Here is a 576716-nt window from a genome sequence, read left to right on the forward strand (position 1 = left end):
TCAACCAGAGTCCACACAGCTTTGTAAGGGAGAAATTATGCCTAACAAATTGATTAGAGTTCTTTGAAGAGGTAGCAAACACGATAGATAAAGGAGAGCCTGTAGATGGAATATATTTGGATTTTCAAAAGGTAATCGTTAAGATACCACACACTGTCATTTACCAGCACTGTGCAAGATTTCCCAGGTATGCCCTGTCCACAAAAGTTAGGAAAAATCAAACTTGCTCATTACTGTCCTATGAGTCTACTCCATCAGCGACATGATTAAAGGGACCATTGACAATGCACTCAGGAAGCACTTAGAAAGAAATAACTTGCTCACTAATGCTCAGTTTGGGTTCCAGTTGGGCCACTCTGTTTAAAAAATGGTCTGTTGAAAGCACAAGATCAGTAATCTTCACACAGTTAGAAAGGAGAGATCACACCCAGATTGAGACACTGCCTGAAAGAGTATGTAGTTCAAGGAATCTGGAGCAACATGTGAATTTGGTGCAGAGGGGAAGAGAAGCTTCTTTGCTTATTTTTTTTTGGTTCATACCTGTAGTTCTTAAGGTCTTTTTCCAGGATAAACTGAAGTCGAGGATCAAGGACCCAGCATGAAAGAGTGGCATCACAGGTAAACAGTAAGTTCATTGCTGGTGCTAACTACATATTTGACTATCTATTATAAGTTACATACAGATTGAAGGTAAATAGGCGAAAATTTTAAAGGCTATAACTAAAAGATAAGTAAAAGTCAAATTATGAACTAAGTAACTAAAATAGAAATGCTGGGTCATGTGATATGTTGTATCTGCATGATGTGGGAGCTGGTAGATCACAGAGTGGTTCATAGTGATCACATCTGTATCAAGCGTTGGTTGATTGAGGAACTCTGGCTCAGAACTGCTGAGCTTTGAATACTGTGACACATCGAGGAGGAGAGTTACCTAAATGCTGTATTTCAGGAGACAGTCACATTCCTTAGATTAACTATATTGAAAGTGGTCAGTGATCAGAGACAGATGAGAGTGGCTACCAGAGACAGAGGGATACAGGAGGTAGTGCTGAAGAACCCTCTGCATTTGAGTTTATCTAAGGGGCCTTAAATTCTTGCTTCCTGTGTGGATGAAAGTTGGGGTGTAAGAAGAATGAGCAAACTGACCATAGCTCTCTGGTACAGGGAGCAATTTAAGAGGGTGGTGGGTGGAAAGAAAAATGTAGTTGTAAAAAGGGTTAGTATAGTCAAGGGAATATACACCGTTCTCTGTGGTCAGGATCAAGAGTCCTGAAGGCTATGTTGCTTGTCTGGTGCCCAGATTCAGGATATCTCATCGGGGCTGCAGTGGTTCTTAGAGTGAGAGAGGAAACATTCAGTTGTCAGATGAGACTAAACTTAAAAGCAGAACCAAAAACTTAATCATCTCTGGATTACAACCTGAGTCATGGGTGAATTGGCACAGGTCAACAACATCAAAGAGGTAAATGGATGAGTTGAAAATTGGTGTGAGGACAAACATGGGATGTGGGCACCAGTACTGGGCATGGAGGAACCAGTTCTGACTTTCCACCTGAATCATGCTGGGAACAGAGTCCTGATGAATTGCATAGCTAAGGCTGTGGATAGGGCTTTAACTGAAATAATGGAGTTGAATTGTATGGACAATTTTGGAAAAGGTTCAGTGCAGGGGAGGGTACTCAACAGAGGTTATAAAAGTTTCCAAAACAAGTAATACAACAGTGAATATGGAAAGGGTAAGGAATCTAAATTCAGGCACATCAGATAAGGGGACAACTATGAGAAGGAGGATGATTAACACAGGGTGTTGTACTTAAATGCACACAGTATAGGAAACGAGGTAAATGAGCTTGGTAAATGAGATTGAAATTGACAGGTACAATATTGTGAGTATCATACGCTGTGAGGGGATCAGGGCTAGGAACTAAATATCCAAGGATATTTATCCTGTTGAAAGGACAGACAGATGGGCAGAGGGGAATGGGTTGCCCTACTATTAAGAAATGAAATGAAATTGATGGCAAGAAGTGATATAGAGTTGGAAAGCGTAGAATCCATTTGTGTAGAGTTGAGGACCCGCAAAGGAACAACATTCCTAATGGGTGTTATGTACAGGTATCCAAGCAGTAGTCAGGATGTGGGGAAGAAAATAAGTCAGGAGATAGAAAAAGCATGTAAGAAGGGCGCTATTATAATAATCATGGGGGACTTCAGTGTACAGGTGGACTCATAAAATCAGGTTGGTAGTGTATCTCAAGAGGAAGGAATTTGTTGAATGTCTACAGGATTTTTTTTTGCATCAGCTTGTGGTAGGGCCCACTGGGGAACAGACATATCTAGATTTGGTGATGCAAAATGAGGCAGACTTGATTGTGAGCCGTTTTGGACCCAATGCCAAAGGAAAGCTATGCTAGAGTTGGAAGGGGTTCAATGGAGGTTTCCAAGAATGATACTGAGAATGCAGGGCTTGTCATATGAGGAGGTAATAACAAAGCATTTAGAAATGTACAGTATGATCAACCAGAATCAGCATGGATTCAAGATGGGAAAATCATGCCTGACAAATTTACTTTCAGAATATGTTTGATAAGGTGCCACACATTAGGCTATGTCTAAAGATAACTGCTCATAAGGAGTAAGAGATAGTATTATAGCATGGATGGAATAGAAGACAGAGAGCTGGAATAAGGAGGGCACTTCCAGGAATGCATCCTGTAACTAGTGGGATAGAAACATAGGGATCAGTGCTGAGGCCACAAGTATTTAAATATGCAATAATGACTTGGATGAGGGAAGTGAATATATTGCAGTCAATTTTGCAGATGACACAAAATTGGAGGGAAGGCAAGTAGTAAGGACAACACCAAGTATCTACAGAGGGATTATGGACCTGCTAATTGACTGGGAAAAATTTGCCTAATGGAACATAATGTGGGAAATGTGAAGTTATGCCTGAATATATTTAAATAGAGAAAGACCACCGAAAGCTCCAGAACAGAGAAACTTGGGAGTCATCATCCATGAATCACAAAAAGCTGGCATCCAAGTTCAGCAGGTAAGAGGGAAGGCAAATGGAATATTTCCCTTTATTTCAAAGGGAATGAAACATTAAAATTGGGAAGTATTGCTAAAACTGTACAATTTTACTAGTCAGGCTGCACCTGAGGTACAGTAAGTGAATAGTTTGGTCCCCTGATAGAGCAAACAGATATTCCATTTGAGACAGTCCACAGAAGGTTCACTAGTTTGATTCCAGGTATGGAAGGATTTTCTTTTGAGGAGAAGTTGAATAGGTTGTGTCTGTACTCATTGGAGTTTGGGGAATGAGAGTAGACCTTAACTAAAACATATAATATTCTCAGGTGGATTTGACAATGTAGACACTTAGAGATTGTTTCCCTTTGTGGGATAGTCTTGGACAAAATCTCAGAAGAAAGGGTTGCCCATTTTCAACAGAGGGGTAAAGATTTTTTTTCTTTTGGAGGATTGTCTCTCAGTGGAATTTTTTTACCACAAAGGTTGGGTCTTTAAGTACGTTCAAGGCTGAATAAAGGGTTAAAGGGAAAAGGCAGAAAAGTGGAGTTGAGAATTGTAGAACAGCCCCAATGGGATGAATGGCCTACTTCTGCTCCTATGTCTTCTGGGTTTATAGTCTCATGCAACTGACCTGTCATCAAAATGTAACACACAAGTCAGAAGGGCGATGGGGGGGATAATCTCTACTTATCTGGAAGTGTGCAGCTCTTCAAAAATCATGATGCCATCCAGGACAAAGCAGTCCACTTGATTGCTACCGCATCCACAAACATTCACTACCGCCACCACTGATACTCAATAGGAGCAATGTGTACGATCCATAAGATGCACTGCAGAAAGTCATCAAAGATCCTTATACAGCACCTTCCAAATCCACAACCATTTCCTTCTGGAAAGAGAAGGGCAGCAGATACAGGGGGAACACTACCACTTACAAATTTTCCTTCAAGCCTCTCACCATCATGACTTGGAAACATAACACCATTCCTCCACTGTAGCTGTGTCAAAATCCTGAAATTCCCACCCTAACACCATTAGGGGTCGACCAACAGCACATGGTCTGCAGTGACTCAAGAATGCAGCTCACCACCACCTGCTCAAGTGCAACTAAGGACAGGCAATAAACACTGGCCAGTCAGCAACACCCACATCCCACGAGAGAATAAAAGAAAATTTGAAACATACAAATGTACAAGTTTGGAGCAGGAATAGGCTCTTCTGCCCCATGATCAAGCACCACCATTCATTAAAATTATGGCTGACCTGATTGCTAGACATATTCCACATGCCCCTTATAAAATTTCACCCCCTTGCCTATCAAGAATTTATCTATCTCTGTTTATAGATATTCAAAGACTTTCCACCACTACCTTTTGAAGAAAAGATTTCCAAAAACTCCATTCCTCTGTGAGAAAAAAATTCTTACGTCTGCCTTGCATGAGTGACTCATGGTTTTCAAACTATGACACCCTTGTTCTAGATTGTCCCACAAATGGAAACATTCTTTCTAGATTCACTTTGCCGAGACCTTTCTGAGGAAGGGTCACTGGACCTGAAACACTAACTCTGATTTCTCTTTGCAGATGCTGCCAGACCTGCTGATCTTTTCCAGCAACTTCTGTTTTTTTTTGCCTTCTGTATCTTATAGGTTTCAATAAAGTTTTTTTTACACTGCTAATTTACCAACTGATACATGTCTAACCACAACCATTTTTCATAAGATAACCTGCCTGCTTAGGTTTAATCTAATAAACCTTCTTTAATTATTTCCAATACATTTATACCCTTCCTTAAAGAAGGAGACCAGTGCTATATACAGACCCCCAGATCAGGTCCCACCTATACATTGTTCAAGTGAAGTCTAACTTTCCAACTTTTGTATTCTGCTTCCCTCCCAATAAATGATAACATTCTATTAGTTTTCCTAAATGCTTCCTGTATCTCCATTCTACTAGAGGGGGGTAGCTGTAAGTGAGCAGAGAAGCAGACCCTGAGAACAGGAATGCGTGAGCATCAGCTTCTGCAATTGTACAACAGATCTGAGGTTCTCCCAGCTTGTTTGGATGAGAGTGGGGACTGTGAGATGGATGACAATGGCACTATGGTATAGGAAGCCATTCAACCAGGGAGCTAAAAGGAATGTAGTGGTGTCAGGGGACAGTGTAATCCTTTATTCATGAATACAATGAGGGCTTTGTTGGCAAGGCAACATTTATTGCCCATCATTAATTGCCTACAGGGCAGTTCAGAGTCAACCACGTTGCTGAGAGTCTGGAGCCACATGTAGGCCAGACCAGATAAGATAGTAATTTCCTTCCCTATACGACGTTAGTGAATCAGATGGGTTACTCAGACAGTCAGCAATGGGGAGAGGGCTTGCACTCTTCTTTGCAGCCAAGCTTGAGAGTCCAGACAGCTTGGTTGTCAGCCTGGTGCCAGGGTTCAGGACATCTACTTTGGGCTGGGGAAGAACTTGCAGTGGAAGGGGTAGGATCCAGTAGTCATTGTTCCTGTAAGCACCAATGACATAGCTAGAAATAGGAGAGAGGCTCCAAATAACCAAATTAAGAAGCAGAACCTCAAAGTAACATTCTCTGGATTATTGCTGAGCCACAGATAAATTGGCACAGGATAATCAAGGTGACAGAAATGAATGTGTGGCATGGGAGAAGTGGGTTCTGGTTCACGTGACATTGGCACCAATACTGAGGAAATTGGGAGCTGTTCCATTGGACAGTCTACGCTGGAACCATCCAACCAGGGAAGCAGAGCAGATTTTAGACTAAATTTGGGAAGATTCTGTGAATCAAAGAGTTGAGAAAATGCACTAGAAGAAGGAATTAATGTGGAAAATGTCAGGAAGGGACAGACAATACAGATCTAAGAGCAAATCAGTAAAGACTAGTAGAGGTAACTAAAATAATAAAAAGACAAAGCTCAGGGCAGCACATAGTATTCAAAACTAAAAGATGAACCAGTCATAGAAATTGAGATAAATAAATACAATCAATGGCAATTAATAAGACGTGTCTGCAGGGTGGCCTAGATTGGGAACTGAACTGAAGAGTATGTGACAGTTAGGAAAGACAGGAACTTAGGAAAGGGAGAAGAGGGTCTCTGTTAATTAAAGATGATATGAGTGCAATAGAAGGGGATGACCTAAATTCGGGAATCCAGGATATGGAAGCAGATCCTGGTAGAACCAAGGTGTAATAAAGGCAAGAGGTCACTTGTCAGAGTTATGGAAGGGCCCCCTAACAGTAATCACATGATAGGCCAAGGTCACGTGGAAATGAATCACAAAAGACTTGTCAGGGATACAGCAAGCAATCAGGACTGTTGTAACTGATTTCAAGGGGAACTGAATACAAGAGTGAGGGGCGTAATGCTTCATTTGTAGACGGATTTGGTATAATATGCCCTGGGTAGGTTACACACAAACATTTTCAAAAATTAGTTTGATGTCATCAAATGTGCGAATGATAACATTTTTAATAGAACTTCAAATTTTTCCAAGTAGTCCTTCTAAGAGCCACCATAGAGCAGCAAGTTAAACCACACAGTTAGGAACACTGGCTACTATTTGGTTCATCAATCTCTGAAAGGTTGCTGGAGTATTTTGTGGCTTGAATGGCTACATTTGGCATTGGAAAAGACCATCTGGTATGACAAAGGCTGATATTGCTTCAGCAAGGGTTGTGAAAGAAATCTGCTGGTGTCACTTGAAGAAATCTATTTTGGTAAGAAATCTGACACTTTCATTCTTAAGTACAGGGACCAAACAATGTGATCTGCCCAATGAACATAGAACATAGAAAAGTACAGCACAGTACAGACTCTTTGGCGCACAATGTTGCGCTGAATTTTCACTCTAAACCTAAGGGCTATCTAACCTCGACCCCTACCATATACTATCATCCATATGCCTATCTAATTGCTGCTTAAATGCCACAAATGAGGCCAACTCCAGCACCCTCTCCAGCAATACATTCCATGCCTACCACTCTCTGAGTAAAGAACCTATCTCTGACATCTCCCCCATATCTACCTCCACTCACTTTAAACTTTAAAAATAATCTATGTTTGGCTACTCTATCTATACCTCTGATCATTTTGTACACCTCTATCAAGTCATGTCTCATCCTTCATCGTTCTAAGGAGAAAAGCCCTAGCTCTCTCAGTCTTTCCTCATAAGACCTTCACTCCATTCCAGGCAACATCCTGGTAAATCTCCTCTGTGCCTTTTCTAACGCTTCCACATCTTTCCTGTAATAAGGCAACCAGAACTAGGCACAATACTCCAGATGTGGCCAAACCAGGGTTTTGTATAGCTGGAGCATAACTTCATGGCTCTTGAACTCAATCCCTCTATTAATGAAAGCTAACACACCATATGCTTTCATAACAACTCTAATTACCTGGGTAATAAAATGTGAGGCTGGATGAACACAGCAGGCCAAGCAGCATCTCAGGAGCACAAAAGCTGACGTTTCGGGCCTAGACCCTTCATCAGAGGCGCCCGATGCCGACGCTCATCAGACCCCACAAAAGGTGTTGGTTGATATAGACAGCAGGACGGTGGCCATGGAAGTCGGAATCCGCTAAGGAGTGTGTAACAACTCACCTGCCGAATCAACTAGCCCTGAAAATGGATGGCGCTGGAGCGTCGGGCCCATACCCGGCCGTCGCTGGCTGTGCAAGAGCCCGCGGGGGCTACGCCGCGACGAGTAGGAGGGCTGCTGCGGTGAGCACGGAAGCCTAGGGCGCGGGCCCGGGTGGAGCCGCCGCAGGTGCAGATCTTGGTGGTAGTAGCAAATATTCAAACGAGATGATGAAGGGTCTAGGCCCGAAACGTCAGCTTTTGTGCTCCTGAGATGCTGCTTGGCCTGCTGTGTTCATCCAGCCTCACATTTTATTATCTTGGAATTCTCCAGCATCTGCAGTTCCCATTATCTCTAATTACCTGGGTGACAGCTTTCAGGGAGCTGTGGACATGAACCCCAAGATCCCTCTGCTCCTCCACACTGCCAAAAATCTTTCTGTTAATCCTGTATTCTGCTTTCAAGTTTGTCCTTCCAAAATGAATCACCTCACACTTTTCAGGGTTAAACTCCATCTGCCTCTTCTCAGCCCAGCTCCGCATCTTATCAATGTCGCTTTGTAACCTAGAGCAGCCTTCTTCACTATCCACAACTTGACCCACCTTTGTATCACCTGAAAATATACTAATCCACCCTTCCACTGCTCCATCCAAGTCATTTACAAAAATCACAAATAGAAGAGGACCCAGAACAGATCCTTGTGGTACACCACTCGTAACTAAGCACCATGTTGAATGCTCAGCATAACTGAACCACTGACGTGTTAACTGCTTTTTCCTTCACAGATGTTGCCAGACCTGCTGACCTTTTCCAGCAGCTTTGCTTTTGTTCCTGATTTACAGCAGCCACAGTTCTTTCAGTTTTTGACCTCACTCTCAATGTCGGCAAAGCAAAAGAACTGATAATTGATTTCAGAAAGAAAGGATGGGAATAGGACCCCATCTATATTAACACAGTCAAGATTGAGAGGTTGGGACCATCAAGTTCCTAGGAGTGACAACAATGGATAACCTGCCCTGGACATCTCATGTACATGCGACAATCAAGAAGGCACAACAATGCCTTTTCTTCCTCAGGCAGCTCAGGAAATTTGGCATATCCATAAGGACACCTACCAATGTTTACAGATGCACCATTGAAAGCATACTGTCTGGGTGCACAATGGCCTGGTATGGCAATTGGTCTGCCCAGGACCGTAAGAAACAACAGAAGATAGAATGCACAGCCAAACCAACAGAGAAGCCAAACGTTCATCTGTGAACTCCATTTATGTGGCTCGTTGTTGCGGAAAGGCAGCTAACAACCCCACCAACCTCCGGATACAACGCATCATCCTCCGACACTTCCGCCATCTACAATCCGACCCCACCACCCAAGACAGTTTTCCATCCCCACCCTTGTCTGCCTTCCGGAGAGACCACTCTCTCCATGACTCCCTTGTTTGCTCCACACTCCCCTCCAACCCCACCACACCCGGCACCTTCACCTGCAACCGCAGGAAGTGCTACACTTGCCCCCACACCTCCTCCCTCACGCCTAACCCAGGCCCCAAGATGACTTTCCATATTAAGCAGATGTTCACCTGCACATCTGCCAATGTGGTATACTGTATCCATTGCACCCGGTGTGGCTTCCTCTACATTAGGGAAACCAAGCGGAGGCTTGGGGACTGCTTTGCAGAACACCTCCGCTCAGTTCGCAATGAACAACTGCACCTCCCAGTCGCGAACCATTTTAATTCCCCCTCCCATTCTTTAGACGACATGTCCATCATGGGCCTCCTGCAGTGCCACAGTGATGGCACCCGAAGGTTGCAGGAACAGCAACTCATATTCCGCTTGGGAACCCTGCAGCTCAATGGTATCAATGTGGACTTCACCAGCTTCAAAATCTCCCCTTCCCTCATCACATCCCAAAACCAGCCCAGTTCGTCCCCTCGCCCCACTGCATCACACAACCAGCCCAGCTCATCCCCTCCCCCCACTGCATCCCAAAACCAACCCAGCCTGTCTCTGCCTCCTTAACCTGTTCTTCCTCTCACCCATCCCTTCCTCCCACCTCAAGCTGCACCTCCATTTCCTACCTACTAACCTCATCCCACCTCCTTGACCTGTCAGTCTTCCCTGGACTGACCTATCCCCTCCCTACCTCCCCACCTATACTCTCCTCTCCACCTATCTTCTTTTCTCTCCATCTTTGGTCTGCCTCCCCCTCTCTCCCTATTTATTCCAGAACCCTCTCCCCGTCCCCCTCTCTGATAAAGGGTCTAGGCCCGAAATGTCAGCTTTTGTACTCCTGAGATGCTGCTTGGCCTGCTGTAGTCATCCAGCTTCACACTTTATTATCATCAAAGATTCATCCACCCCAGTAATAATCTCCTACAACCTCTTCTGTCAGGCAGAAGATACAGAAGCCCTAACTTACGCACAAGCAGTTTTAAAAACAGCTACTTCCCGGCCGTTTTCAGACTGATGAATGGACTCTCTAACTTTAAATAATGTTGGCCTTGTTAATGTTGATCTTGCCTGAGTGAGTGTTCTTGTGAGTGTTCATTTTGTGCGATGCAACCTGTATGTCTCTGTCCAAGTGCTTTTCATCCTCTGATCAATATGTCCTTACTTACTACGATCTGCATGTACAGCATGTAAACAGAGCTTTTCACTGAACGTAGACACATTTAACAATAAATCAAATCAAATCAAATCAATGCTGTACCTGCATCTTGTGACTCTTGTGACTCGTAAAACAGAAAGTCTCAAAGGAAAACAAACCCTACTTCTCAATCTATCTTCATGTCTAAAGTTCCACATCACTGAAAATATTATTTAAGACCCTCCATTGCCTCTGCAATATGTGCTCATTTTAATTCAGTTTAACACTCCGAATGGCACCCAGTACTTCTGTTGAGGTTAAACTAATGGCTTGTTCATGTCCAACGTAACCTTGTCATGCTTGTACCCAATTAACTTGTTAATAAAGCCCACAATATGCTTTGTTAACTGTTCTTTTCACCTGCCCTTACACATTTACTAACTTGTGCACTCAGGAGTCTGCTCCTGCACACCCTTTAGAATAGTACTGTAATTTTTATGTTGTCCCTCCGTAGTCTTTCTAACAAATACGTTATCCTACACTTAATCTGCCACCTGTAAATGTTGTTTTGAAGTTCTACACCATCCTTCTCATAGTTTACAGTGCTACCAGTTCACTATCATCTGCAGTCTTTGAAACTGTCTTCTTTACACCAAGATCTAGATCGTTAATATGTATCAGGAAAAGCAAGGGGCCCATTCCCATCCCTGGAATGCTCCACTATAAACCTTCCTCTAATTCTTGAAAAAAAATTAACAATTATTCTCAGTTTCTTATCATTCGCCCAATTTCATATCTGCATTACTACTGTCCTTGAAATTCCATCACCTACAAATTTCCTCAGAAGTCCAGTGTCTGGTATCGCATTGAACACCTTTTGGAAATCCATGTACATCACATCAACAGCATTACCCTCATTAACCCTCTCCATTATATTTTCAAGACAGTCCAATAAGTTTGTTAAAGACAATATTTCCTTAAGAAAGCTCTGCTGACTCTTTATTTTGCCCATATTTGTCAAGGAGACTATTAACTTTGATCCAAATCATTTGTTTCTAGCAGTTTCTCCTCTGTCAAAAGTAAACTGATTGATTTGTAATTGCTGGGCTTATACTTACAGCCTTTATTAAACACAGGTGTAATGTTTGTAACGTTCTTTCATCTCACCCTTTAGTTGAAGGAAGACTGAAAAGTTATGGCCAAGGCATTAGTAATTTCCATTCTCACTTCCTTCTGGGAAGTATCTCTTCCAGTCCGTAATTTACCAACCATAAGTTATTATCTATCCAATAGTCTATCAAATTACTCATCCTTACCAATTTGAACTTTTCCAGTTTCTTCCTCTGTCACCTTGGTAGTGGCTTTGTCCTCAGTAAATACATAGGCAAAGTATTTATTTCAGACCACATCCATTGATTCCATGCATAAATCCCCTCTTATTGGCCCAAATTGATTCTAGCACTCCTTTCAGTATTTGTATGCCATTAGAAGACCCTGAGTTGTAGACGCTGTCATTTCCCCAACCAAAAAATCCCCTGTTAGTTTTGAAGGAAAATACAGAGTTAACATTTTGGATCCAGTGACCCTTCCTCAGAATTGGACCTGAAACATTAACTCTGTTTTTTCATTCACAGTTGCTGCCAGACCTGCTGAGCTTTTCCAGCAACTTTGTTTTTGTTCCTGATTTACAGCATCTGCAGTTCTTTTGGTTTTTACTTCCCCTGTTATTATTGCTGTTCCATTCTTCTTTCTTGTCCATTGTACAGATGGGTCACCAATAATGCATTTGCTGTTGCTGGAGGAAGCATTGACAGCAGCAGTACCCAGAAAATGGATTAGCAATCAAAATCATCTCAAGCTTATGCTGCACTATCTGCCTGCTTCTTTTGGACAAGTTACCATTGTGCATCTGCCTGCCTGCTCCATCTTGTTGTATCACCACTTCCCTTAACTTGTTCTGAAATTCAGACCTCACATTGCTACAGACAGAAACCATACCTGATGGTGGATATAAAACAGAATTGAGGAGAAATTATATCTTTCAAAGCATCATGAATCTGTGGAAATCATTACCTCAGAATTTAGTGGATATTCATGCATTGAATACATTTATGGAAGAGATAGACAAATCTTTAATTAGCAATGGGTTAAAACGTTATGGAGAGCAGGCAGGAGAGTGGAGTTGAGGCCAAGATGACATTAACCATGATCATATTGAATCATGGAGCAGGCCCAAGGTGCTGAATTGTCTGCACCAGCTCCTAGTTCTTATGTTCCTGCATATATGTTTGTTGAGGTAATATGAAGTATCCACAAGTTTGCACATGCCTGAAGATGGTCACTTCACAGACTGAGCTGCCCTGCCATACTTTAAACTTATTTTTAGACTGTATACATTCAGTAGTTATTTGCTGGTAGAGCATTTGCGTATTGTTGAGCCTTTGAGTATGCCTATGAGTATAAATTAGACATTATATATCAAGAAGTAGAATTACTCAGCTTTATGTAGAATCAGGTCTTTCTCCTGTGACTCTGAGTTGAATTTGTTTAGAATAGTATGATTGAATTCCTATAGGTTGAGACATGCTGTGTGCAAAAGTGTATGTTTCTCCCCTCCTGACCTAACTTGCTCAAGAAACCAAACTCCAAGCACTATTCTCAACCTGCATTCAAGATACTTCCTAATCAACCGTTAATCAAATTGCTTTAACCCAAGGCTTTCTTCCATTCTCAAGAGGAAGTTCCATCCCAAAGAGCTGCCAGCACATCAGCTCTGTAGTCCAATGCTTTGCATTTCCAACACCACCAGCTGAGAGTGCTGTTTGCTGCTGGGACTACAGGCAATTCCACCAAGGAACTGTACCAAGGAGACAAGGTTATTCTGGAGGTCTTAAAAAAGCATAAAGGTAGGTAAATCTCTGGGACCTGATCAAGTGTATCGCAGAACTTTGTGGGAAGCCAGGGAAGAAATTACAGGCCCCTAGCAAATGTATTTGTACCCTCTACAGCCACGGGAAAGCTGCAGGAGATGGGAAGGTGGCTAAGGTTATGCCTTTATTTAAGAAAGGCTGCAAAGAGAAGCCTGGGAACTGTAGACCAATGAGGCTGATGTCAGTGGTGGGTAAGTTATTGGAGGGGATTCTGAGAGCCAGGATTTACATACATTTGGGGAGAGAAGGGCTGATTAGGGATAGCCAGCATAGTTTTGTACATGGGAAATTGTGTCTCACAAATTTGATTGAGTTTTTTGAGAATGTGACCATGAAGAGAGATAAGAGCAGTGTAGTAGATGTTGTCAATATACACTTTAGCAAGGCCTTTGTCAAGGATCTGTGTGGTAGACTGGTTAGGTAAGTTAGATCACATGGGATTCAGGGAAAGCTTACCAATTAGATATAAAATTCACTTGACAGTGGAAGACAGAGGGTGGTGGAGGATTGTTTCATAGGCTGAAGGCCTGTGAGCAGTGGTGTGCCACAGAGATCGTTGCTGGATCTCCTGTTGTTTGTCATTTATATGAATGACTTGTGTGATAATGTAGGAAGCAGGGTTAGTAAGCTTGTGGATGACACTGAAATTGGTTGTATAGTAAACAGTGAGAAACATTATCTAAGATTACAAAGGGATCTTCATCAATTGGGCCAAGAGGCTGAGGAGTGTCAGATGGAGTTTAAATTGGATAAATGCAATTCGTTGCATTTTGGTAAGAAGAACAAGGGCAAGACTTACACAGTTAATGGTAGGGCCCTGCGTAGTGCTGTTGAGCATTGAGACCTGGGGTTCTGGTGCATAGTTCCTTGAAAGTTGCATCTTAGGTATACATGGCAGTGGAGAAGGTGTTTGGTATGCTTGTCTTCATTCCTCAGACCATCTAGCATAGGAGTTGGGACATCACGTTAAAATTGTACAGGATTTTGGTGAGGTCACTTTTGGAGAGTTGTGTACAGTTCTGGTCACCTTGCTAAAGGGAAAATATAATTAAATTGGAGAGAGTTCAGAAAAAATTTACAAGGATTTAACCAGGACTGGAGGGTTTGAGTTAAAGCGATAGGCTGGGACATTTTTGACTAGAATGTAGAAGGTTGAGGGGTGACCTTATAGAGGTTTATAAAATCATGAGGGACATAGATAAGGTGAATAGCAAAGGTCTTTTCCCTGAGGTACGGAAAACTAGGGAGCATAGGTTTAATGTAAAAGGAAATGATTTAAAAGGGACCTGAGGGGCAACTTTTTCACACAGAGGCTGGTTGGAATGTCGGGTGAACTTCCAGAACAAGTGATAGATGCAGGTACAGTTGCAAAATAACATTTGGACAAGTACATGAACAGGAAAGTTTCAGAGGAATATGGGCCAAATGCAGGCAAATGGAATTAGTTTGGGAAACTTGGGTCCACATGGATGAGTTGGACTGAAGAGTCTGTTTCCATGCTGTATGACTGTATGACTCTATAAAGTCATGGAATCTCAATGAGTGAGATGAAGACATGGCAGACCAGTTTCGAGAAGTTGGAGTTAGTGTTAAAGTGGGGGAATGAACTTGTGAGCAAAGTGTCTCTGGATGTCTCAGAGAACTAGCAAAGGAAGTTTCCTAAGTAAGATCCCCCCCAAACTTCCCCTCACTCGCCAAACACCAGCTCATGCAGTTAAAGTTTTCCATCGTCATGTATGGTGTGGACAGGTCACAGGTGGCAGGATGAGGTCCTTTTGTGGAAATTAATTGGCCAATTAATAGCCTTATTAGGCCCAAGGGCTTCATGGCATTCAATGCCTCAGACATATCAAAGTTGAATTGATATGATATGGAAATGATAACAATCAGGCTTATTCAAAAAGTGATAGCAAGAGAACAATGGGAGCTGGAATGACAGTATTGATTAGGAGGATATAAAGTTACATATAGAGAATGTCCTTGAGATGGTAAGGAGAATCATAGAATCTCTACTCTGCAGAGAAAAGCCATTTGCACCATCAAGTCTGCAGTAACACCCTGAAGACCATCCAACCCACCCCTGAAATCCTGCATGGCATTTTTACAATGGCTAACCCACCTAAAATGCACATCCCTGGAAAATGTGAGACAATTTTTAGCACGGCCAATCCACCTAGCCTACACATCTTTGGACTGAGAGAGGAAACTGGAGCTAACCAATGCAACATGGAGAACACTGACAGTTGCCCGAAGCTGGAATCAAATTCAGATTCCTGGTGCTATGAGGCAGCAGTACTATTCACTGAGCCACCATGCCACCAGATGAGAAAATCCATTTGTTAAGCATTGAGAAACAAAAAGTGAGAGATCAGGCTACTCATGATATTCTATAGACCTCTGAATCATGAAAGAATTTTTGCAGAGAAACCCCAAAGATATACAAGAATTATAGAGTTTAATCACCCAAATGTCAGTTGGAAAAATATTAGAATAAAGAGGGAAGAGTTTGTGAAATATATTCAGGAGAGCTTTCTTGATTGGTACATTCTTAGTCCAAATAGGAAGAAGGCATTGCTAAACAGGTTCTGGGAAAGGACCTGGATCATGGTCTCTGTGGGAACAATTGAGTAAGAAAGATGCTTGCATCATAGTCTTTAGATTGCTGATGGAAAAAAGCAAGGACCAAACTAATACAGAACTTTCAAATTGGAAGGTGGCTAACCTCAATAGGTTATGAGGGGTAAAATGAACTGAAAATTTGACAGGAAAAATTGTAGCACAATAACCAATGATTTTCAAGAGAAAGATGTTTTATATCCAAGTTAGGCATATTCCAGAAAGATGATTAGTCAGTGGATCAAAGGTTTCTTGGATGATGACGGCTATAGAGACTATGACGAAACAAAACAAAATAACAGTTTGTAATACTGGCCAGGGAAATTCATCAAGTGAGAACCACGCCAAATATAATCATTTGAAAGGACAATGGTCAAGGAAACTAAGCCTGGAAAATAGTGAATTTGAGAACTCAATGAAAGTTAACATAAAAGAGAACTCAAAACTCTTCTACCAGCATGGAAAATGTGAGGTATCCCCTTACTAGGAACAAAGAAAGTGATTCATGTATACAGGCTCACTACAAGTCTGGACTAGTTAATAAACACATTGTGATGTAAGAAAGAAAATACTGACTAGTAGATGTGGCAATGGCAGAGGTAACGTGGTTGATTTTTAACTGCTGTCTGAAATATGAACATACAAGCAGACAATTTAGGAGCAGGAATAGGGCACTTGGCCCCTTGAGCCTATTCTGCCCATTCAATAAGATCATAGCTCATCCAATTACTTCACATTCTCTCTTGTCCCCAAAAGCTTTTCCATACCGTGCTTATCAAGAAATGACCTAGAAAATCATTCAGTTCAGTTAGAAATGGGCAACAAATGCTGGGCCAGTAATAGCCTATTCACAAAAGAATGAAAGGAAGATTCTATGAGAACCTTACCCTGCTATCCTGCCCATTTTTTGTACCTCAGTAAAAATTAGAAAGTAGATTACCTGCTCACTCTTTGTGGGGGCTTTCTGTGCACAACATATTCAACAATTACTACAATTCCAAAAAGATGGAAAGCATTCACATGTCAAGTTTATGGAAGGTTTTAAATAAATGTGTAAAGTCATGCAAGGGATAAACTCTATATGCATGTGTTGGCATATTTTTTATGCTGTAATAGTCTTTGCAAGTCTTTCAGTATTTAAATCCTTGAATAAACATTTCCAAATTCAATAAGCGTGCTTTAAAAATTACGTATGTGCAGGGAATTTGTTTTTGATCTGAGAAAATATCATTTCAAGAAAAATAGACTGATAATTTAGAACTTGTCTATATAATATTAAAATACGTTAAAGATTTATTTTCCTTTGTTTTGTTCTTCTGACAGCAGTGTCATTCGTGCTGGGGTGTCATTTATTCAGAGCTTGCGTGATGGGATAGAAAGCAATCTGTCCAAGTTCAAGAATGATGCTAATATAGATGTCATTATAAATAATGAAAATGAAAACATAAAATTACAAAGAGATATTGATAGATTAAGCAAATGGACAAAACTGCAGCAAATAGATTTCAATGCGGGCCAGCCTAATTTGGAACTATGAAGATAGAAAGGGATACTTTCTAAATGAAAAGCCAGAAACAGTGGAGACCCAATGAAACTTGAGCGGTGAGTCCATTTACACCAATCACAAATCAAAGATTAAATCTTGCACTTGTATATAATTGACCGGAATAGAAGGAAGAAAATGTCATGTTTCAGTTATATAATATTGGAGTATGACAAGCAGTTCTGGACATAGTGTAGGTTAGATGGGCTTCAGATTGGTATGATAGGTTAGCACAACATTGAGGGCTGAAGGCCCTGTACTGTGCTGTAATATTCTAAGTCTATGTTATGTCACTGTACCTTAGGAAGGATATATTGACTTGGAAGGAGTTCAGCATAGATTTACCAGAATAATATTTAGACTCCAAATTTAAAGTAGAAAGAAAGATTACACAAAATAAATGTTTATTTCCTGAAATTTAGAAGCTTAATACAGAGTTTCCCAAAGAGGGGTTTGGTACACTAATTTGGTTTCCAAGCTAGCATTGTGGGATCATTTTATAAGAGGTGGGAAGGCCATTGTGGAGCTCTGCTCCCAGAATCTCACAAGTGTTCTGTTCCCTGCCCCCTGATCTTATAGTCTTCTCAACCCCTTGTCACTCTCACAATTCTTACTTAGATGTTGCAATAATTTTCAAGCCTCAGAATGGGGTCACAGTAGGTAGGTTTGGAAAACACTGGCATATGGCCTGGTAAAATTGCTGTTTTCATTGTATTAAGGACAACGCATAATTTTGATAGAGAAGAGAGTATTACCATTTCAAATCCAGTATACATCTTGTTTTGAAAAAGAGTGATACCATACTCGAAACATTAACTCTGTTTTTCTTTCCACAGATGTTGCCAGAGGTAATCCAGGAAATTATAGGTCGGTGAGCCTTACATCAACGGTGGGGAAATTATTGGAGAAGATTCTTAGGGGCAGGGCTTATTCATGTTTCAAAAAGAATACACTTATTTGGGATAATCAGCATGGCTTTCTGTGGGGGAGGCCTTGTCTTGTAAACTTCATCGAAGTGACAAAGGTGATTGTTGAGTGTGGGGCAGTGGGTATTGTCTACATTGACTTCACCAAAGCATTTGACAAGGTCCCTCATGATAGGCTAGTCCAGAAGATTATGCCACATGGGATCCTTCATAAATTGGCAAATTGGAAACAAAATTGGCTTGGTCATGAGAAACTGAGGGTAATTGTGGAGGGGTAGTTTTCTGACTGGGGACCTGTGAACAGTGGTGTTCTGCAAGAATCAGTGCTGGAACCTCTGTTTGTAATATACACAAAAGAAATATAGGTGTAATCTGATAATAAGTTTGTAGATGACATGAAAATTGGTGAAGTTATGGATAGTGAGGTAGGACATCAAAGTATACAGCAGGGTACAGATCAGTTGGAAAATTGGGCAGAGAAATGGCAGATGCAGCTTAATCTGGACAAATGTGAAGTGATGCATTTTGATGGATCGAATGCAAGAGGAAAGTATACAGAATGGCAGGAACCTCAGGAAAATTGATTTTGATTTTTCTCCTCATATGTCAGTCCTGCCATCCTAGGAATCAATTTGGTAAATATTCACTGCACTCCCACTATAGCAAGAACATCCTTCCTCAGATAAGGAGAACAAAGCAGCACATAGTATGCCAGATGTGTCCTTCCCAATGCCCTGTATAATTGCAGCAAGGCATCCTCGGTCCTCTACTTATATAGTTACTATATATACTTATATATAGTTTGCCTTCTTTACTGCTTGCTGTATCCTTGTTCTTACTTACAGTGACTAATGCATGAGGACACCCAGGTCTCAATAAATATACACTATTCTCAATTTAGAGCCATTCAAATAATAATCTCCCTTTCTACATTTGCTGCCAAAGTAGATAACCACACATTTACTCTATTATACTGCATCTGCCATGCATTTTCCCACTCACTCAGCCTGTCCAAATCACACTGCAAGACCTCTGCATCCTCCTCATAGCTCATCCTTCCACCAAGCTGTGTCAAGTTCAAATTTAGTTCCACCCTCTAAATTATTAACATATATTGTGAATAACTGGAGTCCTAGTATTGATCCCTGTCACTGCCTGCTATTTATAAAAAGACCCATTTATTCTGATTATTTGTTTCCTGTCTGTTAATCAATTTTCCATCCATCCCAAAAACGCTATCCCTAATCCCATAAACTCTAATTATACACACTAATTTTTTATGTAGGACTTTGTTGAAAGCTTTCGGAAAGTTCAAATAAACAACATCCACTGGTTCCCCTTGATCAACTCTACTTATTTTCCCAAAGAATAGTACAGCACAAGAGTGGGCCCGTCAGCCTACTAAGTCTGCATCGACACATGATGCCTTTCTAAACTGAAAATCTTTTACTTCTACACAGTCTGTATATCCCTCCGTTCTCAACCTATTCATATATCTGTCGATGCCTCTTGGCTAACTGTTCAGATAGCGTGAGCCTTCCTCACAACCCAAAATGATAACTCTGATTTCTCTTCACTGATGCTGCCAAACCTGCTGAGCTTTTCCAGCAATTTCTATTTTGTCTCTGATTTACAGCATCCACCGTTCTTTCAGTTGTTAAGATGCTCTTTAAATGTTGCTTTTGTATCTACCTCCACCAATACTCTGGCAACACGTTCCAGACACTTACCACATTCTATGTAAAAAATAAATGCCTCTCACATCTCCTTTACCTTTTACCTTAAACCTATGTCCCTTAGTAATTGATATGTATATCCTGGGAAAAAAGACTCCAACTATCCATTCTATCCATGACTCTCATAATTTTGCAAAGTTCTATGTAAAAAGTTCCAGTAGATTTGTTTAAAATGATTTCCCTTTTGTAAATTCAAGTTGACTGTATCTGATTCAAGTTGACTGTATCTGATTCTGTCACTGTTTTCTAATTTCCCTGCTCTAAAATCCTTGAAAGCTGATTCTAACATCTCCCCACTACTGACATCAGACTCACTGACCTATAATTCCCTATTTTCTTTCTGTCTCCCTTTTAAATAGTGGGGTTACATTAGCAACCCTCTATCCTGTAGGAACTGTTCTAGGGTCTGAAGAATTTTGGAAGATGACCAGTTTTGCACTTATTATTTCATGGGCCACTTTGTTAAGTACTCTGTGCTGTAGATTGTTAGGCCCTGGGGATTTATCAGCCTTCAATTCCATTGATTTCTCCAATATCATTTCCCTACTGATACAAATTTGCTTCAGTTCCTCTCTCTTACACAAAACCCTGCATTCCCACAATTTATGCTAGGTTTATCATGTCCTCTTTTGTAAAGCCAGAAGTATGAATTGAGTTTGTCAGCCATTTCTTTGTTCCCCATTATAACAGTCATGCTTGGGCTAACAAACAGCAAGCAACATTCACATCAAGCAAATGCCAGCAATGATCACCTCCAAATAAAAATCTACCATCTCCTGAAGATTACTATTGCTGAATCTCCCACTATCAACATCCTGCAGGTTACCATTGATCAGAAATATAACAGGGCCAAACCAAGGTTATAAGAACAGGTCAGAGATTGGGAGTGAGAGATAATGGGAACTGCAGATTGGGAGTTCTGACTTCCCAAAGCCCATCTAAAAGTCACAAATCACGACATTTGTCCACTTGCCTGTGTGCGTGCAACTCCAACAAGACTCAAAAGTCTCAACACTGTCAACAACGAAAATGCCTCCACTTTTGGTATCCAACTATGTCCTTAAACATTTACCCCCTCCACTATTAGTGCACAGTGCCAGCAATGTGCAATATTTACACTGAGATGTACTGCAGCAACTCTTCAAATGTCTTTTGACAGCACATTTCAAACACACAACCTCCACAACATAGAAGGACAAGCACAGCAGATGTATGGGAACACCACCATCTGCAAGCCCTCCCTTCATCAAATCACTCATCATCCTGACTTAAAACTGTATTATCACTCCTTCATTGTGGCTGAGTCAAAAATCCTGGAAATCTCTTTCTAATAGCCCTCTGGGTTGACCTGTGCAACATGTAGTTCTGCAGTTCAAGAAGGAAATTTACCAGCACCTTCTCAAGGAAAAATAGAGATGGGCAATAAATGTCGGGTTTACTGGCAATTATCCCATTCCATGAATGAATACAAAAAGCACTCAAATGCATTATGCAATAAGAGCATTGGATATTAATCAGAAAAAGGAATCCTGACTAATTATTTCCTGTTCCTAGCTTAGATGCACTGATGACAAAGTATGCCCCTAGCCCATCTGGCTGTGACCTTTGTAACTAATCCATCAAAAGGACTTAGAAAGGATACCATTTTGTCACAAGACAAAGATCGCCATGTGAGTTTTCCATACCCTTTACCTTTACAGAGGTGTTTCAAAACATTTTTGTTGACAGCCAACAATAGCAAATTTTGTTGCATACTGCCTGAGGTGCAAGTAGCTACTTTGTAAAATGTAGATGTCACGTTTCAACTTTCTGTTACTCAATAAACATAAAACTTTCTCTGCTCACATTTGAGTTTCTCAATGCTGTCAATCCTGCTGATTCTTTGTTTGTTTAATTATGAGGAAAGGTCTCTGTTTGCATCGTTTCTAATCCACCATTTCAATTGCTCATCAAGGTCATATTAGTATGGCTAACAAGAAACCTAACCATGAGGTCACAGACTCCATCACAGTACAAATGCCATGCCACTTATCTCCCAAAGCAAACTATTTAAACAGATGCCTCCCCTTTTAGATAAAAGATAGAACATAACTTTTGCATGTACGCCAAAGTATCATTGCCAAAATGAACTAAGTGTATAATCTGATAACTTACCATCATACCTCAGCACATTTACCTTGATCTACATGGAAAATGAAAAGCAATAAGCATCCCAAAAGTCTCCTCTCATATTGGTGTCATCAGAAACATTCTCTCGCATTTTAAACGGCTTCATCAATGAGCAGTTACGTAAGGACTGGGCCAATGTTATACGGATAACCACAAGGCTGTTGTCCTAGCAACCTAAAAAAAATTGATAAAGTCATGGACCAGTGGCAGGCCACTAATCTCTTTACATGCTGGAAAAGTAGCAAACATGATCAATCAATTACAGGCATCCTCTGCCTACAAACCTTTGCCTTGATGTCACAATATTTCAAAATACAATGAAGAGTTGTAAAGAAAGTTATCTGGAAGAGTAAATATGAACCCCAAACCTTCCTCTGTAGCTTGTTTGCTCATTCTAAATGCTGATAACTATCATGCTTGTTATCTGAATGTACTAAGTTTCTTTCACCAGGAACTACAAAGTGTATATTTTTAACGACCCTTGCCTTGTTTTTTAGAAACCACATTCAGGTCTAAAACACTATGTGAGCATATGTCAGATTAGCAGCTCAAATTAACCATTAATTTGCTGTCTATGATCAAAACATACATTGAACTGTTCAAGAATTTAAAATTATATTAATTTTCTCATTTGGTCTTGAATTGATTTAATTTGAAAAGGTTATGGTTTTTTAGATTAAAAAAAATTCTTACTTGCTTTAGTATCAGCAACTATGGCTGAAGGTTTGGATTGACTGTTAGATCTGTTATTTTTTAACTCCAAACTAAGGTTCAAAGTCCCATTTTTTATTTGATGCATGTCCTTGTGCTAATCAACATCACATACAGGAGCCAACTGTGACAAATTCAGAGTAACTCAGTCAGGTTTCAGGCTCTTGATGCATATAATAGCCAAATGTATGTATTTTTACATTTCCCTCTTGATTTCCTTCCTCTCAATTTACCCATGAATTGACCAACTGTGGCTATGACCAACATGTATCTGAATGCCTTTCCTGACATTGAAATTACAATTAGTTGATAGCACTCTCATCTCTGGATCAGGTGATTGCCTGTTTTAAAACTGGCACTAGGATCTGAGTACATATCCTGGTGGATGACCAAAAAGAACTGAAGGAGTATGCAGTGGGTATGCTAAAGGCTGCTGTCCTTCAGATGAGAAATTGAGCAAGATTTTGCTGTCAAAATAAGTTAAAGCAAACTCTAACCGTAATGGTCCTTATCATTAATTATGCAACAATGATACAGCAACTTCAGTTGCAAGAGATTGACATCAAAAGTTTGCCCTTCAAGTTACGTTGCTTCCATTTGACACATGAAAAACACATCTCACGAACAATTAAAATACATGAAAAGGCATTAAGTTGTGGCATTTGTGCAGTTGATTCACTAAACATGGCTCAGAAAGTTAAATAATCATTTCCGGTCCAACTACCCTTTTAAGATCATAATCAATGTTACTTGCTACCAATGAAGTTGTTGTGGGTTAATGATCATAAATATGCAGTCTCATTTCTTGAAACTTTAATCATTGTTCAAGGTTTACAAATAATAATATTTTAAGTTCTATTTATGATTGTCCTTTATGTCTTGCTTCTTTACTCCTAATTTCTGTTGCAGTTCCATGTTTGACATTGAGTTCACCCAATCTATTTTACACTTCCTTCACAGTCCTTGCACTGTTCACAATCCGACAATTTGATAAGGAGATACACGGTTGGCTATCCCATTCATTAAGATAGCATATGCTTCAGAATAATTACTGTGATGTTATTAGCTTGCACTTTCAGTAACTCACCACAAGAAATTTAAGTCTTAAAACGTGCATTTATCAGTCTAACGGATTATATACAACCAGTTTAAGTCTCTATAGTCAACATTTCGTCTGTCTGTTCCACTGGATGTTAAAAAGCTTAGCACTGCATAAAGAAAAGCAAGGAAATGTCATAATCTATTATTTTTCTCTCAACTAAAATCAGATCGTCTGATTTCGGCTGTACCTGGATGAATTCCAACCAAGTTATTGAGAAAGCCATAGTTAGATTTTCTGTTTACCTGACGTACCCTCTCTCCGAATAGCTCACACTGTACGATTAATTTCAGAGAGCCTTGTTCAGTTTGACAGTGCCTGTGTTAGTGATTCAAAATAACCACAGAAAGACTTCTGGTGTTCAAACTGCAGTGGGGCTATCTACTATCATTCAAAACTTTTAAGCTTCCAGCAGCTCATCAAGCCAGGACCACCTTTTCTGTAGGGTACTGCTTTGTAAGATTATCGAAAGCTGAATGAGAAGAATCCAAAAGGATCAAGAACATAGAACGTAGAACATAGACCATTACAGCACAGTACAGGCCCTTCGGCCCTCGATGTTTGTGCCGACCTGTCATACCGATCTCAAGCCCATCTAACCTACACTATTCCATGTATGTCCATATGCTTATCCAATGACGACTGAAATGTACCTAAAGTTGGCGAATCTACTACCGTTGCAGGCAAAGTGTTCCATTCCCTTACTACTCTCTGAGTAAAGAAACTACCTCCGACATCTGTCCTATATCTTTCACCCCTCAATTTAAAGCTATGCCCCCTCGTGCTCGCTGTCACCATCCTAGGAAAAAGCCTCTCCCTATCCACCCAATCTAATCCTCTGATTATTTTGTATGTTTCAATTAAGTCACCTCTCAACCTTCTTCTCTCTAATGAAAACAGCCTCAAGTCCCTCAGCCTTTCCTCGTAAGTCCTTCCCTCCATACCAGGCAACATCCTAGTAAATCTCCTCTGCACCCTTTCCAAAGCTTCCACATCTTTCTGAGAATGCAGTGCCCAGAACTGTACACAATACTCCAAGTGCTATCCCTTATAACCTTTTCCAGCACTTTACCAACAACTGAGGTAAGGCTCACTGGTCTATAATTACCAGGGTTGTCTCTACTCCCCTTCTTGAACAGGGGAACCACATTTGCTGTCCTCCAGTCATCTGGCACTATTCCTGTAGACAATGACAAGTTAAAGATCAATGCCAAAGGCTCGGCAATCTCCTCCCTGGATTCCCAGAGGATCCGAGGATAAATCCCAACTGGCCCAGGGGACTTATCTATCTTCACCCTCCGAAGGATTTCTAATACCTCTTCCTTGTGAACCTCAATCCCACCTCGTCTAGTAGCCTGTATCTCAGTATTCTCCTCGACAACATTGCCGTTTTCTAGAGTGAATACTGTTAAAAGGTATTCATTTAGCGCTTCCCCTATCTCATCTGACTCCACACACAACTTACCACTACTATCCTTGATTGGGCCTAATCTTACTTTCATCATTCTTTTATTCCTTAAATACCTATAGAAAGCCTTAGGGTTTACCCTGATCCTATCTGCCAACAACTTCTCATGTCTCCTCCTGGCTCTTCTGAGCTCTCTCTTTAGGTCTTTCCTGGCTACCTTGTAGCCCTCAAGCGCCCTAACTGAGCATTCACATACCATCCTAACATAAGCCTTCTTCTTCCTCTTGACCAGAAATTCCACTTCCTTCGTAAACCACGGCTCCCGCGCTCTACAGTTTCCTCCATGCCTTCGCCCCTTGTTGGCCTATCTACATACTGCGTCAGGAAGCCCTCCTGCAAACACTGGACAAAAACTGACCCATCTATAGTGTTCGAACTATAGTGTTCCCAGTCAATATCTGGAAAGTTGAAGTCCCCCATGACAACTACCCTGTCTCTCTCACTCCTATCGAGAATCATCTTTGCTATCCTTTCCTCTACATCTCTGGAACTATTCGGAGGCCTATAGAAAACTCCCAACAGGATGACCTCTCCTTTCCTGTTTCTAACCTTAGCCCATACTACCTCAGTTGAAGAGTCCCCAAACATCCTTTCTGCAACTGTAATACTGCCCTTGACCAACAACGCCACACCTCCACCCCATTTACCATCTTCTCTGTTCTTACTGAAACATCTGAATCCCGGAACCTGCAACAACCATTCCTGTCCCTGCTCTATCCATGTCTCCGAAATGGCCACAACATCGAAGTCCCAGGTACTAACCCATGCTGCAAGTTCACCCACCTTATTCCGGACGCTCCTGGCATTGAAGTAGACACACTTCAAACCAACTTCTTGCTTGCTGGTGCCATCTTGCGTCCCTGAAACTTTATTTCGGACCACCCTACTCTCAACTTTTTCTATACTCGAACTACAATTTTGGTGCCCATCCCCCTGCTGAATTAGTTTAAACCCACCCGAATAGCCTTAGCAAATTTCCCCCCCAGGATATTGGTATCCCTCTGGTTCAGGTGAAGACCATCTTGCTTTTAGAGGTCCCACCTACCCCAGAAAGAGCCCCAATTATCCAAGAATCCAAAACCCTCCCTCCTGCACCATCCTGGTAGCCAAGTGTTCAACTCCTCTCTCTCCCTATTCCTCGCCTCACTAGCACGTGGCACGGGCAACAAACCAGAGACAACAACTCTGTTCGCTCTAGCTCTCAGCTTCCATCGTAGCTCCCTGAATTTCTGCCTTAAATCCCCATCTCCCTTCCAACCTATGTCGTTGGTGCCAATGTGGACCATGACTTGGGGCTGCTCCCCCTCCCCCTTAAGGATCCCAAAAACACGATCAGAGACATCACGCACCCTGGCATCTGGGAGGCAACACACCAACCCTGAGTCTCTCTCGTCCCCACAGAACCTCCTATCTGTCCCCCTAACTATGGAGTCCCCAATGACTAATGCTCTGCTCCTTTTCCCCCTTCCCTTCTGAGCAGCAGGGACAGACTCTGTGCCAGAGACCTGTGCCCCACTGTTTTCCCCTGGTAAGCCACCCCCCCCAACAGTATCCAAAACGGTATACTTATTGTTGAGGGGAATGGCCACGGGGATCCCTGCACTGCCTGCCGGTTCCCTTTCCGTCCCCTGACAGTAACCCATCTGCCTTTTTCCTGTACCTGAGGAGTGACTACCTCCCTGTAACTCCTCTCAATAACCCCCTCTGCCTCCCGAATGATCCGAAGTTCATCCAGCTCCAGCTCCAGTTCCCTAACGCGGTTTTCAAGGAGCTGGAGTTGGGTGCACGTCCCGCAGATGTAGTCAGCAGGGACACTAGTGGTGACCCTTACCTCCCACATTCTGCAGGAGGAACATTCAACTGCCCTGACCTCCGTTCCAATTATTCTAAATTCTCAAGACTTAAAAAATAAAGAATAAAAAATAAACTTGTTACCTTACCAATCAGGCACACAGAACTTTTTTTTTAGTTAAATTAGAGAACCAGTTGGATACTTAATCATCTAAAACATTGTAGGGCCTGCAGATCTTTAATACTGGATTAGTAAGTCTGATAATAGATGGTTGTTTTGCTTTTAAAATTGTTTTGGCCGATTATGGAGTTATGTTAGCTTCAAGATAGTGCTTAGCTTCTACATCCTTCCCCCAAGGGAAGTGTTCAAAATGTATCTATTCATCAAGTGACACAGTAGTTAGCACTGCTGCGTCATAGCATCAGAGACCCAGGTTTGATTCCACCCTCAGGTGGACTGTCTGTGTGGAGTCTGCATCTTCTCCCTGTCTGTGTGGGTTTCCTCCCACAGAGCAAAGATGTGCAGTTTAGGTGGATTAGCTATGCTTAAATTGTGCTGCCTCTGTGGGTTATCCATGGAAAAATAGGGGAATGGGATGGTCTTTGGAGGGTTAATGTGGATTCAATGGGCCAAATGACCTGCTTCTGCGCTGTAGGGATTTTATGATTGTCACCAAGTATAGGTATGAGCCCTCCATAGTTACCAATATATATGAGGACCTTTCAAGAATTAAACATTTAAAAGTTGATCTTATGATTTCAATGTTGAAGTAGATAAGAAACCAGAAGAAGCTGAGGATAACGCCGCTTCACAATTCAGAATTGTTGCTACAACTTGGAAACAGATGTCATTGTTAGTGATTCCTTGACTGCCGTAGGCAGTCAGCTGATAAACAAAGGAGACAGAGTCATAGATGATTATCGTGTGCTTAACTATGTTGAAGGAATTGAAGTGGCCAAGGAATTTGAAAACAGCAATACACAATGATGACCATCATAGTGAATACCACTAATGATTGTTGTTAGGGCAGCTTTGATACTGAATGAGGGGCAGGGGCATAATTGAAAAGATTCAGACAGCACATTGCCCACGTAGTGGGCATGGAATTGGGAAGTAACAAAATGCCACTTGATAGCATTTTCAATGACCCCTTGAATCAACTTGTTGATGATTCTCTATCATTAAAGTTGCTGATTAATTATATATTAATGATCTGCAAGTAGGAGCTGAGGGCATTGTTGCTAAATTTGCAGATGACACAAAAGTAGGCGGAGGGACAGGTAGTGTTGAAGAAGTGGGGAGACTGAAGGAAGACTTGGACAAGCCAGGAGTGTGAGCAAAGAGGTAGCAGCTGGAATATAATGTGGGAAAGTGTGAAGTTATGTATTTTGGTTAGACAATTAGAGGCATAGAATATTTTCTAATCAGGGAAAGGTTTCGGAAATCTGAAGCACAGAGGGAGTTGGGGTCCTAATTCAGCATTCTGATCTAAGGGATGAGAATCATATGATATGAATAGTTGAGAATGCTGCGTGTGTTCTCAATGGAGTTTAAAAGGATGAGAGGTTATGAGGGGCAGCACGGTGGCTCAGTGGTTAGCACTACAGCCTCACAGTGCCACCTCGGGTGACTGTCTGTGTGGAGTTTGCACATTCTCCCCGTGTTTGTGTGGGTTTCCTCCCACAGTCCAAAGATGTGCAGGCTAGGTGGATCAGCCATGCTAAATTGCCCGTAGTGTTCAGGGGTGTGTGGGTTATAGGGGGATGGGTCTGTGTGGGATTCTTCAAGGGGTGGTGTGGACTTGTTGGGCCGAAGGGCCTGTTTCCACACTGTAGGGAATCTAATCTAATCTCATTGAAACTTCCAGAATACTGAGAGGCTTGGATAGATTGGATGTGGAGAAGATGTTGCATTAGTAGGACAGACTAGGAGCCAGTAGCAAAACCTCAGGGTGAAGGGATGACCCTTTAGAACCGAGATGAGGAAGAATTTCTTCAATAGAGCGTGGTTAATTTGTGCAACCCATTGCTGAGAAGGCTGTAGAGACCAAGTAATTGAGTATATTTAAAGACAGAGATAGATAGCATCTTGAATAGTAAAGGGATCAAAGTGTCGAAGAAGTAGGTAAGATAATGGAGGTTAGAAACACATCAACATTGATCAAAAGGCAGAGCAGACATGATGGATCGAATGACCTAATTTTGCTTCCATATTTTATGATTTTTGGGAGGGTCTGGGGTGAAAGGGAGATGGTGACATGTGGCAATCAGCAGGAGATTTCCTTGTCTATGTTTGTTTGACCTGTTTCATGTGACTTCCTGGGGTCAAACCCACTGTTGAGGATTCCAAGCGTAACTTATACCCAACTGTATATTACTGTGTGTCACCTCTGCTGATTCTGTCCCATCAGTGAGGCGGGACATATCCAAGGATGGTAGTAGTGATGTTCGTGGCATTGTAAGATATGATACTTGATATAATTAAGCCAGGCTGTTGATTCACTATTCTGGGGGGCATTTTATTTACTTTACAGAATCACAGAAGTGTTACAGTCAGAAGGAGGCAATTTGTTCCATTGTCTCTGGTCCGGCACAAGCCACTAGATGTTCAGAAGAGGTTTATGCACGTAATTTCCAGCACCTACACCAATACAAGATGATCTGCCCAGTTTTACTCCTTTTCTTAGACACTGTGGTGGTTTGTTGTAACTAAACAGTTTGCTTGGCTGTTTGTCCCAAAGAGCATCAATAAACCAGATGAGATTTTACAATAATGTACAATGATTTCATGATTATTATTCGGCTAGCTTTTAAAACCACATTATTCATTGATTTTTGAATTCCTACATCTCCAGAGCATTAGCTCTGCCTCTGGGTTACCACAGTTTCACTGCTTCCCTTCTCTGGGTAAATTATCGAAATCTATCATAACAGATTGAGTGACTGGACAGATAGACAATATATACTTGGCGATAAATGAAGGACAGATCATTTCTGACAAAGCTACTGGTTGTATTTTTTTTCAAGCATTCACTACCATGGTGCAAGGTGCAGTGTCTAATGATGCTGTCTCTAATGATGCACAAAGGAATTGCACACAATTCTGCTTAAAAGATTATAAGCCAAAAATCAATGCAGACATTAGAGGTAAAACCAGAAATTGCTGGAGAAACCCAGCAGATCTGGCAACATTGGTGAAAAGAGAAAACAGAGTCAATGCCTTGAGTCCAATGAGTGTTTGATTTGGAGGTAACTTGCTCATGTGGATCAGTAAATGGTTTGACTGTGTGGATAAGGATTTTATTTCTTGATTGGAGGATGTGATCTCTACAGTGTCAATAGAACAATATTAAGTGATTATTGGCCTCTATCACAATGAGTTTGACAATAGACAATAGGTGCAGGAGTAGGCCATTCAGCCCTTCGAGCCAGTACCATCATGCATTATGATCATGGCTGATCATCCACAATCAGTACCCTGTTCCTGCCTTATCCCCATAACCCTTGGTTCCACTATCTGTAAGAGCTCTATCCATCTCTTTCTTGAAAGTATCCAGAGACTTGACCTCCACTGCCTTCTGGGGCAGAGCATTCCATATATCCACCACTCTCTGGGTGGAGAAGTTTTTCCTCAACTCTGTTCTAAATGGCCTACCCCTTATTTTTAAAACTGTGTCCTCTAGTTCTGGACTCACCCACCAGTGGAAACATTCTTCCTGCCTCCAGAGTCTCCAATCCCTTAATAATCTTATATGTTTCAATCGGATCCCCCACTTTGAAATAGAAATGGGATGAAATGAACTAGATTCATTGAATCCCTACAGTGCAGAAGCAGGCCATTCAGCCCATCAAGTCCGCACCAACCCTCTGAACAGCATCTCACCCAGACCCACCCCCCCACCTCACCTGACTCTTTTAACCATGCATTTACCATGGTTAATCCACATAGCCTGCACACCCCTGGACACTATGGGTAATTTAGAATTGCCGATCTATTTAACCTGCATATCTTTGGGCTGTGGGAGGAAACACACAAAGAAACAGGGAGAATGTGCAAACTCCATGCAATTGCCCGAGGGTGGAATTGAACCTAGGTCCCTGGTGCTGTGAGGCTGCAGTGCTAACTACTGAGCCACTGTGGCACTCCATGTAATCAACCAGCGTGATGCAACCTGAATCATAATTTAATGGCCTTAAGTCCTGGTCTCTTACTGATGAATCTGCACTGTTCTGCTTCTATGGCTAATACATTGTTCAGGTTTGGTGCCTAAAGCTGAACACAGCATTTCAAATAGGCTCTATCAAAGCTCTGTACGACTTTAACATCATTTCATCCCATTTCTGTTTCAAACCCGTTGAGGTAAAGGCCAAAAATTACACTGTGTAATAAATATCTGGTATTTACTGGATCTCAAGAGATGTGAACCTAATGCAGGTAAAAAGCATTGAGGTATAATCATGATCTAAATGAATGTGAAGGAATTGAAGTATTGAATGGATCTATGGAGTGGCAACACAAAATCACTAAAAACTATATCAAACATAATATGATAGTGATAATGGGAACTGCAGATGCTGGAGAATCCAAGATAATACAATGTGAGGCTGGATGAACACAGCAGGCCAAGCAGCATCTCAGGCGCACAAAAGCTGACGTTTCGGGCCTAGACCCTACATCAGAGAGAGGGATGGGGGGAGGGTTCTGGAGGGGGAGGCGGACTGAAGATGGAGAGAAAAGAAGATAGGTGGGGCAATAGGGAGGGGATAGGTCAGGCCAGGGAAGATCTCCTACCTACTAACCTCATCCCACCTCCTTGACCTGTCCTGGATAAAGGAGAAGATAGGGTGAGAGGAGACAGACAGGTCAAAGAGGCAGGTTAGAGCCAGTGAAGGTGAGTGCAGGTCACTAACTGACTAACTTCATCCCACCCCCCCCTGTCCTCCCTGGACTGACCGATCCTCCCCAACTCCCCACCTACACTGGCTCTAACCCCGCCTCTTTGACCTGTCTGTCTCCTCTCACCCTATCTTCTCCTTTATCCATCTTCTATCTGCCTCCCCCTGTCTTCCCCCTGTCTCTCTATTTATTACAGAATTTCCTTCCCCTCTCCCATTTCTGAAGAAGGGTCCCAACCAGAAACGTCAAGCTTTCCTGCTCCTCTGATGCTGCTTGACCTGCTTTGTTCATCCAGCTTCACACCGTGTTATCTCAGGAGCTAAAGGGAGTTATGTTGCAAAATAGTTTCCTTTTGGAACTGCTTTATAGCAGGAGGGAAACCATGACATTATGAGGAAATATTTAAGGACAACCTGTAAATATACAAAGTTCAAATATGGGTTTCTGCAACAGCCACCAGTTACAGCCTGCAACAGAAAATATCAACCTCTTGCACAGCATCTTATTGATTTTCTATTGAAAATTGCATCTTCAAAAAAAAACTTACCATATTTACCAAGCATGATTTACTTTTCATAAAGTTGCTCTGGTTCGACCAGATCATAGGATTGTTTCCTCATTACAGAGACTCAACTGGTGGTGGTTTAACCTGAGGGTCACCAAGCCTCTGGTAAGGGAGGAGGTTTAGAAGGATCATCTTTAGTGGTAACCTCAGCTGGTGTGGGAATTGAACCTGTGCTGTTAACATTGCTCTGTATTACAAAACAGCTATCCAGCCAAGCAACCCCAACTGACTTTTTTAAAAAAACATTCATTCACAGGATGTGAGAGTTGCTGGCTTGGCCAGCATTCAATGCCCGCTCTGAGAGGACAGTTCAGAATCAACTTGCAGTCACACCTAAGACCAGTTTGAGTATGTCAGTTTCCTGCTAAAGGACGTTAATGAAACAGATGGGTTTTTCATAGAGTATTAGTCATAGAGCATGGCGAGAGTTCCTTTGGTCCAACCAGTACTGAATGCAATCCCAAACTAAGCTAGTCCCACCTGCCTGTACTTGAACCATATCTCTCCAAACATTTCTTATTCATCTACAAATCCAAACATCTTTTAAACGTAGTAACTGTACCTGTATCCAACGCTTCCTCTGGAAGTTCTTCCACACATGAACTGCTCTATGTAAAAAAAAAGTTACCCCTCATGTCTCAACTTAAAAAAAAATTCCACTAGTTCTGAAATACCCCACTCTAGGGAAAAGACTCCTGCAATTTACTTATATATACCCCTCATGATGTTATAAACCTCTGTTGGGTCACTCTGCAACATCCTATGCTATAGTGAAGAGAGTCCCATCCTATCCAGCATCACCATATAACTCAAACCCACCATTTTCACAACAACTCAGTAAATCTTTTCTGAATCCTTTCCAGCTTCATAATATCCTTCTTACAACAGGGTGACCAAAACTAGACACACCACCCTAAAAGAAGCCTCACCAATGACCTGTACAATCTCAACATGGGATAGTCAACATGACTGTGTTGGGGAAATTGGCTCACTTCTTCAAAAAGCTCAATCAATTTAGTAATGAAGAGGACAGTTGAGGGCAGACAGGTGGAAAGGATCTCTATGGACTTCATAGGGCATTCAACAAGGTTCCTCATGGTAATAAAGTGTGAAGCTGGATGAACACAGCAGGCCAAGCAGCATCTCAGGAGCACAAAAGCTGACGTTTCGGGCCTAGACCCTTCATCAGAGACGGTAGACTGGTTAGCAAGGTTAGATCATGTGGAATACAGGGAGAACTAGCTATTTGCATACAGAACTGGCTCAAAGCAAAAAGATGGAGGGTGGTGGTGGAGGAGGGTTGCTTTTCAGGCTGGTGGACCGTGACCAGCAGTGTGCCACAAGGATCGGTGCTGGGTCCACTGCTTTTCGTCATTTATATAAAACATCTAGCTGTAAACGTAAGAGGTATAGATAGTAAGTTTGCAGATGACACCAAAATTGTTGGCATAGTGAACAGCAAAAAAAGTTACCTCAGAGTAGAAGGGGATCTTGATCAGATGGGCCAATGGGCTGAGGAGAGGCAGATGGAGTTTGAATTAAATTTGAGGTTCTGCATTTTGGAAAGGCAAATCAGAGCAGGACTTGTACACTTAATGGCAAGGTCCTGGGGAGTGTTGTTGAACAGAGACCTTGGGGTGCAGGCTCATAATTCCTTAAAACTGGAGTCACAGATAGACAGGATAGTGAAGGCAGCATTTGGTATGCTTGCTATTATTGGTCAGTGCATCGAGTATCAGAGTTGGGAGGTCATATTGTGGCTGTACAGGACATTGGTTAGGGCACTTTTGGAACGCTATGTGCAATCCTGGTCTCCCTGCTATAGGGAGCATGTTGTGAAACTTGAAAGGGTTGAGAAAATATTTACAAGGATGTTGCCAGGAATGGAGGGTTTGAGCTATAGGGAGGGGCTGATAAGGTTGGGCTATTTTCCCTGGCATGTCAGAGGCTGGGGGGTGACCTTAGAGAAGTTTATAAAATTGAGGGGGGCCTGGTAGGGGAAATAGACAAAAGGTACTGTCCTTGTGGTGGGGGAACTCAAAACTAGAGGGCATAGGTTTAAGGTGAGAGGGAAAGATTTTAAAGGGACTTAAGGGGCAATTTTTTCAAGCAGACGGTGGTGCATGTCTGGAATAAGCTGCCAAAGGGTGGAGACTGGTACAATTACAGCATTTAAAGGCATTTGGATGGGTATATGAATAAGGTTTAGAAGGATATGGGCCAAATACTGGCAAATGGGACTAGGTTTATTTGGGATATCTGTTTGGCATGGATGAGTTGGACAGAAGGGTCTGTTTCCATGCTGTACATCTCTACAATCTATAACATCATGGCCCAACTCCTACACTTCAGGGTCTGAGCAGTGAAGACAAGCATTCTAAATGCCTTCTTCACCACATTGTCTACATGTGATGCAAACTTCAAAGAATTATGAACCTGAGCCTCTGGGTCTTTCTGTTCTATAATACTATCCAAGGCCCTACTTTTAATTGTATAAGTCTTGCCCTTGTTTGTTTTATCCAAATGCAAGATTTCACATTTATCCAAATTAAACTCTATCTGCCACTCCTCAGCCCATTGACTCAACTGATCAAGATCTCTCTGCAATCTTAGATAACCTTCTTTACTGTCCACTGTACCTCTAATTTTGGTGTCATCCTGACAATTGTTGACAATCAGCAGTGGATTCACAGTCATCACTGAGCTCTTAATTCCAGATTTTTAATGAATTCAGATTACATCATCTGCCATGGTAGGGTTTGAACACAAGTCTCCAGAAGGGGACTTTACACAAAGGAGATAGAAAAATTAAAATTGTGGCTTAGGAGACAAGATTCAATATTTAATCAGAAGCAACTCATGAAATGAATCCTATCTCAAACCCTCAATTATTTCTGACAGCTCATAGATCTATTTAATGTACACCATCATGAACAGCAAAATTAAACATCTGGGTTGAGAATGTATTTGAAAGCAGTTAACTGCAGTCAAATCAGGGCACCCTCCATTTTGTCCAAAATGGTTAATGAAAGTTCTCCATCATCCTGCTAAGACATTCCTATGAAAGCAGTAACATAGTTATCTGCTAATAATGCCAAAAAGATAAACAGGAAACCATTGTCATGCATGCTAATGCGTTTATTTCTCTGCTATAAAGTGTGTATAATAATTACAGCAGCTGTGACAGTATTGAAAAGAATGAAGAAAAAGCACAACAAAGAGAATCTTCATTCAGCACCACTGAATTATTTTGCAAATGGATTGAGAGAAGTGGAAACATTCCAAACATTCCAACATTGGAGACATTTGTGGTTATTAAGAGAATAAATTAACAAACATTTTCCTTAAGACTAATGATGAAAATTGAGTCATTTTCATTGCTAAAGCTGGGTATTGTTTTTCAAGCTAAATGCAATGAACCATATCAATTAACCAGAGTTTAAAAATCAACATGCAGAAAACAAAGCTAATGAATTAATTAAAATATACACCAGTTAGAATTATATAGAAATTTACACACAGTACCAAAATATCCTAGCCAGTGAAAGTGCAGGCAAGGCATGCCATACAGACATTACATATCTTGAGACAAGATATAGTGCAGCTGTGATAGTGGTATGTGATGAATTCAAACCACTTTTGAGATTTGATCATGATAACAAACCTAGAGTAAGATAGATTTTCAATGCTAGATGTACAGATTGTACAAGTTTCATTAGTTAAACAAAAGAATACATAACACGCAGAGTATATTTAACAAACTGGAAATGTGGATGTTGCCAATCCTAAAAAGAAGTTATAATTAGTCATTGGACAAAGAGACAACATGGTGACCAGCACCACTTTATTCAGATTCAATCTATTACAGGATAAATTCAGTTATTTTCTTTTTCCTCAAACAGGTGGTTAGATCCAATTAAATCCACCATTCATGGTGTCCTGACTCTGTGTTAACAATACTCAGCTAAATTGAGAAAAGTAAATTCCCTGTGCATCTTTTGAGACGGTCTCTGGAAACTATTTGAGACTGGCTGGCAAAATGGGAAAGAGTCCTATCGGAATGACACCAGTGCTGCAACTTGAAACTGGTAAAACATCCACCTGAAAGTGAACTGGGCAATAAATTGTTTCAATTACATTTCCTTCAGGGAGAAATGCAGAACCTAGTTAGGAATTGCTGATACCATTAAATGCAAGATGTTGCTATTAAACTTTTGCAGCTATTAAAAAAAAAATCACAGTACAACCCATCTCTATACTTCCAGAGTGGCCAAAGGTTATTGTACTGCTTACATGGAATAATGATTTGTTATTTGACATACTTCATTATTCTTAAGCATAACTGAAATTCATCTGATTTAAGTGCATCATTAATTTTACATTGGTACTTTCAAAATATGTTTTTAATTTAACAGTGCACACAGAAGGGAAAAAGTAAAGGTCAAAATTATACATAATGGCTCAGAGTTTGCAGTAGGTAGCAGTTGCTGAGTTCATGGCTCCCAGATTTTTAGGATACTTTTGCGTGGCAATTTACAGTAGCTGGTATCCACCTCATTGCAGAATCTTCTACTATGGGTCTTAGACTGAAGAATCCTTACAAAGCATAAAAAAGGTTTAAACCACAAAAGTATAATTTTAGAATATTCAATTCAGATCAAAATCACATACAAAAAGTGAAATAAATTGGAGAGAAATGTTGGATTGGCATATATAAATCAGAAAAAGCATTTCAAAAATACTTTCAGTTTTGCATTAAATATTCAAAAATGATAAAAGCTGAAAAGATGAAATTTCACCCTTAAGTTAATTTTCAATGCCACAGCGTTTGTTTGGAAGTAATTAAGAGTGGGTCGGCTAGTTTGGAAATACAACTTTATATCCTTCATGTATTTCAGTCCTGAATTAATTTGCAAAGTGTAATGATGCTTATGGAGAACAGCATTAAGGGGCTGTATTTTCCTGATCTGAGCATATAACTATGTATCTGAAGATATAGTTAGAAATCACACAACAGATTATAGATTAATACAAATGGTATGAATGAAGTGTCGACAGCTGAATAACTAGTGAAGGGATGATCTATGAACCGATTAATTAAGGCAGAGAGATAATTACAAATAAAAAAGAAAGATGGTGCTAGAGACAAAGAGTTGGCTGGAATAACGAGTAGGTTTGTCTCTGGCACCATCATACTTTTATTATTTGTAATTATCACCCCACTTAATTAATTGGTTCAAAGGTCATCTCTTTATTAGTTATTCACTTCACTCATACTGTTTGTATTAACCTGTTGCTACTCTTGATTACAGGCAAAGGCTTGTTATTCAGTCTGTCAAGACTCTACATTCTTAATTACATGGAATTATCTTGCCATTATCTCTCTACTATACATTTTGTGCCTGTGTACCTTTCTTCACTTTACCTGCTGAAGGATCAGCGCTCCAAAAGCTTGTGATTTTAAATAAACCTGTTAGACTACAACTTGGTGTCGTGTGACTTCTAACTTTGTCAACCCTAGTCCAACATTGGCACCCCCACATCTGGAGATATATGAAGTGCTTGGAAGATCTACTCCAATGTAACTGTTAGTGCTGATGGCCTCACTGTTATTAATCCTGCAAAATCAGGGTCAATATCAACAGTGAATCAATTACCTTTCCCCTTGAATGTTGTCATGAACAATCCTTTAGATTGAGGACAACTTACCTTGATTTAAAAATGAATTGCTGGAGAAACTAAGCAGATTGATCAACATTTGGGGAGAGATCAAGAGTTTCACAGAAAAGTCTTAGTGGAATATGATATTAATTTGTTTCTCTCCACAAATGCTATTGGAAATATTGAGTTTCTCTAGAAATTTATTTTCTTTCCCCCCAATCCCTAACATCTGCAGAATATTGCTTTTATGATGCACTAACTGGTTATTGTATCACAGAGAACTACAAACAACATAAGGTATATCAAGATTATGGAACAATTATGGAATTATACTAGATTATGGAGGATTTAGGGAATTGAAAAAGTGTGTCATTCCATGGTACAAAGCATGCTACAACTGTACAGGGCTTTGGTGTGACGATACCTGGTGTATTGTGCGCAATTTTTGTCTCCTTATCTGAGGAGGAAGTGCAACAAAGGTTTACCAGACTGACTCTTACGATAGTGGCACTGACATTTGAAGAGAGGCTGGATTGGTTAGGACGACATTCACTGCAGCTTAGAAGAACAAAAAGGATCTCCTAGAAACTATGAAGTTCTCAGAACTGGGCAGGGTTAATACAGGAAAACAATCCTGATGACTGGGGAGTCCAAAACCAGCTGTCACAATTTAAGGATACTGCTTAGGTTGTTTAGGACTGAGATAAGGAGAAATTTCTTCTCAGGAAGGAGATCTTAGGGCCAAAGGAATCAAAGAGTATGGGGAGATTGTGGGAACTGATGCAGAGTTGGATGATCACCATGAATGGCAGAGCAGGCTCGAAGGGCCAAATGGTCTACTCCCATTTCCGCTGTCTTTACTTATACATGGAATAAAGGGAATATTTTACGTGGAAAGGTCAGCCAGTTAGATCAATATCCATTGGAGTTTGGAAGAATTAGAATTGACCTTATCGAAGCATATAGAAATTCTGACAGAATTTGGCAAAGAGGATGTTTCCCCTTATAAAGTAAAGTAACAATTTAAATTAAGGGTTGCCTATTTAAGGCAGCAGAGGAGAATTTTACTTTCCCTCAGGCTTGTTAGATTTTGGAATGCTACTCCCCAGAGACTGAAAATATTCAAAACTGAGTAAGACAGATTTTTGACCTACAAGGGAGTCAAGGAATCTGGGGAGACAGTAAAGTGGGATAAAGCCATAATCAACTCAGGAATGATCTTATTGGATGACGGTATGGGCGAAAGACTGAATGGCTGTCACTTGCTCTCATTTTGGATCTTACAAAGTGCTTGATGAATGAAAACTACACAGAGCAACTTCTTGCAGAACTGAAGACTACTGGTTAATTAGCAAGTCAAAAGATATTATCAATTGCATGTGACAGCAGTTATATCTGATCTAAATTAAAATGAACGTGGGAAACGGAGAGAGAAAACTAAATTGTAAAAAGATAAGACAGTGAAGAAATACTAACAGAATTTGGGGATAGATAACAATAGAAAATAACAGATCATAAAGCAATGGAAACTAGAACAGGAGGGACAAACTGCTGAGGCTGTATAAGGCTCTGGACAAGTTTTTGTGGCATTTGAAATACCATACACTGTTTTGGGCACAGCATCTGAGGAAGGATGTGTTGGTGTTGGAGGGAGTCCACAGGTTTACAAGGTTAATCCCTTGGATGAAGAGCTTGTCATCACATGAGGAGCAGTTCAGGACTCTGGTCTTGTACTCAATGGTGTTAAGAAGAATGGAGTCAGGGTAGGGAGATCTGATTGAAGCTCATAGAATACTGAGAGAAAAATCATAAGGATTGCTGGAAAAGCTTAGCAGGTCGGGCAGAATCTGTGGAGAGAAATTAGGGTCAACATTTTGGGTTGAGTGATCCTTCCCAAGAATACCGAGGGGCCTGGATAAAGTGGAAAAACTACGACCCAAGGCCACAGCCTCAGAGTGAAGGGACGACACTTTAAAACTGAGATGTGGAGGTAATTCTTCAGCCAGAGTGCAGTTAATCTGTGGAATTTATTGCCATTGAAGGCTGTGGAGGTCAAGTCATTGAATTTACTTAAGACAGAAAACTATAGGTTCTTGATTAGCAAGGGGATCAAAGGTTATGGGGAGAAGTCAGGAGAATGGGTTTGATAAATGTAACTGCCATGTTTGAATGACTTAATTCTGCTTCTATACGTTATAGTCTACTGGACTAATATTGAAAACTAAACTTAATATTTTAACTGCTCCAAGCATGTGGTTTCATTTGTTTCATCATGTCAATAAAGGAAGTGCACTTTAATATGGCAAAATGCTTTCACACTATATTGTTGTTTTGATAAAAACTCCCAAACTACCATTGGAGAAATGCAATGCTTGGTGTAGCACTGAACAGTAAACAGCAGAGAGTATCCAGTTTGATTCACGAACAATACAGCACATGGCAACACTTCAACATAATATAATTAACCTGAATGTACCAGTAAGATACATAAAATTAGTCAATGTCTTTGCTCTTGATTTGGCCCTCGAGAGTTGGAATGAAAAATACTTCTATTCAACGAGAACAGGAATTAATTTGATGTTCTCCATGATAAGTAATTTCCCAATAAACCCTTTCATGGCAGTTTTGATGAAGTACATTCGGTGCCTGTACAACTATTTCCCTGCAGAGGAGTCCCATAGGAGAACTGGGACATATTTGACTGGGTGATGAATATAATTTATTCAGGAGACTACTATCAGTACAAAGATACAAATTTGTGATTATACTAGAAATTTTCTGCAGGCATTATGTTGCAGCAGTTGTGCAAGGACAATGTGAGACAAATACAAAAGTGATGTGCATTCCACTCATTGCACCACTTTTGTTCAAAACATTATCAGTATTACAAACCTTTAACCACGTGTATCAAATTCCTGTGCAAAAGTGCTGTGTAATCCATTAATGATTACATCTTAACTGAATACAATATCCTTTTCCAATGTTGCTTTAACTGATCATTTAGAAACTGAAGCAGAACAATATTATAATAATCGAGGAAGCTGAACTGTGCTTAGAAAACCACTGAAATAGCTCCCAACATCACAAACATCCACTTTACAATGCTTCCAGGAGCTGTAGTGGAAAAGGAAACCAAATAAATTATCTTTCTAGCTGGAGGAGTACAGCAAGTCAAACATCATCAGTATGCAGTCTGACCTGCTGTGCTCCTCCAGCTCCACATTTAAACAACACTGACTTCCAACATCTGCAGTCCTTGCTGACTTCCAACTTCAACTATCTACAATAGTGTGAGCAACGATTCATACATTCACCTGAATGTTAAAAAATTTCAGGTAATTTCGAAAACATATCACATGGTACAGAAATTAGGATATTCCTGGTTTTATTTGAATTAAGAAATTTTAGCCAGGGTAGGCGCAGGCTCAGCATCAGCAAACTAAAGAGGGTATGTGGGGTTGAGGGTGGAATCTGCCACGTTCACCTTGCAATTAATATCCAGCAACCGGTCCAACATTAATTTCTGATACAGTTGAACTCATCCAATGATCATATAGCTGGATAATGAGAGAAAATCAATAACAAAAATGTGCTAGAGAACAAAAAGTACAAATCTAGCTGTGTGGTTTAGAGGCCAATCATTTTATAGCCCTTGGGAAACTTTCAGGCAATTATAATATTGAAACTTCGCTTCTCAGCAACTAGGTTAAGATGTTTTATTTTAAAACTACTTAAATGATGAGCTGTTTCTTCCATTCCTAACAATAGGAAAACTTCAATTAAAAATATTGGGCTGAACAATCAACTGTAGAGTGGCATGAAATGATAGACAATGAGAAGGGGGTGGTGGGTGAGGTAGGAGGAGAATGAGTTGATAGCTGACTATCAGGATTCACCATAATTCACCCTGAAACTGTTTCTAGTATCGGGATGATGGCATGAGCAGATCAGTATGAAAATCATAACATTGCAGTCTGTCACCAAGCATCTGGCAGAGTCTGTGGCTCCACCCAGAGGCAGTGAACACTGATATCAAGAAATTCATTAAAATGTTCGAAAGTCCCACATCACCATTTGTCAACTTCTAAACAGTTATAATTTGGTAAATTGAGTGCAGTTAGGTTTTAGCAGTGATGCCATTAGTAGAATTTGATGAGTGGAAATTGACCTAAAAATATAATCTTTTACATTGATGGAGTGCTCATAAACAATTAATTAGATTTAAGATTTTAAAAATATTTTCTGAAAAGTATTCTTCAGAATGTTTTTGCTTCAGCTTTACCTTATGTGCATGCCACAATCAATTTGTTCTGTGTAAACTCTTTGAAGTGATTAAATTTTATTGATTTTAGTTTCCTCATTGGAACCTGCGAAAATCATTTAGTCCAATTGACCAGCCTAGCATCATCACTGATGGTCTACTATATGCTATGGATCCCCAATTAAGAATGTAGCAGTGAGTTGCTGTACCATTACCAGAGCTAAAATCTTCAGATCATACAGGAGTAGAACTAAAATGCTGCAGTGGCTGGAAAGCTGAAATAAAAACAGAAAATGCTGGGAATACTCAGATGGTGAGACAGTTACCTGCAGACAGAAAGAGTTAACGTGCAGGAGATTTTCAGATGGCAGCGTTCCAAGAAACAAAAAGATGTACTTAGATGAGTGTAGATAGTTTGAATAGAACCCTTGAACACAAAATTAAGAGATCAGGAAAGAAGCAAGTGAAAAGCTCTCAAAATTGTTGAACTTCAAGTAGAATCCAGTGTTGGAAGCATGCTTGCTTCGTTGCTGATGACAAATTCCAGCCCACTGAATTGATGCATTTTACTAGATTATGATAGATAACAGTACCAGGACAAATGAACAGCGATAGCTAAATGGCCAGTTTTACACCTACGAAGTATGCCATTCTGGCTGGAAAGAAAAGCATGAATCAAATGGGATTTACCCTGTGACCGATTCAACGTTGCCCACTTTACTTCAGCTTTAAAATCGAAAGCACCACCAAGTTATTTATCATCTTAATTATTTTTAGAATCAAACTAAATAACATAGTATTGAAGGAGTTGTAGTATTTGTACATGCAATAGAACATAGAACAGTCCAGCACAGGAACAGGCCCTTTGGCCCACCATGTCTGTGCTGACCACAATGCCATTCGAAACTAATCCCATTTGCCTGCACATGGTCTGTATCCCTCAATTCCCTTGCAGTTCGTGTGTCTGTCCGAATGCCTCTTAAACATTAATATTGTATCTGCTTCTATCACCTTCCCAGGCAATGTGTGCCAGGCATCTACCAGCCTCTCTGTAAAAACCTTGCCTTGTATACCTGGTGAATAAAGACCCTCAGATCAGAACATAATAGCGGAAATATAGATATTCTGAAATACTGAAAAGTTGTACCATATTTACATAAAGTAAAAATGGAAGACCAGACAACATATGACCAACTCTTCTTTCTGCTCAAGCCAGATAAAGTTCAATTTGCATCTATAGCCCTCCACTCACTGACTGTCAATGTCATTATAACATTACGATTCACAAATAGGTGACCAGTCGATGTACCAACAGTATAAACGTGAATACTAAATTTTATAAATTGCCAAAGCACTTCACATTTGTCTTGTATATTAATTGCAGTTCTATTATTAGTGGCAATGAAGAAAAATATCTCATAACATTTACTAAAATAGAAAGCTTCCACTCAACTGCACTGCTGCAATCAGTCAAAGCCTAAATTAGAAAGCAAAAGAACTGCAGATGCTGCAAATTAGGGACAAAAACCGAAGTTGCTGGAAAAGCTCAGCAGAACTGGCAGCATCTGCAAAGAGAAAATCAGAGTTAACATTTTGGGTCTGGTGACCCTTCCTCAGAAGAAGGGTCACTGGACCCGAAACGTTAACTCTGATTTTCTCTTCACAGATGCTGCTAGACTGGCTGAGCTTTACCTGCAACTTCGGTTAAAGCCTAACTTAGTTTCCCATCAATGCCCTGGGTGTGGAATTACAGGCCACTACCTTTGACCACTACTACAACTCAACAGTTAAAAGCAATTCAACACCAATTATATACCGTATAACTGCATCATTAATGCACAAATGCTGTCATCAACACTATGAACAATTTTATGGATCTTTATCTAAACTGAATGCACCAAAGCTGCACTCCATTCAAATATATTAATTTTTTGGGAGTAAAAGCCCAGAAATCAAGGAAACATTTTATGTGATGTGTGAGATACAGGGTGAATCACTTCATAAGATTAACAATAGAGTAGAACAATTTAAAATGAGAAAACATATTTGGATGAGGATTAGAAAAATTAAGGTATTGGTATATCAGTTTTATCTTGATAAAAGTCAATACATTTCAGGACAAATCTGCAGGACAATGTTTGATTACAATCTACTGGGTGAAAAGTAGTAGCTTAGAAAAACAAAAAAGGCAGCAAGCAATGAATTTCTGTAAAAATCATTAGCAAGACTAAAATAAATACTTACTTCAATGAGCATAATCATAGGAAACTTAAATAAATAAAAAGTAAATGCTGGATATACCCAGGTCAGACAGCATTTGAAGGGGGAAATAGAGTTAATATTTTGTTCAGTGAATCAAGAAAAAAGTTGTTCTGAAGGGTTAATGACCTGAAATGCTAATTTAGTTTCACTCCACTAAAGCTGCCTGACGCTCACTGAGCACATGCAGCATTCTCTTTACTGCAGGTTTTCAGCATGTGCAGTATTTTACTTTTGTGGCCAAGATTTTTCATTTACTATTGGTTAGCAATTCAACTCTCCAGCTAAGCTAGATATGGTTTCTTTATCATTCATGCAGAAATTTTACAATGAAACCAGGAGCCAAGTAATTTCAACTTACAAATGTATAAATCTTTGCTTCTTATTTGGTGAACAAATTAATCCTTAATACGCATAATGTTTAACACTTTAGTCCACGACCCTGAAGCATATGATTTTTGTCATGGCCACAGTGCTTTCAGCATCCTGCAGTATGAAAGTTACATAAATCAATATGTTGAGGTAAGCAGAGATCTGAAACAAAAATGCAAAATGCTAGAAACACGAAGTAGGCCAGTGGGCAAGGGAAAAACAAGAACATCTTTCACTTGCAACAGCTTCCATATTATCTACCCTGTTGCCCAATGCCCCTTTTACTTTCTTGGCTGAGAAATTCTTAGATTTTAAACCACAAGAAGATAAACTAATTTGAAAGCTGCTAACATCCAAAATCTGGAACTGAAAAAGTCACAAACATAAGAAGCCACTGGTCAATAGTACAAATTTTAACAGCACAGAAATACCATCAGGCCCCCACTGCTATTTAAACTCTACGACAGGCTACTTGCACCCTTCCTTATTTAATCCCATCAACATTCATGTTTGTTCCTTTCACCCTTATAATTATCTATCATATTTAAATATAACTATGTGTAATTAAAGATAACACAGCGTGGAGCTGGAGAAGCACAGCTGGCTAGGCAACATCAGAGGAGCAGGAAAGTTGACGTTTTGGGTCGGGACCCTTCTTCACCAATGTCAATTTTCCTGCTCCTCTGATTCTGCCTGGCCTGCTGTGCTCCTCCAGCTCCACACTGCGTGATCTGTGTCCAACATCATCAGTTCTTAGTATCTCTGTGTATAATTAAATCCAGTTATTCATCTATTCTTTGGGTAAGGACATTTTTCCTGTATTTGCTATTAGATTTATTATCTGGTCCTTGTTCAGGTCCACTGGAAACATATCTAGGTCTACCAGTCCAAGATGTTTTCATTGCCGCCAGTGTCTGTATATTCCCTTTATAAGAGTGCTGCAAAGTGGTCTAATCAGTTTTACATACAAGTTTAAAATAACTTCTGTTGTCAAATTCTTTCCCTCTTTAAATGTATTATTAAAATTCATTTCAAGACCTGTTTTATTGATGCAGGTGCATTGACCAATGGAGTCCTCTGATCCTTTACCCTATTTAGACAGAGAAGATTTATTTAGCCCTCAAAGATGACAAGTTGTGGGCAAGAGGGTGCAAAAATACTCTAACGTTCTTGCATGTTCTTAGGAAATTCAAATATATTACATCAATTGTTTTACCTTTGAATATTGCTGAAAACAGACATTAAGCTTTATGGCTTAAACTCTTTAGGACAAATGCAAGAACATCAATATTTTGTAAAAAATTGCAACTTACACTGAATAGTTCACAAAACAACTTTGGCTTGCTAGAGGAGTCACCACAAGAAAATAATGGAGTATCATTGGCTCCCCACTTCCCTGGGAATTCACAACTTGCAAAGCTTGAGCTAATGCTTTTCTTTGCAGAGAATTGTTTCCTGCATACAAAAGCATGTTGATTTTAGCAAGTCTAAATCAGCCATGTTACATGCTGAACTGATTATCTTAATTTAGTTGGTAGGGCAGTTATTAACGCACTCAGGATTGTTCAGCAAGTGCTTTCCAATCATAGAATCACAACTAACAGCATATATTTTGTTTTTGGGTTTGGCAAGCATGAACTGGTTGAAAATGATCTGTATTCTATTTTTTGAAAAATCAAAGGATTAAGATGTTTGATGTCATCAGTCAATGATACCATTGTCAGGACAAATGGCCTGTCTGTGAACTAGACACTGTCCCAATTCTGAAACTGATACATGAGGTGGTTTAATTTTAGGATTGAAAAAATTTCTTCTTGTACTGATGGTAACATCCTGTTATTGGAAAATGCCACTTGTAGCAGCAAGCCAGGTTGTAGCAGCTTAAACCTTGTTTGCTTTATCCACTCTTCAAGTGTTTGAGACATTGTGTCTTTCCAGGGGAATTTGAGGTAGACTGCGCATTTTACAGGTCTGAAAGTAGCCGTCTTTGACTTATGTGAGTATATATATGTGAATCATAATTTGATCAAGATTGACATTGTCCGGCAAGCTATCCTGGATACATTCTATTTCTGCATCAAGCTTGCAAAGTGAGCAAATGGCTAGAGCCCTATTTACATAATTGCTGATGAGGGCAATCTTGTGGGGCATGAACCTGTATGAATCCCCAATATGTATACTGATAAGTGAAGGCAGGTTTGTGGCAGATAGTAGTGGAGAAAGTACAAGCAGATTTCTCAACTTCCATACAAGAAAAAGTATATTAGACTACTCCATCTCAAAAATGTATCTGAGTTCAGAATAGAGTTATTAAGGCATATTAAGGTATCTTCCAATGACTAATAATTGCAAGACCATAAACTCACCATCTGTGTTTAGGAAATATGCACGTGACAAGAGGTTAGGGTTCATTTTGTCAAAGCAAAGAAAATGTGAATGAATGCTGGACCTATTAGGGATCCTTTGGCTATACCACTTACTTGAACAAACGTGGTAGCATTGAAATTAAAACTGTACGAGTTTCAAAGTTCATAAATTCAATGAATACAAATTCAGAAAATGATGTACATTGTTGTGATATGGTGACTCAGCACATATCATTAGCATATCTGCAATAGCACAGTCATTAATAAGCTCCCAAATTTGAACAAGCACATTACAAAGGGATTGCTCCGAGTACTCAACCCGCTTAAAATTGAAAACCCCAAAAAAAATCTAAATGTTAGACTGAATTTTATAATTGGAAGACACTTGCAGAACAGTCTCAAGTATGCTAATAAACGCACTAACAGCAAGTTAAAGATATTCAGTTCTAGCCTAGAATATGTCTCATCTATGTATGCTAGAATTGGCACCCTTTCATACACAGGTATTTGTTCTCTGCAAATGAAAGGAATATGCTTGAGGCTTAAACCTTTCTGAATTAGTTGGGATGGGTTGGGGTGCCTTTAATTCCTTGTTGCTACTCCTATGGCAACACCTGAGCAGAACTTGCCAAATACACGGTACTTTTCATCTCCCATAAGGGAAGATGATGGCCTAGTGGTATTATCACTGGACTGTTAATCCAGAGACCCAGATAATGTTCTGAGGACCTGGGTTCAAATACCGCCATGGCAGGTGGTGGAAATGGAATTCAATAAATATCTGGAATTAAGAATCCAATGATGACTGGGAATCCATTGTCAATTGTCAGGGAAAACCCATATGGTTCACTAATGTCCTTTAGGGAAGGAAACTGCCATCCTTACGCCTGAGATAATGGGAACTGCAGATGCTGGAGAATTCCAAGATGATAAAATGTGAGGCTGGATGAACACAGCAGGCCAAGCAGCATCTCAGGAGCACAAAAGCTGACGTTTCGGGCCTAGACCCTAGCTCTCTGATGAAGGGTCTAGGCCCGAAATGTCAGCTTTTGTGCTCCTGAGATGCTGCTTGGCCTGCTGTGTTCATCCAGCCTCACATTTTATCATCCTTACGCCTGGTCTGGCCTACCTGTGACACCAGAGCCACAGTAATGTGGCTGACTCTGAGGTGCCTTTGGACAATTAGGGGTGGGCAATAAATACTGTCTAGCCAGCAATATCTTCATCCCATGAATGGATAAAGAAAAAAGAAACATTGTAATTATTTGAAATCTGGCATTCTTCCAAATGTCCAGATCAGTAAGATAGAAAATTTCAGCAATATTCAAGCTCTGTGCTTCCAAGTGATTGATTTACCTAAGTTGGCCTATTCTATGATATTTTCAAATAATTCAAAGTTTTTCACAGAATATTCTGCCTTTTAAATCAGTACTGATTACTATATTTTATGTTTATAGGATTTTTTTCTATTCCTTTTTTAGTAGCTGTATAATTACGCTTCCCACAACGGCTGTTGGCATCTAATTCCTTCAGCTTGTTCCAACTATCTTGTTTATAGAAAGGAATTATATTGGCTGACAACCTGTTCTTTGACAAAATTTCTTTTGTTAGTTATTTTAATACATATATTTAGTATCTTAAAATATTTTGATTGGTTTGGTTCCCTTATATTAGTGATGACAGAAATAAGTTTTTATTCTTCAGAAAGTCTTTGTTCTGACAAAGCTGGCAGCCTTTCGTTAACACCCTATGCTGAGCAAATGTCTTCAACATCATCTTTCCAGAGTATTTTTTCTATTACTTCATTTAGACCCATCAGTGACAACAGATAGCACCCTATTGATTTTGTATAATCAATTCAAGCTACGCACTCAAAGTATCAAAATCTAGTCCACAAGATGTAGCTTTCACACAGAGGTGAGTGCTTTTCTTTTAATACATCAGCTGTGTGTCACATCTGTCATTTAGGTGATAGTAGATTCAAATCCCAAAGACTTGAACACCTAGACTTTGCTAGTAGTCCAGTGCAGCAATGGAATGTTTTGAATCTGACATTAAACTGAGGACTATCTTCCCTCTCTGGTGGCCATAAACTATTGTTTCACAGAATTCTAAGAAGACGAGGGAGTGAGTGTTCTCCTGTGGGAGATAAGCAACATTACTAAAATGGCTTAATGGTCATTTATCCTACTATTCACAGAATCTTCTCTATGTTACCAAAGTGCTGACACTTCAAAAGCATTCATTGACCGAAATGAATTGTTGTAATGTCTGAGGATGTAAATGTGAATTCCCTTTTTTAAAATTGTAATGGCACTTTGATTAAGTGGTTAACTCTGAAAGGTTTCTTCATTACTACTGTTGATTAGTACTGAAGCACTGGAAACTCAAAAGCACCAAATTAGTTGCAGTTTAGATTTTAAAGGCTGCAGAACCATAATGAGTGACATACCCCTGTTGAAGGTGGAAGTGTTCATTTTCTATCAAGCACGATACATAAATTTTTTAAAACAGTCAGTTTGCCATTTTATAAGTGGAGCATTTATCAAATAATCACAAAGTAGCTTCAACAATGGTTATTAAATTATTAACTGTTTAGAACATCCCATCTTTCTGGGCATAAAGCAGACAATTGACAGAAATGTATTAACTCCTGTGAAAAATAAAGTTAACTGTCGATAAAAAATAAACTGGGAAAACAGAACTCAATTACAGAGATCAACCCATCTTTAAAATGGCTGTAAAGTCAGCATTAAGACTTTATGAAATGTTAGAAGTTATCTGAAACACCTTCTGTAACATGAGATTTGTTGCATTTCATCATTGTTCTAAATTAGATAATTATCTTAATCTCATTAATATATATGCATAAAATTAAAATGACAAAGCTTGCAACATTAATAAGGAAAGTTTATTTTTTGGGAATTTAATAGGGAAAGAAGGATTTCAAGACACTTTTTCCACAATATATTTGAGATGAGTTTTTGAATTGTATGGCAGGCATTCAAGGGGAAAATGCACATTGATGAAAAAATGGTAAAGAGGAAATGATGTTTGGCTGAGGTTTATGTTGGTTTTATTGTGTCAATAAGCAAAATTTAGGTTGGTGTCCAAAGCATTTATATTGCAGTGGATACTGAACTCCGTATTAAAAATGTACACATTTAAAAATAATTAACAGCCATGTATAAAGTGCCCTTAGATTTCTTGGTGTTACAACAGAACACATGTATTAAAAGATTAGCATAGCTCTACTAATAATGAATCAAATATAGAAATCATTTGAAACTTGATTGGTAGTGGTTAGCTTTCATTGTGAAAGTTTGAAATAAATGATTATCTCAGTGAAAGGAGAGAGGTTGTCACAGAAGAATTGCATTTGTTACAGTCCCCTCCTGGTTTGTTCTTTGTTCTATACTATCCATCTGGTCATAGTCAAAATTATCTATTTGCTTAGTTAAAACCAGCTCAAAACAACCATTTTAAGCTAATCAAATAGATCTTTTAAAGGAAAAAACAACCTGGTCTTAAAACAGGTGATGGGAGGCGAAAGTGGAATTCAACAGCTAAATTATGAAAGGAGAAAGGTGGTCAAGAAATAAAGGCAGTACAAAAGTCTAAGTTAAAAACAAAATAGACGGAAGATTAGGTAATTAGAGAAACAGAAGCAAAGAAAAGGCTGGTGGTTATTTAAAGAGTAATCAAGTCTTTTTGTTTGGCTTGTCTGTAGCGTTAGTTATTTTTAAGTTAGTCAGCATCAAATTTTGAAATTAGTAAGTATTACAATAATAAAATAACTCCTGACATTCATGTAGCTTAATCACTGCGTACTGTTTTACCTCTTGCAATGAGTAAGATTAAAGTTCAAGATCCAGCCTGCAGTCATATCCTGGACTCACCAGCAGTCTAAGGATTTAAGCAGGCATGCTACAGATGTCACAGGCATGTTACTGTAATTTGCTTTACCCTATCAGATAACAGTCACCTTACTTCAAAAAGGGAGGAAAATTCAGGTAACATTTTAAGAGAATACCTCAAGTTTTTGGCAGTCCTCTTAGTGCAGATGTTATTTCATTGCATGCTCAATGGATAACTATGTTTTAGTTTACTTAGTAAAATGCAAAAATCATTAAAAATAAAGTTAATACCAGTTGCTGTAACTCGCATTTGAAATCTCATTTATGCTCATTTGTAACAATTCCATTAAAGAAAAATACCATCTGTTTTCCCTGTTCTAGCAAGGTGTTAATCTACATCATCAATAACTTAAAAAGTGCTTTTGATCATGATTTGTGGGTAAAGGAGGCACAAATATTTCACAGTGGAAATATCAATACACTACTATATAAGCATGTTTGAGAGAAAAATGTGAATCAAACATTTTATCGTTTAACAGATTGTGCCTTTTAACTGGGTTAATTCGAAGGATCTGTATATAACAGGTTAGTTTGCAATCCATTGAGTAAACAAAGTGATAATACTATACCTGTGAAAGTGATAGTTCTGATTCACTTTCATTACAAAGTTGGTAAAATGTCTTTAAAGAACAATTTTAATACACAGTTAAGTTCAATTGAAATGCACTTCTCATCGACACATTATCCACTTTTCTTCTTTTATTACTGTTGTCTCGAGAGTCAGTTTCGAATTTTTCAGCTTTCCAGAAACTTGAAATAGGAATTAACATAGAAGAATTTGTTCCATGTACCAATGTCACTGTGCAATTATATTGATACCACTGGTAAAGTTCCTATCTCTAAAAAAAAAATTTATAAGCAGCATCTTGTTGGCCACAACTGCAGCCAATTAATCTACTCCTTCAAATCCTTCAGCATTTTCCACTGCCATTAGAAGTTTCTCCCGTAAATCTTCAAAAGATTCATAAGGTGGCAAATCAAGGCGGTTAAAGCTGTGAACAGGTGAATAAATATGCTATTAAAAATCTAATAGGCAACATAGCACAAAAGTGATGATGCATGTTTATTAATCAAAAAGATTTTTAAAAACTGCAAACTTTGTTGTTGCATTGCTTGCAAATAACCAGGGAACTTGAACAGGTAGTTTTCCATGAACTAGAACTCAAAAAGTACAATCCTCATGTTGTAGAACAAATTAAAATTAAGGCTCCTACAATAACAGCTTTCATATATTTTGGAATACAAATGATTAACTGCAGCAGCATTTTTCATTTCTCCTCTGATACTCCAAAGTGAAAAATAATGAAAAGTCCAAATGCTTCGTTTAAACTATTTTTAAGCCATTTAGCTCAAAAGCTATACATACTTCTTGGGAGTTCAGGCCCCTGCAAATATTAAAACTCCCTGAACTCTTTCCAACTTATAGAAGACAGGTGTCAATTACCGCAAAATGACACAGATTTTTTTTATTTTGAAAGGATGTAAAATAATAAATCCAGTGATGGAAAAAATCTGATGACCTTTGGGAACTTGAGGTCCCCTCATTAGAACTCCTTCCCACCCACTAAGTAATATTAATTAGATTGACTTTTCTTGAAGAGATAACAAGGTGGACGATCTGGTTAGTAGTTTATTTTTAACTCACGTGTAGGGCATGGACATTGCCAGTGACATCAGCATTTCTCGTCCATCCCTAATTCCCCGAAAAGGTGGTAGTGTGCCACCTTCTTGAATTAAACCTACCCATGTGGTGAAGGTATGCCCTGAAAAACTATCCCTTATCACAGCAACTTAGTATAAATGAGATCTTTAGGCTATTTCAGGGGTAGAGTTAAAAATGTGGATGCTGGGAATCACATGTAGGCCAGGCCAGGTGGTGACAGCAGATTTATTTCCCCAAAAGGAATTAGTGAGTTATATGGGCTTTTGTGGCAATCTAGTCACTATGTAGTTACCGTTAGCCATTTATTCCAGCTGGAAGTAATGAACTGAATTTAAAACCATCAGTTGTCATAGTGTTTTTCAGGCAGGAAGGCGAAATGGTATTCAATATTTATTGTTGAGTCTTGGGTCAAAAACAGAATTCCCTCCCTAAAACCACTGTAGGTCAACCCACAGCAGGTGGACTGCAGCAGTTCAAGAATGCAGCTCACCACCATCTTCTCAAAGGCAATTAGGGATGGGCAATAAATGCCAACCAGCCAGCAACTTAAAACATCTCTCAAATGAATACATTTTTAAAAATCCACTGGTGATTTTTGATGCAAATTAATGACGTGAGCCTTTGGATATTGCATACAATTTTAACATTTTGAACAGACATGGAACTGATAAGCATACTAAATATGGAGAGAGATAATGAAAGATTTCAAGATGATATAATTGCCTGACAAAATGGACAGACCCAGGGCAGATAACAGTCAAGTGTAGAGTGATATATTTTGATAAGAATGCAGAGTGGCAATGCATATAAATTTGACACAATCCATACATTTAACAACATGATTGATCTTACCATGTATGAGCCCTTGGTAACTTGTCTGGAGTTCCCCACTGCTCTATTGTAAACAGCTGAGGACCATTGGAACCTATGTGAAATGTCAATTAAGACAGCAGAGGATTTTAAGAACATGTTTCTCTACCATCTTAAAGGCATATATTAAAACAAACTGTGTGAATACTCCCCCACACCCCACATTCTGATGGACAGCTAGAATGACCTATAGATAGCTGTCCTGGTTACAGGAGTCATCTCCCAAGAATTAATAAAGAAAGAAAGATTTGGCTGAATAAATCATATTTTCTTATAAACACACTGTAATTATACTATAAAGCTATAAGTATACATTTTGTGTGTTGATGCATGAAATGTTCTATTCAAATACATAGCAAACTATAATTATTAATTAAAATTTAAGGATTAAAGTTTCATATATAGTGGAAAATAAGTCACATACCATACAGTTCAGCAAACCCATTCATAGGCACTCTTGAAGTTCCTGTAACAAACTGTAGTAGTCGAATACGTTTCTCAGCATCCATCAGTAACACAGCCTGGAAATATCAGAGGTTGGGAGAAATGAAGGGAAAGTAGGAAGCAGAATCAATAAAAAGTCAACAGTTAATTAAAAATACCGGCCATAACCAAATCATTGTCTACTTCACCCAAGTAGAGCAGAGAGAATTTATACTGAAATAGAGCCTTTTTATTCATTCACAGGATGAGGACATCACTGGCTAGGCCAGCATTTATCGCCAATCTGTTAATTGCCCACAGGGCAGTTTAGGAGTCAACCACATTGCTGTGGGTCTGGAGTCACATGGAGGCCAGACCAGGTAAGGATGACGCTTTCCTTTCCTAAAGGGCATTAGTGTACCAGATGGAGTTTTTCCAACAATTTGCAATGGATTTATGGTCATCATCAGACTCTTAATTCCAGGCTTTAACTGAATTCAAATTCCACCATCTGCTGTGGTGTGATTAGAACCCAGGTCTCCAGGATATTACCTGGGTCTCTGGATTAACAGTGCTGCAATAGTACCATTAGGCCATTGCCTCCCTTCAATGAAACATCCCAAAGCTCTTCACAGTAGTAGTACAAAACAAAATTATTGCAGCAAGTCGTTTACAAGATTATAAAATCAGGTGTGTCAAAGCTTGGTAGGTTTTAGGAGTGTCTGAAAGGACCAAAGTGAATCAGAGGGGTACAAATGTATCAGGAGATTATTCCAGATCTTGGAGTGAGGTAACTGAAGGCACAGTTACCAAAGGTGAAGCAATTCAAATTAAGGATGCACAAGAAACCAGACTTAGAAGAACTCAGATCTTGGAAAAGCTGTGGGGCATTAAGAGATTACAGAAATAGGAAGGGAAAGACCATGAAGGATTTGAAAATAAGGATGATACTTTTTTTAAGTTGAAATGTTGCTTGACAGCAGCCACTAATGGTCAATGAGCATTGAGGCGATAGGTAAACAGGGCTTGCAGCAAGTTGAGACACAGGCATCAAAATTTTCCATGTCCTGAAATTTAAGAGGTATGAGAAGGGGTTTCAGTTTGTGGTGGATGTACAATGTGGGGGGCCATCTGGGAGTGCTTATGATTCTCAGTATGATGGAAGGATTCTAATTACTGGAAACAATTAAGTCAACTTACTTCATCCACAATTATTTGATTATCATCAGACTGCCATTATCCAAATCTTAAAGCAATACTCGTTCTGAAGAAGGGTCACCAGACTCAAAACGTGAACTTTGTTTTTTTCCTCCACAGATGCTGCTAGACCTACTGAGCTTTTCCAGCGACTTCTGTTTTTGTTTCTGATTTACAGCATCCGCAGTTCTTTCGTTTTTCTAATTTCCTAAAGCAACACTACTGGATGCCAAGATATTAGTCTCCTCACACTAAAAGCTCTTGTCACTGGATATTCAGAACAATGATGACAGGTACACACCAGAAAGTGCTACATACCAGCTGTCTTGCTCATGAAGAGAAATAATCATAAGAAAACTGCAACTTTTTACTTTTCTATGTTTTTGTTTGTGGACCGAAATGGGGGAAAAAAAACTGTTTCAGAAACCAGGATTTGTTGAAGTTTTGCTGAACTATTTAAAATAACCTGACACTCAGTGCATGGACTGCTAACAAAGCTACTTAGTCAAACAGTGGAAGTCATTAAAGAGGAGCTGGAGACAAGGTGTTTGTACAAATGGAACTTTAGTTGGCAACACAGAGCTGATTGTTAACTCATAACTAGTCTGCAAACCAGTAACAAACGGCCTTCTGCCTACCACACTAACTGTGTGATTAGCTCCCAGGTAGCTGAATAGCTTGATTGGTGAAAGATTTGGCAGAAGCAATCGGATCTCTGCAAAGATCAAAGTACTCTCTTTTCTCTGCAATCAAAATCATCTCAAACCTGAAAATAGCCAGTTTCCCCTTTCCAGTTCCTGTCAGTTGACTTACCAATGAAAAAGCAACAGACCTTCGTAAGTGGGAACTAGTCACTTTGTGCTTCCTGCAAACAAATGAACATATCAGAGAAGGACGACTGAGAAGCAGTGGAGTAGGAACTGCCGACGCTGGAGTCGGAGATAACAGTGTGGAGACAGCAGGCCACGCAGCATCAAAGGAACAGGAAAGCTCCTTTCGGGTCGGGAGTCTTCCTCAGAGACTGAGAAGCAGCATTCTGATCAACACAAGAATCATCTCAGCAAACCCTGTGTACAGGGCCCCCTGAACTGCTTCCCCAATCTTTCCCTCTGCCCATAACACTAATTGTTTCCCCCATGTGTGCGTGTAAGCAGAGAGAGAATTAGAGTTTTAACTAGTCAGATTACATGTTGACAGCGCATAATGGGTTGCCTGTACTTACTCAGAGATGGTAGGAACTGCAAATGCTGGAGAATCTGAGATAACAAGGTGTACAGCTGGATGGACACAGCAGGCCAAGCAACATCAGAGGAGCAGGAAGGCTGACGTTTCGGGCCTAGGCCTTTCTTCAGAAAAATGCTGTGCTCATCCAACTCTGCACCTTGTTACCTGTACTTACTGTCTTATTATTTGCAATAAATAATATTTTTTGTTAAGTATAGAAACCTGGTCCATGCTTTCTGTCAACCCTAAGGGGCAGATAAATTGGGTATTTTGGATAGTTTTCAAAATAATGGAATTTTGCGGTGACTCGGAGTAGTTGGGCTTGACTTCCATCATGCTACCCCAGCAATGCATAACCATCGTTACACGATGGAACAAAGTGAGTGCAATATTGCTGGCAGGAGAATATCAGCCAGCTGACAGCAGAAAATTTGCAACAGCAAAGTATGTGATGTGATAATGGGAACTGCAAATGCTGGAGAATCCAAGATAATAAAATGTGAGGCTGGATGAACACAGCAGGCCCAGCAGCATGGTCTAGGCCCGAAACGTCAGCTTTTGTGCTCCTGAGATGCTGCTGGGCCTGCAGTGTTCATCCAGCCTCACATTTTATTATTAAGTATGTGATGTGTCCTGTTTGTGAAGAAGATTGTGGCTTATCACTGCTGAAGGATTTTTTGAGAACTTGACACTTCTGTCAGTCAAAATAATCACAATAGACTGCACTGATCTTCAATTTTCACAGCAGGGAACACGAAGTAACATTCAATTATCAGAATCCTAAATCTCTATTCCCCACCTCACCTTTCCTATCTAATCAGAAGAAAATCTATTTTGCTAAAAACACGTCATACTTCAATAAATTTGCCTACACTTCCATATTAAAAAAAATCAATAAAGTCAAAAATATTACCTGAATACAAATGTCAAACCTACAACAGCAAAATGTCACCAAAACCAATGTTTATACTATACTGTGTTAAAAGGGAAAGTAGGTGCCTTTAAATAAATACAAACAGAAGTTGGAATGAACTTTTGAATGATTAAATTGCTGTTGGAGCTTGACAAAATCCCTAATATCCCTAATGTCCTGACCAGCAGAATTCCAGCAATCTGAGTTTTAAAATTAACTATACAGGACCAACAGTCATCAATAGAAGCATGTTCCAAAATTTTACTGTCCTTTGCATAAAATGACGTTTCCCAGTTTCAAGCCTAGTTCCAATTTGTTAAAAGGAGGCCAATGAATCTCAGACATGCAGGAATGGTTTGTCTCCATCGATCCTACCTGTTCTCCTTAATATGTTGACGAGTTCAATCAAATCACCTTTAACACTCCAATTTCTAAGAAATGTAAATGATGGTTTGTGTTCTGGTCTAAGTGCACTGCACCCATCCATTTACAAAATATACTTCCAAAGATTTAGTGCCAAAATTGTTCAAAATTCTCTGTGTGCGGTCTGACCATATTTTTACATAGCAGAAGTATTTGGCCTACATGTACTCTAGTCCTTTGGACAGAACAATGAACATTCTTTAGGCTTTCTCATTATATTCTGCGCTCATTTACTTTTCATATTCTATATTAATGATCTGGATGAAGGAACAGAGGGCATTCTGGCTAAATTTTTTTTTCTCATTCATTTGTGTGTCGTGGGCATCACTGGCTAGCCAGCATATCTTGTCCATTCCTAGTTGCTCTTGAGAAGGTGGTGATGAACTGCCTTCTTGAACCACTGCAGTCCACCTGTTGTGGTTTGACCCACAACGCTGTTAGGGAGGGAATTCCAGGATTTTGACCAGGTGACAGTAAAGGAACAGTGATATGTTTCCAAGTCAGGATGCTGAGAGGTTCGGAGGGGAACCTGAAGGTGTTGGTATTCCCATATATTTGCTGCCCTTGTCCTTCGAGACAGAAGTGATTATGGGTTTGGAATGTGCTTTCTGAGGATCTTTGGTGAATTTCTGCAGTGCAAGTTGCACGTAGTACACACTGCTGCTATTGAGCGTCAGTGGTGGAGGGAGTGGATGCTTGTGAATGTAGTACCAATCAAGCGGGCTGCATTGCCTTGGATGGTGTTGGGGCAGCACTCATCCAGGCAAGTGGGGAGTATTCCATCACACTCCTGACTTGTGCCTTGCAGATGGTGGACAGGCTTTGAGGAGTCAGGACATGAGTTACTTGCTGTAGTATTCTTAGCTTCTGACCTGCTCCTGTAGCCACTGTGTTTATGTAGTGAGTCCAGTTGAGTTCCTGTTTAAAGACAACCCCTGGGATGTTGATAGTGTGGGATTCAGCGATGGTAACACCATTGAATGTCATGGGGTGATGGTTAGATTGTCTCTTAGCGATGATGCTCACAGTCTGGTATTTGTGTGGTAGAAATGTTACCTGCCACTTTTCAGCCCAAGCCTGGATATTGTCTAGATCTTGATGCATTTTGACATAGACTGCTTCAGTATCTGAGGAGCCACTAATGGTGCCGAGTGTTGTGCAATCATCAATGAACATCCTCACTTCTGACCTTATGATGGAGGGAAGGTCATTGATGATGCAGCTGAAGATGACTGGGCCAAGAACATCATCCTGAGGAACTCCTGCAGAGAAGTCCTGGAGCTGAGGTGATTGACTGCCAACAAACACAGCCATCTTCCTATGTGTCAGGTATGGCTCCAATCACTGGAGAGTTTGTCCCCTGATATCCATTGAATCCAAATTTTGCTAGGGCTCCTTGATGCCACACTCAGTCAAATGCAGCCTTGATATCAAGAGCTGTCAATCTCACCTCACCCCTGGAATTCAGCTGTTTCGTCCATGTTTGAACTACAGCTGTAATGAGATCAGGAGCTGAGTGGCCCTGGTAGAACCCAAACTGAGCGTCACTGAGCAGGCGCTGCTTGATAGCACTGTTAATGACACTTTCCATCACTTTGCTGATGATCAAGAGACGACGGATAGGGCAGTATTTGGCCGCGTTGGATTTGTTCTGATGTGTGTACACACAACATACTCAGGCAACTTCCCACATTGTTGGGTAGATACCAGTGTTGTAACTGTGCTGGAACTGTTTGGCCAGAGGAGCGGCAAGTTCTGGAGTACAAATCTTCAGTACTGTTGCCGGAATGTTGTCAGGGCCCGTAGCCTTTGTAGTATCCAGTGTCTCCAATCATTGCTTGATATCATGTGGAGTGAATCGAGTTGGCTGAAGGCTGGTATCTGTAATGCTAGAGACCATGGAGGAGGCCAAGATGGATCGACACTTCTGGCTGAAGATTGCTGTGATATCTTCAGCCTTATCTTTTGCATTGATGTGCTGGGATCTTCTATCATTGAGGATGGGGAGATGTGCGGAGCTCCTCCGTCACGGAGTTATTTAATTGTCCACCACCATTCACAACTTGATGTGGCAGAATTGCAGAGCTTGGATCTGATTCGTTGGTTGTGAAATTGCTTAGCTCTGTCCATCATTTGTTGCTTTTGCTATTTGGTGTGCAAGTTGTCTTCTTTGATGGCTTCACCAGGTTGATACCTCATCTTCAGGTATGTCTAGTGCTGCTCCTGGCAGGCCCTCCCGCACTCTCTATTGAACCAGGGTTGATCCCCTGGCTTGATGATAATGGTTGAGTAGAGGACATGCCGGGGCCAATAGGTTACAGATTGTGCTGGAATATAATTCTGCTGCTGTTGGTGGCCCACAGTGCCTCATGGATGCCTAGTCTTCAGTTGTTTGATCTATGCGAAGTCCATCCCATTTATCCCACTGGTGACAGTGCCACATAACAAGATGGAGATTATTCTCAATGTGATGTAGGGATTTTGCCTCCACAAGGACTGTGCGATTGTCACTCTTGCCAATACTGGCTTGGACAGGTGCAACTAAAGCTGGGAGATTGGTAAGGATGAGGTCAAGTATGCTTTTCCCTCTTGTTGGTTCCCTCACCTCCTGCTGCAGACCCAGTCTAGCAGCTATGTCCTTTGGGACCCAACCAACTCGATCAGTAGTACTGCAGCCAAGCCAGTCTTGGTGGTGGACTTTGAAATCCCCCACCATGTGCACATTTTGTGCCCTTGCTATCCTCGGTGCTACCTCGAAGTGTTGTTCAGTATGGAGTACTGATTCATCAGCTGAGGGAGGATAGTATGTGGTAATCAACAGGACATTTCCTTGCTCATGTTTAACCTGAAAACACGAAACTTCCTGCAGTCCCGAGTCAATGTTGAGGACTCCAAGAGAAACACCCTTGTGACTGTTTACCACTGTGCTCCCACCTCTGGTGGGTCTGTCCTGCTGGTGGGACAGAACATATCCAGGGATGGCGATGGTGGTTTGTGTGGGACATGGTCTGTGAGGTATGATCCTATGAGTGTGACTGTGTCAGGGTGTTGCTTAACCAGTCTGTGAGATAGCTCTCCCATTTTTGGCACTAACCCCTGATGTTAGTGAGGACGACTATGCAGGTTGACAGGGCTGTTTCTGCCGTTGTCTTTTCTGTTGCCTCGGTCGATGCCAGATGATCTGTGCTGGTGATGCTTCATTTCAAGTGCATAGAACAGAACAGCACAGTACAGGTCCTTTGGGCCATGGCACTGTGCCAACCTATTATCCTACTAAAATCAATCTACCCTGCATACCCTACATTTTACTATCATCCATGTGGCAATCCAAGACTCACTTAAATGTCCCTAATGCATCTGACTTGACTACCACTGCCAGCAGTGCATTCCACATGCCCACCACTCTCATTGTAAAGAACCTACCTCTGGCATCTCCCCTGTACCTTCCTCCAAACACCATGACAGTCATTTTCACCCTGGGGAAAAGTCACTGGCTATCCACTCTATCTCTGCCTCTTACCATCTTGTACACTTCTGTCTAGTCATCTCTCATCCTTCTTCACTCCAATGAAAAAAGCCATAGCCCCTCAATCCTCCCTCATAAGACTTACCCTCCATTCCAGGTAGTATCCTGGTAAATCTCCTCTGCACCTTCTCTAAAGCTTCTACATCCTTCCTACAATGAGGCAACCAGAACTGAACACATTATTCCAAGTGCGGTCTAAGTAAGGTTTTATAGAGTTACAGCATAACCTCGTGGCTCTGAAACTCAATTCCCTTGCCAATGAAAGCCAACACACCATACGCCTTCTGAACAATCCTATCAATTTGGGTGACAACTCTGAGGGATCTATGGATGCGGACCCCAAGATCCCTCTGTTCCTTCACACTGCCAAGAATCCTGCCATTAACCCTGTATTCTGCATTCAAATTTGCCCTTCCAAAATGAATCACTTGACATGTTTCTGGGTTGAATTCCATCTGCCACTTCTTTGCCCTGTTCTGCATCCTGTCAATGTCCTGTTGCAACCTACAACACGATCCACAACTCCTCCAACCTTTGTGTCATCGGCAAGCTTACTAACCCACCCTTCCACTTCCTCATCCAAGTCATTTATAAAAACACAAATAGCAGAGGTCCCAGATCAGATCCCTGAGGAACACCACCAGTCAGCTAGCTCCAGGCTGAATACTTTCTATCTACTACCACTCTGTCTTCTATTGGACAGCCAATACTATAACCAGACAGCCAAATTTCCCCGAATCCCCAGCCTCCTTACTTTCTGAATGAGCCTACTATGGGGAATCTTATTAAATGCCTTGCTAAAATCCAGATACGACACATCCACTGCTCTACCTTCATTGATGTGTTTTGTCACATCCTCAAAGAATTCAATAAGGCTTGTGAGGTATGACCTGACCTTCACAAAGCCATGCTGACTATTTCTAATCAAGCTATGCTTTACCAAGTAATCATAAATACTCTCAGAAACCTCTCTAATAATTTGCCCAGCACAGAAGTAAGAGTAACTGGTCTATAATTCCCAGGGTTATCCCTATTCCCTTGCCTGAACAAGGGACTAACATTTGCCATCCTCCAATCATCTGGTACTACTCCAGCGGGCAGTGAGGATGCAAAGATCATCGCCAAAGGCACAGCAATCTCTTCCCTCGCTTCCAGTAGAAACCTTGGGTATATCCCATCTGGCCCAGGGGACTTATCTATCCTCATGTTTTTCAAAATTTCTAGCACATCCTCCTTCCTAACAACAACCTGTTTGAGCATATCAACCTGTTTCATGCTATCCTCACAAACATCAAGGTCCCTCTCACTAGTGAATACTGAAGTGAAGCATTCATTAAGGGCCTCCCCATCTCCTCTGACTCCAGGCACAAGTTCCCTCCACTATCCTTGATTGGCCCAATCCTCACCCTGGCTCTTGTTCCTCACATAATCGTAGAATGTCTTGGGGTTTCTTTCGTGTTCCTACTCGCCAAGGCTTTTTCATGTCCCCTTCTAGCTCTCAAGTCCATTCTTCAGTTCCTTCCTGGCTGCCTTATAGTCCTCTTGAGCCCTGTCCAATCCTTGTTTCCTCAACCTTAAGTAAGCTTCCTTCTTCTTCTTGACTAGATGTTCAAGATGTTTTGTCATCCAAGGTTCCTTCACCTTACCATCCCTTCCTTGCCTCGGTGGGACAAGCCTATCCAGTACTTGTAGCCAGTGCTCCCTAAACAATCTCCAAATTTCTGTTGGGCATTTCCCTGAGAACATCTGATCCCAATTTATGCTCTGCAGTTCTTGCCTAATAGCATTATAATTCTCCCTCCTCCAATTAAATACTTTCCCATGCCATCTGCTCCTATCCCTCTCCATTACTTTAGTAAAGGTCAGGGAGTTGTGATCACTATCACCGAAATGGTCTCCCACCGATTGATCTGACGCCTGGCCTGGTTCGTTGCCAAGCACCAGATTCAATATGGCCTCCCCTCTAGTCAGCCTATCTATATATTGAGTCAAAAATCCTTCCTGGACACACCTAAAAAAAATCTGCTCCATCCAAAGTATTTGCACTTAGGAGGTTCCAGTCGAAATTAGGGAAGTTGAAGTCGCCCATGACAACAACCCTTTTACTTTTGCACCTTTCCAATATCTGCCTCCCAATTTCTTTGAGATTTTGTAGCGATTTGTACAATCGATTGGCTTGCTTGGCCATTTCAGAGGGCAACTGAGAGTCAACCACATTGCGTGGGTCTGGAGTCACATGCTGGCCAGGCCAGCTGAGTGTGGCAGATTTCCTTCCCTGAAGGGCATTAGAGAACCAGATGGGTTTTTATGATAATTGGCAATGATTTCATGGTGATCAACAGATACTTAATTCCAGATTACTTTTTTTTATTGAATTCAAATTTTACCATCTGCCGTGGTGGGAATTGAACCTGGGTTCCCAGAACATTAGCTGGTTTTCTGGATTAATAGTCTAGCAATAACAGCACCAGGCATTTACCTCCCCAAGATGATACAAGGTTAGGTGGAGTAACAAGTAGCATTGAGGCAGGGAGGCTGCAGAAGGATTAACATAGGTTAGGAGAGTGGGCAAAGAAGTGGCAGATAGAATACGGAGTGAGAGGTTATGCACTTCGGTAGGAAGAATAGAGGCAAAGACTATTTTCTAAATGGGGAATAAATTCAGAAATCTGATGTGCAAAAGGATTTGGCAGTCAGAGTCCAGAATTCTCTCAAAGTTAACTTGCAGGTTGAGTCAGTAGTTAGGAAGGCAAATGCAATGTTGGCATTTATTTTGAGAGGGCTTGAATATAAAAAGCAGGGATGTGCATCTGAGACTTTATGAGGCTCTGGTCAGATCACATTTAGAATATTGCGAGTAATTTTGGGCCTTGTACCTCTGGAAGGTTGTACTGGCCCTGAAGTGGGTCCAGAGGAGGTTCACGAGAATGATCACAGGAATGAACAGCTTAACACTGAGGAATGCTTGAGGACTTTGGGTCTTTCTCAGTGAAATTTAGAAGGATGAGGAGAGAAATAATTGAAACTTAGAGGATACTGAAAGGCCTGGATAGAGTGGATGTTGGTAAGATGTTTCCATTAGCAAGACAGAAGAGGACCAGAGGACACAGCCTTACTGTAGAGGGAAGACCCTTTAGAATGGCGATAAGGAGAAACCTCTTCAGCCAGAGTGGTGAATGTATGAAAATCATTGCCACCAAGGCTGTGGAGGTCAGGTCATTGAGTATATTTAAGATAGAGATAGATAGATTCTTGATTGTTAAAAGAAGGGTTCCGGGGAGAAGGCGAGAGAATGGGGTTGAGAAACTTATCGGTTATGATTGAATGGCAGAGTAGACTCAATGGGCTGAATGGCCTAATTTCTGCTGCTCTGTTTTATGGTCTTCTGACATGCCACTGTTGCACCCCTTTTTCTGTACCATTTTTCCACCCTGTCAAATCTCTTTGGACTTTCATTGATTGGTTAAAAACAGAAACATCCAGAAAAGTAGTCTTGACATAAACATGTTAGATTCAATGTGGGTTACCTTATCTTTGTCCTTATTTAAATGGATTTGCCAGTTTTTTTCCATTCATTTACCCATTCATAAACGTGATGATCCTTTTCAATCTATACTGCTTACAATGTCACCCATCTTTATATCATTAGAATATTTGCAAATGTGCCTATTATGAAGTCATTAATAAATATCGTGAATAATTGAAACCCATCACAGATCTAATTCTTCCAATTAGAGTTGCTGCCATTATCCTACTCTGTCTCCTGTTCATAAAATTTTATAACTAGGTCAAATACTTTGTCGCAATTCCTTGAGCTTCAAATTGCATATCACAGGATAGATCTGAGGTCATTTACAAAGGAACCAGTGATGAAATGAGACAAAATTGCTGGATGTATCGAGTGGCTATCATCTGAAATGCACTCCTCAATGGATAGTTGATGCAGATTTAATAATGAATTTCAAAGTGAATTGGTTAAATACATCTCTCCATAATTTAACACTCCTAGTGTTTCCTAAAAAAAGGTAGCAAATCAAAACATGCGAAGCAAAAAGCACTTTCCCACAAGAAAACACTTGGTGATGCATTACAAATAAATTCTAAGAAAAATGTGTGAGGATTGAAACCAGCAGTTGTTTTACTTGTTGTCATCACCTCTGATATAACACAATGTCATCAATTTGTTTAATTGGCGTCGCTGGTTGGCCAAATAAGACATATGAGTGGAAGTAAGGCCATTCGGCCCATCAAGTCCACTCCTTTATCACCCATCCCTAATTGCCCAGTGTGTAACTAAAAGTCAAACACAGTCAGACCAGGTAAGGAGGACATTAGTGAGCCAGATGGATTTTTACAACAATCAACAGCAACTTCATCATTAGAGCTACGTCCGCCTCTTCATAGGGTACATGCAGCAGTCCCTCTTCCGCTGTTTCACTGGCACCATCCCCTACTTCTTCCCCCGTGACATTGATGACTGTGTCAGCCCTGCCTTGTGCTCCCACGAGGAGAGTGAACAGTGCATCGACCGTATCTCTTACGTTTCCTGCATTTCTGCCCACAAAGCCCCTCCCCCAACAAAAATAAAGACAGAGTCTGCCTGGTCCTCACGTCCCACCCCACCAACCTCTGCATCTAGCGCAACATCCTCTGCCATTTCCACCATCTAATAATCTAACCCCACAACCAAAGAGATATTTCCCTCCCCACCACTATTTGCCTTTCGTGGGGACAGCTCACTCCACGACTCCCTCGTCCACTCCACACTCTCCACCAACCCCAGCACACCCGACACCCTTCCCTGCAACCGCAGGGAGGTACTGCACGTGCCCCCATACATTGCCCTCTCAACTCCATCTAAGGCCCAAGACAAAATTTCCGTATCCAACAGGGGCTCACCTGTACATCTTCCAACCTGCAAATCTGTTGTGCCCGACGTGGCCTCCTCTGTGTTGATCAGGCCAAAAGTAGACTCTGTGACAAATTTGCAGAGCAACTGTGTTCCTTACACTATAATCAACAACACTTTACGGTTGCTAACCATTTTAACTGCCCCTCCCACTCCCACTGTGACATGTCTACCCTGGGCCCCCTCCAGTATCACAATGATGCTACATGTAAACTGGAAGAACAGCACCTCATATTCTGCTTCAGGAGTTTACAGCCCAATGGCCTAAATGTGGAATTCACCAGTTTCAAATTCTCCCCACCCGATGTCCAACCATCCCTCTCATCCCCACCTCCCGGACATGACACAATCTGTCAGCCTCCTTCCCCGCCTATCCGCTCAACCCCTCCCACTGACTAATCCCCACCACTTCCTACATGCATCCACCTATCTCCATCCCACCTACCTTCCCCCAGCCCTAACCCTCTTCTGTCTGTTTATTTCCAAGCTCCCTTCCCCCTCCCCAGTCCTGAAGGAGGTTCTAGGCTCAAGACTCTGTTACTTTTCTGATGCTGCCTGACCTGCTGTGTTCCTCCAGCTCCACACCGTATCGACTCTGATTCCAATTGAAACTGCAATTGCAGTTCTTGCTATCATTAGAGTCTTGATTCCAGCTTTTTATTGAATTCAAATTCCACATCTGCCATGGAGCGATTTGAACTCGGGCCCCCACAAAATTATTTTGGTCTCTAGACTAGTAGTGTAGTGATAATACCACTTGGTCCTCACCTTACCTATTGCTTACAATCTAAAAAAATGTCATTAATCATCAATTCAGAGAAATTTCCCTGGAAATTCAAAAACACTTGGGAATTTATAATAAAAAAACCAATCTGATCGCTAGTTGACTTGAAGTTCTGCCCAATAACTTTGAGTCAGATGCACTTGAAGATGACGGGATAAATTGCAATTCAACTTGCACTTTGGGAAGGGGAAAAGAAGTAGTTGAAACAGAGATAGTAAGAACTGCAGATGCTGCAGAATCTGAGATAACAAGGTGTAGAGCTGGATGAACACAGCAGGCCGATCAGCATCGCAGGAGCAGGAAAGCTGACGTTTCGGGGCTACAGCCTTCTTCAGAAATAAATATGAAGACAAGGGGCAGATTTAGGAGTTATCAACTAAATAGCAGGTGGTAAAGCTTCAACTGATATTATATTATGTTTCAGGGGATGGTGACTATGTTTTGCCAATTCCCAATTGTGATTGGCTCAACACAAGTACAAGAAAATTCAATCAAAAAATAAGTAACACTGCACATTGAGAAGGGATCTTTTGTTAAACAGTATTAATAACTGCACCTTGATGATTTTACAAGGGAATATTCAGTTGGTTCTTTCAGTAAAGAAACTTAACGTCACTGACAAAAGGATTAAAATAAAGTAGCTTCAGTCAGCCACGTGTCACGAATAACTTTATTAAGAATAAGCACTTAACTTGGCTCACTGAACCTTGAAGTTTAAATAAATACTGCAGTCCATTCAGATACTGATGAGCCCTGATAGGATCATTTCCAAAGGGCACATGCAGGATTTAACATTTTGCAACATGCGTCAAAGTAAGAGACGAGCCAAAAAAAATCTGAAATTAAGAGTCTAACAGTGACCATGAATCCATTGTCAGTTGTTGGAAAAACCCATCTGGTTCACTGATGTCACTTTAGGGAAGGAAACTGCCATCCTTACCCGGTCTGGCCGACGTGACCCCAGACCCACAGCAATGTGGTTGACTCTTAATTGCCATCTGGTCAGCTAGCGATGACGTCACACCATGAATGAATGAAGAGATAATTGACTTCCGTTTAAATATTCTTTCACTTTTGCTTTTTACAAGCAGAAAAATCAAACTCAACGTAATAGCTGTTTTCAACACAGGGCTTGGGCAATGTGATCATATACGTTCAGTGAAATATTTCCAAAGCTCTCTTGGAATGGAGTTGAATCCTTACCATGTGTCCACATCGACCCTCCAAACAACATCCAACTGTGACACACCTTATCCCTGTAACCCTGCATTTCCTTATGGCTGATGCACCTACCCTACACAACCCTAAACACTTTGGATAATTTTGCATGGCCAATCCCCCTAATGACAATGGGAGCACCCAGCAGAATCTCACACAGACACGGGGAAGAAAATGTAAACTTCACACAGTCACCCGAGGGTGCAATCGAACCCGGGTCACGAGCGCTGTGAGGCAGCAGTGCTAACCACTGAGCCTCTTTGGCAATCGAGGGAAAACAAAATTATGCACAGCATTTAGCAATGATTAGAGGGGCGGATTTGGTTGACAACAATTTTGAAAACAGCAGATGCTGCAAAGGAATTATTTTGGCCCAAACCACTCAATTGTGTTTCTTTTCAACATTCGCCCAATTTAACAAATCAACCCACTATGTTCTGCAAAAATACTTAAAAGAATTCTGCCTTTTGCCCCTCACCCTTAAGAATCACCCTTGCCTCCTGTCAGAAAAAAGTTCAATACTTGATTTGGATGCATAATTTAGGTGTTACTGAGCCACTGTCACATAGAACATAGAACATAGAACAGTACAGCACAGAACAGGCCCTTCAGCCCACGATGTCGTGCCGACCATTGATCCTCATGTATGCACCCTCAAATTTCTGTGACCATATACATGTCCAGCAGTCTCTTAAATGACCCCAATGACCTTGCTTCCACAACTGCTGCTGGCAACGCATTCCATGCTCTCACAACTCTCTGCGTAAAGAACCTGCCTCTGACATCCCCTCTATACTTTCCACCAACCAGCTTAAAACTATGACCCCTCGTGCTAGCCATTTCTGCCCTGGGAAATAGTCTCTGGCTATCGACTCTATCTATGCCTCTCATTATCTTGTATACCTCAATTAGGTCCCCTCTCCTCCTCCTTTTCTCCAATGAAAAGAGACCGAGCTCAGTCAACCTCTCTTCATAAGATAAGCCCTCCAGTCCAGGCAGCATCCTGGTAAACCTCCTCTGAACCCTCTCCAAAGCATCCACATCTTTCCTATAATAGGGCGCCCAGAACTGGACGCAGTATTCCAAGTGCGGTCTAACCAAAGTTTTATAGAGCATCACAGCAGCACTCATTGAAAGAGTACCTTCAGGTTGGGCTGCATTAGCCTCAGCCTTTGAGCTTGTCTAACAGGTTTGAGATTCCTGCTCCCTGTGTGGATGAAAGGAGGGGCTGGAGGGAGGATGACCTGATTGACCATAGCACCAGGGTACAGAGATCCAGTCAAGACCAGGGAGAAAAGAGAAATGTGGTTACAATTGGGGATGGTATAGTCAGGGAAATAAACTTTGGTCTCTGTGGCCAGGATTGAGAGTCATGGTATAACATAGATAACAAGGTGTAGAGCTGGATGAACATAGCAGGCCAGGCAACATCTGATGAGCAGGAAAGCTGACGTTTCAGGTCTGGACCCTTCTTCAGAAATCGGGGTGGGGAAGGGGACTCTGAAGTAAATAGAGAGGGGGGAGGTGATGATAGAAGGTGTATAGTGGAGCACAAGACGGACAGGTCAAGGAGGTGGGGATGAAATCAGTAAAGGTGAGTATAGGTAGGGAGTTGGGATGGGGGTTGGTCAGGGAGGAGGGAGGGGTGGGTAGGTTGAAGGGAAGACAGACAGGTCAAGGAAGCTGGGATGAGGCTAGTCGGTAGGATGTGGGGGTGGGGTTTGGTCAGTGGGGAGGGAGGAACTGAGAGGTGGGGGGGGAAAGACGGACAGGTCAAGGAGGCTGGATGAGCTGGGCTGGTTTTGGGATGAGGTCGGGGCAGGGGAGATTTTGAAGCTTGTGAAGTCCACATTGAGACCATTGGGCTCCAGGGTTCCCAGGCAGAATATGAGATGCTGTTCCTCCAGCCTTCAGGTGGCATCGTTGTGACACTGGAGACCCAGGATGGACATGTCATCCAAGTAGTGGGAGGGGGAGTTGAAGTGGTTCTTGACTGGGAGGAAATGCCATGTGTAATGAACCGAGTGTAGGTGCTCCACAAAGCGGTCTCCATGCCTCCACTTGGTTTCCCCAATGTAGAGGAGGCCACATCGGGAACAGTGGATACAACATACCACATTAGCGGATATGCAGGTGAACATGTTTTTAATATGGAAGGTTTTCTTGGGGCCAGGGATGAGGGTGAATAGGAAAGTGTAGGGGCAGGTATAGCATTTCCTGCAGTTGCAGGGAAAAGTCCCGGGTGTGGTGGGAAGTGTGCAGTGGACAAGGGTGTCGTGGAGAGAGCGGTCCCTCTGGAAAGCAGATAAGGGAGAAGGCAGATAATATATATCCTTGGAAGTGGGTTCAGATTGCAGGTGGCAGAAGTGGCGGAGAATAATGCGTTGAATCCGGAGGTTGATGGGGTGATACATGAGGTCAAGGGGAATTCTGTCTTTGTTGTTATTGCGGGGAGGGGGTGTGAGGGCTGATGTGCGGGAAACGCGAGAGATGCAGTCAAGGTGTGAGAGTCATGGTGCCCAGATTCAGGTTAACTCATCTGGGCTGCACAGGTACTTGGAGTGGATGGAGAAGGATCCAATTGTTGGTCCATGTAGGTACCAACAAGGTAGGTAGAAAGAGGAAAGAGATCCTCTAAGGGAATACTGAGCAGCTAGGGGCTAAATTAAAAAGTAGGACCAAAAAGGTAATAATCTCCGAGTTAGTACCTGAGCCATGAGAAAGTTGACACAGAGTTAACAAGATCAAAAACTGGTGTGGGAGAAACAGGTTCAAATCCGTGGGCTTGGCGCCAGTATCGGGGAAGGAGGAAGTTGTTCCAATGGGATAGGCAACACTTGAATCATGCTGGGAGTAGAATCCTGGTGAGTCACATAACCAGGGCTGTGGACAAGGATTTAAAGGAGGTGGGGGGTTCAATTGCATGGAAAATTATGAATATAGTAAAAGGTGGGGGAAGGGCTCAACGAGAAGTTGCTACAGTTTCCAGATCAAGTAATAGGGCACAGAGCATGGAAACTGTCAGGAATCTAACTTCAGGCACAGCACAAAGAGGACAGTTATGAGAACTGGGCAGTCAATACATGTCTAGGGTGTGGAACTTAAATGCACACAGTATACAACACAAGATCGAAGCAGATTGAAACTGGCAGATACAATACATTGAGTACATTTAAGGCTGAGATAGATTGATTCGCTTGATAGTCAAGAACCTAAGGGTTTGGGGAGAAAGCAGGCGAATGGGGCTGAGGAACTTATCAGCCATAATTGAATGGCGGAGCAGATGCGATGGGCCGAATGGCCTAAATTTTTGCTCCTCTGTCTCATGGTCTTTTAATGCTGAGTGCATCACATAGACATAGTTGCTAAATTCAACTAAACATCAACTAAATTAAATTGATAGCAAGGAGTTTATAGAGTCGAAAAGCATAGAATTTGTGTGGGTAGAGTTGAGGAACTGCAAAGGTAAAAAGACTCTGATGGGAGTTGTGTATGTGCCTCCTAACAGTAATCAGGAAGTTATATGACAAAGAAAATAAATCAGGAGACAGAAATGGTTTGAGCTTTAGGGAAAGGCTATTTTCCCTGGAGTGTTGGAGGCTGAGGTTGACCTTGTAGAAGTTTATAAAATTATGAGTGGCATGGGCAGGGTGAATGGCCATGATCTTTTCCCCACGGTAGGGAAGTCCAAAACAAGAAGGCAAAGGTTTAACGTGAGAGGGGAAAGATTTAAAAGGGATCTATGGAGCAATTCTTTCACACAGAAGGTGGTGTCTTTATGGAATGAGCTGCCAGAAGTAGAGAAGACTGGCACAATTACAACATTTAAAAGGCATCTGGATGGGCATATGAATATGAAGGGTATAGTGGGATATGGGCCAAAGGGCCTGTCTCCGTGCTGTACATCTCTAAGATTCTGTGACCCTAATTGCATGTAGGAAAGGCGCTAGTACAATAATCATGGGGGACTTCAAATGTATCTAAGTTATGGTAGCTAAATTACTTGAGAAGATTCTGAGGGATAAGGTATACGTGCATTTAGAAAGACTGGGTTTGATTAGGAGTGGTCGGTATGGCTATGTGTGTAGGAGATCATGCCTCACAAATTTGTTAGAGTTCTCTGATTAAGTGACCAGGGCAGTAGACAAAGTCGATACGGATTTCAGTAAGGCCTTTGATAAGGTTCCACATGTTAGGGCTGCTCTGGAAGGTTAGATTTCATGGAATCTAGGGAGAGCTGGCAGAGTGGAGACACACAGAAATTGGGAACTGCAGATGCTGGAGAATCCGAGAGTACAAAGTGTGGAACTGGATGAACACAGCAGGCCAAGCCTTTTCTGATGAGGGGTCTAGGCTGAAATGTCAGCTTTTGTGCTCCCAAGATGCTGCTTGGCCTGCTGTGTTCATCTAGCTCCACACTTAGAATGGTGACACAATTGGCTTGATAGTTGGAAAAAGAGAATAATAGTGGAAGGATGCTTGTCTGACTAGAGGCCTGTGATTAATAATGTGCCTCAGGGGTTGGTGCTGGGTCTATTGCTGTTTGTTATCGACATTAATGATTTGGATGAGAATATACAAGGCATGACTAATACATTTGCGGATTACACTAAAATATGCAGTATTGTGGACAGTGAGAAAGGTTATCAGAAATTGCAGCAGGATCTTGATCAGCTGGGGCACTGGGCAGCGAAATAGCAAATGGAGTTTAATACAGATAAGTGTGAGGTGTTGCATTTTGGAAAGTCAAATCCAGGTAAAAGTTTCATGGTTTCAGGGCCTTAAGGAGTGTAATGGAAGAGAGGGACCTTAGAGTTCAGGTGCACAGTTCTCTGAAAGTGGAGTTACAGGTAGACGGGACAGTGAAAGAAGCTTTTGGCGCACTGGCCTTCATCAGTCAGGGTACTGAGTACAGAAGTTGGGAAGTTATGTTGCAATTGTAGATGACGTTGGTGAGGCTGCAATTGGAGTACTGTGTTTGGTTTTGGTCACCTTGCTATAGGTGCATTCACCCTTCCATGCCTCTCATGATCTTATACACTTCTATAAAGATACCCCCTCAGTCTCCTACCTCTAAAGAAAAAAGGCCCAGCTTGTCCAACCTCTCCCTATAACTCAGTCCCTTGAGTCCAGGCACACTCAGACTGTTGTCCATGACTGGGGAATCAAGGACTCGAGGGAATCAGTCTATGGTAAGGGGGGAAAGAATAAATGGGAACTTGAGGCGCACAAAGTGTGGTATGTATATGGAGTGAGCTGCCAGCGGAAGTGGTTGCGGTGAGTACATTAACAACATTTAAAAGGTATTTAGACAAATACATGGATAGGAAAGGTTTAGAAGGGTATGGGCCGAGTGCAAGGAAATGGGGTTATTGGGGATGGGATATTTTGGTCAGCATGGACCAGTTTGGGCCAAAGAGCCTGTCTGTGTGCTGTAGAATTCTATGTGGATGGACTATGAAAATCAAGATGGCAGCAGATCTCAATGACAGATTTCATGGAATGTCTACGAGATGGCTTTTGAAATCGGAGGAGTCTGTGATAGACCCCGCTAGGGAACAAGCAATCTGGATTCAGTGATGTGTAATGAGGCAGACTTGACTAGGAAACTGAAGGAGGCAGTGAGCTTAACATGATAGAGTTCACCCTGCAATTTGAGAAGTAAAAACTGGAACTGGATGTAATGGTATTAGAATTGAGTAGAAGTAGCTTCAAAAGACATGTGGAGCAGCAGGCCAGGGTTGCTGGGCAGGGATCCAGGTACGGAAGATGGTGGAGTAGCAATGGCAGGGGTTTCTGGGAATAATTAGGAGGCACAGCAGAAGGTCATCACAATGAAGAAAAAACAGATTAAGCGTAGGTTGAAGCAACTGTACCTGACAAGGGAAGTCAGGGACAGCACTGATACAGACAAAGAAGCACACAATGTGGTCAAGATTATTGGGAAACCAGAGGATTGGGAAGCCTTTAAAAACCAGCAGAGGGTAACTAAAACAAAAACACAGGGTTGGGAGGGTGGGAAGAAAACGAAATAGGAGGATAAGGTAGCTAGTAATATAAAAGAAGCTTGCTAGAGTTATTTTGGATGTCCAAGAGATAAGACAGAGACAAAAATTGACATTGGACCACTGGAAAATGAGGTTGGAGAAGTAGTTGTAGGGAACAAACAAATGTCAGAGAAATAGAATAGGTTTGTTGCATCAGTTTTCACAGTGGAAGACACCAACAGCATACCCGAATTTCAAGAGAGTCAGGAGCAAGAGATTAGTGCAGTGGACCTCACTGAGAAGGTGCTGGTGAAGGTGAAAGTTATGAAGATGGATATATCACCCGGACCAGAGTTCTGAAGGAGGAAGCTACGGCAATTGTAGAGGCATTGGTGGCGATCTTTCAGGAATCACTGTAGTCAGGGAGGGTCTCAGAGGGCTGGAAAATGGCTAACGTAACACCTGCGTTTAACAAGGGTGGGAGGCAGAGGATAGGAAAATATAGACCAGTCAGCTTGATCTCAGTCAATGGTAAGATTTTATAGGTCATCATTAAGACTGAGGTTGAGATTGTGCAGTCCTTGGAAGTGCATGGTAAAACAGGACGGTGTCAGCACAGCTTCAAAGGGAAGTCATGTTGAAAAATCTGTTAGAAATCTTTGAAAAAAATAACAGGCCATTTAGACAAAGGACAGCCAGTGAACATGATATATTTGGATTTCCAGTAGGCCTTTGACAAGGTGACCCACAGGAGGCTGCTATGTAAGAGAAGGGAACATGATGTTGGGGCAAGGTACTGGCCTGGATACAGGACTGGCTGACTGGCAGAAGGCAGTGAGTGCAAATGAATGGGTCTTTTTCAGGATGGTAGCCGATGACTAGAGGAGGTCCACACGGTCAGTATTGGGACCACAACTAGTCAGGTTATAAATTAACAATATGGATGAAGGAACTGAGGGCATTGCTGTTAAGTTTGCAGATCACACAAAGATAGGTGGAGGGACAGGTAGTGGTGAGGAAGCAGGGAGGGTGTAAAAGAATTTGGGCGGGTTAGCAGAGTAGGCAAAGAAGTGGCAAATGGAATCCAATGTAGTACAGAGTGAGGTCATGCACTTTGATAGGAAGAATAGGCACACAGACTATCTTCTAAACGGGAAAGGCTTTCGAAATCTGAATCACAAAGGGACTTGGGAGTCCTAGTTCAGAATTCTCTTAAGGTTAACATGCAGGTTCAGTTGGCACCTAAGAAGGCAAATGTAGTCCCAGCAGTCATTTCGAGAGGGCTGGAATACAAGACCAAAGCTGACGCTGTACAAGGCTCTGGTCAGACAGAACCTTGAATACTGTGAGCAGTTTTGGGTCCCAGATCCAAGGAGAGATGTTCTGCTGTGGGACAGGGTCCAGAAAAGGTTTATAAGGATGATACCAGGGATGAAGGGCTTGTGGTATGAAGTGTGATTGAAGACTCTGGTCTGTATTCAATGATGTTTAGAAGGATGAGGAGCAATTTCATTGAAACTCTCAGAATACCGAGTGGCCTGGATAGAGTGGATGTGATAAGATGCTTTCACTAATAGAGGAGATTAGGGCCAAAGGGCACAGCCCCAAAGTGAAGGGACAACCCTTTAGAACTGAGATGAGGAGGAATTTGTTCAGCCAGAGGGTGGTCAGTGCATGGAACTCATTGCTGCAGAACGCTGCGGAGGCCAAGTCATTGGCTGTATTTAAGCCAGAGATAGATAGGTTCTTGATTACTACGGGGATCAAGCCTTGTGGGAAGAAATCAAGAGAATGGAGTCAAGAAACATATTAGCAATGATTATATGGCACAGCAGACTTGATGGACCGAATGGCCTATTTTTGCTCCTTTCTCTCATCGTCTTTCAAAGAGAACCATAGGAGCCAAATTTCTAGAATTTCAAATGCAAGTTGAGCTTCATAATTTTATAAATGCCATAGCACATTTCCAAGGTTCAATTTCAATGTCTTCTTGGCATGTGGGTTGGCTGCCACATATGTAAAACTGATTGGACTTGGGACATTTGGAAGTTCTACTAAGTGGAAGTCATGTTAACCTGATGTTTTGTTGACCCAGAAATCACCTTACTCTTACTGGATACAACGACCCAGTAGAGTACTGTCCAAAATATTAACCTTTAGATGTATGTGGCTAACAAGGAATCCAGAAAGCGAAATAAACAATGCCCTAAGCTGTACAATTTCAATATTCATATGGTGCAAGCATAACAAAAGGGAAAACAGTGCTTTAATTCCTTGGTTATTCAGTAATGGTAGATTACATTTGTTTTAAAAAAAACATAATGACATACATTTACCTGCAATATATTAAACTTTTTTCTAGTAAAAATGATATAGAATTGCCTGAGCCAACTTGTTCATGGCAACAATTTTGATTGGACAACAATGATCCAAAAACCTTGCTATTAGCTGCTATAATTTGACTAGATATAACGTTTTTCTGCATAACTTGAAACTAGCCTTATAATTCTGGAATCAAAATCTATGAAAGTATTCAGGGTCTGGAAAACTTTCTAGTCCGCATATTTGCGATATATTGGAGTCTCTGCTTTCCGAAGATAAAAAGAGATAGAAGAAAAGGAGCAATAATCATCCAACTCACTATTACATCTGCATAAACAAAACGTTGCGCTGCACATGTTGTATTAGTACAATGCGAGATCTCCATCAAGATTGGGTTACCAGCTAATAAATGGACAGAATGCAGACATCTGTGACTGGCACTTCTTGTTAGTGTCACTCCTCATTGGGAATGATGTTATTGGGAATGAATGCAACAGCTAAGTACTATCCTCCTGCTTCCAAGTAAAGAGCAGCTTTTTCCACTAAATTTAGTCAACAGAATTCAGGAATGCAGATCCATCCATCCAAGATAATATTCAATATCAGCACTCCAATAAATTCATATGTTTACTATGGAAGCATTTGTTTAAAAAAAAGCACTCGCAAAATTAAAATATGGAAATTAAGGTGCAATCATTGCTTTAAGAGCAACTTTATAGTGATGTGAATATTTATGCACAACAGAAGTAGAGTTTCAGCAAAGACTGCTCACTGTTGTACCAGAATTAATTGTTTAATCACACGTTACCTTCCAGAACCACTGAATGACAGGGTGGTTTGTGCAGTAGTTGTTCTTATAGACGGTATGTTGCCGCCAGTCATTAACATCCACATCCCCAAGACCACACATCAGCAACTGGAAGAAAACAAAAATTACACAAACATTTAGGTCTTTTACTGAACGAAGGCAATGTACTTACAGGAGCATTACTTGTAAATTAGCCACTGGCTTGAAGTGACTGATTGGGACCCCAGATGTGGATATCTGCATTTCAGATGAGTAAATGAAAATGACAAGGATCAATACTACTAGACTTCTTTTACCCCCCAAACTCTCTGAATTTTATTAGCACCAGTTTCAAATTTCAACAAAATTTAAAACACACAAAACTATACCTTCCTAACTAATCATATTAAGCTGAATTTTTGTAGGCCACGCGCAGGTGGGAAAGGTGGTGACTGGACCCATATCTAAAGGATGCTTACCCAGTGGTTTCACTCCCCACCTTAATCACTGATCCTAACGTTACTTCGAGCAGTGGAGGAGCTGTTAGGCCAGCCATCCTGCAGGAGCTCAATGAATGATCTTAAATGGGAAATTAATGACCAATTAAGGGACTCCATCCACTGCCACATGAAAATGATAGGCAGCCTGGAAAGTCAGTGTTAAACATCCAGACTGACAGATTTAAGTCTGTCTGCAACTTGTCAGTTAGAGGGTGGGAAGGTGGTGCCCCTTGCTGAATCTCTGCGGCTCAGTGGTTAGCACCGCTGACTCACAGTGCCAGGGACCCAGGTTCAACTCCACCCTCGGGCCACTGTCTACTTGGAGTTTGCACATTATCCCAGTGTCTATGTGAGTTTCCTCTGGGTGCTCCAGTTTCCTCCCACAAGGTGTGTAGGCTAGGTGGATTGGCCATGCTAAATTGCCCACAGTGTTCAGGGAAGTGTGGATTAGGTGGGTTATGAGGAATGTGTCTGGTTGTGATGCTGTGAGGGTTGATGTGGGTTTGTTGGGCCAAAGGACCTGTTTCCATACAGTAGGAATTCTAGGAATACGAGGATCCTCCTACAGCCTCAATCCTTCCCCAGCGGACTGCCCAATCCGTCTGCCCACCTCTGCACCCCTTTTGATCCCAGTGCCCCCCAATGCCAGGGTCAGTTGCTTAACATAACCTACTTGCTGCACCAGAAGTGCCACAATTCCTGTTTGGTGCTGCTGGTGTGCAGACCTGCTGGCCTCCAATTAGTTGGCACTTTTGAGATGTAGGATTTCCTCCTGGAAACTGATGGAAAACTCAGGCTAATGAAAAGACAGTGGCCTGAAAATTAAAGCAGGGCAGGCAGCAAACGGGAAATGGGCTCACCAGCAATATGCATGCGGTGTACTCACCCATAGTGTATAATTCAGCACAGTTAATCTGAAAAGCTACTACCAGACACTTCAGGTGTTATAATAAAGCCTTCAGCATTCCAATATCCTCAGGTTCAGAGGCTGTAGTTTTGCAAAATATGGTCACAAATGACATTTGGCAATTAAACAACTTTCTAAAAGACCACACTCCATAAAAATCTCTATCCTCGATGATGGGGAAATTGGGCAGAGAACGAGGGCAGGCGTGTATGTGATTGTAAAAGTCAAGGCTGAAATTTCTGCAAATATTTTCAGCCAGAAGTGCTAGATGAATCATTCATCTTGGCCTCCTCCTTGGGTCCTTAACATCATAGAACCAAACTTCATTTAATTCAAGATAACAAAGTGTGAAGCTGGATGAACACAGCAGGCCAAGCAGCATCTCAGGAGCACAAAAACTGACATTTCGGGCCTAGACCCTTCATCAGAGAGGGGGATGGGGTGAGGGTTCTGGAATAAATAGGGAGAGAGGGGGAAGGCAGACCGAAGATGGAGAGAAAAGAAGATAGGTGGAAAGGAGAGTATAGGTGGGGAGGTAGGGAGGGGATAGGTCAGTCCAGGGAAGACGGACAGGTCAAGGAGGTGGGATGAGGTTAGTAGGTAGGAGATGGAGGTGTGGCTTGGGGTGGGAGGAAGGGATGGGTGAGAGGAAGAACAGGTTAGGGAACCAGAGACAGGCTGCGCTGGTTTTGGGATGCAGTGGGGGGAAGGGGATGAGCTGGGCTGGTTGTGTGATGCAGTGGGGGAAGGGGACGAACTGGGCTGGTTTTAGGATGCAGTGGGGAAAGGGAGCTTGTGAAGTCCACATTGATACCATTGGGCTGCAGGGTTCCCAAGTGGAATGTGAGTTGCTGTTCCTGCAACCTTCGGGTGGCATCATTGTGGCACTGCAGGAGGCCCATGATGGACATGTCATCTAAAGAATGGGAGGGGGAGTGGAAATGGTTTGCGACTGGGAGGTGCAGTTGTTTATTGCGAACCAAGCGGAGGTGTTCTGCAAAGCCGTCCCCAAGCCTCCGCTTGGTTTCCCCAATGTAGAGGAAGCCAAACCGGGTACAGTGGATGCAGTATACCACATTGGCAGATGTGCAGGTGAACCTCTGCTTAATATGGAAAGTCATCTTGGGGCCTGGGATAGGGGTGAGGGAGGTGGTGTAGGGGCAAGTGTAGCATTTCCTGCGGTTGCAGGGCAAGGTGCCGGGTGTGGTGGGGTTGGAGGGCAGTGTGGAGCGAACAAGGGAGTCACGGAGAGAGTGGTCTCTCCGGAAAGCAGAAAAGGGTGGGGATGGAAAAATGTCTTGGGTGGTGGGGTCGGATTGTAGATGGTGGAAGTGTCGGAGGATGATGCATTGTATCCGGAGGTTGGTGGGGTGGTGTGTGAGATCGAGGGGGATCCTCTTTGGGTGGCTGTGGCGGGGGCGGGGTGTGAGGGATGTGTGGCGGGAAATGCAGGAGACACGGTCAAGGGCGTTCTCGAACACTTTGGGGGGGAAGTTGCGGTCCTTGAAGAACTTGGGCATCTGGGATGTGCGGGAGTGGAATGCCTCATCCTGGGAGCAGATGCGGCGGAGGCGGATGAATTGGGAATAAGGGATGGAATTTTTGCAGGAAGGTCGGTGGGAGGTGTAGTATTCTAGGTAGCTGTGGGAGTCGGTGGGCTTGAAATAGACATCAGTTACAAGCTGGATTCCTTAGATGGAGACGGAGAGGTCCAGGAAGGTGAGGGATGTGTTGGAGATGGCCCAGGTGAACTTGAGGTTGGGGTGGAAGGTGTTGGTGAAGTGGATGAACTGTTCAAGCTCCTCTGGGGAGCAAGAGGAGGAGCTGATACAGTCATCAATGTAACGGAGGAAGCGGTGAGGTTTGGGGCCTGTGTAGGTGCGGAAGAGGGACTGTTCTACGTAACCTACAAAGAGGCAGGCATAGCTGGGGCCCATGCGGGTGCCCATGGCCACCCCCTTTGTCTGTAGGAAGTGGAAGGAATCGAAAGAGAAGTTGTTGAGGGTGAGGACGAGTTTGGCTAGGCGGATGAGGGTGTCGGTGGAGGGGGACTGGTTGGGCCTGCGGAACAGGAAGAAGTGGAGGGCCTTGAGGCCATCTGCATGCGGAATACGTTTCATCCACATGATATCTCTGAGGATATCGATACTGCAAAGGCGACAGACATTGGCAACGTCGTGCCTGCACATTCTGAACGTGTGTCCCCTACAACCAGCCATGACCCAGGCCGAGCAGTTCCAGTACAGCTGCAACTCGGGTATCTAGCTAACAAAATGGACAGTAACTAACCAATCAACAGTAATAAATTATCAGAAAAATGACAGAAATTGACAATGTTGCCATCAAATGGTCCTTATTCACCAGTACCCTACTCACCACAGCTCACCGGTTTTAAAGAGGCCAATTGGCTCCAGATCTCATTACAATCTTCATTCAAATGTGTACAAGAGAGCTAAATTCCAGAGATGAGGTGACATTGACTGTGTGACATTAAGGCAGAAATTGGACAGACGTGGCATCAAAGAGACCCGGTAAGCCAATGTCAATGGGAATTGGAGAAGGGAGGTGTGTGTTTGTTTGTTTGGGAATCATGGGCAGACACAGAGAGAGAGGGGGGGGGGGTGCAGAAATGCTCCATCCACCTGGTGTTACAATCAGCACAAGCAGAGATACCTGTCATCAATGGGAATCAACTGTCTCAGTCCAAGGGAGATCTAAGCCTTGGGTAAAGAATACATGCTATTTAATTCCATAGTCAGTCAACTACTTTTGGCCAGAATTGGATATAATCAATAAGAAAATAATAGTACAATTTTATCGATCTCCCACTGCTTTGGCTACATGGATAGATATCTAGAAGATACTTATACTTGTGGAAAACAAAAGAGGGGGAATTAGGGACAAATTTCTTCAACAAATAGAATGAATGAGAAACCTAATATCATAAGAATTAATTGAGATAAAATGCACAAGGGAGTGTGAAATGGAAGGATTTGATCACAGGATCAAGGGAGAGAGAGAGAATTGGGAAGAGGCTGTTGTGGTGTATTCAGGCAAGTATGGATCAGTTGAGCTTGATGGTCAGGTTTTGCGCTGTTCAGTCAATGTAATTTTATTTTCAGGCACAGAAAAAACATCTCAAGTCTGTGGCTTCAAATTAACTGGAAGAGTCAGAATTACATCACTATTATAAGCTCAACAGCAAAAGTCAATGCATGCAAGCACAAAAACATATTTATTTTTCAAAATATAAAGAAAAATATGGACTAAGTTTGGCTAAAGCCTAGTCTAAAAGTCGATCTGCTTAATTTATACAATCTTGTTGATTCAAACTAGAAATTATGTCAAGATAGTTGCTGTGCTTTCACTGAGCCACTGGGTGAATCTGATGTTTTACAAAAATGTTACAACACAATTTTATCAACGCAGCTTTCTTTTAAGTTTCCGAACTATTAGGGATGTTGGGAAGTTAAAATTGGAGAAGAAGTTAAACATTATAACTGAAGAGGGGAAAAAAAAGACAAGACAAAAAAAGACAAACCTCTAGTTCATTTTCATCAAATATTTTAATCAAGTCAATTGGGATGAGTTCCGTGAAGCCCTGCAAATGGATTTGTGAAAGAAAAGAATTGTCACAGTTGCATCCATATGTTAACAGTTGTATCCATATGTTAACAGTTGTATCCATATGTTAACAGTTGTATCCATATGTTAACACTCCATTTGGATAAGAATTAACTGAGCTAAGTACTACTCTAATAATCTAAATTCAAAAGACTTTAGATACCGGAAGTCTGAAATAAAAAGACAAGGAAAATGTGGATAAATTCAACAAGTCAGGAAGCATCTGTGGAGAGAAAATTTTGAATATTTCAGGTCAAGCGGCCTTTCATCAGAACATTCTTTTCATTCGTTTAACAGTTCTGATGAAAGGTCACTCAATTCGAAGCTTAAGAGCTAGGAACAGGAGGAGGCCATTTGACTGGTCAAGCCTGCTCCACCTTTCAGTAACATCATGGCCGACCTGTTCGTGGACTCAGCTCCGCTTACCCACCTACTCACCTTAACCTTTAATTCCTTTACTGTTCAAAAATCTATCTTTGCCTTAAAAACATTCAATGAGGCAGATTCAACTGCTTCACTGGGTAGGGAATTCCAGAGATTCACAACCCTTTGGGTGAAGAAGTTCCTCCTTAACACAGTCCTAAATCTGCTCCCATATTTTGAGGCTATGCCCCCGAGTTCTAGTGGAAACCGCCAGTGGAAACAACATCCCTGCTTCTTTGTTATCTATTCCCTTCATAAATGTATATGTTTCTACAAGATCACACCTCATTCTTCTAAATGCCAATGATTATAGTCCCAGGCTACTTAATCTCTTTTCACAAGCCAACCCTCTCAACTCTGGAATCAACCTAATGAACCTCCTTTGCACCACCTCCAGTGCCGCTAAATCCTTTCTCAAAGTTAGAGGTCACACAACTCCTGGTTAAAGTCCGACAGGTTCATTTGAAATCGGGGACCTTCAGAACACCATTCCTTCATCAGGTGATTTGATTTGGTTTCATTTCATTTCTTTGTTGACACATTACCTAACTTTTGCTTACGAGCTGTACAAGCAGATCACTGCAAGACGTACAAATCATAGCTTGAAAAAAAACTTAGAGACACATAGATTACGTTGCACAGGGCATGCACTGAGCAAAATCAACATTAGCAAGATCAGCATTATTTGAGGCCAGAGAGTCCATTTATTAGTATAATAACGGCCTGGAAGAAGCTGTTCCTGAACCTGCTCACACGTGTGTTCAAACTTCTGCCTCTTCTACCTGACAGAAGAGGTTGTAGGAGGTCATTACCAGGGTGTGATGTGTCTTAGATTATGTTAGCAGCCTTTCCACAATAATAAGCTATGCAAATAGAGCCCATGGATGGAAGGTTGGCCTCCGTGATGGTCTGGCTGTGCACACCACCTTCTTCAGTTTCTTATAGTTCTGGGCACAGCAGTTGCCACACCAGGCCATTATGCAGCCAGACAGTATGTTTTCAATGGTGCATCCGTAAAAGTTGGGGAGGCACTTAAGACATACTAAATTTCCTGAGCTGCCTGAAGAAGTAAAATAAAAATCTGTCGGACTATACCCTGGTGCATGTGATTTCTGACCTTGTCTACCCTAATCCAACACTGGCACACCCACATCAGCTGTTTTCAAGTAAGGAAACCAAAACTGTACACGATACTCCAGGTGTGGCCTCACGCAATGAAGGACAATATTCCACTTGCCTTCTCAAATACCTGCTGCACCTGCAAATCAACTTTTTATGATTCATGCACAAGGACAATCAGGACCCTCTGCACAGCAGCATGTTGCAATTTTTTACCATCTACGTATTAGTCCATCTCACTGTTATTCCTACAAAAATGAATTAGCTCACATTTACCAATATTGTACTCCGTCTGCCAGACCCTTCCCTGCTCACTTAACCTATCCATATCTCTCTGCAGGCTTTCAGTGTCTATTGCACACATTGCTGCACCACTCATTAGTGTTAACTCTCTGTCTTTCCTCACAAATACTACCTGATGGTTGTATATTTCACTGGCACTTTTCAATCTTAGCACCAAGAAAATGTTTGAAATAAAAAATTGTCTCACTCTTCGTTATCCTTAGATGCAGAGCAACATTCCAAGTGACTGCAGGAGGCTGCCAATCTGGTATATAATTAGGAATTAAGAGCTCCACAGAAATAGTAGCATTTCAATTTGATTCCTAGTGAGGAAGAACTTGGCCTCTGCTTAGCATCGCACAGCAACAGGATTTGAAACTGTGAACTCCTCCTCTATCGCTCTGTAGCTAAACTTACTGACATTTCAATGAGCTACAACACTTCACTGCTTAAAGATTCTTTTTTTAACAAATAAATGCTAATGCCCACACTCTGCTGCAGTCACTGTTCAATACTTTGTTATCAAATATACATTTATTTACTTTATTTCACGGTGGCAAAAACTGAAGCACTAACAGACTGAGTGCCACAAGGACTCAAAATCATTCTACGAAAACTACTATACATGTCAGCTATTCCTAAATTTATGTCAATGTTAAGTTCTGTGCTGCTTGTATGACATGAGATTAAAAGGTGTGCTGAGCACCACCTTGTGGTATTTATAAAGCACTGCACAGATTTTTTGCTTCCAAAACGAGCTGCTAGTACAATCACTCAAACAAAACAGAAATCTGGATAAAAGATGCTACAGAAAACAAATTTCACAGGAAATGCGAAGTGTTTCATTTTGAGATCACAATAGTTCACCCCACATCCACTCTTGTGGGCAGCAGGATAAAAAGGTAAAGTCACGACAGTCTTATCAGGCCATTGGGCTGCTCTCTCACGAGACAGAGGCAACTGCTGGTGGTTTAACCGGAGGGTCACCACGCTTCAGGCAAGTGGGAGTGTGGAGAAGGAGAGTCCCTATCTTAGCTGGTGCTGGAATTTAACCCATGGTATTGACATCACTCTGCACTGCAAAACTAACTATCCAGCCAACTAAGCTAAATAAAAACCAAAAGAACTGCTGATGCTGTAAATCAAAAACTAAAACAGAAGTTGATGAAATAAACTCAGCAGGTTTGGCAGCACCTGTGAAGAAAAAAAGTCAGGTGACCCTTCCTCAGAACTCAGCTAACTAACACGGAATTCAAAAATATACAAATAGGAGCCCTGGTGTGCATACTTCTTTCTGCAATTGACACATTACAAGTCATGAATGAGCAAACATTTGCTGGTATATGAAACAAACATTCGACATGAACATTCAATTCTACTTTACAACAAGTCATTACCTCCATGAAGGCATTCATCTGTTTCTGTACCCGATTTACAAATCTCCACTGGATGACTAAACTACGGGTGGAGAAACAAAGTAAAAGATGCAAGTCAAGAGACTCAGTATCATACCCTTATCTTCAGCTTTGTAAATGCTTTTGCTAATTATTGGAATAGACAGCCCAGTATACAACAGGAGACAGAATTTGCATTCTATTCTGCCTTAATTTTAAAATTAGCAAATACAATTGCAAAATTGAATTGTATTATCTAATTGCAGCATAAAATCCAACTTTTCGAGATTGTGCTTGATGGAAATGAAAATTATAGGGGCAGACGAAGGGTTAAATCTTACGGTGATCAGCAGGGTGATGTACTGATTTATGGAGTGTTACAACAATCAGTAGAATGCTGTACCTTAACAAAATGAAGTGCTTGAGCATAGGTCAAGGGAGTGTAAAACAAAGGTAGGACATCTAGGTTAGCTATTAACGGCAGCTTAATTAGGTTAATTAAAACATGTAACATAGAACTAAGGACTAGCATGGCGTAATGGGGTCAACCTGAGGCAAAGGACCATTGTGGCTGATGTAGTGATGAATAAGAAACTTGGATACAGGCACAAGATGGCTTCTCAATGTAAATTAGCAACAAAATGGCTTCTAGAGTGCGAACTTTATTAATTCTGCTAGGGCTACATAAATCACTAACCCTCAGATTGCTGCAAAGGAAGATAGTAGACAATGCGCCTTTCAGAATACAGCAGTGACCTGATAAGATAGAGGAGTCCTAACTGCTCTAACTGACCTTCAAGTGCAGGTGCAGGGGCTCTCTGTCATAAGATAAAAAAGTGATCTAAGTGTGGTGACATAAGTTGTTTACCAATTAATATCATTGGACTTAGTAACTGTCTTATAGATTAGGTACAAAGTAGAAGACAATTGTGGCAGAAAATAACCATAATGTAATAGGTTAAGTTTAAAATAAAAGACCATTGTGGCAGGAGATGATCAGGATGGAATAGGTTAAGTCTAAAAAGTAGAAAACCACTGTGGCAGAAAGTAGAGGACTGCTGTAGCAGAAAGCGATTCAGAAGACGAATAGTTTAGAGAGATAACACGAGCTAACATAATTGGTCTGCTGCATAGCTTTGGAGAGATAACAACTGGTTATGCTGATATTCTTTGAAGAAAGTCTGATAACTAAAAAGTATAAAGAATAACGGACCCCGGGATTCGGGGGCGATCAGGAAACCACTTTCTGATTGTCACAGCTTTTGCTTGCAAATAAAAGTTTAGCTTTCTGAAGAATTCTCCGCGTCTCCTGGTAGTTTCTCCACTACATGCTATATGAAGAAGCACAAAGCTCATCAGATCTTCTTGTTTCGGACATGGATATGCTGCAAATTCTGGCTCCAATCAAAAATATATTCAGACATTTTATTTTAATTTGTTTATAAACAGTGATAATGATATTTAAGAGAGTAATTCACAACAGCCCAGAAGAAATTCCATCACAATTTAAGAGAATCATTGAGGGAAGAGTACAGAGAAGATATTAAAAAGGGGAAGACAGTTAAATAAAATAAATATTCACTTACTCTATGTATTCTCTTTTGTTCTCATTAGTAACCACCATGTCTGAACCATTGGGTTTTAGATCCACTTGATAAGTCTGCAAAGAACAAGCTAAATTATTGAAGGTGCACAACAGAGAGGATGTCAAACAAAAATACAGTAGTCTGTGGAGAGTGAAATTCACACCTCGTGAAACATTTAATATGTATCTCTTTCTAAAGAAATGAATACTGAAATGAATACTTAAAACCATTAGACTAAAAGGAGCCTTTCGGCTTGAATCAGGATGTAGCAGATTATTGTTTTGTGGAGAAAGACATCATGGGTGGCATGGAAGTATATCATTTAACAGAGCAAACAATCACAAGTCTGCAAATATAACATATCAGCGAATTTGTCAAGGTAAAGCTCAGATGGAACTTATCACCTGGGTACGTCATAAGCTTTATGAAAACTGCTGGACATAGGTAATTATCCAGCTGGCATCATCAATGGTAAAGAGGATAGGGTGCACATTTATGACAAATATCCATAAAATCAAATACATCACAGGAAATAATGACTTTTTAAGACATTGATCCATTTGAACTGTTCCTTCACTGTCACTGGATCAAAATCCTGGAATTCCTTCCCTAGGGGCATTATGGGTTAACCTACAGCGCACAGATTGCAGCAGTTCAAGAAGGGAGCCTAAGACCACCTTCTCAAGGACAACTAGGAATGGGCAATAAATGTTGGCCAGCCAGCGATGCTCAGATCCCATGAATGGAATTTTAAAAAAAGGTATTTGTGATAATTTATTCAAAATTGAGGGTTTAAGGTCCATTGAGCCACAAAAGATTGCTTGATTCAATTTGGGCTTTTAAAGACCCAATTTACATGCTTCATTTTTAAATATTAGAAGTGTAATTAGTTTGAAATATTAGAATCTGATCAGAGGTTAGAAATCTACATACCTGCCCAAAATTTTCTTCATCTATACAAAACCGCAGGTCCAACTCAGTTGGGTCATTTTCAAGTATCCATTTCAAAGAATTGAAATATTCACCATCCTGAAAAAGAGCAATCCAAGTTTAAAGAACTTATGAAACATTTGAAGAAAAACAATTCATACAGCGACCATCTAACTCAGGAGCACTTATTTGTCTTTCGCCTTCCACCTGAGCAGACCTCTCCATTTGCTTGTTCTTTCTTACTTCAATTCCTTCCATTCCAACTTTTACTTTAAGGTTTTACGTTATCATCAAGGGGAGGTGAATATGAAATCAATGACTGAATTTGTATAGGCAAGCCAGTACAATTATTTTCTGTAGCATACCAGTCATTGTAGGTGTCATTACCAGTCCCACTCTAGATACACTTTGTAAAATTCTTCTTTGTTCCTGTTATGCCATGTTAAGCTTTCCAACAAAATTTGCATGTTATGATGTTAGCAGTTCAGCTGAAAACAAGACTTACAACAACACAACTGGAAAAAAAAGGCTGTTTAGTTAAAAAAACTAAGATATATGGATATACACGTGGATACATATAAACTAATAATACTTGGCCAATTTGAAAGAGTGTCATTGAAACTCCTTTTAGTTTACACCATGCACTTAACATACGTCATTACCAAGTGCCTGCTTGATGTCTGGCACATACAGGAGCTGAAAAAAATGTTCATTGTTATATGTAGTTCAAAACTGTTCAGTTTTGTTGAAAATACTTTATAGCAGTATTCCTTGAGGTAATCAGAAATTCACACAAGTAGTTGCATTCCTACAAGTTGCTAAAAAAAATACTGTCTTGCTCCAGTCAAATTGAATATCTAAATTCAAATATATTGGCAATCTTTAGAACATGTGGCTAGCTTATGTAATGCAATGGGACAACACATTGCAGCAATTGTGTGTAACCTTAGGGTAGACATTGAAAGCCAGAGGTAACGAAGCCCCAACACACTTCATTTGTAACCAATTTCAGGAGTGAATGAGACACACAGACGAATGAGAATGCTATTATGCTTGCCCAGTAATTGAGCAGAGGCTCAAAAATTTCTTTAGTACTCACCACTGACTCCATATCTTTCAGTGTAATGGGCTTTCCTAACATCATCTTGTAAAATGGTCTTATAAAAAAGCCTGCAATAAAGGAATATGAATCAGCTCAAAAGCTCAGCTAATTAAAATACTAGTCAAGTATTATCAGGAGTTACTTCATGGCGCATTGTGTGCCATAGAACAATGACCATCAGCTAATGGTTGCAGTAGCATGCTGCCACCAATCCTCCTTTCTACTATGTTAAGCAAAACATCAATCAGCTTAGACATGCAACAATAATAACATTTGTCAATGAAAATTGGTAGAACTGGAATGGAAACCTATCAAAATAAGATCAAAATGCCATCATGTGGTAATGAAAATAATCACGGAACCTGCAACCTGTTAATAACACAGTGAAGTCAGACACCTTATCCGTTCGGTCACACGATCACCATGCAAATTATCATTCATGGAAATGTGAACATCACTGATTGGACCAACGTTCATCCTCAGTTGCCCTTGAGAAGCATTTGGTGAGCTACCTTCATGAACCCTTTCAGTCTATTTGGTGCAGGTCCACTCACAATGCTACTTGGGAGGGAGTTCCAGGATTATGGCTCAGTGACATTGAAGGAATTGTGATGGATTTCCAAATCAAGACGCTGAGTGACTTCAAGGGGAACTTGTACACATGCATCAGCTTCACCTTTTAAGGAAGATAGAAAATAGGAACAGGAGTAGGCTATTCGGCTGTTGGAGCCTGCTTTTCCATTCATTATGATCATGGCTGATCATCCAACTCAATAGCCGATTCCTGCTTTATCCCCAAGGACTATACCCAACTCCTTAAAATTGCACATTGACAGCAGTTGATGCCAACACAGTGATAACAAATTCCAGAGGCTCCCTAGTCTGCAGGAGCTTCTTGACCTCCCAGTTCTAAATAGTCACACCATATCCTTAGACTGCCATCTTTGGCTCTGGAGTCCCCTGACTCCCCCCGATCAGCAACATTCTTTGTGCATCTATACTATCTAATCATATCAGAATTTTACAGTTTTCTATGAGTCCCTCCTCAATCTTCTCAACTCCAGGAAATTCCAGCCAATTCACAATTTTTTCATACATCAGTCACAGAATTCAAGGGCAAAAACAAAAGTTGCTGGAAGAGCTCAGCATGTCTGAGTAAGGGTCACTGGGCCCAAAATGTTAACTCTTATTTTTTTTCTTCACAGATGCTGCCAGACCTGCTGAGCTTTTCCAGCAATTTCTGTTTTAGTTCCTGATTTACAGCATCTGCAGTTCTTTCAGTATTTTATCCAGAATTCAAGGAGTCAGTCTGGTAAACTTTCACTGTTCTCCCTCCAGATCAAGAACATCCTTCTTCAGAAAAGGAGGCCAAAGCTGCAGACAATATTCCAGGAATGAACTCAGCAAGGCCCTGGAGCAAGACATCCTTATTCCTGCACTTGAACCCACTTGCTATGAAACATATTGTTTGCTGCCTTCACCGCAGTTGCTGCAGGTAAGGATGCAGGTGATGAATTAGGAACTAAGACCTCACTGCACATCCCGCTCTGTCAATTTATGGCTATTCAAATAATAAGTTGCTTTCCTGTTTTGCTCCACTCAGCTTGTCCAAATTGCACTGAAGCACCTCTGCATCCTTAACAAAGCTCCACCCCCTCTATACCCATCCCAGACCATCCATCCACCCAGATCTGCCTCACCTACAAATCTGGAGATAATTGTTGTTCCCTCATCTAAGTCAGCAACATATATTGTGAATAGCTGGAGGCCTTGCTCTAATCCCTGCTATAGCCCACTGGTCACTGCCTTCCAACTGGAAGAAGACCTATTTATTCCTACCTTGTTTCCAGGCTGACAACCAGTATTTTTTAAAAATGTATCCATTCCAATACATTACTCCCATTACCATGTATGTTAATTTTAGACGGTAACTCTTATGTCAAACTTTTGTTGAAAGCCTACTGCAAGTCCAAATAAAATACATCTACTTGCTGCACTTCTTCAACTTCATCAAATGTCCTCAATTCCATAATTCCAGTAGATTAGTCAAGTATGATTTCCCTTTTGTAAACTGCTGTTGACTCTGTCTGATCATGTCACTGTTTTCCAAATGCACAGCTATTAATTCCATTATGATAGACACAAGCATTTTCTCCACTACCGACATCAGGCCGACTAGACGATATATCCTGGTTTTCTCTCTTCCTCCCTTCTTTAATTTAACTGTTACATTAGCTAGTCTCCAATCCGTAGATAGTTCTTCTAGATTTTTGCCATTGGGGGTAGGAAGGTGCTTGTTCATTGACCTGTTTGCACTTGTTCCAGGCAAAGCATCATTACCTATAGACAATAGGTGCAGGAGGCGGCCATGCGGCCCTTTGAGCCAGCACCACCATTCATTATGATCATGGCTGATCATCCACAATGAGTATCCTGTTCCTGCCTTATCCCCATAACCCTTGATTCCACTATTTTTAAGAGCTCTATCTATCTCTTTCTTGAAAGTATCCAGAGAGTTGGCCTCCACTGCCTTCTGGGGCAGATCATTCCATATATCCACCACTCTCTGGGTGAAGATGTTTTTCCTCAACTCTGTTCTAAATGGCCTACTCCTTATTTTTAAACTGTGTCCTCTGGTTCTGGACTCACCCATCAGCGGAAACATGCTTCCTGCCTCCAGAGTGTCCAATCCCTTAATAATATTATATGTCTCAATCAGATCCCCTCTCATCTTTCTAAAGATAGCATTATTAGCTTAGTCACTCGGATTCATCTTGATTTAAAAGATACATTTGGTTTTGATGACAAGTATGGTGCAAGCATACCTAATCCATTCAAGGAGAAGAACAACTTAGCTGTACAGTTCTACAGTTAAATTCTTTCCTTGCTTGCAATTTTAACATTCAGAATTAAAGATGCATCATTAATTATTTAAGACTTTTTAAACAGGCTCAGTGAATGGAACAACCTGCCTTCTGGGGACATCTCATTAGCCAAAAGAAATAGTATGCCTTCAGTACAATCAATGACTGAGCATCTGTAGCTCTCAATGAATGAACAATATCTTTCCATATCTTAGTACCTAAAGGCTGATCCCTCATTCTGACACTACGGCCCTGACTTTCAGGCTCAATACAAGATGTTTTTGAAAAACCTTTTTGATGGGAATAATGCTTCATAAACAACCTCTTGTTGCAAACAAAGAAAATGCAGTGAGGTTGTCCAATGCATGAAAGGCTCGGCGTTTAACTTTGAAAACAAACTGAGTAATACAGGAACAGGAATGACTCATATCACAAACAGGAGACAAAAGGAATTTTCTTTCTATGACCAAATTCTACGAGGCATACAGTGCCGGCCACCTGGTTTTGTGATTCACTGCCTTTGTGTAATACATACCAACATTTCCTAAACGTCTCAGTTTGTCAAACTGCGTAATAACTTAACAATTCTGGTTAACGTGCTCACATGTGAGCACTGCTCCATAAACAAACATTCAGCTTACCATCCAGTAGCTTTCCATGGTGCACAGCCATTCCAGCCACACGTCCAATAAACTTGAAGTAAGAAAGATGATCTTCATTGCACAAGCCAGAATTTGGGTTGATCTGAAGTGTATAGTTATCCCTGTTTGAGAAATATATTAAAAAGAAGTTCTAAATATTGAGGAAACTAATTAGCCGTCATACAATAAGAGTTATTTCAGCAAACATAAAATCAATCTCGGGACATTCTGTTCTTCAGTGCATCAGGTTCAGGCAGGTTTAAGGTGATTTGAATTTCAAGCAGCATTTTACTCTCGGACAAAGATGGTTAATGTTTCAATATCATCAACACACATTCACACATAAAGATTGGAATAAGTAAAAACCAAAGTGTCTATTTCTAAATCAAAAGAAACTCAAACAAAATCAACACAAGTGATTAGCTTAACTTAATTCATGTATCATTGCTGGCAGCCAACGATTTTAAATATTCGGCTAGCAAAAATGGCTGTTAAGTGAAATCAACAGTTATAAAGCCCCTGATCATTGTAATATAAATCTCTTGGAAAACTAGACAAATTGCATTGAAAGGCTGTTATCCTGGCTGGAAAATCCAAAAGTGTGAGCTCACAGTCTCAGGATAATGGATGGATTAAATGTGTTGGGATGACAGGAGGCAAAATTTATTCACTCAGAACGTTGGAGTTTTCGGAATTCTCCGCTGACAGTGACCCAGGATACTCGGCTGTTCGCTATATTCAAGATGGGATCAATAGATTGTTGGGCACTAAGGGAATCAAAGGATATTGATTGAGGTAGGAAAGTTGGTTTGGTATAACATTTCAGCCATCACCTTACTGAACAATGAAGCAGAGTACGGGGGAGCAATGCTTATTACTTTTTGATTCCCTATGTTCTTGTGCCATCAGGTTGCCTCAGTGGCTACATTTTTACTGTCGTCAATTTTGTACTTTGTACATTTCTGGTAGTCAACCAGCACAAAGTTCTCTGAAATAATAAGTGAATAAATAACTTGACAATATATTTTTAAATGGCACTTATAAGCGTAAAATACACGTCAGGTCTTGCACAAGAGCTTCAATGTCCATTGAAGAAGTCAGATTCCCGGTTTAATTTTAAAACGTTATCGCTTCACAACATGTTGAATTATTATTCTGGATTGTATGATTAAGACAATAGTAGTCACTGGAATTTTGAACCTTCTGACTGAAAATAATATGGAAACAAACTGACAGAAGGTCATGGAGCTCCCCAATTCTGTAGGATTGTAATTGTGACATTAACAACATTTTCTTTGCTACTGGTCAACAGTTCTCCACTCCTGTTTAGAATTTCATCTTAATTATCACAATATAGATAATCTGTTAGTCCATTATACTTAACAGATTAAGCTTCTATGTTTAATTCACTTGAATGATCAAACTTGCATGAACTCGTCCTGAATGGATGTATTAAGTTTTGTTTTAAGATAGTTGAAAAAGTTAACAGACTAGTTAGAGAAACTATGTCCTCTAGAGTGAAAGTCTAATACAAAGAGGCAGAACCTCAAAATTAGAGATACGGTGCTCAGAATAGGGTCAGAAAGCATCTCTTCACACAAGAAGCAGTAGAAATCTACAATTTTGACCCCAAAACGTTTCTGAACCTAGACAACTAAAAATATCAGAACTAAGATTGATGAATGTTTGTTAGCTAAGCGTAGCAAACATGTTGGAAAAAGGGTGCATTGAAAATGGTACAGATTATCCTTGATTTGAATGAATGGGTGCAAGTGACCAAATAGCTGTTTTGACCCATCTACATGAATTCCAAGATGTTTGTTAAATGCAGAAATTGTGTTACAGTATTTATATGTAGTAGGGCAAGTTAGTGCAGATATAAGATATTACATACGTACGTGGCTGAATATTCAAAAAGCCCATAGTAAGGATTGAACATTTCTTTAGACAAAAGGAAGAACCACTCTCTTGCGACACCCCCATAATCAAGTCCTTTCTCCGACTCAAATTCTATCCAAAGTCTGGCCTTTAGTACATCTGGTCGTTTTAATGACATAATTCGTCGATAAGACTCCTCTAGGATGTTGCCTCTATGCAGCTTCATTTCAAATCTATTGGGTATATCAGCCTGGAACAAAAATATAATCATAAATCACCTGTGTGAAGGAACTTAAGAGTATTGTTGACAATTTTGTAGATGACACAAAGATAGGCGAAGAGACAAGTAATATTGTGGAGGCAGTGAGGCTCCAGAAGGAATTAACAGGCTCGGAGTGTGGGCAATGGAGTGATAACTGGAATACTATGTGGGCAAGTGAGAGGCTATGCACTTTGGTAGGAAGAACAGATTATCCTCTAAACATTGAAAAGCTTCAGAAAATTGAAGTACAAAGGGATTCATTCAGAATTCTCTTCAGGCTAACATGCAGGTTCAGCTGGCAGTAAGAAAGGCAAATGCATTGTTAGCAGTCATTTCAAGAGGGCTAGAATACAACAGCAGAGATGTACTGCTGAGGCTGTAGAAGGCTGTGGTCGGACCATATTTGGAATCTTGTGTGCAGCTGTATGCCCTGTATCTAAGAATGTTCTGGCATGGGGTGGTTGGGGACGGGTGCAGGTCCAGAGGACATTTACACCATAGAAAGGATTTTTCCTTTTTATCCACTCACAGGATGAGTGACTCTGGTAAGCAGTATTTATTGCCTTTCCCTAAGTGCCCAGAAGACATTTAACAGTCAACGATATTGCTGTGGGTTGGGAGTCACATGGAGGCCGACCAGGTAAGGATGGCAGTTTGCTTCCTTAAAGGGCATTAGTGAACCAGATGGGTTTTTCCGACAATCGGCAACAGATTCATGGTTGTCACTAGATTCCTAATTCCAGATATTTTCCAGTTGAATTCAAATTCCACCATATGCCGCGGCAGGATTCGAACCTAGAACGTCATCTGGATTTCTGGATTAACAGTCCAGTGATAATACCACTTGGCCCATGCCTCCCCATGAGCCAGGTGGTATTTTTCCAACAAGCGGCAACGGATTGATCTTCATCCTTAGACTCTTAAGTTGAGACTTTATTCGGTTGCATTTAAATTCCACCATCTGCTGTGGCCAGATTTAAAACAGGGTTCTCAGAATACTAACAGGGCTTCTGGGTTAATGGCCTAGCAATAATACCAGTAGGTCACTGCCTGCCCCATTGTTATTAAACTTCAAGCAGTGAAGAAAAGATTTACAAGGATGTTGATGGGATTGGAGGTTTTTGAGCTATAGGTTGGGCATTTTTCACCCGAGGGTCACAAGCAGAAGGGGCGACCTTATTGAAGTTTATAAAATCACGAAGGGCACATACAGGTGAACAGCCAAGATCTTTGTCATTGGATAGGTGAGTGCAAAACTGGAGGACATAGGTATAAAGAGAGGGAGGAAAGATTTAAAAAGGACTCAAGGGACAACTTTTTCCACAAGGAGGGTGGTGCATATATCGAACGAGCTGTTATCAGAAGTGGTGGAGGCTGGTACAATTACAACATTTAAGAAGTATCTGAATGGATTTATGAACAGGAAGGATTTAGAAGGATCTGGGCCAAATGTTGGGAAATGGGATTAGGTTTGGTCAGCGCAGATGAGTTGGACCAAAGGGTCCGTTTCTGCATTGTAGTGTTGTATAACTTGATTTATGCTCCTAGAGATGAAGGGTTATCACATGAAGAGTGGTTGAGGACTCTGGCCCATACCCAATGGAAGTTAGAAGGATGAGGATGAATTTCATTGAAAAATTACCGAAGAGAGAGAAGCCTGAATTCACCAGACATGGAGAAGATGTTTCTATTGATAAGAGAGACCAGGACCCATGTGAAGGGATGACCCTTTAGAATTGAGATGAGGAGGAATTTCTTCAGAGGACAGTGAATCTATGGAACTCATGACTGCAGAGGACTGCGGAGGTTAAGTTATTGAGTGTAATTAAGACAGAGAGAGCTGGGTTCTTGATTAGTAAGGGAATCAAGGGTTACAGGGAGAAAGCACAAGAATGGTATTGAGAAATATATCAGCCATGATTGTATGGCAGAGCAGACTGGACAGGTTGAATTACCTAATTCTGCTCCAATAGCTTATGGTCTTATAAATGATTACAGCAACTCAGTGCCTCCAAAATCCATATTTCGCTGCCATCAGAAACGGCATATTCATTCAGGGTAGCTCAGGAAAACTTAACATTACAAATTTAAGGAATCTACATATCATTGATGCAAAACTAAAATATACAAAGCTGAATTGGTTATATATGTGAAAAAACACTCAATATACTGTAAGTGATAATGGGAACTGCAGATGCTGGAGAATCCAAGATAATAAAATGCGAGGCTGGATGAACACAGCAGGCCCAGTAGCATCTCAGGAGCACAAAAGCTGCAATGGGGTTAGGGTCTAGGCCCAAAATGTCAGCTTTTGTGCTCCTGAGATGCTGCTGGGCCTGCTGTGTTCATCCAGCCTCACATTTTATTGTCTCAATATACTAGAAGATTTTCTTTCAATCTGCACCTTACAAACGTCATTTTGGACCTCTGAAACCAACTCACACCAGAAAAACAAATACTGTTTATACATCCAAGCAATGTGCTAAATTTTAAAATAAAGCAAAACCAAACCCCGTCAGGAAAAAATAATGAATGTTCTGCATTTTCTTTTTGTGGGCTTGTATTTTGATGCCTGCTGCAAAATCTAAACAACAGTATGAGGGCATAGGTAAGTGCTCTGGTAAAAACCCTTACAGAAACTTTAACATTGAAGACAGAATTTGAAAATATTGAGGTTGGCTGGCAACGATGCTAATCCCAGCTGTTAAATAGCCTAAACTGTAAATTTATTTGAAAAACATCTGGACAGTCCTTTCCATTGGTGCCATTTAACAACATAGCTTTCCCAAAGCTGTTCACTACTTCTGGTCATGTATTTCCACTATAGTATGATCAAGAAGGTACATTCTTTGCACCCTGCAATGCACCACTCTGAAAACTATTTCTGAAACAACATATTGCATACTTACAGGCTTCTTCAGCTTCTTCCGGAAGTAGTCGTACTTCTGTTTGAATTCTCTGGAGTATGGCACAGCCTGCAAGAAAGCACAGGTACAGCAAGAAAGCAGATTTACAGTATTCACAATTCTTTTGGTTCTTAGAAAGCACAGATGGTTTTTTTTCAGAAAAAACATCTAAAATAACACTGGTTGATTTTAATTACTGGAAATTTGCCGCAACTGACATCACATTGAATGTTCTTCATCATCCAAAATGTAATTGTCTATTACTTGGGATGATAAAAATACTTAATTTCCTTTCAATTTTAATTAACTTTCCTCTAAATTCATGGAGTCAAACAATAAGGTAATGAGGGGCAGGCACAGGATGGATAGAAAGCTGCTGTTCCCTTTAGTTTAACTGTCCATAATGAGGGCATGATTTTAGCGTGACATACAGAAGGTTTAGAGGGAATTTGAGGAAAGGGTTTTCACCCAGAGGGTGGTGGGAATCTGGAATACCTGGGAGGGAGTCGTGGCAGGAAAGCTTACAACCTTTAAAAAGGAAATGGATGAGCACATGAAATGCAGTAACATTCAAGACCATGAGCCAATTGCTGGAAAGCAAGATTAGTGTAGCTAGGGTGGAATTCCTAACCATCTGCCGCAAAAGTAATAGCTGTGCCATTCAGTTTCCTCTCACCCCAGAAGAGGAAACAGCCCACAGTAACAGCATAGAACATAGAACAATACAGCGCAGAACAGGCCGTTCGGCCCTCGATGTTGCGCCGACCTGTGAACTAATCTAAGCTCCTCCCCCTAAACTATCCCATCATTATCCATATGCTTATTCAGGGACTGTTTAAATGTCCTTAATGTGGCTGAGTTAACTACATTGGCAGGCAGGGCGCTCCACACTCTTCCCACCCTCTGAGTAAGGCACGAAGAGTTAAAATGGTTAGTTGGCTGCCTGACATTCAGCTCCTCATGCTTTATGTGGACAAGGATCCTGACACTAAATAGCCAACTGACCATGCTCAAGCCCCTGTCTTTGACTATTTGTGCCATGACTCCCTGAATGAAGGCCCTCTCCCTTGACTTGAGGGAGGCCTAATGCCAATGGCAGGCTTCCTGGATTTCTGTCTGCACTAAAAAAGCAAGAAAAGGTAATATGAGGCTCGTAGTCTTGGCTGGACGGGAAAGGCTCAAAAAGCCAAGGTAAGACAGGCAGAAAGACAGACAATGCCAGAGAAACTTAGTAGGTCAGGGTTAATTTAGCCTTGTTCAATGTAATCTAGTTCACATTCCATCCATATTAATTTGAAATCCTCATTTTTGCCACAATCCTTCAAATGTTGCATTTTGCTCTCCCCATCCTCAAATGATTACATGTATCCTTCTGTTCTTCCACTTTTGGTCTGCTTTGCATTCGATGTCCTTCCATTGGGAGAACAACTGGATCCTTTTACCCTCTATGAAGCCTGAATCTAGCTACCTTCCGTGCCTTGAACTTTGTCTGCTTTACCTTCCCGAACTATTATTCTGCTGTGGCACTGGGATTCATTTCTGCGTATTATCAAACACCCACAAGTAGTTGTTACATTAAAGCGCTGTTTTTTGCAAGTTGTTCTTGAAGGAGGAGAATACTGCAGCTTATTTGTAATGTGCTATTGAACAGTGCTAGGGATTTTGCTTAGTTCAAATAAATCACTGCCTATTTCGGATAATCCTTCATGCTATTATCTTTGGCAACTCTGCTATATTGATTATTCTAAAACTAACAGCACACAGTTTGCGGTAAACAGTTTATCTAATGGAACAAAAGACTCTTCAAAATAAACCACACAAGGAATTCAAAGCTAAAGCTTAACATCTAAATGATCTGAATTGACATTTAACTCTTAAGCATCTGTTAGGGTGAGGAAAATGAGACGAGGAAGAAAAAAAATGTGCTTCCACTATCATTCAAGTGTGCACAAGCTGTGATTCATGGCGCCCTGAACTGTGTGCGCGCCACCCGATTGTAAATAGAATAGGTTTTCAGCTGAAAACAATGACTGGGTGAGGATGGACATAAAGGTTAGAAGGGAGGCAAGGGGGCATTATGAGCTGAAAATATCAGGAGAAAATGACAACATGAAATTTTAAAATAACCGTCAACATTTTATTACTTACAGGACCGGTAATGGCTGGATTCTGTAGTCTAGGATCCTCCCATTGTGTGATTTTGGTATCTACACAAGAAGACAGCAAATCATTTCTTACTATAAAGTTATAGAAATGATGAAATCTTATGAAATCAATTGAAGACATCCGCCCTACATATAGAAAATTAAAAATATATTCAGTCAGATAACAGCTTACGTGTCAGTAATAAAGATTCACTTGCATTGGTTTCTCAAATGGCCTACTCCAGCTCTTAGATAATAAAATGTGAGGCTGGATGAACACAGCAGGCCAAGCAGCATCTCAGGAGCTCCTGAGATGCTGCTTGGCCTGCTGTGTTCATCCAGCCTCACATTTTATTATCTTGGAATCTCCAGCATCTGCAGTTCCCATTATCTCTGATACTCCAGCTCTTATTTCATTTTTTAAAATGATTTTAGTAAATGACAGGGTCTTATTCTTTTTCTAACAAACTCCAAACATGTAAAACAGAGACTGGTGTAAAACCTCTTCAGGTCTAGCAGCATTTGTGCAGAGGAAGCAGAATTTCAGGTCAAGTGACCCTTCTTCAGAATGTGAAACTGAAGAAACTGCTAAAATATGATGCCGTGATCGTGACTCCATAAAAACAAATTAGCGAAAATGTCACTGTGTGAAAATTACAAATGCAGCAGGAGAGTAAAGAGAAAAGAACTAGCCAAAGGATGTGAAGCAGCCAGCAGGAATGTAAGAAGGAGAACTGTCAACTTAAAATCCAAGAGTTAAAAAAAAAAACAAGAAAACTTAAATACTGCTAGAAGGCTATCCACTATGTGAGCAAGGCTAGTTCTTGGCCTCAGCTTCCTCTAATGTTTTCTCATGACTTAGGAAAAACAGAAGGGTACCTCTATGACTCGACTGCAGTTTTCAATATCTGAATATTTATGCATTGACAATCAGAACTGAACTTGGCACTGATGGTGTAGCCTAATAGAATGCTGTACTGTATGAGAATATCTTTTAATTCGTTTTCATCAGTTTTGGCCACACATTGTTCAATTTTGATGATTGCTTTGCATTGTTTGAACATACTTGGTACTACTTTTAAGATTCCTGACTGTCTTTCCACTTTATTCTTGGCTACTTCAACACAATTCACACATACCTTATGCATTGTTCTTTGTTGTTCTTCAGTCATTGATTGGCCTATATATGTCACCAAATATTCTGTCATTTCTGAGTTACTAGCTTTCATTCATTTTTTAAATTGAAATTGAATTCATCATTCATAAATTTGACTGCATTATAGTGAGTTTCAGTTTACTTATTTTAAATGAAAATAGTAACCGTAACACAATAGCAAACTCTGGGGAACCATGCTGACACAAATGCTCCAAAGGGCACTCATTTCTGTCTATCCTACAGGCAGTTTCTTATCCTTTCTTAGGCTTTATCCAGAATCTCACCATTCCTGAGTTTGGCTGATGGTGTTCCACCAGCTGCCTAGTCTAAGCCTTTTGAAAGCCTAGGCACACTGCATCTTAAAGTGTTCACATGTCATTTGGGATGTTACTATTTCAATCAATTAACAGCTTAGGTATGAGTTTGCTTTTCTGAATTCACCATGGCTATGGTTGACAACATTATTATACAGATGCAGAATTTCACTCTTGATAATCTCAACTATTACATAGTGAATGGAGCTAAATTGATAGATCTGTCGACAGTGGGTGTCTATTTCTTCACCTTATTAAAAACCAGTACCACACTAGGACGTTGTTGTCTTATTTTCCTAATGTCCAGAAATTCGATGGTCCTAACTTTTCTGTACAGAAGTAATACTCGCCTATCTTTGGACTACTCAGTCATTTGCACTTAACAAAGTCAAAGTAATGAACAGCTTTCGATTGTTACAATTTTGTTGATCAAAATTGCAGTCTGTTATAAATGCCCTCCTCAGCACCTTCTAGGGTAAATATATTCCCTGATCATAGCCCAAATTTGATGTCACTAAACTAAAGGGTGTGACTATCTCCTGAAACAGCATTCAGGTAGTGCTCTGCCTCCCTGATATATGGTCATGTCCATAGCTAGGCTCCAGCTCATCAACTCTGAGCTAAAGTTCCTTAAATAACCAACACTTGCACAAGACGTGACAATGGATCATACTGGTGTCCACCAGCACCCACATACTGCAGCTGCAACACCTGACCTGCACAACTATCTCGATTTTATTTTATCAATTAATTGGTATGTTAAATATTTTAGAAGCTTACTTCTGAGCTGTAATCTTCAGCATAATCACATCTCCCAATTTAAAATGAGTGGCCAAGAGAAACACGGAAGAAACACTCAGCAGTCACCTACCTATTTTCTCCCATGACATCACATTTTGGCTCTGGCAGATAGAAACAGATTTAATAGACTCTCTAACAACAGTTTTTTTTAATCTCCTGCTGCTGCTGCCCTTCTCATGCTCTCCCAGTCTGATTCACAGTGATGATAACCCACAACACATTCCTTGCAGAAGCGAGAGATGGCAGCAGGGTTTCTTTGAGTAAGCAGCTTTTGCTGCCAGCGGGTAGTCCTTCAGCTACAGAAGAGACTTGTGCGATCAACAGAGATCCCATCCTGAATTCAGACGGCATCCACCAGGTTTTAATTGGTAGTCTTCCCACATTAGGTAGGAAAATGTTCCACTTTCTGCTACCTGTCTCTAACATCTAAATTAAGCCAAAACATCCTAACACCTTCAAAAATGTCCTTTCCCTTGGACCCTCTGTTTTTGCATACTCAATTGATACCATCATCAGGACATTCTACATTTTTTTTTAATAGAAGGGAGTTTTTTTTGGCTTTTGGCTCAACAGCACAGGTCACGTCATGACCAATTCATAAAAATTGCAATTTGTTCTAAAGATTGCTGTCAATAAAGAAAGACTAAAGTTTTTCATTTTCAGAATATGCCATCTTACTCACTGTGGTCTATGAAGAATGATCTTCCATCCAAATGGATTCGTTCCTCCCAGCCAGGCTTCAAAATGAAAAAACAATAAAAACATCTTTCAAATGATAGTATACTAGAATACTACTTACTTCACATCAAAATCTACAATTCATTAGAAAGCAATTGGGTTAAATGTTTCTTAGAAATTTCCGTGTATCAAATAAAATTCGTGCTCTGATTCAGTTCCACATATAGGAAAAGGGATGACAGTAAGGGATAGAGATTCAAGTCTTTGTTCAGGATCAACAAATTCCAACGAGATATATTTGCAAGAACAATTGAGAAAAATGAACAAAAAACGTTAAACTAAAAAGTCAGCCAAGTATTAAACAGCTTGACAGTGTATTCAAAAATTTGAATCAGATTTGTTTTTAAATTATTTAATGTTTCACATTAGCATTAACTTGCTGTAAAAATTGATGTCTTGTCGACATGTGTGAAAGCATTGTCACACTGTTGGCATCCACACTGAATTGTGATTATATGTTAACATACTAGAAGAAGTTGAACATGTACATTAGACATATTTAGCTTCATACCAGGCAGTTTGCATGAATTGATACATAGGATGCCATTTATCTGCCTAAAAATGCCTGTACATTATGATCTTTATGTTGGAACTGTGCTCATGATGTAAGAACAATGATTTTGAAACAGAACTCTGTAGTTACTTATCACTGAGATATATCAGTTGCTAATTACATGTTTGCAAAAAATAAGTAATTTGTAGCACTAACCGGGAGAGGTCCAAGGTCGTTTGGATCCAAAGATGTCTTTGCTCTTAAGTGAACTGGATATTTCAGCCTTGGATCCTCCTAAAAAGGATAACTCAGAATTATCATATTATTGGCCTCAAAGAAAAGAAATTAGTAAAGTAATGAATAAATCTGGAATAAATTCATGTCTAATTGACAACAATTATGAATCTATTGGCTCGTCAGAAAACACATCTGGTTCACGAATGAATTTCTGGGGTGGAAGTCTGCCATACTTAATCACGCTGGCCTATGTATGACTCCAGGGTTTGAGGCATGTGGCTTGACTTTTTACTGTCTTCTAAAATGACTGAGCAAGCTGCTCAGTTGTTTCAAACTGCAACTGTGAAAGGACTTCAGGTGTACCTGAAGTCATCTGCAGAAAGCAGGAGTTGCTGATGGCAGGTCCCTACCTCCCCACCTATCTCCTTTTCTCTCCATCTTTGGTCCGCCTCCCCATCTCTCCCTATTTATTCCAGAACCCTCACCCCATCTCCCTCTCTGATGAAGGGTCTAGGCCCGAAACGTCAGCTTTTGTGCTCCTCAGATGCTGCTTGGCCTGCTGTGTTCATCCAGCCTCACATTTTATTATCTTGGATTCTCCAGCATCTGCAGTTCCCATTATCTCTGACACTCTTACCTTAATTTGTTAAACACAGTTTACTTTTCAATCGTTCATTCTGACTGCTTGTAATAAACCTCGCCAAACCTGAATACATACTAATCTTATCATTATTCATGAATGGTACGAGTTTCCCAAGAGCTGATATTGGACTAACTGGCCTGCAAGTATGCAATTTCCCTTACTCTACTTTTTTGAGCAGAGAGGTATACGTGCTGTTCTTTAAAAAGGCATTCTTGCCTACATTCTATGAAAGACTTTTGTTCTTAATTGCTTCCATATTCATGGCATTATTTAGGTGAGTTGTTTACAGTGGTTTGCAAAATAGATAAAAGGGTACAACATTGTTTGTACAACTGCTCTGTATCTATAAAGATGTGCCATCTGCATCACAATGTAATGCAACTCTATTTCTTCATTTTCCTGTCTTCATATTTTTTTTTGGTTTATTTTTCTGTCTTTTAAGATGACACAGGAGAGTGGTGATACTATACAACACTTTTCACTGTATTTTATAACAAGATACACATGACAATAAATACATCAAATCAAATCCTGGGGCCTAGGAAAATAAGAGACGACATTTGTTCAGCGCTGCATCATGTAAGATTTAGGAGGAGTAGGCAATTTGACCCTCAAGCCTGGTCTGCCATTCAACACAATCATGGATGATCGCATCTCAGCTTCAACTCCACTTGCCTGCCTGCTCTCCATAACTTTTCAATCCATTAACAATGAAAAATCTGTCCAATTCCTCCTTAAATTTACATAATATCCCAGCATCCACTGTACTCTGAAGCAGTAACTTACACAGACACACAACCAATTCAGAGAGGTAATTTCTCCTCACCTTTGTTCCACATCTGGCATCCCTTATCTTAAAACTGTGACCTTGCATTATAGATTGCCCCAAATAAAAGGAAACACTCTCTCTCTGTCTACTTTGTCAACTCCCTAAGTAAGATACTGCAATTAACTCTCTCCATTCTTTTAAACACAGGCTTATGCTACTCAATATCTCTTCATAAGACAAACTCATCTCTGGAATCTATCTAGTGAATCTCCTCTGAACCTCCTCCAGTGCAACTACATCCCTCCTCAATTAAAAAGACCAAAGCTTTCCACAATACTCCAGGTGCAGTCTCACTAATGTTCTATACAATTGTAGCAACACTTTACTACTTTTTAAACTCTATTCGTTTAGCAATAAATGCCAAAATTCCATCACCTTCTGTTTATCTGTTGTAACTACAGATTAGTTTTCTGTGATTCTTGCACAAGGACATTGAGATCCCTCTACACTGAAGCAGTCTGAAGTTTCTCTCCATTTAGATTCTAAGTTGCCTTTCTACTCTTCTAATCAAAATGGATTGTCTCATATTTATCCATATTAATCTAAAGCTGCAAAATTTTGGCCCATTTACCATATCCACTTGTAAATTTCTTATTTCTTTATCATCCCACCTATTTGAGTATCATCTGCAAATGTGACTATAATACCTTCTATGCCTGCATTCAAATCAATAATATTGACAGTAGATAGTTGGGGCCCGAGGACCTAACCTTGTGGCACCCCACTAGTGACACCTTGCCACCCAGAAAAATATCAATTTACCCTGACTCTTTACTTTCTTTGTGTCAGCAAAGCAACTAACCAAGCTAATGAGTCATCATAACCCCAAATGATGTTAACTTGTACATTAACATTTTGTGTGATGCCTTATCAAATGCCCAGATATACCACAGTTATAGGATCCCCATTGTTCACTTTGCTTGCTGCATCTTTGAAGAACTCTAGCAAGATAGGAAAACATAATTTATACTTCATAAAACTATACTGGCTCTGATGGATTGTTTTGTCTTTCCAAATGTTCTGTTAATACTTCCTTAATGATGGATTTTAACAATTTCCCAATGCCAGATGTTAAACTAATTGGTCTATAATTTCTCACTTTCTGCAGTCTTCCCTTTTTGAATTAAGGTATTAATAGATCCCAATCCACTGGAACATTTCCAAACCCAGTAAATTTTGGAATATTATAACCAATGCATCCATTTTCTCTGTTGGTTTTGTGTTTCAAACATTTGCATCCCCCACTGTTAACTCCCCATTCTTGCTCCTAGGTGTCATCATTCACTTTAGATACTCTCTTCCCTTTTATATACTTAAAGAATATTTTGGAAGTTGTTTTTATATTTAGCGCTAGATTTCTTTCATAGCTTTTTGCAGTGCTTCATTGAAGGTCAAGGTCAAGGAACAGCATCACAAGTTCTGATTCAGCATTTCAAAGATTTCCAGACTCAAATCAGAGTTTAATCATTTCAGACTGCAATCTTGTACCCAGTTTATTTTGTGATCAGAGATAACGGAAACTGCAGATGCTGGAGAATCCGAGAGAACAAAGTGTGGAGCTGGATGAACACAGCAGGCCGAGCTGCATTTTAGGAGCACAAAAGCTGACGTTTCGGGCCTAGACCCTTCATCAGAAAAACTGAAGGGTCTAGACCCGAAACGTCAGCTTTTGTGCTCCTGAGATGCTGTTTGGCCTGCTGTGTTCATCCAGCTTCACACTTGTTATCCCAGTTTATTTTCTTTACTTTTGCTGGTTTTTGTTTATTATTCACAATTTTCTCCTTCCTAGGACTTGGAACAGTAGTTGTTCATCATTCACATCTCCTTTTGACAAATCTTTTGCATCTTTAATTGTCCTATTACCAATCCTCTTGCACAGTTAAGTTTTTTGTGTCTTAATTCTCCTGCTTTCAACCCTATCATCCAATCTTCCCTTTCCCCTGCCATCCTTATCATTTTTAATTTGTTTAAAATTAACACATCTGTAACTTTAGGAATCAACTTGAAACGTTAACTGAGTTTTTCTGTGCAGATGTTGTCGGATTTGCTGAGTATTTTGAGTTTTTCTCTATTTATTTTAGCAGTTACAAAAATTTGGCATGTTTTTAAAGAAAGTATTCAAGAGGAAATAACACTTAATATTCAATGATAATTTAATCAAGCTTTATTAAGTTAAGGTAGCAATCAAGGCTGGCACGACAGTGTAGAAAATCTATCCTTCAGAACAATCTTTGCACGCCCGGTACTATTCATGCAAACTCTACTTAAGAATATTTTAAACCTTCAGCCAGAATTAGCTTCTAATAAAGATTGTCTTGTTTTTCTCTGCAACAACCAGGAAACTTTAACAGGATCCATTCCAAGATTAAACTGAGCAAGCCATCCCAATGTTAAGAGAACAAAGTGTGTAGCTGGATGAACACAGCAGGCCAAGCAGCATCTCAGGAGCACAAAAGCTGATGTTTCGGGCCTAGACCCTTCTTCAGAGAGACCTTTGCTGATCACCACTCAATACTAAAGCCTCTAAGTGAAGAACTCAATTAATTTGATGTGCTAACTCCAAGGGATTGTTCATTAGATCAGACTTATTTAATCACATAGCTCATGTAATAGAACCAAACAATGTCTGCATGCCTGGCCTCTATACTGAAAATAAGTTTGTTTGTTACTGATTCACGAATTCAAAAGAGGAATAGCACTTTTTGGTAGAGCTTAGGGCTTACCCATGTTGTTGTTCTGCTATTGTGATCGATGAAGAATGGTCGGCCATTTGGGGCTATGCGCATTTCCCAGCCAGGAGGTAGGAAACTGCGCACAGACTTATGTTGTGACTTTGGTGAGTTATAAGGCGAAAGCTGTGGAGACTGAGGAGTAGATAAAGTGTCTTTTACAGCTCTGTGCATAGGGGGATCTTTAGCACCCTGAAAAGAATATAAATAGTCATTTATCAAAACTATTTACATGGACTGGGTATGGTCAACTTCATTTAACTAGTTTCCTGTATCTTTGTTGATTTTTTTTATTACTGCAACCTGCATGGCATCTGAGAAAATATGCTCGCTTTAGATAAACCATTCAACAGCCACTTTTATCATAGTTTCAGCATAATTAACATAATAAAACCTAAGATTTATATACCATGCATTGGTCCAGCCAATTAACTTGGGTACAGTGAATATAGTAATAAATATTGCAAAGTCTTTAACTAAATATCTTCAACCAAAATAATTACAATATTTCAATCAATGGAGAAAATAGGAAACTATAATGAAAGTCTTTAAATTTAAAAGATGACCAACCTTTCGTCTGGCTTTTTCATTCTTTGCATACAGCTCACTCTGAAACTAGCTTAACAATAGACCAAGTATCACCATGTTGAAAAATACTGAGGAAATGATCACTGCTGAACTTTCACACCTCACAATCTCATATAGCAGAAAATGCTGTGTAGAGACCACCTCTGAGCCAGTATTAATCGTCCACTTTTGGTGAGACGATTCTCCACCAACCAGCCACATTGGGAAGTCTGTCTGGCTGGGAGCTTTTTGCAGATCTTTCCCAGTGATTGAATATTGGTGACTGTGGGATGATGCCCTTAAGAAGGCATTAACTGCACTTTAAGCATCATCACCTTCAAATCTACGAAGTACTAAACTGGAGTGCATACAATCCAGATCCTAGTTAGGCAACATCTTAATTTTTAAGAATTCGTGTTCTGATTTACAGGTCTATTCATGTTCTCACCTCTGCCCATTTCACTGACCTCATGCATCCCAAAAAGCTTCCAAGAAATTTGACCTTGTTCAATTCTGACTTATGGTGCATCCCCTATTTTAACTGCTATATCATTAGCAGCCAAGCCTTTAGATGTTAAGGTTAGAAATTCAAAATCTAGTCACACTCCTGAATGTCTACAATATGTATGTTGAAGCTACTGCTGCATGCTTTAAGGAGGCAGTTTGAGTGTTCAAGAGTGCACTGAATGATAATGGAACGTCAGCATATTTAGAAGTTGGAACAGTATTTGACTTAGAAGGGAATTTTCAGATGTGGAGTTCCCAAAGCCTGCTTCCTTTGCCCCTCTCTGCAGTAGAATTAAATAGTTCAAAAGGTGCTAAGAAGCCTTGGCAAATTGCTGCGGGTAAAGGGTAAATCCATTCCACCTACATATTTCATTATAAAATTATTGCATAATCAGGTTTTAATACATTCTGGTAAATTACTGAGAAAATTTTAAGTGCTGCATTATGCAGGAAGCATTGTGCCATTGAAAGCAGATATAATTTATCCGTCTCTAGTTCAAGTACGTACACTCACAAGACTTCTTACATATCTCTCAGCTGCACTGACCTGCTTTGAACATAGTCATAAAAAGATAAATTTTCAGTTTATACATAAGTAGATATCAAGGTAAAACAACAATTGTCGGAACCATCTGAAAACCTGCTTTGTTAAAGATGACCTGAAATCCAAGGTCTAAATTACAAATCCACATACTATTACACAGCTTTTATTTGAGCATTAGCGTGGTGGAGTGGTCAGTTTAGTAAACATTGGTTGATTACTTCAATGAATGTACAAATAGTATTCCAAATGAAATGTGCATAACATTAATTTTGTAAAAAAAAATCAGAAAAGCTTTCAGTATGAGAGTACATGCAAGAGCTGTTTTACAAAGAAAAGAAGATAATCATTGTCACAGCTAAAGAATGTTAAGTGGATTAGCTGGGATGTACAGCTGGATGAAAAGGCGCACTGGCTGAAGGAAACAGGCAGGGGCAGAAGAAAGGAAAAAAATGGAATGTTAGGGTGATTGAGAGTCTTGTACGGAATCAAAGACACTCAACTCTCACCTCCAGTGGAGTTGATAAAGTTACTGTGGGTGAGCTGAGACTGCGAGGCCGTCTTATCTGAGGCTCGCTTAAAAGGCTGTTGCTGGCAGTTGGACCTGGTGTGCCATCATCTGCATGCTGGTAGTATGAAGAAGAATAAATTAGTAGTGGGTTCAGGATGACAAGCTGTGTTGTTCAGGTTACAGCAGAATAAATTCTATTGAATGGTTTACAAATTAAAGCTTTAAAAGACTAAACAATTCACATTTCTCATTTATACCACACAAAGTATTTATAGGAGCAAAGTATTTCATCTGAATAAATTTCTGGGCTCATATGCTGAGGCTGGAAAAAACCGAGTGTTTGGATTTTAGTTGTTTCACACCATATTGATTCCAAGTTTCCAGTGTTAAATTTACTGCCTTTTCTTCTTTTAAGAAAAATAATAGGAGGTTGACATTGTTGGGAAGGCTGGCATTTGTTAGTGCTGCAATTATTGTGATAAAGATACTTCGACAAAGCTATATTATAGGCAGCAAATTTGAAAAATTTCAAGTCAAACAAATAATATTGTATGTATTTCAGTAAAAATTCTTGGAAGGTCAAATTTGATTCCTTAATTGAATATTGAGGATAATTTTATCATATTAGAGTTAGGGGAGAAAATTACATCGTTAATAAAACAGTTACTGCACTATCATTATGAATTCCAAGAAAAACAACGTAGGCAAGGCAGAAAACCAAATTGCCCTTGCAAGTGTCACGTTTAACGTTTATACACAGTCCTGTGGTGTAAATTTGGGACATGTTTTCCTCTGCAAGTTTCATGGAACTTTTCAAAAGAGAAAATTATTACCTTACTTGCAGTTGCCAGGCCCAACAATTGGAGAAATTAGGCGAGAGGTGAATTCAGCTACAAAATGATCACCTGCAAGTTGCATTCGAGCTGGCTTTTCAGGTTTATCATAGCTTTGATTTGTATTTCTCATATATACATTTACCAAGAAGATCTGTTACACCTTGATGCATATCGGTTACCTATAATGCCTCATGCACAATACAACTTATGGTTCATACCAAAGATTAGAAACATTTCAAATACACAGGATTGGCTGCTTGGAACAGTTAGTATGTTATTATCTTAATAATAGCTTAACACCTTATACTAATCAAGTTTTAACTTTTTCCCTGAAATATATAGTTGCACCCATGGCTTAAAATTAATAGCAGGGGAGGTGATCGCCTAATCGCATTATTACTGGACTGTTAATCCAGAGGCTCAGGTTTGAATGATGCCATGGCAGATGGTGGAATATGAAAGAAATAAACATCTGGAATTAAGAGTCTAATGATGACCATGTATCCATTGTCGATTGTCAGATAAACCCATCTGGTTCACTGATGTCCTTTAGGGAAGGAAGCTTACCTGGACTGGCCTACGTGACTCCAGAGCCACAGCAAGGTAGTTGATTCTTAACTACTGTCCGTGATGGGCAATAAATGCTGGCCTAGTCAGTGATACCCACATCCCATGGTTGAATTAAAAAAAATACACAATAGCCTGCACGGTCAATGTGCTCGCAGTTAACAACATTTGGATTACCATGCATATCGAACAATTATTTTAACTCTGCCTTTGGCATCACTTGCAGTATCCTAAATTAGAAAATCAGCTTCCACAGAAGTAGCACAAGTCCGACTGAAACAGCAAAGCAGCTCTGGAAAAAATAAATCAAAGTGTGCTGTTATCTCAATGTTGTCTTGCTCTTCACAGTTGTAGGACAGTCTTCGTACCTGCACAATTGGACGAGTCCAAGTAGTGGTTCTGTTGTTATGGTTTACATAATAGGTGCGTCCCTTTGTGTCTTTCCGCTCTTCCCATCCTGGTGGCAAGCCAGGTGTTGAGAGCATATAGGCTGCTGGTGACTGCTTGTGCAAGACGATTACATTTGTTAGCATCCAGACAGTATATAAATTTATATGCTTAATCATTAGAGGTGAAACAAACAATGAATAGATAGCAGTTTACATTACCCAAAACCACAAAACAGAACCTCTTTATGAATCTTATAATCAGAGTTTTCTTTTTCTACCTGAAATTTGTGGCTCAAGTTAGTGGCTTACAGATAACATTCTGCTTAAAGTCAACAATATTCAGATTATTATGCATATTGAACAGTGTCTTAGGAATCACTTGCTGAATTCTAAATTACATCAATACTATTGATATCAATGATGATTTGAAAGAACAGTCAACAATCTACCAAACGCTTTAGCTGCTTCATGAAAATATAATATTTGAATTCTTCAGCACAGCTATTTGAACTCAATCATCTTGCTCCTCTTTTCTTGTAGTATACAAAAGTGTTCATATTCCTGAATGCACCAAATTTGCTAACTTTCCAATTGATATCTCTTTCCAATTATAACTTCCTAACAGGAAATGAATGGGTATTTGAAATTTGAAATAAAATAATTGAAAGGATCTTGACAAACTAGAGGGAGAATCGCTCTCTCAGAGAACCTGTGCAGGTAAGATTATCCAAAAGGCTTTATTCTGTGTTGCACAATCATAGTTGGCTCAACCTGCTGAGCACAATAAGCTTTCAAATACTGTTTTGCATTTCAAACTTGTGGTTTTTCTGGATATAATCTGAAATTAAGTTTAAATTATATGTATCTGATTCATCAGAACAATATTGTGACTGAAGAATAACATAGATTTTGAACGGATTTTTGGATATTCCTCAGTTCATTTAAAAGCTAGTAAAATGCACTACAGTATAATCTGTGGTTTTGGCATGGGCAAATTACTTTTGCACAATTGTGCTGTCTCTCAAGCTCATGATTCTGAACAGATCTATCAAAAAAGGAAACAATTTATCACAGTTGCCACGACTAAAAGGGAAGACTGATTATTTACATTCCACAGCCAATTTATTCCTATTTTGAGTGCAGTCACTGTTGTCACATAGGCAAACACAGTAGCCCATCAGTTGAGTCCCACGAGCAGCAAATGAAATGAATGATTAGTTAATCTGTTTGATGGTGTGGCTGTTTTTGAATACTGCCATGGGATCTTGCACATCCATCTCCACAGACAGGTGGAGCAAGAGTATAATCAACAAAACATGCACTACATAGAACATTACAGCTCGGGACAGGCCCTTCGGCCCTCGATGTTGTGCCGAACTGTCATACCGATCTCAAGCCCATCTAACCTACACTATTCCACGTACGTCCATATGCTTATCCAATGACGACTTAAATGTACCTAAAGTTGGCGAATCTACTACCGTTGCAGGCAAAGCGTTCCATTCCCTTACTACTCTCCGAACAAAGAAACTACCTCTGACATCTGTCCTATATCTCTCGCCCCTCAATTTAAAGCTATGCCCCCTCGTGCTCGCTGTCGCCATCCTAGGAAAAAGGCTCTCCCTATCCACCCTATCTAACCCTCTGATTATTTTATATGTCTCAATTAAGTCACCTATCAACCTTCTTCTCCCTAATGAAAACAGCCTCAAGTCCCTCAGCCTTTCCTCGTAAGACCTTCCCTCCATACCGGGCAACATCCTAGTAAATCTCCTCTGCACCCTTTCCAAAGCTTCCACATCCTTCTTATAATGTGGTGACCAGAACTGTACGCAATACTCCAAGTGCGGCCGCACCAGAGTTTTGTACAGCTGCAGCATAACCTCTTGGTTCCAGAACTCGATCCCGCTATTAATAAAAGCTGAAACACTGTATGCCTTCTTAACAGTCCTGTCAACCTGGGTGGCAACTTTCAAGGATTAGAACTACATTAGAAGACAAATAGCCAATGTGTCTTTGGCTGCTCTTTAAAAGGGCTAACAAATTGCAACCCCTTTCCTACTTTTTCCTTTTCAAGATGTATATCTAATTCCCTTTGAAAGTTATTAATAAATTTGCCTCCACCACCTTTTCAGGCAGTGCATTCCAAATCACAACTACTCATGACATAAAAATATTTCTTTTCTCTTCTGGAATTTTTGCTAATTGTCTTAATTCTGTATCATCTGGTTACCGAGCCTCTTGTCAATGGAAAGAGTGTCTATCGATTTTCAATATCCCATACCGCTTTGAGTAGCACTATCAAATCTTGACTTAATATAGTTTAGAAATGTAAGTATTGCAAGCATCACAGTCAACCTGATTTTGTATCTTAATTAAAATAAAAACATTTTTGGAGTATCAAGACGTCACTACACAGGAATCACCAGAAGGCGTGGGTTAAAAGTTGAAATTAAAAAGAAGTCAAACTAATGCTTGGGTGCTGCTAAACTTTGTCTTTTTAGAATTGCATCATTTCTATGGCAAAAGGCAGTAAGGAGTGAGGAGTACCACAGCTTTGATCACCTAGGAAAGAATGAGTGAGAACAGTACACAGCACAATAGGTTGTGATCTTACAAGTAAAAGAAAAACTGGCAGACAACAGAATGAACAAAGTTCAGAGGATGAAGAGCTGTTCCCTGCAAGAAAGGGAACATGGTTCTGAGAATAAAGTTTATCCTTGTCCTGTTCAAGGTTGTAAACAAAGTGTTAGAAAAACTTGCAGCAATGCTCTGCAGATGCAGCTGAAGGGTAGAAAGTAATGAATTTCCAAAACGCAAGAAATACTTGAAATGAAATTTCAGTGACAAAGAGTAGTATTGCGCATACTCTATTTGTCTTATTCATGATTAGGCTGGAAATTTAAATCTCATACCACTGCTGCTGGAGAAGTTGCATTTAAAACACCTCATTTAAATTACCTTTGAATAATATTATTGAAATAGAAAATATAGCTGCAAAGGGGGACTGAGAGGTGTCATCATATTTAGCAGCCCACACAAATATACTTCTTCACAAACAAAGATCTACATATCTTAACCTCAAAATTATTTAATTTTATACATAAAAAAAAACACAAATAAACTGTTTTAATTGCAATGTGCATGTAGCAGTCTTTAAGAGAAAATGAAAAAATATGTTCAACTTATGAATGCAGAACAGAATTCTCACAAAAAGCTTGGTTTATTAGTGTCAAGGTAATGCTTGATTATAGATTGATAGGCTGGCCACAATGCACAAGGTCACTTGGTCTGCAGTGTCAATGTTGGCTATTTGCAAGAGTCAGTCAGTCCCTCTTCCTGCCCATTCCCTATCTTATAAATTTCTCTTGGTTACTTATCCAATTCCATTTAAAAATCTTAAACATATCTGTCTCTACCAAAGTTGTAATGCATCCCAGATCCTAACCACTGCCTGAGTTAAAATAAATGTCTTCCCCCTACTGTGCCATTATTTGTTTTGCCAATCACCTTGAATCTGTGTCCTCTGCCTTTTAATCCTTCTGCCAATGAAAACAGTTACTCTCCAATTTGCTCAGTCCAGATCCAAGATGATCTACATCAACTCTTTTAAACACTTTTCAACTTAGTCTTCTCATCTGTGAATAATAGCCTGGACCTTGTGAACCTATCCACATGCCTGAGGTCCCTCATACATGGAACCATTTTTATGAATCTTTACTGCACATTCACAATTACCTTCATAACTGTCCCAAAAGCAGTGACTGGAAATGGATATACTTCAGTTGAGAAAAACCACTGTTTTATAAAGATTTCATATAACTTGCCTGAGTTTGTACTCCCATTTGTAATGGTGAGAGTCCCTCATGAAACATACACCCAAGCCTCTCTGCTCCTGCGTGCATTTCAGAATTGCACCCTTTATTTGATATTGCTTTTCCTCCTTCTTCCTGCCAAGAAATGCTGCTACATGCCATAAAAAGGCAATACTCGACCTTCCATTTCTGTGATGTTGACTGAGGTTAAATTTTTGCAAGGACATCAGAATTAGTTCCCCTTCATTACTAAGAAATTGTGTCATGGGACTTTTTGCATTCATCCAATATGGCAGTCAGGATCTCTACTTAAAGTTTCACTGAAATGATGATACCTCCAACAATTTATCAATCCCTCACTTCTGCAACATAGTTGTTAGTCTTGGTTTTGTACTCAAAATCCTCGAGTGAAGTTAAACTTGCAACCTTTAGGTTCATAATTGAGACATGTACCACCTAACTCCAGTAGACATCAAAATAAACAAGTCAATAAGCCTACTGCTGAAAAAATAAAAATTGAGAAAATGTTTTTGTCTTGCACTTATCAGGACATTCACAAGAATAGCAATCTAAAGGAGAATAACATTTTATACTAAATGATAAAACAGTGGTGACTGGTTGAAAAGTGGACGCTAACTGATAAAGTCGTTGCCATGAAGAATACTTCAGTTACATAATGATTCATATTTAGCTGCCAAGTTTTATTTAAATTTAAACCAGGCAGGTTGACCAAGATTTCTGGAAGTGCAGTTGAAACACAAGCGAATAACACCACAAATAAAAGCCGTTAGAATCTTGAGATTTAGAAAACTAGTGTACAGCAAATATTAATACAAAATACTAACTGAACTACAACTTAGATCATGGAGAACAATTTCATGGGTCTGATTATTAAATTGAAATGCAAGTCATAGAGAACAACAGAGTTTCATGACATTGATTCCATAAATACAAAAGTCTTGTGATGCTAACATCACTTTTACTTGATTATAGAAAGAATATAATATGTTTATAAAATTAGGAAAATCCTTGATGGTGATGAGGAAAGGGCTATCTGGGTCTGATTGGGGAGTAATGATGATTATGAATTGAAATTTATTTTGCGGCAAGTATATGGGGGTTGAGAGCAGGTCTTTGCACAGAGGTCACTGGGGGATAGAAGATACTTCAATTGGAGTTGACTGAGATAGAAACTATTGTTAAGGGTGAACTGGATAACTATTTGATGCAGAAAGAGGATGTCGCAGTACTGGATTAAAGCTAAGTGATGAGCATTTTAATAAAATTGCTCTAGCAAAACCTAGCACAGATAGGATGCCTCAAATACTGACTTCCTCAAAGAGTGTTCAAAATATCTGCAGCTCATAATCATTCTCAGTGAATAAATAAAACTCAGCTGATTAGTCTTCCTTATCCTCTGTGATTTCCAATTGTTGGGATAATGACAAACAGAAAAAAAGGGTAGGCAAAGATCTAGCCATACTAATCTGAAAATCTCTAATCTGAAAACTGCCTGGAAAAATGGGTGCAATAGGAAGAGTTCTTGGGGTGCCATGGTGATGTCTCTACCTCCCTATGAGAAAGTTAGAAATCCCATGACACCAGGTTATAGTCCAAAAGGTTTATTTGAAAACACAAGCTTTAGCCCTTCTTCAGGTATTAGTGAGAGAGGTAGTATCAGACACAGAATTTATAAGTAAAAAATCAAAGGTTCACACCATACATTAGGATGTACTAAACAAACCCAAGATGCTGTTAAATCTTTAATCAATTAGACAGTTTCAGTTCATTAATATGTTTATCTACATATAAACCCCCAAATTCCTTACAAGTCATGGCCCTTAGAGAACTAAAGGTTTTATCAATGTGAAGAAGTGACATTTTAGGCCAGACAATGCATGTTATGTGAGATCTTGTTTAGAACCTTTGTGTTTTAGTTAGGAGTCAGACTGGTTTTATTTCTAAAGCAGGAATTTATAAAATGCCATATTGACTGACTGTCTATAAATTGTGTGTTGAGGCTCCAAAAGCTTGTGTTTTCAAACTAACCTGTTGGACTAAAACCTGGTGTCGTGTGATTTCAGGCCTTGTCCACACCAGGCCAACACTGGCACTTCCACACCATCTCTATGAGAAGGATCCAGGTTCAATTCGAGTTAGGAAGCATGGACTGGGAGCAGTTGTTCCATGGTAAGGGAACTATAGACATGTGGAGATGGTTTAAGGAACAGTTGTTGGGAGTGATGAGTAAATATGTCCCTCTGAGACAGGCAAGACGGGGTAAGATAAAGGAACCTTGGATGACGAGAGCGGTGGAGCTTCTAGTGAAAAGGAAGAAGGTAGCTTACATAAGGTGGAGGAAGCTAGGGTCAAGTTCAGCTAGAGAGGATTACATGCAGGCAAGGAAGGAGCTCAAAAATGGTCTGAGGAGAGCCAGGAGGGGGCACGAGAAAGGCTTGGCAGAAGGAATCCGGGAAAACACAAAGGCATTTTACACTTACGTGAGGAATAAGAGAATGGTCAAAGAAAGAGTAGGGCCGATCAGGGATAGCATAGGGAACTTGTGTGTGGAGCCTGAGGAGGTAGGGGAAGCCCTAAATGAGTTTTTTGCTTCTGTCTTTACGAAAGAAACGACCTGTGTAGTGAATGAAACCTTTGAAGAGCAGGTGTGCATGCTGGAATGGATAGAGATAGAGGAAGCTGATGTACTGAAAATTTTGTCAAACATTAAGATTGACAAGTCGCCAGGCCCGGATCAGATTTGTCCTCGGCTGCTTTGGGAAGCGAGAAATGCAATTGCTTCGCCACTTGCGAAGATCTTTGCATCCTTGCTCTCCACTGGAGTCGTACCTGAGGACTGGAGAGAGGCAAATGTAATTCCTCTCTTCAAGAAAGGAAATAGGGAAATCCCCGGCAATTATAGACCGGTAAGTCTCACGTCTGTCGTCTGCAAGGTGTTAGAAAGGATTCTGAGGGATAAGATTTATGACCATCTGGAAGAGCATGGCTTGATCAAATACAGTCAACACGGCTTTGTGAGGGGTAGGTCATGCCTTACAAACCTTATCGAGTTTTTTGAGGATGTGACTAGTAAGGTTGATGAGGGTCAAGCTGTGGATGTGGTGTATATGGACTTCAGTAAGGCATTTGATAAGGTTCCCCATGGAAGGCTCATTCAGAAGGTCAGGAGGAATGGGATACAGGGGAACTTAGCTGCTTGGATACAGAATTGGCTGGCCAACAGAAGACAGCGAGTGGTAGTAGAAGGAAAATATTCTGCCTGGAAGTCAGTGGTGAGTGGGGTTCCACAGGGCTCTGTCCTTGGGCCTCTACTGTTTGTAATTTTTATTAATGACTTGGACGAGGGAATTGAAGGATGGGTCAGCAAGTTTGCAGACGACACAAAGGTCGGAGGTGTCGTTGACAGTGTAGAGGGCTGTTGTAGGCTGCAGCGGGACATTGACAGGATGCAGAGATGGGCTGAGAGGTGGCAGATGGAGTTCAACCTGGATAAATGCGAGGTGATGCATTTTGGAAGGTCGAATTTGAAAGCTGAGTACAGGATTAAGGATAGGATTCTTGGCAGCGTGGAGGAACAGAGGGATCTTGGTGTGCAGATACATAGATCCCTTAAAATGGCCACCCAAGTGGACAGGGTTGTTAAGAAAGCATATGGTGTTTTGGCTTTCATTAACAGGGGGATTGAGTTTAAGAGTCGTGAGATCTTGTTGCAGCTCTATAAAACTTTGGTTAGACCGCACTTGGAATACTGCGTCCAGTTCTGGGCGCCCTATTATAGGAAAGATGTGGATGCTTTGGAGAGGGTTCAGAGGAGGTTTACCAGGATGCTGCCTGGACTGGAGGGCTTATCTTATGAAGAGAGGTTGACTGAGCTCGGTCTCTTTTCATTGGAGAAAAGGAGGAGGAGAGGGGACCTAATTGAGGTATACAAGATAATGAGAGGCATAGATAGAGTCGATAGCCAGAGACTATTTCCCAGGGCAGAAATGGCTAGCACGAGGGGTCATAGTTTTAAGCTGGTTGGTGGAAAGTATAGAGGGGATGTCAGAGGCAGGTTCTTTACGCAGAGAGTTGTGAGAGCATGGAATGCGTTGCCAGCAGCAGTTGTGGAAGCAAGGTCATTGGGGTCATTTAAGAGACTGCTGGACATGCATATGGTCACAGAAATTTGAGGGTGCATCCATGAGGATCAATGGTCGGCACAACATTGTGGGCTGAAGGGCCTGTTCTGTGCTGTACTGTTCTATGTTCTATGTTCTAATTTTCACCCACGAAAGAGGTATGTAACAACACCTCTGACCAAGTTGATCAGAAAATGTCCAAATGTGTTGCCACCAAACAGATTAAAAATGAGATCTGAGTACTGATCTCCTGGAATATATTTCCATCCTTAAAATATTTTCTTCAAATCAAAATGGCAACTTACAAATGGTCTTCACTAAACTCGGATTATTAATAATGCGGGACACGGAAGCAAATAAAACCACTTTCCTGTATATATCACACTTCAAACATCCATTGAGAACATCTGACTGTCCATAATTGGACTCTACATAAATTTAACTGTGAAAATTCATGAAAATAAAATTAATTTAGACCAATGGATGTTTACAATGGTCAACTATATTTATAAAGGTAATGGGAACAATAAAAGCAGCTTTTGAAGATATACAACATAAGTAGTCAGGCTGGTAAAGGTGCTAGCTCTTCATCAATTACAATTCTATATGAGACGGACCTTAAAAATTCTCACGTGCAAAACAGAGAAACTATTCTGAACACAATCATCTGTAGCTATCAAAAGGTCAGAGATTCCAAATTTATTTTCAGATTCTTGACACATATCTGCTCTCTTATTTCTATCTATCCAATGATGCCAATTTCTATCAGATATCTGATGGGCTCAATACATGCTTTTACAAATTGGTAGTGGACGAAGAAACAAGGCTGGGATTACACAATATACGACTCTCCACTAAAGATGCGTTGGTGCTTCTCATAACTTACTAATTAAACACCAGCTTACCTTTCCTATTCACACCCTAAATAACTTTATCATATCATTTCAAAGCCTTAGGACCCTAATCGTGCTTCCCTAAACTTAAGCAATACCATATAATGATAAAATCCTTTTATTTTCAATGCTTATTTTCACCAAAATTTAATCCAATTAGCAAGCCCTTGCTGGACAGGTTTGACAACAACTGTATTAGCTTGGAGAGGTCAGAGAGTTGCACAGTTTCAAAGTACCGATTCATTGTGTTTACAATATGTTAGTCCTGCTCAGTTAGTATTGTACTTTTAAAGATTCTTGAGAACATCTTGTCAATGATGAGTGGAAACAGTGGAAAGGCCGATTACTAAAAACAGAAAGAACGATCATAATTCTTTGCAGCTTATTGATTTGAGAAAGTGGTCATCAGTGAAATTATTGCTTAACAAATAATTGCAATTTTTGGTACTGAATAAATTACCGTCAGTTCATTTGGTTGTTCACTGCCAGTAACAGTTGAAGAACGAGGTCGTCGCATTTGGGCGGTCTGCTGATAAATCATAATTTTTTTTATACTTTATCAAATAAAACTTCTGAAGCATAATAAATAGGATGAATTCAGGCTAAGAATTAAGTACTGATTTTTGAGTTGTAAACATTTAAAAATATTAAAAATAATAGAAGTGACTTCAAAAAAAAGTCCAACAGAAGGAACTTGAACGCAATATCTGCACTTTGGTTTTCGTCTCAGTGAACCGGCAACTACTTCGAAATTAAAGTTGTGGACAATTGAATTTTCCTACCTTCCATTTTTTAAAACAGTGGCTCTGTGTCAACTAAGTGTGACGCCATGAAAAAAAAACTTGAGTAATTGAAAACAGAGTAATGGCACCTGGTCTGCAATATGTAATGTTGAACTCAAAGCCACAATTTTGTACATGCAGATGAAAAATGAGGACCATGTATTTCTTATTAGGTGTGGATGAAAACAAAAATAATACTTTCCAAGCAGCATGCACAATGAAATATTACACGCTAAATTTCCTTAAATAGTTGGAACCATTCCAAATTGTCAGATATATTACAGCAAAGAATCACTGACAGTGTAGATCCAGACACGCCATCAATCAACACTTGTATAGAATGTGCTGTTACGTGACTGTATCATTGAATATATGTGGAGTAGCTTGCAACAGACAGAACTGAGTGATCTCACAACCAACAAATCAGATCTAAGCTCTGCAATCCTGCCACATTCAGTTGTGAACGACGTTGGGCAATTAAACAATTAACATGAGGAGGCGGCTCCACAAATATTCCTGTCCTGAACTGTGGGGAAGCCAGTACATCAGTTCAATAGATTAAAGCTGCAGCAATTGCACCAAACATCAGCCAGACGCCCAGGGGATACATCTCAGCCTCCTACATAGGTCCACAAAATCATAAATGTCAGTGTCCAGGCAATTCAATTAAAATAATATCAAGAACTGATGAAGGGACCAGACAGTGCAAGGCTATGACTCATGGCAACATTCCAGTAACATTATTGAGGACTTGCACTCCAGATGTAGCCACCCAAAACAAACTGCTCGTTACATCTGCAACCATAGCATCTACCTGATAATGTAGAAAATTATGATTGTATGTCCTCTTCCCAAAAATCCAACCTGGCCAACTATTACCCTATTAGTTGAAACCGGATTTTCAGCAATTTGACTGAAGGCAATGCTATTAAACAGCATTTATGAATGAATACACAGCTAGCTGGAGCTCAGTTGGTGGACTTAGCTCCAAAACTCATTACAGCCTTGGCGTAAACATGGAAAAAACAGCTGAACGCCATTGATGAAATGATTATGGCTGCTTATCATTTTCACTCAGTGTTGTTAGAATCTGGAATGCAGTCTGGAAGCACGTTGAGGACAGATTCCATTGGAGATTTCAAAAGAAGACTTGATAGAAATATATAAAATTATGTGGGGCATGGTTAGGGTGGCTAGTCAGAGGTTTTTTCACAGCGTGTAAATGTTAAATACATCACAAGTTTAAGCTGAGAGGGGCAAATTTAAAAGATGTGCTAGGCAAGATTTATTTTCACACAAGCATGACTAGAACATATTATCAGGGCAGGTGGTGGATGAAGAAACATTGAAACAAACAGATGACAGGGCAGGGATAGAGCTTTACCCAACATCTGCAGGCAAATGGGATTAATTTAGAATGGCATCATCACCAATAGCAACATTTGTTGCTTTGCTATTCTGTAGTATATTCATGAGTAGGCCATTCTGCCATTCAACATGATCATGGCTGATCATCCAACTCAGTATCCTGTTCACACGTTTTCCCATGACGTTTGATCCTTTGGACTTAAGAAAGACGTCTAATTCCTTCATGAAACCATTTAATGCTTTGGCCTGAAATGCCTTCTGTGGAGGAGAATTTCACTACTCTTTAGGTGAAGAAATTTCTCATCTCAATTTGACGAAAAGGGTAGGAGTTGGCCAGGTTGAATTTTTGAGAAGACGACATTCATGTATAAATTTTCCATATTATCAGATAGACACCATTGTTGCAAATGTAATGAGCAGTTAGTTTTGGGTGGCTTCAACAGCTTACCCCATATACCTCACGTACGAACACTGATCCTGGGTTTCCCAGTCAACACGAACACCTTTCTTATGTTTACCCTGTCCCTTGCTGGTAGAATTTTATGGGTTTTTATGAGATTCCTCCTCATTCTTCTAAAGGCCAGGAAATCAGTCTGGTTTACCATTCTTGCACTCCTGCCAAATTTAGAAGATTCGTCCTCAGATGTGGAGACCAAAACTGCACACAGTACTCCAACTGTAGGCTCACTAATTACAGCAAGGCTCCTGTACTTGAATCGTCTCGCTATGAAGGCCAACATACCATGTATCTTCTTCACTGTCTGCTGCACCTACATGCTTACTTTCATCAACTGGTGTACAAGGGCACGCAGACCTCAATGCAGCTCCCACTTTCCCAATCTTTTGTCATTCAGATCTGCCTCAGGTTTCCATGGTTTTAATGCTTGAAAGCAAGCGTGTTTCTCAGTTGGCCTTGATATAGGGATAGAAACAGAACTCAGCAACTGTGAAATTTTCTGCCATTTTTTTGCTCGTCATCACGGAATTTATATGGCTAGCCCAGTTCAGTTTCTGGTTAAAAAAGTGGAAGCAATATAATGAGTTTTCATCCGGGCCAGGTCTGACTATTAGCCAGTCTTTGGCCATAAAATCTCAAGAATGATCTTACGACTTTACAGAAGGCATACCTGCAGCACTGAAAAAAAAAAGCAGGTACCTGGAAGTGGCCACTAGTGGCTGATAGTGCAGGCAACAGGGTAGGATCACCCCCTCATACAAACACCCGAAGCAGGTGTCTTACTTGCCAGGTCCATGGAGAACTCTCCCCTGTACCTCAGTGGTATAAGTAGCTTGGCAGATTTTAATTTGAAACATGTTTTAAAAACGCGAAGATGAAGTCCCATAAAGGTGAAGGTGCTCTCTCTTTCCCTCCCTTGTAATGGCAGGCTGCAGGGCCTCCAATCGACTCTCTATCTTCAAGAGACCACCTGTAATTCTTTTGGTTTTTTCACAACTAAATAGCAAATCCAACAAAAACATCAATTTCACGTTACCACTCTCAAAACTGTTTAGGATTGACAGCATGCTTGATCCGAGTGTTGGGTGCCAGCCCAGGACCCTGCCCAATATTTCAGATGTAGAAAATGCAGAACAACTCAGACTCTCAGTTGACAGCTCCACCACAAAATCTGACGACACTAGATTGACTATTTCAGTGACTTAGTCTCTGTTTAAGGACATTTTCATTTATAGTTTGGTTACTATATGGCCTCTGCTCATGGAACACATTTTCTGCTTACAAAACTGAATGTGCTGAATGTTCATGTCCCATTGCAAGATCTCTCTCAAAAATATATTTGCACATATTCCTGCTCTTCTCCAAATTTATTGATAAATTTTTCTGTGCTTTACGTTGTTCTGCAGCTTTTAATCTGGCTACAATGCTGTCCCCAACTTTCCCCTTTCCAAACTTCCCACTAACCTCTGAAGCCCATAAGTCTCCATGGAACAGTTACCCTTACTAACTAATAACATTTTTAGTTCTCATTTCTATTTTTTCTGCTGTCATTTGCCTTCATATTCATTCTTTCTTTGTTCCACAACTTCCATTTATCTCTAGAGTGCTAACAATTCAGAGTTTCACAGAAGCATATTGACTCAAGTTCAAAGACTGCCTTTTAAAAAGAAAATCAATTTTTAGGCAGGAACTTTCACAGTTGTAGTGAATATTCAGCTGTCTAGTGGGAATCCAGCTTCATCTAAGAAAGAATTATGCGTTATGTAGTCTCCAAAGTTAGGCCTTGCAAGAAAGTGTCAAAATGAAAAGAATTAAGATAGATAGGAGGCAAGCCAGAAATTGCAAAAATTATTTACCATCGATGCTTGAGCATGTTCTCCAACACCATCTGTTACACTACAGGAACGTAGCCTTGCAAGAGATTCACCCTGAGAAGTATAACAAAATGTTAATTTTATGAAGACCCATTGTTTTTTGATGAACAGTATTGCTGCAGGGATAAATTAATCTATGCCATCAGTCATGTTACACAATCTATACCTTATTTTATATCCTGTAGTACTGTATTTGATCATATTAACTCTTAAGCACTGCAGCCACAAGATCACAAGGAAGGAGCAAACAGAATGGTTCATTTTTGATCTATATGTATCTAAATTTACATCCAAAATGAACAAAAACTGCAAGGTTTCACTTCTTTTCTTCTACTTCTATTCAGCATGCATGCACTATTGAAGGTCCATCAAAAATCATCTGTTAATGAGTGAAATTAGATTTGAACAATCCATTAATGCTACCTTTAAACGAACACTAATACAAACATCGGTGGCTCAAAACTAGCTCTAGCTATCGATTCAGACTTTTGAGAGTGGTATCACCATGTCATCCAAGTCATTCTTTTAAAACTAACAATACAAATTAACTGATTTGTGGCAACATCATCAATGTCACCTCTCAAAAGCTAAATCAAAACCTAAAGTTCAACAACAGTTTAACAAAACATTTATAGGTGCTGTGAGCATTATGAGGTGCCAGCTTCATCTGATGAAGACATGTCTGTGAAAGGTGTCAAACAGTCTGCAAAGCAAAGTTTACACTTTGAGGCTTTCCTGGAAGCTAAGAGAAATAGAACACAAACTAAAAACTATTAGAATTCTTAACTATTGGTGCTTGAGCATTCTCTGCAATTGTTAAAGGCTTAGGCTATTCTGAAGTGATTCACAATTTTCAAAATCTCAATTTTTCACTATGCGGTATGTGTTACTTGGTAATGGAATTATGGTTGGTTGACAAGACGCATCCTTTCCTCAGTCAGTGCAGGTTTGCTGACAATTAAGACTTCCATTTGAAGAACTACTATTTGGCCAAAGTACTTGAAGGTGGCTGATATTCTGTCCCAACTCAAGGAAAATAATTCATTGGATGGCAAAAAGAAGAGTAGCAGAATGCAAGGAACAGCAATTTTCACTGAACTGTTCCTTGCATTCTGTGGAAGACTTTAAAATAGTTGAATTTGATCTTTTAGTTCATCTCTCGGAAGTCATTTCCCATCCAGTTGAAAGGGCAACTTCAAAATGTAGTCTTGTTCCTGCAATGCCTTGTCCACATGGCAATGTTTCATCATGTAAACTTGACTAATGTTAAAAGCCTGAGTAGATACCAGAGTTGGATAGAACAGGAGGGGTTCTACATGGGCTGAACAGTCCCATTTCAGCAGTGATAATGGCACAATAGCAGCCATAAAACCCTTCAATATGAGCATACAGTCTTTAAGGGTGCTTCCATACCTGATTGCTAATCAGTGAATCCTACGGTAAATGAATGGATGTTGCTGTCAAGAACCAAAAGACATAAAGGTGGAAGTAAGGCCATTCAGCCCATCATGTCCACTCCGCCATTTAAATCATGGCTGATGGGCATTTCAACTCCACTTCCCTGCACTCTCCCCGTTGCCTTTGATTCCTTGTGAGATTAAGAATTTGTCGATCGCTGCCTTGAAGGCATCCAACGTCCCGGCCTCCATCGCACTCCGTGGCAATGAATTCCACAAGCCCACCACTCTCTGGCTGAAGAAATGTCGTCTCATTTCAGTTTTAAATTTACCCCCTCTAATTTTAAGGCTGTGCCCACGGGTCCTAGTCTCCCCACCTAATGGAAACAACTTCCTATTGTCCACAATGAAATCTACCTTGTCTGCTGACATCACCAAGTTGTACACACGCATATTTTGGTGAAATGTTGGAGAATGCCTCGAATGTGTGGCATTGTACTCAGCAAGAAGTAGATAATAGGACTGAGCTATTCTTCAATAATTTAAATTTGACCAAGTCAGTGAAGAATTAAATTATTTTCTGCTTCATTAGTATGAATTATAAAACAGTTTTTAAGAAGAAAAATATCTGGCAAGTACCCAGATCAAAACTCAGTGCTTTAGAGTTAGCAAGAACCGCCAATGCTGGAGTCAGAGCCAACACAGTATGGAGCTGGAGGGCCTGCTGTGTTCGTCCAGCTCCACATTATTTTCAGTTTGTTGTTTCTCATGTCAACAGTTATTGGAGAGTCACACACAGTTCTTTTAGCTAAAGGATATTGGCAGGTTTTGGAAAATACACAGATTTCTCAGATGAGATATTTGAGAAGATTTTAACTTACTCGGAGGTGACACTACATACTCCAAGTTAGTGCAGAGATTGCTCTAACTGTACCACAGATAACACAGTGTAAAGCTGGAGGAACACAGCAGGCCAAGCAGCATCAGAGAAGCAGGAAAGTTGATGTTTTGGTTCTGGGACCCTTCTTCAGAAATGGGCTGCCTGATGCTGCCTGGCCTGTTGAGTTCCTCCAGCTCCACACTGTGTTATCTCTGACTCCAGCATCTGCAGTTCTTGTTATGTCTACTTGTATCATGTTACCCTGGTAAGCGAAGAGGGACAATCTGTTATAAATGGGGTATAATTATGACATTTTAAAAGAACAAAGCAGATGATAGGTTATGATCCCAGTAAAATGACCATCACTTTTGAAAGAGTCAGTTAAAAATTGGGCATAAAAGCATGGACTATCCACATGTTGGCAAATGAATCAGAGCTCAGAATACCTCTCTTCATGCAGAGGGAAGTAGTGGCTACCAAGAGTTAATAAGCTATGGTTCTTTGGTGTTCTGTGCACCAAATGACAAAGATAAAAGGACAACTTTAACCAACAAAACAAAACAAAAACCAGGTGCACAGTCAATCAGAAACAGAGGTTGGTGTCCAAGAGTAGAATGGCTTCAAACCACTGCTTTTATTGAACATCATTTATTTTGTACTTATGGTAAATATAATAAATTTAGGAATACCTGTCAAAACATACTTGGACCTGAATTGGTGTTATAACTATTCAGGAGCAGCAAGGCTCATTCAACTCTTGATCAGTGTAACTGACTTAAATCTTACAATTCAAGTTAAACCTCTCAAAGCAGTAGAAAAGGGAAAAGGGGAAAATTAGCAGGAAAAGCGATGAGCCATTTTTTTAATGTGGCACAGCAGCCAAGAATCACTGTGGAGACTTTTTGCTCCATCCTTCAGCTGAAAGCAATTTTGCACACAAAATTGTTAAATGTGAACTGATAATAGCATCATGAGAGAGAGACAGATCATCAGAGACCCAAGTGAATCAGGCAAACAACAAGGAGTTAAATTAATTCAAAGAGTTTAAGGATCACAAATTAAACAGTGGGAGGACTTACAAAGGGGTGAATTCAAAGTTAATAAGCCACAGAAATTATGAATGTGAATTTGAGTTTGGACTAGAAATGTGTGTGTGTGTGAGAGAGAGAGAGAGAGAGAGAGAGAGAGAGAGAGAGAGAGAGAGAGAGAGAGAGAGAGAGAGAGAGAGAGAGAGAGAATAATCAATAATAAGTAGGAAGAATAAGAAAACCATTTTTACATTTGACACCACTAAAATCTTCCTGAAAACAAAGAAAAATCAAAAGCATTAAGGAATGAGAATCCAACTCAGTTACATTAATCATGTTGTTTGAAGGAAACTTAGACATAAAAATTAATTGCGCAAAATTGCCTGCAATGAATTTAGAAGCAACTTCGTAGCAATCATTGAACAGGTTGATCTGTGAACTACTCCATTTTGCTGGGAAATGTAGATATGTTATTTATGCAAAACTAATGGTGGAGTTGTACGACGGGGACAATAACATTTGTGTGTGTATGTATAATATTTATATATACGCACACACACACACACACACACACACACACACACACACACGTGTATATATATATGTTCATCTGTTCCTTGGCTGAAGTTGCTACATGCCAACGTGAAGACAAGCAGCTTGAATCATGTGGTTATTAAGGCAACAAATTCAAGTTCAATATTTGACATATCATACTTCAGCCTCTCCTCACCTCCCATACTCACGTTCTATCAAAAACAGCAGGCAAAAATCAGTGTTCTAGCTTATTTTACTTAAATCCAATGGAGGGGATTTTGCAGTCCCCTGACTGCTGCTCGAGTTAAGATTTGGACCGACCCACAACAAATTTGGGATATGTTTGGTCCATCAACACACATCTTTATATTCCATATGCTAATTGTAAAATTTGCATTTACCAGAAATTACTACATTGTATAAAAAGAATGGAGATTTACTGAGATAACAAACATCTACGTTTCCTACTATCTCTGGTGATTGACTGAAATCCTTTGTACTGCTTCAATGACTCAAAAGTATAATTCTGACCTAGAATCTAATCTTCCCCACGTGTCAGGGAACAAAACTCGTTTTTCCTCTCTAGAAAGTGATGATGTCATTAGGACACAGAAATGTCAACAAGAGAAAAGTTGAAGTATGATAGTTATATGTCTGCATGTTGAGGTAAATAATATATCAACAGCGTGTTCAAGAGTGCAAGACTCTTGTGGCTGACAAAACACTTGTGAACAACATACGTTCCACTTGCAGTCCACTGCTACAGCTATTTCTGACAATTCCAAACCAGCATCATTCAGTACACTGTTAAGTTAAATGTAAATAATTGTGCGAGGGAGCAGTCCTTGCGAGGAGCATGGGCACAGAAGGCCTGATTTTCTACTTATTGAAAGACTATGGGAAAGTATAATAAAAATGGTGTGATTCAACAAAAAAGAAATTCACAAAAAAGTAAAAGTTAAGCAATAATCTTCAGCATTACTGCTGAAGCAGTCATACTCACTGTAGGTGGAGCAACTTGTTCCCCATTTGACTCTGCAGCAACCTGTAATCTTCTATTGAGCTCATCAGAAAGATCTGGCAGACTGCTGTCAGATGCATTTGGCGGAGTGGTAGGAGGTGGCAAAGATTGGAAAATTTGATCACTATCAAGAATCAGTTCTTCAGAGATGGGTTCCCATGGCTGCACATTAAAACAAATCAATAAAATTTTGTAACAAGAAATAGTTTGCATTTTCCAAACAACTTCCTTTGAAAACCTAACGGATCTAAACTCGTAGGTTTTGAGAAAAAAATCAACGCGTTTATATAAAGTGCATTGGTAGCATTTCTCATCAAACATTTGTATCTGTACAATATATTTTAAGCCAATATGTACTAGTCATTAAATGTGACAGAGTGTCACTGTGATTTGAGTATCTATGTTTTCAAAGCTGGGATGGGAATGTCTAATTTTGATCCCAAATCCATTCAACTCCTGATTTGATTAATGTACAACTTTTGGCAGCTCATTAGCAATAGGATAACTGTATTTCTCTTGCAATGTATCAAATGGTGCACCCTTTAATTAGTCAGCATTACTTAAATCCGACACCTCTTTTAACATGTAACATATATTTTTTAAAAATTAGTTCATGAGACATGAGCATTACTGCCAAGGTCGCCATCTGTTGTTCATCTCTTACTGCCTTAGAGGTACATCCACAATGGTGTTAGGAAGAGAGTTCCACAATCCCTAAAACTGTAATGAGATCAGGAGTTGAGCAGCCCTAGCAGAACTCTAACTGAGCTTTAGTGAGCAGGGTAATGCTGAACAAGTGCCACTTTATTGATGATCAAGAGGAGTCTGATGGGACTGCAATTGGATTTGTTCTACTTTTTGTGGGCTGGGTATAGCACAGCAATTTTCCACATTGTCAGTTTTGCACAGATGCCCATTTTGTAGTTACATTGGAACAACTTGATTGGCAGTGCAGAGATAATGGGAACTGCAGATGCTGGAGAATCCAAGACAACAAAATGTGAGGCTGGATGAACACAGCAGGCCAAGCAGCATCTCAGGAGCACAAAAGCTGACGTTTCGGGAATAGACCCTTCATCAGAGAGGGGGACGGGGTGAGGGTTCTGGAATAAATAGGGAGAGAGGGGGAGGCGGACCGAAGACGGAGAGAAAAGAAGATAGGTGGAGAGGAGAGTATAGGTGGGGAGGTAGGGAGGGGATAGGTCAGTCCAGGGAAGACGGACAGGTCAAGGAGGTGGGATGAGGTTAGTAGGTAGATGGGGGTGCGGTTTGGGGTGGGAGGAAGGGATGGGTGAGAGGAAGAACAGGTTAGGGAGGCGGAGACAGGTTGGACTGGTTTTGGGATGCAGTGGGTGGAGTGGAGGAGCTGGGCTGGTTGTGTGGTGCAGTGGGGGGAGGGGACGAACTGGGCTGGTTTAAGGATGCAGTTGGGGAAGGGGAGATTTTGAAACTGGTGAAGTCCACATTGATACCATTAGGCTGCGGGGTTCCCAGGCGGAATATGAGTTGCTGTTCCTGCAACCTTCGGGTGGCATCATTGTGGCACTGCAGGAGGCCCATGATGGACATGCCATCTAAAGAATGGGAGGGGGAGTGGAAATGGTTTGCGACTGGGAGGTGCAGAAGTTTGTCGCGAACTGAGCGGAGGTGTTCTGCAAAGCGGTCTCCAAGCCTCCGCTTGGTTTCCCCAATGTAGAGGAAGCCACGCCGTGTACAGTGCTTGCAGTATACCACATTGGCAGATGTGCAGGTGAACCTCTGCTTAATGTGGAATGTCATCTTGGGGCCTGGGATAGGGGTGAGGGGGGAGGTGTGGGGGCAAGTGTAGCATTTCCTGCGGTTGCAGGGGAAGGTGTCGGGTGTGGTGGGGTTGGAGGGCAGTGTGGAGTGAACAAGGGAGTCACGGAGAGAGTGGTCTCTCCGGAAAGCAGACAGGGGTGGTGATGGAAAAATGTCTTGGGTGGTGGGGTCGGATTGTAGATGGCGGAAGTGTCGGAGGATGATGCGTTGTATCCGGAGGTTGGTGGGGTGGTGTGTGAGAACGAGGGGGATCCTCTTAGGGCGGTTGTGGTGGGGGCGGGGTGAGAGACATGTTGCGGGAAATACGGGAGACGCGGTCGAGGGCGTTCTCGATCACTGTGGGGGCAAGTTGCGGTCCTTGAAGAATTTGGACATCTGGGATGTGCGGGAGTGGAATGTCTTGTCGTGCGAGCAGATGCGGCAGAGGTGGAGGAATTGGGAATAGGGGATGGAATTTTTGCAGGAGGGTGGGTGGGAGGAGGTGTATTCTAGGTAGCTGTGGGAGTCGGTGGGCTTGAAATGGACATCAGTTACTCGCTGGTTGCCTGAGATGGAGACTGAGAGGTCCAGGAAGGTGAGGGATGTGCTGGAGATGGCCCAGGTGAACTGAAGGTTGGGGTGGAAGGTGTTGGTGAAGTGGATGAACTGTTCGAGCTCCTCTGGGGAGCAAGAGGCGGCGCCGATACAGTCATCAATGTACTGGAGGAAGAGGTGGGGTTTGGGGCCTGTGTAGGTGCGGAAGAGGGACTGTTCCACGTAACCTACAAAGAGGCAGCGGGTCTAGGCCCGAAACGTCAGCTTTTGTGCTCCTGAGATGCTGCTTGGCCTGCTGTGTTCATCCAGCCTCACATTTTGTTGTCTTTGATTGGCAGTGCAGCTAGCTTGGGAGCATGGCGTCAATTTTATTGCTGGAAGGCTGTCACGGCCTCTGCAGTTTCCATATTTGTGCGACAATGAATCATCGTTTTAATAGAATAAATTAAATTTCACTTAAGTATTTTGCTAACAGCTTGACTACTGCTAAGACTGACTTCCATATTATCATGAACTACCAGAAAGCGAAGTGGTTTTGGATTCAGAGTTACAACTACTGAGTTAGCTAGAAATTAATTTGACCTCCAGCTTCTGCAATAATTTTGTTGTGAACAATTTAGTGTGGGACAATTTATTGATTATCATCCTCAGTCTGAAATGCAAAAAATCAGATTTGTAAATCCCTTCTACATAATGCATTCTTAATTCCAAACACCTTATCTCATATTTTATTCATCAGCTTTTCAACCCTGATTTTCTGCATGACACAGACTTCACATATCTGTATAGATTTCCTGCATGTCTTCTTGCATCCACTTAAAACCACCATGCACATGCTCTCGTTTCTGTTGGGAACATGGTTATGCACCCTCCGATATGTGGTAATAATCTGCATTTGAAAATATTCTTGGTTTTAAATATATATTCATTCTTTCCAAAAATGTGCTAAATACACTACATTTTCTTCCTCTCACTACTTCTCATATGGGCAAAGGTCAGAGGGAATGCAATCAATTTGACAGCTGTTTTAGAGCTGACACATACATTGGACCAAAAGTATCTCTTGTATTAGACTCTATGATAGAGCTAGCGCTGGATCACTTAGATATAGGAATGCATTTGAGTTACACTTGATTGTGAAGTACTTTTTCCATGGATTTTATTGTAATTGCATGACTTTTACAAGTAGTGGTTGGGAACTGGGTGTGCAATACATGAGGTATCATAAATCCACCCTTTACCAAAATGCCTGATATGATACTAAATTTACAGACTTTGAAATTAAATCCCAAAACATTTGTGCAAAGGTCTGGGTTGCTTCACACTCATGTCAGGCCATTTCGTTAGTTTCAATGACAGGAACATAGCAGAGTGGGATCTATTTCTATCTTTTGTGGACTCTTGCCATTCTACATTTCTTTGTGAAGATTAACTCTGGACAGCATCTCATTTTCTGCTCGAGAACCCTGTAGCCTCCCAGATTCAGTACAGAGTTCAATAATTTTCAGGTGCAAGCGCCTTCATCCAATCCCCAGACCTGGTCATCACATGGCTGCTACAATAACAAGCCAATTGTCCCTTTTAGCAGCTACTGATTCCCCCAGGCTGACCTTGATCTATTTCTTTGTCTGGCCAACTATTGTTCACTCTCTCTCCCTGGATTCCATCTCCAGCTGTCGTTTACTCCTTCCTGCTCCCACACACACACCAACCTCTTCCTAGCTATCATCAGTTTAGAAGTAGGATCACTGGATCTGCAACTGCGGTCAGGTGGCGAGCAGGAGAAATGGCTATGAGACTGGTTAAAAACTACAATCAAGCATGCGGGGAACTTTGGTCAAGCTGATTTAAACCCTGGCCTTGGCTAAAACTGAAGCCAGGACACGTTGTGACTTGTCCTGTGAGCTGTGACCTGAAGTTTGTTGTGTTGGTCAAATAGGTGAGGTGTCATAGTGGTCTGCTAGATAGGGTGGCACTATATTATCTTGTACAAAGCATGGTATGTGACTGTTTACAACTTGGTGTTAAAATTTGGGATAACAAAGTGTGAAGCTGAATGAACACAGCAGGCCAAGCAGCATCTCAGGAGCACAAATGCTGATGCTGCCTGAGATGCTGCTGGGCCTGCTGTGCTCATCCAGCTTCACACTTTGTTATCTTGGATTCTCCAGCATCTGCAGTTCTCATTATCCCTGCCTGAAATTTGGGAGTTGTTTATCAGCAAACTCAATTGGCTGGGAGCGAAAATTGGGATTAGGTTTGGTCAGTTCATTGACTGAGTGTCAGAGTAGTTTCTGGAAAATGCAAAAAGAATCTGGCAGGAGTGAGCCCTTGAGACCATTATTAGATTCAGGGCAAGTGTTTGTCTATCTTCAAAGAGACAAAGAACCATGAGGTAAGATTCACTTTAAAACGAAAGACTCGGGCATTATTTGTTTCAAGCCAAAATTACAAAGTTAGAGATAAATGTGAATTAAATTAAAGGGTGAAATTAAATGAAGTGAGTTAATGTTGAAGTTAGTCAAAGTCAAAAGTAAATGTTATAATCAATGCTTTATATTGCATTTGTGCTTTATAAAGGGGGAGCGTTCGAATCCTGACATGGCAGATGGTGGAATTTGAATTCAATAACTCAAGGTTGAATCTGGAGGGTCTTTAAGTGGAAAATGAGGTGCTGGCCTCACATACTTGATTGAGTTATTTGAATAGGTGATCAAGAATTTCAGCGGAGGCAGAACAATAGACATGGTCTACATGGACTTTATCAAGGTCTTCAACAAGGTTCTGCATGGTATATTGGTTAGTAAGGTTAGATCACATAGGATCCTTGGAGTGCTAGCCAATTAGATGCAAAATTTGATTGATTGTAGGAGATAAAGGATAGTGGTAGAAAGTTGTTGTTCAGACTGGAAGCCTGTGACCAGCAGTGTACCGCAAGGATTTGTGCTGCCTCCACTATTGTTTGTCATTTTTACTAACGATTTGGATAAGAATATAGGAGCCATAGTTAGTAAGTTTACGGCTGACACCCAAATTGGTGGTAGAATGGACAGTGAAGAAGGTTATCTAAGAGTACAGTGGGATCTTGGAATGAACTGAGCCAGTGGACTGAGAAATGACACATGGAGTTTAATTCAGATAATTGCAACGTGTTGCATTTTGGTAAGAAACCAGGGTGGGACTTACACAGCTAATGATAGGGCACTGGGAGTGTTGTCAAACTGACAGACCTGGGAGTGCAGGTACATAATTCCTTGAAAGTGGTGTCACAGGTAGACAGGATGGGGAAGAAGGCCTTTGACACATTTGCTGCATCAGTCAGAGCACTGAGTTTCGACATCATGCTGTGGCATACAAGATATTTGTAAAGCTATATTTGGAGTACTGTGTGTAATTCTGATTGCCCTGCTTTAGGAAGGATGCTATTAAACTGGAAATCATGCGAAAAAATTCTCAATGTTGTTACCCAGATCGAAAGGTTTGAGTCACAAGGAGAGGCTGGATAGTCTACGACTTTTTTACTCTGAAGCATAAAAGGCTGACAGATGACCTTATAGCGATTTATCAGATCATGAGGGGCCTAGATAAGGTGAATAAGGTCTTTTCCCCGGGGTAGAGTCATCCAAAACCAGAGGGCATAGGTTTTAGGTGAGAGAGGTAAGATTTAAAAAGGACCTGAGGAGCAACTTTTTCACAAAGGGAGTGGTGCATATCTGGAACGGGCTGAGAGAGGAAGTGGTAGAGGCCAGTATAATTACGACATTTACTTGGATAGGAATGGTTTAGAGACATGGGCCAAACACACGCAAATGGGACTAGTTCAGTTTAGGAAAGCTGGTTGGCATGAATGAGTCACTCTTACGCCATTACCTAAGAGTCTATCCTAAGAGTCTATCCTTGGTGACCGCCTGTTCTTAAATGAAAAGTTATCCCTTGGTCACAATACCTGATGGCAGAGTGCTTGTTTTCATGTGTTTGTTGCTGTTGACAACAACTAACTTTACTTCACCTCATCTCTCTCAACTTGTTCACTGCTGCTTGGTTAATGGATTGCCCATCCAACATCAAATGTTGAGGAACAGACATTTCCTCCAATTGACTATTAGAAGACTAAAGGTGTTGTTTACAATTCCCACTCCAATATCTATTTCCCATTCTAATTTTATCCCTCTCCTTAGCAACAATCTGAAACCAAACCAGTTTGCAGAAAATACAGAGGCATGGGATTGAGGGTGATTTCGCGGTTTGGATCAGAAATTGGCTAGCTCTAGGAAGACAGAGGGTGTTGGTTGATGGGAAATGTTCATCCTGGAGTTTAGTTACTAGTGGTGTACAGCGCAACATCCAGGGCTGAAGGGCCTGTATTGCATTGTAATGTTAAAAATATCTGGAATTAGGAATCTAATGATGACCATGAATCCATTGCCGATTGGTAGGACAAACCCATCTAGTCCACTAACATTCTGTAGGGAAGGATATTGCCCTCCATACCTGGTCTGGCCTACATGTGACTCCAGACCCACAGCAACGTGGTTGACTCTCAACTGCCTTCTGGGCAATTAGAGACGGGCAAAAAATGCTGCCTGGCCAGTGACGCCCTCATCCCGTTAATGAACAAAGGAAACAAAAAATTTATTGGCACCTAAAGACTTAAATAAAGAAGAAGGGTTGACTCTTTGTCCTTCATCTATCACACTAGGAAAAAATATCTGGATAAAAAGTTAGAGTATTCCTTTCAGGTGATAAAACTCTGCTTTCTCTCCACAGCTGCTTCTAGACCTGATTAGTTTTTCCAGCAATTTCTGTTTTACATTGCTGACTTCCAGCATTCATAGTTCTTTGTTTTTTCTAAAAAAAAACACCTGTGGACTTTATAGCTGTTCCAAATCATGTGAAGGGTTCTGAAAAAGTCAACAAGGAGAAACTGTTTCCAGTGGTCTAAGTGTCAATGACAAGACTAAACATATTAAAGGCTGAAGAACCCAAGGCAAAATGAGCAGAAATGCTGCAAGATGCTACGATTCAAAAGGTACTACATGAAAAGGTAAGGAGGAGAGTCAAAGGGAATTTTCAAAAGGAAACTGGGTGAATTCTTGAAGAATTTTACCATGCAATGGGCAAAGAGCATAGGTAAAGGACGAATGGAATATTTCCTCAAAATAATCTGCGCAGACACTAAGTGGAACAGCCGCCATCTATTCTGCATCATTATTTAACTGCACTTCAGCCACATAGAATTTCTTTTACTCTTAACTAGGAAATTTAGAAATGCGTGTAAGATTCCAGCTTATTCAGGTAAAACCCACTTCTTCAATGTTTTCTCTTTCCTAATATTTCACTTTCTTTTGCTTAGAAATTGTCATTTGGTTTCTGTTGTATTACCTGTCATGGTATAGAATTCCCCATTTTAATTAATTTTATCCCCCGAATTCCATTGAACTCAATTCTTTCAGGTCCTTGTTGACACATTCAATCAAACACTGCCTTGATATCAAGAAGGACCTGGCATCCAGACCTATGGCCACCTATGACCTAAGGCATCCATGTGGTCCCAAACAGGTTTTTAAATCAGGGGCATTATCCTTTCAAGTTACACATCTTCTTGAGATCGAACCGTTTTGCTGTTTATTTTCAATGATGCTGGGTCAAAATCCTGGAGCCCTCTTCTGAATTGTACAATGTCTTCCAAGGATACGTGAGTGAAGGTATGAAAAAACCTAATATTTGGAGTTGAATAAAAAGTCCTTCTAACCTTACTGGACACACTAGTTTTCATCACAATCTTCATGACTTCGAGGGAACAAAGATGCTGTCCTGCATTCAGGCTAGATTATGATGCGTGCTAAATGCAATCACATTGCAAAGGATTCCACTTCTTCATGTTGTTTTCCCTTCCTTTCAAAATTGGCATCACACCAAATTACCATACCTTCACCAAAGTTTTCAAACTCTAGTTTCCCGCCCATTCCTTAGTACCTTACCCAACTAAAATCTATTTGTCTCTGTTGGCAATCACTCTCTAATGAATACGAATGTGCACCAAGTCAATGAGCCTCTTTAACTTTAGATTAAAAATCCAGTATTTGAACAGGTAATCCAATCTTCCTGTCACTTCCACTCAATGCACAGCTCATAGCAGTTCTAATTGGTCTGATGTTTCATTGGTTAATACCACAATGAGTCTTTTGAAGCACGATGTGCATTAGGTATTAGGTTACATTGACAGCACGTGTTCAACAAAGTTAGAAACATTTTTTGATGACTAACATCACCACCATCCCGATTTTCTGTGGTTTCCAAATCTTCACTGATGTGTCGACGAGATCGAAACACTCTGTGAGCTTCTTGGTGGATCTGCCGAATGCTGGTATCTGATTCATTTTCCACATCTCTGCAAAGCATGGGAAATTAATTATTCTTACTTAACCAAGGGCATGGAACAAAATTCTAGCTTTGTCAGTGAGATTCACATTCCACGACTGAATACAAGTTACAAAAATAACATTACTTGAACCATATCAGGCAAGAGCTCAAGAAAGGACAGGTTAATACTCGAGTAGGTAATAATGGCAAGGCTATCAGCATTTATTCTTCTAACAAACTAAATCAGCTTGTGCCAAAAACAGAAATTGCTGGCAAAACTCAACAGCTCTGGCAACATCTGTGTGGAGAAAGCAGAGATAATGTCAAGTCTGTTTTCTCCCCGCAGGTGCTGTCAGACCCATTGAGTTGCACCAGCAACTTCTGATTTTGTTTCAGTTCTCCAGCATCTGCAATTCTTTGTTTTGTTTTAAGTCACACTCTAATTACTGGTGTCTGTACATGCACAGTTAAATCTAGAAGTTGCTGTCAGAGATATCCTGGAATTCCAGAGCATGCACTGTAATAGACCTTGTCAATAAATCCTGTACTGAAATCGAGCAAAGGTACAAAGTTATGGAATTGTCAACTTGTTCCACATGTTTAATGCAAAAAAGGTTAAGGCAGACATACTCAAGAGAAAGAGATAATGGGAACTGCAGATGCTGGAGATTCCAAGATAATAAAATGTGAGGCTGGATGAACACAGCAGGCCAAGCAGCATCTCAGGAGCACAAAAGCTGACGTTTCGGGCCTAGACCCTTCATCAGAGAGGGGGATGGGGGGAGGGAACTGGAATAAAAAAAAAAACGATATCGGACAGATGTCAGAGGTAGTTTTTTTACTCAGAGAGTAGTAAGGGAATGGAACGCTTTGCCTGCAACGGTAGTAGATTCGCCAACTTTAGGTACATTTAAGTCGTCATTGGATAAGCATATGGACATACATGGAATAGTGTAGGTTAGATGGGCTTGAGATCGGTATGACAGGTCGGCACAACATCGAGGGCCGAAGGGCCTGTACTGTGCTGTAATGTTCTATGTTCTATGTATCTGATTAGTAAAGACAGTCTCACTGTTCAATCTTTCTCACAACAGCACAGACTCTCTGAAAAGATGCTCTGTTACATCTGGCACCAAATTACAGTTAGTCTTCAGGGAGAATCCCACAATGTTGCAACTGCCAGTGAAGTGTGCGTGAGTGCTGTATTTTCTCTGCTGAGCACGAATTCCAAGTCATTGTCGCCTAAATGGACTGAAGAGTTATGGTGTCAAATACTTTTAGCACAAAGTAAGCTGAAACAAACTTGAGACACAACTTACACTAGACTTGGTCGCTGCCACTGTGTAGTTCTGTTGTTGTGATTCACATAGTATGTCCGACCCAGGTTGTCAGTCTTCTCTTCCCAGCCAGGTGGCAGCGGTGGTACTGGTTGCTCACGTTGTGTACCTGAATCATTGGGGTCAACCATATCCCAGGCATGCTGTACACCATTGAAAAGAAAATCGAAATATTAATGAACTAATACAAGAGTAAGATAATAAAATGTGAGGCTGGACGAACACAGCAGGCCAAGCAGCATCTCAGGAGCACAAAAGCTGACGTAGAAGGGTCTAGGCCCGAAACTTCAGCTTTTGTGCTCCTGAGATGCTGCTTGGCCTGCTGTGTTCATCCAGCCTCACATTTCATTATCTTGGAATTCTCCAGCATCTGCAGTTCCCATTATCTCTAATACAAGAGTAATATTGCACCATATCTGTGGTGGGAAGAAGAGAGTTCCTATTGAATTCTCTCTCGTAGTAAGCTGAATAAGTGCAAGACAGAGAAAGTAATGGGCAATTTACCAGATGTTGTTGGGGCTAGACAGCTTCAGCTGTAAAGTGAGATTGCACAGGCTGGGGTTACTTTCCTCAGGCTAGATGAGATTGAGAAGGGACGTGATTGACATGTATAAAATTATGAGAGGCACAGATAGGGTATGCAGAAGAAAAATCTGTCTTCTTGATTGTGGGATCAATGACCAGAGGAACGGCTGATGAATGGAAAAGGGCAGAGGGTGTAGAGGAGAGGCAAGGAAATGCTTTTTCACCCAGACAGTGAGAATCTGAAACTCACTGCCTATAATAGCTCATAGAGGCAGAAACCCTCATAACATCTAAGTATTTAGATGTACAGTTGTGATGCCAAGGCATACAATTCTATAGGCCAAAATGCTGGGAAGTGGGATTAGAATACTTCCATCAGAATGGCTTGTTCTTGGTAAGTAAAATTCTGAGGGATTATATGCTCCTTTAGAATATTCTCACCTCTCATTTATTTGAGATCAAGACTAATTGCATGATTGACCATTCGCAGAATATTGTGAAAGTAGCGGTAGAAACAATTCTACCTTCTATTTAATCATGGCAAATCTGTATAGCAATTCCATTTATCTATTGCTCCATTCCCAAAGAAACTCTGACCTGATGCACTATCAGTCACTGCCTTCAAAATTTTAAGTTGATATTACAATCGGGAGACAGGTTCCAGATTTCAACTTCTTTTTATGTGCAGAAGTACCACCAACCTAATTTCTAAATCATCTGGCTCTAATTTAAATACTTTTCATTCTACAGTCTTCCACTGGTTAATCTGTAGCTTGTCAGACCTTTTAAACAACAGAAAGCTTACCTCGTTAGCTTTAGTTCTACATACTTCGGGTTATCGAAATGCAAGCGTATTATAACTTAAAGGCATTAAATCATGAATGGCTTTGAATTTTAAAAAAAAAGGATTTCACAGTACATGGTCGTTCACCTGATGTTCACCATAAAATTTTCTCGTCCAGAGCGTACACAGGAACTGGTAACCAGTCACCCCTATATATCATAAGCAAACCTGCCTGGAATTTTAATCTGTGACCAATGAACAGTCATGGCTATGATTCAGATTGGGTGCATGGAAAAAAGCATACATCCTAGTAATTTAGTTCTGTTTAACAGCCATCTATTTCTGATAATGGGCCTTGCATATTTACATTAATAGTGAATAGCTGAGATTGAAACAGGATCAGAATTCAAAAGGAACCATAAGATCACCAGACTTTGTGGCTTAAATCTGAAACACCAATTATTTCATCTAACATAAATACAGCTATGTGCACTGCGCATTCATGAGGTAACAAGTTCCACAGACTATGTAAATCTTGCTGATTTCTTTAACTCGTACGAAAAAAACTCGTGCAGCTACAGTTCCCTGACTACCATAGGCAATTACACAAAAGTTTCCAAAATGTTTATCTAAGCATACAACCACCACCATATCTGATGTTTTCTGCAACCCCAGCCATGAGAGAAAACCCAGAAACTCAGGCTTTCTATTGTTCTCTCTCCCATCAATTCTCTTACCAAAACCAAGTAATTCTAAAGTTTTCTTTTAACAGTTAATTAAGACAGTGATACTTACCTGGTGGAAAAGAAAATAAAATCAATCATAATTGCTCTTCAGCATGCTGAGTGCTGTTAACTGTACAATATACTTCACACATGCAAAGACCTGCTGTCAACTAACAGTTGAATTAATTTCACAATTCCCAGCTTTATACCTCAGATTCTTCCCTCTGTTCAGGGGTTTCTTCTGGTCCACCATTCCTTGGCAAATAGGCCATTTTCAAGCGCAGAAATCCTTTAACTCGGGATTTATGACTGGAAATGTGAAAATTAAAGTAAGTTTAATCCAAAATAAAATTGCTGTTCCTAACTTATGAAATGGTTTTAGCTGATATAATGATGACATTGAACGTTCTGTGCCAAAAACTACATTAGTTTTCTTTTCAAATTCAAACTAGATGAATGGAAAAGGTGAATTATTCTGAATGAGGGAATATACAATGTCTGTTAGCAATTTATGAGGCAGGAAAAAAATTCTGATCAGTGTTAATTTCCTACATTTAAATCCACATTATGGGATTATGTAGATTTATATCCAAAACATGAGGAAAATAGTAAATCAACTACAATTCTGATTTGTGTTAGTCGGAAATATTTTATCAATATGTCTAAACTGGACATTACATGAATTAGGATATTCTTGCATATTTGAAACCATTTTCTAATACCCAAGGCTACTCTGATCAGGCTTTATTTCCAAAATTTGAAAAAACATGTTTAACCAAGTCAGTTATTGTTTCAAGATAGAATGATATAATTCTACATACTTCACTGAGCTTATCCAGTCTGTAAGTGACCCAGGCAGACATCATGATCCTGGATTTACAGCTTCTTCTGTACTCAATTACCCTGATCTCAGATATCAACTTACAAAAAAACCTAGGCATGTAGAACCAGCAAAACATGTATGTTTTGAACACTGAAGGTAACTTTTCAATCCCACAGTGATTCTTTTGGCTCCGAGCCAGAACAATATAAAACTCATCCTTCTTCTGCTCTATATTTTCACAGATATCTCTCTTGTCCAATACTTAAAGAAATTGCCATTTTTTAAAATCTAACAACCCCCTGCAGCAAAGCATGCCATGTTCCAACAGCTGTCAAGATATTTCTACATCCAACTCTTACTACCCTTGGTAAATTTTAAGTTTATGATCCCTTATAACTGACTCCCCAAAGCGGGGGGGAAGTCTCTGTTAAACCTACCAAACTTTTTAACAATTATTACAACTGCAACTAAATCTCCCAAGCCTTACCCTCTCCAGTGCAAATTGTCCCATAATTAAATATAGTTTCTCCGTCTTGCTATAAGAGTGTGCTGTACGGTTTTAACGTCCTTTTCTATCATCAAGGCACCCACACTATTTTGTTCCATAATCTAAATAAAGTGTTGTAATAATGAGCATTAATCTCATTGGGTATTATCAATAATATTTACCATGAAATGAGTCAACAACCATACAGAGAAGCGTGAGAAAATAGATGAAAAAAATGACGTTATTTGACTCAAAATTAATGCCAGATAAGTAATATTAATTCAGTTTATTACTTGTTTAAATTTTCAGTTGCAGTAAATGCTATTAAAATCATGTATTTCAAACTTCTTTTGCAATTTCTAAGGATAAAATGTTCCAATCAAGCACCCCAAGGTATGTGCAGTGAAATCTCTCCACTGAAATGCCAGAGTTGAAAATTCATGTTCACCAATTACCATCTATAACCATGCATTTCATTTGTTAGAGAATTAAACTGCAAGGTACATGCATGGTGAAAAACATCCGTGAGATGTACCAGATGGTAGCAAGGGAAATAAGCTTTCCAAGCCACAAGATAAACTAGCAAGAGATAATGGGAACTGCAGATGCTGGAGAACCCGAGATAACAAAGTGTAGAGGTGGATGAACACAGCAGGCCAAGCAGCGTCTTAGGAGCACAAAAGCTGACATTTCAGGCATAGACCCTTCATCAGAAAAGCTTTTCTGATGAAGGGTCGAGGCCGGGAACGTCAGCTTTTGTGCTCCTAAGACGCTGCTTGGCCTGCTGTGTTCTTCCAGCTTCACACTTTGTTATCTTTGATTCTCCAAGATCTGCAGTTCCCATTATCTCTGAGAACAAATAACAAAACTCATTCTGCAGAATTATTGCTGAAAAAAGTTGTAAATGTTGGAATGGTTACTTGCTGAATTCAATCCAAGTATTTCACTCTCAGATACAAAAAGACACTTTATGCAGCCTCAACTAATAAGCATAACTCACCTCCTTGGCCTGAGTAGAAAATCCTTAAAAGTGTATGGCCTCTCCAAGGCAGGATCTTCTGCCTGTTTGAAAAAGAATATAATTAAGGCATTACTCCGGTTCCACACTGGGTCTTGAAATCAGGATATTTTTGAACACATATTTTCTGAGTCTCATCTCCATGGAGCTCCCAACTAATTTTGAGCTAATACACATTGGCTTAAGTAGAAAGAAATGCAGGAATCTATGCATTGAACTTTATGACAGTTACAAGATTTAGAAATTACAAGTCCACTTCCCGTGGTGTTGCTGTGTCAAGATCAAATGTCATCTGCAGGCGAAATGGGTAAGAAGACAGGTTTAGTGTAGATAAAATAGTTTGAGATACATCAGTAGTTACAACATATTTTGTAGCACATTTTGCAATCCACCAGGAAGCAGAGGTGTTCTGAGAAGCAGAGAATAAGTTCCGAGTTTTAAAGTTTTTCAACGTGGGCTGAGAAGCTGGGAGACTTAAAACTGAGTAGCTCTGCGAGAACCATTGGTGGAAGACTGTAAAATACCATATGGTAAGTTTACATATAGATGAGTTTGCATGTTATAAGATGATGTAAGGATTTATAATGAAAAGGTTGATAAAATAACAGAAGAAATTTGCGCAGGTATTGGACAATTTTAATAACGCAGTTTTTGGTCAGCATGCTGAACCATAATATCAGAAACGATCTGTTTTCAGGAATTTTGCTGAAGAAAATGTTTTTTTTCATTCATTTAATTATATAGTAGCACATAAATGCTAGCGAGTTTTGAGAAGATTTGTAGCTCAGGTTGAGGTTCTGGATGTGAGATTGCTCGCTGAGCTGGAAGGTTCATTTTCAGACGTTTCGTCACCATTCTAGGTAACATCATCAGTGAGCCTCCGACGAAGCGCTGGTGTTATGTCCCACTTTCTATTTATCTGGTTAGGTTTCCTTGGGTTGGTGATGTCATTTCCTGCGTTGGTGAAGTCATTTCCTTTTCTTTTTCTCAGGGGATGGTACATGGGCTCCAAATCAAAGTGTTTGTTGATGGAGTTCCAGTTGGAATGCCATGTTTCTAGGAATTCTCGTGCGTGTCTCTGTTTGGCTTGTCCTAGGATGGATGTGTTGTCCCAATCAAAGTGGTGTCCTTCCTCATCTGTACGTAAGGATACTAGTGATAGTAGGTCATGTCGTTTTGTGGCTAGTTGATGTTCATGTATTCTGGTGGCTAGCTTTCTGCCAGTTTGTCCAATGTAGTGTTTGTCACAGTTTGTCACTATCACTCATATCCTTACATACAGATGACGAAGGACACCACTTTGATTGGGACAACACATCCATCCTAGGACAAGCCAAACAGAGACATGCACGAGAATTCCTAGATGCATGGCATTCCAACCGGAACTCCATCAACAAACACATTGATTTGGAGCCAATCTACCAGCCCCTGAGAAAAGAAAAGGAAATGACATCACCAACACAGGAAATGACATCACCAACCCAAGGAAACCTAACCAGATAAATACAAAGCGGGACATAACACCAGCGCTTTGTCGGAGTTTCACTGATGATGTTACCTAGAATGGTGACGAAACGTCTGAAAATGAACCTTCCAGCTCAGCGAGCAATCTCACATCCAGTAGAACATAAAGCCATAATAAACAAATCTAAAACCCAGGTACTAGTTACAAGAGATGTATCGATGTAGTTATTTAAAAGAATAAAATGGCTTCCATACAAATATTGACAAAAACAAATTTTTCTGAAACAATTTTTTTCCCCCACAGATGTGAAGAAAAATTTAGAGGCCACGGTAAACTTAAGATCTGTATCCTCACCACTCCCAAGAATGGAAGGCAAGGGCAAATCGCCTTGGGGAAGAAAAAGGTGACAAAGAGTCAGAGTTGTACAGCCTGGAAACAGACCCTTCGGTCCAACCTGTCCATGTTAACCAGATAACCTAAATTAACTCTAATCCTATTTGCCAGCATTTGGTCCATATCCTTGTAAACACTTCCCATTCACATTACCCGTCCAGATGACTTTTAAATGTTGTAAATTCTACCAGCCTCCACCACTTCCTTTGGCAGCTCATTCCAGACACGCACCACCCTCTGTGTGAAAAAGTTGTGCCTTAAGCCCCTTTTAAATCTTTCCTCTCTCACCTCAAATCTATGCCTTCTAGTTGTAGACTTCCCCACCCTAGGGAAAAGATGTTGGCTATTCACCCTATCCATGCTCCTGATGATTTTATAAACCTCTATAAGGTCACCTCTCAGCCTTTGATGCTCGAGGGAAAATAGCCCCAGCCGATTCAGCCTCTCCCTATAGCTCAAACCCACTAACCTTGGCAACGCCCTTGCAAATTTTTTGTGAACCCTTTCACGTTTCACAACATCTTTCCTAAAGCAGGAAGATCCCAGAATTGAATACAGTATTCCAAAAGTGGCCTCACCAATGTCCTGTACATCCACGACATGACATTCCAACTCCTATACCCAATGCTCTTACCAATAAAGGCAAGTATACCAAACACCTCCTTCATTACCCGGTCGACCTGCGACTCAAACTTGTATCAAAGTGGGTCAGGAGGAAACAAGCCAACTTTCAGACAAAGCACTCAGGGCATCACATGAATCTGCTGAACTGACACTTTGCTTCCAGCAAGCTAAAAGAAATCTCAAATGTTTGTTGCAACAGGCCATGGTAACTTGGATTGGCAGGAGTTTAATACTTAAAGTTATTACTCTATAGCTATTTTAGCTACAGTCCATTGTGCTATTTAACTAGATTCCTATTCAAAATGTTTTTTTCTTGAAGTTCCACCTTGTTTAATCTGTTAAGTATTTTTAATGATTCCATTGCCAGAAATGTTTTTCATGTCCATTCCATGCTTTATATCTAACACAATGCCTGACACAAATTCAAGACTAACTGCAACAGGAAAGGGAATGTTGCCTGAGTAAGAAGGTGAAGGGCAGACTAAAACTGATAAGCAGGAACTAATCAGGTTTAGGCTGAATCATGAAAGTTATCTGAGCAATGCATTTCAAACATCTGATTTTGTGTGTCCAAAGATTATAATTTCTATTTTAAGAAAAAGTATCAGTCTCCAATCAGTAGCTGAAGCTAAAGCTCTGAAAAGACGAGATTGAGCAACAAGCATAGAAAATTTGAAACCGGATGCCTGTAAGAGCCGCAGAACGAACTGAAGCCTGCACCACGTTGAGGGCAGTGCCCACACAGAAAAACATTATTGACGTGCCTGACCAGAGGCATTTCAACCATGCAATAGAGAAAAGTTTTCAATAACCAGCACTCTGAGATAGCGTTAGACAAAACAATCATTCAATTAAATTTTGAATAATAGGTATATAGGTGCCATTTTTATAAAATTATTTGTTGGATGTGGGCATGCTGGCCAGGTTATAACTGGCCTGGAGAAGATGGTAATAAGCTGCCTTCTGGGCTGCCGCAGTTCATGGGTTGTGTTCTCAGTGCGGTGTTAGAAAGGGAGCCCCAGGAGATTGACCCAGTGACAATGAAGGAACAGTGACACATGTTCCAAATCAGGATGGTGAGAGAGTTGGAGGCAATTGTGCAGGTGGTGATGTTCAGATGCTGTCCTTGTCCTTCTCAACATCAGTAGTTGCAGGTTTGAAATGTGTTAGCTTAGAATATAGAATATCCTTTGTCACTGGTACTCCAGTACAGGAGAACAGTGAAAAATGTTTACAATGACTGCCTTTGGATGGCATCATCTTAGGTATAAAGTGCCTTGGTACAAATCTTAAAGGAAAAAGAAGAGTTGTCATATGAAAGAGGATTAAAAAGGTAAGGATTTACGTTACAGTGAGGTAGGAGTACCAAGCATCAACAGCTCAGCATGTAGTGCCAGGCCCAAGTCCAGCAACTGTGCCGCATCACACCAGCCTCCCGTCCGCTTCTCACTGGCACTCAGCAGTAATAAGATACGTTGAGCTTTCACCTCCCTTGCACCAGTCCAGGACTGGGAATTCCCCATGCACTGGACCAGCTCATTGCTCATGCTGTACTGGCTCATACCTCATGCTGCTCCAGGGCTCACAGTCCACACAGTGTGCCAGCCCATTCCCCACACTGCTCCAGGCTCACAGCCCACACGGTGTGCCAGCCCATTCCCCAGGCTGCTCCAGGCTCACAGCCCACACGGTGTGCCAGCTCATTTCCCGAGCTGCTCCAGGCTCACAGCCCACAGCCCACACAGTGTGCCAGCCCATTCCCCACACTGCTCCAGGCTCATAGCCCACACAGTGTGACAGCCCATTCCCCACACTGCTCCAGGCTCACAGCCCACATGGTGTGCCAGCCCATTCCCCACACTGCTCCAGGCTCACAGCCCACATGGTGTGCCAGCCCATTTCCCACGCTGCTCCAGGCTCGCAGTCCACACGGTGTGCCAGCCCATTCCCCGGGCTGCTCCAGGCTCACAGCCAACACAAAGTGTGAGGCTGGATGACTACAGCAGGCCAAGCAGCATGTCAGGAGCACAAATGCTGATGTTTCGGGCCTAGACCCTTCATCAGAGAGGAGGATGGGGAGAGGGTTCTTGAATAAATAGGGAGGGGGGGGGAGGCGGACCGAAGATGGACAGAAAAGAAGATAGGTGGAGAGCAGAGTATAGGTGGGGAGGTAGGGAGGGGATAGGTCAGTCCAGGGAAGACGGACAGGTCAAGGAGGTGGGATGAGGTTAGTACATAGGAAATGGAGGTGCGGCTTGAGGTGGGAGGAAGGGATGGGTGAGAGGAAGAACAGGTTAGGGAATCAGAGACAGGCTGGGCTGGTTTTGGGATGCAGTGGGGGGAAGAGGACGAGCTGGGCTGGTTTTGGGATGCAGTTGGTGAAGGGGAGATTTTGAAGCTTGTGAAGTCCACATTTATACCATTGGGCTGCAGGGTTCCCAAGCGAAATATGAGTTGCTGTTCTTGCAACCTTCGGGTGGCATCATTGTGGCACTGCAGGAGGCCCATGATGGGCATGTCATCTGAGGAATGGGAGGGGGAGTTAAAATGGTTCACGACTGAGAGATGCAGTTGTTTATTGCGAACCAAGCGGAGGTGTTCTGCAAAGCGGTCCCCAAGCCTCCGCTTGGTTTCCCCAATGTAGAGGTAGCCACACCGACTACAATAAATACAGTAACCAGCCCATCCCCCACACTGCTCCAGGTCACATAGCTCACACGGTGTTCCAGGCTTGCCTTTGTGAACTGCAATGTACCTTGTAGATGGTACACTCTTCTATTCTTGTACTTTGGTGAAGGAAATGAATATTACAGGTGGTGGATGGGTGCTAATTTAGCCAGGCTTCTAGGACCTGGATGTCATCAAGTTTCGAGTGTTGTTGTGAACACATCAAAAGAAATCATCTTTCGAAACCCTTACTGATGGCCAATGTGATCCCAAATCCTGTAGTCTCAGCTAACAATATATGGAAAATTCAATGCTCTTCGTTATGACTGGATTACCGATGCATTGGACAGGTTCTATGGTTCCTTGGGCTAAAGGGATAAAACCAGGAACAGGGTAATAAGCTAATGAACAAATGAACAGTATTGGCTCAAACAGCCAGATGGATCACTCATGCTCCTATTTTTTTCTATGTTATTTTTCTATGTTTCTACATCCAGGTGCAAGATCTTCAGGAAGGAAGGTTTGTGTTTGCTGCAAATATGTGAGGAAAGCAACAAAACGACAAAAAAAACCTTAAGGCTTCCCTTTTCTCTAGTTAGCACAAATGATTTTCATCAAGACAACATCTTAAATGGATAATACAATGTGAGGCTGGATGAACATAGCAGGCCAAGCAGCATCTGAGGAGCACAAAAGCTGACGTTTCGGGCCTAGACCCTTCATCAGAGAGGGGGATGGGGAGAGGGAACTGGAATAAATAGGGAGAGAGGGGGAGGCGGACTGAAGATGGAGAGTAAAGAAGATAGGTGGAGAGAGTATAGGTGGGCAGGTACGGAGGGGATGGGTCAGTCCAGGGAAGACGGACAGGTCAAGGAGGTGGGATGAGGTTAGTAGGTAGATGGGGGTGCGGCTTGGGGTGGGAGGAAGGGATGGGTGGGAGGAAGGGATGGGTAAGAGGAAGAACCGGTTAGGGAGGCAGAGACAGGTTGGACTGGTTTTGGGATGCAGTGTGCAGTGGGTGGGGGGGGGGGGGGGGGGGGGGGGGTGGGGGGAGAGCTGGGCTGTTTGTGTGGTGCAGTGGGGGGAGGGGACGAACTGGGCTGTTTAAGGGATGCAGTTGGGGAAGGGGAGATTTTGAAACTGGTGAAGTCCACATTGATACCATATGGCTGCAGGGTTCCCAGGCGGAATATGAGTTGCTGTTCCTGCAACCTTTGGGTGGCATCATTGTGGCACTGCAGGAGGCCCATGATGGACATGTCATCTGAAGAATGGGAGGGGGAGTGGAAATGGTTTGCGACTGGGAGGTGCAGTTGTTTGTTGCGAACTGAGCGGAGGTGTTCTGCAAAGCGGTCTCCAAGCCTCCGCTTGGTTTCCCCAATGTAGAGGAAGCCACACCAGGTACAGTGGATGCAGTATACCACATTGGCAGATGTGCAGGTGAACCTCTGCTTAATGTGGAATGTCATCTTGGGGCCTGGGATAGGGGTGACGGAGGAGGTGTGGGGGCAAGTGTAGCATTTCCTGCGGTTGCAGGGGAAGGTGCCGGGTGTGGTGGGGTTGGAGGGCAGTGTGGAGTGAACAAGGGAGTCACGGAGAGAGTGGTCTCTCCGGAAAGCAGACAGGGGTGGGGATGGAAAAATGTCTTAGGTGGTGGGGTCGGATTGTAAATGGCGGAAGTGTCGGAGGATGATGCGTTGTATCCGGAGGTTGGTGGGGTGGTGTGTGAGAACGAGGGGGATCCTCTTAGGGCGGTTGTGGCAGGGGCGGGGCATGAGGGATGTGTTGCGGGAAATACGGGAGACGCGGTCAAGGGCGTTCTCGATCACTGTGGGGGGAAAGTTGCTGTCCTTGAAGAACTTGGACATCTGGGATGTGCGGGAGTGGAATGTCTCATCGTGGGAGCAGATGCGGCGGAGGCGGAGGAATTGGGAATAGGGGATGGAATTTTTGCAGGAGGGTGGGTGGGAGGAGGTGTATTCTAGGTAGCTGTGGGAGTCGGTGGGCTTGAAATGGACATCAGATACAAGCTGGTTGCCTGAGATGGAGACTGAGAGGTCCAGGAAGGTGAGGGATGTGCTGGAGATGGCCCAGGTGAACTGAAGGTTGGGGTGGAAGGTGTTGGTGAAGTGGATGAACTGTTCGAGCTCCTCTGGGGAGCAAGAGGCGGCGCCGATACAGTCATCAATGTACCGGAGGAAGAGGTGGGGTTTGGGGCCTGTGTAGGTGCGGAAGAGCGTCTGTTCCACGTAACCTACAAAGAGGCAGGCATAGCTGGGGCCCATGCGGGTGCCCATGGCCACCCCCTTAGTCTGTAGGAAGTCCCCATCCCCACCCCAGTCTGCTTTCCGGAGAGACCACTCTCTCCGTGACTCCCTTGTTCGCTCCACACTGCCCTCCAACCCCATCACACCCGGCACCTTCCCCTGCAACCACAGGTAATGCTACACTTGCCCCCAATCCTCCTCCTTCACCCCTATCCCAGGCCCCAAGATGACATTCCACATTAAGCAGAGGTTCACCTGCACATCTGCCAATGTGGTATACTGCATCCACTGTACCTGGTGTGGCTTCCTCTACATTGGGGAAACCAAGCGGAGGCTTGGAGACCGCTTTGCAGAACACCTCCGCTCAGTTCACAATAAACAACTGCACCTCCCAGTCACAAACCATTTCCACTCCCCCTCCCATTCTTTAGATGACATGTCCGTCATGGGTCTCCTGCAGTGCCACAATGTTGCCACCCAAAGGTTGCAGGAACAGCAACTCATATTCCGCCTGGGAACCCTGCAGCCTAATGGTATCAATGTGGACTTCACCAGTTTCAAAATCTCCCCTTCCCCAACTGCATCCCTAAACCAGCCCAGTTCATCCCCTCCCCCCACTGCACCACACAACCAGCCCAGCTCTTCCCCCCAACCCACTGCATCCCAAAACCAGTCCAACCTGTCTCTGCCTCCCTAACCTGTTCTTCCTCTCACCCATCCCTTCCTCCCACCCCAAGCCGCACCCCCATCTACCTACTAACCTCATCCCACCTCCTTGACCTGTCCGTCTTCCCTGGACTGACCTATCCCCTCCCTACCTCCCCACCTATACTCTCTCCACCTATCTTCTTTTCTCTCCATCTTCGGTCCGCCTCCCCCTCTCTCCCTATGTATTCCATTTCCCTCTCCCCATCCCCCTCTCTGATAAAGGGTCTAGGCCCGAAACGTCAGCTTTTGTGCTCCTCAGATGCTGCTTGGCCTGCTGTGTTCATCCAGCCTCACATTTTATTATCTTGGAATTCTCCAGCATCTGCAGTTCCCATTATCTCCAACATCCTAAATGGGTTCAGTACCATTTTCATTAACTTGGTATTTGTTACGCTTGTCTATGAACATGAGAACAACAGCCAAAATGTAAAGGATGCATAAAACTAACTTTAAAGCTCGGCTTCCCAGAACTCCAAAAATGAGACTATTCTTGGATTGGAAGGATCAGAAAACCATGGTCATCTGTCTAAGTTGGTACAGCACTTAAACAAACAGCTAAATTGTTACTGACTAATTGAAGTGCAATTAAAATGGGAAATGCAATATATCAATGTTTCTATAACAAAAATCATGTAATGACTGAATTCCTAAGCAAAAATCAGCAAGATTTGAGAGAAGAGAATACACTGCCAAGTTTTATCTGACCAAGGTGGACTCTTCATAATGAAGGTGAAAATATATGAGACATGCCACGTAGCTAAACTAGAATTACAGAATGATACACTACAGGAAGCATTAGCATTACTATGCAAGTTCTTTGAGGAAATGTTTCATTAGTTGCATTCTCCTGGTCTTTGTCCATTGTGCTGCAAATTCCTTCTTTTAAAGTATTCATCGATCATTGTCAAATCTTCTTCTACCACTCCCTTTTGGGCAGTCCCTTTCCAATCATCATACCTTCATAGCATTTCTCCTCATCTCACCTTGTGTTCTTCAACCCATTCCCTTAAGTATGTTTCCTCTTGTCACTGATACTGCAAAGTTTCTGTGCATTGACTTTATCAAAATCCTTCAAAACACTGGGACAATGAAATGCACAATCAGTCTTCTCGAGATGGTGCAGGCGATGAACTCCAGCATAAGCAAGTTAAAAGAATAACACTGAACAACCTGCAGTGCAAAGAAGCAACATTTTGCAGCGTGCAAAGTGTCCGAAAAAGATCAAAATGGATCTCAACCTTCCTGTTCATTTTGGGACACCAGAAATGACAAAGGGCCTGACATAAGTGTGAAGCAATCCAGGTTGATGCTTTGGGATTGCGTTTCAAAGACAGTAGGTTTACTGACATGTGAGGCAATTTGACAACGACAAAATTCATGATATTCCTTGTATTCCATACTGAGTTCCAAGCTGCTAAATTAAAATGTTGTAAAGCTACGATAAACTTCAGATTTGAATGCACCACTTTAAACATTTGCTCCCTTCATCACTGACATACACTGGCGGGGGAAAGCAATGGCCTTGTGGTACTTATCATTTGACTATTAATTTAGAGACCAAAGTAATGTACTGCGAACCTGGGTCCATATGCCACCATGGGAGATTGTGGAATTTGAATTCAACAACAAACCTGGAATTGAGAGTCTAATGACGACTGTATAACCATTATCATTTGTTGAGGGAAAAAGAAACCAGTTCGTTCAGTAATATGCTTTAGGAAAGCAAAGTGCTATTCTTACCATTTCTGACCTACACATGGACTTCAGACCCACAGCAATGTGGTTGACTCTCAACTGTGATGAGCTATAAAAGCTGGCCTAGCTAGCAACATGCATACGCGAGAGTAAAAAAAGGCATTGTGCATTTACAAGATGCACTGCAGTAACACACTCAGGCTCCTTTCGCAGCACCTCCAAAATCTATGTTTTCTATCATCTTGAAAAGTAGAGCACACCATGGTTGTCCTCCAAGCCACACATCATCCTGATTTGGAATCAGATCATGTTCCTTCGCTGTTGTGAAGGTCAAGTTGTGGGACTCCCTTCCTAAGAGCAACGATACACCTACAGGATTACAACAATACCAACTATCCCACCACTGGCTTTCCTGGGAAATTAACAATGGGCAATAAATGCTGGCCTAATCAGTGGCACCTACGTCCTACAAATCACAAGTTTTAAAAAGTCTTATTTCTGCACACTTGTAAAGTAATTATTATAATAAATATGATTACAAAAATCAAGATAAAGAAGGTTTAAGAAACGGTAGGGAGTGATGGTCTTTTCAGGCCTGATGTTTCAACTTCAAACTCCCATCTGCAACACAATGACTGGAATTGGGCAGGGAGTTTCACAGGAAGCACAAACACAATGTGCTGAATGGACCCCTGTGCAGTGTCTACAGCTATGTTGGAATGCAGAGAAATTTAGTTTCAGGTCATTAGGAATATCAGTGTAAAGCTGTAATTTCAATAGGCCACTAGGTGGCTCCTCATATCAAAACAAAGAGATAAGAACAGTGCAGCGCAGGAACAGGCTCTTGGGCCCACCAAGACTGTGTCGACACATGATGCCTTTCTAAACTAAAAACCTCCACATGGTCCATATCGCAGTTATATCAACCTCCTCTGGCAGTGCATTCCAGGCACTTACCACCCCTGTGTAAAGTAAAAACTTGCCTCTCACATCTCAAAGAAGAAAGAACTAAGAAAATTACACCATAGGAACAGGCACTTTGGCGCTCAAAGCCTGCACCGATCCAGATCCTCCATTTAAACCTGTTGCCCATTTTCCAAGGATCTTTATCCCTCTGCTCCCTGCCCATTCATCTGTCTAGATACATCTTAAATGGTGCTATCGTGCCCGCCTCTACCACCTCTGCTGGCGACGCGTTCCAGGCACCCACCACCATCTGCGAAGAAAACTTTCCACACATATCTCCCTTAAACTTTTCCCCTCTCACCTTGAAATCGTGACCCCGAGTAATTCAGTCCTCCACTCTGGGAAAAAGCTTCTTGCTGTCCACACTGTCTGTACCTCTTATGGTTTTGTAGACCTCAATCAGGTACCCCCGCAACCTCCGTCTTTCTGATGTAAATAATCCTAACCTATTCAGCCTTTCTTCATAGCTAGCACCCTCCATACCAGGCAACATCCTGGTGAACCTCTTCTGCACCCTCTCCGAAGCATCCATATCCTTGTGGTAATGTGGCAACCAGAACTGTATGCAGTATTTCAAATGTGGTCGAACCAAAGTACTATACAATTGTGAAATGACCTACCAACTCTTGTACTCAATACCCATCCGATGAATGAAAGCATGCCGTATGCCTTCTTGACCACTCTAATCGACCTGCGTTGCCACCTTCAGGGTACAAAGGACCTGAACACCCAGATCTCTCTGTACATCGGTTTTCCCTAGGGCTTTTCCATTTACCACATAGTTCGCTCTTGAATTGGATCTTCCAAAATGCATCACCTCACATTTGCCTGGATTGAACTCCATCTGCCATTTATCTGCCCACCTCTCCAATCTATCTATATTCTGCTGCATTCTCCGACAGTCCCCTTCACTATCTGCTCCTCCACCAATCTTAGTGTCGTCTGCAAACTTGCAAATCAGACCACCTATACCTTCCTCCAGGTCATTTATGTATATCACAAACAGCAGTGGTGCCAGCATGGATCCCTGTGGAGCAACACTGGTCACAGTTCTCCATTTTGAGAAACTCCCTCCCACTACAACTCTGTCTCCTGTTGCCCAGCCAGTTCTCCATCCATCTAGCTAGTACACCCTGGACCCCATACAACTTCACTTTCTCCCTCAGCCTACCATGGGGAACCTTGTCAAACGCCTCATTGAAGTCCATGTATATGGTATCCACAGTCCTTCCCTCATCTATCAACTTAGAATTCTTTGAGGAAGTGACAACAAGTTGGCAAGACATGACCTTCCCTGCACAAAACCATGTTGCCTATCACTAATTAGCCAATTTTCTTCCAAATGTAAATAGATCCTATGCCTCAGTATCTTCTCCAGCAGCTTCCCCACCACTGACGTCAGGCTCACTGGTCTATAATTACCTGGATTATCCTTGCTACCCTTCTTAAACACAGGTACAACATTAGCAATTCTCCAGTCCTCCGGGATCTCACCTGTGCTCAAGGATGCTGCAAAGATATTTGTTAATGCCCCAGCTATTTCCTCTCTCGCTTCCCTCATTACCCTGGGATGGATCCCATCCGACCTGGGGACCTGTTCACCCTAATGCCTTTTACAATACCCAACACCTCTCCCCTCCTTATCTCCTTTAAATTTAATCACAAGAAGATCAAAAGATACAACATAGGTCAAAAGTACATTCCCGTGGCCCTTTGTTCATTCAAATGTTGAAATTATCCCTGAATTTTGTCATTGGTTCCAATATGAACCATAGTCTCTAGCTGTTTATCTCCTTCCTCCTTACTCATTCAGCAGCCTGACACCACAAAACCTTCTGGAACCCTGTGTGTGCAGCTGTACAATCATTTTTATGTTTTCCTTTTGAATCTCTGACCATGGTGGCCTTTCTGACCTCCTTCCTTCCTGCTCTGTGCAGTAGAATTACCCTATGGACTGTGGAACATACTAGGCTTGGACTGTCCAGAGGAACCACTGCCCTCAGCAGTACCAGGAAGAGAACAAGATGCATTCATCTTGCACAAGATATCCTTGTTCGCTGCTCACCCATTCACACTCTGCCTACCCTCTGTGCAAGGTAACCTCCTTGAGAAACATGCTCAGCCAATCCAAACTCTTGGGACAGTATTGCCACCCCTGGCGTCAGCCAAGTGGAATTCCAATGCAATCCCTCTATTGGAAGTATATCCTTTCTTAAGCAGGGACAATAAAACTGCACACAATACTCCAGGTGTGGTTGCACAAATGATCTGTATAATTGCACTAAGACATCCCTACTTCTGAACTCAAATTCTGTTACAATGGTGCCAGAAGTGTCACTGAATGCTCGGCAAATTCTGAAACAAAGAGTGACATTCTAGCTCAGTAGATCCAGATCACTCCACTCTAGATCTCTTTACAGTCTTAATGACCATGAGCAAACTAAGGAAAGTCAAGGTATAAGGTGAAGGTAACTCATTTCAATATGAAGGCAGCATTTTACACAATGCAAAATTAATTAGCTTCTCCAAAACTGAGCTTAATGGTGGTGGGAAGGTGGGATGAGGAGTTCTCCATTGTCCAGAGGCAGATGATGACTGTGGTTGTTAAAAACAAATCACTTCAATTCAACATTTCTGCAAGGCTTCCCCAGGAATACATCCTCGACTCAACCATGTTAGTTAGGAGACAAAGCTGTGTAATTAGTGACTATTCAATGGCGATGAGGTCAGAAGTGAGGATAAACACTGATGGTTACAATTCCTCTGATGATTAAACAAATCTTGCCTCCTCGCATCAGACCTGGAGAATAAAGACAGAAATTCTGAGGAAGGGTCACTGGACCCAAAACGTTAACACCGATTTCTCTTCAAAGATGCTGCCAGACTTCTTGAGCTTTTCCAGCAACTTGTGTTTTTGTTCCTGATTTACAGCATACAGAATATTTAGGTTTGCTCAGATAAGTGTCAAATAGTATTTACAGCTCAGAGGTCAGGCAACAATCATCTCCAGCAAGATAGAGCAAGAACCCCTCATAGCACTGCTGTGTTGAACTGCCCATCAGTAGCATCCTGGGAGTTCACCGTTGGCCACAAACTTGAAAATGATTCAACGATTTTGTGTTATGCAGGTCCATAAAATGTTATCAATATAATCTGAGGCACATGAATGAGTAACTCGAAAAATGTGGAAATATCATTCAGGTACAAAGATGGACTTTTGACACTGAGGGACAATAATGGAGCCCCCCCTCTAAAATATTACCCATGATCTGTCTTCACTGTGAGTAATTCCCATGGGCTCTGCACACCAAAAGGGAGACAACATTCCATTCATCAGAAATTGCACTGTTTACAATGAGGAATGAATAATATTTTAAAAGCAGGTCCACCCACAAATATTGAGCAAGACCGTTGTTATTTCTTAAACTTCAGCAATCTTCAATTTATGTTTTTCGTTTAAATGTCTCAAGTCTTTTTCATTTTGTTTATTTTGTTACTGTGTTTAAACTATCAGCACATCCAGCAATGATAAAAATTACATGCTGCTTCCACTTGGTTTCTTTAACTGCATGATAAAGACAGTACATAATTTGTTACTGCCAATAAGTATTTGCATATACTTAGACATATGTATCCCTTGACTCTATCTATCTTGTCACATTGCTTGACCACTTCCAGTTCTTGGATGAGGATAAAAGCCAAACTGTGGCAGGCCCAGATCAATAAACTCATTGACTTAGGAGGAGTGTAACTCTGATCAGTTCATTGAATCCCTACAGTGCGGATAGAGGCCTTTCAGCCCACTAAGTCTGCACCAACCCCATCCAAAAAGCATCCCACCCAAGCCCAGCCTCCTCCTCCATCCCTGTAACCTGGCACTTACGATGGCTAATCCACCTACCCTGGATTCTACGGGCAATTTAGCATGGCCAATCCTTCTGACCTTCACATCTTTGACTTGTGGGAGGATGCTGAGCACCTGCAGGAAATGCATACAGACATAGGGAGAACATGCAAACTCCACACAGATAGATAGGCACCCAACGCTGCAAGTGAACCTGGGTCCCTGGCGCTGAGAAGCAGCACTGCCAACCAGTGAACCGTGCTGCCCACAAGTTGGTAGCAGTAAATTTTAAGGGTTGTTCTCATTTTAAAGTAATGAGCAAACGGGACAGAATAGTCAAGGAGAAAGTGTTCCTGCTTATAAAAGGATCAAAAATGAGAAGATGTAGATTTAATGTGATATGCAAAATACGATGCAAGAAGAAACCTTTTCACACAGTGTGCCTGGAATGTCTCGAAGTGTGTTGGAGATGGATTCAACTGAGGCATTCAAGAGGGCATCAGATCATTATTCAAATAGAATAAATGAACAGAATGAGCAAAGGGCAGGAGAATGTCATTAAGTTGTGCTGTCACTTGGACAGACAGTGAACACAAGGGCCAAACAGACTACTCCTGCACTGTAACAATTCTGTATTAAACAGGTTCTGTGGAAATTCAGCTCATAGAAATACGGGACAGTTTGCAGATGCATGAATTAATTCGCATGAAGGTCCAGAACCACTGGATACTAAAGATACTTCGGGAATTTGCAAAGTGAGGGATTGATAGTGAGAGAAAAGGTGCTTCTCTTGTTTTTTATAAAAGAATGTTTGATCTGAGAGCGGGAGCCAGTCAGAGCCCAGTGGTATTAATTAAGTGAGATTAGTTGATGAGTTGTTAAGAGTTTCTTCTCCCCTAATTAAACCCAGGCAGTACTTTAAACATGTATGCAAATACACATATAAAATGGTATTAAAGTTGCAACTTAGTCAAACTCCTTAATGCAATTACAAATAACTATTGAGTGATATTTCTAAACTTTAAACTTAACTTATTAAATAAAGCATAATAAAGATGGCAAGGCAGGTGTGTGTTATAGCTGTCATATGTGGAGTGGCATGGATCGATTTATGGCAACCACATCCACAGTAAGAGACAGCAAGTCAAGAAATTACAGCTCAGGTTTTAACAAACCAGAGTCCAAACTTTAGTATGGGTCTAGGAAGGGTCCAGGCCCAAAACGTTAGCTTCCTGTTCCTTCGATGCTGCTTGGCCTGCTGTGTTCATTCAGCTCTGCACCTTCTTATCCCAGATTCTCCAGCACCTGCAGTTTCTGCTATCTCCAAACTTTAGGCACTGGTTTATCAGTGAGGACTAAAGTTACCTGCACACTTTGTTTCAACAGGCAGTCACACCCTTTCAGCTAGGTGCTTCAGATTTGTTCTGTGATCTGGGACGAACCACGTGACCACAACTGAGACAGTTATCACAATCCAGAAGTTATCAAAGAAGGATCCTCAGTCCTTGCAACTATCCAATAAGTTTGATAATATTTTAGGTTCTTTGGATAAGAGCTGGGTCTGCATTGAAGATGAATAGCTTGACTACAGGACTGTGCACAGGAAACTATTCAAGAGTGCGAAGTAAAAAGAAACGTAGTAGTGAACATAAGAGTTCAAGGAATAGATAATGTCCTCTGCAGCCAACTGCGAGAGTCCTGAAGGCTGTATTGCCTATCTAGTTCTAATTTTAGATACGTTATCTTTGGTTTAGAAAGGAGCTTAGCATGGAATGGGAAGGATCCAGTTACTGTAGTCCACGTGGTTAAAACAATAAAGGTAGGACAAAGAAAGAGGATGATTTCAATTTTCAAACTGAGTGGATAAATCAAACTGGCAAAGGTAGCTTCAAGGATAAAAGTTAATCGAATATATTTTGGACAGTTTCTGGGAACAATGCATTCTGGAACCAACCAGACCAATTCAGGTCTGGTAATAGACAAATAACAGAATTCATGACTTCACAGTAAATCATTAAGATTTATCATTGTATATTTCACATTCAGTTTGACAGCAGGAAATTTGTTTCAAAGGTGAGTGTCTTGAAATTACATAAATGCAATTAGAAGGATATGAAGATAGATTTGAAGTGGACTGTGAAATTAATTAACAATGGAATGTTAAAGAAATAGTTTATCCAATGGAGAAGAGTGATATGTGAAAGTATCATCATGGCTAAATAAGGAAGTTATGCTTGGTATCAAATAAAATAAAAACACATATAATACTTCGAACATGAGTGAGACTAGGAAAATTTTGAGAGATGAGCAAAGGATAGGTTTTAAAAAAAAACTTGGAGTATTACTTAAAAATAGTTTCTTAAAGCTTTTCATTTTATATTCATCAGGACAGTTCATAAGAATACCAAATTCAAGGAGAAGAAAAATATTTACACTGCATTAGATGAGCGTTTTTACTAGTTAGCAAGTGAACATTGATTTATAGAGACAGTGTCATAGCAAATGAAAAAACTTCCTCCTTCTTTCATTAATCCAGAGCTGTTTCTCACATCCCAGATCACACTAAATCCTCTCTACTCGTCAAGTTTCTATCATCGAATTAAATGGAACAAACAAACATAGAAACTAAGCTATTTAGTCCTTTGAGCCTGATGTTCCAATCAATATGATCATGGCTGATGCTTTATCCCAATGCTATATTCCCACTTTCTCTTCTTATCCCAGATGCCTTCAATATCGAAACATTTCTCTCTCTATTTCATGAATACATACAGTGACTTGGCCTCCACAGCTTTCTGTGGGAAATTCCACTATTCTTTGAGAAGAGAATTTTTTTCCTCATCTCCACCTTAAATGGTCTACCCTCACTGTGACCACTCTTTCTGGGCTTCCCAAATATGTAAATAATCCCTCTGTATCTAGGTTATCCAGCCTGTTAGAATTTTATAATTTCAATCAGATATTATCTCATCCTTCTATACTGTAGAGAACACAGGCCCAATCTCCCTTCAGTCTTGGCAACCCTGGTATCAATCAAGTGACCTTGAACTCTAATCCCTTTATAGCAAGTATATCCTTTTTTTTAGGTACAGGAACCAAAACTGCATGCAATATTCCAGATGTGGTCTCACCAAGGTCTTGTATAACTGCAGTAAAACATACCTAGTTCTGAACTCAAATCCACTTGCGGCAAAATTCAATGTATCATTTGCCTTCTCATTTGCTTGCTGCACTTGTCTATTTTCATTGACTGGCACGCAAGGATGTCCAGATCCCTTTGTACATCCACACTTCCCAATAAACCACCATTTAAATAGTATTCTGCTTTCCTTTTGTTTTACTGTCAAGTGTATAACTTTACATTTAGTCATGTTTTACTGCATTGCCATGTGCTTTCTCACTCACTCTCTTGTCCAAATTACCTTGAGGCATCCTCCTTAGTACACCACCATGTTAGAACCGTCATCAAATCCCCAGTGCAATAGCTCACTTTTAGGATTCTTAAAATTCTTTTCAAATTTCACCATAACCTTACTGTTCTCTATCTTCTCTGTAATATTTTCAGGTCTACAAATTTCAAAAATATCTGTGCAGTTTCCATTTTGGACTATTTATATCCCCAATTTTAATTCCTCCCTTAGCAGCAGCTGACATAGGCCTGGAACTCTGAAACTTACTCCTTAAATCTTACCATTTCTCCAGATTTCTTTTCACCTTTAAGACAAACCTGATATGTTCCAAGGCATCATGCAGTTTACGGTCAAATTTTGATTCGTAATGCTCCTGTGGAATAACTTGGGGAGCATTTTCAATATCAGTGGTGCTATACTAATGCAAATCTTTGTTGTCGAGTGTAATTTGCATGCATATGCAGCGGAAAGAACACCCTTCCTGAAATCCATAATCCCTATACCAGACAAGAGTAATCATTAAAATAGTGCTGTGCTTACTCATTAATTTGAATTTGGCAGAGGAATTTGCTAGAACTGCAAGAGGATCAGTTTGGCAGCCAAAGCATTTGTAATGATCTCATCGTGACTTGCTTGTTTATTACTTGCACTGAGAACATGCTGCAACCCGTAGACTTGTAAAAACAAAGAACATGAGCTAAAATAAATCCCCTTTACCATCATTTTGATTTCATTGTGCAAGTTAGCAGGATGTACTATCACCCTCTGCTACCAGCATCTGTGTTAAATCTCAGAACATTCCAAAGTGGTATGAAGTTTTTGAATAATTATGTTCAGTCATTTTCTGTCATAGATCTAGCCATCATTTGAGACATGACGGAGTCTGATCAAAGTGTTTAAGATAACTACAGAAAAGGTCAACATGCAAGTCAACAGTGTGGTTAAATTCACAGGCTGGCTAGAATTTGGAGTCAGATTGTTTGATGGGGAAGGGTAGGGCTGAGGAGGAAGCTGGGAAGGAGAGGCCACTGTACATAACCTTCAATATCTGGAAGTTAAAGGTGGGAATTAGCTAATGGTAAATGGGATATAATGTTGGTTAGTCTGGAAGAGTGAACAGAATAACAGAATATTACTAAAATAGAGAAAACTTCAGAAAACTGCAACATATAAGGACTTGGGGGGTACCTGCGCATGAAACGTAAAGTTAGGAGACAGGTGTAGCAGGTGATCAGGAATGCTAATGGAAATTGGCCTTTACTTCAAGGGGTTTGGAATATAAGAATAGGGAAGTCTTATTGAAATTGTACAAGATGCTGGTGAGACCACATCTGGAGCACTGTGAGCAATGTTGGTGCCCTTATTTAAGGGAGAGATATTATTTCTTTGAACAAAGTTCAGAGAAGGTTCACTAGGATGATCCCTGGTCTGGAGGGACTGTCTTAACAGCAAAAGCTAAACAGATTGGGATTCTGATCAGTTTAATCTACAAGGGGTCATGAGTTCAAAGTGAGAGGAGGAAAGTTTAAGGGAGATATGCCGTGGCAAGTTTTTTTTTTACACAGAGGGTGGTGGGTGTCTGGAACGCGTTGCCAGCGGAGATGGCAGACGGAGACACGTTAGCGTCTTTTAAGATATATTTGGACAGGTACAAGGATGGACAGGGAGCAAATGGACACAGACTGTTAGAAAACAGATGACAGGTTAGACAGAGGATCTTGATCGGCGCAGGCTTGGAGGGCCGAAGGGCCTGTTCCAGTGGAGTAATTTTCTTTGTTCTTTGTTCTAATCTCTGGGGTTGAGAACAATGGGAGGTGATCTCATTGAAACATTTGGATTCTTAAGAGTTCACGAGAGTGTCTACGACCAGAGGGCATAGACTCAGAATTAAGGGGCACCAATTTAAAACTGAGATGAGGAAGAACTTCTTCTTTCAAAGTGCCGACAGTCTTTCGAAATCCTTGTTGCAAACAGCTGTGGGAGCAGAGTCCTTGTGCATAATTAAAGCTGAGATAAATAGATTCCTGATCAGTAAGGGAATCAACGGTTATGGGGAAATGGCAGGAAAGTGGACACGAAAAGCATTAGATCAGCCATGAATGGCAAAGCAGGCTCCAAGGGTCAAATGGCCTACACCTGTTCCTATTTCTTAAAAATGCTACAGTTTTGACTCGTGTTCGATCTCAACATTGTCATGATACCAAACTTGGATGCAGCACCCAGCTAGTGCTGAACAATTCATAGGGTAAACATTGAGATTTTAATTGCGGATGACTGTTGACAGTTAAAATCTGCTTAAATTTTGCACTCAAAAGATGAGCAATTTACACTCAAGTAAAACCTGCCATACCACCATGGCAACTCTCAAAGTTCTTCAAGGCTGGATAAACATGTATTTTTCCAATTAATTGATGGGAAGATAGAAGCCTTTGTTTTCAGTCCTCTGCACACCACACATCTTTCTTCCCAGCAACCTTAAATAATGATGGATCCAGCAGAAGGTGAGCTGAGGCAGGGGAAGTTTAGTTTACAGATGTAAGTGATTTTAGTGATAACACATACATGAATGGCAGCTCATTTTATGTTAAAACAGGATACTGAGATTAGAAACAATGAAGTTCAGCTTCAGACAGTTATTACTACTAGATTTGACACCTAAAACCTGCAATCCATTCCGAGCTAGGTTCCATATCCTACTTTTTGTGAACTTCAGTATAACGAAAATTCTCTTGCCCACGTGTTTACATAACCAATCAGCCCTCATGCATAGGATCACTGACTTGTTACCCCTAGATTAAGCAATCCTTTAAAACTGATTTTAAAATCCTCATCCTTGCTTTCAAATCCATCTGGGCTCTCACTACCTTACCTCTGTAACCTCCATCAGCCTAACAAGTTGGATCCAGAGTGATAGCTAAAGATTCAGCTGCAAAAGTCCTGGGCTGTGCAATACACCTTGTCTAACCGCCCCACCTCTATATCTCTTGTTTTTCCTTTAAGGGACCTCTGAAAACTCAGCTTTTTCCTCCAAGCTTTTGGCCAATGTGTTGAGTGTTCAAAGCATCAAGTCTGGTTAGCACTGTTGCCTCATAGCGCCAGGGACTGGGTTCGATTCCACCCTCAGGGGACTGTCTGTGCGGAGTTTGCACATTTTTCCCTGTGTTTGCGTGGGTTTCCTCGGGGTGCTCTGGTTTCTTCCCACAGTCCAAAGATGCGCAGGCTAAGTGGATTGGCCATGCTAAATTGCCTGTAGTGCCCAGGGATTTGTAGATTAGGTGGGTTATAGGAGGATGGGTCTGGGTGGGATGCTCTGCGGTCGATGTGGACTTGTTGGGCCAAAGGACCTGTTTCCACACTGTAGGGGTTCTATAAATTCTATAACATTTGTATCATAAGTAAAAAAGATTAAGTGAATGTCAAGAGTTGAGTAAAGATAATCAGGAAATGCCAAATGAAATGAACAAACATTTGTTTCTGCCTTCAATATAGAAAACAGTAAGAAATAGAAACAGGAGTAGGTCCTCTGCCATTTAACAGGATCACGGCTGTCCCTGCCCTTTGCCTATAACCTGTGGTTCCCCTCCTGATCAAGTATCCATCCATCTGTGTATCTATCTATCTACCTCAGTCTTAAATGTACACAAAAACACTGTCCCCACAGCTCTCTGTGACAAGGAATTCAAAAGACTCTCAATCCTGAGGGAAGAATTTCCTTGTCACGACTCTTAAATTGACACTCCTTAATTCTGAGATTATGCCATCTGATGCTAGACTCTCTTAGGAGGAGAAACATCCTTAGTAACCTAAGCCCCTTAAGAATCTTGTACATTTCAATGAGTTTCAATGAATTTCAACCATTTAGTCTTAGCCTTCTAAATTCCAATGAGTAGATTTGAAATTTGTTTAGTCTTTGCTCATAAGACTGGGGATCATCCTAGTGAAGCTTCTCTGAACTCCTACTAACGAAATAATATCTTTCCTTCAATAAGGTGACCAAAACTGTTCTCACTACTTCTGACACAGCCTCGGCACCTTGTGCAGTTGCAGTAAGACTTCCCTACTCTTATACTCCAACCCACTTGAAATAAGGGCCAACATTCCATTAGCGCTCCTCATTACCTGCTGATTGGGGATAATGTACCGGTAACGATTAATAATTGGCAAATGGGCAGAAAACAGGAGAAATGAATGAGTCATTGTGTATTAGCAGGCTGTGACTAGTGGATTACCATAAGGAACAGTGTTTGGGCTCGACTGGTTAATAATTTATGTTAATTAGTTGGAGATATGGATCAAATGAGATATTTCCAAATTCTAGAATGTTTTTGTGAGGAAGATGTGATGTGGCTTCAGGAGGTTTTGGACAAACTTAGTCAATGGGCAAGAACATCGCAGCTATAAAATGATGTGGAAAAAAGTGAGTTATCAATTTGTTAGGATAAACAGAGTATTTTGCAACAAGAAGTATTTTGTAAGTGTAAATGTACCAAATGACAGCCTTCAGTGAATGACATTTCCATGAGAACAACTAACGTTCAGGTGCATCAACTGTTAGGACAATGATGGAATGTTTGCCTTGAACACAAGAAGAATTGAGTACAAGATACTGAAGTCTTGTTTCAATTGTATGGGAGCATGGTTAGACCACACCTGGAATATCGTATGCTGTTGTGGTTTCCTTGCATCATTGTCATTGTGGGCGTGCAAAGGTTCTCCAGACTTGTTCCGAGGAAGGCAGTACTGCTGTGTGCAGAGCGAATAGGCAATTTGGGCCTGTGTCCAATTTTGGGCCCCACACCTCAGGAAGGACGTACTAGCCCTGGAGCGTGTCCAGCGAAGATTCACACGGATGATCCCTGGAATGGTAGGTTTAATGTATGATGAATGGCTAAGGATCCTGGGATTGTACTCTTTAGAAAGTTGAGGGGAAATCTAATAGAAACTTACAAGATAATGTATGGTTTAGAAGGGGTGGACGCTAGAAAGTTGTTTCCGTTAGGCAGGGAGACTGGGACCCGTGGGCACAGCCTTAAAATTAGAGGGGGTAAATTTAAAACGCAAATGAGACCACATTTCTTCAGCCAGAGAGTGGTGGGCTTGTGGAATTCATTGCCGCTGAGTGGAGTGGAGGCCAGGACGTTGGATGCATTCAAGGCAGAGATGGACAAATTCTTGATCTCAAAAGGAATCAAGGGCTACGGGGAGAGTGCAGGGAAGTGGTGTTGAAATGCCCATCAGCCATGATCTAAACGGCGGAGCGGACTTGATGGGCCGAATGACCTTACTTCCACTCCTATGTCTTATGGTATTCTCTGGCATTTTCAAGAATGCAGGATGATCTAAGTCAAACTTAAAAAATAGTAAAAGGGGTACACAAGGAAGATGCAAGTAAGACGTTTTCTCTGATTAGAGTGTCTAGAACCTGACGACACAAAGTAAAAAATAATGGTGTGCCAATTAGGACAAAGATGTGGATAAACTATATTACTCAGAGGGTTGCGAACCTTTGCAATTCTCCACTACTGACGTCAGTGGAAGCTTAGTCGTTGAGTATGTTTAAGGTAGATATTGATAGATTTCAGAACATCAATGACATAATGGGTTATTGGGATGGTGATCCGATCTGATACATTGTTGTCACATGTACTGAGATCCAGTGAAAAGTGTTGTTTTGAGTGTCTACAGGCAGATTGTACCGTACAAAGTGCACCAGGGTAGCAGAACAGAGTGCAGAATACAGTGTTGTAGCCACAGGCAAGGTGCAGAGACAGAGAGAGGTCAATATTTGCATTTGCGAAGTCCATTCAAAAGTCTGGCAATAGTGGGGGAGAATCTGTTCTTGAATTTATTTGTAAGTGAATTCAAAGTTTTACATTTTCTGCCCAAGCGAACAAGGTGGAAGATGGTACAACAGCGTGGATGAAATCTGTTAAAGTTTTCAATCAACCATGATCATAATCGAATAGCAGGGCAGGCTCAAAAGGGTGAATGACCTATTCCTAAGCTCCATATCCCATCCCAAATCAACCCTCTCGTTCCCAATGTCAGGTCCTTCAGTTGAGCACGTGCGAGCCTGAGAAGAGGGCTTGATGGGCAATCTTCAAAAGGCAGGGGAGACAGGTGCAGTGAAATTCCCCAGCCACCATTGGGTTCTGGTGGGCTCAGAGTCTATTTGCCTCAAGTGGTTCATTAATGAGTCTGATGGGAATCCTCCTGCCCTTGAGTGAGATTCCCCAATGCAAGTCATAATTTTCCTAATGCTCGGAATCTGATGTGGGATCTCATGCCTGATTCCCCTGGTCCTACAGCCCACTCTCCCATTACGTATTCAACTAATTTCCACCCATTGTGTCCCACTGTCAGAAACGTGGTCTCCTTTTGTGCCTTCACTTTTCATTTCTTTCAATTAGAATATTTTTGAAAATCTCAAGCTGTAGGTTACTTAATTACGGTTTGTCAGCTTACCTCCTGTTAGGTTTTACTCATTTCAATCGTGGTGGCTTCCTGTACAATTAGTTTTGGTTGTTCGCTTAGTTCTCTCAATAACGCAATGCTTTAATAGGGCCAACAGATTATATGATGGCAATGTTGGAAGCTGATATGAGGTTAAACAAGATAGTCAAGCAAATACTGCTGGCAGCTTTGTGTGTTCACCAGACTTCATGCTCATCTTTTTCTTAAAGTTACCATATTTTTACCCCAGTCAGCAACTCACCGGTAAGTGGTTAAGAGGTACATCAACTTGGCCCAGGAAATCATCTCTTGTCTGTGGAAAAAAAGACCATAACAGCTTTCTTAGTATTTTTGTTATATAATTTTGAAATATCACTAAAAATCAGAAATTTATTCCAACAGAAATTTATTTTTAAAATTAATCACTTAACCAAAAATTCAAAGAGGAGATAATTTGGCAAAGAGCAACAAAGAATCTAAGAGGAGATAAAATTATATTTATGTCACAGTGAACACGGCCTCCACACAACGATATAATAGGCACTGCAATGAACTCAATTTCCAATGGCCGGTATTGTGATGGAATGAAGCTTGTCTTCCAGTTCTACCTTTCTATCATGGAGTCCTACAAAAAGCCAAATGAAAGTCTAAGTATCAGAAGAACGGTTTAGTTTTTTTTTAAATCTTCAGTTCCCCGTGGTTGGGTATTTACCATAGTTACATGCTCCTCTAAAGACTGTGATTCAAAGAATGACAGTTGACAAGTTATGATAACTTGACAGTTTGAACAATGGTGATTGTCAATTGCTCAAGCCTATTCTAAATTGCTTTGCTTACAGCACTTTGAATGCTTTAAAGTTTGGAAGTTCAAATAATATCAATATTAAACTACATTTAGTCACAAATGCCATCCTGGTGTTTCAGACTACTGCATTTCCTTGTGCTGCACTATGTAGGTCACAGCACACAAGTTATGGATATAGGCCAGTTCAGCAGCAATTAGACACTGGCCTAAAATGGGGACACTCAAGAGCCTATACTGTGATTTTCACGAGAAAGCTGGTGGAGGCAGGAACTGCTGGTCCTTAAAGTTGGGGATCAAGCTCTTATGGTAGTAAAGGTAAATCTGAATCTAAAATAACTAATGATCTGTAGATTCTGGATGAAGGCAGCTTGCTGGATCTTTCTAACCTCTGAAACCTATGTTCATCTATCCACGGGACTGTAATGGAATGGGACAATGTATCTACAGAACAGATAATACTAACCAAAGAACTGAGCTTCAGTAATTTATAATCTGAACCTTAAAATACTAATTATCTGAAGTGCACAAGACACAAAATCAACATCCACTGGATCACAAGCTAATTCTCAAAAGAGGATAATGGCAGTTGAAAACAAAACTATGGTAAATGCACTCAAACAGGACTTAATTTTCCAGTCTAAGCCAAATAGACAGAATAGAAAAGGTCATTCTACAAGCAGCTGTTCATCATGTCATTATGCCACGATTTAATTGAATGGCAGAGCATTTTCAGTGGACAGAACGGTTTCTTGCGGCTCCAATTTCCTAGGTACAAAAATGAACACTTGCTGCATCACAATCTAATTCTAAAAACAGGATCAGGGCTGTTTTGCCGTTAAGCTGTTCAGCACATTTAATTTTTCAATTTCCAAAACAAAGCAATATCTTGCTAAAATGCCAGCTGATGCTAACAAACTATATTTCCACTTGAACTTATCTCCAGATTTCTTCTTTCCAGCTGAAAAGACTGTTTCAAACACTTACAAATTATAAACCTGAATTTGGATGGATATTACTTTGTGAATATTGTTTACATAGACCACAATGTATCCTTGGTTTCTTAGGAGCCAATTTTTTTCAATTATATCTTACCGTTTTAGTTGTGCAGCACTCTACTGAATTTATTAATAGTTTATTTGACGACTGTAGAGCACAAAGTGTCTAACCCATTTACCAGTTTCAACTTTTACTATTTCTACTCCACTGACGGAGTGAATTTTCATTTCTTTTCTTCCTTTCTGCAGCACTTTACATAATTTCTTTTCACGAAACTTCATCTGCCATTATCCTGCCAACACATATTTTTGTCCAATTTATTCTGTAATTTTTTTTAGCATTGCTCCCTCTTTGGTGCTATCTGCAAATTTTATCAAACTGTAAAACAGATTTCAAAATCAAGGTTAATTATAAAAGCTATAAACAATACTGATTCCACAAACAAATTATGTTCTTTATTCCTACCAAATCGAAATAATTTTGAATAATTATCCAATGATTTCCGTGCATCAATAGTTTTCTGTCCATATTCAGCATTAACTTTATTGTTCACATATGAGAGAGTGGGTGAGTTACCACTTACTACAATTATATTTGCTTAAAATTTCACCATTTGTTGTGGCATCACATTGTAAGAATCCTAAAGCCTTTGAGCAGAAGCAGCATAAGAGTATCTAAGAAAATGCAGCCAAGCTTGCAATCCAATTTACTGATTATAGCAATACCAACTGCAGCAGGTTATTTCAATTTTATCACATCTAATCCTTTTAAATGAGAACGCAAAAAAATTAGTTGAGCAAAACCAAACAAAAATATGAAAATCCATTCAAGCAGGACTTTATTTTCCATCTTTACCCATATATACAGAAGAGAAACGGTCATTTCGCAAGCAGGTATTGTGTGTCATTATGCCATGATCTTATTGAATGGCAAAGCAGCATCACTGAGCTGAGATAATGGGAACTGCAGATGCTGGACAATCCAAGATAACAAAGTGTGGAGCTGGATGAACACAGCAGGCCAAGCAGCATCTTAGGAGAGCAGCCTCCTCCTCATCTAATTTCATAGTGTCACATTGTGAAAGTACTATTTAAAGGCTAATAGATACTCAGTGAAAGGAAGCTCAAAAGTCAGTTCTTGCCTCCACTCTTTGGGGAACACCAAGCCTAAAGTGACACGAAAATTATATTTTAAGAGTTTGGAGATTGTTCAAAAAGTAGTATCAAAATACTTGCAAAAGCATAATTCAAGCAATTTCTCACACATATCACACATCACAACTTGCATGGCTCTTAATTAAAATGGCTTTAGATGTCAGCTGGTTTTGGTTTAATAGTTAACCAGGAGCTAAATCAGGTGTTAATCCTATCAATTTGCTTGGGTGATGGAGCTTAAGTCAGTGGGAACTCAGTTCGAAGTTGCGAATACCTTCAACCATTGGAATTTTCAATTCTATGGGCAATTCCCATGCAGTCAGCAGCATCAGGCCTGCTGTGTGCTCCCAAGTGTGCAAGAAAACATTGTCTTTATTTTTTTGCTCATCAAAACTGTGGACTGAAATGAGAAAGAATTGAATTGTTTTATATTCTAGGGGTTTACAAGAATGGCTGCATGTTTTTTGAAAGCGATGATTTTGTGATCTATTGTAAAACCTTGTCTGCATGGGTATGGATTCCAGAAATATGCAGATGAACTGGAGATGAGGGATTGTTTATGAGTGAAGATAATTGATTTTTACCTGGAACCAGCTCTCAATGACAAAGATCCTATGCCTGGTAATAACTATGATCAGATGTCAGTTAAATGAACTACTTGGGCTGTGATTAAACAAATAGAGACACTCGATTTTCAGGAGCCAAAAACTCAATATTTCAGTTCTCTGCAGTAAGCCACTTGAAATCAAAAGAAACCAACTTATCTTTCCTTCAGTAGTTAATGCAAGCTGTATTTGTGAATCTGGCAAGTCAGAGATCTTTCTAACATGAATTAGCCACACTGTGCCTCTTACAAACCAGTGAAAGCATTTGCAAAGAGAAAGGTCAAATAGAAACCTCTGGATCTAAAAAACCCCAACAAATTTTGTGAACAAAATGATGTAATTGTTTTTCCAGTCTTCCCCTGCCCCTATGTACTTTTGTTCTTGTTAATACCCATCTGTGTATGAGCATGTTCAGACGGGATTTAAGATTCTTAATTTCTAGAGGTAATTAAGTTAGCTTAATTTTTTTACCTGTAGCTAGAATCTAATGACCTGTAATAAATACTGATTATTGTTAAGCACAGACACCCAGCCCACACTTAACCTGGGTCAGATTATCAGATAGATTGGAGTTTTACCTATTTATTCTAAAAAAAAATGTTATAATGACTATGGTCCTATAAGCACGACTTAATTTCCAATGTGCCAATGCAGTGAGTTGTAGCCTGATGCAGAACTCTTGTCTACACGGTTGGTTGATCTGGGCTATCATAAATCATGTTGCTTAAAATCAACCCGCTATGTGAGATGATTTCTTTTCTGATTCCAACAAAAAATTTTCTCTCCCCCATCCCCACTATAAACCCAGCTGGCAAGTCAATCCCCTTCATTGGGGTGTTTTTCTTTGAGGCTATAAATGTTGACTCTCTTAGAATCCTTACTGATTTTTCTTTGTTTTTACTTTATTCTTTTATCAGTTTTGGTTTAGTGCTGTGAACCGGGAACTGTGAGCTAAAGAGAAATTTTGGACTATAGGTTTCGGTTTCTGTTTCTGACAGTTTCTGTTAAAAGAAAAACAGACCAAAGAAGCTGCTGTTTATCTGTGAGGCCAGGCCTGGAAGATAGGTTGATTTCTGATCTAGAGGTTCAGTAGACGCTTTGCGGCTGGGGAAGAGCATTACACATAAATAAAGAGCAGAATTTGGCTATTAATGAGGTCAGTACCTGGGAATTGGTTCCAACAAGTTTGGAAAAGACCTTAGGCTCAGACAGGGGACAGAGGTTAAATGGTAGATTGGACAGTGTGGAGATGGTCTGCCTTGCAGGGGGTGGTCAGAGGTTGAAAAGGGTTTTGGGCATGCATTTTCTGTGGAAAGCAATCCGGGTGTTGATACTACAACCTGTAAGTTTGAAAGGTCCCTTATCTAACCATCCATAAGCAGCTCTTGAAAGTTCGGAGAATAGGCAACAGCATTATAATTATTGCTGCCTTTATCTGAGTGAACGGAAAAAGTGACACTGATATTTTCAAAAACAAACTAAAATTAACCAAGAAACAAATTATTTGCACCAGTGAAACAACACAGTGTGAAAACTTCAAACCATCTGGCCAGTTTGGTTTTTTTATTATTTATCACAATTGTATTTGTTTGTCTGTCTGTCTTTTGCACTATTGGGATTGAAAACAAAGCTTTTTGGGTTTATAGCATCGACTAGTTAGATTAATTTATTGTTTAACTTTGTGCTGCTAACGTTATCGCATTGTTAATAAATTGCTAAGTCCCTTGTTTAGACTACAAAACAATGCTGAGAATTGATTATTCACAAAGTTTGACATTGATTAGAAGAATTCTGGCCAGGAGGTATTAGGACCAATTTTGAGGGTGTTTGAAGGTTTTAATTTTACTCTGTTGTGAACACAAATGGAAAGGCTGAATTGGCTGAGCTCTCAGTTGTCATGACAACTCTCACACCAACCTCCGGTGACTCAGCACTAGCCAAAACGGTGTGCCAATAATAGAAAGTGGCAATTCTATCTCATTAGAAAAAAAGTTAAACTCATCCAAAATCATGAGATAACAAGGTGTAGAGCTGGATGAACACAGCAGATGAACACAGTACTGCATCAGGGCAATGTTCAATCCAGCCACAACACACTGCAGTAACCCGGCTCTACACTTTGTTATCTTGGATTCTCCAGGATCTGCAGTTCCTATTATCTCTGGAGCACTGAGGAGTTTTCAAAAAAAGAGAACGGATACCCAAAAAGCACAATCTGCCATTACCTCCATGACAGACAGCAACAAGAAGACACAACACAACAAATCACACTAGTCATCCTACCGTATATCACAGATAACTACAAGACTGCTCTGGCCCCTAGTTATCAGGATAATACACAAACCAACGACCGCCCTATGCCATTTGGTGACAAATAAAAGGATCCCATTCTCACAACCAATAAAACTAACATACTATACAAAATACCAAGCAAGGATTGAAAGAAACATTACGTAGGCCAAACTGGAAGAAAACTGACATTAAGGATACATGAACACCAACTAGCCACCAAAAGACATGACCAGTTCTCACTGATCTCAACAGCCACAGACAAAGGAGGACACAAATTCAACTGGGACAACACATTCATAATAGCAAAGCCAACCAGAGTCATGCCAGGGAATTCCTGGAGGCCTGGTAATCCAACTAGAACTCCATCAACAAACACATTCAACTGGACCCAATATACAATCTACTGGAAAACAGAACCAGAAGTGATGTCAAACATCCCAGCAAACCGAGGCATATAAATAACAAGAGGGAAAGAACACCAATGCTTCACCGGGGGCACAATGACAATGTTACCTAGCTGGGTGACGAATATCTGCAGTAAAACACATCCACGCATGTGCAAGACGACTACTTCAATAAAGTGAGGTCGAGGGTTATTCGATCAGCTGTGGTCTCACTGATGGGCTGAGCAGACTCGATGGGCTGAATGGCCTACTAACGCTCCCTTGTCTTGTGGTCTTACCCTGTAATAAACAACAGATGCCACATGACCATGATAAATGTGCCCTTCCTCTCTGCCAGATTCTACATTACCTTGGTCAGCAAGGTGATTTCAGTGTGAAACAATTATGGCACTGACTAATTCATACTGTATTCATGCTTGAATACACAACATGAAGTCTTTCATTTTGTTAAGGACTAGATAAAATATTCCAAACTACTAAAAATGGAGTCCTTTTGTAGACAGGCAGAACTAATCACAGCCATCCATGAAAGGCATACACCGGCATTCCACTCCCATAGGTCTCAGATGTCCTCGTTCTTCAAGGACCGCAACCTCCCCACCCGCGGTGGTCGAGAACTCCCTCGACCGTGTCTCCTGCATTTCCTGCAACTCATCCCTCACACCCTGACCCCACAATAACCACCAAAAGAGAATCCCCTTAGTGCTCACATACCACCCCACCAACCTCCGGATACAACGCATCATCCTCCAACACTTCATCCATCTACAATCTGACCCCACCACTAAAGACATTTTTCCATCCCCACCCTTGTCTGCCTTCCAGAGAGACCACTCTCTCCGTGACTCCCTTGACCGCTCTACACTCCCCTCCAACTCCACCACACCCGGCACTTTCCCCTGCAACCACAGGAAGTGCTACACTTGCCCCCACACCACCTCCCTCACACCCATCCCAGGGCCCAAGATGACTATCCACATCAAACAGATGTTCACCTGCACATCCGCCAATGTGGTATACTGTACCTGCTGTACACGGTGTGGCTTCCTCTACATTGGGGAAACCAAGCGAAGGCTTGGGGACTGCTTTGCAGAACACCTACACTCGGTTCGCAATAAACAACTGCACCTCCCAGTTGTGAACCATTTTAACTCCCCCTCCCATTCCTCAGACGACATGTCCATCATGGGCCTCCTGCAGTGTCATAATGATGCCACCCGAAGGTTGCAGGAACAGGAACTCATATTCCGCCTGGGAACCCTGCAGCCTAATGGTATCAATGTGGATTTCACCAGCTTCAAAATCTCCCCTCCGCCAAAACTGCATCCCAAAACCAGCCCAGCTTGTCTTTGCCTCCCTAACCTGTTCTTCATCTCACCTATTCCCTCCTCCCACCTCAAGCCGCACCTCTATTTCCTACCTACTAACCTCATACCATCCCCTTGACACGTCCGTCCTCTCTGGGCTGACCTATCCTCTCCCGTCAACTTTTGTGCTCCTAAGATGCTGCTTGGCCTGCTGTGTTCATCCAGCTCCACACTTTATTATCTCAGATTCTCCAGCATCTGCAGTTCCCATTAGCCCAAGATATTGTCCAGATGTTTTTGCATTTAGATGTGGACTGCTTCAGTATCTGAGGAGTCACGAATGGTGCTGAACACTGCAATGATCTGCGAAAATCCACAACCATTCGCACTTCTGACCTTATGCTGGAGGAAACGTCATTGAAGTAGCAGCAGATGATGGTTGGGCTGAGAACACTATCCTGAGGAACTCCTGCAGAGATGTCATGGAGCTGAGATGATTGACCTCCAACAATCACGACCATCTTCCTATGTGTACGGTACGACTCACCACCACCGCACCCCGCCTACCTATTCCCATTGATTCCAGTTTTACCAAAGCTCCTTGATGCCACACTCAGTCGAATGCAGTCTTGATTGAACCTGTCTCTACATGTAGTCAAACTTTTATATCATCTGCCTGACGGAAGACGGTGGAAGCAAATGTAACTGGGTGGAAGAGGTCTTCCATTATTCAGGTTGCTTTACCGAAGCAGTGCAAAGTATAGGTGAAGTCAATGGATAGGAGATAATAAAAGGTGAGGCTGGATGAACACAGCAGGCCAAGCAGCATCTCAGGAGCACAAAAGCTGACGTTTCGGGCCTAGACTCTTCATCAGAGAGGGGGTTGGGGTGAGGGTTCTGGAATAAATAGGGAGAGGCGGACCGAAGATGGAGAGAAAAGAAGATAGGTGGAGAAGAGAGTCTAGGTGGGGAGGTAGGGAGGGGATAGGTCAGTCCAGGGAAGACGGACAGGTCAAGGAGGGGGGGATGAGGTTAGTAGGTAGGAGATGGAGGTGCGGCTTGGGGTGGGAGGAAGGGATGGGTGAGAGGAAGAACAGGTTAGGGAGGCAGAGACAGGTTGGACTGGAATGGATAGGAGGCTGGTTTGCATGATAGATTGGGCTGTGTTCACAACTCTCTGAATTTCTTGCAGTCCAGGGAGAAGCAGTTACCATACCATGCTGTGAAGCATCAAGGTAGGATGCTTTCAACGGGTCACAATGTCAGAAAGAAATTGATAATGCATGACCCTTAATACATCCAAAACACCTGCTCAGGAGGACACAGAAATATATGTTCCTTTGGAAACGAGCAGGCTGCTGGGCAAACTCCATTTTAAATCAGTTTGTTCCAGACTACACGAGCCCTGTGGCAAACTCAAAGAACGATCATCATCCTCCAACCTTTACCTGCCAACAACAGTTCTCCAAGCATACATCATTTAATAAAAAGGCACACTGTTGGTGGGAATCAACAGATAGGGGACAGTGGACGTCATCTTCCTCATCAACTAATCCCAGAGGTTCATTACAGTTGCATGTTTAAACTTGATGGCACAAACCCCAGTGATAATCAAGCTGACCAGTTCTCACAGCTGACTTGACATCTTTGTTGGCACAGACTTGTCCTGGTGATGCACAGTGTACATTCCAGAAGCTGCAATTATTTTACTGTACCTATTCCTCAATACAGCAGTAGCAGATTACAGCTGGTTAAATCATTCACACCAACATTGATAAATAACTCACTTCACCTGAAACTTCATGATTCTTCGGCTATTTTCTGACACAGAGTACCAAAGCTGAAGTCATCATTAAGCCAATCAAAAGATTGTGCTTGGGAGCCACACTCATTAACATTGGAAAACTTAACATTCTGAATTTCTGTAAATTATCAACACAACTTTGTATGTTGACTGCACAAAGTTGGAAGATCACAAACGATATGGGCAGTGTGCACCTTTATGACTCTTAGTCTGCACTGAGTCACTTTATAAGAGAAACATTAGACTGTTCCTAGCTCAAGACAAGGAAGAGGAGAAGGATATAGAAGAATCTGTCTCCCAAAGCTACTGAATAGCTAAATATAGAGATATGGCAGATGCCTGTAGCAAATAATTGTCAATGGGGTGCAGCATGCTTTCAGAAGGTGAGCAAAATTAACATTGGATTGAGTTTTAGGATCCTCTCACCAACTGCTTTAACATCTGGGGCAGAGAAAATGACCCAGGCAACTTCCTGTTGCCAACCTCCCAGCAATTTGACATGGAGTTGGGCAAGGCCTGGGCTGACCAACACACCCAGGTCCCAGTTGAGACTCTTCAGTGATACACAGTCCCAGCCCTGTCCGTGGGTGACATAAGTGTTGCCAGGATCACAGGATTGCTGGCCAATCACAGAGGCTGAGCTTTCACTGAGTGAGTAAATCTGAGGGGCAGAATTCTCATCTCCAGCCATTTAATGCTCCTTGCTGCCAACTTCTGCTAATTAAGAAGTGTGAAGCATGTTAAATGACAGTTACTCATCTGAACCCCTTGACTGCTTTACTGCACATCATGATGATTTGGGAGTGATTCCAATACTAGTTCACTATTAATTTATGCATTATTATAGGCTGTATAGTCTACACAGCTGAGATCATCAAAATCATGTCAGTGCTTACATGTGTTTTTCAGGTTGCACACTTACAAATCCACTCTTGAATATTTGGTGAATTACTCATTTGTGATATCCAATGTTTTTGATAGCATTTGGAACTTAAAAACAAGTTACCAAACGGTGTTATGCTCATAACTCAAGTTGTTCTTTGAATTGCTCCAGCTCTGGCTTCCATTCTTCATTCACCAATCCAAAGGTTGCACACAATCCATCCTTTGTTCCTCACATTACAACACAAATCATTTATCCATTGCAAACATGATTACAGTCAATGGTTGGGAGATAGCTTTCCGAAGTGTGGGGGTATTTGGTTCCCCAGTCTGCTTTTTTCATGGGGGGGGCGGTACGTAAAGGAGTACTGGTTAGTGATTGAAATGGCAGCTAATCAATTCTCAACATGGAAAATTTTTTGACACAGAGGAAGGTTTAGTTTGTGCCTTTTCATTTTTGCTGAGAGATGGTGGAACGGTGTTGGCCAAAACTGACTCAGTGGTTAGCAGTGCAGCCTCGCAGCACCACGGACCCGGGTTCGATTCCGGCCTCGGGCAACTGTCTGTGCAGAGTTTGCACATTCTCCCCGTGTCTGCGTGGGTCTCCTCTGGGTGCTCCGGTTTACCTCCCACAGTCCAAAGATGTGCAGGCTAGGTGGATTGGCCATGCTAAATTGCCCGTAGTGTTCAGGGGTGTGTGGGCTATAGGGGGATGGGTCTTGGTGGGATGCTCCAAAGGCCGGTGTGGACCCGTTGGGCCAAAGGGCCAGTTTCCACACTGTACGGAATCGAATCTAAACAAAAAACAGTGGGTTTAAAATTTGTACTCCAAGGAGGTGGGGTACCAAAAGATCATTTCTGCTCTCCTTGCGATGAGGTGGGAAATGCTTTTGATTAGTAGCAGAGAGAGACTTGCTATGTCCAGACAGTTTGTTGGACTGTTGGAATTAATGGCGATGTTTGACTATATGTTTCAGTTTGAAAAGTTAGGTCAGTTTTCAAGTCGCCAGCAAAATTTAATGTTAATTACACTCTGGCAGTCAGAACAGTACCTGATGTTCACTCTGAGATCTAGCACAAGGGATTTCCATTTCTGGCCTCCTGTGATGTTAAGATGGACAGAAACCAAAATTTTCCGATTCCACATCCATGTGGGGGTTGTAAGGCTGGAAGGGATTACAGAGAGAGGGGAATGAGGAGGGATTTGAAAACAATTGTGATTTTTTATAGGGATAATGGGAATTGTAGATGCTGGAGAATCTGAGATAACACAGTGTGGATAATAAAATGTGAGGCTGGATGAACACAGCAGGCCAAGCAGCATCTCAGGAGCACCTGAGATGCTGCTTGGCCTGCTGTGTTCATCCAGCCTCACATTTTATTATCTTGGAATTCTCCAGCATCTGCAGTTCCCATTATCTCTAACAAAGTGTGGAGCTAGATGAACAGAGCAGACCAAGCAGCATCTTAGGAGCACAAAAGCTGACATTTCAGGCCCAAAACGTCAGCTTTGGAGCTTGAGATGCTGCTTGGCCTGCTGTGTTCATCCAGCTCTGCACTTTGTAATCTGGGAATTTTTATAACTGAGTCACGGCTTACGAGTGTTAGGAATGATACTAAGTCTTTTAGGTCAATTTTCTGGGCTGAAAATTAATCATACAGCGCATGCTTCACATATCTATTGAAGGAGGAACCATCATAGGTTAAATGAGCATGATGGATGAATGGAAATGATACAAGTTAGAACAAAGACAGAAACTGTTGCCGGAAAGTAGAAGGAAATGACTGCAAAGCATGTCTGGGTACATGACCATATGCAAGTCCTCTCTAAATCATTCACTAATCTGATTTGGAAATACATCAGCATTCCTTCACCATCCTTTAGGTTAAAATCCCAGAACTGCCTATCCATCAGAATTGAAGATTAACCTACACTCAAAATCAGAAGTTACACACGACCAGGTTATGGTCCAACAGGTTTATTTGAAATCACAAGCTTTCAGAGTGTAACCCCTTCATCAGGTGAAATGAGAGAAGCAGAGAACACAGAATTTATAAGCAGAGAGATCAATGGCAGAGAGATCAAAAGATCATACAAATGGTGTGACTGGTGAGTCAAATAACCTCTCTCTGCAGATGATCAAACGTGTCAGATGGTATAAGTGTCAATAGCTGGATAGCAAGCCAAGGAATGACCTATAATCCACTTATATATGAGGCAGAGAGATAATTACAAAAAAAATTAAAAATAAGGTGGTGCTGGCGACAAAACAAATGAGTAGAATAACATGATAGGTGTAGGAGTCGCATGCTGAGGGTCTAATCAAAGTAATCAGTAATCCAAAACTGCACAAACTTATTAAGGTAGGGGTGATCCAGGTGATGGTGTTAAAACAGGGCAGGAAGATTTCACAGATACAGAACAATGTGGTAGGGTAACACGTAGCGCAAGATGAACCCAAGACCATCAGTCCTAGTGTGCTCAACTTATCAATTGTCAGTTCAGACATGCCACAGTGGAAAAACTCCAATGACCTCAACAGAAGACACAGGATACGACCAATAGAGTAACTTCATCGTCCCATATTTCCCCAGAGCGCAGAGACTATGCCAAGTTCTTCGCGGCATTCAACATGTCATCAGTGATGATGAGCATCTTGCCAAGATCATGCCTATGCCTCCACTTCTCACCTTCAAATAACTGCCAAACTTTAAACATACCGTTACTTGCACCAAACAACCCAGCCTTCAGGACAACAGACTACAACACCACGCAATCCTGCCATGGCAACCTCTGCAAGACATGTCAGATCATTGACACGGATACTACCAGCCACCACATACATGGCAGATACTCATGTAACCTGGCCAATTATTGTCTATCTCATACACTGCACACGAGGGTGCCCCAAGGCATGGTACATTGGCGAAACCAAGCAGATGATATGACAACAGGTGACTGTTGCATGATGTCCAATTGCCAAAGAGAAATGATGCCCCCCAGATGGGGGACACTTCAGTGGTCAAGGACATTCCGCCTCTGATCTTCAGCTGAGCATCCCCAACAGCGGCCTTCAAGACAACACCGCAGAACTGCTGAGCAGAAACTGATAGCCAAGTTCAGTACTCATTAAGGCAGCTTCAGTCATGATATTGGGTTCATGTCACGCTAACTGTGACCCCACCATGCTGTTCTGTATCTGTAAAATCTTCCTTCCTGTCCTGTTTTAACACCATCACCTGCATGAATCATTATCATATCTCTACCTTAATTAGTTTGTACAGTTGTGGATTACTGATTACTTTGCTAAGACCCTGGGCATGCAGCTCTCATACCTATCATGTTATTTCACTCAGTTGGTTTGTCTCAAGCACCATCTTATTTTTAACTTTTTGTAATTATTTTCTTGCCTTAATTAATCAGATTATAGGTCATCCCTTCACTTGTTTTTCAGCTGTTGACACTTCACTCACACTTTGACCTGTTTGATCACCGGCAGAGATTTATTATTTGACACCCCACTCACATCATTTGTATGATTTTTCAAAATCTCTCTGCCCTTGATTTCCCTGTGCTTCTCTCCCACTTTACCTGATGAAGGGGCCATGCTTTGAAAGCTTGCAATTTCAAATAAACCTGTTGGACAATAAACTGGTGTTGTGTGACTTCTGACTTTGTCCACCTCAGTCCAACACCGGCACCTCCACACATCATCTACACCCAAAAGATTGCAGCAGATCAAGAAAACAGCTTCTCAAGGAGAATTCAGGATGGGTAGATGGGCAATAAATTCCTGTCTAGCCAGCAACACTGGCATCCCTTTTACCAATAAAAATGGCAGTCATGTTAGTATCAAATAACAAAGCACCCAGGAAGAGCAACTGGGTGATCATTATTAGGAACAAAGTCCAGTGTGTAAGAGGTGGACCTCACCAACAGTAAAAGCTCAGAGAAGAGATGGAAGGGAAAGATGAAAATGCAGGATCACAGCAGGAGGGAACCTTAAAAGAAAGTTATTCAGCTGGGTTAAGACTACGACAAAAAGCAGCAGTGCCATTTTGCCAGAGGGGGAAAAAAATACAATTATTTCTGCAGATAACAAGGTTTGTTGTCTCAGATTCTCCAGCATCTGCAGTCCCTACTATCTCTGAATTAATTATTTCTGCACCATTCTTCATGGAGATAAGAATGGTAGAGGCATGGGGATGTGGGAACTCTTCTTTTGAGGTGCAGGTGTCCAAACCAGGCTTTCCTGAATGATTTTTGAACAGTGGTCAGTCGTAGTGATGGAAAGCCAGGTTAATAATGCTTCAAATGATCCAGTTAGACCTGGCAATAAATGATGGCTGTCAGAATTGGTCACATCTGCAGCTCTTAGACACAAGAGAAAACACAAGTGGCATAAAAATAAGGGCAAGAAAGTGCAGACGTTTTAGTGGGTGTCAAAAGACAAAGACTTTAGAGGAGGTGACTTACTAAATCACAACGCAGAAATGCCAGTAAGAATTTTATTCCAATGGCCAGATAGATGGTAATTTTAAGGTACAGAAGGAAGAAACTTGGAAATGCACAATTAAAGGTGATATTGAAGAGGACATTTTAATATTCAGAATTCTGCAGAATTTCAACAAGTCATAAAAGCACAATAATCCATTTCACCTTTCTGTACAGTAATTCAGTGAGAGTCGGTCCTCATTCTCTCTCCCGATTGCCATACAAGTTTAGTTCCTTCAAATGCGTGCAAAGTACTGCAGAATGCTAGAGAAATTCAGTCAGATCAGATTTGAAACATTAAATCTTTCTCTCTCTGTTGTTCCCCACAGATGCTGACAAACCTGCTGAGTTTCACCAGTATTTTCTGTTTGTTTCATTTCTTGCAAGTGTACTTTCAAATATTTTTTACAAATCACCAATCATCCCACTGCCCCCACATTCACAGGTGATGCATTCCAGATCATTACCATTCAAGCACTAAAGAAGTTCTTTCTCACATCCGCCTCCAAATCTCTTGTGAATATTTACTTAAATTGTTGATATATTGACAGAGTAAAATCACTGGCTTCCTGTTTGCTTTGGTGGCTTGGATAAAAAGTACCTTTTTTTTGTTAGGTGTTACATAAAAGCAATGTGTAGCCTTAAAAGTAGCTGCGTATCAATTTTATGACTCACTTTTACTTTGGGGGAAAATATTCCAAAGCATCACATTTGACAAGAAAACATTGCTGAAAACTTTGCATTCTCCTGAATGTCTTGCTATCCATTGCATGTGTGGAATGAAAACTCACCAGTTTCTTTCCCAATGGTGATGCCAGCAACTTTTTTATTTGCTTGGCAGCATTCTGCATCTCACTGGGTTATACACATATCAGCTCAGTAGTTAGGACTTACTGTTGATAAGATGTCTGGTTTGAAATCCAAGGAAGATGGAATTCGAAAACAACAACACTGCATCTCCAGCCCAAGGTAGGTTGTCATTGAATACCTAGAGCATGGAAGCAGGCCGTTCAGTCCATCGAGATAACAAAGCGTGAAGCTGGATGAACACAGCAGGCCAAGCAGCATCTTAGGGGCACAAAAGCTGACAAGGAGCTTTTGTGCTCCTAAGATGCTGCTTGGCCTGCTGTGTTCATCCAGCTCTACACATTGTTATCCTCAGATTCTCCAGCATCTGCAGTTCCCATTATCTCTCATTCAGTCCATCGAGTTCACACCAACCCATTGAAAAGCAGTCCACTCAGACCCTCCCTAAACCTGTAACCCTGCATTTACCATGGCTAATCCACCCAACCAGGACATCTTTAGACTGCGGGAGGAACCCCGCGCAGACATGAGGAGAATTTGCAAACTCCACACAGACAGTCACCCGAGGCTAGAATCGAACTGTGGCACAGGAACACAGTCCCTGGCACTGAGGCAACACAACTAACCACCGGGCCACTGTGCCACCCCTCCACCCAACTTTTTACAACCTAAAAGTTACAAGCTGCTGTCCAGTCTCTTTTTAAATTTGCATTTAGGTTAATGCAATTGCCTGAGGAAAGGGAAAAGAAAAATACAATGTAAAGGGACAAAACAGCTATGTGGAATTAGGTCACAGATCAGCCATGATTTACTGAGTGGTAGAACAGGCTTCAGGGACAAAATGACCTACTTCTTCTCCGTTTCTAAGTTAAGTTAGATAAAGTACGATGTGTGCCAGAGTAGAAGTTTATAAATTCCATTTTTGTTTTGCACATAGACTTTTCCGTCCTCCCAATAGGCAAGGTGCTTTTAAAGAAAATAGATAATTGAAGTGCCTATCATACCGTTAATCTTCAGGCCAGGGAATTGACCAAAAAAACCCTTCCTAACACCTCTAAGAATTGATTAGAAACAATTCACACTAGAAACATTTTCACAATGTTTTGGGTTGCCATGGCCAAACTGTCAATTTGCTGTGAAAATCAATCATAAAATGTCTACTGCACATTTAGCTTCCAAGAAACTATCTAGATACAATGAGTATTTCCAAATTAACTTGTTTCTATTAAGGGCTTGTCTTTTGTTTTTACTATTGAGTTTGTACCACATGCTCCAACATATCCAAGAAATAAAGCAAGTGAGAATTATCACAGACAGGCAAAAATATAAAACAGAAAAAAGGAAAAAGGTCAGAAAGCTCACTCTGAGGTTATGTTTCTGCCAGAACATAGCATTGAAAATTCCCTAATCGAAATCATACATGATACTTCATACTCGTAACCAGTGGGCATTCCTCTTTAACTTTCCCCTCCACAACTTTTGACATGGCCAACCACCCTAGATATTTTTTAAAATCAACCTACACAGTGACGTTATGATTCATCTTTCATACAGGTGGGACTTAAAACCAGTTCCTGTGACCCAGGGGTAGGATCATTACCACTTAGCTGTAATCTGACCATTCTCTGGCTCACTTTCTTTGGGTGCATCAATGATATAATCGCTTTGCTTCCCACAGCGTGACCCATGAAGACCTCAAGTATGGATCACCACTACCCTTCATCCACATGCTGTCTCTTAGTGATGTCATAAAAGATGTTGTAGACAACCAGTTGTCCCTCGCTGCCATTTCTTGATGCTGACAGTTTGCCTGCCAAACATATGGTTTTGGATAGATTGTGATTTCCTCCAGCAAAATGCTATGGCTTTACCACCAACTCCTCTCCCTCTCGTAACTTAGTCCTAGTCAGAACCAACTGCTCACAACTTTGGCATTCTGTTCAACCTAACATTTACCCCATCACAACGATAGTCTATGTTGTTTTGTATATGGGCCTGAAAGTCTTTAAACTAAGAGCCATAAGCACCACTTCTATAATAATCATCAGATGGATTTGTGGGCAGAACAGTCTGGGGTCTTGGAGAACTGAGAGAGAATTCTCAAAGTCCGTAACAATGTCACAACTTTGTAACCTGTAACTAATTGAAAACATGCAATATCTATCTTTGCCTTAACCCATCCACTGCTGAAACCTTCATTCCTGCCCTCGTCATCATGTGACTCAACTATTACATCCTCACTTGGCCAACCATCCACTCTGTGCTCTGCAAAGTTCAACATATCCAAAATCCTACTGTCAATATCATAGCTCACATGAAGTCCTGCTCATTTTCAATTCACCAGCTCATTTATTTACACTAGTTCAAGCTTCTCCAATTTCATTTTTTTTTAATCTTCATTTTCAAATAACTTTGTGGGCTTGCACCTTTCTAACTCTGTTGCCTTCCCCCATCTTAGAATGCTCCAAGAACATTAGTCAATACTGGTTTCTTCAGATCATATTACCAATGCTACATTGTCATGTCGGCAAACACCCATCTCACCCCACTGCTACCAGAACCAAGGACATTTTGCTTTGTACAGCCATTTTTAATTGCAGTTCCTGGGGCTGGAATATTGTATCGGTTTTCTTGCTCAAAATGATTTTCCACATTTATTTTTCCATTTCAACATGTATGTAAACATTAATGTGGTCACATCTCAGTAATTGTTTTTCAAACTTTGAAACCTGAAGTTGTTAAAACTTCCCTCATGACTCAGGCTGAGCAGCTTTTGATTTGCCTACTGGACGTTTATGTTCTCCTGTACATTTGGATCTCCTATAAGTAACACTGAGGCCAAACAAGCGCCAGGGAATTTCTTCTTCCAACAAGAGAGAATCTAACCATTTCCACTTGATATTCAATGACGTTACGATGACTGCATCTCCCACCGTCAACATTCTGGGGCTTAGATGCCTTGTTGTTAATGTCAATGGATTGCTAATCCAGAGCTTGAAGATAATGTTCTGGGGACATGGGTTCAAATCCCACCATGACAGATTGTGATATTTAGAAACCCTACATTCGGCCCAACAAGTCTACACCTAAATTAGGTCTGTGTCAGCAATGCCCACATCCCATGGAAGAATACAAGAAACAAACAATGTATATACAGTGGCTACAACAGCAGATCAGAGATGATGAATTCTGTAGGGAGTAACACATCAAAATCACCCCAGTGCCAGTCCACCATCTAAAAGGCACAAGTCAGGAGTGTCATGGAATTCACCCAATTTGTTTGGATGGATGCAGTGCCAACAACACTCAAGAAGCTTGACATTATCCACAACAAAGTAGTGCTTGTTCGTTATCTCATCAAACACCTTCAACATTTAATTTCCCCGTTACAAATACACTGTGGCCACACCATATTCTATCTCTAAGGTACACGACAGTAATTCAGAAAGTCACCTTCTAAGCCCATGTCTACTTCCATTGGGAAGTATCAGGACACCAGACAGACAGAAACAGCTGTAAGTTCCCTCCAAATCACAAACCACCCTGGCTTGAAAATATATTGCTGTTCCATAAAATCTCACCTGGGTCAAATCCTCGAATTTCCTCCCTATTGTGAGTCTACCTACACCCCAAGGAACTCAACAGTTTAAGAAAGCAGCTCACTACCATCATAACCAAGGCATAGATTAGAGATGAGAGATTGAGTCACACAGCATGTGCAACATACCCTTCAGTCCAACCAATACATACCAAACATAATTCCAAACGAAACTAGTCCTACCTGCCTGCTCCTGGCCCATATCCCTCCAAACCTTTCCTATTCATGTATCTATCCAATGTCTTTTAAACAACTAGAAATGATAAGTAAATGCTGGCTAGCAATAAATGCAGTGTAGCTAAAATCCCTTGAATAACTTTTAAAAACAAACAAGCTGAGCATTCTATCAGAATAAAATTTGAGTCATAATGAAAACAAAAGAATAGCAAAGAAATTGGCCGAACTTGGCTATATAATCACAATCTTTATTTCCAAAGAAAACTTGTCATGACACACATTTTCTTCATGCTATGAACGTCTCATTATAAAGTTCAAGCCTGGATTTAATTCTAAACCTCTTGCAATGCCAATATAGTCAGTTAGAAAAGTGTGTTTATGCATGCATTGCTAATTGCTTTGGGTAATGAAAAACATACTCATTTTCCAGGAAACTATGGAAAAGTAGTACTTGGCTAGATGGTAATAACCTTAACACAATTCTATCCAGATTATCAGTCAGGAATACTGAACCGGAACACTGCTCCCTAACTCACCATGAACAGTCCCATAAAGAAATGTTATTATTTAAAAAGTAACTGCAATTTTGTCTTTAAATAAATGAATATTCGTAAATTCCATGAAGGACAGCTAGTTATTAAAGCAAAGTTACAATCCACAATCACCATTTTTTTTTTGACTAAATTACATGAATTGGTAATGCCACACAATAGAATTCACACTCATGGATTTTCAGAAAGCTTTTGAACAAGTGTGTTGCATGAGCATGTTAGGAATGGCCACACCAATGCCCCACCCACCCCTTTCCATGACCGCCTTCTGACCCAATTGTAACAGATCCTGCAGAAACCACATTGGTCTGTGCAACCACCTACCGGCTTACCTGCAGAGTGGAAGAGAGTTATCCTTGTCTGCAAGACACTAATAAGAAATTTTGTGGCACGAGACAGATAAAATGCAGTACGTGGATGGAAAATTGTTTGATCAACAGAAAACAAAATTACACAAGTTTCATATTATGCTTCTTTATTATGTGCTGAACTTTAGTGCTTTGTTTTGTGATTCATGGACAAGGACTGCTGAATCCCTCTAATCCAAAGCTTTCTACAGTCTTTCACCATTTAAACAATATTTAATTCCTCTGTTCTTCATGTCAAACTACCTAGCCACTCATTTTCTAATATTATATTCCATCTCCCATGTTTTTAACCCACTTGCTAACCTATTGAAATCCCTCTGCAGATGCTCAGTGCCATCCTCACCTTGCCTCCCACCATAGTTTTATGGCGAGAGTATAATCACTTCCTTCACTCAAGTCATTCATGCATGTTCTAAATAATTGTAGCCCCAGTACTGATCCCTATGGTACTCCCAGAGGAGAGGGTGCCATTCTAAAAATGCCCTCCTTATTTCAACCCTGTCTTCTTTTACTTAGTCAATCCTCTATCCATGCAATAGACTACACATAATACCATGAGATCTTATTAAGCAACCTTATGTACACAGTCTTATCAAATGCCTTGTGAAAATCCAAATATATTGCATTCACTGCTTCCCCTTCATCCATCTTGCTTCTTACTTCCTCAAAGATTTCTGATAAACTTGTCAGGCAAGATATCCCCTTTAGGAAGCCATTCTAATAATGCATGAACGTATTATGCTATTAAACCTTTAGAACAGGTTGAAAAATTTTTCCAATACTTGATATTTCCAATCATGTGGGATTTTTCCAGAATCTACGGATTCTTGGAGATAAGTACCACTGAATCTATCATCTGTACAGCTATCTCAAGAATCCTTAGATTCTGGAAAAATCCCACATGATTGGAAAGCTACCAATATAATACTTTTATTTAAAAAGGATAGAGACAAAGACAGGTAAGTATAGACCAGTTAGCTTAATGCCTTGAATTGGGAAAATTTTAGAAACTATTCCTTCTATATCCCGAGATGCATTCCCTTCAGATCCAGGGGTCTTATGAGCCTTTAGTCCCAATTATCTCCCAAAGGTATTTTCTCTAGAATTTATTTCTTCTCTTCATAATGCTAGATAGTTTATTAATTTTGAATGCTACAGCGGCTTCATTTTATTCTCTTTATTCTGCTAATACTGATGCAAAGAATTTATTTCACTCTTCTGACATTTCTTGCTTCCCCATTATTTCTACATCCTTATTCTCTCAGGGACCCATATTTACATTGGCTTCTCTCTTCCTTTTAAATACTTAAGGAGCTCTTGCTATCTGTCTTGATATTGCTTGCAAGTTTACCTTTGAAGTTTATTTTCTCCTTTGTGATTATTTTTCTTTGGTTGTCTTCCTCTGATTTTTAAAGCTTATCTCTGGCTTGGCAACTGGTCCTTTCCATAACAAGGTGCAGAGCTGGATGAACACAGCAGGCCAAGCAGCATCAGAGGAGCAGGGAGGCTGATGTTTTCGGCCTAAACCCTTCTTCAGAAAAGGGGGAGGGGAAGGGGATTGTGAAATAAATAGGGAGGGGGAGGCAGATAGAAGATGGATAGATGAGAAGATAAATGGAGAGGAGACAGACAGGTCAAAGAGGCGGGGATGGAGCCAGTAAAGGTAAATGTAGGCTGGGAGTTAGGGAGAAGATAGGTCAGACCAGGGAGAACAGACAGGTCAAGGGGACAGGATGAGGTTAGTAGGTAGGAGATGGGGATGCAGCTTGAGGTGGGAGGAGGGGATAGGTGGGAAGAAGGACAGGTTAGGGAGGCAGGGATGAGCTGGGCTGGTTTGGGGATGTGGTAGGGGGAGGGGAGATGTTGAAGCTTGAGAAGTCCATATTGATACCATTGGGCTGCAGGGTTCCCAAGCAGAATATATGAGTTGTTGTTCCTGCAACCTTTGGGTAGCATTGTTGTGGCACTGCAGGAGGCCCAGGATGGACAGGTCATCTGAGGAATGGGAGGGGGAGTTGAAATGGTTCGCGACTGGGAGGTGCAGTTGTTTCGTATGAACTGAGCGTAGGTGCTCTGCAAAGCGGTCCCCAAGCCTCCGCTTGGTTTTCCCATGTAGAGGAGGCCACAACAGGAACAGCGGATGCAGTATACCACATTACCAGATGTGCAGGTGAACAATGCTTGATGTGGAAAGTCTTCTTGGGGCCTGGGGATGGGGGCGGGGGGGGGGGGGGGGGGGGGGGGGGAGAAGAGGGACGTGTATGGGCAGGTATAGCACTTCCTGTGGTTGCATGGAAAAGTGCCTGGTATGGTCGGGCTGGAGAGGAGTGTGGAGCGGACAAGGGAGTCACGGGTAGTGGTCCCTCTGGACAGCAGACAAGAGCGGGGAGGGAAGAACGTCTTTGGTGGTGGGGTCAGATTGCAGACAGTGGAAGTGTCAGAGGATAATGCGTTGGATCCGGAGGTTGGTGGGGTGGTATGTGAGGATGAGGGGGATTCTGTTTTGGTTGTTATTGCAGGGAGGGGAAATGAGAGAGACACGGTCGAGGGTGTTCTCAACCACTGTGGGGGAGTTGTTGTGGTCCTTGAAAAACGAGGACATGTGAGATATACGGGATTGGAATGCCTCATCCTGGGAGCAATTGCAGTGGACGCGAAGGAATCGGTCCTTGCCACATGGCTTTCAATTTAATCTTTCCTTAACTTCCTTAGTTAAGGATAGTGGGCATTTGCCCTTCTTATAATCAATGTTATGAATGAACAGAGACCTAATCTTCAAATGCATAGCTCCCCAAAAGCTTAACAGCAAGCCAATACATCCACAAAAAGATCTAAAAGAAGCTTACATCTGAATTCCTTTTTAGAATTTGAACATTAAAACCATTGAAAACATATAGCATATATTCAGAGGAGAAAGCCTGGGGTGATGAGCTACAGTTATGAGTAAAGTAGTGAGATCCTGGAACACTTCCATGTAATTTCTTAGTCAGTAATAGCTCTCTGATCTCTGCGACAGAAGGTTGTAGGTTCAAGGCGAACTTCACAGACCTGAATGCATAAGCCATGCTGCCGAAATGAATAGTGGCGCGAAAGATCCTCAAGGCAGTATTCAAAGTACAGTAGTGCAACTATTTATCTAATTGCTTTTGGAAACATGGCTGTGAGCAATCTGATGGCCATTTTTGGTTACATTATACAGTAACTCATCAAAGGACTTAATCGACCATAACATGCTTGAGAATTTGAGGGGATGAAATGGATTACGTAATGCAACTTTTTTGGTATTCCGTTGTACCACTAATGTCAAAATAAGGTTATATAGAGGGTTTAACATTACAAACAGTTTTAATTAAGCAAGTAGGGTAAGGAAATGGGTTTTATATATTTGCTCTGGTAAGGAAGTCTAAGTCATAAAGTGAAGTTGGAAGAAACTTCATGCTGAGGGTTAATGGAGCAGGCAATGTTCTGCCAAGAGCACAGGTTGAGGCATCATTTACAACTTCAAAGGAATAATGTGAGAAATCATCAAAGCCGATTAAAGGAGGCAGAGGTGGGTTCAATTGAGGCATTTAGGAGAGTATTAGATTTTTTTAAAAATAGAAACAACATGCAGGGTTATGGGCAAAAGGCAGGAGATTGGCATTGAGCCAAAATATTTAGCGAGCCAAGTGAGACACAATGGGTCAAGTGGGCTCCTTCTGTGCTATAACAATTCTGCAATGAAAATAGCAGGCCAAAACCAAAATATGAAGCAGTAGAGATTCAGTATGTTTTTCCCTAACGCTAGCCACATTGAAGGTGATAAGTTGAATGGGCCACTTCATTTCCTGCTAATATTTGATGGAACTAACATACAGCATTAGGTCAGCACCGCAGAGGCTGTTAGCAAACTGTCACAAGAAAACGCAACACACAGAAAGAAGAACGCATTCACAACAAGAACAGGAAAATCTGTGCAAGATTAAACACTGGATAGACATTAAAGAGAATCTTCAGAGTTATGGCCACAATATTTAAAATGATTTGGTGAAGTCTAAATAATTCAGAGCCCAGCATGACGAGAATTCAGATTATTGAGCTTTAAACTTTGGCTAAGAAATCTAACTCTCCTGAATTATGCACTGTGTTTAATTAATAACAATATGTTAATTGTGAAGCATGTGAAAGAAAAAAAGTGCTTAAGGCAAAATGTCATATTTCAAATGTCATACAGTCAGCCTTGAAAAAGATATTGATGCATCACAGGCTGAATGGTGGCCTGATAGACGTTTACAAAATCGTGAGGGGCATGGATAGTGTGAATAGCCAAGGTCTTTTCCCCAGGCTAGGGGAGTCCAAAACTTGAGGGCATAGGTTTAATGAGAGAGGGGCATGATTTAGAAGTAACCTAAGGGGCAATTTTTTCCACAAAGAGAGTCGTGTATGTATGTTGCCAGAAGAAGTGGTGGAGGTGGACACAACTGCAGCACTTAAAAGGCATCTGGATGGGTACATGAACAGGAAGGGTTTAGAGGGATATGGGCTAAATGGTGGCAAATGGGACTAGATCAGTTTAGGATACTAGGTTGACATGGACAAGTTAGACTGAAGGGTCTGGTTCCATGCTGTACAACTCTACGATTCTATAAAGTGGTGTTCATAAAACAAGATTGAGTCCTGAACAGATTTATGGTCATTTAGATGGCATCAGATGAGCAAATTGCTTTCACTAAAATGTTAAAAGAATGAACGGCTCGCTTTAAAACTATGCATAACAAATGCAAGTTTTTTCCTTCAATTTTCATTCTAATAAAATTATATAACATATGCAAGTGGTAAGGTAATCTCAATCAAAATCATCTGTGAATACTAATTGGCCAGAACACCTTTGGGTTAAGAACACACAAACAACGTCCACGATTAGTAAAAATGCTTCTTTTATTGACCCCATGCGACATGAAGGAATGGCTGAATTAACTAATAAGGATCCTAATGATCAATACAAGGGAGCTATACATCAAATCTAGCCACTCCATTGACCAGCCTTTATTCTAGTAAAAGGATAGCACAGACACCCACCCAAAAACCTTAAAGATTTCTCTGAAATGCACTATTCACAGACCAGAACCAGACAAATGGGGTTCTGATGAGAATCTTGCCATTGATCAATAAAGTGATGGAAGAAGTCATCAGTAATGATTTTTCATTAATAACCAGTCCCACTTATCAACAGTTCAGGTTCTACTTTAATCACTCTGTTCGGCTCACATCACAATTTTGATCTAGATATGCACGAATGCAAAGACAGAACAAGGCAGCAATATCCTGCGAACAAAAAGCAGCACAGTGTCACCTCTCACAGCAACGATTGGATAGGCAATATTATGCAGGAAAATATCAAATGCAATGTTGCTTGAGAAAAGAATGGTACATTACATTACTGCTCCACATGAAATTACAGCTGACCAACAATAATATCATAGCTTGGAATGAAAACTGGCCAACTGGATACAATGGGGTGGGGTGTCGGAGAAGCACAAGGGACAATTTAGGGCTCGAGCCCTAGACCTCTGTCTCCAACAGAATGGTTGTGAGAAAGCTTTATAATGAGTGTCTGGGACCAGATTACAGGATTCCAGCTCCATTTTCATTTTTGCCAATTAGTCCTAGTCTGGAATCAAAAACAAATCAAGCATTTAATATTTCCTTTGGAGAAAATAAAATCACTCTCTTAACAGCTCATCAAAGCCAGTGAATGCCCAATTGTTGATGCTATTTCTGTTGACAAATTCCAGATTCTCTCATTATACATGCTTGGCTGAGCTCCAAGGGCATTGAGTCTGCTGCAGGATTGTTTACACAGGTGCAACGGGCACTGCAATGTTTTAAACAAACCAGAAAATGCTAGAGAAACTTACCAGGTCAGACAACATCCGAAGAGAGAAAAACAGAGTTAACTTTTAAGTCTTTTTACACTTTGTCAGCATTGCAAACTTTTGTTTAACTGACAGTTTTACCACCTTTTAATAATGTGATCACTCTTTGAAATATTATCGTAACACAGTTCTTGAGAAACTAAGACTACAAGACAGGGCCAGAATGAGGTCCTTTGGCCCATAAAACTTGCTCTGCCATTTGATCATGAGTGATGTGTTTCTCAACTAAAAATTCTCTTGTCTTCTCCCTGTAACTTTTGGTTCCCTCACCAATAAATAACCTATCTCTGTCTTAAATACACTCAATGACTTGGCCTCCATGGCTCTCTGCAGCAATGAATCCCACAGATTAACCACTGTCCGACTGAAGAAATTCCTGACCTCATTTCTAAAGGTTGCCCCTTCGCTCTGAAGCTTTGCCCTTGGGTCAGACTCTCTTAACAGAAACATTTTCTCAATGTCTACTCCATCCAGGCCCTATTAGTAATCTCTAAATTTCATTGAGATCCTCCCCTATCCATTCAAATGCCATCGAGCACAGGCCCAGAGTCCTCATCCACTGTTTGTATGACAAGCCAACTCTCTCCAACGCCAGCCTGTCTTTGCTTAATACAGGGCCCAAAACATGGTCTAACCAGAAAGCCTTATACAGCCTCAGCAGTCCATTTCAGCTGTCATACTCTTGACCTCTTGAAATGAATGCTTTTGCATTCTTAACTACCAACTGAACCTGCACAGTAACCTTGAGAATCCTGAACTAGGACTCGCAAGGTTCCCAATTTAGGTTAATCTATGCCTCTATGCTTCTGACTGAAGAACACAACCTCACACATTCTGACATAACAAAGTGTGGAGCTAGATGAACACAGCAGGCCAAGCAGCTTTTTCGGAGCACAAGGATCCCCCCCCTTGAGCTGTCCGTACTCCCGAACTGACCTATCCCTTCCCTACCTCCCCACCTACACTCTCCTCTCCACCTATCTTCTCCTCTATCCATCTTCGGTCCGCCTCCCCCTCTCTCCCTATTTATTTCAGAATCCTCTCCCCATCGCCCTTTTCAGAAGGGTCTAGGCCCGAAACGTCAGCTTTTGTGCTCCTAAGATGCTGCTTGGCCTGCTGTGTTCATCCAGCTCCACACTTTGTTATCTCGGATTCTCCAGCATCTGTAGTTCCCATTATCCCACACATTCTGACAGTGCATTTCATTTGTATTTGGGTAGGGAATAAAGGTTTCTTCACAGAACTTTAACTGGCTACGTTCAGTGTATAATTTCACGAGAAAGTAAAAGTAGAGTATTTTTCCCCCTTGAAAGAGAACATTGAATGCCTGATTGACCGTTCATGAAATAGGTCAACTGGCATGCTACATTGCAGTGTCCAGGTATTTGCAGATTAGGTGGATTAGCCATGGTCAATGCGGTGTTAAGGGGATAAGATGGAATGTTCTTTCGAGGGTTGGTGCAGACTTGATGGGCTGAACAGCCTCTATCTACATTGTAGAGATTCGATACGTTCCAGGTGTTCATTACCTAGCAGATACTTGCAACTATGGAAGATGCACATCAAGCACAAAAGAGGGTTTCAGAAGCTATGAGGAATGTGAAACATGTAAGGACTGGTCATGGATCAGTAGACACTAACAATCATTAGCACAGTGGGATCAATTCCGCAACAAACAAAAGCAGCCCGACTAGACCACTGACTGCATATCTTCCCAACTCCAGAAGTCTCTCTTTCTCTCTCTCCATCCCATGCACTCTGACATAAAAATAAGGTGAGAGGGCTCATAGAACAAAGAACAAAGAAAATTACAGCACATGAACAGGCCCTTCGGCCCTCCAAGCTGGTGCCGATCCAGATTCTGCAAGACAGAAACAGCATTACAGGCCCAGGGAATTTCTCAGTTCTTCATGCATCTCCTTGTTTAGTCGCAGCCCTTGGTGTCCACGGAACCAAAGCCAGCAAAAGTTTGTGTTTTCGGGAACAGGAAAATTTCCATTAATTGCATTGTATTACACTGCACTTATGGCACTCAACTCAGCCTTACAAGTGTAAGCTTATGTTTACTTACTCTTCCCACCGATGTATCCAGTTATTACTATATCCCAATAAATATATCTACTCTATTCACAAGTTCCTTCTAGAAAACAACCCCAGTTTATAATCTCTCAGGCCTGGTAACATAGCATGCATTTTTTTGACCATCTGTAGGGTCAAGGCCAGAATTATTCTCAGTCTAAACTCCCTGTTTTACCATTTCTAGAGATAAAAATGAAAACAATTTTTAAAAATCAAACAAAGAACTCCAGATAATGAAAATCAGAAAATAAAACAGGAAATTGCTGGAGAAATTGAGCAGATCTGGCTGCATATGTGGCGAGAAACAGAGTTAACGTTTTGAGGCTAGTAATCCTTCTCCGGCAATTTTGGTTTTGGTTCTAGTTCAAAATCATTGCTTGGTTTATTTTACTGGAGAAGAATTTACAAACAACTAATTCCAACCATGCCAAAGTATGATACAACTCCAACATTTTTACCTGAAGGACCAATAAACATTGTTACACTGGGGAAATTATTCTTGAACAGATAACCTGGTTTAACCTTACTTGAGCATTTCTGAAATAAGACATCTTTCTGAAGCTTTCCTTCTTGCACACATTATGAAATTTCATATATATTACTTGAGAGGGGAGTGCTAATTGGCTGGAAAATGAATTTTAATTGGAAGAGGTGTTGCCATGGAGAATGGTCCCATTAATGCTGATTAACAGTTCACTGTCAGATTTTGAGATTGGTCAGGGAACCGTCGTGAGAAATGAACCATTGAATAGCTTCCAGCTATTTTTTGTGTTAAACAGGCACAGTATGTGCATCTGTTCCTTCTGTCTGCAAAGAACAGGGGTCTGTGTATTAACATGTGTAGCTTCCGCTATATGTAAATACACTTTACTTGAGACATCTGACGACCGTAAATTGGTTGAGAGTGTAATTTCTCCCACAACCAGGATTATCCAGCAAATGTTGTCCAATTGTGGGATGGTATCTAATTTGAGACAGTGAGTTTGAGATGTGGGCTGTTTGGATACAGTCAGTAGGTTGCTTAGTAGTCAGCTGAAGGAGCATATTGTTTGGGATGATCTGAATTTCTTTAGGCTACAAGACCTCAAGCCTAGCATCACAATGGCAGTGAAATTCATGCACTAAATTATTAATTTGCAAGATAATCAAGACATCCTTAATGCATGACAACAACATTCTGTTGTAAGTAAATACACTGAAGAGGGTGCTGCCTCCTAGAAGCATGAATCAGCAAGCTTCAACTCTTGCTCAAACTTCTGAGGCACCATCCCTTAGCAGGTTATTCTGAGGTAGACTATTTTAGAGACTTCAGTGAGTTTGCTAAATATACAATGCAAAATGATCTGATCAGATCATAACCCTACAGGAAGGCCTGGATTCACCCTTTCAGTATAAAGTTCACAAAGTTAACAAATGGCTCGGCAATATTTCTGAGGTTGCCAAGAGGACAAACTTATAGTGCATGGAACTGTAGGAACCCCAAAATGTACACTAACCAGTTGGATTATGGTTCATAATACTAGCTGATTGTCCAAGTTGAAAGGTTAGCCATTAAGATGATTTGATTGTTCCTTTTCAAACATGAATTTGAGCATAGTTTGGAGCCAATTAAGACACGCAAGTAAATTATTACACCCAGCTACAGATTCAAACATAGCAACATACAGAAATATGCAAGGAGTCGGGGGTTAGTGTAAAATTTAAGTTTCACTCTTCTCTAGAGTAGTAGCGATGCGAGTAGTGCTCACCATAAGAAGGATGTTGCCATCAAGTCAAAAAGATGTGCTCCCTATCGCACAACTGAGTACTGACGTATCTGTATTTCAGTGCAATATGATGCCACTATGTAGGGCAAGTGCATTCCAAAGAATAACAGCTCATATCAAACAGCATGTTCCTTTGGCTGTTCGCAAGAAGCAGCTATGAATAATTGTAGACATAGTTAATTGACTATTATAAGGGTAAGACAAATATGATTTGTATTTCTGGGCTGTTTAATTTTTGTTATTAATTAGAAATGCTTTAAGGAATGCATGGGGTCCAAATTTATTTTTTAAACTCACTTGTGGCATGTGGACCCTGCTGGCTGGACAAACATTTACTGCCCATCCTCAGTTGCCTTTGAGAAGAAGATGTTGAGTTGCCTAAACTCAAGTGTATACAAGCCCATTCGCTCCTATCTTTCAACATATGATTGTCCCGCCATTCTGGGAATTAACCTCGTGAATCTGCGCTGCACTCGCTCAATAGTAACAATGTCCTTCCTCAGATTTGGAGACCAAAACCACTCACAATACTCCAGATGCGGTCTCACCAGGGCCCTGTACAGCTGCAGAAGGACCTCTTTGCTCCTATACTCAATTCCTCTTGTTATGAAGGCCAGCATGCCATTAGCTTTCTTCACCGCCTGCTGTACCTGCATTCATGCTTTCATTGACTGATGTGCAAGAACACCTAGATCTCATTCTAATTCCCCTTTACCTAACTTGACTCCATTGAGAAAGTAATCTGCCTTCCTGTTCTTGCCACCAAAGTGGATAACCTCACATTTATCCACATTAAACTGCATCTGCCATGCATGTGTCCACTCACCTAGCCTGTCCAACGGCAGCACGGTGGCTTAGTGGTTAGCACTGCAGCCTCACAGCGCCAGGGACCCGGGTTCAATTCCAGCCTCAGGTAACTCTTTGTGAGGAGTTTGCACATTCTCCCAGTGTCTGCGTAGGTTTCCTCTGGGTGCTCCGGTTTCCTCCCACAGTCCAAAGATGTGCAGGCTAGGTGGATTGGCCTTGCTAAATTGCCCGCAGTGTTCAGGGGTGTGTGGGTTTTAGGGAGGTGGGAATGGGTCTGGGTGGGATGCTTCAAGGGGCGGTGTAGACTTGTTGGGCTGAAGGGCCTGTTTCCACACTGTAGGGAATCTAAGCTAACCCCTGTATTCTTATAACATCTTCCTCACATTTCACACTGCCACCCAGGTTTGTGTCATCAGCAAATTTGCTAATATTACTTTTAAGGTCCAAGGGGCTGGCAGAGAGAGCGAGGTCAGCCCTCGTGAAAAGCATGCCCAGGCTCTTACGTACTGCGATTTTTTTGTTTTTCTATGCTTTAGTAAGAAGGACTGTAATGTTTAACTTCTTAATTTGCTTTCTTTATTTTTCTGCCTTGTACGACGATTCTGTGCCTAGCTACAATTGTACGTGAGATGGGACCATAAACGTCAGTTTGTAAACTTTTCACTGTACTCGTGCAAGTGAGTACATGTGACAATAAAAGCTCATTCCAATTCTAATTGTAGATAGTACATGCTAATTCTATTGAGTGTCAGGGTGGATGCAGTTGATTTCTCTAGATGTAGTTCTACTCGAGTAAACTGCTTTGTCCTGGATATCGTCAAGCTAGAGTGCTGTTGGAGCTGCATGCATCCAGGAAAATGCGGAGTTTTCAATCAGACTCCTGGCTTGGGCCTTGTAGATGGTGGACAGGCTTTGGGGAGTCAGTCGGTGAGCTACTCACTGCAGTATTCCTAGCCTTTGACCTTCTTCATTCGCCACTATGTTTAAGTGGCAAGTCCAGTTGAGATTCTGGTCAATGAATCCCCCTCACTGAGGATGAACTGTCAGACCTCAGTGAAGGACATACCTTCATTCCTCTCTGCCCACACATCAATAAATACCGCTCAGTTTCAGACATCAAACAGTTTTTCCACGCCACCACCACCATACCTATTTCTTTAATCACAAGTCTAACTCACCCTCTACAGACCCCTTCTCCCACCTCCAACACACCCCATCTTCCTGGACACCACCCCATGGCCTCCTACCCTCTGTCGACCTCTTCATCTCCAACTGCCGTCATGGCATCAATTGCCTCAACCTCTCCACCCCTCTCACTCACTCCAATGTCTCCCCAACAGAATGTGCAGCCGTCTGCTCCAACCCTAACCTCACCATCAAACCAGCGGTTATGAGGGGGCGCAGTTGTGGTATGGCGCACAGCTTCGGCAATGTCAAGGTCAAAGTGCCAACTCTTTAACACTACTTCCTACCACACTGTCGATCATGACCCCACCTCTGACCACCAAAACACCATCTCCCAGACCATCCATAACCTCATCACCTCAGGTCATCTCCCACCCCTATTCTCCTAACTCATCATTCCCAATCCTGCACCGCCCGTTTCTATCTCCTTCCCAAAATTCACAAAACTGACTGCCCTGGCCGACCCATTGTCTCCGTCTGCTCCTGCCTCACTGAACTTATATCCACTTATTTTGACTCTGTTTTATACCCGTAGTCCAGGAACTCCCCAGTTATGTCGAGGACACCATCCACACCCTCCAGCACATAGAACAGTTCCAATTTCCCAGCCCCAAATACCTCATCTTCACCATGGACACCCAGTCCATATGCACTTGCATTCCCCATGCAGATGGCCTAAAAACCCTCCACTTCTTCCTCTCCCACAGGCCCAACCAGTCCCCCTCAACTGACAGTCTCATCTGCTTAACCAAACCTGTCCTGACCCTTAACAACTTCTCCTTTAACTCCTCCCACTTCGTACAGACTAAGGAGTGGCCTTGGGAGCCTGCATGGGCCCAAGCTATCCTTGCCTCTTTGTAGGATATGTGAAACGGTCCCTCTTCCGCAGCTACACTGCCACTATACCCACTTCTTCTTCCACTACATCAATGACTGCATCAGTGCCGCCTCATGCTCCCGCAAGGAGCTTGGACAGCTCATCAACTTTACTAAAACCTTTCACCCCATCCTCAAGTTCATCTGGACCAACTCTTATACCTCACTCTCCTTCCTGGACACCTCTCTGTCTCCATCTCTCGTGACCGCCTCAAAACCGATATCTATTTCAAGCCCACCGACTCCCACCTTCTACACCTCCTCTCACCCACCTTCCTGCAAGAATGCGATCCCCTACTCCAAATTCCTCCGCCTCTGCTCCCAGGATGGGGCGATACACTCTCGGACATCCCAGATGTCCTTCTAATTCAAGGACCACAACCTCCCTCCTCCAGTTGAAAATACACATGCACATGGACAGCAGTGAATTGAGAAAGGAGGTTGAGTTATTTTATTTTTGGATTAGGATTATTCCATGGCACAACATCGTGGGCCGAAGGGCCTGTACTGTGCTGTACTTTTCTATGTTCTATACCCTCAACGGTATCTCTTGCATTTCCCACACTACTTCTCTCACGTCCCTTCCCCTCAACAAAAACAAAGACAGAATCCCACCTGTTCTCACATATCACCCAACTAACCTCCACATCCAACATATCATTTTCTGCCACTTCCACCACCTACAATCCGACCCCACAACCAAACATATATTTCCCTCCCCACCCCTATGTGCCTTCCATAGGAACTGCTCTCTCCGCAACTCCCTCGTCTGCTCCACACCTCCCCCCACCAACTCCACCACCCAGACACCTTACCCTGCAACCGCAAGAAATGCTACACCTGCCCCTACACCCCCTTCACCTCCATTCAAGGCACAAAACAAACCCTTCCTTATCAGACAGGGGTTCACCTGCACATCCTTCAACTTGTTCTACTATACCCGTTGCTCCTGATGCGGCCTCCTCCACATCGGTGATATCAAGCGTAGGCTTGGAGACTGTTTCGTAGACCATCTGTGCTCAATCCTCCCTCTCATCCCCAAACTCCTTGACCTAACACAACCTGTCCATCTTCTCTCCCACTTATCCGCACCTCCCACCTCACTGACCATTCCCCATCACTCCCTACCTGCACTCACTGATCACCATCCCACCTACCTCCCTCAGCCCCACCCCTCCTCTATTTCTGAGCTCCCCTCCCCCTCCCCATTTCTGAAGAAGGTTCCCGACCAGAAACGTCAGCTTTCCTGCTCCTCTGATGCTGCCTGGCTTGCTGTGTTCTTGCAGCTCCATACTGTGTTATCATCGTCCAAATCTTGTTGCATTCGATCATGGACTATTTCAAGGAGTCATAAATGGTGCTGCACATTGTGCAATCATCAGCGAACATTCCCACTTCTGACCTTATGATGGATTGAAGGTCGTTGGTGAAGCAGCTGAACATGTTTCAGGCCTAGAACACTATCCTGAAGAACTCCTGCAGAGATGTCTGGAGCTGAAATGTCTGACCTCCAAGAGCCGCTCTGATTTCTCTTGAGATGCTGCCAGTCGTCCTCGGCTGTTGCAACAATTTTTTTTGCTTCCGATTTATAGCATCCGCAGCTCTTTTGGTTTTTATTTGGGCTGTTCAGTACTCTCTAAGTTTCAATTAAACTCCCTTAATACCTCTAAATTCCATCGAGTATAGACCCAGAGTCCTTAAACGTTCCTCATATGTTAAGCCTTTCATTCCTGGGACCATTCTTGTGAACCTCTTCTGGATTGGTTTCAGGGCCAGTATATCTGTCCTGAGATATGGGTCTCAAACCTGCTCACAATACTCCAAATGCTGTCTGACTAGAGCTTTATAAAGCTTCATAAGTAAATCCCTGCTTTTATATTCCAGTCCTCTCAAACTAAATGCCAACGTTGTATTTGCCTTCCTAACCGACTCAACCTGCAAGTTTACCTATTTCTGGACTATGACTCCCAAGTCTCTTTGCACTCAGACTTCTGAATTTTCTCCCCATCTAGAAAATAGTCTATGCCTCTATTCTTCCCACCTAAGTGCATAACTCTCACTTTACCACATTGTATTCCATCTGCCACTTCTTTGCCCGCTCTCCACTCTTGTCTAAACCCTTCTGCACCCTTCCTGCCACCTCAGTACTACCTGTCCCTCCACCTACCACATGCAGTAAAATGCAGCCTTGATGTCAAAGGCAGGCACTTTCACCTCACCTCTGGAATTCAGCTATTTTGTCCGTGTTTGAACCAAAGCTTGTAATGAGGTCAGAAGCCAAGAGGCCCTGGTGGAACCCAAACTGGATGTTACTGAGCAGCTGCTGCTTGATAGCACTGTTGATGACACCTTCCAAGACTTTACTAATGATCGAGAGTGGACTGATAGGGCAATAACTGTCTGCTTTTTGTGTACAGGACATACCTGGACAAACTTCCACATCATCAGATAAATGCCCGTGTTGTAACTGCAGTGGAGCAGTTTGGCTAGGGATGCGACTAGTCCTGGAGAGCAAGTCTTTTAATATTCTAACAATTTAAGTTCATTCATGCTATAATTAAACACTATTTTAGAATAAAGGATTATTTTCGGTTTCTGTTTAATTCAGATTCCAGCTTTTTAAGTCATTTATGCATCCAATGTAGATTGGCAATTGATAGGTCACCATGAAGACACTAGAGCTGTGAGGAACAGTTCACAAAAGGAACATGTTATCTGGACAAAGAAAAAAAACTTAAGTGGATACTTAATTGATGATACTCCAAAGATTGAAAGAGTTGCGATGTCTTTAATGATAAGTACTTCCTCAGACATAGAAAAAATCTGCCAAGTTATTTAAGCATGGAATGCTTCACCACAGATCTGCTCAGGGACTAGCCACTGCATCGCAAGATAAATGAATAAACATTTGATACCGGTAACAGTACAATCTAGAAGAGCAGAAATTAATTTTACAGTGCTGTAAAGTTGATTCTCTCTGTGATGCAAACTCTTCTCATAACTGTCAGTTATAATTTTTAAGTGACTGGCAGATATAACATTAGAAGTAGGATTAGTGGGTCAATTGCCTCCAGGAGCCTGCTCCACTATTCAGTCAGATTATAGCTGATCTACTGAGCCTACAACTCCAATTTCCTGCAGGTCCCAGTAACACTAAACTACCATGTCCATTAAAAATTTGCCTATCTCAAGCTCAAAATGTCCAAGTCAGAAAGCGATGTAGTTATACAGCACGGAAACAGACCTTTTTATCTATTTCACGAGTCCCATTTGTTTGCATTTGGCCCATATCCCTCTAAACCCTTCTTATTCATGTACCATCCAGATAGCTTTTACCTGTCTGCACCACTTCCCCGGCAGCTCGTTCCAGACATGCATCACCCCCTGAATGAAAATGTTGTCCCCTCAGCTCCCTTTTAAATCTTTTCCCTTGTATCTTAAACCTATGCCCTTGAGTTTTGGATTCCCTTACTCTTGGGGAAACAAAAACCTTGACTATTCACCTGATCCATGCCCTTCATAATTTTATAAACCTCTACGTGGTCAGCCCTCAGCGCCCAATGTTCCACGGAAAAAAGCCAGAGCATATTCAGCTTCTCTCTATAGTTCAAACCCTAGAATCCCAGCAACATCCTTGTACATCTTTTCTGAACTTTCAAGTTTCAGAACATCTTTCCTATAGCAGGAAGACAGAACTGAATACAATGTTCCAGAAGTGGCCGAACCAAATGTCCTCTGCAGTCACAGCAATAATGTCCCAACTCCTATACTCAACGCACAAGCATGCCAAACAGCCTTCACCACCCTGTGTACCTGCGACTGCACTTTCAAGGAACTATGAACCTGTTTGGCAACATTGCCCAGGACTTTATTATTTATTCAAAGATCTAGCTGGTTTGCTGGGGTCAGAATTCTAAAGACTAAGGCCTGTCGAAAGAAGAAATTTCTCATTTCCATCTTATCTGTGAGACCAATTATTCTGAAACTGTGCCCCCTAGTACAAGATTTCCCCACAGAAAGAAGCACCATTGCAGAATCTACTGAGATAAACCTCCTCAGAATATCCCATGTTTCAATAAGTTCACTACTCGTTCTTTGAGCTTCAATGAATATGACCTGATAAACCTTTCCTCATAAGACTACTCCTTCATCTCAGAAATCACCCATATGAATCTTCTTTGAACTACTTCCAATGTAAGTATGCCCCTCCTTTAATAAGTGAGCAAAAATGTGTTGTGGTGTCATCAATATCCTCCACATTTGAAGCGAGACTTCAACCTTCCGCACTACAGGGTAACATTCCTTTTGCCTTCTGAATGACTTCCTTTACCTGTACTACTGACATCTTGTGATTCATGCGCAAGGAACTCAGGTTCCTTTGTATGGCAGGATTCTGGCATTTTCCCCCATCTAAGCAATGTTTTGCCATCCCATTCTACTCATAATTCTCTACATTGTATTTGGTCTGCCAAATTTATGCCACTTACTTAACCTCCCTAGATTGCACTGTAGACTCTTTTCTGACTTATCTTGATACAGTCAGCAAATCTAGCTATATTTAGTCACAGTCACATACAGACACTGCTTGTTGATTCACAAACTGTTTGGACATAGATATGTATTGATGCTTAATTTTTATCACCATGAAACCAAGTTTTGCTCTATTGTTAATACAAAGAAGCATTTGAATACAAGTTAAAGATTAATCACACAGATCATTAGAAAGCCCTTCAGAACAGCAGAACTACTTTTCAACTAACTGAAACACTGCGCAATCTTAGAAGAAAAAAATGGACAAAAGATATTAATGCAATGGCAGCGGATTGCTTATGGCAAAAGAGGAATGTTCATGGATGATCATCTAATTGAAACATTTATCAGTGAAACCAATTAAAAACTAATAGTCTGCTACGTGGCAGTAGATATTTCTCATTTTAAATTACTTCTATTTTTTTTTCCCTGTGGAGATTCACTGAAATTTGCTCTTCTATTAAATCTCCTGTGTCTGCAGAGAATGGTCCACTGATGATGAAAACAAACTGTTCACTTTGTTGCTAAACGTAATGATCAAAATTTAGATGATGTGCATTAATTAAACCAGATATTCACCAATATTAAATCTTTTTGAAGGATAGGACAAACATATTTCCTTCCAAGTGTTGCTCCTGTAAATGTTAAGTAGTTTGCTCAAGCACAAAGCATTTTTATTGAAGTGAAAGTATCATGCAAGCTAATCTGTTTAAAAATGTTCCAGTAGGAAATGGGTGGAATCAAATTCCAATAGAATATGCTAAAGACCGTTTGCAGGCTTTTGAGTATAAGCTTCATTTATGTAGAAGCTGAAGCTAACATTTCCTAAATTAAAGAATGAATTACAGTCCCATTATCAAGGTTGATTATGTTTGAATATGCAGCTGCAATTAAGAGCACTCTTGCCCTGCCTTGTGAGAACACAGGAGGGTCCGTGTTTGGCTCCTGACCCATGTTGTTAGCTGATCACAGCCAGAGCAGGGCTGAGGGGGCCACAATTGACTGTGTTCTCACTGATATCCAGGCTTTGCCTGTGATATGTTTTTAGGGATTTCTACAACAAAATCTGGCTGAGAACAGAGCCAGGATCAGATGTATGACCCCAAACAAGAAAAAAACTCTTGCGGAGGTTCAAACAGTGAAATACCTGAGGCTGAAAGGCGATTGTCGATCAAAAAAAATACAAAAGAAAATGATAAAGCTGGTGGCTCACCAACCTTGTCAAGATGCCGTTTGCTGTTCTGAGAGGCTGCTACAAAGTTCATATCATTTGTACCGTGTTGCTTTTTTACTATTTTACATTTTAACTGTGGCAGTTCCACAAAACAAACAAATCATGATTTTCTGAAAGATGGTACAGACAGTTCTTTCTCACTTATTTAAAATAACAAAAATAGAGAAGGTACAGATGCTTTAATTTGTACTTTCATAACCACAGTGAAAAAGCATTAGCAATGGCCCAAATAAAACATGAAGAAAAGGGACAAAAACAAAGTTGCTGGAAGTGTTCAGCAGGTCTGACAGCATCTGTGAAGAAAAATCAAAGTTAACGTATCAGGTCTAGTGACCCTTCTTCAGAACCCTCAAGTTCTGAGGAAAGATCACGGGACCCGAACGTTAACTCTGTTACCTCCTTCACAGATGCTGTCAGACTTGGTTCTTGTTCCTGATTTTCAGTATCTGCAGTTCTTTTGGTCTTTAATCAATTACTTGTTGCTTTGTATGCTGGACTTCGGCATTTTTTAAACAACAGTTATTTGCTTTTATAAATGATGTCCGAGTACCTTGGGCTCAGTTCGTTAATGTAGAACACTTCAGTCCCCAATTTAATTGGTTGATTTCAGCCATGTCAAATATATGAAGCTACAACTGACTTCAACACTACTCAAGTGCTTACGGCACTGTTTTACTCTGAAGCAGGAGATCTGGGTTCAAGTCCCACCTGCTCCAGAGTTTTGTAATAACATCTCTGGGCAGTTTGAATAGTGAAGATCTCAATTTCAGTATCTCAACTTCGGTGCCCTTTTTTTTGAGAGGTGGCATGGGTAGAAATTAGCAATGTTAAAAGAAAAATGGAACAGATTTGAAACTGAAGTGTAAAGTGTACACTGGTAACTACATTTCAAATGTTACATTTCTCAATCTATTTACTTCATTGGCTGTCAGGTATTTTACACCATTCCAAAGTCATAATCATGCGGCATAAATGCAAATTTAAAAAAAATACAGAATGTGATTTTATCCTACAAATAAACTGCATCAAATCTGGATACCATGCATGGTGTCAATCTCAGGCTTAAATGCATTTAACTAGATAATGAAGAAACAGAAATGGTCTTTCATGGTGAACCCTCTTTTCATGTAGTGTGTTCAGGTCTAGACCTACTCAAGCACTCTCCTCACCTATTCTACCTCCCTCAGTACTGATAACTGTATTCTCAGTGTTATTTTCTGATTTTGTCTAGACTTAAACAGGTCATCAGATTTGTTCAAATTTCCATAATTTCTTCTCCTAACTGATCTCACATTATTCAGTTCTGCAACATTCCAGGCTCCTGTCCTGAGTACAAGCCCATCAACTCCACAACTACACTCTCAGTCATGGTTCCATATCATTCTTATTTCCCTGCTGCAAAGCAGCTTGTTTTTCCATTCTAGCTTTCCTGACATCTTTTCCTTTGTGTTCAACTGAGGATTCTCCCTTCCTCTTGACAGGGAGGAACCTCAAGTGTACTCTTTCCATTACTTGCTGTTCTGTTTTCACTCTCGGTCAGAATCATGATTGGGTTTCCTCACCTTCCATTGTACTGGAAGTCTCTGGAGTTCATTTTAATTTAATCTAACTTTAACCTAAGTCCATTGCAATGAAAGACTAAGTTTGAGAAATCAATATGAAAGCTTACTGCTCCTGATTTGTTACAAGACTCATTCCAGTGCATGTTCATTTTCACAAGTTCCTCAAAATTTGTTAAGTTTATCAAAATAAAACACAAAAGAAATAATGTTCATCAAAAGCAATGGTTTTGAGTCAATCCACTTCAGGACACCAACACATGGGGTCAATGTACACATGCCCTTTGTTCTATTCTGTTGACTAAAGTTATTCTTTTATCTTATTTGTGTGCATGGTCACCATGAATTTTGGCTTATTAATTCTTTGTAGCCACAACTCTGACTGGCTTGCCAATGCGTAGACAGCAGATTCACTTAACTAGGTGTGCGCAATTCCTAATTGGTTTCTTTACATGCAATGATAAGCTTTGTGACAACACTCCCAGCTGCATCCAGATTCATCCTTTGACATGTGAATAACTTAACATAAGAACATTAGAAACAGGAGCTGTAGGAAGCCATCTGGCCCAGCGAGCCTGCTCTGCTATTCAATAAGCATGGCTGACCTCTTTGTGGACTCAGCTCCAGCTACGCACCTGCTCAACATAACCCTTAATTCCTTTAATGCTCAAAATTCATATTTGCCTAAAAAACAAAGAGGTAGTCTCTACTGCTTCACTGGGCAGGGAATCCCACAGACTCACAACATCTTGAGTGAAGAAGTTCCTCCTCACCTCAATTGTAAGACTTTTTAAGATCATTCCTTTTATTATAGCTTGTCTGTACCAATTTGCCAGGTTATGTCTTTATTGAAACTGTAACGCTAATGAAGCCATTTGTGTGACTGCTTACAGTTAATCACTAAGGGATGCCACTATCATTCCAACATCCCAACTGACAAAACCAAGTATTCTCCGAAGTCTGTTAGTATCCTTTAGCTTAATATAAACATACACTACTCCACAATAACTGTTGTTGCCTAAACAAAAGAAGCTCAATACTGATAAAAGTAAATCAATTATTTTAAAATATAGTTGTGCCCTTGAGTAAAATAATTTTTACATTTGTTTGCCAAAGTTGGTATTAGCTTGGACCACAGAATATTATATGCCATAAACCCATCTTACTTTAGACTTGGGCCATGTGTATTCTTCCTAACGGAAAACATTTTTTGACTAACCACAAATGGGAAATGATGACATTTCTCATTTGCTTAATCAAGTCAAAATTATTGAAAAAAAAACTCAATCCTACACAATCATATTCTAACTTAATTGGTATCCAGTGTCGTGCAACTAAACATACCTTGCCCTTCCCTCTCTTTTCAGCATTCTGAGGAAAGACTGTCTCTTGTTAAAGAGATGCATCATGTGATAAGCTAAGGAAAATTCATCCTGGCATTGTCTGAAGGTGGCAGAATTGTTGGAATTGGCCTTACTGCTTTTCCTTGTTTTGGGACCTCGCCATCCCGAGAGGTACATTTCAATGTTACAGCTTGGCAAAACAGAAAAGCTGGAAGTGATCTTTATCGACTCCCAGTCTTCTCCAAGGACATTGATCTGACAAGTCCAGTCTGATTTTCTCTCACGCATATTGCTTAATCTGCTGAAAACTTCCAGTGTTGTCTTTTTTCATTGTAGATTTCCACCATTTTGATTTTGTTACTGCCGTTCTCTGTGGAACAATTTGCAAAGGAAAACACCTTTGACTACAAGTCCTTCAGAAAGTGGTCAGCATGTAGCATCCTTGAAAGCCTCCAGGAAAAGGACAGGGTTGATCCTGTTAGGTGGTTCCCTGAGCGGCCTGTCAAAGTCATTTGGCAGAATGCCTCATTACCCAAGCTTTCCAACAATCACCAAGATGTACCTTGACTGGTGGTGATAAGGGCACCCCCATTAGGTCCTCATGCACGCCCAGTCTCTAGTGCAACTGCACACTGCCCTTGAAATGGCAGCACTAGTGAAGACAGTGTCACACACCTCCTGCTGGAACATGCCTTTACAAAGAAGGCCTGGAGAGAGATGCAGTAGTTTTTGCTGATGATCATCCCAAGCAGTTTAGTGACATAGGACTCTGTGCTATATGCTATATTCTGTTTTTTAGGGTGCATACTGAGGTGAACATTGACTGCACTTGGAAGATAATAAATTCGGTAAAAGATGCTCTTTCGTCTGCCAGAGACTTGTTGGTCTTTCAGTTAAAGAGTTGACCTCAACCAAGCATTGTAGACTGGAACCTTACAAGGTCCAGGACTACATGCTGAGGAACATGCTAAAGCTTCGGGCAGCTACTGCCAAGGCACAGTGGGGAAAAGACCACCATCTAAAGTCTTTCTGCCAAAACATAACGAGGGTCTGTTCAGTTGTTGGACCCTCTCATTGCCTAAAAATGAATATAAATAGTTTCCTGCCTGACCACAAAGTGCCTTTCCTTTGCAACTGCAGGGAAGCTCTGTGGAATGTCAAATTCCAAGGTCTTGTTTGTTCTTTTTCCCCTCTGTGAAGACTGTACAGAGTTTATTCAGGGCCTTTTGTTTGGACATATAGAAAATTACAAATTAAAGTATACTTTGAACTTAAAAGATAAGTCGGCTTATTATGAATTAACTACCTCTTTCCACCGATCAAGTTTGTTTCTTAGGCAAAGACATGAATATTCCTGATCTGCAACTGTTTTAGCTTCACCTTTTTTTAAGGCAGTTTACAAAGTGTCAAGACTTACTCAGGAGAAAACGAAACTGCAAAGGCTGACACAAGGCAGTTTCACAGTAGTCCAATCAATCCTGCAAACTTTACAAACACAAACACATGATAAATGTTTTGTTCATCAACATTATTTCATTCCTTGGCTTCACAACTTCAGCATTTGTTTTACTCACCTTCATTTTTGGGAACTTGACCATTCTGTTTTCCTCTGTTCAATAAGAGAGCCACTGAAGTCAGTATGAAACTTAAGTCACGGCAACACTGAATCATTCTCTCCGAATTTCAATTATGACATGTCTGAACTTGGTTTGAAAATGGAGTGCTGGCTCAGTAGTATGATGCTGTCAAATATCTCTTCCCAAGTAAGCTCAACGCCGCAGTTTTAAAGAATGTGGTTTAAAAAGAGTCCGACATACTTCATAAGCTTGTTTTGCTTTGTACTGTTTATGATTACTTGTTATTTCCCTTTCAGTTCGTCACAAACATGGATTGCTCAATCATATGACCAATATCACACACAGTCAGTACATAACACATTCCTCACTGCACATCCGCCTTCAATGTACAAAACCAAACCTTCTTCAATTTTCGTGAGGGATAATTGTTGTTTCCAAATAATGAATTTGAATTAGCATTATTATCACATGTTCTCAAATGAGCACAGTGAAAAAGAGCAAAAAAGAGCAAGAAATGGGTGGAGCAGATGAGCTTCAGATGAAGCCTCCTATTCCACCGCCATCTTGGATGAAATAGAAACCTGGCAAGAAATCAGTCACCCAACATCACACTTTAGTCGCTGATTCTAATCAAGTGTCTTAGGGAACGAAGTATACTTTTTTTAAAAACAAAGCCAAAATCATTTCGTTGGGGAGCAACTTGCAGCAATGGGCAATCTCACAACTTTAAAAAATGGCTAAATTCCTCTTACAGCCTTCTGCTCAAGCACCTTTAGGCCAGAACTTGCAGAAAATTAAATCAGATAACAGCAGAGAAGGGCAACTAACATCTTAGCATAAAGAAAAAAAAAAATCAAGGTTTAACATCAAGGGAAGAAATTTTGAAAAAAATGTTAACAATGATGCATTCAAAATCTCCTGACCTCTGGTCAAAATCTTCTGACTGAGACAAGAAGAAGTCTCCTTATCCAGAGAGTGGCGAATCTGTAGAATTCTCTGTCACAGAAAAGCTTTTAAGACCAAGATATCGAATGTTTTCATGAAGAAGGTAGATGTAGGCCTTAGTGCCAAAGGGATCAAACCAAAGTGGTGTGGGGGGGGGGGGGGGGGAGAGAGAGAGAGAGAGAGAGAGAGAGAGAGAGAGAGAGAGGAGGAGAGCAGTTGAATGATCAGCCATGCTCATACTGAATAGCAGAACAAGGTCAAAGGACTGAAAAGTCCTTCTCCCGTTCCTATTTTCTACGCTCTGGCAATATCAAAGCATGAGTTGCTTGGTTTTTCAGCAGCTGCTGTTAGGGACTGTGCTTTAATTCCAGTGATTTCATACATTTACTATGCATTTCTAAAAATACCACACACAATAAAAAATGTATAGGCTCAGGAGTGGGAGCTGAATGGAGAGTAAGGCCATAGAGATTCTGCTCTCTACGAATGTCAAGTTTTTAGTTAGTACAAAAGTAAGGTTAAACTCAGTTAAAGTGACAGTATTAAAGCAACTTAAAATGCATGGCAGCCCAGATCAATTAAGTGGATTTTCAACCCAAGGGTATGTGGGGATTCATGGACACTTCTCATGACATACAAGGGTCCATGAGCAGGAAGTATCACCATCCAGGCAAGGTTTAGCTGTGTGTCAGAGCTTAAGAAATGGCTAGAGAACGAAAACTCCATGGAAAGCACATTCAGAAAAATGGTTACACTGAAAAAGAAAGGAAATAGATGACCACCAGGCAATCCAAGAGAAATGATCAAATAATCCAGGGCTGTCCAGAGGTTCAGCTCACAAATTGGTTTCCCATTTTAGATATCAGAGAGGCCAATGGATCCTCAAAGGACTGCAGCAAGAGCCAAGCCCACGGCACCATGTGTGAACCAGCTGTATGAAAATAAGGAAATGCAACGGGTAAGAGTCGGAGATATTCCAGAACAGTTGCAGCAATCAGTTCTAAGGGAAGGTTAAAAGCTCGAGATTGTCTTCCACATTAGGAACATAGGAACAGAAACCAACCATTCAGCCCCTCAAGTCTGTTCCATCACTTAATGGTCTATTGCCTAACTCCATATACCTGTCTTTGGCCTAAATACCTTAATGCCGTTGCTTAATAAAAATTTATCTCAGATTTTACAAAATGACAACTGATCCAGCATCAACAGCTGTTTGCAGAAGAGAGCTCCAAACTCCATCCACCACAGTTCTGCTGATTCATTTACCCTAAAATGACAAAGAGAAATTGATGGGCTATCGTCTACACTCTGTACAATGCTGCCTAATTTTGTGTCACCAGCAAATTTGGATATATGGTTTTCAATGCAAATTATTGAGACCTAACAGATTTGTGTGGGACACCACTGTTCACAGCCTGCCAATTTGAGTACCTGCCAATTACCTCTAATTTCTGTCACCTGCTATTCAACCATGTCAGAAATGTGTCTTTAATTCCATGGACTTCCACCAGAGTTAACAGCCACTAATGGGGGACTGTATTAAATGCCTTCTGGAAGTCCATCTAAACATCATTAGCAGACATTGTCAATTGGCGTGAGGCTGGAAAAGGATAGCAGGTCAGACAGCAGACGAGCAGCAAAGTCAACATTTCTGGCCAAAACCCTTCGTCAGTAGACAGTCCCCCCTTCACTACCTTAGTCACCTCTTCACAAAACTCAATGAGGTTTGTCAGTCATGACCTTCCTGTCACGAATCCATACTGAAATTTCTCAGACGAACTTAAAAATTTCAAGAGATAACAAGGCATAGAGCTGGATGAACACAACAAGCCTAGTAGCATCAGAGCAGCAGGAAAGCTCACGTTTCAAGTCTGGACAGTTATCTTCTATTATGGACTCAAACAATCTTGCACATGCAAAGAAGATAAAAACAGGTAAACATATGACTGGAAAGATGGTGCATAAGGGAGGGCTTTAGATTCCTGGGACATTGAGGCTGGCTCTGGAGAAGATGACACCTGCACATTCCAGATCGGATTCGTTTGAACAGAGCTGGGGCTAAAGTCCTTTACGGGGTATTTTGCAACCGCTTCACGAGTTTCAAAACTAATTCAGCAAGGGTATGGAAACCAGAAGAAAACATTAGAAACTAATACCATGGTGCATGAAATGCTTGGAGAGCCAGACAACACTAAAACAGAAGAAGTAGTAAGTTAACAGGTGAAGTCAGAGGAAGGGAGAAAGTAATTAAGTCTAAATCAGAGTTACTGAGAATTTATGGAATACATTCCATAAGATTGGGGAGTTAAAGAAGACATGGCTTAAGGAAGGGTAGGTCTGGGTATTAAACACTGCTGGCTACAAAGTGATCGGAAGAGACAGGAAAGGGGAATAAGGGGAGAAGCAGTGACTTGTTCAAGGGTTAGGTTTCAAGGACAGAATCAATTTGGATAGAGCTTAGGAATAAGAAGGGTAGAATTACATTGTCCACTACTATGCATTGACGACCAGCTCGGGGAAGGATATTGAGGTCAAATCTGCCAGAGGGGTGTAAACATCATTGAGTAGTTACAATGAAGATCTTTGATTACCTGTACATTGACTAGGATAGTGATATTGCAAATGCAATGAGGGACAAGCATTTCTAGAGTGTCTTCTGGGGAACTTCTTTACAGTAGTTTGCATCCAATCCAACAAGAAAGGAAGCACGACTAGATCTGGTTTTTGGGAATGAAGTGGGCCAAGGAGATCAAGTGACAGTGGGGAACATTTAGGTGTCAGTGACCATTATATCCTAAGGTTTGGAATAACAGTAATGGTAGATTAAAAGTAAAGGTTGGCAGTAAAAATAGTAATTGAACAATGGGCTACCTTCAAAGTGTTGGTTTTGGCACAGTAATGTGTATTCCCTCAAAAAGGAAAAGGTCCAGAGCTCCCTGTACGACAACCTGGATAGACATTAATTTGAAACAGGACAACATAAGCTTATGACAGGTGTCAGATCGTAAATACAGTTGAGAACTCAAAAAGAATACAGAACTTCAAGGAGAGGTGATAAAGCAAATATAAGCAGCAGCGACGGATTATCAAAATAGACTGGCAGCTAACATAAAAGGTTATCCTAAAGTCTTCTATAAATATATCAATAGTAAAAGGATGATGAAAGATGGAGTATAGTTGATTAGGGGCTAAAAACTGATTTACACTTAAGACAAGAGTCATGGTTGAGGTGCTAAATCAATGTTTTACATCTGTCTTTACTTTCAGGGCAGACACTGCCCAGGCCACGGTGACAGATGTGGAAATACAGTCACTAAAAAGGTTTAACATTGCTAAGGAAGAATTTTTGGATAAGCTGACAGGACTCAAATTTGACAAGACATTGCTCGGAGATGAGAAGCATCAAGCATGTTGAAGGAACAGAAAGTGGAAATTGCAGAGGTACTGGCTATAATCTTCCTATCTGTCTGGATTGGGAGGTGATGCCAGGGGACTGGAGGAATGCAAACAGTACACCCGTGTTCAAATAAATGGGCTGTGAAGACCAAGATAGCAATTACAGATCGTTCAGTTTAACTGCGGGGAAATATTTAGAAACATAGAAGATAGCAGTAGAAGGAGGTCATTCTGCTCTTTGAGCCTGCTTCACTATTCATCATGATCATGGCTAATCATCCAACTCAACCAACTCCTGCTTTCTCCCCATAACCTCTGATCCTATTCACCAAGTGCTTTATCTAGCCACCTCTTGAACACATTCAATGTTTTGGCATCACTACTTCCTGTGGGAATGAATTCCACAGGCTCACCACTCTTTGGGTGAAGAAATGCCTCCTCATCTCCGTCCTAAATGGTCTATCCTGAATTCTTAGACTGTGACCCCTGGTTTTGGACACAGCCACCATTGGGAATATTACGCTGCGTCTACCCTGTCTAGTCCTGTTAGAATTTTATAAGTGTCCACGAGGTCACCCTTGATTCATCTGAAATCTAGAAGAAAAAATCCCAATCTCTGCTCAAACATGAGTTTAACCATTCCCAGAATCAGTCTATAATTATTCTGGATAGAATTAATGGTGCTGTGGAAAATATAGAGCGATAATGAAATGTCAGAATAGATGTTCAGGAAAATTGTCTCTCACTAACTTGGAGTCTTTCGATGAGGGGAAGACCATTGATATGGTGTTTTTGGACTTCCACAAAGTATTTGATACTGTACCACACAACAGACAGTTAGGGAAGCGATTTTTTTAAAAAAGGGACAGAAGTGACACGGATTCAAAATTGACAGAGGGATAAGGAAACGGAGAATAATGGCGCACGGCTTTCCCCCGCCCCCAGACTGGAAGATGATATGTACAGAAGCTTCCCAGGTGTCAGTATTGGGACGCTTGCTTTTCCTGGTATTTGTTAATAATCTAGATCTTACATAGCACATAGTATAATTTCAAAGTTTGTAGACAATGCAAAACTTGAATCATAAACTATAAGGAGAACATGCAAAATTTCACAAGGATTACAAGCACATTGTCAGAATGGGCAGACAGGTGGCAGATGAATTTCAATGCTGAGTAATGTGCACTTTGGTACAAAGAACATGGAGAAACAGTGCAAAATAAAGCATGCTATTCTAAAAAGGGGTGAAGAAGTTAAGAGGCTCGAGTCTGTATGTGCACAAGTCATTAAAGGTGGCAGGATAGGTTGAGATAGCTGGTAACACAGCATTCAGTATTCTAGGGCTCATAAATAGCAGCATGTAATGTATGAGCAGGGAGGTTATGCTGAACCTATACAACACGCTGGTTAGGCCTCAGCTGGACTACTGTGTATAGTTCTGGGTGCCACAATAAAAGCAGGATGTAAATGCACTGGGGCAAGTGTAAAATAAATTTACAAGAATGGCTCAGGGATAAGACACTTCTTTGGTGAAGGATGTTTGGAGTTGTTTTCATTTGAGGAGAAGAGGTGGTTTGTTAGAAATTTTCAAAATCATGAGGGGTCTGGACAGAATCAACAGGGAAAAAGCATTCCCACTGAAATGTATCGGGAGTCAGGAGGCACAGTTTTTAAAAAGTGATTTGCAGAAGATGTAAAGCGAAGAAAAAGCAAGTAGTTAGGTACAAATGCATCACCTGGAGGTGTGTTGGAGACAGGTTCAATTGCAGCATTCAAGAGAGCATCAGATGGCTATTTAAATAGAAGTACAGTGTAGGATGATATGGAGTGATAGCAGCAGGTTGGCACTGTTAAAATACTCAAAGCCAGTGAAGGCATAAAAGGCCAAATGACCACCTCCTACATGGTGTCCAATCTGTGGGAAACGTAGTCAAAAAACATCTTAACTTTATAAACCTCATAACAGCAACTTCAATTACTGTTCTAACCTAATCTCAGTAATTCTATCCTCTTAATAGATCTTCCTGATTACTATGCTGTCCACAATTTTGCTTTCTCCTTTTAGAGTAATTCTCATATCATCCATTTACTTTATAAGGACATATATTCGCACACATTTAACACTTCAGTTAAGTCCTCAGCTTCAAAATAAAGTTTTTCTTTTCTATTCTTAATAGTTCCAACATTTTTCTAAAGATTTCTGTTTACACTTGATGAACATGTTGCAAGTTTTTGAAAAGTAAAAGTGCAACGCAACATCTATTTGCTATAGTTGATGTGCTTGTCCTGTGGCTGTAAACTATTTGATTTCAACTTACACTAATTTTAAACACAGTCTGGTGAGCTATATACCAACAGCAGTATGACTGCCATTACAAAACAGCCATCAGTTAAAAGAAAATATCCAACAAGTTAGAAAGAAAATGGCAAACAATGTAGTTTTCCAGAGAATATAAAAAGTATCAGAAATAGTTTTAGAGATAATGGGAACTACAGATGCTGGAGAATCCGAGATAACAAAGTGTGGAGCTGGATGAACACAGCAGGCCAAGCAGCATCTTAGGAGCACAAAAGCTGATGTTTCGCGCCTAGACCCTTCATCAGGAAGGATGAAGGGCTTGGGGACCGCTTTGCAGAACACCTCCGCTCAGTTCGCAACAAACAACTGCACCTCCCAGTCGCAAACCATTTCCACTCCCCCTCCCATTCTCTACATGACATGTCCATGATGGGCCTCCTGCACTGCCACAATGATGCCACCCAAAGGTTGCAGGAACAGCAACTCATATTCCGCCTGGGAACCCTGCAGCCATATGGTATCAATGTGGACTTCACCAGTTTCAAAATCTCCCCTTCCCCTACTGCATCCCTAAACCAGCCCAGTTCGTCTCCTCCCCCCACTGCACCACACAACCAGCCCAGCTCTTCCCCCCCCCCCACCCACTGCATCCCAAAACCAGTCCAACCTGTCTCTGCCTCCCTAACCGGTTCTTCCTCTCACCCATCCCTTCCTCCCACCCCAAGCCGCACCCCCAGCTACCTACTAACCTCATCCCACCTCCTGGACCTGTCCGTCTTCCCTGGACTGACCTATCCCCTCCCTACCTCCCCACCTATACTCTCTCCACCTATCTTCTTTACTCTCCATCTTCGGTCCGCCTCCCCCTCTCTCCCTATTTATTCCAGTTCCCTCTCCCCATCCCCCTCTCTGATGAAGGGTCTAGGCCCGAAACGTCAGCTTTTGTGCTCCTGAGATGCTGCTTGGCCTGCTGTGTTCATCCAGCCTCACATTTTGTTATCTTAAGATCTAGACTGTTCAATTTAATTTAATTTGTAATTTTAACAGAAATGTGACAACTGAAGTTTGAGAAGGCCATTTTAAAATGGTCCTCAGTCCTGTTTAACTAAAAGACCACGGTGGTGAAATAATTCATTCAAATGTTTTATGTTTATTGAAGTAAATGCAGAATAATTATCTTTAACAATACAATGCAACCAGTCCATATAATTACACCAGCTCATGGCTCCTGACTAAATAAACACATATCTCTTACATAAATAAATGAGAAGGAGGCCATTCAGTTGCAAACCACCACTTCTGCAGGAAGGGAGTTGTAAAACTTATGACCCACTGAGAAACAAAAATTACCTCAGGTTGTGTTTAAATTAAGCAACGCTGATTTCTAAACTTTAACCCTTAATTCTGTATTGTCCCTAACATGAACATTCTATTGGCTGTCTTCATTATTTGCTGTACCCACATACTAGCCTTTAACTCATGCACTTACTCAGATCCTACCACCCCAATCCCCTCAAATTTATGAGTTCTGCAAATCTCTCAACAGTTAGTTAATATGATTATTATCCTGTCATTCTTTCTACCAAAATGGACAATTTCAAATTTTCTGACATGAAACTCTAGTTGCCCACTCACTTAATCTATCTATTTATAGCCTATGTCCTATGTCTCCCTTCAGAACTTACTTTCCTACCTACATTTTTGTGCTATTAGCAAATTTGTCAATGTACATTCCACCTCTCCATAGAAACCATGTATATAAATTGTAAATGGTTGAGGTCCCAGATGTAACAGCTTGTCAAATGTCTTTTCAGTTTACTGCTAGCCAACCAATCTTCTATCATGTGAATATAGATCTCCTAGACCATGAGCTTTTATTTTCCACAGTAAGTTCTGAGGTGGTACCCTATCAAACAGTTTCTGAAAATCAAAGTGCAGGACACTTGTGGGCTCACATTTATCCACAGCATGTGCTACCTCAAAGAAGCTGAAGTGATTGGTTAAATACGATTTTCTTTTCACAAAATTATGTGGACTCTGCCTGATTACCTTGAACTTATCGATGTTCTACTAAAATGTGTTCAATAGTAGCATCTAGCATTTTAATTTGATAGAAGTTTAACTAATTGGCTTATTGATTCCTACATTCTGTCTTCTCGTCCTTTTGAATAAAGGAGTTAAATTTGCTATCTACTCTTTAAATGGAGCAATACTAAATCAAAGTAGATTTGGAAAATTAAATCATGCATCAAGCATTTCATCAACCACTTTTATTTAAAATCCGTGGTGGGTTTGGGGGGAGGGGGTTGCGGGGCGGGAGTCCATCAGGAACAAAGCATTTGTCAGCATGCAGTGCCAACAATTTACTATGTTCTATTACTCTACTTCCATCCTCTTTAATTTCTAGATTTATCACAGGAATCTTACTCATATCCTGAAGAATTGACTGTTGCAGAATACCTTGAATTCATCTAGCTTTTCTTTGTTTTCTATTATTAATTCACCATACTTATTTTTATAGGACCAACATTCACTTTGTTAACACCTCCTCTTTAAATATTTATAGAAACACTCACTATCTATTTTTCCAGTTCTGGCTAGCTTTCTCTTGTATTTCAATTTTGCCCTCTATTAACTTCTTGACTTTTTTTATATTCTGTCCAATCTTCTGAGCTACCTTTAGTCAATCATTTGCTTTTTCTCTTTATTTGATAGTATTTTTAATAATTCTAGTCAACCACAGAAGTTGGGTCTCTCCCTTGGAATTTTTCTTACTCATCGGAAGAAATCTTCAGTGAATTCTGAATTAATGCTACAGCATCTCGATTGTCTTTTAAAATTGACATATAATTTAACTTCATTTATCAACACTGGTTCTGCTGAATTGACTGAAGTTCTTTTGACTTCTTCCTATTTGTATCCATCTGCTATTGGTTATGGCTTTTTAACCATTTTTTAAAACTCTTCTCTCGCGCTGTTTCTCCATACCTGCCTCAGCAGAGCCATTGGCATCATCAGTTCCAATTGGCTTAAATAAAATGCACTTGATCAGTCTTGGATAAATTGAGCATCATGTGCCCAATTTCATTTTGTTCCCTTCAGGATGACGATCATCTTCCTGGATTCTCTTCCGATTATCTCATGACTGAATCCATGAGAATATAAATGCAATAAGGGGATCTTGTGAGGCAAAGTAGTGTTCCCAGTGCTGGACGAAGAGGCCCGGTTTCATGTCCCACCTGCTCCAAAGATAATATCACTGAACAAAGTTGATTTTGAAAATATCCATAAAAGCAATAGATGTTGGCCTAGTCAGTGACACCCTCATTCCATTCAGGAATTCATAAAGTGTCAGAAGCTGTCAGGAGATGTTCTTACAAGCTCATCCCAGTTAATTTCTAACTTTACAGATCCCCACCAAAATAACAAAGCACCAATAAAGTACTTTTTGTCTGACTAAAGGACTTGTGGAATCACTTCCTATTGATTGATATCATCCCAAATGTCTAACTGATATATCTAAATTTTCCAGAACATTCCATCAATATCTTTTAATAAAACTGACCCTTTGTGAATGTGCAACAGCAGCAGCTGAAGCGTGGAACACATGAGCTAAAACGTCATTTTATTCTTCAGAGGGAGGGTCACATTGAGGCTTTGAAGTTGTTTCACTTCAACAGGCTTTTGTAAATGTTTGCCCTCCCACTAAAGTGCATATCTCAGCATCTGTTTATTTTGACCTGAGGCAGTGTGGTACTTCACATTAACACAGTCATGCGGGCTGCAGTCAACCACTATACGCTTTTTCAGTATCTTACTGATCACAATTGAACCAAATGTAATTTAATACAAGACTTGTTTGATCATTGCACATAACTAATCTTAAACTAACTGTCAGTAGATAACCTAAATAAATAGTCTGATGCAAGAAGACTTTCTACATCAAGCAGATGTTCGCTTGCACATCTGCTAATGTGATATACTGCATTCACTGTACCCATTGTGGCCTCCTCTACATCGGGAAAACCAAGCAGAGGCTTGGGGACCACTTTGCAGAACACCTACACTCAGTTCACATTAAACAGCCTCACCTCCCAGTCGCAAACCATTTCATCTCACCCTCCCATTCCTCAGACAACATATCCAACCTGGGCCTCCTGCAGTGCCATAATGATGCCACCCGAAGGTTGCAGGAATAGCAACTTTCATTCCACTTGGGAACCCTGCAGCCCAATGGTATCAATGTGGATTTCACAAGCTTCAAAATTCACCCCCCCCACCACCGCATCCCAAAACCAGCCCAGCTCGTCCCCGCCTCCCTAACCTGTTCTTCCTCTCGCCTATCCCCTCCTTCCATCTCAAGCCGCATCCCCATTTTCTACCTACTCAACTCATCCCAGCCCCCTGACCTGTCTATCCTCCCTGGACTGGCCTATCTCCTCCCTGTCTACACGCACTTCTACAGGCTCCATCCCCGCACCTTTATCTTGTCTGTCTCCTCTCCACCGATCTTCTCCTCTATCCACCTTCGATCCACCTCCTCCTCTCTCCCTATTTATTTCAGAACCCTCTCCCCATCCCCCTTTTCTGATGAAGGGTCTTTCCTGCTCCTAAGATGCTGCTTGGCCTGCTGTGTTCATCCAGCTCCACACTTTGTTATCTCGGATTCTCCAGCATCCGCAGTTCCTATTATCTCTGATGCAAAGGTTGCTCTGGTATATGAACCCCACCAGGTCCAACAGTCTCTTTCTCTACAATATCAGGTCAATTTGTCAAACTCTACTTTCAGCACAGGGCTACATTTCCAGCTATCAGTTATACCTCAGAATCTCTACAGTGCAAAAGCGGTCATTCAGTCCTTTGAGTCTGCACTGGCCCTCCGAACAGCATCCTCCATCTAACCTCCCACGCTTTCCACATAATACCGCATTTGCCATGGCCAATCCAACTAAACTGCTCATCGTTGGATTGTGGGAGGAAACCAGAGCACCTGGTGTAAATCAATTCATAACTGGAGAGAACATGCAGTCACCCAAGGCTGGAAATGAACCTGGGTCCTGGTGCTGAGAGAAAGTAATGGTAGCCACTCAGCCACGGTGCCACCCTTTGTTCTCTCTCTTCCTGGGCATATGTTACTTACCCATATCAATTAGAAACTCAAACTCCCACAGCTATTTTGACTCAATTTCCTTGTATCTATACCCTGTAACATTCTATTCACAATCACAGATGCCCAGAAAATGTCATCTCTCAAACTTCCGAAATGGCTCCTTTTTCCTTAACTATTGTGGCTGACTGGATCCTCAATTGCTTAGGTTCTATTTTCCTCAATTCCGCTCTCACGCTCCCTTTCCTTCCTGGAACCATGGCACTCCTTCTGCTCCCCTTGAATTCTGTCAGCCTCCACATAAAACGGATTATTTTCTGCCATTTTCACCACTTCCAGCATGATGCCATAACCAACACCTCCTTTGTTGCCTAGTTTCAGAAGAAACTGGACTTGTATTTGAACCAAGTGGAAGAAATATGAAATCTCAAGTTATTTGCTAAAAGAATCTAGTCAGAAGATTTCGAAACTTAAAATATGAATATTTACATTACAGCAGCCAGACAAAACAAAAACTGAATTACATGAAGATCTATATTCTAGCATCCAGAATCAAGACAGGTTAAACATAAATTAACTTGCTGATTATAAACTATAAACTATAAACTACATATTAAATGGTAATAACAACTGAGACAGACCCCATGATTTGGCTCAGCAGTCACAAAGTCCTTCACCAATCTATGAAGAACACCGACTATTAATCCAAGTATGTAAACCAATTCTCAGCTGACAGTAGAATACAGCTAGGCCGAGGTCACGGCCATCAGAAGTCGCACCCACCTACAAAATATACTCACCTCACCAACTTTATGTTGGAACTACAGAAACAGCTGCAGCATCTGCTTCGGGATCTGGCATTTGTCTTCTTCAGTTTTTTAGCACTGTACCAACATTAACTGCGAATACTGAACTCAGATGACTCAAGGTCAAAGGGGCAGAAGGTTTAGAGAGGATGTGAGTAAAAAGAACAAGACTCTGGAAACTTAATCTAATGACGACTATTGCAGTAAAAATCTAAAAACTCATTTGACTCGCTAGATGTCCTTTAGAGGGAAATTTGTCATCCTTACCCAGTCAAGCCTACACATTATTCCAAACTCTCAGCAATGTGGTTGAAATGTGAAATAGCCGAGCAAAGCACTCATTTGCATCAAGCTATGCCAACGTCTCAAGACCACGTGGCACTGGACCAAAGCTCTGATAAAAAGTCACTGGACTTGAAACGTTAACTCTGCTTTCCCTCTCCAGCTGCTGCTAGACCTGTTAAGCTTTTCCAACCATTCTCCCCGTGTCTGCATGGATTCCCTCCGCGTGCTCCAGTTTCCTCCCACAGTCCAAAGATGTGCAGGCTAGGTGGATTGACCATGTTAAATTGCCCGTAGTGTTCAGGGGTGTGGGGGTTATGGGGGGTGGGTCTGGGTGGGATGCTGCAACGGGCAGTGTGGACTTGTTGGGCCAAAGGGACTGTTGCAGCACTGCAGGGAATCTAACCTAAACTATTGTTGTATTTAATGTACCAACATATGAAACTCAATGAAGAAAATAACAGTCTACTGAGTCCTTCCCATATATTTGTGTTACCATTTAGCATCATGACCCCAATTTCTCTCAGCTGCCAGTTGTGTAATATCTAAGAAATGTCAGTATAAATAGATACACTAGTTGTAAGTCAGATTGATGGAAAATAAACAGTTGGAAGGTATTACTTTCTGACCCTTGAAAGCAATCAAAAAGAGTTTATCAGTTAGGTGGATTAGACATGGGAAATGGCAGGTTACAGGGAAAGGATAGGGTGCTCTTCGGAGGGGCGATGTGGACTTGGTGGGCCGAATGGCCTGTTTCCACAATGTCGGGATTGTGTGAAAACAAAATTCCATAAATTCTATGAGTTCCAGTGTGCCAGTGTGACCACAATGCACATCATCTAACACCCCATCTGTATTCTGGCCAATATTATCCAAGGTCATGAATTCATCCATGTCCTTTGAATATTTGCAATGAATCAGTACTCACTGCACAAATGTGGAACAAGTTTACAAAGCTTAACCGTCATCTGCGCAAGGAAGAATACAGTACTTGACCTCAATATTCCTCTGTTTTGTAATGCATTTAGCAGTCCCTTAATACTACAAGACCTTTTTTTTCCCTCAAAGCCACTGCAATCAAACCTCAGCAAAATGAAAAACTGCATTTATGCTTTGTGCATTCGCAATGTCATATTTGTGGCTTGAAACCTATTTCACTGTCAACATTCATCTCAATCACCACCATCGGCCGCCAATAATGCAGGTCTCTTACGAGTTACCTGGCAATCATCATGTTCTTCTCCTCCAATTGCACATGCTCAATAGCAGCAGTGTGCACCAGCTACAAGATGCATTGCGGAAATTCAAAGAGCCTTAGACACCTCCTTCCAAACATAGTGCCACTACCTCCGAGCAGGGCAAGGGCAGCAGATACATGGGAACACCACACCTGCTATTTCTGATCAAAGTCATTCGCCATCCTGACTTGGAAATATTTCGCCGTTCCTTCATTGTTGTTGGGTCAAAATCCTGGAATTCCGCCCCCCCTTTAGTATTGTAGGTCGACCTACAGCACATGGAGCTCACCAAGGGCAACTTGTGGCAAGCAATGAGTGCTGGTCTAGCCAGCAATGTCCACATCCCATGAATGCAAGTTAAAAAAAATCTTCGTCAGCATCAGTACCACCTTTATTCCAACAAGATGTTTTGTGGGTGATTGGGATGCATGCACTGTTCAGACTCCCAGCAGGAGCCTAGACAGAGGTCCAGAGCTGGTCCAAAAGTCCATTCTGCCACCAGTTAAGTAAACTAAGTAAACATGTGATGTATTTATGCAATACGTCCACTATCTACACCATTCACGTGAAACACTGAGGTTTGGCTATGAACAGTGCAGATTGGTGAATACCGGTTGCATATTTTACCATCGAGAGGGTCCAGCCTCAACGGCTACTGGGTCAGCAAGAGAAGGAGCAATTGAATTTCAGGCCATTGTCTCTCCTTTCTTTTTTGTTTTGAGTGGAACAGTCCATTGCACAGTATTTTGTGCAAGAGTATATAAAAGGGAGCAGCACAAATAGGCCGTTTGACATGATGCACCTGCTTTGCCATTGAAAACCATGAAGGTCATTTCTTCTACATTAACAGGATGTGGGTATCACTGGCTGAGAAGGTGGAGATTAAAATTTGGATCATCACAGCTTAGCTACCTTCACACATTAACTAGTGGCAAAACAAAGAGTAGTTCTGGCAGCAAGGAAGCGAACAGCCACCCATTCTAGTTGTAGAATGGCATTCGTATAGGTGGGACCGCATAGTATGGAGGGAAGGTCTTACGAGGAAAGGCTGATGGACTTGAGGCTGTTTTCATTAGAGAAGAAGGTTGAGAGGTGACTTAATTGAAACATATAAAATAATCAGAGGGTTAGATAGGGTGGATAGGGAGAGCCTTTTTCCTAGGATGGTGATGGTGAGCACGAGGGGGCATAGCTTTAAATTGAGGGGTGAAAGATATAGGACAGATGTCAGAGGTAGTTTCTTTACTCAGAGAGTAGTAAGGGAATGAAACGCTTTGCCTGCAACGGTAGTAGATTCGCCAACTTTAGGTACATTTAAGTCGTCATTGGATAAGCATATGGATGTACATGGAATAGTCTAGGTTAGATGGGCTTCAGATCGGTATGACAGGTCGGCACAACAGAGGGCTGAAGGACCTGTACTGTGCTGTAATGTTCTATGTAAACATCAAAACTGGTTAAAAGGTGCTTGCAATTCCCTTTGAATTTAACAGTTTGCTTATTGATGTTTCCCTTTCACAGCTGTGTGATCAGTTTGGGCCTAAACCAACCAAAATTATGTATCCTATTTGATTTACTTTCAGCTAAATGTGTAAGCTGCACTCACAATTACACAATCCTCTTCATTTAAGGGGCTGAATTCCCCCAGTGTCTCCAAAGCTTCAAAGCTATTTTTCTTCAAATACGTACTATGCTAAAACATGAAACTGTAACTGAACATGACGACCTTTCAAACTATTCAAACATCAACACTGAGCTCAAAAAAAGTTCTTCACTCATTACTTTCTCAAATAAAATTTAGAAGCAGATGCCACCTTATCTCCTTCATCTTTCTATTGTACATTGTAATGATGTAGAGGGAAAATGACAGACAACCACAGAATGCTTCATGTGAAATGAAGAGGAATTGGATGAATGTTCACATCGCAAAGGTTGAAAACATTCGTACTTCACACTAAGAGACTACATTTGATACAAAGATCATTAGCCATGGGGAATATAGAGGTTGGGGGTGGGATTGGGTGGGATACTCTTTGGAGGGTCATTGTGGACTCAACGGACCAAATGGCCTGCTTCCACACCACAGGAATTCTATGATTCTAACTTGTCCAGCCTCAGTGCAAAGAGCTTGACCTGAAACGTTCTGATGACACATGGACTTATAATGATTCTTCTTGCTTCTTGCTAGTAATATCAGAGATCGTGAACAATCCATGGTACCAGAGCCATACATGATAGAACACGTGGAGGCAAAACAATTCCATATTATACATGTTTAAAAACAGCAGTCCAGCCTTGATAATTATGCCTAATTTTCAAGATTTATCCCACCAAACATGAACACCTTCCCCAAATATTCTGCAATTGCATGAAATATTTCTTACTTTTTTTATTCAAGATTATACCTACACGCGAGTGTAACCGGCAAAGGTAGCATCAATAGCTCATCCCAAATTACCCGATACAAAGTGGTGATGAGCCATGTCCTTGAATCACTGCAGACACAAAGGTCGGAGGTGTCGTTGACAGTGTAGAGGGCTGTTGTAGGCTGCAGCGGGACATTGACAGGATGCAGAGATGGGCTGAGAGGTGGCAGATGGAGTTCAACCTGGATAAATGCGAGGTGATGCATTTTGGAAGGTCGAATTTGAAAGCTGAGTACAGGATTAAGGATAGGATTCTTGGCAGCGTGGAGGAACAGAGGGATCTTGGTGTGCAGATACATAGATCCCTTAAAATGGCCACCCAAGTGGACAGGGTTGTTAAGAAAGCATATGGTGTTTTGGCTTTCATTAACAGGGGGATTGAGTTTAAGAGTCGTGAGATCTTGTTGCAGCTCTATAAAACTTTGGTTAGACCGCACTTGGAATACTGCGTCCAGTTCTGGGCGCCCTATTATACGAAAGATGTGGATGCTTTGGAGAGGGTTCAGAGGAGGTTTACCAGGATGCTGCCTGGACTGGAGGGCTTATCTTATGAAGAGAGGTTGACTGAGCTCGGTCTCTTTTCATTGGAGAAAAGGAGGAGGAGAGGTGACCTAATTGAGGTATACAAGATAATGAGAGGCATAGATAGAGTCGATAGCCAGAGACTATTTCCCAGGGCAGAAATGGCTAGCACGAGGGGTCATAGTTTTAAGCTGGTTGGTGGAAAGTATAGAGGGGATGTCAGAGGCAGGTTCTTTACGCAGAGAGTTGTGAGAGCATGGAATGCGTTGCCAGCAGCAGTTGTGGAAGCAAGGTCATTGGGGTCATTTAAGAGACTGCTGGACATGTATATGGTCACAGAAATTTGAGGGTGCATACATGAGGATCAATCGTCAGCACAACATTGTGGGCTGAAGGGCCTGTTCTGTGCTGTACTGTTCTATGTTCTATGTTCTATGTGGTGTCAGTACACCCAGTGCTGCGAGGAAAGAAAATCCTGGATTATGATCCAGTGAGTGTGACAGAATGACAATATAGCTCCAAATCAGGATGGTGAGAGGTTTGGAGGGACATATTCCCTTATTTTCAGATGGTGGGCTTCCCTGTACATCTACTTACACTCGTCCTTCTGGTGGTAGAAGACACAAGTTTGAAAGGTGCTGTTAAAAGGACCCTTGTTGAGTTGAAGTGTATCTTGATGGTGGCATATGCTACTGTACTGTGTGTCGGTGAAAAATTTAAGGAGGCAAATGATAAATCAGTAAAGAGGGCTGATTTGTCCTGGATAGCAACAAACTGTTTCAATTTAGTTTGAGTTGCACTCATCCAGGCAAGTTCAGGATATTCCATTACATGTCTGACTTGTGCCTTATGGATGGTAGATCTGCTCTGCGGAGTCAGAACAGGAGTTGTTCACCAGGAATCACTAGTCTCGGATCCCAATTTATAGCCACAGATTTAGATGCAAGGTCCAGTTAAGTTGCTGGTCAAGTTTAACCCCAGGATGTTGATAGTGGAAGATTCAGTACTGGTAATGCCATTGAATATCATGATGATACACTTAGGTTCTGTTGGGTGAACTCAACAAAAAGGACACAGGAACTTTTGAAATTCAGACTAACCAGTGAGTTGAAATGCAATTTTGAAGACCAACACTGGACTCCTGGCCAGATGAATCTACTTCATGACTGGAAGAAAATCCAAAGGCCAACCTGCAGCTTGTTTCTTGGAAAGTAATAGCACTTAGACAACCTGAAATGAATAATGCCTAACTATGGCACTTGAACGTGCATCAGTACGTTCTTGTCTATCTGTCATTTTTCACCAGAAGCATTGCAAAGTAATATGTTAACTCTCACAAAGATTGTTCAGCATTCTTCAATGTGAAGCCAAACTACACAGTCTAGGAAAGCAAGGATTTAAGCCCCAGTACTGTGTTTGGTGCATGATAGCTAACCTCAGTACTAATAATGGGTGAAGAAAAGGCTATAGACCCTGCTCAGGATACCTATGTTAAATGATGAGAATTGCTCAAAAACAGGAGATAACACCAGATTCATTCGTATTGGTCACAAACCCGTCAATCATTTATTGTTCAGATTCATTGAGCACATACAGACAGACAGTCCAGATTGAATTCCAGGAGAGAAGAGTGGAAATTGGAGTGTATCAGTTATCAAAAATAGAGTAGAACCATGACAGCTCTTAATCCCCTTCTAATCCCAAATGACCATGTATTGGCAACTCTAAATTGTCACTGCCTCACTTTTAAGGCCATTTGTGAATCACAAAAGTAAACAAAAAAAGTAGACAAAACTGCTTTCCGTGCTTCCCATTCTCCCAAGAAATTCCAAAACTGCTGCTCTTAGATCTGAAACTTATTTTTATTTGCAGTTTAAATCTTACTCCACCTCAGTCAAACAGGAATCATTTATGTGGCTAAATGACTACACTTGATCCTGTCACAACTCACTGAAGTAGCACCCTGGGCCCAAGCCCCACAATTCTCATAAGCTGTCACAAAAGTTTAAGGTTTTAAATTACATAAATTCCGCACGCCACCCCCCCACCCCAGATTTTCAGATCCAGATAAACAGAAAGCACAACCAAGTTTCAGTACTTAACATGGATTACTATTTGTTAAATGTAATTAGAATCTAGGTCTAGGTAAACAGTCATAAACCATCAGTTTATACACTAACAATTATAACATTAATCTATTTATAATTGCACCCTTACACAGACAAACAAAGATAGTAGATGAAAACTGAGAGGGAGTTTAGTGGTTGCTATAAACAAAGCCAAATACTGCAGTTGTTGGAAATCTGAAGCAAATACAGCGAATACTAGAAAAACTCTGCAGATCTGGAAATATTCATAGAAAAAGAAACAGGAGTTAATGTTTTGAGTCCAGTGTGCCTTGTCTTCAGAACTGGTGGCTCTGACATATGGGTTGTTAGACAACTCTTTTGCTGGACAGAACTTTCCTTTTCAATTTTTCAGATGCTTTGCAAGATACATAACATGCTGGTTTGCTTTTAAAAGGTGTCTGACTTATCAGTTATAAGTCTCAGCTTGCAACTGCTGAAGCAAAGATTAATTGGCTTGCTTCTCATTTAAAATGGTTTTGACGACAGAGAACACAGTGTTTATGCTGGGGAGATCAAAACACTTCTCTCCACCTTGTTTCAGCCCCAGTTGCTCAGTTACCAGGGAACCCATTGCATGGTTGTTGTCAAGTAAAAGCTTTTGATTTTGATAACCGATCACTGGTGCATAGATTTCTTGTTGCCACCCCCAGACACATCTGTGTATAATCCTTCACTGATTTACAACCACTTGAATTACCGTTTGTTGAACCAGTTGATTAAACAATGCTCGCTCCAAGTATCTGAGTCATACAGCAGAGAAACAGACCCTTTGGTCCAAGTAGACCGTGCAGACTGCGTTCCCAAACTAATCTAGTCCCATCTGCCTACATTTGGTTTGTACCCCTCTAAACCTTTCTATTGATGTACTTATCCAAATGTCTTTTGAACGTTGTAACTGTACCTGTGTCCACCACTTCCTCTGGCAGTTCATTCCACACACCAACATTCTGCTGTTAAAAAAAGGTTGTCCCTTGTGTCCTTCTTAAAATCTTTCTCCGCTCACCTTATGAATATGCCCCTAATTAAAAACTCCCCCACTTTAGGGAAAAGACCTTTGCTATTCACCTTATCTCTACCCCTCATGGTTTTATAAACCTCCATTAGGTCACCCCTCAGCGTGCTATGCTCCAGGGAAAGAACGTCTCAGCCTGTTTTTATAACTCAAGTGACTTGTTTTTCAGAATACACAACCATCCTTTAAAGCACTGGTTTGATCATAGTTCTGTTTCATTTCAGCCCATAATTTAAACAAAAAGCAGCTCAAAAATAGAAACACATTATTTACAAAATTTTAACTTCTCCATTCCCACTACAGGGGCAATCTGATCCTTTGATTATTTTTAGGATTTAGTTTGTTTTTGATATTAGGCACTGAATGGAAAGATTTCAGACGGAAACTTTACAGAGGAGGGATTGAAAGATACAAATCTTTCAACAAATAGAAAGCAACTGAAAATTCAGATATTTTGTTCACTTAACTGATAAAGCACACATAAAACCAAGAATTCCTTGAGGAAATTCAATTTATATTGAGACACTGATATCGATCAATTTCTTGATAGCATGCTATACAGTAGTACTAATACCACCTGCATACAACTACTTCCGCATGAAAACAAACACTTGGTCACAACCAACTATCACTCACGACAGTGCAGTTCTCATTCCTTTTCAAGTGTCCTAACCAACTATCTTCACAAACAACACACTACCCTTCTGGACCATGTAATTTAATGCGTGACTGAAACTGTTTGCTGTTCCTAAAATGACAGCATCACCAGCAACTGAACAAGGTTAATTAAAAAGTCCAAGGTTTGCAGCCAATATTCTGTACTGACAGTTTGCAATTGTGCTCACAGTAGTTTTTTTTTAAAGCAGCTCTTGCAGAACAAAAATTAAATCAATGCACGACCAGATATCAACTTGAAACTTTAGCTACAAAGTTTTCAGACAGTAGTATTGATAACAAATCATGACGAGCAGTGGGCTAATCAGTCTCTTGATCCTGCTCCAGCATCAAATAAGATAACGGCTGATCTGATTCTATTTTCAAATCGACATTCTGCCTACTTCTGATAACTTTTCAAGACTGATCAAAGTACCAAAGCTTCATCAACACCCTGAAAGATGGTTATTCTTAAGACTTTAATGTGTGCAAAATGACAAATGTTTTAAGACTGAATATAATGCCTTTCATGACTCATTACAAAAACATATTTTGCATATAAAGTAACACATAAAAGCCAATGTATTGGCAAATATGCTTGGAAATGTTTTTAACACCTCCCAAGAATTTCATCTAAATGGTTTTAGATCAACAGTTTTAGAATGAAATTGATTAACTGGTATCGCCTACAAAGGTCTGGCAGACCACTTTCTTATATTCATTCACAGGATGAGGGTGTTGCTGACCAGACACATTCATCGACCAACCCTAATTGTCCAGAGGGCAGTTCAGAGTCAACCACATAGCTATGGGTCCAGAGTCACATCTAAGCCAGAACAGGTAAGGAAGGCAGTTTCCTTCCCTAAAGGACATTAGTAAACCAGATTTTTCCTAAACAATCGACAATGGATTCAGACTTATCATTAGATTCTGAATTTCAGATATTTATTGGATTCAAAATCCACCATCTGCTGTGGCAGGATTTGAACCCAGGTCCCCAGATTATCTGGGTCGCTGGATTAACAGTGCATTGATAACACCACTAGGCCGTCACCTCCCCCATGTTCCGTTCTCCTCTCACTCACAGAGGGGAAAGGAACATGAACACAACTTGAAGCTTAGAAAACTTAGCAATATCTTATCCTAGATGCCGATGGGTCACTCTTAAAATTATTTTCTAACACAGACGTTTTCCCCTTCTGATTAGCTTGCATCTTCTCTAATTCCTGAGTAAACTCTGTTTGTAAAACCTAGCATAAGAAACCACTAAGTTATGATGCACAAAGGGGAAAAGTATTATGATCAGCTAAAAGGTACAAATTAGATTTAATTGGCAAAATTAAAAATGTGAGACACCTAAAGGAAAAATTATTCCAATACTTTTGAGCAAATTAGCTTAGTTTTCCTCTGAAAACTCACATCTATGATAACTAAGTGCTATCAAAACAAATAAAAACCTAATTCAATTTTTCATCAGACTTTGTAATATGGGTTTTCCAGCCAACAGATTTATTTTTTCGCCAGCTGCCTATGTAGAGTATACTGAACAATGTACACAGTATTACAATTTGCTCCAAATGGTTTGCTTTATAAAATAACCTTGAGACACTTCAGTCTTAAGTGATAAGATGTCTTAACATGTTCAAAACAATGTTCCAAATTGCAATGTTTGTGATATATACTTTAATCTGGTGAACTTCCATAGTCAGGCAATCCTCACTTCAGCTTTTCTTGAGCTCCTCATCTGAAGACTTCTGATTCAACTAAGACCAATGTTAAGAAAAACTGAACTGAATTATTTCTCATTCATCAAACCACTTTTAAAATCAACGTTAAACTGAACAGGCCCCATCTTGCCGGACATCTGCAGCTTCTAGCTGACATCAAGGTGCAAAACCGGTGGTGTGAGACAGAAGCATTTTTTTCACTCAATACTGCAAACAAAAATGCTGCCAAATCAATTAAAATAAAATATATTTAAAAACCCTGGCCACAGAAAATAAGTATGAGTTTGCTACAACTCTGCTTCTTTTCACTCACTCTCAAACCAGATTTTGAAAGAAAGAAAGCAAACCCAGGTAAGAAGAGAAGAAAAATCACCACAAAATTGACTATGCCTCTGTACACCTGAATCTATCCCTATCTTGGTAAATAATTCAATGTGAAGATTTTTTTGTTCATCAGCCATCCCTAGCTGAATCACACATCTCTGTAGTAATGCATATTTATTCAGTAAAATACATGTGACTCAAGCCAGGAAGCAAACAATTCCCTACCTTGTTTCACAATACTTACACTCACCTGTGTTGAATTTCTTCTTTTAGGAACAGTACCTTGATTCACTGGATCATCTTTCACAGAAACATGGCTGCCTTTCATTATCAACAATGTATCCAACTCACAGAGTTCAGTCTGTCATCAAGTGTCTGCTTTCACCTACATTTACTAAGTTGTAAAGGAATGATCTATGGCTTCAGTAGTCTTGCTGTCAATGATCAACTGAAGGTTACAGACTTAACCAGTAAAGCTGGGTTATATCAGATGGGAATGCAGACCTTGAATACACTATGCAAATGAATACAAGTTTGAAATTTAACCCTTCAAGAAATATTTCGGCACCAATATCAACTGGAAAGATCTTTAGTCAAGGACACTCCTTTGTTCTTTACAGTGCACATAATAAGCTTTCCAAAATTCAGGCTTTGTTGCCTGCAGGAATTACCTCTGACATGATGGCACATCTTTTGAAATTAGGTGTTTGCACTTAATTTTAAGAATACTTTTGTGAGAAATGCTTAAAATAAAGCTGCACGCTAGGGCACCAAGCCTCCTGCTCTGTGACTTCAACAAAGTTTTTATATCCAATTTGCCACGAATTCCCAAATCTGTCACAACATTCAATTGGTTCAAACAGTGCAGGTGGTTTTATGTCATACCTGCTGACTCATTGACTTGTTAAAGCTAATCATCAGCCTACCACAAATCAATTCATGTGATATAGAAGCAAAATACTGCAGATGGGTTCAGGATTCTTCAGGGTTGAGGAACATCCTGGACTTGAAACGTCAACTGTTTCTCTCTCTCCCTCCACAAATGCAAGATCTGATGAACATCTCCAGAATTTTCTACATTTGTTTCAATTCCTGTTGTGGTCACTACAGTATAAAACAGCTAATCACTTATACTGCCATTGAAATTGGAATGAACGAAAATAAAATTACACTGGTAAAAGGTGATTAGCTGCTTGAAGAGAGTTCACAGGTTACTGCAGAGGCTCTATTGTTTGCTCATTTTTCCTTAATCTGTTAACTAAAACACATTCTGAAGGAGGGTCACTGGACCTGAAGTCTTAACTGTTTCCTCTCAACAGATGCTTTAAATCTTAGAACATACAAATGTACAGTGCAGAAACAGGCCCTACAATCTATGACAGGCAGCAGAGGAGCAGGAAACCTGACATTTCGGGTCCGGACTCCTCCTCAGCCCATATTTGAACAAGGGTCCTAACCCAAAAAGTCAGCTTTCCTGCTCCTCTGCTGCTGCCTGGCCAGCTGTGTTCCTCCAGCTCCACACAGAGATCTCGGACTCCAACATCAGCACTTCTTACTATCTCTTTGGTCCAAGATGTTGTGTCAAGCATGATCACAAATTAAACTAACCCCTTCTGCTTGTCAGTGGTTCTATGTCCGTCCATTCTTTGCAAATTCATGTGCTTATCTAAAAGTCCCTTAAATGCCCCTATTGTATTTGCGTCCATCACTATCCCTGGCAGCGCATTCCAGACCCCCACCACTTTGTATGTAAAAAAAAACTTGCCCCACACAACTCATTTCAACTTTCCCCCTTTCACTCGAGATGCATGACCTACAGTGTTAGACATTTCAACTCTAGGAAAAAGATTTTGACCATCACTCCTATCTATACATCGCTTAATTTTACAGACTTCTATTTAAGTCTCCCCCCAGCTTCCTCTGTCCCTCAGAAAACAACCCGACCTTTTCTAGCTTTTCCTTCTAGTTTATATGCTCTAATTGATACAGCAGCCTGTGAAACCTCTTCTGCATCCTCTCCAAAGCCTCCACATCCTTGCTGTAATGTCGTGACCAGAATTGAATGCAACATTTTAACTATGACCTAACCAGAGTCTTATAAAGGTGCAACATGATATTCTGACTCTTGTGCTCAATTCCCCAATCAAAGACAAGCATGTCATATGCGATTTTTTTGTACTTTTTCCAGCAACTTCTGTTTTTGTTACTACATCGCAGTATTTGTTGTCTAAACTACACATTCCTGTGATACAATTTGCAAGTCATCAATTTCACATCCACTTTTCCTGCACTGAGGAAACAGAGCCCTCATTTCTCCCACAGCAAAAGCTCAATGAACTGGGTCTCTGGTTAAAACTTCTTTTTGGGCACGATGTATTTTAACCTCAGGTGCAACCTGTTGCACTTCAATTATTTCAAAAGCAAATCAACATGGGCTGAAGTCACTTGACAAGTCACTTACAATATGTGAAAATGTGTAAGAATGCGTGCAATACTCAATTGTGAGTTATGTTTTAGTCAATAAGGCGATAGAAAATGATTACTTGAATTTTTCATAAAAAAGACTTTCAGACTGTACTTGATCACATTGCTCAACATGCATTTTAAAATTTAAGGATTTTAGTTGTCATCTTTCTTCTTGTCAGAATTTTTATCCTCTTAGCCAGCAAAATTTTTTTAAAAATTAGCCCTGGAATCTAAGCTTACAAATCTGTTGGCAGAAATTCATTGTTAGAATTATTAAGAATGTGTCACCTTCTTTCCAGATGTCCAAAAGAAATTGTTGGCAGCATTCAAGAAGCACCTGAATGAATACATGAATAGGTAGGGAATGGAGGTATATGGATCCTGTAAGTGAAGACAGTTTTAATATGGAAGGGCAAAATGTGTTGCCACCGGTTCTGAGGGCAAAAGGGCCTGTTCCTGTGCTGCACTGTTCTTTGATTTTGTGGTGGGAAAATACTTTGGCGACAGTGACCACAACAGCCTCGCATTTACCATAGCCATGAAAAAGGGAAAGGAGCAGTTACCAGGGGAAGATATTTAACTGGGGAAAAGGAAACTATGACGCTATCAGACAGGAGTTGGGAACTACAGATTAGGAGCAATTGTTCCACAGAAAGGGCACAACAGACATGTGGAGACTGTTTAAGGAGCAGTTGTTGTGAGTGGTGTATAAATTTGTTCCTCGGAGAGAGCTAAGAACGGGTAAGATTAAGGAGCCTTGGATGGCGGGAACAGAGGTGCTTCTTGTCAAAAAGAAAAAGGCAGCTTACGGAAGGTGGAGGAAGCAAGGGTCGAGCACAGCTTTAGAGGATTACAGGCTTGCTCGGAAGGAGCTCAAAAGTGGACTGAGGAGGGCCAGGAGGGGGCACGAAAAAGGCTTGGCAGGAAGGATTAGGGAGAACCCGAAGGCATTTTACTCATACGTGAGGAATAAGAGAATGATCAGGAAGAAGGTAGGGCCGATGAAGGATAGCATAGGGAACTTGTGCGTGGAGTCTGTGCAGATAAGGGAAGCCCTAAATGAGTTTTTTGCTTCGGTTTTCACTAAGGAAAGGGACCTTGTTGTGAATAAGAACTTTGAGAACAGGAAAACAAGCTTGAACAGATCGAGATTGAGGAAGTTGATGTGCTGGAAATTTTGGCAAACATTAAGATTGTGAAGTCCCCAGGGCCAGACCAGATTTATCCCAGGTTGCACCGGGAAGCAAGCGAGAAAGGAGGTTGCTACGCCGCTGGTGAAGATCTTTCTTCCTCACTCTCCACGAGAGTCGTACCGGAAGATTGGAGGGAGGCAAATGTTGTTCCTCTTTTCAAGAAAGGGAATAGGGAAATCCCTGGAAATTACAGGCCAGTCATTCTTACGTCTGCGGTCAGCAAGGTTTTGGAAAGAATTCTGAGGGATGGGATTTATGACTATTTGGAAAAGCATAGCGTGATTAAAGGGAGTCAGCATGGCTTTGAGAGGGGCAGGTCATGTCTTACAAATCTTATTGAGTTCTTCGAGGAAGTCACGAGACAGGTTGACGAGGGTCGAGCAGTGGATGTGGCGTACATGGCCTTCAGCAAGGCATTTGATAAGGTTCCCCACGGCAAGCTCATTCATAAAGTCAGGAGGTATGGGATACAGGGTGATTTGGCTGTCTGGATTCAGAATTGGTTGGCTGACAGGAGGCAGAGAGTGGTTGTAGATGGTAAGTATTCTGCCTGGAGATCAGTGCTGAGTGGTGTCCCGCAGGGCTCTGTTCTTGGGCCTCTGCTCTTTGTAGTTTTTATAAATGACTTGGATGAGGAGGTTGAGGGGTGGGTCAGTATGTTTGCTGATGACACAAAGGTTGGAAGTGCCATTGATAGTATCGAGGGCTATTGCAGGCTTCAGCGAGACATTGACAGAATGCAGAGCTGGGCTGAGAAATGGCAGATGCAGTTCAACCTGGATAAATGCGAAGTGATGCATTTTGGAAGGTCAAATTTAAATGCTGAATATAGGATTAAAGGCAGGATTCTCGGCAGTGTGGAGGAACAGCGGGATCTTGGTGTTCAAGTGCATAGCTCCCTCAAAGTTGCCACCCAAGTGGATAAGGTTGTTAAGAAAGCATATGGCGTTTTAGCTTTCATTAACAAGGGGATCGAGTTTAAGAGCCACGAGGTTATGCTGCAGATCTACAAAACCCTGGTGAGCCCACACTTGGAATATTGTGTCCAGTTCTGGTTGCCCTATTATAGGAAAGATGTGGAGGCTTTGGAGGGGGTGCAAAGGAGGTTTATCAGGATGCTGTCTGGACCGGAGGGCTTGTCTTACTTGGAGAGGTTGACTGAGCTCGGACTTTTCTGTCTGGAGAGGAGGAGGAAGAGAGGTGACCTGATTGAGGTGTACAAGGTAATGAGAGGATAGAGTCGATAGCCAGAGACTTTTCCCCAGGGCAGGGTTGACTGCCATGCAGGGTCAAAGTTTTAAGGTGTTAGGAGGAAGGCATAGAGGAGATGTCAGCGGGAGGTTCTTCACCCAGAGAGTTGTGAGCGCATGGAATACTTTGCCAGTGGTAGTCGTGGAAGCAGAGTCTTTAGTGACATTTAAGCGACTGCTGGACATGCACATGGACAGCAGTGAATTGAGGGGAATGCAAGTTAAGTTATTTTATTTTTGGATTAGGATTATTCCATGGCACAACATCGTGGGCCGAAGGGCCTGTACTGTGCTGTACTTTTCTATGTTCTGTGTTGTTCTGGCATCTCAAGTTGAATAGGACTTTTCTTCAGAACTGAGGGGACTGGAAAGTGATAGCTTCTCTGCTATTCAAAGTAGTATGGGAGCAACAAGTAAAACATGGTAAGGGTGCTCAAAGCAAAAGGAAAGGCGAATATTAAGGATTTGGGCATGTGGGATAAGTTATAATATACATGTTAACGGTAGGTGTAAATCTCAGAAAATAGGTCAGCACTGCTAAGAGCAAACCCATGCCCAAGAAACTTAGAAGGTAATTATAATAAATGGGTGTTTATGATCTGAATTTGTCAAACATAATGTTGACCCTTGAAGGCGACAAGGTGCCGATGTGGGAAAAAAAAGCTGCTGTCCCTCCAAATTCTATTTGGTCACTTCTGAATTAGAGCAAGATGGTGCTTTGAAATACTAAGAGAACAGAACGTCAGGGTCGTCCTTATAAAGAAAGCTAAAATGCCCTGCAACGTGGTCAACCAATTTGTGTTTGATCTCACTGACAAAAAGCAAACTGTATTACGAGCAGTAAATAATGTTGGCTAGATTGAACGAAGCACAAGTAAAAACAGTACTCCATTGAGCAAGTGTGTTTGGGACGTTGACAGTGAGGAAGGAGGAGGTAGAAGTGTTTCACATTCAGGAAATCCATAGGTAGGTGGTACAGTGATGTCAGTGGCTGGAGTCAGAGTAGGAAGAAAAGAGGTGTTACAAGTGACAGAGCAGTAGACCAAGGTTTCAGGAAGGCGTGGCCCCTGTTGAATGCTGACGAGGAGAGGGTAACATGTATTTGGCATCCATGTGGAGGCAATTCAACAGGTACTATCGGAACTTCAAGTCCAGCTCTATGCAAAATTTAGAAAAAACATGAACCTTGAAGCTGATGACGACTGAGCTGTTTGTTGTCACCAGTCACAGTTCACTCGGCTGAATGATGCAACTTTCCAATTTGAAAAGTTATTGAAGTGTGTTTCCTAAGACTGATTTAAAAAACACATTTCCTTTGTGGTTATTGGACTAGAATCTATGATTTTTGTCATAAACTCAATTTTTTTTTGCAGAAGATGGAGGAAATGGCAGAGGTTGATCCTGAGAATATATAGGCTGGTAGAGTGGAAAGTGAGGACAAGGGAGAAGCCCAACTGTTATGCTGGGGAATGGGAAGACATGAGAGTAGAAGTACAGGAAACAGGAACATACGAACAGGAGTAGCCAATTCAGCCCATGGCCTAATTCCATTGATCTGCCTTTGGCCCAAATCCCTTAATACCTTTGCTTAACAAAAATTTATCTCTCTCAGATTTAAAATGAACGGGTCTAGCAGCAACTGCCATTTGTTGAAGAGTGTTCCCAACATCAACCACCCTTTATTAACATCTCTCCTTAATGGTCCAGCCCTAATTCTCACACTATATCCCCTGGTTCCAGAATCCCCAACTGGTGGGGATAATTTCTTTGTCTACCCTGCCTTTTCCTGTTAATATCCTGAAGACTTCGATCATATCATCTTAACTTCCAGTCCTCTAGATATAAAAGCTCACATTCCAGTCATTTTCATGTTGATTTTCTGTACCTATTTGAGATATTTTAAAAATCTATGCACCTGAGCCCTCTTTGGAAATAGGTTGGAAATGACTGAGGAAAATGCTAATCATGATGGGGCAGGGAAATTCTTGATTGAAAAAAGGAAAGATGCAGTGGGGTTTGGATGAACGATATCCAATGTATTTATGGTAACTCACATCAAGTCTAATCCATCCAACACCAACAATGGCTCCTAGGCTGGTTAGACTTCAATCTTATCATTCTCATCATGTTTTTCAAACCGCTTTTCGGGCATCCTCCTTCCTTTATCTCAGGCATTCTGCAGCCCCCTGACTTCTTCATTACGGCTTGTTGACATATCGGATATTCGCCAATCTGTGATTAACAGCCATGTCTAAATCACATCATACATTCCTGAAACATCATCTCTTCTCAGCTGACCCAAAACATGAAATCCTTTGCCAAGCTTTGTCATACATAAAAATATCTTGTCATGTGACTTGATGTCAAACTATCATTTCTAGCCGTAATTTTAATGCTTGACATTAACCTCTCTTTTTCGGAATATTTAGGAAATTCAAATGAATTGTAAATATATTACACAAGTAGCATTTTAGGTGGTTTACAAGCTGAACAAAGAAGCATAAATATTTTCATACAAAGAATGTGTGTCCTTGAGATAAGGTTCGAAAGGAAAGGATTTGGCCGTGATTATTAAACACAGTTTCCAGCCAAACAAGTCAAATGCATCGCAAGGACATTTGATAGCAATCAAAATATTTCATTTCTATACTGAACTAACTGGAAAGACCACATTTAGAATACTGCATTTAAACCACTACATTACATCTTTAGAAAGTTATTTGCTTTCAAGTGTGGGTAAGGATAATTAAGTAAATTATGTCGTGCTGGGCAGTTAGCTCAGTTGGCTGGGTGATTCACTTGTTATGCAGAGTGATCCCAGGGTTCAATTCCCACCCTGGCTGAGGTCATCTGAATGTCCTGTCTTCTTAAACTTGCCTCTTGCCAGAGGAGTGGTGGCATTTTTAAAATTTATTCATGAGATGAGCACATCATTGGCTAGGCCAGCATTTATTGTCCATCCCTAATTGCCTAGAGGGCAGTTAAAATCAACCACACTGCTGTGGGTCTGGAGTCACATTTAGGCCCGACCAGGTAAGGATGACAGTTTCCTTCCTAAAGGTTGCTTAAAGGACATTAGTGAACTGGATGACTTGTAAGCTTACTCTCAGCTGTCTCTCTCTCTCTCACTCTCAAGTGAGACAACAACCCTATAGCGTTTTAGGATTATCATGATTTTACGTTCACACTTTTTTTTTTACAACTACAATTGCACTTTACATTCTTTATTTGACAGTGAAAAATGCAAACACAAGACAATAGTGTTCTTATTTTGCCGTGTACAGACGTCACTTTCTGGAAGGGCCAAGATACGATGAGAAGCCTGCTAAAAAAGCATATGCCATCTTGGCGTTTATTAGACAAACAGTGCAAATGCAAATTTATATTACAGCTTTATAGGAACACTGGTTAGTCCTCAGCTGGTGCACTGCAATACAAGATAGGTTTTTAGGTATCAGTAAAGGTCTAAAACTGATTTACTGGAATACTTTTGAGAATAGGAAGTTTCAATTATGTGGAAAGGCTGGAGAAACTGGGAAGCACACTCCTTTGACACATGAAAAACAAGCAGAGATTTCATCCAACTGCTCAAAATGATTAACAGTTTTGCTACAGGAAATAAGAAATTTTTCAATGGCAAAAGTATGAGCAATGAGTCATCTTGCCCAGATGCAAACCCAGACCCACAGTTCAGTGTTTCCTTTTAATTCATCCATGGGATGACGGCATCACTCACTTAGCCATGAGAAGGTCATAGTGTGCTGCCTTCCAGAAACATTTATTGTAAATAGAGCCACAACAGGTAACAGAACGATTAGGGAAGGGGTCCCAGGATTTTGACCCAGCAATTCTGAAAGAATGGCAAAACATTCCCAAGTCAGGATGGTGGGTGGTCTTGGGTTTGGAAATGTATTGACTCAGGGGCCTTGGTGAATTTTTTAAGTGCAGAAACAGATACACACTGTTGCTGCTGCATGTTGGTGGTAGTGAGTGAATGTTTCTGGATGTGGTACCAATCAGGCAGGCCGTTTTATTCTAGATGTTGTCAAACTTCATGAGTTATTATTGGAGCTGCACTCATCCAGACAAGCGAAGTGCATTCAAAGATCCTGACAACTGACAGAAATGGTGTCAATCCCTCTGACTATACTGGTTCCTACTACAATTGCATTTCTTTCTGTTACATTACTTCCACCTCTATAGTCAGCTTGGTCATCCATGCTGCAGCCCTCAATGTCAGGCAAACAAGGCAAATGAACATCAAACCTGTTGGGCTATTTCTTTTTTAAATACATCCATAGGATATGGGTGTTGCTAGCTGGGCCAGCATTTATTGCCCATCACGAATTGCTCAAAGGGCAGTTAAGAGCCAACAGAATTTTTGTGGGTCTGAAGTCACATGTAAGCTAGACCAAGTAAAGATGACTAATGTCCTTTAGGGAAGGAAACTGTGAACCAGATGGGCTGTTCTGACCATCAACTGTGCTTTCATGATCATCAGACTCTTAATTCCAGATTCAAATTCAACTATCTGTTGTGACAGGATTGGAATCCAGGTTCCGAGAATGTTAGATTAATAGTCTAGCAATAACACTGTTGCCTCCTTGTTCTTGTACAGGAATGGCACTCTTGCACTCCTGCCCTCTGGGTATGCTTAAATGCCTCCCTTGCAGTGATACTTTCCTGTTCCTGGACCCTGGCCAAAGCAGAAAACCCTGTCTGAGGAGGTTCTAGTATCTCCTGGTACAAGGAATCCAGGTAAACTCCAAACTTCTCTCTCCCAGAGATGTCTCACTGCTGAAACTGCTCGAACCCCAAATAATACCAGACACACATTTGCCTGGATTAAACTAGGTGCTTGATTACTTGACTCAGTTATATGACACTTGTTTTTATATATTTTAGGTCTTGCTTGTGTCAGGAAGGACATACTAGCCCGGGAGCGTGTCCAGCAGAGATTCACACGGATTATCCCCGGAATGGTAGGTTTAACCCAAGATGAACGGCTAAGGATCCTGGGATTGTACTCATTAGAGTTTAGGGGGTTGAGGGGAGATCTAATAGAAACTTATAAGATAACGTATGGCTTAGAAGGGGTGGACGCCAGGAAGTTGTTTCCGTTAGGCGGGGAGACTAGGACCCGTGGGCACAGCCTTAAAATTAGAGGGGGTCAATTTAAAACTGAAATGAGACGACATTTCTTCAGCCAGAGAGTGGTGGGCTTGTGGAATTCATTGCCACGAGTGCAGTGGAGGCCGGGATGTTGGACGCCTTCAAGGCAGAGATGGACAAATTCTTGCTCTCAAGGAATCAAGGGCTACGGGGAGAGTGCAGGGAAGTGGAGATGAAATGTCCATCAGCCATGATTTAAATGGCGGAGTGGATTTGATGGGCCGAATGGCCTTATTTCCACTCCTATGTCTTATGGTCTTACACTCTCTGGGTACTCCTTTCTCCCACTCTTCCAAATGATGCCGACAGTCTCTGGCTATTCCTTTCACCTACTCTTTTTGATAATGTTCGGTACAGCAGTCAAGACTAGATATTACAAAACATATCTAGATATTATAACAGAAAACCTAAAGGCTCCACAAGTGAATAAACACAGTGCAGTAACATGTAATGAGGAAATGGCTGATTAAGTAAACAAGTATGCTTCTGTTTCCATGATCAGTGATACAAAAACATTCCATTAATAGCTGCAAATCAGATGGAGTAAGGCAGCGAGGAACTTAGTGAAATCTTAAATCACTTATTAATTGTTATTAGGCAAACTGACGGAGTTGTGAACTGACAAGTTACTGAGTTCAGCAGGATTTCAGTCTTGGGTTGGAAAAGAGGTTGTTAATGAGGTACAAAATCCCTGGGTCCTAATGTTACAAAATTCCATAGGTTTGGGAAAAGTTTCATCAGACTGGAAGGCAGTAAATATAACCCTTCTATCCAAGAATGTAGGAAGGCATAAAACAGAAGCCACTAGTCGGTCAGCTTGACACCTATCACTGGGAAGGTGTTAGAATCAGCCAGTCAAAAGATTATAGCTTTAGAAAAATTCAGTATAAATCAGGCAGAGCCAATATGGTTTCATCAAAATGAAATCATGAATGAGCATTTTATTGCACTTCTTTGAAGGAGTAAAATATGCTGAAAGAAAAGATGGAGTCTGTACCATTGTACCCGGTGTGGCTTCCTCTACATTGGGGAAACCAAGCAGAGGCTCGGGGACCGCTTTGCAGAACACCTCCGCTCGGTTCGCAATAAACAACTGCACCTCCCAGTCGCAAACCATTTCCACTCCCCCTCCCATTCTTTAGATGACATGTCCATCATGGGCCTCCTGCAGTGCCACACTGATGCCACCCGAAGGTTTCAGGAACAGCAACTCATATTCCGCTTGGGAACCCTGCAGCCCAATGGTATCGATGTGGACTTCACCAGTTTCAAAATCTCCCCTTCCCCCACTGCATCCCAAAACCAGCCCAGTTCGTCCCCTCCCCCCACTGCACCACACAACCAGCCCAGCTCTTCCCCTCCACCCACTGCATCCCAAAACCAGTCCAACCTGTCTCTGCCTCCCTAACCTGTTCTTCCTCTCACCCATCCCTTCCTCCCACCCCGAGCCACACCTCCATCTCCTACCTACTAACCTCATCCCCCCTCCTTGACCTGTCAGTCTTCCCTGGACTGACCTATCCCCTACCTCCCTACCTCCCCACCTACCTTCTTTTCTCTCCATCTTCGGTCTGCCTCCCCCTCTCTCCCTATTTATTCCAGAACCCCCACCCCATCCCCCTCTCTGAAGAAGGGTCTAGGCCTGAAACGTCAGCTTTTGTGCTCCTAAGATGTTGCTGGGCCTGCTGTGTTCATCCAGCCTCACATTTTATTATCATGGAGTCTGTAGATGTGTGTTACTTGGATTCCCAGAAGGCACTGGATAAGGTACCACATCAAAGGTTATTGAAGAAAATAAAAGGTCATGGTGTAGGAGGATTTATATTAACAAAGGTAGAAAACACTGGCTGTTATAAAACAGAGAATGCATAAATGGATCTTTGCCTGACAGGCCATCTAGTATAATTGGAGTCCTGCAGCATTGTGTGTCTTTAAAAAGGCCTCAACCTTTTAAAATTTACATCAATGGCCAAGGTGGAGGGAAGTCAGAGCAGCTAAATTCACACATGCCACCAGAATAAACTGGAAAGTATGTTATTAAGAAGATAAACCAGTCACAGATAGCGATAGACAGGTTGAATGAGTGGGCACAAAACTCGCAAATGGAGTGTAATGTGGGGACACTGGAAGGTTTCCACTTTGGCAGCAAAAGTACAAAAGCAGTGTATTACTTAACGGGGAAACAACTGCAGTACCTCAAAGTACAGAGGGGTTTAGGAGCACGAGTCACAACATGAGATCAATCAGGCTACTGATATGCTATCCTTATCTTACGAGAGGAGTTAACATGAAATTGAGGATATACCTTCAGTTACACTTTGGTGAGACCACATCACAAATACTGCGCACAATCTTGGTTTCCCTATTTGGGTTAAGATATAAAATGATGTTGTGACTCATTAGTAGTCCCCAGCTGAACAGTTCTGATGAAGAATTGCCAGGCTTGACAAGGTTAACTCTGTTATTTTCCCATGAATGTAGCCAAAAGTACTGCGTTTCTCCAATATTTTCCGTTTTTGTGTTTCATCAATCTCAGTATCAAATGTACCAGTACTTCATTCTAACTTCTAGACCACACTAACAAGATTACTTATTCAGCTTGTAGCTCTTGAATGATTGTACCCAATTGCTTTAGTTTTCTTAATTAACTGAACGAACAATACCTGAAATCCCCTTGGATGTATTTGATCACATACTTCAGTATTATTTTAATTGTCTTTCTCCAAGGGCTTTAGATGTTCTGTTGTTATTTCACATATGCTGAAACTTCCCTTGTTCTCATTAATTGCAAAACTTTCTCGATCTCTACAAATTTAACATTTTGTTTGTTGCTTGCCTCTACAATTCACTACCTTCCTCTTTTTGGATCATCTCACATTCATCTTGATTTTTTTTGTTTCTACGTCCCTTTCAAACAAACAAACAAGTCGTTGTCGCTTATTTGATTGAATTGAAACAGTGCATGAGAGTCAACAGACCAATGAGAGTCAACATGTCTGTTTTAAAATTTAAATAAAGTCTGGCAATTTACTGTCAATCATCAACTGGTTCATCCTCCAAAACAAAGCTCGTGTCAATTAGAGTCCACAAGCCGACAAATCAGCACTCTCCTCAGATATAGTGTAAATATTGTTTACTCTCTTCAACTGGTGCTGTTGTGAATTCAGCTGACGAATACAAGATACAAATCTTTGAAAAAAATCTATTCTTTTCAACAATACTTAAGTTCTGCATCGCCAGATATTTTGCCTTTTGTTTTACTTGAAGACTAAGTGCTTTAGTTATTTTCATCTCTTAACATGTCCAAGTTTCAAAACTAATGCATTCCTGTTTTTAGTATTTCTAACTATTCACTTATTGTAGAAGCCCAACTAGTTCATCTATGTTCTTTAGGGAAGGAAATCCATCATCTTTATCTGGTCTAGCATACACGTAACCCTAGACGTTCAGCAACTTGGTTAACTTTAATCTGCTCTCTTGGCAGCTAGAAACAGGCCATAAATGCTGGCCGAGCCAGCGATGCCAACGTCAGAAAAAGAATTTTAAAAAAGACAATTACCTGAATTTATTCCCACACCAGGAAATGTATGAATGCTTATTTACTGTTCCTAAACCATTGTCCTTCAAAGAGACTTTGATTCATGGCAGAGAATCCTTCCGTCAGATTTTTTCTTATTTGACCCTTGATCTTTTCCTTCACAGATCTCAGTACTGTGGATATCTCAGTATTTTCTAACCAACCTCTAATATAACACCTCCGGAGCAGGTGGAACTTGAATCCTGGCGTCCTAGCTCAGAGATGTGGACACTGTCACTTTGCCACAAGAACCCACTGTGGATGCTTAGGCTCACTGTTACCTTCCCAGAGACTTCGAAGTTCATTTTTACACCAAGATAACGAGGTGTAGAGCTGGCTGAGCACAGCAGGCCAAGCAGCATCATAGGAGCAGGAAGGCTGATGTTTTGGGCCGAGACCCTTCATGAGAAAATGAAATTTTTCTCATGAAGGGTCTAGGCCCAAAACGTCAGCCTTCCTGCTCCAATGCTGCTGCTGCTTGGCCTGCTGTGTTTAGCCAGCTCTATACCTCGTTATGTCAGATTCTCCAGCATCTGCAGTTCCTATTATCTCTAATTCTGACACCGTTCTACCACAAGGCTCTGAGGACAAGTGTGTATTTCATCCACTGCAAACTATCACAAATCTCCTGGTTGCTTTTCTCTCAAAATCCAAAAACACAGGTAAACTAAAGAATCCCCACAGCCCATCTCAATGAAGAAGTAGAAATCTTTGAAATGTCCTCAAACAGAAATGCCATTTACTTCAGATTTTTCTCTTGTGTAGCACAACAATAAGTTACATTTGTTATTAACCTAACAGCCCATCTCCAGATTCCCTGCCTCCACGACAGGTGAAGTGAAATTTCCTCATAGTTTAGTCGAACACAAGACAGATTCTGACGAGAATTATTTACAACTTGGATTCGATTGTATATAATGCAGGGTTGTTCATCAGTTTGTCAGTCAGTCACCCTCAGTATTCTCCAATAAAACCTGTTTCCAGAACTAAATGTGCATTCAAAAACAAAATTATGAACTGGATATTTGTAATTCCAACATCACCTCCTCAAAGACAAATGGGGATGAGGTATAAATGCTGACTTATCCAGCACTAACTGCATCCTGTGGAATAATGGAAAAAGGGGATTTAAAGGTTTTGGCCTAAGAACAGAGTAACAAGTAATTACTATAAATATAACAAGTTACACTAATCTCAAATGAATTGTCTGATTGGGTGGTGAAAACAGTGGCAGTCAAAACAGAACCAAAATGAATATTTGATGTAAAGCAGTTTACAGTAAAATGAGCAAATTGCAGAGTGATTGGGATTGACTGTTTAGCTTTCTGAGATAGCCACGATATACTGAATGGTATGCCATTCTGATTTTTGACAGATTTAAATTTCAGTGTGTCATGTTTTTCTGCATATGTGAAACCATTCGACAAGCTTAGAAGGGTATTAGCAATGGAGGTAGAAACACTAATGATAGGGGACTCACCAGATAAGAGGAGCTGATGTGATCTTTCACTATTCAGACCATGAATCCTGGAGGCTTTGTTGCCACCCAGGTTGCAAGGGAAGCAGCAGTTCTGCAAGGGTAGGTACAACCTCACAATTTCATGGTAAATCTATGTGGGTATCAATGATGTGGGTAAATAAATGTCCAAAATCCTGCAGTGTGTTTCGACGAGGAAATAAGTTTCAAAGCAAGGCTTTGGTTGTGTTTAAAACAAAAGTTTAAATGCATACATTGGATTGTGCATACATAGGAAAATTAATCAATTCATTCCCCACCAATATATTAAAATGAAATGGGAAAACATAGATGAACATATCTTACAGAAAAATCTAAAAGTCATACCGTAATAGAAACTTGGCTACCAGATGAGCAAGAATGGAAAATAAACATTTCAGGATATAAATACATTCAGGATGGATAAGAGACCCATCAGTATTGGAATACCGGTACAAGGGGGAGGACATGTTGTAATGAAGATTGATGTCAGTTGGATAGGGGTACCTGTTCAACAATGACTAGAGCTCAAAAATACAAAAGGATATTTTAAGCCAGTGAGGAACACAGGAACAGGAGTAGGCCATTCAACCGTACAAGCCTACTCCACCATTTAATGTATTGAACACATCAATGCCTTTAGACATCAGCCTCAACTCCACTTCGTAGACCTTTCTCTATATCCCTTCAACCCATCACTAATTAAAAATTGGTTCACCTCCTCCTCAAATTTACTGAGTGTCCTGGCATTGACAACACACTGTTGTAATGAGTTCCAGAGATTCACAATCCTTTTGATGGAAATAGTTTCTCCTCATCTGTTTTAAATCTGCTATCACTCATCACAAAACTATGAGCACTCATTCTCAATTCGCCCATGAGGAAACATCCTTTGGAAGTGAATGGATTGATACCACTCATACATTCTGAACTCTATTTTAAGCGAGCTCAAAGACTGAGGTTTCACTGCCCAGAGTAAAGAATTCCAAAGATTCATTGCCTTCTTTGTAAAATACTTCTCTTCATCTCAGTCCAAAATGGCATCCCATTTATTTTTGAAATTGTCGCCTCTGGTACTAGACTTCCTAACCAGGGTAAGCATCTTATCTGTATCTACCAGATCCAACCCTTTCAGTATTTAGTACGTTTCAATGAGATCACCTCTCATTCTTTGAAACTCCAAAAAAAAATACAGGCTCAGTTTGCTCATCTCTCTTCAGAAAACAGCTCTGCCACCTCAAGATGAAGTTTGCTGAAGCTTCACAATACCCTCTCAATAGCAACATCATTGCTAAAACCAAAACTACACTAATTACGCCAAATGTGGTCCAACCATGTGGTTCTACAACTGAAGCAAGACCAAACGACTTCTGTAATCGAATTCTCTTGCAATAAAAGGCCAACATGCCATTAGAATTCCTGAGAGCTCACTGTAACTGCATGTTCGCCTTTAGTCACTTAGTCTCAAGGACACCCAAGTCCCTTTGCATATCTAGGGGTCACAACAAAATGGGAAGAAAATTAAAGAGAAAATCTATCAGATTTCCATAAATTTATAAGCAGAATTTTGGTATGGTATTATACTGACGGCCACTTAGTAAGAACCTGTAGTATTCCATGTAGAATGTTAGCTTGGAGGGATGAGTGGTGAAAAAAGAGAAGACAAAGTTTGGATAAGGGGTCCATGTTAATGATGGTACTTAGTGGAGTGCTACGGCAACCAATGCAGGAACCAGAGTAATTTCCAATGTATTTTAATTACTTGGATCAGGTTAGAGAATCACCAAATTTGCAGATGATGCAAAGTAGGCAGGAAAACAAGTGATAAAGTTGGCACAAAAAGTCTACAGAGAGAAAGCTGCTTGGCCTGCTGTGTTCATCCAGCCTCATTTTGTCGTCTTGGATTCTCCAGCATCTGCAGTTCCCATTATCTCTGATACTACAGAGAGAAATAGACAGGTTATTAAAGCCAGCACAAACCTAACAGATGAAACATAACATGGGAAAATCTGAGATTATGCATTTTGGCAGGAAGACTGGAGGAGCAGAATAGCTGCAGCACTGAAGGACTTAGGGTTCCTCATTCATAAGTTACAAATAGCTATCACACAAGTACAGCAGGTACGACAAATCTGTATAGTTTCGGTCCTCTTATCTAAAGAAAGATATTGTAGCATTGGATGCAGTCCAGTAAAGGTTCAATAGGTTGATCCCAGACATGAAGGGGTTTTCTTATGTGGAGAAGTTGATTCATTTGGGGCTGCCCTCATAGGAGTTTAGATGTTGCAATGTTGTTTCCATTTGTAGCAAAGTCTAGGGCCAGAGAGCACCATCTCAGAGTATGGGGTTATTTAAGAATTTATTTAACTCATTTAAGAACATAAGCAGCAGGAGCAGGCAATTCAGACCCTCAAGGCTGCTCCACCATTTAATACTTTCTTGCATGGCTAATCTTATCTTGGCCTCAAATCCACTTTCCTGCCTATTCTTGAAAACTCTGACCCATTATTAATTAAAACTCTGTATTGCTATCTCCTCAAATTTATTCACTGCCATCAGACAGACTTTGGATTAGTGAATTCCACAGATTCTTAAGCTTTTAGGAAAATTCCTCCTCATCAGTTTTGAATTTGCTATCCCTTATCCTTAAACTATGACCTCTCATTCGAGATTGCTCATCAGAGGAAATATCCGTCCTACATCTAAATTGTCCATCTCTCAACATACTTCAACTACATCTCCTCTCATTCTTCTAAGCTCCACAGTATCGGCCTAAACTGCTCAATCACTTTTCATAAAGCAAACACTTCACCTTTGACATAAATCTGGAGAATGTCTTCTGAACTCCCCGAGTACAAATAACTACTTAAAGTAAAGGGTCAAAAACCGTACTCAATACTCCAGGTGCAGTCTCACTAATACCTTGTACATTTGCAGAACACTTCCCTGCTTCTATATTCTATTCCTTTGGAAATAAATGCCAAAATTCAATTTGACTTCCTTATTACCGATTGCCCCTGCAAACTGGCTTCCTGTAATTCATGTACAAAGACACATAGATCCTTTTCCACCCAAGCATTCGAAAATTTCTCATCACTTAAACAATAAGTTCACTTTCTATTCTTCTAACCAAAACTGGACAAGCTCATATTTATCTATTTGGAACTCCATCTGTCAAGTTTGGTTTTTTCACTTCTGCTATCCATATCCACTTGTAAATTTTTCTAAGTTCTGAATAAAAAGACAGAAATGGGGAGGAATTCCTTCTCTGAGGTGGTAGTGAATCTTCAGAGTTCTTTATTGAGTCATACAGCACAGATTCAGACCCTTCGGTCCAACTCATCCATGCCAACCAGAAATTCTAAATTTATCTAGTCCCATTTGCCAGCATTTGGCTCATATCTTTCTCAACACTTCCTATTCACATATCCATCCAGATGCCCTTTAAATGGTGTAACCACACACCCCACCTCCACCACTTTCTCTGGCAACTCATTACATACGTGCACCACATCCTGTGAGACAAAGTTGCCCCTCAGGTCCCTTTCACGTCTTTCCCCTCCCCCTGGGTGGAATGCTCCAAGGGACGGTGTGGACTTGTTGGACCCAAGGGCCTGTTCCCACACTGCAGGGAATCTAATCTGATCTAATCTAATCTAATCTCACTTTACGCCTACACCCGAAGGAAAATATCTTGACTATTCACCTGATCTATACCTTTCATGATCTTACAAACTCCTATAAAGGTCACCCCCCCCCACCACCGACCCCTCCCCCCCCAACCCACCCCTCAGCCTCCTATGCTCCAGACAAAAAGAAAACCCCAGTCTCTCCTTAGAACTTCACCGTCCAGTCTTGGGCAACATCCTTGTAAATCTTTTCTACAGTTTAATGACATCCTTCCTATAGCAGGGCAACCAGAACTGTATGCTGTACTCCAAAAGGTGGCCTCACAAACGTCTTGTACAGCTGAGATATGACACCCAAATTCCTATACTCAATACTCTGACCAACGAAGGCAAGCATGCCAAAAGCCACCTTCGCCACTCTGGCTGCCTGTGATGCCACTTTCAAGGAGCTATGTACTTGGACTCCAAGATCTCTGTTTGGCAACCTTCCCCTGGGCCCCACCATTAACTGTCTAAGTTCTGCCCTGGTTTGTCTTTCCAAAATGCAACACCTTGGATTTATTTAAATTAGCCTGCCACTTTTCAACCCATTGGCCCACTTGATCAAGATGCTGTTGTGCTTATGGATAACTTTCTCCCTGTCCACTATACCAACATTTTGGTGTCATCCACAAACTTCCTAACGATACATCTTATATTCTCATCCAAATAGTTTATATAAATTACAAGCTGCAGTGGGCCCAGCACCAATCCTTACCACACACTGCTAATCAAAGGCCTTCAGTCCGAAGCACAAATGCTCTGTCTCCTACCGTCAAGTCAATTTTGAATCCAATTGACAAGCTCTCCCTGAATCCTACGTGATCTGAACTTACTAACTAGTCTGCCATGTGGAACCATGTCAAAAGCCTTGCTAAAGTCCATGCAGACATCTACCACTCTGCAATCTAACTTCTCAGTCACTTCTTCAAAAAAACTGAGATACAATTTCCGATGCATAAGGCCATGCTATCGCTGACCAGTTCTTGCTTTTCCAAATGCATACACAGCCTGCCTCTCAGAATGCCCTCCTATCACTGACATCAGGCTCACCAGTCTTTAGTTTCCTGCCTTTTTGTACAGACTTTAAGTAATGCCACAACCTTATCCACCGCTCACAGTCTTCTGGCACTTCACCCGTGGCTGCTGATGATACAAATATCCCAACAATCACTTCCCTAACTTCCAACAATGTATTGGGACACACCCAATCATGTCCCAGGGATTTATTTACCTTCATGTATTTTAAGACCTCCAACACCACCACCTCTTCTGTAAGGTGGACTCTTTTCAAGACTTGATTGTTTATTTCCCAAGTTCTCTCAGGCTGCTGAGGCTAGGTCATTACTTATATTCAAGGCAGAGGTGGATAGATTTCTCATCAGCAAGGGAATCAAGGATCACATTGAAAAGGTTGGAAAATGGAGTTTGGATTCTCATTGAAAGACGGAGCAGACTTGATGAGCTGAAATGGCCTCCTTCTGCTGGTGCATCTTATGGTCTTTTCTAAGTGGGTATGAATGCCAAAATCACTCTGCAATTCTCTAATTTAGCACGATGGGACCTGCACCCATGTCCACACAGCATTAACCTCACTTTCTGCATCACTTTCCCAGTGATCCAGAGACTGAGGTTAATGCTGTGTAGACACCATCTCCCACCAACAATGCCTCTTAAGTAGTGAGATGTTTAGCACGGATACTGCCAGTGTTTGAGGCCCAGGTTGAAAACACAACCACCAGAAGTCAGTCAAAGTCAGGGATGTAAAACAGGCCAGAACTTAAAGAACAGACCTGTCATAGGCTTTTGTTTACACTCAGAAAAACAAGTTTTAATGATGAGTGATAATGGGAACTGCAGATGCTGGAGAATCCAAGATAACAAAGTGTGAAGCTGGATGAAGCAGGCCAAGCAGCATCTCAGGAGCACAAAAGCTGACGTTTTGGGTCTAGGCCCTTCGTCAGACGGACGGCCGCACCACACCATGGCCACTAGAATAAAGGTTGCCAATTTTCAGCACCATCTCACCTCCAACATCCTCAGCACTATGAGTCCTCGCTGGACCTCGGCATAGCAGGTGCCACCAATGTCACTGGCTACTGCACAGTCCAAACTCAACTTCGCCATCACCATGAGTCCACTTCAGGCCCAAGTTTCTGATATAACTGCTGCTGGCACAGCCAGGTCTTGAACTGGGCCCAAACCCACCTCCGCTGCCACCTCGATGAATCTGCACTGGAAACAGGCACCACCGGAACCCAAACTCACCTCCACGAGTTTGTGCTGTGCTCACTCACCATGGAAACAGTCACAAATCTGAGGGACCCTGAAGAAGAGCCACTGGGATCCAAAATGGTGACTCTGATTTCTCACCACAGATGCTGCCAGACCTGCTGAGTTTTTCTAACAATTACTGTTTTGGTTTCTGATTTCAAGCATCCTCAAGCTTTGAGTTTTTGTGTTTAGTGTTTTAACTTGTTGCCACATCTCTTCCAGAAGTGTCCAGCTTAAAGAAGTTCTGCGCCTCTCTCCTTCAAGATTTCCATTCTAATCCTTTTTCTGGGTCACCGTTACTACTTTCGTTGCAGTACTGATTTTTCACAAGGTATTGTCCAAAAATCATTTCCACAGCCACATCACATTCCTTAGTGACTGTCTCCAGCTCAGACTAACGTTAAGTGGATTCCAAATGAAGTTTCATCTTTCATGATTTTAATTCACCCAGGACCACAGGACTCCCTGAAGGGTCACTGGGCTTGAAATATTTCTCTCCACAGATGTGGCCAGATGTGTTTCAACAGCAATTTCTGTTTCAGTTTCTGATTTCTAGCAACTGCACTGCTTTGGCTGTTTTTTTTGCCAAGTGGATGAGTTGCATGTTACTTATAGGTCACAGGTTGATAGTGCACTGAGTACAGAGTTGGGAGGTCATGTTGTGGCTGTACAGGACATTAGTTCAGCCACTTTTGGAGCACTGCATTCACTTCTGGTCCCCCTCCTAAAGGAAGGATGTTGTGAAACTAGAAAGAGTTCAGAAAAGTTTTACGAGGACATTGAAAGGGTTGGAAAGTTTGAGCTATAGGAGGAGGCTGAGTAGGCTGGGGCTATTTTCTTGAGAGTGTCGGAGGCTGAGGGGGAAATCTCAAAGATTTATAAAATGATAGGCATGGATAGAGTAAATAGGCAAGGACTTTTCTCCAGAGTGGGGGAGACCAAAATTAGAGGGCATAGGTTGAAGGTGAGAGGAGAAAGATATAAAAGGGGCCTAAGAGGCAACTTTTTTTTTACACAGATAGTGTTGCATATATAGAATGAGCTGCCAGTGGAAGTGGTGGAGGCTGGTACAATTACAACAATTAAAAGGTATCTGGATGGGTACACGTGCGGGAAAGGTTTAGAGGGATATAGGCCAAATGCAGGCAATTGGGACTAGATTTAGTATATCTGGTCAGTATGGTTGAGTTGGCCCAAAGGGTCTATTTCCATGCTGTATATCTCTGTGACTCAATCACTCTGTAATTCAGCTTTTAAATATTCTTTAAAGTGTACATTGTACTTGTTCACAAATTTTTGACTGTGAATTAAATACTTGCTTCCATCACATATTTGACAAGCTAAGAAAGGCCGTTCTGGAGCATTTTGAAGATGAAACGTTTTGGCAGCGGGCTGGCACGGCTGGGGAGTATACTCTGTATGAAATACGTTTCAATTTGCACTTCAAAGAATACACAATGTAGTGCTACTCTTTTTAAGCCTTGAAACTATGTTCATCTCTCCTTTGTTCTGGATCAGCAGCAGTTCTGCTGCTTATGGAGAGGCAGTCATGTTTCACACATAACTCCACTGTTCCAATAGGAGCTGTAAGTTTTTATTAGCTTATGCGCAACGTTGGAGACTCCAGGATCTGGAAGGCATGTTGTTGATTGGCCATGCAGAAGTGTTTCCTCTGGCAATGTTTCCTCTGCTGGATTTAGATGGCTCCTAACAGAATCTCAAGCTGATCCAACACATTAGCTTCCAGTTAAGAAAGGAGGGTTACACAACAGCACAAACGGACTGTGCCCGTAATACATGTGACTAGACAGAAGTAGAAGTACAAAATACTATTTTTAAAAGATCAAACATTCACAGAATTAAGATTATGTAATGACTATTAATTCAATTTAATTGAGTTAGGACTATGAGCGTCCTCTGGACACAAAATCTCTCTTCCTTGACTTTTTTGCTTTAGTTCATATTGTTTCCATTTTTTCTAAGTGCTTGCCACTGAGCACTACAAAACTTAAGTTTAACTGAATTCACTGAGTGTGAACTGGGGGATTGAATTGCATGCCTGATATACACCCTGTTCAACTTTGCTTTTTATGAACTTGCAAAGGGAAAAACATCGCTCAAATAATATTTTCGTTTCATTTTTTCTTTTACAGGAATAGCGGAAGGAACATCTGCAGCCCCAAATTGTCTCTGGGCCAGAGCCAGTAGACAGTAAAATTAATTCTCTTATTCGTCTCAAGTAAAAGTATGACACCTGCTAAGACAGACCATAAGTCATGTCTTCCATCAGACACAGTAAACACAAACGATGGGAAAAGAGAGAATATGCTTGGTGCTTTACATTCAGCCAACTTCCAGCTGCAAACTATTTAAACAGTTCATAACAAAAATGCTTCTTTCAGTTTCTTCTACCAAACTGAAAAACACAAACAAATTTGTTGTGTGGTGCAGATTTATACTTGAGGGAGGAAACCTGTTTCTACGCCATATTTCAAAAGAGCACACAAAGGCATTAAACACCAACTTGTGTGATTTCAAGCCTGCTTTCTAAACTGGTGACATAGCTTACTTGTCTATACACATCTTGTTTGGAAACATATTAAGACAACTCCTGCAGATTCACTCCTCAGACAGACAAACCACAATTTAAGAAAATAAACCAGAAACCATTCATCTTTAAGTTATAGCATTGTCAGAACTTCATTTTATGCAGTCTCACCTCTGAAACCAATTGTATTTAGGTCCCACACCATAAATCCAACCCCTCACCCAACCCACTTTTAGCCTCAAAATAGCACCCCCACACACAGTCTAAGTGACAGATACACTTTTGAACTGGTTACATACCACAGAGTCCTCTCCGGTGATTGAATTCATTCTTGTCTGAACACAACCACCATTATCCCTTATTGAGCCTTCATTCTGCTCTTCAGATCCTCGGGTTAAAAGAATTCGAAAGTGTGGTTGCCTCTGATTTCGCTCCTGTCTGATTTTAAACTTACAGGACTGTGTTTGCGGCAAAGTGCCATAAGTGCCGCAAAGCATGTCTGAATTGTTTTCCCCAGTTAGTGTTCCTGCGAGTTGCTTCCTTCTCTCAGCAGCACCAAAACACTCAGCATTTCCCTTAACTGGAAAGGTGGCAGAGGCACTTCGCCCCAGTCGTACATGTGGATGCCTAGCTGCTTGCTCATCCTTTGTGCATGCTCGTCCCCTTTTGAAATCCATCCAGGAGTCCTGGACACCTTTGCACTGTTGCTGGAGCTGGAAGACAAAACAAGATTTCCCCATGTTCCCCGCCATGTACGGCTGATGTTGTAAAGACCAACGCCTAGTTACAGAGGCATGAGCTTTTGGACGTCCATTACGAGTGAAAGATGAAAACTGCATTTGATCTATTTCTGTTGGCGAGCAGTGTTGAACAGGTACATCTCCAACCTTTAGATCAGAGGGAGACCCATTTGTTAATTCATCTTGACCAATACTGCATGGCTTTTGTTCCACAGGAAAAAGAGAGCTTATTGTACAATTAGATGGAACATTTCCAATAACCTGTTGTGATGCAGCCATATTATAGGATGGGGGATCATCTGTGTTTCGAGGGACACTTGGAAGAGAATGGCTCCTAGAAAATAAGCCATCATTGTTGCCAACTTCCATTCCAAAGTCTGGTAACGGCTGTTCCAGAGACTCCGAGACACTGGTATCACCATATCCATTCATAGGGTTGCGCTGCAACGATATCTGCATCGAGGAACTCCTGGTGGGTCGTGACTCAGAACTGTGCAACTGAGGAATGAACATGGAAGAGCTGCGACTCAAGGAGGTTTGATCCTGTAAAGGCAGCACAGCATCGGACACAGGCCTAGGCATATCCTGGAAAGGATGAGGGGCATTCCTCCTTGGCAAAGTGTGGAATGTCATATAGATGTCATTTTCTCTCTCTTCATCTAACATCTCCGATTCTGGATCAGTGTGACTCCTATTTGATCCAAAGTAAAGGCGCAGTCGATGGGCCATAGTTTAACACCAACAGCCCAGTTTAAAATACGAGAAGAGGAAATCACACTGCCAAAAGCATATTTAAAGAAAGCAAAGAGGTAAGCTCGAGAAAAAACTGTCCCATCTGCCAAACGGTTAGCACTGAAGCTTGACAGCGACAGATAGCAGAAATAGCCCAAGTGACAGGCAGCATTCCAGGCATGATTGGATAAAGGCAATCAGTAGTACTACACAGTATAACATGGGGTAGGGTGGTAGCAGTCACATGATGCAACTCCCCTTCCAATGCACAGCAGAAATTTTTTTCCCAAAGGCAGCAAGTGTCTGAAACAGTGCCTTCACAGCTGCTCCTTTTCCATCAAAGGGAGCAACCCCAGCGGGAAAGCACATGCAGCTGACCAAAGCAGCCTCCATTTACCACAATAAATCTCATCACACGACAGCAGAATATTTTGAAAGACAGAATATAAAGGCAATTACAAAAGCTCTGGAGAGCTTACAGAATCTGTGAAATATTGATGTAACTTGTCTAAATACGAGAGCTGGTTTCTAAAACCCTACTTCCATAAGCTAAGACCAAAACAAATTTAATGATTACACTAAATCCAATTTTATAGCTGCTCTGTGAGCAAAAACATACAGCTGCTTTAAACACAGCCATGAAAGATCTATTTTCAGTCAGGGGAAAGCTCAAGAAATACAGTTTTATTTAAAGTTCAGTATAATAGCCAATTAAGACAGATATACTGTTAACTATAACTCATATCTGTTGGAAAACTGGCAGAAGGTAATACAGTACTGCAATACTAATAGAAGATTTTTTAAAATTGGCTGTCTTATGCATGACCAACTTTATGCAAAGATATATTTTCTCACACACCAACAACTTTAGTTGTCTAAACTATCCAAGGAGGAGGAAGCTGTTGCCAGTTGTTTCAACATGGGGAAAGATGACGATGGAAAGCCAGGTTGGAATGGGTTAGATTTCTTTTAAAGGCAGGTAGAAAAATAAAACAGTGCAGAAATGACATGGGGAAATGGCTTTGAGAAATGACCTGCGGAAACAGACAGCCCTGCCACCAAACAAAGATTGAGGGATTTAGCCACATTGGAGGCTGAAACAGATACACTGAAATATGCACTGTATGGCTGTTAGAGGTTGTATAGCTAACACATACAGAAATGGAGCGGCACTGCAGGCAAGGACAAAATTATAAACAAAATGCATCAGGACAGGAGATAATGTTGGAAAATATGGATGATAAGATGATAGGAGATTTGGACTCTGTGCAAACATGGACGCAGATTATTGCACTTGAGACAACAAGGAATTTGTAGTTAATAGACGATGGCATTTCAGGCAATCAAATGTCAAAATAATCATGCGCAGAGGTAGAAAATATTTTGAGGGCTTTGGTAACGCAGCAACTTAGAGAGAAGTAATACTGAGGATGTGGACAACAATGCTGAAGTTGCAGATTTCTTTTCAATTCCGAGTTCTGGCCAATAACAATGATGAAATCAGAGACAAGTCACCAAAGCTTACTTCAAATGCCAAAAACAACGGCATGGGCATTCCTACTATTCAGGTCATAGAAAGTGTGACTCATTCAAGATCTAAATAAGTCATTGAAATATGAACAGAATTGACAGATATGAAGTCAATTGTCCAGTCTAAGTTTTGATCACATGCCTGAAAATGTCATTGTGAAGAAAAGAACGTACATTTATTTGGTTCCTTTCAGGATCACCAGATAGTTTAAAGCTCTTTACAGTTAATCAAGCACTTTTCTGAATTTCAGTTATGTAGGAAACGTGGGCTATTATATATACAGCAAGATAGTGTAAACAGGAATGTGATAATGAACAGATAACCCGTTTTTAAGTTATGTTGACTGAAGAATACATAGTGATGTGGACAAAAAGGATAACTGCCTTTCTTCCAAGTAGTGTCACACGTTTTATTATCTGAAGGAACAAACAGCATGATCAAATGTGTAGGCATCCCTCAGTGAAGGATTAGAGTACCACGTAATCATGTTCAAGTAATCAAGTGTGACTTGGTGAATCCAGACCTTAATAATAGAGAAGCCAGAGCCACAAATGACACAAGGGTAAGCAACTTTTTAAGCTTAGAAGCAGAAGAGGTCCAAGGATTGAACTTTAGAAAACTCAAAGTGGAAATGTGCAACTTTATCCAAGAACTGAACTATGTCATAATATAACAGCTACACTAAGAACACACACATTTGGAAACTAAGACGAAATATTAGAGGAATATTGCACAGCAAACGCCACATGAAACAGATATGATGCAGAATGTTGGTGCTATAAATCCAAAATCATGGAAGATGTCATTCACAATTTTGGTGTAGGTTATTTTGACATGGTGTAACAGACACAAACAATACCAAAGTTGCAGAGGAGACAGGAAGCTGATAATGCGAATGCATGGTTAACAGTTTTCACAGGAAAGGGAGAGTTGGCATACAATAACACCTGGCCAGGCTCATTACCCAGTACCAAATCTAACGTGGCTTCGCCCCTTGTTGGCCTATCTACATACTGTGTCAGGAAGCTCTCCTGCACACACTGGACAAAAACTGACCCACGGATACAGCAGGGACAGGAATTGTTAACATAGAACGTAGAACATGACAGCACAGTACAGGCCCTTCGGCCCTCGATGTTGTGCTGACCTGTCATACTGATCTCAAGCCCAGCTAACCTACACTATTCCATGTACGTCCATATGTTTATCCAATGACAACATAAATATACCTAAAGTTGGAGAATCTACTACCGTTGCAGGCAAAGCGTTCCATTCCCTGACTACTCTCTGAGCAAAGAAACTACCTCTGACATCTGTCCTATATCTTTCACCCCTCAATTTAAAGCTATGCCCCCTCGTGCTCGCCGTCACCATCCTAGGAAAAAGCCTCTGTCTATCCATCCTATCTAACCCGCTGATTATTTTATATGTTTCTATTAAGTCACCTCTCAACCTTCTTCTCTCTAATGAAAACAGCCTCAAGTCCCTCAGCCTTTCCTTGTAAGACCTTCCCACCATACCAGGGCAACATCCTAGTAAATCTCCTCTGCACCCTTTCCAAAGCTTCCACATCCTTCTTATAATGCGGTGACCAAAACTGTACACAATGCTCCAAGTGCGGCCGCACCAGAGTTTTGTACAGTTTCACCATAACCTCGTGGTTCTGGAACTCGATCCCTCTATTAATAAAAGCTAAAACACTGTATGCCTTCTTAACAGCCCTGTCAACCAGGGTGGCAACTTTCAACGATCTGTGTACATGAACACCAAGATCTCTGTGCTCAACTACACTAAGAATCTTACCATTCGCCCTGTACTTTGCCTTCTGGTTACTCCTACCAAAGTGCATCACCTCACACTTGTCTGCATTAAACTCCATTTGCCACCTCTCAGGCCAGTTCTGCAGCTTATCTATGTCTGTCTGCAACCGACAGCATCCTTCGTCACTATCCACAACTCCACCGACCTTAGTGTCGTCTGCAAATTTACTAACCCATCCTTCTACGCCCTCATCCAGGTGATTTATAAAAATGACAAACAGCAGTGGACCCAACACCGACCCTTGCGGTACACCACTAGTAACTGCTCTCCAGGATGAACATTTCCCATCAACTACCACCCTCTGTCTTCTTTCAGCAAGCCAAGTTCCAATCCAAATTGCTATATCTCCCACAATCCCATTCTTCCGCATTTTGTACAATAGCCTACTGTGGGGAACCTTATCGAACGCCTTGCTGAAATCCATATACACCACAATCGGTTTACTCTCATCTACCTGTTTGGTCACCTTCTCAAAGAACTCAATAAGGTTTGTGAGGCACGACCTTCCCTTCACAAAACCGTGCTGACTAACCCTAATCAATTTATTCTTTTCTAGATGATTATAAATCCTATCCCTTATAACCTTTTCCAACAATTGACCAACAACTGAGGTAAGGCTCACTGGTCTACAATTACCAGGGTTGTCTCAAACAGTTCATCCACTTCACCAACACCTTCCACCCCAACCTTGAGTTCACCTGGGCCATCTCCAGCACATCCCTCACCTTCCTGGACCTCTCAGTCTCCATCTCAGGCAACCAGCTTGTAACTGATGTCCATTTCAAGCCCACCGACTCCCACAGCTACCTAGAATACACCTCCTCCCACCCACCCTCCTGCAAAAATTCCATCCCCTATTCCCAATTCCTCCGCCTCCGCCGCATCTGCTCCCACGATAAGACATGCCACTCCCGCACATCCCAGATGTCCAAGTTCTTTAAGGACCGCAACTTTCCCCCCACAGTGATCGAGAACGCCCTTGACTGCGTCTCCCGTATTTCCCGCAACACATCCCTCACACCCCGCCCCCGCCACAACCGCCCTAAGAGGATCCCCCTCGTTCTCACACACCACCCTACCAACCTCCGGATACAACGCATCATCCTCCGACACTTCCGCCATTTACAATCCGACCCCACCACCCAAGACATTTTTCCATCCCCACCCCTGTCTGCTTTCCGGAGAGACCACTCTCTCCGTGACTCCCTTGTTCGCTCCACACTGCCCTCCAACCCCACCACACCCGGCACCTTCCCCTGCAACCGCAGGAAATGCTACACTTGTCCCCACACCTCCTCCCTCACCCCTATCCCAGGCCCCAAGATGACACTCCACATAAAGCAGAGGTTCACCTGCACATCTGCCAATGTGGTATACTGCATCCACTGTACCCGGTGCGGCTTCCTCTACATTGGGGAAACCAAGCGGAGGCTTGGGGACCGCTTTGCAGAACACCTCCGCTCAGTTCGCAACAAATAACTGCACCTCCCAGTCGCAAACCATTTCCACTCCCCCTCCCATTCTCTAGATGACATGTCCATCATGGGCCTCCTGCACTGCCACAATGATGCCACCCGAAGGTTGCAGGAACGGCAACTCATATTCCGCCTGGGAACCCTGCAGCCATATGGTATCAATGTGGACTTCACCAGTTTCAAAATCTCCCCTTCCCCAACTGCATCCCTAAACCAGCCCACTTCGTCCCCTCCCCCAACTGCACCACACAACCAGCCCAGCTCTTCCCCCCCCCACCCACTGCATCCCAAAACCAGTCCAACCTGTCTCTGCCTCCCTAACCGGTTTTTCCTCTCACCCATCCCTTCCTCCCACCCCAAGCCGCACCCCCATCTACCTACTAACCTCATCCCACCTCCTTGACCTGTCCGTCTTCCCTAGACTAACCTATCCCCTCCCTACCTCCCCACCTATACTCTCTCCACCTATCTTCTTTACTCTCCATCTTCGGTCCGCCTCCCCCTCTCTCCCTATTTATTCCAGTTCCCTCTCCCCATCCCCCTCTCTGATGAAGGGTCTAGGCCCGAAACGTCAGCTTTTGTGCTCCTGAGATGCTGCTTGGCCTGCTGTGTTCATCCAGCCTCACATTTTATTATCTTGGAATTCTCCAGCATCTGCAGTTCCCATTATCTCTGATACTATTTATTTCAGACCACCCTACTCTCAACCTTTTCTATAGTCGAACTACAATTTTGGTGCCCATCCCCCTGCTGAATTAGTTTAAACCCACGCAAATACCCTTAGCAAATTTTCCCCCCCAGGATATCGGTACCCCTCTGGTTCAGGTGAAGACCATCTTGCTTGTCGAGGTCCCACCTACCCCAGAAAGAGGCCCAATTATCCAAGAATCCAAAACCCTCCCTCCTGCACCATCCCTGTAGCCACGTGTTCAACAACATGTTGCAGGTTCCGGGATTTAGATGTTTCACTATGAAAGCAAGAAAGAAGAAAAGTTGGTTAGTGTAGTGACATAGACCTGTTTAACCCCAGTTTTCGTTGGCAACACATTCAAGGAGCAGACTCCAGAACTGACAAAGTCAAAGGCCTTTATTATCTAAAGAAAAGCCATACAGAACAGTTGGGTCTTATTCATTTAACGTTGTTAAGATTGTGTATGCATTGTCTCTCAAATGTACTTAAACTGTAACTCTAAGCAGCTCCTCGACAAGTACAAGGAGTCAACTCAGGAGGATCATTTCCATAACTATTTTGGGAGACTCTGCTGTAGATGTCACAATTGTCTCCACTCTAGTATATAGCCATGGTGACAGCATCCCTGAGATCTTTGGTCATGTCCCAGCTGAGGGGCACGCAGTCACAGTGTGCCAGGACAATATTCCATTGTGTTTGAGAATTTTAGCATGGAATCCACCTATACCAGAGGCTTTATTGTTGTTAACCTGCGAAATGGATTCTTCAATTATACCTGGACTCGGGTGATGATGAGACTGAGCTGCAGAGAGCATCGTTGAATAGAGTAAAGGGCATTCAAGTCAAAAACAGTTTCAGTTCAGGAATTACCTCCAGTGATCACTGACTGCTTCACCATACTTGATGAGCTCTGCTCCACTCTTGACTGAGTGAGGTATCACCTCGAGCTTGGGCCACAGATTGTCTTGACATTTCTGAAGGAATCACGCATGTCTTTGATGTCTACGATTTCTTGGATCTCTTGTGCTCTTTTACCCAACATTTGCTCATGTTACAGATTTTACGCTGTAATGTTGCCTTCAGATGCCTGCAGGATGATACTTTTCTCAAGGCAGGATGAATCGTGCAGTCTGCAAAACCTGTGTGCTCAAGTTCAATTAGGTCACGTATCTCTTGGTCATTTGTCAAATTAGTCTCAATATTTCCAGGTGGAACACTCCCAACTTCACAGGTGCATTTTAATGGTGGTGTTTACGATCCACCACAGGTACAAGTTGAGAGGTCAGCAATAAGATGCTGAATGCAACAGCTGCTTTTGTGGGAAATTTGAGGCCCAAATTGTTAATTTTCAGACAGCACTGTACTGTTGCCTCTCGCCTTTGGTCAGGCTGATGGAGGTGGCAAATCCAATAAGGTGGGTCATTAATGCAGAAATTATCAGGGCCAGTAATGCAATTACGGATATTGTAGATAGCTCTGTTTATGGAGCTTACTCTGCAATAATTGATTACTGTTTTTATTGCAATTAGAAGAGTAGCTATACCACAAATGTGTTTAATTGGCTGTAAAACACATTACTACATCCCTGTGGTCATGAAAGTCACTAGATAAATTACAAGCTGTTTCTTTTATATGCAATTACATACAGTGAGCACTAGTAAGACAGGCTACAGGATTATCTGAAGGGCAAGACAAATTATATTAATCTACACTCAAACTTCTCTCAAGGTATCACCAAATCATCAAAACAAATTCTGTCGATTATATTGACATTCAGAGCCAGTGATGCAAAATAACTGAAGACACCACTTAAAATTATTATAATTGATACAGTGGCTTTGGTTTTGCACAGGAAACCAATTTCATCTTTCAGTCAATTCCTGATTTTTTTGGGCAGAAAGCTGCAGCAGTAAATGCAAATTAAAATGGGAGGTGGATTTATTTCACCAGTACCACTGGTAAAGTTTTCAAACAGAAGGGAAAAAACTATGGCTTCATAAATATAACTTAGATAATTAACATGTTTGCACAGAAGCATTTGCATTTTCATTTAAATCAAGACATGATAATATAACTAAAACTAATTGAACTCTGCAGTGGTAAAGAATAAGCATATTATTATAATAACATTTTAAATGCAATGACTGAAAGAAAGGGATGGTTTGACCATGTCAGTCTATAATCTTACCAATATTAAGAACATAAATCATGGCAAATTTTATTTTTGAGACGTACAAAATTCCAATGAACAACATCGAGTATCTCAGGGTGTCATGATTTGCAAAAGCAAAGGTGTCTTGAGACATCACCACAACCCATATCCTGCCTTCCTGCACCATCTGACACTTGAGCAGCTGCCAAGGCAGCTTGAAACTAGAAAAAAAGCACATATATGATAAAGCAATGATTTTAGGGATTTATTCTAAATGACAGTGCATCTTTACTTCAAGATTGTGTCTTATTTCACACGGCAGAAAACAATCAACACTTCGAATGGTAAAATAACATTGGTTTGAAATTTAAATATTCTTGTTAAGACTTAGTTCTGTTGTGAAAGTCTATGAACATTATACAGCATGTTCTCTTCTCATTTTATCCCCTTCAATAGTTGTCAGGCACTAATAGGCCTTTGTTTCTTTCAAGTTATTTTGGAACATCTCTCCCCACGCCAAGTGTAGAAGTGACAATTAAGAAGAGCAGATGTAGCGAGGGAAGAAGGGGAAAGGCAAAATGAAGAAAATGCAGGTTGAAAGACAGAAGGAAACTGAGAAATAATCAAGGAGATTAGCTTATTTCAACAATTGTATGTTGGAGCAAACCTTGAACAAAAGAGGACTTCAAAGTTGAAATCACATTTTATTTCATCAAAAATAAACACGCTCACCTTTTTTAAAAAAAGCAGGAATCAGAATAAAGACCTTAGTCCCAAGTATGCAAGTCTAAACCCGGCATGGAGTGGCGGGATGGGCTCGGTCTGGCCTCATGTGGTGGTCTTGGCCAGATTTTCCAGCAATTCAAAATTCAGGAGCCATTAATTGAAATTGACCTGTTATGAACTTGAATTTTTTTTTCTTATTTATGACTGCTGTCATTAATTTAGGTGCCATGGTAAGGTAACTCATAAAACTTTTAACTTTTTTTTCTAAGAATAGATGTGACAATAAATTGCTATTCTATTGTAAAAAAAATTCCAGACAAGCTAAAAGAAAATTCAACAGCAAGGTTCTGATGAAGGATTATTGACATGAAACTGCATTGGTCTCTCCACAGGTGCTGCCAGACTATTGGCAGTGTTTTCTATTTTTAGATCAAAGCAAATGCAAGCCTAGAACCAGCTGTCAAAAGCACAAACTGAGACCACAACACAGGGGGACCGTGGGTCAGCAAGTCAAGTAAAATAACAAGTATTTTCATGGGGCAGATAAGGTTCTTTCTGCATTTTGTGTACAAAAAGCCAAAGCATTCGACACCACATTCAGATTTATAATTTGCATGTTGCACCTTCTCCTGATTGGTACAAAATCAAACAATCTTTCACTTTTGGTATTTAGACAATGGCCTAATGGTATTATCACTGGACTGTTAATCCACAAACCCAGAAAATATTCTGGGGATTTAGGTTTAAATCCCATCACGACAGATGGTGGAGTTCATATTCAATAAAAATCCGGAATTATGAGGCTGATGGTGACCACAAAACCATTGCCAACTGCTGGAAAGATCACTACTGTCCTTTAGTGAAGGAAGCAGCCATCCTCACCTGGTCTGGACTCCACATGACTTCAAACCAAAGCAATGCAGTTGGGTCTTAACTGTCCTCTGCTTTGGGCAATAAATGCTGGGCCAGGCAGCAACTCCCTCATCTCATGAGCAAATAAAATGTTCTTAATGCATTTACAGCATCATAGGGTTGCATTAAAAGGTCAACTTTTTTTAATTCATTCATGCGAACATCAGAAGGATGCATTGAAACATGAAAACAAAAGTCAGTCACTCAGCCCATCAAGCCTGCTCCACCATTCAATCAGATCATCACTGATCGTCCTCCTCAATGCCACTCTCCTAAATGATCTCCATATCCATTTGTGTCATTGGTTTCCAAAAATTTATTAATCTCCCATCTTGAGATAGGGCTTCCACAACCCTCGGCCATAAAAAAGAAATTCCAAAGTTTCACATCCTGAGTGAAGAGGTTCCTCCTCCCCTCACTTTAAAATGGCCAAGCCCTTATTGTGAGATAATGCCCCATGTAGCCTTCGAACTCAAAGTCTCTCATCCCTAGAGCACATTCTTGTAAAGCCCCTTTGCACTCTCTCTAAAGTCTTCCTGGAATGCACGACCCTGCACTTGACACAATCCTCCACTTCAAGCCAAACCACTCTTTCAGAAGCATTCATGATAAATAATGACATTGGCGCAAAAATGAATAATTATGAAGCCTATTGAGCCACATTTGTCAACCAACCCTGCCACCCACAACAACCCCAAAGATCTCTATCTCCTACATCTCCGATAGAATTGTCACCTTGAGTGCTATAACCTCACCCCGTTCTCGCTGAACCATAATCACCTCACAGCTCTGAATATTAAATTTCATCTGGCACTTGTCTTACACCAGTGTTACACTCTGTTGATGTCTACGACTATCCTCTTTACAGTTCCTAATGCTTCCAAGCTTTGTGCCACCTGCAAATTTTGCAAGTGTACCCCTCACACTCAAATCTAGATTATCAATACATATCTGGAAAATCAGCGATTCTGGTACTGATCTTTAGGAACTCCACCATGCACACTCCTCCAATTTGAAAACAACCAAACAGCACTGTTTCAATCACACTGCGAGTTTCACTTGCCTTATCAAGAAATCCAGCTTTATCATACCATTAACTCTCTCAGTTCATTCACTGCTGCTCAAATCTCAGACCACTTAGCTGAATACCAATACTGGGATGAGTAATATTTTCTTCCATTAAAATTTTGGGAAGACCGAGGACATCATTTTCAGTTGCCACTCTTAACTCTGTTCCTTAACTACCAACGACTTAACTACTCTCCTTCAGCCTCTGAACAGATTAAATCAGTCAACTCTCAACATTTTGTTGTGTTACATTTGACCCAGAGTTGAGTTATCAATCTCATTCACACTATCAATAAAACCACCACTTTCCACCTCACTAACGTTCCTCAGGGAAGGGAGTCTACCATCGTAACCTGGTTTGGCCTACGTGTGACTCCAGAACCACAGCAGTCTAGGTAACTCTCAGGCACTGTTTGAAATGGCCGAGCAAGGTCACTCAGTTGTCGCAAGTGCGACAAGAAGTCTCAACAAATGAATGAAACTGGACAGAATACTTGGCATTCACGTAGTCACCAGAAAAGGCTGTGGCAGAAATAGCCACATGGCCCATAGCCTTGGATGTTATGACGTGGCAAGTGCTCATCCAGGTACTTTTTAAACAACAAGAGCCAACCTGCCTCCACCACCCTCCCAGGCAGCGCATTCCAGACCGTCACCACCTGAGTAAAAATATTAGTTCCTCACATTTCCCCACCAAACTACTGGGCCTCACCTTGAACCCATGCCCCCTTCAACTGAAGGGAAAAGCTGCTCCTTACCCATTTTTCGATTGATAAAGGCAGGCGTCCCATGTGCCTTTTCCACCAGTAACTAACTACCAGTAGGCCGTTCTGCCTTCATATCTATGGACAAACATGCCAAGGTCCCTTTGTTTGACAGAACTTCCTAAAATCATGTCATTTATTGAATTCTGTCTTGTCAGATTATTCCATCAAAGTGTATCCTCTCTCACTTTTCAGGGCTGAATTCCATCTGCCACTTATCTAGAATTTGACTATCTAATTTGTATCGTCTTGTACCCCAAGACACACAACTCCACTGTTAACTACCAGACAATCTTTATGACATCCACAAACTTACATATCCAACCTTCCGCACAGTCGCCTACATAATTAATAAATGTTACAAATAAGACCATAAGACATAGGAGTGGAAGTAAAGCTATTCGGCCTGAGTCCACTCTGCCATTTAAATCATGACTGATGGGCATTTCAACTCCACTACCCTGCACTCTCCCCGTAGCCCTTGATTCCTTGCGAGATCAAGAATTTATCAATGGGGGTCTGAGCATTGACCCCTGTGGTATGCCACTGGACACTGCCTTCCAGTCACGAAAGCAGCCTTGTGTCATCACCCTCTGTTTCCTACAACTGAGCCAATTTTGAATCCACTTTATCAAATTGCCTTGTATCCCTTCTTGATAAGGTTTCACGTGGGACCTTGTCGAAGGGTTTGCTGAAATCCCTCTGCTGCTTTGTCCCCCTGTTACATGGTAATCTTTTAGCTCATCAATTATCAGAAATACCAAATCTCCAAGCAAGTTTTGAGAAGATTTATAGCTCAGGTTAAGGTTCTGGATGTGAGTTTGCTCGCTGAGCTGCAAGGTTAGTTTTCAGACATTTCATCACCATTCTAGGCAACATCAGTGAGGCTCCAATGAAGCGCTGGTGTTACGTCCCGCTTTTTATCTATCTATTTAGGTTTCCTTGGGTTGGTGATGTCATTTCCTGTTCTTTTTCTCAGAGGATGGAAGATTGGCTCCAAATCAATATGTTTGTTGATGGAGTTCCGGTTGGAATGCCATGCCTCTAGGAATTCTTGTGCATGTCTCTGTTTGGCTTGTCCGAGGATAGATGAGTTGTCCCAATCAAAGTGGTGTCCTTCCTCATCTGTACATAAGGATACTAGTGATAGTGGGTCATGTCGTTTCGTGGCTAGTTGATGTCCAACTACAGGAGCAACCATCCCAACACCCACAAACGAAGCTGCATTCGAACATTATTTCAACGAGCCACCACACAGTGCAGCACAGAGGAACTACGCAGAGCAGAGGAAAATCACCTATACAGCGTATTCAAAAAGAACGGGAACCCAATGAACACAGTCCGTCGATTTCTCAACAACAAACCAAAAGAAACAGACAAAACAGGCCCAGAAACCATAACCACTCTCCCCTACATCAAAGACATTTCGGAAATGACTGCCAGACTACTCGGACCCCTTGGCATCAGGGTAGCCCACAAACCCACCAACACACTAAAACAGCAGTTAATGAATTTAAAAGACCCTATACAGACAACAAGCAAAACGAACGTCATCTACAAAATACCTTCCAAGAACTGTGACAAACACTACATTGGACAAACAGGCAGAAAGCTAGCCACCAGGATACATGAACATCAACTAGCCACAAAACGACATGGCCCACTGTCGCCTAGTATCCTGACAGAGATGAGGAAGGACACCACTTTGATCGGGACAACACATCCATCCTAGGACAAGCCAAACAGATACACGCACGAGAATTCCTAGAAGCACGGCATTCCAACGGAACTCCATCAACAAACACATTGGCTCCAAATCAACCTACCATCCTCTGAGAAAAAGAACAGGAAATGACATCACCAACCCAAGGAACCCTAAACCGATAAATAGAAAGCGGGACTTAACACCAGCGCTTCGTTGGAGGCTCACTGTTGATGTTACCTAGAATGGTGACAAAACAACTGGGAACAAACCTTCAAGCTCAGTGAACCAGCTTACATCTGGAACACAATAAAGACCCACTCTCTTGTGGACTGAGAGGAGGAGAGTGCTGTCTTGGAGGTGAAAAGAGGACGTCGGGTTGGCTGTGCACCCTGGCGACCAGTGGATCTTAATGCTGGCTTCGGCCTAACGCTGGTTCAGGGAAGCAGCCAACCTGCAACGATGACTGCGGCAAGTGCTTGTGCCCCAGGTCAGGGGATCCGGAACACCATCCGTGTTTCCGTAAAGAAGGTGGATGAAGGTGCACCTGTGGACCGCACCTTCTTCGTGAAGAGGGTCCTGTTGGACTGTTGTGGGTTCGCTGCTGCGGACATTTACTGCCTGCAGGATTTCCCTGGAGGAGGTTTTTACGACGTGACCTTCAGGAGTGCCAAGCTTTGCGTGCGCTTCCTGGAGGTTTTCAAGGAGAAAGGAGGTGAGGGCCCCCTCTCTGTATTGACCGTTGTCCCGCTGTTTGTGATGCCAGCGCAGAGGAGCCGTATGGTGACTGTACATATGTACAACCCGCATGTGCCAGCAGTTGATGTCCTGACCTTCCTTGGAAGGTACGTGAAGGTGGAAGGGGACCTAACCAACATCATGGACCCCTTCGGGATCTGGACCAGTAAGAGGCAGGTCAAGGTGACTCTGAGGATGGGCGCGGATGGGAACGTCATACACCCACTGTCCAGCTTCGCGATCGGCGGGAGCAAGGGCTACCTGACCTATGCAGGGCAACCTAAAGTCTGCCATGCCTGTGGTAGGTCAGGTCACGTGGCGGCCGACTGCAAAGCCACCATCTGCAGGAAATGCAAGGAGGAGGGACACCTGGCAAAGAATTGCCCAAAAGAGAAAAGCTGCAACCTTGGCGGGGAAGCGGGCCACCTCTACAGGGCATGCCCGCAGCGGGGGACCACCTACGCCCAGGTCACTGGCAGGGGCAATGCAGGGACAGCGCCCCCCCGGAGGAGAGGAAGGCACCAGGGCCTAGCAAGGACCCCACTAATGTGCAGGAGGGCCAGGTCGTGCAGGAGGGCCCAGCCCCGCAGGATGGACCCGAGGCCAGCAAAGCGCCCCTGCAGGCTCTGCTCCCCCCCGACAACCCGGAGTCGATGGAGGCGGCGACAGGCGACCCAGGGGAGTGGACAACGGTCCGGAAAGCGAGGAGGAAGGTGCGTCGACGGGCCCAGGAACCGCAACCATCAGGCGGGAAGAGGCAGCTACAGGGGGGCTATAAGAGCTCCTCTGACGAGGGGGATTCGGAGAGGGCCCGCCCGAAGAAGAAGTTAAAGATTTCAAGGGAGAAGGAAAGCAGCACTCCACTTCCAGGTGACGGGAGGCATCCTGAGGCTCCCTCCGACACCCAGCCACGCGCCGCTGGAGCACTGGAGGGCCCCCCGGAACTTCCAGGTGTGAAGGAGCAAACAGCGCGTCCCCAGCCTGACCCAGAGCCGGACTCTCCTGCCTCCGCACCCCTGATGGGGGGATGCCACCTGGAAGGCAGCACGGATGGTTTCCTGAGCCCGGAGAGCATCCAGCAGTTAGCCCGGGCACTGGGCATGAAGGGACAGATGGAGGGGCTGGACCTTGGACTTGGGGAGGGTACTGCGGTCACTGCCCACAATGGGGGTACGAGTTGCGAGCATTAATGTGTGCAGCGTCAAGTCCACCGCAAGATGTGTGTCCACGTTGGCCTACCTGACCACCATCAAGGCAGACCTCCTGTTTCTGCAGGAGTGCGGGATACTGCACCTCGGCAGGTACGGGAAATGGTCCGGCGCCTGGACCCGTGGGGTCTTCAATCTGGTCGGGGGGTAACGACTGTCACTCCTCGGGCCTGGCTATTCTGCTGCAGGGGCTCAACTTCACCATCTCTCAAGTTCAGGAGGTGGTGGAGGGGCGCCTCCTAGTGGCTGACGTCACCTATAGAAACACTCCCCTGAGGCTGATCAACGTGTACGCCCCAGCGGTACGGAGTGAGCGGTTGGCCGTCCTGCAGCGGCTTCCACCCCTGCTGGCTACGTCCAGGCTGGTCATCCTAGGCGGAGACTTCAACTGCATCATCGATGCAGATGGAAGATCCAGCATGGGGACAGTGGGTGGGGGGAGTCAACTGGACGTCACGTCCAGATTCCTGATGGGCACGGTGAAGGACACCAAGCTGCTCAACGTCTTCAGCGCCCCTGCAGACGGAGCGCAGCGGAGGTACATCTGGTCGCGGCCAGACGGGTCTATCCGCTCAAGGATAGACTTCCTGTTTGTGTCACGGGCGTTCTCGGTCAGGTCCACCGGCGTCGAGCCGGTGTTCTTCTCTGACCACTGCCTCCTGCTGGCTGACTGTCACTTACAGGACGACCAGCCGGCCGGCAAGGGGACGTGGAAGCTCAACACGACTCTGTTGACCCCAGAGAACGTCGAGGAGCTTAAGAGGGAGTACGTTGGTTGGAGAACCGTGAAACCCCTCTTTGAGTCTCCAGGCGACTGGTGGGAGACGGTGAAGGAGAACATCAAGAGGTTCTTTGTCCTCAAGGGTGTTCAGAAGGCGAGAGAGAGGCGGGGAAAGTTGTCGGGACTCCAGAAAAGGGTGCAGAACCTGCTCCTTCTGCAGTTGATGGGGGTCGATGTCACGGAGGACCTCCACGAGGTGAGGGGCCAGCAAGCCTCGCTCTTCGTCGCGGAGGCCTCCAGGATAATCGTCCGGTCCAGGGTCCGCTCCGTGGAGCAGGACGAGACGTGCTCGCATTTCTTCTTTCAGAAGGTGCACAAAGAGAGCTGTGTGCTCAGCCGGCTGAAGGAGGACGACGGCTCGGTGATGTCGTCTCGGCCCGACATTTTGAGGATCAGCAGATCTTTCTACACCGGACTGTACGACACGAAGCCCACGGACAGCACGGCCTCCGAGTCGTTTCTGTCGTCTATCACGGAGGTCTTAGACGACGGCACGAGGGAATGGCTGGACCGGCCGATTATCCCTGGACGAGCTGACCAGAGCCCTCAAGTCCTTGGCGATGAATAGGACTCCCGGGAGTGACGGCTTACCGGTCGAGCTGTATTCCGCTCTGTGGGGCCTGGTCGGCCAGGACCTGCTGGAGGTGTACGATAGTGCGCTTCGGGCAGGGGAAATGTGCAAGTCCATGAGGAAGGGCATCATCACCCTCATTTACAAGAGGAAGGGGGAGAGGGAAGAAATTAAGAATTGGCGTCCCATTTCACTTTTGAACGTGGACTACAAAATCCTGGCCAAGGTCATAGCCAACCGGGTCAGGTCTGTCCTGGAGTCGGTGATTCACCCTGACCAAACCTGTGCTGTGCTGGGCAAGAAGATCACCGAGAGCCTCGCACTCATCAGGGATATGATCGCCTACGTGCGGGACAGGCAGGTGGACACCTGCCTCGTCAGCTTGGACCAGGAAAAGGCCTTCGACAGGGTCTCTCATGCTTACATGAGGGACGTCCTCTCCAAATTGAGGTTCGGGGAGGGCACCCGCAATTGGATCCGGCTGCTGTACACGAACATTGTTAGCGCAGTCTCGAACAACGGGTGGGAATCGGACAGTTTTCCCGTCAGATCTGGAGTCAGGCAGGGCTGCCCGCTCTCTCCTGCCTTATTCGTGCTGTGTGGAGCCCTTCGCCACATCCATCAGGAAGGACGTGACTATCCCAGGCAGCGGAGGTCTTCAGGTCAACACCTCCCTGTACATGGACGACGTCGCCATCTTCTGCACCAATCGTCGGTCGGTGAGTAGGCTGTTGGACATCTGCGGCCAGTGTGAACTGGCTTCGGGTGCCAAAGTCAATAGGGGTAAGAGCGAGGTCATGTTCTTCAGGAACTGGGACAACCGCTCCTTCATCCCCTTCACCGTCAGGACAGACTACCTCAAGGTGCTGGGTGTTTGGTTCGGTGGAGCTGGGGCGTGCACTAAGACTTGGGAGGAGCGTATCACCAAACTGAAGCAGAGGCTGGGCAGGTGGACGCTCCAGTCCCCCTCCATCACGGGTAAGAACCTGGTTGTCAGGTGCGAGGGGCTTTCGGTACTGTTGTATATGGCACAGGCCTGGCCTATTCCCTGGACCTGCGCCGCTGCGGTCACCCGGTCTATCTTCCACTTCATTTGGGGGTCGAGGATGGACCGGGTCCGCAGAGACACCATGTACAAAGACCTGGAAAATGGGGGAAAGGGCGTACCGAACGCCACCCTCGCCCTGATGGCTACCTTTGTGTGCGGCTGCATCAAGCTGTGCGTAGATCCTCCGTATGCAAACACCAAGTGTCACTACTTACTGAGGTTCTACCTGTCCCCGGTGTTGCGAAGGATGGGCCGGGCCTCGTTGCCGCGGAACGCTCCGAGTAGTTGGACTGTTCTGTACCACCTGTCCTTCGTGGAGAAATTTTTGAAGGGAAACACCTTTGACCACAAGGCCGTCAGGCAGCGGTCAGCACATAGTATCCGAGACCCTTTGCGAAAACGAGAGGGTGGATCCCGTCATGTGGTTCCCCACGCAGACTGCCAAAGTTGTTTGGCAGAATGCCTCATCGCCAGAACTTTCAAACAAGCACAAGGATATTGCTTGGCTGGCGGTGAAAGGGGCTCTGCCAGTGAGATCCTTTATGCAGGCTCGCAATCTCTGCGCCACCGCACGCTGCCCTCAGGGCGGCTGCGGGGGGGGGGGGGGGAATGCGACTGTCGATCACCTCCTTCTGGAGTGTGCCTATGCGCAGGAGGTCTGGAGGGGGACGCAGTGGTTATTTGTCGAGGTTTGTCCCGAGCAGTTCAGTGACACAGGACTCCATGCTCTATGGGCTGTTTCCCAGGACACACACAGAGACCAACATCAACTGCGCCTGGAGGACCATCAATGTGGTGAAAGACACTCTTTGGTCTGCCCGCAACTTGCTGGTCTGCCAGCTGAAAGAACTGACCCCGACCGAGTGTTGCAGACTGGCGCATTCCAAGGTCCAGGACTACGTGCTGAGAGACGTGCTAAAGCTTGGGGTAGACGCCGCCAAGGCGCGGTGGGGAAAGACCACGGTATGAAACCCCTCGTCCAGAATAGAAAAAAGGGCCCTAACTATAACTGGGCCCAGCTGGTGCCTTCCCCAACTGGTCAGGGGGCCAACTGGGACTGTGTGGGGTGACGACTGCCGGGGTATTTTCTTTGCTTTGTTTTTTTTTCTTCTTTGTTTGTTTTTTTCCTTTAGTTGGTGTATGTACCCCCTGGGTAACCCGGAGCGGCTTGCATGACTGGGTAGGTGTATAAATGTTTTATTTTTTGGACATCTTATGAGTGAAGTATATTTTTTCAAATTAAAAAAAGGTGACAAAACGTCTGACAACTCACCTTCCAGCTCAGCGAGCAAACTCACATCCAAAACCAAGTCTCCAACTCTGTCCTCTCATGCAACCCCAATTTGAATCACTTCACAACTGGTGGCCACACCTTCAGTTACCTGGACCCAACGTTCAGGAATGTTTTCCCTTCTACCACGTCCCCACTTCCTTTGCTATGTTCAATGACATCCTTAATAATAGATTCCAGAATGCTTCTCGCTACTGTTGTGAGGCTAACAAGCCTGTAAATCAGTTTCCTCCTTATATTCTCTCTATGTTTCAGGCCAGCCTGAATTGCTCCAAGTAACCTGAATTTTTTGTTCTTTTGTCCAATTTCCAGCAGACAAACATTTCACTTTTGATGTATAATGCAATGTCTGGTTGAATTTCTTCTAGGTCTGCAAAGCATACAACACACAAAACCACACTACGTCACTTGAGCACATTATTATTATTTGCTGTGTCCTGGTGGCTGATTATTTTTCAACTAATTTATAATTGATGGCTCTTTGTCCCAGTGATGTCTCCAGTAATGCTAATAACGTAAACAACCCATGTGCTTTTGATTGAATCATGGTGTAGGGCTGCCAACTTGTTCTGACTACACTTAAATCAGCATCATGTCATTGTTCACCCCACAATAAAGTCCCAAATGCACGTATTGGCTGAAGTGCATTTAACAACTGATTCAAGAACATAATCCCATTGCTAACTTTAACGTAGGCAAAACTGCCCTCTTCAAAAAAAGATGCACACTGGTTAGAAAAAAAAACTTAGTGTAACAAACGGACAAGGTGCAGTTGGTGGTAAGCAACCAAAAGATCAGCTGTAACATCTTATTGCGACATGTCCTAAAAGGACAGCTTGTAAATCACCAGTGAGCCAAAAAGACAAGGTGCTTTAACAACACCAGCAATTTGCCAGTCAGTTACAAAGCAAACCAAAAGGTCTGGATGACATCAACAGTTTTTACTTCATGAGTTCAGTCAACTGACTGCTGTCTGAAGTTTCAGAGGCACAAGGGTCCTATTATTTATCGATAATTGAGCAGCCTATCCTGTTGTGCAAAGGCAAAAGCCGTATGATTGTTGTTTTCTCCCACTCAACTCACCTTCAATTATTCTGGCTATTGATCAGAGTTTAATAAGAAATTGAAAATGTTTTTACCACAAGATGCTTGCCCCTAAGAAAATCATCTACCTCGAATCTGGTGCAAACTTCACTGTTAACTTGCTTCAAATAATCATCATTAACAAAGCAGGAAACAAGCTAAAACTGCTTTCAGCTGTAATTTTCTTTGCAGCCAATGAAAACAATCTGAATGGATTCTTACCAGGTTGATCACCAAAAGTGACACTTACACACTCGTCTTCTCAAATTAAGATTTAGCAAAGGAAGGATATTTGATCACCAAAGCTACTGCTGCTGACAATGCTGACCTTGTGCCACACCCATGGGCATTTATGCCAATGTGGGAGCTGTTACAAAGGCAGCAACTTCTGAGGAGGTAACTGAAGAAGATAAGGCACAGGCAAATTCTAAACATCCATTCACTAACAGCGCTGAACACATTGAGAGGCTATTTTCACGAGGTTACCAATGAAAAGGAAAAAGCATTTGTACCACTGGATCAACTTTCTAGTCTCAAAGAATGAGGCAATGAAGTCAGTGAAAAGAATTTTTAAAACTAATTGAAGTATACATATGTTTTGGACCACATATTCTGTTGCTTGTATTTTATTTTGGGCAGTTTGACGAAACAAAAAACAAGTTTTGGCATTTTGTGAATTTCATTTTGTTTTACACATAGACATCAAAAAGAAAGTTGATAATACAAACTATTACCAGTCAGCACATGATACCTATTAATCCAAACCAGTTGGTCCAGTACCATCGTGGATCAGTAAAGTCAATAACCTGCTGCAAAGTTCACACAAATCCAAAAAAGTGTAGACGTTAACAGTAACACTGTCACATAGAGGCATCATGCAACCCCACCTGCCTATTCCACCGTTAGCTCTCAGATCATAGGTCAGCTCGACCTCAACTCCTTTGATTTACTTTATCTCCCTTTATCCCAGAGAATGATCAAATGAACAACCACTGATTCCATCCTTGACATTGACTCAGTATTTATGGCATTATAGGAATTGTGATTCAGAACACAATCACGCCGATTATGAAAAGTTTCACTGATTTTGCTTCAACGTAGCCTCACTCGATTTAACCTGTATTACTACTCAGAAAATATTTCATTTGTATCAACCTGGTCATTATTTCAAACACTTCATTTAGATCACCAATCAACTTTGGAAAATTGGATTTAATACCAAACATCTTTTGCAACCTGCCTTGATAATTTCTTTAATCTTGATATCTTTCTGGTAAAGGTGCACTCCTCATATATCAACGTATTTTTGGAAGGTCAGGTAATCAAACTGAACACAGTCTCAGGTTCTGGGCAGGTGTACACTTGTTTTTATTGCAGCCCTCGAGTTAAATGCCAACAATGCAGTTCATGTTTGATTTTAAACCTGTACATTTGATACTGGTGATTTGTGCACATATACACACAAATTATTTTATTTCTTCTGAGTGATTAATCTTTCAATAAGAAAGTAGGTTATTCTTTCAAACATCACAATTATACAAAAATGAATTCTGATTTCTGAATTTCATCATCCTATTTAATACCTGGGACTTTGATGGACTGAAATGGTATGAAAAATGGAACCAGAAAAATTGAATTAGACAGGAGAGATGAAACTAAAGACATAGCAATGAACACAGGCTAATAGACCCTTTCTCTGTCTCTCAAGAAGTACAAGTGACCGGTGACAATAGTGATTAAAAACAAATATCAAAACACTGAGAATTCAATGGATAATTGCTACAAATGATCCAGAACACCAACTAAGTGACAATGGTCTCAGAGTAAAACCTTAAGCCTCAATGACATTTTGCAGAAGTCTATGATGCAGAAGGTTGGATCGCATGAATGGCAAAATGTCTGAATGCAGGTGCAGGGAAGGCAGTGTCTCGTGAAGTTGTAGTTTAATTAATTATTTTGATTTGATTAAGCAAGTGATAATTTATAATCTGTTTAACTGCAGTAAATTTAGATTTCATAGGCACCACGTAACTGACCTAGCTTGCAATCTTACCATATTTGAGCATGTGCTCAGTTCTGCTGCAGTTAGTTTCACATCACAGAATGAAACCTTGCAGCCTTTCCAGGTTGGAGTGAGCAAGCCCACGTGATTTTTTTTCTGGGCTTTTGTATTGTCATGACACACAAATATTTTGTATGTGCACTGTGATTTATTTTTAAGTTCAAGTGACTTTGTAATTTTCTGCATTACTTTTAAATTGTTTAATTTTAGTGTCATGTGCAACTTTACCACAAACACTTACGCAGGATAAAAGGGCAACTTCCAAGAACAAACATCCACTAGTTAAAAACACACTCCCAAACAAAGTTACTAATAATGCATTTAACCTCACTAATTGAGAAAACTGCAGCAAACACACCAGAGCATCAGTTATAAAACATGATTGCATATTTGTTCAAGATGGGAGGATGTTAAGAAGATATTGTGAAATATCCCAATAGTAAGTCACAAAAATTACAGAAACATTAAACTGCATTGTTTCATGAATAATTTACATCTTAGGAAAGCAATCAGCAGGCAGTAGGAAGTGAATTAGATGGTAGGTGGGGCTCTTGTGGTGCAGTGTTAAATGTCCCTATCTCTGAGACCAGAGTTCAAGTCCCACCTGTTCCAGAGGCATGTAATATTATCTCTGAACAGGTTGATTGGGCGGAAAAAAAATAAAAAGCACAATTGGTGATCTTTTGGTGCAGTCATAGATTTTCTATTTCTGGGTCGGAAGGTCTGGGTTATAAAGACTGTACCTTTTAAACAAAAGTTGCCAAGGTTGGCGGGGGCAGTTAGAGGGGGGATGTTGTGACACAGTGGTAGTGTCCCTGCCTCTGAGCCTGAAAGCCAGGGTTCAAAACCTACGTGCTCCAGGAGGTATGTAAAAATATCTCTGAACAGGTCGATTAGAAACTTTAATCACTGGTAAGGCCTGGCTCTCAGAGGTCTGTTTCATAAAATGGAAGATTGAAGACAGAAGAACTTCAGTCAGCAGAACTGAGCAAGCGACTGGCATCCAATCAACCCATGTCACAAACTCACATCCCAAAATGGATGAATTGCAATATACTAAGAGCCAATTCCTGTGCACATATTTTGATAAATTTAAATTCTGTGAAACTTGTGACAACATACTTATACTTGGGGTGGGTTCCATAATTAATCAGGTCTAGTAAGCCTCTGGATTGGCTCTCACATTTCAGTTGATAGCTTTAATTGACTTGGGTCTTACAATTAAACTGAACCTTAAAGACTTGCACTGGTGCAACAAATAATTGGGAAAGCTAACAATCTTACTTGTAGGAAAGTATTTTAAACACTATTATTAGATGCTGCAAGAGAAATTGCACATAAAAGGATGTCGGTTATGCTTCCATTATACAGAGAATTGGGGAGACTGAAGCTATAGTACTATGGTCAATAATAGTCTCCTTATTTAAGGAAGGATGTATTTGCATTGGAGGTAGTTCAATGAAAGTCTGCTGGATTAATAGCTGTATTGAGTTGAATATTTTATGAAGAAAAAGTAGGACGAGGTAGTCTTTCAATCTGCTGGAGCTTAGAAGAGTAAGAGGCAATTTGATTGAAACACAGTTCTTGACAGGTCTTGGCAGGTAGACATGAAAAGAACATGTAAGACTGAAAATCTAGGAGTCATTGTTTAAAATTAAGCAGTTGCTGATTTAAGATAAAGATGACGTCCTTTTTTTCCTCTTGGAGTCATGAGGTTTTGGGTACTTCTTCATCAAAATGCAATGAAAGGAAAACTTGGAACACTTAAGTCAGACATGGATTCTGAATTAGCAAAGGAGTAAAAAGGTGATTCAAAATTGCCAGGAATGTTGACGATTCAGATCACATACTTACTGAATGTTGTGGCAGGCTTAGGGTTTTTGTTTTGCAGTGGGGGAGTAAACGGCCCACACTCATGCTCCTAAATCACACATTCAATATTTGCATGGAACCCACATGATTCAAAGGCTGTAAATCACATACTAATAGTTTTGAGTGTCCTCTGCAATACACAAATTTACTGACATCATAGAGTCTGCCAGTAAGGTTACAACATCCGAGTATACAGGAACCCTTTCCCAAAACATGACCATAAACAACTCAGGTCAGTGTCATACATAACAGTCCAACTGACACTTGATTCGGGGTACAGTACATGCTGCATGGCATATAAAGCAAGTCAGTTTGAAGCAATGCGAAACCAGAATCATTCTTTTTTTAAAGGATGTTGCTCAGTTATCCTTAGCCTAAACAAGTCAAATGGCTTGAAGTTTTCAGCAATTGATTCTGTTACTTTTCCAAAAAGAAAATCACATTGCTGACCCAACATCAGCATCCAGTGATTCTTAAATTTCTTAAGACCAAGTCTTGTCAGTCATTTCTTCAAGTACAGAAGTAGCTATTTGTTAAACAATTAGCATTCACCAAGGGTTTAATTAATTTGAGCAATGTTGCTGTTGGGGAAATTAATGATAATGGTGCCTTAAAATACATTTTAATGTATGGTCACATAAAAAAGAAACAAGGTTGATTCTTCAATTTCAAATGAAGCAAAAAGAGTTCCAGCTAGTTCTATTTTTAGTCCTTACTTCAGGGGCAGAGTTGATTTAAGGATAGCAGTGTAGCACTTTGTAATAAAAAAACACTTGGCTGCAAGCTCTCTGCTACAGCACAGCTTCAAATTGCACTGGGATGAAGTGTTTACATATCGAGAACGACAACTCTTGTCTGGCATAAACTGAAACCAAAACCAAATAATTTTTAACAAAACGTCATCCTCATCTACTTCATGTTTTACAGTTAGGTTATGTACAAGTCTATTCCCGCCAGAATGTTTTGCAACAGAACCAAATACCAATATAAAAGTGGCAAAATCATTCTCTTGATTAATTCCAAACAATCCAAATGACTTCCTTTCATTAGAAATAAGTATTAAATTGAGCCACCCTTAATTTGTCTCTATATAAAGTCAATGACTTTAACTCACACAAGGCTAAGAAATCATACACATACCAAGCAGAATTTGCATGACACTGGTGTTTCAAAAGCATACAGAACTTCCACACAAAGTTACCTGGCACACCAGTGCAACTCAGTTAATGGATTCTGTGGCAAATAACATACTAGAAAACAGTCTCCTTTGAAGTCACACCAAATCACTCTTTTGACAAAATAACTACCAGAGTGCTATAGTTTATTTTCTGACACCTTCATTTTCCAAAGATAGATGGTATATAGGCACTCGAACAAATAAAAACAATTTACCATTGGATCAAATTCTAATATAAACGATGTAATATTTATGACCAAGCTCACAACAGAGTAAAGCACAAACATGCGTAAAAATTTGCAATCCAAACAAGTGGCCAGATATTTCCAGGTGAATGAATTATTCTTTCCAAATCAATGCACAATATAAGCAGTAAATTTATTCACTTGTACTCACCAGTCTGTTTTCATCAAACACTTCAAACAGCAGCCTATGATTCTGGGGATTGACCTGCAATTTAAGTGACTTGTATTAGAGTTGGACTCAATAAAACACTTACTAGCTACTCCACCCTGCTGTTAGGGGAACAGACAAATACAAACCGACACTTCTAGAGGAGTAGGCTTGCATTGGTATGGTATTGGTGAATGCTTGTTTGCAAAATGCATGCCTAAGAACACTTAGCCTACTTTCTCATCAACTGAACATTCTTCAATAGAATACTATTACAAGTTAGCTTTTTCTCTATCACAAGTGCATTGATACCAGCAGCAGTAACAGTGATCAGGATTATGCAGTTGTTGGGAAAATGATTCTAGTTCATGTCCTTAAAGGAAGTTGCATGCATTCAATCCAGAGAGACCCAGCCATCTCTGCAAACACAGACTTCAACTTTTCCTATGTTTATTTTCTTTTGGTGATAACCACCAGGATGTCTGGAAATCAACAACTGCAAAATCAAACAGATTAAACCACGGATCGCATTGAAAAATTTCCACAGACAGAAAACCAGGAAGCAACGAACAGGTTTATGGTTCACCTTTTTAAAATTTCACAGAAGGTGAAATTAAGATTCTGATAAACAAATGGAATTAAAAGCTAATTATCATTAGCAAACCTGAAGAAAAATGAGATTTTAAAAACTACGGCCCAGGAGGTTGTTTACTGGTAATTATGATTTAACATCCTAGTAACAGATACTGGAAAAGTGGGATACAACTTTGTACAGCATGAGAACACAGCGCTGATGGATTGGACCATCGTTGGCACGGAAGTGCTGCAAAAACAATTAGCCAATCTTAGTTCTCAGAGCAGGGAGGTAGACCCTATTCGGCCCAGAGATTGCAATGGGAATGCAGAAAGGAATACAAATCTCCATGACTCCTCCTCTTTCCATGAAAAAGGTACAATGCACACACACATTCCTTTTACCTACATAAAACAGGGCCCTGTGCATTAATACATGTAGCTTCTAGCATGCTCAGTCTTCTTTGCGGCTTCTAGGCCCAATGAGTGCGAGATAAACAACTTGGATTTCTTGTCTCTTTTTACCCATGTTGAAGTTTTGTACTAGCCAGCAATTATTCATTAAAAATCCCAGTAATATACCATTCAATATGGGAAAACTTTCAAAGAAATTTCACAGCAAGAGTGTAAAAATGTAAAAGCTCTCATCAGATCATTCAATTCCAATTTATTTTCATCTGAGAGGACAAATTACAGCTCACCAGGTAAAGCAGTCAGGAAGCAGTGACAGTGAACTCCAAATTTCAACACTTAACTGCACGTATTATGATACCAGCAGATGCTGCCACTTTCACATAATAACGATAGCAATTAACAACAGTATCAACCTCACCAGGCAGATGCAAAATCAAACAGGACAAATCCTGGCATTGGGACATTTAACCAATGGCAGGACCATTTTTAAACAGGCATCCTGTTGATACAGACAGTTGATATAGTGTCAATTTTCCGAAGAAGGGTCCAGACCCGAAACGTCAGCTTTCCTGCTCCTCTAACACTGCTTGGTCTGCTGTGTACATCCAGCTCTACAACTGGTTATCTCAGACTCTCCAGCATTGGCAGTTCCTACTATCTAGGAGTAAGAGGGTTACTGGAGAAAGCGTGAAGTCTATTAGAGACCAAAGAAGCAACCTTTGCATGGAAGCAGACGATGTGGGTGAGGTCTTAACTGAATATTTCTCATTTGTATTCACAGATGAGAAAAACATTGTAGCTGGAGATTTCAGTTGGGATGGTGAGGTTCTAGCACATGTTAAGATTAAAGAGGAGGAGGTATTAGATTTTTATTGGGCATAAATCCCCAGAGGCCAATGAGACATATCTCAAGCTGCTATGGGAGGCAAGCGAGGAGATTCCTGGGGCGCTGGTGGAGATATTTAATACTTTGCTCGCTATAGGTGAAGTGTCAGATGACTGGAAGGTAGCTAATGAGGTTCCTTTGTTAAAGAAGGGCAGCAGTTAATGGATGGGCCAGTTAATTAGAGACCAGTTTGTCTGATGTCAGAGGTAGGGAAATTATTGGAGAAAATTGACACAGGATTAGTCAACACTTGGAAAGGCAGGAATTGATCCAAGGATAATCAGCATGGATTTGTTAAAGGGAGGTCCTACCTGACTATTGTACTGAACTGTTTTTTAAAAAATGGTGACTAACTATTTTGATGAAATTAATGCAGTTGATGTGGTTTTCATAGACTTCTGTAAGGCCTTTGACAAGGTCCCACATGGAAGGCTGGTCAAAATGCTAATGAGCCCACAGGATCCAAGACAAGTTGGTACACTGGGTCAAAAACTGGCTTGCAAACTGGAGGCAAAGGGTGATGATCAAGGCATGCTTTGTGATTGGAAGCTTGTGACCATGGCTGTAACACAAGAATTGGTGCTGGAACCCTTGTGATGTACATTAATGACCTGGATCTAAATACAGAAGATATAACTGATTAGTCTGCAGATGACACAAAAATTGGCAGTCTTGGTGATAAGGAGGAGGATAGATTCACACTACAGTCAGATATTGATCAGCTGGTAAATTGAGCAGAGCTATGGCAGATTTAATTTAATCCCGAGAAGTGTGAGGTGATGCATTTTGGGAGGTTCATTAAGGAAGGATATACACAATGAGTAGCAGGATCGTCATGAGTACTGAGGAACAAAGGGACCTTAGTATAAAGTCCATAGATCCCTGAATGTCCAAGCACCGTCAGACAGGGTGGTGAAGAAAACATATGAAATGCTTGTCTTCATTAGCCAGGGCACAGAATTAAGAGAAATAAAATCTTGTTACAACTTTACAAAACATTAGTCAAGTCACAGATGGAATACTGTATACAGTTCTGGTTACCATGTTATCAGAAGGGCATGCTTGAATTGAAAAAGATGCAGAGGAAATTCACCAGGATGCTATCTGGGAAGAAAAGTCTCAGTTATGAGCCAAGACTGCTCCACACTCACCTCCAACCCCACCACACCCGGCATTTTCCTCTGCAACCGTAGGGAGTGCTACACCTGCCCCCCCCCCACCCCCCCACCTCCTCCCTCACCCCCATCCCATGCCCCTAGATGACTTTCCACATCAAGCAGATGTTCACCTGCACATCTGCCAACGTAGTATAATGCATCCACTGTACCTGGTGTGGCTTCCACTACATTGGGGAAACGAAACGGAGGTTTGGGGACCACTTTGCAGAACACCTACGCTCGGTTCGCAATAAACAACTGCACCTCCCAGTCGCGAACCATTTCAACTCCCCCTCCCATTCCTTAGACAACATGTCTATCCTGGGCCTCCTGCAGTGCCATAATGATGCCCACCTGTCGGTTGCAGGAACAGCAACTCATTCCGCTCAGGAACCCTGCAGCCCAATCGTATCAACGTGGATTTCACCAGCTTCAAAATCTCCCCTCCCCCCACTGCATCCCAAAACCAGCCCAGCTCGTCCCCGCCTCCCTAACCTGTTCTTCTTCTCACCTATTCCCTCCTCCCACCTCAAGCCGCACCTCCATCTCCTACCTACTAACCTCATCCCAACCCCTTGACCTGTCCGTCCTCCCTGGACTGACCTATCCCCACCCTACCTCCCCACCTATACTCTCCTCTCCACCTATCTTCTCCTCTATCCATCTTCAGTCCGCTTCCCCCTCTCTCCCTATTTACTTCAGAATCCTCTCCCCATCCCCCATTTCTGAACAAGGGTCTAGGCCCGAAACATCAGCTTTTGTGCTCCTAAGATGCTGCTCGGCCTGCTGTGTTCATCCTGCTCCACACTTTGTTAACTGGATAGTTTGGGTTTGCTTTCCTTGGGGCAGAGAAGGCTGAAGGGGAATATGATTGAAGTATACAAAATTTCTATGCCTCTGATAAAGTAGAATTGGAGAATCCGTTCCCAGTGGAGGATGTGTCTAAAACCAGAAGCACAGGTTTAAGGGTGAGGAGTAAATGGTTTAGAGGAGATCTGAGAAAGAATCTTTTCACCCAGAGGGTGGCAGAAAAATGTAACATGCTTCTTGAGATGATAAAGGAAGCACATACTCTCGCAACATTAGAAAGCCATTTGGATAAGCACTTAAAATGCCAGGGTATCATGGGCTACAGATCAAGTGCAGGTAATTGGGATTAGTGTAGTTTCGTATTTGTTAATTGTCATAGAAGTGATGGGCTGAAGGCTCTGTTTCTTATCTGTATGACTCTATGACATGTCGTGATAGACCAACTGAGTTTGGCACAAGTAATTACACACGCAGCAGTGTTTTGGATAGATCGAGCTGACAGAAGGCAGAATATGAGAGAACTGCCAGGAATGCATTGCAACATTCAAGTCTGTGTCATCCATGAACATCTTGATGATACCTCCCATATTTAAGTGCAAGTCATTCATGTACACCACAAACAGCAAGGGCCCCAGACCCAGCTATATAGAACCCCTCTGGACACAGACCACTAAATACAAAAACTGGTAAGCATCGCTTTTTGCTTCTGGCCTCAGCCAATATTGGGTTCTCATCAACTTTCCTGGTCACCTCCCCAAACATGGCCATCCTTTACTAAATCCAAACTAACAATGCTTCATTATTCCGTGTCCCTCCAAGCACAGGTTTATTCTGTCCCTTGCAAATTTTTCTCATAAACCACCACCCCCCCCCCCCCCACCACCAAGGTTAGACTGACTGGCCTGCAATTTCTTGGTCTATTTCCCTCCTCCCTCTTTTAGTAGTGGGACAGCATTAGCAGATGTCTGGAGCCTCACCTGTGGCCAGAAAGGACTTCAAAATTACTGCCAGGGCCCATGATATCTGTCCCCCTACCCTTGCCTCCCTTAGCAGCCTGAAATGTATCTCATCCAGGCCTTCAGATTTTGTCCACTTTGAAGGATGCTAAATCCACTGGTACTTCCTATCTATGTTTATCTCCAAATATTTTAGTCTTCCTCCCTGTGTCACCCTTTTCCAGTTGGAAGAAAGACAGAAAGTGTTCACTGAGGACTATGTCCATATCTTCCAGTCTACACATACATTATCTCTATAATCCCTAATGAACCCTAATCTTTCCCAAGTTATTTTCTTGCTCTTTATATATTCAGAAAACCTGCCAACTACATTTTTCATGCCCTCTCTTTGCACTCCTAATTTCCTTTTCAAAAGATCCACCTGCACTTGTTATATTTTTCTTGCGATTTGGCCACACTGAACCCCCAATATCTGCTGTTAGACTCTTATTCACTTAATCCTGACCATTATGTCCCTTAATATGTAGAATTTGCTGAACCCTCTTTGCCTTTACATGAACATGTTTGTCCTATATTCTTGCTATTTCCTCGTAGAATACCTCCCACTTCACTGACAGTTTTATCTGCCAGTAGCTGCGCTTAGTCTATTTGGGCTGAATCGTATCTGAGCTCAATAAAATTTGCCTTTCGGCAGTTTAAAATTTTTATGCCTGGCCTACCCCTATCCTTTTCCACAACTTCCTTAAATCTACCTGAGCTCTGGTTGCTAGCTCCAAAATGTTTCTTAAAATACTGACACCTTCAACCTGCCTGGGCTCATTTTCAATATTAAATCTGGAACTCACTCCTCCCTTGTTGAGCTTTCCAAGTACTGACTTAAAAAGCTTTCATCAGAACAATTTCAGAATTTTGCTCCCTCTCTTCCTGCATGCTAAAGTGGACTTGTCATGGACTTGTTTGCAATGACAATTCAGACTATCTGATCATCCAACTTACATTTTTCGCAATTTTCTTTTCCATGCTTCCTTGTGTCCTCATTTAACAACGAAACCCACCTCCACCTCCCTTGACCTGTTCTCCTCAAGACTGGGAGGGTGGTCAGAGATTTGATAGTAATGTACCAGAATAGAAGAGTGCTTTATACATTCACAAGATGTTGGTGTCACTGGTTAGGCAGCACTTATTGGCCATCCCTAATTCCCCAGAGGCCAGTTAAGAGTCAACCACATTGCTGTGGGTCTGGAGTCACATGTAGGGCAGACGAGGTAAGGGTAAAGGACATTAGTGAACCAGATTTTATTTTTCCTGACAATCAAAAATGAATTCACAGTCATCATTAGATTCTTATTTCCAGATATTTATTCAATTCAAATTCCACCATCTGCTATGGCAAGATTTGAACCCAGGTTGCCAGAACATTATCTGGGGTCTCTGGATTATCTCTGGGTCTCAGTCCAGCTATACCACTCGGCCATCAACTCCCCATTATTCTGAAGAGTGGAGAATGAAAACAAATTTAGAGAACAGTGGGACTATACTCAAGATTGGAGAACCATTAACAATATAAGCTAACCACAGAGACAGGAATTCAAGTTGGATGGTCACCATCTCAGTTAATATTTGAGTCATTAATATCCTCTGTCACCACTGCCTTATTATTTGATATTTAATTATACATTTGTTCCCGTATCTCTCCCTGATAATACCGAGAAGACAGAGTTTGCCAACAGTCTGACTTAACTTCATACTGTTACCAGAGACGAATGTAATGGGTGGCTACAGATTCAGTTTGTGGTCATTACTGAAGAAAACAGCTTTCATCTTCCCAACATTTGGATGGGTGAAACTTTTCACCTGCATTTATTATTGGACAAGAGGTGATAGCAAACTGGAGCTGTGTGTTGTCAGTAAACATGTGGATTGAGTGCTGAAGAAGGATGGTGTGAACAAACACCATAGAATGGCAGTTTACCTTTGCCAAATCACGAAGGATCACAAGGAAGCATTTCAGCAGGGTGCCGGGGCTGAGGTTCGATTGGAGAGATTCACCTACGGTTCCATGTAAGATGAGCACCAATTCAGTAAGCAGGAACAAGGACTCTGAAGTGGAAATTGCAGTTAGAGAACAAGTGGTAATTTACAGGATTGGAACAGTGCAACTTTGTTATTTTGAAGATTGGAGAATGAAAATAAGTTTAGAAGACAGTGGGACCGTACTGGAGATTAAAAAACCATTAGCGATATAGGCTAACCATGGAGACTGGAACTCAAGCTGGATGGTAACCAGTCTTGACAGGAACGGGTCAAGGGATGCGGAGGTGGGTTTCATTGATAAAATGAGCTACTGGAGTGCACTAGGAAGTATGCAAAAGAAAACAGAGAAAGACAGAAGGTAGATGATCAGATAGTCCGAACTGTCACTGCAAACAAGTCCATGAGCTCATCACATTTCTTCTTGTAGGTGAGAATGGAGGGGAATGGAGAAAAGTTTAAAACATTTGTTAGCACTTACCCTGAAAAGAAATTCTTCATTCCATTTTGGATTTAAAGTCTGTAAAACAATAATTGTATCCATCAGTTTTATTTCTGGGTTTGTACTAAGATAACAAAACTCAAAGCTTTCAACACATTTCTGGACCAAAGATGGCAATTGGCCCTTCATTCTACAAAAAGCACAATAAGACACAGACTTACTAAGTCACTGTTTTTTTTGGCATTTTTTTAAATTTTGTAAAGTGAAGCCACTTACACTTAATTTGAAAAACTCAATGTGTAAAGTATGCGCAAAAAGACAAGAAAAATCTTCAGTGTAACAAAAATTAAACAAAGAGTAGACAGTAGACAGACAGTTGTGCCTCCACTGGCACTCTCCAAAAGCCTCATTAAGACACTTCTGCTGGATTATTATGAGCTGCAACTCCAATTATAACTCAATGGTTAGACACTGTCTCAATTGAGATGGTCATTAGCATTTTTGTGGCACATCTATTACTTGTTGCCCAATGCCAGATATTGGAAGGTTTTGTTGCACATGGACTCCATCAGATCTGAGAAATTGTGAAGTACTAAACATTGAGCAATTATCAGCAAATATTTCTGCTTCTGACCTTACAGTGGAAGAAAGGCCATTGATGAAGTAGCTGAAGAGGGGTTGGTCTTAGATTATCAAGCCAGGGAAGTCTTGCAGCAACATCCTGGAAATAACATGACTGATCTCCAGCAACTTCACCATCTTCCTTTACATTAGTTATGAGACTAAACGGTTTTCCTGGCTCCCACTGATGTCAGCTTTGCTCTGGTTCTTTGATGCTACGTTTGCTCATATGGAACCATGACATCGAGAGCAGGCGGTTTTACCTCACTTCAAGGAGTAGCTCTTAGAATTATTGAATCATACAGTGCAGAAACTGACCCTTTGGCTCAATTTATCTATGTCAACCAAGTTCCCAAAAGTGAACTTGTCCCATTTGCCTTTGTTTGGCCCGTGTCCCTGGAAACGTTTCCTATCCATGTACCTTTCCAAATGTCTTTTAAGTGCTGTAATTATACTCACCCCTACCACTTCCTCTGGCAGCTTGTTCCATGCATTCACTACCCTCTATGAAAAAGTTGTCCCTCAGGGACATTTTAGATCTTTCCCTTCTCACCTTGATTTTATGACCACTATTTTTGGACTCCCATACCCTGGGGAAAAGACCTTAGTTATTCACCGTATCTATGCCTCTCATAATTTTATAAAACCTCTGCAAAGGTCACCCCTCAGCTTTCTATGCTCCAGGGCAAGAAGGTCCAGTCTATGAAGTCTCTGCCTTTAAATCAAACCACCCCAGTTTTGGCAACATCTTTGTAAATCTTTTCTCCATACTTATTTATAGCAGGGTGACAATAATTATATACAGTACTTCAAAAGTGGCCTCACCAGTGTCTTGCACAGTTACAACATCATGTCCCAACTATTATAGTCAGTGCTCTGACCAATGAAGGCAAGCATGCATGTTTGGATGAACAATGCAATGAGATCAGGAGCCAATAAGCCAATCGTTGAACCTAAAACTGAGCACCATTGAGAAAGATAATCCTTTCCAGGTGCAACTTAAATGCACTGTTGCTGACACTTCCCATCATTTTGCTGATGATCAAGCATAGAGTAAAGAAGGCTGCAGCACAGGGGGATTTAGGAATTCCTGTCCATGAATCACCAGGGAGGCCAAGAAGCAGTGCCGGATCAAGTCAGAAGCCCAGGTCTACCAAACAGACTCACCATCTGTGGCTAGGCTGAAACAACATTAAGGGATACAAAATGAATCAGTGTAAGATCGCGGACAATGACACATCTCTCCCTGACATGTTCAATGCTTTCTATGTTCAGTTTGAGCAGAATACCACCAGCATGGCAACGCCTGCCCCAACAGCCCCAGACACACGTGTTCCCCTAATCAGCGCTTCAGACATCAAATCATCTTTTACCTCTTCCTCCTATAAGCTGAAGTCCCCACTTACTTCTAGAGGGCCACTGTCATCCCTGTGCCCAAGAAAACACATGCAGTGTACCTTAATGAGTACTGCCCAATAGCTCTGACTTCAACAATCAAGTGCTCCAAGAGGCTGGTTATGGCCCACATCAACTCCAGTCTCCCAGCCTGTCTCAATCCCCTACAATGTGCCTACTGATGTAACAAATCCACAGCAGATGCCATCTCCCTAGCCCTGCATTCATCCCTGGAGCACCTGGACACCAAAGACACCTACATGAGACTCCTGCTCATGGACTACAGCTCCACCTTCAACACCATTATCCCCTCCAGGCTGATCTCAAAACTGGTCTCGGCTCTGCTCTCTGCAACTGGATCTTCAGCTTTCTGACCTATAAACCGCAATCAGTGAGGGTAGGTAACTGCACCTCCTCCACAATAACACTCCCCACTGGAGCACAACCCTCCTCCCCATCACCGCCAGCCAAGGATGTGTCCTCAGCCCCTTACGGTACTCCCTGTCCACCTATGACTGTGTTGCCAAATTCTGAACAAACACCATCTACAAGTTCACTGATGACACCACCATAGTGGGGCAGATATCTAACAATGACATGTCAAAATGCAGAAGGAAGATAGAGGGCTTAGTGACATTTCCATTGAACCGGGGTTGATCCCCTAGCTTGATAGTCATAGTTGAATGGGGGAATACGTCGGGCCATGAGCTCACAGAACGTGGAGTACAATTCTGCTGCTGTTGATGGCCCACAATGCCTCACGCATTCATGGTCTTGAGTTGATAAATCTGTGAGAACTCTGTCCCATTTCGCATGGTGATAGTGCCACATAACATGATGGAGGTTGTTCTCAATGTGAAGGTGGGACTTTGTCTCCACAAGAACTGTGATGGTCCTTCTTACCAATACGGTCATGGAAAGATGCGACTGCAGCTGGTAGATTAGCAAGGATGAAATCAAGTATGTTCTTCCCTCTCGTTGGTTCCCTCACCACCTGCCGCAGACCCAGTCCAGCAACTATGTCCTTTAGGACCCGACCAACTCGATCAGTAGTACGAGCCACTCTTGCTGATGGACTTGGAAATCCCCCACCATGCGTACATTTTGTGCCCTTGCCATCCTCAGTGTTTCATCCAAGTGTTGTTCAGCATGGAGGAGTACTGATTCGTCAGCTGAGGGATGATGATATGTGGTAATCAACAGGAGGTTTCCTTGCCCATGTTTAACCTGAAACCATGAGACTTCATGGGGTCCAGTGTCAAATGTTGAGGACTCCTACAGTAAAACCCTCCTGACTGTATGCCACTGTGCTGAGACCTCTGTTGGGTCTGTCCTGCCAGTGGGACAGGACACATCCAGGGATGATGATGGCGGTGGTGTCTGCGACAGAGTCTGTAAGGTATGATTCTGAGTGTATGACTATGTCAGGCTGTTGCTTAATTAATCTGTGAGACAGCTCTCCCAATTTTGGCACTGATTCCCAGATGTTAGTGAGGATGACTTTGCAGGGTTGACAGGGCTGTTTTCGCCGTTGTCTTTTCCGGTGCCAGGTGATCTATTCCAGTTTCATTTCTTTGTGGCTTTTTAGTGATTGGTACAACTGAGTGGCTTGCTAGGCCATTTCAGTGGGCATTTGAGAGTCAACCACATTACTGTGGGTCTGGTGTCACGTGTAGGCCAGAATAGGTGAGGGTGGCTGATTTCTCTTCCTGAAGGGCATTAGTGAAGTGGATGTATTTTTCCGACAATTGCCATTGATTTCAGGGTGATCGATAGATTCTTAATTCCAGATATTTTATTGAATTCAAATTGCACCATCTGCCATGGTGGGATTCGCACGCGGATGCCCACATCATGAGCTGTGTTTCTGGATTAATAGCCCAGGAATAATATCACTAGGCCACACCCCGTGATGATAACTGACAACCTGTCCTGGACTTCCCGTGTAGATGTGACAGTCAAGGCAGCACAACAACAGTCCTTCTTCCTCAGGTGGCTCAGGAAATTTGACATGTCCATAACGTCCCTCACGTGCCTCTACAGAGGCACCATTGAAAGCACACTGTCCAGGTGCTAATGGGCTGGTCTGGCAAGTGCTCTGTCCAGGACTGTAAGAAACTGCAGAAGGTGGTGTGCACAGCCCAGATCATCATGGAAGCCATCCTTCCATCCATGGGCTCCATTTACACAGCTCACTGCTGCAGAAAGACAGCCAACATCATCAAAGACCAGTCGCACCCTGGTAATGACCTCCTGCAACCTCTTCCATCTGGCAGAAGATACAAAAGCACTAGCAGGTTAAGGAACAGCTTCTTTCTGGACATCATCAGACTGGACTCTCATCTCAAAAAATGTAAACTGCAATGTAACCTATACGCCTCTAAGTGTTTTTGATCTGTACATTCTTTGCTGGCTGTGATCTGCCTGTACCACTTGCAAACAAACCTTTTCACTGTATTTCAGTACACACGACAATAAAATCAATCAATTAAAAGCTGGTATCTAAGTTGAGCAGGAAAGCAAATGGAATGTCGGCTTTTATTTCTGAAGGAATGGATGATAAAAGTAGGGAGGTTCTGTGAAAACCATGCAGGGCACTAGTCACACCATAGTTGGAATATGGATGAAGTTTTTGGGTTCCTCATCATAGGAACAATGTACTGCCATTACAGGCATTCCAAGGATGGTTCACTTAGGCGATAGTAGGTACGGAGGAATTGTCTTATGCAACGAGGTCGAGTAGATTAAGCCCATACTCATTGGAATATAAAGGAATGAGAATCAATCTCAATGAAAAATACAAAATTCTTTGAAGATTTAACAGGGTAAATGCAAAAAGGCGGCTCCTCCCTGTGGGAGAGTCTAGGACCAAACACCGTAATTTCACATTAATGGGTCACATGTATTTGTGACAAAGTTGAGGAAGAACTTCTGCCCTCTGAGGGTACTGAATTTGTAAATTTCTTTACTAAAAAGGGCTGCTGAGGCTGGATCATAAATTATATTCGAGGCTGGGATGGAGAGATTTTCAATCTGTAGGGGAATCAGGGGTTCTGAGGTAAAGGCAGGAAAGGGGAGTTCAGGTCAACCATGATCTCATTGACTGGAAATACAGACTTGATGGACTTAATGGCAAAGCAGGCACAGTCATACAATCAGAGAGAGGAACAGCCCAGAAACAGACCCTTCAGTCCAACTCTCCCACGCCAACCAGATATCCTAAATTAATCTCGTCCCATTTGTCAGCATTTGGCTCAAAACCGTCTAAAATTCATTTCGCCATCCAAATGCCTTTTAAATGTTGTAATTGTACCAGCCTCTACCTCTTCCTTTGGCAGCTCATTCTGTACTCGCACACCCTCTGCATGCTAAGGCCACCCCTTAGGTCCATTTCAAATCTTTCCCCTCTCACTTTAAACCTATGACCCCTAGTTTTGAACTCCCCTACCCTGGGAAAAGGACCTTGGCTGCTCAGCCTCTGCCAGCAGCTCAAACCCTCCAATCCTGGCAACATCCTTACAAATCTTTTCTAAACCTTTTCAAGTTTAACTGAAGGGCCTGTTCTGTGCTGTACTGTTCTATGTTCTATGTTCTATTTAACATCATCTTTCCTGTAGCAGGGAGACCAGAACTGAATACAGTAGTTCAAAAGTAGCCTTACCAATGTCACAACATGACCTCCCAACTCCTGTACTCCATGCACTGACCTATAAAGGCAAGTATATCAAATGTCTTCTTCACTGTCCTGTCTACCTGTGACTCCACTCTCAGGGAAATATGAACCTGTACTCCAAGGTCCCTGTTCAGCAACACTCCCCAGGACCTCACTATTAAGTGTAAATTCTTGCCCTGATTTTCCCTATGTAGCATGTTACATTTATCTAAATTAAACTCCATCTGCCACTCCTCAGCCCTTGTGCCCATCTGATCAAAAGTCCTGTTGTACTCTGAGGTAACCTTCTTCGCTGACTGGTTGGGCTGAATCGCCTACTTTTGCTCCTATGTCTTATGGGTGCTAATTGGCTGGACTGGATTGATAACAATTTTATCAATACTGTCATCCCACAGATGCATCTGGAACCAGTTGACTGAAGGTTAAGTAAGGTTTCCATCTTGTTGACTGTCTCACCACCTGCCACAAATCTTGAGAAACAACTTTGTCCTTTAGCACTGAGTCAGCTCAGTCAGTTATGGTGTTACCAAGCCATTGTTGTACACTGAAATCCCCCACCCATGTAAATTCTGTCCCCTTGATACCCTCAGTGCATTATCCAATTACTGTTCAACAAAAAGAAATGCTCTTAAATGGAGTGGGTTGGGAAAGGAGATGAATCTGCTCATGTTTGATCTGGTGCAATGAGACCTAAGGGGGTTTGAAGTTGATATACAGGATTCCAAGGACGATTCTTTGCTGACCATGTACATTTGTGCCACCAATTCAAGTTTGTTTGTTCTACTGGTGAGACAGGACATACCCAGAAACAGTGATGGCGGTGCCTGGGGTAGTCATATTAACCGAATCATAGCTTAGAATATTATATTGCTTGCTGCTTGTCTGGTCTTTGGAACACCTTCCCCAATTTTGCCCAAAGCCTGCAAATCTTTGGAGGAATTTGCAGATTGACAGAATCATTTCATAAAATCACAGACAGATTGACGTTATTGTTTTCAGTGCTGAGACTGATGCTAGATGGTTCAGCTAGTTTTTTATCCCTCTATGCGATGGCTTGCTTGGCCATTCCAGAAGCCAAGACGATCAACCACTGAAAAAGCTGGAAAAATTCAGAATTGTGTGTTTGTTGCAGATTTCCAGCATTCACGATATTTTTCTTTCATTGACTCTTCCAATCACATTGTTATGTTCTGGAAACACATAGCAGCCAGAACAGATGAATATGCCAGAACTCTGCTCATTAGAGAGTTTTTATTACATTTTAATTTTAATTTTGTAAAGTGAATGCAAATTCCATGGCTAACATAGCGTTTGTATCTGTGTCTGTGTCTGTGAAGTGGACAATTTCACGTGTAGCATGTACAGGGAGCTGGTTGTAGCTATGTCTCCACAGGCAGCAAATGAATGAGTGACAGGACTAGGGAGGTCATGCAGCAGTATGCTGTGGCCATTCCTCTGCAAAATAATTACCCGACTTTGGATAGTTTTGGGGGGAATGGTATCTAGGGGCATTATCAGCCAAACTCAACAGTTGGCTCTGCTGCACAGAAGTAAAGGAAGAGGAGTGGAAATGCTGTAGTCATTAGGGACTGAATATGAACATGTAGGTGATTCTGTGGCAGTAACTAGACTCTCGGACAGTCTGTTACCCCCCAAGTGTCGGAAACAGTCAGTGGTTGTTGTACATATTTATAATAATGACATAGGTAAGAATTGGGATGATGTCCTGAAAGCAGGGTATAGGGAATTTGAAAGCGAGTTTAAAAAATGGGACCAGAAATAACAGTGATCTCTGGTGCCACATGCTGGTCAGAGGAGAACAGGATACATCTGATTAATACACAACCAAAAGAAGTGGTGTTAAAAGGGAGAGTTTTAGCCTCCTGGGGCTTGGCATCAGCTCTGGGGGAGATGGCACCAGTACAAGCAGGATGGGTTGTACCTGGGTCGGATCAGAATGGGCATCCCAGGGGGTGTGTTTCAGAGTGCGGTCAGGTGAGAGATGGGTTAAACTATAACAGCAGGGAAAGTGAGCTGTAGAGGGAGACTGATGACACGGAAATGAGGGCTACAACAAAAGACAGAAGGGAAAATAGAAACGGCGATAGGCAGAAATTCGAGGACCAGGATCAAGCAGGGCCCCAGTGAACTGGAGTGAGAGTGCTACAAAAACAAGCCTCATGGCCTTATATTGTCATTTGAAGAGCCTCTGCAATGAAATGGATGAATTAGTTCCACAAATATTTCTAAAAAAGAATGACATAATGGGGAATACAGAGATGTGGTTGCAAGGTGATCAGCAAAAAGAACTGAACATGCAAGGATTTCCAGTTTTCAGAAAGATCAGAAAAATGGAAGGGCTGGTATGATTGCATTGCAGATGAAAAAGGAAATTGATGTGATTCTGAGGAAGAATATCAGCTCCGGTGGAGTAAAATGTATATGAGTTGAGCTTCGAAACACGAAGGGATAGTAAACTAATTGTGCTGAGTAATATTTGGGAAGGCAATAAAAAGGAAGTGAGAAATCCAATGATGGTACAGCTATAATTATGGGCAACTTCAATCTGCATATAAATTGGGCAAATCAAATCAGTAGCAATACCTTAGAGGAGGAACTCTTGGAATATATGAAGGAAGGTTTTGTGAATCAATATGTTGGGGATCCATTAGAGAAAAGCCAACCTTGACTGAGTATTGTGTAACAAGGAGCGAATAATTGATAATATATTTTCTGTGAAGGTCCTGAGGAAAACAGTGATCATAATAGGATGGAATTCTTCATTAAGATGCAGAGTGACATAGCTTTTTCCCGAGACAAGGGTCCAGAATTTAAATAAAGGAAATGACAATGGTATGAAATGTGACTAGTTATGATAAATTGGGGATTGTTAGTTAAAGGGATGATGATAGAAGAAGAATGGCAAACATTTAAAGAGTGCATGGACAAATTGCAGAAGTTAATCATCCCAGTTTTGCATAAAACTGAAAATGGGAAACATGGTCACATCATGGCTAACAATTGAAATTCAGAATCGTACTAAATCTAAGGATGATTCACAAAAGTTGGCTAGTTAAAAACAACACACCTAAGAATTGTATGAATTTAGATTCCAGTAAAGATTGCCAAAGAGAGGTAAGTTTGCAGGGAACACCTCGATAAGCTTTTATTATTTCTCTGTAAGAAGTGAAAAGAGAGATTAGTGAAGTCAGGTATGGATCCTCAATAGGCAGAAATACAGGAATGTACAATAGGGAAATAAAAGATGGCAAATTAAATACATACTTCAGTTCTGTCTTCACAAAGGAAGACACAAATAACATCCCAAATTAATGGAAGAACACAGGGCACAATGGGAAGGAGGAACAGAAAGAAATTAATATTAGAAGGAAAATAGTATTGGAGAAACTAATAAGATTAGAGGCAGATAAATCCCCACAGCCTGATAAGCTTCTTCTAATTCTTCAACAAATGGCCTGAGCAATTGTCAATCCATTCGTGGTTGTCTTCCAAAATTTAATTGACTCTGGAACAGTTCCTATGGATTGGAAGATAGCTAATATAAGCCTACTATTTAAGAAGGGAAGCAGGGAAAAAACATCAAATCATAGACTGGTTGGCTTGATATTGGTAATGGGGAAAAAATGCTGAAATGTTTTGACGATAGAACTATTACAGTCAATCGAGGAAGCCACTGCATGTGGTTTACTGGATTTTCAGGCGGCTTTCAATAAGGTCTCACATAAGAGATTAGCATGCAAAATTAAAACACATGGAATTGGAGGTCACGTACTGAAATGGATAGAGAACTGATCGGGAGACAGAAAACAAAGGTAAGGAATAGATGGTCTTTTTCCCAGTGGTAGGTAGTGACGAGTGATGCACCTCAGGGATCGGCGCTTGGACCCAAGCTTTCACAATATGGATGGTTTAGATGAGCGAACTACATGTCATATCTCCAAGTTTGCAGATGACAAAAAGATGGGCGGGAGGGTCTGCTATGAGAATGTAGTGAAGCTATGATGCAATTTGGACAAATTAGGTAAGAAGGCAGACACATAGCAGATGCAGGAAAATATGGATAAATTTAAGTTTATCTACCACGTTAGCAAAAAAACTGGTGGCAGCTTTTTATCAACAAGTGGCAAAGAGGAAAGTACAACAACTCATTGGTGCCCTCATTCACCAATCACTGGAAGTAAGCATGTAGGTGCAACATGCAGTGAAGACAGCAAATTGGTACATTGGCCTTTACAGTGAGAGGATTCAACTGAAGGAGTTGTTCTCTTGATTCAACCATACAGGGCATTTGCAAGACCACAACTGGAATATTATGTGCAATTTTGGTCTCTTTATCTGAGGTAGGATGTTCAAACAATTGAGAGAATACAAAGGTATTTCACCAGACTGATTTGTGGGGTGGTGGGACTGATGTATCGGGTGAGATTGGATCTGTGAGGACTAAATTCACTAGAATTTAGAAGAATGTCAGGGCAGAAGGGGTGGTGGTCACAAAATCTCATAAATCTGTAAAATTTTAAACAGCATTGGACAGTTGTCTGCAGGAAGGACATTGTCAATGACTGGAGAGTCCAGAAACAGTGGTCACAGTTTAAAGGTAAGGGGTAGACCTTTTAGGTCAGTGATGATGAGGAATTTCTTCACCCAGGGATGGTGAGCCTGGGGAATTGCCTGCCACAGGAAGGTATGGAGGCTAAAACATTCAGACTTTCAACAAAGATGTAAATATGGTTCTAAACAGATTAAAGGACATGGGGAGAACATGGCAACAGGGTACTAAGCTGGATGATCAGCTATGATTAAATTGAATGGTGGAGCAGGTTTCTTGGGCCAAATGCCTATTCCTGCTCTGCTAATATCTTTCGATAAACTTGGGCCTCTGGATTACTCATCCAGTGACATTACTAATACACCAGTGCCTCACCACAACTGAGCAAGTATAGGTTCCAAATTATTACCTTTCATCCCATTGCAATAACCAGTTCATTTTCCTTTCCAAGTTTGATTTACAGTTTCAATATAGACTCTTATCTCTGAGAATGTAGAAGATACAAACATGGGAATGCAAATTAAGCAAGCATTTCATCTGGTTCAAATAATTCGAATAAATGCAGTGCAGTGCTGTGTGGTGAATACTGAAGCTGAAAGCAGAATCCATAACAGAGTTGTGATTTCAGCTTTGTAATATGATGTGGAAACTTGAACAAAATTACAGAGAGAGGAACAATGACCGGATTCTAACAAGCTGAGATCGCTGTAAAGGTAACGAGAATGGATCAAATCAGGAGGAAATCAGAGGGTAACAGATGTTTGGAGATGTTCTCGACCAGACCAAACCTCCTCATACTACTACTTATTTTTCAGGTCAGTATAAGGCATTACATTCCAGATGCAATTTGACTGGTTAAACTACTTGGCTTTAAGCAAAACACACATTTTTATTTTGTTTGTATTTTTTAAATATCGTGTAAAAATAAAAAGAGTTGGCCTAACTGTACCTCTATTGAAATGTCTAACAAAATAATATATTAGAAATCATAATAATATAACAGGGAGTTGATGGTGTAACAATATTGTCACTGGACTAATAATCAAGAAGCCCAAGCTAATATGCTGGGCCTGTGGGTTCAACTCCCACCAGAGCAGTTGGAATTTAGGTTGGGGCGGCACGGTGATTTAGTGGTTAGTACTGCTGCCTCACAGCTCCATGGACCTGGATTCAATTCCACCCTCAGGTAACTGCGTGTGGTGTTTGCACATTCTGCCCGTGGCTGTGTCAGTTACCTCCGAGTGCTCCGCTTTCCTCTCACAGGTTTAGGCGGGTTATAGGGAGATGGGTCTGGGTGGGCTGCTCTGAGTATCAATGAGGACTTGTTGGGCTAAAGGGCCTGTTTCCACACCGTAGGGATTCTATGATCTATTATCTACCACCACTAATTATCTGTTCCAATATAGTAACATCCCATAAACACAATCTTGACAAATGCAAATTCAGTAAAATAGATTATCTCACATGCAGTGCTAACAGCACAAAGAGAACCCCAGATAGTAGTTGTATCATAGAGAGGAATAAGAGCTTCCACATTGAGCTTCAAGAGAACAGCAATTGCAGAAAGCCAAAACTAATGATTCTGGTTCAACGGGTGTTTGACCTACCCATCCAGGCAGCTTCAATTTTTTTTAAAAAGCCCAAGACCTCACAAGCGGTTTACTTTATTGGCTTGGAGCAGTTCGCTCGCCCGCTGTCTCAAACTTATTTCATTTAAAAAAAAAACAAAATATACCTCTTAAAGCCATAGTATTGTCACAGTGGATACATGCAAAAAATGTAGCCAAGAGACTGAAATAAGCCGACAACATGGTCCATAAAGAGAGGGTAGATAATTTGTAACGTGATTGATTGAAACAGGATTGGACGGGAGAAGACGACAACAGCACAAGAAGGGTTAGCAAGACAATTAAATACAGTGGAATTTCAAAATTAATACATGGTTTCAGATTGAAAAGCCTAATACGGATCCCAAGTAAATTGAGAAAAGCTGAAATAAAAATAGCAAATATTTTAAAAAGGACAAAATGAGAGCAAGTGTCTCACTCAACAAGATGACTTTCAGGGAGCAAACATCTTTGATGGGAATTTCCCAAAACATTTTGTGCATGTGGACAAAGCACCAAGATAGCCACCTATAAGTACATTTTGATTTTGGGAACGTTCTAGTACTACTACAGGTGGTAGGTTATTTTTAACAGCTCTAATTGAATGTCAAGGGTGCTTTCAGTCCTTGGATTCTGTTCATTTTCACCATCTACAGGAGACCACTGGTACAATTATTAGGTTGCAAATTTTCTTAAAACAGCCACGTTATGCAGAGGGAACATTAGCTCTGTTGGTAACAAGATGAAACGCACATGAAAGTTTGCTCTCAGCTCAGAGATCAGGTTTGAGCACATTTGTATTCGAAGTTTTGCCAGCTTGGCTAGAGGGAAGAATCTCGAGTTCATTCTGGACAGATGGGTGGCTCAGTCGTTCTGCTGCAGTTCAATTCGGTTCAATTCCAGCCTCAGGTGACTGTTTGGTTTGCACATTCTCCCCACGTCTGCGTGGGTTTCCCCCAGATGCTGTGGTTTCCTTCCACAGTCCAAAGATGTGCAGGTTAGGTGGATTGGCGTGCTAATTTACTTAGTGTTCAGGGATGTGTAAATTAGGTGGAATAGCTATGCTAAATGCAGGGATAGGGTGGGGGTTGGGGGGGGGCGGGGGGGGGGAGAGGATGGATCTGGGTGGGATGCTCTTCAGACAGTCAATTTGGACTTGTTGGGCTGAATGGCCTGTTTCCACCAATCAGGTTATTTTTGGACTCAGGAGTTTCCTGGTGGGGAAGGTGATGACAAAAAGCAAGTCCTTGGAAGCTCAGACTAGCTTTGATTGACTCCGAGATTACAAAAAGTGTCCAGTGAAGACAGTGCAAATTACAGCCATAATGCAGTATTTTTGGACATGAGATGAGTTAAATGGAATAACATCTTGTCTATTCTTTCAAAATTAATTTGTTGGTTACTGTAAATATCTTACAAATTGAAATCTTGCAACATTGTCCTGTCAGACTCAGATTTATTTTCCAAATTTTTCACTTTTATCAATCTCTACAGAATGTGGACCAGAAACAATTCTTAGTTCTCCTAGCATAAGTTAAAAAACAAAAGCTTACCTTTTTGATAGTTTTAGTCTGAATCAAAGCGAGTTCTCTGTTCTCATCAGCTACATACAAGGACAATTTCACATAAGGATCACTGAAAAAGTGAAAAATATCACATTAACTCTAATGCATTAGCTTCAATTCTATTTGTATGCCTCTATTTTCCATTACTGCTTGATACAAACACTACCTGACAAACTAGAGAAATCAAGTTATCTGCTTGCTGGCTCTTCTGTGATATTTGTTCTCAAAGCAGAAATGTGCTGGTTCAGCTTTCTCCGCTCTTCATTCAACAGCATGACCAAACTTGACAAACAAGAGAGGGAGCCTCACATCCACCCTATATCCTAACATGCATAACATTGAAAAATAGAAAAAAATGTCTGCTCACTAAAGACATATTTATCATTCTGTCCAAAAGAAAAAAAGTTCCACCATTTAAAGCATGTCAAACTTGCTTCTCACATGTACAACAACAGGGGAAAGAAAAAGTACACAGTAAAGTGAAAGCTATGTTAGGACAAATTACTGCATAGCTGCAGTGTACTTGAATTTCCAATGAATATTAAACATTTATATAAATATAGCCAAAGTATGCTACTAATTAGGCACCTCATCACCTCTACTCTGTTTACATTCGTTCATGATTCATTAATGAATGAAACAATCCCATAGGGAGCCATATAAATGAGGCATGATCCACATTCTACCTGGCAATGATACAAATAAGCTGCCAGAACCACGGTAGTAGGGGATATCATAAATTCTTCATGTGATTTAAATCAATCCAGATCATAAAGGCCTCAGACAAAAGAGCAAGAATGGGCCATTCAGCATGTCAAGTCTGCTAGCCCGATTCAATGAGATCATGGATAACCTGATCATCTTCAGATCTGATTTCCCACCTTTTGCCTGTAACCCTTAATTCCCTTCCTGGTTAAAAACCTGGAACCTGGAAAAGCTCAGTAGGTCTGGCAGCTGGAATCTGTCCATCTCAGGCTCAAATGTACTTAATGACCGTGCCTACGGAGTCCTCTTGGTAAAGAATTGCATGGAGTCTCCACCTTTCAAGAAATTCCTCCTCATCTCAGTTTTATATGGACAACGCATTATTCTGAGATACGCCCTCTATGAGGGCGTACACCCCCTTAAGGGTAAAACAACCTCTCTGCATCAAACCATTCAAGTCCCCTAATCTTGTGTGTTTCAATACAGTTGCTCTCATTCTTCTAAATTTCACCGAACATCAGTTTAACCGACTCAGCCTCTCCTCCAGTACCTCCATAACTGGGATCAGCATGGTGAACCCTCTCTGCATTGCTCCCAATGCCAGCATATCCTGCATTAGACAGATGGACCAAAACAGCATTCCAGGTGCAATTTAACTCATGCTCCATTCCCTTTGAAATAAAGGCCAACATTCCTAATGCTTTCCTGTTATCTGCTCAACTTGTATGCTAGCTTTTTGTGATTTATGAATGAAAAAAATCTCAATTCCTTCTGTGCTGTAGCAGTCTGCAGTATTTTTTTTTCACACAAATAACATTCAGCTGCTCTATTTTTCGTGCCAAAGGGCATAACCTCACATTTTCCCAGAAAACATTCCATCTGCCAACTTTTGAGCACACTCCCTTAACCTGTCTGTATCCCTCTGTACACTTTGCATCAACCTCACTACTTGGCTTCCCACCTGCATTATTCGCAAACTTTGCTAACAGTATACTCACTTTTTTCATCCAAGTCATGAACATAAATTGTTAATAATTATAGCCCCAGCACTGATCCCCTGTAAATATTCCACTAGTTACTGGTTGCCATCCTGAAAATATTCCCCTTCCCCAACTATCAGTCTTGTTAGTTAGCCAATTCTCTATCCACATTAATGACACGGGCGGCACAGTGGCTCAGTGGTTAGCACTGCAGCCTCACAGCACCAGGGACCCGAGTTCGATTCCAACCTCAGGTAACTGTCTGTGCAGAGTTTGCACATTCTCTCCGTGTCTGTGTGGGTTTCCTCCGGGTGCTCCGGTTTCCTCCCACAGTCCAAAGATGTGCAGGCTAGGTGGATCGGCCATGCTAAATTGCCCATAGTGTTCAGGGGTGTGTGGGTTATAGGGGGATGGGATGCTCCAAGGGGCAGTGTGGACTTGTTGGGCTGAAGGGCCTGTTTCCACACTGTAGGAAATCTAAATGTACTACCTCCAACACCATGAGTTCTTACCTAGTAGATAGCCTAACATGTGCTTCTTTATCATTATCTTCCAGAAATTCAAATCAATCACATCCATTGCTTTTCCTTTATTTATATTGCTTGATACTTTCTCAAACAATTCCAGTAAATTTGTCAGGTATGATATCCCCTTCATGAAATCATGCTGACCCAGTTTTATTATGTGTTTCTATATGCTCTGAAATTAACTTTATAATAGACTCTTAACATTTTCCCAATGACAAATTTAAGCTCACCTGCCTTTTTCTTTGTCTCCTTCCCTTCTTGAACATGAGCACTTGTTCAATTCTCCAATGTTTTTCCAAAATCAGAGGTCCTTGTAATATTACGATCAGTGCATCCACTATTTCTGAGGCCTTTTCTTGTATTCTTGTACGTCGCCTATCTGGCCCAGGGGACATCTGGGTCTCTTCCATAGTACTTTTTCTCCAGAAATGTTCATTGTACTTATTTCCTCTCTCCATTTCTCCCCCTTGATCATTTAACACTTTGCCTTTAGTGTCTTCTACCATGAAGACTGATGCAAAACACTTATTCAAAACCTTTGCTATTTCCTTGTTCCACATTATTTCCCCAGCTCTGTTCTCCTTTGGGGTACATTAACTCTGGTCTCTCTCACTTTTAATTGAAAAATTTTGATGCCCATCTGGATATTACTCAAATTTTATTTTCTGGTTTTTTGGGGTCTGTTTTGCCAGTTTCTAAATGTCTCTTATTGCCTGGTTTACACTAATCTTTGCCAAATTCTATGTTTTCCTTCAAATATATCTGGAAATCTATCGCTGTTACATGTATCATCAAGGGCAGCTAGGGACAGATAATAAATACTGGCCAGTGACACCCACATCCCACAAAATGAATAAACAAATTAATTAATTAATCCAATGCTCTCCTTATTCCCATGCTTGGGTGAACTGCTTTCTGGAACCTTGCTTCCAAACAATGATATTTCTTTGTTGTCAGCAATGAACTTTCTTAAAAAAGTTTGTCGCTGTTTGAGGCAGCACGGTGGCTCAGTGCTTAGCACTGCTGCCTCACAGGACCAGGGACCCGGGTTCAATTCCAGCCTCAGGTGAATGTCTGTGTGGAGTTTGCACATTCTCCCAGTGCTCCATTTTCCTCCCACAGTCCAAAGATGTACAGGATGGGTGCATTGACTGTGCTAAATTGCCCATAGTGCCCAGGAATGTTTAGGTTACGTAGGTTAGACATGGGAAATACAGCAGTAGGGGAATGGATCCAGGTGGGATGCTCTTCGGAGGGGCAGTGTGGACTTGTTGGGCCGAATGGCCCGTTTCCATACTGCAGGGATTCTATGATTATTGCTCAGCTGGTTTTCCTGCTAAATTCCTTTCCCAATCCAATCCAGTTTGCTCTGCCCTCATTCCTTTATAGACAGCCTTATTTAAGTTTAGCACAGTTATGCCAACCTGAAGGAGTTAAAAGAAAATCATCTTAGGAACCCTGGGCTTTGAAGACCAAGAGGAAGAAAAAAAATCTATTACAGCTCATTTTATTCAACTGGCCACAATAGTAAAGCATAATCCGATCCCTACTGCTGATTTTCCCAATGTGATCACAATTGTCCATCACTAAACATCTTACTCTTCTTCAATGCACGCATTGGCCTTAGCTTGTCCTAGTCTACTTGTATTCAGTTCTTATGTCAGTCCTAAACCAATTTGAGCTACCATTACATTGACCTCTAGGAACCTCCCTGTAGTTGAAAATCTCCTCCAATCCTCTCTCTTTTCAAATCAACTTAGGTTCCACTTCTAATCATTTCTTCCAGGCTCATCTTAAGCTTATATGCTGGTTTACATTGGTGATATGCCGTGAAGTGCCTTGGGATTTTATGTTAAATGACTTTAATAAAACGGATGCCTCTAAATGCCGTTGACAGCAAACCAGACTAACACCAGTGCACAGACACAAATTGCATCCATCCATAAAACTGTACAAGTCAGTCCCTGAGAGAAGCAAGGCTGATTTCAAATGGGTGGGGGGAGCAAAGAGAAAAAATAACATTCATGTTAAATTCTGTTCTAATCATACACATAACAAGTTAGTATCCCAACTTTTGTTGCTTGTGTTATGTGCATGGCTAAGGAAAACTCAGTCAAATACACAAAGCATTTTGCACAAGAGTAAACAATATCGTACAAAATGCAACATCAAGAAGAATCATACATAAAACAAACTCAAACCAATCAATAGAGTAATAGAACAAACTCCCAAAACGTCCACACTAAGCATCAAAAACTTTCAGAACCTACCTGGAGCTAATTCTGTGCCCAGAAGATTCCACCTTCTGATCTCGTAACTCTTTCCTCACAAACTGCTGTCAATGTAAATTCCCTTCCTGATCTGTATTATTTCATGTTATTTCCTGCAGTGCCTCAATTCAATGTAAATCTGTTCTTATGGCATTCCTAATCAAAATCTTCACAACTTAACACATCAGACTGCAAACTACCTTCTCCAACCTAATTTCCTTCTCCATAGTTCGGCTTATTCCCAGATCCAGAGCCATCTTTTGTGCAACTTGAAATCTGCGCCTGCCCAAACAGGATTGTAGTTTTGCCATGGCAAAAATGTCATTTAACAGTCAGAAGTGACATCTTATATCACTCTTCATACTTCTCCACCTGCAGCAGCCTAAGGCATTTTGCGGTGAGATTCTATCCAAATCAACAAAATGTGAGGCTGGATGAACACAGCAGGCCAAGCAGCATCTCAGGAGCACAAAAGCTGACGTTTCGGGCCTAGACCCTTCATCAGAGAGGGAGATGGGGTGAGGGTTCTGGAATAAATAGGGAGAGAGGGGGAGGCGGACCGAAGATGGAGAGAAAAGAAGATAGGTGGAGAGAGTATAGGTGGGGAGGTAGGGAGGGGATAGGTCAGTCCAGGGAAGACGGACAGGTCAAGGAGGTGGGATGAGGTTAGTAGGTAGATGGGGGTGCGGCTTGGGGTGGGAGGAAGGGATGGGTGAGAGGAAGAACAGGTTAGGGAGGCAGAGACAGGTTGGACTGGTTTTGGGATGCAGTGGGTGGAGTGGAGAAGCTGGGCTGGTTGTGTGGTGCAGTGGGGGGAGGGGACGAACTGGGCTCGTTTAGGGATGCAGTTGGGGAAGGGGAGATTTTGAAACTGGTGAAGTCCACATTGATACCATTAGGCTGCAGGGTTCCCAGGCTGAATATGAGTTGCTGTTCCTGCAACCTTCAGGTGGCATCATTGTGGCACTGCAGGAGGCCCATGATGGACATGTCTTCTAAAGAATGGGAGGGGGAGTGGAAATGGTTTGCGATTGGGAGGTGCAGTAGTTTGTTGCGAACTGAGCGGAAGTGCTCTGCAAAGTGGTCTCCAAGCCTCCGCTTGGTTTCCCCAATGTAGAGGATGCCACACTGGGTACAGTTGATGCAGTATACCACATTGGCAGATGTGCAGGTGAACCTCTGCTTAATGTGGAATGTCATCTTGGGGCCTGGGATAGGGGTGATGGGGGAGGTGTGGGGGCAAGTGTAGCATTTCCTGCGGTTGCAGGGGAAGGTGCCGAGTGTGGTGGGGTTGGAGGGCAGTGTGGAGCGAACAAGGGAGTCACGGAGAGAGTGGTCTCTCCGGAAAGCAGACAGGGGTGGGGATGGAAAAATGTCTTGGATTCAATTCTATCCAAATGCCCCTTCTATTATCTAGCTGAAATTGATTGTTTTTATGTAGTTATAACCAGGGAAACAAAACACCTTAACTTACACTATTGCAATATTAAGTCTGGAGACCATCAAAGATCTATCTTTGACTCCCTCTATTTTTCATCCACCCATTGTCCTTCAACAATATCTTTGGAAAATAGATGATAATCCTCATGTACACGGACAACATTTAGATCTGTCTCATAACAATCCTTCCCAGTTTGTCTACAGCCTACGATTCATTAATCACTACTTTCAATATCCAGTATGGGGAGGATATGGTTACTATGTCGTTGATCTCAGCTACAAAGTCTGTTCCTTATCCACTAATTCCACTCCTCTCCCTGGCCATTATCAAACAATGAATCAAAATGTTAACAACCTGTTTCTTGTCTCATCTGAGCTGAGCTTCAGACCGGATATCGTCCCCATGTCCAAAACAGCAAATTTCCTCCTCTTCAATATCGCACATTCCTTTCCCCACAACAGTCCAAACTTTGCCAGAATCCTCTCTCATGTTTTAGTTACTTCCGATTGCCAGTCCATCCTCCCAACCTCCTTTATTAACTCATCCAAAACTGTATTGCGTATATCCTAAACGATATGACGTACTGTTTGTCAATCACATCACACCTTAGTGATCCCCACAAGCTCCAAGTTTAGCAATGCCTTCAGATCAAGCAAGTTGTCCCTGTACCATGCTTCTCTATTTTCAGCTATTGTAAATTCATCCTACCCAACCACTCTGTGCTTTTTCAATTCTCATTATGAGTATCATCCACTTGGGCTTAATTGTTCAAATTTCCCCTCAAGTCTTCCTTACGTTGTATCACTCTTTCCCTTCGTCCTGCAATAACCATGACAATTTATTCAGTGCTACCTCCTCAACTTGGCCCACTCTTGCACAGAAGTGCCTCTCAAATTATACACAACCAATTACCTCTCGAATGGAGACAGATGCCTACTGTCCGTTGAAAGTTTATGGCTAAATACTGATGTTTAGTTTCCTGATGACATTTAACTACATTAAAATGTATTACATAAATGTCATAGCAATTACTGGAGATTGCAATCAGAAATTGCACAAGCTAATCCCAAATGTTTCACTCAATTAATTACAAAGTTTTAAGTCTCAAATCACAAGTAACCAAAGGCAATTAATTCTGAACAGAAGGCATTACATATTACTGTCCTAGCAGAAATTTTCAGAGCCCTTATTCATCAAAATATTACTTTCTTACCTCGTGAAATGATCATATTGTGTTAATAATTGCGGCTATCAATCACAGACTTGACAAGAAACAATAGAAATCCCTAAATGGTCTCATTTATTAAAAAAAAGGTGGTCAATTTAAGGCTAACAAAGTGTAGAGCTGGATGAATACAGCAGGCCAAGCAGCATCTAAGGAGCACAAAAGCTGACGTTTCGGGCCTAGACCCTTCATCAGAAATGGGGGAGGGCAATAGGGTTCCAAAATAAATCGGGAGCTAGGGGGAGGCGGATCGAAGTTGGATTAGAAGAGAAGATAAGTGGAGAGGAGACAGACAAGTCAAAGAGGTGGGGATGGAGCCAGCAGAGGTGAGTGTAGGTGGGGAGGTAGGGAGGGGATAGGTCAGTCCAGGGAGGACGGACAGTTCAAGGGGGCAGGATGAGGTTAGTAGGTAGGAAATAGAGGTGCGAGGAGAGGATAGGTGAGAGAAAGAACAGGTTAGGGAGGAGGGGATGAGCTGGGCTGGTTTTCCAGCGTCTGCAGTTCCTATTATCTCTGAGTCAATTCAATATAAATTTATCATATAAAGGCTAAAGTATCATAAATTTAATTCTGCGGAATCTTTTACTTTCATGTTTAGAAAACTACTCCGGAGAACTATTTACCATCTTCATTAACTAAGTTTTCAACAGAAGTTAAATCTCAAAAGCAATGATTACATTAATTAAATTATCAATTATATTCATGAACTGGTTAACCATATTGTCAGATTCCTACATTTTCACTATCGTTTGTTCATATTTTTGAAACTCAAAGGAAGAAAGGTGTCCAGGTTCAAAATAAGTAGTTAATTTTTTTAAGATCATACCTTCCATAGCTTTCATACGATCGCCATACTATACCGTGTAACTTTCACACATACTTTTCAAGGCAAATTACATATGTATAGGTTAACATGTGCAAAGGTCTTAAATTTCAGATGCACATCATGTGGTTAGGCAACATTGAGAGGACGCACATCTTTTTATCATGACCTAAATGGGTTAGTCTGCAATTTCTGGCTGGATTTTAATAGAATAAGACCTTAACTAATGCAGTATCGAGCAGGAGATACAGAAGTCAGAGGACATCTTTGTGTCTGTTTCTGAGCTTTGCAAAGAAAGCCAAGTCTTGCATCAGTTACAGTGTGTCTGAATAGCACTGAAGAAAGAACATGGGGCTCTTTTAAGTCTTCAATGCAAGACATCAGGCTGCATTCACCTTGATAATATTACAAAACTCAAGATTTCCACAACCCAGAATTTAATAAAATAAAGCATGAGTGTGGAGACGGAGAGAACCGCAGATGCTGGAAGTTAGAGTCAAAAAACATGGAGGTGGAAAAGCACAGCAGGTCAGACAGCATCCGAGGAACAGGAAAGTCAATGTTTCGGGTCAGAAACGATGTCCTGAAGAAAGGTTCCCACTGAAACACTGACTTGACTACTCTTAGGATGCTGTCTAACTGCTGCTTTTCCAGCTCCACATTTCTTGTCTCTAGTTTCCAGCGTCTGCAGTCCTTTCTCTCTCCAAGTTGCTGAAAACCATACTGTGAAGTCTCTTCAAAGAACGTCCACCTTGAAGTTTTCCTCCTCCCTCTGAAGACAGCTCAGTGAGTCTCTGTCCCACTGCAACCCCCAGTTATCTCCTCTACCCTGAAACTCTTCAAAGCATAAATATATCCTAGCCAACAGCAGGGGGAGCTCTGCATCAGACACATTGTAGTTAAGGAGATAGGAAGAACTGCAAATTGCTGGAATCAAGAGTTGATACAGCATGGAGCTGCAGGAACACAGCAAGTCAGGCAGCATCAGTTGTCGAAGAGAGTCAATGTTTCAGGTCCAGACCTTTCCTAAGTACGGTTTAAGGTTTGGGTGGCATGGCGGCACAGTGGTTAGCAATGCTGCCTCACAGCACCAGAGGCTCAGGCTCAATTCTAGCTTTGGCAGACTACCTGTGTAGAGTTTGCATCCTCTCCTTGTGTCAGCATGGGTTTGTTATGGTTGTTCTGCTCTGCTTTCCTCCCCAAGTCCAAAGATGTGTGAATTAGGTAACCCATGCTAAAAATTGCCCCATAGTGTGCATGTTAGGTGGGCTAGCCATGTTAAAAAAGACCCATGCACAATTAAGGTATGGGGGTTGAGGGGTGGGACTGGGTGGGATGCTGTTGGGAAGGTTGGTGTTGACTGGAGGGGCTGAATAGCCTCTTTCTGTACTGTAGGGATTCTACAATTCTAAGGTAAAAAGGGACAAATTTAAAACAGATGTCAGAGCCAAGTTTTTTACACAGAGGGTGGTAAGTGTCTGAAGTGTACTGCCAGAGGAGGTGGTAGAAGCAGATACAATAACAAGATGAAGGAGGCACTTTTGAAAGAGGATGGGATAGTGTAGGGGGAGATGCTTAGATTGGTTTACAGATCGGCGCAACATCGAGGGCTGAAGGGCCTGTTCTGCGCTGTATTGTTCTATGTTCTATGTTCTAAAACACTAAAGTCTGCCTTTGTGTTACTTGCTTCTCTGGGAAAACTCAATGGCACAAGAACTCAACACACAAGAAATGCTGCTCTCACAAGACAGAACCATCCTTGCCTGAACCCCACCAGACAACGCATTTCTGAATTGCTTTAAGGAAAATTTATAAAACAAAAGACAGCATAGAATCAAGTGAAAGTAGGCCATTTGGCACATTGAGTACACCAACACTCTGAACAGCATTCCACCCAGACCCACCCTCTACCCTGTCCGTGTGTTTCCCACCCTCGACACTATGGGCAATTTATCAAGGCCAATCCACCTAACCCGCACATCTTTCGACTGTGGGGGAGAAAACCAAAGCACCCAGAGGAAACCCACACAGACATGGGTAAAATGTGCAAACGCCATACAGAGTCACCCAAGACTGGAATCAAACCTGGGTCCATGGTGCTGTGAAGCAGCAGTGCAAACCACTGAGACACGGTGCCACACCAGAGTAAGATAAATGGTTTTCACAAAGATTTCTACACTGATTTGTGTGTTTTTGGTCCACACTGAAGCTGAAACATGCAGAGGTCTTAGCGAATCCTACGGTTTTACAATCTATGAACCTTTCTGCCATGATACAACGCCTTTTACCGAGGAATTGGTTGCCTCAGATATAGCATGCTTATGGTAACAAAATTTTGGCATTTTCTTTCTTTAATCTTTTGTGAGATGTGAGTGTCAGTGACAGGGGTCAGTATTTGTTGACCATCCCTAACTGTCTTGAACTAAGTAACTTGGTCAGTATTACAGACAGCCTTTTTTCTCCCCAACTCATTCACAGGATCTGGGCATCACTCCTTCATTGCTTAGAGGGCAGTTAATTGCCAACCATATTGCTATGGGTCTGGAGTCACAAGCAGGCCAGACAAGGACGGACACCAGTTTTGCTCCCTAAAGAACTTAGTAAACCAAATGGGGTTTTCCTGACATCGACAATGGTTTCATGTTTAGGGTCAACCATGTTGCCTACAGGTCCGAAATCGCATGCAGTCCAAGGAAGGTAGATTTCCTTCCCTAATGAATATTAGGTGAATCAGGTGAGTTTTTATGGCAATCAATGATTGTTTCATGTACCTCATGGCAGAGGCCAGATTTTTCTTCTCTCCTTCAGATTTACCAGGGGAATTGAAATTCTAGCAATCATGGTAGAATTGAACCCATGTGCGCCGAGTATTATCCTGGACTTTGAATGACTAGTTCAGGGATATGACAACTGCCCCACCATTTCCTGCAAAACACAATTTCGGCTTCCAACAGTTGCTGCCAAACAGGTACTCAATGGGGGCTAAACAAAATATACCCAGGATGCCACACCAATAGGGCTTCATTGTGACTATCTTTTGTAACTGATGCACAAAATTGACATTTTGTGGTTATGCAAGGTTAAATAATTTGCATACTGAAACAGATGCATCATTCTAAAGAACTGTGCATGTTTACAGCAAAACTGTTCAGTGGCATTCTATTCAAAACTCTGATAGTTAAAAAACGCTATGTTAATTATGAGTCTTCGTTAAATTCACCAATGCTGAAATGGACCTTAAAAATGTTTCAGTTTTCATATTTCTCTGGAACTTAGGGAATAATTCTAACTCCACAGGTACTTAAAATTGTTAGTCAGTAATTGCGTAAGCATTCCAATAACTAGCAATTATGTTATGAAGTAAATGCAGTTTCCAAACATGTAGACACAAAAAAAACTGGCATAGCTAATCCCATCACACTATTGGAAACAATAGGTTAAAAGATTTGCACATGTAGTTCCTATTAAAAAATTATCTTAATTCAATGAAATGCAGAAAAGCTGAGAATCAGCATTTCTCCAAACAGACTGATGGATGTCTGGAGAGGTTTCTTTTGACACTGGCCGAAAGGTAGAATAATAATAATAAAGGGCTTTAATACCTTAACTGGCAGAATATGCCAGACTTTCAAATTACTTCACAAAACCTCCAAGAGCTTAGAAAACCAATGAACCATCAGCACAGGGGGGGATGTGGGTGTTGTTGACTCGATAGGCGCTCTTCAGAAATGTTGGTTAGCTCACTTTTAGAATCACAAAAAGCTCTATAGCAATGGTGCTCACAGAAGTCAATCAAGTAAATGATTTCCACAGATTTTCTCCTGCAATGTTTAGGGAACAGCGATGTCAGTGATGGTGTTCCCATGTGGGTACCGTCTTTGTTCTTCTCGGTAAATGGAGATTATTGGATTACTATTAATTCCAAGATTACTTTGATAAAGAGATAACAAGGTGTAGAGGTGGATGAACACAGCTGGCCAAGCACCAGAGGAGCAGGAAGGCTAACATTTCGGGTCTAGACCATTCTTCAGAAATCTTCTTCAGGATTTCTGAAGAAAGGTCTAGGCCTGAAATGTCAGCCTTCCTGCTCCTCTGATGCTGCTTGGCCTGCTGTGTTCATCCACCTCTACACCTTGTTATCTCAGATTCTCCAGCATCGGCAGCTCCTACTAACTCCAAGATTATTTTGAGGAGATCTGCAGTCAAACAAGCAACTGGGATATTTGGTCACATTCCTGACTGGTGCCTCTCAGCTGGAATAGATTTGGGAGGCCAGAATAAAAGCACCCACCATTGAATGAATCGCCTGTGATCTGCTGCAGTGGTCCTCATGCAGGTTGACCAAGTGAGTTTTAGATCACTGACATCTCCAGGATTTTGACAGTGTGGGGGATGCACAAATGACCGCGTAGGTAATGTGCTTCAATTTTCTCTTGCCAGCGATGGCAAGATGTTACTCGCTCCTTATCGCAGCATGCTTGGATGTTGTCTAAATCTTGCTGCATGTGGACTCTGAGGGCTTCAATGTTTGAGGAGCTCTGAATAGAACTGGACACTCTGCACGAGTGAACACTCCAGTTCTGGCCTGGGGTGAAGTCATTGATGAAGCAGTTTAAGACAACCGAGTCTAAAACATGACCGAAGGTATTACGGCAGTGATGCCCTGGATCTGAAATAATGGGTCTCCAACAACTGTCACTATCTGATGCTGCATGACTCCAGCCATAGTAATGCTAGCCACGATTCCCTTCGGCTGGGCAAATTGCTTCATTACCTGATGTTTGTGGTATAAGGAGCTGAAAGTAGTGCGGTCACCACCGCCATAATTCTGATCTAACGGTGGAAGAAAGGTTATTGCTGAACTGCTGGCCTGAGGAAATGGTGCAGTGTTATCATCTGGCCAAGACAATGAGATTCCAGCAATCACAGTCCTTCCTTTTATTTCAGGGATGGCCCTAAACACGCGAGGGAGCTTTCCCTCATCCACATTTACTTCAGCTTTGGGTTCTGTGGCTATTGCTGTCAGTCAAACGGCATCTTAATATCATACTCACGCCACCTCTGAAATTCAGACCATACCCTTTTCACCCCCAAAGACGAGGCCATAACCAAGATTTGATTTGATTTGATTTATTGTCACGTGCACCTAAATATAGTGAAAACTTGTGTTTTCAAGCTGTAAATGAGATCATAGTGAACAAGGACATACAGATCATAGGGTTTAAAAACAAACTTGGACAGAGTGAGGCACTGATGTTACAATGCACCGGACGTGTGTGAGGCAAGAGCAACATTAACAAGATCGACATTATTTGAAGTTAGAGAGTCCATTCTTCAGTCTATTAACAGCAGGACAAAAACTGCTCTTGAAACTGCCAGTGCAAGTGTTCAAGTTTCTGTATCTTCTGCCTGACAGAGCAGGTTGTAAAACAGCATTACCGGGATAGAATGGGTCTTGGACGGCATTGGCAGCCTTTCCACAGCAATACGACGTGTAAATGGAGATCAATGAAGGGATTGGCTTCCATGACAGACTGGGCTCTGCACACAACCTTCTGCAGTTTCTTACGGTCCTGGGCCCATATCAGGTCACGTTGCACCCAGACAGTATGCTTTCAATGGTGCATCTGTAAAAGTTGGTAAGGGTCCTTATGGACATGCCAAATTTCCTAAGCTGCCTGAGGAACAGACGGCATTCTTGCGCCTTCTTGATTGTCGCATCTACACGGGAGGTCCAGGAGAGGTTGTCTGTCATCGGTTATCATCACTCTGAGGAACTTGACAGTCTCAACTTTCTCAATCTCAGTTCCGTTCATGTAGGTGGGGGCATGTTTTCTCCTTTCTTTCTGGAGTCAATGATCAGTTCTTTGGTTTCACTGACACTGAGGCAGAGGTTATCATTGCACCACATCACCAAGCCATCTACCTCCTTTCTGTATTCTGACTCATGGTTGTTTGACATTTGTCCTACCATGGTGGTGTCAACAAAAAACATGTAGATGGCATATATTCAGAATTTGCCAATATAGTTGTGGGTGTACAGGGAGTACAGTAGGGGGCTGAGAATTCATCCCTGGGGGACATGGAAGAGGTGCAGATGTCTGTCTTCACTGATTGCAGTCTGTGGGATAGGAAGCTGAGGATCCAGTTGCAGAGGGCAAAGCCAAGACCAGGTCTCTCAGTTTTGAGATCAGTCTGGAGGGAGTAGTGGTGTTGCAGGTGGAGCTGTAATCCAGCAGGAGTCTCATGTAGATGTCCTTGTTACCCACTGGTGTATAACACCTTAAAGTGTAATTTTGTGCAAATGGTTTACTGTATGTTTTCTACTCTGCCACAGTGACTTCAGTTAAAAAAACCTCGTTGTCTTGTGAAGTCCTATTTGTAAACCTGAGGTCATTATCACAATCTGGGTTACCTTGCTTCCAACTGTCTTAATTTTATACTTCAGTTGTGTTAGGGAGACAGCAAGTATCAGAGTAGGGAGTGACACTGGGCAATTGTACATAACAAAATAAACTGAAGCTGAAATTGCAAAATTAAAAAAAAACAAGTTAAGGAACATGAGTTGTGAGGGCAATTCATTTTCTGAAGAATGATGGGGTAATCACATAAAAGTAAAGCTTATCTCTTAATTCTCTAGATAGAAATTAACTTGGGCGCAATACCACAATAACGAAGATGGTAGCCATAATCCTTTTGCAGTCGAAACAGAACGGTAAAGCTGTCGAGGACTTCGGACCCAAGATCAGAATCGACAGGATGTGGGTTTGTTTTTAAGGAGATGCATAAACGACATTCTGCAGAAGAACTTAGTTTTATTCAGCACTTTTGAAATAAAAGCTTTTCGAAGCAAAAGCAGACACCAGGAAGTGGAAGGTCAGGGATTAAAACATTCGTTGGAGATAATTCTCGTTCATCTTTGGAAGCAAGGAGGGTATGGGGAAAAAAAAACAAAGGGTTTGGCAGTAATGATAAATCCAGGAATCAACATACAGGAACAAATACATCATCAACAGACAAAATGAGGTGCGACAGGGAAAATGTCAGAAACAAAGGAACTCAGTTGGCAACAATCAGGAGGAACTTGCAGTTAAAAAAAATTTACAGTAAATTGCACAAGGAATGAGAATTGTGTACAGTAATGTAGGATGGCAAGTCAACACATACTTATAATGACAAGGATGTTAGACAAGTGGGGTGTGATAGAGGATACATGCAGCAGATTCAGAGTTCAACTGTAACAAACTTATTCCTGTTATACATTTCTACCAACAGATAAAATTCAGCAAAACAATTTCCTCAACACCATTGCAGGTGATACGCCTAGCACAATGATTCAATCAGCTGTTTTGAAATTTACACCTCAAAGTGGGACTAATGCAACCAAAATGTTGAACTTTTACAAGACAGAGAGAGAAGCATGAAGTGATGCACTTTTGAATTGAAGAGAGAAAACATACAGCGAGTGATCAAATTTGAAGGATAATTTGGAAATAAAGAGACCAAGCAAATACACAAATAAAAAGTGACCGTAGCAAATCAAAGAGATAAATATAATTTAAAAAACAGGATCTTTAGATTTATTAATAGAGCACAAAATGATAGCAGATGCATTAAAACCTCAAATCCTGATGACTAAAACCTTGGGTTCCAGCTAGGTGTTGCGTCCAGTTCTGGACACCACATTTGATGAAGCGTGGATCAATGCAGTTTGACCAGGATCAGTGAACGGCACAGCTAAATCAAAGGGTTGAATAGCTTACTCCTGCTCCTATTTCCCATGTTTCTGTACAAGGGAAGAGGATCTGCAGTTATGTGCAGACACTAAAGAAATTGAGGCTGCTTTCCTTAAATCATACAAGGTGAATGGGAAAACGAGTAAAAGTTTGAAAAATGATGAAGGCCTTTTGCAAAGTAAAGAAGAAATTGTTCCAGTTTGCTAGAGGGTCAGTAATAATGTATTTAAGATATTTTGATCAAAAAACCAGCGAGCAGATAATATTTCTTCTGCAGGGTGTTCTGAGCTACAATAATTTGAGTGCGCACTGCTTGAGAGGTCAATGGAAACAAAATTGATATCTTTCAAAATATATTCAAATATATTTTAGATATATTCTCGAAAAAAAACTTGCACAGCCCTCAGATAAGTGGGGAAAAAACAGACTGTTCCTTCCGTGAACAGGTATCAGCATAATGGTCTCAATAGCCTGATTCTGCCACATCAATCTTTGGTTTTATGACACAATTATCTTATTCTAATAAAATCCTCGATATTAAAGAATACATTCACATGTAAAAGTGGCACAACTATTAAAAAAGTTCCAACTAACAGATAAGCCTAAAATTGACATGAACTAAAATAAGTTTGAAATATTTACATATTGTGACAATAGTTCAAAGCATACTTTCATGTGACAATTACAGGAATACATGTTACTGCGCTGGTTTCATTCTCTGGAGATCGAGATATCTCAAGATCACTGATTCTAATAGGTGAGATCCGAGTGGCAACCCTTGACATCAACGCTGCATTTGATCAAGTGTGGCATCAAGGAGCCCAAACAAAATGGGCGTCAATGGAACAGGAGAGAAAAAATGCTCTCCACTGTTTGGAAATATACCTGGCACATAGGAAGATGGCCATGATTGTGGGTGGTCAGTCATCTCAGCTCCAGGGTCTCTGCAGAAGTTCATCAGGGTAATGTCCTGGGCCTAATCACGTTCAGCTGTTTCATCACTGATCTTCCCTCTGCCATAAGATAAGAAGTGCAACATTCGCCAATAATTGCACAATGTTCGGCACCATTCAAGACTCCTCAGATACTTCACCTGACAAAGGGGCTACGCTCTAACAGCTTGTGTTTTCAAATAAACCTTGTACACCGGGCGTACAAGGTAATGAGAGGCATGGATAGAGTCAATAGCCAGAGACTTTTCCCCAGGGCAGGATTGACTGCCACGAGGGGTCATAGTTTTAAGGTGTTAGGAGGAAGGTATAGAGGAAACGTCAGAGGGAGGTTCTTCAACCAGAGAGTTGTGAGCGCATGGAATAGTTTGCCAGTGGTAGTCGTGGAAGCGGAGTCATTAGTGACATTTAAGCGACTGCTGGACATGCACATGGACAGCAGTGAATTGAGGGGAATGTAAGTTAAGTTATTTTATTTTTGGATTAGGATTATTCCACGGCACAACATTGTGGGCCGAAGGGCCTGTACTGTGCTGTACTTTTCTATGCTCTAAACCTGTTGGACTAAAACCTGGCGTCATGGGATTTCTGACCTTTTCCACCCAGTCCAAATGCAGCAAGACCTGGACAATATATCCAGGCTTGGATTGAAAAGCAGCAAGTAGCATTCACACCACATAAATGCCATGCAACAACCATCTCTTGTAACAGAGACAATCTAATCACTGTACCTTGACATTACCATCACAAAATGCCCACAATTAACACCGTCAGGGTCACTAGTGACTGAAAACTCAACTGGACTCACCATATTAATACAGTAGCTGCAACAGTCACTCGAAGGTTAGGAATATTGCATCGTGTAACTCACCTCCTGACTTCCCAGCGCATGTCCATCATATATACGGCACAAATCAGGACTGTGATGGAATATTCCCACTTGTCTAGATGGATGCAGTTGTAACAACACTCGAGAAGCTTGACACCATCCCAGGACAAACAGGCCATTTGACTGCCTCTACATCCACAAGCATCCACTCCCTCCACCAACTAGGCTCAGTAGCAGCAGCATGTACAATCTGCCACGGGCATTTTATAAATTCGAAGGTCCATAGTCAGCACCTTCCAAATCCATGATCACTTGCATCTACAAGGACAAGGGCGAGCTCCCCTCCAAGGAACTCACCATTCTGACTTAGGAATGGCAATATATTTCTTCGCTGTCACTGAGTCAAAATCCTGGAATTGCCTCCTTGATGGCACTGTGGGTTCAGCCACGCCACATGGAACTGCAGCAGTTCAAGAATGCAGCTCACCATCACCTTCACAAGGGCAATTAGGGACAAGCAATAAAAATGCTGACAGCTAGCAATGCCCATATCCCAAGAATGAATTTAAAAAATAAATATTGATAGGAGATTCCTCACAGGAAAAATCTAGAGTGGAAGGTCATTATTTAAAAATAAGAGCCATCCACTTAAAATAGAAATAAGGAGAAATTCGACACCCTCTCCCCTCACAGGTCGTCTTTGGGACTCATCTCCTCAAAAGCCAGCGTAAGCAGCATCCTTGAATACTTTTAATGTAGTAGATAATTTATTTGGGGATAAGCAATAGACTGAAGGGTGATTTTGTGCAGGCGAAAATGCAGTGGGATCAGATCAGCCATAATCATATCGAATAGCGATGCAAGGTTCTTGCTCTTAATTTCTATGTTAGTGACAATGTATTATGTCTTCAATGCATCATGTGGACTAACAAAATATTGCCCTCTGCCTGGGAGTTAAACTGAATCTCCCAGCAGTATGTCATCTAAAATACTAGGAAACTGAAGTACCAAGGTTTGCTCTTAATTCAATTCCTCTGAATTCATTTCCATCGACAATTTAAATAAGATAGATACATGCACACAAAGGCGGTTTATATGCACAATTATTACTCATACCATCTCATTAAAAGGAACATAAATGTGTATTTGTGAAGATTTACTCAACTTGCAAATCGTTCGACAAAGGCTGTATTAGAAAAGATTCTTGACGTCAAGAGGAAAATCACTGGATCTAAAAACTGAAAGCACTGAAGTTGCTGGAAAAGTTCAGCTGGTCGGTGATGAAAAAAATCATAGAACATAGAACAGCCCAGTACAGGCCCTTCGGCCCACTATGTTGTGCCAAACTTTTACCCTAATCCTAAGGTCTGTCTAACCTCCACCCCCTACCTTATACTATCATCCATATGCCTATCCAATAGCCACTTAAATGCCCCTAATGAGGCCGACTCCACTACCCTCTCCAGCAATGCATTCCACACCCTGACCACTCTGAGTGAAGAACATATCTCTGATGTTGCCCCTATATCCACCTCCACTCACTTTAAAACTCAAGAGTTAACATTTCGGGTCCAGTGATCCTTCCTCAGAACTGACCAGACCAGAAACAGACACTAGATATCCTCTGCTTTGAAACTAATGGAACTTATTGTAACTAAGTGAATGAAACTGATAAAGGACACCAGCACGTGCTTCCTCAATTAAACTTGAAAGAAGCAACAAAACCTCACGGCTTAGTTTAAAAGAAGTTGTTTAACAATAAATATTAAATCGAAAAGCCGCACTGAAACATCTAACATTTATTTTTCATCGTGAAACAAACAAATGCCAAGCTTTTTCAGAGATAATGGGAACTGCAGATGCTGGAGAATCCAAGATAATAAAATGTGAGGCTGGATGAACACAGCAGGCCAAGCAGCATCTCAGGACCCTCTCTGATGAAGGGTCTAGGCCCGAAACGTCATCTTTGTGCTCCTGAGATGCTGCTTGGCCTGCTGTGTTCATCCAGCCTCAAATTTTATTAGCCAAGCTTTTTCAGTCAGCTATATTTTTGCAATTTTACATAAAATCAGCTTAGGACAGGAATTAAGGCCATAAAACGGAAATTAGGACGTTCAGCCCATCGAGTCTGCTCCGCCATTCAATCATGGCTGTTAATTTTCTCAGCCCCATTCTCCCACTTTCTCCCCATAACCATTGATCCCCTTGCCAATCAAGAACCTAGCTATCTCTGTCTTAAATATACTCGATAACCTGACCTCCACAGCCTTCTGTGGCAGTGAATTCCATAGATTCACCACACTCTGGCTGAAGTTGTTCCTTGTCTGTTCTAAAAGGTCTCCCTTCACTCTAAGGCTGTGCCCTTGGGTCCTAGTGTCTCCTACCAATGGAAACATCTTCCCAGCATCCACTGTGTCCAGGCATTTCAGTATTCTGTAAGTTTCAATTAGATATCCCCCTCCTCCTTCTAAACTCCAATGGGTATAGTCCCAGAATCCTCAAACGTTCCTCATATGTTAAGCTTTTCATTCCTAGGACCATTCTTGTGAGCCTCCTCTGAACCCGCTCCAGGGCCAGTACAAATTTCCTGAGATATGGGGCCCAAAACTGCTCACAATACTCAAAATGTGGCCTGACCAGAGCCCTACAGAGCCTCAGAAGTATATCCCTGTTTTTATATTCACGTCCTCTTAGGAGAAGAGTTAAGTTTTTGAGGCCTATATCACTAGCGCTTAGAAGAATGAGCCAAAATCTAATTGAGGTATACAACATGCTAAAGAGGATTGACAAAATAAATAAAGAGCAAATGTTTTTGCTTGTGATGAAATCTAGAATGAGAGATCATTGTTTCCAACTAAAGATTGACAGATTTAAAACAGCAATGAAGAGGAATTTCTTCTCACAAAGCACCATGGGTCTGTAGAAATCATTGTTCCGGAGTGTTGCAGATACTAAGACACTGAATTAATTTAAGGAATAGACAGACAGATCTTTAATTAGCGATCGATCGGAGGATTATCGAGAACAGGCAGTAAAGTGGAGTCCAAGCCAAGATGATGTCAGTCATGCTCTTATTAAGAGGCAGAGCAGGCTGGAGGGGCTGAATTGCTTAGTCCTCTATCTAGTCCTCACACTCATATGTTGTACAGTCAAAATTTAAAAGCTAAAGAGTGCAAAAAGTTAACTTTTAGTCCAGCTCCAATCACTTCACTGATTCCCTTATCACCTAAAGAGTCATCTCAAGATACCTTTTGTTCACCACAAATATGAAGAAAGGGGCTTTAGAAAAAGGTGCCCTGTGTAGGGTAACCGCAATCTGAAATAATACCATCACCAAAAGAAAACCAATCTTTGAGAGAATAAATTTCCTACCTTCGTAACAGGAGACCTATTTTGAAACTGCACATCCCTAGTTCGAAGTTCCCCACAAGGAACAAACACCCTACTGTCCTGCCTTGTCAAGCCACCCCACAATCTTCCATGTTTCAATAAGATCACAAAAATATTTGACATTCTTCTAAACTCCAATGAGTATAATCCCAACCTGATCAACCTTTTGTCAGAGGATAATCCATTCATCCCAGGAATCAGCTGAATAAATCTTCTCACCCTAAACAAATTGACAAAATTTGTCTGCAATACCCAAGGTGACATTTCACCACTGCTCTGTAAAGTTGCAGACACTCAACCTACTTTTACACTCCATCTCCCTTACTAAGTACCTGGAAGTCCAGCTATACAAATCACTAAAACCACTAGAGAGACAATTTACTAACATCATAAGAACATCAGAACAAGAGCAGAGGAATGCACTTCAGTCCCTTGATCTTGCTCCACAATTTAATTCAATCATGGCTCATCTAACCTTGGTATCAACCTCACTGCCAGCTTCATAACTCTGCAGCCCATTACTAAGTGAAAATCGGTCCATCTCAAGTTTACTCAATGTCCCAGCATCCAATGTAATCTGGGGTAATAAATTCCACAGATTCATGACTATTTGAGGTAAGTAATTTCTCATCCGTTTTCAACTTGCTATCACTTATCCCTAAAGTATGATCTCTCCATTTAGATTTCCCCTTATATTACATGCAATGTTATAATAATCATCATAATAAACAAAGCCATAAATAAAATAAAGTCCTAGGTTTACATTAAGAAAAATGGAATGATAAAGCATAGAAAGTTATGCTAAAACCACAGAGCATTGGCTAGAGTACAACTGGAGAATTACGAGAGATAATGGGAACTGCAGAAGCTGGAGAATCCAAGATAACAAAAAGTGTGAAGCTGTATGATTACAGCAGGCCAAGCAGCATCTCAGGGGCACAAAAGCTGACGTTTCGGGCCTAAACCCTTCATCAGAGAGGGGGCTGGGGTGAGGGTTCTGGAATTAATAGGGAGAGAGGGGGAGGCAGACCGAAGATGGAGAGTAAAGAAGATAGGTGGAGAGGAGAGTATAGGTGGGGAGGTAGGGAGGGGATAGGTCAGTCCAGGGAAGGCGGACAGGTCAAGGAGGTGGGATGAGGTTAGTAGGTAGGAAATGGAGGTGCGGCTTGAGGTGGGAGAAAGGGATGGGTGAGAGGAAGAACAGGTTAGGGAGGCAGACACAGGCTGGGCTGGTTTGGGGATGCAGTGGGGGAAGGGGACGAACTGGGCTGGTTTTGGGATGCGGTGGGGGAAGGGGAGATTTTGAAGCTGGTGAAGTCCACATTAATACCATTGGGCTGCAGAATTACGAGCTCTTTTGCTCTCTATTTTCTAGTGAGGCATTGGGCAATTTATTTAAATGACATCAGAATTGAAAACTGATTCCAGGGCCAAGTGGTTACGTGGATTAGTAACAAACTGGGGTGCGTTTCTAGTTCTGAGATGACGTGATAAACTTCTTTGTACAAATCAAAGATTTTGATTGGGTAGAAATAAACTAAAAAGACGTGTCCATTTTCAGGGTTGATCAAAAATTGGGGCTACCCATACAAAAAAGAAATTCAAGAGAAACAATTTTACACAAAAGTAATTAAAAATTAGAGTAGCTGCTGAAAAAGGGCACATTTGAGGGAAACTGGATAAATGCATGTGGAGTAAAAGAATATGTTAATGGCTAAGAATGGTGAGATGAAGCTCACTTGGAGCATAACCATTGGCATGTAATCTAGTGGGCTGAATGCCTCATTGCTGTTCTATAAATACTGCTTAACTATTTAAAAATTCATACATTCCCCCTTTCAGACTTTCGTACAATTAACAAAGGAATGTTTCGTATGTATTTCCTTGCACAGAGTATCAGTCATGTTCCTGAAAATGTCATTTGCAAGCACAACCACATCCCATAAAGATTAATGTTTAAACTGGAGATAAGTTCTTCAGAAATTTCTCAGCAAAGAAAACAGCATTGCAAACTGAAATATAGCACAATATCGTAAAACGTCTACATGTAAAACAAATCTTAAACCATTTACTATTGAATGAACAGCTTATGATTCTGTCATTGACTATTAACTTTGAATGAACAAATTTCCCTGATTCACTGATAAAGCTACACCACTAAAGTTCAAGAACAAGCAAACTTAATTGTAAATGAAAGTAGTAAACAAATCGAACAATGCAAATACCAAAATACTCTAGACCATAACACACAGGAACAGGAGGCGACTATTCAAGCTGGCTGCCTTCTGCCATCATCCCTTGAGGACCACTAGAGATCTCTTCCTCTTATTTCAATCCAGGCCAATCTCCTGCTTCTCTTTGGGCACCACCCAGACACTTCACAAAACAAACTTAAGCCACCACCTACATAGCATATTGTGAATTGTAAACTTGGAATTTTCCATGCAGAGGTTTGTCTGTCTAACAATCATCTCCTATGGGCTCCCTAAATCCGGTAAGATGCAGTCTACGCCAACACAAAACGCCCCTGCCTCTGTTGCTATTCTAAAATGCTTGCTTCTATCAACACACACATGCAAGTACAGTATGGTGTAGCATGTTCAAACAGAAATGCCAACAACTTATTTTACTTGTAATACAACTCTTAAATTCTGTAAACCATTTGAATAACTTATATCTATAATGGAGCTCTGCAATAACCTTTTGCAGCATTGTGGGCTTTTAGCTTGTTTTATGGAGATAATGCTTTACACCCTGGTTCTACCAGAAAGTCACTTGTTCAGTGTTTACACTTCTAACTCTAACCTTGCAGATAAACATAGATCAACCTGAATAAAAAACAAAAGAACTGCAGATGCTGTAAATCAGGAACAAAAATAGAAGTTGCTGGAAAAGCTCAGCACTTCTGGAAGAATCTGTGAAGAAAAACAAAAATCAGAGTTAACATTTCAGGCCCAGTGACCCTTCCTCAGATCAACCTTACTTTGTCACAAACTTGAGACTTTCTTTGAATTACATTCACTCAGAATTTATGGCTATTTCCGAACCAGATGTTTCCATTTATGCACTTAACCTTTCAGTTCCTAAATCTAAATGCTCCATTCTAAAGCATGTGTTATGAACTATGAAACAAGTAAATGCTGTTGATGTTGGAGATCTGAAGTAAAAGCACAAGTGCTGCAGAAACTCAGAAGATCTGGTAGCATCTGTGGAGAGAGGAATCAAGTTTTGAGGCCAACATTACTCTTTGCCAAAACTGAAGGAGGTGGGAAAAAAGATGGGTTTTATGCTTTGAAAAGCACCAGCTGAACAAATATCATCGTACGGCATGAAATCTATCACCTTTCCGGCCATCTTTAATTTCAAAGAAATGTCATGTCAGACTCAAAACATTACCTCTATTTCTAGCCCCAAAAAGGTGCTTTTAGATCAGCTGATTTTCTCCAGCACTTATTGCTTTCATTACGAAGTATTTTTTTTGCAAGAATGGACCTGGCCAATAGCAGGCAGGTCAGGATGTGTGGATTAAATTCGAAGGGAATTAAACCATTGAGAAAAATATCTCCAAGAGTCAGTATTTCAGATGCAGAAAGCGAATAATGAGACAGCAATAAAAGGTGACATAGATGGATGGAAGGAGTAACGAGGACAATAGTGAGACAGAAAGAGAAACTGCAGCATAATTAGTTCAAACTGAAGTGTCTGAAACACTTGTGGAAAGTGGAGAAACTGAAGCCTGAACTGTCATTAATCTGTTAGCAATTTGAGAGAGTTTTGTTGGAATTGCTGCCTTTGTTGACATCCATCAGGTCCTTAGTAGTTTTGAATAAAGTTCCTTCTTATTTATCAATTGAATAAACAAGTAATAAAACTTAAAATGATTGCTAGTTTCCCTCTCCAGTGACCAGCTTTTTATTTGGACTGTGTCAGCAATTTTGAAGGGACTTGATAGCATTCAATTGTTTTCCAGTTTGACACATCTGGTAACATGCAGAAAATGTACAGTCACTGTCAAATAATAGAGGCAAAACATTAACTTTACATTGTAATTATGTTCTTATGCTGGTTCAATAGACAATGCTTGAAGCTTAAATGCAAACATATCAAACAAATTTTGAAACAGGGCAAGCAACGATCTTATAAACATCTGTCAAAAAATGTTCAAGCCTTGCAAGCCATTCTGATGTTGTCTCCCAGCGTTCAATGCGCCACTACTTTTCAGATTGTAAGTAATACTAAGACACTGTGCAATGCTAAATTTGCAACTCAATGCAATTAAGTTATGATCAACAACAGAAAGCAATTTATTCACATGTTTGAGCAAATACTAGGCATGCATACAAAAAGTGTAATAATGGTCCACTCAGCAACCAGCCAAGCACTACAGAAGTTCACATGCCCAATCTCACTTTCACTGAAATTAAAGGACATGTTAATGCAAAAAACACAGGAAATGCACTGCAGAGGTCGTACTGGGTTCAGGAAAGTAGGTTGTGAAATGAGATGATAGTCTAATCTACTCACATACAAGCACCTGAAACCTTTGATCAGACTTTGTTAGATGGCTGAAACCATCCAACAGGAAAAGACACTAATTTAAAAAAAACACTGAACAACCATACGTACTGATATCAAGCTTATTTTGAGACCCCGACATCTCAGATGCCAGTCTTGAGCCAATTAAATTCATTTCCGTGATATCAAGAAATGGCTGAAGCACTGGATATTGCAAAGGTGATGGACACCATGCCAGCAGTAGTACTGAAAATATGCTCCAGAACTAGCAGTGCCCCTAGTCAGATACAGAAATTGCTGGAAAATCGTTTCACAACTTCTGTACTTCTGAAGAAGGGTCACTGGACCCAAAATGTTAACTCTTGACTTCTCTCCACAGATGTTGCCAGGCCTGCTGGGTTTTTCCAGCAATTTCTGTTTTTGTTTCTGATTTCCAGCATCCTCCTCCTTTTGGCTGAACACAGCAGGCCAAGCAGCAGAGGAGCAGGAAAGCTGACATTTCGGGACTAGACCATTCTTCGGAAATGGGAGAGGGGAAGGGTGCTCTGAAATAAATAGGGAGGTCTTTTCGGAGGGAGGAGGGTAACTCCTTCAAGGTAGGCATCCTTAGAAGCATATGATGCTGCTTGGCCTGCTGTGTTCATCCAGCTCTACACCTTGTAATCTCAGATTCTCCAGCATCTGCAGTTCCTAATACTTCTGTCAGGGTTACTCTGCTCCTGACCTCATTAGTCCATATTTGGAACAAGGGTGTAAATTTCTGAAGTCCAGAGGTGAGATACAGTGGCCATCTTTGATATTCAACCAGCATTTTATGGAGAATAACATCAAGACACACTGGAAATATAGAGGTAAATGGGTACTGGAGAAAATCCCACACTGGTCTGACTCCTACCTAACAGGAGAGGCCCAGGGTATCACAAAAGGAATTCCCCAGGTTATTTCATAGGTCCAACCATCTACAGCTGCTTCAATGACATTCCTTCCATCCCAAGGTGAGAAGTGGAAATGCTGGCCATCAGTCGCACAGTGTTCAGCATCATTTGTAGCCCTCACATACAGAAGGCAGTCTATGTCCACATACAACAGTATCTGGACAACATTCAGGCCTCAACTCTGAATGGCAAGAAACATTCACATTATACAAATGCCAGACAAGGATTATCTCCTTGCTGCATTTCCTGAGAATTACCATTGCAGGATCCCCAATCAACATCCTCTGCCAATATCAGAGGTAGTGTGTAAGACAGGTTATCAACTTTGAACACCCTTTGAAAGGATATTAACATCAATTAAGATTTAGGAGAAAATTACTGCAGATGTTGGAATATGTATTGAAAGCAAGAAATGCTAGAGATCACAGCAGGTCAGACAGCTTTCATGGAGAGAAAGCAAGCTAACATTTCATGTCTAGGTGACTCTTCAGAGCCGAACATCAACAGAGAAACCCCTTCAAATTGTGAACCCATCCCTTCCCTTTCTTTCATCTTTACTTGTTACATTTTCTGTCCCCATGTCCTCTCTCACCTCCTGCTACCGAGTGGGACTGTCTGTTCTGTCCAGTCTGGCAGTTAGACACACCATTGTTCCACCATTCTCACATTCTGAACACTTAATCTCAACTATTAACATCCTTTCTCCCCCAGCACTCCAACTCCCATCACATCCCTCCCCACTGTTAAATTAATGCTGCCCCCTTCGCACTTAAGTTCAGCGCTGATGAAGAGTCATCTAGACTGTAAGCGTCAGCGTGTTTTGTCTCCATGGATGCTGTGTGGCCTGCTGTGATCGCCAGCATGTTTTGTTATTTGGTAAATTAAGATTTAAATGTTCACAGTAATGAGAGAGGCAGACCTTGCATAGTATCAGGGAAGAATTTTATACTGGTCACACCACTATGAAATACTATCAAAACTGCATTTTTAATAGAAAAGTTAACAAACTGAGAAAGCTCAAGAAATTTCTGGTAAAGATGCCACATTTTTTGCTCTATTCAACACTGTCAGATTAGGTTTCCCCCAACATTCAGCCAGACTGTTAACCCAAAAACCATTCTTGGAACTGGTCAATTAAAAAGGAAAGAGGCTGGGCAGTAAAACTAACCGAAACATTCCCAATCTGACAAAACTATGTTCCAGGCTTGGAAATTTCAATTGGTGCGGGAGCAGGATAGCAAGTTTAAAAATACAGTGAGCTCAAAATCATTAGTATCATGTAATTTATGCATAGCAGCATGCCATCTCAACTTTAAATGTTAACTAAGGTCTTTTACTTTACGAGGTCATGTCCACCACTCCTAGGAACCAGTTCCTCAGGACACAACAGAGCTACAAAAGCATTTTTTCCAAATAAACTGCTCCATTAAAAATTCACTTCCAGTTAAATCAACAAGCTGTAACATTTTTTGACATGCTGAGTGCATGGATGTGGACGATGGTAGCATAGTGATAATATTACTGAATTGCTGCTCCAGAGACCCAGAGTGATGCTCTGAGGCAAAGAGCTCAAAGCCCACTGTAGGATCTAGCGGAATTTAAATTTAATTAATAAATCCAGAACAAGTCAATCTCAATAATAATCACCATGAAGCTACTGGGTTGTTGTTTAAAATAAAAAGACCTCTTATTCACTAATGTCCTTCAGACAGCAATGTGCTAACTCACTCCAGTTTACATTTGACTCCCGGGCCCATGACAAGATAGTCGACTTTTAACTATCCTCTGAAATGTCCTAGCAAGCCATTCAAAAGTAATGAATTGCTACACAGAAGTCAGAAAACACTGAAGACAATTCTCTTGATCATTGGCCTAGGGACATATAAAAATTCCCCAGATTTTCCAGCCTCCGCGTCCTAACAGACCAAATGTATGACCCCACAGACATGCTAACCTCCCTGGAAAATACTCAAGAAATTTGAACTTCTGATGGGCAATTTCCCTGCTCCTCAAAACCCTCTGAAAACACTTCCAACTCAAGTGTTCTGTTATACTTAGCTGAACAGTTATCCTGTTAAAGGAGACAGATTAAAACCTAGCTTCCACCTAACTACAGAAGTGAGCACAAAACTGAATCATTTAGCTCTCTCTCCCCGACCTCTTGACTATCCCCTACACCTTGACCACCTGCCCCATCCATCTCGACTACAGCAAATCTCTTCACCATAACCCTATCACAAAAACTCAATTACCAACCACCACCCAATGAACAAAAAGCCCAAATTTATCTGCCCTTCCAATCCACTCTACCCATTTAACCAGCCACTTCAATGCAGCATTCCAACAGGGTCACTCCACTCCAAACCTCATTACAACCTTGGTCCAAACATAGACTAAAGACTTGAAATCCAGAGAGGTGAGTGTGATGACCCTTAGGCAACATTTGACAGAATGTGACATTAAGCAGCCCTACCAAAATTGATGTCAATGAGAATTGGTTGGAAACTTAACCAACAATTATTTACCATAACCCTAACCAAACCTACAATATAAATACTGCAAAGTGCATTGGACGAAGCCCTTTCCAGGACTGAAGGTGGTGGTGTAAGGCCTTTCCGTAAGTTTGTATGAAATTATAGCAAGAAAAAAAATCTGATTGGGATAGCCATTATCTGCTCTATTTCAATAACATGCTTGCAGAGTGAGTAAATGACTTGGGCCCTTAATGCTGTTGTTAAGTTCAGCCTTGAAGCATGCAAAACCATAGGAATCCCAGTATATTCAGCAAAGGTAGACTTGTGCTAGAAAAAACAATTAGCAGTTTTTTTCAAATAGCACACTGAGAAAAGAGAGCATGTTGGTCCTATTCAATTGCCAAAGTGAATTTGACTGTGGAATGGAGCCCATTAAGATGTGTAAGGAAATTTTTACATTCAACTGTAGACTCAAACTTACTGAATGTCACCTTTATTTCAGAAATATGCAAACAGCAGGAGGTTAGGGTCATTCCACCAAAGACAATTTTCTTGTGGAAACCAAGAAAAATGTTATGAAGAGCCAGGCTTGGAAGGAAACCAAAGGCAACACCATCGAATTGAGCATACACAGCATTGTTAAAGCTAAATGCAACACAGCAAGTTGCCAAGTTCATTGAATACTGTTTTAGACAATGGTTATGCATCTATATCAGCACGACTGGCTGACTTGTTGCAAAGATCCTGAGTGGCATGATACTGTTTCGTCTCACCATGTCAAATGAGCATTAGAACACAGTTTTGATATTGATATGACAGTCTTGTGTAGTCTTTACAAAGTTGAAGGAATCCTTTATTGATCGTGTAGTTTAAATTTTGACTCTCTGCAAACTTTGGCATTCTGACGATTAAGTGTCTGGGAATGCAAGACTAAAACTTTCTACAACATGACTTTTCTCCACATCCACCCCAGCCATACTTCACTTCTGGCTCACTGAAGAGATGCAGAAAATGTCAAAGTGGATTATCAAGAGAAACTAGATAGGCTAATGAGAGATAAGGGAAAAACCTAAAGTCACCATTGTTTTACCAGAAAATATGACTGCTCTCTCATTAGAGATAGATACAATTGAAAGCGGTTTAACCTGAAGGTCACCATGCGTTCGGGGAGAGGTTGTGAAGAAAAGTCCTTCATGCTAATCTCAGCAGCTGCAAGAATTGAACCCACATTGTTGACCGCACTAAATGGAAAAATGAGAATCTCGCGATTGAGCAGTGAGAGATCGATCTGCATGTATTCACATTTTGTGAATCTTCATGAGGCACTGCAGTCCAAATGGCATTATGGGTCATCCGACAGCAAGTGGACTGCAGCAGTTTGAGAAGGCAGATCACCACCACCTCCTCAAGGGCAACTAGGGGGGGGGGGCAAGAAATGCTGGCCAGCCAGTGATGCCCATATCCCATAGACAGATAAAAAAAATTTATTGTTAAACTTGCCTCATTGATAAGCAATTTCCAATTCTGCCACCAGCTGGCTAGAAAAGAGATAGCAACAACACCTGACATGAAAGTAGGAGTGAAAATCTCGTGACTCCACGTCACCAACTGCTTTTCCAGACCAGCATCTCAAGCACCGGTCACCAATATCTCAGGCCACACTTCATGGGCGGTGACTTCATGTGCCTTCTGGCACATGGATATTAGCATTGAACATATACCAGACTCACTGTACCCTCAAAGATAATGGGAACTGCAGATGCTGGAGAATCCAAGATAACAAAGTGTGGGGCTGGATGAACACAGCAGGCCAAGCAGCTTCTCAGGAGCACAAAAGCTGACGTTTCGGGCCTAGACCCTTCATCGGAAAAAGGGGATGGGGAAAGGATTCTGAAATAAATACTGAGAGAGGGGGAGGCAGACTTAAGATGGATAGGTGGAGAGGAGAGTATGGGTGGGGAGGTAGGGAGGGGATACGTCAGTCCAGGGAGGACGGACAGGTCATGCGGGTCGGATGAGGTTAGTAGGTAGGAAATGGTGGTTAGGCAGGCGGTTAGTAGGTAGGAAGAACAGGTTAGGCAGGCGGGGACAAGCTGGGCTGGTTTTGGGATGCAGTGGGGGAAGGGGAGATTTTGAAGCTTGCGAAATCCACATTGATACCATTGGGCTGCAGGGTTCCCAGGCGGAATATGAGTTGCTGTTCCTGCGACCTATGGGTGGCATCATCATGGCACTGCAGGAGGCCCAGGATGGGCATGTCTTCTAAGGAATTTATTGCAAACAACTGCACCTCCCAGTCGCGAACCATATTAACTCCCCCTCCCATTCCTTAGACGACATGTCCATCCTGAGCCTCCTGCAGTGCCACAATGATGCCACCCGTAGGTCGCAGGAACAGCAACTCATATTCCGCCTGGGAATCCTGCAGCCTAATGGTATTAATGTAGATTTAAAAACTTGAAACATAGAACATTACAGCAGAGTACAGGCCCTTCGGCCCTCGAAGTTGGGCCGACCTGTCTACTGATCTCAAGCCCATCTAACCTACACTATAGAAACATAGAACATTAAAGAAAGTACAGGCCCTTCAGCTCTCGATGTTAAAAGCTTCAAAATCTCCCCTCCCCCCTCCCCCCACTGCATCCCAAAACCAGCCCAGCTCATCCCCACCTGCCTAACCTGTTTTTCCTCTCACCTATCCCCTCCTCCTACCTTAAGCCACAGCTCCATTTCCTACCTACTAACCTCATCCCACCCCCTTGACCTGTCCGTCCTCCCCGGACTGACCTATCCTCTCCCTACCTCCCCACCCATACTCTCCTCTCCACCTATCTTCTCCTCTATCCATCTTCGATCCGCCTCCCCCTCCCTCCCTATTTATTTCAGAATCCTCTCCCCATCCCCCTTTTCTGATGAAGGGTCTAGGCCCGAAACGTCAGCTTTTGTGCTCCCAAGATGCTGCTTGGCCTGCTGTGTTCATCCAGCCCCACACTTTGTTATCACTGTACCATCAAGGTGTTTTTCCAATCCCCATAACAATAAGCTTCTCTGCATTTCACTGCTGCACTTTGGGGTGCATGGGTATTTCATAGCAATGCTGCTAACAGGATACTTTCCATGAAGCTTCAAGCATGTAACTCATTGATTTGACCAAGGTGCATCACATGGCTCCTTGCTTGCTCTTTTAGCACTCACTCATTTCAGGGCTATTTTGATGCTCAAAGCATCTTAACGTTGCCTTGTGCTAGCCCTCAGTCAGAGATCAAAGGCTCAAAATGCTTCCATCTTAACTTGACAGTTTGCACACCTTCCCAGCAAATACATTACATGTGAATGAACCAAAATGCCTGTATCAAAGTCTAGGGGGAGTAATATCCTCAATCAAGTCAAGTCAAATCAAATGAGACACTCTTCAGTTAGGAGGGGCCATGCACCATAAGTTAAAACTAGCCTCCAATATGAAATCATGGATTGGGCATGGTCAGTCAGCCACTCAAGGTGATCAGGGTCAGATCCCTCTCCTGGCTGGGGGGCAAGGGAAGAGATGGGGGCGGTGAGGATGGCTCCCCCCCTCTCTACACCACGTCACGCACCAATACATTGTCAGCAATGCAGAATTACCCTCGATTCAGCATGTTTGGGGCAATTCACAGGAACCATGCAAAACATTGGAGGCATGATGGCTCAGTGGTTAGCACTGCTGCCTCACAGTGCCAGGGACCCAGGTTCAATTCCATCCTCACGCGACTGTGTGGAGTTTGCATGTTCTCCCCACGTCTGCGAGGGATTCCCCCAGGTGCTCCAGTTTCCTCCCATGGTCCAAAGATGTGCAGGCTTTGTGGATTGGCCATGCTAAACTGCCTGTTGTGTTCAAGGATTTTTAGGTTAGGTGTGATACACATGGAGAATGAGTCAGGGTAAGACGTCCTTTGGAGAGGCGGTGTGGACTTGTTGGGCTGAGTGGCCTGTTTCCACACAAGGGATCCTATGATTCAGCTGCAGGCTTTAAGTGCAGGTATATGGCTGGGCTTCGAAATGGTACCAGTGCCAGGTATCCAAGGGGGATCCTGGCAATGGCACTTAGTTCCACCTATTGCAAGAGGAAGGAATGGATTTGCAAGGACATGGTGCATATACAAGGTGACGCAGGCAAGACAGTGAGCGAGAACTCGCTAGGGTTCACAAAGAGGAACTCCTCACAGAATTTGCCAAAATTGACTCAGCCTATTTCTTGTAAAATTCAGCCCTTTCAGACAATAATCTAGAAGAAAACTAAATGGTGCTTGCAAAATGCATTAACAAATGAAAGATGGCAAGAATTGGGAGGGGCCAAGTTGTTTGACTAATTTGATATAAATTAAAAAGGGAGGATGAATGAGCAGTACCTTTTGTATATGTACACTTTCAAAAGAAGACTGCCAAAATACCACAAATTCAATGCTACCAAACCTAAAGTCTGTGAGATTAAAGAAGCAAAGACTGTGTGGAACAAAATCTACACAGGGGCAGAGGCAGAAATGAAGACAGTTTATTTTTTTCCCCCACCAAACTAGAAAACAGTGTGCAGGCATGTCTGTCAGGGAGCTGAGGTTAGAACCACTCCTTTCTCAGACATATGCATGCCTTAGATTAGGTAAACAGAACCTTAAAAGAAAAACAAGGTTTGAAGATGACACAATCTTGGAAATTTAAGAACGAGTAATGAGGAGGAATATGAAGCGATTAAATGAAGGTTCTCTCTTGAAAACAATAAGAATGCGGATAAAAGTGAATTAGAAGCAGAAGTGATAAGATCATTTTTTTAAAAAAAAAGAACATTTCCCAGCAATTATGGTATACAAAGGTTACTTGGCAGGCCAAGCATGGATATTGTTTAGGTCTTGCTGCAATTGGAGATAGATTGCTTCAGTATCTGTGGAGTCACAAATGGTGCTGAATATTAAGTCATCATCAGCAAATGAATGATGATTAAATGAATGATGGAGGGAAGATCACTGAAGCAGCAGATAAAGATGGCTGGCATGGACACTGCCCTAAGGAACTCCAGGATTGAAATACTTGGCGTGAAACACACAACCACTTTCCTCTGTGATAATGGGAACTGCAGATGCTGGAGAATTCCAAGATAATAAAATGTGAGGCTGGATGAACACAGCAGGCCAAGCAGCATCTCAGGAGCACAAAAGCTGACATTTCGGGCCTAGACCCTTCATCAGAGAGGGGGATGGGGGGAGGGAACTGGAATAAATAGGGAGAGGGGGGGGGGAGGCGGGCCGAAGATGGAGAGAAAAGAAGACAGGTGGGGAGAGTACAGGTGGGGAGAGTACAGGTGGGGAGAGTACAGGTGGGGAGAGTACAGGTGGGGAGAGTACAGGTGGGGAGAGTACAGGTGGGGAGAGTACAGGTGGGGAGAGTACAGGTGGGGAGAGTACAGGTGGGGAGAGTACAGGTGGGGAGAGTACAGGTGGGGAGAGTACAGGTGGGGAGAGTACAGGTGGGGAGAGTACAGGTGGGGAGAGTACAGGTGGGGAGAGTACAGGTGGGGAGAGTACAGGTGGGGAGAGTACAGGTGGGGAGAGTACAGGTGGGGAGAGTACAGGTGGGGAGAGTACAGGTGGGGAGAGTACAGGTGGGGAGAGTACAGGTGGGGAGAGTACAGGTGGGGAGAGTACAGGTGGGGAGAGTACAGGTGGGGAGAGTACAGGTGGGGAGAGTACAGGTGGGGAGAGTACAGGTGGGGAGAGTACAGGTGGGGAGAGTACAGGTGGGGAGAGTACAGGTGGGGAGAGTACAGGTGGGGAGAGTACAGGTGGGGAGAGTACAGGTGGGGAGAGTACAGGTGGGGAGAGTACAGGTGGGGAGAGTACAGGTGGGGAGAGTACAGGTGGGGAGAGTACAGGTGGGGAGAGTACAGGTGGGGAGAGTACAGGTGGGGAGAGTACAGGTGGGGAGAGTACAGGTGGGGAGAGTACAGGTGGGGAGAGTACAGGTGGGGAGAGTACAGGTGGGGAGAGTACAGGTGGGGAGAGTACAGGTGGGGAGAGTACAGGTGGGGAGAGTACAGGTGGGGAGAGTACAGGTGGGGAGAGTACAGGTGGGGAGAGTACAGGTGGGGAGAGTACAGGTGGGGAGAGTACAGGTGGGGAGAGTACAGGTGGGGAGAGTACAGGTGGGGAGAGTACAGGTGGGGAGAGTACAGGTGGGGAGAGTACAGGTGGGGAGAGTACAGGTGGGGAGAGTACAGGTGGGGAGAGTACAGGTGGGGAGAGTACAGGTGGGGAGAGTACAGGTGGGGAGAGTACAGGTGGGGAGAGTACAGGTGGGGAGAGTACAGGTGGGGAGAGTACAGGTGGGGAGAGTACAGGTGGGGAGAGTACAGGTGGGGAGAGTACAGGTGGGGAGAGTACAGGTGGGGAGAGTACAGGTGGGGAGAGTACAGGTGGGGAGAGTACAGGTGGGGAGAGTACAGGTGGGGAGAGTACAGGTGGGGAGAGTACAGGTGGGGAGAGTACAGGTGGGGAGAGTACAGGTGGGGAGAGTACAGGTGGGGAGAGTACAGGTGGGGAGAGTACAGGTGGGGAGAGTACAGGTGGGGAGAGTACAGGTGGGGAGAGTACAGGTGGGGAGAGTACAGGTGGGGAGAGTACAGGTGGGGAGAGTACAGGTGGGGAGAGTACAGGTGGGGAGAGTACAGGTGGGGAGAGTACAGGTGGGGAGAGTACAGGTGGGGAGAGTTCAGTCCAGGGAAGACGGACAGGTCAAGGAGGTGGGATGAGGTTAGTAGGTAGCTGGGGGTGCGGCTTGGGGTGGGAAGAAGGGATGGGTGAGAGGAAGAACCGGTTAGGGAGGCAGAGACAGGTTGGACTGGTTTTGGGATGCAGTGGGTGGGGGGAAAGAGCTGGGCTGGTTGTGTGGTGCAGTGGGGGGAGGGGACGAACTGGGCTGGTTTAGGGATGCAGTAGGGGAAGGGGAGATTTTGAAACTGGAAGTCCACATTGATACCATTTCCTCTGTGTATGACTCCATGGAGAGCCTGAAGAAAAAGGGGCTCTTCTTACTACAGCACAAAATTAATTGTGGAATTAAGAGGCTTTCAAAATGAAGGGAGATTTTGGGCATTGTTGGATTCTTAATTCCTGATATTTTAGTGAAGTCAAATTTCACCATCTGCTATGGCGGGATTTGAACGTGGGTCCCCAGAACGTTAGCGGGGTATATGGATTAACAGCCCAGTGATAATACCAGTGCTTTGGTGTCAACTACTTCTTGTGGTAATCAATTCCATAGGCCCACACTCTTTGGGTGAAGAAATGTCTCCTGATATCCGTACTAAATGGTCAATCCCTAATCTTCAGGCTGTGACCCCTGGTTCTGGACACACCCACCATCGGGAACATCCTCCCTGCATCTACCCCATCCAGTCCTGTTAAAATTTTAAGTCTCTATGAGATCTCCCCTAATTCATCTGAACTCTCGTGAAAACAATCCCAACCTAGTCAACGTCTCCTCATGTGTCAGGCTTGCCATCCCTGGGATTCAGCCTGGTAAACTTTCACTGCACCCCCTCAAGACCAATAGCATCCTTCCTAAAAGGAGTCCAAAACTGCACACAATATTCTCGGTGTGGTCTCACCAAGGCTCTGTACAATTGCAACATGTCCCTGCTCCTGTACTCAAAACCTCCTCGCAATGAAGGCCAATATCCCATTTGCCTTCTTTACTGACTGCTGCACCTGCATGCTTACCTTCAGTGAGTGGTGCACAAGGTCACCCAGGTCCCACTGCAACTCCCCTCTCCCAATTTATAGCCATTCAGGTGGTAATCTGCCTTCTTGCTGTTGCTTCTAAAATTAAAAACCTCATATTTAGACAAATTATACTGCATCTGTCATTGATTTGCCCACTCACCCAACCTGTTGAGATCCTGCTGAAGGATCTCTGCATCCTCACCACAGTTCACCCTCCCACCCAACTTGGAATCATCTGCGAACCTGGAGATGTTAAGTCTTGTTCCATCATCCAAACTATTAATACATATGTTGTGAACAGCTGAGGTCACAGCACCGATCCCTACGGAACCCCACAATTACTGCCTGCCAAGTTGAAAAGGACTCACTAATTCCCACTCTGTTTTTTTCTCTGCCAAACAGTTTCTTATCCATCTCAATACATCTCCCCCAATCCCATGTGCTTCAATAGTAAACATTAATCTCTTACATGGGACTTTGTCAAATGCTTTCTGAAATTCCAAACATACTACATCCCCCTTGTCAATTGTACTAGTTATAACTTTGTAGAATTCCAACAGATTTGTCAAGCATGATTTCCCCTTCATAAATCCATGCTGACTCTATTGATTCTGCCACTGCTTTCTAATTGCTCGGCTACAAAATCCTTGACAATGGATTTGAGAATTATCACCACTATTAGGCTCACTAGTCAATAATTCCTGGTTTTCTTCCGACCTCCCTTTTTGCCAAGAGAGAAAATGTTTATGTACCATGTTGTTGCGCCTGCAAGTATAGTCCATAATCAAATCTGAATAGACATAATTTTACTTGCAAATGAAGAGGAACTGATAGTGCAAAGTGTTATCAGTTTCCCACAGTTGACTGGAAATAATTCATTTGAACTCTAGTGAAAACAATCCCAACCTAGTCAACGTCTCATGTGTCAGGCTTGCCATCCCTGGGATTCAGCCTGGTAAACCTTCACTGCACCAGGCAGTCCCAGGTTGTGAACATTTTCCAGTATGCGCTGCGTCCACAAGTCAATTTGTACCATGTTAGAACACAATGCAAGTCAACATAAGGCAACCATTCCGAAATACAGGAAATGTTCCTATGTCGGGTCATTATAAATCACACCACTGTATAGGAATGTATTCGTAAGTACGAGCATTCCTAAGTCAAATGCTCGTAAATCATGGACTCCCAATGCTATCAAATGCTTACTGTAATGTGAGATTTTTCAAAATCCCAGTCAACTCATGAAGCGTCCTCATAATTTATTGATGTCCCTTCCCCAGAGGTATGCTCGCTCCATTTAGTTCTGCAAGAGACCGGACAATGAACACAAGTAATCACCAATAAGTTTAATTCTGTAATCACTTTACATCTAGGATTTATGGACAATCATTACAAGTTCAATCCTGGCTTGCTTCTCAATATTAATCTAGTGAAATTTACACCAGTTACTGAATTCAATCTGCCATTTCAGATCGAAACAGTCCCAAGGATCAAATCCAAAACAACAGCCTTTCCATTGATATCCTAACTATGTGGAAAATACTAGATGTTTAAACATTGCCTTAGAAGCTTTAAGAAAATCGGAGATTCAGTCATATTTTGCAAGAATTTTTGCATCAGCGTTTAGCTCTACTGACCTACAGATGCTCATAATCTCCTCAATTTCACATAGTGCAATGCTACAATAAACGCTGAATAAAATTATGATCAGAGATAATGGGAACTGCAGATGCTGGAGAATCTAAGATAACAAAGTGTGGGGCTGGATGGACACAGCAGGCCAAGCAGTATCTTAGGAGCTGCTTGGCCTGCTGAATAAAATTAGCTTACTTTTGACTGACTATGTTGTATTCTCCCCAAATACACAGAGATACATGATCTCCAGGAAACTGTATGGAGACAAGAATAAATACTGATATTGCATTTTTAACAGAATCGAACGCGATTTAAGCTGTGTGAATCAAATAAACTGAAGAACTTCAAGTCACAAATGCTGTGCAGAACAAAACCTCAGATTTCACTGTAAATGTCACCATCCTCAATTACAGAACACCTTTCCTAAAGCCCTCTCCAACAATTCCTTGCTTGCAATAAACATAGCAGAAGTTCCATAATTATCTATAATCTAATAGGAGGTACTTACTGTTTGCATGGAACAAATGCATTGCCCATTTATAGTGAACAAATTTGCCACACTAGGACACTACTGTGCAACTGTACTCGAGTTATTTTAGCCTTCCTAAGTACAGTGGAAATACAGTTACCACAGAAATGTTGTCATTTCCAAATAATGCAAATCCAGTATTCCTAAGAGGAACATTAAAATTCACAACATATCATCTTGATGTAATGCATTTAACACATTGAGTATGCAAGGTGCATGGTAATTTCAAAGTACTTTTGAAACAGCACAAATCTTTTGTATTTGAATTGACCTTTCTTTGAGAATTTTTCAACTTTTTTTTGTATGTTTGAGGAATTATGGGCAGTGCTGGCTGGGACACCATTTATTACTCATTCAGCACACCAGTGTGGATCTGGAGTCACATGTAGCCAAACCAGGTAAAGATGGAAATTTCCTTTCCTGAAGGACATTAGTGCATCAGACGGATTTTGCTGACGACACCAAATGTTTCACAGTCTCAATTCCAGATTTTTATTGAATTCAATTTCAACAGGGGCCATGGCAGGATTTGAACTCATTTCCCTCGATTATGAGCCTGTGTCTCTGGATTACTAATCTAGCGAAATATCCACCATGCTACTGTTTCCCCAGTAGTGGAGCAGGACCAAATATTTTGGTTATTTGAAGCCAGCATAGCTTAAAGCCAACCTCCACTATGTGCTGCAGCTAGTAAATCAGCAACACTGAGCCAAACAATGAATATTCACAAAATGACTTTCTTCTCACAATAAGCAAAAGGAGGGGAAAGTTGGTTCATTTCTGGAATGCACAGCTGAAGTACGTGGTGGAGGCAGATTCAGTGCTAGCTATCGAAAGGGAATTATACAAATATCTGAAGAGAAATATTTTGCAAGGCTACAACAGAAAAAGCAAGGCAAGCAGAAGAGGCCAAGTCGATCTTGGAGAGAGTCAGAATGGACATAGTGGGTCAAAGAGCCTCCTTCTGTTTGATAACCTATGGAACAGGTTTTACATAAGTACAGTGTCAGGGAAACAGAGAAAAGATGGTCAACAACATACAAGGTGTGACATGGTACACAGCAGAAGAGATTGAAAGGCAAAAAGGATGATGTAAAAGATGATGCTAATGGGGTGAATAGATACACAGCCCTAAAAAAAGAGAAAAGAGGCCTTATAAAGAAACAGCATCCTGCATACACTTTTCACGATGTGGCTTCCTCTATACCAGGGGAGACCGTATATGGATTGGGCAATCCCTTGGTTTTCCGTCCAGCAATAAGACCCAGAGATTATTGTCACCAACTATAATAGTTATCACTGACTGCTGTCCTCAGCCTTCAATATTGTCCCAGTGAAGCTCAACAAAGAGCACTCAAGGTTGGGGCAGCATGGTGGCCCAACGGTTAGCACTGTTACCTCACTGCACCAGGAACCTGCTCTCAATTCCACCCTCAGGTGACTGTGTGTGGAATTTGCACATTCTCGTGTCTGCGTGGGTTGTCTCCAGGAGCTCCGGTTTCCTCCCACAGACCAAAGATATGCAGGTTAGGTGGATTGGCCATGTTAAATTGCTCGTAGTGTTTGGGGATGTGTAGGTTAGGTGGGCTATAAGGGGATGTGTCTGGTTGGGTTGATCTGAGGGTCAGTGTGGACTTGTTGGGCCAAAGGGCCTGTTTCCATACTGTAGGGATTCTATGAAAAGACAGACAGAGAGATTCTAATTAAGGCCTCACACATAAAACACATCACTGGGCCCGAGGTGTCATGTCTTGTATACACTGACAAAACCTTCAGATACCTCAGGGCAGTGACCTCAAAGAAATTCTGGGATTTGCATTTTAATCAATCAAGACCCGCATCTCCTTTCTAACATCTTTCTCATCTCCTTTTTAGCAGGAAGGAGTCAGCCAGCCATTTTAGGTTTATTCAAGACAGTCGCATCAGTTGTATGATCCTTTGATAGTTTACTCAAATTCTGTATCTTGATATCTCCTCTCTCACTATGTCAAAGAAAGAAGCAATGCTCTGAAAGCTAGTGTTTTCAAATAAAACTGTTGGACTATAACATGGTGTTCTGTGATTTTTGACCACATCTTTCAATTTGGCACTTGGCTGCATTCCAAACCCATGTCCTCAGATCAGTAGCAAATCAACATCAAGCTCAACCTTTTTAATGTCATAACTAACACCTCAATTTCTTTGGACAGTTGCCATAAAAGGTCATCAACTGGAAACAAAAGACAGTTTCTCATTCCACAGGTGACTCATTTTCCATTTCTGTTATTCAAAAGTTTCAGAAATTTTATATCCAACTAAGTCCTACAATAATCTCCATAAGTATTTCAACTATTTTCTCAAACATACAATTTTACTGTCACTCCTGATCCATCAAGGAACATTACCCCATGGCATTGGAAGCTCATTACCTGACAAATTGCTCAATGTGCTTTCCTTTGTTTTGCTGGTCTAACCTTCTTCTAAAGGTACTGCCACGTTGTTTTTGTTTGCAACATGATTAATATTGACCTTCAAAGATGGTAAGATTATGTTTCTCTCCATCCACAGAACGATTTCCATCAATTCAACTGCCCCTTATTGTGATACATGGTTGCTTCACATCTCAACCCACTCTAATCTGATAAAGGTCTTCTCCAGAGTAGTTATACAGAGACATAATGGAGTTCTACAATTAGGTCATTTGGAGATTATAACCGGATACATTGGAAAGGCAGTTGTGTATTAGTCATGTCAAGATATTTCAGAAAGCCAGGCTCATGTTCAGGGGACATGCACTAAAATGAGTCTGTTTTATTCCACTCCCCCAGCCCACAAACCTCAGTTTAATTTGTAACTTGTATTTCTGAGGGCCATTTCAGTCTTATAGCAAGGGTAAAAATCAGATGATAAAACCTCAAACAAAGCTCCAGCAAAGATTGAGTTAACTCATTAAAAGGCAAAAATATTTGCTCTTCTGGTTCTGTGGGCAGCAGGCTTATGCAGATAAAACACATGAGATGCAAACTATTTTAGTGCATATGTCTTACTTTACTCAAGGTATTTAAGATTGTGAAACCTAAATGTGTGCTTGGTAGCACTGAATATTTTTCCAAGAATTTTAGCAGTTACTTTGTGCTAATTCTTTAACATGTTAGCTTTCTTGGAACTTTCTTCTCCAAGCATTTTCACCCTCCCAAGTGAATGAGTATGTTCATAGAGCTTCTACCTGTCAGTGAATGAATTGCACAGCTCTACTCATGACTAGATGTGGCAGAAGTAAACTCTAACTTCATTGGCACGAGGCTGTTATGCAAAGTGATGGCTGTGTTCCTGATAATCACAAAATGAAGTGAAACAATTGAAAGTGAAGCATGGCTTCCCATAAAAATTGTGTTCATTTTTGGTCTCCTTGCTATAGGAAGAATGTTATTAAACTGGAAAGAATGCAGCAGAAACTTTCAAGGTTGTTGCCGGGACTCAAGAGACTGAGTTATCGGGAGAGGCTGGACAAACTAGGATTGTTTTCTTTACAGCGTATGAGACTGAGGGGGATCTTATGGAAGTGTGTAAGATCTTGATAAGCATAGATAGGGTGAGTCCACTAAGTCTTTTCCTTGGTATTGGGGAATCAAGGACTAGAGGGAATCAGTTTAAGCCAAGGGGAAAAAGAATACATGGGAACCTGAGGGACAACTTTGGTTTTAAACACACAGAAGGTGCGAGGCATAAGGAAGGAGCTGCCAGCAGATTGAGGTGGGGACATGAACAACATTTAAAAGTCATTTGGACAATTACACAGATGGAAAAGGTTAAGAAGAAGAAGAAATGGGCTTGGTTCGGATGGAATTTTGGTCAGCACGGACCAGTTTGGGCTGAAGGGCATGCTGTAGGACTCTATGAATCTAAAAATCAATGTTAAAAGCCCAGGTGAGTTAACTACAGATGCTCTTTGCCGAGAAAAGACAATGAACAAGCTGAATCACTGTGCCATATGTGTATTCTGAGCTGGGATAATTTTTTCAAGTAAAATAAATCACAAAATGGAAAACAACATAGAATTAGATGTATCAGGATCTTTCTCAGCAGAAAACAATAATTGAACCTGCATACATTACCCCAAGTTCACATTCAAAATAACTTAAAACACAATACATAATATAAAAATACAAAATAAACAAGGCATTACAAAAGGACAGGTTTACTACATTAAATTAAACACCTGCCTGATTACGTTTTAATTGACCGGGCTCCATCTATCGGTAGACATTAAGCAGTGATGGCATACCGCATACTATTGTATCAGAGATAATAGGAACTGCAGATGCTGGAGAATCCGAGATAACAAAGTGTGGATAATAAAATGTGAGGCTAGATGAACACAGCAGGCCCAGCAGCATCTTGCATGCTATTGTACTGGGCAATCTCCACCACTAGGTGGTGCACAGTAGTTAGAACATAGAACATAGAACAGTACAGCACAGAACAGGCCCTTCAGCCCACAATGTTGTGCCGACCATTGATCCTCATGGATGCACCCTCAAATTTCTGTGACCATATGCATGTCCAGCAGTCTCTTAAATGACCCCAATGACCTTGCTTCCACAACTGCTGCTGGCAACGCATTCCATGCTCTCACAACTCTCTGCGTAAAGAACCTGCCTCTGACATCCCCTCTATACTTTCCACCAACCAGCTTAAAACTATGACCCCTCGTGCTAGCCATTTCTGCCCTGGGAAATAGTCTCTGGCTATCGACTCTATCTATGCCTCTCATTATCTTGTATACCTCAATTAGGTCCCCTCTCCTCCTCCTTTTCTCCAATGAAAAGAGACCGAGCTCAGTCAACCTCTCTTCATAAGATAAGCCCTCCAGTCCAGGCAGCATCCTGGTAAACCTCCTCTGAACCCTCTCCAAAGCATCCACATCTTTCCTATAATAGGGCGCCCAGAACTGGACGCAGTATTCCAAGTGCGGTCTAACCAAAGTTTTATAGAGCTGCAACAAGATCTCACGACTCTTAAACTCAATCCCCCTGTTAATGAAAGCCAAAACACCATATGCTTTCTTAACAACCCTGTCCACTTGGGTGGCCATTTTAAGGGATCTATGTATCTGCACACCAAGATCCCTCTGTTCCTCCACGCTGCCAAGAATCCTATCCTTAATCCTGTACTCAGTTTTCAAATTCGACCTTCCAAAATGCATCCCCTCGCATTTATCCAGGTTGAACTCCATCTGCCACCTCTCAGCCCATCTCTGCATCCTGTCAATGTCCCGCTGCAGCCTACAACAGCCCTCTACACTGTCAACGACACCTCCGACCTTTGTGTCGTCTGCAAACTTGCTGACCCATCCTTCAATTCCCTCGTCCAAGTCATTAATAAAAATTACAAACAGTAGAGGCCCAAGGACAGAGCCCTGTGGAACCCCACTCACCACTGACTTCCAGGCAGAATATTTTCCTTCTACTACCACTCGCTGTCTTCTGTTGGCCAGCCAATTCTGTATCCAAGCAGCTAAGTTCCCCTGTATCCCATTCCTCCTGACCTTCTGAATGAGCCTTCCATGGGGAACCTTGTCAAATGCCTTACTGAAGTCCATATACACCACATCCACAGCTTGACCCTCATCAACCTTACTAGTCACATCCTCAAAAAACTCGATAAGGTTTGTAAGGCATGACCTACCCCTCACAAAGCCGTGTTGACTGTATTCAATGCAAGTTTCTAACAGGAGCCAGGACAGAAATGGACACCAAAGACCTCCAAGAAAGAACAGGAGGTGAGGACAGTAACTACTGATGGGGGCATTTGGTGATGGTGGTACAGATTTTGAAGGAGAGTTTGAAGCAGGAACAAGAACAGGAGGAAGGCCGGGGGAATGAACGTGAGAGCACAAACAGAGTGGAAAAGTGTTGAAAGTAGGTACAGAACACAACTTCTGACAAACAAACATAAACACACAAAACTCTCACCATTAAATTAAATGCTATTACTATTTTATTACCAATTTCAAGGCGAAACAAAGTTCACTGAGTTGAACTTAAGTCATGAGTGGTAAATGGTTAAGGATTGGTTTATTCTGTTGGAATACATTTTAATGTAGGTTTTAATTCGCTGTAGCAATGAGCTGAGAATTTTCAGGACATATCACTGGCTATGCAGTCAAATCAGGGACTGCCAACTGAGTGGCTCAAAGGGAATGAACACAAGAGCAATTATCATGCCACCAAATTATCAAAATGAGGGCAGAAAAGCTTTATCAACATGATGGTTTCAGGAGGAGGACCATCTACAGAAGAGTCCTACTGGAACGAGATTGGTCCGTGTGAAATTGGATCAAATCAATCTACAGTTTACAGATTCTGGCCGTTTTGGGAAATCTGTTTTAAATCACTCTGTATTGTGCTGAAGTGTACATTTTGGACAACATTGTTGGATTTGTGGTGAAACTGTGTCAGTTGTAATTCTCAATCTCTCAGAAGCTCCACTACAGCTCTGTTGACAAGAAATGTTCTAATAAGACTTGGCAACTTTGGCATCCACAATCTCATCAACTAACCTTTTAATCATTTTTGGGACATTTTTGTAATCTGAATTTAAGGCCAAAATCTTTTCCAGCCATAACTTTGCTTGAATTTGCTAAAGTAATTTGTTTCCATCAATCAAATAACCAACTAGCCATTTTGGTTTTACTTGTACCCTGGGCATTTGAAAACAAAATAAGCCCCATTTTCTTTTCTTCAATTGTGGATATTGCTGGCTGGGCCAACGTTTACTGTCCATCCCTAGTTGCCCTTGAGAAGGCGGTAGTGATCTGCCTTTTTGAACTGCTGCAATCCACGGGCTACGGGGAGACTCACACCTTTAGGAAGGGAATTTCAAAATTTTGATCCAGTAATACTGAAGGACCAGCAACATATTTCCAGGTCAAGATGGTGAGTGGCTTGGAAAGGAACTTATAGATGGTGATGTTCCTAAGCAACTGCAGCTCTTGTTCTTCTAGAAAGAAATATTTGTGGGTTTGAAAGGTATGGACATGGATCTTTGGCAAAATTCTGCTGTGCATCTTGTAGATGGTACATACTGCTGCTACTGACTGTCAGACGTGGAAGGTGTGAACTTTTATGCATTATAGTACCAATCAAACGGGCTGTTTTGCCCTGGATTCTTTCAAGCTTCTGCAGTGTTGTTGGATCTGCACTCATCCAAGCAAGTGGGGAATATTCCATCATACTCCTGACTTGCACCTTGTACGTGGTGGACAGGCTTTAGGGGATCAGCTAGTGAGATATATGTTGCAATATTGCTAGCCTCTGACCTGCTCTTGTAGCCACCGTGTTTATGTGATCAGTCCAGTACAGTTTTTGATGATTTGTAACTGCCAGGATATTGATAGTGGGGGGTTTCAGTGATGGTAACACCTCTCAATGTCAAGATACGGCAATTCGATCGTTTCTTATTCAGATTGACATTAACTGGTATTTTTGTGATGCAAATGATATTGTCCAGGTCCTGTTGCATATGAAAATGTATGATTTCAGTTTCTGAAAGTTTGGAAATGTTGCTGAACTCTACGCAATCAATCGACAAACAGTGCCACTTCTGATGTTAGAATGGAAGGTGAGCATTGATGAAGCAACTGAAGACAGTTGGGTCTAGCACAATACCTGAGGAACTCCTGCAGAGATGTCCTGGAGCTGAGATGACTCACCTCCAACATCACAACAATCTTCCTATGTGCCAGGTATGACTCCAACAAGTGGGTGGTTTTGCCCCCAGATTTCCATTTATTCCACTTTTGCTAGGGCTTCTCGATGCCACACTGGTCAAATGCAAGCCTGATGTTAAGATTGTCACTGTCACCTCACCTCTGGAATTCAACTCATTTATCCATGTTTAAAGCAAAGCTGTACTGAGGTCAAGAGCCAGGTGGCCTTGGCGGAACTCAAACTGGGCATCACTGAGCAGGTGCTGCTTGATAGCACTGTTGCTGTCACCTTCCATCATTTTACTGATGATCGAGAAGAAACTGATGGGGCAGTAATTGGCTGGGTTGGATTTGCCCTGCTTTGTGTACAAAACATACTTTGGCATCTACCTGGCAGTGTGGAAGATTGCCTGTGTTGTAATTGTATTGGAACAGCTTGGTTCAGGGTGTGGCACATTCTGGAGCACAAGTCTTCAGTTCTATTGCTGGAATAGCAGTATCCAGTCATCCCCAGCATGACCAATGACAGTCTTCAGCCAATTCAATTCACTCCAGGTTATATCAGAGGACAGTTGGAGAGACTGGATTACTGACAAGGCTATGCTCCCTGATGACATTCCAGCATTAAGCATCTTTGACCTCTTTCACCATTCACCTGAATATCTGCTGCTCTATAACTGAACTCTACTTAACAGCATTAACATTTCAAGTCCAAGGATTGTTCTTCAGAATGGTCTTGGAACTAGACAAGTTAACTGTTTCCCCCTCCAAAAGATGCTGCAGACCTGCTGGATTTCTCCAGCAATTTCGGTTTTTGCTTCAGTTTTCCAGTATCATGCAGTTATTTTGCTTTTATCTGACTGCTGACATCGGTCAGATAACACTCATCACATATACCTAATAAACATGACGTGGAGGTGCAAACGTTGGATTAGGGTGAACAAAGTCAAAAATCACGCGTCATCAGCTTAGAGTCCGATGGTTTATTTGAAATCACGAGCTTGAGTACAGCCCCTTCGTCAGGTGTCGTGAGAGAACAGCACACAGATTTATAGGCAGAGAGATCAAAGGATCATACAACTGGTGAGTGGAGTGGACATGTATCTGTATTCCATTATGTTGTGCCTGAACAAGAGTTTTCAGATAAGTCATCTCAAAGGTCAAGATGATACTACTTTTAGATACATTTTTGACAGGGTAATAAAAACAATGTATCTGATTGCAATTTCTAATGAAGACTTCAATTAGATCACCACTTAACTTTGCATATTAGAAGGAAAACAAGCCAAGTCTACACCCCTCTCATCCTTGCTGAAACAAACATTTTATACTGTGATCCGCCTCATGATCTTGTGTTGCAGAGATAGTGCTCCTACCTCTCAACCAGGAGGCCCAGATTCAAGGTAAGCCTACCCTAGGGATGTGTCTGAATTGGTTAACTTAGAACTCTCTTCAAGTCCAGTCCATCCCACTCTCATTGTTGCTGTATGAAATATTTAATTCTTGGATCCAGTGTTCGTGCCCACACTTCTGAATTGGAAGGTCAGGAGGAAGTTATTCCGCTCTTCAAGTCTGCTCCCCCCATTACAATAGCCTGTTCCCACTTCTCCCCTATGTCCCAAAGCGCTATATCCAAATCTTTCTTAAAATTATTCAATAGTTTTGGCTTCAACTACTTTATGAAGTAACCTGTACCACCCTCAGTGTAGTGAGCCTGCAAAGAAATTTCTCATCTCAGCCAAATTAGTTTGCCCCATATCCTTAGAATGGAAAACTTTATCAGATAGAGGCCATTCAGCCCCATCAAGTCTACACTGATCCTCTGAAGACTATCCCAACCAGACTCCATAACCCTACCTTTCCCACAGCTAATCCACCAAGCATGCACAGCATGGGACAACTTAGCATTACCAAACAACCTCCCCTGAAGGTCTTTGAACTGTGGGAGGAAACCAGAGCACCCAAAAGAAACCCATGCAGACACAAGGAGAATGTGCAAACTCCACACAGACAGTCACTCAGGGCTGGAATCGAACCAGGATTTCTGGTGCTGAGAGACAGCAGTGCTAATCACTAAGCGATCATGCCATAGTGCCATACAGAAAGCAATTGGGAGAGAAAAGAATCTAGTTGTTACTGTGAACATATCATTGCATGTTCACGACAATCTAGGGAGTTTGGTCAATGTGCAAGTCATTGATGAAGCTGCAAATAGAGTAGAACATTCAAGCGTAGTAGCATCACACCATGATGTCAAAGCAACACATTTTCTGAGGAGACCTAATAGAATCACTGTTTAACTTTTCAAATACCTTAAAGAACTAGTTTCATTGACTCCACATCAGCACATTCTTACAACATGAGATAAACTATGCAGAAGAGGAGAAAAGCTAAATCCTAGACATTTCTTCTTTTCCTGGACAATAATTAACTTCTAGCAACTTTTTATTTCTACCGTGAGGGCAGCTGAGAATCATCACAGCAGAAATCTGGGAGCTATCAACACAATCATCACACAGGTACAGCAGGTCAGAGAGAACCTGGTGTCAAGGTGTTGTTAAACCCAAAACACTAGATTGGTGTTTGCCACCCTCCCTCCTCCAACCAAACAAAAAGGAGCTCTGAGCAAGATAACTGGCAAGGCAAAAGCCATTAAAAGAGTGGCCCAGTGTTAGTTTGGAAGTACGAAGGCCTTTGCTCGAGGGGTTTCGGTGTGAGGAAGCCAAACAGGGGTATAGGTAAGGGCTCTAACCCTCTTTCTGTCGAGACTGAAGGCAGTAGGGATGGCAGTTAGGGCAGTGACATGCTCCTCTTGCAGCATGTGGGAGATTAGCAAGATTCCCAGTGTCCCTCATGGCTACACCTGTGAGATGTGCACCCAGCTGCAGCTTCTGACAGACTGCATGAGGGAACTGGAACTGGAGCTGGATGCACTCAGGACCATCCAAGGTGCAGAGAACATCACTGATCAGAGCTTTAGTGAAGTGGTCACTCCTAAGATGCAGGCTGCCAGTAGCTGGGTGAGCACCAAATTAGGTAAAAGGGGGAAGGCAGATAATGCAGGGTGCCCTTGTGGCCATTCTCCTCAATAACAGGTATACCACTTTGGATACCGTTAGGGTGGGTGACTTTTCAGGGCTCTAGGAGCAGCAGCAGTCCGATCAGTAGCACGGTGACCCGGCTGAGGCTCTGAGGGAAAGGGGGCAGTCAGGCACACCGATACTGATAGCAGGCTCAACTGTGAGGGGGACAGATTGGAAGTTCTGTGGCTCCAGAAGACACACGAGGATAGTGTGTTGCCTCCCAGGTGCCAGGATCAAGGATGTCTCTGAGCAGCTGCAGAACATTCAGAAGGGGGAAGGTGAACAGCCAGGTGTCATTGTGTACATCAGTACAAATGACATACATAGACAAAGGGATGGAGTCCTGCAAAATGAGTCCAGGGAGTTAATTAAGAATTTGAACAACAGGACCTCAAGGGTAGTGATCTCCGGATTACTCCCAGTGTGACCCGCCAGCAAAGAGAGAAATAGAAAGATAGGCCTGATGAATGTGTGACTGAGGAACTGGTGTGGGGCCAGGGCTTTTAGTTCTTGTACAAGAGGAATGAGGTGCAGTTGAACCAGAGGGTGTCCAATATCCTCGCGGGGAGATTTGCAAGTGTCACCCAGGACGGTTTAAGCTAGTTTGGCAGGTGGCTGGGGCTCTTAAATAACAGAGGGCCAATAAGGAAATCAGGGGAAAAATATACTGGCCAGAGGGCAAGATTACCATTCAGGTTAGCCCTGGGCACAGTAAAGGGAAGAAAAAGACATTTGGTTCAAAGTGCATTTATCTGGTATGGCAGATGGGCTCAGAGCATGCATTGGCTCTGGAGACTGGAATATTACAGGCGTAACAGAAACAAGGCTGAGAGAAGGACAGGATTGGCAGTTCAATGTTCCAGGATACAGGAGTGATATAAGTACAAGTAAGCAAGGAGAGCAGAGTTGCCCTTTTGATAACAGAAGACGTAACTAAAGTGCTTAGTGAAGATATTCTTAAAGGGTCATCAAATGGGGCCATATTGTTAGAACTTAGAAACAAGAAGGGGATGGTCACTTTGTTGGGACTGTATTATTGAACCCAAATTGCTATCAGGTACTCGAGAAGCAGTTGTATAGAGAGATTGCAAATACCTGAAGGAATAACACTAGTATTGGCAGGAGATTTTAATTTCCCCTGTACTGACTCGGCCACTCAGAGCATAAAATGCCCAGACAGGGTGGAATTTGTCAAATGTGTCCAAGAAAGTTTCCTAAATCAATACATAGTGGGCCTAACTCAGAAGCACATAACACTGGGCTTCCTCTTCGGGAATGAGGTTCGGCAAGTGACTGAAATCGGACAGCACTTTGGGTTCAGCAACCATAACATGCCTGGTTTTAACGTATTATTCAAAAAGACAGGACAAGTCCACAGGTTAAGATGCTGAACTGGAGCAGGGCCAACTGTGGGGCCAGTGGACAGAATCTGGCAGAGGTGGATTGGATGAGTCTCTTTGCAGGAAAAGGAACGACTGGAAAATGGGAGGCATTTAAAAGTGCCGTAGCAAGATCCAAGGACATTATGTCCCTGTTAGGGTGAAGAGAAAAGGTGGCAGGTTTTGGGATCCCTGGCTGATGAGGGATATCGAGGCTCTGGTCAGGAAAAAGAAGGCGGCATACATTGAATTTAAGCTGTTGGGTTCAAGTGAATCCCTAAGTTACTATAAAAAATGTAGCAGCACATGTAAGAGGGAAATCAGAAGAGCAAAGAAGGAGGAATGAGATTGACCTGGCAGAAAAGGTTCAAGATAATACCAAGAGGTTCTAGAGCTATATTAAGTGTAAAAGGTGGCAAGGGAGAGAGTAAGTCCCTTTACAGATCAGCATGGCCATCTGTGTGTGGACCCACAGGAGATGGGCGATATTTTTAATGAGTATTTCTCCTTCATGTTTACTGAGGAAAGAATCATTGATACATCGGAAAGAAGGGAAACAAGTGGGGATGTTTTAGACTGCATGCAAATTACCAGAGAGGAGGTAAGTGTTTGCAGCCTTAAAACGCACTAAGATGGATAAATCCCTTGGCCTGATCAAGTCCGTCCTTGGACGTTGTGGGAGGCTAGGGAAGAAATTAGAGGCCCTTGCAGAGAATTTTGCTTCATCTTTAGCTACTAGTGAAGTTCCAAAGACTGAAAGGTTCTAATGTTATTACATAGTTTAAGAACGGCAGCAAAGACAAGCCACGGAACTATAGCCAATGAATCTCATGTCAGTGGGAGGCAAGTCATTGTTTAGGATACAGAGGGGCAGGATCAACCAACATTTGGATCTTCAAGGTGAAGAGGGTGAGTCAGCATGGAGTTGTGTACGGGAAGTTTTGATAGAGTTGTACAAGTCGTTGGTGAGGCCGCACTTCAAGTATTATGTATAGTTTTTGCCAAACTGTTATAAAGAGAAACAAAATTAAACTGCAAAGTGTGCAAAGAAAATTTACAAGCATGTTGCCAGAATTAGTAGGCCCGAGATTATATGGATAGTTGGACAGGATAGGACTTTATTCCTTAGAATGGGGCATGATCCTTTTGAAGTGTATAAATTCATGAGGGGCATAGATAGGATGAATGCATATCATCTTTTCCCCAGGGATGGGGAACTGAAAGCTACAGGGCACAGGTTTAAGGCGAGACAGAAAAGATTTAAGGACGGCTTGACAGGCAACTTTTTCACGCAGCGAGTGTTGCGTACACGGAACGGGTTGCCAGAGGAAGTGGTTCAGGCAAGTATAATAGCAATGTTTGAAAATTTGGATAGGTACATAGAACGTGAATGGTTTAGAGAAATATGGGCCAAAAGCGGGCAATTGGAACTGGCTGAGTGGGCACCATGGTCAGCATGGACCAGTTTCTGCTTTTTTTTTGGGGGGGGGGGGGGGGGGGGTGGCGCCTGTTTCCATGCTGTATTACTGTACGACTTTATGACTCTTAGCAGAGGAGAACTTCTAAGTAACAAAAACAGAAATTGCTGCAAAAGCTCAGCAGGTCTGGCAGCATCTGTGGAGAGAAATCAGCAATAACGTTTTGGATTGAGTTCCAAGAAAGGGTCACTTCAAACGAGAAGTTAACTCTGATTTCTCTCCTCAGATGCTACCAGACCTGCTGAGGCTTTCCAGCAATTTCTCTGTTTCCGATTTACAGTATCCATTTGTTTTTTTAAGAACTTCTAAGTATTTATCTGAGCATTGTTTTGAGATACTTTAAAATTTAATGGCAATGGATGTGGTCATCACTAACAAATTTACTGTCTATCAACAATTATCCTTAACAGTGAGTTTTTTTAGCTACTTCAGAGGACAGTTAATAGCTAATATCGCATGTCACAAATCAGAGACACGAAACTAGACTTACTTCCCTTACAGGCATTCATACTTAAATTGTCTTTTGTCAAGAATCTGGCACTTGCATTATGATCATGGCTGAAATTAGCTTTATTTCATTCCAAACGTTTTGCAGCTGCTGAAATGGGATTTGAACATTTCCCCAAATTGTCTGCCTGTGTCTTTGGACCATTCCCAAAGCAAAGGAGACTGCAGCAGACCAGAGCAACAATGCATCAGGCATTTTATCATTTATTAGATGAATGCAATGAAGTGTGTGGTCAAATTGTCAAGGAAGAATAAAGGAAAAATAAAGACAAAACAGTTGAAGGATCACCTCAAATTAATTTTGATTGATTTTGGTTCTCTTTGTGTTACATGGCATCATAGGAATAGCATGCCAACGATTGTGAAAAGCTCCATCAACTATCCCACACCTCTCTAAATCCATCTAATCAATGATATCAATATTACATAAGCTGGTGATGTGTCATGTTTGGTAAATCTACACTGAATAAATCTGCTACATAATTCATAGAAAATTTCATGTGCCATTGCTGAATAAATGCATCAGCCGTGAAGGTATTTCTGAGACAAATTAAAATCACGATGTATATTGATCTACCACTTAAGTACAGACTAGTCAGTTTAATGGTGGTGGTGGGGAAACCGTTTTAAGACAACAGCGGCAGAACAGGCAGTGCCTGATCTCCAGTGCCTTGGGTCCACCCATTCCGCCTGCTTTTCTTTTTTTCCTCCCCCCTTCTTTCTTTTTATCTTTTTTGTTGGTCAGAAGGCCGAATGAAGGTCATGGTCCAGAGTGTGGTGGGGGCTGTTGAGCCCCGAACGGCACCTGGTGAGTCCAGGGTGGGACTCAAGAATCAGTATCAAGGTAGCGGTCAGCAGAGGGGTGAGCCCGGGTCCTGGTATCAGTTGCTACATCAGCTGAGGCCTGCAGCAGCTTTGGTACTTAAATGTTTTCAGCCCAGCATCTGGCTGCCCAGGAAACCTTTAGGCATGTTTTTTTGACATTCCCAGGATCAGCCACAAGATTGATCCTTGGAGCAGCTTCTGCAGGATCTTGTGGCCCAGTATTCCAGTGGCCCAGCATAGCGGTCTTGCTGCAATACTGTCTTTTCTCAAACTCTGGAACCGGGATTTAAACTAAGATGGACTTGCTTAATTTTTAAAGTAATTTTCTTATCTATGCCTTCTGTTAGTAACTATAGGCACTGTGGTATGGCAACTTAAACTCTTGATACTACTTTTTTGTTAAAGTGCAAGTGTCAATGACTATACTAAACTATTAGAAACAATTAAGCAGGCTGAAATTAACTGCCACATGTGAACACGTGGATTATTTTATAACAGTCAGCATGGATTTGTTAAGAGAAAATAATTTCAAACAAATTTGGAGGGGTTCTGCAACAGATAACAGGAGAGTTAATGGGAGGAAGGCTATTGATGGTGTATATGAACTTCAAAAGACATTCAATACAATGCCACACAATAGATTTATGAAGGAAGTGAGAAAACAAGAATATGTGGGACATGGGCATCGCTGGCTGGTCATATTTATTGCCCATCTTGAGTTGGTCATCAGTAGGTGGTGGTGAGCTACTCCTTGAAACACTGCAATCCATGTGCTGTAGGTAGACCCACAATGCCATGAGGGAGGGGATTCCAGGATTTTGACCCACTGAGTGAAGGAACGGCGATAAATTTTCCAAGTCAGGGCGGTGAGTGGCTTAGAGGGGAACTTGCAGGCAGTGGTGTTCCTGTGTGAAGGCTGCCACTGTTTTTCTTGATGAAACTGCAAGTGGCTGGGGGTTTAGAAGGTGCCACCCATGCTGCACATAAATTTGTAAACTTCTATCAGGTTGCCATTCAGCCTCCGACATTCAAGTGAAAACAAACCAATTTGTCCAATCTCTCCTCGTTGCTAACACACTGTCCAAACCAGTTGACATCCTAGGGTGGCACGGTGGCTCAGCCATTAGCACTGCTGCCTCACAGCACCAGGGACCCACGTTCAATTCCACCCTCAGGTGACTGCCTGTGCGGAGTTTGCACATTCTCCCCGTATCTGCGTGGCTTTACCCCCGGTGCTTCAGTTTCCTACCACAATCCAAAGATGTGCAGGCAAGGTGGATTGGCCATGCTAAATTGCCCATAGTGCTCAGGGGTGTGCAGATTAAGTGGGTGATAGAGAAATGGGTCTGGGCGGGATGCTTTGAGCTTTGATGTGGACTTATTGGGCCAAAGGGCCTATTTTCACACTGTAGGGAATCTATGATATCTATTTTTGCTATACTTTCTCCAAAGCCTTCACATCCTTCTGGTACTGTGGAGACCAGAACAGTACACAATATTCCAAATGTGACCAAACTCAAGTTCTATACAACTGCTACATGAACTAACATTTGTTACACTCTTGTGCCCCAAACAACGTAGGGAAGCATCCATATGCCTTCTTGACCACTTTAACCAATTGTGCTGCCACTTTCATGGAACTGTGAACCGGTATGCCAAGATCTCTCTGTACTAAGAGTTCTCTCAATTACTGTATACTTCCTCCTGCATTAGACCTTCCAAAATGCATCACCTCACGTTTGCCCAGATAGAACTCCATCTGTCATTTCTCCACCCAAGTCTCCAGCCTACCTGTGTCCTTTTATATCGTCTGGCAAACCTCCTCAATATCTGCATCTCTCCCTATCTGTACGTCATCTGCAACCTTACCAAACAGACCACCCACATTCTCTTCCAAATCATTGATATATATGACAAACAACAGGGGTGCCAGTATAGATCTAAGCAGAACACTACTGGTCACATATTCCAAATGAGAAAACACCTCCATCACAAATGTCTTCTATGACTAAGTCAGTTCTTTATCACAGATCCCATGTGATTTTACCTTCTATATCAGCTTGCTATGAGGCGCCATGCTGAAGTCCACGGTCTGTGTCAACAACATCTACTGCCTTGCCCTCAATCATCTTTTTCACTGCCTTAAAAAATTAAGATCAAGTTTGACAGACAGGATCTTACCCACACAAAGCCATGATGCTTATCATTAACAAGTCTGTACATTTCTAAATTTGAGTGAATCCTGACCCTAAAGAATCTTCTCCAATAATTTCCCTTCCACAGATATATGGCTCACTTGCTTGTAATCTATAATTATTCCTCTTGCCCTTCTTATACAAAGGAAAAACATTACATATTTTCCAGTCCTCTGGAACCTCTGCTGTGACTAAAGAGAATACAAAGATTTAGTACAAAGCCCCGGCAACTTCCTCACCTGCCTCCCTCAGCATCCTGGGATAGATCCCATCAAAGTAGTGGGAAATTGCCAAGATTAATTCTTTTCAAACACCCAACGCCTTCTTTTTTATATTGACATGCCCTAGAGTATCGACATAGTGGATAGTGTGCCTTAGGAAAGCTAAGTCCTAAGATAAAGGGAACTGAAGATGCTGGAGAACCCGGGATAACAAAGCGTGGAGCTGGATGAACACAGCAGGCCAAGCAGCATCTCAGGAGCACAAAAGCTGATGGTTCGGGCCTAGACCCTTCAGAGAGGGGGATGGGAAGAGGGTTCTGAAATAAATGGAGAGAGTGGGGGGAGGCATATCGAAGATAGATAGAGGACAAGATAGATGGAGAGAAAACAGACAAGTTAAAGAGGCAGGATGGAGCCAGTAAAGGTGAATGTAGGTGGGGAGGTAGGGAGGGGATAGGTCAGTCCGGGGAGGACGGACAGGTCAAGGGGGTGGGATGAGGTTAGTAGGTAGGAAATGGGGGTGCAGCTTGAGGTGGGAGGAGGGGATGGGTGAGAGGAAGAACAAGTTAGGGAGATGGGGACGAGCTGGACTGGTTTTGGGATACAGTAGGGAGGGGGGAGATTTTGAAGCTTGTGAAATCCACATTGATACCATGCAGCTGCAGGGTTTCCAAGCGGAATATGAGTTCCTGTACCTGCAACCTTCAGGTGGCATCATTGTGGTGCTGCAGGAGGCCCAGGATGTACATGTTGTCTAAGGAATGGAAGGCGGAGTTGAAATGGTTCGCGACTGGGAGGTGCACTTGTTTATTGCTAACCGAGCGTAGGTGTTCTGCAAAGCGGTCACCAAGCCTCCACTTGGTTTCCCAAATGTAGAGGGAGCCACAACAGGTACAGCGGATGCAGTATACCACCTTGGCAAATGTGCAGGTGAACATCTGCTTGATGTGGAAAGTCTTCTTGGGGCCTGGGATGGGGATGAGGGAGGAGGTATGAGGGCAGATGTAGCACTTCCTGCGGCTGCAGGGGCAAGTGCCAGGTGTGGTGGGGCTGGAGGGGAGTGTGGAGCAGACAAGGGAGTCACAAAGAGAGTGGTCCCTCTGGAAAGCAGAAAAAGGGTAGGGATGGAAAAATGTCTTTGGTAGTGGGGTCAGATCTTCCCTCCCGCAGTGGTCAGGAAGACCCTTGACGGTGTCTCCCGCATTTCCCGCAACTCATCCCTCACACCCCGTCCCCACAATAACCGCCAAAACAGAATCCCCCTCATCCTCACATACCACCCCACCAACCTGTGGATTCAACGCATCATCCTCCGACACTTCCACCATCTGCAATCCGATCCCACCACCAAAGACATTTGCAATAAACAGCCCAATGGTATCAATGTGGATTTCACAAGCTTCAAAATCTCCCCTCCCCCTACTGTATCCCAAAACCATACCAGCTCTTCCCCACCTGCGTAATCTGTTCTTCCTCTCACCTATCCCCTCCTCCCACCTCAAGCCTCCACCCCCATTTCCTCCCAGCTAACCTCATCCCGCCCCCTTGACCAGTCCGTCCTCCTTGGACTGACCTATCCCGTCCTTACCTCCACTCACCTTTACCAGATCCATTCCCGCCTCTTCAACTTGTCTGTCACCTCTCCACCTGTCTTCTCCTCTATCCATCCATCTTTGATCTGCCTCCTCCTCTCTCCCTATTTATTTCAGAACCCTCTTCCCCTCCCCCATTTCTGATCAAGAGTCTAGGCCGGAAACGTCAGCTTTTGTGCTCCTCCTGCTTGGCCTGCTGTGTTCATCCAGCTCCACACTTGGTTATCCACTACGTCCTTCTCTTCTGTGAATATCAATATAAAAAACATTTGTTAAAGACCTCACCCACTTCCTCTGGCTCGAGCCGTAATTTCCCTCCTGTGTCCTTGAGTGGACCAACCCTTGCCCTAGCTATGCTTTTGTTCCTTATGTCTAAAATGCCTTGGCATTTTCATTAGTCCTGTTTGCCAAAGACATTTCATGGTCCCTTTTAGCTTTCCTAATTCCTTGTTTGAGATTTTTCCTTCTTTGTGTTTATAAAGGGCTCTGTCGCACATCGGTTTCCTAAATCTATGCCTCCTTTTCCACATAATTATACAATCCATATAAATGCATGCAGGCCGTTTGGCCCATCAAGTCCACATCGACTCTCCAAAGAACATGCTGTAACCATGCATTTCCCATGGCTAATCCATAGCCTACACACCCCTGGACCCCATGGCAATTTAGCATGGCCAATGGACACAACCTACACATCTTTGGACTGTGGCAGGAAATCAGAGCACCCAGAGCAAACCCACACAGACATAGGGAAGAATGTCTGTGTGCAGTCTGCACAGTCACCAGAGGTTAGAATCAAAACAGTTTGTGGGACTGTAAGGCAGCAGTGCTAGCCACTGAGCTGTTGTGCCGTCCCCTTGACCAAGCTCACAATTTCTCTCATCATCCAAGGTTCCCAAAACTTGGCATCCTTGTCCTTCATTTTCACATTCACCAATGCTGGTGCTGAACTCCAATCAACTAACTCCAAAAAGATTCCCACATGCCAGTTGTGGATTGACCCATGAAGAGCCTACCCAAATCTACATTCTTCAGTTCCTGCTTAGTATTGTCTAATTTACTAAATTGACCCAAGGACTATTCTTATCCTTACCCATAAGCAACTTAGAAACTTCTAGAATTATGATCACTGTTCCCAAAATGCTCCCCTTATGAAATTTCGATCTCCCAATCTAGGCTCATGCCCCCACATCAGGTCGAGTATGGCACCTTCCCTCATTCAACTACATACATATTGTTTCAAAAACTGTCCTAGATAGACCGAACAAATTCTCCCCTATCTGAGCCCCTGGCATTCGCTGAGTTCCAGTCAATACAGGGGAAGTAACAATCATCCACCACAACAAGCTGTTGTTTTTACATTTTTCCATAATCTGTCCAGGTATCCATTCCTCTACCACCTGCTGCCTGTAGGCAGTCCTGTAATACAATCCCAAAGTGATTGCACCCTTTCTGTTCCCGAGCTCTACCGATATGGCCTCGACGGATGTCCTCCCTCAACTGTGATATTCTCCTCTAAATCAGCAATGTAACTCACCCATTTCTTGTACATCCCTCTCTAACTCACCTGCATCATCTAAATCCTCGTTTGTTAAGCTGTTAGTCTTGCACTTCGCTCCCTCAATCTCAAAGTATAGACTCAGAGCACCCTATAGCCTGGACCCGGCCACTCAGTATCTGGATTTCTCAAAAGCCAGTACACCTAAAATCCAGATTCATCGCACAGAAGACCAAGGCTTGGATGCTACAGATCCCAGATTTGGAACACGTGAAGGACAGACGCCGATAATACCATCGGTTAGAACACAGACGGCCAAAACAAAGACCCAGAATCTCCAAACCACAAAGCCAAAATCAGTAAATCCTGAAAACTGGATATGGGCTGCTTTAAAGCATACCCACACCTACCAAACCCAGTTCCCAAAGGCCAGACAACCACCACAACTGACTTCACCTCGATTCTATATTCATTCATGTAACATCTGAATCCATACTCCCAAAAATCAAAAATCCTTCACGAATCAAAGCCCAGCAAATGCCAGACACTGACATGGTCCCAGTAAAACCAGCTCTCTGACCTGCAAATCTTTTCCCCAATTCCGCAACATTCCACAAGTCAAAGCCTGGACCTAAATGTTGAAAACCCAAACCCAGAATCACATCCCGTAAAACAAAGACCCACACGTCATACAGGGGTAAAGTCAGCACAATATTTCAGAGAGCCGGCATTTGTCTGTCTCTAGATTTCTGTACAAACCTTGAATGTTCACTGAAAAATGTACGGCATTGAGGGCTTATGCTACTGAATTAGCAAATCTATAAAGTGCTATGTGCCTTTAATGTAGCTTGGGTGTTGGTGATGAGAAGTTCAAATCCATATTTCATTTAAGCACAGATCATCATGCACAGGTGGTGAATTAACTGAAGAAAAAATATGATGGAAGTGTCATATATGAGATTAAAATTATTCTTTATCTGATGATTAGCTGTGTCCTGCAGGATTAGTCTGCACACAATCTCTTTGTTGCACAGTTGTACATTTAGAAGGGAGTATCATGACTTTTGGTCAGCATTGACTTTGAACAGAATTAATGAAGGAAAAGAAAAATGAAATTGTCAGAATTAAATGAAGGACGATCAGACAATGTTATCTGCTTGCATTTGTGCTGCATTATGTCAAGATGGAAGTCCTAAAAATACAACCAACACAACTGCTGAATATTATGTTCTTACATGACTGCAATACTAACAAAGCATTAGGGAGAATTATAAAGGAGTCTCTGGAATCCAAAAGATACCCCCTGAAAATCTCAGGATGAGCCCTCAGGGGAACACACGGGCAAATAACAGATCAAAAACCCCAAGTAGCTGAAATTATGTGGTGTTGAAATTGCTTCCTCTGATCTAGATTCCTTCACATGGGGAAACATCCTCCCACACTGTCAAATTTCCGCAGGCTCTTAATTGTTTCACTAAGGTCACCTCTCTTCTAAACTGCAATTAGTGTAGGCCTAACCTGATCACCTTTTCCTTAAAAAATAATCCCTTTCATAGCAAGAATCAGTTCAGTAAACTTTTGCTTAATTATTTCTTAAGTAAGGAGGCAAAATCTCTACACAATATTGCCTTTCACCACTACTGTTACATTGTCCTTTTCTTTAACACTATTCACTTTGCAAGGTCAACATCTTATTTGCCTCTTCCAATCACGTGCTGTACCTGCATGTTAGCATTTTGTGATTCATGGACCAGATATTTCTTCTCTAATATTATCCAGACCCCAAAGTGGACAAACTCATTTTTTCACCTGATACTCAACTCATTGACCAAACCTATCTAATAAACATTTTGCACACCTCTGTGTCATGAGGATGCAAAAACTAGATTTGACTCAAGTCTGCTCAGCCATTCGTGGCTGACCTTTAGAATCATTATGGCAAAGAAGAGACCATTCAGGCCATCATGCCTGCTCTGGTGCTATAACCTTGGGCCATCTTCTGCATACCCTTAAGAAATCAATCAGTACAGAATGCACTTGGTGGCTGAACCCTCTCCACCCACTCAAACTTGGTTTCCTGCCTATCTCTGTACCAATAGCAAATTAGCTACCATATCCTCAGTCCCTTCATCCAAGTTGTTGATGTAAACTGTAAATGATGGAAGCTCAGCACTAATCTTTATGACATCCCACACGTTTATCAACCCAAAAACAACCCATTTATCCCACCTCTCAAATTCCAGCTAATTCATTTCTTCATAATACGTTATCTAATAAAAAATTTCCAGCGAGCTTGATATCATGCTCTGATTAACCTCTTCTTTTTATGACACACGGTTTAAAATCTTGACAATTTTCTTCCTGGCCATTAATCTTTACAGAATTGTAGAGGGTTGCCCTCAGTTTGATACTATCCTTAGCATTTATAATTAGCCATGGATGGTGAACTGTTATGGCACAGGAGGCCACTGCATTAGCATCAATTCTACAAACATGTATCAATACCTAGTGCTAATATATTGTCTTTTCTCCATACCTTGCACATTATGTCTATCCAAATAGTCGTTCAATGCCTTCTTGCATGTCTCAATAGAACCTGGCTTCACAACAAATCAAGGCACTGCATTCCATTTGCTTCTTGAGGGAATATACCTTGGTCAAGTGTTCAGATATCTCTTTCAATCTCTGGTCACTGTTGCCATCCTACCTTTCAGTCCAATTTCTCAGCTTATGGTGACTAAGTGTCTTCGCAAAGTTAAATAAAGGCAATTACAAGACACTAGTTTCAGAATCATATTTCTCACCATCAACTGAATACAAAATCCTGTAATGTTATGATCACTGTTGCCTGCAGGCCCTTTTACCATTAATCAATCATGTCTCATTGCACAATTCTCAATGTCTAAAACTACCTTGTTTGGCTCTCAAAAATGTAATTCTCTCAGAAAATATCCTGAATAATCTATGAGCTCATCTTTGGTGTTTTTGCTTATTTGATTCATCCAGTCTATAAAATGATTACAAGTGCCCAAAATTACTGCAAATCTTTCTTTTGAACCTCCATTACTTCTTGACATAGACACTGTTGTACAGTATTGCTTCTGTCACGGAAGCCTATAAACTACAGGCAGTCCTAAGTTAACACTGCCTGCTTAACATAATATTGTTTAAATTTTTTTCATTCTTTGGGGCCAGTTTATTATTGTGCATCTCTAATTTAATTTTCCTTTCATTAGTCTGCTGCCATATTGCACTGCCTGCATCAAAGACATGCTCAACCTTTTACTGTGGCCATTGACAATACCTTTGGCCTTGGTTCCCAACTTAGTCACCAGCCTATTCTTCTTTCCCAAATTTGTCCTTTTGACAGGGTTTCTTCCATTTCTATCCCTCCCCTTACAGATCCCAAACCTCAGGCCTCATTCTCTCTCCCCCTGCTCTGCCAGATCAGATCCTCCACTCAATGCTGGCTTTGCTGCTTCATCCTTGGATCATTCCTGAACTGAAATGGAGATACTGGGCTCCACGTAGTGGCAGAGGTTAGTCAGTGAATATATCACGGACACTAACGAACCTCCACCACTAGATAGGGCATGACCAATCTAACAGTACTGTACATTTTACTTTTATGTTTTTCATTTATTTTAAGGCTACCAGTTATTTCACTTACCAATCTCAGAACTTAATTTTAAGTATAAGTTGTACCTTACTATATCTTAGGAGGGCACAGTTATATATTTTCCTTTCCCCTCTCCTAACCAAAGTCCTATGGGACATACATCCAATTATAACTGTTTCCCATGGAATCAATTGAAGTCATTTCAGTGAGTGTCATAATTGTCAGGAATGAAATCCCAGCTTTAAGTGAGGGCATCATGTACTCACAAAAGTGGCATTTTTTAAAAAACTTCGTAGATCGCCATCCAAATAAATTCTATATCTTCACTTCTGAATCAAGGTCATCTCTCACCACTGTTCTCATCCTATCTTTTCATAACAGAGCACCTCCACCCCCACATCTCAACCACCACCTTTTCATTCCCTCCTGCTGGTCCAACAGGTACCCCCTTGGCATGCAGGCCTGGTCACTGTGCAGCCATTGTCGTCATCTTGGCAATCAGAGTATACTTACTTCAAAATGTTTTCAATTAACGTGTTTTGCTACAAATCCTGCATGCATTCTGATCCTTTGATTCCACACCACTTCCTTACTTGTTGGTGCAACCTAGCTGAAGTTTCTATACTTCCTTTCACACTGTTATCGCTATTCTTTTTAAACTTACTGAGCGTACCTTCACGTTACCCATCTCTGCTCACTTCTGCCCTCTTTCTGTCCCCATTATTTTAGTTAAAATCTCATCTACAATCAGAGGGTGATAACGTGATTCAGGTGAAATGTCTCAACAGGATAGCTCCTTTGTCCCAAGCGGTTACCAGTGGCCCACAAGATGAAACTCATATCACCACATAAATCTTTGAACAACAGATTCAACACTCTGATCTTACACATCCCATGTTAACTTCTCATGGTAGGACAGGTCCAAAACAATGATATTCTAGCTTCTTTAAGGGCTCTGAAGCATCACTACACCAGGTATTCACTTCTTTATGCTCAATCTTTAACCAATCGCATAAAAACAAAAACCTATGCAATCAAACTTTGATCTACATACCTGGCTCCAAAGATGTCTTTTTTAGCCAGATCAATGCCTGAAATAACCTTGACTCTGAGAACACGGGATTCTTCCTGAAAGCAAAGGATAAAGGAAGAATTTTTAAGAAAACTTCTCTTGTTAATGAACAGCAATGGTGCAAAAGTTCCTAGTCAGTTAGTACATAATAGCCACCTGATCATTCAGTATTTTAAATCTCCATTGTTAGCATAACTGAATTATAAAAGATCAATAATGCGGCAGGAGATAAATTCCTCTTTAACCAGTCAAACAGTTTCAGATCTTGTCAAGATGGTAGCATTGAGGCCTTAATCAGATCAACCCTGATCTTGTTGAATGTTAATGCAGACTCAAAACACTGACTGGCATTATCCTACTCCTAATTCATGATTGTACTTTTGTTTGTGCAAGGTTCAACTGGGTAAATAAGCTTAGTTTCTGAACAATGAAAGCTGAAACCACAGAAGCGTACAATACAAGAATAGCAGGAGACCATTCAGCACTTCAAGCACCCTCCACCATTCAATGGGATCATCTTATTCAGTGCCCGACTCCCACATTCCCCCCATACCCTTTGATCCCTTATCTTTCAAGAAATATACCTAACTCCTTGAAAACATCAATCTTTTGCCCTCAACCACTTTCTGTAGCAAAGAATTCCACTCTAGGTGAAGAAATTTCTCATCTCAGTCACAAAATGGCCTACCCTGCGCACTTAAGACTGTGATCCACAACAAAACAACAAAAGAATGAAGTTACACAATGTGCAAGTCCACAACAATAGTTCAGTCTACAATTCATATTAATGACAATAGTGTTTTTAAATCAGTGGAGACAACAAAAGGGCTATCAATCTTAAAATTAAAAACTGTAATCTAAAATGTATATTTTGATTTAAAGGGGGTTTTGGACATGGATTGTTAGTCTAGTGTTTCTTAGAAAAGCATATCCTGTAATTGGAAAAATAATGGTCAGTGATTTCCAAGGAGTGAGACCTCCCAATTGGTGCAGCTTCTCCACACATTGCCAGAAGGTAACATGCAAGAAGAGGAAGAAACCAAGAACAGGTTCCTGGAGAATGCCAAAATCTAACTGTTTGACAACAGAATGCAAAAACAAAGCTGGGCCTTCTCACTCTACAACTGAACAGCAGAATTAAGTTCAGACCACTCCTCTGAGCTGGAAGTTGGAGAAATGGGTTGTTTGTACAGGATGGTGTGATCAATCTTACTGCAAAAACAGGATACCATCTGCAGGAACAGCAACTCATATTCCGCCAGGGAACCCTGCAGCCTAATGGTATCAATGTGGACTTCACCAGTTTCAAAATCTCCCCTTCCCCTACTGCATCCCTAAACCAGCCCAGTTTGTCCCCTCCCCCCACTGCACCACACCAGCAGCCCAGCTCTTGCCCCCCACCCACTGCATCCCAAAACCAGTCCAACCTGTCTCTGCCTCCCTAACCGGTTTTTCCTCTCACCCATCCTTTCCTCCCACCCCAAGCTGCACCCCCATCTACCTACTAACCTCATCCCACCTCCTTGACCTGTCCGTCTTCCCTGGACGGACCTATCCCCTCCCTACATCCCCACCTATACTCATCTTTCCACCTATCTTCTTTACTCTCCATCTTCGGTCCGCCTCCCCTTCTCTCCCTATTTATTCCAGTTCCCTCTCCCCATCCCCCTCTCTGATGAAGGGTCTAGGCCCGAAACGTCAGCTTTTGTGCTCCTGAGATGCTGCTGGGCCTGCTGTGTTCATCCAGCCTCACATTTTATTATCTTGGATTCTCCAGCATCTGCAGTTCCCATTATCTCTGATATCATCTGTTACGCTGGCCACACCTGTTCTGAGATGAACACAGAGGTCTGATTGGAGAGATTCAAACATAGCTCTCTTTTGAATTAATTTACAAAATGTGATCATTTCTGGCTGGTCCCTCTGTAGTTATGCAATGCAGACGATAGTGGTGGGCCATCTTCTGAAGCCAGTGTACCCCATGTGCTTTTAAATAGATGCACAATTCCACCTGGAGGGAGCTACAGGATTTTGACCAGGAGACACTGGAGGAATGGCAATACAATATAATAAAAGGCAATATATCTGCAAGGCACAGGTCAGGAGTGCAATGGATAACTTCCCACTTGTCTGCATTAGTGCAGCTCCAACTACATTCAAGCTCGACAATATCCAGGACAAAGCAGCCTGTATCACTAACACTACATCCACAGACAATCATTTTCTGCTACTCAGATGCTCACTCACAGCAGTGTGTGCTATTTACTCAACGCACGGCAGGAATTCATCACAAATCCTCAGGCAGCATCTTCCAAACCCACGACCATTTCCAAGGAGAAGAACAAAGACAGAAGATACAAGGCAACACCATCACCTGCATTTCTCCGTTTAAGTCACTCAACCATGTTGACTTGGAAACATATCAATCTGCCTTCAGTGTTGTTGGGTCAAAATCCTCTAATTCCCTCCCTAATGGCATTGTGGGTCTACCAAAGTCACTTGGACAACAGCAGTCAAAAGAGGCAGCCCAAACCCCACTGCTGAATTTAAAAAAGTTGAGGCACGGAGAAACAAAACTTGCTAAGAAAAACAAATAAATAATATTATATAAAAATAACTAACATTTGGAAAAGAGGCTATATAATAAAGATGACCATTATACGGTACAATATAGTGCAGCTAACAAACAGCCACCTTATAAATACATCTGATGACATCTGAGCTAGTCTCAGCATATTTCATAGACGCTTGGGGGAGAAACACCAAGATATTTTTTGGCGGGGGGGATGGTTTGCATCTGACTCACTCCTCATCTTGATGTTCTCACATACTCAGTCCCCTACTCACTCTTTCTCTCTCTTACACACACACCCTCACCTGCTCACCATGTAAGGAAATTAATGATTCATGATTAGTTTCGGTCACAGTATAGCAATCAATTAACGAAATATTTCGTTTAATTAGAACCAATGCAGGACCTGGCTTACACTAAGCAGTCATATCACTCATGAGGCTCATGCTTATTGACTACAATTCCATCTTAAATATAATAATTCCAAACAAACTCATCTCTAAACTCCAACGTCGGTCTCAGCTTCTCCCTCTGCAACTGGATCCGACTTGCTAACCCATTGCGTGTAATCAGTAAGATCAGGTAAGAACACCACTTCCACCATAATCCTTAACACCAGAACACCGCAAGGCTGCATACTCAGGCCCTACATACACGCACTTAACTGTGTGGCCGGTCAACGCCATTTACAAGTTTGCCAATGACATCACTGTTGTGGATCTCAACGACCATGCAGAACACAGCAAAGAGATGGAATACTTCGTGGCATGTTACAAAGACAACAATCTTCCCATCAACGACAGCATAACAAAGGTCATTGAGTTCGTGAAGTGGAATGAAGGGAATGGTCCTGTCTTCATCAATGTGCTGAGGTGGAGACAGTCTCTGCAGTTCCTACTGTCTCTGTCCTTAGCCACCCATGTCAACACAATGGTCAAGAAAGCACAACGTTTCGACTTCCTCAGCAGGCTCAGGAAATTAGGCATGTCCACAAGCACTCAATTTTTACCGATGCACTATTGCAAGCTATCTAGATGCATCACAGCATTGATTGGCAACTGCGCTTCCCAAGACCGCATAAAACTACATAAAGTTGTGAACACGGCCCAGTTGATCGTACAAAATCAGCCTTCCATCCACTGACTCCATCTATATTTCCCACTAACTTAGGAAAGCAACCAACGTAATCAAAGAACCTTCCTACCCCAGTTGTACTGTTCCACCCTCTTCCACCAGGCAGAACATAGAAAAGTGTGAAAACATGTCCAAAAAATTCAAAGAAAAAAGTTTCCTCCCTGCTACTATTAGACTTCTGAAGGGACCTCAAGTGTTAAACTTAATGCTGATCTTTGTCTGTGAGCATCTTTTCTGCAGCTGTAACCTTGTGTTAACTGAACGCGGCAGAATACAGAAATATAGAAGGTACAAGCAGGAAGAGGCCTTTCGTCCCTTGAAGTCTGCTCTGCCATTTTTCAGGATCATGGCTGATCATCCAGTTCAATAGCCTAATCCTGCTTTCTCCCTATAACCTTTGAATGCATTCAAGAGGAAGTGAAATATAGCTCTTGGGGCGAATGGGATCAACGTTTTGTCATGAATTCCACAGGCTTACCAGTCTGGATGAAGAAATGTCTCCTCCTCTCTGTCCTAAATAGTCTACCCCGAATCCTCATACTGTGACCCTTGCTTCTGGACTCAGCCACCATTGAATGCCCTTAATATGGTATGATCTGCCTAGATTGCACTCAAAACAACACTTTTCATTGGATCAATAATAAATTCAATCAATTGGGTGAATTTTAACCAAATGTTGTCAGTATTTTTGTAAACAGCACAACTCTTAATATATAATTTCGGTGATAACTTAAGTCAATGCCTAAAGATAGACTGAGATAACAAGGTGTTGAGCTGGACGAACACAGCAGACCAAGAAGCATCAGAGGAGCAGGAAAGCTGACGTTTTGGGCCTAGGCCCTTCTTCAGAAATTACTCTCAGGCTGTGCCCTCAGGTCTAATCTCTCCGACCAATGGAAACATCCTGCCAATTTCCACTCTCTCCAGGCTGTTCAGTATTCTCTAAGTTTCCATGAGATGCCCCCCAATCCTTTTAAACTACATCGAGAATAGACCCAGAACCCTCAAATGTTCCTCATATGTTAAGCTTTTCATGCCAGGGATCATTTTCATGAACTTCCACTGGACCCACACTCAGGTCCGTACATCCCTCCTGAGATATTTAAGTAATTTTGGGCCCCAAGATTCTAAATGTGGTCTGACCAGAGCCTTATAAAGCCTCAAAAATATATCACTGCTTTAATGCACTAGTCCTCTTGACATAAGTGCCAACATTGAGTTGGTAGCTAGGAAGCCAAATACAATCTACAAGTTTACCTTAAGAGAATCCTGGACTAGGACTTCCAAGTCCCAAGTCCCTTTGAACATCAGATTATTGATTTTTCTCCCATTTAGAAAATAGTCTATGCCTCTTTTCTTCCTAGCTAAGTGCATGACCTCACACTTTACGACAACGTATTCCATGTGCCACTTTGTCCACTCTCCTAACCTGTCCAAATCCTTCTGCATCCTCAATACTACCTGTCCTTCCACCTAGCTTTGCATCACGTGAAAACTTAGCCAGAATTCCCTCAGTTCCTTCACCAAGATCATTAATGTGTAAGGTGAAATTTATGGTCCCAACATTGACCCTTGTGGAACACTATTAATCAAATGGGTGTCATCCTGAGAAAGGCCCTTTTATCCCCACTCTCTGCTTTCTGCCCAACAGCCAATCTTGTATTCATGCTAGTACCTTACCTCTAACACCATGGGCCCTTAATCTTACTCAGCAGCCTCCTGTGTGGCACCTTGTCAAAGGCCTTCTGGAAGTCCAAGTAGATAACACCCGTTGGCTATCTGTCTGACCTGCTTGCTACATCCCCAAAGGACTCGAGAGATTTGTCAGGCATGGCGTCCCCTTGATGAAACCACGCTGACTTTGCCCTATTTTACTACGCACTTCCAAGTATTCAGAAATCTCATTCTTCACAATGGACTCCAAAATATTGCCAACAACAAAGGTCAGCCAATTGGTCTGTAATTTTCCATCCTTTGCCTTAATCTCTTCTTAAACGGGGGTTATATTTGTGATTTGCCAGACCTCTGGGACCCTCCTTAACTCCAGTTATTCCTGAAAGATTACCACTCAAGCCTCCTGTGTCTCTTCAGCTATCTCCTTCAGAGCTGAGGTGTGGTCCATTTGGTCCAGGTGACTTTCTACCTTCAGGCCTTTCAGTTTTTCGAGCACCTTTTCCTTGGTGATGGCCACCACACACACCTCTGCACTACCGCCTCACCCTCCACTACACCCGCCCCCACCAACCTGGCTTGAATTTTTGGGATGTTACTCGTCTCTTCCACCATGAAGACTGGCGCAAAGTCTTTGTTCAGTTCCTCCGCCAATTCTTCTCCAACGTCATTTCCAGCCACCGAATGTCCACTTTTTTCTCTCTTTTGCCCTTTATATATCCAGAGAAACTCTTGCTATCTTTTATTTTAGCTTACCCGCATATCTAATCTTCCTCATTATTTCTTTTTCCTCTTGTCCTCTCTTGGTCTTTGTAGGCTTCCCAATCCCCTGGCTTCCTGCTGCCCTTGGCCATATTATATGCTTTCTCTTTTGCTTTTATGCAGTCCCTAACTTCCCCTGTCAGACATAGTTCCCTCATCCTCCCTTTTGTATGTTTTTTTTTACAAGGTATTGATTTTTGCTGTGTCTCTCCCAAATTACTGCCAAAATGCCTGCCACTGCCATTCCACTGTCTTTCCTGCCAGGCTCCTCTCCTAGTCAATTCTGGCCAACTCTTCCCTCATGCCTCCATAGTTGCCGTTATTCAATTATAATACCATTGCATCCAATTCCAGCTTCTAGCTCTCACATTGCAGAGTAAATTCTATCATATTATGGTCACTGCCTCTTTAGAGTTCCTTCACATTAAGCTCCCTCATCAAGTCTATCTCATTGCTCAAGAAATCTAGAAATTCCTGTTCACAAGTAGAGTCCACCAAAAGCTGCTCTAAAAAGCTATCTTGTAGATATTCCACAAATTCTTTTTCTTGCAATCCATTACCAACCTGATTTTCCAAGTTCACCTGCATTTTGAAATCCCCTCTCCTACCCTTCCTCCAGCTAAGTGCATCATCTGTCTTATTTGTTTCAATAACTTCCAAAACTTGTGAATCTAGCTCAAACACACTTGTACCTGGAGTAATCAGAAATAATGGGAACTGCAGATGCTGGAGAATCTGGGATAACAGTGTGGAGCTGGATGAACACAGCAAGACAAGCAGCATCTTACGAGCACAAAAGCTGACGTTTCGGGCCTAGACCCTTCATCAGAGAGGGGGATGGAGAGAGGGTTCTGAAATAAATAGGGAGGGAGGGGGGAGGTGGATCGAAGATTGATAGCGGAGAAGATAGGTGGAGAGGAGAGTATAGGTGGAGAGGTAGGGAGGGAATAGGTCAGTCCAGGGAGGGGACAGGTCAAGGGGGTGGGATGAGGTTAGTACATAGGAGATGGAGGTGCAGCTGGGAGGTGGGAGGAGGGGATAGGTGAGAGGAAAAACAGGTTAGGGAGGTGGGGATGAGCTGGGCTGGTTTTAGGATGCGGTGGCAGGGGGGGGGGGGGGGGGGGGGCAGATTTTGAAGCTTGTGAAATCTACATTGATACCATTGGGCTGCAGGGTTCCCAGTGGAATATGAGTTGCTGTTCCTGCAACGTTCGGGTGGCATCATTGTGGCACTGCAAGAGGCCTAGGACGGACATGTTGTCCAAGGAATGGGAGGGAGTTGAAATGGTCCGCGACTGGAAGGTGCAGTTGTTTATTGCGAACAGAGCATAGATGTTCTGTAAAGTCGTCCCCAAGACTCTGTTTGGTTTCCCCAATGTAGAGGAAGCCACAACAGGTACAGTGGATGTAGTATACCACATTGGCAGATGCGCAGGTGAACACGTCCTTCTCAAGCCCACTGACTCCCACACCTACCCAGAATACAGTTCCTCCCACCCATGTTCCTGCAAAAATTCCATCCCCTATTCCCAGGTCCTTCACCTCCGGCGCATCTGCTTCCAGGATGAGGCATTTCACTGCCATACATCCCAGATGTTCTTATTCAAGGACCGCAACTTGCCCCCACCACCTCCCCGCAGTGGTCAAGAATGCCCTCGACCGTGTCTCCCACATTTTCTGCAACTCATCCCTCACACCTCATCCTCGCAATAACCGCCAAAAGAGAATCCCCCTCATTCTCACATACCACCCCATCAACCTCCAGATACAACACATCATCCTCTGACACTTCCGCCATCTGCAATCCAACCCCACCACCAAAGATATTTTTCCATCCCCACCCTTGTCTGCCTTCCGGAGAGACCACTCTCTCCGGGACTCCGTTGTCCACTCCGGACTCCCCTCCAACCCCACCACTCACGGCACCTTCCCCGGCAACCACAGGAAGTGCTACACTTGCCCCCACACCTCCTCCCTCACCCCCAACCCAGGACCCAAGATGACTTTCCACATCAAGCAGATATTCACCTGCACATCTGCCAATGTGGGTTACTGCGTCCGCTGTACCTGTTGTGGTTTCCTCTGCAATGGGGAAACCAAACGGAGGCTGGGGACCGCTTTGCAGAACACCTACGCTCGGTTCGCAATAAACTGCACCTCCCAGTCACAAACTATTTTAACTCCCCGTCCCGTTCCTCAGATGACATGTCCATCCTGGGCCTCCTGCAGTGCCACAATGATGCCACCCGAAGGTTGCGGGAACAGCAACTCATATTCCGCTTGGGAACCCTGCAGCCCAAAGGTATCAATGTGGACTTCACAAGCTTCAAAATCTCCCCCTCCCTCACTGCATCCCAAAACCAGCCCAGCTCATACCCACCTCCCTAACCTGTTCTTCCTCTCACCAATCCCCTCCTCCCACCTCAAGCCACACCTCTATTTCCTACCTACCAACCTCAACCCGCCCCCTTGACTTGTCCATCCTCTCCAGACTGACCTATCCCTTCCCTACCTCCCCACCTGTACTCGCCTCTCCACCTATCTTCTCCTCTACCCATCTTCGATCCACCTGCCCCCCCCCCCATTTATTTCAGAACCCTCTTCCCATCCCCCTTTTCTGAAGGTGATCTAGGCCTGAAACGTCAGCTTTTGTGCTCCTAAGATGCTGCTTGGCCTGCTGTGTTCATCCAGCTCCACACTTGGTTATCTTGTATCCGGAGTGGTCCGATTTTGAGTTAGACCCTGCATCTAACAAACAAAGTTAATTGAATTTCCGCAGACACTTCCACTTGCACATATGTTGAACACCATCATGAGTGAGATAGAGGCAGATGGCAGGCCACTTGTGGGCAATCCAGACAGATAGCTTCTGTCTGACAAACACTGATGACAAAGAACACCTTAAACTTACTACATGTAAGCATGAGAAGACAGGAAAAGAAAGGATTTAGAAAACAAACTGGTCATGAAAACTGAACTCTATAAAAAACCAAAAGAACTGTAGATGCTGTAAATCAGGAACAAAAACAGAAGTTGCTGGAAAAGCTCAGCAGGTGTAGCAGCACCTGAGAAGAAAACAGAGTTAATGTTTTGGGTCCGGTGACCCTTCCTCAGAACGGGTTCTCTCTATTCTCAATGTTTCTGGCAGAAAATGACTTAATTTGCCAGGTAGGGCAACGAATGGATCAACCAGTTGTGCAACAGAATCACTCAAGTATGCAAGTGGCAACATTTAAACTTTTCACTGCACTCATTCAGTACAGGTGACAATAAAGCTAATTAATTCATTCACTTGAGGAAGAAAAGTTTCTGAAGGAGGGCCCTGGCCTGAAACGTCAACTGTCTTGCTGCTCTGATGCTCACTGGCCTGAGGTGTTCCTCCAGCTCCACACTGTATTATCTGACTCCAGCACTTGCAGTTTTCAGTGTCTCTTAGCGAGTTGTAACAGGAGAGTGGATTTTTTTTGTCAAGCATAACAAAATAACAACAAAGTCAGAGAATAGTCAAAGATGATCAAAAGCTTGAGAGTTTTTCACAAGTTAACAAAGGACCCAAGAATTATTAGCATCTTAAAAATGGAACTGTAATTGACATGCTGGAATTCTTGTTCTGTGACAGATGGAAGTGATGTCAGAAGAATGAAAGAATATGCAGGTGTTGAAAAATACAAAACAAGAGAGATTCGTGAAAAGAAATCAACTCCTTTAAATGCAGTGTTAAGCTGCTGGCTTTCTCTTGTCATTGAAAGTATGCATGTGAAATCCATATGAGACAGCATGACAAAAAGAGGTAACCGGAAACATCTGAACAAGAACTCGGATCAAGAGTTAGTCTGAGGAGGACTCAGTCCACCAACTGAGTCTAAGGAGGCAGCGCAGAGACAAAGTCTGCTGGACAGAGAGATTGCAGACCCGCAAAGCTAGAGCAGAAGGTTATGGAAGATAGATAACATGGGGAAATAAATAGCGACATACTGAAAAAAAAATGTCCATATTATAGGGGGAGGAGGTGCTGAACATCTTAAAATGCATAAAAACAAATAAATTCCTCAAACTTAATCAGGTGTACGCTAGAACTCTGTGGGAAGCGAGGGAAGAGATTGCTGGGCCCCACGTGGAGAACTGTATCATCAACAGTCGCAAGACCCGGGTTCGAATTCTGCCACGGCAGATAGCGGAATTTGAGTTCAACAAATATCTGGAATTAACAATCTAATGATGACTGTGAATCCATTGTTGATTGTTGGAAAATCCCATCTGGCTCACCAATGTCCTTTAGGGAAGGAAACTGCCATCCTTACCTGGTCTGGCCTACATGTGACACCAGACCCACAGTAATATGGTTGGCTCTCAACTGCCTTCTGGGCAATTAGAGATGGGCAAGAAATGCTGCCAAGCCAGCAATGCCCTCATCCCATTTTTGAATAAATGAAGGAAATCAAAAGGTGAGGCACTGGAAGACTGAAGGTTGGCTAACGTGGTGCCACTATTTAAGAAAAATGGTAACAAAAAGCGAGGGAATTATAGACTGGTGAGCCTGATGTCAGTGGTGGGCAAGTTGGAGGAGAGAATTCTGCGGGACAGAATTTACATGCATTTAGAAAGGCAAAGACTGATTAGGGATCATCAACGTGGCTGCACGTGTGGGGAAGTCTGTCTCTAACTTGATTTTTTTGGAAGAAGTAAAAAAAAAGATTGATGATGGCAGAGCGGCAGACATGATATATATGGGCTTCAGTAAGGCATGTGACAAGGTTCCACATGGTAGATAGGTTGGCAAGGTTAGATCAACTATTTGGATACAGAATTGTTTCAAAAGGTAGAAGACAGAAGGTGGTGGCCGTGGTGGTGAAAAGTTGCTTTTCAAACTGGAGGCCAGTAAGCTGGGTGTGCCAGAAGGATTGGTGCTGGGTCCACTGCTTGTCATCATTTATAGAAAATGATTTGAATGTAAACACAGGAGGTATAGTAAGTTTAAACATTAGAGGCATGGAGAACCTATGCCAATTTGCTCATGGCTCAGGTAGTCCAGAGATTACCACCTTTTCAGTTCTGCTTTTTAATTTAGCCCCTAGCTATTCTATTCTATTCTATTATATTCAAATGTGGGTTGTGAGCATTGCTGGTTGACCAGAATTTATTGCCTGTCCCAAGTTGCACTTGAGAAGGAAGTCTTCAGCACTGTTGCCAGAATGTTGTCAGGGCCTGTAGCCTTTGCAGTACCGATTGTCTCCAACTGTTTCTTGCTATCTTGTGAAGTAAACTGAATTGGTTGAAGACTAGTATCTGTAATGCTGGGCACCACTGGAGGAGGAGGCAGAAATGGATCATCCACTCGGCACTTCCGGCTAAAGATGGCTGCAAGTGCTTCAGCCTTATCTCTTGTACTCATGTGCAGGGCTCCTCCATCAATGAGGATGGGGATACTTGAGGAGCCTCCTCCACCAGTGAGTTGTTTAATTGTACACCACCATTCACAACAGATGCGGCAGGACTGTAGAGCTTAGAACTCATCCGTTGGTTGAGGGATTGTTTAGCTCTATCACTCGCTGCTTCCACTGTTTATTGTGCAAGTAGTCCTGTTTGGTGGCTTCACCAGGTTGATATCTCATCTCCAGGTATACCTGGTGCTGCTCCTGGCCTGCCCTCCTGCACTCTCCATTAAAACAGGGTTGATCTCCTGCAGGAGGGCAGGCCAGGAGCAGCACCAGGTATACCTGGAGATGAGATATCAACCTGGTGAAGCCACCCAACAGGACTCCTGGCTTGATGGTAATGGTTAAGTGGAGGATGTGCCAGGCCACAAGGTCACAGACTGCACTGCAGAACAATTCTGCTACTGTTGATGGCCTGCAGTGCCTCATGGGCGTCCAGCTGCTAGATCTATGCAAGGTCTGTCCCATTCAGCACGTTGAGAATAACCATGTTTTGTGGCATAATCAATGTGCAAATAGAACATAGAACAGTACAGGCCCTTCGGCCCACGATGTTGTGCCGTGGAGTATTCCTAATCCAAAAATAAAATAACTTAATCTACATTCCCCTCAATTCACTGCTGTCCATGTGCATGTCCAGCAGTCGCTTAAACGACATAAATCCTATCCCTCAGAATTCTTTCCAAAACCTTGCTGACCACAGACGTAAGACTGACTGGTCTGTAATTTCCAGGGATTTCTCTATTCCCTTTTCTTGAAAAAAGGAACAACATTTGCCTCCCTCCAGTCTTCCGGTACAACTCCCATGGAGAGTGAGAAAGCAAAGATCTTCGCCAGTGGCTTAGCAACCTCCTTTCTCACTTCCCGGAGCAACCTAGGATAAATCTGGTCTGGCCCTGGGGACTTATCAATCTTAAATGTTTGCCAAAATTTCCAGCACATCAACTTCCTCAATCTTGATCTGTTCAAACCTGTTTTCCTGCTCCTCAAAGTTCTCATTCACAACAAGGTCCCTTTCCTGAGTGAAGGAAGATCTTCATCTCCATAAGGACTGTGTGATGGTCACTTTTACTGGTACTATCATGGACAGATGAAACAGCCAGTGGCAGACTGCTAAGATGGGGTCAAATATGCTTTTCCCTCTTGTTGGTTCCGTCACCACCTGCCACAGACCCGGTCTAGCATCTATGTCTTGTACAACCTGACCAGCTTGATCAGTAGTACTGCTGCCAAGCCACTCTTGGGGGTGGACACTGAAATCTCCCTCAGTGCTTCCTCGAAGTGTTGTTCGACATTGAGGAATACGGATTCATCAGCTGAGGGAGGATGGCATGTGGTCATCAGCAGGAGGTTTCCTCGCCCATGTTTAACCTGAAGCCGTAAGACTTCATGGAGTCCAGTGTCAATGTTGAAGACTCCTAGAGCAACACCCTCCTGACTGTATACCACTGTGCTGCCACCTTTGCTGGGTCTGTCCTGCCAGTGAGACAGGACATATCGGGAGATGGTGATGGTGGTGTCTGGGACATTGTTTTTAAGGTATGATTCTGAGAATATGACTACGTCAGGGTGTCGTTTGATTCGTCAGCGAGAAACCGTTCACAATTTTGGCACTAACCGAGATGTTAGTGAGGACGACTTTGCAGGGTCAGTAGGGCTGTTTCTGCCATTGACCCTTCCAGTTTCATTTCTTTGAGACAATCAGCAATGATTTCATGGTTGTCAGTAGATTCTTAATTCCAGACCTTTTTTTTTTACATTATTGCATTCAAATTCCACCATCTGCCAAGATGGGATTTGAACCCAGGACCCCAGAATATTAGCTAGGTTTCTGGACTCAGTCTAATGAAAATACCACTAGGCCATCATCTACCCCTTAGCAGAATCTCTCTTCTCTTTCTACCTATATCATTGATACCTCCATGGACCACGGGAACTGGATCTTTTCTCCTCCTACTCCAAGTTCCTTTTCAGTCCAGCTGGCATAGAAACACAGAAGATAGGGGCAGGAAAAGGCTATTTGAGGTGATCATCCAACTCAATAACCTCATCCTGCTTTCTCCCCATAACCTTGGATCCCATTCACCCCCAAGTGCTGTTTCTAGTTGCCTCTTGAATACAATGTTTTGGCATCAAATACTTCCTGTTTACACTACTGGCCTTGAACAGAATGCTTCTTTTTTTTATGATTAATGGTTGAGACAACAATCAGGGCAAAGTACACCTCTCAAAGCCATTGTATCATCACAACACTGTATGCAACAGTCAGTCATTACAGGACATTATGAGGAGTTCAGATGAGGAATGTTATGGTTAAGACCCTGGTGAAATCAGTATTGTACTGAAACTCCACAACCACAGAAATTTTCAGGGACAATCATACAATTTGTAAATGAGGGGAAGTGAAAAATTCAAACCTCTGACTACTCTTCAAAACAATTCTTAGGCCAAGTAGTTAATCTTATAAAAACAGTAATTACTGGAAAAGCTCATCAGGTCTGGCAGCATCTGTGGTAAGAAATTAGTTAAATTTCAGGACTTGTCTAAGCATTGGTTCTTTGCAAGGGTCACTGGACCTCAAATGTTAACTGTGAATTCTCTCCAGACATGTTGTCAGACCAGCCGAGTTTTTCCAGCAATTTCTATTTTTGTTTCTGATATCCAGCATCAGCGGTTCTTTTGGCTTTTAGTTAATCTTACAATTCCTAGTAAGTATCAAACTTTAGATTTTGGATGTTGGAGTTGGGGAGGAAATTTGAGTTAATAAGTTTGGTTAGAGCATGAATGAATGTGTTCATTATACTTTTAGTATGTTTAATGTACTTGAGTAACGAGTAGAGTGTCATTATTCCTGTTCATTTTCTTAGGCCTTTGTGCATTAAAATGATTTTGTCTTGAACTGAGCTTATGGGTTTTCCATTCCCAAAAAGTATAAAACTTAACTGGTCTTTCTTGAGTTCAAAACATAATTGCAGTAGAAATATTTAAACAAAATTAATTTTGGTGTCTCATCCAGTCAGATCTTTATCATGCTATTTACCAATCTTTATAGAGTCTGTCTTGCCTTCTGATATTGCTATTTTTTTTCTTTCGTTGCTCTTGCTTTACTGTATCAAATCATTTTCTCTTTTATGTTCCTCTTAATCTCTACACCTTTTCTTCCATCTTGAGCTTGGCATTCTTTGTGCTTTTCTCATTCTACTTCTCCTGATCGGTTTCAATCGTTCCAGAATTGCATTTTCATTTGGTTTCCCTGTTATTAGCCCTGTTCCTCAACCTCTTTGACTCCGTTATTCAATACCTGAGCATTTCAAAAACCCAAAGCTCAGAGATACTGAATCCTTTCATAGGCACCAACTTGTTGACATCATTTTCCAAACAGGTTCTTATCTATTGTGTGTCGTATTCCAACAAGTTACCCAAATTTTGCTCTCAATCGCAAGGGAATAGATATTGCTGTTCCGACCAAGTATCCTTGCTCTTCAAACAGCCTCAGAAATGCTCTGAATATTCGCAAGAATGGTTCTATAGGTCAGAAACTTCAATTGTGATGACAGATTAGCCAAGCTAGGACTGATTTCATGATATAGAACAAGGTAAAATGAGTCAAAAACCAGTGGAAATTCAAGTAGTGAGAGAGGACATGGAGTCTGAAGAGATATATATAAACAGCTTAACTGTGTGGCCAAAAGTTTGGCAGATGGAATATGTGGGGAATGTGTGCTTATGCACTTTGACAGTAAGATTAAAGAAGCGAGATATTATTTACATAACAAACTTGGCAGAAAGCTGCTGAACAGAATGGTTCAGGAATCCCTGATCATGAGTCAAAAAAAAGATACCGTTCAAGTTCAGTGGGTAATAGAAAAAACAAATGAAATGTTGTCCTTTATTTCAAAGGAAATAGATGCGAAGACGAGACAAGGCATGTGTCAGACTTCAGCTAGAACACTGTGAACAGTTTTGAGCTGCTTATCCAAGGAAACAGCTAAATTGGAATTAGAGATGGTCCAGAGAAAGTTCACTTGACTAACAGCAGCTTTGGAAGGACGGTCTTTTGGAGACAGGTTGACTAGATTGGATCTGTACTCTTTTGAATACAGAAGAATGAGAGGCAACTGCATTAAAGCATACAAGATTGGAGAACTTGACATGTTTGTGGACAAAGGCTGTTTCCTCTTGTGACAGAGTCCAGCACCAGAGGGCATTATCTCAGAAATAATAGGTCAGATATGACAGAGATGAGGAGGCGTTTCTTCTCTCAAGGAGGGAATCTGTGAAGTTCTTCATACATAGAGCTGTTGAGGTTGAGTCATTATGTATATTCAAGATGGAGATAGATTTTTAAATCAGTAAAGGGAACCAAGGGTGAAAGGGAAACAGCAGGAAAATGGAGTTGTGGATTATCTGGATCAGTCATGATTTTGTTGAATGGTGGTACAGACTTGAGGAGATGAATGGTATCAGAGATAATGGGAACTGCAGATGCTGGAGAATTCCAAGATAATAAAATGTGAGGCTGGATGAACACAGCAGGCCAAGCAGCATCACAGGAGCACAAAAGCTGATGTTTCGGGCCTAGACCCTTCATCAGAGAGCGGGGTCTAGGCCCGAAACGTCAGCTTTTGTGCTCCTGAGATGCTGCTTGGCCTGCTGTGTTCATCCAGCCTCACATTTTATTATCGAGGAGATGAATGGCCTGCTTCTGCTTCTATATATCAGGATTGAACAAGAGTTCTGACACAAGTTTCTAAAATCATTTGTTCTGATTACAGTAGACAGGATGAAACTGTTCCCACTCCTACAAGTATCAAGAATGAGACAGGACAGTTTTGACGTAATTTCCAAAAAGAGCAAATGCATCTCAGAAAAAGATTTCTGGTTCATAGCAAGTAGTAAGGGTCTGGAATGCACTGCCGAGACATGTCGCAGGAGCACGTTCAGTTAAAGCATTAGAGAGGGCATTGGATGATCTTTGGAACAGAAAAAAGGTTCAGGGTTGGCAGCAAAAATGTGGGAAAACATCACCATTGAAGTCAATACTCAGTTAATGCAGACACAATGGGTTTAACAGCTTCCTGTAACAATTTTATGACTTTGTGATTTTAAGTTGCATCACATAAGTCTTGCAATATTAGGCAATGGCCTGTCACAGCAAAATACATGACAAATGGTTTTGTCTTGTGCCTTGATCATCTCCAATACCATTCCCTTCATCGATGACACAATAATATTTCATCCTAAATCACTTGTAATTAGCTAAACTGCAAACTTCGTATCCCCTTTGATGCCCATATCCCATATAAAACCCTGCACACATCTCCCACAAATCACTGTCTTGGTACATATCCCATCCCTCCCAACCTCAAGATGAAGGATTGCAGTCCTCAGTGGATCTAGCACACTGATGTTCAATTAATTTCAGCAAGATCTGGCTGGATTACTTAAATCACCACTGGGTTCTACTGTTCGCTCTGAACATTGCTAACCATTCCAAGACCATCCTGTCAACTGTTTTCTGAAGCCACTATATCCACGCTAAGTTTGAGGAGCTTACGAACTCTTGACATTCTCAGGAAGTGAAGACGAACTTTGGGTCCTGACCTACCTTTGAATACGTACATAATGATGGAATGCAGAGTTCACATCCAGTGGACAGTCAATGTGTTGTCAGTTGTGGCAAAAATTAGGGAAGTTATGGTGCAACTGTACAAAATTTTCACTTGGCCACAACTGAAATATTGTGTGCAGTTCTGGTTGCCACACTGTAGAAAGGTTATAACTGCACTGGAGTAGGTGCAGAGGTGATTCACCTGCACGTGTCTGGGTTTGTAGCATTTTAGATCTGGAGAGAGGCTGGGAAAGCTTGGGTTGTTTAGACCCCAGAAGGCCAACTGGGATTGAGGTGCATAAGATGAGGAGGGACATAAACAGGCTGAACAGGAAGCAGCTGTTCCCCTCAGATGATGGCTCAGTAACGAAGAGGCAGAGCTTTTAAGTAAAGATTTAGAGGGGATTTGAGAAAATACTTTTTCACCCAGTCTTGAGAATCTGGAATGCACTGCCTTGAAGGGCAGAAGAGGAATAAACCTCACAACCTTTAGAAGTACTTAGATAAGCATTTGAAATCTCACAACATTCAGTGCTGTGGGCCCACTGCTGGAAACTATAGTTAGAGCGGTACAGATCTGATAGGCCAAATAATTTCTTCAGTGCTGCATGACTCAGAGAAATGAAAATTCTTATGGTCTTGTTTTCATCTGCTATTTCTGGTTTAATGTCTAGTTTGTCATTAAGATTGGCTAAGTGGTTGATGGTGAGGGAAAAGGTCTTAGTTTACAGGAAGATGTGGTCAGTTGGTCAGATGGACAAATCAGTAGCAGCTGGAATTTAACTCTGAAATGCATGAGATGATACACTTTGGAAGGAGCAAGACAAGGAATGGCAGGACAATGTTGTGATAATATTCAGTTGCATTTTTTTCCCTGATATACAGTCGAGGGCAAGACTTGGCCACTCTTCTGCTTTTTGCCAGTCATCCTTCGTCTGTTGGGGTGACACATACAGTAACTCATCTTCCAGAAAAATTTATGTTCTAGAATACACTCTTTTCCCCCATCAAGTGTCTTCCTTCCCTTTCATGGATGGTCAATCCAAGATTCATAAATGCAGGAAGCTGAGCAGCAAACAAATTGGAGTTGCCTTGATTGAAATCTGAGTCCAAAAGTGAATATAGTGCACTAAGTCTGCTCATTAAACTTGTGTTTCTATCAAAAGAAAATAGAGCAATGGGAAAGGAAATAAAATGCAAAAATTATTGACTATGCTTAAATCAAAGGATTGGGCAGATTTATTGCTTTTTCAGTACAGTGGACGTCCATTTTGGGATCATAGAACTATTACTGATGTTTACTAATGCACAAATAATTGCTCCAATTTGGCCAAACTCCATTTCCCCATCAAATCAATGGTGAGAAGGCAATTGGTATCTTCACATAATTGAAGTGGCATGCCTGGAATCAAAGGTAAACTTCACACAAAGGGCCAGCAATGTTTCACATGCTTCTCCCTCAAGTCACAAGCCAAATAGGACCCCCCCCGCCATTTACAATTCTAATGCTCATTTGCCCTAACAAAATAGTCCCATCTATGTATGACGCACGTCAAGTAGAAATAACCAATTCCGAAAGAAGACAAACAAGTCAGTCAACAACCTCTTCTGTAAGGCAGAAGATAGAGAAGCCTGAACACACGTAGCAGCAAATTCAGGAGCAGCTTCTCCCCGAATGTTGTCAGACTGATGAATGGACTCTCTAGCCTCAAATAATGCTGGTCTTGCTCACGTGATCTTGCCTGGTACATTGCAAGGGCGTGCAAGCTGTATGCCTCAAAGTCTTTTATTCCGTACTGCTCATTAACAAGCTTTTCACTGTACTTTGGTACATGTGACAATAAATAAATCAATGTGTCGGAAAAGTGACAAAGTGGCTACTTAATCAAATCACGTGGTACGCAAGAAAAATTTCACAGGATTTCCTTTATTGTTCCAGACACAGAGTGACCAGCTGTAAAGTTTCAGAGTATTAGTTTACACTATATTTTAATTCCAAAGCTGTCTGTAATGATTGGAATGTAATAAATATGCTTAAAGAGAGTCACTATGTACAAAACAAATGCCTGTAAGCTTACAGTCACAGCCTACAACACCAAGTTGATCAAACAAGTTGATACACTATGTTTATTTACTGATAAACCCAAAGTGCTAAGCTTAAGTACATACTGCTGACATGTCTTTTTCAGCTGTTGATACTTCGTTTGCAACATCTTCAATGGTTTCTTCTACAACACTATTCAACAGGCTGCAATCACAAAAATGTGATAAATATGCATCTTCAAAGCTACTCAAGGCCAATGTCATTATATCCATCACTTTCCAAAACAGAATTTCACAATAACATGGTCAATACCATTACTCTTGACCAAATTGTATCAGTGATAATGGCATCTGCAGATGCTGGAGAATCCAAGATAATAAAGTGTGAAGCTGGATGAACACAGCAGGCCAAGCAGCATCTCAGGAGCACAAAAGCTGACGTTTCGGGCCTAGACCCTTCATCAGAGGATAGGCCCGAAATGTCGGCTTTTGTGCTCCTGAGATGCTGCTTGGCCTGTGTTCATCCAGCTCCACACTTGGTTATCTTACTCTTGACCAAGTGTTCAATTTGTGAAAGAGCAATATGACAGCACTGCAGCCAGGTGTATTACACAACTTGTTTTCCATAAGCAACACAGCACCACGTTTTTTCTTGATTTACTCATGGGACATGGACACTGCTGGCTGGGCCAGTCCTTACTGTCTTTCCTCAGTTGCTGTTAACAAGGTGGCGATGAGCTACCCTCTTGACCTGCAACAGATTGTTTCTTGTAGGCACTATAGCAGATTCCCAGTTGCTAATTCACAGATTGCTAACTTGGCCAAACAGCAACGGATGCTGGGCACATCAGCCAAGTTAAACTCTGAAATCATGAAATCCACACAACAGTCACCGTGCAAACACAGCTGCCAGGTGCTAATAGTATTAGAACAATGTAAAAGGGAACAGTTATTCCGGACAGACATACCCCCAACAACTTATCCACAAAACAAAGAAAAGCCTCAACAGAAAGGCACCGGATCCTACTACCCAAACTAAAACAGGGCTCACCTGTGCACCTTACTCTAGGAATCATCTGATGCCTTCAGATAACAGCATGGCAAGAGGCACAGAACAGGTGACCATCCAGAGGAAGACAGGAAGGAAGCATTTTCAAAAACCCAGAGCCAGAGAGACGGGAGAAAGAAAAAGAGGGAGAAAGAAAACAAAACAAAAGAGGGAGAAAGAAAACAAAACAAAAGAGGGAGAAAGAAAACAAAACAAAAGAGGGAGAAAGAAAACAAAACAAAAGAGGGAGAAAGAAAACAAAACAAAAGAGGGAGAAAGAAAACAAAACAAAAGAGGGAGAAAGAAAACAAAACAAAAGAGGGAGAAAGAAAACAAAACAAAAGAGGGAGAAAGAAAACAAAACAAAAGAGGGAGAAAGAAAACAAAACAAAAGAGGGAGAAAGAAAACAAAACAAAAGAGGGAGAAAGAAAACAAAACAAAAGAGGGAGAAAGAAAACAAAACAAAAGAGGGAGAAAGAAAACAAAACAAAAGAGGGAGAAAGAAAACAAAACAAAAGAGGGAGAAAGAAAACAAAAGAGGGAGAAAGAAAACAAAAGAGGGAGAAAGAAAAAAAAAGAGGGATAAAGAAAAAAGACTGTAAATTTAAGAGACAATTCTGGAAGTATTGTATCCTTGAAGGGCAAAATAATATTAAAACATTATGTTTAGTATTAAAGGTTACTGTAATTTTGTTCCTAATAAAGTGGGACTTTTCTATTGGTAGTGGCTTGTATTGGTATTGATTTGGCTACTTTGGTATTGCTATACACTGGGCAAATTCATACATAACATTCTGGTCGGAGTTGTCTAAATTGTTTTAAGGTGAGACTAGATAACAGCATGTTAACAATGTAGTTAGGGAGGGAGTTCCAGGATTTTGACACGGCTACATTGAGGAAATGGCAATATATTTCTAAGTCAGGCTGGTTAGTGACTTGGAGGGAAATCTGCAAGTGGCAGTTTTCCCATGCATCTGCTGCCCTTGGTCCTTCTAGAGTGAAGTGGTCATGGTTTGGAAGGTGCTGTCTAAGAAACCTTGGAAAATTTCTTCACTGTATCTTGTGGATAGCACACACTGCTACAGCTGAGCATCAGTAACAGAGTGACTAAATGTTTGTGAATATGGTACTACTAAGAAGGACTGCTTCAACCTGGCATTAAGCTTCTTGTGCGCTGCCGGAGCTGCAGTCATCTGTCAAGTGGGAAGCAACCATCACACTTCTGGCCTATGCCTTATGAACGGTGACTAGTCTTTGGGGAGTCAGGATGTGAGTTACTCGTGGCAGGATTCCTAGACTGACTTGCTATTGTAACCGCAGTATTTATATGGTTCGCCTAGTTCAGTTTTCTGCTCAGTGATACCCCCTGAATGTCTGTAGCCAGGGATTCAGTGATGTCAATGCCATTGAATGTCGGGGGAGCAATGGTTAGATTCTCTTTGGCTGGGGACAATCATTGTCTCACATTTGTGCGGCATAATGTCCATTGCCATTGGTAACCCCAAGCCTATATATTATCCAGGTCTTGCTGCATTTGGATAAGGACTGTCTAGTTTTCTAAGGAGTCACACATGGTGCTGAAGGTGGTGTTACCCTCAACAAACATCCCCCTAATCTAACTGTTCGATGGAGGGGCCATGAGTGATGAAGCAGCTGAAAAATGGTTGGCCTGGAACACAAACCTGCAGGCAGCTCCTGGAGCTGAGACGAGTGGCTTCCAACAACCATAATCATTTTCCTTTGATCCCAAACAGTGAAGAGATTTCCCTGACTACCTCTGATTCCAGTTTTGCTAGGGCTTCTCAAAGCCACACTCAGTCAAATGCAACTTCCTTGATGGCAAGGGCAGTCACTTTCATCTCTCCTTGAGAATTTAGTCGATGGTGTATGTTTGAACCAAATCAGTAATGAAATGAGGAGCTAGCTAGCCGCAGCATTACCCAAACTGAGCTTCAGTGTGCAGTTTATTGCTAAGCAAATACTGCTTGATAGTACTGTTGATGACACTTGCCTGATGATCCAGACCAACAGGGATGTTCTTTACTGGATTGGATCTATATTGCTTTTTATGCGCACAACACACGGGCAATTTTCCACCTTGTTGGGTAGTTGCCAGTTTTGGAGTTTGTATGGGAACAACTTGGCAAAGACTTGGCTTCAAATTAGTGCAAGAATTATATAGTTTAAATACCATACAGAGCTAGCAATATCCAACTCTTGGGTAGAATCATACTGCACAAAGCTTCTTGGAAGAGTTAAGCGGTCAGTCTGTTGATTTCACATCAAGGTTATTTCAGGCCTCACAATCCAATGTATGTTCCAAGTTTAATATGTGAAACTATTTCACATTGATGTCAACACATGGAGTGTACATACATGTCTTATTACTTGGAAGTATTCCCATTGCTGATTAAAGACAAATGATCAATAAGCATCGCCTCAATGACATCTTCAAATTCATTGTCCAACATGACTACAGTTTAAGAAGGCAAAATTGCTCACAGGATGCAGTCCACAGTGCTACTAATGCTGACAAGACTTTCAAATGTGTGATAATTTGGCTAGAAGTTAGTACTTTTTCCTTGTTTAAAGTAGAGCTTTAAGTTCCACAGTCCTTGTTGAAAAAAAATTATGATTTTGAGCCAAAAATATAAATTTGGAACAGTCCAACAACTGCTAAAGTATGTACAACTTGTACGCTAACAGCTAGAACTAACATGAAGATGAGTAACAAAGTTGAGTTGCGGCAAACTCTTCATACAGTAAATGCAGTCACGAAAGATCCTACACATTTCTCTAACATCCCAGATCTTGCTGACTGTGGATCACAAAATTCTATCGCAAGTTTGTATCCTTTTGTAAGTGGTATCAAACTCTTCATTTTCAAGCAACTGGTTTTACAAAATCCTCATAACCAGTTATCACAGACTCCCTGAACAACTGCTCCTGTCATGATCATTCTATCTCCACCAACAGGACGCTGGCACCACACTTGGGTTTCTCTCAACTCCAACATCACTCAGCTGTGTCAAGTGACTTCTACCCACGGGCTTCTGTCATTGATTCCTCCTTTATGGAAACACCTTCGGTTGTTCCTCACTCTCCTCAGCAAATTTCCATGACCTTCTAAGCTCCTTAAAACTTGCCCAAACCAGAAGTGCCTGGAAGGCTGCGAACCACAGCACCTCTACTACCTTTTCAATCAGGCTGGGAGGGGGAGTAGTTGTTAATTGGGACTGTTAGTTAGTGACTAACAACAGGTGGTGTGTAATGGCAGGCAATGTGGTAACAAGGTCTGGTGTGTGGTGTGGGGGAGTTCGGACATGGGAAGAGTTTAGGCCCTAAAATAATTGAACTCAATATTGAGTCCAGAGGGCTGTATGATCCCCAAGCAGAAAATGAGGCGTTGTTCTTCCAGCTTAGGTTGGGCTTCGCTGTTTCTGGCTTGCGACAGCATTCCGGAGATGTTGGCCAGGGAGCAGGGTGGTGCATTGAAGTGGCACTCAGTTCCCATTAACAACTACTTACCCTCCAAACCTGATCGTTTGCAATCCTTTGTCTGTGCAACTATCTTTCTCTCTCTTTGGGTTCTATCCTATCCTTTACTCCCTAACTCACCCATCTCCCTAATTTCTGCAGATAAACCAACATTTTCCCAGTCACCATCAGTTCTGAGGAAGGGTCACCGGATCCAAAACATTAACTCTGTTTTCTCCTCCACGGATGCTGCCAGACCTGCTGAGCTTTTCCAGCAACTTTGTTTTTGTTTCTGATTTACAACCCGCGCAGTTATTTGTTTTTGTTTAGACATATAGCAGATGTTTCCTCTTGCAGGCAACCTAGAACGGAGGACCATACTTTTAGGATAAGTGGTAGAAAATTTACAAAGGAGAAATGAGTAGAAATTACTTCTTTCAAAGGGGTCCTGAATCTGTGGAATTCCGTGCTTGATGCTGGGACAGTGAGTAAATTTAAAGAGAGGAGAAAGCCTGATTTTTAATTCGTAATGGGTTAAAGGGGTTATAGAGGGGCAGGCAGGAAAGTAGAGTTGGGGTGGCAATGAGAGCACTTATATTCAAACGGAATAGCAGAGCAGGCTCAAGGTGCTAAATTGCCCATGCCTGCTCCTCGTTCTTCTGTTCCCTCAGTGAAATGTGGCATTTGTTGCCGTAGACAGTCGCAGAGGCTGGGGCATAAGGTATATTCAAGGCTGAGATAGACACATTTTTAGTCAGCCAGGGAATCCAGGCTACAGTATAAAAAAAAGACAGGAAAAGTGCAGTTGAGGATTATCAGATCAACAAGATTTCACTGAATGGTGGAGCAGATTCAATGGGTTGAATGCCTCTACTGTTGTTACATCTTATACTCTCAGGTTTTCATTAGTAGATCAAATTAACTTATGGCAAAAAACAGGTAAGTCAATGCCTTCTTGTGGAAAATTTTACACTAAAAAGGAGGAATTTAGACAGTAATCAAGCAAAAAAATAGCCAAATTCAAAGCAGTGACATTTCAACCTTCTAAATCTTCTGATCATTATAATTATTGTACTTAGTGTAAAAGTTGATCTCCCTTACTTGATTATCCTTGCAAAACATCCTGATGAGTGCAATATGAATGCTTCAATAAATTGCATTCTTCTTCTGTATTTCCATATGACTATTTGTTATGAAGGTTTCGAAATCCAAATTCCAAAGTTTGAGAAGAACGCAAAATCACAAAAGCAACAATGTCAGTCTCCCACATTCCAACCACCGAATGTCCTCAATTTTCTTCCAAAATCCTCTCGTGGGATGTGGGCATTTCTGGCCAGCATTTATTGCCCTTCCCTAGTTGCCCTCCAGAAGGTAGTAGTGAGCTACCTTCTTGAACCACTGTCTGCCTTGTTTAGAAACTAAAGAGAGACTCCACGACCCTCTATCAGGCAGTATGGGGAAATTCAATGAGCTGAACACTTGGCATGGGCTAAAATAAAAATGCAAGTTGTGGTAAGATGAGACACTTTGTTAACTGCCTCCATAAATGGTTCAACTGTCTTGTTGGCAGGCAGGATGCCTAACTCCATCACCTCTGCTATTAAGTTGGCATTTGATCCAGGGCATGAATTGGACACACTACCTGAGAGATTTTATTTCACCCCGTCCCCATCTTCAGAAAGAAATGAAATCCAGTCTGAAGTTGCAGCTACATGTACAAACCAAACAGTACTTTCCGATGGCATTGGAGGTGCACAGTTCAGACAGTACATGTTGTATTATATTATCTATTCTGAAGAACATGGCTTATAACTGTTATTCCTGTTCTTTTTAAAATTACTGCACCCAGGCAAAATTGTGTTTTAATAGAAATGGGCTATCTGGTTGCTACAGGCACAGCAAACCAAGAAATTCAGTTTAATGTTATCTGAGCTAGCTTTCAGCAACACCCTCAGGGGTAGGCCATTTCCAAGAGTACAATTTTAAAGAAAAGTAATTATCATAAAATCAGGCTGAAGACATAAATTAAAGCCTACTACCACACAACTGCTTTTCAATTATTTTAACTTTAAAAAAAAGTATGTAATTTCTTGAACTCATTAATAGTCAACTACCTTAAGTCTAAAGCTATCCCTGGAAAACAATGAAGTTATGCACTGAATTTGCTGGATGGAGCAACACCCTAAAGTATGAAAACTGCTTCAAATGTTCAGAAAATTCAAATACCCTTTCAGTCCTAGCTTTCAAGAGGGACACAATGGACAAACTGTCTCAGAATTCAGCACCCAAAGTGTTAAGTTCCTTTAAACCAGTTGTCAAGCATGCACTTGCTGCCACAACCTTCCCTATTTCACATGACCCAGACTGTCTTGGAAGCAAAGTTCTGAATTCAACGCACGGAAACGTTTCTGGAATGATTCCCAGTATAGCCGCAAGTTTATTTCTTGAATGGGATTCTCACCCTCTGACCCAGAAGCAAAAATGAATTTATACAATCATCCTTCCCAAAAGAGGAATATGATTTTTCATTCCTTGAAGCGGATGGATGTCACAATTATTTTTAATCTTCTCTGAAGCATACATTTTTAAAACACTGAGGAACATCTAACAATAGGAACCATCCACAGCAGGCTGCATGGTTCGGATGGCAAACAGTTAGCAAATCTCAGCATGGCAAAAATGTGTTAAAATATTGCTTGAAATATCAAGTACCGACTTAAAGTAGCATGTTGTTTGGCTGGTATCAGAGTCAAACAAGTCAAATTCCCCTCTTAATTCAAATCAAACTTTACACCCTCCTGTATTGTCAGCCATGACTCACTTGGTTGCACCATCACCTACAAAGTCACATGATTCACAGTCATAGCTCACCATCGTCTTCGCAAGAGGAACCAGGGAGTATCCATAAATGTTGGCCAGCCACCATATTTATTCTTAATTCAGTTATGTCCCACGAGTGACAAGCGAATCAAAAAAATTCTAAGTTCGATCTTACATAGGCACAAAATTCACACTCCAGTGCCTCAGTTGCACTGTGGAGAGATGTTGTCTTTTAGATAAGTTAAGCAGAGTTCCTCATCTGCCAGCTGGTTTCACTGTGCAAGATCCCATGCCACTACATCAAGGATGAATAGAGATTTTATGCTACCCAATATTTCCTTCAGCATTTCAAAACTACAGATTATCTGGACATAAATACATTATTATACACAGATATATACATAGAACATTACAGCACAGTACAGGCCCTTTGGCCTTTGATCTTGCGCCGATCGATCTGAAGCCCATCTAACCTACACTATTCCTTCTACGCCCTCAACCAGGTCGTTTATAAAAATGACGAACAGCAGTGGACCCAACACCGACCCTTGCGGTACACCACTAGTAACTGGTCTCCGGGTGAACATTTCCCATCAACTACCACCCTCTGCCTTCTTTCAGCATTAAAATTAATAATCCAGCCATAATACCACAAGCCCATCATCTCCCCTGTAAATCTGTTGTCTTTACCTGGTCTGGCCTATATATCATTCCAGACCCACAGGTTGACTCTTAACTGCTCTGTGAAATGGCCTAGTCACTGACTCAGTTACATGAAACCACTCTAAGAAAAGAGAGCAATAAAAGCAGCTCAACCACCCAGCATCAAGGTAGGCATTAGAAATGAAAATATCTCACCTAGCTCTGTTAACATTTCAACTCCTCCTTATATCTGGCACGTTCTATTAGAATTGAGGGACAGTTTCTACAGATTACTCATGCAACAGCCTGGCAATATCTTATGCAGAAAACCACACCTTTCAATGTCCCAACACCACTATCACTATCCCTATCCCTAGTGCTTCAGGCTTGCCTTTAGCACTGGTGTGCTGGACCTTTCCTTCCACAAGCAGAATACTTGTACAGCCTCCAGCTCCAGTCACTTGTTTAATTACCCATGACCACATGAGACATGAGCCGCACTGATTTCTTAACTTTGGAATCACTCAGCTGTGCCCATTGTGTGCCTGTTCTGATGTCTGGCTTGTAGCTAGAACTCTGCTGTAGCTTCATAAAGTTGACATTTCTTGCAAACACAAAAGTCTTCCATTTTGTAAATCCATTCCATACTTTCTTGTAGGCACGTATTATCAAGATACCATTTAGGATCATGATGAGTATAAAGAGGTGAATTTTCAATGGGAGTTTAATGCAGTATCAGTTCCTTAACAATTGGCTGTCCCAGTGGGGAAAACGATCGATAATAAGAAGGTGACATTTGCATCTCAGTTTAATTTTAGGTTTGGAATTATTCAATGCACATGAAATGGAAAAAAAATGCTGACACTGTAGGATCAAGTAGGGCAACATGCAAGTTGTCAAACAACTAGAGTGCTAGGAGTTTGGTGATTAAGGGAATTCGGAGATATTCCATCGCTTGTCCAGTTTCAAAAACTTCTGTAACTTCCATCAGTTGATTCTTCTTCCAATACAGGGAAAGAATCTGGCTGTTAGATAGTCATACAGCACAGAAACAGATCCTCTGGTCTACCCAGTCCATGCTGAACAAAATCACAAACTAAACTAGTCCCACCTGCCTGCAGTGGCCCACATCCCTCCAACCTTGCCCATTTATATATCCATCCAAATGTCTTTTAAATGTTGCAATTGTACCCACATCCCCCATTTCATTAGGAAGTTTATTCCACATGCAAACCTGTTCTGTGCACAAAAATTTACCCCTCATGTCTTTTTGAAATCTCTCTCCTCTTACCTTATAGATGTGCCCCCGAGTCTTGAAATTCCCAATCTTAGGGAAAAGACAACTGCCATCAACACTATCTTTACCTCTCATTATTTCATAGACTTCTGTCACTGTTAACACTGAGAACAGCACGACTGGTATGCAGGAGGCATTAAACTGTGAGATTCAGGACAAACACACCTACACTAAAGATTTGCAATGAAGAGAGCTTGGACTCAATCATGAAGCAGAAGTCGACCTACAGAGACGGTAACATGCTCTTCAAAATGAGACTGAAGTAGAAATATGGGAAATATGAGTTTAAACAGAACAGCTCTAACTGAAAGTACAAATGTAACAAAGCTAACATACATAACGGAAGCATCTGAAGCAGTATTATAAGCAGAGATAGTAAGAACTGCCGATGCTGGAGAATCTGAGATAACATGGTCTGACACTCGCCTCCAGCCCCACCACCCCCGGCACTTTTCCCTGCAACCAAAGCAAGTGCGACACCTCCCTCCTCACCCCCATCCCAGGTCCGAAGAAGACTTTTCACATCAAACAGATGTTCACCTGCACATCTGTTAATGTGAGATACTGTATTCACTGTTCCCGTTGTGGCCTCCTCTAAATCGGGGAAACCAAATGGTGGCTTTGTGGAACACCTACGCTCAGTTCACAAACAACTACACCTCCCAGTCGCTAGCCATTTGAACTCCTCCCTCCTCCGCCCCCGCGCCCCCTGACCACACCCCAACTCCTTGGACAACATGTCCATCCTGGGCCTCCTGCAGTGCCACAATGACGCCACCTGAACATTGCAGGAACAGCATCTCATATTTGGCTTGGAACCCTGTGGCCCAAGGGTATCAATGTGGACTTTACAAGCTTCAAAATCTCCCCTCCCCCGACCACAGGCCAAAACTAGCCCAGCTAGTCACTGCCTCCCTAACCATTCCTCCCACCTCAAGCCGCACCCCCATCTCCGGCACACTAACCTCAACCCACCCTCTTGACCTGTCTGTCTTCCCTGGACTGACCTATCCCCTCCTTAACTCCCCACCTACATTCACCTTCACTGGCTCTAACCCTGCTTCTTTGACCTGTCTGTCTCCTCTCACCCTATCTTCTCCTTTATCCATCTTCTATCCACTTTCCCCTGTCTCCCTATTTATTTCAAAATCCACTTCCCCTCCCCGATTTCTGAAGGGTCCCGACCCGAAACATCAAGCTTTCCTGCTCGGCCTGCTGTATTCATGCAGCTTCACACCGTGTTATCTCAGTATTAAGCAATTTGGTTTCGCAAAAATCAAAAGATATTGCAATTTCTGCATGCCAAAGTAACCACAAAGCTGAAAAAAAGTGTTGTGACAACTGATACTTTTAGGACATATTTTCATTGTAAAGTTGAGATAAGAAATAAATACAAATAAATGGAGTTGCCACATAGTTGAGCTTTTTCCCCTTCATGGGATGTGGCTGCCACTATTGGGATGGTGATTGGCTGCCTGCTTACACCATTACAGTCCTTAAAATAATGAGAAATAGGAATGGGAGGATGCCATTTGGTCACTTGAGCCTGTAGTGTCTGCAGACCACATATTCATAGTTTGAGATGACTTCTCAGTCCTAGCTGGAGTTTAAACAAGTCATCCTCGATGGTGAGGGACTGCCTAATAAGTACACAGAACATAGAACAGTATAGGGCCTTCAGCCCATGAAGTTGTGCTGACCTATTATCATACTCTAAGATCAAACTAACCTGTATTTTACTATCATCCATGTGCCTGTCCTAGAGTTGCTTAAACATCCCTCATGTATCCGATTCCACGGCCACCACCAGCAGTGCATTCAACATATCCACCACTCTCTTTCTAAAATATCTACCTCAGACATCTCCCCATACCTTCCTCCAATCACCTTAAAATTATGTCCCCTCGTTATAGTCATTTCGCTCTGGGAAAAAGTCCCTGGCTATTCACCCTATCTATGCATTTCATCATCTTGTACGCCCCTGTCAAGTCACCTCTCATCCTTCTTTGCTCCAATGAAAAAAGCCCTAGCTCCCTCAACCTTTCCTCAGAAGACCTGCCCTCCAGTCCAGGTAGCATCCTGGTAAATCTCCTCTGCACCCTCTCTAAAGCTCCCACATCATTCCTATAATGAGATGACCCAGAACTGAACACAAAAATGAATTAGTAATTACTAATTATTAAAGATAACACACTTATTGTACTGTTAGATTGAGAAAGAAGGGGATGCACTATTTTTACCTAATTCGCACAATATCATGGGTCACAAAATACTTTGAAATGTTTTAACCTATTCCCAATATGACAAGCCGTTACACTTTGAAACAAAAACTAATGTTGAAACTCAGCATGTCTGGAAGGATCTGTGGACAGAAAGCAGAGTTAATGTTTCAAGTCCACTGACATTACTTCCAAACAGTCATTTTCTTTCTCCCTTTTAGAAACTTAGAATTACAAAATCCATTAGCCTGTTTTTATCACGAATAACTTTGTTTGCTTTAAAGAAAACAATTACTCCATAAAGCTGCATAATTGAATAACATAGGTGAGTTTGTAACAGGAGATGAAAATGTTTATCTTCAAAATAACCCCAACACACCAAAGTACCCATTCACAAATGAAGGAGGGAAAAATGATTTCTCTCCTGCATGCCAAAGTGATCCAGGATAAACACACCTGTATTGTTTACATGCAGTGAGAGAAGGTTAGATTCAGGGGTTCTGAAGCAAAAGCAGAGCTGCAGACACTGCAATGCTTCATAAATAAAAACGCAATGAACTGTGGATGCTGCAAATCAGGAACAAAAGTCAAAGTTGCTGGAAAAGCTCAGCAAGTCGGGCAGCATCTGTGAAGAAAGAAAAAAAAATCAGAGTTAACGTAATAAAATGTGAGGCTGGATGAACACAGCAGGCCAAGCAGCATCTCAGGAGCACAAAAGCTGACGTTTCGGGCCTAGACCCTTCATCAGAGAGGGGGATGGGGGGAGGGAACTGGAATAAATAGGGAGAGAGGGGGAGGCGGACCGAAGATGGAGAGTAAAGAAGATAGGTGGAGAGGGTGTAGGTGGGGAGGTAGGGAGGGGATAGGTCAGTCCAGGGAAGACGGACAGGTCAAGGAGGTGGGATGAGGTTAGTAGGTAGCTGGGGGTGCGGCTTGGGGTGGGAGGAAGGGATGGGTGAGAGGAAGAACCGGTTAGGGAGGCAGAGACATGTTGGACTGGTTTTGGGATGCAGTGGGTTGGGGGGAAGAGCTGGGCTGGTTGTGTGGTGCAGTGGGGGGAGGGGACGAAGTGGGCTGGTTTAGGGATGCAGTAGGGGAAGGGGAGATTTTGAAACTGGTGAAGTCCACATTGATACCATATGGCTGCAGGGTTCCCAGGCGGAATATGAGTTGCTGTTCCTGCAACCTTCAGGTGGCATCATTGTGGCAGTGCAGGAGGCCCATGATGGACATGTCATCAAGAGAATGGGAGGGGGAGTGGAAATGGTTTGCGACTGGGAGGTGCAGTTGTTTGTTGCGAACTGAGCGGAGGTGTTCTGCAAAGCGGTCCCCAAGCCTCCGCTTGGTTTCCCCAATGTAGAGGAAGCCGCACCGGGTACAGTGGATGCAGTATACCACATTGGCAGATGTGCAGGTGAACCTCTGCTTGATGTGGAATGTCATCTTGGGGCCTGGGATGGGGGTGAGGGAGGAGGTGTGGGGACAAGTGTAGCATTTCCTGCGATTGCAGGGGAAGGTGCCGGGTGTGGTGGGGTTGGAGGGCAGTGTGGAGCGAACAAGGGAGTCCTCCGGTACATTGATGACTGTATCGGCGCCGCCTCTTGCTCCCCAGAGGAGCTCGAACAGTTCATCCACTTCACCAACACCTTCCACCCCAACCTTCAGTTCACCTGGGCCATCTCCAGCACATCCCTCACCTTCCTGGACCTCTCAGTCTCCATCTCAGGCAACCAGCTTGTAACTGATGTCCATTTCAAGCCCACCGACTCCCACAGCTATCTAGAATACACCTCCTCCCACCCACCCTCCTGCAAAAATTCCATCCCCTATTCCCAATTCCTCCGCCTCCGCCGCATCTGCTCCCACGATAAGACATTCCACTCCCGCACATCCCAGATGTCCAAGTTCTTTAAGGACCGCAACTTTCCCCCCACCGTGATCGAGAACGCCCTTGACCGCGTCTCCCGCATTTCCCGCGACACATCCCTCACACCCCGCCCCCGCCACAACCGCCCCAAGAGGATCCCCCTCGTTCTCACACACCACCCTACCAACCTCCGGATACAACTCATTATCCTCCGACACTTCCGCCATTTACAATCCGACCCCACCACCCAAGACATTTTTCCATCCCCTCCCCTGTCTGCTTTCCGGAGAGACCACTCTCTCCCTGACTCCCTTGTCCACTGCCCTCCAACCCCACCACACCCGGCACCTTCCCCTGCAACCGCAGGAAATGCTACACTTGTCCCTACACCTCCTCCCTCACCCCCATCCCAGGCCCCACGATGACATTCCACATCAAGCAGAGGTTCACCTGCACATCTGCCAATGTGGTATACTGCATCCACTGTACCCGGTGCGGCTTCCTCTACATTGGGGAAACCAAGCGGAGGCTTGGGGACCGCTTTGCAGAACACCTCCGCTCAGTTCGCAACAAACAACTGCACCTCCCAGTCGCAAACCATTTCCACTCCCCCTCCCATTCTCTTGATGACATGTCCATCATGGGCCTCCTGCACTGCCACAATGATGCCACCCGAAGCTTGCAGGAACAGCAACTCATATTCCGCCTGGGAACCCTGCAGCCATATGGTATCAATGTGGACTTCACCAGTTTCAAAATCTCCCCTTCCCCTACTGCATCCCTAAACCAGCCCAGTTCGTCCCCTCCCCCCACTGCACCACACAACCAGCCCAGCTCTTCCCCCCCACCCACTGCATCCCAAAACCAGTCCAACCTGTCTCTGCCTCCCTAACCGGTTCTTCCTCTCACCCATCCCTTCCTCCCACCCCAAGCCGCACCCCCATCTACCTACTAACCTCATCCCACCTCCTTGACCTGTCCGTCTTCCCTGAACTGACCTATCCCCTCCCTACCTCCCCACCTATACTCTCTCCACCTATCTTCTTTACTCTCCATCTTCGGTCCGCCTCCCCGTCTCTCCCTATTTATTCCAGTTCCCTCCCCCCATCCCCCTCTCTGATGAAGGGTCTAGGCCCGAAACGTCAGCTTTTGTGCTCCTGAGATGCTGCTGGGCCTGCTGTGTTCATCCAGCCTCACATTTTATTATCTTGGAATCTCCAGCATCTGCAGTTCCCATTATCTCAGAGTTAACATTTTGGGTTCTGAAGAACAATCACCAGACCCAAAACATAACTGAATTTTTTCTTCAGATATGCTGCCAGATCAGCTGAAATTTACCAGTAACTTCTTTCTTCCTGCAATGTTTCAGTCAGATGAAAAGCTAATTGGATCTGTTTGGCCCATAAGACTTAGCTCCTCAAGGCAAAAAAAAGCTGCATGGAATGATCAAACATCTGTCAATCTGGCATATGTAGATGGGGGATGTGTAACCCAAAAGGTTGATGTCTCTGTCTTGGCAGATGCAACTGCTCAGGAAACACAATCTGGAGAATATCAATCATTTTAAAAAGAGTACATTCAGGTTTTACACAGGGTTCAACATAAAGATGCTTCACGGACAGGAGACAGGTCCTGTATTCAGCACGTGTTCCTAACTGAAAAATTCAAATGCAACTCCAAGCCTGCACAAGACTGTTCAAATTGTGCAGACAGCATGGTGGCTCACTGATTAGCACTGCTGCACTTCAGCACCAAGGACCCGGGTTTGACTCCACCTTCAGGCAACTGTCTGTGTGGAGTTTGCACATTCTCCCCACGTCTGCATGGGTTTCCTCCCGGTGCTCCGGTTTCTTCCCACAGTCCAAAGATGTACACCCTAGGTGGATTGGCCATGCTAAATTGCCCCATAGCGTTCAGGGAGGTATAGATTAGGTGGGTTACAGGAGAATGGGTCTGGACGGGATGGTCTGAGTGTCGTTGTGGACTTGTTGGGCCACGGGGTCTGTTTCCAAATTGTAGGGATTCTACGATTCCAGACTATGATAAACAGAGCAACCAGAACATCCAGTCATCGAAAGTCAGGTGTTTTCTCTGAAGTGGAACAGACTTCAAATATGTCATTGATACCAAAGAATACAGGGGAGCAGTTAAGCACCACCACCATCACCAAAGTAATAGTATTAGACAAACTAACAGGGCTAAAAGCAGATCAGTCCTCTGTCCCTGATGGCTTGCACACCAGGATACAAAAAAATAAATAGCTGTAGAGTGGTGGATGCATTAGTTGTAATTTTCCAAAAATCCTTTGATGCTGGAGAAGTGCCAGAAGATCGGAAAACTGCCAAATGTAACATCCCCATTTGAAAAGGGAAGGAAGCAAAGAGCAGGTCAATTATACGATTAGCCGAGCATCTGTTATTAGATAGATGTTGAGACCAATTAAGGAAACAATAACAGCACGTTTGGAAACTGATAATCTAAATCAACCATGGTCAGTGTGGTTTTGTGAAAGGCAATAATGTCCGACTGATGGGGATTTCGAGGAAGTCTCAACTAGACAGTATAGAGGGCAACCAGTAGATGAGTTAGATTTGGATTGCAGAAGGTTTTAAATAAGGGACCTCACAAAAAGTCAAGTCATATAAGATACCATGGTGTTCAAGGTAGTGTGTTGGCATTCTTTACTCAGAGTGGTAAGGACGTGGAACGCCCTGCCTGCCAATGTAGTTAACTCAGCCACATTCGGGGCATTTAAACAGTCCCTGGATAAGCATAATGATGAGATAGTGTAGGGGGAGGGGCTTAGATTAGTTCACAGGTCGTCACAACATTGAGGGCAGAAGGGCCTGTTCTGCACTTATTGTTCTATGTTCTATGATAGAGAATTGGATAAAGGACAGGAAACAGCAAGGCAGATGACAGCTTCTTTTTCCAGTTTGGCAACATGTAACCAGTAAGGTTCCACAGGGATTAGTGCTGGGACTACAACTGTTTAGAATGTATATTAATAACTTGGAGAAAGGAAGCAAATGTATTGCAGCTAAATTTTCACAGTACCTAAAAGTTAGTTGGAAAGGCAAGTTGCAACAGGGTACAAGTAGTTTACAGAGATAGATTAGTTACGTGGCAAACAGTTGGCAAATGGAATACAATGTCAGAAAATATCAAGTTATTCATTTTAGAAGGAAGAATAAAAGAACAAAGTATTACTTAAACATAAAAAAGCCTATAAAACAAGAGGATTGGTGGGTACTTGTGTACGAAACAGAAAGCTAGCAACTGGTGCAGCAGGTAATCAGGTTGTCTAATTGAATGCTGGCCCTTATTTCAAGTGCGTTGACATACAAGAGGAGGGAAGTCTTACTGCAACTAGGTAAGGTGTTGAAACTACATATTGAGTACTAAGAGCAGTTTTGGTCCCCTTATTGAAGGGGAGACATTACTATTTCATTGGAAGCAATTCAGAGAAGAGCTACCACTGGGATGATAGCCGGTATGGAAGAATCGGCTTGAGTTCACAAGTGGTTGGCAGGTACAATAGCGATAATCAAAAAGCATTTGGACAGGTACACAGATGGGTAGGGTTTAGAGGTTTATGGTCCGAATGCGGGCATTCGGAACTAGCTCAGTGGGTATCATGGTCAGCATGGACCAGTTTGGGCCAAAGGGCCTGTTTCCACGCTGCATTGTTGTATGACTGATTGACATTGGCATTAAGCAACAAGAGACAAGAACAATTTGCAGAACTTTGTTTAACAACATGTTCCAAACTGTCAAATCCACCATCTAGAAGGAGGGCAATAGACACATGAAACATCATCACTAGCAAGTCACATTTATCATCCCGACACAGAATCAAGTACAGAATGGTTGCTCAGTCAAAACCCTGGTATTTCTGCCCCAGCAGCACATGGGTGTACTTGCACCACATACGCTGCACCAGTTCAAGAATACAGCCCACCTTCTTGAAAGGCTATTAAATGCTGGGAGACAAATGCTATTGTTTCCTATTCCACATGCACTTAAAATCTGAAATTGCCCACTGTTATTACAGTCACTTGCCTGTAGGTTGCTTGCAAATTCCAATTCCTTCCTTTGAAGGCAAAGGCAACAAAATTTTTTTTAAAGAGCAGGAAATGACTAACTGTCCTGGTTCATTATGACACTCTTTAGTCTGTGCCCAGCTTCCTTTTCACTCAACTGTAATTTTCTCCTGTTTCCCGAGTATAATGTTTAAGCCAAACAAGTACACATTTGGCAGGATCCTCCAAATAGGAAATATAAGATGTGAGTGTAATTTTCACCATAATATTTACACACTTGAACACCAACCAAATATTATGTAATGTGATGTTTATTGCAAAGTTACTTCTTCATGCTTAATATTTCATGGAAGGTAACAGTAATTTAAAACACTGACACCACATGAGTTGATGCGATCGGACACAAAATCCAATTTATTCCACCACCTGTGATAATAGGAACTGCAGACACTGGAGAATCCAAGATAACAAAGTGTGAAGCTGGGTGAACACAGCAGGCCAAGCAGCATCTCAGGAGCACAAAAGCTCTTGTGCTCCCGAGATGCTGCTTGGCCTGCTGTGTTCATCCAGCTTCACAATTGATTCTCTTATTCCACCGCCTGACTGTTAGCGCCAACAAACCACAGGTACCATGGAGTCCAAGATGAAAAACACACATTTATCCATTTGGTATAGTATTACTGTCAAATTTGATATGGTATTTCAATTTTAAATACAGGCAGTCTATCTATTTTTGCATATTTCAGTTGCATGCTCAAAGGTCAAGAACGAAGGCTGGATGTGCAGGACAAAATACAGACATTCCCCTGCACCCAAGAAAAGGCTTGGTACACTCTTGGGCTCTTGCTGCATCATGTGTGATTATTCACACCCTTACCATTTATATCCAATGTACGCATTAGCTCTGTTACCACCTCTAACCATACCTTGCACTGTAGGCCATTCTTATATCACCTCCAACCTTGCTAACTTAACATTGCCTTCCCACAGCACTGCAAATTTATCATTTTCAGCCAGGTGTTACAATCCCATTAGAAGCAACAAACCAGCTCAGATTCTGCAGACACCAGCCTCTAATGTTATCCCCCCTCCCTTAGGCCCATCTCTCACAGCTTAGCTATTCTGCTATTTTCTTGGGATCACAAAGATTAATTTCCCCTGTCCAACAGTGCTCTCTCCATAGCCAGTATACTGATGTTTACAGAAACACTTTACTGTTCACAGTCCCTTTAATCAACTTGACTTAGAACTCACCTTACCTTCTCCCTTTCCTCAATTTCTGCAATTGAACCAATAAACTAACAATACCCACTGTTAACCCAGTGATACTCATTGCTAGTTATGCTGTACTCCTGCAGGTCCCACTTCTTGCCACTGTTCCCAAGCATCTGCTAGCTCCTTATAGATCTTCCCATTGTTTCTTATTTACTTCCACTTGTTGAGATTGTCCTTCATTCCAAATCAAAAATCAGAGATGCACTTGAGAACTGAAGTTTGAACAGTGACTTGTTTTAAACATAAAAGGAGAGAACAAAATACTGAAGTTTGTTATAGAGAACTAGCCTAGAAAGATAATGCAGGCTAAGCACTGCTCTAAAAACACTCGAGATGAACTGGCATCAACATGTCATGATGCTTTGAGACTGGCAGCTGATTGGATGTTGAATTAGTTAGTTAATCAAGGGAGGTCCAGTGCTGGCCAGCCAACCCCAGAAAGTTGACAATGAAAGAGAACCAAAGCATGAACTGGGTTTTTGGGCAGGAGGCAATGTCGCTTTGGAAGCTGCAGGACTTGGTTTTTCAGTTTTGTTCTCTATCCTCTAGCAACTAATTGTCAAAAGTCCTGAGAAAAGAACCCCTAACTTTAAGAAATAATGACATGCTTCTGCAGGGCAGCAAATGTTATTCGCATTGACTGGTGACTTCGGAATTCAAGCAAGGTACAATCCTACATGCTGGAACCACCTGGAAACTGACATCCATTTCAAGCCCACCGACTCCCACAGCTACTGAGAATACAGCACCTCCCACACATCTTCCTGAAAAAATTCCATTCCCTATTCCCAATTCCTTCGCCTCTGCGCATCTGCTCCCAGGATGAGGCATTCTACTCCCGTACATCGCAGATGTCCTCGTTCTTCAAGGGCCGCAACTTCCCCCCTGCAGTAGTCGAGAACGCCCTCGACTGTGTCTCCTGCATTTCCCACAACTCATCCCTCACACCCTGTCCCCACAATAACTGCTGAAACAGAATCCTCCTAGTCCTCACATACCACCCCACCAACCTCCGGATTCAATGTATCATCCTCCAACACTTCTGCCATCTGCAATCCAACCACACCACTGAAGACATTCTTCCATCCCCATCCTTGTCTGCCTTCCGGAGCGACCACTCTCTCTGTGACTCCCTTGTCCGATCCACACTCTCCTCCAACCCCACCACACCCAGCACTTTCCCCTGCAACCGCAGGAATTGCTACACCTGCCCTCACACCTCCTCCCTCAGCCCAGCCCAGGCCCCAAGAAGACTTTCTACATCAAGCAGATGTTCACTTGCATATCTGTCAATGTGGTATACTGCATCCGCTGTTCCCGTTATGGCTTCCTCCACAAATCAGGGAAACCAAGCGGAGTCTGGGGGACCGCTTTGCAGAACACCTACGCTCGGTTCGCAATAAACAACTGCACCTCCCAGTCGCGAACCATTTCAACTCCCCCTCCCATTCCTTAGATGACATGTCCATCCTGGGCCTCCTGCAGTGCCACAACGATGCCACCTGAAGGTTGCAGGAACAGCAACTCACATTCCACTTGGGAACCCTGCAGCCCAAATGGCATCAACGTGGATTTCACAAGCTTCAAAATCTCCCTTCCCCCACGGCAACCCAAAACCAACCCAGCTCGTCCCCGCTTCCCTAACCAGTTCTTCCTCTCACCTATCCCCTCCCACCTCAAGCCACACTCTCACTTCGTACCTACTAACTTCATCCCGCCCCCTTGACCTGCCCATCCTCCCCGGACTGACCTATCCCCTCCGTACCTCCCCACCTACACTCACCTCGACGGGCTCCATCCCTGCCCCTTTAACTTGTTGTCTCCTCTCCACCCATCTTCTCCTCTATCCATCTTCGATCTGCATCCCCCCTCTCCATCCCCCATTTCTGATGAAGGGTCTAGGCCCGAAACGCCAGCTTTTGTGCTCCTAAGATGCTGCCTGACCTGCTATGTTCATCCAGCTCAACACTTTGTTATCTCTTGACTTCAGGAAGTCTTGGTATTCATTGATAAACGATGGTACTGGAGGATTAGGTAGAAACAGAGTTCTGATCCTAAAAGCAGAATATGCAAATAGTTAGAAAATTGAAAGGCAGATGCTCGAAAGCTGGAATCTCAGGATTAGCCCCACATGCTGGTATGCATAGAAATAGAATTAATTGATCAAACACATGGATGGAAAGTGACAGATGGAATGCAATGTCGGAAAGTGAAAGGTTATGCACTTTTATAGAAAGAAATGAGGCATAGACTATTTTCAGAAAGGATCTGGAAATCTGAGGTGCAAATGGACTTGGAAGTCCTAACTCAGGATTCTCTTAAGATTAAGATGCAGATTCGGTTGACAGTTAGCAGGTAATGAGTGCTAACATTGCATTTTCAAGACATCTAGAATACAAGGGCAGAAATGTACTAAAGCTGTATAAGCCCACGGACAGACTGCACTCAGAATATTATGAGCAGTTTTGGGCCACACCTCCAAGGATGATGGGCTGGCATTGGAGGGGGAGGTTTACACAAATAATCACAGAGATGAAGGTCTTGTCATAGGAGGAATGAATGAGAGGAATCTGATTGAAAGTCTCAGAATATTGAGACACCTGGATAGAATGGAGAAGATGACTCCTTTGGGAGGAGTGATTAGGACCCGAGGGCACAACCTCCGAGCGAAGGGACTATCCTTTACAACTGAGATATGGAGGAATTTCTTCAGCCAGAGGATGGTTAGTCTGGGGAACTCATTTCCACAGAAAGCTGTGGATACTGTGTCATTGAATGTATCGGAGGCAGAGACAGATAGATTCTCGATTGGTAAGGAGATCAAGGGTTATGGTGGAAAGGCAGGAGAATGGGGTTTAGCAATATATCAGCCATGATCAAATGGGGAAGCAGACCTGCTGAGCTAAATACCCTATTTCTGCTTCGACAACTTATGGCTTAGCATGAGAGTTAAGACATCAGATAGCTGGGGCACTGAGGCTCGCTCTGGAGAAGGTCAAACCTGTACCCCACCTTGACAGTACACACCTGAACAGGATTTTTACAAGTGCTTGTCCGAAGATTCATTAGTGCATTAGTGCTGTTGTGGCAATTTAAATCCAGGAAATAGGAAGCAGGGGATAAATTCAGCACAGGGGACATTTGCTAGAAACTTAGCAAGTGTCTGTGGAAGACAGAGAAAGTGGAAGCTTAATTATGTAAAAGAACAGAAGATTGACTACATTAGGGGAACACATAAATGCAGAGAGTATGGTAAATAAAGCCATTGAGGGCACTGACACATGGCGTGATATAATTGCTGTAACAAAATCTGGCTTCAAGGAGGATAATGTTACAGCTCAACTCCCCTGGATATTGTGTTTTCACACAGAAAAGAGAAGGAAAGTTTAAAGAGTCGGGGTTCAGCATTGTTTACCAAAAAATAAAATTCAGCTGTGGGAAGGACGATGTGTGAAAATCAGGCATTAAAATGAGGCTATGTGGGTTCAGCTCAGAAACAAAAAGGGTAGTCACGAAAAGGTGCATACTACAGTCATCAAAACTTGTGTGTGTATTTGCAGACCCCCAAAAAGTTGGTGAGTTTGAGAAGCAAACGTGGAGGCCAACTTCATAATGCAAAAACAATAGGGCAGTTAGGGGCACAACTATGCAAATCTAAATTGAGATACAAACAGTGCGAAAGACACAGAGGCACAAAATTCTTCAGCCACCTATAATAATGCTGTTTTAGCAAACATGTAACAAGCTCAACAAAAGAGAACATAATACTAGGTTTTAGTCTGAAAAAAAAAAGGCTGGTTGGATGGATGAAGTGGAAGTGATGGCTATCACTTGGCATTGGAATCAAGGGCTCCGGGGAAAGTGCAGGGAAGTGGAGTTGAAATGCCCATCAGCCATGATTGAACTGGTGGAGTGGACTTGATGGGCCGAATGGCCTTACTTCCACTCCTATGTCTTATGGTATTAAGGTAGCAACTATTGTAGAGATTTCACACCATTGCATAAATAGTGTCCAGGGATGTTAAGGTTAGGTGGGTTAGGCATGGGAAATGCTGGGGTAGGGGAATGGCTCTGGGTGGGATGCTCTTCAGAGAGGCAGTGTGGATTGTGGGGCTGAATGACCTGCTCTCTCACCTGTAGGGATTCTGAGTTACGTCTTCACTAAGAAAAAAGTGTGGTATTACAAATTGAGTCCTCTGCTTATTAAGAAACAGGCAGACTAAGACAGAGACTTTTTCTTCCATTTTTTTTCCTCACTCATGGAATGAGGGCAGAAACTTGTTCAGGATTTGTTACCTATCCCAAGGTGCCCTTGAGAAGGTGGTGGCAAGCCGTCTTCTCAAACCAGTATAATCCATTTGACACAAGTAGACCCACAATACTGCCAGGGAAGGATTTCCTGCATCCAATGATTTTGATGCAAGTAGACTGAAGGAAGGGTGATGATATTTCCAAAATCAGTATGGTGAACAACTCTGAGGAGAACTTGCAGGTCTATGTGCTGTCCTTGTCGGTAGAAGTGCTCTTGGGTTTATAAGGTGCTGTCTAAGGAGTCAAAAGGTGACATTCTCAAAAAAAACTAATACTTCAGCGAGCTTTGCATACAAAATACAGGAATGTGATGAAAAAGCAAAGTAGAAAAGCCATGAACGTGCGCAAAATAATGTTGACCAATAAAATTAAGGAAAATCTAAAGATGTTTTATCAGTACATCAAAAGTAAGGAGGAGGCTAAAAGGAAATGGTTAGGCCTATCAGAGTTTTACATGCTAATTTGTGTGTGGACGCAGAGGATGTGGACAGGGCTTTCAATAACTATTTTGTCACTTTCTTCAAAAAGGAAAGGCAATGATGCAGAAATTCCAGGTGAAAAGGTGTTGTGTGAATTATCAGATAATTTAAACATAATAACAATTAAAGTATTGGAGGGACCAATCTCCTTGAAAAAGCAGACGAATTGTATCCTAGGCCATATTAAACAAAGTCAGATGAAAAAACAGATGCTCTAAAATCATTTTTCAATCCTCAGTAGAAAGGGTACAAGATTGGAGGTCCACAAACATTGCACCATTATTCAAAAAGGGTTAGGGTGATAATCCAAGTAATAATTTTCTGCCTATCAGTCTGACCTCAGTGGTGGGAAAACTAATCATTGAGAGCTAGGATTAACTGTTACTTGGAGCATCATGAATTAATCAAAGACAAACAGTCAGCACACTTTTGTTAAGGAAAGATTTTGTCTTAATTTAATGGAATTTTTTGATGAATTAACAAGGAGATTGATGAAAGTCATGCTGTGAAAGTTGCCCATGGGGATCAACTGAATGGACTCTTCCTGAGCTGCATGTGTTTTTTTTTAAATGGTGTAGGCAGGTTCAACCAAAAGACATCAAGTGGTTATTTGGAGAGAAGTGGTATACAAGAATATAGGTAAAAAGCACAAGACTGGCACTAGGAGAGAAATGGTGCATGCTCGATAGACTTCCTTCTGAGCCATAATAATTCTGAAATTCTGTGAATTCCTCTATCAAGTGCAATTTGCAGTTTACTTAATTATTTACCCCATCTTTAAACCTCAGATTTCCCCCATGTCTCTCAATGGGTTTCAAAACTTTATAAGTTTTCATTTGTCCAGGTCTTCATCCTACCATCATGTACCAACTTCTCACTTTTACTTCTATGGAAGTTGAAGCGCACTCAGTTGTTGTGTAAAGACAATGTGCAGTGCAGACGAGTTAGGACTAAAGAGCTGGATGAGACATGCATTCGTTATTCTTCTGGCTTCAAACCAGTAGGCATTTCCCCTGAACAACCAATGACAAAACTTTTGAATAGTCAATGTATCTCTTTAAACATCTCCCCATTTCCAAAAGCACACTCAAACCATTATTTAAATGAAAAATAAGGACTGCAAAGTCTTACAACAAGAAACAGCATTTCCTTATTGTCATGTAACCCATCACAACTATTAATCAAGCCCTTCTGAGATTGATGAGAAATAAACAATGTCCAATGTTCATGACTGATGATAAAGTTGATGATATAATCCTTGAGAGCACAATCCTTAGAGACTTCTTGTTTTGAAGAGGAACCCAGATACCAAAATGGGATTAGGATAAGGAAGGGATAATGGGAACTGCAGATGCTGTGATGAAGGGTCTAGGCCCGAAACGTCTGCTTTTGTGCTCCTGAGATGCTGCTGGGCCTGCTGTGTTCATCCAGCCTCACATTTTATTACCTTAGGATAAGGAACTTCACTTACCTGGAGAAGCAAGAGAAGCTCATTACTATTAGGGCAGAGGAAATGGAAGAAAGACTCAGGCGTCAAAACAGAGAGGGTGTGACAAAGAGGGAAATTTCTTCCTCTGGCATGCTGTTTGGTCTGAAGCACAGGCTGGAGATCATAGAAATGAAACAAAACTAAGAGAAAGTGGAGAGAATTTATATCTTACATAGCAAGTTATGATTTAGAATTTAGTATCATGATCAGGACTTGGAAAGGTAAAATTCGTAGGGCTAAGGAGGAAGAGCACAGCAGTGAGACTATTGGTAAGTATTTCCAAAGAGCTAACAAACACATGACCTATCATTCTGCTTCTGCATTTCAACAATACAGTAATCATGAGCCAACCCATCTTTTTGTTCAACTGGTGTTTAAAAACCTTTCTCAAAACAAAAATGCTACAGCGAATAAAAACAGACCCAAATAGGGTTATTGTGGTGTGGTGGTGGTGCCCCGGGGTCAAGTCTCACCAGTTTCAGAGGTGTGTAATAACATTTCTTTACAGGACGATTAGGGAAGAGATTTAATCAAAATAAATACAAATAAAGTTTGTTAAAAAAAAAAGCAGACCCAACAGGGCCCTTGTGGTACAATGGTAAGTATTCCTACCTTTGAGCCAGGAGTCACAGATTCCAGTCACAGCTGCTCTAGAGGTGCGTAATAACATCTCTGAACAGTTTGTTTAGAAAACTACATCTTGAAAAAAAAGCGAGGTCACTCTTGTGGGATAGTGATTGTGTCCCTACCCTGGATCCAGAAGGCCCAGCCTCAAGTCTCACCTGTTCCAGGTATGTAATAACATCTCTGAACAGGTTGATTCGAGAAAAAAAAATAAAAAAACAGGCTAAAATTGGAAAATAAACTCAGCAGACAGCTAATTTACTCATGGTGGTTCACAGTTTGTGAAAAAAATCACACAGTGATTTGGTGGTGGTAAAACTATTCAGTTGTGTGCGATAGCTCTTCTGGATATAAAAAACAAAGCAGAACCAGGAACAAGTCTGGAAAACTATCCATCCTGGACTGGGACGAGCCTATCTATACCAGGAACAGTAGCTCTGTTTTGGTGTTCAACAATAAACAATGTTCCTTTCCAGTTGGGCTTTGAGTTATTGCAAACACATTAACCAAATCTTCAAACCCTCCATCCATGTCGTTACTCGATAGCCACATGCGGACAATTCCAGCTGGGGCCACTGGCCAGCCATTAACATGAACAGTATTACCTACTGCGCCTTTCCCCAACGCAATGACATGGAAGCTATTTGGCCCAACTGAGGGGAGGAACGGAACAAAACAAAACTTCTGAACAAAACAACTATCTCAGCATGCAATGTTTACACCAACATGTTGAAGCTAATTGTGCCAAAATCCTCTCAGTAAGTAAAGAACACCTGGTCAAGTCTAAAAGAGCATGCAAAACCTTAACCCTCAGACCTGTCGCAGGACAATACTTTCAAATAATGTTGTCATAATATTGCACTATATTTACTATAAGCTAAACTACAATACTGGCATGGAGGCACACTAATGGTGTTCCAACCAACGATACTCAGGTTTTCCCATTTATTAACAACAATACTTTCCATTCGATTCGTAACTTGAGTCAATTCAGTGGCTCTGACCAAATATGTTGCACAGAATCAGAGAGATTTGTAGAACTAGAATTGTGTCACCAAATCGCAATAAAGAGGGGCAGGCAGCATGAACTATAAACAGGAAATTTTGGAGATCGACTGACAGTGGAAAAACATACAAGTTCTTGGCTTCCCTACATTACCCCAAAAAAATCTATCAAGTCTTGAATATACACTATCTTGGTTAGTTAGTCCACGAAGCAGGAGTGAGGGTGGGCTCTAATAGTTTTCTACCATTCAGTAAGGTTACTGCTGATTTTTCATCTCCATAAGATTTTCCCACCTGGCCCCTATCTTCAATCATCTGTAATCCACAAGATTAATTGACCCCAGCATTAAATATATTAAATAGCTGAAAACTATCTGCTCTGTGGTAGATAATTCTCAAAATTCATGTTCTTGGAGGCAAGGAAATTCCTCCTCATCTTAGTCAAGATGGCTGATCTCTCCCAAAACTATGATTGCAAGTTCCATACTCTCAAGGGAAAAATAAGCTTCTTCGTATTTATCCTTAAGATTTGGTGGCACAGTTAGGCCATTCAATCCATCAGTTCGCTCTGCCAGTCGATCATGGCTCTATGTTTGCAAGCCCTTGCATTAAACCATCACATTCTATTGATTTTCCAGTTTACTTTCTCTAAGGCAAGCTATCTTCAGTAAAGGACACAAAACTGGACACAATACTCGGTTTTGCAACGAACAATTGCACCTCCAGTCGCTAAGCATTTCAACTCCCCCTCCCATTCCTCAGATGACATGTCCATCATGGGCCTCCTGCAGTGCCACAATGACGCCACCCCGAAGGTTGCAAGAACAGCAACTCATTCCGCTGGGAACCCTGCAGCCTAATGGTATCAATGTGGACTTCACCAGCTTCAAAATCTCCCCCTCCATCACCGCATTCCAAAACCAGCCCAGTTCTTCCCCTCCCCCTCACTGCATCACAAAACCAGCCAAGCTCGGCCCTTCCGCGCCCCCCCCACCGCATCCCAAAGCCAGCCCAGCCTGTCTCTGCCTCCCCTAACCTGTTCTTCCTCTCACCCATCCCTTCCTCCCACCCCAAGCCACACCTCCATTTCCTACCTACCACCTCATCCCACCTCCTTGACCTGTCCATCTTCCCTGGACTGACCTATCCCCTTCCTACCTCACCTATACTCTCCTCTCTACCTATCTTGTTTTCTCTCCATCCTCTCTCCCTCTTTATTCCAGTTCCCTCTCCCCATCTCCCTCTGATGGAGGGTCTAGGCCCAAAACGTCAGCTTTTGTGCTCCTGAGATGCTGCTTGGCCTGCTGTGTTCATCCAGCCTCACAATTTGTTATCCACAATACTCTACATGCATTGAGTCAGTAAAGCTCACTGAGAAAGTCACAGAATCCACGAAACCAAGTGGGAAACTTGAAATGATTAAACTAGTCTTTGTGGGAGAAATTGAAATTGAAATCTCGCAAATCCCCTTGACCCAACAATTTACATCCTAAAATTCTCAAAGAAGTTGCTGCAACAGTCATGGAATACTGGAGCCATCTTGTCAAATTTCCTCTCTTCTCGAATCATGCCAGCAGATGAGAAGGTAGCAAATGTATTTCTCCTATTCAAGAAAGGAGGAAGAGGACGAGAAAACAGAGAAGTCGAGATCAATAAGCCTGACATCAGTTACTGGGACAAATGCTGAATCCATGACCCAAGTAGTAACAAGGGACATGGTCCATTTCATTTTTTCATGTGTTTAAACAGAATCAATACTGTTTTATGCAGTGTAAACAGTCTTTTGCACGTCTACTAAGAGTATTTTGATGTACTGCTAAGTAGAGAAATAAAAGGACAAACTGGTATTCATGGTACACTCACTCATTATCCTCAGATTTGCTGCCCACAGATCTGCACACTGGTGAGGTCAAACACAGATACCAAGTTACATTTCATCAACTCATTTGATCTGATCGCACAACCCTTTGTGGTAGCTGGGACAGCTGTATAGGAGCAGTATCCACGTTATTTTGTCATTCGCAGGAACTCCATGGCTCTGTTAGACAACGTAAATAGTGAGAATTTGGTGTATATTGAACTTTTCAAATCAGGATAAGTTGGTTAAGGCAGCATATGGGATACTTGGATAACAAGGTGTCGAGTTGGATGAACACAGCAGGCCAAGCAGCAGAGGAGCAGGAAAGGTGAGGTTTCAGGCCTAGACCCTTCTCAGAAATGGAGGGGGCAAGGGGGTTCCGAAATAAATAGGGAGAGGGGGGGGGGAGGCAGATCAAAGATGTATAAAGAAGATAGGTGTAGAGGAGACAGACAGGTCAGAGAGGCGGGGATGGAACCAATAAAGGTGAGTGTAGGTGGGGAGGTAGGGAGGAGATCGTCCTCCCTGGACTGCACTGACAGGTCAAGGGAGGTGGGTGGGGAAGGGAATGAGGCTAGTTAGTAGGAGATGAGGGTGGGGCTTGAGGTGGGTGGAAGGACAGGTTAGGGAGGCAGGGACAAGCTGGGCTGGTTTTAGAATATGGTGGGGGGGGGGGGGGGGGGGGGGGAGATTTTGAAGCTTGTGAAATCCACATTGATACCATTGGGCTGCAGGGTTCCCAAGCAGAAAATGAGGTGCTGTTCCTGCAACCTTCAGGTGGCATCATTGGGGCACTGCACGAGGCCCATGATGGACACGTCGCCTGAGGAATGGGAGGGGGAATTGAAATGGTTCGCGACTGGGAGGTGCAGTTGTTTATTGCAAACTGAGCGTAGGTCTTTCTACAAAGCGGCCCCCAAGCCTCTGCCTGGTTTTCCCCGATGTAGAGGGAGCCACAACGGGTACAGCGGATGCAGTATACCACATTAGCAGATGTGCAGGTGAACATCTGCTTGATGTGGAAAGTCTTCTTGGGGCCTGGGATTGGGGGGGGTGAGGGAGGAGGTATCAGGACAGGTGTAGCACTTCCTGCGGTTGCAGGGAAAAGTGCTGGGTGTGGTGGGGCTGGAGGGGAGTGTGGATCAGACAAGGGAGGCCTGGAGAGAGTGGTCCATCTGGAAAGCAGATAAGGATTGGATGGGAAAAATGTCTTTGGTGGTGGGGTCAGATACTTACCTTCATTACTGAGGCACAGATTTTAAGAGCAGGGAGGTTATGCTGGAACTCTTAAATGTTAAACTCAGACACAGCTAGAGCACTCTGTGTCTGGAACTCACATTATAGGAATGACATGACTACACTGGAGGGGGTGCACAGCAGATTTCCAGGACGTTGCCTAGACAGAATGGATAGGCCAGGGTTGGAGCTCAAGACTCCATGCAATCCTATGGGATCCCAAATGGCACCTCAAATCCTAAGCATCTTGTTTGCCATCACAGTAATAGAATTGTACTTGAACCCAACCCCCACTGCAGGCATACCCCCCTCTCCATCAACACCATCCAGCTGGAGGACCAACCTTGGTTTGTGGGAGTCACATACCTAAAAAGGTGAGACTGTCAGGGCATGCCGCATCCACTGCTTAAGTGTTCGCCAACCAATCAGATCAATATCAGCAGTTCTGATAGATTCAGTCATGAATGATAATAGACAATTTCACAAAAAAAATAGAAAATGCAGCTCAAACATTCCCATCTCTAACTGCCCTTGTGAAATCTTCCTGACCTCTTGAGTACAAGTCATTTCACGTATCATTTGACACTTTTTAAAGGCATCTTGGTCTCATTCAATTTAATACCTTACAATGAATGAGTCTTGAGCTGTTCTGTCCTCCAAAATAGTTACATAATAATTTTAAGTTGATGTGCCAAGTTACATAGTCATTATTACAGTTTACGTGATAGAATATACAATGTTGCTATTCTGATGAAAAGCAAATTTCTGCTCAACTAACTTGAGCAGTGCAACAAGAATTTGCAAACTTAGCGAATGTCTGATCACTATGTTGTGAAAATAAAAAGCCTCACGTTTTAAAGTTTTTCTTTATTCATTCACAGAATGCGGGCATCGCTGGCTCGGCAGAATTTATTGCCCATCCCTAATTGCCCAGCAAGGCAGCTCAGAGTCAACCACATTGCTGTGGATCTGGAGTCACTTGTAGGCCAGACCAGGTAAGGATGGCAGTTTCCTTCCCCAAAAGGTCATAAAAGTGAGCCAGATGGGTTTTTCTAACAATCGACAATGGATTCACAGTAATCATAAGATTCTGAATTCCGTATGTTGAATTCAAATTCCACCATCTGTCGTGGCAGGATTCCAATCTGGTTCTCCAGAACATGCTGGGTCTCTGGATCAACAGTCCAGCAATAATACCACGAGGCCAAAAGACCATAAGACATAGGGGTGGAAGTGAGGCCATTCGGCCCATCAAGTCCACTCCGCCATTTAAATCGTGGCTGATGGGCATTTCAACACCACTTCCCTGCACTCTCCCCTTAGCCCTCGATTCCTTGTGAGATCAAGAGTTTGTCGATCTCTGCCATTGTTACATCAGGGGAGGTGAAGAGTTGGGAGGGAACAAATGAAGCTAAATTAACAAAAAATGATAAAATATGAAGGAAAATTAAAATAAGATCAGATTTTATTTTATGTTTTACATGCTCCAGATGACCCAAGATACTTAGTTATTATGTAGAGATGTGCAACTTAATTTGTGCACAAGATTCAATAGTAGAGCAATGAGAAATGCTACACTGTTTCAGTGATATGAGTGGCAGGATCAATCTCATACTACTTGCATATCTTTGTAATCTGCAGAGGTAAACAACACAATAAAACAAAGAACTGCAGACGTTAGAGATCTGAAACGCACAAAATCAACACTGCTGGATAAAATCAGCATGTCTGGCTGCATCTGCAGACAAAAAAACAGTTACCGTGTCAGGTCCAGTGACACTTCTTCAGAACAAACTCAAAAGGTCTCTCAACACAGATGCTGCCAGATGTGAGTTTGTTCACCAATTTCCATTTCAAAAGGTGAACAAAATGTGTGGTTCATGCTCCATGCAGCAGAAAAATTGCCGGTGCAGATTCTTGAGGCAGATTCTGTGCCCAACTTCTGCAGTGATTGATCAGCCAAGTAGTGACAAGAAATTCTATATTAGACAGTGCCAAGCCATTTATCAGTTCCAGCATTTTGTGCATTTAAATGGAAAAGAAACAGCAGTTTGTGTCTGTGTCCTATACAAGCAAATGCCGCAGATGAGAATAGAATATGATTATTTTTCCAACTTGAACAAGTAATAAAATTTTCTACCCAGTCTCTCTCAGATTACGATGAAATCTCCTGTATCAGAAAGCATATTTCCTTCTCCCTATTCATCATCTAGGATTGCTCTGGCCAACTGCTTTATTGAAAGTTAACACCTCAGCATAAAAACTGTAGATGCTCAACCTTAAATTTTGCCAAGCAATTGTCAAAATTGCTACGTTTTGTGCAATCATCAGAAAACAATATCCAAACTCTTATTAGGCTCAAGGACAGGTGCCAACACAGGATGATGCATTAGAAACTGTATCGTTGCTTTTGCAGTCACGACTTATAATCTCTGAAGCTCACGTTCAAAAACAGAAGACCGATAAATGCTCAGCCATTGAACCTCCAAGTTCTTGTAACCTAAAAGCAATCAGCAATAAAGGATGCAGAACAGTTAAATAAAACTAAGAACTGCAGATGCTGGTGATTCAGAACCCACTTAAACAGAAACTGCTGGAGAAACTCAGGAGTCCCAGCAGCATCAGTGAAAAGAAAACAGCGTTAAAGTCTCGCGTTCGGTGACCCTTCTTCAGAACGCACAAAAGGGAGGGAGGGAGGGAGACGAGAGAGGGGAATATGGGCAGGTAAATAGATTTTTGGCACTACGCAGTGCTCCAGTGAAGCTCAGCACAAGTTGGAAGATTAACACCTCATCTTTTGCTTGGGGACCCGACAGCCTTCAAAGCTCAACAATAGAGAGTTTAACAATTTTACAGCAGGAACACCTCTTGCCATCTCTATTACCCACCACCACACCCCAGGTTCTGTAATGGAATGGCTTGCTCTCAGCACGGCAAATGCAATTTTGCATTATAGGCTGCATCATCACCTAGCCAGCGTCTATTTTTAACCCCCTGGCTTTCTCTCTCTCTCTCTCTCTCTCTCTCTCTCCCCACACTTAACCTCCTTTTTCCTCATGATGCATCCAGATCAATATGTACAGGCAATCAGACATTTTCTCCTCCAGTAGGTTGCTCATACAGTCATTTTGTGCTAAGATACATGGCAGGTAACACTTATTTTGACCGAAGGTGGGAGAGATCATCAAAACCCCTTAAAACTTGCACATAATTCGATTTATGCAAATTTCAGACTTGAGTTCTACAATAACTTAGCAACATCTATACTTTGGAAGGACAGGAGTTTTTCTGTAATGTTGCTGACAAAACTTATGTTACAGACAAGAAAAGTAGGAATTTTAAGTTTTACCAACAGCTTTCCTTAACCAGAGGTATTTTCAATACATTGTAACTTCCATCTTCTTGGGAGAAGATTTACTTACCCTGCCAACGTTATAAAGTGCCAGTTTTCAAAGAAAACTGAATCTGCCCTTCCACAGTACTCCTTACATAGATACAAGTAACAATGGTTTATACGCTGGACAGTAAGTCGGCATCAAGGAGGGACTAATGGCTCTAAGAGGGGATTTGGTCAGCAAGTAGTTTCAGCTCACTTTTGAAAAGCATGATTATACTTAATCATTATAAGTATAATTAATCAAATAATAACCTAACAGGATAGAAGCACTCTAGGAAGGGTTTCAAAGTAACAAGAGCGAAGCATCCAGAAAAGGCAGCTCAGTTATCTTCTGCATGCTAGAATTGTCCACTTGTCCCGAAATCTAAGTCCAAACTGATTTATTCTCTCTCCAGTGCAAACTATTCTTGTATATCAAGCTGCTGAGACTCTCAAATGGATGCCAGCTCATGGATCATACTGCCAGCTCTCTCTCCCAATGGAAAATATAAAATCAGATGCAGGCAACAGTTTTCTTGCTGCACTGTAGAGTTGCATCACAAACTTGGCTGACTCAAAGACAAAAGCTAAATGCTCTTAAAATGAATGAAAACACAAAACACTAAACACTGGGAATACTCAACAGTCCAGCAGCATCTGAGGAGGAAGGAACTGTGATCATGCTTCAACTTGATAACCTTTGAAAACAGTTCAAGGAGTGTCTGAATGCTTGATTCAGAACTGAAGATCACAGATAGGAAAATTTCTGTGACAGGAAGAGCCTGTCCAATGTAGAAAGCTGTTAGGGAGGGACTTTTGGGATTTTGACCCAGCGAAACTGAAGGAACAACATTATATTTCCAAGGAAAGGTGGTTCAGTGGCTTCACGGGCAACTTGCAAGTGACGGTATTCCCCATGTGTCAGCTGCCTTTATCCTTCTAGTTGGTAGCAGCTTTGGGTTCAAAAGATGCTGCCACCTCAGGAATTTTGGTGAACTTTTGCAGTGCATCTTATAGATGGTACATCATGCTGCTGAGTATCAGCAGTGGACAGAATCAATGTTTAGCACCCTATCCACAATCAAGAAGGCCACTTTGCCCTGAATGGTGTCAAGCTTTATGAGTGTTGTTGAAACTGCACTCATCCATCCAAGCGGGGAGTATTCTTATCACACCACTGGCTTGTGCTTTCTAGATGGTAAACAGGCTTTGAGAAGTCAGGATGAGTTAATCACCACAGGATTCATATTCTCTGACCTCCTGTGTAGTCACATTATTTGTATGGCAAGAACAGTTGAGTCTCTGTTCAGTGTTAATTAAACAAGGATGTTTGTATTGGGGAAATTCAGTGACGGTCATGATTTTGGAGCTCAAGTGGTGCTGGTTAGATTCTTGTTGCAAATGATCACTTCCTGGCGTTTGTGTAGCTTAAATATCACTGGTCACTTGAGATCCTAAGCATGGATATTGCCCAGGACTTGCTGCATTTGAATGCGCACTGTATCAGTACCTATTTGCAGATGGTACTGAACATTGCACAATCATTGGTGAATATCCCCACTTCTGACCTTATGGCAAAAGAAAGGTCATGATGAAGCAACTGAAGAACGTTTAGGACATCTCCCTGAAGATCTCTTGATGAAATGTCCTAAAGGGGAAATGACTGATCTCTCACAACCACAACTATCTCTTTTCGTGTCAGTTATGTCTCCAAACTGCAAAGCGTTTCCACAATTTTGCTTGGGATCTTTGATGCCACACTTCGTTGGATGCAGCCTTGACATCAAGGATAGGTCACTGTCACCTCACCCTGGGGAGAGGGGGAAATTCAGCTCCTTTGTCCATGTTTGAACCAAGGCTGTAATTAGGTCAGGAGCTTTGTGCCCCTGCATAAACCTAAACTGAGCAACGGAGCCAGGGAAGCAAGAGTCGCTTTATAAAATTTAACAATCTTTTCTGTCAGTTTACTGGGAAAGGAGCAAGGGACACAAGGTCAAGCAAAAAGGTTCATTTGGCAAGGAACATGACACCAGAATACAATGTGAGAGGAAGCAATGTATGTAAAATGCTTGAAGAGGCAAACAATTGCCAAGTTAAGAACAGTATTCAAAGTCATCAAGAGAACTGTATCATTATTTGAGGACAAATCTGTAAGGGTTTCAAAGGAAAGATTGTGGGAGGACAGGGGAATGACACTTGCTAAGTTCTCTTGTAAAGAATCAAAACAAATACAAACAGGCTTCCTGTTATGTTACAACCATTCCTTGGCCCTACAGTTCAAAAACATGAGGGGCATCAGAAAAGGTACATAGTAAAAGCTTCTAAGCAGGAGTTTTGTCACAATTCCCAAGTGCAAATTGTCAACTAAAATAATTAAATTTACTAATGGCCCTCTATTGGATGAACTACTTTTAAGATTCCACTTTTTATACTTAGTGCTTTAACAGGGACCACTGCAAATAAAATGCATTAAGTGAATCATACTTCAAATAAAAGTTAAATAGCACTTTCAACAATCAATACAACAAAGATACTCCTTCCCTAACAACATCGTGGGTACACCTACACATGGACTAATCGTTCAACAGAACTAAAACCTACTTGCCAGTCACATTCACATCTCAATGAATAAATACACATTTACACAATCCTTGGCGAGCACTAATGTGGTTCTATGTGGCTACACAATTACACAACGTTGTTTTCTATTCAAAACAGGTGAGGTCAGAAGTTCTAATCAACAACAGCTTTCACCTTTAAGTTTCAGAGTTATGACTTTTAACCAGCAAAGCTTTCTCTATGCCCTCAAAACACAGTATTGAAACTGAAATATCAGCACCCTCATGGGCAAACCTAGCAGTGACAGGCCTAAACAGCCCACCAACTCTGGCACTATAACACATTGTCTTGCTTACCCTGTCTCATTCGGGCAAAGTTCAAAGTGCAAGGTGGCTGTTTCACCTTACTGTGACTCTGTCCACTGCTGATACTCAGCAGCATGATGTACCATCTATAAGATGCACTGCAAAAGTTCACCAAAATTCCTGTTTCACCTTCTCAACCAGGAAACATCAAAACAGGTTTGACAGGAGACTCAAAAGCCACTCAATTCCAATGCAAAGTGTTCCTGAACTGGAAACCTCACCAATACTCAATGGAAAGAAAGCTGGTTAACAGAAAAATTAAGGTAAGATCCAAAAAATAAAGCAAGGCCTAAAAAACTGATGGTGCACAGAAAGAGTCAGCAAACAACCAACAGACATGGCATGGTGTGAATTCATATGCAGAGTTAAGACCATCTGTGCCCAAGGTACCCAAGGGCCATCCCCACTGACACCTCGGAATGGATCAGTGCAGCGCTCATTATGAACAGACACACAGTGAGCACTTGTTGGAAGGAGAGCCTCAAGGATCTCTAGAAGTGACTCAATCATCATGGAGAGTACACTCAACTGCGACCTATACTGGTCAGCATTTAAGCACGATAATAAAATGTGAGGCTGGATGAACACAGCAGGCCCAGCAGCATCTCAGGAGCACAAAAGCTGACATTTTGGGCCTAGGTCTAGGCCTGAAACGTCAGCTTTTGTGCTCCTGAGGAAGGGTCTAAGCCCGAAACGTCAGCTTTTGAGCTCCTGAGATGCTGCTGGGCCTGCTGTGTTCATCCAGCCTCACATTTTATTATCTTGAATTCTCCAGCATCTGCAGTTCCCATTATCACCATTTAAGCACGAGCCCAGCACGAAGTTGTTGAAAAGGCCATTAGACAGTTCAGAACCAAAGCCAGTGGCACAGACAGAATCCTGGAATATCATGGCCGTCATGGACAAACCTAGCAGTGACAGGCCTGAACAGCCCACCAACTCCGGCACTCTAACATCATTGCCCTCAGTGAGACAGGGCAGGCAAGATAAAGTTCAAAGTGCAAGGTGGCTGTTTCACCTTACTGTGTGAGGTTAAATTGGAGGAAGGACATTCACTGCATAGTCCTGTCTTCACCATAAAAGAAAATACCAGTTGTCCTGGTCAGCAAGCCCCACGATGGGATAAGCAAATGCAACAATCCTTCAGCTCATACATATTACTTCAACATCCTTATCTGCAAGGAAGAGGGCATGCCAGTGGATCTCAGAAATTCCACAACAGTGGCCAGTTGTAAAAGAAAGGAAATAAAACCTACTGCAGTAACTACAGAGGGCTCCCCACGTCGTCTACCAAGGGAAAAAAATCAGTGCAAAAACCTTGAAGTCATTCTCTGCCTCTCTTTGTATCTTGACTAGTCGTCTTTGTATATTTACATGTTTTTAATTTTTAAAATTTTATGCTTTCTTCATCTTCTTCCATGAGCCATGGATGGTGTGTCCTACATTTGGAACGTTTCTTCAGAATAGGAAAACATTTATTCTCAGTGTCACAAGTCACTCAGTAGCATGCTTTGAGTCATTCCAATTTTAAAAGGAAGAAAAGGAAGAAAAATTCCCCAAATTACCTGTTTTCTTAGACCCAGACGAAGATAATACATGGTTCAGGTTCCTGCCTTTAACAAGAATAACAAAGACAACTGCTCACCCAAATCAAAGGGAGCCTTAGTCGAGGGCCAAAGGGCCTGTAGTGCGCTGTAATGTAGAGATCCACTCCTCACCATGGACAGGACCAATGTCATCTACAAGATCCCCTGCAGAGACTGAGAAACGCTATAAATCAGACAAACGGGAAGGAAACTCACAACAAGGGTACATGAACACCAACTGGCTACAAAAAGACACGACCAATACTCAGTCATCTCAATCCACATGGACAAGGAGAACCACAACATCGACTGGGACAACACCAAGATCCTGGGACAGGCTAGGCAGAGACAAGCACGAGAATTCCTGGAGGCATGGCACTCCGCGAATCATGCTATTAGTAAACACATTGAACTCAATTCCAAATACATTCCACTCTGAAGGAAAACCGGAAGTGAGGCAACCCAGCTCAACGGACTCCAGAGTTTAAAAACCAGGCGGGAAAAACACACTGATACTTCATCGGAGGCTGCACTGAGGATGTTACCCAGCAGGGTAATGAAATACCTGCGATACAAGCAACCAGCTCAGTGAACCCACCAACCTCAACACCCGCAACCTGAGCTACAGATCTACTCCAAAACCTGAGAAACAAGAATAACTATTTATTACAAATAGATAGATTCCAGTTAAGATATATAACTATGAAACATTACTATGAAATATGATGTTCATCTTTAATAAATTCATAGAATCACAGAACTCCTACAGCAGAGATGCAGCCCACTGAGTCCACACTGTCATTCCAAAAAGCATCCCACCCAAACCTAACACCCTACTCTATCTCTGTTACCCCACATTTCCCATGGCTAACCCCCCAAAGCCTAGACATCCCTATGCAAAATTTAACAAGGCTATTCCACCAAGCCTGCACATTTTTTTGGACTGTGGGGGGGGAAAAAAAATCACAGCACTCACAGGAAACCCACACAGACATGGGGAGAATGTGCAAACTCCACGTGGACAGACCCGAGGATGGAATAGAACCCTGGTCACTTACGCTGAAGCAGTGGTGCAAACCACTGAGCTACCCACATACTTTTTCGGTTGGGGCTGTTGATGGTCCAGAAAGAAATTTTTAAAATCCTTCCTTATGAAGCAACACAACAAAATTACATTATTGATATCAACCTCTCTCACAAACACCAGCAAAACGAATATACTGCCCATTTATTTCACTTAGAAACCTAACAATGCAAATGACTGCCACTTAGTAGCGAAAATAAAAATGCAGAACGTACTCCCTAATGAAGCAAGAACAAGGAACCAAATTGATTGGAGGATAGCAAATGTTGTCCCCTTGTTCAAGAAGCGGGTAGAGACGACCCTGGTAATTACAGACCAGTGAGCCTTACTTCAGTTGTGAGTGAAGTGTTGGAAAGGATTATGAGAGATAGGATTTATAATCATCTAGAAAGGAATAATTTGATGAGGGACAGTCAACACGGTTTTGTGAAGGGTAGGTCATGCCTCACAAACGTTCTTGAGTTCTTTGAGAAGGCGACCAAACAGGTGGATGAGGGTGAAGCGGTTGATGTGGTGTATATGGATTTCAGTAAAGCGTTTGATAAGGTTCCCCACAGTAGGCTGTTGTACAAAATACAGACGCATGGGATTGAGGATGATTTTGTGGTTTGGATCAGAAATTGGCTTGCTCTAAGAAGACAGAGGGTGGTGGTTGATGGGAAATTTTCATCCAGGAGTTTAGTTACTCGTAGTGGACCGTAAGGATCTGTTTTGGGGCCACTGTTGTTTGTCATTTTTATAAATGACCTGGATGAGGGCAAAGGAGGATGGGTTAGTAAATTTGCAGACAACACTAAGGTCGGTGTAGTTGTGGATAGTGCGGAAGGACGTTGCAGGTTACAGAGGGACATAGATAAGATGCAGAACTGGGCTGACAGGCGGCAAATGGAGTTTAATGCAGAAAAGTGAGAGTGATTCCTTTTGGAAGGAGTAACAGGAATACAGTGTACTGGGCTAATGGTAAGATTCGTGGTAGTGTGAATGAGCAGAGAGATCTCAGCGTACTTGTAATGTTGCATACAGTCTGGTCACCACATTCTAGGGAGGATGTGGAAGCACTGGAAAGGGTGCAGAGGAGATCTACCAGGATGTTGCCTGGCATGGAGGGAAGGTCTTTGAGGAAAGGCTGAGGGACTTGCGGCTGTTTTCATTAGAGAGAAGGTGGTTAAGAGGCGACTTAATAGAGACAGACCAGATGATCAGAGGATTAGATAGGGAGAGCCTTTTTCCTCGAATGGAGGTGGCTAGGAGGGGAGATAGATGTAGGACAGATGTCAGAAGTAGGTTCATTACTCAGAGTAGTCAGGGCGTGGAATGCCTTGCCTGCAACAGTCGTAGACTTGCCAACTTTTAAAGGACATTTAAGTGGTCATTGGATAAACATATGGATGATAATGGAATAGTGTAGGTTAGATGGGCTTCAGATTGGTTTCACAGGTCGATGCAACATCGAGGGCCGAAGGGCCTGTACTGCGCTGTAATGTTTTATGTTCTGTGTTCTAATTTGTTAAAGATAAACATCATGGTAAGTTGGTGTAGTGGTTGTGCAATGTTTTATGTTGTTGTTTGTGACTGTACTGGAACTTCTGCTATTTCGTCCATGTTGGGATTTAATTTAGTGCCAGTGAGGTTGTTACACAGTAATTGATACTTACCATGCTGTTAAAAAAGGGTAGACATAGTAGGAACTGCAGATGCTGGAAAATATGAGATAATAAGGTCTAGAGCTGGACGAACACAGCAGGCCAAGCAGTAGAGGATCTGTCCATCCTCCCTGACCTATCTCCTCCCTACCTCCCCACCTACACTCACCTTTAGTGGTTCCAACCCCATCCCTTTAACTTGTCTGACTCCTCTACACCCATCTTCTCCTCTATCCATCTTCTATCCGCCTCCCCCCCTCTCCCTATTTATTTCAGAACCCCCTTCCCTTTCCCCATTTCTAAAGAAGGGTCTAGGCCCGAAACATCAGCCTTCCTGCTCCTCGGATGCTGCTTGGCCTGCTGTATTCATCCAGCTCTATACTTTGTTATCCCTGTTATAAAAGGGTACTTGGGAAAGGGTCAACCCAAGCTTTATGCAATAATGCAAACACAAGAACTTCACACTGAATATACTGAATGAAGAACTCAATGATGAGGTGCCATTTTCCATTCAGAAACAATGTCGCATTAACAAGGATATGGGCATTTTCACACTTAATCATATATTCACTCTCAGCAGAAGGTGCTGTCTGATTTACTTGGCAAGAAGTCATTTTTGAGTGGGGACTATTTCAGTGAGAAAAGATAGCATCATGCTCTTAAACCAGATCATGACACATACTGAACTGGTCAGTTGGAGGGAGATTCCATAAATCCAGCATAATTTGACAGTTTTGGTGCATTCGATCGTGGTGAGCATGTATCTCATGGGCGTTTGAAAGACCTTACTGTGCAGAAATGGCTACCCAAATTTACATGAAAAACAACAATGACAGTATTCAAAAGATCAATCAGAACAGTTGCACAGCTCAAGACACACAGTGAACATAGAAAATTAAGTTTTCTCTTCACTTTTATTTGTAGACACAAATCATATGTTAACGGATAGGAGTATGTGCTGCCCTTTGAAGATAACACAATCAGCAAGCAGTGGATTGAAGAAAACCAAAGCATTTTAGATTTAACATACTAAATATTAGCTGTTCCATTCATGTGCCTTGAATGAATTTCTGGAAACAATGTACTTCAAAATGAAGCCAGGACAAACAAATTGTGTACTTTCAATGGCATTATTTTTTGTGCGAGGAATCATTCCCTCAAGAAAAACACAATAATGCTGTCTATCTGCGCACAAGCACCAGGAAAACCCCTACAGGGTCTCCAGCATTTGTGGAGCAGAATCAGGTGAACACGTCCAAGCTTCTTCTGTTTGCTACACCACCACTAAAAACAACCAGACAATCAGTGAGGAGCTGCTTCCCAAACCACAGGCTTTTTTCTCTCCTGCATTTACTAGTGACAAAGATAGCAACCTTTCAAGGAATCTTTTGCCTGGATTGGGAGGGCACCATCCATCGCAAACAGAAAAGAAATTGCTGGGGTGATGGCTTGGGGGTTGGGGATGATATAGGCTTACATATTTTCAGGAGTTACTTAGTGAAGAAAAATGCAGTGCTTGCTACTGCAATAAACACTGTCTCTTTAACTGAGGCAATCTGAGATTAAGTTCCGAGATACAGAAAAGGGGTTCCACCTGCCTTAAAGTTTTCTTTTATGTCAAAAATATATTTTGTTCATTCAGAAATCTTCACACACACACACACACACACGCACACACACACACACACACAGTTTGGTTCCGTACAGCTTGTAGCACATGAAGAAACAAACATAAACACCAGAGTTTGACTCTATCCACAAAACAAACATTTCTTACTTGTACAAGATTGTATTTGCACACATTTGAGGCATTAGGAGGGTCCAATAACTGAACGGATCCCAAGTTAACTTCAACAGAAAGACCACAGATGGTGGTCTTTCCCCACAATGCCTTGACAGCAGCTGTCCCAAGCTTCACTGCATCCCTCCGCATGTACATCTAGACCTTGGAATGTGCCAATTTGCAACGCTCAGTCAAGGTCAACTCCTTGCATTGGAAGCATTCCAGATTTGTCTGTGCGGTTAAAAAGAAAATGTGGTTGTGACCTTAATGGTCTGAAGTTATATTCAGGATGATGGGTTTTTGTTTTTATGACTGTATGCATTGGTTACTTTTGAAAACAAAAGTCTGTTGTTGGCTGATGCCAATTTAAAATATTGTGATATCTAAGAAATTAATGTTTTCCCTCTGTATTGTGACTTTGAGTTAAGTGCAGCTTTAATTATTGAGCAAATTGGATTCTTATTTTGCTTGTGTTTGCACACTAGCGCCTAAGATAAGATAAGTACAGGAGGTTAGTTTACTGTATCTCAGTGAATTTGTTAGTGACAATGCAGGCTTCCTGAAAACCAAAAAGGAACTTCTCAAAGAGCCTTCAACAAAAAAAAGATACAAAAAGAGTGGTGACCTGGATTACTGACAGAAAACACGAGTCTCATTCAACTCTGATCAAAGACAAAGCACTCAGTGGGAGTTTATGGTGATGATGCCGCATAAGCATTCGATTCTCCAAAATACCTTATAAAAACTGAATGAACTGTGGATGACGTAAATCAGGAACAAAAACAGAAGTTGCTGGAAAAGCTCAACAGGTCTGGCAGCATCTGCAAAGGGAACAAGAGTTAACATTTCAGGTCAAGTGACCCTTCCTCAGAACTGATGGTGGCTGGGAAAACATCAGTTTATATGCAGAAAATAGTGGGGGGTGGGGAGAGACAAGGCGGCGGGTAGGGAGTAAATGATAGGATAGAGCCCAAACAGAGAAAAGCAGTTGGACAAAGGAGATGATAACAATCAGACTGGGAGGGTGATCAGTGACTAACAGTTCCCATTAACAACTAACAGGTGGGGTGTAATGGCAGGCTATGTGGTAACAAGGCCTGGTGTGTGACGTAGGGGTCTAGGACATGGGAGTGTTCAGGCCCAAAAATTATGGAACTCGATACTGAGTCCGGAGGGCTGCAGGGTCTCCAAGCAGAATACCTTCACTGACAAATGAAGAGATTTTCTTATGCCTGTACAGGGCCAATCATCTCAGTTTGAGACCATCAACGTACCTCAGGTTTACGTCTGAGGCCTCATCATCTTTAAATGATCTTCACTCCATCGTAAGGTCAAATGTGGGGATATTTGCTAATCATTAAACTATGCTCAGGACTACACTTAACTTCTCAGGTAATGATACAATTCATGTGCATTCATCACAGGACCTGGGCATTCAGCCTTAGATTAACAAGGGGCAAGTTACGTTCACATACACAGGTGGCAAGGGAGAACCTAAACATCTTCCATTGCAACACAAAAGCAGGACTAATTAATGCACCATGATCAACAACACAAGGATTACCACTGACCAGGAACTGAACTAGACCAGATGTATAAATACTGAGGCAATGAAAAGCAGCTAACAGTCTGGGAAATCTGTAAGAATAATTCACCTATGGTTCAATGTGGATAGCACAAAAATTGATGGCGTCATTGTTAATGAGGAGGATGGTCTTAAACTACAGTCCGATATTGATCGGCTGGTAAATTAGGCAGAGCAATAGTAGATGGAATTGAGTCCCAAAAAGTGAGAGGTGATGCATTTTGGGAGGCTTAATCCTTGGTAAAGCAGCTGACTCAACAGGCACCCCAGCAATCACTCAACATTGCTGCCGCTGTGGAGTGAGTCAATGAATGGTAGTCCCCCGGAAGTACTGAGAAATAAAGGGACCTTGATGTACGAGTCCATGGATCCCTGTGGGTGTCAGCACAGGTAGACAGGTTAGTGAAGGCGGCACATGGAATGCTTGCCTTCGTTAGCTGGTGTGTAGAATACAGGAACAAGACAGTATTAAAACAACTTTATAAAACCTTAGTTACTGTACAGATGGAATTCTGTGTGTAGTTCTGGTCGCCATGCTATCGGAAGGACACAATTCAACTGGACAGGGGACAGAGGAAATTCACTGTTCTCATTCTTGGCAACAAAAATGAAGTCTCAATTATGAGGAGAAACTAGACAGGCTGGGCTTGTTTTCCCTTGGAACAGAGGAGGCTGAGCAGATATCTGATTGAGGTAATCAAAATTATGAGAGGTAGAGACAGAGTAGATTGTGAGAAACTCTTCCTCCATGGCAGACGTATCTAAGACCGGGGGCATAAGTTTAAGACAGACAGAACAAATAGTTTTGAGGATATCCGAGAAGGAATGTTTTCACTCGGAGGGTGATAGGTATATGGAACATGCTGCCTCAAAGGGTGGTAAGGCAGGTATTCTCAATGTTTAAGAAGCATGTTGATGAATACCTAAAAAGGCAGAGCATAATCGGCTATGAACCAAGAACAAGTAAATCAGTTTTATCTAGTTTGGTGCTTTTTTGACTGGAATAGATATGGTGGGTTGAAGAGTCTGTTTCTATACTCTATCCAACTCCTTCCCCACAAAGTCCTTTCATCATCTGCAAAGCTCAAGTTGGAAACATGTCAGAATACCTTGTTCGCCTGGGTGACTGCAGCTCCAATAACACTGAAGTTCAACACCATCCTGGGTAAAGCAGCTGACTCAACAGGCACCCCAGCAATCACTCTGAACATTCACTCACTCCACAACTGATACACAGTGGCAGCATTGTGGGTCATCTACACGAAGCACCACTGTAACTCATCAAGAACCCCTCAACAGCACCTGCAAAAACTTTCAACCTCCACCACTTTAGAGGCTAAAAGCAGCAAATGCAGTGGGAATACCATCAGCTGCAAGCTCTCATCCATCCTCACTTGGAAGCCATCTCACTATTGCTTTACCGTGGCTGGCTCAAAGTCCCAATTCAGCAGCATTACGAGTTGCACCTACACCACACGGGCTGCAACAGTTCACCATTGTCTCTCACTGCAATTAGATATGGACAAGAAGAAGTGACACCACATCCTGTGAACAAATATAAAAACATCCTTTTAAACTCACCATTATTATTTCAGTGAGTCCAGCTATGAGCGAGTCAGATTCTACAACTCAGTTGACGTGTCACAGAATTGGTTACAAAGCAAACGTTTTCACAGCTAGAATGATTATTATTCATTTGTTCGTGCCAAGCATACAGCCTAACTAAAGATGTAAACAATTTTCTGCAAATGTAGAAGCATCACCCCCAAGAAACATAATTGGAATTTCATGACAATGACCTTTCACAAGAACTGGAAAAATTTAGAGAGATGGCATGTTTTAAACAGGGACCAAAAAGATCAAACAAAAGAGAATGAACGGATACACAGATTACAGTGTAGAATGCTGGACAAATTACATAACAAAAAAGGGATAATGGTGCTAGACAAACGATCAGTTATTACTCAATATAGACCAGCCATGAAGGAGAAAACACTATTTTCACATGTTTAGACATAGTAGGAACTGCCAATGCTGGAGTCTCAGATAACAAGGTGAACAGCTGGATGAACACAGCAGGCCAGGCAGCAGAGGAGGAGCAGGAAAGTTGACATTTTTTTCTGAAGGGACCAGACCTGCCCCACACAGTTTTTGTGGAGATGAAGTACCACAGTTAAGAATAACCCTCCTTCTAAGGATGGGTCACCACACCTGAAACATGAACTCCACCCCACCCCTCTTTATGGATGCTGCCAGACCGACTGAGCTTTTCTTTTTTGTTATAACCTCCGTCATGTTATGTGGCACCATCACTGAGATCTGTCCCATTTAGCACAAACAGATCTATAAACTCAAGTCTAGGCATCCCCGTGGCGCTGAATGCCAACAGAAGCAGCAGCAGATTTGTTCCCGAGCAAAATCTGCAACCTCATCTTCCCCCACCAGTACCATCAAGCCAGGGGATCAACAGTGGTTCAATGGGCAGCACAATAGGGCTTGCCAGGAGGAGCACAAAGCAAACCTCAAAATTGAGATGCCAACCTGATGAAGCTACCAAACCGGGCTGCTTGTATGCCAAACAGCCTAAGCTCTAACTGATTGGCAGAGGTAAGCAATGTCACAATCAACAGATAAGATCTAAGCTCTACAGTCCTTCTACATCCAGTAGTGAATGGTAGCGGTCAGTTAATCAATTCACTAGAGGAGGCGGCTTCACAAATATGCCAATCCTCAACAACGGAAGTGCCCAACACAACAGCACAAAAAAAAGAGAGAGAGAAAGCTGAAGCTTTTGCAGCAGAAGTAGCGAGTGGATGGTCCATCGCTGCCTCGTTCAGCGCTGCCCAGAATTATAGGTGCCAGTTTTCAACCAATTTGATTCACTCCACATGTTATCAAGAAATGATTAGAGGCACTGGATACTGGTAGGTTATGGGTCCTGACAACATTCTAGCGATGGTATTGAAAACTTTTGCTCCCCTAGCCACAGGCTTTCGGTACAATTACAAGACTGGCATCTACCTGGCAATGTAGGAAATTGTCCAGATTGTCCTGCCAGTTGTGTACAGAACTAAATCCAGCCCAGCCAATTATCGTCACATCAGTCTACTCTTGATCATCAGTAAAGTGATGGAAGGTGTCATTAATAGTACTACCAAGCAGCACCTGTTCAACAATAACCTGCTGAGTGACACCCAGTTTGGGTTCCACCAAAGCCATTCAGGTCAGGACCTCATTATCACCTTGGCTCAAAGATGGACAGAAGAGCTGAATTCCAGAGCAGAGATGCTTGTGATGGCTTTTGTCATACCTAGTTCAATGTGGCCTTGATATCAACGAACTCGTTGGAATCATACCTGGCAGCTAATAGTCATGACTGTTGGAGGTCAGTCATGTCAGCTGCAGGGCACATCCGCCAGAGTTGTTGGGGGTAGTCTCCCAGGCATGAACATCGACAGTCACTTCAATGACCTTCCCTCCCTCAAAAGGTCAGAAGTGGGGATGTTCACCGATGATTGCGTAACGTTCAGCACCGTTCATAATTCCTCAGATACCAAAGCTGTCAGTGTTCAAATGCAACAAGAGCTCGACAACATTGAGGCTTGGACTGACAAGTGGCAAGTAACTTTCGCGCTTCACAAATCCCAGGTAATGACCATTTCTAATAAGAGACAATCCAATCACCACCCTTGACATTCAGTGGTGTTACCATCACTAAATCCCCCATTATCAACATCGTTAGGGTTGCCATTGACCACAGGGTAGGAATACTGCAGCGAGTATCTCATCTCCTCATTTCCCCAAAGCCCATCCACCAACCACAAGGCACAAGGCACTTGTGAGCAATGTGATGGAATACTCCCTACTTGCCTGGGCGGTTGCAGGTCCAACACTCAAGCTTAATACCATCCAGGACAAAAGGACATCCACAAGTATTCACTTCCAGCACCACAAACACTCAGCAGCAGCAGATTGTGCTACTAACAAGAGACTGCAGAAATACACCAAAATCCTTAGAAAACACCTTTTGAACACATGGCCACATCCATCTAGAAGGCCATGTAGGCAGAAACAACGACAACACCACCACGTGCAAGTTCACCCCCAACCCACTCACCATCCTGACTTGGAAATACATGACTGATTCTTCACGGTCACTGGATCAAAATCATGGAATTCCATCCCAAATGGTATTGTGGGTCAAACAACTGCAGGAAGACTGCAGCGGTTCAAGGAGGTGGCTCACCACCACCTTCAAAAGGGCAACTACGGACGGGTAATACTTGGCCGGTCACTGATGCCAAGTCCTGTGGGTGAATAAACTAAACTGTAATCTCAAGAACATCAATAAAATTAAAAATCTAACCTACTTTATAAAACACACAAAATTCTTGTCAAGCATGGTTGTTGTTCTACATATAGACATTTCTATTTGGTGCCTGTACCAAATTCCCTGAAAATAAACCTCAGCCAGTAGCTTTCTGACAGCGTATTATTTACCAGCTTCTGTAGTAGACGGAGAACCCAGCCAAGAATCCCATAAATTGTCAATTAGCAACTGACTACATGACCAGGTCAGAGTCAAATCTGAATGCAATCCCAAAAATAAAAGATGCATTTTCAGTATTTAACAGGTGCCTAGCATTTGTAAATCCTTGCTCTAGGCAAGACTGTAAGAAAATATTTTTTAAAATATTATGAATAGTAAGAAACACCAGTTTTGACTATTAAGTTAATTCATTGACAACCACAACTAACAGGAGCAACACTCCAGCTTTGCTGTTAATACAAATTGTTCATGATGAATTCGAGCACTTCAACCATCTGTACATATACAGTAACAAGGAATTCAGCCTATGTGTTGACACATACTCGCACATCAATTCACTGATGCCTTCCTTATAGTTAACTAAAGTAAACCTAGGTGAGAAAAATGCAAAAATTCAGTGACAGAGTGCCATAGTAACTCTAACTCAAGATATTATTCAAGTATATCATTCAGTTGCTTTTAAAATGCATCAGTAATTTTAAAATATCCATGTCAAATTTTCAAAGACTGAAATGTGAAAATTACATAGAAATAATGCTTTGAAATTTATCGTTTTATTGAGAGGCATGTCTTTCAGTTAATACAGTTAGTCATGTGAAGTGACTGACCAATCCTATATAAAGTTGTCACACTGTGCAATGGCAGGTTGACATCTTAAAATGACAACACAATCATTACATTACCACCTATTTAGTTCTTAGGTTCTCTCAAAAGCACTCAAAAATGCCTTCTCACCTTCTTTCAGTAAACAAAATTTCCAAAATCCATAAAGAGTCGTAAGCAGAAAAACTAAGTTACCCATTTCACAAGAATGTATTTAAATTTATTCACTGATTTTCGTCTTTAAGTTTTTGTTTGAAGACTTTAATCTCTTGAATTAAAGCAAAAATGAAATTCTTAAGTGCATGTCAAGGATATTTTAATGCAAAGTGTCTATAATAAGCACTGACATACAAATTAATAACTCTACTCACCGCTCAAAATGCTAGCTTCTTTGGCGAGGCAACATGCAACTACCACAATTAACAAAGTCACAATGTAGCTTACCATTATATAATCATCACCGTTCTTCCATTGATAGCCCAAAGCACATCATTAATGAGACCACATGCACATTCAGGCCATCTAATAGTCGACAAAGAGCAAAAGCCAACCCAGCTGATATCTTTTCACAGTCACTTTCGCAGATTAACCCCATCTGATGTCACTTACCAGCCACATCATTAAGGGACAGACACCAAAAATAAGTTTGCAATTTTTTTTTCAAAGGGCCAATGAGTAAAGAGTAGAAGCCGAAGGAACATGTAAACTTCACCTCCAACAGCCTGAACCTTCTGCATATTTGCAACAAAACACTGGTTCAAACATTTTTCTATCATGTGAATCAGAATATTAGTAAAATGTTCCTAGTGGTGCTTGTGAAATTTCAGGAAAAAAAAACTTGCTTCCTCAGAAGAAAACTGCGCCTTTCAAGATCTCAGAATAATTCTAAGCAAATCACCGGCAATAAATAACACTTCACATGCAGTCACTTTTGTAACCATAAGAAACATGGCAGCTAATTTCTGCTGAGAAAGTTCTCTGAAATCACAAATGTGATTCACAAATCACAAATAAAAACTGAAAAAGAACTGGGTGCTGTAAATCAGGGTAAAAAAAACAGAAGTTGCTGGAAAATCTCAGCAGGTCTGGCAGCACGTGATGAAAATAATATCAAAGTTAACATTTCAGACCCAACAACACTTCCTCAAAACTGAAGATTGCAAGGAAAATGTCTGCTTACGTACAGAAGATAGGGCAGAGGGAGGGAGTAATGAGTAAATGATAGGTGGGGATAGAGCCAAAAGAATGAACAGCAGCTGGATAGACAAAGGAGTTGATAATGATCTGGCTAGGAGGGTGTACAGCTATTAACGGGGACAGTTAGTGACTAAGAATGGGTTGTGTGTAATGGCAGGCTATGTGATTGCAAGGCCTGGTGGATGGGCTAAGGGACTAGGCCATGGGAGAGTTTAGGCCCAAAAATTATTGAACTCGTTATTGAGTCAGGAGGGCTGCAGGATCCCCAAGCAGAAAATGAGGTGTTGTTCTTCCAACTTGCGTTGAGCTTCGCTGGAACACTGCAGCAATCTAGGGACGTTGGCTAGGGAACAGGGTGGTGTGTTAAAGTGGCAGGCAACTGGAAGCTCAAGGACGTTTTTGCGAGCAGAACGTAGATGTACTGCAAAGCCGTTACCCAGTCTACACTTTGTTTCCCCAGTGTAAAGGAGACCACAGTGTAAGCAGTGAATGCAGTAGACGAGATTCTGGGAAGTTGTTTCGCCTGGAAGGTATGTTTGGACCCTCTGTGGGTGGAGTTGAATAGGCAAGTATTACATCTTCAGCAGTTGCCAGGGAAGGTGTCATGGGGCTGTGGAGGAAGAGGGCGGGGTAGGAAACGAAGGAAGAGTGGAATGGGTAGTCATGGATGGAAAGTCCCCTGTGGAAGATGGAGGAGGGAGGGGAGGGGCGAGTGTATGTCTGGTATCTTGCTGGAAGTGGTGGAAATGGCATTTGATGATCTTCTGGATGTGGATGCTATTAGGGTGGTAGGTGAGGATAAGGGGAACTCTATTGCTGTTGCAGGAGGTAAGAGTGAGGGCAGAAGTGCAGGAGATGGGTCAGACTCAGTTGAGGGTGCTGTTGACAACGGTGCTGGGGAATCCTCATTTGAAGAAGGTGGAATTTCGGAGGCTCCCATGTCAAAGTTGACCTCATTTGAACGTATGCAACGGAGATGGAGGAACTGGGAGAATGGAATGGAATGGAATCTTTACACGAAGTGGGGTGTGAGGATGTATAGTCCAAGTAGCTGTGGGAGTTGGTTGATTTATAGTGAATATTAGTGGCCTATCTATCCCTAGAAACAAAAACAGAAACAAAAGTAGGGATGTCGAGGAAGGGAAGGGAGGAGTCAGAGACAGACCAGGTCAAAGTGAGGGCAGGGTGGAAAATGGAACTGAGATTAACTTTCCCAATTCCAGACGAGACAGGGAAGCAGCACCAATATCATTGATGTATTGGAGAAAGAATTGTGGGTAGAGGCCAGAATAAGACTCAAACAAGGAATGTCCCACATACAACACAAAAAGATCAGGCATAACTGGGGCCCATACAGGCACCCATGGTCACACCTCTGCGCTGAAGAAAATGAGAAGAGTTAAAAGAAAAGTTGTTGAGGGTGACAGCGAGCTCAGCCAAGTGGAGGAGGGTGATGGTGGGTGGAGACAGTTCAGATCTTTGCTCCAGGAAGAAACAGAGAGCCCCAAGACCATTCTTGTGAGGGATGGATATGTAAAAGGGATTGCATGCCCATGGTGAACAGGAGGTGGCTGGAAACTGCAAACTGGAAGTTTTAAAATTGGCGTAAAGTATCCGAGCAATCACACATGTACATGGGCAGGGATTGGACCGGGGAGAGAAGATAGAGTCGAGGTAGGAAGATATGAGTTCTGTGGGGCAGCAGTAGACTGAAATAATGGGTCTGCTCAGACATGCCCGTTGGTGGATTTTTGGAAGAAGGCAGAAGCGAGCTGTATGGGACTGGAGGACTGACAGATTGGAGGCAGTGGGGCGGCGGGGGGAAAGATCACCAGATGAAATGAGGTCAGTTACCATAACTGATACAATGGCCTGATGTGCCCCAGTGGGGTCATTGTCCAAGGGAAGGTAGGAGGGGGTATTTAAGAGCTGGCGCTCAGCCTCTGTCATGTGGCAGTCAGTATGCCAGACTACAACAGCACCACCCTTTCTGGCAGGTTAAGTAAGATAGTCAGGGTTGGATCTAAGTGCACGGAGTGCATCACTAACAGTCCCCATTAACAGCTATTGACTCTCCTAGCCAGATAGTTATTAACGCCTTTGTCTATCTAACTTGTCTTGTCTCTTCGGGCTCTATTCCCCACCCGCTATCATTTACTCCTTCGCCGCCGCCCCCCCCCCACCCGCTATCATTTACTCCTTCGCCGCCCCCCCCCCCCCCCCCCCCCGGCTATCATTTACTCCTTCGCCGCCGCCCCCCCCCGCCATCCAATCTTCTGCATATAAATCCAACACTTTTCTAATTTACCCTGATGTATTCTGAGATCTAATGAAGGGTCACTGGACCCAAAATGTTAACTTTGATTTATCTTCACAGATGCTACCAGACCTGCTGAGCTTTTCCAACTGCTGTTTTAGGCCAGGTAATCGGTTCTTTTTGACATTGGGCATGGAAAATTATTGGTCGGGACACCAAGGATAAATCCCCCAGCACTTTTTACACAAACACCATGGGGTCTGATTATGCCACCTGACAAGGTAGGTAGTTTCCCAGTTTATAAACACTATGCCAACAATACCTTGCCAAATCTTTTTTTCAGTTTGATGCCTTTGCTATTTATTAATGTCAGAGTTTGGATCACAACAACACAGAAACCAATGTAATTTTTCAGAGCTGCATTAAAACAGGAAAATATTCCATGTCTCAGCTCATCACCTGCAAAACACTTGCTCCTTGATTTCTTCTAGACTTGTCGGCTCCAATGCCCTCTCGGGCAGTGGCCCGTGATCCACCCTCCATAAACTTGAAGTCACTGCATTGCTACTTCTGAACTTGAACCAATCACCCATCAGTCCTTGTGGTCTCTGGCCTGACCAGGCTCCCAATTAAATGACACCTAGAATTTTAAAACTTAAGCTTTTTACATATCCATCCAGAGCCACATCCATCACAATGTCCAAAAGCTTCTTGAGCCATACAAACCTCTGAAATACCTACATCGTTCCTGGCCTGTTAATTGTTCCTGATTTTAACTGTTCCATCATTTTCAGAAATTGTAGCTGCTAAACTACTAGTTTGTCTTAAAAGTCTGTTCCACTCATGTCTTAGAGGACACAATTTTTGCAGTATAAAAATAGTGTAGTTTATACGCACATCCAAACCCACAGCAACTTGGTTTAAAATTAACAGCTCTCTATAGTGATCTATCAGGCAGTTCTTCCCATCTTGTCATTGGTTGTTATGAATGGGCAATGAACACTGGTTTTGCCATCATCCACATTCCACAAGTGATTAAAAACACTAAGAGGACTGCCTCTGACTGCCAAGATTCTAAACTCCAGAATTCCCTTCCTAAACCTCTCTACTTCTGTCCTCGTTTCAAAATGTCACATTTGTTTTCAATATGCTGTAATATTTACTCATGGAGCTCAGTTTAAAAAATAATTCCCATCGAGTGTTCAGAATGCATTTAACATGTTAAGGACACTATGTAAATACAAGACATTGCATCAAAGAAAATCTCTCCATCAACACAGCAGACAAGCACAATAAAGCAAACCAAGATTAAATCATAAGATCATCGACAACCTCAGCTTCCCAGTAAACCTCATACACTGCTGCGGCACTATCCAACCAAAGACTAGGACTCGGCATCAGTGCAATTAGTCATAAAGCACTATAGTATACTATACTATTGCCCTCGGTAATGAAATCTAACAAAGTTACAAGTTTTCTCAAAACACTTCTCACGCATTTTAAACAGACACTTCCTTTATGTGAGGCATTGAGAAGAAATATTAGTTACTTTGGATTTGTTTGTTAGTTTTTTTAAAAAAATCAAACATATCTCAGCATCTCTCCATTATGAACATTTTATTCACTGGATTGTGTACTATTCCAAGATGTGTATCAAGAGTGCCACAAGCACAAAACAATAATGCATTATAACAGCGAACCCTGTGGTTGATCTGCCAGGATTTGAGCCAAGCTGATCATGGGTCAAAACAGGCAAGCAGAACACAAAAAACACTTTCATTGGTGCCAATTATGCTCGAGGGAAAGTTTCACCTCCATTATACTTCAGTTTCCCGTAATACATGTACATCAGTACAGCAATTAAATATCACAACCAACTGCGCTGTGGGGCATTCACGTGAGACCTCTCTTAGTTATGCATTGACTTAATCTCGTGGCATTTGCAGCTTATTACAGATAGTTAACAAGTCTGTAGAAAAATAAACCTAAATATCAATCCTGCTAGTATATTTCAGAAGCTCATCATTTACTGCTATATAGAAACAGCATGCCACAAGCCAGGATTTCTGTTGCAGGGATATTAAAATGAGCAATTTTTTTGACTGTCATAGAATCATCAAATCCCTACAGTGTGGAAGGAGGCCAAACAGCCCATCGAGTCCACATCAACCCTCCAAAGAGCATCCCACCAAGACCTATTCCATCCCTGTAACCCTGCACTTCCCATCACTAATTCATCCAGCCTGCACATCCCTGAATGTTATGGGCAACTTGGCATGGCCAATCCACCAAACCTGCACATCACCGGATTGTGGGAGGAACCCAGAGCATCCCGAGGAAACCCCCACAGACATGGGTAGACAGACGCCCAAGGGTGCAATCAGACCTGGGCCCCTGGCACTGAGAGGGAACAGTACTAACCATGTCAAAATATGTCTGAAGGGATTTCTTAAAGGAAGCGGGAAAAAGAAATGGGGAAGAAAGGAGTCAAAAAGGAGTTGAGGAGGATAAGGGATCACGAACGAAGTGAAATATTAAAGATAGGCATTGCAGAAGTGTGTTTGAAGAAAGAGTGTGATAGATCTAATCAATCTATTGAGAGAGAAACACAGCACTCCAAGTCTAATACAAGTCTTCTTCAGAACTTCAGCTCTCCACAGATACTGCCAAACCTGGTGAGTTTGACCAGCATTTTCTCTTTTTCAGATTTCCAGTATCCATAGTTTCCTTTAAATTCCATTGAATTCAGTCATTACTCTTCACAGCAGGGGGAGGGTGGGCTTTCCTCAGTTACTTCTCATCTCTCCTTCACTGAGAATTCAGAGAAAAGATTATATCTAAAGTTCTAGCAGCTGCTCTTCTTTTCACAACTAATATCTGATCTGCTGAAGGTCGCAAATATTTTCTTTTTATTCATGCAAACAATTCAATCTGGATAAATGCAAAGAATTGCATTTTGGTACATCAAACAGGGATAGGGCTTATACAATTGACAGCAGGCCTTGGGCAGTGTTGAAGAACGAGGAGACTAAGTGGTTCAGATACATAATTCTTTGAAGTTTGTGTCACATAGACAGGGTGGTTAAAAAGGCACTTAAGCTGCTTGCCTTCATTGCTCAGACCTTTGAGTGTAGGAGTTGGGAAGTCATGTTGAGCTTGTGCAGGATGCTGGTGAGGCCTCTTCAAGAATACTGTGTTATGCTCTGGTCACCCAGTTATAGGAAGGATATTATTCAGAGAGGTTTACTACTATCTTGCTAGATATGAAAGGATTGGGTTAAAAAGAAAAGCTGGATAGGCTGGGACTGAACGGTGACCTTAACAGGTGGTGTCTTTTCCCTAGGATGTGAGGTTTCAAGACTATTTTTTCCTTTGTTCACTCATGAGAGGAGGGTGGCACTGGCTCAGCAGCATTTATTGCCCATCCCTAATTGCCCAAGCAGCAGTTCAGAGTGAGGAGTCACATGTAGGCCAAACCTAGTGAGGATGGCAGTTTCCTTCCCTAAAAGGACATTATTGAATCAGATGGGTTTTTCCCCATGAATTAAAAATGGATTCACAAGTATTAGAATCTTCATTACAGATATTTATTGAATTCAAATTCCACCTTCAGTTACAGCTAGTGGAATCAAGGGTTATGGGAATAAGGCAGGAACGGGATACGGATTGTGATGATCAGCCATGATAATAATGAACGATGGTGCTGGCTCGAAGGGCTGAATGGCCTACTCCGGCACCTATTGTCTATTGATTCAAACCCAAGTCCCCAGAATGTTGTCTGGGTCTCTGGATTAACGATCTAGCAATAATACCAATAGCCGATCACCTCCCCCTGACGTGGGGGGCATATTTTTAAGGTGAGAGGAGAGACATTTTAAAAAGACACGAAGGGCAATTTTTTTTAAAAAAAAAGAGGGTGGAATGAAGTTCCTGAAAAAGTGAAGATGGTACAGATACAACATTTAAAAAAGTTATATAAATCGGAACTTGAATAGGAAAGGTTTGGAGAGATATGGGCCAGGAGCAGGCAACTGGGACCAATTTAGTTTGGCATGTTCAGCATGGATCCGTTGGCCCAAATAGTCATTATGTATGCTCTATGACATTTATAATACAACTAGAAATAAAATCGTTGTGAAGAAAGGTCGCTAGACTTGAAACTAGCTATGTTCTCTCCACTGATGCTGCCAGACCTGCTGAGGTCTTCTAGCAATTTCTGCTTCTGCATCAAATTGTTTTTATGAATTCAACTGGTTCTAAAGACTAATGCAAAATCAACAAGTTATTGGAAGAAAGCCAGTTCTCCCAGCCAACTTGTCAATCTAACAACAGAGGCAGGAAGCCAGGCAGATCCAAAGTAATCCAAACTACTATTCATGTTCACAAGGAAGTCTCGTCCCTCATCAGGGCCAGTTATCAACAACTGCAAAATGTAGGAGCAGACCTAGACTCTTAGGCCCATAAAGTCTGCTCTGACAATCAATGAGCACATGACTAAACTGTTAATCAACTCAACTTTCCTGCCTTTTCCCCATAATCCTTGCTTTCCTTAAATTCAAATTCTGTCTATCTCACCCGTGAATAGACTTAATGACCCAGGTTCAACAGCTCATGATAGTGAAGGATAACACAGAATAATGAGCCAAGAAAAATGATGCTTCCTCTTATCCACTTTACTAGTTCTCAGTTTGCTTTGAATAAAGGCCAACATTCAACTTCCCTTCCTGATTAACTATTGCAGGAAAGACTTTTGTCACTCAGACTATTCAGACCCCCAGGTAGCAGAGTAGCCACAAACCAACAACCACCCTACGACAACTATTGACAAATGTAAAGGATCCCATACCCAAAGCCAGCAAAACTACTGTAATACACAAAATACAATGCAAGGGCTGTGAGAAACACCACATAGGCCAAACTGGAAGAAAACTGACGACATGGTGACACAAATACCAATTGGTCAATGACAGACATGACCAATTCTCACTTGTCTCACTATCCACGGACAACAGACACAAATTTGTCTGGGACAACACACCCATATTCGCTCCTGCCAGAGACAGCCCAGGGAATTCCCAAAGGCCTGGTATTCTAACTAGAACTCCATCAACAAACACATTGAATTAGACCTGGTGTACAAACCACAAAAACAGAACCGTAAATGGAGCCCCAGCAAATCGAGGCATACAAATAACAAGCGGGACAGAACACCAATGCTTTACCGGAGGCACACTGATGTTACCTAGCAGGGTGATGAAACATGTGCAACCAAACCCATCGGCTCAGTGAGCATGTCTACAACCTTACCCACAACCTACACATCTTCTCAAACACCTTTCGTAAAGCCAAATATATTACACCTACTTGTTCACCTTGAACTAAGTTGCTTGTTACTTCAAAAAAAAATCAACAGGCACAATTGCCTTCACGAAGCCATGCTGACTTGACTTAAGTTATGTATTTCTCAATCTTCTGATATTGCATCCTTTCTAAAAGGCACAAACATTGTCCCAATGACGATGAACTGGCCTATCGGTAATTGCTATTTTTGTCTCCATCCCTCTTTGAATTAGGGTATTTTGTTAGCAATTTTCCAATTCTCTAAGGCTTTTTCAGAATCCAAGGATTTTTGCAAGATTCCTGCCAGGCTTACACCAGCTCTGTAGCAACTTCTTTTAATACCCCAGACAGCAACCCATGAACTCCGGTGGGGCTTGTCAGCTTTTAGTTCTTTAGTTTCCCCTGTTACTTTTGCTCTTAGTGATTGTTTATTTCATCCTCCAATTTTTCCACTTGATTTATTATTTTTAGAACATCATACATGTGTTCTACAATCAAGGTTTTTCCTACTTTTCTGCCACTTCCTAGTTCCCGGTTATTTTCCCAGCCTTATTATGCAAGGAGCCTATTTTCAGTTCAGTTTCCCCCTTTCCTTTCATATATTTAAGAAGCACGTGCTGTTCATTTTGACGTTACTGGCTAGTTTGCCCTCAGCTTATTTTCACCCACTAATACGGTCCAATTTTTTTTGAAAAAATCCATTGTCAACCCTCAGTCTTGCCATCAAGGTTTGTCACATTAAATGTCTTCTCTTTCATTTTGATTCTAACCTTAACTTCCTTATTAACTGTGGTCCATTTATCTCCTTCCCAAAACCACCTTCGTCATTGGGATCTTTCTTCAGAGGGAAGAAATATTTTCGTAAACATCTGTTTTTGCCCCAGCATCTTCTACTCTAAACAGTGGTACCAGTGCATTCCAGCCAACGCTGCCCTTATTCCTCTATAATCACTCGATTTAAGTTTTGCACAGTTGATTTGCACAGAAAAGCTGCCAGCTGCTTTCCCTTTATGTGGCTATAAAGTCTCTCTGACATCCCTTGCAAGTTTCTTTCATAATCCACTTCAGCTGCACTGGTAAGCTGCTTTCTGGTCCTTGGTTGTTTTTGTATTTGTACCATTCTGTGGGATTTGTACTGTTCTTTTAATTTTATGCTGTCCATGACATTTGTTTGAGGTGGAGCTTTTCTTTCTCATGGGTAAAAGTTACTTCTGAATAGCATTAAGTGTTTCTTTGAATGCCCTCCACTGTTCCTGAGTTGTTTTACCTATTAGCAGAGCTTTCCCTCATGGTCTCCCGATTTGTTCCCTGTCCGACAGTTGAGCTTCTGTTTTCGACCGGACAGTTTGCCCCTTCATTTTGTGATTTCTTACCTCCACTTACATAGATTCCATATGGGTTGGACCAATCCAAACTTATTTCTGGCTGTTTTATTTATTCCATCCAATACCAATAGAATTACCCACCATTCTCACCTTTCTGCATGCTGTTTCAAAAACTTACGTATACCAGCGGATTTAGTTTCTACCTTTGAGCTCTTTCCTCCATAATGACAATAAGATCATGCTTCTATTTATGCTATGCATTCAATTAAACAGCCCCTGATTTTTTTCCTTTTTACCACTCCTCCCCTTGTGGCCTCATGTTGCTTTTTATTTTAATGCTTGTGCACTCTGTCCCTTGCTGTCCCAGTGTGGATGCCATTACCTAAACAGGGGTCCTGCAACGCTGCAATATCCTTTTACCTCCTATTCCTAGGTATCCCTTCTTCAGAGGGAGAGAGAGGGTTCTCAAGTTGGACTCTTGTATTCAGAAATGTAATGCCATTGCACTGAATGCTTATCAAATAGGATGATTACACTTGAACATGCAACCACAAAGTTATCAGTCATTGCATTCAAACAATTACAGTAATAATGCCCAATAGTATGCCCACACACAGTCCCCAAGCCACACTCAATCCAGTGTGCCGAGTAGTTCATATCCTCAAAAGTAGATCTGCTTTGATCTTCATCTTCAGCGTTGCAAGTGTAAAAAATAACCAAAACTACCTGGAAAAACAATATGTTCAAATGGGGAATGAATTTGAGCATCAATAGCAAGACAGAACGCTAACTGTGCAGTGGATGTTACTGACTCAACACAAAAAAGGTCACATGGAGACTGACAAGAGAACATTGACCAGCTTAACAAAACTGAAAAGGAAAGTTATGTCGGGCTCGGCCAGGTGGTTGAAGTTTCAGTAGGGGATTACTTTGGGAATAGCGATCACAGTTCCCTAAGTTTTAAAATACTCATGGGCAAAGTCGTGGGGTGTCCTAAAGGAAGGGTGCTGAATTGGGGGAAGGCCAACTTTAGCAAAATTCAGGAGCTGGGGAATGTGCATTGGGAGCAGCTGTTTCAGGGTAAATCCACATTTGGTAAGTGGGAGGCTTTTAAAGAAAGGTTGATTAGAGTGCAACTCCATGTGAAAATGAGGGATAGAAAGGGCAAGATTAGGGAACCATGGATGACAGGTGAAATTGAGAGACTAGCAAAGAGGAAAAAGGAAGCATACATAAGGTTTAGGCGACTGAAAACAGACAAAGCTTTAGAAAAATAAATCGGGAAAGAAAGACCAATCTGAAAACAAGGAATTAAGAGAGCTAAAAAGGGACATGAAATATCTTGAGCAAACAGGGTTAAGGAAAAATCCCAAAGCCTTTTATTCATACATAAGGAGTAAGAAGGTAACTAGAAAAAGGGTTGGCCCACTCAAGGGCAAAGGAGGGAAGTTATGTGAGGAGTCAGATTCTTAATGAGTACTTTACATCTGTATTCACTGAGGAGAGGGACATGACGGATGTTGAGGTTAGGGACAGATGTTTGATTACTCTCAGTCAAGTCAGCATGGGGGCAGGGGGGGGTGGTGGTTGGGGGTGTGTTGGTTATTCTAAAAGGCATTAGGGTGGACAAGTCCCCAGGTCCGGATGGGATCTATCCCAGGTTACTGAGGGAAGCGAGGAGGGGAAATAGCTGGGGCATTAACAGATATCTTTGCAGCATCCTTACGCACAGAGGTCCTACAGGACTAGAGAATTGCTAATGTTATCCGTTTAAGAAGGGTAGCAAGGATAATTCAGGTAATTATAGACTAGTGAGCCTGACTTCAGTGGTGGGGAAGCTGCTGGACAAGATACTGAGGGATAGGATCTATTTACGTTTGGAAGAAAATGGGCTTATTAGTGATAGGCAGCATGGTTTTGCGCAGGGAAGGTCATAGTTTATCAACTTGACAGAATTCTTTGAGGAAGTGACGAAGTTGGTCTATGAGGGAACAGCTGTGGATGTCATACACATGGTCTTCAGTAAGGGATTTGACAAGGTTCCCCATGGGAGGCTGAGGGACAAAGTGAAGTTGTACGGGGTCCAAGATGTACTAGTTAGATGGATAGAGAACTGGCTGGGCAACAAAGACAGAGTTGCAGTGGAAGAAAGTTTCTCAAAATGGATAACTGTGACTAGTGGTGTTCCACAGGGATCGGTATTGGCACCACTGTCGTTTGTGATATACACAAATGATCCGGAGGAAGGTATAGTTGGTCTGATTAGCAAGTTTGCAGATGACCCTAACAATGGTGGATTAGCAGATAGTGAAGGGGACTGTCAGAGATTATAGTAGAATATAGATAGATTGGAGAGTTGGGCAGATAAATGGCAGATGGAGTTCAATCCAGGCAAATGCGAGGTGATGCATTTTGGAAGGTTCAACTCAAGAGTGAGCGATACGGTAAATGGAAAAGCCCTGGGGAAAACTGATAGGGAGATCCAGGTTTTCATGTCTATTGTACACTGAGGGTGGCAACGCAGGTCAATAGAGTGGTCAAGAAGGCATATGGCATGCTTTCGTTCATCAGATATGGTCTTGAGTACAAGAGTTGGCAGGTCATGTTACAGTTGTACAGGACTTGGGTTCGACCACATTTGGAATACTGCATACAGTTCTGGTCACCATATTACTAAAAGGATGTGGATGCTTTGGAAAGGGTGCAGAGGAGGTTCATTCGGATGTTGCCTGGTACGGAGGATGCTAGCTATGAAGAGAGGCTGAATAGATTAGGATTATTTACATTAGAAAGATGGAAGTTGAGGGGGAACCTGATTGATGTCTACAAAATCATGAGGGGTATAGGCAGGGTGGATAGCAAGAAGCTTTTATTCAGAGTGGGGGACTCAATTACTAGGGGTCAAAATTTCAAGGTGAGAGGGGAAAAGTTTAAGGGAGATACGCGTGGACCATTCTTTACGCAGAGGGTGATGGGTACCTGGAACATGTTGCCAATGGAGGTGGCCGAGGCAGGCACGGTAGCATAATTGAAGATGTGTCTAGACAGATACATGTAAAAGGCATGGAGCAAAGGGATATAGATCCTTGCAAAATAGGCTACAGATTTGGATGGAGGATCTGGATCGGCACAGGCTTGGAGGGTCAAAGGGCCTGTTCCTGTGCTGTAATTTTCTTTGTTCTTTGTTCTAAGTACCCACCTTAGTATTGGTCCTTGCCTCTCGTTGAAACCAACTTTTTATTTGACTGAATATTGGAATAAATAGCATATGGAGGAGTGTGAGCTATTATACGAATCACTTACAAAATTCTTAGTATGTTTTATACCAAACAAGCAATCCATCCTCTTTATTTGAAGTTGTCTCAATTTAAAACACATTCATAAACCAAGCCCATCTCAACAGTAATTAAAGACGTTTATAACCATGAAGACTTTGAATGACTAGTTCAATTCCCAAACATTGGCTACCCATGCACAAAGTCAGATTTCCAGTATCCACAGTATTTTATCTTTACATTCTTGAGGTCAAAAATAGATAGGTCTTGCAGTAAAGGTTTCCCCAAGTCTTAAATTGTTGCTGGTTGGGCAATTGAGATGTGTTGCAGCGAAATGCTTCACAGCAATGAAACAAAATAAGGTGCCAATCTACCTAAGACAATGCAAGGGCAGATGACTACAAACTTGATCAGAGGGGTAAGCTTTAAGGAGGAAAACAAATAGTGCAGCAGAGAGGCAGTTCTACGGCTTAGGGCCTGGACCATTTTCGGCCCGATCACGAATGATGAAGCAATTAAGATCAGAGATGCTGCAGCCAGAATTCAAAAGAGCAGAGAGAGTTGCAGGGTGACAGAAAATTACAGAGAGAGATGGTGAGAGGCAAGGTCAGTGGAGATATTTCAAAAGAAGGATGAGAATTTTAAAACCAAGACATGGCTTGACAAGTAGCCAATCAGGATGCACAGGATAAATTGAGGGAGAAATTAAGTTAGTAGATTAGCTCAAACGGAAAATTTATATCTAGTCAATGTAAGCTCAACTGCACACAGCTTCAAGTATGGAACAGGGTAAAAGCTGACAATCCATTATAATACAATTAAATGCAAGTAACAGTCCAATTACGTGTACAGCAGTACAGGGATAGCAGCCAAGAACACGCATTGCAGAATTGCCAAGAAACTTTTCCCATTCAATTTTAAGGACAGTCAAATTGAGAACTTTGCACTCAGTGAAGCAGTACCCTATGTTGAAAGATCAATTCTTCAATTCTCTTGAAATACTCATTAAAAAAACCTGTAACATTATTTTGTGAAGTTGAGCTCAACAAGACCTTGGATTGCCTCCGTCCTATACAGTTTAATGATCTAAAGATAAAAAAGCAGATCTGAGCATTTGAAATATCCCAGATGTCAATGAGTGTTCAAGACCTCTGATAGATCAGCAGAAATCTTTAGTCTCGGCACTGAGACTTGAACAGTCTGAAGGAAATATAGAAACAATACTTTACAGAATTTATGCCATTCAGTCCAAGGTTATGGATGCTAATAAAATCCCAGTTGTTGTGCTGGAGGTCTGTTTCAGAGCAAAATCTGCCACTAGCCAAGCTAATCTACTATATATACACACAACACCGGTATCTAAATTATTCTCAAATCACTTCCTTAGGACATTTCTGCCATCATAAAGATTAGGAATGTAGCCATTTCCTGATGGATACTCAACGTTCAGCTCTATTCATTACTCATATCATGAAGTAGCCCTTGCCAATCTTCAGTAAAACCTGGATAATCTCCCTATAAAGTTATTGTGAAATACATCTACCCCCAGAGAACAAAAGGGGGTTCACTGCAGACTAGAAACTGATCTTGCCCTGCAATTGTTTGACAACTAAAAGCATGTCAGAGACTCTATCCAATGATAACTAATCTATTTCCTGACATGCCTAAAAAGTCTTTACACCACCAAGGCACAAGTCAGCAGTATACCGGAATATCCTGGTGGATAGATGAAGCTGTAACAACACAAGTTGCTTTTCGCGATTCAGGCAAAATAAATCCATCACACAGCTGACTCCAGATCAGAAGGCTGCGTGTTCAAATCACAGCCGACTCAGGAAGCTGTACCACACCTTAACAGAGCCTTCTTGTGGTCCAGTGGTAGTGGCCCTGCCCTGGGCCAGGGAAGCCTGGATTTAAATCCCACCTGTTCCAGAGGTGCATAACAACATCTCAGAACAGGTCAGTTAGAAAAATAGGTAAATAAAAGCAACAAACTGGAACTGGAGTCGGCCATTCTGCCCCTCAAGCCTGCTCCTTCATTCAACAGGATCATGGCTGATCTGACATTCCTCACATTTACTTTCCTGCCGTTTTCCCATAACTCTTGATTCCCCAACTGATCAAAAACCTATCTCTGCCTTAAATATATGTAAATGTCACCCCACAGCTCTGTGGCAAGGAGTTCCAAAAAAATCACAAGACTCAGAAGAAATTCCTTTTCATCTCAGTCTTAAATTGTGGCCCCTTTATTCAGAGACTATCAGCTCTGTTAGGAGACTCTCATGAGGGGAAATATCCTCTCAGCATTTAGCCTGTCAAGCCTCTTAAGAATCCTTTTTCTGTTTCAATAAGATCACCATAATTTCCCTCACCTGTAATTAAAGATGCCATCAACCACATCTCTCCATTTTCGGTATTTCTGCCCTCAAACCCACCCACCCCCAGCAATAAAGATAGAATCTCCTTCATCCTCACATACCACTGAACCTCCGAATACAATGCATCATCCTCCAACACTTCCACCACCTATAATCAGATCCAACCAAAGAAATACTTCCCTCCCCACCCTGTCCTCTTTTCTCTAGGGCCATTCACTCCACAACTCCCTCATCAACTCCATACTACACATCAACCCTTCCACCACAACTCAACAGACTAGATAAGCAGCACTTTTTTTTTTAAAAAAGCTGCATGGATTCTAAACCATAAAATCATATGCCATCATATTTTCAAATTGGATAATTAATAATTTGCTAGATACCAATCTGGTCGCCGATGCCATGCCACACTACAGTACTCTTGAGCAAACCTGCAGAAAATTCAGTAAGAGAGGCTCAATACCGAATTCAAAGGAAGCCTGAACAAAAACGTGTCACTAAGCTCAGATTTTTTGCTTGAATATTGAATTTTGATTACAGTACTTAGAACAAGGCTCACCAAACAGCACAAAACCATTGCAATTTTTTTTGCACTATCTTTCCAACTCCAAGTTAACAAAACTCCTGAATCATTACAGAAACACCACATAACGCTAAGTTAGATGAGCGTAAAGAATTTGCTGCACTAGCAATGCTCGAGGCAAACCCCATTCAAACTTGGATTTTCTAATTTTTGAAAAAAAGAGAGAGTCCTCGACAGGAGGTAAAAGAGCTGAATAGGTGGAAACTAGACTGAGCAACAGCAGGCAAGTTGTTGCCCACTGTCACCTAGTACTTGATAGCAACATCGGTGACCCTTTCCATTAGTATTCTTTCCATCATTAATAAAGTAATGAGACAGTAACTGGCTGGACTTCCTTTAAAATGTCAGTTTCTTACAAATGCATCTCTGACTGGGCAAACATATATTGCTCACCCTAGTCTCTCTCAAGAAGGTGATAATGAGCAGTCTTAGAGTCACAGATGTACAGGACTGAAATAGACCCTTCATTTCAAATCATCCATGCCGTCCAGATATCCAAAATTAATCTAGTCCCATTTGCCAGTTTTTGGCCCGTATCCGTCTCAACCCCACCTATTTCATATACCCATCCAGAAGCCATTTAAAAGCTGTAATTGTACCTGCCTCCACTACTTCTGGTAGTTCATTCCATACACACACCGAGGTTGCCCCTCCGAACGCTTTTAAATCTTTCCCCTCTCACCCTAAACTTATGCCTTCAGGTTTTGGACTTGCTATCCATCCTGTGCCTGTCCCTTATGATTTTATAAGCCTCTGTAAAGGAGATCCCTCAGCCTCAGATGCTCCAGGAAAGGTAGCCCCAGCATATCCAGCTTCTCCATAAAGCTCAACACCGCTCCCCACCCCGCCCCCAAGCCCAGCAACATCCTTGTAAATATTTTCTGAACCCTTTCAAGTTTGACAACATCCTTCTATAACCCAAAGACCAGAATTGAAAGCAGAATTCCACATGTGGCCTAACCAATGTCCTGTACGGCAGCAACACAACATCCCAACTCCTGTACTCAATGAACTGGCAAATAAAAGGAAGCATACTAAACAGCTTATTCACCACCCTATCCACCTGAGACTCTACTTTCGAGCATCTATGAACCTTCACCGTAAGGTCTCTTTGTTCATCAACACCCCGAGGGCCTTACCACTAAGTGTAAATGTCCTGCCCCCAATTGCTTTCCCAAAGCGCAACACCTCACATTTATCTAAATTAAGCTCCCTTCCATTCATAAGCAGATTTGCCCATCTGGGCAAGATCCCGTTGAACTCTGAGGTAACATTCTTTGCTGTCCACCACACCAAGAATTTTGGTGTCATTTGCAGACTTATTAACCACACCTCTTATATCAATGTTACGGATGCAAATATAGATGACAAAAAGCAGAGGGCCCAGCAGCAATGCTTGTAACACACCACTGGTCACAGGTCTACAGTCCAACAAGCATGTCTTCTTGAAATCACTGCAATCAACTTGGCGTAGATGCAGCCACAGAACCATTAGGTAGGAAGCTCCAGGTTTTTGATCCATCCTTTGAAGGAATGACAATATATTTCCAAGTCAGGATGGTGAGTGAATTGGAGGTGTTCTCATTTATCTGCTGCCCTTGTCCTTCTAGGTAGTGATGGTCACGGGTTTGAAAGATATCACACGTAGACTTGATGAATTTCTGAAGTGCATCTTGTAGATAGACACAGTGCCATGACGAAACACCGGTGGAGGGAATGAATGTTTCTGGACGTACAGCCAATCAAGTGGGCTGCTTTGTCCTCTTAAAAACAAAGCTGGAGTGCTGTCATCCCTTGTGTGCAAAAACCTACTTTTGGAGCAGAGGTTTTCTGTATTACTACCAGAAAATTGTCTGTACCATCAAGTCCATTCAGCCATTTCTTGCTATCATACAGAGTGAATTAAATTAGCTCTAGATTGACATCTGTGATGCTGGGAATCTCCGGTGGAGCCCAAATAGAATCATCTGATCAGCAGCTCAGGCTGAAATTTCTTATAAATGCTTCAGCTTTATCTTGTGCACTGGATGTATTCCTGAAGAAATCTTAGAAGTACTCATGTAAAATTGTTTAATCAACCAAATTGGAATGGGTATGCACAAGTACCATGGAGACAAACAAATGTTTTTGAAGATATCAAAGTGTAGAGCTGGATGAACACAGCAGGCCAAGTAGCATCTTAGGGGCACAAAAGTTGACGCTTCGGGCCGAGACCCTTCATCAGAAAAGGGGGAGGGGTAGGATGGTGCTGAAATAAATAGGGACGGGGGGGGGGGGGGGGAGGCGGATTGAAGATGGAGAGAGGAGAAGATAGGTGGAGAGGAGACAGGCGAGTTAAAGAGACAGGGATGGAGCCAGTCGAGGTGAGTCTAGGTGGGGAGGTAGGGAGGGGATAGGTCAGTCCAGGGAAGACAGACAAGTGAAGGGGTTAGTACAAATCTTGAGGTAGGAAGAGGGGATAGGTGAGAGGAAGAAAAGGTTAGGGAGGCGGGGACGAGCTGTGCTGGTTTTGGGATGCAGTAGGGGGAGGGGAGGTTTTGAAGCTTGTGAAGTTCACATTGATACCATTGGGCTGCAGGGTTCCCAAGCGGCCATCTATCTTCTCCTCTATCCCTCTTCAATCCGCCTCCCCCTCTCTCCCTATTTATTTCAGCACCCTCTTCCCCCTCCCCATTTCTGAAGGGTCTCGGCCCAAAACATCAGCTTTTGTGCTCCCAAGATGCTGCTTGGCCTGCTGTGTTCATCCAGCTCTACACTTGGTTATCTTGGATGCTCCAGCATCTGCAGTTCCTATTATCGCTGATACTTTAAGATGTACTTGAATTTCAGGAGCTCAACATAAAAGGAAAAATTTTAAGACTTAATGCAACAAACAAGTTAAATTCAACAGTATCTAAATATTTAGAAGTAGACATCTAATACTTGAAATGTTTTAGCACTACTAATAACAGATGACATATCAATTACAGCACACTCCCCACAGGATTGAAGGCTTCCGAGAGAAAAGCCCATTCACTGCCAGTTTTCAATGGGTTTACAACTTCCTGTTTCACTAAGATACAAAGTCGTGTGCGGGTTTCTGAACAGAGTGCCAGACTAAAGTCTGCTCCAAATATTTCTCGATCTAACCTCATCAGTACAAATTTTCCACAGCATTCACAATGAACTGGGGGCGCAGCTCTTTAACCAGACACTGTCCTATTTCTTATATTCTGCCTGCTCACTCACAGGGAATTCACAGCCTTCTACTCCCTGGTGACTGTAACAGATACAGCCTTCAGTTCTGAGAGATCCCCTCCATGCCTTTTTTTTTTGTGTCCAAAGCCCAGAGACAAAGTTTCTGTCCACAGAACAGCTCAGTTGCCCTTGCCTGTTTCTAGGTTTGAACAATACCTCTGCCCATCACCTTCCTAGAAGAGAGAAAATACCCACCAGCTGTGGAAATTCAATGGTTTACCATGGCTCAATTACATACCCTCCAAGACATACAATATGTGGGCAAGTCCAGAATATTATTTCAGTCAAACAAGGAAGCTAGACAAGAGAACAAACATTAAAACTTCAATAACAATACTAGGAACATTAATCACTGCATTCCGTTTAGAGAGCAATTTCCAGCACCGATAACAAAAAGGTAAAAAATTCCTGCATGTTCCTAAGAAACAACTGGATGTACAAAGTGCAAGGATTACAAGATGTTAAGAATGATCTAACGTAGGTTAAATGATCTACAACATCTAATTACTTTATGATCTTGGAATATTGCACTGTTCAAACACCTGACCAATGTTATCTCATGATTGAGATACAACTTGATGTAATTTAACATTGTCAAGATAAATCATGTTCAGTTAGCTCTTGGTTCCATCTACCTTCCCTGCTGATTTACTCTCATTTTGATTACTGCATTCTTTGCAACACCTACTCGAAAATTCACTCCCAGCCTGACCCTGCAATGTCTTGACACATTGTTGGAAATGAAAAGATTAGGCATGTTTAAAGTTTTGCTTCACGTGCACACAAAATAAACATACATAATTGGCTACATCCAAAACTGCCATGCCCAAATCACTCCACAATGGCAGCTAACGATGCAAATCACAAAGCTGGTATAACAGAGGATACTATTTGGCCCACTATGTCTGCACTGGTTCTCATAATGAACATCACACTTAGAGCCATTCTCCTGCTTTCTCAACGTAAACATTGTTACCTTTCAATTCACCATCCAGTTCCCTCTTAAAAGGAAGTCCCATCACCCATTTTTTATTATAATGTTATCAGTTTACAATGACAAAGCTCTGTTCTTTTCAGGAAGCAACTCGAGCACAATGTCTGCACTTCAGCACACATCATTCAGGAGTTGCTCTAAGACATTAACATACCTTCACACAAAAGTAAACAAATTGTGGATAGAAATATTCATACAAAAACAAAATTGCAGTAAGAGTTATTGAGTAAAAGCCTTTTTTAAAATGCATTTATGTGGCACTTTTCACTGTCTTCAGTCTTAAAGTGATTTCTATCCAATGGAACACACTTGAATACTTACACCTTCATCATGCAGGAAACACCACAACCAAATTTCACAACAGGTTGCACTAACAGCACTGTGATACTGACCAAATAATCATCTTTTGTAATGTTGACTGTGTATGTGTTTAAAAAAAAATCACAGAATCCCTACAGTACAGAAACAGGTCTTTCAGCCCAAGTCCACACCAACCATCGGAGCATCCCACCCAGATCCAGCCCCCTATAACCCACCTAAACATCCCTGAACACTCTGGGCAACTCAGCACGTCCTATCCACCTCACATACACGTTTGGATTGTGGGAGGAAACCAGGACACCGGAGGAAACCCATGCAGAGGGAGAAGTGTGCAAAAGTTGCCGAAGGTGGAATCGAACCCAGGTCCCTGGCACTGAGGCAGCAGTGCTAACCACAGAGCCATCTCATTGATCAGAGCATTCAGCCGAACATCCTTATTCTCTTCCATCCAACAGTGCCAAGGGATCTATTCCATTTCTTTTAAGTTTATTCATTTTGTGGGATGTGGGGATTGCTGGCTGGGCCAGCATCTTATTGCTCATCCCTAGCTGGCCTTGACAAGCTAGTGGTGAGAATGGCCCTCTTGAACCACTGCAGTCCATCTGCTGTGGGTTGACACACAATGCCATTAGGGAGGGAAATCCAGGATTTTGCCTCTGCAATAGCGAAGGAATGGTGATTGGTTTCCAAGTCAGGATGCCGAGTGTCTTGGAGGGGAACTTGGAGTGGTGGTGTTCCATCTATGTGCCCCCCTTATCCTTCTAGATGGAAGTGGTTACAGGTTCGAAAGGTGCTGTCTGAGAATCTTTGAATTTCTGTAGTGGATCTTGTAAATAGTAGCAGCAGTACGTACTAAGCATTGGTGGTGGACGGAGTGGATGCTTGCAGATGTAGTGCCAATCAAGCAGGCTGCTTTGTTCTGGATGGTGTCAAGCTTCTTGAGTGTTATTAGGGCTGCACTCATCCAGGCTGGTGGGGAGTATTCCATCATACTCCTACCTTGTGCCTTGGATATGGCAGACAGGCTTTTTCAGGAGTCAGGAGTTGAGCTAGAGTTACTCACCATTGTATTCCTCGCCTCTCACCTGCTCTCGTAGCCAGTGTTTATGTGGTCTGTCCAGTTGAGCTTCTGATCAATGATAAACGATGATTAACACCATGGAATACCAAGGGGTGATGGTTAGATTGTCTCTTATTAGTGATGGTCATAGCCTGGCATTTGTGTGGCACAAATGTTACATGGCTACTTGTCAGCCCAAGCCAGGATATTGTCCAGATCTTGCTGCATTTAGACACAAGCTACTTCAGCATCTGAGGAATTATGAATGGTGCTGAACATTGTGCAATGATAGGCAAGCATCCCCACTTCTGACCTTATGATGGAGGAAAGGTCATTGATGAAGCAGCTGAAGATGGTTAGGCCAAGACGACAATCCTGTGGAACTCCCGCAGAGGTGTCCTGGAGCCGAGAGTACTGACTTACAACCTTCCTTCCTATGTGTCAGGTATGGCTCCAACCACTGGAGAGTTCCCCCACACCCCCTGCCGATACTCAGGTGATTGCAGTTTTGCCAGGGGTCCTTGATGCCACATTCTGTCAAATGCAACTTGGATATCAAGGGAAGTCACTCTCGCCTCACTTCTGGAATTTAACTCATGTCTCATGTTTGAACCAAGGCTGTAAGGAGGTCAGGAGCTGAGTGGCCCTAGCAGAACCCAAACTGGGCATCACTGTGCAGGTTTTGCTGAGCAAGTGCTGACAGCACTGTTGACAACATCTTCCATCACTTGACTGACAATGGAGAGTAGGCTGATGGGGCAGTAACTGGCAGGGTTGGATTTGTCCCGCTTTTCTTGTACAGGACAGACTTGGGTAATTTTCAACATTGGTCGGGTAGATGTCAATGTTGTAGCCAAGCTGTTCCAGTACAGCTATGGGAGTGGCAAGTTCTGGAGCACAAGTTTTCAGTACAATGGCTGGAATGTTGTCAGGGCCCATAGCCCAAGTACCTCCAACCATTTCTTGATATCACGTGGAGCAAACTGAATTGGTTGCAGATTGGTACCTGCAACGCTGAGGACCACTGAAAGAGGCCAAAATGGATCATCCACTCGGCACTTATGGCTGAAGATTGCTGCAAATGCTTTAGCCTTGTCTTTTGCACTGATGTGCTGGGTTCTTCCATCTTTGAGGATGGGCATATTTGTGGAGCCTCCTCCTCCCGCGAGCTCTTTAATTATCCACAAGAGCTAGATTTGATCCATTGTTGGTAGAATCACTTACCTCTCATCACTTGCTGCTTTTGCCGTTTGGCATGCAAGTAGTCCTGTTTGGTGGCTTTACCTCAGCTTCAAGTATGCCTGGTACTGCTCCTGGCATGCCCTCCTGCATTCTCCATAGATCCCCTGGCTTGATGGTAATGATTGACTGGGGGAATATGCCAGGCCATGAGGTTACAGATCATGTTGGAGTACACTTCTTCTGCTGTTGATGGCCCACAGTGCCTCATGATTGCCCAGTCTTGTGTTGCTAGATCTGTTCCATGTCTGTCCCGTTTAGCATGATGATGATACCACACAAAAGGTTATACTCCATGTGAAGGCAGGACTCAGTCACCACAAGGACTGTGTGGTGATCGCTCTTTCCAATACTGACGTGAACAGATGCAACTGCAGCTGGCAGATTAGCAAGGATGAGGTCAAGTACGTTCTTCCCTCTTGTTGGTTCCCTCACCACCTGCCGCAGATCCAGTCTAGGAGCTACATCCTTTAAGACCCGACCAGCTCAATCAGTAGTACTGCTGCCAAGCCACTCTTGGCGGTAGATGTTGAAATCCCTCTCAGTGCGTACAATTTGTGCCCTTGCCATTCTCAGTGCTTCCCCAAGACTTGTTCAACATGGAGGAGTACTGATTCATCAGATGAGGGAGAACAGTATGTGGTAATCAGGTTTCCTTGCCCACGTTTAACCTGAAGCCCTGATTCTTCATGCGGCTTGGAATTAATGCTGAGTACTGCCAGGGCAACTCCCTCTCAACTGTACACCACTCTGCGGCCATCTCTGCTGGGTCTGTCTTGTCAGTGAGACAGGGCATTCCAGGGAAGGTGATGGTGGTGTCCGAGACAGTCATATTCACAGGATCATACCTTACAGACTGTTGCTAGGCTGTTCCTTATCTAGGCTTTGAGACAGCTCCTCCAGTTTTGGCTCTAGCCCCACAACGTTAATGTGGAGGACTTTGCAGGCTCGAAAGGGCTGTTTCTGCCATTGTCTTTTCCAGTGCCTAGGTCAATGTCAGGTGATCCGTCCGGTTTCATTTCTTCGAGACTTGGTAGCAATTGGTGCAATTGCTTGCTACGCCATTTCAGACGGCAACTAAGAATCAACTACATTGCCACGGGTCTGCAGTCACATGTAGGCCAGACCAGGTGAGGATGGCAGATTTCCTTCCCTGAAGGACATGAGTGAAATAAGTGGGTTTTTCCGATAATCAACAATGATTTAATGGTAGTCAGTAGATTCTTAATTCCAGACTTTATGATTTTTTAAAATGTAATTCCACCATCTGCCTTGGCAGGATTCAAACCTATAAATCGAACATTGTCTGGGTCTCTGGATTAATAGCCTAGCAATAACACCACTTCCATGTAAGTGAACAGGCCAAAACAGGACCTTGATTAAAAAGTCATTCAAAACACAGCCTAGGTTTTTGTCTTCTAATCTTGGAGTGGAACTCAGCATGAGAGGTGACAGTACCACCAACTAAAGGACATGAACACTGCAATGATGCTATAGATTAAATGAACACTGAGTAAGTAAACATTGAATTGGTCATGTATAGTGGTACCTCCACTGATAGCTTGGGGTTATTTGAAATTTCCCTTTCAGCTGCTGCAAATAACCAAATGAACAAAATTAACAAAGACAGCCCCTAATGGGTACTATAACAAAGATGAAAGTTTCTTGCTAAGTCCATAGGTCTATCAGCTTCGCAATGCTAAGTCAAAATTGAGTCTTATGAGAACAGGCACTGTCTTACACAAGGCGAGCTTTGTTGCACAACAGCTACAGGTACAAGTCAGAATGACAGATTTGGACACAACTGCAAATGACTATGACATATTTGCCTTAAATTTGACATATTTGCAGAACTTCATGGTAGATTTCTTCTTCTCCACCCAAAGAGATTGATGGAGCTTAGTAAAAGTTGAACATTAATTCTTGAAAAACCACTATCTTCTACAATACAAGATCAATCTGTCACCAAGCTTCAGGCCATCTGACAGAATATCTCCTGTGTCATTTGGCACCAAACCTTGTTCGTAATGCTCCCCGAAACTGCGTAGGACATTTAATCAAATTGAAAGCACAATATAAATTCCTAATGTTGAACTTAATATGGCAATTAGCATCCAATCTTTATGGTTCATTAACATCCATTTCACGCAGTCCTTTTTCAATCAAGATGCAAGACAAACCACAATAGATATGAAGCTGCTGCCTACTATAATTCCTGTTCAAATGCGTATATTTTCAAAATATAAGCGCATTTGCAATAAGTAAATATTTAAATGTTAGGTTATCCAACCTACGTATCCTCTATTATTCTTGGAGGATCGTACAATGACATACATAGTAGTCCAGTTAGATTTGCATCGGTGCACATATAATCTGGAATATGGCAACAACAAATAAATGTGCAGCAATATCTTCACAGAGACATACTACTCCAGGCTTTTCAAGATGTTTAAAGTCACAGCAAAGGAAACTGGACTAGAAAAGATGGCTTTCCATATTAAGCAGATGTTCACCAGCACATCTGCCAATGTGGTATACTGTATCCACTGTACCCGGTGTGGCTTCCTCTACATTGGGGAAACCAAGCGGAGGCTTGGGGACCCGCTTTGCGGAACACCTCTGCTCGGTTCGCAATAAACAACTGCACCTCCCAGTCGCAAACCATTTTAACTTCCCCTCCCATTCTTTAGATGACATGTCCATCATGGGCCTCCTGCAGTGCCACAATGATGCCACCCGAAGGTTGCAGGAACAACAACTCATATTCCGCTTGGGAACCCTGCAGCGCAACGGTATCAATGTGGACTTCACAAGCTTCAAAATCTCCCTTCCCCCACTGCATCCCAAAACCAGCCCAGCTTGTCCCCACCTCCCTAACCTGTTCTTCCTCTCACCTATCCCTTCTTCCCACCTCAAGCCGCACCTCCATTTCCTACCTACTAACCTCATCCTGCCTGCTTGTCCTGTCCGTCTTCCCTGGACTGACCTATGCCCTCCCTACCTCCCCACCCATCTTCTTTTCTCTCCATCTTCGGTCCGCCTCCCCCTCTCTCCCTATTTATTCCAGAACCCTCTCCCCATCCCCGTCTCTGATGAAGGATCTAGGCCCAAAACATCAGCTTTTGTGCTCCTGAGATACTGCTTGGCCTGCTGTGTTCATCCAGCTCTACACCTTGTTATCTCAGACTCTCCAGCATCTGCAGTTCCTACTATCTCTGAAACATTATCTCCGACTATTTCAATCAGAAAACTGCAATTCTATCAGGAAGGAATTTCAGCTGGAAAATCTAAAAATGAAGTACATCATCCCCATTCCCAAGAACAGAATATTAATTGACAATGATCACAACTTTGTTCAACACTGCTAAACAGACACATAGACTTGAAGATTTCTGTCTGGTCTTCATCAGGCCACAAGGAATAAAATTTGCAAAGAATTAGGACAGAATGGCGACTCAGTGGTTAGCATGACTGCCTCACAGTACCAGGGACCTGAATTCGATTCCAGCCTTGGGTGACTGCGTGTGTGAAGTTTGCACGTTCTCCCCATGTCCGAGTGGATTTCCTCCAGATGCTCCAGTTTCTTCCCAATGTCCTAAAATGTGCAGGTTGGGTGAATTAGCCACACTGAATTTTCTGTCGTGACTAGCAATGTGTACATCAAGTGAATTGGCTATTGCCTTTTTTTCTACATGCCATAATGAAGACTGATGCCAAGTACCAATTCAGTTCCTCCATCATTTCTTTGTTCTCCATTACTACTTCTCCAGGCTCATTTTTGCCTCTCTCTCACTTTTTGTCTTTAAAAACATTTGCAATCTTCTTTCCTATTACCAGCTAACATACGCTAACTTCACTTTCTACCCAATTCGTGCTTTATTTAGTTGTTCTCTGCTGGTTTTTAAAAGGCTTCCCACTCATCTTCACCACATTGTATGCTTTTTCTTTAGCCCCAACTTCCCTTGTCAGCCATAGTTACCTTGTCCTCCCGTTAATATGTTCCTCTTCCTTGGATGAGCTTCTGCTGTTCCTCCCAACATTACCCCCAGAAACGCCTACCATTGCTGCTCCACCCCCTACCCTGCTAGGCTCCCCTTCTGATCAACTCTGGCCAACCCTCCCTCATGTCTTTTGTGGTTACCTTAACTCAACTCTAATACTGTGACATCCAATTCCAGCTTCTCCCTCTCAAACTGCAGAATGAATCTACTCAATTATGGTTACTCCTACCTAGGGGTTCCTTCACCTTGTGCTCTCTAATCAAGTCTGCCTCATTACACATCAGCAAATCCAGAACTGCCTGTTCCCTCATGGGCTCTATCGCAAGCTGCTTCAAAAATAAAAATGCCATCTCGTTCCATAAATTCATTTTGTTCGGACTTACTACCAACCTAATTTTGAGTCCACCTGCATATTGTCATGCTCCAAGATTATTTGCATTGTACCTTTCTTACATGGCTTTTCTATTGCTTGATATCGATTCTTCAACACATCCTGACCAATGCTTATGGGGCCTGTCCATTACTTCCACCTGAGTTATTTTTCCATTGTGGTTCCTCAACTCTAGCCATACAGGTTCTACGCCTCTGACCCTTGAATCAGGTTTTGCTATCGACTTAATTTCACACAAACAAGGCAACATCACCTCCTCTGCTCATTCTTTCAATAAGACTCCTTGAACACCGAGTGCACAAACCTGATCCCCTTGCAACCATATCTGTGATACCCACAACACTGTACCCAATTTCAATCTGCACAACAAGCTCATTTATCTAATTTGTATGGTATGTGCATTCGAGTACAACACCCTCAGTAGATATGGGAGAAACTGAGAATGGGGAAATCAGTGTAGGACTGTCTGAAATTAGAATCTTGACCTTTTTTATACTGTCATATTATTTTGTTCCAGAAACTTTAATAACCTTTGCTGAGCCCTCCCTGTACTTGAACTAGCTTACAGTCCTTGTGGCCACCCAATTTAGGATTTGCACTAGGATTCCGGTCCCAGATCAGTTCAGATAGAGCCTAAACTAAGTTCTCGAAAAGGGTCACTGGACTCGAAATGTTAAGTCCAATTTCTCTCCACAGATGCTGTCAGACCTGCTGAGAGCTTCGGTTTTTGTTCCATTATTCCAGTGGTCTCTGAACCAACTTTCATCTTTTCCACTAAATTAGACTCTTTCAAAAAGGTGGCTACTCATATTTTAACATGCCAAGTCCCAATCACAACGCAGCCTTGGCGTTCGGTGACCGACAATACCTCCCGTCCATCAATGCCTCAAATTACAATGAGTCTGTCTACTAATCAAACCTTTCTTAGTCTACACAAACATCTCCAGTCTGACAACCTACCCAAAAAAAGTTTCAAAATCCGGCCTTGCACATCCCCAACTTCCTATACCTAACTGGGCTTAGAGGTAGGAGTAGGCCATGTGGCACTTTGGGCCTGTTCCAGCTTTCAATAAGATCACAAATGAAACAGTTATGGTCTCAGCTCTGCTTTCCTGTTTGGAGTCCACAACAATTTATCTAATTTCACCTCAAATACAGCGCCTCTATTATCTTCTGGGGGAGGTAATTAAATATTTCTAAAGGCACATGAAAAAGCACTTATTTGTTTTAAATGAAGGACCTCTTATTCTTAAACCTGGTCCCCTGTACCAGGATGCCCAGAAAACTACATTCTGCAATCTCACTCTACTTGAATAGCAGCATTTTTCTTTTCTGCCTACCAAAGTGGACAAGTTGACATTTACTGACATTACATTCTAATGGCCAAATGATTGACAACTCACTTAATCTATCAATATGCATTTGCAAACTCTCTACCTGGCAAATTTTTTTTTAAAACTTATCTCTGTGCAGTCAAAAAAACAGGGGTCACATGCTCAGTCTCCTCATACAAATCATTGATGTAGACTGGTGTTAGATCATCCAACTTTTGTCAATCTCTGCAGCATTTGATAGTGATTGCTTGCCAACTCAAAAAAGATCAGTGTCCATACTCTACTTTTTATTAGCTAGGCAGTCCTTCATCCATGCTGATGCTACCCCCTGTATTCCTGGTTGATGGAACTACAGCTGTTGAGGCTAGAAGCTTCAAAATTCCCTCCTCAAATTTATCCACCTTTCTCCTCCACTTTGAAATGGATTTTAAAGCCAGACACTTGCCATTATAAATCCTTCAATGGTATTGCTTTAATTTATGATTCATTACAAGAATGCAATCAATGTTAAAATGCTTCAGTGCATTGAAATGTTACATAAATGCATAAACTTTCTACTGTCGAGAACAAATTCTAATCCAGCTTTAATGGTACCTCATGGCTAAAAGTCTTATTGTGACCATACATTTGGGCTCCTAAGAAACGAACAAAGCATCTAAGATAATGCAGCTCCCATAAAACATCGAGAGGAACACAGGAACACAGGAACACCAAGAGTTAGAGTTAATACCAGCATTGTTTAAACAGTTTTTTAAAAATACATATATCTTCCAAGTATCCAATGTATTGCCTATACACACACGTAGAACTAATTTACGATTATGCACACGCTTTAGCGCCCATATCACTAATGTTGGAACAACAGTCTTAACAGAATATTATAAAATAAATGAAAACCCCTTTTTTTGCAGAGTACATTTACATTTTTCCATAAAAAGAAAAGCCCTGAATTTGTATAACCTTCTCTCAAATTACAAGCAACTGCAGATTTAGTGTTGACTTCGGCAGATATGAAAAGAAAACAATGATTTCCTGCTAAAATCCCCTGGCTGAAGTAACAAAATCCCTGGTATAGAATAGAAACGGGAAACCAGAGTCTTCTGAGCCCATAACCCCAATTCCTTTTTCACGTTATCCTACGCATTCTACTCATTGCAGTGACTATACAATTCCCACTTCCGAACAGACGTGCATCAGCAAACAACTCTCAAACCATTACTTTGTAAAAGTTCCAAAGGCACAGCTATGCGGCGTCATTAACGGGGCAAAACACGACTTCTTGCTTAATTCACAAATCGCACCTTTTTCAAACACAACAAAAGGAAGTGTAATCTTCACAAGAAGAACAAAGTTCCTCACCGAGCCCAGAACCAACTAATAATGGACGGTTTTGTAGATCCAGTACAAAAGTAGACATTTAAACACCAAAGAATTGTTTATGTTTCGTGTTTACAAAGTAGGATAAATAAATAGAAGAAACAAACACCCGTATCCTACTGACTAACAGCACAGCAGCAGAGTGGCTTTTCTCTACTTGATGTCACCACAGTACAGGTTAGGGAAACTACACGCTTGTAATCAGAAATAATGTATATCGTTAAATAAATTGTACTCACTTCATCTTCTGAAAGTCCATAAATAGTATCGATTTGCGTCGCCATAGAATAAAAACGGAAAAAAGGGACAAAGGGAGGGTGGATGGAGAAAGCACACAAACACACACTGGACAAGCTTCCCGAAAAATACCTGCTTGCATGAAACAAAAAACCCCCGCCCCAGAAGGATTATCCTTCACAAACTGCCGTGCAAAGGCGACAACAAAGTGGTCGCGTGGTCGACACGTAAGACATCCACCAAGAATATCCCCCAACAATCAATCGCTCTTTTCAAAAGCAAACAAAAATTCGTTGCCTCCAAATCCCCTTGTAGGGAAATTCAAGGCATGCGCGTTCGCTACTTTATTGCATCCACGCCCGTGGCGCAACCGACCCTGCTTCCTTTGATTGACGTCCCCGCCAGTCCAATCAGCGGTGCGCACCGGCCCGTTTTCCACCTAAACGTGCGCCCAGATTCCTTCTCGAGGCGGAAGGATGGGCGGGGCTGAGGCACAGCAGGTTTGGTCGAGCGGGAGTTCCCCAGTTCATTAGAGATTGTGGTGGGGTTCCATTCTTTGAGCTTCTCTTGATGTTGCGAGGAATACACACCTCCCGATGTTCTCCTTTTATGTTAACTGTCTTCACAGGGGTGTATGTGAAGTTTCCCCATTCATAAATGGGGATGGTAATTCACATTCTGTTTAACTGCTCAGTTCAGATTTTTTTTGTTGTTCAATTGTGACAGGTTTAATTAAAAAGGCCGAGTCACTTTGGTGTTGATGAAGGTGAGAAGCTATTTTACGCCGCTTCTGGTTGAGCATCTCCTGCGTTCACTGCAGTCCGTTGGTGCTGTCACTCTATCTGGACTGGAGTCCTGGAACATTGCGCAAATGGCATAAAAAGTAAACGAAAAATAATTGCTTTTGCATCAACTTTTGTTTTTGTATTCATAGAAATTAAACGTCTTCGCCCTCAGTTAAATCTAGTTTAATTCCGCATAACCAAATCACACTGCTGTTCGAAGAAATCTGTGGGAATTCATTGTGCAAGGATCATTGTGATGAATTACTATATAATAGCGACGTGATAACGTAGTGGTTAATATTTCTTCAGTCCAGTTCACGGCAGACAATGGAAAGGAGCGATGTAGCTAAAAGGCATTGTGCAATATCTAACAATAAATAGTACAATGTAAAAACATTTTTTTCAGAAAAACAAATTGAATTCTAGAATACAGCGTAAGTATGTGCAAATGTAATGATTTGAAACAAAATCCTTGAGACAAGTATTCTATTTCAGTGAAAATCAACTGTAGGACGGAAAATAAGTCACACAATCACAAAGAAGTGAAATAGTGTGTACCTGTAAAATCGGAACTGAAAATGCTGGTAACATTCAGCAAGATAGGGTAGCATTAGCGGAAAGAGAAACGGTTCACATTTCAGGTCAATGACTTAAAGTCAAAGCTGTCAGAATTGTCATCATTATTTCGTGGATATTTCCACTATTTTCTGATTTTTATTTCAGATTTCCAATGTACACAGTATTTTGCCATTGTTTCTGTTGAGGTCCATTGCGCCCACACAGAGCACCCCACTTTCCAGTCTTGGGATCTCACAAGTGAATCTGGAGGTGAAATCCTCTGGCATGAGGAGTTTTTATTTTGTTTTTACTTTCTGCCCTCTTCTGTGGCAGACTTGTTTTTTGCTGGCTTCATTGGAGCTGGTTGTCCTTATCTACATGTCCAAATGCTCATTCTTCATTTCTGATGCTAAACCTAAACAGGTTAACTAACAAGCAGGCTATTCATAGCCTGAGATCCTTGATCCGATCAAAGTCCATTTAATGTCAGTTAGGAATAAAAATGTTCCAACTGACTTCAGCAGCATTGTACATGGTATTTCAACTGTAGTGTTATTGATACAGGTTCAAAGTTATATTTTTCCCTATAATCCAATTTCCATTAGCATTTAATGACACTGTTTGGAGGTACTGTTTTAAAAGTATCTTGGGGCGGAGTACTTACATTGTGTGTGGTGCCAAATGTGAAAGTAAACATCACTTCAGCTTTGAATTGGGTCAGCTTTTCCACACAACCTCGAAGTCAGCTCATGATATATGAAGGCATGAATCACTAGGCAAATTATGAGCTAGGACAGAAAGGAAGCCGTTGCCTGTTCCAGTACTTTCCAGGGTTGGAGGTCCTGGTACCATATTTAAACAGCATCCATTCAGCTATTCATTCCCAAGCTAGGAACGTCACAGGCTCTGAGTGGATGCCAGTTGTCCTTGGTCAAATAGCTTTCCAGCCAAGGCCAATCTCCTTGACCCAAGTCCAAAACACCCCAGCCTCCCTCCCTTATGCATCCTTTATGCCCTGTGTAAGTTCAATGACTGCCACTCAATCTCAGCTGTGGCATAGCATCAATGAACACTCCTCAAAGAAAACAAAACAGCTACTACTCATTCCAAGATCCAGCAAATACGTTACCCTGTTCACTGCTTGTCTCATGTATGTAATTGGAAATCAGAAGGCATATATTGCTCACTCACAGAGAACATCAGTGCAAATGGAATCTTCATTTTGGGCAAGCTGGTCTTTTAATTAGCATTGATGAGATAAAAATGTGTTGCAAGAAGGCTTTCGAGGTGCTTGCCATCAGGGAGTTCAACCAACCTTCAAGTTTGCAGGAACTCAATAGCAAAAGTCGTGCCATCAAGATTCTGAATCTTGGCCTCCCTGCAAATTAAGTTTGCCCAGCAACCTCTCTTCCCACTTATGATTACATCCATGAAAATCAGCCTTGAAATTTCTCTTTTTGACAATCCATTCAGCTCTGCCCTTCCAAAGTGTGATTTCCTTCAAAGTTGTTACCATTTCTGTTCTGCACAAAATGTGTCATCTCACATTTACAACATTGAATTTCAATTGCCTTTTTTCTGCATGTGTCAGCATCTCATCAACTTATCCTTGCAGTATCCTTTGGTCTTTCGAATTATTTAAATTACTTCTAATTTAAAGGAACAGCAACAGCTATCCATAAAATTCCTTTAATGTAATAAAGCATTTTAAAGTGCTTCATGGTAGAGACAAGAAACAAAATTTGACACATGGAGTTCTGCAGATAGACAGCCATATATTTGGTCCACAAGATAGGTTTTCAAGACTGTTTTAAAGGAGAAAAGAGAGGTACAGGGAATTGTAGAGCTTTGAACCCCAACAACTGATGTGGTTGATGTGGCTGATACTTGTGAAACAATTTATAATCAAGAATATTCTGGAGGCCAAACACAGGCAAGTCCATATTTTGTGGAGGATTGTCCAGCTGGAGGTGATTATACACATAGGGAGGCCTTGAAGGGAATTGTAAATAAGGATGAAAATCTTTAAACAGAAACATTGCTTAACTGGGAACCAATATGAATCATTGATCATGTGGTGATGTGTGAATGGGACTTGATGTAAGTTAGCACTTGAGCAATAGAATTTAGGATGATTTCAAGTTTCTGAGGAATAGAACCTGAAGGCCTTGAAATTATGAATTTTCAGGATAAAAAGTACTTTTCTAGATGAAGTAATTTCCATGTTGTGGGTTTTGCTGGTTGGGCCAATATTTATTGCTCAGGATAAAGCAGTGATCAGGTTCCTTGTTAAACTGCTGCTATCCATTTGGTGTAGGTATACCAACAGTGCTGTTAGAAAGTAAGTTTCAGAATGTTGATCCAGCCACCCTTTAGGGAAGGTGATGTATTTCCAACTTAGGGTGGTGAGCCGCTAAGAGGGGAACAGGTAGTGTGACGATGCTATGGCTTTAAGAAGTTATTTTCTCCTTTTATTTTAAAGAGAGGTTGTAAAACAGAGGAATAAAGCTGTCTATTTGGAAAGCCAAGATAATAAAATGTGAGGCTGGATGAACACAGCAGGCCCAGCAGCATCTCAGGAGCACAAAAGCTGACGTTTTGGGCCTAGACCCTTCATCAGAGAGATGCTGCTTGGCCTGCTGTGTTCATCCAGCCTCACATTTTATTATCTTGGAATCTCCAGCATCTGCAGTTCCCATTATCTCTGATACTATTTGGAAAGCCAGTAAGGTAAACAGCTTGTGAGGCCTTTGGGTTTTTTTATTTGGAACAGGATTTTTGTGTATTTGGAAATGCAAGGACTGATGAGGCATACTTAATATGGCTTTATGTGTGGGAAATCATGTCTCACTAACTTGATAGAGATTTTTAAAGAATTGCTGAAGAGGATTGATGAAGACACAGTGCTAGACATTGTCTGTATGGACTTCAGTAAGGCGTTCAACGCGGCTCTGCATGGTAGACTGGTTAACCATGCTAGATCACTTGGAATACAGGGAGAACTAGCCATTGGGTACAAAATTGACTAGAATGCAGGAGACAAAGGGTGGTGATGGAGGGTTGCTGTCAGACTAGAGGCCTGTAACCAGTGGTATGCTGCAGGGATCAGTGCTGAGTCTACTGCATTTTATCATCCATACCAGGGATTTGGATGCAAATATAGGAGGTACAGTTAGAAAATTTGCAGATGACACTAAAATTAGTGGCGCAGTGGACAGCGAAGAAGGTTACCTCAGGGTACAATGGGATCCTGACCAGATGGTCCGATGGGCTGAGGTGTGGCAGATGGAGCTTAATCTAGATAAATGTGAGGCGCTGCATTTTAGTAGGGCAAATCAGGGCAGGACTTAAACTCTTAAGGACCTTGAAGTGCAGGTTCATTTTTCCTTGAAAGTAGAGCTCCAGATAAACTGGTTAAGGAAGAAGGCATTTTGTATGCTTGCCTTGATTTGTCAGTGCATTGAATATAAAAGTTGGGAGGTCATGTTGCAGCTTGCTTAGGCCACTGTGTTCCGGCCTGGTCTCCTTGCTATAGGGAATATCTTGTGAAACATGAAAGGGTTCCGAAAAGATTTACAAGAATGTTGCCAGTGTTGCAGAATTTGAGTTCTAAGGAGAGGCCAAATAGGCAGGGGTTATTTTCCCTGGAGATTCAGAGACTGAAGAGTGATATTATTGAGGTTTATAAAATCATGAAGGGCATGGATAGGATGAATAATCAAGGTCTTTCCCCAAGGTAAGGGAAGCTAAAATTAAAGGGCATTGGTTTTAGTTGAGAGGAGAAAGATTTTGAAGGGACCTAAGGGGCAGCTTTTTCATGCAAAATGTGGTGTATGTATGGAATGGGCTGCCAGAGGAAATGGGAGACTCTGGTACAATTACGACACTTAAAAAGCATCTGGATTTGAATTGGAAGGATTTAGAGGGATAAGGGCCAAATGCTGGCAAAAGGAACTAGATCAGTTTAGGAGAGAGATAATGGGAACTGCAGATGCTGGAGAATCCAAGATAATAAAATGTGAGGCTGGATGAACACAGCAGGCCAAGCAGCATCTCAGGAGCACAAAAGCTGACATTTCGGGCCTAGACCCTTCATCAGAGAGCGGGATGGGGTGAGGGTTCTGGAATAAATAGGGAGAGAGGGAGAGGCGGACCGAAAATGGAGAGAAAAGAAGATAGGTGGAGAGGAGAGTATAGGTGGGGAGGTAGGGAGGGGATAGGTCAGTCCAGGGAAGACGGACAGGTCAAGGAGGTGGGATGAGGTTAGTAGGTAGATGGGGGTGCGGTTTGGGGTGGGAGGAAGGGATGGGTGAGAGAAAGAACAGGTTAGGGAGGCAGAGACAGGTTGGACTGGTTTTGGGATGCAGTGGGTGGAGGGGAAGAGCTGGGCTGGTTGTGTGGTGCAGTGGGGGGAGGGGATGAACTGGGCTGGTTTAGGGATGCAGTGGGGGAAGGGGAGATTTTGAAACTGGTGAAGTCCACATTGATACCATTAGGCTGCAGGGTTCCCAAGCGGAATATGAGTTGCTGTTCCTGCAACCTTCGGGTGGCATCATTGTGGCAGTGCAGGAGACCCACGATGGACATGTCATCTAAAGAATGGGAGGGGGAGTGGAAATGGTTTGCGACTGGGAGGTGCAGTTGTTTATTGTGAGCCGAGCGGAGGTGTGCTGCAAAGGGGTCCCCAAGCTTCTGCTTGGTTTCCCCAATGTAGAGGAAGCCACACTGGGTACAGTGGATGCAGTATACCACATTGGCAGATGTGCAGGTGAACCTCTGCTTAATGTGGAATGTCATCTTGGGGCCTGGGATAGGGGTGAGGGAGGAGGTGTGGGGGCAATTGTAGCATTTCCTGCGGTTGCAGGGGAAGGTGCCAGGTGTGGTGGGGTTGGAGGGCAGTGTGGAGCAAACAAGGGAGTCACGGAGAGAGTGGTCTCTCCGGAAAGCAGACAGGGGTGGGGATGGAAAAATGTCTTGGGTGGTTGGGTCAGATTGTAGATGGTGGAAGTGTCGGAGGATGATGCGTTGTATCCGGAGGTTGGTGGGGTGGTGTGTGAGAACGAGGGGATTCTCTTTGGGCGGTTGTGGCGGGGGCGGGGTGTGAGGGATGTGTTGTGGGAAATACGGGAGACGCGTTCAAGGGCGTTCTCGATCACTGTGGGGGGAAATTTGCGGTCCTTGAAGAACTTGGACATCTGGGATGTGTGGGAGGGGAATGTCTTATTGTGGGAGCGGATGCAGCGGAGGCGGAGGAATTGGGAATAGGGGATGGAATTTTTGCAGGAGGGTGGGTGGGAGGAGGTGTATTCTAGGTAGCTGTGGGAGTCGGTGGGCTTGAAATGGACATCAGTTACAAGCTTGTTGCCTGAGATGGAGACTGAGAGGTCCAGGAAGGTGAGGGATGTGCTGGAGATGGCCCAGGTGAACTGAAGGTTGGGGTGGAAGGTGTTGGTGAATTGGATGAACTGTTCGAGCTTCTCTGGGGAGCAAGAGGCGGCGCCGATACAGTCATCAATGTACCGGAGGAAGAGGTGGGGTTTGGGGCCTGTGTAGGTGCGGAAGAGGGACTGTTCCACGTAACCTACAAAGAGGCAGGCATAGCTGGGGCCCATGCGGGTGCCCATTTAGGATATCTGGTCAGCACGGACGTGTTGGACCGAAGAGGTCTGTTTCCGTGTTGTACATCTCTATGACTCTAAGTGTGGTTAAGTTCTCACAGAACCTGAATTTTTAGTTTCGTAGTTTTTCAGTAGCAGTTGTTGCTGGGTCTGTTGGCACAGTACATCTTTCCCTGCAACACTCTCTCAGAATTCTCATGATGTTCTTCCTCCTGGGCTGCTGGACTTGCATGTGGGGCAATTTGTTTTCTAAATTTACCTTTTGCCAAAGGTGTGTTTATGGGATGTTACTATATTGAAACAATTACTGTTTAGTAGCTGAATGATCGATTATTTTATTAGGTTTTCCAATAGAGTTACAGCTAAGTCAATTTTTCCCTTTATTTTTTCTTTTGTTGTATTTTTCCTAGAGTATCAGAATAATGTGTGTTTTGCTTCAAACCTGGTAGTTTGACTAATCGAATTGCATCTGGAATGCCTTGTAACCTTGTAAAATAAGAAAAAGTCAGGGTTAGACTATTTTCTTAATATCTTGAGGGGCTCTGGTGTGGTCCAGAAATTGTAGTAGTGGTTGCAGGTATTTACTTGCCTGCAGATGTAGGGAAGATATTTCCTCTGTTTGTGGAGTCTAGAACCAAGACAATAACTCAAAAAGAAGGGGCATGCTATTTAGGATTGAAATGAGTATTTTTTCATCTAGAAGGCTATGAGTCTTTGGAATTCTCTATGCCAGAGGAAGCATAAGCTTTATTGTACAGTTAAAGTGGTGGGTGAGACATTTTGGATTGCCTAAGGTCTGAAAAGTTATGGGAATAATGCACATTGAAGTATTTGACCATGTTAAATGGCAGAACTGCATCAACAGGTTGAATAGCTTGCTGCAGAATCTATGAGGGCATTTGTGAAACCGTGGTGATAAAGTTAGCCAACCCCAATTGGCAAATTAGGAGACAGGGTAGGTTGATAGCAATCCAGTGACAGACATTTAAGGACATATTTGAGAATACTCAGTAGATGTATAATCTACAGGAAGACACTAAGGGGAGGACGCAACATCCCTATTAATTATGAAAATACAAAATCGAAAGCAAATAATTTTGTGATGGTAAGTGGCAAATCAGAAGATTGAACAGAATATAAAGAACAGCAAAGAATAACAGAAAGATTAATCAGAAGGGAGAATTTAGATTTTGAAAAAAAGGTAGCTGACAATACAGACAACCATAGTAAGCTTTTCTACAGCTGTCCAAAAAGAAGAAAAGAAAGTAAAATGTGTAATGTTGATCTGGAGTTTGAATTTAGGGAAATAATAATGAAACATAAGGAAAAGGCAGACAAATTGAAGAGATATTTTACATCTGACATTCTAGGGGACACAAATGGTAACTTAGAAATAATTGTGAATTAGGAGGTGAAAAAAAAATGGAACATAGAACAGTACAGCACAGTACAGGTCCTTCAGCCCACGACGTTGTGCCGACCTCTTAACCTACGAAGACCAATCCTCCTGCATACCCTACATTTTACTATCCTCCATGTGCCTATCCAAGAGTCGCTTAGAAGTGTCTAAAGTATCTGACTCCATTACCACTGCCAGCAGCGCATTCTACACACCCAAGGTGGGGCAGAAAATTAAAATTGTGTTCACATGGGAAAAATGACCAAGAATGTTATTAGACCTAAAGGTTGACGGGTGTTAGGTTGAAAAGAAGAAGTGGATGCTGAGATAATAGATGCATTGGTTTAAATTTTCCAAACTTCCCTCGATTCTGGGAATGTTTATGAGATTGGAAAGTAGTGAACATAACTCTTGTAATCAAGGGAGTTTGGAGGTGGGTAGACGTAAAGCAGGAAGTAATGGATGGGCGAATGAAAGGGCAATAACAGAAGTGCTGAACTCTTTTAATTAAGGAAGATGTAGTAGCACATTTAGAATGTCTCAGTGCAATCTGACAGAGTCAACATCATTTTATGAAAGGGAAATAATCTTTCACCGATTTCGTGGAGTTATTTGAGGAAGTACAAATTAATGTGCATCAGGGTGAAGCTGCAGATGCACTGAGCTGAGATTCCCTTAAGTTATTTGACAACTGCCCGGGCCAGGCCACAGGTTGCTGCAGAAAACGAGAGGTCATGGTATAATGGGTGGCGTGGAAAGAAGATTAGCTAGCTAATGAGAAGACAGAGTAAGCCGCCTTAGAACAGTGATGAGAGGTATGCACTGGTAGTCAATTCCCACTACTGCAGAAGTTCTTGCTTCAGTATTAATGTGTTGATTCCATCAGCAAAATGCCCTTTTTGTGTATACTACTTTTCAGAATAAAAGGGAGGCTTTCATAATGCCTCTTTATTGAGCTCAAAATAATCTATTCATTACAACGCAAAACTATTCTGAAAATAAGTAGTGAACATTCATTAATATCTAAAATATAATATGGATTTAGAAATATATCTCATTAATCTCAAACACAGACACAGAACAAAGAACAAAGAAAATTACAGCACAGGAACAGGCCCTTCGGCCCTCCAAGCCTGCGCCGATCGTGATCCTCTGTCTAAACCTGTCATCTATTTTCTAAGGGTCTGTATCCCTTTGCTCCCTGCCCAACCATGTACCTGTCCAGATACACCTTAAAAGGCACTATCGTGTCTGCATCTACCACCTCCACTGGCAACGCGTTCCAGGCACTCACCACCCTCTGCGTAAAGAACTTTCCACGCATGTCTCCCATAAACTTTCCTCCTCTCACTTTGAACTCATGACCCCCACTAATTGAGTCCCCCATTCTGGGAAAAAGCTTCTTGCTTTCCACCTTATCTATACCCGTCATGATTTTATAGACCTCAATCAGGTCCCCCCTCAATCTCTGTCATTCTAATGAAAATAATCCTAATCTACTCAACCTCTCTTCATAGCTAGACTTAACCTTTCTTCATAGCTAGTTTTTAACTTCAGATTTCCAGCATCTACAGATTTTTGACTTTTATATTTCCTTGGAATTTAGTCCTTCAACTTGATAACCCAATAGTAATAGAGTAAGGCAAGCATGATAGTGACTTTGTCAAGCAATCTATTTCCTGTGTTTAAATTTGCTGGCCCATGACAGTAATCTTTTATACAGTAATCATATCCACTAAATCACAGATGTCTTAGGACAAGTTAAAATAGATACTTTCTAAAAAAAACTAACTTCTTTGCAATTACAGAGTTGTTATGAAACAAACCGCATGCCTCTTAAAACTAGTGATAATGTCACAAAATATACCTTAATGACAGACTTTTTTTGGGCCATAACTGGCAATGTTTGCTATATCACCAAGCTTTCTAGTATCTGAAATCATATTTTCTTTCACCAAGTGCAGGTCATTTACATATATCTTTAAAAAGTTATGGTCCTAAATTGACCCCAAGGGAATCTACTGCATATTTTTCTTCAAGTAAAAAATGTTTTCAACTCTTTTCTGTGTCCCCATCACTTAGGATTCTGGGTAATCCAAAATGGAGGATGGGAAAAAGATTTGGCTATAACCGCTGCTCCTTTTTTGAGGTATTTTCTGCGTTGGAGCTAATGTCCTTGAATACTAGGAGCAGTAATTACTGTTTTATAAGCTGTTACATTGTTTTGGAACTTTGGGGGAGAAAAAATCAAAGCAATGGTACTTTAAAAAGGATGAAGACAGACAAAGGGCAGTGACCAAATGGGCTGTGATTCAAACAGAGAAAGTAGCCTCCACTGCTGTACAACAGTAACCTGTACAGCTGCTGCCTTTGCTGTTTGTTTTCAAGAATCTCTGGACACTGGAGTTCGTTCTAAGAAAAATTACATATCTAGCTTTTTATTTGTTTGCTCAAGTGATGCGGTTTTCACAGTGAGAACCATAGCATTTTTAAGAATGGAAAGAAGCCTTTGGTCAATCATGTCTGTGTTGTTCATCAAACATTCATCTATTTCACTACCATTTTCCAGAACTTGGCCTGTAGCCTTCAATGCCATGACCTTACAAATGTTCATCTAAATACTTCTTCAATGTCTTAAGTGTTCCTGCCTCTACTACCCTTTAAGGAAGTGTGTTCCAGATACCCATTGCCCTCTGAGTGAAAAATGCTTTCCTCGAATCCCTTCTAAACCTCCTGTTCCTGACTTTAAAACTGTGCCGTCTATTTATGATGAAATAATTGAAGATGAAATATTTCTGTCTACCGACCTTGGTAATGCCCCTCAAAATTTTGTACACCCCAGTCAAATCCCCTCTCAGCCTTTTCTCAGACGTGCTCATGCAACACAAAAGATGGCAGCTTCTGAAGAAATGATATTTTGTAAGACCACAGCTGGAATACTGTGAACAGTTTTGGACCCCTTATCCAAGAAAAAGTATCCTAGCATTGAAGGTAGTCCAAAGAGGTTGATACCAGATTTGGAAGAGCTATTTTATGAGGAAAGACTGAGCAGGTTGGGTGTACTCACTGGAATTTAGAACAATGAGTTGTGACATTCTTGAAGTATACAAGCTTTTTAAGGAATTTGACAGGGTAGATGTGAAAAGGTTGTTTCCCCTTGTGGGAGAGTCTAGGATCAAACAGCATAATCTCAGAGTAAGGAGTCACAAATTTAAGACACAAATGAGAAGGAATTTCCTCTCTCAGAAGATAGTGAATCTTTGGAATTTGTTTTACCAGAAAGGCCTGTCAAGGCTGGGTCATTAAGTGTATTCAAGGCGAGGATGAACAGATTTTTAATCAACAAAGGAATCAATAGTTATGGGAAAAAGGCAGGGAATTAGAGTTGAGGGTTCTCACATCAGCCATGATCTTATTGAATGGTGGAGCAGACTTGATAGGCTGAATGGCCTAACTGTGTTCCTTCATTTTGTGGATTCATAAAAGAAAAAAAAATTGACCAAGGATCTCAAAACAAATGATGGAATTAGATGATTTCTCATGGTCAACCAAGTGTGTTACAGTCAGAGTTTTACAACACAGGAAGAAGCCATTCACTTCTCCATGTCCATGCCAGGTATCAAGCATCCATCTATTCTAATCCCCTTGTCTAGCACCTAGCCCATAGCCTTCTACGCTCTGATGTTTCAAATGTTCACCTTTTATTTTGTGGGATGCCCATGTCGCTGGCTGGCCAGCATTTCTTGCCCATCCTTACATGTCCTTGAGAAAGTGGTGGTGAGCTGCCTTCTTGAATCACTGCATTCCTCCTGCTGTGGGTTGACCACAATGCTATTTGGGAGGGATAGCAATTGTGAAGGAATGGCAATATATTTCCAAGTTAGGTTGGTAAGTGACTTGGAGGGGAAATTGGAGGTGGTGGTACTCCTATATATCTGCTTCCCCTGTCCTTCTAGATGTGTGGTTTTGGAAGGTGCTGTCTGAGGATCTTTAGTGAATTTCTGCTATGCATCTTGTAGATAGTATACACTGCTGCCGCTGAGTGTTGGTGTTGGAGCGACTGAATGTTTGTGGATGTAGTACCAATCAAGCAGGCTGCTTTGTCCTGGATGGTTTCAAGCTTCAAGAGTGTTGTTGGGGCTGCACTCATCCAGGTAAGTGGGGCATATTCCATCACACTCCTGGCTTGTGCCTTGTAGATGGTGGGCAGGCTTTGAGGAATCAGGAGATAAGTTAGTCTCCACAGTATTCCTAGCTTCTGGCCTGCTCCTGTAGCCACCGTGTTTATGTGGTGAGTCCAGTTGAGTTTCTGGTCAATGGTAACCCCCAGGATGTTGATGGTGGGAGATTCAGTGATGGTAATACCATTGAATGCCAATGGGCGGTGGTTAGATTGTCTCTTATTGATGATGGTCATAGCCTGACGTTTGTGTGGTGTGAATGTCACTTGCCACTTGTCAGCCCCAGCCCGGATATTGTCCAGATCTCATTGCATGTGAATATGGACTGCTTCAGTATCTGAGGAGTCACAAGTGGTGTTGAACATTGTGCAATCATTGGTGAACACCCCCACATCTGACCTTTTGATGTTGGGGTGACCATTAATGAAGCAGCTGAAGATGCTTGGGCCTAGGACACTACCCTGAGGAACTCCTGCAGAGATGTCCTGGAGCTGAGATGATTGACCTCCCACAGCCACAACCATTTTCCTATGTGTCAGGTATGACTTCAAGCATTGGAGCGTTTGTCCCCTGATACCCATTGATTCCAGTTTTACTAGGGCTCCTTGATGCCACACCCGGTCAAATGCAGCCTTGACATCAAGGGCTGTCACTCTCACCTAAATCACCTAAACATTTCTAAATGTTTTGAGGGCTACAGCCTCTACTGTCCTTTTAGCCAGTGAGTTCCAGGTACCTACAATCCTCTGGGTGAAAAGGGTTTACTCATATCTTGTCTAAGCTCCCTACTTCATTCCTTCACACCATGCCTCCTGGTTATTAACCCCTACAGGAGGGGAAATGATTTTTTCCTATCAACTCCATCAGAACTTTTATATACTTCAATCAGAGTCTCCTTCAGCTTGCTCTGATTTAAAGAAAACAACCTAAACCTATCTGGTCTCTCTCTACACTGAATCACTCCAGCCCGGGCAACATCCTGGTAAATCTCCTCAGCATCATCTCCAGTGCAATCAAAGCCTTCCTATAGTGTGGTGACCAGAGCTGCACATCCAAGTAATGTCATATACAGCTGCATCATAACTTCCTTGCTCTTGTATTCAGTGCCTTGAATAATAAACCGACTTATCTACCTGTTCTACTGCTTTCAAGGATCTATGGACACAGACAGCAAAGTCCCTCTGAATTCCACACTGAACAAGGGGGAGCACCTACATTGCATGGGCGCTCCCTGCCCTTACTGAAAGCATTCATTCCCTCCTCCCCTTCTAGCCCCCTTTAAAGATCATAGTCTCTCCAATCTGCCCTCCTCACCCCACCTCGCCAAATCAGGCAGACCTTGCTGGACTTGCCTTCATTCCAAATTCCATAAGTTCATTTTTTTCATGAGCTGTCTCTAGGGCCAGCTGTAGCCAACACTTGACATTGGCAACTCTGTAGTCCCAAAAAAGATGATCAGATTGGCTGGCAACTTTCCAAGTTGGACCTACCTCGCAATTAACATCCTGCCAAGCCAAAATTGTCCACAGACAGCCTGCTTCATTGTGGTCAGGCTGCCAAACAACATTATTGCTCAGAGATTGAGGAATGTAGCACCCTATAAATCCAGGTCCAAATGCTTTTGCTAAGATCAGTCGTAAGCTGATTCTTGTGCCAGCAAGATACTTTCTTCAATTTTGTGCAATGTAAATGTTTTGATATATCTTTAATATTTGCATGAAATGTGATGCAATGGATACTTAGATAAAGACAAGGCAATGACTGTAACACATACTAAACATAGTATCAGTTTATAAACTAATAGACGTATCATGTTGCTCACAGTCAGTTTAATGTTGTATAATAATTAATTATTCATCCTTATGATGCTACACTATTTGTTTTTACCCTCAGAACAACCATGCAGCCTGGCAGCAATGGCAAGGGTGGCCTCGTGACTTACCTTTTTGGGATGAGAACTCACTCAACCATCTGTACTTTGAATGAAGCTCCCTGAGCACAGAGAGGATGTGGAGTCCCTTCTTCAGGAAGTTTTGGAGCTGGAGGTTAATGCAACATTGTGGAAGATCCTGGAATCTCAGAAAACTGCTGGGGCCTTGGGGATCTGGGGCAGAAAAGAAAAAAGTGCAGATTCAGTTTAGGTGGACAACAACAAATTTAAGCTAATCAAAAACCTCTGAAACTGCTTTCATGAACAAAGTTGCTTCTCTTCACAATAATCACTGAACAAAAACAAAGTGCTGGAAAAGCTCAACAGGTCTGACAGCATCCATGAAGAAAGGAACAGAGTTAAAGTTTCAGTCCCAGTGACCCCTTCTCAGAATGTTTATGTGGGGATGCACCTGCCTTAGTATTCATTGAGTTTCAGTACGAGTGAATACCAAAGTCTTTCCCCCAGGGTAAAGGAGTCCAAAAATAGAAGGTATAGGTTTAAGGTAGAGGGGAAAGATTTAAAGGGACATGAGGGCCAATGTTTTCACACAGGATGTTGCATATATGAAATGAGCTACCAGAGGAAGTGGTAGAGGTGAGTACAAAAACAACATTTAAAATACATTTGGACACGTATGTGGATAGGAAAGTCTTGGAGGGATACGAGCCAAACGCAGGCAAATCGGACTAGTTCATCATTGGAAACCTGTTTGGCATGAATGAATTGAGCTGAAGGGCCTGCTTCCATGCTGTATTACTCTATGACTCTATTTCTGTCTCTGCCTTGATGCAATGGCTTCATGAAAGCTGAAAGAACAGCATCTCGTTTTCCTCTTGGAGACTCAATATCTACTTCAATAATTTTAAGGCTTGAGCTCCTTCTCCCGTGTCCTATCCCAAACATCACACACCAAGCCTTGCCATTACACAGGCTGCTACCACAACCAACCTATTGTAAAACACTAATTGTCCCCATTAGCAACTATTGATTCTTCCAGACTGACCATTCCTTTGTTTGCCCAATTGTTTTTCTCTCTCTCTGGGCTCTATCTCCACCTATTGTTTACTCTTGCCCCTCTCCCCACATACCCTCTGCATATATGCCAATTTTTTACAAGGGAAAATCACTTCCGAAACAGGGTCATTGGACCAAAACATTGACTCTACCTTCTCTCTGCAGATGCTGCCACAAATGCTGAGATTTTCTTCCAGCAATTTCTGCTTTTATTTCTGATTTCCAGCATCCGCAGTACCTTGAGATTTTATTCAATAATTAATGAACTGCTGCTTTTAGATGTCCACATTATCTGCTGCTTTATTCTCTATCCTACAATATAGCTTCTGATAGGAAACCAAAAGAACTGCAGATGCTGAAATCAGAAACAAAAACAGAAAGTGCTGGAAAATCTCAACTGGTCTGGCAGCATCTATGGAGAGAAATCAAAGTTAACATTTTAGGTGCAGTGACCCTTCTTCAGCTAATGATAGGAGGCTCATTGACAGTTCCTGAAAATGTCGACTTCCCCTTACTTCTTTCAAGAAGAAGCAAATTTCTTGGAGCAATCTGTTACAGATCTTCCAGAAATAAAATTAGGAAATACTTCTACACCCAAAGAGGGGTAGGAGTTTGGAACTCTCATCAATAGATGCCAATTAATAGGAGACCGATTGTTAATTCTAACTCAGTGAGGTACATAAGGAATTGAGCAATGTGGGATAAAATTTATATATGGCATTGGGTCACCGATCAGCCATGTTCTCATTGAATGGCAGAAGAGGTTTGAGACGCCAACTGCTGTTCCAATGTTTTCATTATCTCTGTCAAGCAACACAGTTTAACATAATTTCATTACAAGTTGTGTCAGCAAGGACATTTTCAATAAAGGTCAAAAACCCAGTACTTACAGATTGTATTTACAGTAAATAATCTGTTTTGTATGCAAATTTTGCTTCCATTATCTCAAAGACTTGCAAATTAGACCTGGTGTTTATTTTTGTTCAACATTTCATTATGTAACACACATTGAATGTCCACAGTGCTGCAACTAACTGAAATCTTCACTCTTGAATACAGATATTTCAATTCAGAATCAGCCAGTCTTCCGATTCCATTACAGAGTGCAGTGATGATAACAATTGCTGAACCAGCAAGATTTAAATTCTGATCCCAGGTTTCTGTGGAGTTAGTCAGTTTCAGTCAGAGTGGCAGTAAAGGTTGTACAGTCTAAAAACCAAGAGGATTGGGAAGAAAAACACAATGGTCACTACCCTATTAAGACCTGAGCAACGTAGACTATGGTGAGATAGATGTCAGAATCAGACAGGAAATCCTGTGTAGCCAATCTCAATGTTGAGAGCATCTTGCTGCATCTTTTATGTCTTTGACAAGTGACAAGGCAAGTTTACTGCTAGAATGCAGCAAGTTGCCAAATAAAGGGGATTACCGTTTGTTAAATGCCTTCTTAACAGCCCAATTCACTTCATTTATATTCAGCTTTCTTTTTAAGCAACAGGTCAATGAAATTAGGTATCAACAGGGAAGTCAGAGTAAATACCTGGTGAATTATTCTCGCCGCTTGCTCTGAAGGACCTTCATATTGCATACGACCAAATTGTATCACAGGACACAATCCTCAAGCACTCTCATCTAGCATTTTTCAACTCCTTGCAACCTTCATGACACCTCTCCAAAACATTGGGAGTCCTTTTAGAAACCACAGATACCGGTATAGAGTACACTGGCAACTAGCATTGAAAGGTTGTCACAGGGACAATTTGCATGCACAAGTGGGCACCTAGCTCAAGGACAGGAACCAGATGGCATCTCAGGGCTGCTCAACTGCTCTTATAGCATTCACTCACTTAGGACCAGCCCTTCTGTTTGCAGCATCCTTGCCTTTCATTGTCGGGTCATGCCATGTCTGCTGATGCATTGACACATCAGGAGCCAAAAGACTATCTGCTTTGCCGTTTGGAGGTGCTCTTTCACACAGGCGCACAGACAAGCTGCTTGGCAAGTTTCTCAGACATGATCTTGGTAGAGAAGTCAGGGAGCCAGTTGGCATATGGCACACCAAGACATCAATTTAACAAACACCTACAGCATATGCCGGTTGCCTGTGAGGCAAACGCGTTGCACATTTATTCAACTAAATGGCCATGTTAGAAACTGTTGGGGCACATCCTCAGTTCAGTAAGGGAGTGGAAGGTGAAGGTGAAAAGAAAGAAAGGAGTGCACCAATGGGCAGGGAGTCCTGGCACCATCAGTCACAGGCATAGTGCACTGACTCCAAGGGCTTGGTTATGGTCAGTCACCTGCTTTGTACATTCAGGATCAGTGGATCTGTCCGACTATAGTCTGGGGAGTGGGCAACTCAGTCATATAGCCCAGCATAAACACTGTGGGGAATTGCATATAATCAGTTGTGGAAGCTACAAACACAGTGATCTGGACAGACATGTCTATGTGTAACTTGTTCGGGTGAGTCAGAGAGCTGGGCAAATATAGAACAAGGTTTCTCTATGTTAGTTGTTGAGAAAGATTCAAGGAATGCCTGCAGAGACAGCAGTAAGGGTGGGTTGTCAAGGCTTTGGGAGAAACAGAGGCATTTGAAGAACAGGGGTCAAAGACAGCGACAGAGGAACCTCTAGACAAATGGGGCATATGCAGAACAGCATTGAAAAGCATCATATGTCACAGGAGGAAGTGTTCTTGGCAGTGACCACCATCATATCATCACAGACGGAGCAGAATGGACATCATTAAGCTGCAATTTCAGTGTTTAGGGGACAAGAAGGACATTTGGCGGGTCTCATGGCTGTGGGGTGCTGATTGAAAAAGTACTGTCAGTGAAATTCAAGGTAAAATGGGACATGAATAGTTTGAGGAAAGGTAGAGTTACCTTCTGGCTAAATAGATCTTGGGGTTGACAGTGTCCAATACGAGCTATGTTCCCTGCCATCATTCCCTCCATTACTATGCCCTCCATCATAAGGTCAGAAGTGGGAATTTTCTCTGATGATTGCAGTGTTCAGCACCATTTGTGATTCTTAAGATACTAAAGCAGTCTCTGTCCAAGGCATGGACAATACCTCGCTTTGTGCCAAGTACAATTTGTGCCACACAGTTGCCAGGCATTAGTCAGTTCTGTCAAGACCTTTCTCTCAAAGTTTCATAAATCTGTGGAATTCACTACACTAGCAAAATTAAAGTGTGTGCTCTAGGAGGTAACGGACTGTTATGGATTAAGGATTGGCCAAAATAAAACAGAGATATGGAATAAATGGGTTATTCTCAGATAGGCAGATGGTCACTGTGTTTCATAAGGATCAGTTCTTGGGCCCCAACTGTTCACAATATATCTCAATATTTTGGCTGTGGGGACCAAACATAATATTTCCAAATTTGCAGATGACACAAAACAAAAATAATAATACGTGTATTGAGGAAGGTGTAGAATGTTTTCAGGACGATTTAGGAAGGTTTCATGTTTGGAATAGAATATGGTAGATGATAATGTGGGAAAAATATGAGATTATCCACTTTGGTCAGATCAAATGTGCACAGTATTTGTTAAACAATGAGAAGTTGGAAAGTTTAGATGTACCAAGTGGGTGGCCTTGTCAATATATCACTTATAGCTAACATGCAGGTGCAGCAAGCTATTAGGAAGATTAATGGAGTTCCAGTCTTTATTGCCAGAGGATTTGAATAAAGGAGTGGGGAAGTCTTGTTTCAACAATATAGGAACTTAGTTGGACCACATCTGGAGTGCTGTACCCAATTTTGATTCCTTATCTCAGGAAAGGTGTTATTTCAGTAGAAGAAATGCAACAGAAGTTCACCAAGATAATAAAATGTGAGGCTGGATGAACACAGCAGGCCAAGCAGCATCTCAGGAGCACAAAAGCTGACGTTTCGGGCCTAGACCCTTCATCAGAGAGGGGGTTGGGGAGAGGGAACTGGAATAAATAGGGAGAGAGGGGGAGGCGGACCGAAGATGGAGAGTAAAGAAGATAGGTGGAGAGAGTGTAGGTGGGGAGGTAGGGAGGGGATAGGTCAGTCCAGGGAAGACGGACAGGTCAAGGAGGTGGGATGAGGTTAGTAGGTAGCTGGGGGTGCGGCTTGGGGTGGGAGGAAGGGATGGGTGTGAGGAAGAACCGGTTAGGGAGGCAGAGACAGGTTGGACTGGTTTTGGGATGCAGTGGGTGGGGGGGAAGAGCTGGGCTGGTTGTGTGGTGCAGTGGGGGGAGGGGACGAACTGGGCTGGTTTAGGGATGCAGTAGGGGAAGGGGAGATTTTGAAACTGGTGAAGTCCACATTGATACCACATGGCTGCAGGGTTCCCAGGCGGAATATGAGTTGCTGTTCCTGCAACCTTTGGGTGGCATCATTGTGGACTGGTTTCTGGTGAACAGAACTGTCCTATGAAGACAAATTGCGTAAGCTGGGCCTGCATTTTCTACACTATCAAAGAATGAGAAGTGATCTCATTGTAACTTAGAAAATACTGAAAGAGATAAACAGGGTAGATGCAAGTAAGTTGTTTCCCCTGGTTGGGAAGTCTTGAGTAATGGTGCACAAATTAAAAATAAGAGGGATGTCATTTGGGAACAAGCTGAGGAAAATATGTTCACTTGCAAGGGGGGGTGAATCTTTGGAACTTTCCACTCCAGTGCACTGTGGAAGTTCAGTGTTTGGGTATATTTAAAGTAGAGGTTGATACATTTTTGGCTATTAATGATGCAAAGGGTTATGGGCTTAATGTGGGCAAAAGGTGTTAAATGTTTGATAGGCCATGATCATATTGAATGGGAGAGTTGGCTCAGTGAGCTGAATGGCTTACTTCTGTTCCCATCTTCCTAAAAGCAAATTTGCCAAAGCTAAAATGATTTTTTTGGGCCACACTGTTGGGCACATTCAAGTGACACCTAGAGGACCAAAAATAAGGGCTATCTTGAAATTTCCTGTTGTGGCTCGTTTAACAACTTCATTAAAGCAAGCAAGAAATTTGAATGGGTAAAAGAATGCCAAAGTGCTTCTGAGAATGTGAAAGCTATACTGATTATCACACTAGTTTTAGCAACACTGAACTACTCAAAGCCATTAGAATGACTGTTGGTGCCAGCTGTATCAGTGTTGGTGCTGTCTTATGACAGGAGGACTGGCCAACTACTCAGTTTATGATGAATGACCAGCTATGAAAAGAATATGGTAGATGATTCCCTAAGCAGACTGTGCAAGTCATTTATCAGAATGCATTATTGCCTGTATTGAAAAGCAAGCACCAAGATTTGACTTCGCTGTTGGTGAGAAAGACCCTTTCCTTTAGATCCTGCACACACTGACTGTCACCACTGCTCCATGTTACCCTTGAGTTAGTTGAGGTGGAGAAAAGTGTGTTATCTCCCATGTTATGCCCCTCAGCAGGAGGACATTGGTAAACAAGTCTGGCTATTCCCAAGGTCATCACAAGCTTTACATTTTGTAAAAAAAAAACAAATTTCCCAGTTTATCTGACTTTCAGACAGTGTTTGTCAGAAAGGATAGACCAGCTTCCTGTACTTAACAAGAAGTACTTTTTATTACAAGTAAATAGACTTTAACTACAGATAAACAAATATGAACCATTAGCAATATAACACTGCTAGTTAATACTCTAATCTCCCTACAAGCTCATAGAACTTGCAATAAAATTCAACTTGTATCCATGTCACAAATTGCATGCAAAGGTATCTCAACACAACTGTAATAGATGCAAACTAGAAATAAAACCCATGGGGTGGTTATGGGCAGAGGGAAAACTGGGAAAGCAGTTCAGTGGTTCTGTTCATAGGGCCTGTTGAGACGATTCTTAAGCTGATCAGAATATTGCTTCTTGATGTTCCTTCCTGAGACAGTTTCACTGGTTTGCAAGAGACACAGAGTGGCTGGTTTGCACTAATGGAAGGTGTTTCATTTATTAACTAAAAGTCACAGCTCAGCATAACTGCCAAAGGAAAGATAACTGGTTTTGTTCAGGCTTAAAGTGGTTTTTAATGCAGAGAACAGGATAGCTCCTTAGCTGGTAGAGACCTGAAGGCTTCCTACTGCTCTATTCGCAGCCCCAAGCTGTTCAACTACTGAAAAGTCAATGACATAGTTGTTGGCAATTCGAAGGTCTTTTCCATCAGTAATCCATTGATCAATCAGCTACTTGTTGCCAGTTGAATGTCCATTTGTATACACCCTTCATCTCCAGCTCATTTGCAAACTACAGTCCCATTACTGCTCAAAGAAGAAATTGTGCAAATGGTGCTTACAATAGGCGTCAGGTTATTTGCTTTTAGAAACTGCAGTAATCCTTCAACAATCATTTGTTTTAAACAGATTTTTTCCCCCATATTTCAGCATGCAATTAAAAATGCAGAAAAAATGAAAGGACATGGTCTTTACAACCTCCCTTGCAAAGAAAATCAAGAGAGGGCTGCTGTAATTTTTACTGAGGTTCATTCCGAGAGTTTTTTGATACAGGACTTGGCGATCCATTGGCTGTTCCCAGACACATGAGGAGAAACAGAAACCGTAGCTAGAGGACCATTAACTCAGTGACAGATGCTCCAAGCGTTGCAGGCTGACATATTCCAATGTCCACTTTCACTTGTTTGGGGATGTACTAAAGTTTGAGGCTTCCGCCACGCAGGAACAATGGGAAAAGGATATATGTAGCTTTCTTGCCATTGCAAGGAGCTGGAAATTGTAAAATCCATTGTACTGTGTGTTTTATAAAGAATGTACACAAAAAAACATGAAGAGCTCAGCACCTGTATTGAGGAACATCAGAGTGGAACTTGGAGCAAGGAGAAAACTACTGTTATTGCACATCCACATTAGGGGCATTTAAACAGTCCTTGGACAAGCATATGGATGATGATGGGATAGTGTAGGGGGATGGGCTTAGATTAGTTCACAGGTCGGCACAACATCGAGGGTCTAAGGGCCTGTTCTGCGCTGTATTGTTCTTGTTCTATGTTCTGTCATTTTCAAATGTATGCATGTTGCCCTCAGGCTGTATGCCTGACATTGAATGGATATTATAAATAATAAAAGTATTACACTTGTATTGAAACATCTTTGCATGCAATTTGTGGTATGGATACAAGTTGAAATTTATTGCAAATTCTGTTATTCAAGCTGAAATACTTTGTAATGTATTTTTACAAACTGGAACAATAAAATCCATTTTTGGAAGAAATAAAGAGTATAATTGTTTGGATATCATAAGTCCAAAGATTACTTCAAACTAGATTATTTTTTCAAATTATATGTGTCTCTTGTGAATCGTTACCCACCAAGGTTACATTTGGTCATGAGCTGCATGCATTATTAAAATTGTAAGTACTGTGGGTAGAGAAGCTTTTTCAACCAATCCCCAGACCAATCGTTCTACTACTTCTGAACTTTTTCATTCTAAAATTGAAGAAAGCATCTTAGGAATGTCATCATGCTAAGGAAACTTTCTATCCAAGGATCATGCCCTGCCCTCTGCTTGTTGGTTTGGTTGCTATCTTGTGCTGCTGAGCCTCTAAATTGAACCTCCACCACCATGAACAGAACAGGGCGCACAGAGCTGGCCAAATAAGTGGCCATTATTCAAAAGGTTGCTGAAATAACTCCACAAAAGCCAGCATCCCAACACCAAGCAATGCTTCATTTCCACCTACATATTACAAGATACTGACTAGCTAGCTCACAGCTGACTCCTGGGGTTAACAGAACCCCTGTCATTCCTGTTTATATCTGTTAGCTAGGACTGCCTGATTGGACCAGATTAACAGTCCTGATCAGGAAACCCATATTCTATGAGGTCCAAGACAACAAAATGTGAGGCTGGATGAACACAGCAGGCCAAGCAGCATCTCAGGAGCACAAAAGCTGATGTTTTGGGCCTAGACCCTTCATCAGAGAGGGGGATGGGGGGAGGGAACTGGAATAAATAGGGAGAGAGGGGGAGGCGGACCGAAGATGGAGAGTAAAGAAGATAGGTGGAGAGGGTGTAGGTGGGGAGGTAGGGAGGGGATAGGTCAGTCCAGGGAAGACGGACAGGTCAAGGAGGTGGGATGAGGTTAGTAGGTAGCTGGGGGTGCGGCTTGGGGTGGGAGGAAGGGATGGGTGAGAGGAAGAACCGGTTAGGGAGGCAGAGACAGGTTGGACTGGTTTTGGGATGCAGTGGGTGGGGGGGAAGAGCTGGGCTGGTTGTGTGGTGCAGTGGGGGGAGGGGATGAACTGGGCTGGTTTAGGGATGCAGTAGGGGAAGGGGAGATTTTGAAACTGGTGAAGTCCACATTGATACCATATGGCTGCAGGGTTCCCAGGCGGAATATGAGTTGCTGTTCCTGCAACCTTCTATGAGGTCCACTTGGCTGATCTTGTTCCAGTCACTACACCCCACCCCCTCTAAGTACTGGGTTTGTGCTTCTCCCTGTAGTTTCTCCTTGGACATTTTTGCACTGGGTCCAGTTCCTCTGAGTCTGCCTCAGATACTGGTGACATATATTGGTCCGCAGCTCACCTCTTGCGCTTGGTGCCTCTCAGAAGAAATTCCTCTTCTACAGGTGGTAATGGCATCGAGGTTGTGACATCTGCGATGTCCATCTCATCCTTGGAGGTTTCTTCAATGATCACAAAGGGGAAGAACCCATAGTTCGGATAGCCTCACTGGACATTCTGAGGGACTGGGTATGTTTTGCTCATGCCCTGTTTGTGAGGTTATAACCTTCATGTAGTCCATCTGTCTCTTCTACCTGAACTTTGTACGTCACAGGATGTGACCTTGAATTGACCGTGACACCAGTGTCAGTCTCCTGTTCATTGACTATAGCTCTGCCTTCAACACCATTATCCCATTCAGACTGATCTCAAAACTGAGTGACCATGGTCTCGGCTCAGCCGTCTGCAACTGGATCCTCAGTTTTCTAACCCATGCGCTGCAATCAGTGAGGATAGGTAACTGCTCCTCTTCCACGCTAACACGCAACAGTGGAATCCTCCCCCTGCCAAGGATGCATCCTCAGCCCCCTACTTTACTCCCTGTAGACCCACCACTGTGTTGCTAAATTCCGAATGAACACCTTCTACATGTTTTCTGACGAAACAACATAATGGGACGGATATCTAACAGTGACGAGTCACAATACAGAAGGGAGGTGATGTGGTGCAATGAGAACAATCTATCTTTCAATGTCAGCAAAACTAAAGAACTGATCATCGACTTCAGGAAGAAAGGAGGAGAACATGCCTCCATCTACATCAATGGAACTGAGGCTGAGAGAGTGAGAAGCATCAAGTTCCTTGGAATGATGATAACCAACGACCTATCCTGGATGTCCCATGTAGATGTGACTGTCAAGAAGGCACAATAATGCGGCTCAGGAAATTTGACATGTCCATAAGGACACTCACCAACTTCTGCAGATGCACCATTGAAAGCATACTGTCTGGGTGCATAACGGTTTGGTATGGCAACTGCTCTGCCCAGGACTGTAAGAAACTACAGAAGGTTGTGTGCACAGCCCAGCCCATCACTAAAACCAACCTTCCATCCATGGGCTCTATTGACACAGCCTGCTGCTGCAGAAAGGTGGCTAACATCATCACAAACCCAGCTCACCCCGGTAATGACCTTTTACAACCGCCTGTGACAAGCAGAAGATACAGAAGCCTGAAAACAAGCACAAGCAGGGTTAGGAACAGCTTCTTTCCGGCTGTTATCAGACTGTTGAATGGACTCTCGCCTCAAATAATGTAACCTGCAATGTAGCCTGGATGCCTCTAAGTCTTTTTGATCTGTACATCCATTGTTTGCTGTTATCTGTCTGTAAATCGTGAACAAAGCTGTTCACTGTATTTTGGTACACGTAATAACATCAAAATCAAATCTTACCCATGCAGGGCCATTCCTGTGGTTCCTATGCTAAACTTTGTCCTTTGAAGTAAACTGTCCACCTCACTTAGAGGAGGCTGTGTACAGCATTGGTGTTCCTGATGCCATTTCAACCTCCACCCCAGGTCAGGGAAGATCGGGTTTAACCTGGTGCAGAGTCTCCTCCCCATTAATGACTCTGCTGGAGCTAACTCTACAGTTGCATGAGGGGTAGTCCTATAATCAGACAGGAACCAGGACAGTTTGGTATCAAGTGAAGCTGTAGGCTGTTTATTTAAGCCTCCCTTCAAAGTTTGGACTGCTCTTTCCACCAAAACAATGGATGATGGAAAGTATGGAGCAGTCCTTATATGCCAAATGCCATTTGAGGTTAGGAAATGATGGCCCATTATCTGCAACCAACACCTCTGGAAGTCCATTATCGGAAAAGATGCTCACAGCTTCTGAATCATGGTCCCTGTCTTTGACAAATGAACTCTATGTACATCGGATCACTTTCAATGGGTGTCCATGATGAGCAAGAACTTAGAGTCCAAGAAAAGACCAGCACAGTCGACATGTAACTGAGTCTAGGGTTTAACCAGTCATTCGTATGAATGTGGGAGAGCTGCTGGCAGTAATTTTGTTCTTGTTGGCACTCAGGGCACTGCTCAACCAATGCGGCTATTTCAGCGTCCAATCCTGGCAACCAGACATAATGTCTCACCAACATCTTCATTTTGGAATCTCCTGGATGACCTTGGTCGAATTCAGCCAGTATCTGGTGGTGACTTTTCCTCGGATTAATCAGTCTTGATCCCCAGAATAATATGCTGTCCCCGATGGTGATCTGGTCTCACTGCATCCAGAAAGGTTTCAATTCTGGTTGCAAAGGCCCTTTTGTTTCCCCCACAGCTGTTTTAGATTTTCCACAACCAGACCTTTTTGTGTCCACAGTCTGATATTGTCAGCAGTGATTGGAAGCGTGTCTGGAACATTAGGAATCAGAACAGACTCTTCTAGAGGTGACATCACTGGTTGTGTATCTGCCAGTGGGAGATGGTTCAAGCATTTATCACTTGACCTTCCAGATGGTGTTTCAACTTGTAATTGCACACACTCAGATTAAGAGCCTATTGCTGAATTTGACCTGAAGCTATGGCTGGCACAGCCCTGTCCTCTTTAAGCAGGGGTTTGTGGTCTGTTACTATTAAAAATATATGTCCATAAAGATACTGGTGGAACTTTCTCACAACAAAGATGACCACCAAATATTCCCTCTCCATCTGGGCATATTTTTGTTCAGCATCAGCCAAAGTCCAGGAAGCACATGATGTTAGGTCTTTATCTCTGGTGGGCCACTGGGGAGCCAACATTACCCCGATACTGTATGGAGGGGACATCATACATCAACACCACAACTTGCTTGGGATCATAGTTTGTCAATACCTCAGATGACGATCACTGCTTCTTCACTTCCCTCAAGGCTACATTTTGGCTATGAGACCATTTCCACCTGCTGTGTTCATCCAGACCCACATTTTGTTATCATTTCCAATGCTGACCCTTTCTCAATTGTAGGAGTAAGGATGCCAGGATTGAGGCAAAATTATGTATGAACTATCCATAATAATTCATCAACACAAGGAATGACATAAGCTTCAGCACAGACATGGGAGCCAGGACACCTTCTATCACCCTCACTTTATCTTCCAACAGTGTAACCCCATCTTGTCGACTCTGTAGACTCTGTAAGTCAATTGGGATACCGGGAACACACATTTTCCTTCCTAAGGCATACACATACCTTGGAGAAATGGTTAAGCATAGTGTCCAAATTCTCTAAGTTCTCTTCATTGGTTTTCCCTCTTATTAGTGCTTCACGCAGATAATGGTGACCGGGGGGTAGACCAATTGTCCACTGCAAAATGGCACAGACTGATGCTACCCAAAAAGGCCGTCTTGTGTATTTGTGTGAACAGCTATGGGTATTAATTGTCGTATACTTCTGGGGATCCTCATCTAATCGCAATTGCAGGTCTGTATCACTCATGTCCAGCTTTGTGAAGGACAGCCCCCTGTCAGTTTCGCACATAAGTCCTCTATGCGAGAAATTGGCTATTTAATCGAGCTGCAAAAAGAGGTTTATTATTTGTCAGAAATTCCCACAAAGGTATGCCAACCTGTCGGGCTTCACAATCGGTGTGACTGGTACTTTCTGCAAACGAAACTGGTTTGATGATTGCTTTGTTTTCCAGCCATCTGATTTCTGACTCTGGGTAGGCCTTGTAGAATCGTGAAATTGTTTCCTGGTCAATATTGGCTTTGCTAATCCTTAGACCTTCCTGAAAAACCTTATTCAATTTAATTATGATTTCACTTGGGCAGCCATTTTTGAATCGACAAATGTTAAACCAATCAAGATGAATCTTTCTCAATAAATTTCACCCCATCAAGCTTTGACCCAAGCCTTTTACTACAATCAGTGGTAACTTCTCATAAGAGGCCAGAACTGAAGGTAAAGTCTTAGTCTATAGGGGCTCTCTGGAGTAGGTTCTTGGCTTGGCCAAAGTCTGATGCAAACTTAAGGTTTGGAATCCAGAGCAAATTTTGGTAAAGACTGGCTCTGCAATCACTGACACAGTTGCGCTGGTATTGATGCCGGTACCCATCTCAGGCAACCAGACTTCCTGGACCTCTCAGTCTCCATCTTGGGCAATCACCTAGAAACCGACATCCATTTCAAGCCCACCCACTCCCACAGCTCCCTAGAATACACCTCCCCCCACCCACCTTCCTGCAAAAATGCCATATCCTATTCCCAATTCCTTCGCCTCCGCCACATCTGCTCCCAGGATGAGGCATTCCACATCTCAGACGTCCTCGTTTTTCAAGGTTTGCAACCTCCTCCCTGCAGTGGTCAAGAACGCCCTCGACCGTGTCTCCCGCATTTCCCACAACTCATTCCTCACACCCCGTCCCCGTAATAACAACCAAAAAAGGATCCCCCTCGCCCTCACGTACCACCCCACCAACCTCCAGATCCAACGCATCATCCTCCGACACTTCTGCCATCTGCAATCTGACCCCCTAACCAGAGATATTTTTCCCTCCCCACCCTTGTCTGCTTTCCAGAAGGACCACTCTCTCCATGACTCCCTTATCTGCTCCACATTCCCTTCTAGCCCCAGCACATCTGGCACTTTTCCCTGCAACCTGCAATCAGGAAGGGCTACAGCTGCCCCCACATCTCTTCCCTCAGCCCCATCCCAGGTCCCAAGAAGACTTTCCACGTCAAGCAGATGTTCACCTGCACATCTGCCAATGTGGTACAATGCAACCTCTGTACCCGTTGTGGCCTCCTCTACATCGGGGAAACCAAGCGGAGGCTTGGGGACCACTTTGCAGAACACCTACGTTTAGTTCGCAATAAACAACTGCACCTCCCAGTTGCGAACTATTTCAACTCCCCCTCCCATTCCTCAGACAACATGTCCATTCTGGGCCTCCTGCAGTGCCACAATTATGCCACCCGAAGGTTGCAGAAACAGCAACTCATATTCCACTTGGGGACCCTGCGGCCCAATGGTATCAATGTGGATTTCACAAGCCTCCCACCTATTCCCTCCTCCCACCTCAAGCCACAACCCCATTTCCTACCTACTAACCTTATCCCGCACCCTTGACCTGTCCATCCTCCCTGGACTGACTTATCTCCTCCCTATCTCCCCACCTACACTCACCTTTACTGGCTCCATCCCCGCCTCTTTGACTTGTCTGCTTCCTCTCCAGCTGTCTTCCCCTCTATCCATCTTCTATCTGCCTCCCCCTCCCTCCCTATTTATTTCAGAACACCCTTCCCCTCCCCCTTTTCTGATGAAGGATCTAGGCTTGAAACGTCAGCTTTCCTGCTCTATGATGCTGTTTGGCTTGCTGTGTTCATCCAGCTCTACACCTTGTTATCTCGGAACCTCCAGCATCTGCAGTTCCTATTATCTCTGCTACAATTTTAGCCCTTTTAACCAGATGGTTATTTTGATTGGTTCAGATTTGGATGTTGCTGAGCAATTTAACTATTCCAAGCCAGCTGTAGTCAGACTTTCCAGAGTTCGCACTTTCCTGGATACTGGCCTATGACTTTTCTTATTAAATTCAGGCCTCATGGGCCTCCTTTGCTGTCTCGTGTGCACACATGGGCAGCAAGTACAAAGCCTTGCCAGCCTGGATCTTTGAGAAAATTTTAACCATTTGGCCAAGGCTTGGCTTTGTTTTGAGATTTTGTTATGAGCTGACCTAGAGTTTTTCTGTTCAGGACATGTCCTGACTGAGACTATGCAATTACCTTGACTCAGGTGGTGTTCTTCAAGTTCCGTTGGCTGGCAAGGGTGTACGATTCAGTTGGAATATCCTATAACTCATATGCTCCACTTGCTATACATTCCAATGGTAGTCGCAGTTTCTGTTTAAAATCCAGTTGGGCTGCAGCTAGTAAACGCTTTTGTATGGTCACCTCATTAATCCCACTCTCGTTGCTGCTGAATTAACTCCACAAAGGCCAGTATCCCAACACCAAGTCACCCTTTATTTACACATGCATAGTACAAAACTCAGGCCCAGATGGCTCAGTGTTATTTCCTTGTGTTAACGGAACCCCTGACACTCCTGTTCCCTGATTTCTTTTCTTTATTCATTCACTGGATGAGGGTGTCGCTGACTAGGCAGCATTTACTGCCCGCCTCTAATTGCCCAGAAGGCAAGAGTCAACTACATCACTATGAGCTGAAGTCACATGTAGGCCAGTCATGTTAAGGATGGCAGTTTCCTTCCCTAAAGGACATTAGCGAGCAATCAACAACAGATTCATGTCATTATTAGACTCTTAATTCCAGATACTTATTAAATTCAAATTCCACCATCTGCTATGGCAGGATTCGAACTCAGGTCCCTGGAACGTTACAAAAACAAAGCCAGAAAGGTGTCACCAGAACTGAAATGTTAACTCCGATCTTTTCTTCACAGACGCCGCCAGACTTGCTGAGCTTTCCCGGCAACTTCTGTTTTTGTTCTTGATTTACAGCATCTGCAGTTCTTTTGGTTTTCCCAGAACATTATCTGGATTAACAGTCCAGCAATAACGCCACAAGACAATCACCTCCCCTTTCTGTACCAGATTAACATTTGGAATCAGGAGATTAGGAATTCTATGAGATATTCTATGAGGGTCATCTGGCTGACCTTGTTCCAATCACCGCGCTTGCCCCTCTGGGTGCCTTAATGACATGTGCAGGTTTACAACTCACATGCAGTTGGGGGTCTTACTACTTGGCAAAAAAGTTAAGTCATTACCTACCAGGACTCTATTCATTGCCTCTTCATATGCTGCTTGTCTGCTCTCCCTCGAGGGTGAAGGAGCCAAATATTTTGAACTGATAAAATCATTCAGCCACAAAATTCACCCCCTTAGTGCCCAGCTTTAGATGTTATAGGTGGAGCCAAGTCTCCAAAATGGCACACTTTTGGTATCAGCAGCGCTGGATGCCATATTAGTGGGAGAGCATTGGCATGCAGTCAAGCTGTAACTGCTGTGCAAATCTGATCTGTTGCAAATGTTGCCATTTTGTAGCTCAATGTCCCTGCATATTGACAACACACAGCTAAACATGCATTCTTCACCAGCTCAGTTTAAAGCAATTATCAGGTTAATTGCAGATCGATTTCTACTTGCTGTTGTTGCATTGTGGAAGTGCATTGTCGTTTTAAATGCTCTATAGAATACCTAATTTCTACTGGGAGTGGCCTGGCACACATTGAAGGACTTTGTCCTGAAATTAAAACTTTTAGACAAGCCAGTTTCTCCCTGACACGTGTGTAGACATAAACATTACCTTGTACTACAACACAACGGAGAAGTGTTGCTCAATGCTCTTGAAGATAAAGGAGGAGTAGGAATGTGAGGAGGGCTTTCAGAAGGAAGACATATCTACCCTCAGTGTTCATGCAGAAAACCAACTACTTGAATCTCAGCAAGGAACAGCGAGCTGGAATTTCACTGGGATGTGGTGGTGGGACTGGAGATGAGCTTTGAGGCAGAGAGTCTGTAATATCCTGCAAATCAACCAACTTGTCAGTCTGACACCTTGCTTCTAACACCAGGCAATATACGTTGAGGCTGGATTGGAGGTGACAATCAATTAAACTGAAGGTGCATGTGAGCATATTCTAGACAGTCGTCAGACCTCCACCTGACGCTGACTCCCAACAAATGAATTGAAGCAGCCTCTCAGCAGTGGGTGGATAGTCATTGATCCCTTCTTGAATTTCCCCCCTCTGACCCCCAGCTGGAATTGACAGAGTGCTGTGGCTACAGTTTATCCTGTTGAGGGCCTCCCCTTCTATAATGATCCTTTGACAGCTGCGGCCACTTTCGAGCTTTCCCCTCCAAGCACCTTCTCATTTCCCAGCAAACATCAGCATCAGTAACATCTTTAACCTCTGGTAGTAGGGATGCCAAGCTTTTAATGCTGAAGGGTTTCTGATTTGCTGTCTGCCCTCAGGAGACTGCCTTCCATCTTTATTAGCTGGGTCTCCCAGAGGCAACTATTTAGTTGTCCAGTGTCTCAAATATTATCCACTGAGGCCCAGTGAAGGCTTCTTCATGATGACACACATTTCCTCTTGATAGCAAGATTGAGACCCTGGGATGAAAATTTAGCCAATGGATCAGACATCTGTCATCCATGAACAACTACACCAAAATCTGCCATGCACTCCAATCAGAATTGTGACCACAGAGTAAAGAGACAAATGGCATCGGTAACATCACAAAGTTAACTGTGGCCATGAACTTTTATGCACCAGACTCCTTCAGGAGTGGGAATATTTGCGACATTCTCTCATTTGCTGTCCACTATTGTGTAAGCAAGGTCACCGAATCTTTGTATTGTAGGGGAGCTGAATGAGTTACATTTGCTCTTGGCAGAGAAAACAAAGATGGAACAAATAAGCAGCTAAAAGTTGTTATTACAAAGTTTTTCTGTTCAATGTAAACTCAATAATATGATAGCAATGTCTTTTTAAAAATCAGCTCTTTATTTGGAGTTTGTATTCATGTGAACTGGGTGACTATGTCTCCATGTCTACTGTTCTGGCATCCTCTGTACAAAGTGATGGAAGTTACATCATCAGACCTAGCGTTGAGGTAGCAGAGATTGACAGCAGTTTAAGATTCACCTGATAGAATGTAGATATGTTATATCACAACTCACTGTCATTCACTGCAAAGATGCAGCTTTATGGATGCTACATGTCATGGGTGACAAGAATAGAATAGAATAGAATAGCCTTTATTGTCACATGCACATAAATGAGTGCAGTGAAAAGTTTGTAGTGTCACCTCTCAGCACCATCTTCAGTACAGGGAACCTAGATACAGATACTTCAAGTGTTTTTACAGAATTGAAATAATAAAATAAAAGGCTAGTATAGGAATGCAGAGTTTAAATAGTCCAGAATGAGAATAAAAAGTGTCTTTGAAGCACTCAAGTTATAATCCTTTTTACAGAGTCCGTCCCCACTGGGCTTCAGAACACAATGCCTTGCTGCCACCATGCTCTGGCCTCCATCCAGGATTCGTCACTTTGTCTAGCCCACACTCACTCCAGTCCCAGCCCCAGGCTCCTGCCTGCGCTCATTCTGCTCCCAAACCTGGGATCCAGCCCACACTCACTCTGCTCCCAGCTCCAGGCTCCGGCCCACACTCACTCTACTCCCAGCTCCAGGCTCCGGCCCGCACTCACTCTGCTCGCAACCCCGGGCTCCAGCCCGCACTCACTCTGCTCGCAGTTCCGTGCTCCAGCCCAGACTAACTCAGCTCCCAGCTCCAGGCTCCGGCCCGCACTCGCTCTGCTCCCAGCTCTAGCTTTGACCCACGCTCACTCTGCTCCCAGCTCCTGCCTCATCGCTTCTGGGACTCGGCCCTCACTCGATTAGCTCCTGCTCAGACTGAGACTTAACTCCCTCTTCGGGCTGGCCTCAGCCGCCATTCTCCATTCCTTCCAGGTCAGGTACTTTAAGAAGTCAAAGGTTTGGTGTGGGAGGGGTGTTAGAAGAAGAAAAACTGCAGCAAGAGGCATTAAAGGAATGAAAGAGGAAAAAGACTTGGAGAGCAGAGGAGCTCCAGCTGGACGTAGACCCAGGAGGCATAGAATATTACTGCCAAGGCATCCACCAGGGCCATCAGTGAACAGGCCATTGGTCCTCTAAAAATTAACTTCTTGTCATCTGGATGGTTCAGGAAGAGCACTTCAGACTATGTTTCCAAAATAGTGAATGCTTGCCAGCCCCTGCACAATATCACAAACTGATGTGGTAGCAACTTTGCCAAGGGGGAGATGGCCAGATTTTCTAAGATGAATCCTAACCACAATTTATCATATTGTATGAGGTATCCGGTAGGTTTTTTGCCACAAGACTCTTTCCTGGGAGGCATCTACAGGGTGTGCTTGGTCTAGAGTGATACAGTTACACCGTTATGAAAGACATTATTACATAGACTACAAAGAAGATACAGACACTGGAGGCAGGATAGATCCTGACAATCACTCCTCCTCTTTGTTGTGTACAATGGCACTTCGATTGCTCCTTAGGGAATGACATGCCTGCAGAAAGGCTAAGGTGCATCTCGCCAAGTGAATGAATGAATGCAAGATAACAGGGTGTAGAGCTGGATGAACACAGTAAGCCAAGCAGCATCATAGGAGCAGGAAGGCTGACGTTTCGGGCCTAGACCCTAGGCCCGAAACGCCAGCCTTCCTGCTCCTATGATGCTGCTTGGCCTGCTGTGTTCATCCAGCTCCACACCTTGTTATCTTGGACTCTCCAGCATCTGCAGTTTCTATTATCGCTGAATGAATGCATCCATATCTTCAATAATGTAGTTAATTCCTTACACATATCTGGCAGATACTCATTGTTCTGGTGGGCCTGGCTTTCTTGGCACAGGTTTTGTATCACTTTGTGTCCAAAGTTGTCTATGCTGCATCACATTGCAAGTGGCTTTCTGGCAGGCCTGCCAGTGTATGAAGCGTGTTATTGTGCACAGTAAACAGCCTTCTTCATTGAGAACTACATGCAGTGCTCTTCTGAATCTTTTGCAGTGGAACCTGTATACAGCCTCATCCTCTAAGGAGCTGGCACTTGATTTACCCTTGTCCCTTTCTCTGGCTATAGGCCAATCTTGCCTGATAGCTCATTCTGTGCAGAATCCACCTCGAGGCTGTCCCTTGTATACTCAGTGTCAGTATGAGCAAGTGGTTTGGTGTGCAATAGTGAGTTGCAGTGGTTCTTCTTCATCACTGTCTTCTCATTCTTCCAATTCTTTTGTTTCTACCTCTGTCTGCACAGAAAACAGCTCTTGGGCATTTGAATGGAGAAAGACACAGAGAGGGGAGAGGGGAAAACTAAGAGGTTCATATTTACACCATCTTCACCTTTGATCATTTCTGCCCACCTTTCCAATGGCCATTGTCCCATCCATTGAGGTGAGTGCATGGAGCCATTCTAACTGTTTCCTTGCTGTCTCTGTTTAGATGTAACACTGCCCTGAAAAAGAGATAGAAGTTTATCAGTGTTATGACCAGGTTAGCAGGGGCTGAAAGGCTCCCTTTTTTTTCTTTCCAACATTTAATTTGTTTTAGATGAGGATATTCTTGCCAATTCAATACTTCCCTAAGTGCTTACTTGCTGTAATCATAAAGAACCAGTCAACAGGTTCTTGTTGACTTTTACAAAGAAGGAGATTAATAAAAAACAAAGAACTATGGATGCTGGAGATCTGAAACAAAAAAATATCAGAAATTGCTGGAAAAGTTCAGCAGAAACTTAGCATCTGTGGAGAGAAAGCAGAATTAACATTTCAAGTCCAGTGACCCTTCTTCCAAAGAAAGAGGGCTGTCCTATTCAGCTAAAATTGACCTAAGTAATATAAAATGTTCTTGACTTGAGCGTGACACACAAACACACTTGAAATCTGTGATAACCTGTACAAGGATCTTGGGGAATCATCATTAATCTCCATGTGCAACTGACTGAATATGAGTTCCCTTGGTAAAAGAAATTCTAGTTCTCCTCACCTGCAATTCATCACTGGAGTACTTAAGGCCTTCTTGTGGCATAGAACACAGACCAGGAGGCCCGAGTTCAAGTCCCACCTTCTCCAGAGATATGTAATAACATGCCTGAACAGTTTAATTAGGAAAATAGTTGAATTAAAAAAAACTTTTAAAAAGGAGTTGCAGTGATTTTGATGGTAGGAAAGTCACTCAGTTATGTGTAAAAGCACTTCTAGGTATAAGAAAAATGAGAATTTTTAAAAAAAAAGCTCCGCCAGGGCCTCTTGTAGCACAGTTCATACCTTTGAACTTATAGGCCCAGGTTCATGTCAAGTTGCTCCAGCGGTGTTCATAACATCTCTGAACAGGCCAATGGAAAATATGTATAAAACAGCCGCAGAAATGTTCTTGTGGTACAGCAGTAAAGTCCCCGCTTCTGGGTTGAGCAGGCCTGGGGTCGAGTCCCACGTGCTCTAGAGGTGTGTAATAACATTGCTGAACAGGTTGGTTTAAAAAAAACAACAAAGCCAGACCAGGGATGTTACTATGACTTATCGGGTTATTGTGCCTGTCTCGTAAACATGAAATGTGAGTACAAACCTCAGCAGTATCTTGCCTTCAAGCCTGTGTTGCAATGAAATTGGTTGCAGAAGGTAGCTGTGCTCACTTAATAAGAGGGCTTTTCTGGTACAATGATTATGTCCATACCTCTGGACCAAGAGGTCCAGATTCAAGTTCCACCAGCTCCAGAGGTATGCAATAGTATTATGGAACAGGCTGATTAGGAAAATATCTATAAAGTTGACAACAGGCTCTCAGCTACCCACTGAGATGGCCAAGCAAGCCACTCAGTTGTATCATTCAAAGGGCTCACTTGGCACAGCACTAGTGACCCTACCTCTGAGCCAGGAGGCCCAGGTTAACTTGCTACCACCTCTAGAGGTACATAACAACACATCTGGACAGGTTCATTAAAAAAAAGTAAACCTAGGCGGACTCCTGTGGGTAAAATCCAAAGAGCTTCAGGTGCTGCAAACATGAAGCTAAAACAAAAATTGCTGGAAAAGCTCAGCTAGTCTGTGGAGAGAAATCAGAATTATCATTTCAGCTCAAGTCACTCCTCCTCAGAACTAAAAGGCACAGGTTCAAGTCCTACCTGCTCCAGGAGTGTGCTATAACACATCTGCACAAGTTGATTAAAAATATTGGAATTTAAGCTTTTAGGGACCTTGTGGTGTTGTAGTAGTGTCCCTACCTCTGAGCCAGGAGACCTTGGTTCAAGTACCACCTGCTCCAATGCTGCGTAATAACATCTTTAAATAGATTGATTAGAAAATAAAGCAGGCCCAGGGGAGGGTATGCAGAACAGTCAGTCTTGGTCTGGGATGAGCCTATATACACCATGAGTATTTTAGTGTTCAGCAATAAATGATGTTCTGTTCGAGTCAAGCTTCCTGAGTTATTACAAAGTCCATCCACATAAACACAAATATAGTAAGACAGAATAGTTTGGCCAAATTAAAACCTAGACGAAATAAAAGTTCAAAGTCTAGCGTCTCTGCTGGTGTTCTTGTTTTCATTGTCAAGGCAGCTTAAAGGTATTTTTGTCCCTGCAGCCTCTGCTGTGGAATTGAAGTTACCCATTTAGAATATAGATTAGATTATCTTTTTTCTCTTAGCAGGTCATGAGTCTTTGGAATTCTTTCCCTGAAAATGTGGAAGAAGCAGAAACATAGAACAGTAATGCAATGGAATGAGCCCAAACATGATGCCGAATTGAACTATTCCCTTCTGCCTGCCCTTTGTCCATATTCCTCCATTCTTTGCATATTCATGTGCTTATCTAAAAGTCTCTTCCACGCCCTTGTCATATCTGCCTCCATCACCACCCCTAGGAGTGCGTTCCAGGCTCCTACCACTCTCTGTGTAAAAAACTTGCCCCTCACGTCTCCTTTGAACCTCCTCACTCCACCTTAAATGCATGGTGCTGAGTATTAGGCATTTCAGCTCTGAGAAATAGGTTCTGACCGGCAATCCTACCTATGTTTCTCTTAATTTTAGAGACTTCTATCAAGTCACTCCTCAGCCTCTGCTGTTCCAGAGAAATAACCCAAGTTTTTTAAGCCTCTCCTTATTTATTTGTCCTTGATTATTTTTAAGTCAGAGGTGGATAGATTCTTGTTAAGCAAAGGGATGAAGTGTATTGGGGTTGCTAGAATGCCAGAATGAGGATAAAATCAGATCTACCATGATCTTGGCGAATTAGGGGGCTGCAAAATGGCCTACTCCTGCTCCATGTTTATATATTAGTATGTTAGCATTAATTATATGTTACAATCCTGTTAGTAGCATGCAGCACAGTCATCGTGAGTGAGGGTAAATGCTACATGGACAGCTGCGCCTTTCTTCAGGGGCAATTGAATTCCAACCCTAAAATATCTTGGATGATGTGGTTGGTATCTCCTTCAGTTTGGTTGGAAATGGGTTAATAATTGTCCTGAGAGAGATGTTTTGTGCTGAATCTTAATCAATTCGGTAAACACTACAAAGGGCAGTAATTAGTGATGATTAACTTTAATAGTTGTTAATAACGCACTGGGTCTTTTAAGTGTTTCATGACAGTGGGTTGGCGACATAGTAGAAAATCACTGAACCTTCAAAATCTTAAATGGCAGGGCAATTAAACTTTGACTTGCAAATATTATAAAGCAATGAATGACTTGCGGTCACAGGAGTTTTGCAATTGAAGTGAACTTGACTAGATAAGCATCAAAGCAGTGAGTGAGAAACAGTATAACACTCCCTCCCTCAGCCGCAACCAGGCTCTGGGGCAGGTGCTGGGAGGAGATGACGTTATGTGGAAGTAGAATCTGATATTTTTTAACACAGAAGTGCTATTACACAAAACTAAGTGACTTCCCACCACTAAAATCACTGAGACTGTTTTTTTGTAGTTTTTTTCATTTAATTGCCACCAGTAATCATTTGTGTAACCCTTCAAATATTTACAAGCAAAGCTCATACAGAGCAAAGAAGGCCATCAAAAGGTGAATGGAGATAGAAAGAGCAGTAGGGGTTAAATCAAAATGGAGTTGGAGGGGAAAATAAAGCACTGTATTCCTTGTGGTGCCCAGCTCTCTCAAAAGGCATCGAGACCACTGCTGGACACTCTCTGCTCCCTGTCCAATGACACCTGGGTACAAACATCACCGTGGGAGAGGGACAGGCAGTTAACAGAGATGATCCCCTCCCCAAGGCCCTCCGCCTGGACCTGTTTATAACCAGAGATAGTAGGAACTGAAGATGCTGGAGAATCTGAGATAACAAGTTGTAGAGCTGGATGAACACAGCAGGCCAAGCAGCATCAGAGGAGCAGGAAAGCTGACATTTAGGACCTAGACCCTTCTTCGAAAGAAATTCTTCAGACCCTTCTTCAGAATTTTCTGAAGAAGGGTCTAGGCCTAAAACGTCAGTTTTCCTGCTCTTCTAATGCTGTGTTCATCAGGCTCTACACCTTGTTAACCCTGTTTATAGCTAGCATGGCCTGGGCCAGGAGCAGATCCATGAGGAGGTCCTCAAATCTGTGCACACCCCTCTGCACCAGATGGCCAAATATCAGGAATGTGGGGCTGAAGTGCAAATAAAAACAAAACAGAGATTTTTAAAATTGCCAGTGAAACTTCTCTGGACTGCCTACAAGGGCAGTATTATCTTTCCTTAGAAGGTGGTTGTCTCAATATACATCCCAGTGAACAGCCTGTAGATTGTAGAATCCTGCATCATGGAGGTGCTCAGGATGAACCTCAACAAAAACGACTGCATTTCTCTTCAGATCATTTTTGCATGGCATGTTTCAAGACAAGATTTACAATTGTGACTACACTCCTGGAGTCAACTCGAAGGCAGAGGACAGTGAGTGAGAGATTGCAGAATGCATGAATACTCTGAAGGAAGCGCACTTCCAAATTATATCTCAATGCTTGCTACAAAGCTCTGGTGATGGCATGTTCTGCCAAGTGACTTTGACAGTCAACTCAGAAGAGACAGTAGGTTCAACTGCCTTCTTTTTCCTCAGTGCCTCAAAGATATACATGTCGATGCTACCGATGGACTTGCTGTCCAAGGTGTATTTCTGTATAAGCCTGTCCAATGGAGACAGATGATACAGTACTGTTCAAGTGCTTAGAACATTCTGTATAAGAGATTATTGTGGAAAATGAAAGTGCTTGGGACTGGGGGGAGTGTATCGAGATGGATAGAAAACTGGTTGGCTGAGAGGAAACAAAGAGGAGGAATTAATGGGTCCTTTTCAAATTGGCAGGCAGTAACCAGTGGGGTGCCACAGGGATCAGTGCTGGGACCCCAGCTATTCACAATATATATTAATGATTTGGATGTGGGATCAAAATGTAACATCTCAAAATTTGCAGCTGATACCATGCTGGTTGGGAGAGTGAACCATGACAAGGATGCAGAGATCCTTCAGCATGATCTCTACAGGTTGGGTGAGTGGGCAAATCAATGGCAGATGCAGTATAATTTGCATATATGAGGTTTTTACTTTAGAAGCAAAAACAAGAAGGCAGATTACTCTCTGAATGACTGTAAACTGGGAGAGGGGAGTGTGCAGCGGGACTCGGGTGTCCTTGTGCACCAGTCACTGAATGTAAGCATGCAGGTGCAGCAGATAGTAGAGAAGACAAATGGGATGTTGGCCTTCATTGTGAGAGGTTTCAAGTGCAGGAGCACGGATGTTTGTTTGCAGTTATACAGGGCCTTGGCAGAAGATGCTGTGTGCAGTTTTGGTCTCCTTTTCTGAGGAAGGATGCTCTTGTTCTCGAGGGAATGCAGTGAAGATTTACCAGTCTGAATCCAGGATGGCAGCATTGACATATGAGAAGAGAGTGACTAGGTTAGGATTGTTTTTACTGGAGTTCAGACGAATGTGGTAAGATTTCACAGTGACATATTAAATTCTAACATGACGAGACAGGTAGATGCAGGGAAGATGTTCCTGACGGTGAATGTGTTCAGCACCAGGGGTCACAGTCTGAGGAATCGGGGTGGATCATTTAGGACGGAGATGAGGAGACATTTCTTTACCCAAATTGTGGTGAACCTGTGGAATTCATTCCCACAGGAAGTAGTTGATGCCCAAACATTGAATGTATTCAGGAGGCAGCTAGATATAGCACTTGGGGTGAATGGGATCAAAGATTATGGAGAGAAAGCAAGATTAGGCTATTGAGTTAAATGATCAGCCATGATCATGATGAATAGCGGAGCAGACTCAAAGGGCTGAATGGCCTCCTCCTGCTGTTATCTTTCTATGTTTCTATGTTTAAAAATTCATGGCATCCAGAGAAATTTGTCAAGTTGGATCCAAAATTGACTCTCTGTCAAAAAGGGTGATGGTCAAAGGGTGTTTGTGGCTGGAAGCCGGAGTCCAGTGGGTATGGTGCCGGGCCATTTGCAATTTGTTGTGTACATTAATGTTCTCGACATGAACCTAGGAGATATAATCAGTAAGTTTGCAGTTGGCATGTAAACTGCTGGTGTGGTAAACAAGCAATAAGGGAAGCCCGAGGCCACTGGACAACATTGATGGTCTGGTCAGATGGGCTGAATAGTGAAAAATTTAATTTCATCAAAATTAGAATCATAGAATTCCTAGAGTGTGTGTGGAGGCCATTTGGCCCATCAGGTTCTGCACAACCCTCCAAAGACCATTTCACTCAGACCCAGCCACCACAACCTATCCCCGTAACCCAACATTTACAATGATTAATCCAACAAGTTTGCACATTCCTGGACTCGATGGCACAATTTACAATTGCCAATCCTGAAAAACGTGAGGAGCTGCATTTTGAAAGGTCTAACAAAGCAAGGGATTACAGCATTAAAGGCTGTGTCCAATTCTGGGCCCCACACCTCAGGAAGGACATACTAGCCCTGGAGCGTGTCCAGCAGAGATTCACACGGATGATCCCTGGAATGGTAGGTTTAACATATGATGAGCGGCTAAGGATCCTGGGATTGTACTCATGAGAGTTTAGAAGGTTGAGGGGAGATCTAATAGAAACTTACAAGATAATGTATGGTTTAGAAGGGGTGGATGCTAGGAAGTTGTTTCCGTTATGTGGGGAGACTAGGACCTGTGGGCGCAGCCTTAAAATTAGAGGGGGTAAATTTAAAACTGAAATGAGATGACGTTTCTTCAGCCAGAGAGTGGTGGGCTTGTGGAATTCATTGCCATGGAGTGCAGTGGAAGCCGGGACGCTGGATGCCTTCAAGGCAGAGATCGACAAATTCTTGATCTCAGAAGGAATCAAGGGTTACGGGGAGAGTGCAGGGAAGTGGAGTTGAAATGCCCATCAGCCATGATTTAAATGACAGAGTGGACTTATTGGGCCGAATGGCCTTACTTCCACTCCTATGTCTTATGGTCTTATAGAACCCTAGGAAATACAGAGAATCTGGGGAGGGACTTGGTGTGCACATCTTTATATCATTGAAGGCAGTTGAACATGTAGAAAAAGTGGTTGAGTAAGCATATGGGACACTTGCCTTTCTTAGTAAAGACCCAGAATACAAGGGCAAGAGGTTAATATAGAACTTTATATGACGTTAGTTCAGCCATAGCTAGAGTATTGCGTGCCATGCTGTTCACCATACCATCGGAAGGATGAGACTACACTCAGAGTGTACAGAAGAGATTCACCTGGATGCTGTTTGGGCTAGGGTGATTCAGCTATGAAGAAAAACTATATAGGCTGGGTTTTGCTCCTTAAAGCAGAGAACCTCGGAGCTTGCAGAGCTCTGAGATGCAGAGAGATCTGGGTATCCTCGTACCGAGAAAGGTTGGAAAGTATGTGCAGCAAGTAATCAGGAAAGCTAATAGAATATTATGATTGATCGCGACGGGAATTTGCATAGGATGGGCCAAAGGGTGAAAAGTTAATGATGATATTCCACAGCTGCATGAGAAGATAGACTGTATAGGATGGGCTGAAGGGCTGAAATTGTTGATGATACTCGACAAGCTGCATGACCTTGGATGAGACCCGTGAACATTCCTTTACGATTCGAAGCTGACTCCTGCAGCTTGTTTTCCCATCCTCTGCTTTCTGTACCAGCCAGCAGCTTTGTCGTTCTGTATTTGCTTTCTTTGTACTGGCTGTTTGATACACTGTATAAGGGAGAGAGGGTTTCATTCAAAGTTGTTGGATTTCACCTCAAACTGTGATCGCCAACAGTGCCAGGAACAATCTTAGCCTCCAGACTGATGGTCGAGCCAGGGGTTCCGACAGACAGAATAATGTGAAGCTTATTGTTTCTTGCCTTTCTCTTTCATTCTTTTTATCTACTTGTTAAATGTTCCATTCTTTTATCGTCTTTTCTTCTTATTAAAAAATGTTCATATTTAATCAAATTGCTGTTGTCAAGCCTTCTCTTAACTAAATTTAACCAAATCTGCAAATAACCGCTCAGTGTCACACTGTGTTCCAAGACATTTTTGGCGACGAGGATGGGATTTGGGAGAATGTATAAGAGAAGGGAAAAGCAACCTGATGCTCTGGAGACGTTGCATATTCCAGAGTGGAAGGCAGTAGACTCTGGATTTGGGCCTGTAGCTAACGTATTAGCTTAATTAGGACACCCAAAAGGATTGGAGCAGTTATAACCAAAGGATAAAAGATAACAAGAGGTGATGTTTCTATACCGTGCAAGTGCATTGAACCTTGTAGAAATGTTAAGTCTTTGTGATCTGATTTGAATGCATCTTTGTTTGTTGATTGCTAAATGTCATTCCGTACAATTTGTATCTTTTTGTTCCCTGGAGCTTGAGATATTAAAGTTTTAGTTTGCATTTTGGGAACGTCTGAGACTTGAAAGTGTGTGTATGCACATTAATATCGGACATGTATGGTTAATGTAATGTCCTTTTTAGAAACCATCAGTGGTTGTATAAAGCAAAAACCTGTGGAATGTTTATTCAAAAATTTGGTTTGTAACGCTTGTTAAAAATTTACCTTTTGGAACTGGCTCCATGTTGTGTTTGATATAACACAGTGTGGAGGTGGAGGAACACAACAGACCAGGCAGCATTTTATTTCTGAAAAAGGGTCCCGAACTGAAAAGTCAGTTATTCTGCTCTCTGATGCTGCCTGGCCTGTTGGGTTCCTCCAGCTCCACACTCTGTTATCTCTAACTCCAGCATCAGCAGTTCTTACTATCTCGATGATAGTAGGAACTGGAGATGGTGGAAAATCTGAGATAACAAGGTATAGAGCTGAATGAACACAGCAGCCCAAGCAGCATCAGAGGAGGAGGAAGGCTGACGTTTCGGGCCAGACTCTTCGTCAAAAATGGGGGAGGGGAAGGGGTTGCTGAAATAAACAGGTGGGGGAAGGCTGATAGAAGATGGATAGAAGAGAATATAGGTGGAGAGGAGACAGTCAAGTCAAAGGGCCGGGGGGGGATGGAGCCAGTAAGGGTGAGTGTATGTGGGGAGTTAGGGAGGAGATGGTCAGTCCAGAGAGGGCAGACAGGTCAAGGGGGCAGGATGACATTAGTAGGTAGGGGATGTGCGTGGGGCTTGAGGTGGGAGGTGGGGATAGATGAGAGGAAGAACAGGTTGTGTAGTCCACATTGATACCATTGGGCTGCAGGTTTCCCGAGCGGAATATGAGTTGCTGTTCCTGCAACTTTCGGGTGGCATTGTTGTGGCACTGCAGGAGGCCCAGGATGGACATGTGGTCTGAGGAATGGGAGGGAGAGTTGAAATGGTTTGCAACTGGGAGGTGCATTTGTTTAGTGCGAACCGAGCGTAGGTGTTCTGCCAAGCAGCCCCCAAGCATCTACTTGGTTTCCCCAATGTAGAGGAGACCACAACGGGAACAGTGGATGCAGTATACCACATTAGCAGATGTGCAGGTGAACATCTGCTTGGTGTGGAAAGTCTTCTTGGGGCCTGGGATGGGGGTGAGGGGCTTGGTGTAGGCCAGGTGTAGCACTTCCTGCAGTTGCAGGGAAAAGTGCCGGGTGTGGTGGGGCTGGTAGGGAATGTGGAGCGGATAAGGGAGTCATGGAGAAAGTGGTCCCTCTGGAAAGCAGACAAGGGTGGGGAGGGAAAAATATCTTTGGTGGTGGGGTCGGATTGCAGATGCCGGAAGTGTCGGAGGATAATGCGTTGGATCCGGAGATTGGTGGAGTGTTATGTGAGGCAAAGGGGGATTCTGATTTGGTGGTTATTGCGGGGAGGGGTTGTGAGGAAAGAGTTACAGGAAATGCGGGAGACACGGTCGAGGGCATTCTCAACCGTTGAGGGGGTGAAAGTTGTGGTCCTTGAAAAATGAGGACATCTGAGATGTACGGGAGTGGAATGTCTCATCCTGGGAGCAGATGTGGCGGAGGCAAAGAAATTGGGAATAGGGTATGGCATATTTGCAGTAAGGTGGGTGGGAGGAGGTGTATTCTCGGTAGTTGTGAGAATCAATAGGCTTGAAATGGATATTGATTTCTAGGTGGTTGCCCAAGATGGAGACCGAGAGGTCCAGGAAGGGGAGAAAGGTATTAGAGATGGTCCAGGTGAACTTAAGGTTGAGGTGGAAGGTGATGGTGAGGTGGATGAGCTGTTCAAGCTCCTCTTGGGAGCACGAGGCAGCGCTGATACAGTCATCAATGTAACGGAGGAAAAGGTGGGGTCGGGGGCCTGTGCAGGTACAGAGGAGGGACTGTTCCACGTAACCTACAAATAGAAGGCATAGCTTGGGCCCATGCGGGTACCCATGGCCACCCCCTTTGTCTGTAGGAAGTGGGAGGAATCGAAAGAGAAGTTGTTGAGGGTGAGGGCAAGTTCAGGTGAGTGGATGAGGGTGTCAGTGTTGTGTTTGTACTTGTGTAAATTTTAATTCCAGAAATTACAATGTTTGGAATTCCATTTTCTGGTCAAATTAATCTTCCAAATACTGTTTTAACATGAGTGAATCTTTAATTCCCAATGATAAGATTGACTCATTGTTACTACATTACATGTAGTAATTACACACTACCCCCGTCTTTTTGTATCAGTCATAGATTAGTATTAATTCACCCATTCTGCTTGATGAGAAATGGACAGAGTTTGTTTGTTTTTTGGAAATTGGAGACACTGAAAACTGAACCGATTTGCAGAATTTTAACGTGGCAATTCAGTGACAGATGGGGCACCCTCCACCCATCAGGCCATACATCCAAGATAACAAAGTATGAAGCTGGATGAACACAGCAGGCCCAGCAGCATCTCAGGAGCACAAAAGCTGACGTTTCGGGCCTAGACCCTTCCTCAGAGTGGGGGATGCGGTGAGGGTTCTGGAATAAGTAGGGAGAGGGGGGAGGCGGACCGAAGATGGAGAGAAAAGAAGATAGGTGGAGAGGAGAGTATAGGTGGGGAGGTAGGGAGGGGATAGGTCAGTCCAGGGAAGACGGACAGGTCAAGGAGGTGGGATGAGGTTAGTAGGTAGGAAATAGATGTGTGGCTTGGGGTGGGAGGAAGGGATGGGTGAGAGGAAGAACAGGTGAGGGAAGCAGAGACGGGTTGGACTGGTTTTGGGATGCTGTGAGTGGAGGGGAAGAGCTGGGCTGGTTGTGTGGTGCAGTCGGGGGAGGGGACGAACTGGGCTGGTTTTGGGATGCGGTGGGGGAAGGGGAGATTTTGAAGCTGGTGATGTCCACATTGATACCATTGGGCTGCAGGGTTCCCAAGCGGAATATGAGTTGCTGTTCCTGCAACCTTCGGATGGCATCATTGTGGCACTGCAGGAGGCCCATGATGGACATGTCATCTAAAGAATGGGAGGGGGAGTTGAAATGGTTTGCGACTGGGAGGTGCAGTTGTTTATTGCGAACCAAGCAGAGGTGTTCTGCAAAGTGGTCCCCAGGGCTCAGCTTGGTTTCCCCAATGTAGAGGAAGCCACACCAGGTACAATGGATACAGTATACCACATTGGCAGATGTGCGGGTGAACCCCTGCTTAATATGGAAAGTCATCTTGGGGCCTGGGATAGAGGTGAGGGAGGAGGTGTGGGGGCAAGTGTAGCATTTCCTGCGGTTGCAGGGGAAGGTGCCGGGTGTGGTGGGGTTGGAGGGCAGTGTGGAGCGAACAAGGGAGTCACGGAGAGAGTGGTTTCTCCGGAAAGCAGACAAGGGTGGGGATGGAAAAATGTCTTGGCTTGTGGGGTCGGATTGTAGATGGTGGAAGTGTCGGAGGATGATGCGTTGTATCCGGAGGTTGGTAGGGTGGTGTGTGAGAATGAGGGGGATCCTCTTTGGGTGGTTGTGGAGGGGACGGGGTGTGAGGGATGTGTTGCGGGAAATGCGGGAGACGTGGTCAAGGGCATTCTCGACCACTGTGGGGAGAAAGTTGCGGTCCTTGAAGAACTTGGACATCTGGGATGTGCGCGAGTGGAATGCGTCATCGTGGGAGCAGATGTGGCGGAGGCGGAGGAATTGGGAATAGTGGATGGAATTTTTGCAGGCGGGTGGGTGGGATGAGGTGTATTCTAGGTAGCTGTGGGAGTCGGTGGGCTTGAAATGGACATCAGTTACAAGCTTGTTGCCTGAGATGGAGACTGAGAGGCCCAGGAAGGTGAGGGATGTGCTGGAGATGGCCAAGGTGAACTCCCTTGTTCGCTCCACACTGCCCTCCAACCCCACCACACCCGGCACCTTCCCCTGCAACCGCAGGAAATGCTACACTTGCCCCCACACCTCCTCCCTCACCCCTATCCCAGGCCCCAAGATGACTTTCCATATTAAGCAGAGGTTCACCCGCACATCTGCCAATGTGGTATACTGTATCCATTGTACCCGGTATGGCTTCCTCTGCAATGGGGAAACCAAGCTGAGGCTTGGGGACCGCTTTGCAGAACACCTCCGCTCAGTTCGCAATAAACAACTGCACCTCCCACTCGCGAACCATTTCAACTTCCCCTCCCATTCTTTAGATGACATGTCCATCATGGGCCTCCTGCAGTGCCACAATGATGCCACCCAAAGGTTGCAGGGACAGCAACTCATATTCTGCTTGGGAACCCTGCAGCCCAATGGTATCAATGTGGACTTCACCAACTTCAAAATCTCCCCTTCGCCCACCGCATCCCAAAACCAGCCCAGTTCGTCCCATCCCCCCACTGCATCCCAAAATCATCCCAGCCTGTCTCTGCCTCCCTAACCTGTTCTTCCTCTAACCCATCCCCTCCTCCCACCCCAAGCCGCACCTCCATTTACCACCTACTAACCTCATCCTGCCTCCTTGACCTGTCCATCCTCCCTTGACTGACCTATCCTCTCTCCACCTCCCCACCTATACTCTCCTCTCCACCTATCTTCATTTCTCTCCATCTTCGGTCCGCCTCCCCCTCTCTCCCTATTAATTCCAGAACCCTCACTCCATCCCCCTCTCTGATAAAGGGTCTAGGCCCGAAACGTCAGCTTTTGTGCTCCTGAGATGCTGCTTGGCCTGCTGTGTTTATCCAGCTTCACACTTTATTATCTTGGATTCTCCAGCATCTGCAGTTCCCATTATCACAGGCCATTCATCCATGACACATTTCAGTGTTGAAGAAATACTGGGGAAATATTAATTGCAGTGAGTGTCAGAAAATTCAAAACCACTGAGCCTGGGTACAACTTTAGCACATCATGAAAAAAATTGTATCAAGACTCACATGCTGACGGTATTCTAAAGCATTTAAATGGGACAGTTACCAGAAAATTGAAAAGGATTCTGGGAAATGATGAACTGCATGCACACAGTCTCAATGCTTTCAATACATTTCAATAGTTAATGACTTTAAGGGAGTAAATAGAATATTGAGGTTGGACAAATTTACATAGAGATACATCAAATATCTAGAATGAGTCATCAAGTAATTTTTAAAAAGTGGATTAGCTTAGAAAAAGAACAAAGTATGCTGTGCCTCAAACAGAAATGTTTAACTTCTGTTTTTAAAATATTGTTACATTATGTTCCATGGACTATCAACTCTCTACAGATCTCTGGAATTAGATATGATAGTAATAGTAACATTGCAAAACTGGGTGAGATTAAGTTATTCGGGGTGGAGACTGGTGGCAGAAAACAAAAGAAATTAGAATAATAGGTAGAAGCGGCAATTCAGGTTAAAATGTTACAGCAGTGAAAAGGAGGTTTAGATAACAGTACAAAGCTGATAGCTTTCTCTTGGTAATGTTTGTGTCCTTGTCTTTCCTTGCAAGAAAATTTAATTGATGATCAAGCGACTACCCAAGGCATTGGGAACAAATTTGGAGAGATATGTAAAACCTCAGATCATTTGGTAAGATCATGTGTGAGTCAAGAATGTGTGACATGGTCTTGGGATACCGATGTAAGTGTGCAAAAGTGAATATTACTTCGGGATAACAAACATGAGACAGTAAAAGCAAATGAAGAATGGGCCTGAGACATGTACACCCGCTTGACAAAAGGATTGGTGCGGCTTGGAAGGGCGCAAAAACATAATTTAAATAATATGACACTGACACAAAATCCATACAGAAACTGTCTTTAAAAAATTGAAAGTAGTGTTAGTGAACGGGATATAAAACGAATTATAACCAAAATAACAAGTATTATTGGCTCTTATGTCAAAATGTTACAGAAATGAAAAATAGACTCTGGGAGGTGTAATCGTGGACTGAGTAAAAGGGCCATTGGGTGACATACAGATACCCCATCTTGACCGTTTGTACGACATATGTACTTCAGTGTTTACCATGTATATTGTAGCTCAAAAGGGGGTACCCACATTTGGAGATTGTTATCACCCAATGATACAATCATTCATAAAGCTGGCAAGGAGGGAAACGTATGAAACATATTGGAACATATCCTCAAGATGGATACCGATGAATAGTGTTGGGAGAAATTTTGAGTCCATGTATGATGTTATTTTACTGTTATTGGGTGAGGATAGGGAATTGGAGGATAAAAAACCCCCAGAAATTAAGGAACCTGAATCCAGCATATACTGAATTTTGGAGCAAATTATGTAAATAGATTAACTGATAAAGAGTGTAGACGATATTCTGGTCACCTCAATCAGGTGGCATGCCTTGCTGGTTCCATCATGGCCTTGACTATACATCAGGGGTGTGATGTATATATTTAAGGGACAGTCCCCAAAGCCCACTACCATCACTAATTTGGTGATACACCCCTATTGTTCCAGTCTTTGTATTGATGCTAGTTATTTTCGTTGTAGTTTTAATCTCCTGGTGCAGGTTACATACTCTTATATGTTCTTATTTGCCTGTCACTAATTTGTAACTGAAACGTGCGCTGTCAAATATCATCAGGGTGGAATGCATAGGATGGGCCGAAGGGCTAAAAGTTAATATGATATTCCACAGCAGCATGAGAAGATAGATTGTATAGGATGGGCTGAAGGGCTAAAATTGTTGATGATACTCGACAAGCTGCATGACCTTGGATGAGACCTGTGAACATTCCTTTATGAGTCGAAGATGACTCCTGCAGCTCGTTTTCCCATCCTCTGTTTCCTGTACCAGCCAGCAGCTTTGTCTTTCTGTTTTGCTTTCTTTGTGCTGGCTGTTTGTTGCACTGTTTAAGGGAGAAAGAGTTTTGTTCAAAGTTGTGGGATGTTACCTCGGACCAGGATCGTGAACAATGCCAGGAACAAGCTCAGCCTCGAGAGCTGCCATCAGTTGAAGTGTCGCCAACATGCAGAAAGGCATGAGGCTTATTGTTTTTTTCCTCTCTTTTTCATTCTTTTCATTTACTTAATAAATATTCCTTTCTTTTGTCTTTCCTAATTACTCAGTAAATGCTCAGCTTTAAGCAAATTGCTGTTGTGAGCCTTCTCTTCACTATATTTCAGCGAATCTAAAAAGGACTGCTTGGATACACACTGTGATCCAAGGGTAGGGAGGTTTTGCTTCAATTATATTGCGCATCAGTGAGAGCGCACCTGGAATCCTGTATACAGTATTGGTCACTGTGCTGACGGAAAGGTAGGAATATGTTGGAAGCAATTCAGAGAAGGTTGGACTAATACCCAGAATCAGTGGATTTCTTTTTGAAGAAAAGCTAGACCTGTACATTCTGGAGTTTATAAGAGTCAGAGGTGACTGATTGAAATATAGAAGTTCTTGAAGGGATAACAAAGTGTGAAGCTGGATGAACACAGCAGGCCAAGCAGCATCTCTTGAGGGGAAATTGTGTCAGTGATAATGGGAACTGCAGATGCTGGAGAATCCAAGACAATAAAATGTGAGGCTGGATGAACACAGCAGGCCCAGTAGCATCTCAGGAGCACAAAAGCTGATGTTTCGTAATGCTGCTGGGCCTGTTGTGTTCATCCAGCCTCACATTTAATCTCTTGAGGGGACTTGGCTGAATAGATATTGAAAGGGTGTTTCCTCTTGTGGGAGAACATCGAATGAGAGGTTAAAATTGTATCAGAGATAATGGGAACTGCAGATGCTGGAGAATCCAAGATAATAAAGTGTGAAGCTGGATGAACACAGCAGGCCAAGCAGCATCTCTCTGATGAAGGGTCTAGGCCCGAAACGTCAGCTTTTGTGCTCCTGAGATGCTGCTTGGCCTGCTGTGTTCATCCAGCTTCACACTTTATTATCATAGAATGAGGGGTCATAGTTTAAAAACAAGGAAGCAGCCATTTAAAACATGTGATTAGGAAACACTTTTTCTCTTACAGGCTTCACACTCTTTGGAAATCCTTTCTTCAAAAAGCCATAGATACAGAAACTTTAAAGATTTTTCAGGTAGGGTTAGATAGATTCTTGATTACCAAGGAGATCAAAGGTGATCAGGGTAGTGCAGGAATGTGAATTGAGCTCAAAATCAGATCAACCATGATATTATTGAATGGCAGAACAAGTTTGAAGGACCAAGGGGCCTACTTGTTTCTTGTTTCATGTTCATAAGGCTGAAGGGGTTCTGTTTATGGTTTAAAAATTTCACAGGAGCATAGATAGGGAGCAACTTTCCCTTTAGTAGATGAGTCAGAGGTGGTTTCTTTACTGTCAGAGGTGGTTTCTTTACTCAGAGAGTAGTCAGGGAATGGAACGCTTTGCCTGCAACGGTAGTAGATTCGCCAACTTTAGGTACATTTAAGTCATCATTGGATAAGCATATGGACGTACATGGAACAGGTTAGATGGGCTTCAGATCAGTATGATAGGTTGGCACAACATCGAGGGCCGAAGGGCCAGTACTGTGCTATAATGTTCTATGTAATATTGAGGGGGCACAATTTTAGGGTAAGGAGTACAAGGTTTAGAGGGGATTCAACGGAAGTTTTTCACCCAGAGATTTGTGACCATCTGGAACTCACTGCCTGAAATGGTAAACAAGCAGGAATGCTCAAAAACTTTAAGACTTAATTAGATGTATACTTGAAATGCATTAGCATACAAGGTTATGGCCAAGTGGTGGAAAATGGGAGTAGAAAAGGCGGATGTTTGCTGACTGGTGTGGTGTGGTGGCTCAGTGGTTAGCACTGTTGCTTCACAGGGCCAGAGACTTGGGTACTCAGTTCCACCCTCGATGACAGTTTGCATGGAGTTTGCACGTTCTGCACCCTGTCTGCGTAAATTTCCTCTGGGTGCTCTGGTTTCCTCCCACAGTCCAAAAAATGTGGCAGCTAGGTGGTTTGGCCATGCTAAATTTCCCATAGTGTCAAGGGATGTGTAGATTAGGTGGATTAGACATGGGAAACACAGGGTTACAGGGATAGGTGGGGCTGGCTGTGATGCTCTTTGGAGAGTGGGCTTGATGGGTTGAAATAACCTGCTTCCATGTTGAGGGGATTCTATGGTGTCGACAAGATGGGCTGAACACTTCCTTCTGTCCTGTAAAATCTCTATGACTCAATGCAAAAACGTTTGATCATGAAAGACAAAATAAGCCATGGAGTTGTACAGCATGGAAACGGACAGCAACATTTTTTTTATTTCATAAAGCCACATGGAAGCTAATAATGTGAATCACTGACTGTAATTCATAGTCTGAAATCAGCTTATTTCACGAGTTAGCAAATTGAAATGCTGTACAATCAAACGGCACATTCAAATTAGTGTAATGTTGGATTTGAGTTCCATAGATGTTATTACAGGAACTCCTGCTATGATTCTTGGTATCATGGTGATTTACGAGAACAAATTATAAACACAAACCTTGTTGTAATCTTATTTGTATAATCAAAGATTGCACAGTGTGCAATATGCTGAATTTCTGTGCAGCTGTTCCTTTACATTCGAAACACAGAGGAGGTGGACACATTCCATTCGTCCCTTCTCTCTGGAGGTTAAAATTAGCTGTTTCAATTCTTATCCATTGTTAAAATTGTGCTGTTGCACTTCTTCTGTACTCAGGACATCTTTTTTCTTGTCAATTCTCTAATTTCCTAATAAAATGGCATGCTTTTCACAACCTTATATTTTATTAAATTATCTTCCAGTCAATTAAAGTGCAGTCACTGCCGTAAGGAGCCAATTTGTGCACAGCAAGCTACCATGAGCAGCAAGTGACAACGACCAGATAGTTTATTATTTTTAATGAACAGCACAATAGAACAGGTGCTGAAAACACCATCAGGATACAAAATGTGAGAACAAGTGGAGATCATTGGCCCTTTGATTCTGCTGTGCCATTCAATGAGATCACTTCTGATCTGATAATCCTCACTGTCCTGCCTTTTCCTCATTACCCTTGGAATCCTGTACTGATTAAAACTCAATATCAGCCTTGAATATGCTTAATTGCTTAGCTTTGACAGCACTCTGTGATAAAGAATTCCACAAATTCACTATCTTCTGAGATAAGAAAATGCTCCTCATTTCTGTCTTAAATCTGCAATCCCTTATTCTGAAATTGTGCCCTCAGGTTCTAGACTGCCTGTGAGGCAAAATGATTTTTCTGCGCCTAGCCTGTCAAGTCCCTAAAAGATTTGTACATTTCAACAAGATCTCCTTTCATTCTTCTAAACTACAATGATTGCAAGGCCAACCTACTCAAACTCTCCTCATAAGAAAATCCACCCATATCCGTTCTCTGGACTGCCTCCAATGCCAGCATATCATTCTTTGGGGCTCAGAACTGTTCAGAGTATTCTAGCAATGGTCTGACTACCATGTAGTTTATGTGGCTTTTCGCAAAATTTTATTATTTTTCTACTCTGATGTTGATTATTGGATAAATATTAGTCAGGGCAATGGAGTAAATCCCATGTTCTAGGGATAGGCCATGGAAACTTTTGGAGGTACGAGAGGATGAAGGTTTGATTTAATATTTCATCCAAACAATTGCAGCTCCTATAGTGCAGCACACTTTCAACACAGCTTGGAGTGTCAACTTGGCTTGTGTAATCAAATCTCTGGACTGTAAATCAAACCCATACAGGTAATTGTTAGTCCCCAATTCCAATCTTTAATAAATGTAATTTTCTTAATTTGATTTTCATTAGAGAATTGTATTAATGTGTCACACTTCAGGAAATCTGACTATTTTACCCTGGAAGAATTTAATGAAACTTACACAGTATTGAGTTTAGCTATCAAGGGAATGAGTTTTCAGAGCATGAATTGCCGTAAGAGTTGTATTAGAATCAGATGAAGCCTTTTGTGGAATGACACTGCACTTAAATTCAAGGTAATGGATTTTGCTCAGAACTTCAGCTGAAACATTTAAACTTATTCATTTGAGATCTTCAGACTATTGTTTCTTGGCATTCCTTCCTAGGAATGGGAAACAGTAAGGGATGGTATTTAAATTAAAGAGCTTTGAGGTTTATTGTGGGTTGGGAGGCAGAACTTCAGTCATGTTACATTTAGATTTTAGAGTCTTGTGCTCTGAATTGGAACAGTACAGAACAGGAAAAGGCCCTTCGGCCCACAGTGATGTGCCCAGCAAATTGCCAAATTAAACTAATCCCTTCTGCTTGCCTTTGGTCCATAGCCATCCTTGCATATTCATGTGCTTATCTAAAAGTCCCTTAAATGTCCTTATTGTATCTGCCTCCACCACTACCCCGGCAGTGTATTCCAGACTCCTAACGCTCTCCATGTAAAAAAACTTGTTCCTCACATCTCCTTTGACCTTTCCCCCCATCAACTTGTAAGCATGCCCCCTGGACTTTGGATATTTCAACACTAGGAAGAATCCTATCTATGCATCTCATATATTTGTAGACTTCTATCAAGTCTCCCCTCAGCCTCTGCCGCTTCAGAGAAAACAACCCAGGTTTTTCTAGCCTCTCTATATATACCCTCTAACCCAGGCACCATCCTGGTAAATCTGGTAGCTCCATGGTTAGCACTGCTACCGCACAACACCAGGACCAGGGTGCAATTCCAGCCTCAGGTGACTGTCAATGAGGAGTTTGTACGTCCTCCCTGTGTCTGCATGAGTTTCCTCTGGGTGCTCCGATTTCCTCCCACAAACCAAAGATGAGGAGTTTAGGAGAAATGGCCATGTTAAATTGCACAATGTCCAGGGATGTGCAGTCTAGGGAAGTGCAGGGTTACGGGGTTAGGGTGGGTCTGGGTGGGATGCTCTTTGGAGAATCAGTGTGGACTTGATGGGCCAAATGGGCTGCTCCCACACTGTAAGGGTTCCATTAAACATCTTCTGCACCCTTTCCAAAACCTCCGCATCGTTCTGGTAATGTGGCTACCAGGATTGCAAACAATACCCTAAGTGTGGCCTAACCAAAGTCTTCCAAAACTTCAGTAATGATTGAGATTTTAGGAACTTGTGTTCAGAATTAGATATATTGTGAATTGCAGAAATGGTTGCAACAGAGTCGAGTGTTTATGGGCTCTGTGAAATAAATAATAACACAGCTTCACTTGGGTGAAGCATGTTTTTATCATCTTAAAGTAATTATTTAAGATTGGCCTGGTCCTATGCCAACATATTTTGATTGTGGGATTAAGATTTGAGAGTGGAGAAAATTAGCGGGAATGGATACTTTTGGAGTTGCTTAAGTGTGGTGTCATGATTCTTCGCTTAAATTGTAGATGGGCTGCGTGTAGATTCAGTGCTCATACCTCGTGACCATGGTTGTAATATGGGGTGAGCAATTTCCTCAATGCTGGGATCCTCTTTGCCTTGTTAGCTGCCTCTATGCTCGGCAGAGACACTAACTGCTGAGCTGAGAGCACAGAAGGTGCCACCAGTTCTTCCTTTTTTCCAATTCATTAATGGGACAAGGGCATCGCTGGTTTGGCAATGTTTATTGCCAATCTCCAATTGCCCAGAGGCCAGTTCAGAGTCAACAACATTACTGTGGGTCTGGAGTCACATGTAGGCCAGACCAGGTAAGGATGGCAGTTTTCTTCCCTAAAGGGCATCAGTGAACCAGGTGGGTTTTCGGATTCACGGTCATTATTAGATTCTTAATTCCAGATATTTATCAAATTCACATTCCACCATCTGCCATGGCAGGATTCAAACGTGGGTTCCCAGAACATTATCTAGGTCTCTGAAATAACAGTCCAGCAATAATAACATTAGGCTATTGCCTCCCCTCCTAATGGTATATTATCTGCCCTGAAGGCACACTGCAACAAAAGATACTTATAGAATGTTAAACATGAAAAATAGAGTAGTGGAACTGGGAGAAGATTCCAGTCTGAAGGAAGGAGCACTAGAATGTTTGGCGTGGAGTCGGGGGAGGTGAAGTGAAGCCAAAGTTCCACGGGTGGTCAGGAACACTACAGCCCCCACCGTGAGAAAAGTGTCGGAGCAATGCACATGGATGGTCAAAACCAGTGCATGAAACCATTCCACCAAGTTTATTTTACCCTTCTCTCGCTGGTCACTGCACTCCACCCTCCCAACTCTATTGTAAGCATTTCCTGATATTGAGGATATGTACCTAACATCAGGGTAGTTCACCTTGCCCACCCGCACCTTAGTCTAACATTCACACTTCAAACATTCACATGTGCTACTGCTTCCCCATAGCTCCAACTATTCATTTCTTTTCAAGATGGTGGGGGAGTAGCAACGCAAAGTGTTGGTTCCTCAGCCCAGAGCCCAGACCTGTCTACTCTGTCTGCTTTACTTCTTTTTCTCTTTCTACACTTTTTTTTTTGTAATGTTTCCATTTATTACGGTACCTTACCTTCTTTAACAACTTTGGTGGAAGGTGTCTTCTCCTGGCCCAGGCCCGGTGACGAGGTAGCTTCCGGCGGCCCAGAATGGCAGTATTGGTCCGGCGACTGGTGGTGCGGTTTCCCGGCGCGGTGGTCTCATCCAGGGAGAGGCCATCTTGACCCAGAATGGCTTTCTAATCTGGGCGTGGAGGTTTCATCCTGTTGTGGAGCTCTATTTCAGCTGCTTGCAGGTAATCTGCCTGCCCAGTGTGAAGGTTTACTCCCAGTGTGGAAGTCACTACCTTGTTTCGGAGGCACTTCCGAGTCTCCCAGTGGCCCAGCGTGGAGGTCTCATCTTGGCATGGCAGGGCAGTCTCAACTCAGCCCTGCATGGTAGCTTTGGCCTGGTTTTCCAGCATACCCCAAACCCAAGGGTCGTTAATTGATCTGTGATAAACTTTTACTTTTATATTCTTCTTTTTAATGAATTCTGTCGTTAATTTCGGCATCATGGTATGGTGACTTATAAAACGTTTCACTGCAAAAATACACCTGAAAATAAATTGCCATTTTATCAATCAAATACAGCATGACATAAAAACTGACACTCTGTCCGCTCTCCAGCAGAGCAAAATGGCACCCAGGAGCAGAGCAGAAGAAATTGTGTACTAGCCACCTACATCTTCTGCGAACAACGAAGTAGTCTCTCAGCATCATCAAGGCAGCTATGACAGAGATCATGGAGGTCTTTTTAAAATAATTTATTCTTGGAATGTGTGCATCACTGACAAGGCCAACATGTATTTTTTACCCCTAATTAGCTTGACGATGTAGAAATGAGTCATCATTTTGACACATAGGCATACTCATTTTTTTTTGTTTTGTGTTTTTAAGTTTGATACGGCTGAATGGCTTGCAAGGCTACTTCAGTGGGCAGGTAGACATTGTTATGGATTAAAAAGTATTCAAAATATTCACAGAGATCGTGAAACTCTGAGTCTAAGTAGAGGTGACTTCAACTGAAACTTTTGGAGTTGTTTGTGAGAGGCCTATTGCAGTGTTCTTAAGCACCACACTGATATGCCATAAGTAGCCAGTCCAGAGAATAATGAGGTCTTTTCCAGACAGTTTGTCAGGATTTGGAGATTACTGATGGAGCATCCAATGCACTAAACAATTCCTTATTCATAGTTATCAGTTCTACTTTCACAGCTTGACCCAGGATTAATTGTCAATGTCTAACAGAGTTAGAACACAAGTCTGTTCTCTGTCAAGACGGGCCCTGAATCATTCTTTTACCCTGGCTGCTATTGTGTGTGTAGTATCTCCCAGCGCATGTATTGTAGGCAGCATGCTAATTTCTGGGGTGTTCCTGCATGTGTGAGTCACTTAAAACCCCTGCTTTCTTTCTTCTAGAAGCTTGATTAAAGATTTGCAAAAGACCGAGAAAGAGAAGATAGACTTGGGCCAATTTAGAAACGACCAAATGTGATGGCAGATAAGTAACCATTCTTCGGACCATCAAGTTGAGAAACTCAATCTTCTATCCAGACATTGGTCAGTAAAGCAGTAAGTTAATATAGTTATTTCCTTTCTGGATGAAGATCCGATTCAAAGATCTCATATTACTCCAGCTCATGGTAGACAACGGGTCCAGTGTGCTTTGGACGGATGCTTATGAACTTGCTGATCTCCTCCTTATCCTCTCCATCATGTGGTTTAAGTTGTAAGATGTACTGTAAACCATTGTGAATCACAGAACGTGCACACAGAAATGAATTGTTAGCCTAACTGATCCACAACTGATTATTTTCCATATGAAACTCCTCCATTGCTTTTCATCAAACTGAATCAACATAGCATTCTATTTCTCAAGTGTTTAACTTACCTTTAAATGCATCTAAGTCATTGAATGAAATGTTTCTCAGTGTAGCATAAATGTTAGTCAGTTCCACCGCCAGCCTCACTTCAGTTTTCACTCAAAATGCATCAAGTCATCTGGCCTCTAGCGAAACAGGTACAGCTACGAAATGCAGAACAGATTGATCAATATCTGAAAAACTAATACAGAGAAAAATGTCAAAGAAGACTCTGAAAGAGGAGCTATGGATGGTTTGTGCACTCTTAGAAGAATTGGAGGAATCAAAGATTGACTTGAAGAGCCAGGTTTTGCATACCATGGGAAGCATGGAGATTAGAAACGCTATATAGTTGATAATACTCTTGAAAATGACAAGGATATTGGAACAGACATATGAATATCTATGGCTTTTGTCCAACAGCTGTGAATAAATGTAATGTTTTGAATATGGACAGGATAATGTTAAGAATATAGTTACTATGCTGCATTCAGAATTATGTCCAGTACTGCTATAGTGAAAACTGCTCTAGTAATGGTGTAGACCTTAAATTAATCTCATCTCTTACCTGTCTGAAACTTGCTTCACCTCTTTGCTTCTTGAAAGTACTCCTTAAACCTTGCCTCTTTTACCAAATTTTCAGTCATTGCTTATCATAGAACAACAAAGAACAAAGAAAATATAGCACAGGAACAGGCCCTAGAGCCCTCCAAGCCTGCACCGACATGCTGCCCGTCACAACTAAAGCCCCCTCCCCTTCCGTGGACTGTATCCCTCTATTCCCATCCAATTCAAGTATCTGTCAAGACGCCCTTTAACAGTCGCTATAGTATCTCCTTCCATTACCTCACCCGGCAGCGAGTTCCCAGCATCCACCAACCACTGTGAAAAAGACTTGTCTCACACATCACCTTTAAACTTTATCACTTGCACCTGAAACCCCATGGCCCCTGGTAACTGACTTTTCCACCCTGGGAAAAAGCTTCTGACTGTCCACTTTGTCCATGCTCTTCATAATCTTATAGACCTCTATCAGGTCACCCCTCAACCTCTGTCGTTCCTGTGAGAACAACCCAAGTTTCTCTAACCTGTCCTCATAGCTAATGCCCTCTGTACCAGACAACATCCTGGTAAATCTTTTCAGTACCTTCTCCAAAGCCACCACATACTTCTGGTAGTGGGGTTGACTAGAAATGAACACAATATTCCAAATACGGCCTAACAAAGGTTCTATAAACATTACCTGCCAATTTTTAAACTCAATGCCATGGCCAATGAATTAAAGCATGCCATATGCCTGTTTGACTACCTTCTCAGTGACCTGTATTCCTGTGCACCCAGATCCCTTTGCCGATAAGTACTCTTAAGGGTTCTGCCATTTACTGTATATTTTCCATCTTCCAAAACGCATTACTTTACATTTTTCTGGATTAAACTCCATCTGCTATCTCGTTGCCCAGGTCACCAACTGATCTATATCCTTTGGCGGTCCTCGTTGCTATCCGCAATTCTAACAACCTTTGTGTCATCGACAAACTTACTAATCAAACCAGTTACATTCTCCCCCAAATCATTTATATATATATATTACAAACAGAAAAGGCCCCAACACTGATCCATGGGGAACACCACTAGTCTCAGCCCTCCATTCAGGAACACACCCTTCCACTGCTACCCTCTGTCTTCTATGACCGAGCCAGTTTTTTTTCCATCTTGTAACCTCACTTCTGACCCCATGCAGCTTTACCTTCTTTATCAGCCTGCCATGAGGGACCTTGTCAAAGGCCTTACTGAAGTCCATGTAGACAACATCCACTGCCCTACCCTCATCTTTGATCTTCATCACTTCCTCAAAAAAACTCAACCAAGTTAGTGGGACATGACCTCCCCTTCACGAAACCATATTGCCTCTTGCTAATTTGCCCGTTGCTTTCCAGATCGGAGTAAATCCTATCTCAAAGAATCCTCTCTTCTTTATTTTGAGGTCAATTTTCATCTGATTCCACTTCTCTGAAGTAGTTTGAGATGTTTTTATATGTTAAAGACGAAACATAAATGCAAGTTTTTAATGTTGTTCTGGAGCCCCTACAGGTCAAACACTAGTTTAAGAGGAGATAGCAAAAAGTAATGTAGGATTATGGTGTACAGCTAAGTTTACCTGGCAAAGAAACAATAAGTAGCATCATGCTGTAAACATTCTGTGATTTTAATAGTGTGCCAAGACATAATCATGATTAAGCTTCATTCACAAAACTTCTCCCAGTTTTGATCCTTTCATGTGGTGGGAGATATAGATGCTCCAGAAGGCATTCAAAGGACTTCCCCCATTCAATTAATACCTCATTTTAAAAGGTATTATTACCATGACTGAGAAACTCCATCTGTCCTCTCCAACTAATATAAAAGATTCTTTGACATTATTTCACAAAAGAGAGGAGAGAAATCCCTGGCCAATATCTATGCCCCAAATCATGCCACAGAAATAGATTATTAAATTATCACATTTCTATGCATGGGAGCATGCTGTGTGAAAATTAGTTGTTTGGTTGCCATGCCTCCCACATCACAACAGAGATAATGGCCTAGATCTTCCCGTCCTTAGTCCCGGTCGGACAATAAAACGCATGTTTACCAATAGAAGAGCTCTCAATGACAGCCTCTGGGTCAGGAGCCTACTCAGCTGAAGTTGACTTGTTCAGTGAACCATGCAGCCAGAAGCAGACTAGATTCATGATGAAACCATGCCTTCTTTCAATTCCAGTCATTTTTCAAGCTATAAACTCAATATACTACTTTCACAGTCACAGAAAGAAGGTAAGAGTGTAAGTTACATGAAAGGTAGGGTGCCAGTTGGGTGGAAGTAAGGTTTTCTGATGAGTAATGGGGTTGGGGTGGCAGGTGAGTACAGGGGTAAGAGTGCCAGGTAGGTGAGTGAATTCTGAAGTGGGTCATTTTAATGTTGGGCAGGTAAAGAGACTATCAGGCCTGGCCTTGTCCGAGGGTTGGACTTGGGGATATGGAGATATGGCTGGGATTGGTGGGTCAGATCAAGTTAGGAATATTTGAACCTGAAACAATATCTTCCCATTAGCAGATCTCTTTTACTAAAACAGTTAAGAAGTACTTCTTTGGGATGCCCAGTGTCTGTGAATGTCACTCGTAAATATAAATATTGCGTTTTGTCCATGGTAAATGCACATCTTATACTTAGAATTTAACCTCTTACATCCCAGTATCATTCTTGTGAATCTGCATTGTACCCTTTCAAGGACAAAATGTTCTTCCTGCAGAAATGTGTCCAGAACTGGACAAAGTAGATGGATCTAACCAGAGTTTTATTTGACACAGCCCAATGTCTCTGTAATCCAGCCCTTTCTTGAAATAAAGGACAACATTCCATGAACCGTTTTAATTTTTTTTGTATGTGCCCAGATGACTTTATGTGATGAAAATGAGCTGAGGAAATCAGACAGAGCTGACATAGATAAAGAACTTAGTAGACTATGATCCTGGGCAGCAGGTGCTGCATGGTTATATTTACTGTAATCTGCACATGAAGTAATATTTGAGATGGCATCAATGCATTGCAGTATGAGTAAGTTTACATGGTGATAATACAGTGACATTGATGACAAAGTAATGACGTTTGGAAGGGGTTAATATCCTTGCAACGTATAAATCTGAGATGTCTGTGAAATTTAGTTTTGCCATGAAAAGTATCTCTGCTTACTATTGCTACTTCTTTGTGTCAGAATAACAATTACTGTAATTTGGCACTTTAAGCAAAAGCATATGCTGTCTGCCTTAAACAATTCAGCCACATTCTGTGCTGCCAATCCATGGATTAGAAAAACAACCTACAGAAGTTGACAGTAAGCACAGCTGTCACCTGCAGTACTACTATCAAATTCAGTGCCAAATTAACTTTCAACCAATAGTTGTGATTTATTTGCTCGGAAAATTGAAATATCTGCAGAACTGCACTGTTTGTTGGGCCATATAAAGGACAAATTATGTTTAAATAAATTTCTTGAATTTAAAAAATACGTATCATTGAGTTGCTTACAGCTCAGCAGCTATGTTTTCAGAAAAGAAAGACAAAAAACAAATTATTATCAAGGGTCAAGGGACAAAGGTCCAAACTCAAAGGATAAAATGGGATGACTTCTTACACTTCCCTGTGATTCCTGTTAGTGACATTAAAGTGCTCAGCACCTTTGTTAATGGGAAATCTTGGGTTCAAATGGAAAGTGAGTTGGGCTTTAGTCTTGAATAGAAATAACATTTCAACTTTCAGAATTTGAGGTCAGCAATAGTGGAAATTTCTCAGTTACTCAGGCTAGAGAGAGAGAGAGATATTTTCAGCTGACCTGCATTCTGTATCTTCTTTTGATAGAAAGTCTCATTTTCTGCTGCAAACTTCCCAAAGTCACACAGGTGTACAGGAAAATGGCAGCTCCTGTCCAGAAAATGTTGCTTCAACACAGGGTCTCTGCCAAACCTGTTTGTCCAACAATTAAAACTACAAAACCTATTCCTTTTCTCTCTTAAACATTTTGTTTGCCTACTTTCCCCAAACTCACTTGACATTTTACAACTATTAGGTGAACCACAACATGACTTGATTTTTAATTATCATAAATATCATAGAATTCCTGTAGTACGGAAGCAGGCAATTAGGCCCATCGCATTCACAGTGATTCTCTGAACAGCTTCCCATCCAGACACATACCTCTACTCTAAGCTTGTAACTCTGCATCTCCCATGACTAATCCATGTAGCCTGCACGTCCCTGTACATAATGAACAATTTAGCATGGCCAATCTACTTAACCTGCATATCTTTGGATTGTGGGAGGAAACTGGAGCTCCTGGAGGAAACGTATGCTGGTATGGGGTGAATATGCAAACTCCACACAGACAGTCGCCCCAGGGTGAAATCAAACCTGGGTTCCTCCATTAGTTCCAAGAAATCGCATGGTAAGTCTCATTCAACCCAGAAGTTACCAAAGAGTTCCAGTTCTTTCCAGTTTCCTTCACATATTGATTTTTAAGAACAAAATATTCCCAAAACAATTTATTCACCAAACCAGAGGGTGGTGACTTTGGAACTCATTGTCATAGAAGGGTAATACTTCAACATTCCATTGGTATGTCCTCTCAATCTCCTAGAACCTCAGTATATTACAGTCCACTATAAAAACTGTATTGAGAAAATTTTAAATCTAACTTGAAGAAGAAATGTATTCTTCTCTAGTCTTCTTGTCTATTTAGGGCGGCACGGTGGCTCAGTGGTTAGCACTGCAGCCTCACAGCGCCAGGGACCCGGGTTCAATTCCAGCCTCGGGCGACTGTCTGTGGAGATGCACATTCTCCCCATGTCTGCATGGGTGTCCTTCGGGTGCTCCGGTTTCCTCCCACAGTCCAAAGATGTGCAGATTAGGTGGATCGGCCATGCTAAATTGCCCGTAGTGTTCACGGTTGTGTGGATTCTCGGGGGATGGGTCTGGGTGGATGCTCCAAGAGGCGGTTTGGACTTGTTGGGCCGAAGGGCCTGTTTCTACACTGTAGGGAATCTAACCTAATCTAAAATAATAGTTGCATGATAGATTGACATGAAGTGTAGGTCTCACAACTGCTGTCAGATTTGCAGTTATTCAAATGCATTAATTAGTGCATAAGGGGTGCTGGTGATGGCTGTAGGATTCACAGCAAGGAGCTCATGGTGCAATGCTTCTCATCAAAATGGGATTACACTTTACAAAAAACATACTATATTGAGACAAAATAATATTGTTAAGTAACATGGGTTGCTTTCTGTGGGAAAGTGATGAATGAGTTTGATACAGCAAACAAGGCATATGTCACCAGTAAAGATCATTGGTGTATAGATGATTGAGAAATCTGTCTCATATGCATTTCAGTTGCTTGAAAGGATACAGTAACATAAATTTTTAAAGATGGAATCATATTGGTAGCATTAGATTTGTAGTCGAAAGAAAGTACTGTTGTTCTTGTCCTGCTACTCCAAGGGTTGTAAATTAAGCAAAATACTTTATTCCAGTTCCCAAGATGTCCAGTTAACTACCTAATAGGGTGTTAAGCAAGAAAAAAGCAATCAACCGGGTTTTTAGAAAATATTTATGGGTTTATTGTCAAAAAAGGCATTCCATAGAGGTTCAGTATTTTGTTAACATGAATAGATATGGTAATATAGAAGTGTAATAAACACAGAGAATGTAGGAGAAACTCAGCAAGTCTTGCACCAGCTGTTCAGAGAGAATCAGAGTTTTGAGTCCTTTATCACCCTTCATCAGATCAGTTAAGAGGAAATCATATTGTACTAAAATCTATAACTTTGTTTCTCTCTCCGCAGCTGGTCCCAGACTTGCTGAGTTTCCTCAACATTATCAGCATTTATTTCAGATTTCCAGTAACCACAACATCTTGCTTTTGATGTAGATGTGTAAGTGCTTATCCCTCTAAATATCCCCAAAACACATACTCAGACACCCAGAGGTACTTTGTGATTAGAGATAATGGGAACTGCAGACGCTGGAGAATCCAAGATAACAAAGTGTGTAGCTGGATGAACACAGCAGGCCAAGCAGCATCTCAGGGGCACAAAAGCTGACGCTTCAGGCCTAGACCCTTCATCAGAGCCTTTGTTGCTTTTGTGCTCCTGAGATGCTGCTTGGCCTGCTGTGTTCATCCAGCTACACACTTTGTTATTGTTAACCCAGAGGTACTTTCTTCTTTTCAGGAAAAGAGAGAAAGAACGGATTTATCTAAAAAGATTTGCTTTCTGAAGAAAAACACGCTTTGCCAACTCTTGAAGGTAAAAGAATAAAGCCCACGTGTTCAGGAGTCTGATGTTCTGGCACACATGGTCAGTCATGCATGTTTATCTTTTAGAATTTGCAACAAAAGCTTGCTTAGGAAATATAATCTTTATGTGTTATTTCAATTGATTTTTCAAGAGAACAAATGGGTTTCACCCTGACTGAAGCTCCACTTTCAACACCAATATGAATCTTGCTCATACGTGTATTCAAACTTTTACATCTTCTACCTGATGGGAGAGGGTGAAAGAGAGTATACTGGGATGGGAGGGTCTTTGATTATATTGGTTGCTTTCCCATGGCATTGGGAAATGTAGATGGGGTCAGGGAGTCGTAGAGATTCCTCTAAACCCTTCCTATTCATATGCCCATCTAGATGCTTTTTAAATGTTGTAATTCTACCAACCTCCACCACTTCCTCCTGCAGTTCATTCTCTACAGGCTCCACGCTCTGCATGGAAAAGTTACCCCTTAGGTCTCTTTTAAGTCCTTTTCCTCTCACCTTAAACTCATGCCCTCTAGTTTTGGATGCCCCTACCCTCTGGAAAAGACCTTGACTATTCACCCTATCCACGACCTAATGATTTTATAAACCTCTGTAGGGTCACTTCTCAGCTTCCAAAGCTCCAGGGAAAATAGCCTCAGTCTATTCACTCTTTACCTATAGCTCAAAGACTTCAACCCTGACAACATCCTGGTACATCTTCTCTGAACCATTTCAAGTTGAACACTATCTTTCCTCTAGCCAGGAGTCCAGAATTGAGCATAGTATTCCAAAAGTGGCCAAATAAATGTCCTGTACAGCCGTAAAATGACCTCCCAACTTCTATTCTCAATGAAAACCAAAAGAAGTGTATGCTGTAAATCACAAACAAAAACAGAAGTTGCTCGAAAAGGTCAGCAGGTCAGGCAGCATCTGTGAAGAAAAAAAGTCACAGTTAACTTTTTGGGTCACTGGACACGTGCTGCCAGAACTGCTGAGCTTTTCTAGCAACTTCTGCTTTTGTTCTATAGTCAATGAACTATAGAATAAATGCCAAGCATACCAAACACCTTTCTCACTACCCCATCTACCTGTGACTCCACTATCAAGGAAAGATAAACCTGCATTCCAAGGTTTCTTTGTTCAGCCACACTCCCCAGGACCTTACCATTAAGTGTGTATGTCCTGCCCTGGCTTGCTCTACCAAAAGTGATTCAATGGATGGAAGGCTGGTTTGTGTTATGGACTGGGCTGTGTTCATGACACTATGTTGTTTCTTGTGGACCTGGGAAGAGCAGTTGTCATACCAAGCTGTGGTCCATCCAGATAGGATGCTTTCTATGGTACATCTATAAAAATTGGCAAGAGTCTTTACCAATAAGCTGAATTTCCTTATCCTCCTGAGGAGTAGAGGTGCTGTTCTGCTTTCTTGACCATCACATTGATGTGGGCCATGGACAGACTATTGGTGATCATCACTCCCAGGAACTTGATGCTCTCGACCATCTCATCTTCAGCACCATTGATGCAGAAAGGGGCATGCCCTCTACTACACTTCATGAAGCCAATGACCAGTTCCTTTGTTTTGCTGACATTGATGGGGAGATTGGAGTCTTTATACCATGCCAGTAAGCACTCAGCCTCTTTCCTGTATCATGTCTTGTCACTATTTGAGATTGGACCTACAATGGTGGTGTCATTAATAAACCTGTGAGTGGAGTTGGGGCAGAATTTGGCCACACAGTTGTGAGTTTACATGGAGTGTAGAAGGTGTGTGAGTATCCAGCCTTGTCGGGCATTGGTGTTCAGAATTATGATGGAGGAGGTTTGGTCAGCTATTCTTACTGATTGTGGTCTGTGGCTCAGGAAGTCAGGATTCAGTTACAGACTGGGGAACTGAGTCCTAAGTCTCAGAGTTTGGAGATGTGTTTCTTTGTAATTATGCTGTTGAATATGGAACTATAGTCAATAATTAGCAGCCTGACGTAGGTATCTTTGTTGTTCCAGGGTGAGTGTAGGGCCAGGGATGTCAGAATTACATCACCTGCAGACCTGTTGCACCAGTAGACAAATTGAAAAGGATCGTAACCATCTGGTAGGCTGGAGTTGATATGAGCCATGACTAACTTCTCGAAACACTTCATAATGGTGGAGGTCAGACCCATCAGGCAGTGATCATTGAAGCACTCTGTATGATTTTTCTTTGGTACTGGGATGATGCTGGCCTTCTTGAAGCAGGTGAGGAAATTCAGATCACAGTGAGGAGAGGTTAAAGATGTCTGTGAATAGTTTGGTATTTTTTGATTGGACAGACATGGTGGGTCAGAGGGCCTGTTTCTATGTTTTGTGACTCAATGGTTCTCAATGACATTGTTAACAACTTTTCAATGTCCACAGTAAACTTTCAATGGTCTGTTTTAAAGAATCAACTGCAGCTTTGTATGCAAAAATTGAAAAAAATTCTTTCACAATCCTTCAAACCATAAGTTCCCCAAATGATATTAAATATGAAGCATCTTTGTACCAATTGTCACAGGTGGAGTCACCATGGTGTTGACTTTACCTGAAGAGCATGCTTGAAAAGAAGGAAATATTCTGTGTTTATTTCAGTGGAAAAGCATTAGCATTAGCACTGATGCTAAAGTGTGAAGCTGGATGAACACAGCAGGCCAAGCAGCATCTCAGGAGCACAATGCTGCTTGGCCTGCTGTGTTCATCCAGCTTCACACTTGATTATCTTGGATTCTCCAGCAACTGCAGTTCCCATTATCTCTGATACAGCATTAGCACTGAAGTTGCCAACACATCAGAAATCTAAAACTTCCAAAATATAAGTATCTTCAATTTAAACTGCAAGCCTATGTAATGGAAAAACTGAAAATACATCGTTCAAAAAACTGAAAATACCTCCTGATCGTTGCAGGACACAATCTTCAGAGGTGCAAAATTATATTAATTAGCAATCCCTTGCTCAAAATGTCTGACTTTGTCTGGTGTCTGATTCAAATAACATCACTGCATTCCTAAAGAAGATGCTGGAAATAGCATCGCAAGATATTTTGATTTGAGGTGAATAATTTTGAAAGCCTCAAAGAGGACAATGATTGTTTTTCCCCTTCCCTTACTATCTATCAGGCTACCAATGCACCCAATCAGGGAATGAGTCCTTGGATATCTTTACATTCAATAGTCCGATGCCTTGCAATATTTTCCATTTAAAGAAGTGGGCAATCAAATTATTTTGTACCCAATGCAAGATACACTGCAACAGCCCACTCCATCTCCAGCAACTTCCAAGCTAGAGATCTCTGTCACCCAGAAGAACAAGGGCACGCAATACATGAGACCACCATCATCTCTCAGTCACCCTCCATCCTGACTTGGAGCTATATTGCCATTATTTCACTATCACCATGTCAAAATAATGGAACTTCCTTCCTAATAGCACTAATGCTCCATCTTGCATTACTCAGTTCAAGATAGCAGCTCATCCCACCTTCTCAAGAGGTGGCCTAGCCAGTGACATTTCAATCTGTAATATTAAAAAACATTTAGACTTATACTGGTTTGTAAATGTGACTTGGTGCTGTAATGATCTATTTCCTTCAGTTTGTCATTTCTCCAGCATGACAGCAAGATTCAAAGTTTGTTATAGTAGAATTTTCTCAGTCAAAATGTGTTGCGGCGTTTGTCCAACACTTTTCATTGAGCAAATAAATTATTGGCTAGACTACCTGTTTCATGAATCGGTCTCTGAAGAGAAATTATTTTTTGAATTCACATTCTTACTGAAAAGAACATTGATTAAAAGCTTTCAACTGGACTCTATTGGACCCTTAAAACTGACAGTCATACTTCAAAATGATATAATCGAAAACAACTTTTAAGAACAGTCTGTGGGGACTTCTGCATTGTTTAAGATGTTATCTTTGGATGAGATGCTAAACACAGGCCCATATTTGCCTGTTCAGATTGTTGTATAGAAGAAAAATGTGAATGCTTCTGATGTTTTGATCAATATTTATTCCTTAACCATTACCAGCCTACAGAAAAAAAAAATTATTTATTGGAGATAATGGGAACTGCAGATGCTGGAGAATTCCAAGATAATAAAATGTGAGGCTGGATGAACACAGCAGGCCAAGCAGCATCTCAGGAGCACAAAAGCTGACGTTTCGGGCCTAGACCCTTATTGCGTTGATGTTTGAGGGACCTGACTGTGTATTTTCTACAAATTTGCTGACTTCATATTTGTAATAAAGCTACTTAAGTGGTGAATATTAGTAGTTCTCATCTCTACACAATTGAGTAATTATTTTATGTGTGTGAGGGAGGGAAGGTGCACTTTTTTATTCACTTGTGCGACTTGGATGTCACTGATCGGCCAGCATTTATTGAGCATCCCTACCTGCCCTTGAGAAGGTGATGGTGAGCTGCCTTCTTGAACCGCTGCAGTCAATAAGTTGACCAACAATGCTATTAAGTGAACTTTTGACACTAAGACTGTGAAGGAATTACTGATATATTTCCAAGTCAGGATGGTGAGTGGCTTGGAAGAGAACTTGCATGGTCGTGTTCTCATGTATTTGCTGCCCTTGTCCTTTGAGATGCAAGTGGTCATGGGTTTGAAAGGCGCTATGTAGCATGAAGGAAACAGCAAAAATTCAACAAAGAATCTTCATGTGGAACAAATAGTCTTGCAAGGATAAGTACTTCTCCTGTCCCTCCTGTTGCATGCTTCAAGAGTACAACTGAGAAAAGCATTTGAGTCACAGAAAGAAAAATACAGTTAAAGATACTCAATCAATGTTTCTTCAGTGATTCAAAATAAATTCATAAATGTTCCAGGATTTGATCTCAAAACTGTGCAGAGACTGATAGCATTGCTTTAAGATTTTAGCAATTAATTTCATATGAGTCTGGGCTAAGGATGAAAAAATCAGACACAGTTTCGCCTGTTAGATAATGATTGAGTGACTCATATCGGGAAATGTGCCAGGCGTGGGAAGTGAGGTGCAAGCTGAGCTGTAATGCCCCGAGCAGTCAAATAGCCTGCCAGTTTTTGTGGACTGACTTGCACAGGAAAGATTCTATTTGATTTAGGTGCTCAAGCGTGACCAGAGGCTATAGACTAACTCTGGTATTAACCAATACTTTTAGAATAAGGAAGGAGAAAAGCTGGAGAGAAAAATAGTCACCTTTCAATATTCCACAAAACAGATGAGAAAATATTACACTGATCAAAGGCATTCATTTTCAAAGAATGAGTGATATTGTGGTGTAAAAAGTTGAAACAACAATACTATTTTGAAAGAAACAGTATAGACTTGTATTGACTGTAAAACCATTTTGGTTTTGCTTTAGATACTACATTTTAACTTCAAAAAAAGTTATTATTTTTCATGTTTGGCATTGTCAATGCAAAACATTATCTACAACATTTTAAAATACATTTTGCCATTGTAAGGTTATTGGGCGAGTGATCCAGAACCCCAGGTCAAATTTCTGGGGACATGAATTGAATCACACCATGGTGAATGGTGAACTTTGTATTCAATAAGCATGGAAAAAAAAACACAGAAAAACAGAACTGAACTAAATGATGCAACACTTTGAGCCTGTCATTCAATTCTTGACAAATCTTGACTGATCATCTGACTCAATACCTGTTCCCAATTTCACTCAATACCTTTTGATCCCTTTAGCACTCAGAACTAATTTTAAGGCTTAAGATATTAAATAAACTGGAAAGCGGCATTGAAAGGCTGCAGTAAGGACACTTTGCACATAGGGAAAGGCACCCAGCTTAAAGATCAGACCGGGCTGCTTCTCTAGGCTGCTCTCTCTCACTTCTGCAGTGTTTGCTTAGTCAACACCTACCAGGAGGGGCGGAGGGCACGGGGTGCGGAAGTGGTCATAGTGTCTGACATCACCTGGCATGGCCTTCTCAGAAACCAGGGGCTGTGGGTGGGGGAAGGTGCAGATTCAAATCAAGAGGATAGTTGGGGATCTGGGGTTGTGTGAAACCCATGGGTGTACCAATGAGGGCTGATCAGAGTTAATGGGAACTGCAGATGCTGGAGAATCCGAGATAACAAAGTGTGGAGCTGGGTGAACACAACAGGCCAAGCAGCATCTTAGGAGCTGGCCCAATGAGGGCTACCAGGAATGGAATCTGCATCTACCTGACATATAGAGACAGAGGCTACAAGTCACTGGTAAAGATGCTCACTGTCATTTTCCTTCTCACGAGGAATCAATAACATTGAATTGAAAACAAAATGGCTGCAACCACACTTAGAATGGGCAGGGTAAATGTCATACCTTTTGTCCTCTATATGCTTTGATCATCTTGCTTCCAGATGTTGCAGCAGGATTTCTGCACAGAAATCAATCTCCAGCATACTCCGTGTGACCCTGAAGTTAGGCATCAAGCTGGCACAGTTACAATCGGGCCATGGGGAGACAAGTAGGGTCAAAACAGTGCCATGTATAGAAATATACCAAACAATGTATATTGCACCGTCACTCATACCGCCAAGTCATGTTAATAAGTATTTATCTTCCTCTCTGTCCCATTGTATATCAATGTACTCCCTGGTCCCGCAGCTGGACGGGAGAAAGTTGACTTGGCAGTGGGGCCTATTGTTCCTGAAGGTTTGTTTGGGCAACTCTGGGATGCTTATGCCTGGACAGGCCAGACATCTCAAAGGCCTTCTTCTCAGAGGCAAGTGGACCCTCCTTGACGTGAACTTTCAAGGTTTGGAGTAGGGTTGAGGTAGACAGATCAGCACCTCTGGAGAATCCTAACAGGAGGCTTCTCAGGAGCCTGTGTGTGCCTCCTCCTCTGGCTAGGTGCCTTCTAGCATTGCCCAGTGTCTATGTGCAGAAGTGGATTCCCGTGCACTGTTGCCATGTCTCCTGTCCTGAGGATCACTGGATGGGCTTCTGGAGTAGAGGGTGTATGCCCTCTCCGCAGACCCTGAAGGTGCTGGGCCTGGCTTCCGATGGCAACCACCAAGTTATCCATGGAGGCAGGCAGATGATTGCATGACTCACTTCTGGGAATGAAGCTATTGTCTCCCATATACTTTGCTGCCTTGTTCCTCTCTGCTTATGGATGAAGTCTCCTGTTTGCTAGCACCACAGGGGCCTCTCCTGTCCTGCCTGGTTCTGAGTCAGTGCCTGCTCTCTATAAATGCCAGTGGCCTGGAGGGTTTATTCCTTGGCCAGCTGCAGAGCTGTCACGGTGAGGTGCTTACAAGGTTGTGCCCGCAACCTTCTAAGGAAGGTAAATGAGAGTAAACCGGTTGATGTGGTGTATATGGATTTCAGCAAGGCGTTCGATAAGGTTGCCCACAGTAGGCTATTGTACAAAATGTGAAGGAATGAGATTGTGGGAAATATAGCAGTTTGGATCAGAAATTGGCTTGCTGAAAGAAGGCAGAGGGTGGTAGTTGATGGGAAATGTTCATCCTGGAGACCAGTTACTAGTGGTGTACCGCAAGGGTCAGTGTTGGGTCCAATGCTGTTTGTCATTTTCATAAATGACCTGGATGAGGGCGTAGAAGGATGGGTTAGTAAATTTGCAGACAACACTAAGGTCGGTTGAGTTGCGGATAGTGACAAAGGATGCTGTAGGTTACAGAGAGACATAGATAAGCTGCAGAGCTGGGCTGAGAGGTGGGAAATGGAGTTTGGTAGGAGTAACCGGAAGGCAAAGTACTGGGCTAATGGTAAGATTCTTGGTAGTGTAGATGAGCAGGGAGATCTCGGGTCTATGTACACAGATCCTTGAAAGTTGCCACCCAGGTTGACAGGGCTGTTAAGAAGGCATACAGTGTTTTAGCTTTTATTAATAGAGGGATCGAGTACCAGAACCAAGAGGTCATGCTGCAGCTGTACAAAACTCTGGTGCGGTCGCACTTGGAGTATTGTGTACAGTTCTGGTCACCGCATTATAAGAAGGATGTGGAAGCTTTGGAAAGGGTGCAGAGGAGATTTACTAGGATGTTGCCTGGTATGGAGGGAAGGTCTTACGAGGAAAGGCTGAGGGACTTGAGGCTGTTTTCATTAGAGAGAAGAAGGTTGAGAGGTGACTTAATTGAGACATATAAAATAATCAGAGGGTTAGATAGGGTAGATAGGGAGAGCCTTTTTCCTAGGATGGTGATGGCGAGCACGAGGGGGCATAGCTTTAAAGTGAGTGGTAAAAGATATAGGACAGACGTCAGAGATAGTTTCTTTACTCAGACAGTTGTAAGGAAATGGAACGCTTTGCCTGCAATGGTAGTAGATTCGCCAACTTTAAGTACATTTAAGTCGCCATTGGACAAACATATGGACGTACGTGGAATAGTGTAGGTTAGATGGGCTTGAGATTGGTATGACAGGTCGGCACAACATCGAGGGCCGAAGGGCCTATACTGTGCTGTAATGTTCTATGTTCTATGTTCTATGTAAGGGTAATGTGAGGTGTCAGTATGTACTGGTTGGGAGTGCTGGACATAGTCTTACTCTTTTGTCTCTGTAGTGTTGATCTCAGAGGTGGCTTCTGGGGGATCCAGCTATTTCATTGTGGAGATGCTCAACATACCAGCTGTAACTGCAAGACAGAGAGAGAAGGCATAATGTACAATGATTAGAAGTGCTGGGCAATGAATGGCATGGGCTGCAGGGTTACTTTGAGAGTTACAGTGGAATGAAAAGTGGTACTTACTCTGTTGGTGGGACATTGATACCTTGGTATCACCACAGAAGCAGGCCTGGTTTTTTCCTACAAGAATTAAGAATTTTCATTTGTAGGGGCTGAGGATTCGAATATTGGGCACTCTTTTACCCAGGCAGGCTCTTTCTGCCCTGCTATGGACTGTTTTCTCCTGTAATGAGAGGAAGGGAGGAATTGAATGAGATCAAAGTGGCTGTTAGTGTTGGTGTAGGTGGTAGAAAAGTGAATCAGAGTTACAGCGAAGTGAGGAGAAGTACAGAGGGCCATACAAGATTAATGGTTAGGATGATTGGGGATGGGTGCTGTGTAGTAAACATGGTTGGCTGAGGATGTTGTAGGCAATAGTGAGAGTGGAAGAGCATGCAACTTGTTGCAAGTGGACGCAGAAGCAAAGATAGAGTGAGTGTAAGTTAACAAAGAGAAGTATGGCACTTGCTGGCACAGAGCAGAGAAGGCTGCCTCCTGCTGGTTGTTCCTCTCTACATGTCAAGACAGCACTGACCCAGGCAACAACTATTGTGGTTGCCCGGGGCTGATGGCTTTGTCTCCTCTGAGCTTCATCCGTAAGGAGGACTCTCTTTGGCACTACTTCCTAGACCAGCATGTGCAGGTCCCTTTCAAAGAATTCACCTTCTGTGATTCTATTCTTGCCTGGGCTGGGCACTGCTGGAATGCCAGTGTTTGTCTGGGTGCACAGCAGCCTTTTAAATATGCTCAAGGCATCAGGGACACTGGGCTTTTGATGGATATCCATTGACTGGTAAGTTATTCCAGGAATAACATGTTGTATGAGGGGGATGCAACAGGGGCAGGAGGGGATGGTTACTTTGGTGAGTTAAGGAAGATATGACAAGACATTCCACTGGGCTTCATGGTGAGAATCCCTCCAAAAATCTTAATGCAACTGGCACTCAGCAAAACAACATAAGATTCAGCCCAGTGACATTTCAAGAATGATTACAACTGCAACATACACTGATTCCCATAACACTTGTATTTTCTCTTTCTGTCCTGCAAAGCTGAATTCCTCATCTTTTCCCACCAATTCTTTCCTGTCCTTGAAGATTCTCTTGAATGTTTACATCTTTGGATCACTGTTACACCTTCCTCACTGTATTGTCCTTCTTCAATCTTTCCTCAATTTCTGTAGTGAGGTTCACTTATAGTGATTTCAACTTCCACTTGAATGCCTCACCAATGACTTATACAACTGTAAAATAACGTCCCAATTCCTCTACTCAGTACCTCGACTGATGAAAGCCAGAATGCTAAATGCTTTTTTCACCACCCTGCCTACTTGTGACACTGCTTTCAACAAACTCTTATCTTGTACGCCGAGGTCCATCTGTTCCACAATGCTCCTCAGGACATTACAACTTATTGTATAAGTCCTACCTTGATTTGATTTTCCAAAGTGCAATACCTCACACTTATCTGTATTGAATTGCATTTGCCAAACCTCAGCCCACCTCTCCATCTGATCAAGATCCCTCTGTAATTTTTAATAACCTACCTCAATATCAATGATACCTCCTAATTTTGTATCATCCGCAAACTTACTCATCATGCCTTGTACATTTGCAGCCAGATCATTTATGTAACTAACAATAACAACGGTCTCAGCACCAACCCATGTGGCACACCACTCGGCACAGGTCTCCAGAAACAACCTTCAACCATCACCCTCTGCTTCCCACCATCAAGTCAATGTTAAATTCAATTAACTAGCTGTCCCTGGATCCCATGTGACTTAACCTTCATGACTAGCCTGCCACGCAGGACCTTGTCAAATACCTTACTATGGTCTGTATGGACAACATTCACTGCCCTACCCTCATCTATCCTCTTGGTTACCTCTTCGAAAAACTCGTGAAGATTTGTCAGACATGACTTCCCATGCTCAAACCCACGCTGGCTATCCCTAATCAGATCTTAACTATCCAAATGTTGGTTGAGTCTGTCCATCAGTTTTTTCTCCAATAAATTGCCTCCCACTGATGTCATGATCACTGGTCTATAGTTCCATAGCTTGTCTTTGCTACCTTTCTTAAACAATGGAACAACATTAGCTACCATCTTGATCATAGATCATAGAATCTGTACAGCATGGTAACAGGCCATTCAGCCCAACAAGTCCACACTGACCTCCAAAGAGCATCCCACCCAGACCCACTCCCCTAACCCTGCAGTTCACATGTCTAACACACCTAACCTAAACATCCCTGGACAATATGGGCAATTTAATGTGGCCAATCCACTTAAACTGCACATGTTTGCACAGTGTGAGGAAACCGGAGCACCCAGAGAAAACCGACACAGACACGGGGAGAATGTGCAAACTCCATGCAGACAGTCGCCTGAAGCTGGACTCAAACCCAGGTCTTTGGCGCTGTGATGCAGCAGTGTTAACCACTGAGGCACCTAGACTTATGGAACTTCACCAGTGGCTTAAGATGAAACAAAAATCTCTGCAAGGGCCTCTGCAATTTCTTCCCTCGCCTCCCGCAACATCCAAGGATGGACTTGATCAGGCCCAGGGGATTTATTCACGCAGGGGTCTTCGCCACCTCCTCAAACTAGCTGGCAATCAATTCTTTCAATTATAAAAATGTACAACTCACCTTATTATTTCATGGTTTTGCACAACATTTTTGACAATTCAGAGCTCTGTTAAGAGGAGAATTATCACGTCTTTTGTCATTTCCCTTCCCCGAGGCACCTGTCTGCGATCCTCCCACTTGATCTGCCTGTTCACTGGTTCAGTCAAAGAGGCTATCTGACACTTCCATTCAAATCATGCCTGACCCCTGATGTAGACTTAAGCCTCAGCTCAATGCAAATTGCTACACATGTCAACAACAAAATCAGAAATTACTGGAAAAACTCAACAGGTCTGGCAACATCTGCGATGAAGAAAAATCAGAGTTAATGTTTTGGCTTCAGTGACCTTTGCCAGAACTGGACTCAGAACTCAGACCCAGTTTTAAGGAAGGGTCACTGGACCCAAAACATTAACTCTGATTTTTTTCTTCAGAGATACTACCACATCTACTGAGTTTTTCCAGCAACTTCTGTTTTTGTTCCTGATTTACAGCATTCATAGTTCTTTTGGTTTTTACCTGCTACATTTGTCAATTATCACTGACAGCAAAGCCCATTTTGACGCACATCAAATTTCACCTCCTAAAATATCAAGTGTTCAGGATTCCTCAAGTTCTGGATGACATTTGCTTGCCATCTGTATCCGTGAACACAGTCTTGGCCCCCTTATGAGCCAAATGGAAATCCAAGACTTCAATATACAGTTGAGTCTGAGAAAGAATAGTTGTGAAGCTACAATTAATATCATAAAGGTACAGGAAAAGATCAGTTTCCCATTGATTTCTGACCGAACATATGTATCTTTGACACAAATAACCTGATGCAACAAATAGCTTGTTTACTCCCTGCCTACATTCATGCATGAGTAATGGTTATTGGAAATACCATGACTTGCATGAGTTCACCCATACGTGGGGAGAAATGTTTGGGAGAACAGATTGTCTCTGAACAGTTCATCAACAAAGAGTTAAACAGAAATGTCACTGACAATGATTAAAAATGAGAGTATGAATAATGAAGAATTTGCAGTAGTACAGTTATTCCATGAATTAGTGTTTCAACATAATTTCTGCATGGCAGAATGTAAGGAAATTAGTTCACACTAATTATCGCCCACACAATTACTTTCTTTTCTCATCCAGCCTCTTCTTCTTTCCAGGGTTATTTCTCCTCCTCGCTTGAAGGTGAGAACTTTGACAGACTACAGTGGGAGGTGAGTGACATTGGTACACAGGCATATCAATAAAATGGCTCTGTGTACGAAAAGAACAAGAAGTGAAGGAAAGATAGCAGGTCAGGCAGATTCTATGTCGAGAAACAGAGTTAACTTTTCAGATCAGTGGCCTTTCATCAGAACAGAAGAGAGAGAGAAATATCAGAGATAATGGGAACTGCAGATGCTGGAGAATTCCAAGATAATAAAATGTGAGGCTGGATGAACACAGCAGGCCAAGCAGCATCTCAGGAGCACAAAAGCTGACGTTTCGGGCCTAGACCCTTCATCAGAGAGGGGGATGGGGAGAGGGAACTGGAATAAATAGGGAGAGAGGGGGAGGCGGGCCGAAGATGGAGAGTAAAGAAGATAGGTGGAGAGAGTGTAGGTGGGGAGGTAGGGAGGGGATAGGTCAGTCCAGGGAAGACGGACAGGTCAAGGAGGTGGGATGAGGTTAGTAGGTAGCTGGGGGTGCGGCTTGGGGTGGGAGGAAGGGATGGGTGAGAGGAAGAACCGGTTAGGGAGGCAGAGACAGGTTGGACTGGTTTTGGGATGCAGTGGGTGGGGGGGAAGAGCTGGGCTGGTTGTGTGGTGCAGTGGGGGGAGGGGACGAACTGGGCTGGTTTAGGGATGCGGTGGGGGAAGGGGAGATTTTGAAACTGGTGAAGCCCACATTGATACCATATGGCTGCAGGGTTCCCAGGCGGAATATGAGTTGCTGTTCCTGCAACCTTCGGGTGGCATCATTGTGGCAGTGCAGGAGGCCCATGATGGACATATCATCTAGAGAATGGGAGGGGGAGTGGAAATGGTTTGCGACTGGGAGGTGCAGTTGTTTGTTGCGAACTGAGCGGAGGTGTTCTGCAAAGCGGTCCCCAAGCCTCCGCTTGGTTTCCCCAATGTAGAGGAAGCCGCACCAGGTAGAGAGAGAAATATAACTGTTTTTAAGTCAGTTAAGGGGAGGTACAGGGAGAACAAAGGAGCGGTTCAGTGATAGGGTGAAGACTAGGGATGCTGGGCTCCTCTGCATTGGGAACATCACATGCAAAGGCACTTTTCGGTACATGTCTGAACCTAAATTTCCATTTGCTTGCCATTTCAATTCTCCACCTTTATTCCATTCTGACAGTTCCATCAATACCCTGCTACAACGTTGAGCGCAGCTTAACACCAGTTTGAGGAATAATACCTTATCATAGAATTCCTGCAGTATGGAAAGAGGCCATTCAACCCATTGAGTCTGTACCAATGCTCCAAAGAGCATCCCACCCAGACCTAGCCCCCAACATTATGCCCGTATTTACTATGGGGAGTAATCCACTTGGCCTTTACACCCATGAACGCTACAGGGCAATCTAACTTAGCCAATCCACCTAGCCTGAACATTGCTGTCTGGTGGGAGGAAACTGGAGCACCCGGAGAAAACCCATGCAGTCATGGGGAGAATGTGCAAACTCCACACAGACAGTCATCCAAGTCTGCAACAGGAGACAAGGCCCTGGCACCATGAGGCAGCAATGCTAACCACTGAGCCACCGTGCCACCTAAGGCACTCTACAGTCTTCTAGGATCAACAATTTTGGATTATAACCTCTGCCACCATCTTGTTCTAATTTTTTTCTTCCTTCTTTGGAACACCAAATCATCCTGGAGAGTACGTTACTTGGCTTGTCTTCATTGTTCCTCTTTGAAGATACATTCAGATGGTTTTTATAAAGTAATTCATGCCACATTCAAACAGAAGCTTTGTTTATTCATTTTCTCATGACAACCATTTTTTGACTATTAGACACAAAGTATTCTGTTATTTAAATTGACCTGATCTTGACCGTATCACATTTTTTCTTTCTTTTCCCTTCCACTGGCTTAAAAATGCCTATATTTCGATTTCTCTTCAGTTCTGATGAAAATGTTAACTCTGTGTCTCCCCAAAGATGCCCCCTGACCTGCTCAATTTTTCCAGCTACTTTTGTCTTTTCTTGAAGCCTTTTACTTTTGGCAATATTTTGCATTCACATTTGTAAATCATTTTATCTTCTTGACAATGAGGATTTGTGATGCTTTTTTCATTTTTACCAAAACTGATATCCAGGTACACCAAATCATCCTGGAGAGTATATATTGTAAAATTGAGTGGTCTGGAGTACAGATCCATCTTAGAATCATGGGCTAGTGTTTATCCCTTGTGACTACACATTATTTGTCCTCAGCTTTTTCCAGCAACAATCAAATGAGCTATTCAACAAAGCAAAACTGCATTTCTAATTCTTGATGTAATTAAACATCTCCCAGATCTCCATCTATGAATAAGACTTGATGTCAAAATACCTCATATTACTTTAGAAGACAAATAAACTTTTGAAAGATCCTGTAACTGCCTTGCTAATGACAGTGTGGGTGTATCTCCAGCAAGTGGACTGCAATGGCCCCAAAAGGCAGCTCACTGCAAAAATAACCAGGGATGGCCAAGCAATGCTGTCCCAGCCAGTGATGCACAAATCCCATGAATGAATAGCAACAAAAAAAACAATTCCATTGGCTGACTGGAAGGCAAGATTTCAACTTTTAGGGATTCTACATTGACAGTCAAACTAACGGCAGCATTGTGTAAACTCTCAATTCAGGAGGCAACTTGTACTCTAAACTACAGGAAAGCTCCTCTATTTAACTTATAAGTCAATAGAAAATCTGCCTCCACGGCCATACTTTACCACTTCAGTAAGCATGTAATTCTCCAGAGATCAGTCCAACATGGCTTTTTCGCTCTAAAGTACTTGCTCTCTTCTTTTCCCTTTCCAGCTGGGAAGCTCCTGATCACATAACTAAGTTAAATGCTGAGGGAAGAATTGGAGCTTCTCTTACTAGCTAAGCTAGATAAATCCTCCAGTCTCATTTAAATCCTCATATTCCTCTCTCTTCAATTTGAACATGCGCTCCCATTCACTTTTCACACGTGACCAACAGGGCCCACATTCTCTTTGCTAAAGTGTAGGACTTGTTTTTGTGCATATTGATGGGTTGTGGACATTCCTTGGTGTGTCAGCATTTAGAATTGTAGAATACTTATAGTTTGGAAGCAGGCCATTCAGCCCACCGATCCACACTGACCCTCTACAGAACATCCCACCCAGACCCAACCCCTTTAACATCTCCCAGTAATCTTGCATTTCCCATGGCCAATCCGCCTAACCTGCACATCTTTGGATTGTGGGAGGAAACTGGAGCACCTGAAAGAAACCCATGTAGACACAGGGAGAATGTGCAAACTCTACACAATCGCTCAAGGGTTTATTGCACATCCTTGCTTGACCTGGATAAGGCGCTAGTGAGCTGCTTTCTAGAATTGCTGCAGCCCATGTGATGCAGGTGTACACATCATTTCGTCAGGAGCAGAAAGGGCACGTGATATAGGTATTCTGGCTGGACTATTAATCTGTAAACCCAGGTAATGTTCTGGAGTTTACCCATAATGTTGGGTTTGAACCCTGCCATGGCAGATGGTGGAATTTGAATTCAATAAAAAATCTGGAATTAAAAGTCAAACGATGACCATGAAACCATTGCCAATTGTCAGAAAAATGATGTCTGGCTGACTAATGTACTTTAGGGAAGGAAAATGCTACCCCCTTACCTGTCCTGGCTTCCATGTGACTTAAGGCCCACAGCAATGTAGTTGACTCTCAACTGTTCGCTGTGCAATTGGGATTGGGAAAGAATTCTGGCCGAGCCAGCAATGCCCGCACCCAGTGAATGATTAAATTATATACTTCCAACTCAGGTTGGTGTGTGGTTTATAGAATCCATACAGTAGGGAACCAGGACATTTGGCCCATTGAGTCCACACTCATCCCCTTGTTCTATCCCTGTAACCCTGCATTTCCCACAGCTAATCCACCTAGCCTAGACACCTCCAGATACTGCAGACAATTTAACATGACCAATCCATCTAAACTGCTCATTTTTGGATTGTGGTAGGAAACCAGAGCACCCAGAGCAAACCCATAAAGACATAGGGAGAATGTGAAAACTCAACACAGATAGTGACCTGAGGCAGGAATTGAACTCAGGTCCCTGATACTGTGAAGCAGCAGGGCTAACCACTGAGCCGCCCACCATGCTGGCTTGCGGGGGAATTTGCACGGATTGGCATTCCAATGTATCTGCCATCTGTGTTGTTCTAGGCAATAGACCAGTCATTCACCACAACACCTCAGTGAGAGCTGCTCGAACGAGAGGACAGCCATACTGCTGCTATAACTTAGTCAGAGCTCCACAGGGGCCATTGCTGCGTCAGAGCCTATGATTCTAGAATTTCAGCTCACGACCCCACACTTGGGAAGCCCAGTAGAAGAGGGTTTTAAAGTTGCTGTTGGAAGTGAGTTGGTGGGTTACTATTGCGCATCTTGTGGATGGTATGCAGCATTGCCACTGTGTGTGATAATGAATGGAATGAATGATAAAGGTGGTGGATGGGGTACAAAACAAGCAGGCTTTGCCCTGGACAGTGCCAAGGATTGGCACTCATCCAGGCAAGTGGAGCTTATTCTTTTTAGCTTGTGGTTTATAGATGGTGGACAGACTATGTTAGGCACTGCGTTATACACCACCGAACTCTCAGCCTATGACCAGCTCCTATAGCAGCAGCACGTATTTAGCTAGTTCTGAGAAGGATAATTGGCACTTCTGCCTAAAGATCAATGCAAATATTTCAGCTTTGTTTTTTTGCACAGATTTGCTGAGCTCCCGCATCATTGAGGATCAGAATGTTCACCTCCTGTCAGTTTCTAATTCTCCAACATCATTCACAACTGGATATCACAAAACTGCAGAGCTTAGATTTAATCTGTTGGTTGTGGGATCACTTCATTCTGTCGATGGTGTGCTGTTTACACTACTTGGCATGCATGTAGTCCCACTTTGTAGCTTCACTGGGGTGAAGTCTCATTTTTGGGTAAATCTGATGTTGCTCTGCCAAATCTGCAATCAATGTTTAATTAAATGCTGTAGTCATATTTTTTCTCTGCCCTACCACTCTCCCACTTTTCATCTCAGGATTTTGTAGACTGAATATAAAATCCCTCCTCATCTCAGTCTTAAATTGGCACCACTTTATTTTGAAAGTACACTCTCATGTCCCAGACTCTCCCATGAAGGGTACCAACCTCTCAGCATTTACCCTGTCAAGCCCCCTAAGAATCCTATATGTTTAATGACATCGCTTTTCATTCTTCTAAACTTCAATGAGCCTTTGTACGTATGACGATCCCTCCTAAGCGGGGTTCATTCAAGTGAACCTTCCCTGAATTACGCCCAGCAAAACCATATCTTTCCTTAAACTAGAGGACTAAAACTGCTCATACTACTCCAGATTTGGCCTCATCACCACCTTGTACAGTTGCAGCAAGACTTCGCTACTCTTACACTCCAAGCCCCTTGAAATAAGGGCCAACATTCCATTAGTGTTCCTGATTAAGATCTTTTAGGAAGACCTACAATTTGACCCTACAAAGGTTTCCTATGGATTATTCCTTCTGACAACACAGCCCCATGACTGGCACCGCTCATGGCATGCTCTCGTGGACTTCTCATTGAACTATATTTGGTCCTTTGCTCCATAATAATACTTGAGTGGGAAAATGGGAAAACCCATGAGGTACAGCTTGTGTTTGAATCCAATTCTACTATTGTTGGCCCAGGGAGACTCATGGATGCCCAGATTTGAATCACCTAATCCATTTTAATTCTCATTTGGCATTGTGATAGTGCCACACAGCATGATGGAAGGTATCTCAATGTGAGGATAGAATTTTATCTCCTCAAGGACTCCCAATCATCCTTGTCAACACTGCCACGGACAAACGGATCCATGATATGGAATTTTTCTTTCATTCATAGATGGGATATACGCATCATTGGCTAGGCCATTTTTTATTGCCCATGTAGACTCGAGTAGGTAAGGAAAGCAGTTTCCTTTCCTAAAAGACATTAGGATTCATAGTCATCATTCGACTCTTAATTCCTGATTTTTTAAAAATCGAATTCAAACTCCACCATCTGCTGTGGTTGGATTTGAGCCCAAGTTGCCAGAACATTACCTGGATCTCCAGATAAACAGTCCACTGAAAATGTCACTCGATCATTGCCCTCCCTATGCCTACCCCAAGAACATTGGCAAAAGTGAGGTCAAATATGATAATCCCTCTTGTTGGTTCCCTTACCAACTGCCAGAGATCCAATCTAGCAACTAAGGCCGTCAGCACTAAACTGGGTAGGTCAGCTACTCTTGATGATGAACATTGATTTCCCCCACCCACAGTACATTCTGTGCCCTTGCCACCCTCAGTGCTTCTTCCAAAAATAGTTCAGGGTAAGAAGGAGTGATTCATCAGTCACATTGTGGCATGGAGGGCTGTACAGGTGGTAAGCAGCATGAGACTTTCTTGTCCATTTTTGATCCAATGCCATGAGACTTGATGGGGTCTGATCAATGTCAAGGACTCCCAAAGCAACTCCTACCAATTGTATTTCACTGTGATACCTCCTCTGCCAGGTCACTAACTTCTGGTGGGATCGAACGCACCTGAGGATGCTGATGAAGGCCACAAACTGTTAGTAAGGAAGAATTTGCAGAGTCGACAGCTGTCTTTTCGCTTTTGCTGAATGCCTAGTTTAAATCCAGGTGGTTTGTTTGGTTTCATTTCTTGCTTTGGGCTTTCGAGCAGTTTTGATATGAACGTTTTCCAAGCATATTTCAAAGAGTAGTTTAGAGTCAACAATGCAGGCCAGGCCAAGGATGGCAGGATTCCTTCCCTAAACAGCTTTAGTGAATCGGATAGGTTTTTATGACAAACGGCCAAAGTTTTGTTTTTAATTCCAGAACGACTGAATTACAACTCTCACTACTGTGACATTACCACCTGACAAAATTTCAACGGCCTGGCCTTTAGAAGGAGGAAGTCTTTCATCTTGAGAATATTGAGGTGTTGTCGATAGTGTCTAATGGATTTCACTTGGGTTTCCAATGGAATCAACTGAAAAGATTGGATTTATCTGCTGCCTTTCAAGATGTAGCAAAATAATTCGCAGATACCGACATGCTTGCAAAGTGCATTTACAGTTGTTTTATTGGGAAGCACAGAGCCACAACCAACAATCAAATAAACAAGCAAACAAGCTATTTTGATGTTGTTCCAAGTGAGTTGGTTACCAGCAGTACCTTACTCATGTGGCCAATCATTTTTGTTACTTTCTAGATAGTGAGAGCCAGTAACCCACATTCACATACATGCTCTTTCCAACTAGAGTCACTTGATGAAAGCCAAGAGCTGTTGTCAAGCATCCTTCCTCTATTTTTATGTTAAAGACACCAAGGTCACATACAACACAGCGACTATTGTTTTGGTGCAGATTATCTAACTCAAGACAAAGAAGAAATTGAGCCGGAGACAGGATTTTGGAGCTCTGACACATTCATGAAGTATTTGAGTGATAACAATGATGAGATAGCTGAAAGGTGAATTTCTCATGTTTTTAACTTGTTGCGTGATGGACTGTTTTGTCTTCCACTTACCAATGAAATTCCATGGCTAATGTATTGTCCTGTTGGACCCTATTAAAATTTATGACTGTATTTCAAGTACAATACTGGCAACAGGAATTTGTTTTGCTCGATGTCAATTTGGCCTGCAAAAACCATAGCGTAAAATTTTGCCAGCTAACTTAAATTAGAATCACAGAGGACTACCATTCAGGAAAAAAAGCCCTTCAGCACATTGAGACTGCATCAGTCAGAAGCAACAAACTAGCTATTCTTTGTAGCTATCCATTTTCCAGCACTTGTCCACAGCCACGCATGCCTTGGCATCGCAAGTACAGACCTAAATATTCTTAAATGTTTCTGCTTGAACCACCATTACAGATTTCTTCCACTCTCTGGGTGAAACCATTTTCCTTCACATCCCCTTGAAGTTTCCTGCCTTTAACTTAAATCTATGCACCCCAAGTCATTGATCCCTCCACCGAGGGGAAAGCTTTCTTCCTGTCTACCCTATCTATGCCCTTCACATTTTATATATCTCAATCATGTCCTCGAAGGAAAGCAATCCCAATCTATCCCAGATAACCAGGTGTAGAGCTGAATGAACACAGCAGGCCAAGCAGTATCATAGGAGCAGGAAAGCTGATGTTTCGGGTCTGGACACTTCTTCAGAAGGGTCCTTCTCCAAACCCAAAACATCAGCCTTCCTGCTCCTCTGATGCTGCTTGGCCTGCTGTGTTCATCAAGCTCTACATCTTGTTATCTCAGATTCTCCAGCATTGACGGTTCCCACTATCCCCCGAACCTATCCAATTTCCCTTCATAACCAAAACTCTCTAGCTTAGACAATATCTTCATAAATCACCTCTGCACTATCTCCAGTTCTATGACCTCCTTCTTATAATATAGATTCCAGAACTGTAAACAATACTCTTGCGGTGGCCTAACCAACTTTTTATACAGTTCCAGCATAATGTCCCTGCTCTTAAACCCTATGCCCATCTGATAAAGGCAAGTATCCAATTTGTCTTTTCTGAAGGGCCACAGCTATGCCTGCCTCTTTGTAGGTTACGTGGAACAGTCCCTCTTCCGCACCTACACAGGCCCCAAACCCCACCTCTTCCTCTGTTACATTGGTGACTGTATCGGCGCTGCCTCTTGCTCCCCAGAGGAGCTCGAACAGTTCATCCACTTCACCAACACCTTCCACCCCAACCTCAAGTTCACCTGGGCCATCTCCAACACACCCCTCACATTCCTGGATCTCTCAGTCTCCATCTCAGGCAATCAGCTTGTAACTGATGTCCATTTCATGCCCACCGACTCCCACAGCTACCTAGGATACACCTCCTCCCACCCTCCCACCCTCCTGCAAAAATTCCATCCCCTATTCCCAATTCCTCCGCCTCCGCCGCATCTGCTCCCACGATGAGGCATTCCACTCCTGTACATTCCAGATGTCCAAGTTCTTCAAGGACCGCAACTTTCCCCCCACAGTGGTTGAGAATGCCCTTGACCGCATCTCCTGCATTTCCTGCAACACATCACTCACACCCCGCCCCCGCCACAACCGCCCTAAGAGGATCCCCCTCGTTCTCACAACCACCCCACCAACCTCCGGATACAACGCATCATCCTCCGACACTTCCACCATCTACAATCCGACCCCACCACCCAAGACATTTTTCCATCCCCACCCTTGTCTGCTATCTGGAGAGACCACTCTCTCCGTGAGACCACTCTCTCTTTTCGCTCCACTCTGCCCTCCAAACCCACCACACCCGGCACCCTCCCCTGCAACCGCAGGAAGTGCTACACTTGCCCCCACACCTCCTCCCTCACCCCTATCCCAGGCCCCAAGATGACTTTCCATATTTAGCAGAGGTTCACCTGCACATTTGCCAATGTGGTATATTGTATCCATTGCACCCGGTGTGGCTTCCTCTACATTGGGGAAACCAAACGGAGGCTAGGGGACCGCTTTGCAGAACACCTCCACTCGGTTCCCAGTAAACAACTGCATCTCCCAGTTGCGAACCATTTCCACTCCCCCTCCCATTCTTTAGATGACATGTCCATCATGGGCCTCCTGCAGTGCCACAATGATGCCACCCGAAGGTTGCAGGAACAGCAACTCATATTCCGCTTGGGAACCCTGCAGCCATATGGTATCAATGTGGACTTCACCAGCTTCAAAATCTCCCCTTCCCCCACCACATCCCAAAACCAGCCCAGTTCGTCCCCTCCCCCCACTGCACCACACAACCAGCCCAGCTCTTCCCCTCCACCCACTGCATCCCAAAACCAGTCCAGCCTGTCTCTGCCTCCCCAACCTGTTCTTCCTCTCACCCATCCCTTCCTCCCACCCCAAGCTGCACCTCCATTTCCTACCTACTAACCTCATCCCACCTCCTTGACCTGTCCGTCTTCCCTGGACTGACCTATCCCCTCCCTACCTCCCCACCTATACTCTCCTCTCCACCTATCTTCTTTTCTCTCCATCTTCGGTCCGCCTCCCCCTCTCTCCCTTTTTATTCCAGAACCCTCACCCCAAACCCCTCTCTGATGAAAGGTCTAGGCCCAAAACGTCAGCTTTTGTGCTCCTGAGATGCTGCTTGGTCTGCTGTGTTCATCCAGCTTCACACTTTATTATCCAATTTGTCTACTTAACTACCTGTTCCACTGCCCTTAGGAACCAGTGGACCTGCACACCAAGCTCTATCTGATCCTCAGTACTTCCTGGGATCCTACCATTTATCAGGTATTCTCCTGCCTTGTTTATTCTACTCAAGCGCATCACAATACACTAATCTGGTTGGAATTCCATTTGCTGCTGAGCACCCTGTCTGACCAGTCCATTATATCCTGGTGTAACCTAAGGCTATCTTCCTCACTATTTAACACCCCATCATGAGTTTGCATTTGTGGTTCAGTGGTTGAAATTTTGCCTCCCACGTGGGAAGCCCGGTCTCGATACCTGGCCAATGCGTACGAATTTTTTTTTAGGGCAGTATGGTGGCTCAGTGGTTAGCACTGCTGCCTCAAAGCACCAGGGACCCAGGTTCAATTCCACCCTTGGGTGACTGTCTGTGTGGAGTTTGCACACTCTCTCCTTGTCTGTATTCCTCTCACAGTCCAAATATGTGCGAAGTAGACCATGCTAAATTGCCTGCAGTGTCCAGAGATGTTTAGGTTAAGTGGTTTAGACATGGGGAAATGCAGGCGTAGGGGAATGAGTCAGGCTGGGATGCTCTTTGGAGGGGCAGTATGGACTTGTTGGGCTAGCTGGCCTGTTTCCACACTGTAGGAATTCCACGAATTTTAATATCATTCACAAACCTACTGAATAGCCCTCCTACATTGAAGGTCTGAATCATGTATATATACAGTGAACAGCAAGGGCAGCAAAGCTGATTGCTTTGGAATCCCACTGGACATAGGGTTTCAGTCACAGAAACACCCGTCAAGCACCTCTGTTCATCTCACTCGTGAACACTGACACAAAGTGTCCAATTATGACACTAGAATTAAGAACTGTAGTTTAGAGAAATATTTTGAATTTTAAAAGTAATTTCAATTACAGTCCTGTCAGTGATGCTAAGAGTACATTGTCGTGAAAAATCAAGAGCAGCAAATAAATTTTACGATGGCAATGAAAATTAAGTGCATGGCCTGTAGAACAAGGATGAAAAGGATGGACATATTTTATCTCAAGTTTACTTATAAAAATGAAATTTTGTGTTTTTTCAAGTGTGTACATGCCTCATTCCTGTGATTATTCTGAACGGCATGGGTACAACAGAAAAAGTGATTTTTGGTCTATTCTGTTGGTAGGTTGCTTATCCCAATATCACTTGCTATCAGTTGATATATTTCATGGTCATGAGCATTGTTAGCTCATCTAGTATTTATTGCCTATCCCTAATTGCCATTGAGAAGATGCTGGTATACTGCTTCTTGAAAAGTGTGCTCAACTCCTTGGGTTGCCTCTGCCATCCTAGAATGTGCCAAACAGCATAAGTAGCAAGTGACAGATAGACCTATGTGATTCAGCAACCAACAGCTCAATCTGAGTACTGCCAATCTGTCACATCCAGTCATGAACGGTGATAGACAATTAAACAACTCACTCAGAGTGAGTTTTTCTTTAAAGAAAGAGGCTCCGGAAATATTTCTATTCTCAATGATGGGGGAGGCCAGCATGTCAGTGCAAAAGATAAAACTGAAGTGTGTGCATCCATTTTCAGTCAAATGTTCGCAGTAGATGATCCAGCTCAGCTTCTTCTTGCACTCAGGTGCCTGTCTTCAGCTAATTCGATTCACTAAATGTGATATTAATAAATTACTGAAAGCGTTGGATACTGCAAAGGCTACGACAAAAGGACTGAAGACAAGCTTCAGAAAATAGCCACAGCCCTCACTAAGTTGTTCCAGAACAGCTACCACACTGGCATCCACTCAATAATGTAAAAATTGCCCTAGTGTGTCCTGTCTGCAAAAAATGCAGATCCAAACTCGCCAATTGCCACCTCATTGTCAGCAAAGTGATGGAAGGAGTTGTCAACAATGCTATCAAGTGACTCTTGCTCAGCAATAACCTGGCCACTGATCCTTAATTTGTGTTCTTCCAGGGTCACTCAACTTCTTCCCTTGTTACAGACCTTGGTCCAAACATGGACAAAAGAGCAGAACTTAAGAAGTGAGGTCAAATGAGTGTGGCTGTCCTTGATATTGTGGCAGCACTTGACTAAGTGTGACATCAAGAAGCCCTCACAAAACTGGAATCAATGAGAATCAGAGGAATATTCATGGCTGGTTGGAGTCATGCCTAGCACAAAGAGATATAGTTGTGGATTCTGAAGGTCAGACATCTTAGCTCCAAGACAGCTCTGCATGATTTTCTCAGAGTAATGCCCTGGGCCTAACTCTTTCCTGTTGCTTCATGAATGACCTTACCTCTATAATATGGTCAGTACTGGTGGATGTTTGCTGATGACTGTATAATGCTCAGCACTATTTGTAACTTCTGATCCTGAAGCACCATATGTTCAATTGCATCATGGCTTGGGCACCATCCAGGCTTGGGTTGATAAGTGCCAATTAACATTCACATCACAAATGTACCAGAAAGTAACTTTCTCCAACAAGAAAGAACCTACCCTTCCCCCGTTGACATTCAATGTGTCACGATCACTGAATCACCTCACCAACAACATCCTGGTGATCACCATTTATCAGAAACTAAACTGGGCTCCCCAGATAAACAGAATGGTTCCAAGAACATGTCTAAGCCTAAGAATTCTGCAGTGAGTAGTTCACTCTTGACTCCTCAAAGTCTATCCATCACTGTAAAGAACAAGTCAGGTTTGCGATGGAGTACACTCTCCTTGCCTGGTGGGTGCCAGTCTGACAACATTCAAGAAACATGAGTTCATCCAGGACAAATCAACACATTTGACGGGCACCACATCATCCATCTTCAAAATTCATTCACTTCACTATTGATGCACAGTGGCAGCAGTCTGTGTAATTCACAAAATGCACAATAAAAACATACCTATATAAAGGCAAAATACTGCAGAGGGTGGAAATCTGACACAGACACAGAGGATGCTGGAGAAACTCAGCAGCTCTGGCAGCATCAATGGGGAGCAAAAGTGTTATGGTTTTTCACCCAGTATAAGTCTACTTCAGGACATCAGCTAACCATTCCTTGACAGCACATTCTGAACCATGCCTTTACTACCTAGAAGGAACACATCATCTGCAACTTCCTTTCAAGTGACAGAGCTGTTCCCTTACTATGGGTGGGTAAAATTCCTGGAACTTCCTTCCAAACAGCAATGCAAGAAGGCAGCTCATAACCACTTCCTCAAGGGCAATCAGAAATGGGCAGTATATGGCCCAGTTGAAGGATCAGATTTTTTTAAAAAATGACTGCTTTTGCTATTTGCTTTTGCTCAAATATCTCCAGCCGATTACATTCTGTGTTCATCAACTCATTGAGAGCCATCACATAGAATGATAATGCCGGGTGCAAAACCATAACACTTGTTATGATTAGTCAGTTTGAAGGTGACACCAAAATTAGTGGTAATGTGAATAGTAAAGAAGGTTATCTAAGTGTACAACAGGATCTTGATCAATTGGGCCAATGGGCCGAGGAATGACAGATGGACTTTAATTTAGAAAAATGTGGGGTGTTGCATTTTGGTAAGACAAACCAGGGCTGGACTTACACAGTCAATGGTAGAGCCTCGGGGAGCGTTGCTGAACAAAGAGACCAAAGAAACATTGTTATTTGAAAGTGGCATCAGAGGTAGACAGGCTGTGAAGATGGCATTTGGCATGCTTGCCTTCATTGGCCAGAGCAGTGAGTACAGGAGTTGGAATGTCATCTTGGGGCTGTACCTGACATTGCCAGGTTTGGAGTATTTCGTATAATTCTGTTCACTTTGCTGTGGGAAGGATATTATTAAACTGGATAGGGGCGAAAATGATTTACAACCATGTTACCGAGACGAGGGATTTTGCGTTATAAGGAGAGGCTGGATAGGGTGGTATTTTTTTCACTGGAGCTTAGGAGGTTGAAGGATGACCTTATAGAAGTTAATAAAAACATGAGGGGCATGAATAAGGTGAAGAGCAGAGGCCTTTTCCTTGGGTTATGGGAATCCAAAACTAGAGGGTATAGGTTTAAGGTGAGCAGGAAGAGATTTAAAAGTGACCTGAGGAGAAACATTTAAGAGCGATCTGAGGAGCAACTTTTTCACACTGACAAGAGCGTGTAAATGGAATGAGCTGCCAGAGGATTTGGTCAAGGTGAGTATGATTACAATATTTAAAAAAGCATTTGGACAGGTATGTGAATAAGAAAGTTTTGGGACTGTTTCCGTGCTTCATGACTCTATAACTCAGACATTAAGCACAAAGATCAAAACTGATGCTCTTGTCGGATGTATTGTTAGAAACATTCATCTGAGTTCCCACCTACACTCTGAGATGGACACAAGAGACCACATGGATCTACTTCAAATACGTGTAGCTGAACTATTTCAGGTATCCTGGCCAACAGTTGACTTGTAATCAACAGCGCAATAATAGATGATCTGGTCATTACCACATTGTTTTTTATAGAAGTTTTTGGATGAAAACTGGTTGAGGTGTTGCTTACATTGGAATTGTGACGATCCTTTATTCAACTTGAGTGCCAGAGGCTTCTTTTGATCATGCAAAGCTGCCTCCAAATATAGTCCACATAAAATCTTTTCTTTTTTCTAAGCTGTATTGGGTTGTCAGGAGTAAAAGGGAAAGTCAAACATAAATGTGGCAAATTCCTCATTCTTGACCGATGGGTATCTATTGGAAGCTTCAAAAGAAATTATTTGCAGAGTTTAGTGTTATACTCCATTGCGTTTAACAAGCAGAGATGTGAATTGGATGGGCTGTGCATTGCTTCAGGGAAGCACAGATTCCCTGCACTGTCTCCCACTGGTTCAATAGTAGCAAATTAAAAATCAAACCCATTGAGGCCTGTGGTGTGTTATCAACAAATTAAGTGGCAGGTATTCCTTGATGGAAAGGGAGAAAAAAATAAGAAGATGAGTTCTATCTACTTTTTTGGTCAAATCTTCAATTATTTCTGGCCAAATAAAAGATACTAGATAAAGAGCCCGGAGCGCAGCAAAATAAAACAAATCTGAAATGGAAATTAAAATGAATATAACACATAGTGATTCCAAAGAAAGGATTGAACTTTTCACACTATCTTGCTTGCTGGATTGAGTCCAAACAGAGTCAGAAATGATTAAAATACGCTCTCACACCAGCATATTTTCATCACAACTTTGCACGTGTTCGTGCGGGGAATGGAACAACAATGATTTTTCACGCTCTGATTGAAATTATTGTTAGATCTGCACGAGCCAGCCAAACACCAGAAATATGAGGTGAAAACACCATATGTTGTTTCTGATCGTTGATGATTTTATAAGCCCTATTATAAATGATGCTGAGCCACACACTGGAAACCAAATCAGCCAAATGCATATTCATTGGATTATATCACTGCTGCAAGAACCTTCTTCACTGTATACAAGTTATGAGTAAAATGGCATGTTGACTTGCAAATAATTTGAAACAAAACTATATATCAGGAATGTATAGCAGAAATATGTGAAATGAAATGTTATGCCAGATTATTTTTTTCTTATAAGGAGCACTGGATTAATTGTGACTTAGAGGTTTGAAATTTCTCCGTCAGCCCGTACTATTTGGATGTTTTCCGTCTAATTTGCATGGAATACGGAAATGTTCAGAACCCGGAAAGATGTTGCAATCTGTCTGTTCTGTTTCAAAAAGTGACATCTACCTAATTCTCTTTTAAGTATAATTTCGCACATTGCTGCACATTCCTGTGCTCCCATATGGATCTCCATTTTACGTTGATGTGCATATGAAGTAAATAAGTCTGATTTTTAATTTTGGCACAGAGTAACCATTAACAGTAGGAAAAATGACATTTTAATTTTGGGAATTTTGTCAAGTTCCCTAGCAACGTGAATGTCAGACACAGTTAGATTGCCTTTGTACTCAATCTGCTATCAGACAACATGTCATTCAGCCTGCATTATCTACAGTTTGTTGGATCAATCTTAATTTCTTTTTAAGAGGGGGGAATGGTGTTTTATTCAACTCCTTTCCAACCCTTAGGCATTATTCTATTACCATGATGCCATGAAAATATTGGGAAGCACATGACCAATAATATTGACATTGATTCAAGTACCAATGTGTGACATTCATCCTGAATGAGTGTCTTGTCTTCATTTACTCCAAGCAATCTTTGACTTTCTTAGTTGAAATTCCTACTTCATTTGAAGAAATATTGTGAAGGATTGATATATGATGTTCCAAATTCTCAGGACATCTAAAACATTTTGCAGCAAGATAGCTGTTTTAGAAATGTAGTCACTGTTAAAAGAAAGAAAATTCAACAGCCAAATGCACACAGGTAATTTCTATAAACAGTAATGAGATGATGATCAGATAAAGTGTTTTAACAATGTTGGTTAATTATAAATATTGGCCAAGAAAACTCCTCTGCTCTTCTTGCAAGCGTGCTGTGGAACCCATCATATGAATCTGTCATGATAGATAAAGATTCAGTTGAGCATTGACAGATGGCACATCCATCAGTGAACTGCATTGAATGCCAGTCTGGATTTTAGCACTCAAACCTTTCTCCACACATCTCAGTGGGATCAGTTTCAACAATACTCAGGAAGCTCAATACTATCCAAGACAATAAAATGTGAGGCTGGATGAAGACAGCAGGCCCAGCAGCATCTCAGGAGCACAAAAGCTGATGTTTTGGGCCTAGACCCTTCATCAGAGAGGAGAATGGAGTGAGGGAACTGGAATAAATAGGGAGAGAGGGGGAGGCGGACCAAAGATGGAGAGAAAAGAAGATAGGTGGAGAGGAGAGTATGGGTGGGGAGGTAGGGAGGGGCTAGGTCAGTCCAGGGAAGACGGACAGGTCAAGGAGGTGGGATGAGGTTAGCAGGTAGGAGATGGAGGTGCAGCTTGGGATGGGAGGAAGGGATGAATGAGAGGAAGAACAGGTTAGGGAGGCAGAGACAGGTTGGACTGGTTTTGGGATGCAGTGGGGGGAGGGGAAGAGCTGGGCTGGTTGTGTGGTGCAGTCGGGGGAGGGGACGAACTGGGCTGGTTTTGGGATGCGGTGGGGGAAGGGGAGATTTTGAAGCTGGTGAAGTCCACGGTGATACCATTGGGCTGCAGGGTTCCCAAGCGGAATATGAGTTGCTGTTCCTGCAACCTTCGGGTGGCATCATTGTGGCACTGCAGGAGGCCCATGATGGACAGATCATCTAAAGAATGGGAGGGGGCGTTGAAATGGTTTGCGACTGGGAGGTGCAGTTGTTTATTGCGAACCGAGTGGAGGTGTTCTGCAAAGCGGTCCCCTAGCCTCCACTTGGTTTCCCCAATGTAGAGGAAGCCACACCGGGTGCAATGGATACAATATACCACATTGGCAGATGTGCAGGTGAACCTCTGCTTAATATGGAAAGTCATCTTGGGGCCTGGGATAGGGGTGAGGGAGGAGGTGTGGGGGCAAGTGCAGCATTTCCTGCGGTTGCAGGGGAGGGTGCCGGGTGTGGTGGGGTTGGAGGGGAGTGTGGAGCAAACAAGGGAGTCACGGAGAGAGTGGTCTCTCCAGATAGCAGACAAGGGTGGGGATGGAAAAATGTCTTGGGTGGTGGGAATGGATTGTAGATGGTGGAAGTGTCAGAGGATGATACGTTGTATTCGGAGGTTGGTGGGGTGGTGTGTGAGAACGAGGGGGATCCTCTTTGGGTGGTTGTGGTGGGGGCGGGGTGTGAGGGATGTGTGGCGGGAAATGCGGGAGATGCGGTCAAGGGCGTTCTCGACCACTGTGGGGGGAAAGTTGCGGTCCTTGAAGAACTTGGACATCTGGGATGTGCAGGAGTGGAATGCCTCATCGTGGGAGCAGATGCAGCGGAGGCGGAGGAATTGGGAATAGGGGATTGAATTTTTGCCGGAGGGTGGGTGGGTGGGAGGAGGTGTATTCTAGGTAGCTGTGGGAGTCGGTTGGTTTGAAATGGACATCAGTTACAAGCTGGTTGCCTGAGATGGAGACTGAGAGATCCAGGAAGGTGAGGGATGTGCTGGAGATGGCCCAGGTGAACTTGAGGTTGGGGTGGAAGGTGTTGGTGAAGTGGATGAACTGTTCGAGCTCCTCTGGGGAGCAAGAGGTGGCGCCGATACAGTCATCAACGTAACGGAGGAAGAGGTGGGGTTTGGGGCCTGTGTATGTGCGGAAGAGGGACTGTTCCACATAACCTACAAAGAGGCAGGCATAGCTGGGGCCCATGCGGGTGCCCATGGCCACCCACTTTGTCTGTAGGAAGTGGGAGGAATCGAAAGAGAAGTTGTTGAGGGTGAGGAAGAGTTCGGCTAGGTGGATGAGGGTGTCGGTGGAGGGGGACTGGTCGGGCCTGCGGGACAGGAAGAAGCAGAGAGCCTTGAGGCCATCTGCATGCGGAATACAGATGTATAGGGACTGGACGCCCATGGTGAAAATGAGGTGTTGGGGGCCAGTGAATTGGAATTTCTGGAGGAGGTGGAGGACGTGGGTGGTGTCACGGACGTAGGTAGGGAGTTCCTGGACCAAAGGGGAGAAAATGGAGTCCAGATAGGTGGAGATGAGTTCGGTGGGGCAGGAACAGGCTGAGACAATGGGTCAACCAGGGCAGGCAGGTTTCTGGATTTTGGGAAGGGGATAGAAACAGGCCATGCGGGGTTGGGGAACGATGAGGTTGGAGGCTGTGGGTGGGAGGTCCCCTGAGGTGATGAGGTCATGAATGGTGTTGGAGATGATGGTTTGGTACTCGGGGGTAGGATCATGATCGAGGGTCTGGTAGGACGAGGTGTCGGAGAGTTGGTGTTTGGCCTCGGCGATGTTCCCAGGCACCATGTTAAGGATTTACTCATGCCACTACTGACACACAGTGGCAACAGTGTGTAGTATCTGCAAAATGCACTGCAGCAGTTCTCCAAGTCTCCTTCAATAGCACCACTCAAACCTAACACCTAGAAAGATAAGGGCAGCAGAATTGTGGAAACACCACCATTTTCTAGTTCCTATCCAATCCACTCACCATCCTGACTTGGAAATATGTTGTTAGTCCTTCTCTACCATTCCATTTGTTGGTCAAAATCATAGAAATCCCTTTCAAACAGCATTGTGAATGTGCGTGACCCAATGGACAGCAGTGGATCAAGAGGGTAGTTCATCACCCCCTTCTCTAGGGAAACTCGTGATTGGCACAGGTGGCATAATGATAACATCAGTGGACTGATAATCTACAATCATAAGGTTTTATTCTGAGTTTAAACACCACTTAAGTAGGTAGTGAAATTTGAGTTCATAAAAAAGCTTTCTTAACAATGAATGTGCCAATAATGCCCTTCAGGGATGGAAGGGGAATTTGCCATCCTTACCTGCCCTGGCTTCTGTAATGTACTGGGAAACTAGGGATGGGAATTAAATGCTGGCCTAGCCAGTGACACCCACGTCCCACAAATGAATAAAATGCAAAGATCAAGGTACCACAGTTTGTCAATTTTCACATACCATCAGTGACACACAGAATCACTGTTAATGGTAGGGTCCTGTGTAGTGTTGTTGAACAAGGAGACCCAGGGTTCAGGTACATAGTTCTTTGACGATTGCAACACAGGTAGACAGGGTGGTTAAGAAGGTATTCGGCACGCCTGCTTTCAGGCCGACAAGTACAGGATTTGGACATCATGTTGAGGTTTTACAGGACATTGGTGAGGCCACTTTTGGAGTACTATGTACAATTCTGGTCATCCTGCTAATAGGAAGGATATTATTAACTTGAAGAGGGTTCAGAAAAGATTTACCAGGATGATGCCAGGACTAAGGGGCCTGAGTTAAAAGGATAGACACAAGCACACCTTGAGACCCTGTATGTATACATTAGAGACTGTCAATGAGTTGGAGACAATAGCATATTGCAACTATACCAAGGGTGCCAATAGGAAACTGAGCTTTACACCTGGGAACCTAAATGTAATGTTCTTTCAATACTGCAGGGCGATGTGGTGTGTGTGTTCCAGCTACCCCTTCAACAGTTATTCACATTAAGGTCGTACAGTCATGGAGTGAAACGGCATGAGAACAGATCCTTTGGTGCAAGTCATCCATGCCGACCATGTTTCAGAAACTAAATTAGTCCCACTTGCCTGCACTTGGCCCCCATCCCTCTAAACATTTCTTAATCATGTACCTGTCCAAATATCTTTTAAATGTTGCAACTGTACCTGTATCTACCAGCTACTGCGGCAATTCATTCCAGTGTGCAATATCTGCAACATGCAGTAACGCCAAAGAACTCAGCTTCCTTTAAGAACACACCACCAAGAAGACAAAGGGCATCTAATGTTGTCAGAAGAGTCCACAAACTTCACTGGAGTACAAGGTACCTTGACAAGTGGAAAATTCACTGGTGTGATTGTGTAAAACTTTAACCCAATGCTTATGATTGAAGTGCACCAGATAAAATGGATCTGAAATTTTGAGCCTGATCATTAATTCCCTCTTTGTGGTGTTGTGCCAATGTTACTAAACTAGTCTCAGTGCTATTTACAAGGCATGATAATGCAGAACACCTTCTAGAATCTTATTCCAAAATTAGGCTTTTACATGATCTCTGATATGACTGTGGCTTAGCTCCTTACACACAGAGTCAGCAGCTTGCCAGAGAACAAAATTATAGTTAACCCTTTGCTCCACATCTTATCCTAAATCCTTTCACAGTATCCCTTTAAATCATCAACTAACAAAAGAACAAAACCAAAGTTGCTGGAAAAACCCAGGAGGTCTGGCAGCATCTGCAAAAGTAAAAACAGAGTTAACATTTCAGGTCCGGTGACCCTTCCTCAGAACAGCTCTGAGGAAGGGTCACCAGGCCCAAAATATTAACTCTGTTTTTTCCTTCACAGATGCTGCCAGACTTACTGGGCTTTTCCAGCAACTTTGGTTTGTTCTTGATATACAGCATCTGCAGTTCTTTTAGTTCTTCACATCCAAAAGAAAACATTTATTACTTTATTCACCCACCAGTCAAAAAAAGCCTCATTCTTGGGTATATTAATCTCCAACAGCATTCTCAGCTCTCTTGAAGGATATATAATTGCTCCTTTATTGTTGTCTGGGAAAATGAGTGGAGGGGAGGGAAGAATGTCAGCTCTCCAAAACCAACTGAATGGACACGCTGAGGTCAGGATGCAAATTCAATTTGCAATTCAAGGTGACAAGAGGAGTCCTACATCAAAACACAACTATCTCAGAACAACGTACCAACCTAAAAGAAAAACTGTTATAGAAAGAAATACAGATAGAGCATCCATCAAGAGCACCAATTAAGTGTTATCAGTGTGCAGGGACAAATGCAGGCAGTTAACAGCTCTGCCAAGGCATTTATGCAAAAAGATGGGCCACTTTGGGCCTGGTGCTATAGAAGGAAGCCTATACAGATTTTTGCATTGGGCAGTCATTGAACTGTGGCAAAATTCACAAACTACATGATATCCATGATATTGAGATGCCTTTCCTTGGAAAGATCCAGGAACCAAGCAGAAGCTACTGAATTCTGATATCTCAGTCGAAGAAAACAAGATGCACTTCAAGTTAGAGATAGGTGCAGCAGTTTGAGTTGCTGTCCATGCTAACTATGATTGCAGAGCAGCTGTCACCAGCATCAAATAAAAACTACACAAACTGGGAGAGACAGAACTCAGCGTTATAGGAGAACTGAAAGCAACCTTCCAATGTTAAGAGGAACAAATCATGGAAACTTTAACATGACTCAAAATCACAGTTACTGAATATTGAGCAGGAGAGACCATAGCCATTTGCAGAGAAGATGAACCGAAGGGCAGAGAATATCAACCCAAATACTTCAATGTTGAATTCACACAGCTGATTACAGGACCAGGAAAGCCGAAGGCGCTATACGTGCATTTATATAGAATTAAAGCCTGTTTACACCCAGAAAAGTTCTTTGTCAACTCTTGCCAAAAGCAAAATGGGAAAATGGCTCTGTGCTGAACCTGTGACAGAACCAACCAGCTCAGAAATGATCTTGTTTCCAAATCAGAATTTGCATAAACTGAACAACTGCACAGCTGTGCAAAATATTTGAATCGGAAGTTTATTCTGTCTCATCTGTGAACCTGAGATTAGCCAAAGATATAAAACAAGATGGAACTAGCACTTTATCGTAATCATCCCTAAGGGTCCAAATTGCTCATAGCCGTCATATCTCCACTTGTGTGACTTGATGTTGTTATTATCACATACACCGAGATAAGAGTGAAAAGTATTGTTTCGCATGCTAACCAGAGAAATCAGACCTGATGTAAGTACATCAGGGTAATAGAACAGAATTCAGAATATAGTGTTGACAGCTACAGAGAAGGTGCAGAGAAAGACCAACTCTAATATAGGAGACGTCTGTTTATAAGTCTGTTAACAGCCTGGAAGAAGCTGTTCTTGAATCTGTTAAAACATGTTTTCAAACTTTTATATCTTCTGCCCAAAGGAAGAGATGATGTGGAGGTGCAGAGTTGGACTGGGGTGGACAAGGTAAAAAAATCACATGACACCAGGTTCTAGTCCAACAGGTTTATTTAAAGACACAAGCTTTCGGTGTCTCCCTCAGTGACACCTGAAGAAGGAGTAAGACTCAGAAAGCTCGTGTCTTCAAATAAACCTGTTGGACAATAACCTGGTGTCGTGTGATTTTTGACAAAAGGAAGAGAGTATAATCAGGATGGGAGGTGTCTCTGATTATTTTGGCAGTTTTTCCAAGGCAGCGGGAAGCATAGGTGGAGTCAATGGAATGAAGGCTGGTTTCCAAGATGGACTGGGCTGCATTCATGACTCTTTTTAATTTCTTGTGGTCTTGGGCAGAACAGTTGCCACACCAAGTTCTGATACATCGAGGTCGGATGCTTTTGATGGTGCTTGGTAAGAGTCATTGCGGGCATGCCGAATTTCCTTCACCTGTTGAAGAAGTAGAGGTGTTGGTCTGCTTTCTTGACGTAGAGTCCATGTGAATGGGCCAGGACAGATTGTTGGTGATATTTACTCCTAGGAACCTGAGGTTTTTGAACACCTTCACCTCAGTGTCATTAATACAGACAGGGGCATGTCATCCATTCTGCTTCCTGAAGTAGAAGACCAGCTCCTTCATTTTGTCAATATTGAGGGAGCAATTATTGCCTTTATCCTATGCCACTACATCATACAGCACAGCAACAGACCCTTCAGTGCAACTCCTTCCTGCTACCCACGTTTCCCAAACTAACCTAGCCCACTTTAGCATTTGGCCCATATTCCTCTAAACCTTTCCTATTCATGTTCCTATCCAAATGTTTTTTAAATTTTGTAACTGTTCCTGCATCGACCACTTCCTCTGGCAGTTTACTCCACATATGAACCACCCTCTGTGTGAAAAAGTTGTCCCCTTGTGTTGAATTCCCCCAGCTTAAGGAAAAGACATTTGCAATTCACCTTGTCTACACCCCTCCTGATTTTATAAACCTCTACAAAGTCACCGCTCCACCTCCTATGCTCCAGTGAAAAAAAATCAGCCAATCCTTATAACACAAAACCTCCAGCTACCTATCTCCTTCTTGTACCGTGTCTTGTCATTGTTTAAGATCTGACAGACTACAGTGGTGTCATCAGAAAATTTGTAAACAGAGTTAGAGCTGAATTTGGTCACACAGTCATGAATCCTAAGGAGGAAAGTAAGGGGCAACTCAACATATTGAGCTAGAGCAAGATATACTGTTTGGTGGTCAGATCTCTCAAACTTGCTGTGCTACTTGCTCCAAAATGGTTAAAAAAGATTTGAAGCGCTCATAGGAAGAAGGCAGAGTACTCAACTTTCTACACTCTTCCTACAAAAACTCTTGTCATTAGTATGTGGTGGTGACTTGGACAAAGTGTGAGAGAAAGAGGATAAATTTCAATTCAACCTGGTACGGAGCCTTGACAAACATTAAAAGACACACTAGCTGGCAGATCTCCAATCAGAAAGAGCTGGTTTGGATCTAGGGCCAAGCCCACTCGGACAAACACCATATCCACAATCCGACTGCACCCAAATAGAGCAAGATATGGTGAGCCAACACTAGCAAAATCAATTCCTTTTCACACACATTTCTTCCTCAACCTTTTCTCATCAAAATTTGACATCATTGTTATTTGCACCTCTTCAAAAACAGTTTGCTCTTCCGAGATAAAATCAGGCCGGTATGTTTGCGTGATTTGCTGAAACTATAGACCAGTTGTTCTAATGTCAAACTATCAGGCACAGGTAGCTAGTGAAAGGCTACAGACAGCCTATTGCACAGCTGTCATTGTTCTAGTCTGGAGAAGGGGCATAACATAGGAGATACCATTAGTGGAACAAAGATTTTGGGTAAAGTGCCCAGATTATTCTCTATATGTTTAGATGGTCTCCTCTTCAGCGTTATTTCTGAATCGGGACCACACTGCTGGAATCAAACTTCATTGAAGTAGAGTTTGGGGAGCCAAAGGAACTAACACAAAACAAACATTCAAGTTCCCAGTCTCCTTTATGCTTGTGGCTTACATGAGGGCACTCTGAACACTTTAGGTAGACCTAAGGTCTCCAGTGTTAGCAAGTGAGAAGCACATTGTGCCTGTCCATTTATTGTCAACCATACCCTGCAGTGATTCTCAAGGGTTAAGAGTGTCTCAAAAGAAAACATTATTACACACAACAAGAATTCACCTGATGATGCATTTCATATTCCCAATGACCTTTTCAGGAAATTTCTGAAATTGCATAATAGGTAAACATCATCCAGTTAATTTAGTGCATTTTGAAGTTGAAATAAAACAGTTTTGTGAGTACAATCTTACACCAGCACACATGGTCTAGGTGACACCTAATTTTTGATCAAGCCCAATTTGTTTCACTTCCTTTCTTTTGGAAACATTAACTGACAAGTAACTCATTTTGTCCACCTTTCAGTGGAGAATATAATTCATTATTATTGTGCCAAACCAACAGCTTGCAATCAAACATGAATAAGATTTCAAAGTTACCTATCATTTGTTTTCTTTTAACACAATATTTTTTCAATGTGCTTCAAACAATATTGATGACGTAGAGAAGAAAGCAGAAATCTAGAGCCACCAATACAGCGAAAATGATGTAATGCGGAAATACAGACGCACAGAATTCCTTTACCCCAGCATGTTTGCGCAGAAATTTCCCCACACCCTTATACATTGTTTCTATTTAAGCAATCACCCAATGCCCTGTTAAACTTGCTGCCACCATCTTCTTGGCAGAGTATCTTTGATCTGAGCCATCTGTTGTATGAAAAATGTTTCTTCTTACCTGCTTAGTTCCTGCAAAGTTCAGCAGACTCAAAGGTTGATCCCTAACAAGTTTAATTGCCTTCAGAATAGATATGGGTCTGTTCCCAATCTGTGCCCTTTCCTGCATAGCTGAAAATGTCTGGTGCCAGAAACAGAGCTAGAACTCCTGTCTGCTCTGCTTGGTGATCATCTTTTGCTTCCATCCTACTTCGGCAAAATCCAACCCTCACGGAGTATACTTTACCAAGGAGCACAACAAGGACATATGAATAATGGCCATTCAGGTGAGGGACTGAGGCAATGAGACAGTTGTGTTCAACATTGGGTTGCAAGTGGAGTATTAAGCAGAAAATGGAATACTTAATGCTTTAAAAGTCAGACTTTATTCTTAGAAAGGTAAATTCAGCCCGAAAGAATATCTGCATATTTTTGAATTATATTCTCCACTGATTATTTCATGAGTGACACAAGTGGCTGCTGTTGTACAAGCCTGTGCTGTGGACCCAATCCTACTCTCAGCTTATTTTCACAGTCATACTCTTTCCAGCAGAGGTCTCTTAGGGATCAGAAGATGCATTCTGGCAAATTTAGTCCTGAACATTGAAAATACTGTGGAAACTTTTCTTGGGTCTTGCCGTTGTAGGTGATGATGTAGTGGTGTTGTTGACAGTAATCCAGAGACCCAGGAAATTTTCTGGGTTCAAATCCCATCACTGCAGATTGTGGAATTTGGAATCAATAAATACCTGGAACTAAAAGTCGAATGATCACCATTAAACAACTGACAATTGTTGTTAAAAACCAGCTTGTTCATAGAACATAGAACATAGAACAGTACAGCACAGAACAGGCCCTTCAGCCCACAATGTTGTGCCGACCATTGATCCTCATGTATGCATCCTCAAATTTCTGTGACCATATACATGTCCAGCAGTCTCTTAATTCACATTATGGTTGGCTCTTAATTGCCCTCTGGGTGATGGGCAATAAATGCTGACTTAGACTGTGATGCCCAAATCCAATGAACAATTACAAAAAAACACATAGTTGACTCTTAACTACCAGTTGTATCAACTGTGAGAAAGTCTCCAAAAAGGAATGAAACCAGATGGACCACCTGGCATTAAAATGTCAAGGCAAGGAAATGACAATGAAAAAAAATCTGCCCTGAAACCCTGCAAAATGGTCCTTCCCTCAACGAAAGCATATGTGACATGATTGGGAGCCCTGTCCCACACAGGAGTCCTGCAAACTCCTGACATTGTTATACTCACTGAATCATTCCTTAAAGACAATGCCCCAACATCACAATGTGATAACATCACTACCACCCCTTGGGTATGTCCAGTCTCAGCGATAGAACAGACTCAGCAGAGGTGGGGCACAGTGTGAGTCAGATGGATGGCAGTTGCCCTGGGAGTCCTCGTTATGAAGTCTCACGGTATCAAGTCCAATAGGTCATGGAAAGCTCCTTCAGTGGGGGCTTCAATGTCCATCGCCTAGAGTGACTGGACAGCAACATTACGAAGTGAGCTGTTTGAGTCCTGCAGGACATAGCTGCTAGGTGGTATCTGTTAAGAGTTAAGGGAGCCAGTAAGAAAGAAAACACAGTGTATCTGTAACAAGATTTTTGGTACAAATGACCACTGATAGTTTTTGAGGAAATGAAATCCCATCTTCACATCGAAGATACCCTACTTTGTGTTGTGTGTCACTATCACTGCACTAAATCAGACAGACCGGACAGATCCAGCAACTAAAGCCTGGGCATCCATGACATGATGTGGCCATCAGCTGCTGCAGAATTGTGCCCAAGGATAGTCTATAACCTCATAGCCTGACATATTCCCCACTCTACCATTCCCATCAAACCTAGTTTAACAAAGACTGAGTTGGTAGCTTATTAAATAACTCACTGGAGAAGGAGGACCTGTAAACAGTAGGGAAATGATGGGAAATCCCAGCACATCAGTACAGAAGATAAGGCTGAAGCCTTTACAGCAGTCATCAGCCAGAAGTGCTGAGTAGATGATCCATCTCAGCTTCATCCAGATGTTTGATGCATCACAGATGTCACTCTTAAACAAACTGATTCCCTCCATGTGATATCGAGAAATGGCTGGAGGCACTGGATACTACAAAGGCTATGACCCTGACAAAATTACTGCGATAATACTAAAGACTTGTGTTTTGCCACTATCCAAGCTGTTCCAGTACATCTACAACTGTGGCATCTGTCCAATGTACAGATGTGCACAGGTATGTCCTGTGCTCAGAAGGCTGGACCAATTCAAACTGGCCAATTACCATCCTATAGCAGCCTGTGACAGCTCAAGTAAATAGAACTATTAGAAAGGAACAAACTACAACAACCAAAAAGCCAGAAATACAAGCAGAACAGCTGAAATAAAGACAGAGCACACAAATTGGCCAAGAATCGGAAGTGCTGGGAATACCACAGTCCAAGACGCACTGACACACAGAGACAATTTTGCCTTAAAACAAGCTTTTGCAATATCCAAGGTCAAACAATTAAAAGCCAGACATTCACCTGAACATATTAGCAAGTGTAAAAGGGTATTTCGACATCTCCTGATAAACAAATCACCACCAGATACATTGGGCAGATGTGCTTCAGTAAAACAAAATACCAGGTCTATATTCTGGACCAAAACTAGACACCCTGGCACTAAATCAGACACATGCAAAGGGTTCACCATTATCAAGCCATTGAACACTAATAACGATGTTTCAAGATAATAAAACCAATTAACTCAATGTTTGTATTCTGCAAGTTCTGATGAAGAGTCATTTAACCCAAAGTGTTAATTCTGATTTCTCTCCACAGATGCTGCCAGACCTGCTCAGTTTTTCTCACAATTTCTACTTTTAACTCGATGTCTCTGATCGGTCAAGTCCTTGGTAAGGTCAAGAAGCTGGCCAGAACACGGTTCATGCAGAGATCAAGAGATCGACCTGATCCCACTCTCCAGCTGACCTAGAGACCCATCTAGACGCAGCAAAGACCAGAGCAGCTCACCCTCTGACTGAAGAGAAAGAGAGAAAATCAACCCATGAAAAGAGAGAGAGAAAGGAACAGACCAAAGAATTTAAAAAAAGTTATGGGGATCTGGAAGTGTTTAAATTTCTAAAAGAGTTAGAGGGTTTGGAGTAGAATTGTTAAAGTTAAAATTGTAACGTTTCACTCTTACCTTTGTTGTCTTCAAATTAATTTTCAACTATTTCACTAACTGCTGACTCATGCGCATAGTCATTTTTGCCTGGTAAACCCAGAAGTGTTTGGGTAAAATTGTTTCATGTATATTGATTGAGTAAGTCTGCAGGGTAGCAGAGATACTCTAAACTGGACAATAATCCCAACAGTCTCCAGTCGATCATTGGTAAAGTGATGGAGGATATTTCCGACAATGCTATCAAGCATCACCTGCACAGCAACAAATAACTTACTGTTGCCCAGTTAATGTTCTGCCAGGTCCACAAACCTCCTGCCTTGAATTCCCAGAAGTGACATAAAAATAACCGAATTTGGACTGAATTTTCTGAGTGTGGAATCGAGGATCCCTGGAAAAACCAGAGTCAACGGGGGGAAGCTCTCCACTGACTGAAATCCCAGCCAGCCCCAAGGAAAATGGCTGTGGTTATTAAAATCAGCCATCTCAGCTCCAGGACTTGTCTGTAGGAGTTCCTAAGTGTATTTTCAATTGCTTGCTCAATGATTTTACCTCCATTAAAGGATGGGAATTGGAAAGTTCACCAATAATAATACAATGTTCATTTGCAACTTCTCAGATACTGAAGCAGACCATGTCCAAATGCAATTTTCAGGCTTGCCACACTAAGCATCAGGCAGTGACCTTCTCCAACAAGCGTGAATCTAACCTTTACCACTTGGCATTCAATAGCATTACTAATGCTGAATCCCCAATATCTATTTGAGGTTGCCAAAAACTGAATTGGATGAGTTATATAAATAACATGGTGACAAGAACAGGTCAATGGCTAGGAATTCTGCAATGAGTAACTCATCTCCTGACTACCCAAAGCCTGGGTGAGTCCAGCTCCAGCAATACTCAAGATGCTTGGCACTACCCAGGACAAAGCAGTTCACTTTATTGGCACCACACCCACAAACATCCACTCCCACCGCCTCCTCAGTAGCAGCAATATGTACCACCTACAAGACACAACACTGAAATTTGGTGCAACTTTTACAGCACCTACAGATCCACAATCATTTCAATCTAGAAGGATAAGGGCAATAGATAAATAGGAATATCATCCATCTGGAAGTTCCCTGCCAAGCTACTTGCCATCCTGCTTTTGAAATATACCACTGTTCGCTCAGTGTCATTGGGTCAAAATCCTGGAACTCTCTGACTATACTGAGAGTGTACCTACAACAAATGGACTGCAAGGTTTGAGAAGACACCACTTTCTCAGGGACAATTAGGAATGAGTAATAAAGGCTGGCAATGCTCATATCCCGTGACTGAATAAAAAATAGGTAACTCAACACAGACTGGCAGTCCAAAGTGGAATCTTTCTCATCCTCGAGATAACAAGGTGTAGAGCTGGATGAACACAGCAGGCCAAGCAGCATCAAAGGAGCAGGAAGGCTGACGTTTTGGGCCTAGACCCTTCTTCAGAAAAATCCCCTTTTCTGAAGAAGAGTCTAGGCCCGAAATGTCAGCTTTCCTGCTCCTCTGATGCTTGG

At 42.2% G+C, this 576716-nt stretch overlaps 1 protein-coding gene across 12 annotated transcripts; it reads right to left on the reverse strand.

Moving 5' to 3' along the window:
* Positions 1–50488: 50488 nt before the first annotated feature.
* nedd4l (NEDD4 like E3 ubiquitin protein ligase) lies at positions 50489–468963 on the reverse strand. 12 transcript variants are annotated; one of them, XM_048520280.2, is made up of 31 exons: positions 468597–468963; positions 369979–370052; positions 306114–306195; positions 292734–292772; positions 285429–285482; positions 169524–169574; positions 144752–144813; positions 142651–142750; positions 140390–140550; positions 138975–139098; positions 130356–130535; positions 125496–125567; positions 121493–121561; positions 112162–112293; positions 110389–110505; positions 108259–108456; positions 104043–104120; positions 103278–103332; positions 100329–100387; positions 98184–98249; positions 95033–95262; positions 93135–93256; positions 89627–89697; positions 88531–88626; positions 87598–87671; positions 86015–86075; positions 82711–82770; positions 77784–77891; positions 54474–54570; positions 54032–54104; positions 50489–52508 (listed from the first exon to the last, which is right to left on the reverse strand). In XM_048520280.2, exons 1-31 carry the CDS (start codon positions 468639–468641, stop codon positions 52406–52408), a joined length of 2913 nt encoding a protein of 970 aa, XP_048376237.2. In that variant the 5' UTR covers positions 468642–468963; the 3' UTR covers positions 50489–52405. The 12 variants fall into 12 exon arrangements, with proteins under 12 accessions (XP_048376237.2, XP_059505457.1, XP_059505478.1 ...); XM_059649474.1 differs by having other exon boundaries at positions 112162–112296; XM_059649495.1 differs by lacking the exons at positions 285429–285482; positions 292734–292772; positions 306114–306195; positions 369979–370052; positions 468597–468963 and adding exons at positions 216194–216270; positions 235495–235542 and having other exon boundaries at positions 112162–112296.
* Positions 468964–576716: the final 107753 nt, after the last annotated feature.

Source organism: Stegostoma tigrinum, chromosome 1 (genome assembly GCF_030684315.1).
Source record: "Stegostoma tigrinum isolate sSteTig4 chromosome 1, sSteTig4.hap1, whole genome shotgun sequence".
Taxonomy (NCBI): Eukaryota; Metazoa; Chordata; class Chondrichthyes; order Orectolobiformes; family Stegostomatidae; genus Stegostoma; species Stegostoma tigrinum.

Excerpts from the sequence above, each read along its gene's own strand:
- nedd4l (XM_048520121.2), bottom strand. The coding sequence starts at position 259,726 with ATGCAGTTTTCATCTTTCACTCGTAATGGACGTCCAAAAGCTCATGCC. Across the intron at positions 125,568-130,355 it reads AACAAGTTGCTCCACCTACA|GGTGAATCTCTTGCAAGGCT; the intron begins GTGAGTATGACT and ends TATACTTCTCAG. Across the intron at positions 121,562-125,495 it reads AACATGCTCAAGCATCGATG|CAGACCGCCCAAATGCGACG; the intron begins GTAAATAATTTT and ends ATGATTTATCAG.